Below are 487,587 nucleotides of genomic sequence, written 5' to 3' on the forward strand. Positions count from 1 at the left end.
AGACTCTGGATCTGAAATGGAGACTCAGCCTCTGGAAGAGGGATTGGGACTTAGGCTCTGGAGCCAGCAGTGGGTTCTCATCCTCTGGAAAGAAAGCAGGGGCACAGCCTCTCATGTGAGAGGTAGGTACTGCCTATGGAGCCAAAATCCAGACTCAGCCTCTAGAGAGGGGAGTGTGGACCTAACCTTTGAGGAGAGCTCTGAAGACTTAGCTTTTGGATCGAGAAGCAGAGACTTAGACTCCGGTGAGGGAAGCAGGATGTAGTCTCTGTGGCACCAGGTGACTGCTGCAGCCAAAACTGGGACCCAGCAGCCTCTGTAAGGGGTCATGTGGACCTAGCCAGTGGGGTGTGTGGTGGAAACTTAGCCTCTGGTTGGAGAAGTGGGGTCTTTAGCTTCTGGTGTGAGGAGTGGGGTCTTAGCCTCTGAAATTGGAGATTAGGACATCGTTTCTGGAGCCGAAATATGGACTCAGCCTCTGGAGGGGGAAGTAGGGACATAGTTACTGGTGGTCTCAGTCAAATCATTTTCGGTCTGTCATGAGGAAAAGAGGCGTCTTTGTGCCAGGCCTGAGGAGCTCCCCCTAGCGATTGAGGAAAGCGGAAAATTTTGAGATGAATGTGTTTTCTGAGCTTGTTTGCATATGTAAAATTTACAAAGTACTTCTGAAGCTGTTTGAAATGAATGAATGAGTTCGAGCTTGATTTCACATAAACTCTTAAATACACTCTAAGTTACCCTAAGAAGGTCCTTTTGGGAACAGTTGAGTCTGTATTTGTTTTAATATCAACTGTTACATATGGATATCTCTAAGGAGGAATAAGAAGTTTCATTTGAAATGAATGAGTGATTTTATGAGTGATTTTGAGCTTGATTTCACCTAAAATGCTTAGTATTGACTATATTTATTCTAATTCCTCACAAGGTAAATTAAAGAATAATGACATATTCCCTAATACTGCTTAGATTTATCTAAATTGGTTCTAACTCATTCTTATTTGCTCTCTCTAACCATTAGAAGTTTCCTTAGAGGGGAATGTCTGATTCTTAGCTTGTTAACAAACATACTGTTTGTTTGCAAACATACTGCTTATTTGTACACATAGTTTAGTTTCATCTTTATTTTCACTAACAACATAATGCACTTTTGATTTACTTTACATATAAGTGTGTGATTAACACTGTTTTCACTTAACCTACTTAATTTGCTCTAATTTGCGCAAAGATAGTACTTTTGAGGTGACGGTGTGTTTCTGAGCTTATTTGCACATAGAAAAATTTATATAGGACTTTATAAAGATCATACATTTTATTTTAAATGAGTGCTTTTAAGTTTGACTTCACACAAACGCAATTTGTTCTAATTTCCCATGCCAGGTTAGGTTTAGGAATACTTCTTAGAAGTATCTTAATTTGCTGTAACTTGCAATAAGATCTTTTAGTTTGAAATGTTTCTGAGCTAATGTGCTTCTAGCTCACTATAAGAAATCAATATAGCTTAGTTTTCATTTTAAGTAAACTGCTTGGTTACATTTGTATACGCTCTAATTCGAAAGAAGTTACTTTTGAGATCAAAGATCTGAGCCTCTTTTAATTATACTGCTTAGATTTATGTAAAGTTGTTCTAATTCTTACCTTGGCAAGGAACGCGTGATTTCGAATTTGTTTGCACATATAACAAACACTGGTAGAGTCTCCCGGCGCCAAGGCCCACTAAGGCTCGCCTTGCCCCCGCAGAGGCTCTTTCTGGTTCTGGCCCCAGTCTGTCCCAGGGTTGCCGCAAAGGCCAAGTCCCGGATTGGCCGGCAGGGGGCGTCCGACCTCCGCCAGGACCCAGGCGCAATTGCTCCGGTCCGCTGGGGTAGGAGAGCGGCCGGAACCGCAGGGGGAGCCGAGGGCCCTTTGCGGAGAATGCGAGGCCTTTCAGCCCCTCCCCCGGCTTCCCCCAGGGCCGCGGAGTAGCGGCCTCCCAAACCTGGTCCCTTCCTGGCCCCTGTTCTAAGGATGGAGAGCGCCGGGTTTGACCTGAAAACCTCCCGGGGAGTCCGCGGAGCTCTCAGGGCCTTTTAGGGGACATCCTGCGCACAGCTGGTCCCAGAGGCCAAGTTCCCCGGTCCCGATTTAGACACTGAGTCTCCCTCCCAAAGTCCACCTGGATCCCCGGTAACCACTCCCTATGCTTAGTCCCCGCTCTCCCTCCAGCGGCTAGGGTCCCTCTGTTCCCTCAGGACTCCCGAATTGTTCACCCCAGAGTTCGGAACTTTTGACCCAAGGTCTAAGTCCTGACCTTCAGCTCCAGAGACTGAGATCTATGCCACCCTCCCCCAACCCCACCCCCAGAGGCTAAGTGCCAATGGCCACCGACCCAGTCCCCACTTTTTGCCTTGGTGGCCTCCCTGTCCCAACTTTTACAAGCCCGACCAAACAGCCAGGAGGGGACCAGCTGGCAGTGAGCCCTCTGCAAGGTGCCAAGGGGTGGGAGTGGGCCATGTTCCTGAACAAAGGGGAGACGAAACCCCAAACAAGGCTCAACCTTTGTGCAAGCTGGCTCTGCTCCCTCCCTCCTTCTGGACTTGGGGCACACGTGGCTCACAGAACTTTCACCAGGAAAGGGTTACCACAGAGCAAGTGTAAACTATAATCACAGTCAGCACCAAATTAGAAAAACTTAATGAAGCAGTCACCTCCAAAAACCAGAAACAAATGTTGTGTGAATGTACTAAAAACCACTGAATTGTACACTTTAAACGGGTGAATTTTTTGGTAAAGCTGTTATTTTTTGATAAAGCTGATATTAAAAAACAAACAAACAAAAAGTTAGAACCTTAGACCCCAGTTCCTCTCCCCGACTCCTGAAGAAGATTCAGCATTGACTCTGGAGAGGCTGACAAAATGAGAAGCTCTGTACTGAGGGCAAGATGAGGTACACAGAAGACAGGAGAATTGAGTAAAAACCCACATACTGAAGAGTGGGACTCTCGGCCTCCTCTTCCTCAGCTTCGCAAACACTGGCAGCCAAGGTTGTTTTCCTCAGGCAGGAGATGGGAAGATTTCTCTCTGGGAAAGAAAATGCACACAGAAGCTGAGTGTTTCTTATCCCTTCCTCATCAGCCTAAACAGTGACTCTCAACCCCATGGCATTTTTGCCCCCAGGGGACACTTGGCAGTATCTGGAGACCCTGTTGGTCATCTCACCTGAGGAGGGGGCTGGGGGTTAATGGGTATCTAATGGATAGGGGCCAGGGACCTGCTTAACATCTTCAAGTCACAGGACAACTCCCACAAAAAGAATTATCTGGTCCTAAATGTCAATAATGCTCGGGTTGAGAAACCCTGTCCTAAAGTGAGGCCCCCCATCAGCAAGACTTGCCCATGGGCAGAAAGCTTCCACATGGCTTTTCAGTACCTCAAGGTTAAATATAAACAGATAGCCAAGAACCCCCAGACAATAAAAACAAACATCAAAAGAGTGAGGACTCATGAGAGTTTACCCAAATCACTGAGGCAGGTAAGTAGTATCCCTGACAGATACATGCATCTCAACAAGTGAAGCCCCCTGCACCCTTTCTGGTTCCTTCCCATGGTCCATGCTCACCAAGCAGCATTCCAACCACATGGCTGGGAGTTTCCCAGGGATCTTAAACCATGGGGAATATACAGCTCAGTAAAGGTCTTTTTCTCCACCCCGCTCTGTGCATGATCAACTTGACAGTCTAGTTTATCAGATGAGAGGCATCGTACCAGGAGGATTGAACTCTAGAAACAACATGGCAGGCGGCATTCAAAAACTTGGGGGAGGGCTTCCCTGGTGGCGCAGTGGTTGAGAGTCAGCCTGCCGATGCAGGGGACGCGGGTTCGTGCCCCGGTCCGGGAAGATCCCACATGCCGCGGAGCGGCTGGGCCCGTGAGCCATGGCCGCTGAGCCTGCACATCCGGAGCCTGTGCTCTGCAACGGGAGAGGCCACAACAGTGAAGCCCGCGTACCGCAAAAAAAAAAAAAAAAAAAAAAAAACTTGGGGGAGCGGGGCAGGGCACAAGCAGCCAAGGAGCTTCAAGCTGTTAAGTTGTCCCTGTTTGGGATTTCCTGCCCAGGGCTCTGCTACAACCACACCTGGTTATCCGCAAGCTGCTGATGACAGGCGATTGCACACCGTGTCCTGGGTTTAGTGCTGCTCTGGGGGATGCAGGAGAAGCCACCCTGCTCCCAGAGCCACATGGCCCCGAGGGAGCACAGCACAGGCCAGAGGTGGGCAGCAGTGGAGCGAATTTGACCTCTCTGCCGCCGTGGTAAAGAGCACTGCAGCAGGTGCATCAAGGAGCAGAGGAAAGGGCCCCCGGTCTGTGCTCTGCTAAAAGTGGGGCTGTGAGCGAGGGGACCCCTCTGAACTCTTCAGGGCTTCGGGGTGTTCCTGTTATAGCCACATTACTCCCTCTATCCCCAAAGCACCCTTATAGGACTCGTAGCAGAATTACCTCCACCAAACAGATGAAGAAATGGAGTATCCTGTTTATGTCCTATATATATATAATGGGGACTGAAGAGGGATTTGTCACCTGTCTGATTCAGGTGACATCTGTAAATGGCTTGCTTGTGAGGAGCATTCCAGTTATTAATTGTCCTTATCCCCTACGGGCAGAAGTAACAGGGCCTCGGAGTCCTGGCTCCCAGCTCTCTGCCTGACTGATTCCTGGGGTGGAGGGGAAAGAAGCAGGCGCATGAAGCCCATGGCCCTGTCCACCGCCTGGCTGCAGTATTCTTCATGGGCCATGGGTCATGCCCAGCCAGGTCTCTTGATCTGCTCGGCTTCTATCTGGCCAGAATCATCCTCTCCCTGGGAGTAGTGCTCCCTGAGGTCCCAAATACCTGGATGTGGGTCTCCCTTCCTGACTAAGAGCCCAGAATGGCAGACACAACACAGCAGATCTTTGCGAACACTTTCAGGGCTCTGCGCGACCCTCAGTACTGATCTAGGAAAGTTGAGGAACCAAGAGCCTGCCCAAAGGAGCCTTAGAATCAGCCTGTTCTTAATACATGCCCCCGAGCTTGCAGGGAAACATGGCTGCTGTCCAGATCTCTATGGTCCCGCTGCTACCCTGCACCACAAATTTCCCCACAGGGAGCTCTTTGGTGCACCTTAGTAGCTGGAAGGTAAGCATCCGGCCACCTGCCAGCTCACCTTATCCAGGGAGGGTGTTCCCTCCTGTCACTGGATCCTCTCCATTGTGCTGGTTTACAACATCCTGTGAGGGACACTGGATGTTTGTAAGCAGATACCCATAGCTAATTATATAGAGGTATGTTTTTTTAATTGGGGAGCTAAATTAGCAAGGTGATCCAAGAAGTTTCCCCATTAATGAGGGGTTTTGAGACAAAAGGACCATCAGATTTGGATGCCTGTGACTTTTGTTGAAATCGCACATCATTTTGTTGTCGTTTAGTTGGATTTTAGGATTTTGTTTTCTCAGATCTAGCCACACCCATGAAAGAGAATTACTACAGAGCTTACCATAGCAATAGAAATATTCACCATCGTGATAAAATACCACTCCAACATTCTTACTCTTCAAAGCGATGTTTATTTATGTTGGGTTGAATGTCCGATAAATGTAACTCAAGTATTAATTAGCTAGTTCCTGTGCTGAGCAGAATGAGAAAAAGAATATTTTATGAAAAGTTAAAAGATGTGTTTTTGCACCCCCTGATTTGGTCTCACTGTCCTCAAAGTAGTTTGCTTTTCTTAAAACTTGCAAATATGTGAAATCAAGAGATTTCACCTTATAGTCATGGTGAAATCACCACAAAGAAAAGGCAACTCTTGAGGCAAAACTCAAGGGCAAAAGAGAGAAGGAATCCTCCCAGAGGCTCGAAGGATCTCCTCAGACACCAGCCTCCACATGACGATTCGGGGTGCAGTTCCTGCCCGTGGATGGACTGTTGACCTCTGCCTTGCTGCGTCTCCCCAGGTAAGGAGCAGAGCTTGTCTTCTTACAGGGCTTCTTGGGATGGTATCAGGTACACCACCTCCTCATCCTCTGAAGAAACCTGCAACCTAGGCCAGTGGAGTTGTGTGCCTGAGTCCTCGTGTACCCACTGTCCTGGAGAAGTGGCAAAGATGCAAGGAGAATATAAGCCAGAATCAGACATCTGGCAAAATGCTGACCATCCCAAGTGGACTCAGAATCTCCACAGGAAAGGAGTATAAAGAATGTGGACAGCAGTGTAACTATAATACCCAAGCCAGAAACCTGGAAAGATCTTCCACAGCCATGGCTGCCCCACCTGCCCTGCAACTACCAGAGACCACCAGGCAGGATGCCTATTCTCTCCTGCTGATGGCAGGAGTCGGATATTGTTTTCAGACACTGTGTATCCAATGGCTGCATTTCCTCAAGGATGGCAAAACTTTTAGAATTAAGTGACACAGCGTCAGAGGTTATATGACTCACCTGCTTCTAACCCTCTGTCTGAGAGGCTTGTGTCCTTGATCAAAGCCCTTCAGGGTGCTGTATCCTTGAAATATGATTGCCAGTCTCCTCCACATTCTGCCCAGCCTGCCCATCAGCCTCACCTTCCTCCTGGCCTCACCTCACACTTACCCAGCAACACCACCAAAGGACACGTGGCAGACTTCTTGCCCTGTCCTTGCTGTCACCTCAGCCCAAGATACTTTCCTCACGTTTAAAACTCAATTCAGCACGCCGCTTCCTGGGGGGTCCCCTGATCCCTCCCCACAAACAAGACGGGGTACCTCCTTTTTTCTAGCATTGTGGAGGGTCAAGGGCTGCTGCACACTTGCGGGAACACAGGGGAGGGAGAGAGATTCAAGTCGCCAAGTGTGGCCAGTGCAATCAAAGAGTTGTGGCAAGTGGGTTGGGGATGGCACCAAACAGGGCCTGTGGGACTCCTGGGCACAAAGCCCTTCTGTGTCCCCCACTTCTTTGATTACAGGAAAGAGGCTTCATTCAGTCTCCATGACCTCCCCTGAGTTCCAACGAGCAGATTCAAGCAGTTGTTAATTAGGGAAGGGAGGGGATGCAAGACCAGGGAGGAACAAACGGTCAAGAAAAACAACAGTGCAGCCTTGGGACAGGGTCCTGGTTCCCCATCAGGGGAGACACACAATATCTGTGAGCTATTTCCCAGATACGGACACCCCCACCAGGTGAGAGACGTTAACGGTTAACAAAGTTGTGCTGCCCACATCCACGTAGACCACAGAAGGGTTGGAACCAGAAGGTTGATGATGCTGACTCTCACTTACCTCACCACCAGCGAATCAGAATAATGTCCACGAGCTGATCACGCCCTCTTTGAACCATTACTATAAAATTTCTCACTACCCTCTCCAAGTGGGGACACGCAGTTTTGAGGGCATTAACCTGCTGTGACCCCCTTTGCCTGGCAAAGCAATAAAGCTATTCTTTTCTACTTACAAAATTCTGTCTCCAAGATTTAATTTAGCATCAGGGTACAGAGGCTGGATTCAGCTTCAGGGACTGGTTTGGATGGATGCAAATGACCAAAACTTGTGGGTGTGGCTGACCACCTGGGAAGGAGCACGCCGGGTGCTTCCGATGATGAGCTTCTGTGTCTGTGAAGCTTTCAGAAATAGGCACCAGAATGAACTCTCCCCAAAGCCAGTGTGCGTGTGAGTGAAAAGAGCAGCTTAAAGAGGGAGTGAGCTCCCCATCCCTGGAGGTATTGGACTCATGCCCGCAAGAACTCCTCTGTCCTCTAGCAGGAGGAAGACAAGGAGAAACCAATATGGTGGGACATGAAGCCCATACAGCAGAAGCAGCAGGAGGCGGACTGCAGATGACGCCGAGACTCCCTGGTGTGGCTCCACCTGCTCTAACAAGGTTCTCCCCTGCTTGGGAAGAATGCTACCCACAGCCTAAGGAACATCACTTCAAAGTGGAGAAGCCACTCTGACTGCGCTCGGCTGCAGATTTTTGCAAGAGCTGTTCTTAGACTCTGGCTTGGGTTGAGTCCAGGTGCTTCCCTGCTGACAGGTGAGCAGAGTTTCTTGGCTAACCTGGCACTGGCCTTGGGATCTTCCTATAACAAGGAAGAGATAAGCCCTCTTTGCACAGTTGCCAAGGGCACAGAGGGGCATGGATAGAGAACATGGAGTGAGGGGAGGTAAACAAGGCCCAGTAGGGCCCAGAGCATGAAGCAGGCACCTCCCATGTGTGGGCAGTGGGACGTGCTCTCCATCTACTGGAGTTCTCTGGCCTGTGCAGGCTCCTTTACCTGCCTTCATCCATTTATCCCTCACAAGTCCCAGAAGGGGTCTTCTTATCCCCATTTTCCAGATGAGGAAACAGAGGCTCAGGAAGGATAAATAACATGTGTAAGTGATCTTGGAGAGACAGCAATGAGTGGTGGCTTGAAGTGAGATCTTAGTCCCCTGCCCAGGAATTGGACCTGGGCAGCCTGGATGAAAACCAGGAATCCTAGCCACTAGTCCACCAGGGGCTAGAGGCTAGAAGCAAAATTCCCCTGGCCCTTGCCCCCACTGAAAAATGCATTTCTCAAGGAGGTAAAAACAGGTATAAAGTTTATTATTAGAGATACAGCACAAGTGGGAGAGCACACAGAGAAACTGTTTAGTTAAGACAGAAGCAAGGCAGAGATGCACACCTGCAGAGAGAGGGTGTGGGCGTCGTCCTCCCTAACGAGGAGGAGCGCAGTAAAGAGGCGATTAAGTCATTCATACTGGGCAGTTCTTCTTGGTCTTTGTTTACCTTTGGCCAATTATCTGGTTTCTGTTTCCACACCTGCCCTGCCCTAGGACCCTCCCCAACATGTGTGCACAACGTTTTTCCAAGATGGATTACAGCCTAGAGGCCTATGGGACGGCCTTGGTATCACCTATTCTGGGATGGTGTCCCCTCCTTTTTAACCCCTGAGGAGCCTTCCTGCACATGTGCAATGTCTCCCTTGCCCCAAGGATGGGAAATATGTGACCTCTTGATCCTTTACTCAAATAGGGTTTAGCTCCTCTCTGTTCCTGCCATGACTGTTATCTTAAAGTGTCCTCAGGAGACAAAGCCTGGCTCTCTGCCCTGTTTCCCATCCAAGTACTAACCAGGCCCGACCCTGCTTAGCTTCCAAGATCAGACGAGATCGGATGCATTCAGGGTGGTATGGCCGTAGACTAAAAGTTATGTTTTATGCGGCAGACATAATGAGGACTTCAAGCCCGGAGGCAGCATCTCAAGTAACCCTGAGAAAATTGCTCTGAGGAGGCGGGGTGGGGGAGGGGGGTGTGCCAGAATATATAGGAGTTTTGCAACAAAGGTCAGGTAGTCTGAGCATCAAAAGATTATTGTTAATTAAAGAAAACCAGATATCTCAAGTGAAGGAATTTAGTGCTTTTCTATGTAGGGGAAGATGCAAGAGTCTGGGCTCGCTGAAATCATTCCTTTGATATGCACCTCAGCTATCTGGGGCCAGTATCCTGTGTTTTCTCTTCCTGAGTTCCCTCAGGCTCACTGTTGGGAGTGGCTGCAGTCTGATGGCTGCTAGATGGCAGGTATTCTTTGTTTCTTTCCTGAGTTCCCTCAGGACTCACAAGCTCAGCGTTGGAGGGCTACAATCACTGATGACTGTGACATCCTTTGTTTATTGATATGGCAGGCAATATTTTATTTCTCAAAGTGGTGCTGGGAAAACTGGACAGCTACATGTAAAAGAATGAAATTAGAACTTTCTTTAACACCACATGCAAAAATAAACTCAAAATGGATTAAAGATCTAAATATAAGACCAGAAACCATAAAACTCCTAGTGGAAAACATAGGCAGAACACTCTGACATAAATCATAGCAATATTTTTTTAGATCTGTCTCTTAAAGCAGAGGAAAAAGAAAAAAGAGGAATAAGAAAAAAAATACAACTAAACAAATGGCACCTAATTAAACTTAAAACCTTTTGCACAGCAAAGGAAACCATCAACAAAATGAAAAGACAAACTACAGAATGGGAGAAAATATTTCCAAATGATATGACTGATAAGGGATTAATATCCAAAATATATAAACTGCTCATACAACTCAACAACAACAACAAAACAAATAACTCGATTAAAAAATGGACAGAAGACCTGAACAGACATGTTTTCAAAGAGGACATGCAGATGGCCAACAGGCACATGAAAAGATGCTCAGCATCACTAATCCTCAGGGAAATGCAAATCAAATGACCATGAGATATCACTTCACACCTGTCAAAATGGGTATCATCAAAAGAATACAAACAACAAACGTTGGCAAGGATGTGGAAAAAAGGGAACCCTCATACACTGTTGGTGAGAATATAAATTGGTGCAGCCACTGTGGAAAACAGTATGGAGGGTTCTCAAAAAACTAAAAATAAAACTACCATATGACCCAGCAATTCCACTCCTGGGTATTTATCTTAAAGAAACAAAAACAGGGCTTCCCTGGTGGCGCAGTGGTTGAGAGTCCGCCTGCCGATGCAGGAGAGGCGGGTTCATGTCCTGGTCTGGGAAGATCCCACATGCCGCGGAGCGGCTGGGCCCGTGAGCCATGGCCGCTGAGCCTGCGCATCTGGAGCCTGTGCTCCGCAACAGGAGAGGCCACAACAGTGACAGGCCCGCGTACCGCAAAAAGAAAAAACAAACAAACAAAAAAAAGAACGAAAAACACTAATTCAAAAAGGTACATGCACCCCAATGTCCATCACAGCATTATTTACAACTGCCAAGATATGAAAGTAACCTAAGTGTCCAACAACAGATGAATGGATAAAGAAGATGTGGTATATATATATACAACGGAATATTACTCAGCCATAAAACAAATGAAATTTTGCCATTTGCAGCAACATGGATGGACTTGGAGGGATGCTAAGTGAAATAAGTCAAACAGAAATATATATAAGTCAGATATATGATATCGCTTATATGTGGAATCTAAAAAACACAACAAATGTGAATATAACAGAAAAAGAAACAGACTCACAGATAATAGAGAACAAATTAGTGGTTACCAGTGTGGAGAGGGAAGTGGGGAGGGGCAATATAAGGGTAGGGGATTAAGCAGTACAAACTACTGTATATAAAATGAGCTACAAGGAAATATTGTACAACACAGGGAATATAGCCAATATTTTACAATAACTATAAGTGGAGCATAACCTTTAAAATTGTGAATCAGTGTATTGTGCACCTGTAACATGTAATATTGTACATCAACTATGTTTCAATTAAAAAAAGAAGAAAAAATGTCCGTGACTCCTACTGGGGACAAAATCACACATTTTTTGAGGGAAATGCTAAATTTCAGTTAAAGGCTAGAAAACGTGAAGATGTAATGTTTTCCCCCATTCCTGTTTGCAGACCCACAAAATTCCATCCATGATGCTCAGAGTGCCAGGGAACCCAGCTTAAGAACAGGGGATGCTGAGGGCTGTGATTACCTTTCAGACCGTTCCTCTGAAAGCCTGGTCATGGTTTTCAATGCAGCCAAATCTGCCTTTTCTGAAGCCAGGCAGCAGTGGGAAGAGCTGGCGAGTGAGCAGGTATAGTGGGAGCAGGAACAGTTCATCAAAGTGGGCTCAGGACTCCTGTATCAGGATTCAGGACCGGACTCATGTGAATGTCCAGTGGTAGCCCTGGGAATCTGTATTTTAAATAGAAGCCCTGATGATAACTTTCACAAACATCCTAGAATTTCCCTGGTGCCTGTCCCAACCAGTGACTCAAGATAGAAGGAAAAAACCCTGGGATGATCCTCACACCTCCCCTGGCTGGAGTGCAAGTGGCAGCATTGCTGGGACATGAGCCAGCAGTTTCTGGCCCCTCCAGGGCCGCTCCGTGTGTAAGTGATGCCTGAAACGTGAGGCCACGCCGCCCCTTTGCCGGGAGGCCTGAGCGGAGGACTGTGCAGCTGGATTGAAGGGCTGGGAGCTCGCCGCCTCCTGCCCTGCCTCTCTCCCAAACTTCACCCACCTCCACATTCAATCTCAAACAAGCCAAGGAGCACTGGCTGCCAGGAAAGGAGGCCGGCCACCATGAGGGCCTCAAAACACCCTGGGCCAACGGTGTGCGTGGATGAGCGAGCCTTGTGAGCCAGCCTGGGCGCCAAGCGAGCCCTGCAGACCATGAGCTGCCAGCTAAAGGGCCTTGGGGAGGAAGGTGAGTTTATCCTCATCTCTGCCTACTCCCAGGTTTCCTGGGCAGCAGGGGATGGGGAAGCAGACAGCGCCTTCGAGGCACAGGGACACAGGTTTGAGTGCAGGACCTGCCACTTGCTGGCTGAGCAACCTCAGTCTGGTTATCCAAGCTCTCCCTGCCTCATCTATGAAATGAAGGCAGCCATGGTCCCGTTGCAGGGCTGTTGGGGGGATTAAAAACGACCTGTCCTGTGCCTGCGTTAACACTGAGCGACAGAAGCCATCAGAGCCCGCGGGGCTCTTTCAGCCGCCCGTCTTGGTTAGAGTCACCTTTCCTTAGCAATCCTTTCCACAGATTTCTCTGTCTATCTGTCTGTCTGGGGTTGTGGAGATATTCTGACCTCATGACTTTCCAGGGTGTCAAAGAAATGTCAGGACTGGGAACTCTGGAGCTTGTTGAGTTAGATAGCTGGAGCCTGGTTCCCTCTGAGGTGCTGTAAACCCTCTGAGGATCCCCACAGTGAGATGGGGCAGTGCAGGGAAGGGGACTTTCCAGAGGTCAGTGGGTCATCCCTGTTGCATCTCTTACAGGAGGAGGTGGCGCGAGAGGGCGGGCGAAGAGCAGCTCTCCCGGCACAGGTGAGATGGGGTGAGGTGTCCTGGGGAGCCCCAAGGCCCAGCCAGCCACCAGCCTTCTCTTCCATGCTCCTGCTTCCCTCCCTCCCTCCCTTTCACTGTAAGGAGCCCTCCCAATAACTGGGGAGGAGGCTGGGTGCTGCTCAGCCACAGGAGTCAAGGGAGAGGCCCAGAGTTAGTGACGCTGAGCTGAGCCTCAGGGAGCAGTGAACACTCACCAGCCTGGGAGGCCGGGCCTCCGTCCCAGGCAGCTGCTAGGAGGGGGAGTCAGAGCTCACACACAGGCCGCCTGACTGCAGAGGGCACACCCTTACCCTCCACAAAATACCAGCAGTGGTGGGTCGCCTTCCCATTGGGAATGTAGACACAGCTCCTCTGTGAGCCAGTGAAGGCTTCACCTGGAGGGGGCGACCTGCTCCACAAGGAGCTGAAGAGCCAGCGGAAGTAACAGGGGAAGACTGTCCACTGCCAGGAGGGCAGGAGCCACATGAACGGGTCGGGCATCCTGCACTTCAGGTCAGGAGACGTGTGGTTATGGTGCCCTTCTCTCCTCCTTGCATTCCAGGCAGGGCCCTGCTTATAGGTGAGGAAGCAGAATCTCAGGAGGTGATGGACTTCTTGGTGGGGGTGGGGGTGCTGGGAGAGATCCTCTTACCTCATTCTGAGAGGGACTAGACCTGGCCCCATGCTGGCACACGGTACGTGGAGGAGCTGGCTCCAGGATCCACCCCATCTGCCTCCTCTGCCCGGCCCTTCCTCTTGCATCTACTGCTCCCCCACTGCCAAGGTCCCAAGCCCTTGGTGAAGCAGCCCCATGATGCGGGGGGTGGGGGGGCACCCAAGAGCGAGATGTGCAGGTCTCTTGGGCAGGCGGGAGGAGCCATAGAGGCACCACTGGTATCTCAACACTCCTTCCTATCCCCAGAGCTGCCCCATGGCCACTGTCCCTCCTCCCTACCCCACCTGCCTCCGCATCCAGTCCTCACATCTCTCCAGAGTCTTGGGAGTGAGTGTGAGAAAGTGCATGGTGCTCAGTGGGGCTGGACGAGGACCTGTCCTCGAGGAGGGTCAGCTCCCTTGGTGACACTGTGTGTAGGATGCTCGGGTCTGGTCCTCCACATTCCATTTCCCTGCTGTCTTCCAGTTGCTGTCCCATCTGCACCCATCCTGACTCCCCCTCCACCACCCCTGAAGGGGTGGGCCTTGTGGGGGTCACCTGTGGGCGAATGGTCCTTGAGCAGGACTGAAATGGAAAGTTATTTTGCCTAAAACACAAACCTTTTTCTACTGAAATATGCCACGTACACACCCCTCCCCCACCCTTGCCATCTTCCCTTCTGCATAGAAAAGAGGAAGTGAGTCAAAATTTTAACTTCAGGGACCCAAATGGTCAAGGGATGCAGTGAAGTTCAATAATGGGAATCCGTTAAATGAACTGGAACACAATTACATAAAGATTTCCATTTTAAATCTCTCGTGGAGTCACCTCTGAGGGACCTAAATCCTATACCTTCAGCTTATGTTCTACAAGAAGGAAAAAAATGTCTGAGAATGCAAAGTTTGTTTCTCAAAATAATTACAATTTTTTATTCCATTAGTTGAAAAGGAGGATCAGAATTCTCCCTCCTCTTGTATCATTTGGTGAACATACTTAACTGTTAAGAGTTGGAGGGTGATCCAGACCCACTGTGTCTTCCAGCTTCTCTATTTTCCTTTCAGCCTATTTTTCACTCTGAATTTTCTGACTTGAGTCAGGTGCATAAACGTGAGGAAGGCTTTAAGTGTAAATGAGTGCATTCGGAAGTCTTCCTAATGTGACAGCTGCCTTCCTAGCTCCTAAATTATGCATTACGTGGAGTCTATTGAAAACTGACTATGAAAGAAAAACTAAAAAAGCAGCTTGCTTTCTGTGTAAAAGAGGTTGGGGAAGATTGAAAGACAAATTCTGGCTTGCTTTCCACATTCCACATGAATTCCATTCAGTTGGGAAATGAGATTACAACAGGAATTACAGCTTGGAAAAAATATGTAAACTACCAAGTTACATCTACGGTGCTTGGAAGAATGCCTGGTACAGTTCATTACCAAAGAGAAAACTGTTTCTTAGCTGACTGAGGATACACAGTTCAGAAGAGGATACAAACGTATACTGACTTTCTTACTCAGTCTTGTCAAGCAATATGGAACTGGTCTTTGATGACCATGAGACCCTTCTCCTTAATCCCTTGCCCACCCTCTTTGTTCCTCTGCCCTCTCTGAGAGCCTAGCTCAGTTCTAGAGCTCTTCCCTGGGATCACAGCTGTGGTGGCACACACTTTTTCACACTCGCTCCCATGTCTTTGGAGGAAGTAGATTTGTTTCTGGCCAAAGCCTTTCAGACCATGGGAAAGAGCATCTGTAGGACAAACCCATCTCTCATGGCTAATACTGAACAGCTTCTTAACTTGGATGAGTTACTATCACACTTAAATAATTTGTTGTTACACTGTCTTACCAAAACCCTCTTCCCATAGAAGGTGAGAAAGAGAAGACATTAGGGTAGGAGTGGGTGAAGAAAACCTACCCTGCCACACATGCGATCACCTGTCTTTGAGTCTGTAACTAGCACTCAGTACTTTTCAGTGTACTTACACCAGGTGTCTCATCAGACCCTGCAGTCGTTGCAGCAATTGGAAACCAAGTTCCAAAGACATGGAGATTGTTAATGGTGGAGTCAGACCCTTGCTTGATGCCTCTTCTTGCCTTCACAACAAGTGAAGCAACCACAGCAAACATGCTCATGGGGTCTGCCCCACAGTGACTGGGAACCACTGTCCCCACCCTCAACAGCCTCTTCAATGCTGCTAGCATCATCCTTTGATGCAGATCACATCCGGTCGATGCTCCAGTATTACACTCTCTCCCTCCAGATTTCCCCCTGCTCCCCAAGGGTATGCACTGCTCTCTGGGCAACTTCCTCTCTCCATGCTCCCTGCTCCAGCACCAACCATACCCGAGACTCAACTCTGCCCTGGTCACCCATGCGCCAGACCTCTTGGCATTTTCACTGGAGTCCTTCAAGCCCCCGTTTACTTTGCCCAGAATCCCCCCACCTCACTACCACCGCTACCCCTCTCTATCTCAACCCCTTTCTTCTCTTGCCAAACTCATGTTCATCCTTTAAGACTCAGAGGAAACATCAGTTCTTGGTGAAGCATTTCCAACCATCCCAACCATAATTCATCACTCTCCCTCTGTAGTTCCAAGATTCTTTTTCTTTAGTCCACCTTTCATTCCTTCTTTAAAAAAAAAAATACGTTTATCTAAGTTATTGTCAAGAGCTGGCTCCCTAAATATCACCAACAGGCCTGTTGATAAGACAAAGCCGATTTATTGCTTACAGCAAGCAAAGTCTTGACAATATCTCAGAGAGGTGACGGTACGTCAGAATTTATTAAGAAATGAAAGTTTGATTTAGGATAGGACTTTCAAAGTGACAGCTTGATTAGGATTGGGTAAGAATCACAATATAACAATCCACAATAAACAGCAGGGCCAGGATTTTGAAGCAAAGCGTTGAAAAAAATCTTAGGAAGCAAATTAGAGTCTGTTATGCTTTCCATTGCAGAGCTGATGGGTCTCTGGGAAAATTCTGTAAGGAGCAATCAAGCCATTTGCTGGTCAGGAGTTTCCTGGAAAAAGAAAGTCATGCTAATGAAGACAGAGGCAGAGCACAACATCTTCATATAGACACTAAGGTGTAATTGGGCTTCTCCATGTCCAGGCTGAATGTGGGGAAATGGCTTCAGTTCTCAGTTTGTCTTTCTGGTCATTCTTCATCCTGAGCTGAAGGACCGACCATCAATATCTGAGAGTATCGATTCAGATCTTCACTGCTGTTTGAGGTGTCATAATTGCATGTCAATTGTCTGCTGAAAACTTGTTTCTGCTGGTGGTCCTTTCAACCTGTGTATCAGGTTTTCCAGTTCTTTTTGATGGATGACCCTTTGCTGGATCATTTGACGCACAGCAGCTGTGTAATAGAATTCAAAACTCTGGAGATCACGCATCTGAACACGGGAATGCAGAAAAATACTAAGAGGATTATGACCAGAGTTTATATAGCCCACTTTTCAGCCAGGAGCCAAGAGTGCCCAGACTGAATAAGAAAACAGATCTCATGCCCAAACTGAGGTGTCCACAGAACTACATATGGGGTCATTAGACATATTACCCAGTTTTATGATATCTTCATTTACTACCTGGATCTTTTTAGTAATGTTAAAGATCTCTGAGAGGTCTGCAGGAATGTGAGTACAATATTCTTCCCCTGAAACAACTCATATTACCCTTGAGAGATCAATATTATATCTAAAGCAGCTCTGTTCTAACCTCTAAGGAGATATATTCTACGGCCTTAGTGGCATTGCCTGAGTCCTACTGCTTTTTTCTCTCAATCATAAGGTTCACCCTACTATCTGGGTCTCTTGTAAAGTATAAAATGAAGAGTCCTGAGGAGAGAAGAAAGAAATCCAGAATTCCCCTAGAGTAGTTAGGGTTTCAGTTCTGGAATCAGGGCCAGTTTTTCTCCCTTTTCAATGAAACTATCAGCTGATCTCTTTTTCCTAGAGGACAAACCAATGGGCCAAAATGGAGCCTGGGTAATGTCAAAGGCAATCTTGAGAGTCAGTATTAGTATACCAATGTAATAAGTTCCTGTCCAATTTGTGGGTAGTAGCCAGCAGGCTTCTGTGCCAGATTCAATACCAGTCATTGAGGGCCACCCAGGGACCTGGTTTTGGCCAACTGATTTCTTACAAGGAACTGGGACCAAGGGAAGCTGGTTGGCTCCCAAGGCTCCTTTTCGCCAGTTCATGGGTGAATTGTAGCTGGGAATTAGTCATTCCAAGGAGTGGTTAAGGATGCAAACAGCAATATTAGAAACAGGGATTATGAGTAACACAGTTAAAAGTAGCCTTAAGTGAGTGAGGGGATAGAGGATAGGTAAAAGAATAGAAAACAGAGGAATACAGATCGTAAAGTAACAATCTGTGGTCTTGTTCTGTGGATCTTGGGCTCAGCTGTATACATCCAAAGGCTGTCTGCTTCAGGGTGGCTCCTAAGAACCCTCAGCCTGAGGTCACCAGTAGGGACAATCTTCCAGTAATTTGAGGATGGCTTATGTCTCTTTAGTTGAAGGACATGAATTCAAGAACCAACCTGCTTAAGCATTTCACTGCTTTGCTAGTTGTTAACAGTACCTGACAGAGTCCTTCCAGTCAGGGTTCTGAGACAGTCCTTTGATGAAGACAAAAACTCTGGCCTACAGCTGAGGTTTCAAGGAAGCTTTGGGGTAAAACAAATAGTATCTGTAGGTAACAGGAACTTAAAATGGCTGTGGTTAACTTATTACTGATAGCTGTCAAAAGTGAAATATTTCATAACGGTAATGAAATTGACAAGGAAATTGAGTCATTTCTGTAGCACACAAAACAAACACAATTAAGGCAATCTAAAAGTTTTGAACAGAATGTCTATAATAGTTAAGCATGTCTTTATAGACAATGAACATTATATCAGATTTATAAAGATGGTTAAACAGATAAAGATATCTTGAGGTATAAAACAATTTTTAAAAGACATATACATAATATACCAAAACATACTAAGCATGTAAGAAAAATATATCAAAACTATATCAAGTAAAGAGATTCGGTAGATCTGGAGTAGGTCCTAAGTATGCATATGTTAATAAAACTCCATAGGTAAGTTTGATGTTTATCTCCAGTTGAACAGCACTGGCCTTAAAAATGCTAGATTCAAATTTTAAAAGATTGTTATCAAATACACATTTTAAATGATAACTGAATTATGACTGATAATTATAGCGCTGCCTAACATGAGAAAATCATCATCAGGACTCTGATAAATAGAAACCAATCCTGGCAGCAAAGGCATTGAAAAATCTCTAGGAGCAGCCCATAGAGCATACAATTGCTGAAATATTTAACATTTGACCTATACCACTTTAACCTAGAAAAGGCTAAGCATCTCTTCTGATTTGACACCACTTCACATGAAACTCCAACAGTAACATCAAATAACCCTAACTGCTTCTGGCACCTTTCTTTTTTAAGAGATGGAAAAACAAATCTTTATGACTTCCCAGGGCCCTCTAGGAAATCACAAAGAAAGTTTTAGATACAAAAGATATTCTGAAAGTTATTTTACTTCATTTTACACTTATGAGTCAATCTTAGAAACAAAAATGCAATCAAAATTTTTCAGATTTGATGGGAATTCCCTGGCGATCCAGTGGTTAGGACTTGGCGCTTTCACTGCAGTGGCCCAGGTTCAATCCCTGGTTGGGGAACTGAGATCCGGCAAGCCATGCAGCAGGGCCAAAAAAAAAAAAAAGCTTTCAGATTTGAACACAAGATAGGATCATGGATGCCTTAGAAACAATATTTGGCTACTCATTTGAAAGTGACAAAAAAACTTTGAAAAATATACTTAGAGGGTAACATGATCACCTACCAAGAACCTTAGCACTTCATAAGTGAGGAAGCTTTGTTTTCCTAAATAATCAAAGCCATAATAAAGCCAACACAAAGAATTATTGTGGGAAGACTCAGAATCTTTGCTATATAGGCAGATAAAGGATGGAGGGGTGCTTTATATCGTAAATGAAGACAACTAACAGTAAACTATAAAAATAAACAGAAACAAGCCCATCAAAACTGAGCAGATTTTGTTAGGATTTTAACAGGTTTCATAGCTTCTCAGACTCATTATTTACTCATCTATAATCCAAGGCTAGTAAAATTCCCTTTCCATGAACCTTCTGCTATTTTCTATATCCATTCAGGTTTTGTCCTTCACCATGCTCCATTCACTCTGCAACAGCCTGTCATTTCATTTTAGGGCAAAGCTATTCCTTCTCCCTTAAGAAAAACACATTTTTTACTTTGCATACAAAGTCGTGCCTTTCTGTCAAGACTAATCATAGTAGAGTCTCAGTGAATTATAACCATTAACTGAAGGAACTTCTGTCTCACAGAATAAGCTGGGAAGATGGATAATTGTCAGCTGTCACACATCAGCATTTGAGACTAGCAGAACTCATGAGTACACATAACACAACTTTCTGCAAACCAACACAACCCACACATAATTTTTCAAAGGGACAGAAATGTACATATTCATTTACAGACACAAAGATCTTACTTCTAGGTAGCATATTTTTAAAAAAGAAGCAAAAGGATACAAACTTAAAATCTTGCTTAGTAATCAATGTTTCAGAATTTCATCTTACTTAGAAATGATCTAGGCATCCAATGAATACCATTAACTCAATTTAGTATCAGTCCAAAGTTTCAAGATACCTATAAATCTTGGAAATTAATCTTGCAGCTGGAATACTATAAAACATAAATCTATTGAAATCAAATGTTCAGAATGATGAATCAATATAATTAAGCACAAATTTATGTATTTCATAATCTTAAACTTTAAGTAGAAGTATCACTAGCATATTTAATCGATGAACCTATATAAGTTTAGGATACCTAAGTAGAATAAAAGTATAATCTTGTGTTGTATTTAATGCTGAAAAATCAAAGAGGCGTGTTTCTTTTTATTAAACCAGACATATAAACTAGTTCATTTGCCAAATTTTTACCAAATTTCTACGATTTTTTGGAATATTTAATTTATATAAACACATTGATATCTTATAAACAAATCAAATGAGCTCCTTTAATCTTTAGAGAAACTTCTCCTTGAGATGTCCCTTGGAGCATCTCATTGATCAATGGTTTCATTTTTTAATAGATTTTATCTTTTAGAATAATTTTAGGTTTACAGGAAAATTGCACAGAATATACAGAGTTCCCATATATAATCTTCCTTCCTCCTCTCATCCCAGCTTTCCCTATTATTAACATCTTGCATTAGTGTGTTATATTTGTTACAATTGATGAACCAATATTGATGCATTATTATTAACTAAAGTCTACAGTTTACGTTAGGGTTCACTCCTTGTGTTGTACAGTCTATGGGTTATTTTCCTTTTTTTAAAATTGAAGTATAAAAAAATCTATGGGTTTTAACAAATCCACCATTACAGTATCATACAGGATAATGTGCCTTAAAAATGTCCCTCCTCTTTCCCCTGCCCTCCTGGCAACCACTGATCTTTTATTGTCGCCATAGTTTTGCCTTTTCCAGAATGTCATATGGTTGCAATCATACAGTATGTAGCCTTTTCAAACTGTCTTCTTTCAGTTAGGTATATGATAGGAATATGAATTGAAGGTTCCTCCATGTTTGTTTGTTTGTTTGTTTGTTTTGCCGCGCAGCATGGCATGTGGGACAGATCCCCCACCAGGAATCAAACCCACGCCCCCTGGAGTGGAAGCGTGGAGTCTTAACCACTGGACCGCCAGAGAGGTCTCGGTTCTGCCACGTTTTTTTCATGGCTTGATAGCTCATTTCATTTTAACACTGAGTAATATTCCACTGTCTGTATGTATCACAGTTTGTTTATGCAGTCGCCCATTGAAGGACATCTTGGTTGCGTCCAGTTTTTGGCAAATATAAAGCTGATTATAAACATTTTTAGGTATTTTGTGTGGACCTAAGTTTTCAATTCATTTGGGTAAACATCTAGGAGTACAATTGCTGCATCATAGGGTAAACCTACGCTGAGCGTTTTAAGAAACTGCCAAACTGTCTTCCAAAGTGGCTGTACCATTTTGTATTCCTATTAGAAATAAATGATAGTTGTGGCCGTTCTACATCCTCACCAGCAATTGGTGCTGTTAGTCTACTGAATTTTAGTCATTCTGGTAGCTGTGTAGTAGTATCTTCTTGTTTTAATTCGCAGTTCCCTGATGACATGTGATAACATTTTTTCATATGCTTATCTCCCATCTGTATATTTTCTTCGGTTAAGTATCTGTTCAGGTATTTTGTCCACTTTTTTTAATTGAGTTTTTCTTACTGTTGAGTTTTACTAGTTCTTTGTATATTTGTGTACAAATTCTTTGTTGAATATGTGTTTTACAAATATTTTCTTCCAGCATATGGCTTGTCTTTTTTTTTTTTTTTTTTTTTTTTTTTTTTGCGGTACGCGGGCCTCTCACTGCTGTGGCCTCTCCCGTTGTGGAGCACAGGCTCCGGACGCGCATGCTCAGCGGCCATGGCTCACGGGCCCAGCCGCTCCGCGGCATGTGGGATCTTCCCGGACCGGGGCACGAAACCGTGTCCCCTGCATCGGCAGGTGGACTCTCAACCACTGCGCCACCAGGGAAGCCCCTTAACAGTGTCTTTTGCAGAGCAGAACTTTTAAATTTTAATAAAGTCCAACTTATCAAATTTTTCTTTTATAGATCATGCTTTAGGTGTTTTATCTAAAAAGTCTTTCAAAACCCAAGATCACTTAGATTTTCTCTTATGTTCCCTACTAGGAGTTTTATAGTTTTGCATTTTACATTTAGATCTATGATTCATTTTGAGTTTATTTTTGTGAAAGGTATAAGGTCTGTGCCTAGATTTTTTTTTTCTTGATATATGATGTGATGTTCAGTTGTTCCAGTACCATTTTGGAAATTGCCTTTCCTCCTTTGTCAAAGATCAGTTGGCTATATTTGTGTGAGTCTATTCCTGGGCTCTCTATTCTGTTCCATTGATCTATTTGTCTATTCTTTCACTGATATCACACTGCCTTGTTACTGTAGCTTTATAGTAAGTCTTGAAGTTGGGTAGTGTCAGTCCTTCAACCTTGTTCTTCTCTTATGTTGGCTATTCTGGATCTTTTGCTATTCCATATAAACTTTAGAATAAATGTATCAAAATTCACAAAATGACTCATTGATATTTTGATTGGGACTGTGTTGAATCTATTGATGAAATTGGGAAGAGCTGACATCTCAGTAATATTGAGGCTTCTTATCCATGAACATAAAATAGCTCTCCATTTATTCAGATATTTGATTTCTTTCATCAGAGTTTTGTAGTTTTCCTCATATAGACCTTACATAGTTTGTTAGATTTATACCTAAGTATTTTATTTTTTGGTACTAAAGTAAATGATGTTTTGTTTTTAATTTCAATTCCAATTTTCTCATTGCTGGTATATAGGACTTTGGCACATTAAATTCTTTTTTTAAAGCAGCAATAAATATTTTTCATCACATACAGTTTCTGTGGGTCAGAAATCTGAGGATGGTTAGCGATGTGGTTCTGACCCCTGATCTCTCAAGAGGGAGTGGGTGAGATGGTGGCTGGAGCTGCAGTCTCATCTGAAGGCTTGGCTAGGGCTGGAGTATCTGCTCCAGTCACATGGCTGTTGGCAAGATGATGCTGGCCAATGGCAGGAGGCCTCAATTCCTCCCCACATCGACGTCCCCCTAGAGTTGCTTGAGCATTCTCACAACATGGTGGCCGGCTTCCCTCAGAGCAAATGAGCCAGTTGCTTGGGGGTTCCTCCCATCTTCCTGGGCATCAAGGTCCCCCACCAGCGTCTGGCAGGCACCCTAGTTGTGGGGAGATGCAAACTCCACGTCTTCCCACACAGCCATCTTGACTCACCCCCGCACCACCCACCCCGGCACATTTGCTTTGCATTCTGCAGCCTTGCTATAATCACTTTTTAGTTCTAGGAAGGTTTTTTGTGGATTCATTGAGATTTTCTACATAGATAATAATATAATCTGTAAACAAAGACATTTTTATTTCTTCCTTTCCAATCAGTATATGTTTTATTTCTTTTTCTTGTTTTATTGCATTAGCTGGGACTTCCAGTAAAATGTTGAATGCGTAAGAGGGAACATCCACATCTTGTTCCCAATCTGAGGGGGCAAGTATATAGTTTCTCACCATTAACTGTGATATTAGCTGTAGGTTTTTTGTAAAAATTCTTTATCAGGTTGAGGAAGTTCCCATCTACTTTTAGTTTGCTGAGAGGTTTTATTATGAATAGGTGTTGTATTTTTTCAAATGCTTTTTCTGAATCTATTGATATGATCATATTATATTTTGTCATTATCATGTTGGTATGATGGATTATATTAATTGATCTTCTAATATTGAATCAGTCTTGCATACCTGGAATAAATCCCACTTGGTTGTGGTATGTTATTCTTCATATATATATTTTTGTTTTGTTTTGTTTTGTTTCTTTTGCCATGCCATGCAGCTTGTGGGATCTCAGTTCCCTGACCATAGATTGAACCCTGGCCACGGCAGTGAAAGCCTAGAATCCTAACTACTAGGCCACCAGGGAACTCTCAATTTGCTAATGTTTTATTGAGGATGTTGACATCTATGTTCATGAGGGATATTGATCTGTAATTTTCCTTCTGTGTAATGTTTTTGTATAGTTTTGGTATTAGGGTAATGCAAGCTTCATAAAATGAGTTGGGAAGTATTCCCTAATAGAAATTTTACGGAAGAGATTGTAAAGAAATTATATTTTTTCTTTAAACATCTGGTGGAATTCACTAGTGAAACCATCTGGGCCTGGTTTTGGGTTTGTTTGGTTGGTTTTGGGCTTGGGTTCTTTTTGTTTGTTTGTTTGTTTAAGATTAATTGTTGATTCAATTTCTTAAATAGATATAGGCCTATTCAAATTACCTATTTTTTCTTGTATGAGTTTTGGTAAATTGTGTCTTTCTAGGAATTTGTCTATTTCATCCAAGCTGTCAGATTTATAAGCATCAAGTTTTTCATAATATTCCTTTACTACCCTTTTAAAGTCCATGTGATAATAGTGATAACTACTCTTTCATTTCTGATATTAGAAATTTGTGTTTTCTCACTTTTCTCCTTGGTTTTCCAGACTAGAGGTTTATCAATATTACTGCTCTTTTAAAAAAAGAAAAGCTTTTGGTTTCATATTTTCTCCATTGCTTTCCTGTTTTAAATTTCATTGATGTCTTGTTCTAATTTTCATTATTTCTTTTCTTCTGCTTAGTTTGGATTTAATTTGCTCTTCTAGTTTCACAAGTTGGAAGCTTAGATTATAGATTTTTAAGTGTCTTATAATGTATGTATTCAGTATTACAATTTCTCTCTAAGCACTCCTTTTGCTGCATCCACAAATTTTGATAAGTTTTATTTTCATTTAAATTTAATTCAAAGTATTTTAAAATTTCTCTTGAGACTTCTTCCTTGTCCCATGTGTTATTTAAAAATGTGTTGTTCCATCTTCAAATATTTTGGTATTTTCCAGTTATTTTTCTGTTACAGATTTCTAGTTTAATTCCATTGTGATCTGACCTCATACTTTGAATAATTTCTATTCTTTTAAATTTGTTAACATATGTTTATGGGCCAGAATGTTGTTTATCTCAGTGAATGTTCCACGTGAGCGCAAGAAGAATGTATGTTCTGCTGTTGTTGGATGAAGTGTTTTATAAATGTCAATTAGATCCAGTTGATTGATGGTGCTGTTCAGTTCAATTATGTCCTTACTGATTTTCTGCCTACTGTATCTTTCAATTACCGATAGAGGTGTGTTGAAGTCTCCAACTATAGTAGTGGATTTGTCCATTTCTCCTTTCAGTTTTATCAGATTTTGCTTCACATATTATGGTGCTCTGTTGTTAGGTGCAAACATATGAGAGATTGTTTTGTCTTCTTGGAGAAATGACCTCTTTATCATTATGTAATGCCCTACTTTATCCCAGGTAATTTTCCTTGCTTTGAAATCTGTTTGTCTGAAATTAGTACAGTTACTCTAGCTTTCTTTTGTTTAGTGTTAGCATGATATTTTTTTCTCCATCCCTTTACTTCTAGTTTATATGTGTCTTTATATTTAAAGTAGATTTCTTGTAGACAACATATAATTGTCTTTTTTTATCCACTTTGACAATCTCTGTCTTTAATTGCTTCATTTAGACTATTGACATTTAAAGTGTTTATTGATATAGTTGGATTAATATTTACCATATTTGTTGCTGTTTCTATTCACTGCCCTTGTTTTTTGTTCCTATTCTTGTCTTCCACTCTTGTTCTGTGTTTTGATTGAACATTTTGTATGATTCCAATTTCTCTCCTTTTTTAGCATATTATACTAAATACTACATTTTTCACTTTTTTTAGCACTAGAGTTTGCAGTATACATTAACAACTAAGCCAAGTCCACTTTCAAGTAACACTATACCTCTTCATGGGTAGTGCAGGTACTTTATAACAGAGTCTTCCCAGTTCCTCCTTCCCATCCTTTTAACATTGCTGTCATTCATTTCACTTATCCATTAGCTATAGTCATCTAATATATTGTTGCTATTATTATTTTAAAACTCTTATCTGTTAGATTAAAAGTAAGAAACATAAAAGATTTTATACGTCATTTGTTTGTTCCTTCTTGAATGCTCTTTCTTTATGTATATCCAAGTTTCTGACCTACATCATTTTCCTTCTCTCTGAAGAACTTATCATTTCTTTCAAGGCAAGTCTGGTCAATTTTTGTTTGTCTCAGAAAGTCTTTATTTCTCCTTTATGTTTGAAGAATAATTTTGCTGGATACAAAGTTCTAGACTATGGGGTGTTTTTTTTTTCCTTTCAGCACTTTAAAATATTCCACTTCACTCTCTTCTTGCTTGTGTGGTTTTTGAAGAGAAATCATATAATTCTTATCCTTGTTTCTCTAGAGGTAAAATGAGTTTTTTTCTTCCCCCTTCTGGCTTCTTTCAAGATTTTTTCTCTGTCTTTGATTCTTTGTAATTTTAATACAATATACTAGGAGGAGATTTTTTGACATTTGTCCTTGTTGGTGTTCTCTGAGCTTCCTGGATCTGTGGTTTGGTGGCTGTCATTGATTTTAGACAATTTTCAACCATTATTACTTCAAATATTTCTTCTATTCCTTTCTCTCTTTCTTCTCCTTCTGGTATCCCCATTTCTCTATGTTACACATTTTGTAATTGTCTCACAGTTCTTTGGATATTTTGTTCTATCTTTTTATCCTTTTTTCTATTTGCTTTTCAGTTTGGGAAGTTTCTATTGACATATCTTCCACTCTACTGATTCTTTACTTGACTATGATCAGTCTACTAATGAGCCCATCAAAGGCATTCTTCATTTCTGTTACAGTGTTTTCGGTTTCTATCATTTCCTTTCAATTCTTCTCTAGAGTTTCAATCTCTCTGCTTACACTACCCATCTGTTTTTGTATGTTGTCCACCTTTTCCATTATATCTGTTAGCATATTAATCATAGTTATTTTAAATTCTTGGTCTGATAATTCCAGAACCTCTGCCATATCCAAGTCTGGTTCTGATGTTTGCTCTGTCTCTTCAAACTGTGTTTTTTATCTCTTAGTATGCCTTGTAATTGTTTGCTGAGAGCCAACATGATGTACTGGGTTAATGGAACTGAGGTAAATAGGCCTTTAGTATGTTGTTTTATGTTTGTCTGGCTAAGTGTTAGGCCATGTTCATTGTTCACTGTAGCTATAGGTGTCAGAGGACTCAATTTCCTCTAGTGTCCTTGTCCTTGTCTCTCCTGTTGTTTTGAGTTTCCCTAGGAACTCCTTTTTTTTTTTTTTTTTGAGTCTGAGCCTTGCAGTTCTTTCTGTTGTCATCCCCTGTCATTATACTGGAGTCTTGTTTATGTGGTGGTGAATTATGGGGCAGGGGAAATGCTATAATCCTATGACTAGATTTCAGTCTTTAGTGAGCCTGTGCCTCTAGGCTGTGACCTTCACAAGAGCTTCTCAGCCTTCTCCCCCCAGCCTTTGGTGACACAAGAAGTCTAGAGGTAGCTGGAGTGGGGGTATTTCCATTCCTCCAGTTCAAAAAAGCTGGTAAACCTTGGTCAGTTAGGCTCACTCTGGTAAAATAGTTTCCCTGGAGCATAGGTGTAAAGGAAAAACTCTGTTTTTTTCTTTCCCACATAGGCAAAAACCCAATTCTTCCCTACTGTGAGTTTCTTCCGTATGTGTCTCCTTTACTACTCACACAGAACACTTCACTTCTGATATTTCTTGTCACCAAATGTATGGAAGTTTTCCCTTACAACAGTGTGACACTAGCTGGATGTCCCACAGTATAAGTCAATTCGGACACTACCTACTCAGACCCCACAGGCTTATTTCCCCAAGATTGAAAACTACCCCCACTTCAGATACCAATCACAAGCCCAGGTCCTTCTGACCAACCAGCTATAGATCCAAGGTCCCAAAGACCCCCTCCTTGGGTTCAATTAATTTGCTAGAGTGGCTCACAGAACTCAGAGAAATATTTATTTACATTTACCAGTTTATTAAAGGATATAATAAAGGATACAGAGTAACAGCAGATGAAGAGATACATGAGGCAAGGTCTGGGAGTTGGAGTGTGTCACCCTCCCAGTATGTGGATGTGTTTACCCATCAAGAAGCTCTCCCAACCCACTGTTATTGGGATTTTATAGAGACTTCCTCACATAGGCATCATCAATTCTTAACTTCATTTCTAGCCCTTCTCCCCCATCTTGAGGTTGGGGGTGAGGCAGGGCTGACAATTCCAAGCTTCTAATCATGGGTTGGTCTTTCTGGTGACCAGCCCCCATCCAGCCATTCAGGAGCCCATCAGAATCACCTCATTAGAAGAATAGATGTTCCTAGTGCCCTTAGGATTTTACAAAGATTTTAGGACCTCTGTGCCTGGAACTGGGGACAGAGACCAATATATATTTCTATTATCTCACAGCAGGCCTTTGTTAAAGAGAACAGGACAATCTGGGTTACTTTTCATATTTTAAAATGAGTACTTTCCCCTCCCCCTGCTGGAAGCACCATGGATTCTCCTCCAGTCTTCACAGTGAGAACCTGCTAGTGCTCCCAGGAGGTAAAATTCAGGAAAGTGTGCCCCCTCCTCCAAAGACTGGGCCCCATAGCTTTTTAACTCTTAAGCTAGTACACAATAAGCATTTCATCAATTACAGTTTGCATTCCTACCAGTAATAGCCATGCTTTTTATCTTCTATATTCTGATCCTTTGGCACCTTGAGGCTTTTTTGACCCTGGAAGGACAGCCCTCCCAGTTTTAGCTAATCCTTAGAGATAGCAAACAACTCATCTGCAAGCTTTCCTTTCGTAGGCAAACCAACCAACCCAGGGTTTATAACCTCAACCTTTATCAAGCTCATACTCTGGGCCTCTATCCACCCGCCCTATTCACCCCAGGGCCTGGTATCAGAACAACTAGGGAATGCCCCTATGCTCCAGGGCCCACTGAAATTATTCAAATTAGCCAATCCTAAACTTGCTTACCCTGCCTCACCCCTTCCTTTCCTTAGAAACCATAATAAAGGCTCTTGCCCGCATTTTTCCTCTCTGCCTTGCTGCTGACTGAACATTGTGCCTCCTCATGTGGTCCTATGTGACATGGTGTTGCTTGGGATCTGTAAGTCCAAAAACCTCTTCCTCCATGACAGTCATTTCCATGTCTGCGTATCTTCCCATACCTAATTAAAGTAAGCCCTGAATACTCTCCCTTTAAGCACTACAAGCCCTGGCTCCCGTGGAGGGCTTCTGCTCAAGGTAAGCTATGATTCTCTGCCTCTCCAGTTTGCAGACAGCAGCTTGCCCTACAAACTCAATTCTCTGATGGATCTAAAAAGAATTGTTTTTCAGTTTGTTCAGCTTTTTTCTTGTTAGTAGGATGGAGCTCTTTACACATTGGAGTGAAACCCAGAAGTCCAATCATTTCATTTTTTACCTATTTTCTCTATCTTCTTAGCCAAGGCAGAACAATTCTTTTTCCAGTATCCTTTATGATTACAGTTTCTTGAAGTATCTTTATCAAGAAACTCCCTCCATTGGGGTTTGAATACTGAATGGGACCTTTATAAAAGCACAAAACTGACCATGTCACCTCTGCTTAAAACTTTTCTGGCGTCCTTCCTACCCACTCACTACCTAACCCTGCCCTATACCCACTCGCTGCACACACACACACACATCTCTATTTTCACTCTAGGTCTTAGCTTAGAAGTTTCTTCCTCCAGAATATCTTCCTCAGGTCTGGGTGAAGCCCACCATTGTGCTTCTTGGATTCTACCAGTATCCTAGTTTGAGATCCAAGAAGAGAATTCTGGATAGTTTATCTTTGAACCACAGAGCAAATTCTGTTTGCTAAATCCAGCATGCTCCCCTTACATCACACTTGTATAGATATTATCTCAGTTGGATTTACCTACCACACTTTGAGATAGATGCCTATAGATAAATCATGTCCCCTGGAAGTAGAGCCTGAGATGGGGATTCTTGTGCATGTGATTTATTGAGGGCAGCTCTCAGGAGACAAGGAGTAAGGGAAGCAGGACAGATCAAGGGAAGGAGCTGAGCAAAGCTGTGTATTCAGCTGGGGTCTAGCCTCTGCCTGATCCCACAGGGAGCTCTGGAGAGTGAATGAACCACAGACTTGCTCTGCCTGGAGGCCAGAGGACTGGACTTTTTGTACCCCATATCAGTTAGCAATTGGCTGTCAGCTGACTTGAGGAGAGGGGAGGGATGTAAACTCCCAGACATTTCCCAAGATGGTTTCCATCAACCATGGGCTCCCTTGGGAAGGGAGAAGCTGTGAACTGTAAGAGCCAACATGCATAGCAGCTAAGGGACAATGCCACGGCCAGATAATGGAGATCTGGGTAGACCACTCACAGCGCACCCACGAGAGAACTGACTCAGAGAGAACAAGAAACCTGCCCAGTGTTACCGAGGTAATAACCAGCAGAACAAGGTTTCAGGCCCACATATCCAGACTCTGAATCCCCAGCTTACTCTGCCCAAATCCACCAGCGACCAGCTTTGGTTGCTGTTTCACGAGGTGGCTTGCTTCTCAGAATGTAAAGCTCAAGGGTCAGGGAGCAGCGAGGAAAACTCTCTGTGGCTGCTACATTGCATGCACAACCTTGAGAGGCTGGAAAAGGAGTGGACAGAGGCAAGAATTTGAGAGCCTGGGACTCCTTGTCCTGGACTCCATCACTGATGGGACTGCTGATGGGGATGTTGGGTGATGAAACTCCACTCTGCCCTGCCCTGCCCAAAGTTGGGGCTCTCACAGCTCTGTTGGGAAAATCTGCCTAGTGGTGGCAGAAAAGCCTGGATGGGGAGCCACTGTGAAAAGTGAGAACCTGTGCTCTGCAGACAGATCAGGTTCCAGGTGACGCCCACTTAGAGCACAAAAATGGCAAGGCAGGCTGGAAGTGGGAGGGAAGGAGGAGGGCCTTTGTTGAGTACCTCTCATGAGTCAGACCCTTTATTCCTGTTTTAAATTAACCTAACTATTCCTGTTTTAACCTAACCTAACTATGTAGTGGCTACTAGAGCCATTTTACAGGTGAGGAAACTGAGGCGCAGAAAAGTTAAGTAATTTATCTGTGGTCACAGAGATAAGTGAATGATAGAACTGATATTTTCGGGCAGACTGGCCTAGCTCCAAACCTGTGTTCTTTATACAAGTAAAAAGATCTTGACCGGGCTTCCCTGGTGGCGCAGTGGTTGAGAGTCCGCCTGCCGATGCAGGGGACACGGGTTCGTGCCCCGGTCTGGGAAGATCCCACATGCCGTGGAGCGGCTGGGCCCGTGAGCCATGGCCGCTGAGCCTGCGCGTCTGGAGCCTGTGCTCCGCAACGGGAGAGGCCACAGCAGTGAGAGGCCCGCGTACCGGAAAAAAAAAAAAAATCTTATTTCCAGATAAGAATATCAGAGTAATGACGTCTGTTCTCAGAAGTCAGTCACTGTGTCATGTTCATTAACAAGCTGATGGAGTAGTAACATCCCCATGTTAGAGATGAGCTGAGACTCAGAGAGGTTAAGTGACTGGCTCAAAGACACCCTGCTAGTAAGTGGTGGAGAGGTTGCTTATTAATACCAGAACCTCATTACAATTTTTCCTGCATTTAATGTGTAACTGCCCAGCTGGGACAGTTGTGCTTACACTAGGTGCTGGGCAAGCTGTTGAGGAAAGTTCACACGAGAGTAGATTCTGCTCAGCCAGGCCATTTGCCAGTGCTATAAAGTCATGGTTTAAAATAAGAACAACAACGTGGGAGCAGCGCTGAGACACAGGATCGGAACCGACTCCGCTGCTCTCACCCAGCCCCACCCCCCGTCCCTTCCCTCATGCCAGGTGGGGCACATGAGGGGACAGCCCTTGGAGAATGGAGCCAGCAGGCCCTCCGCGTTTCAGTCTTCCAGCCTTACCAAACAGAGGCTTACGCTTGGCCTCGGCCCTGGGCGTCAGGAGAGGACTGAGCTCTGACCCAAGGGACTGCGCCCCCAAGCAGAGGCAGGCATGTGTCTGGGTCTCTAGCTGAGGTTTAGGTGAGAGGGTGGGAGTGCCAGCCGGTCAGAGGAGGGAGACGTTAGCTTTCAGCCGAGAGCAGAGGCTCTGTCTGAAAGAGGTGTCTTTTGGAACCAATAAGGTCCAGGAAGCATCTTGAACATCTGATTTCTCACAGCTGGGGACACTTTCCTGGGGTCGAGGCCCGTGAGGCCAGAACTGTTCATTTCCTGCCGCTGCAGGTTACAGGTCCAGGAGGAGACCCTCGAGGAAGCGGACTCACAAAGCCGAGAACGCGCCGGGCAGGCGCCGAGCCCCGCCTGGCCAGAAGGAGCGGGCCGGGGGCAGCCCGGGGTCGGGGTCTCCCCGGAGGAAGCAGGCAGAGCACAGGGGACGCAGAGAGCAGCTGGGGGAACCGGAGCGAGGCTCAGCAGAGAAGACCTGCGGAGGAAGGAGGAAGAGGGACGAGAGAGCTTCCCTCAGGGAGCACCGAGCACCTCCAAAGAAGGAAAAGGAGGTGCCGAGGAAGGAGGAGATGTGGAAGCAGCTGAAGAAACACAGGTGTGTTGTGACGGGGCTTCAGGCGCGCTTCAATCCGCGCTCTCCCTCTCCTTCCAGCCCTGCTTCCTCCCTTGATAAGGGCCAGGTGTCTTCTTCCCCCCTCATTCTCTCCCATAAAAGGGCGCGGCCCCTGCTCTCTTTTCTTAGTCCCTGCCTTTGCCCCTGCCAAGCTCTTCGCGGTTGGGGGCGGAACCGGGATGAGAGTCACAGCCATCCCAGGTTGAGGGGCCACTGCACACTCTCCACTCAAAGCCCTCCTGGAGCGCAGGTGCAAGTGGAGCTCTGAGTGGGGAGATGATATGGCAGCAGGGTGAGAAAAGATCCCAATTCTCCTCAATTTCAGCTGGTGACTCACCACAGCTCTTGATGAGGAGCTGAGAGAAATTAACAAAATTGGATTTAGGAGCCATTCCAGGGCTTAAGCACACCATTTCCTAAGGTGACTTGTGTCCTCTTCTGTGAAATGTGGCTTTGATCTAGAAGAACTTCAAAAGTTCTACCAGCTCTGAAATTCTAGGATTTGGGGGTTTGGTTTACTTGCTGTGTTTCCTTTGTTCCATTAGCATCTGCATACGGGGGTTAGTGGATAGAGCCAGTTTATGGAATCAGCAAGTTGGGATTTTAGTGTCATTTTTTGCTACCAATTTTGATGGGACATCTCCCTCTCTTTGCCTCCCTCTTCCACTTTACTTTGCATCACTTCTCAGGATGTTTTAAGAATCCCCATTGATAATGGGCTGGGAGGCTTTGGAAACAGAGATACCAGGACTATGGCAAAGAACTGATGCTCCTTCCAATGGTTTCTAATAAACCTTCCTTGCCCACACCCTCACTCAGATGTTCCACTGTACATCTCCAACTTTACAGAGGAAATTAAGGCCCACAACAGGGGCCACTGATTTCTTCTGTCACCCCTGCCAGCCATCCCTGGCTCAATTAGGGCTTTCATCTACTGTCTGGTTGTCCTTAGACCTGAGCTAACAGAGTAAAGGGTGCATGGTGTCCTTAGCAACTTAGAGAGAATTTGAATGCATCATTGACGGGCCCCAGAGTGTCCAGAACTTTAGAAGGAGGCGGTCCCATCCTGTCTGGGTGGCAGATGCAAAGTAAGGGATGCAGACAAGGACTCATTTGTGCCATTTTCAGCTGAGTGCCATGGCAGGGCATAGAGAGATGAAAAATATCCAGTCCTGTTCCTCAGAAACTGACAGTCTAGCAGGGGAGGTAGAACATGGGCATCAGCTATCACAACACAAAGCAGAAGACAATATGTTTGCAAGAAAGGATTTGATGAAGAGCATGTTGCTGGGAGGCTGCGGTTCCTCCACGAAGAAGGTAAATATTTCATTAAGACTTTAAAGCCCAGGTGGAATTTGAACAAGCAATGACTGAATGTCCCACCCCCCTACCACCACCCAAACTGAGGGAACAACTTATGCAAAGACTCAAAGGCAGATATCCTGGGGGGCAGGGGGGTGAGATAAGGCAAAAGGTCCCTGTGCTCTAGGCTTTCCAGCATTTAAGAGCTAGGGTCCCCTCCTTCTCCACCTTATTCCTGTGACCTCTCCTTGCTCCTTAGGTGTTGATCAGAAGCTAAACTCACAGAGGCAAACTGTCTCTAAAACATGTGGTAACCCAAGCCCACATCCTGATATTTCCATTTATCAAACGTGCTAAAAAGTCTGCACAGGCAGAACACTTCTCCAGCCCCTCCCTCACCCCGTCAGCTGCTGCCATCTCAGCTGAGAGTCACTGTTTTTATGAGTGAAGGAGGCTGTGAGTAGCACAGACAAGAACTTGGATTTTGTGGCAGGTGAGCACACAGTCTTGTCTGTGGGATGGTGAGGGTCATCACACCCTCCAGCTGGAAGGTCTCTGCAGTTGTGCTGTTCCATACAATAGCCACTAGCCACATGCTAGGCATTTGAAATGTGGTTGGTGTGACTGAGGAACTGAATTTTTAATCCAATTTAATTTTAATCTGATGTTAATACCACTGAGTTAAAAAATTTACTTAACTTGGACAAACAGACGTAGTTTTGTTTTTTGTTCTCTGTGTTTTTTTTGTGGTACGCAGGCCTCTCACTGTTGTGGCCTCTCCCGTTGCGGAGCACAGGCTCCGGACGCGCAGGCTCAGCAGCCATGGCCCACGGGTCCAGCCGCTCTGCGACATGTGGGATCTTCCCGGACCGCGGCACGAACCCGTGTCCCCTGCATCGGCAGGTGGAACTCTCAACCACTGCGCCACCAGGGAAGCCCCAGATGTAGTTTTGAAGTTGATTTAACTCTGAAGCCAAAGCATTTCTTCTGGGGAAAAAAAAAAAGACAAACTAATTTTGTCAGTGCAGATGTGAACATCAAAGGAAAATGATATTATGTTACTTTATTCATTTACAAGGAAACTTTTAAGTATGTCTAAAAATTTGGATATGTAAATCTACTTTTTCAACTAAATTTTATGAAATCCAAGTATAGATTAAATATGTTCAATGAAAATTTTGTGCCTGAATTGACATCCACAGTGAGTACAAGATGAACCCTGGGTTTTGAAGACAGTACAAAAAGAATGTAAAATGTCTCATTAATAATTTTTACACCGATTACATTACTGTAATTATAAATTTTTCATATACTGGGTTAAATGAAATGTATTATTAAAATTAATATGTCCATGTCTGTTTATCATATTAATATAGCTACTAGAAAACTTAACATTACAATACATGGTTCACATTATATTCCCATTGGGCAGCCCTGTATGAGCGAGGGTGTGCAGCGTGGGGGGGACTCAGGGGCATGGAGCTTGAGGAGGCAGCCCGCGAGGGGCCCTGGCCTCCAGGAGGAGAAGTGGCCTCCTCTGCCAGGTGGGGGGAGTTGCGGAGGGCTCTGAGCGGGGCAGGTCTGTGTGGGCGGGAGCTGGGGGCATCTTGGGTGGGCCCCTCACATCCCACAGTGCCCCTGAGGACCCCGGCCTCCTCCTCACTCCCCTCTGCTCCACCCCGCCTCTGCTCCAGGTCATCCTCCTTGGCCTCCAGCACCTCCGGTGGGGAGTCTCTGTCTGAGGAGGAACTGGCCCGGATTCTGGAGCAGGTGGAAGACAAGAAGAAGCTCATCGCCACCATGCGGACCAAGCCCTGGCCCATGGCGAGGAAGCTGGCGGGGCTCAGGTGAGCAGTGGTGGTCGGCCAGGGCCCTCCCCGTCCAGAAGGCTCAGCTCCTCTGATGGGTGCAGGAGTCCCTTCCTCCTCTCCACTCCAAGGGAGCTCAACAAGAAGGGGGGTTCACCCTCCCACCCTGCTTTGGTCACCTCATCCCCAGCACGCAACTGGCCATCGGGCCCTGCTGTTGGCCAGCACCGAGCGGGGCCTGGCGGAAGCCAAGGAGGATCGTGGCCCTCTGGCTACGCACCCCCCTGGAGGGTCACCTCTCTGTCCCGCGCCGCATCTGGTGGCTTCCATGCCTCCTTCACAACCAAAAAGACACGCCTTCCTTGGGGGTGGGGGGGACTTTCCATGACCCCCATCTCAACAAGTGCAGACCTCTTTTGTGTTCCCTAAGCACTAGAATCTCTCCCCATGTCACACACTCACCCTTGCAGTGTGGAGAGCAGGTGGAGGGGCTGTCTTAGCTACACTTGTGTCCAAATGCCTAACACAGGGCCAAGCTTGCAGTGAGGTTCCGTGAATATTGCGTGGCCTGGTGCCCACGCCCCTGACTTCTATTTGCAACTCGACTATTTCCCTGGTTTCCACATGACGAGCCAGCCCACCATGCATTTTATGGCTCTTGACTCTCTGCTGAAGTTTTGAGAGAAGAGCAGGACGTTTTTCCTGAAAAAATCCCATTCAGTGTTACCATCTTCCCCCAAGTCCCACCTCAGTCTTTCTGCCACAAGACTGGAATGACTCCCTCCTTCCCTCTGTATAAGAAGCCATTTTCCCTGGTTCCTCTCACACCTGATTTTCCTCATTGCTCAAGTCAAATGCCTCGCCCCTTATCACATAGAACAGTTTGGCAGACATTTTTTTTTTTTTTTTTTTGCGGTACGCAGGCTTCTCACTGTTGTGGCCTCTCCCGTTGTGGAGCACAGGCTCCGGACGCGCAGGCTCAGTGGCCATGGCTCATGGGCCCAGCCACTCCGCGGCATGTGGGATCTTCCCAGACTGGGGCACGAACCCGTGTCCCCTGCATCAGCAGGCGGACTCTCAACCACTGCACCACCAGGGAAGCCCTGGCAGACATATCTTGACATTCAGCCTTACTGTGTCTCAGAGGCACAGCAAAGATGCTGGCTGTGCAAACCCTGACTAGGAAGGAGCCTGGTAAACAGAGCTTACTCCACTGTTTTGCAAATTATTACGTTGTCTACAACTCAGCTGCAGGGAAGAAATGCCTCCCTGCGGTGCCTCCAGGCCAGTGCTGACCAACAGAACTTTCTGGGATGATGGAAATGTTCTAAATCTGCGCTAATAGAGTAGCCTTCAGTCACATGAAACTAGTGAGCGCTTGAAAAGTAGTCAGTGCAACTGAGAAACTGAATTTCTCTTTTATTTTAATTTATTTAAATTTAAGTCATCACAGGTGAATGGTGGCGACAGTTTGGGCAGTAGCTACAGCTTCAGGCAGCAGGCTGTCTGCCTTCCCACCTCCCTTTTTCTGAGTCTCTTCTCCCTGCTCCCCCAGAGCCGAGTTCTTCCTCCTTCCATCTGTCAGTCTAACAGAACCTCACTCCAACTCAGGTGTCACCGGAACACATCTTTTATTAACAGTGGAAAAAAAGCAACATTGATGCTTGTGGAAATGAGATCTCCAGCTGGCTGGAAGTCTCAGGGACCATGAAAATCCCTGAGGGCCATTCAGCTGCCCTGAGGAGAAGTCTGCATCTCCTCCAGGCCTGGTGGCAGAGTTCCTACTCTTGGTGGGGGTGGGAAGTGGCTAAGGCCCTAGAAGCTGAAAAGACTTGTCTCTCCCACTGGAGCAGGTCTCCCCTCCTTTTCCCTCTTGCAAGACTCCTTATCCCAGGCTCAGGCTCTCCAGCCTCTGGGTCTCAGCTCCACTGGTGCCTCTGCCCTCCCACCTGGCTAGTTCCTACACTCTGAGACTCAGGCCAGGTGTCCCCTCTGCAGGGAAGTCCCCATTGCCCCTCCCTGCATTCAGGGTGAGTTAGTTACGGCCTCTCTGACCCCTAAGGCCCTCACTTGACTGGATGCTCTTGTTTGCAGAGCTGTTTCTTATTCATCTTTTAATATTCTTTTTTTTAATATATTGCCAACATTTGCTGAGTGCTCCCTATGTGCCAGGCACTGTTCTGAGCGCTGGGTGTGTAACAATTCATTTAATCTTCATAATCACCCTTTGATGTAAGTACCATTATTATTGCCCCCATTTTACTGATGAGCAAACTGAGACACAGAGCAATCTAGTAATTTGTCCAAGGCTAAACAGTGAGTTTAGTGGTCTGGCCAGAATTTGAACTCAGGAATTCTGGCTCCAGAACTTGCACTCTTAAATTGTAACTGCTTCTCTAGGATTACTAGACATTCTAGAATACACTCCTTTGCCTCCTGTATGATTTCCTCTTCTGGCAGTAAAGTCTTCAATTGCAGATCTGCAGATAGCATGCCCAGACTACATCTTTTTTTAGAAGTAATGGTGTGGGGACCCCAGTCTCTGGCCCACTCAGGCAGCTGGCATAGTTGTTGTAGACAATCAAAGAAGGATGGCAAGGCATAAAGAGCAACAGCAGTGAATTGGGGCAAGCCTGCCTTCACACCTCTACCATATCTGTGTGGTTTGACTGGCTATTCAATCCCCTCAGGCTGGATTCCTTCCCTTAACCTCTCTGAGCCTCACAGCTCTCTTTTGTAAAGTAGGAATAGTAATATCTACCTGCAGAGTTGTTCTGACAAATAAAAAATATTTAAGTACCCAGCATATAATATGCAATTAATAGATAGTAGTTATTGCTATTAAAGCTCGAACATCTTGTTCCAGACACTGTGCTGAACCCTGAGGATGGGGAACAAAGATGAATCAGAGAAGACATCATTAACGCACATCATTAATAATGACACGAGGCAGGCTGTGATGTTGGAAAAAGAGTTTCTAGTGCTCATGAGTCAGGGATGTTTGCTCTAATCATAGAATTAATCAGGTATGTCACTCAGCTTTGTCAGAAACCTAATGTGTTAGAAAATTACCCAAAGTGAGATCTGAAGAATTCCACTTCTAGGAAGATGGAGTAGATATACTTCTCCATAGTCTTCCCACTAAGTACAACTGAAACCCTGGATATTATGTGTAAAGCAAACATAAGAGACTCAGAAAGGTGGAGAGAAGAAAGGCAGACTGGCTAAGGACCTCAGGGTCAAATGAATGACAGAGCATTGAGTTCCAATTTTCCTTTTTGCCTGTATATCCAGACTGGATATTGGAGAAGCTGGCTGCCCCCAAACACTGACAGTTACACAAAAACACCTCAAGAAAAGTCTGCTGTCTCCAGCCAAAGGACGAGAAAAGGGACAGCCTGGCAAGACAGAAGACTTGTAAACAATAACAACCCTACTCCAGCCAAACACCATAAACAAATGAGCAGCTGTAGCCCCAGCCCTGGCAGCAAAAGCCAAGTGGAGAAGCTTACATTTCCTCCCTTGCCAGGCTGTAACATGGTGCCCCTAACACCCCCATCAAATGTCAGAGAAGGCCAAGTGAGGAGCAGGGACTCTCATCCCCACTGGGCAGTGTAATGAGCCCTCCCTCTCCCTGGGGTGTCAGTGGAGACTACATGGGGAGTCTGAAATTTCACCACCACCTGGAAGTAACAAGGTATCTCTTCAAGCCAGGAGGATATGAGTGGAAGGCTTGTGGGAGCCTGAACTCCCATCCCTGCTCAGCAGTAACAAGGAGCTCCAGCCCAGCCCCAGGTATCAAAGGAGGCCAAGTGAATAATCTGGACTTCCGCCTAGAAGTAAGCAGGCAGCATCCCCCTTCACCTACTGGAGCAGTGTCAGAGGAGGCCTGCTAAAACACAAGATTTAAATAAGATCCAGAGTCTCATAACATAATATCTCAAATTCCAGGCTTCAGTTGAAAACTCAGTCATCATACCAAGAATGAGGAAGATCTCAAACTTGAATGATAAAAGGTAATCAACAGATGCTAACATCAAGAGGACATATATGTTAGAATTATCTGACAAAGATTTTAAAGAAACCATCATAAAAATGTTTCAGTGAGCAATTATGAACACATGAAACAAATGAAGAAATAGAAAGTCTCAGAAAATGAATAGAGGATATAAAGAAGAACAAGTGGAAATTTTAGAAGTAGAAAATATAGTAACTAAAGTTTTTTAAAACTCAATGAATGGGCTCAACAGCAGAATGGAGAGAACTGAGTAGAGAATCAGTGAAAGTGAAGGTAGAACAAGACAAATCAACCTGAACAATAGAGAGAAAATGGTCTGGGGAAAAAAGTGAACAGAGCCTCAGGGACATGTAGGATTATTATAAATGATCTAACATTAGTGTCTCCTCCAAATCCCTAGATGATGAAAGAAGAAAATAGAGTCTCAAAAGAAGAGAAAGAGGGTGGGACTGAAAAAGTCTTCAAAGATATAATGACTGAAAGTTTCTCAAATTTGGCAAAACTTACAGATTCAAGAAGATAAACAAAACCCCAACAAGATAAATCCAGAGTAATCCATGCCAATACACATCATGGTCAAACTTCTGAATACTTATAAGAGTCAGAGAGAAACAATGCATTACTATAAAGGCCAAACAATTAGAATGACAGCAAATTTCTCATCAGAAACTATGGAGGACAGAGGAGGTGACATAAAGATTCTTCAAGTGCTAAATGAAAAGAATTGTCGGGGCTTCCCTGGTGGCACAGTGGTTGAGAGTCCGCCTGCCGATGCAGGGGAAACGGGTTCGTGCCCCGGTCTGGGAAGATCCTACATGCCGCAGAGCAGCTGGGCCCGTGAGCCATGGCCGCTGAGCCTGCGCGTCCGGAGCCTGTGCTCCGCAACGGGAGAGGCCACAACAGTGAGAGGCCCGCATATGGCAAAACAAAAAAAAATAAAATGAAAATATAAAGGAGAAATCAAGACATTCTGAGATGAAGGAAAACTAAAAGAATATGTCACCAGAAGACCTACCGTAAAGTATAACTAAAGGAAGTTCTCTAAACATAAAGGAAATGGTAAAAGAAGGAATCTTGGAACATCAGGAAGGAAGAACATAGTGAGAGCAAAAATCTTGGAAAATACCATGGATTTTCCTTCTCCTCTTGATTTTTAAAATTATGTTTGACAGTTGAAGCAAAAATTAAAACACCACCTAGGGCTTCCCTGGTGGCGTAGTGGTTGAGAGTCCGCCTGCCAATGCAGGGGACACGGGTTCGTGCCCCGGTCCAGGAAGATCCCACATGCCGCAGAGCGGCTGGGCCCATGAGCCATGGCTGCTGAGCCTGCGCGTCCAGAGCCTGTGCTCCACAACGAGAGAGGCCACAACAGTGAGAGGCCCGCGTACCGCAAAAAAAAAAAAAAAATTAAAACACCACCTAATGTGGTTCTCAATAATGCAGATGAAATAGTTAAGACAATTATAAAGGGGAGGATAAAGGGACATAAAGAGAAATAAGATTCTATACTTCATTCTAAATAGTAAAATGCACCAGTGGATTTTGATAATACATAGAGATAGCTAGCTAGCTAGCTAGCTAGGTAGATAGATAGATAGATAACAGATAGACGGATGGCAGATAGAGATAGACATATAGTAATACCTAGAGCAACTATTGAGAAGGCTATACAAATCGATATACTCAAAAACACTGTAGGTAAAACAAAATGGAATCCTAAAAAATATTCAGGAAGACAGGGAAAAAGGAAAGCAGAAATGAAAAACAATAAACAGAAAACAAGAAATAAAACGATGTATTTAAACTGTAATATATAAATAATTACATTACAGGTTAGTGGTCTAAATACATCAGTTAAAAGACAGAGATTGGCAGACTGGATTTAAAAGATGACCCAGGGCTTCCCTGGTGGTGCAGTGTTAAGAATCCTCCTGCCAATGCAGGGTACACGGGTTCGAGCCCTGGTCTGGGAAGATCCCACATGCTATGGAGCAACTAAGCCCATGTGCCACAACTACTGAGCCTGCGCTCTAGAGCCTGTGACCCATGACTACTGAGCCTGCGCTCTAGAGCCTGCGAGCCATAACTACTGAGCCCACATGCCACAACTACCGAAGCCCGCATACCTAGAGCCCGTGCTCCGCAACAAGAGAAGCTGCTGCAATGAGAAGCCCACGCACTGCAACAAAGAGTAGCTCCCACTTGCCACAACTAGAGAAAGCCCATGTACAGCAACGAAGACCCAACACAGCCAAAAATAAAAATAAAATAGACAAATTTATTTAAATAAATTAATTAATTTAAAAAAATAAAAGATGACCCAACTACATGCAGTCTATAAGAAACTCAGTTTAAATATATCATATGTTGAGAGTAAAGTGTGGAAGAAAATATACCATGCAAACGTTAATCAAAAGATAGCAGGAGAAACTATGTAAATACCAGACAAAGTCAATTTCAGAATAAAGAAAATTACCAAGGACATAGAGGGACACTATATAATGATAAAAGGGTCAATCCACCAAGCAAACAGGACAATTCTAAATGTATATGCACCAAAGAGATCAGTGGTTTGGATTCTACAGAGTATTAATTTTCCAGTGCTACATAATAAATTACCCCAAAACTTAGTAGTTTAAAACAATAATAAACATTTATTATCTCCTGTCGGTCAGAAATTCAGGAGCAGCTTAGCTGGTCAGTTATGACTTGGAGTCTCTCATAAGGTTGAGTCAAGGTGTTGGTCAGGGCTTCAGGCTTCAGATGACTGGGGCTGGTGAATCCACTTCCAAGGTTGCTCACACAAATGGATGACAAGTTGGTTCTGTTTGTTAGTAAGGGCCTCAGTTTCTCTCCATACAGGCCTCTCCACAGGCTGCTTCATTGTCCTCATAACATGGCAGCTGGCTTCCCACAGAAGAGGGGGATTTCAAGGGGGAAGTCACAATACCTTTTATGTCCTAGTCTCAGAAGTCATAAACTGTCACTTCTACCACTTTCTATTCATTGGAAGCACATCGCGAAGTCTGCCCTGCATTCAAGTGGAGGAGAATTCAATTCCTTTTCTTTTTGGCTGCGCCACTTGTCTTGTGGGGTCTTAGTTCCCCCGCCAGGTATTGAACCCAGGCCCTCAGCAGTGAACACGCAGAGTCCTTAACCACTGAACAGCCAGGGAACTCCCCAGTTCTACATTTTAAAGGGAGGAATGTCAAATAATTTGCTGACATAGTTTAAAACCACCACATATGGGAAGCCAGGCATGCTTGGTTAAACTCAACTGCCCTTAAATTGATTCAGTGACACCTCTAGAACAGATGCCATCACCTGACTCATCTGAATTTCCACTTAGAGTGAGCTCAGCCTCTGTTTGATCTTTGTCTCCATAACTGAAAAATAAAAACTGCTTAGGGACAAAGGGAGACACCAAACCAACATAGCCCAGATCACCTTCAACCTCTTGACCACCTCCAACCTCTAGCCACCTCCCTCTGGCCACCTGTATTCCCTACCTTTGTCTGGTTGTCTTCTGGATTTCAGGCTGGCTGATACATTCGCCCAACGTTCTGCACGGGACGGCAAAGCTCTGTAAGGATGCCATCAAATGCAGGCTGCCCTGTGTCTATTTATACCTCTGCATCTCAAAATTAAGTGTGATTTTGAACCTGAACTCCTTCACCAGGGGGTAGTTTTTGGAAATATGTAGTCTCTGAGAGATGCTTTGGATCAACTTCAGAGTATTCTCATTGTGGAAGGCGGCATTGCTGTGCCCCTTGTCCAGACCCCTGGGGAACAGAAGTCTCCTCACAGCAGCCCCCTGGGCTAGGAAAGAATCCTATCAGCTGCCCACTCCAGGAGCTGCTGTTTCCCCAGAAGGAGAAGGGTGACTGCCTGATAAATGAAATTGCTGTGCTTACATGGCATGCATCCACACGTTTAAGTCTCATAACATTGTCCCCATTTCTAGATGAGAACTGCCACCCTGAGAGGCACAGAATCCTGCCTGGCTCTCTCTGGCACTAAAGCCACACAATACACCCCTTCTCTCCTGGCAGTAATTGCTGGCCACCCTGACTGTGTCTTCCAAACTGTTATTTGGGCCCCTTTATCGACAAGGAGGGTCTTTCTAGGGCAATGTGAGGGGCTGCTGAAGTGCTGTCTTCTGCTGTGGATGGCTGCCCAGGAGAGCCTTGCCTCAATGGCTTCCTCCTCTCCTGAGTGTTGGAGGGACCTGAGGGGTTGCTAATCACCTGCCAAAAGTGACCTTGAGATCCAGGCCCCTAGAAGTTTCCACAAAGCAAAGGATCTCTCTTCTTTTGCCTTTTCACTTCATTTACCACACACCATCTGGTTTGAGGAAGAGGAGAGATGAGCTTGCAGAAAGTTCCCCATTTGAAAGGAGGCGACAAGCAGGGGACAGAAGCACCCTACAGAAGTAAGATTTTCAGGGAATTAATTCCCTGGCGGTCCAGTGGTTAGGCCTCCACACTTTCACTGCCGAGGGTGCGGGTTCAATCCCTGGTTGTGGAACTAAGATCCTGCAAGGCATGTGGCACAGCCAAAACAACAAAAAAAGTAAGATGTGCAAAACTGTTGGAGAGGAGGGGAAGAAGTAAGATTTGCAACAGTTGGGAAGTGCAGTGCAAGAGCCAGTATTTCCATAAACCAACTACTATCTCTAGTAAGAAGAACACTGATCACGTATGACATGTTTAAAGGGGTTTGCTGTAAAAATGTTAGTTGTGATTATTTATATACTTTCAGTGGATCCAAAAAAGCTTGCTGTGTCCATCAAAACTGTTAGACCAGTTGTTCTCTTTGCAGTGAATGGTCCTCAGAATTTGCACCCAGCGCTGGGCAGGGCCCTCTGTTCTCCTGAGGGCTCTCTGGGCATCTGGACACAGTCTGGACATTGAGAAGAGAAGCATTTGGTGCCAGGCTCAATGGCTCAGGCATGAGCTGGCCTTTACTTTTGAGAATTTTTATCAGAAGTCTTCAAATCTTACTAGTTATCACATTTAAATTCACAAACCTCAAATGCTTAGGAGTCTCTACCCACTCATAAGATATAGGAAGAGGACAAAAATATGAATTTCATGAAAACATTCTTTGGTGTCTTGGAGTTGTTGGTAGTCACAGATAGCTCACTGCCAGAATGAGTGCTGCCTAGGGAGAAAACAGGGGCTGACCCCATAAAGAAGTCTTAATCCCATACAATCCAGCTTTTGACCCTGGACTCAGAAGCTAGACAGTTGGCCTCATTAACATTAGGACATCATTGAGACATCCTAATAAAACCAACCTTGGAGTTAACCCCAGGTTAGAATGTAACTTTAACAGGTGTCAACTACCTGTGTTTGCACTTTGGAGGTGGTGTAGGTTGTGTTGCCAGAAGGGGGCGCTGTAACAACAGCAGCCAGACACACAGGACCCAATGTCTTCTTCTACCCACCCTGAGATGGATTTCATTCTTCATCTACTTGTGTGGGTTTATCCAGTGGTTCCTGATAAACTGTTTCTGTGGGGGGATGGATGGGGGAACCCTGATTTGGAGCACTTGCTGAATTCCATAGTCTAAATACTCCCACCATGGCCGATTTCAAGCTACCAACAGTTTAATAATTTGTTGTCCAAGTTCCAGAATATTTAACAATTGGTTCTCAGAAGCCAGCCCTCACCAGCTCCAGCACACCACCCAGAATATTTAACAGACAAACCCATCCCTGTGTTTCCCGTGCCGTCTTCCTTGGATGTTCACTCACTCATCCAGCGTTCATTCACTCCACAAATACATACTGAATGCTGTACTGGTTTTTTTATTGCTGCTCTAACAAATTACAACAAGCTTGATAGTTTAAGACAATACTCATTTATCAGCTCACAATTCTGTTGGTCAGAAGTCCAACATGGTGTGGCTGGATTCTCTGCTCAGGGTTTCACCAGGTTAAAATCAAGGTATCAGCGGGGCTGTGGTTCCCTCCCACCTGGGACTTGAGGTCCTCTTCCAGGTTCCCTGACTTTTGATAGAAATTCATTTCCTTCTCTTGCTTTCCAGTGTGGCATCCTCCAGAGGGTCCCCAGCAACAAAGGGTGGAGAATTCTCTTGCTTCTAATTTCTCTGATTTCCCCTTTTGCTGCATCTCTCTCTGACTCTTCTGTGCCTTCCTCTTCTTTTTCTAAGGGCTCACATGATTACATTGGGCCCTTCCAGACATCCAAGGTAATCTCCCTGGTTTCAAGTCAGTAATCTTAATTACATCTGCAGAATCCTTTGTGCCATTCACCAAGGGGCAAAGGTCATGAGAGCCAAAATTCTGCCTACTGGTACCTACCACGTTCCAGTCACTATTCTTGGCATTTGGGAAACTTCAGTGGACAAAACAGACAAAATGCCCTGCCTTCGTGGAACTTGCATTCTAACTAGGGTTATAAAACACTTAAGGCTTTCAGCCACATATACACCCTCATAGTTCAGATTTCTTTTGCTTGGGCGTTAATTGAATTTCTGCCTTTTTCCCCCCCGCTAACCAGGGAGGCCCAAGAATTTGTGGAGAAGTATGAAGGAGCCTTGGGAAAGGGGAAAGGCAAGCGACTCTACGCCTATAGGATGCTGATGGCTAAGGTGTGTGGTGCAGAGGTGCAAACCTGTGGGGGGACTTGCTCAACTCCTGAATCTGGGTGACCATCACAGTGCCTGCCCAGCCTCACCATTTGTGTCCACCTCCCCCAGAATCCTGAGCGTGAGGTCCAGTCAACCATTCCAATTTATCCAGGAATGGAAACCCACCGTATCCTGTCCATTTCTCTCTACTTATCTGTGAGGGCTTCAGTATACTTGAGACTTGTTTTCTCTCCAGTGAAGAACTAAACTCACAGAATTAATGATGTTGAATCCACTGGGATCTTATTTTCCAAACCCCAAAATCAAGACTTTGATTTGGTGGAGACCCAGAGGGCCATGGTGTAATCAGGGTCATACAGAAGGACAACAGTAGTGTCGACGGGGCATTGGGGGCAGCTCTGGTTTATTGAGTTATGCCATAACCTGAGCTTCTGATTCAGGCTAGGGTAATGATCTCTAATTGGATATTTAATGTGGAACTTATGGAAGTATTCTTCCTTTACCTACTGATCTAAAAAACTATCATTTTCATCCACTTATTTCTTGTATAGGGCCTTTTTTGGAGCTTTTATTTGAATTCATCATTTCAGCTATTGATTAATTCTAATGGCTCATAGGGCTTCCTCCTTTTACCTTTCTTTCTCAGAAATGTTTTGGCCAGTCTTGCCTGTTTCCATATGCATTTTGTTTTGTTTTGTTTGCATTATTTTTTTCCACATGCATTTTTAAAATCACTTTGCCCAGTTCCAGTATAACCCATTGAGATTTTGATTGGAAATTTTTTTAAATCCTTGATTTAATTTGGGAAGATTTATCTGTACAATATTTAGTCTTTACATCTAAGAATACCATACATTTCTCGAGCCTTAGTTTTACAACCTTCAGCAAAGTTTGTCATTTTCTTCATATAGATCTTTTCCATGTCATATGTTATTTCTACAAAATTTATGTTTTGGTTGCTTTTGTGAATGGAATCATTTTTCCATTTATTTAATAACTAGAGATTCCTGGTATGTAGGAAAGCTACGTATTTGAATATTATTATTATTTTTTTTTTTGCGGTACATGGGCCTCTCACGGCTGAGGCCTCTCCCGTTGCGGAGCACAGGCTCCGGACGCGCAGGCTCAGCGGCCATGGCTCACGGGCCCAGCCGCTCCGCGGCATGTGGGATCTTCCCGGACCAGGGCACGAACCCGCGTCCCCTGCATCGGCAGGCGGACCCTCAACCACTGCGCCACCAGGGAAGCCCTTGAATATTAATTTTTTAATCTGTTTCCCCTGTTGTGCTCCCTTATTAGTTCTAATCATTTTCATCTGATTGTGTATGTAAAGGTGTTTTTCTTGGGTTCTTCTAAATCATTTCTGTCCTAAAGTGCAGGTTAGCAATCCTAGAATAGTTTCAGTTGATGATGGTGATAATAGATCTCTTTGCTTTTCCATTACTTTAATGAAAATGGCTCTACTGTTTCACACTAAGTTGATGGGAGTTGTTGCCTTGAAATAGATTTTCTTTCTCCCAATAAGAAATTATCCTTTTATTTCTAGTTTAATGACTTCCATTTTATTGGAAATAGATGTTAGATTTTATTAAATACCTTTCCCTTCTGTTCATAAACTTACTTTTATCAGGCACATCTGATTTTTCAAGTATTTTATTTATAATTTTTACATAAATTCTCATAAGATTGATTTGAATTTATGTGTGTACATATGTGCACGTACACTATCTTGGCATATTTTAATATTAGCGCTGCACTTGCTTTATAATATTAAACGAATAGCCTCACCTCCTTTTTATGCTGTAAATCAGTTTGTACAGCTCATTCATTTTTTTGGAAATTTGAAAGATGACACCCTTAAAACTGTACAGATCAGGAAGCATTTTATAGAATATCTTGATAATTTTTTAATGTTTTTCCAATTGGTGTAGTCAAGTTTTAACTTTTTCTTGGGGCCATTTCTTGGGGCCATAAACCATCTTCCCCAAATTTGATCATTTCATTAAGATTTTCGTATGTATTAACAGAAAGTTACATATAGGTAGTCCCATAATTTTTGTCATTACATTTTACATATGTTGAGTTTTAATCTCTTTTATTCCAATTTTGTTTTTTTCTTCCTTTTCAGTTATAGTTGCCTGACAACTATCTATGGGTCGTTTATTAATTTTATCTAAAAACCATTTACCACTTAACAACTGCACACTCAGAACTTTTATCCCAATTAAGGAATGTGTTCTTCACATATACCTGATAAATGGTCTATTCAAGCGTGTTTCTATTCAAACAGTTCTAGCTTCTTTGTTAGCAGAAGGATGGCTGCCAACTCTCCATTCTTTGTATTTACTTTCTTTCATGGTTTTTAATTCTTTGCTTTCTCTCTCTTTGCATTCTCAAAAATTTCTCAGGTTTATTCTCAATATCATTGGATCAATTTTCTTCTGTCTCAAAGTGTAATGTTTCTTTTCATTCTATTACTGAACTTTTAGCAACCTTGTAATCAATCCTTCCATACTTCACCTGTAACCTTTTTTTTTTTTCTCCCCCGGCCATGCCATGCAGCTTGCAGGATCTTAGTTCCCCGACCAAATGCAGAGTCCTAACCACTGGACCGCCAGGGATTTCCCCTCCTGTATTCTTTTTTAACTCTCTAAGTGCTAACCTGTACTCTAGAAGCCATATTTTTTGTATCCTACTAAGAATATTGAGCCATCTCTCAAAATTTAATTATGTATCCTGGAAGAAATGCTTTCCAAAAATTTCAAAGAATGGCATCACTTTTTCCTTGTTTTGACGTACTACTTCTCAGGCTTCACTGGTTGTCTTTAGTTATTCAGATCCAGATTTCATCCATGGACAGGATGTGCCTGTGTCTTGTTCGACCACTGTTTGAAATCTTTTTTCCTATATACAGTTGACTAGCAAGATGACATGCACAGCTAGTAACCCAGTCTGAGGACGGCAGCTACCATCTCACACAGCTCTGAGGAAGGGAGTTGGGGTCTTCTCCCGCCCACACCCAAGCTCAGTTTTCTGATTCTCTAAACCAATGAAGGAAAGAGCTTCAATGCAGAGCTTCTCCCAGGCCTCTCTCTGCCTCTGCCCCCCACCCCCAGGCATCACCTTTTCAGGCCAAGATGCCCACAGCCTTGAGGGGCTGTCAGGTGGTTGCCAAGTGACCAACTGGCAGGCTATGTCTCCAGGGGCCTCACTTGACAACATTCATTACTCCATTGGTCCTCTGCCTTGCAAGGCTATATTTTATACTGATTTTATCAGCACCCTGACAGGGGATCTGTCTCTTGGGGGAGGACTCACATTAATAAAGCTTATGAGACTGATATATAAAACCAGATACCAGATTACTAATCTACAAGGAGGAATAACTGGTGCAAGAACTGAAAAAAAAAATTTTTTTTTTTTGCGTTACGCGGGCCTCTCACTGTTGTGGCCTCTCCCGTTGCGGAGCACAGGCTCTGGATGCGCAGGCTCAGTGGCCATGGCTCACAGGCCTAGCCACTCTGCGACATGTGGAATCTTCTCGGACCAGGGCACGAACCCGTGTCCCCTGCATCGGCAGGCGGACTTTCAACCACTGTGCCACCAGGGAAGCCCAGTGTCTTTTATTTTTGATAGTACAGTTAGTTATATGGGAAACTAAACCATAATCCCAATTCCAATCTATTAATTTGCAATGAAAAAAATTACTGCCATAGAAATCAAAATATTCACAGCCCAGGTGATGTGCAAATGCTTTCCTTAGAGACAGACCTAGATAAGAAGCCAAATAAGCCAAAGATGGTTTTTGAGCACAGAATCAGAACTAGGGAAGGGAGAGGAAGCAATGGGGTTGGGGTGTCCATGTCCACCATCTGCCATTCCCCACATCCCTTCCTGTCTTAGGGAGATCTTTGCCGTTATTATCAACCTATCTTTTGCTTATGAACCCCTCTTCTCCTTGGCATCTGTGAACATTTCCCTCTTCTGACAGGTGGTTTCCTTCCTTATACAGTAATTATCCAATCATGATATAGTCAAAGCCTTCAGGTTTGGAAGCTTGTCTGATTCCTTCAGGTAAAATTTCCCTTTTATCCTTTAGCGAATTTACAAAGGAAAATCTCATTTCCTTCATGAATAAGTTCTTTTGAGACCTTTGTAATAATAGAAACTGATCTGAAGATTTTCTCCCTACTTCCTCTTTGCCTGCTGTTTTCTATGAGGTGTTTTTGGTTTTCTTTCATTCCAAATGGATTTATTTCCAGGGGGTGGGGCTGTTGGAGAGAAGCCCCTTGAAGAGTTGACAAACTTTCACGCAGCCAGCAGACAGACAGCTATTCAAGTTTCTGATTGGTACAAAGTGTCAGAGCTGGAATAGACCGTGCAAAGGGGCATAATGCCTTCCCAACTACTTTTAGGAAAAAAAAAAAAAACAGGCTGATGTTTCACTAGGAGAAGAATGGGAAGCCACAGGCTGAGATCTCCTTACCACTTCCACCAGCCTTGTAGTTTAGCAACAGTTCCTATCAGATTAAGGCACTTGGCTGTCTGCCAAATGTAGGTATGAGAGTTATAAAATTTCTTTTTTCTCTTGAATTTTTGGTTTAAGATGAAGGAGGTTGTATCAGAGTTTGCTAAGCCAATTTGATTCCCCAAATCAGAAATTATACACAGACTTTCTAAGTTCATATGTAAAGTGTCCAAACCTGAAATTTTATCAGCACTATAGACAAATGCAAAGTATTGTGTTGCCCTTGCTTCTCTCTGACTCACACCTGACTTTGGACAGTGAAGATGTGCGCATCCACCTCTGACAGCCTAGGCTCAACAGCTCCAACATGGCAGCCTCACCCACATGTCAACATGTCAACATCCACATGCACCTCCATCTTCCCCTCCAGGCCCCAAGGCAGCTTGTTAATGAACTGAGGGTGTTGCCTGTTTAATTTCAGAAATGGGTCAAGTTTAAAAGAGACTTTGATAATTTCAAGACTCAATGTATTCCCTGGGAAATGAAGATCAAGGACATTGAAAGTGAGTATTTTGGTGTCACTGTTTTTAGTTCGTTTGCTGAAGGGTTTTCCAAGGGTTTGGACTGTGTTCTTGACTAACTGATTAGGTTATGTTATAGGTTCTGTTGTACTAGGAAAGAGATGAAAGCAGAAACTAACACACCATTGTAAAGCAATTATACTCCAATAAAGATGTTTAAAAAAAAAGAAAAGAAAAGAAAAAAGATGAACTTTGGACTAGTCAGACCAAAATTTAAGATGTGCTTCTTCACATCGGTTAAGCCCTCTTTTTCATCTAGAAAAAGAAAAGGGATGTATATTCCACAGACTGACATGAAAATTGAATCCATCACACACATAAAGTCCTCCTTTATGTTAATGTCCTTCTGCAACACTTACATCCACCATCTTTCTCTCTTCAGGTCACTTTGGTTCTTCAGTGGCATCATATTTCATCTTTCTCCGATGGATGTATGGAGTTAACCTCGTCCTTTTTGGCTTAATATTTGGTCTAGTCATAATCCCAGAGGTAAGAAAAGAACTGCTTACAACTTCAGATAGTGTTGAGGCTTATCATGACAGCCATCTTCATTTATATAAATCAAATACTCTGTTTTACAAAGAATCCGTCATTCGTTTTAAATTCTGTGCTCACATCATTTGCCCAGATAGCTGAGTACAAAGAATGGAACCAAATATTTCCATTTCTGAATTAACAGGTGGACCCTACATTTTTCTGCCTTTCATTTTACTTTAAAATTAGTGGAGAATTAATATCTCAGTGAGGTTTTTTTCTCTTTCACCTTGAAAAAAAAAGAGATAGAATGCATTATATCATAATTTATCACCCCAAAGAAACCCTGCATTTGAATAGCACTCCTCACTGTTCTCCCAGATACAATCTTATTATGGGTGTAGGTAGATCCTTACCTATAGCTTAGTAATTGAGAGACAAGAAAGGAACAAGTGACCTGTACAAATTTACACAGTAAATTTGTGGTGAATGAGATTCCAGGTTTCCAGAGTGTTGGCCTGGGGCCTTTTCCAGGGGTGCCTGTGGTCCATTAGCGCTTAGCACAGTAATTGCCACAGTCCTGCCTGAACCGTTTGGTGCTTGTGCTGGGTACACAAGTGGATTTACCTTTACAGCTTACAGGGTAATGATATTTATGCATTTAGTATTTTTTCCTTTCAGGTTTATTAATTGGTTCTATGATAGGTTCCTACTTTATTACAAATGATTCCATGAGAATATTAGAGTCAACTCTATCTGTAGTCACATCTTTGGGAAACTTTCCTGAACATCTATTTTTCACAAAATTAAAAGACTTCCATGGAATGCGAATTAAATCAGATTAGTTAGAAGAAGTCGAGGGCTTATTATAATAGTACTTGGTGCAAAGGAGTGTTATAGTATTGATAAAACCATTGAATTCTTTTCTACATTACCCAAAGAGTGTACTTAGAATTATGTCATTAACTAACCTTTATACTCCTTTATGTACACACCTGGAAATCAAGGATTATGAGTCAGTCCACTTTGTCCTATATATATATATTCTTAAGCCATTGTCACTCTCCAATACAGACATAAAGATTTTATTTTATTTTATAAAATGATTCCATATGAACATTTTTTTAAATTTTATTTATTTTTGGCTGTGTTGGGTCTTTGTTGCTGGGCGCAGGCTTTCTCTAGTTGCAGCGAGCGGGGGTACTCTTCGTTGCAATGCGCGGGCTTCTCATTGCAGTGGCTTCTCTTGTTGTGGAGCATGGGCTATAGGCATGCAGGCTTCAGTAGTTGCAGCACGCAGGCCCTAGAGTGCACGGGCTCAGTAGTTGTGGTGCACGGGGTCTAAGGTGCGCGAGCTTCAGTAGTTGTGGCTTGCGGGCTGTAGAGCGCAGGCAGTAGTTGTGGCACGTGGGCTTAGTTGCTCCACGGCATGTAGGATCTTCCCGGATCAGGGATTGAACCTGTGTCCTCTGCACCGGCAGGCGGATTCTTAACCACTGCACCACCAGGGAAGTCCCCAGAGATAAGGATTTTAAACCTTCTGGCAAATGTGTACAAATGCTCTTGAAAACAAATCTGGTTCTCCCCAGTATTGTCAGCCCAGTAGTCACTGGGGAAATTTACTCTCACAGACTCTTTGCTTTCTTCCTGGGAGTTTTTGATTCCAAATGGATTTATTTCCATGAGAAGAGATTACATTTAAATGCTGTAGGCCTATGAGACATCACTAGAACTTTGCTATACTGTGGTCCAGAAAGGCAGTGTTTTGGGGAAGGTGAATAATTTTTAAAACACTGAGGGTTTTTTTTTCCTCAAAGAAAACATTACATTTTATATAATTTATATAAATTGATATAATTTACAAATATTTCCTATCAAGGGGACATTTGTTTGAAACAATGAAAATTTAGTGATTGCTGCATTCCAATGAAGCAGCCAAGACCTGAACTGTCCAGGAAAGAACACCTTGATTTGATTGGCAGGTGTTTGGGAAGCCGTCTTGGAGTAAGATGGGAGAAAGAAGAGAAAGAGAGAGACAGGGAAAGAGTAGAACAGATAAGACTTGATGATAGGTTGGATAACAGCAGTTGAGAATGTGGGGTATCCTAAGATGCCCTCTTAATTAGGATAGTGGGAGATTGGCTTTGTGAGAATCTGACACATCCAAATTCACTGCAGGCAGAGTAGAGGAGATGACCTGTTGTTCAAGGACACGGCTAACTTCAGGGCCCAAAGGTTTTAAGCCTAAACCTAATGATCAGATATTCCTATGGCTCATGGCTGTTTTAAGGCTAACCACAGTGACTCAGAGGGTCTAGGAATAAGAATATTAGAAGTGCTCAAATGTTAGACAACTTTAACAGAATTTTTCCTCATACGCGTCTTCTTTTGCCACAAATCCTTGATACATTTTAATGGAATCAAACTTCTCTGAATGCTTGAGTGAATCTTGTTCAGCTTTAATGACAACTGCCTGCAGATCCCAGAATGCCTTCATGGTCCCAGGAGAGCCCTCAGTTATGATACAGGAGCTCGCTCTCAAGGCCTTGCTACATGATGAGCTCATGTATTTCTTGTCTTAGCACGGGATGCATATGAAAGTCACTTGGGGAGTTTTTTTTTAAATATGAAGTCCAATCAATCGAATCTGAATCTCTGAGAATGTGGCTCTGGCATCCCTATTTTAAAAGCTCCTATGGTAGGCAGGCATCTGAGATCGTCCCCAGTGATCCTCTTCTCCTGGTAGCATGCCCTTGTTTAATCAATCCCCTCCACCTGAGTAAAGCCTAGACCTTGTGGCATGCTTTTAACAAATAGAATATAACCAAAGTGACAGGCTGTCACTTACATGATTAGGTTATAAATGACTGTGACTTCCATGTGGCATTTTCTCTTGGTTCCCTTCTTGGCTTGCATGCTTTAATGAAGCAACCTGCCAGACTGGAGAGGCCCACTGGAACGGAACTGAGTGTGGCCTTTGGACAAGAGCCAGCAAGGAACGGAGGCCCTCAGTCCAACAGCCCATGAAGAACTAAATCTTGCCAACAATTACGGGAGTGCATCTGGAATCAGATCCTCCCCCACCAGGCCTTCAGATGAGACCAAAGCCCTGGCAGACACCTTGACTGAAGCCTGTGAAAGACCCTGAAGCAAAGGACCCAGCTAAGCCCAACCCAGGTTCCTGACCTGCAGAAACGAGGAGATAGTTTTATGGTAATTTGATATACAAAAATAGATGACAAATACAGCTCCCCAAGTGACCCTAATATGCAGCCAGGGTGTACATTGCTGGTGTACATTTATTAATTTAATTAAATAATTCTTTAAAATATCTTGTAAGTTCTGCTCTAGGGTTCACATAGGCAGCACTCAGTCAGTAAGCCTCATATTGGTACTTCCTCTAAAAATAACTATTAAAACTTTCAGATATATGGAAAGGTAAAAAGAATGAGCCCATTTGCCTGCCACTAAGTTTAAAAATAAAAAATTACACACACTCTAGAGTCCTCCTTCTACTTCTCCCCAGTTATGTTACCCACATAACTCTCACAAGTAATCACTCTCCTGAACTTTCCCTTTCAACTTACGTTTTAAAATGTATTGGCTTAAAGTTAAATAACATAGTTTCTTGTTTTTTAAAATCACTCATGTATCTGAAGTTATATTCCCTTTTGCATGATAGTGTAATTTTTTCCTCTCTCATTTACATTTGTTGATTCTCTGACATGTTGCATGCCGCAGCTAGGGATCCCGCGTGCTGCAACTAAAGATCCCACATGTGGTAACGAAGATCCTGCATGCCACAGCTAATACCCAGAGCAGCCAAATAAATAAATATTTTAAAATATATATATATGACTGAATAAACAGGAGGGCACATTCGTGGAAGGGAAAACTTAATGTCGTAAAAAAGATCAATCCTTCCTAAATCAATATGTAAATTTAATACAATCCTTATTTTTTAAATAATTAAGGCTGTGAATCAAGTCATATATATAAAGGGGTATTAATAACAGAATTATGTACACATGAAGAACTAGAAATACTCTAATTAGTCCAACAGTAGGGGATTTGTAAGTAAGGCTATGGTACATACATGTGATTAGATATTTTAAAGTCATTTTATTTTGAAAAATACCATATGCCATAGGGAATTGGTCATAAAATAATATTAAGCTAGATAATCAAGCTAAAACATATATAAAACTCAGAAACTCTGAAAGGAAATACATGAATATTTAACAGTCATTATCTTTAGGATGTGAAGGTGACAGGTAATTTTTTAAACACTCTTCTATACTTTTTCACATTTTCTACAATGAGTATGTAATACTTTTAATTACTTTTTTTTTTTTTTTTGCGGTACGCGGGCCTCTCACGGTTGTGGCCTCTCCCGTTGCGGAGCACAGGCTCCGGACACGCAGGCTCAGCGGCCATGGCTCACGGGCCCAGCCGCTCTGCGGCACATGGGATCTTCCCGGACCGGGGCACGAACCCGTGTCCCCTGCATCGGCAGGCGGACTCTCAACCACTGCGCCACCAGGGAAGCCCGAGTATGTTAATACTTTTAAAATCAGGAAAGTGATTAATGTTATTTAAAGGAAAAAGAATGGATATTCCTGCTCTGAGAAGAGATTTAACCCACTATGTGCACATCTCCGTGTGTTTGTATCTTCTCCACGTGTAATTGTGTCATTCTGTCCCAACACAAGGTGCTGATGGGCATGCCCTATGGAAGTATACCCAGAAAGACTGTGCCTCGGGCTGAGGAAGAAAAAGCCATGGATTTTTCCGTCCTTTGGGATTTTGAGGTACCAACATGCCAATGCACTTCCATTTTGTGATTGTGGATAAGTGTGAAGTGTTTAATTATTGGAAAGCCAGTGCTTTAACCAAATGGGATCCTAGCACTGTGCAAAATGAGCTAGCCAACCATGTCCTCCTAGGCCCCCTTCGTGGGTCCTTTTATCACACACTCTGATAAACATGACTTCCCCATGAGGCCACTGCTTCCCGTATTCTGCCAGATCTATGTAAGGTGATATTACATGATGGTTTTATCTTGGCATAACCACAGTAAGACCCCCGGGCTATTGCCAGTCCAGCCTTTTCCCAACCTTCACGTGACATCTTCAACTGAATACCCTACCTGCTTCTCAAGTCCAACAACTATCCAACCAAATCTACATCACTTTTTCCCATTTCCTTTATTGGAACCATTGTTCATCCAGTCATTCAAGTCTGAAACCTGAAAGTCATCCCACATTTCCTCTCCTCACCCCCACCCCTCACATCAAATCAATCACTAAATCTGAGCCTATCTACTAAACGTTTCTTAAACCAGTCTCCTTTTCTCCATCCCTCGCACCTCTCCTCAAACCTCACTGTACCAGGACCACTGTCAGAATCTACTACCTCTCCTCCCTGCCTTGGCTTGTCTCCTCAAATCTCCATTCCCTCTGCTGCCCGGTGACCTTTCTAAAATGTAAACCTGACCCTGTCACTCCCCACCTCCGATATTCATTTATTCCCACTCCCAGATGGAATAAAGCCCAGTGTTCCGAATTGGGTTTACAAAAGAATTGTTCATGACCTGGCCGCCCTCTACCTCTCCAGTCCCAGTCCCATGTCTGTCTAAGATCTCACACTTCATGCCTCAATATTATCAACTTTCGGGGAAGTCCAGTGCCTCCCTGCCTTTGCTCACGATCCTATGACTGGAACATCCCTCCCTCTTTTTGGAATCCTCATACCCCCGTGCCTCTGGGGGCCTTGGTCTGCAGCTCCAAGGAGTTCCAGAGACAGGAGGACTGGCTGTGGTGGTTCAAGCAACACATCTTGCTGCTGCCATCCTTCACTCTCATAGTCAGATTCAAGACCCCTCAGAAATGTGTTAAAGTGAGTTGGAGTATTTTTCTAAGTCATTTGGAACAGGGGTGTTCCAAATAACTACTATACCACTAAGAATTACATACTACTACCACTATATGCTACTACTAAGAATTTCCTTTATTCTTTATTTCACCCAAGGGCCGCTGTTGAAATGTCCTATCCACTCAAAACCAACAATTTATTCAGCAACAATCCCATGTTGTATTTGTTGCTGTTGCCAAGGATAAATTTTTATTTTTCAAGTAAAAATTAAAATTTTGGAAAACTTATATCCATCACCATGACAGTGGCAGTTTCTCAGTAGTTAAATACTTTTCTGATGAGATCAATGGAGATATTAACAGTGTGATTTTTTTAATATTGTATAAGAAATGTGTCAACATTTGGCATATGTTCACAACTCAATGAACCATTACTTTCCAGATGACCAATACATGATGTTACAGAATCATGTGTGAGTAAAAGATCTCACATCTTGATAGTAAAAGATAGAGCGATAGATTTTTAAAAACTATATTTTGAGATAATTTTAGACTTACAGAACAGTTACATAAATAGTACAGAGAGTTCCCATATACCCTTCACCCATTCACCTTATGATAACATCTCATATATCCATAGAACAATTATCAAAACTAAGAAATTAATCGTGATACAATATTATTAACTAAAATATAGTATTTATTTGTATTTCATCAGTTTTTCCACTAATGTTCTTTTTCTATCCCAGGACCCAACTCACAATCTCACATTGATTTAATTGTCACATCTCCTTACTCTCCTCCGATCTGTGACTGTTCTTTGTCTTTCAGTGACCTTGACACTTTTGAATAGTGCTGGTCAGTTGTTTGCCCCTGAATTTGGGTCTGTCTGATGTTCTCTCATGATTGTATTAAGCTTATGCATTGTTGGGGAGGTAGCGTGCCTTTCTCAGAGTGTCAAATCAGGGTTACATTATGTTGACCACTTGGTTAAAGTGATATCTGCCAGAATTTGGGCTTCCCTGGTGGTGCAGTGGTTGAGGGTCCGCCTGCCGATGCAGGGGACACGGGTTCGTTCCCTGGTCTGGGAAGATCCCACATGCCGTGGAGCGGTTGGGCCCGTGAGCCATGGCCTCTGAGCCTGCGCGGCCAGAGCCTGTGCTCCGCAACGGGAGAGGCCACAACAGTGAGAGGCCCGCGTACCACAAAAAAAAAAAAATAGTGATATCTGCCAGAATTCTCTGCTGTAAAGTTAGTATTTTTCCCTTTTTAATTACTTAGTATTTGGGGGAGAGCAATGGATCTTAAGGTATGAAAAAGTTCATTATGTGATTCATATTCCACATTGCAACTAACCTTTAAGAAATAACTATTTAGTTATTGGGTTGAGGTATGATATCGAAGAAGAAATAGCCCCAAGTATATGAAAAAATACTATTAAAATTTGGCTCCCCTGTCCAACTACATATCTGTGTGAGGCCAGAATAATCCCATTTTTTATTCAGCAAAGACATAAAAGAAGTGCTAAAATTATAAGTTAATTTTACACCTAAATAATTATACCTAAAATGTGTGCTAATTACACGTAAAGCCAATTATACCAAAAACCAAAACCAAAATGAAACTTGAAGCTCAGGTTAGATTGTGAGCCTTATCACATAGTTTTCTTTAGAAGTTTTGAAATACTGAGAAAGTTCACGGACTCCCTTCTAGTTCCAGAGTGTTAAATTAAGACCCTGAGCACTGGGTGGGGGTTGGAGGGGGAATTTGGAGCTGTGTGTGCATGTGCACATAGACACACACGCACACACACACCTCTTATCCCTAATTTGTCCTGAATGTTAACAACACTCTCCTCCCCGTGCTGTGTCTCCATGCACTCTATAATGGAGAAATAGACAGGAGAAAGAAAATGGGAGACGTGGAGACGGGCATAGACTCTGGAGCAACTGGGGGAGTGAAGGGAAGAACAGGAACATCGAGAACCCTTCCTTCCTCCCCTCCGGCTCCCGTCACACCCGAGAAAGAAACCCCAGGTCGATGGAAGCGTCCGATGACTGTCACGTTGAGCTTACAAACCCAGAGCATTTGGCTTTGCTGCCCCACAGGGCTACATCAAGTATTCCGCTCTCTTCTACGGCTACTACAACAACCAGAGGACCATCGGGTGGCTGAGGTACAGGTTACCCATGGCTTACTTCATGGTGGGGGTCAGCGTGTTCGGCTACAGCCTAATGATCGTCATTAGATCGTAAGTATGACTGTCTCATTTACAGGCTTTTAATTTTCTTCCCACAAACAGCCCACCACTGTGGCCACACTGTGCCTACTTACCTTCTTGTTGGGGATTTAGAGAGAAAACAAGGAAACAAAGCAAATGCAGATTGTCATATGGGGTATAAAAGACATAGACAGGGTAATGTGGGAAGTTCTGGGAAATGGGATAGACAAGTCCTTTAGAGGAGGCTGGGCACAGCACTTTAGACAAAGCAAGAGTATGTGCAAAGGCCCTGAGGCAGCAAATATACTACTGAGTCCCCAAAACTGTCAAAAACAACAGTGTGGCTTGAAAGGGAACATGGTACCCTAATTAAGGAGAGGCTGGAGAGGTTTCCAAGGCCTGTTTCTGTTTTCCCCAGAGCCCAGCATCCTCAGAAAAACCCTCTGCTTCTCTGTCTAGCTGGCATGTGAGAACTGAGCTGGTGCCTACAAAGATACAATGAGGCTAAACCAGTGTATATGGCAGTGAGTAACCTTGGTGTCCTCTCCAGCCCCAACTCTACTTGTCTCTGTGGTCAGAAATGGCTTTTTAATATGTCTGTGCCTCTTAATTCATGTTCTCTGAAGAAAAACTTTGGCCCACAAACTGCCTTCTTCTAAGTCAGAGGACCCCAGTTAGCACAGGCTGTGCAGGGTGGGGACACAGTCTGTGCACAGACCTGACCACCAGGCCCACTCACCCTTCAGCAGAGCCACAAGAGAAGAACAGGGCCGCTGTGTGTGCACAGGAAACAGAGCGCCCTTGAAGCCCGGCTAGAACCCCCGGAAAGCGGAAAGCGATGTGCGGGCCCAGCTGGGTTTTCTATCTCATCGTCTCAGGGGAAAATGCTGCTGTTTACAAGAGCCTGCCTGGCACAAGACAGTGACCACTAGGTGACATGTGGCTGCCCAGCTCTATCAAACAAAAGGAAAAAAAAAAGGACACAGGCGAGACAGGCTTGGTTTTATTCTTAGCCTTCACATTGCTATGTTTTTCCGTGCCAAATTTAAGGATATGGAATGTTTCTCTGTTGAACCAAAAAATTAGCTAAGGCAACCAGGCCCCTGGAACTGCAAATCCCAAAAGCCCGACACATCAGATAGAGTCAAAGAGGGGCAACCCCACCCCCATTGTATCTGATGGAACCCCAGCCTGGGATTCCATGGTTCCCACGGGACTGATCTCCAGGAAGCGCAAAGAGAGTGATACCAACCAGGGTTCTTGGCTTCCTTAATCAGTAGAAGTTGACTAGAGGCCAGATGAGAAATTCAGGCAAGGCTTTCCTGGGGCCGCTGCTGCAGCAGTGGGGGAGCAAGTACAAACAGCAGGTTCCCTTGCTTGCTCACTGAGGGGGGGAAAGCTTGTTTCTTATATGGGGTGAAGGTAGGGGCGTGTCCAGGGGTCAGGCCAGAAGTGTGGCTTAGGTGTTTTGCCCATCCCTTAGGTGGTGTGTGCAGGCATGCTCAATACCCTGCTTTTGCTCCCAATGCCCTGTTTTTGCTCCTGGCTCTTCAGAAATGGCAGCTGGGTTTTGTTTTTTGTTTTTTTTGTCTTTTTGTATCTTTTGGGTCCAGCATTTGCCCCAACTGAGCATGCACACAGTTATTTTTAGTCCCATATAGTTTCTTTGTACTTTGTAGCTCAAGGAGAGGTGTGTCCAGCACTGCAGCAAAGGGTCCCAGGTCCCAGACCCGTCTCAAGAGGATGAGGACAGGTAGGATGACATAGGGGGCTATCAAGGCAGGTCCAAGGTACTTTCCTCCGAGCTTGCTTAAGAAAAAGATGTGCGTATTATCTGGTTGTAGTACTAACTGCCTCAGGGCTTATTGAATTTTGCATCAGAAAAATATGATTTTTATCCAAGAAAACAGATGAATTAGAAGGGGATATTCTCTGTGAGAATGAAGAGTTCTAAAACATTTGCAGGTGAGTCAAGCCGCAAGACATCAGACATCAAGGTAGAAAACATGGTTAGTGTTTTCTGTACCCTGCAGACTCCTTGTTATGCAGTTGACACCATGTGTGCTCGCAGGGGACTCTGAATTTGGGGGGAAGGTGCTCTGGCTATCGGTAGCCTGATTCAAATCCATCTTGGCTCTTTGCCTTCACTGGGTATCTGCCACCTGTGCCCAAGACTAGCTTAGGCCAGGTTTCCCTTGGGCTGACACAGTAGACACAGGGGCAGACATAACAACAGCAGTGTGCACCCTACAGGATGGCCGGCAACACCCAGGGCAGCACGAATGACGGGGAGAGCGATAACTTCACATTCAGCTTCAAGATGTTCACCAGCTGGGACTACCTGATCGGGAATTCAGAGACGGCCGACAACAAATACGCCTCCATCACCATCAGCTTCAAGGTAGTCGCTTCAGGGCCATTCCCACTTCCCAGGGGAACTTTGGGTCCCTCCTGTCATTGGGAGACTTCTCCCAGCTGGGGCATGGGAAATAAGATCCCTGATTAATTTGTGGTAAGAGCTTTACCAGAAGTGGGAGAATAGCTCTCAAGCCTTCAAGAAAGAATGTTCATGGCTGGTACCCACCATCTGTTTCTTAACATGGCAGATAATCATGGAGCTGGTCCTTGGTTCTGCCTCTTTCCTCATGGAACTGCTTTCTGCTGGAGGAAGTGAAAGGACACACTTGGGGCAGCCGTTCTCAACATTTACACATGTTTGCATGATCTAAGGAGCAGTAAAAATCTTCTGGGCCCCACCCCTAGAGATTCTGGTGTAATTGGTCTGAGGTGGGGTCCTGGCATTGGTTTTTTTGTTTTGTTTTGTTTTGTTTTTTTTGCGGTACGCGGGCCTCTCACTGTTGTGGCCTCTCCCATTGCGGAGCACAGGCTCAGCGGCCATGGCTCATGGGCCCAGCCGCTCCGCGGCATGTGGGATCTTCCCAGACCGGGGCATGAACCCGTGTCCCCTGCATCGGCAGATGGACTCTCAATCACTGCACCACCAGGGAAACCCCTGGCATTGGTTTTTTTTAAAATCCCCCAAAAACACCCACAAAGAGTTGAGAACCCGGTTTGGGAGTGTGGGAATAAAGGAATCAATTAAGTGTACAACTCCACACTTAATTATCTATTAATTTGTTCACAAGAGAGATATGAGGTGGCCTACAGAATATAGAACGAAAACAAGCCTGAGGGTGAGCAGACGAATGAAGGCAGAAGCACTGCACATCTCACTTTTCCCTCCATGACTGTAAAAACCATTCAGAGTTCTTTTTTATCTATTTATTTATAACATCTTTATTGGATTATAATTGCTTTACAATGGTGTGTTAGTTTCTGCTTTATAACAAAGTGAATCAGCTATACATATACATTTATCCCCATATCTCCTCCCTCTTGCCTCTCCCTCCCACCCTCCCTATCCCACCCCTCTAGGTGGTCACAAAGCACCGTACTGATCTCCCCGTGCTATGTGGCTGCTTCCCACTAGCTATTTTACGTTTGGTAGTGTATATATGTCCATGCCACTCTCTCACTTCGTCTCAGCTTACTCTTCCCACTCTCCGTGTCCTCAAGTCCATTCTCTACGTCTGCGTCTTTATTCCTGTCCTGCCCCTAGGTTCATTAGAACCTTTTTTTTTTTTTTTAGATTCCATGTATATGTGTTAGCATACAGTATTTGTTTTCCTCTTTGTGACTTACTTCACTCTGTATGACAGACTCTATAGGTCCATCCACCTCACTACAAATAGAGTTCTTTTTTTTAATTGAAGTATATTTGATTTACAATGTTGCGTTAATTTCTGTTGTATAGCAAAGTGATTCTGTTATACATATATATTCATTTTCATATTCTTTTCCTAGGTTACTACAAGTTATTGAATATAGTTCCCTGTGCTATACAGTAGGACCTTGTTGTTTGTCTATTTTGTATATAGTAGTTTGTATCTGCTAATCCCAAACTCCTAATTTATCCCCCCGTTTCTCCTTTAGTAACCATAAGTTTGTTTTCTATGTCTATGAGTCTGTTTCTGTTTTGTAAATAAGTTCATTTGTATCATATTTTAGATACAAAAATACCATATGGTATTTGTCTTTCTGTTTCTGCCTTACCTCACTTAGCGTGATGATCTCTAGGTCCATCCATTATTTCATTCTTTTATATGGCTGGGTAATATTCCATTGTGTATGTGTGTGCGTGTGTGTATGCCACATCTTCTTTATCCATTCATCTGTCAATGGACTCTTAGGTTGCTTCCATGTCTTGGTGCTTATAAATAGTGCTGCAATGAACATTGGGGGTGCATATATCTTTTCAAATTAGAATTTTTGTCTTTTCCAGATATATGCCCAGGAGTGGGATTGCTGGATCATGTGGTAACTCTATGTTTAGTTTTACTATTCTCCACAGTGGCTGCAGTTCCCACCAACAACATAGGAGGGTTCCCTTTTCTCCACACCCTCTCCAGCATTTATTATTTGTAGACCTTTTAATGATGGCCATTCTGACAGGTGTGAGGTGATACCTCATTGTAGTTTTGATTTGCATTTCTCTGATAATTAGCATGTTGAGCATCTTTTCATGTGCCTGGTGGCCATCTGTATGTTCTCTTAAAAACCATTCAAAGTTCTTGATAGTCCTCAAAAAAAAGATAAATAAAGTTATTGATAGTCCAATGCTTCTCCTGTCTGATCAGTCAGACTTTTTTACCCCAGGACCTTGCAGAGGTCAGATCTATACCACAACGGTGCTTGGTTGTCTTGCCTTCTTCTCTCTCTTCTCTCCTGGCCCTTCTGGGAGGAGAAGGGGGCTGCTGCCCACTGATACCAATCGTTGCCTACAGAAGACAGGTACACCCACCAGGGACAGGGCTTGGGCTCAGCAACTCACTACATGGGTTTCATGAGCCCCAGAGTCAGCTTGGCAGTGGGTAGAGCAGGGAGTGGGCTCAGTTTTCCTTCTCCTTCTCCTTCTCAGCAATGCAAAGCCTGTGGTGGAGCATCCAAGGGCAGGGTAGGGGTCAACAAGGGCTTTGACCCTTCCTTCGGGACCACTAGAGAGAGACAAAGAAGGTCAATGCCTGTGAAGCACTTTGAACATATGGGAAGGAGAAGGCTTCCCCTCTGAGTCTGTTAAAAACCACTTATATAACAGGACACATGTCATGAGAACTGTGTGCGTTAATGTATACTAACTACCTGATGAGTTAGTTGAAACTGAACCCGAACACAATAACTGTTAATTGATTGAAAAATCTCCTTCCTTCTCCCAAGGCAATAGAAATAAAAACAAAAATAAACAAATGGCACCTGATCAAACTTACAAGCTTTTGCACAGCAATGAAAACCATAAACAAAACAAAAAGACAACCTACAGAATGGGAGAAAATATTTGCAAACGATGCAACCGACAAGGGCTGAATTTCCAAAATATACAAACAGTGCATACAACTCAACAGCAAAAAAACAAACAACCCAGTCCAAAAATGGGCAGAAGACCTAAATAGACATTTCTCCAAAGAAGACATACAGATGGCCAATAGGCACATGAAAAGATGCTCAACATCACTAATTATTAGAGAAATGCAAATCAAAACTACAATGAAGTACCACCTCACATGAGGTGGAGAAAAGGGAGAAAAGGGAACCTTCCTACACTGTTACTGGGAATGTAAGTTGGTGCAGCCACTATGAAAACAGTATGGACGTTCCTCAGAAAACTAAAAATAGAATTACCATATGAGCCAGTAATCCCACTCCTGTGCATGTATCCAGACAAAACTATAATTCAAAAAAGATACATGCACCCCTATGTTCATAGCAGCACTATTCACAGTAGCCAAGACATGGAAACAACCTAAATGTCCATTGATAGATGAATGGATAAAGAAGATGTGGTACAACGGAATACTACTCAGCCATATAAAAGAACAAAATAATGCCATTAGCAGCAACATGAATGCAACTAGAGATTATCATATTAAATGAGGTAAGTCAGAAAGAGAAAGACAAACACCATATGATATCACTTACATGTGGAATCTAAAAAATGACACAAATGAACCTATCTAGGAAACAGAAAGAGACTCATGGACATAGAGAACACACTTGTGGTTGCCAAGGGGGAGGGAGGTGGGGGAGGAATGGAGTGGGAGGTTGGGGTTAGCAGATGGACGCTTTTGTATATAGAATGGATAAACAACAAGGTCCTAACATATAGCACAGAGAACTATATTCAATATCCTATGATAAACCATAATGGAAAAGAATATTTTTTAAAAAGAATGTATATATATATATGTACAACTGAATCACTTTGCTGTACAGTAGTAATTAACACAACATTGTAAATCAACTACACTTCAATTAAAAAAAATCTCCCAGGTACTTTGGTGTCCGGGAGACCTCATTTTCCATCCTGGCTCTGCCATATACTAATTGTGTCTTTCTATGAAAAACTTACTAATGCAGGATACAAGGTTAATAATAAAAATTCTATTGTGTTTTTATACACTAGCAGCAAATAATTAGAAAATAATTTAATTCCATTTTCAATAAAATGACATAAAGTACAAAAAATTCCAAGGAATATAGATTTAACCAAAAAAAAAAAAAGTGTGAGACTGCCTACACCAAAAAGTACAAAACATTGCTGAAAGGAATTAAGAAACTCTAAATAAATGGAAAAATATACCATGCCAATGGATTAGAACAGAGGTCAGCAAACTATGGCCCAGGGTCCAAATCCAGCCTGCTGCCTATTTTTGTAAATAAGATTTTATTGAGACAAAGTCACACTCATTTATTTATATATTATCTATAGATGCTTTCATGCTACAGAGGCATAGTTGAGTAGCTATGAGAGAGACCACGTGGCTTACAAAACCAAAAATATTTGCTATCTGGTTTTTTAATAGAAAAAAACTTGGCCAGAACTTTTTTATTAAAAAAGCCAGCCCCCTGGGCTTCCCTGGTGGTGCAAGTGGTTGAGAACCCGCCTGCCAATGCAGGGGACACAAGTTCGTGCCCCAGTCCGGGAAGATCCCACATGCTGCAGAGCGGCTGGGCCCGTGAGCCATGGCCTCTGAGCCTGCGCGTCCAGAGCCTGTGCTGCGCAACGGGAGAGGCCACAACAGTGAGAGGCCTGTGTACCGGAAAAAAAAAAAAAAAAACAAACCCAGCCCCTGGCTTAGAAGACTTGACATTGGCCGAGTCGGGTGGCATATGGGATCTTAGTTCCCTGACCAGGGATCGAACCTGCACTGCCTGCAGTGAAAGTGCGGGGAAGTCCCAGAAGACTCAGTATTTTTCAGATTCAATTCTAAACTCCTTGATCTATAGATTTAAAACAGTCCCCATTGGATACTGAAATCTCTCTGGGCATTAGTAGCGGTAACTGGTTTGTTGTTGGGATTAAGGATAATGGATGGTGAGTGTTTAGCCCCACATCTAACACACAGTAAGTATCCAGTAAATCTAAGCTTTGTCAGTACATGTACCAAAGTAGAAGTAACAAGAAAAAATATAATATTTTAAGATTCCTTTTTTCTTCCAGTTTTATTGAGATATAATTGACATACAGCACTGTATTAGTTTAAGGTGTACAGCACAATGCTTTGACTTACATACATCATGAAATTATTACCACAATAAGTTTAGTGAACATCCATCATCTCGTATAGATACAAAATTAAAGAAATAGAAAAAAAATTCTTCCTTGTGATGAGAACTCGGGATTTACTCTAACAACTTTCATATATAACATACAGCAGTGTTAATTATATTTAACATGTACCTTACATCCCTAGTACTTATTTATCTTGTAACTAGAAGTTTGTATCTTTTGACTGCCTTCCTCCAGTTCTCCCTCCATCCACCCCATCCCACACCTCTGGTAACCACAAATCTGATCTCTTTTTCTATAAGTTTGTTTGTTTGTTTGTTTGTTGAGTATAATTGACTTACAACACTATGTTAGTTCCTGTTATACAGCAGAGTGATATTTCTCTACAATTCAAAATGACCACCATGGTAAGTCTAGTTATAATATGTCACCCTACAAAGATATTACATAGTCATTAATTATATTTCCCACTTTGTACATTTCATACTCGTGACATTTATTTTTCACCTGGAAGTTTGTACCTCTTAATCTCCCTCACCTATTCAAAATATATTTTCTTAAAGAAAAGAATTATCCATATACCACCCCCTCTGAATTCTTTCATTTCTGGAAATATAGAAAGTAGTAATCTCAAGGAACCCAACAACAGTGGTTTCTTGTTATTATTCACACCTCATTTTCACACATCAAGGAATCAATAGTGGATGAACAAGAGAGTAACAAAGAAGAAAATGTCCATCTGACAAGATTTCTCCGTGTCCTGGCCAACTTTCTCATCATCTGCTGTTTGTGTGGAAGTGGGTACCTCATTTACTTTGTGGTGAAACGATCCCAAGAATTCTCCAAAATGCAGAATGTCAGCTGGTATGAAAGAAATGAGGTGAGGAGGGCATCTCTGCTGAAGTGAATATTTCAGGAAAATACTGAAATTACCCTGGTTCCTATGCCATTCAGCTGAATTATTGAATTCTGGACTATAGGACTAATTTTAAAAAGTGAAATTATATCGCTTATAAATCAATTGTCTAGTAATGCATGGGTGTGATTCTGGGCTTCTTTTTCTGTTCCATTGGTCTATTTGTATATGCTTGCACTAATAACACACTGATAAACTATGGCTTTATAGTATGTCTTGATATCTGACAGAGTGAGTTCTCTCATCAAGATCCACAATAACACACATTAAGGTTTTATTGCGCTTGCATTGAATCCATAAATCTCTCCTGGGAATTTGACATCTGTGGTAGTTGGCCAAAACAGCTGCAAATTCTTCCCATCCTTGTATCCACATTTTTTTGCAATGTGATTTTCTAGTTCCTCGCATGAAGAGGTGGAATCTGTTTCCCCATCCCTTGCTTTAGTCAGTGAAACAGTAGCAGCAATGATACAAGCAGACTTGAAAAGTGCTTGTATTTTGGAACTTGCTCTCTTGGGAACCTGAGACCCCCACCATGTGAATGATGCCCAGCTAGCCTCCTAAATGATGAGCGGCACATGGCCCAATTATCTCATCACCTTAGGTGACAGCAAATCCACCACCAGATGTGTGAATGAAGCTGACCCCAAAGGCCACACCCTGCACCACATCCCTCTACTGTTGGTTCCGTTCTGTGATCTGAGTTTCTGGTCTTCCATGCTCCTGAGATGAGGAGATTCTTACGTAGCTCACAGCTTTTACAGAACACAAAGCACTGTCCCATATGTTAATTCATTTACTTCTCAAAGATAGTTTGCTATTTTTATCAATGCTAATAACAGCAATCGTGGTGACAACCAGTCACAGAGCAATTAGGACCTGTGGAACATACACTGACTGCTCAGGGCTTGTTGGTGCCTTCACCAGGGTCATACAGCAAGTTGTGGAGACCCCGGGGCATTTCCAGAGGCAGAGGAGGGGGCAAAAAGGAGATGGAGATGCATGGCCCTGGGGGTGCAGAGATGGTGGAGAAGCAAGTGATATTGATGACAAAACTAACCCAGCTCTCCCAATTTCTCAGGTAGAAATTGTGATGTCCCTGCTTGGGATGTTTTGTCCCCCTCTGTTTGAAACCATTGCTGCCCTGGAGAATTACCACCCACGCATTGGACTGAAGTGGCAGCTGGGACGCATCTTTGCACTCTTCCTCGGAAACCTCTACACGTTTCTTTTGGCCCTGATGGATGACGTCCACCTGAAGGTAAAGACCACAAACATCCCCCCAATTCCTAGTGCCCACCAAATTTCTTTTTTAACTATAATAATTTCCTTGCACATAATTTATATTAATTTAAAATTTTTTGGAAAGGTCAGAAAAGTAAAATGAAGAAAAATATCAGCAGATTCCTATGACCCAATTGTTAACATTTTGCTTCAGTTCTTTACTGTCTTTTTCTTAGGCTTTTTCACATCATCTGCATGTCATTTGGTACCCTTAATATTTTATCTGCAGGCTTTCCCGTGTTGTTTCTTAGCTGCCATAAATGTTTACCAGCCCGGTATGCGCCCACTGAGATGATAAGTCATGGTTGAGTTAACCTTTCATCACTGCTCACCAGGTGGTTATAGCGTACCCACCAAGCCAGGCCCTGGGGGTACAGCAGAGAGTAAGACACGGTCCTGTTCCAGGGGAGACAGACTCATTCATCGAAGCATGCTGGGGCAGGTGCTTCAGTGGGAGCAAGCCCCGGGCAGTGTGGCAGTACACAGGAGGGGCTGCAAGCCCCACCGTGGGGGATCTTAGCAGACCTTGGAAAAAGCAGAGGGAACAGCTCATGCACACAGGGAACTATGAGTTAGCTGAACAATAGAGTGGAGGGGAAGAAGTGAAAAGTGAAATTGGGAGAAGGGCCAGATTACGATGCTCCTCTTTCCCACACGTCCCTCCTCATGAACTTTTTCCTGAGGTTAACAGGAAGCTACTGGAAGTCTCTCAGCATGGAAGTGACCGGATCTGACCGTTGCCTACTCTCCACCTTCATTTCTTGCTTCCCTCCTACCCTAGTAAACTCCTTCACCCTCCTGAGCCTCACGTTTCCTCCACGGGGCAAAATTCTCTCTTGCCTCTCTCTCCATCCTTCTCCCCGTGTTTGACTAGTTGACTAATCCTCCTGCGGTTTGGCTCAGATGCCACTGCCCCCAGGAAGGGCCCTGTTGTCTGATGTGGATTTCCTCAGTCCCCAAAGAAAATTTCCCACAGCTCTTATCACTCTGGTCTGTAATTGTCTGTTCATCTCTGTCACTTACTAGACAGTGAACTTTCTGAGGAAAGCTCCGTTCACTCCTGTGTCACTCCTGTTCACTCTTGTGTCACCATTGCCTTATAGGCCCAGAATAGACCCTGAATAAATTAATCTCAAAAGAACAATGAGTAACTGAATGGATGGACAAATGGATGAAGGAACAGATGAATAATAACAGAGAAGAAAACTTCCTGGAAAAGACGCAAGGACTTTAGCCAGTTGCCCGCCTCTCCTCTATAGATTGAAAGGCTGGGAGGGCATTTCTGGAGAGACTTGTTGAGGGGTAGGGCAGGGGCTAGATGGTAGGGTTTTGGCATATGCTGGCTCTATTTGTTGTTCCTGTAGAAACATTGGACCTTCCCTGGCTCCTTCCAACCCCACATCTCCATCTTCCATTCTAGCTTTCTAACGAAGAGAAAATAAAGAACATCACTCACTGGACTCTGTTTCACTACTACAACTCCTCGGGTTGGAACGAGAGCGTCCCCCGGCCACCCCTACACCCTGCAGATGTGCCCCGGGGTTCTTGCTGGGAGACAGCTGTGGGCATTGTGAGTAGTTATGCTCTCCTGAAAAGATGATCCCTGTTCTCAGTTCTTCGTTGTCCCTTCTTGATGTTTCCAGTTTTAAGCCACCAAAATGTCAAGCTAGCATTTCTTAGGAAAGTTCCACCTTTTCACATTATCTTCTTTTCAGTGTCCCAAACATTTCTCTCTGTGCTTCATCTAGCAGTCTAATACCACTTGGATTTATTTGGAGTTTTACTGCAGATTTCACTGAAAGCCTGAGATTCTCCACCTGGAAATCATGAATACAACTCCTAAAAGTTGTATACAAGATTTTGTGTGTATATGCATCTGTGCATTTTTCTGTAAAGAGAATTAAAGGTTTTCATTAGATTGTCAAAAATTAACCACGACCATTTCCCCTTATCCACTTTCACTACTGTTCCTGTAGCTTACACAGTGTGGACTTCAAAGGCTAGTGTTCTTTGCCTTCCTAGGCAGAAACTTGAAGTATTCACAGGTAACACAGGGATCAGCTGCCTTCTCTTCTTCAACTCCATCTCTTTGCATGGGGTTTCTATTCACCTGCCACCCCTGAAGAATCCATGCCCATAGAGCATTGGACAACAGTGTTTTTAACGGAGGTTGATGAAGTCCCATAGAGGAGAGGATTATATCACACACTTCATCGGACACTGCCTACAAGTCCACCAGCAGATATTTTCCTGAGGCAGGGTTTCCTTTCCATGGGGTCCTGGGGGCTTTTTCTCCCTGCTTCCTTCACAGAAGGCTCAGACTCAGGACTTCTCATCTCCTCCAGTCTAAATTCCCCCATTCTCTTCAAATCGTCCTCATCTTTAATATGTAGAGCAGCTCACATTTCTAAACCTATCACAGTGTGTAACAGAAAGCCTTCAAGTCAGTAAAACCTACCCTCTTTAGAAGACAAAAGAGAGTTCGTTACCTACATGATTCCTTTGGAATATTCTGCTATAGAATTTCTCTTTTCCATCTCTCTTGCCCTCCTCTCTGAAATGCCCATCACTGATTAAAACTTGTTTCCTTCTGAGTTTGTTGGTAATGATGGGTTTGAGGCGTTATGTCCTGCTCACCTATGTCCACCACCACCTTCACCCCAGGCCCCAGAGCATCACCTTGCATAGACGTGGAGACCTGATACAAGTCAGTTTGTGTTTTACTTAAGAGTAATAGTCTAAATTCTTGTTATGGAAAAACCCTGAAAACTCATCATCTGTTCATCCAGCAAGCTTTATTAATCATCTTGGAAGATACAAAAATGGATAGAGCAGACCCTGAGTCCCCTGGGAACTCCAAGACTATTAGATGTCTTAAAGATTGTGATGAAGTCAGGTAGATTTTTCCAACTTTTCAAAAAAAAATAATAAATTATATGTACTCTACACATCAAAGAAAACTTTGTTCCTTTGCTTTTGGCTCTTCTTCTATGTGCCTCTGTGAAAAGCCTACATTATTTTCTCTACATACCCCCCAAAAAAAATCCAGTTAGCAGGGGGTGAAGAAAACCAGCTGCTGTCCCCAGGGACAATGGTCAGATTCAGTCTTAGCTGGGGCAGCTGGCACTTCAGAGCAGATGGGGGAAGCAAGGAGTGAGCCTTCAGATCCTACATCTATGCAATAGTGCTGATAACTACCAAATACTGGGTATTGCCAACTGCCAGACAATTTGCATACATAATCACTAACTTTCCCAGTAACCCTGCAAGGTTAATGTATCAACTTCAAAAGGTTCAGAGACTATTCCAAAGCAATAAATTAGTAACTTGTAGAGCTGGAACCTATAGTAAGCATTTTTCAAAGCATGGGGTCTTTTATCTGCACCACCATTAATCAGAGGGTCACAAAGAAGAATAAGAGTGGGTGGGGGAGCGTTGGCATGCAGTCAGTTGGGAGAAGCAGGCATGGTCAAACCCTGACTATCCCCTTTCTCTATGTTCCTCCTTGTAGGAATTCATGAGGCTGACGGTGTCGGATATGCTGGTAACGTGTATCACCATCCTGCTGGGGGACTTCCTGCGGGCTTGCTTTGTCCGGTTCATGAACTACTGCTGGTGCTGGGACCTGGAGGCTGGATTTGTAGGTCACCACTTCATGGATGTTGTGCAGAAAGGCATTCCAATCATCCTCTCTGATACAGTCAGATGCATTCTGTGCATTTCTTTAGACGCTTAAGGGCAGTCTCTGTGAAGTAGTATTTCATTTTTTCTAAGCAGGACATAAAATCCAGTAGATAAAAAGTATTTTTTGTTGTTTTTTGTTTTGCGGTACGTGGGCCTCTCACTGTTGGGGCCTCTCCCATTGCAGAGCACAGGCTCCGGACGTGCAGGCTCAGCGGCCATGGCTCACGGGCCCAGCCACTCCGCAGCATGTGGGATCTTCCCAGACCGGGGCACGAACCCGTGTCCCCTGCATCAGCAGGCGGACTCTCAACCACTGCGCCACCAGGGAAGCCCTAAAAAGTTTTTTTAATATTTTCAAATGTTAAATTTTAAATTCCCAAGATTTAACCCTCCTATATTTGGATTCTGCATGTTTCTTCCTTTAATCCACGCTCACCTGACTTTCCTTCTCTCTCTCCTCACTTTGTTTTCCTCCTTCTCTCATTCTTGTCACTTTTTATCTCCATTTCTGGAAGACAAATTGGGAAGCAGGTTTCAAGTGGCCTCACAAGGACACCGACTACTCCCTAATGCTCACACACTTTATGTTCTTTCAAACAGTTGACAAATTTCCAAAACTCTGAAAATCAGAGTCAGGTTGAAAATCTGCATCTGGCTGAGGTGGTTCCTTTCCATGAAAAAGAAGATGACAGTGGGGTTTCCCTGGTGGTGCAGTAGTTAAGAATCCGCCTACCAATGCAGGGGACACGGGTTCGATCCCTAGTCCGGGAAGATCCTACATACCGGAGAGCAACTAAGCCCGTACACCACAACTACTGAGCCTGCGCTCTAGAGCCCACGAGCCACAACTACTGAAGTATGTGCACCTAGAGCCCGTGCTCCGTAACAAGAGAAGCCACCGCAATGAGAAGGCCGCGCACCGCAACGAAGAGTAGCCCCTGCTCACCACAAGTAGAGAGAAAGCCCACGTGCAGCAGCAAAGACCCAACGCAGCCAAAAATTAATTAATTTTAGAAAATGATGAGAAGGAGAAAAGAGAATTGGAGGATTTATTTATTTTGTTTTTAAAGCTTTCTTTACATTTGACTCCTCATTTAATTATTTGCATTTTGTTATTTATTTGATTTACTCCTTGCTTATAATTTCAAGTTACATTTCTAAATAGAACATTGATAAAATGTTCTCTTGGGGCCTCCCAAGAACACACTGTCAGCCTGCAGGCCATAAAAGGTAAAAATTCTCTCTCTGTGTTTTTTTTTTTTTTTAGTTTGGCTATGCTGCACAGCTTGCGGGATCTTAATTTCCCAACCAGGGATTGAACCCAGACCCTTGCAGTGGAAGTGTGGAGTCCTAACCACTGCACTGCCATGGAATTCCCCAAAAATTCTCATTATTTTCATTGGAGAAGACATTGAAGAAAGTTTCAAGTTTGAGAACTTCAAAACTCTTTTTTAAAAGTTGAAAACATGTTAAAGAAATAGAACTCTGAATCTAAGGTTCCTCTCTGGTCACCAGGGCAGGCTTTTTGGGGTGGAGTGGCTTGGTCAGTTGACCGGTAGTGGGGTCTGGCTGACACGACCTAACAGACTTTCTCTCTCTCCTCTCTCTCTCTCTCCCTCCAGCCCTCATATGCTGAGTTTGATATTAGTGGAAATGTGCTTGGTTTGATCTTCAACCAAGGAATGATCTGGTGAGTTATCCATTTCCTCTGGTGATCACCTCATTTGGGGAGTCAAAAAGCTGGAATCCCAGGCTTTGCCTCTCAACCAGCTAGAGAGAGGCTGGACAAATCATCTGGCCTCTCTGAGCTCCCTTCTTTTGCTTGAACAGGACTAGAGGAGAACCAGGACAGTGTCTGGCCTACCCACTTGCTACCATATACATAGAGAGGGGAGAGAAGAGCTAGGGAGAGAGAAGGAAAAAAGGAAGAGGGAGGAAAGAGGGAGGAGAGAGAGAAGAAGGAAAAAAGGATAAAGTAGAGTGGGAAAGAAAGAAGAGGAGGAAAGGGAGGGAGGGAGAAGGAAGGGGAGGAAAAGAAAGAGAGGAGGGAGGGAGATAAATGAACTGAGGAACTTCCCTCTGAGAAGGAGTTAGAGGAGGCTGCCTGACTTCAGCCAAAGGCTTTCAAAGGCTCATAGCAAGCCAATATCCAATTCTTTTAAGTTAAGGACTTCAAATACTTTTCTGAGCATCAATGCTGTTTAATGGAGGCCATGGAGAAACAGACAAGAGACCATGTAATTTGCTCCATGCCTGGCGGTGGGGCAGTGGTAAAATCCTTGCCAGAACCCAAGCCAGGAATGCTCAGAGAGTCCCTGTCCTGAGGAATGGATGGCTATGGCTTGGTGATAAACGTCCTGGTTAAATGGGAGGCCCCTTCCCTTGGGACCTACAGAGAAAGCAACAAGGCCTTCTGCCCCTAGCCCATCAGTCCCGTTTCCTTGTGTCGTCCTTCCCTGGCCTCTTCTGCTGTCGAGCCAACCAGGTGTGTGGTCTCTGCCCTTCCAGGATGGGCTCCTTCTATGCCCCAGGACTGGTGGGCATCAACGTGCTGCGCCTGCTGACCTCCATGTACTTCCAGTGCTGGGCAGTGATGAGCAGCAACGTCCCCCACGAGCGCGTGTTCAAAGCCTCCCGATCCAACAACTTCTACATGGGCCTCTTGCTGCTGGTGCTTTTCCTCAGCCTCCTGCCGGTGGCCTACACCGTCATGTCCCTTCCACCCTCCTTTGACTGCGGGCCATTCAGGTGCACAGCCTCAGTTGCAGGGGAGCACCTCTTCTCCCAGGGCAGTCTGCTCAGAGATCTCAGGCTCAGAATTCCAGTTCTGGTGTCACGTCAGCCTGCGAAAGGCCATGGAGCTTTGGGAAAATCATTAATGCTGTTCAGCAGAGCTTTCTGCAGGATGGAGGTGTTCTATGTCTGTGCCATCCAATATGGTAGCCACCATGTGGCTGTTGAGCCCTTGAAATGAGGACCAAGAAATTGAATTTCTAATTTTATTTCATTTAAATTAATTTTAATTTAAATAACCACCAGTGGCTAATGGCTACCATATTGGACAGCACAGCTCTAACCTTTTAACATATGGGTAACCTACTGCCCTGGATTACCTTGCCGTGGGATGAGTAACAGGGGGCATTCTGAAAATGAAATGACCGTACATTTACAAGTCCCATTCAAATGTGAAGCCGCTACTGAGACTCTTGGCAGGGTCCTCATGCTCTACAGAGCACTGTAGGCTCAAGGTATAAGCCAGACTAGTTTCAGGGACTGGACATTGTATATAAAGAGATAAACAATTATGTAAGGAGGTAGATGGAGAGAGAATGTGCATCTACTGCTCAATTTCCAAATGCGACACCCTCTGAAAACAAAGCCCTTTCTTTTCTGCATAAAAAGGGATTCTGTGGTTCAAGAGTTTGGGACATGCTGCCCCTTTTATCTGCCACCTCCTCACTTAGAAATGCACAATGCACACTCCTTTATTCAAGGCTCTGAAGAAACGTGCAGTGAGAGACCGTGTGCAAGCCGGTGCTTCCGTCCCTACTGACCACAGACCCTTGCTCCATGGAACACCATCTAGGGCAGGGAGGAGGGTGAGGCTAGTAAGGTGCCCACCTTGCACTTGCACAGCCCCGAGGGCAGTACCTCCTTAAACTGTGCACCCCAGGGCCTCACCCACCTCATTCCAGTCCCAACCCTGCCTACTAATGTGGATCAACACGCTTTGGGAAATGCTGAACTGACACGTCTCAGTTTATAACGGACTGACCTTGATAAAGCCCTGTGCTTGGTGCCCCACAGCAAGGGCTGTGGGAGCTCAGAGGAGTCGTTAGCAGGAGAGTTCACAGCAGAGTGTGATGGGGCTGAACGGGGGTCCAGATAGAAGGAAAGGGGGGCTGGATCCAGAGTGGAGGACCATGCTGAGTGGCAGGAGGCCTGGGCACCAGGCTGAGGGACAACCACATGGCAGAAGTGGCAGAAGCTTCTTTAGGCTTCTTCCTGAGCAAGGTTTGGAGGGCTGGGCTCTGGGTGTAAAGGTTCAGCTGGTGCCCCTTTGCCCAGACCACCCACCTGTTCCAGGCAGGAGGCCAGTGAGTAGGCCCGTGTCGTGTCTGGCCCTCGCCACCTGCCCCACTCTTGCTTCATCTGCTCCCTGAGGCCCTGACAGCTGACACCCAGATAGCAGAGGAAGAGACCCACGAGTGGAGCCCAGGAGGACACATGGCTGCCACCTCCTTCCTGTCATTCTTCTGATCAAAACCCACCAACAGGGCTTCCCTGGTGGCACAGTGGTTGAGAGTCCGCCTGCCGATGCAGGGGACATGGGTTTATGTCCTGGTCCAGGAAGATCCCACATGCCGCGGAGCGACTAGGCCCGTGAGCCATGGCCACTGAGCCTGCGCGTCTGGAGCCTGTGCTCCGCAACAGGAGAGGCTACAACAGTGAGAGGCCCGCGTACAGAAAAACAAAACAAAACAAAACAAAAAAAACACCAACAGCGAGAACATTCATCCCTCAAGCATTTTCACAGCTGTCCTCTCACTTGCTTCTGAATTTTACTCAATGATCACCTTTTCAGGCCTTCCCTGGAGACCCTAACTGAAGTCACACACACACACACACACACACACACACGCACGTCTTGTCATTACTTCTGTTTATCACATCTCTTTACCAACATCTAGCATGCCATTCTTTTTGTTTTTTCATCTTGTTTTCTGTCCGTCTCCCCCACCAGACCATAAGCTCCATGCAGGTGTGATTTTTTTTTTCTTCCTTTCTCCCTGCTTTACACCCAGTGTCTAGGAGAAAAATTATGGTCAGTGCTTGAACCAGACCCTTTACACTTTTAGGGTTGGGACCAGATCCAGGCAGGCAAGATAAATGAGTGAGATGGGCAGCATTGTAGAGCGTATAGTTAAAAGTAAGTGTTGGTAAACTACATCCCATGGACCGAATCCAGACCACCTGTTTTTGTAAATAAAGTTTTATTAGGACACAACCTCACTCATTTGCTTACATATAATTTATGGCTGCTCTCTAACTACAACAGTAGAATTTGAGTAGTTCCAACAGAGGCCATCTGGCTCACAAAGCCTAAAATCTTTTTTGGGGAAAAATTGCCCCCATTCCTGTTTTAGAGCATAAACTCTAGAGCTGGCTCTGTTGTTTGCCAGCTGGGTCATCTTGAGCAAGTTACACAGCAGATTCGTTGCCTCTGAGATGGAAAATTTTACAAGCTTTGTTAATTTGTTCAGCTATGCCTTCTTCTCCTCTGTATATAGTTTGACCATTATCAGTTGTAGCACATCACAGCAGATTCCACTTTATTTCAGTTGTTGCTGTGAGGGTTTAGTGTGCTGTTATCTGTAAAGTACTTGGAGGAGTGTGCTAATCCATAGTAGGGCATATATACGAATTTGTTAAGCTTGAGCCCTGCCTGAATTCGGGGTAGCTGGTACTCATAACAATGCTATGAGGTGGGAAGCATTATCTACACCAGGGATCAGCTAACTTTTTTCTTTTAGAACCTGATAGTACATATTTTAGGCTTTGAGGATCAAGAGACAAAATCAAGACTATTATGTAGGTACTTATATAACAGGAGAGAAACAAATGCCCACAAAGTTTTTACTGGCAAAATTCAAAATATGATAATAATAATCGAGTATAATTTTTTGTAATACAGGACTACCAGTGAGAAGAATGGAATTCTTTTGAGGGGAAGGAGGTGATATTTCACATAATAGAGGTTCAGAGTTACTATTCTGTATCATCAAAAATCAGTTGTCCTGCCCAGATAGCCATCTTTGCTGCCAGATCAATTTTTGTGCCAGACATGGCAACACATCTACCACCATAGAAAAAAAATTTGCCATAAAGCTTTATTACTGCCAAGCCATCGGACTGCTGTGCAGTAGGGCAAGTCAGGATATTCAGTTTCTATTTCTGATAAAAATTCACAGATATGAAAATGATTAAGTCATGAGAGCAAATGAAGTTTACCATTGACACTATTGACTCAATTGTACATGATAGATTCAAATATTTTCTACAAATTACTTACTGATGAATAAGAAAATGAATAACCATAGTGTGCACACACTGAAATTTTCACAAGCTTTGTTAATTTGTTCAGCTCTGACTTCTGCTCTACATATAGTTTGACCATTATCAGTTGTAGCACATCATAGCAGATTCCACTTCATTTCAGTTGTACTGAATTCCATTCCGTTCAGTTGTACTAAATTAGTGTTTTCTCAATTTCTTTGAGAAAATTTCACCCATATATGTCCTGCACAGAATATTCATAGGAGTTAATTCTTCAGTCACTTCAGACTTGGCATTAACTCCTCGAATAACAACTAAGCAGTATCAGAAACATCTATTGGCTCATTAAGAGCCAAAGAAAACCACCTGAGATCACTTGCCTTGTGTTTGAATGTCCTCAACTCTTCAAGCAACTGCTCTTGCTGGAAAATCTAAAAGTCTTAAGTATATTTTCTCTGAATACATTCCTTCAGCTCCTACAATTTAATTACTTCATCACTGGTAAATGAGGACCATGATTTTGGAAACTAGAGGAAAGGGTATCCTTGTTATATAGAGACAGAAAGCTTAGATAAACTATGTCCTTCAGTCGTATGGAAAGCTGAATTTGTAAATGATAAACTTCTATATTTAGCTGAGGATATTTCTGTTTTTTTTTTTTGAAGATCAATCTTAGTAAAAACTTTTTTCTCTGTTTTTTTTTAATTGAAGTATAGTTGATTTACAATGTTGTGCTAATTTCTGCTGTACAGCAAAGTGATTTAGTTATACACATATATACATGTTTTTAATATTCTTTTCCATTATGTTTTTTTTCCAGGAGATTGGATATAGTTCCCTGTGCTATACAGTAGGACCTTGTTGTTTATCCATGCCATATATAATAGTTTGCATCTATTAATCCCAAACTGTCAGTCCATCCCTCCCCCTCCCTCTCTCCCCCTTGGCAACCACAAGTCTGTTCTCTATATCTGTGAGTCTGTTTCTGTTTTGTAGATAACTTCATTTGTGCCATATTTTAGATTCCACATATAAGTGATATCATATGATATTTATCTTTCTCTTTCTGACTTACTTCACTTAATATGATAATCTCTGGTTGTATCCATGTTGCTGCAAATGTCATTGTTTTGTTCTTTTTAATGGATGAGGAATATTCCATTGTATATATGTACCACATCTTCTTTATCCATTCATCTGTCAATGGACCTTTAGGTTGTTTCCATGTCTTGGCTATTGTGAATAGTGCTTCTATGAACATAGGGGTGCATGTATCTTTTTGAATTATAGTTTTGTCCAGGTATATGCCCAGGAGTGGGATTGCTGGATCATATGGTAGTTCTATTTTTAGTTTTCTGAGGAACCTCCATACTGTTTTTGTGGTGGCTGCACCAACTTACATTCCCACCAACAGTGTAAGAGGGTTCTCTTTTCTCCACACTCTCTCCAGCATTTGTTATTTGTAGACTTTTTAATGATGGCCATTCTGACCAGTGTTAGGTGGTACCTCACTGTAGTTTTGATCTGCATTTCTCTAATAATTGGTGATATTGAGCATCTTTTCATGTGCCTACTGGCCATTTGTATGTCTTCTTTGGAGAAATGTCTGTTAAGGTTTTCTGCCCATTTTTCAGTTGGGTTGTTTTGTTGTTGTTGTTGAGTTATATGATCTGTTTGTATATTTTGGAGATTATAGCTGAGGATATTTCTAAGTAAAGTGTTGAAGGTGCAGCCTAGCTTCTTCTTGCTGTTTATACTAAAAATGTGAGAAGAAAGAGATAAATTGAGGAAAGAACTGATAAGCAAAAAGGAACCAGGACTTGATGATTTGGGAAATTCTCAGTCTGTCCAGTTTTCAGAAGACTCTAAAAACAGGTCCACTGTTAGGAAATCATGCTCTAAGGAGAAAGCCAAGGAGGAGGCTGGACAACATTTTGCTAGTGCTTCTGAAGGATCTGAATATTCATTCACACAGATGATTCTTTTAAGCATGTAACTCGGATCCTCTCAACCATCTCAGCAGAAGCCAGAAATAGAAATGGAATTATCCAGGAAAGATCTGTGTAGGACCCTCTTGCGTAATGGACTGAATTCCCACAACATACATGGAAGCCCCACCAGGTATTTGAGATTGTTGTATGAGCAGTATCAGAGCTTGGACTGAAAGGGGCAGAGAAGAGACCAAATGAAGGAAAGCTGTTGGACTCCAAATATTCTATAGTCAGTAAACAGGCTGATCAAATCTACTCAGCTGAAACCTGTGCTACTCTTCAAGAAAAAGGAAGGTTGACTCCGAGGCCAGAGTCTTGGCCTGGACGGCAGAGCTGCAGGCAGGCACAGAAGGTTGAGCCGAGAGAAAATCATTCTCAGGCCTTTGAAATCTAATGGAATTTGGCTGACTGGACTTCAAAATTGCTGGGAACTGGTGACCTTTCTTCCTTCCATTTTCTTCCTTTTGGAATTGGAATATCTATAACTGTTATCCTATGGCTGACCCACCATTGTATTTTGGGAGTAAATAACTTGCTTTCTAGTTTCACAGCTCCACAGATAGAAATTTTGCCCCAAAATGGATCATGCCCAAAGTCTCACCTACACCTGATTTAGATGAGATTTGGGACTTTTGAGTCCATGATATTTAGATGGGATTTTTGGACTCTGAGTTGATGCTGTAATAGGTTGAGACTTCGGGGCATGTAGGGATGGTGGTGAATATATTTTGCAGGTGGAATGAGTGTGAATGTTTGGAGGCCAGAGAGCAGACTGGTGGGCTGAATAATGGCTCCCAAAGATATCCAGGTCCTAATCCCTGGAACCTGTGGATGTTACCTTATACATCAAAATGGTCTTTGCTTATCTGATTAAGGATGTTGAGATGGGGAGATTGTCTGAATTACCCAGATGGGCCCTAAATCACGTGTCCTTATTAGAGGGAGGCAAAGAGATATTTGACTATAGAAGAGCAGTAAGTGATGTGACCTTGAAAGCAGAAAGTGATTTGAAGATTCTATGCTGCTAGCTTTGAAGATAGAGGAAGGGACCATGAGCCAAGGAATGCAGGGAATGAAGCTGTAAAAGTTGAGAAAAAGAAACAGATTCTTCCCTAGAGCCTCCCTCTGAAAGGAGAGCAGCCCTGCTGACACCTTGGTTTCAGTCCAGTGAAACCATTTCAGACTTTTTGGCCTCCAGAACTGTAAGAAAATAATTTGTATTGTTTTAAGCCTCCAGTATGGTAATTGGTTACACAGTAGTCACTGAAAACTAATGCATCATCTAATACGTCATAATTCAATGACAAAATAATCCACATTCTATTGTGACTTAAGCATCACATTTGAAGTCCACTTTTCTTGTTTTTACAAAATGGGTATGCAGTAGTAATTTAAAAAATAATAGGGATTTCCTGGTGGTCCAGTGGTTAGGACTCTGCGTTTTCACTGGCGAGGGTGCGGGTTCAGTTCCTGGTCGAGGAACTAAGATCCCGCAAGCTGCAGGGCACAGCCAAATAATACTACTAATGATAAATTAAATGTTATGATACGGTGATATGCGTGGCACTTGAAATGCTGTCATGTTATAACTACATCATTGCAATTTGTAGTGTGCTGTGCAGCAGTACTAAGCATTGAGATGGCCACAGATGTTTGCTAACACAACTACTCATCTCTGCTATTATAGCACAAAAACAACCAGAGACTATACATAAATAAATGAGCATGGCTGTGTTCCAATAAAACATTTACAGACACTGAAGTTTGAATTTCATACTTCAATTTTTATGTGTCACAAAATATTATTATTCTTTTGATATTTTTCCAATTATTTAAAAATGTAAAAGCCATTCTTAGCCCACAGGCCTTATAAAAACAGGTAACAAGCCAAATTTGGTCCGTGGACCATTGTTTGCTAACCCCTGATTGACACATAAGAGAAAAATGAAGCTTCTAGATGCAACATTTTGGAGGGCACTTATAATTTGACAGCCCCATACTCAATGTTTTATATGAATTCATGTCTATGTCCTCTGAACAATCTGAGACAAATGCTGTTATTATATTTATAATACCATATTGTATATACTATTTTATTATTGTACTATATTATACGGACGCGAAAACCAGGGCAGAGAAATTTTCAGTATCTTGCCCAAAGATATCAAACCTCTGCAGCACTAACCAATAGAACTTTCTATATGAGGGGAAAAAAATCCACATCTGCTCCTCAAATATAGTAGCTATTAGTCACATGACTCCTTGAAATGTGTGACTAAGAAACTGAATTTTTAATTTAATTTAATTTAATTTTAATAACCACATTGAAAAGTACAGCTCTAGTGGGGAGAGTGAGGGTATGAATACAGGCAGAAAGTGAGTAAGTAAGTTGTCCATGGTGTCCCACAGCTAATAAATGGAGGAGAGAGGATTTAAACCAGGAATTTCAAACCATAAATTCCAGTTCTTGGCACCAAAGCTACCAACCAAAAGCCAGGAGCAGACAGTAATCTCTGGGCAGGTATTTGTGGAAGGCAGTCTGCATAATGGTTCTTAGGTATTTGAAGAAAATCAAAATTACTGTTGTAAACTGTCCAAGAGCCTGCCCTAGGTAATACTGGAATTCTCATCTGAAGACTAATTGTAGGTATTTTTGAGTCACCATGAGGCTGTCCATCACATCAGTATCTGGAGAGCTGCCTCCAGGCCCAGGGACCCAGAGGAAGCTCCATGTTGGTCTCATAGCTACATCACAGGCCATTTTCTCCCATGAGAGTATAGGAGAAAACCCATTTTCATCTTGCCGAGGAAGGTACCAGGCACAGGAGACCGAGGTAGTTTGAGAGGTTGTGAGGCCCCGAGGACTTGAAGCTGGGAGCCAGGGTGCTAAGGCAGTTCTAAGCCCTCGCCTACAGAGCAGCCCCACGTGGGGGCTTTTTCCACTGCAGTCCCTGTGGAGAAGAGCTCTGTTCTTCCAGGAGAGTAGTCGTGAGTGGCGGCCTGGACCCTCCAGGGTATGGACACAATTGTTTATGCCATATGAACATCACAGCACGCTATAATGTATTCTCTCCTCTTTCCAGTGGGAAAAACAGAATGTATGACGTCATCCAAGAGACGGTCGAAAACGATTTCCCAACCTTCCTGGGCAAGATTTTTGCTTTCCTCGCCAATCCAGGCCTGATCATTCCAGCCATCCTGCTGATGTTGTAAGTTAGCCAGGGGCTATGGCTCTGCCTCGTGGAAACCTCCCCGAGACTTCCTTGGCAGGTCCTTCTTTCTTGCCCCCTCAATCTGGATTTCCCAGAAGCAGATCCTCAGACAAAGACTTAAACGCAATCTAAATTGCAATTGGAGAGAGCAGTGTGTGTAGGGAAGTAAGACAGAGAAGGGACAGGAAGGTGCATTCTTACTACTGGGGTGACTTTAATCCTGCTGGGAGTTCTGGGAAAGTGTGCCTCTGAGTTATCCCGCTCAAGGGTGAGGGATCCGGGGCATCTGTAGACCAGCTCCCATCCATCACTGGTTGAGTGTTGCTGGGAGATGTGGAAGGGAAGAGGCGTTGGTTAATTGCCCGGCAGTTTGAACCAGCTGCCTTCATGGACAGAATGGTTTCCGAGTGTGGGGCGGGGCTACACTGGCAGCTGTAAGTCTTTCAGTAAGCACACTGAAGATAGGGTCCAAAGCGTAAGGTGAGTACTGACATTGTCTGCAGCACCCTCCAAAACATCCACTGGAAATATCAAAGACCCCTTCCCCAAGAAAGCTGAGGCCTGATGCAGCCTGTCCCTGGCTGGGTCCGCAGGACTTCTCTACAGAGCACCCCGTGCACTAGAGTGTTCGGTGCATTTGTCACCATCCCTCTCACAGACTGAAGATGTGGGTGGGTTTGGCGATATCTGTATCCCCAACACCAGCCCCATGCCTGGGGCGTAGGAGGCAAACAATGAACGCTCAAGGAAGGAGCAGGGCAGGAAATTGTGAAATATTCCTAACGTACAGAAACATACAGACAAGCATGTACAAGATCACAAGATTAAACAGATGTTAACATTTAGCAATATTTGCTTCAGACCAGTCTCTTTTTAAAAGAAAGAAATGTTACACTTCAAGCCCCACCCAGTCTTTCTCTCTCCCTCCCTCTCCAAAGGAGACCACTATTTGGATTAGTTTTCATCATTTCCAATCTGGACCATTTAATCACGTGTATGTACTATTGCTTTCTGAGTTCAAAAATTTTTCATGATTTGTTCAGACTACACAGCTTTCCTCACTCACGCTATGTTTGGGGGACTTTTTCATGTGGATACATGAGCACACATTTTCATGGCTCTGCTGTATTCCATTGTGTCGCAAAAATAATCAATAAACAATCTGTAATAGGAATAGAAAAGAGTTTTATTTGAGCCAAACTGAGGACTATCGCCCAGAAGACAGCTTCTTAGATAACTCTGAGAAGTTGCTCCAGAGAAGCATGGTTTTCAGCACAATTTTATATCTTGTCAGAACAAAGAACATTAAACAAATCAGGGATACATTCTTTCAAGGTTTCAAAAAAAAAAAAAAACAGATCAGCACATACACAGCGAGTCAGCATGGCCTTGGCATCTGGGAAGCAAATCTTATTATCAAAGGAGGACCAGCATTGGAATCCTAGGAAAGGAGACATTTAATCTTTATTTTTCACATGGACATTCTTTACTTCTGGTCAATGTGCCCTTTTCTTTCATAATTAAAATAGATATAGGAGGTCCCTGGTGGCCTAGTGGTTAGGATTCTGGGCTTTTACTGCCGTGTCTCGGGTTCAATCCCTGGTCAGGGAACTGAGATCCCGCAAGTCGCGAGGTCACCAAAAAAAAAAAAAAAGCAGATGTACAATGTATGCTTGATAGGTCACAAGCAGGCTGCTTTAGTTAGCATAAAATTCAAGTTAGCTCATGTATAAACCAGAATGACTTCCCCATACCTCAATACGTGAAAATTTCTTTTATCAGTTGTGTGATTAAACCACCATTTCTCTGCATAGAGATAGGTTGTTTCCACTTTTTGGCTATCTCCTTATATGTCTCCTTGCGCGCATATTACAGTTTTCTCTAAGATAGACTTCTAGAAGTGGTATTGCTGGGTCATAGGTATGCGTTTCTTCAATCTTTGAAGATAGTGCTGAATTGCTCTCCAAAATAGGTGTGTTTCCTTACATCCTTGACTTCAGACATCCTCTGCTTCTAGTCCCGGCATGAAGGAGGGCTGACATGGTAGTGACAACCACCTGAGGAAATTCTGGAACCCAGACACCAAACCTGACCTTACGGGGCGGCACAGGGAAATGCTAAGCTTAGAAACAGCCTCAGGAGGAACACAGCCACCCAGGAGCATTTTATCTTCTCTGATCTCTGGTTCCTCCCTAACAAATAGGCTATGAGTTAGGAGAGAGGGCAAGGCCTCGTGGGCGCCTTCCCAACAGATGGTGGTCCCTTGCCTGTCCTCCTTCTGGCCTCTTGTCGCCCACGGTCCTCTGAGTCTTTGCTTCAGGAAGCTCACGGGACAGCCTCTGACCCATACTCTACCAAAGGCTGCGTGGTTCCTCCCTTCTGCCTGTAAGAGAGCTCAAGGATTCTGCTGAAGTGGCTCCACCTCAGGATCCACCCTGAGGGCAAGGATCAGAAGACCCAAGAAAAGTGACAGACAAGGACAGGCTGTTGGAGCACCCAGTCCAGGAGGCATCCCGGGCTTTTGTGGCCCCTCCTTCTCAGGTGGTACATCCAGGACAAGCCCCAAATCCTAGATCCTGTGAAAAGGAAGCCCAGGCTATAGCCTCAAAGGACACCCAGCCACCCAGTCAGCCAGTGGGGGCTGGACTCTGAAAACCACAAGCCCAGGACAGACATTCCCATCAGTGCACCCTGGGTAGAGGGCCTTTGGGGTCTGTGCAGTTGTGTTTCTAGGCAAGCTTGGAGCAGGTCACTTAGCACCTCTCTCTTCCCTCTCCGCACTTGAAGGCTTTGGCATCAAATATGGTCTCCGACAAGTGCAAATAGATAGGGCGGCCTTGGGCAAGTGACTTAAACTCTCTGCATTCCAAGATGCTGACCTGTAAAGACGGGAGTCATCCTTTCTTCTTCACAGGGTTTCATCAAAACCAGTGAGACGTGCAGTGGGATGCACATGGCACAGAGCCTGACACAGGGCAGGTATCCAGGAAACACAAGCAGCTGTTTCTGCAGACAAGAAACCCTGCCTCTCCCCTGCCTCTTCAGGTTCCCCAGAAGAGGACTGATTCCTTTAGTTAACCTTTATTAAACACTCTGAGAACTAGAAATGTGTTCAATAAAATAGAGAGAGAACAGGGATGTCCAAGACCTTGTCAATGATGTTAAGTGGAGAACTTAAGATGATGGTAAGACCTCCCTCCACCCTGCCCAGAGGCAAATCCTGGTCACCTATTCCAGGAAGCCTGTTGTGATTCTTCAGGAAATGTGTCCAGCTCTTGCCATTTTCCAAGATCACAGTACCCCCGGAGCATGCTTTTCTCTTGCAGCCTGGCCATTTACTACCTGAACTCAGTTTCCAAAAGCCTTTCCCGAGCTAATGCCCAGCTGAGAAAGAAAATCCAAGCGGTGAGTCTGTCGGGCATTTTCATTCAAAAAGATGTTATGTTTTTGGTTTTTGCTAATTTGCTCTTTGAGCCCAGTTGTATTCTTTAAATGGCTTTCCTCTAAACCAAACCCCAAATTATCTGCATGGTAGGAAGCAGCCTTGAGAGACTCAATGACATGCATTTATATTCTGAGGGTATTTGGGAATACATAACAGTAATGACTTAAATTTTGAGCGGTTGCTAAAGAACAGGAGAAACTCAATAGATTAAACCAACGTTCATACACAATGAAACCAGTACCCACAGTAATTCCTACCTATTAAAACTAAAACTAGAAATACTAAAGAAAGCAGCATTGTCAGAACACCATAGGGCTTGTGCCCCATGACCTAAGGAGTCTCTTAAGTCCCCTCCACACTGGGGCAGCCTCTCTCAACATCTGCTGACACGCTGACTGCCTCTTCTGCTCTCCCAGCCCCCAACCCCACCTTCTTCACCCTCCCTAAGCCCTGCCTTCCTTGCTTCCTCACCCCGTCTTCTGGAACTAATCTCATCAGCCTCACTGCCAGTTCCCCACCCACACTTCCTTCTGTTGCTCTCACTGTCCTCCTGCCCAGGTATAGAAAACCATTGAAATACAGGATTGGCAGAGGTTCTGTTCTCCCCGGCCAGATGTTCCTTCAAATGCCATGCAAACCTGAGTCCCAGGTGCCCTCTCCAACCAGCGGTGAGGACAAGAACCGGCTATTTAAGGTGGCTGCCCTCTAGATCTCACCATCCTGGGCTCCAAAACTCAAACACTCATTTCCCTGACCAGGATCAACCTTTCATTTTTTTCCCTGCAGCTACGTGAAGTTGAAAAGAGCCACAAATCTTTCAAAGGCAGAGCCACAGCCAGAGATTCAGAGGACACAGCTAAACGCAACTCCAAAAATGACACGCAGCTCACCAAAGAAGGTAAATTCTATTTCACGATGATTACTTTTACAACGCCACGTGGGAAAATGTAAAGAGCAAATGCTGTGAAATCAGATACATCTAGGATTGAAATCAGATTTCTGGCAATTATTAGCTGTATGAAGTTGGGCAAAATAAAACAAGAGTGAATCACAGGCAACCTCAAGGGGTGGTACAAATGAGGTGGGATTATGCATGTGAAGTGCTACACAGACTTCCTGGCACAGAGAACCAATGAACGTGAGCTGGTAGGAGGAGGAGGAATGTCTGTAAAATGGGGAAATATCAGGGTTGTTTCCCTCATTTTTATCCCCTGAGTCTCTCACATTTTCTATGGTGGTGGTTCTTAGTCATTTCATCTTCATTTCTGAAATGACTTTGTCTTCTTCACTCTCATTCCCGAGTCTGTCATTTCCCGTGTCATATCCTCTTAATATCTGGCTATTTAACCCAATGTAGGAGCATTGGGTTTGTGTCCCATCCAGATCCTTTAAGATGCTCTGAGGTTGGCTGACATGGATCACAGCTGCCAGGGATGGAGGAGGTATTTGTTTTGTGTGTTGTTTTAAGCATTTTCTTTAGGAGGAGAAATTGGGAGATTTGCATCTAGCAGCTGCTACTCCCACCAGAACCAGTTTGTATTCTCTTAGGGAAAAGAGCAGCACTGGAATAGCTAGGATAACAGGGTGAGAAAAAGCCACACACATTCCAAAAAAGGTGTCACAGAGCTTCAGAGGTGAATAATCACAGACCATCTCTACCTTGGGGGTGAGGAAAGGTCAAATTGAAAGAGACCATCTCTGAGCTGATCTCATTTTCCAAGGATTGTCCCTGTGTCAAAATTAAAGTGTCAATATGCGGTAATTTTGACCTTCGATGTGGAAATTGAATGAGATGCACAAGAAATGGCTGGGAGTTTAGGAGTTAGAATTTTTAGTGCAGAAATTACTTATCATTTATTTGATGCCTTTGTAACATATAGGCATCTCTAGGAAACAGAACCAAGAAGAATTTAAGCACATAGCAGTATTTCCCTGAAGATGAAAATCCTCAGTTCTCGAGCTCCAATAGTGCAGAGAGTGACTGTAGAAGCAGATCCGGAGCAAGAAAGGGTACCTGTGTGTGTCCCTAGCAAACACTTGTTGATATTGGAATAGCAATAAGTATTAAAATAAGCCATAAACAAGTGGATGTTACAAAAAGAGGACAAGAGGTCTATGTCAATGTAGAACCTATTCCTGGTAAGTCTCCAAAATATATGGAAGGCATTTCAAAACTACAGACATTCTTGTCAGCAAGATCAGCTGCAGTCCACCAATAGCTTGGAAGCCTCATTGAGAGATGGAATGCAGAAGAGCGAACGGCTGGCACTTATTGTGGAGCAGAAGAAAGTGTTTTGGAGGGGCTTTTTTGTTTGTTTTTTTTATTATTTATTTATTTTGGCTGCGCTGGGTCTTCATTGTGGCATGCAGGATCTTTAGTTGCAGCATGAGGGCTTAGTTGCAGCATGCGGACTCTTAGTCGCGACGTGGACTCTTTGTTGCGACATGCAGACTCTTAGTTGCGGCATGTGAACTCTTAATTGCAGCATGCATGCAGGATCTAGTTCCCAGACCACGGGTTGAACACTGGCCCCCTGCATTTGGAGAGTGGAGTCTTACCCACAGGACCACCAAGGAAGTCCCTATAGAAGGTGTTTGAATTCACTTAATTTTTTCACACAGGGCAGGAAATGGAGTAAATGTGATACTATGTTGTCATATCACCAACAAAAACAATACAAAAAAATGGAATGAACCTATTTGGACACCGATGGAAGGAAAAAATAGGTTTATAAAACATTTAACATGAGAAAGCAAGAAAGTTACATTGGTTTGACAGTGGTCCATTCATGTGCCCATGATCTTGGGTGGCCTCGGCCTGCAGTGGCTTTAAGCAAGGTTTTGGTTCCCGGCCACAGATTAAGGTAGTGTTGCAGCAGTGAGAGTGCAGAATCCTAGCCACTAGACGAATGGTCAGTGATAAGGCCCTGACCCTTCAGCTTTGCAGAAAAGAGTTCCCACAAAGAAGGAAAGTAGTGAAACAAAGTATTTATTAGGAGGAAAAAGTACAGTACTTGTGGATAAACACACGGGTGGGCTGAGAGAGAGAGTCACGCCCTTGTGGTAATTTAAATCACTTATATGGGGCATTTCTTCTGGGTTTCCTTTGGCCTATCATTTTGATTTGCCTGGTTCTGAGTCTGTATTTGGTATATCTCAGGGTCCTCCCCTGTGTGTGTGAGCATCTCTCAGCCAAGATGGATTCCAGCAAAGAGGCCTATGGGTGGCCTTGACATCACTCCCCTTTTGACCTCCAAGTAGCTTTCTAGTCAGGAAGGTCTCCTTGACTTGAAGAATGAGAAATATGTGGTCTTTTATCTCTCATCTGGGCAGGACCCAGCCTCCTCTCTTGATCGTCCTGCTATTGATATTTTGGAGTTTCTTCTGTCCATGTGGAATGAACTCCAGCTGCTTACCCTTGGGGGGTGGCCCCATCTATCTCCTACCTCACCTACAGTCCCACTGTTCCTGTCCACCTTACCCACTCCCTTCCCCTCCTTTCTCTACTGCTGCTGATCTAAAGTTTGCCCCTCTCCAAATTTGAATTTTTTATTACAGATCTAAAGCTCTTTCTTTCCATTTTATGCTGATTAAGTCAATATTACAGTATATGAAAGGGTTATGTGAACACATCAGTGGGACTAGGGTGTGGGGGAGAGCTGAGGAAGATGGTTAATCTTTCCCTGGAAAACTCCAGTAGCCTCTGTTGCTGCCCTCATTTAGCTTCTCTTTCTTGAAGTTAGCACTAGAATGACACTGATGTAACAAACAGGCCAAAAACAGCTAATGGCTCAAACACAATAAAACTTTATTTCTCACTCCATAATGTCCAAATTGGGTCATCATCCACTTGATGACCAATTTCTTCCCAAGTGGTAATATTAACGTAAGTTTGTGTGCCTGATGCCAAAATATTGGCTCTCTGTGCACTGATGCCAAAAGGAAATATGAAGACAGAGTTCTGGAGGAACGAGAAAGAGTACCTTTATTCTTTGCCAGGCAAAGAGGGAACACAGTGGGCTAGGGCCTCAAGAACTGTGCTCCCCTCCCTAGGGAATAGAGGTTTATATCCCAGAGGTAGGTGGTCAGGCTCAAAGTAATGAAGGTCTTGCATGTTTTTCTTTTCTTCTGCAAATTTACAGCCAAAGCTGGCCTCAGGCGGCTCAGCAACCAGATCTGGTGTCCCTGAAGTTATCAAGACATTCTTTTTGAAATGCAGAATGCTACAGGGGAGTGTAGGGGGAGAAGAATGCCAGGTGCAGAGAACAATTCCTATGGAGTCAGAGAGTAATTAGCTTTGTTTAGCTTTGTGAAGGACAAGTCTAGCTACAAGTGTTTGTTAGTAGTAACCGCTAAAGAATAACCAAGATTGCTTAACTCTTTCAGGCCTGTTTATTCTGTTTCCCCAGCCTGCTCATTGTTTCCTTATTTTCCTTGTTTATCAGAAAAGAAAAGTCTCATTTCTATTTAAGTCTTATTTCTATTTTTGCTGCAACATGCCCAACGCACAGTGAGGCCAAACAAACTGAAACGTCGGAGTTTGGAGCAGAGAAAGGTTTATTGCAGTGTCATGCAAGGAGACAGGTGGCTCATGCCCTAAAAGTCCCAATCTCCCCAGAGGGTTTCAGCAAAGCATTTTTAAAAGCTAGGTGAGGGAAGGGGATCATAAGGTGTGTGATCAGCTCATGCAGTTTTCTGATTGGCTGATGGTGAGGGAACAGGGTGGTGTCACAGGGGTTAATGTTATCAGTCCTTAGGCTCCAGGAGGCCTGGGGCTATGTGCTCATGGTCATCAAGTAGTTAACCTCTTCCATTTGGTGGGGTGTTTTCACATCTATGAAACAACTCAGGAAATGTGCATCAACTACTGTTACGTAGGTACTTCAGAGAACAGCTAAAGCAGAGGATATGGGGGAAAGCCTGTCCCAGGAAGGCCCCATAGGGTCCTGCTCCGTTACAGTGATGTGGGGAACCCTGGCTCTGTCCATCCTGTGATTCTACCTGCAGCAAGCGGGGACGGGGAGGAGCCTGGAGGTCACACATGGACATAGTGCCCATCAAAGCCTGGGCTTCAGCCACAGGCCATACCATCCACGATGTAAGCTTAGTCTATCTCTATATCCCTGGAACTGGATTTGGTGAAGAACAAGCCAGTAATTGCCCCCAACTCAGAGTTGAAGGAGGGAAACAAGTAAGAGAAAGAGCTGGAAATGGATCTGATTAGCAGGAGCACCATTCTGGGGCTGATCCAAACAGTTTCCACAACCCTATTATCATATTTGACCCTGGTAGCCACCTGTGAGGCTGTTATTATTGCTCCAATTTTATTCTCAAGAAAACCAGGCTCACAGAGTCTAGCCTAAGGCCAGCATTCAAAATCTGGTTCTCCAGCCAGCTCCTCCTACACAGCTGTTTGTGCCAAGACTAGGCCAAGGTGCACCTAGATGCCTGAGGGTGATCCGACCATTCTCACATCACTAAAAAGGACTGAAAGCTAATGACAGCACAGGGCAGCTCCAGAGAGCTCCAGTTCCACACCAGAAAACTGTAGGGAAACCTCCCACATCCTCATTCTTGTCTTGTTCATTTTGCAGGGACCGCACATCACCCTGCTAGCCCAAGCCAGACCCTGGACCAGAAGGCGCAGGGCTCTAGGGCCTCCAGTTCTGCTGGCAGGACTGTGTCGCCTGCCTCCCAGCAGCCCCTGGCGTCAGACCAGACTCTGGCCAAGCCCAGCCTCAGGCTTGTCCTTGGAGGTCAGCCTCTGGAAGGAATGCTCAGAGACCTCCCCACTGACAGCTGGGACTAACGGAGCAGGGTCCTGGGGCTGATCCTTGGACCCCCACCGGCTCATCTCAACCCCACAAATCGTTCTCTCTTCCTCTCTCTTCTCACACACATGCACATTCTCCCTCTTCTCAGTGAACGTGGGAACCTTGATTACTCAGTCTCAAGCCCTTGTTTGCTACCAAAACAGGAGGACAATCGCTTTATCCACCTTTTAGAAGAGCTGAGCCTTCCCCTCACTAACTGCCCTTCCCTGTATCTTGGCTCAGGCAGCTCTAGACCTTGCACTCACAGCGGTTTCCCTCGGCTCCAGACTTGGGAAGAGGGGGCAGGACCATGACCACCACCATAGACTTTTTGCAAGGAGCCCATGTTGGGACAGGTTTCTGGCAGCCCCATCAACTGGGAGGAGGTTGCAGAGGGACCCACATTCCTGATCACCACCTCTATCCAAAGGAGGTGAGTCAGTGTAAACAAAAGGTTGAAGAAGCCGATGAAAATAAAAGTAAATGAACTGAAGTCCAGTCTTGGTGAGTGGGAAGATGGTGATTCCCCAGAAACTAGCCGGAGGGGAGCTGATGCCATCAAGCACCAAAAATGCACTGGAGCCTCCCTGGCAGCAAGGCAAGGAGAGAAAGCAGTGTGGTTCTCCTTATCTAACTGAAGGAAACAAAATATTTCTCAGGGCATAAAAATCTTTCTCATGCACGAAATTCTAAAAGGAATTTGATTGTTTATTGTAAAGGGACACGGAAGATGGTTTTGGGGGGAGTTTTGCAAAGGATGCAGTGCAGAGCCTTGTCTCTGGCAATGCTATGTGTCACGTACTGGTTCTGTGCAGAAGTCTCATGGGGGCATCAGCCCTGGAGGCCAGACCGCTGAAGAGGCCTTGCCAGCAAGGGCAAGTATCAGCAGGGTGCCAGTAACAACCCAGGACTTCCAGTGGTTACCCTCAGGCTTCCAAGGTTAACAAGTATCCCTACATACCCACCACAAACACAGACAAATTATCCTGTTCTGATGACACACAACTTTATGTGAAGGAATGTATTTGTTATCTGTTGCTGCATAACAAATTATCCCCAAAACTTAACAGCTTAAAACAATAAACATTTATTATCTCACACAGTTTCTGTGAGTCAAGAACTTGGGATTGGCTTCACTGGGCAGTTCTGGTTCTGCATATTGCAGTCAAGATCTGAGGCAGGGCTATGGTCATCAGAAGATTTGACAGGGCTAGAAGATATGTTTGCAAATGGCTCACTCACAGATGCTGGCAGGAGCCTTCAGTTCTTTGCTGGCTATCCACAGACTTGATTACTCCCCACGTGGACCTCTTCATAGGGCTGCTTGGGTGTCCTCACAACACAGCAGCTGATTTCCCCCCGGAGCCAGTGATCCGAGAGAAAGCAAAGCGGAAGCCACAAGCCCTCTTATAACCTGTTCTAAGAAGTTACACTATCAATTCCACCAGTTTCTATTCATTAGAATGGAGTCACTAAGTCTAGCTTACACTCAAAGAGAAGGAAATTTGGCTTCATCTCTCGAAGAATTTTTGGACATATTTTAACAGGAGATCTCCTAATTCGAATAGTTACCAGATCTCTATCAAGAAAACGCTAAAGCTTTTTTGAAAGACATCCATCAGAGGATTCGTTAATGATGGCTCCTGCTACTGTCAAGTGCAACAGGAAACTAGGTGAGCTAGGGAGTTGGGTAGAGAAAGAAGGCAAGGGTAAGAGAGGAGGGATGTCCATGTGGTGTGGCTTTACAGCTGGGACATGTTGTTAGAAAACTGTCTAAATTGTGCTTTCATCTCTGCATTCTCAGGTTTGATCTTCCAGCTAATTCCATCTTAAAGCTTCGCTACTCAGCCTATCCAGGGGTCATCAAGCATGAAGACCACTCTTCCCTCCTTCCCTCTTTCCTTCCCTTCCTTCCTTCTTTCCTCTCTTTCTTTCTTTCCTCAGCTCACCTAAGAATGATTTGAACTAGAAAGTCTATTTAATAATTCATCCGTAGGAATATAACTGGTATCTTACTGATATTACCTTAGTTTGTCTGTGAATTTGTCTTACTGGAGGGAAATGAAAGAGACACTGAATTTTTCTGTCAGATGCTATTTCTACAGGCTGATCCTTTCATTTCTAATAATATACATGCTCAATGTCTATAAAGAGCTCCATTATACACAGAACCACATAAGTAGGAACACACTTTTGCTGAAGATCAAGGGGGACACCTGATCACCCCGTGACTCACAGAAACTGGGAGTGATGAACCAGCCAGTAGGTACCTGGGCAGGGTACCAACAGCATCCACTACACTGGTGATCCTCAATTCAGATATGCTTTGTTGAGCCCTACCCAAAGCTGGGGCACCAAAGTTCCACACGCTGTATAACAGACAATAAGGAATAAGCCTGCCAAACAAAAGGGACATTTGTCTCTCTTGACCTCAGCAGAAAGTGGTGGACAAAAAGTCTCCTTTGAGAATTTATATCCACAAGGCAGCCCTCACACAGAGAATCAAAATCCCCATACCAGCTGCATGTTCAAAAAAAAAAAAAACTCAAATGGAAAATTTAATTTAAAGTGATCTTAGGTTATTTACCAGCACATCAAAAAGAATAAAATACTTAGGAATAAACCTACCTAAAGAGGCAAAATACCTGTACTCTGAAAACTATAAGATGCTGATGAAAGAAATTAAAGACCATGCAAACAAATGGAAAGATATACAGTGTTCTTGGATTGGAAGAATCAGTATTGTTAAAAAGACCATACTACCCAAGGCAGTCTACACATTCAGTGCAGTCCCTATCAAACTACCAGTGGCATTTTTCACAGAACTAGAAGAAAACATTTTTTAATTTGTATGGAAAAAACAAAAGACCCTGAATAGCCAAAACAATCTTGAGAAAGAAGAACAGAACTGGAAAAATCATGATCCCTGAATTCAGACTATACTACAAAGCTACAATAATCAAAATAGTACGGTACTGGCACAAAAACAGACACATAGATCAATGGAACAGGATAGAAAGCCCAGAAATAAACTCACGCTCTTATGGTCAATTAATCTATGATAAAGATGACAAGAATATACAATGGAGAGAAGACAGTCTCTTCAATAAGTGGTGCTGGGAAAACTGGACAGCTACATGTGAAAGAATGAAAGTAGAACACTTCCTAACACCATACACAAAAATAAACTCAAAACGGATTAAAGACCTAAATATAAGACCAGATACTATAAAACTCCTAGAGAAAACATAGGCAGAACACTCTTAGACATAAATCACAGCAATAGTTTTTTTGGATTCATCTCCTAGAGTAATGTAAACAAAAGCAGAAATAAACAAATGGGACCAAATTAAACTTAAAAGCTTTTGCACAGCAGAGGAAGCCATAAACAAAATGAAAAAACAACCTATGGAATGGGAGAAAATATTTGCAAACAATGCAGCCAACAAGGGATTAATTTCCAAAATACACGAACGGTTCATACAGCTCAATATCAAAAAAGCAGCCAATCAAAAAAATGGGCAGCAGGGCTTCTCTGGTGGCGCAGTGGTTGAGAGTCTGCCTGCCGATGCAGGGGACACGGGTTCGTGCCCCGGTCCAGGAAGATCCCACATGCCGCAGAGCGGCTGGGCCCGTGAGCCATGGCCGCTGAGCCTGCGCGTCCGGAGCCTGTGCTCCGCAATGGGAGAAGCCACACAGTGAGAGGTCCACGTACCGCAAAAAAAAAAAAAAAAAATTGGGCAGAAGACCTAAATGGACATTTCTCCAAAGAAGACATACAGATGACCAACAGGCACATGAAAAGATGCTAAACTTCACTAATTACTAGAGAAATGCAAATCAAAATTATGAGGTATCACCTCACACCTGTCAGAATGGCCATCATCAAAAAGTCTAAAAATAATAAGTGCTGGAGAGGGTATGGAGAAAAGGGAACCCTCCTAAACTATTTGTGGGAATGTAAATTGGTGCAGCCACTATGGAGAATAGTATGGAGTTTCCTTAAGAAAACTGAAAATAGAGTTACCATATGATCCAGTAATCCCACTCCTGGGCATATATTTGGAAAAGACAAAAACTCTAATTCTAAAAGGTACATGCACCCCAATGTTCATAGCAGTACAATTTTCAGTCGCCAAGACATGGAAGCAACCTAAGTGTCCGTCAACAGATAAATGGATAAAGAAGACATGGAATATACACACACACACACACACACACACACACACACACACAATGGAATATTACTCAACCATAAAAAAGAATGAAATAATGCCATTTGCAGCAACATGGATGGACCTAGAGTTTATCACACTAAGACAGACAGAGAAAGACAAGTATCATATGATATCACGTATGTGTGAAATCTTAAAAAAATGATACAAATCAACTTATTTACAAAATAAAAATAGATTCACAGACATAGAAAACAAACTTATGGTTACCGAAGGGGAAGTGGGGGGATGAATTAAGAGTTTGCAATTAACAGATACACATTACTATATATAAAATAGATAAACAACAAGGATCTATTGTATAGCACAGGGAACTGTATTCAATATCTTCCTAGATATTTATTTACAAAACAGAAACAGACTCACAGACTTAGAGAACAAACTTATGGTTACCAGGGGAAAAGGGTGGGTGGGAGGGATAGTTAAGTTTGGGATTGACATGTACACAGTGCTATATTTAAAATGGATAACCAACAAGACCTACTGTATAGCACAAGGAACTCTGCTCAATATTATGTAGCAACCTAAATGGGAAAAGAATTTGAAAAAGAATAGATACATGTATATACATAACTGAATCACTTTACTGTACACCTGAAACTAACACAAAATTGTAAATCAACTACACTTCAAAAAAATTTTAATTAAAAAAAAGAAAAATAGTAAAGAACATTAGCTACTAAAAAAATAAAAATATAAAGTGATCTTAGGTTACTAGTGCCTCCAAGAAAAAGGGGGGGAGGGAGGAGCAAAGAAACAAAAACAGCACAAAAAATACAAAGCATATAAATATAAATAAATCAGAATATATCAGGAATCAAAATAAATGCAAATGGACTAAACCCTCCAGACAGCAGACAAAGATCATCAGATGGATATTTTTATATCTCATGTGCTGTTTCCAAGGGATACCTTTAAAACCTAAGGACTGGTGCATATGGACTTTATCCTTTTTGGTTCCTAGGGGACAAAAACTGAAATTCAATCTTCAAGGGCAAAATCACCAGGTGTGTGCGTGCCATCCAATTCTGTAAATTGGGATTGGTTTTGAGTGCTGAAGATTTCTATTAAAGACAGCTGTCTGTAGTATTGTGCCACATAATTTATTCTTCAATGCAGTATGAGTTTGGAAAATGTAAAGAAAGGCCCAGCATCATAGTCAGGCAGATGAGGTATGTAGATCATACAGATCTCTCTATCACTGACTGTGTCTGGAGAATTAACCATATAAACCCAACTTCCAAACTCTGTTGTGAAGATTCAACAAGCAGACACATGTAAGACTAAGTGCCAAGCATTAGGCTAAGCGCTCCATAAATAACAGATATTATCACATATTATTATAAGATCAAACATCCTCAGGCTCAGGTTATGAACACAAGCAGCAATGACTGATCAAAACTTTTACCCTGTACTCCTAAATGATCGTCCTAGAAGGCTTCGCATTCTTCTGAGTCTTTGTGAGGAAATGTTGCATATATGTGTAACTCATTACCAAAGAATGTTGCAGGGTTTCTTTGGCCTAGGAATTGCTAGAAGCCTTTGAAATTTTATGTGAAAAATTCACGAAGTGAGTGTGAAGTGCCGCCACCCTGTGGTTGTTTCATGCAATGTCCTTTCCTGAAACTCTCCCTGGTCCCTGGAACTTAATAGCACATTCATTTCCATAGATCCCCATTAGTGTTGCCCAGAGTAAAAACTCTGTGTTAATTTATACCAAAATGACACAGTGAGCCAAAGGCTGGGCAAAATAAAAGAGGAAGAGATGCTATAGTGTATTATCCTTCCCAATGGGTGAACACAGAGAAAAGAAAGACCCACATGGCTTTTTTTTTTTTTTTTTTTTTTTGCTGTACGAGGACCTCTAACTGTTGTGGCCTCTCCCGTTGCGGAGCACAGGCTCTAGACGCGCAGGCTCAGCGGCCATGGCTCACGCGCCTAGCTGCTCTGCAGCATGTGGGATCTTCCCGGACCAGGGCACGAACACATGTCCCCTGCATTGGCAGGCAGACTCTCAACCACTGCACCACCAGGGAAGCCCCGCCTTGTGGCTTTTTAAAGCTGAGCCTGGAGCACGCTTCAGGCCTGCTGCCCATGCAGGACATTTTCTCAGCTGGAACTTGGTGAGAAATCTGTCTTGTACGTCACCTCCAAACTAATCTCCAATCAAACACTGCTTTATGGAGAGTAAGAGTCTCATCAGACCCAAGCCACTCATCCTGGCCTTCATTCAAGGCTTCTTACATCCTGGATCTTACATGCTAGATCCTTTAGTCTTTTGTCCAACTACTGACCAGAATGGATCTTACACCTCTTGCCTCCACTCTCTTTCCACCCTCCATCTCCAAATGACCTACACATTCTTCTGTGAATACCTAAATTCCCTCCTGACCCTGAAATCTTCCTCAGGAACCCTGGTCAGCCTCCCACGGTGAAACATCTTAGCACTTGAAGATGAAGTCTTCAGTGAAGTCTCTGAAGGAAGAAGTCATGGGTTAGTACTACTACCGCTTTTATTATCCTCCCAGATCTCTGCATGGTTTATCCCCTTAAGATCTCTACTCAAAATGTCGCCTCTTCACCAATGGCCTCTATAAAACAATGCAACATTCCTTTACACGTACCAAAGTCTGATGTACTACGTATTTACTTGATTTTCTGTCTCCCCTAGGGTGTAAACTCCATGGTGGCAGGGACTTGGTTTTGTTTACAACTGTACCCCCAGCACCTAAAAAGATACTTGGCATGCAATAGGCACACAAAACCTCTTTTTTTTTAAGTACACTTACAGTACCTTCACACTCACTTTTTTTTAGTATTTATTTATTTATTTGTCTGCGTCGGGTTTTAGTTGCGGCATGCAGATCTCTGTTGCTGTGTGCAGGATCTGCCTTGTGGCATGTGGGATCTTTTAGTTGCAGTATGTGGAATCCTCAGCTGTGGTATGCGGGATCCTCAGCTGTGGCATGCAAACTCCTAGGCGCATCATGTGGGATCTAGTTCCCTGACCAGTGATCAAACCAGGGCCCCCTGCATTGGGAGTGTGGAGTCTTAGCCACTGGACCACCAGAGAAGTTCCCCCCCCTTTTTTTTTTGGTGAATGGAAAAATTGATTCTGTAGCTTCTTGAACATTAACAGTTATAGCTGATTCCTCATCCACAAAAGAAGATGTTAGATCATATGGTCTCCAAGGTGCCCGCTAGCTCAAAACATACCTATGTTCTCAGGGGCCCAAAACAGACCAGCTGAATTACATTGCTTAGTTTGGGTTCTGAGAAGATGAATAGATGCAGCTTTGGGCTCATTTCTCTGCTCACCCTCCCACCACCCCCACCAGTTCAATCTTCCTGTCTGTGAGGTGTCGGCAGACTAAAATGAGTCGCCTGGGCCTCACACACATAAAATGATGCCAGCTGTCAGGGCCACACTGGCAACTTAAAGAACTAGTCTGACATTGGCAGAAGCTGGAACAATGCAATCAGGATAGTAAATCTGAGGTGAGGAAATGCAACAGCTTGTGGCACCCCAAAACTCTTTCAATCAATAGCATCTTGCCTCCTCATCCAAAAAGTAAGTAGTGTCCTTTCCAGTGCAAAATTGGATGCTACCAGGCAGTGATGGGTGGCTGGGGATTTTCTAAGAGAAAGAGGAGGAAATAATGCTTAGAAAGCAGCAATGGAAAGCAAGGCAGACTTCAACCTTTAACACCCAACTAAACAATGTGTGGGTCATAGAAGCTATCATAATGGAAACTAGAATAAATTTGGAATTGAATTATAATGAAAGTATTGCACACCAAAATTTGCGGAATACAGCTAAAGAAGTACTTAGAGGGAAATGCATATCGAAGGAGAAAAGTTTAAACCAATGAACCAACATTCATATTAAGAAATGAAACACAGAACAGCAAAATAAAGCCAAACAAGTAGAAGAAAGGAAATAATAAATGTAAGAGCAAAAACTAATTTAAAAGAAAATAAACAGACAATAGAGAGAATCAACAAAATCAAAAGTTCATTGTTTGAAATGGTAATAAGATTAAAAACTTTCTGACAAGACTAATGGAAAGAAGTAAAAATAAATATTAAGGATAAAAAAAATCACAACTACAGATGATGCAGAAAACATAAAAAATTCTCCAATTCAAATCTATACTATAAAATGTGAAAGCACAGATGAAATGAACAAATTCCCAGAAAACTATAACAAAAATGGTCCAAGAAAGTAGAAATCCTGAATAATCTGTGGCCATTATAAATTTGAATTAATAATTTAAAATATGCTTTCAAGACCTCTTTGTTCTTGGTGTTTTGCTGGTTTATTACAATGCGTGAAAGCCTGGATTTCTTTTTATTTATCCTGCTTGAGATGCATTCCTGCACCTTTGGATCCATGCTTTTCATCAGTTCTGGGGAAACTGCATCCACCAGCTCTTCAAATATTGTTCTTCCTGGTGATGGTTAATTTTATGTTGTATACTTGACTGGGCTGAGGGGTGCCCAGATAGCTGGTAAAACACTATATCTGGGTGTGTTTGTGAGGGTGCTCCTGGAAGAGATTAGCATCTGAATTGAACTGAGTAAAGCAGATGGCCCTCCCAAACGTGGGTGGTCATCCTCCAATCCGCTGAGCACCAGAACAGAGCCAAAAGGTGAAGAAAGGGCAAATTAGTTCCATCTCTGCTTGAGGTGAGACATCCATTTCCTCCTCCCCTTAGACATTGGCACTCTGGGTTCTCAGGCTTTCAGTATCAGACTTGGGTCTATAACATCAGCTGCCTCCACCCCCATTCTCAGGCCTTCTGGCTCAAACTGAATTACATCATCCAGCTCGCAGCCTGCAGACCAAGGAACTTCTCGGCCTCCATAACCATGTGAGCCAATTCCTATAATAAATCTCTTATCTATATTTATATCTATATCTGTATCTATAGCTATATCCTATTGCTTCTGTTTCTCTGGAGAACCCTCACTAATACACTCCTATTTATCCTTTCTGCTTTCTGGGCAGAACAGAAGCTAGATTCTCTCATTCCACATTCTATATCTCCTAATCGCTCTTTCACCTCTTTATCTCTCTTTGTAGCATTCTGGATAAATTATTTGGTTAGATCTTCCAGTTCACTAATACTTTCTTAAGCCATGCCTAATTTGCTAATGAATCCATGCATTTCTTTTAAATTTCAACGAGTTTTTCATTTCTACAAATATCATATCTGTTCACTTCTGCCATGCTCCCCGAACATGGCACAGATGAAGCCGCATACCTCAAGAACAGGAACTGGCAATCCTTTTGCATAAATGGTCAGATAATAAATATTTTAGACTTTGTGGGCCACATATAGTCTCTGTCATAATTTTTTTTTTATAACCCTTTAAAAATGTGAAAATCATTCTTAGCTCTTAGGCCCTACAAAAACAAGCCACAGGCCAGATTTGGTCCCAGGGTCATGGTTTACTGACCTGTGCTCTAGAGGTCCCACACTCACCCCAATGCAATGGTCAGTGCAGCACAGGAAAGCTTATAGAGCATTCATGAGGGAAGGGTTAGGATAAAAGTTCCTCTGGTAATGAGCCTGGTCCTCTCAGCCTACGTGTGGCAGGCAGATGATCCCAAAGACCACGCATGCCTCAGTGAGGAAATACACTGGTGCCACACAGCATGGAACCAGTAGAGGCCTGACATAAGGAGACCCAGAGCTCAGAGATTTCAAGCACCTGGCTGAGATCAGTGTGTCTCAGAGGACAAAGTACACAGGTCCAGGGGCCAGTCCAAAGCAGCCATTTTACAGCAGGGATTGATGGGGTCCCAAGACACAGCACCAGATCCTGAGCACAGAGAACTAAGACACAGAGATCCTGAGCACAGAGAACTGAGACCCCCTTTTCCCCTGCAACTAGGGTATAAGAATGCTCCCATAAACCCTAGTGCAATTTTTTTTTTTTTTTTTTTGCCGTACGCAGGCCTCTCACTGTTGTGGCCTCTCCCGTTGCGGAGCACAGGCTCCGGACACGCAGGCTCAGTGGCCATGGCTCACGGGCCCAGCTGCTCTGCGGCATGTGGGATCTTCCCGGACCGGGGCACGAACCCGTGTCCCCTGCATCGGCAGGCAGAGTCTCAACCACTGCGCCACCAGGAAAGCCCCCTAGTGCAATTTTGAAAAGACCTGAAGAAGAGAGGAAATCTGAAGGATTCTTAGCAGCCCTGTTTAAACCAGAAACAACTGAGATAACAGTAACTGACAAGTTTACACACTGAACATATTTTACAGGTTCCAACAACATTTAATCAGTAAACTGTCCATCTACTGCCACTGGAAGTTGAAAAATGAAATGCAAAACTGTTTCCTGTGTGAAACAAATATTTAGAGGTGTTCTGTCTACATGTGCAAGTTAATAGCTAACATGATAGAAATGAATCAGAGCAGCTGGGTGTGTAAAAAATGGGGTTTTAGTAGATTTTATGGGAAGTGATGGGAGAACTGAGACTCAACTGAGAATAGGTAAAATGAAATATTGTGATTTAAAAAAGTATCACTATTTATTGATAAGGGGGACAAAAGAACAAGATGAAAGTCCACTAACATTCGTTGAGTTCCTACTACATGCCAGGTACCACATCTGTGTCACATACTAGCTACCACACCTCACCTCTGTCACACCTGGCCTGTGTTCAGTAAAATGTTTGTTGACAGGATGAATGAATCCTCCATCTTCATTCTGCAAAAGAAATGAAAACTCAGGAAGGCTGGGCAATTAACTTAAGGTCACTTTGTAAGTAGCAGAGCTGGGATCTGAACCCAGGTTTGCTGACTCATTCATATTCACTGCTGCTTAAAAATCATCCCCAAATTTGGTGAACCTAACAAACAGCCCAAAGGCAAGGGAGATATGGTCTTTGACATCACATGCTACAGAGATGCCCATGGAGGTCAGGATTATGAAGTACCAGGGAAGATAGTTTAGTAGAGGGAGGTAAAGAAGCCAAAGAAATATTCTTACTGTTTATACCATGTCCCTCCCCATCTAATCAAAAGCTTTTCTGCCTCACTAGTGGAAGTGCACTTTTCTTCCTCACTAGTGGAAGTGCACTTTTCTTCAGCCACCTCTCTAAGTTAGCAAAGTATGACTCTCTAAGTCAAAGTATGACTCTAGTCAACTTTCAGCTCAGTGACTCTCAGGCTTTCTGTATTTAATCCACAGAAGTGTGCATTTATATAACTTATATATATGGTATATATATTTGTATATACATGTATATGTGTACATTTACATGTATACATATGTATGTTTGAGACAAAAGTTTTATAAATCAATACTCCTTACTCTATGTGATGTATTATTATTTCATATATTCTTTCATCCTACTTTTTTAATGCTGGCCAAGAATATCTAAATTAATTCTGCAATCCCATTTCAACTTCTCCTTTGAAACCCCCTACCTTAGTAGATAAGCACCTGTAACCCCAGGAATATTTAGGATTAAGTATAGAAGTATTAAGTAAATCAGTCATAGCATTAATGTTTTCCATTACATTTTTTAAAATTTATTTATTTTTGGCTGCATTGGGTCTTCATTGCTGCGAAATGCTTTCTCTAGTTGCAGCGAGCAGGGGCCACTGTTCGTTGCAGTGCGCGGGCTTCTCACGGTGGTGGCTTCTCTTGTTGCGGAGCATGGGCTCTAAGTGCACGGGCTTCAGTAGTTATGGCATGTGGGCTCAGTAGTTGTGGCTCACGGGCTCTAGAGCTCAGGCTCAGTAGTTCTGGCGCACGGGGGCTAAGCTGCTCCATGGCATGTGGGATCTTCCCCGAACAGGGCTCAAACCTGTGTCCCCTGCATCGGCAGGCTGATTCTTAACCACTGCGCCACCAGGGAAGCCCTTCCATTACATTTTGGAAACTTCTATTTAATTTGGTAATTATAATGTTTAAGAGAATTTAATATTCTGATGTAATAGATTAATTTTGCAATTCCATTTTAAAATGTGAGATGGAGTGACTGATTCAGACTCATGACTGTAAGTGGATACATGTAACAAAATTCAAGCACATTTGCAAGCAATATTAAGACTATGCGATTTTAAGATTAAGTAAAGTTCATTAGGCTTTAAGAGTGAGCTCAGGGACTTCCCTGGTGGTGCCGTGGTTAAGAATCTGCCTGCCAATGCAAGGGACACAGATTCGATCCCTGGCCTGGGAAGATCCCACATGCCATGGAGCAACTAAGCCCATGCACCACAACTACTGAGCCTGCACTCTAGAGCCTGTGAGCCACAACTACTGAGCCCTTGTGCCACAACTACTGAAGCCTGCACGCCAGAGCCCATGCTCCACAAGAGCAGCCACCGCAATGAGAAGCCCATGCACCGCGAATAGTAGCCCCCGCTCTCTGCAACTAGAGAAAGCCCGTGCGCAGCAACAGAGACGCAACGCAGCCAAAAATAAATAGATAAAATAAATAATAATTACAAAAAAAAAGAGTAAGCTCAGTAATTGGATCTTGTCAAATAACTGAATTGCTTAAGAAAATACCTTAAAGTTATAAATACACGTTAGCTGTGGGAATTTAAGTTATAAAAAAAATCCCCTTAAGATGACTTACTTTTAAATTTACCAGCATATATACCACTTTGGGGTAACCAGGATTTGGATTTATAACTCCAATATTAATTATTAAAGCAAAAGTAATTTCAAAATAGTCGCCCGAGTGCCCAAAAGCTGCCCCGAGGACACGGAAGCAGCTCCAGTTCACTTGGAGCTAACCGGGTGTTAAGAATTTAGGGCCGTGCACTAGGGCGAGCGACACGTGGCCCCGCAAAAGGAGCAGGGTTCTGCAGAAGCAGGGAAGGAGAAACCGACCTAGGAAGAGGTGGGATCATCGTTCTTTCTTACTTCAGCGCCTGACGCCCTTATTTTTAAGAAGAAATAAAAAACAATTTAAAAGCACGAAGCCAGCCACTAGGAATCACGATGCCTCAGGGTCTGCGCCAGCGCACCCCAGGCCCCGCTTCCGTCCCGGTAAGGAGGGGAAGGCGCGCGGACCCGGGGCTCCAGACAGGGTCGTCCCCAGTGCCCGGCGGAGCCGAAAGGGGTCATGCGGTCGCCTGGGTCCAGAGATCCCCGGCGCTGAGGACAGTGGGCTCCGCAATAGTTTCTGCCCGGAAGGATCGCCGCGGCCCCCGCGGGGGCCTCCAGCCCGGATTCCACAGAGCTCTGCTGCCCGTAATTTACAGGATGAAAACATGAGGGATTGGACAGTTATCCGGAAAAGAGCCTTTCCAAACCGTTTTGCCCCCTCTGCCCCGCGCGTCCCCGGCAACCAAGCCTCAGCCGAGGCCGGAAAAAGCCCGCTAGTCCGCACTCGCGCCCCAGCCCTGCGGGCCGTACCACCCCGGCGAACCCCCTCCGAAGGCGCGGAAAGGTACAGTCCCCCGCCTCTGATTGGCCGACGACGCGGGGGCGTGGCCTCCGGAGCCTGGTTCTGCGCTCCAGAACCCGCTCGCCGCAGTGCGAGCCGGGCCAGGAGCGAGCGCCATGGTGAGGAGTGGTTGCGGGTTGCCGGCGAGGCGGAGGCCATGGTTTGGGCCTGGGTTCTGGCCGGGGCCCGGGCCTCCCCGGGGAGCGAAGCCAGGCGAACGCGGGGGCCGCGCTGACGCTCGCGCCCCGGCTCCTTTTCCAGGTGCTGCTGCACGTGCTCTTCGAGCATGCGGTTGGCTACGCGCTGCTGGCGCTGAAGGAAGTAGAGGAGATAAGCCTGCTGCTGCCGCAGGTGAGTGGACGCGGTGGGCTCTCCCGGCCGCGCCGCAGCCCCTCGGGCAGCGCGGGCCCCAGCATGCACCGCGCGCTCCCACGTGGCCGGCCGCGCGTTGGGGGGTGCGCTGTGCGCTACAGCTCAAGAGCAGGGGGTGCTTACCTGCATTCGTGATTAGAATCGTGTTAGAAGCATTTAAGAGTAAGTCTCCCGCATTCGAATTTGTGTGCACTCTCTACAAAATGCAGATTTTCATTTTTGCGTAAAGAGCAAATAAAACTCTATATGAAAAATGCAAAAATATAAGAAAGTAAGTCTCCCGGACTCCACCCCGTACCGATGAAGCGGAACCGGGATTTAGGGCCCGTGATCCGTTCATTTTTAAAGTGTTCGGTTGGTCCAGACCTGCAGCTGCTTTACTGCGCCCTAGAGGCAAGAGGGAGGGAAGGAAACTACTCATCGTCTTTCTCTCCCCCAGGTGGAGGAGTGCGTGCTGAACCTGGGCAAGTTCCACAACATCGTTCGTCTCGTGGCTTTTTGTCCCTTTTCCTCGTCCCAGGTTGCCTTGGAAAATGCCAACGCTGTGTCTGAAGGTGAGTTTGCCACTAAATATTTTAGGGAGATAAGCCTGCTACTGTTAACCTTTTAAATTGCACAGTCTAGGATGTAGGCCTTATTTCTTGTGGGCACTGTAGTGATAAGTGATTCCTAAATGAAATCTGGCAGGGGTGGGGGGCCTGGTATAATACTAGACCCAATCAAATGTGGTTTTCTGCTACTTTGTTCAATTGATTTTGATACCAAAAGCCAAGAGAAAGAGGTTTGGTCCCAGAAGGTAAATCCAGTACTAAATGCTCCTGTTGTGCTCCAGGGTGTTTTTTAAGCTTTCAGTAATGTATTTTATACTTACGTTATTGGGCCCGAGTCGTGTTCCTCCCATGGTTGATGCAGGCTTTGCAGTGATGACCTGAGTCTGTCAATCCCCTGAGTATGATCACTGATGTCTCCATGTCTCTGAGCAAAGCCTGAAGGGGAGGGCTCTAGGCACACCGTCCTAGCATGCTCTGCGAGACCAACGTAAGATCAGTCTGTCAGTGATCAGTTGAGGGGACAGGATTCCTTTTTATAATTTAAGCATCCTTCAGCATGTTAGTGGGATCTCTGTTCTTTGCCCTGAGGTGTTGTTCATGAGGACCTCCGCCTGCTCTTGGAGACTCACCTACCATCCAAAAAGAAGAAAGTGCTCCTGGGAGTTGGGGACCCCAAGATAGGTGCTGCTATACAAGAGGAGTTAGGGTACAACTGCCAGACTGGAGGTGTCATAGCCGAGATCCTTCGAGGTGAGACCATCTATTGACATTTTTGAGTTCTGGGTGGGGGTGTCTAGAAACTCATTAGGCTTAAGGTTGCTTTTTGGAAGCCCTCCTGCTTGGCTGGTGCCCATGGGTGCAGGAGCTAGCTCAGCCCTTCCTTGCTCACAGTCTTGCCCTCCTCCAGGAGTCCGTCTGCACTTCCACAACCTGGTGAAGGGTCTGACTGATCTGTCTGCTTGTAAAGCCCAGCTGGGGCTGGGACACAGCTATTCTCGTGCCAAAGTTAAGTTTAATGTGAACCGAGTGGACAATATGATTATCCAGTCCATTAGCCTCCTGGACCAGCTGGATAAGGACATCAATACCTTCTCCATGCGTGTCAGGTAAAGTGCAGGGGTGACCCCTTAGAAACAAGGTCTTGGGTCTGTGGTTTAGCTAATTTTGAATCTTGAAATCAGGACTGGCTCCTGTGGGTAGAACCACGTGGGGCGGAGCTGGGCCTCCTGGTGCTTACCACAGGCTGTGTTCTTACACTGACTGTATAGAAAGAGGAGGCAGAGTAAACGCACCTCATATACACCTCAGCCCAGGCCCTTTGTCTGGTCTGTATTGTGAATGGGGGGACATGGAGTTGAGGTTTTGGATCTGATTTGTTCCGGTTTCCTCCAGGCAAAGAGTAGATCTGGAGAGGGCTGAGGCTATAGCTTTGAGACATGGCAGCTGGGCCATGGAGTGATTGTGGCTCTTTGCAGGGAGTGGTATGGATATCACTTTCCTGAACTGGTAAAGATCATCAATGACAATGCTACATACTGCCGCCTTGCTCAGTTCATTGGAAACCGAAGGGAGCTGAATGAAGAAAAGTTGGAGAAGCTGGAGGAGCTGACAATGGATGCAGCCAAGGCTAAGGCTATTCTGGATGCCTCGCGGTCCTCCATGGGTCAGTATAGAGCCTGGCAGCCAAAATAAGGTACAGGGCTCTGAATACTGGGCTCCTGCATTCATACTTGATGTCCCTTAGGCATGGACATATCAGCCATTGACTTGATAAACATCGAGAGCTTCTCCAGTCGTGTGGTGTCTTTGTCAGAGTACCGCCAAAGCCTACACACTTACCTGCGATCCAAGATGAGCCAAGTAGCCCCCAGTCTATCCGCCCTAATTGGGGAAGCGGTGCGTCATGGGAAACCAAAAAATGGGGGATTAAGGAATTACCATGTATATTTGTATTGCTGTATGTCCTGACCCATCATATCTTCCTCAGTTGTACTTGATGGGGAGGAGGTGAAGCAGGATTATGCAGTTGGTAGGTTGGCAATCCCAGCTTCTCTAATTCCTTGAATCCTTCTCCAGGTAGGTGCACGTCTCATTGCTCACGCTGGCAGTCTCACCAATCTGGCCAAGTATCCAGCATCCACAGTGCAGATCCTTGGGGCTGAAAAGGCCCTGTTCAGGTACCAGTGAGGGCACCTGCCCACACTCAGGTGCCACTTCTGGTGCCCACTGCTTGTTTGGGGATCACGGTGATGGTTGACCAGGGCTCCCTGACCTGTACAGGCCTCTGCTATGGGGGTGATGGCCAGTCCTGGTGTCTGAGTGATTCCCTGGGCCCAGCACAGGGACCAACTTTCCAGGTCAGCGACATTGGATGCCTTCCCTCTGCCTCTGGGAGTGGTGGCTTGGCATGAGGTGGGGTAGAGACCCATCCCGGCCTGAGGCTTACCTGGAAACGGGGAAGAGGGGAAGGGAGGCGCTGCCTTAGCTAACACGGTTGAAATTTCTGATCTTAAAACTCTCCGCTGAATATTCTTCTCCCAGAGCCCTGAAGACAAGGGGTAACACCCCAAAATATGGACTCATTTTCCACTCTACCTTCATTGGCCGAGCAGCTGCCAAGAACAAAGGCCGCATCTCCCGATACCTGGCAAACAAATGCAGTATTGCCTCACGAATTGATTGCTTCTCTGGTATGGGTGGGGAAGTTGGCAGTTGGGAGGGAGGGAGGCTGACTACCCTAGCAGCTTCTACAATGATGGCAGTATTTTTCGTCAACAGCAGTTCACCTAGTGAGTGTTGATACTTTGGGTCTGAGTGAAGCTGAGGGTAGAGGGAATACTGGGGGTGGTGAGTGGTTTGTCCCTTTAGAGACTGACGTGCTATGTTTACTTACATGCATATCCAGAGGTACCTACCAGTGTATTTGGGGAGAAGCTTCGAGAACAAGTTGAGGAGCGGCTGTCCTTCTATGAGACTGGAGAGATTCCACGAAAGAATCTGGATGTCATGAAGGAGGCAATGGTTCAGGTCAGTTTGGGTCAGGTCAGGTGGGGAGAACCAGAGCTGGCTGTTGGAGTTGATGAACTGTCTTAGCCTGACCATGTAGAGTGGAGGCATAAAACTGATTTAATGAGCCTGATCCAATAAAGCCAAGAGAGAGACCTGGGGAACCAGAGGTCTTCAAGCCTTCTCAGCACTTTTCTTTGGCCAGGCAGAGGAAGCGGCTGCTGAGATTACTAGAAAGCTGGAGAAACAGGAGAAGAAACGCTTGAAGAAGGAAAAGAAAAGGCTGGCTGCGATTGCCCTGGCGTCTTCAGAAAACAGCAGTAGTACCCTGGAGGAATGTGAGGTCAGTAGTAGACAGCCCTTACCCCTGGGTGAAGATCTTAAGCCATAGGACAGAAAACAGCAGAACAGAGGATATGCCACCTCAAGTCAAGGTCTGGAATACAGGCTTTTGGACTGAAATAAGGATCTGAAACCTCTAAAACTACCTCTTGATTCTATAGGAAGGAGATAGGTGCTGAGAGAACTCGCTCAAGAGCCCAGAGCGCTGGTTTGTAGCAACACCTGTTCACTGGGCTAGTGTGTTCTGTCCTTGGCTGCTTCCCAGGAGTCCTCAACTGTGGGTAGTGTAAATTCCTGCTCTGCTTGTTCCCAGACATATCTAGAAATGGTAGCATTTCATACTGGGGGTTGAGGGCAGGGAGGGCTCCAGTGTGCTATGTTAGAATCATTCTCCCTGGGATTGTCATTGTGCCCAGTCTGCCAATGTTTCAGGGTCCACTCTGGAACTTGGTGTCATGATTCTTTTGCAACCAGCATGGTAGGGTTTTCTGTAAATTACTTATTGGGCTTAGATAATTGTGTATTCTCCCTACTTTTTAAGTGATTGGCCGGGGCGTGGGGGGTGGTGGTCTTATTGGGCTTAGATAATTGTGTATTCCCCCTACCTTCTAAGTGATTGGCCGGGGGGGGCGGGGGGGGGGGGGTCACCTGCCATACAATTTAAAAATCATCCCAGAAACACTGGACAATTTTAACACCATTTCTATCCACCAGTCTTTCTGCCCTGGGTACTTAACAGCTGGAATTCTAACGGGGTGTGTGCACGTGTTCATACAATGGATGACACTCTTTCATGCCCATTTTTCCCTTTCTGCCATCAGGAGACAAGTGAAAGACCCAAAAAGAAGAAAAAGCAAAAGCCCCAGGAGGCTCCTCAGGAGAATGGAATGGAAGACCCATCTGTCTCCTCCAAACCCAAAAAAAAGAAATCTTTTCCCAAGGAGGAGCTGGTTAGTGATCTTGAAGAGACAGCTGGCAGTGGAAGTCTTACCAAGAGGAAGAAATCGTTCCCCAAAGAGGAACCAGAGAGTGACCCTGAAGAGTCAGGAAACAAGAGGGTCCCCAAGAAAAAGAGGAAATTCTCTTCCAAGGAGGAGCCTCTTAGCAGTGGACCTGAAGAGGCTGCTGCCAGCAAGAACAGCAGCTCAAAGAAAAAGAAAAAGAAAAAGCTCCGAAAGCTATCCCAGGAAAATTAGAATGGACATTTCCCTAGTAGGGCATAACTACAGAGATATTTCCCAGCCCATCCCCTATAGCCCAATAAAAATAAAAACAAATTCACGAGTCATATCATGTCATATGTTTTATTGGACACCTTACATGGTGGGACCTATGGGTTGGACAGGGCACCAATGACCGCCTCAGTGAAGTCTTGGCAGGTGGCATAACCACCCATGTGAGAAGTTCGAACCTGTGGGGGAGAACTGTCATCACCTCTGTGGCCTGGGCCCCATCCCTAACCCCCCACCACCTAAGTTCCCTAAGGAAGCCAGCCCCAGACAACCTAGGCTCTGCCCAGAAGGTGATAATGGTCTACAGGTTTAGGGCTCTTCTCTGGTCCACTGTACTGAAGGGAGGTGTATGGTCCTTGTGAGGCTGGAGGGAATAAAGGGCTCTAGCCCCCATAGGGGTGCAGGTGGCCGATGACAGACTTGATGAAGTCGGTTGTGGTGCTGTAGCCGCCCATGTCTCGAGTCCGCACCTACAGCCACCACCGGCAACAGCCGTGGGGAAGAAAAGAGAGCCCATGAAGGCAGGGAAGTATGATGGAAATGGAATCCAAAGAGGGTGACAAGGCCAGAAAAAGAAGACAATGCAGCAGGATGCAAGGAGGTGGCCAGGTTTGGAAGAGCATGGACCCATCCATTCCTGTCTTTTGAGGGCCAGAGCCACTGTTCCGAGTTCTGCTGTGGCCTGGGCGAGGGTGGGAAGCTGAGCATGAGTGAGAAGGGAAATGCAGATTGGAGACAGGAGAAGGATGCCTCGGGGGAAATAGAGAAGACCAGGTGGAAGCACAGATGACTGGCAGGGGAATGGCGGATGAGGATGGGCTTCCAGGTGTGGAGGAAGTGGCACTGGTGCCTCATCCTGCCAGCTATCTCCCTCTGCTCCTCCATCTCTGCTTAGATAGGAAGCTGTAAGTTCTGCATTAAGATGGCCAATTAAAGTGCCAATGGATGGAGCAGGAAAGAGGGAATAGCAGATGGGAACTAGGAGGCAAAGGAGATCAAGAGGATGAAACAGCCAAGAGAAGGGAAGTGAACAGCCCTGACAGGACTGGGGGAAAAGCAGAGAGCAGAGGCTCTTGGGACCTGGAGGGAAAGGAGGCCCCAACTCAGGTTCCCCAGAAAGTCCTGCCGAGACCCTAAACCCCACAGCCTTTCTAAACTCACCTTGCCGACTTTGATCACCTTCTTCACCGCATCTGCAATCGTGTTGGAATGATGCTCGAGACTGTCAATGTGGACAGAAAGAAACTGAGATTCCCCCCACATCATCCCCCTGATTTCCCCACCTGTGCTCCCCGAACAGCCAACGGCCTCCCCGGGCCGACAGTGACCTACTTGAGATGCCGCAGCATGTTGGAAGCTGACAACAGCATGGCTGTGGGGTTGGCTATATTCCTGCCCACCGCCTGGGCAAATGGATGCCGGGCACCCTGTGGAAAGAGGAGCAGGCCAGAGTCACTGGGGGCAGACATTCTGCAGAAGCTGAGGTCAGGGAAGGGCATTAGGATGAAAGGTCAAGCCAGGAACACCGACAAGATGTAAGGGTTGGGAGGACAGAAGCAGGCCAGGGTCACTTAGGAGGGGGATGCACTGGGGGAGAGCTATCAAGGGGACCTGAGGTCAGAAGAAGGGCACAGAGAGGGCTGAGGGAGGTGGTGACTTCACTCACCGTCTCAAAGACTGCATACTCTGCACTGTAGCTCTCACCAGGGACCACACCAGCTCCCCCAACCAGGCCAGCAGCCAGATTGTCAATAATGTTCCCATAGAGGTTGGGCATCACCAGCACATCAAACTGGTAAGGATTCTGCACCAGCTGGGGGCAAAATGTGGGCATGGAGGAGAGACGTAAATCCTATTCCCTGCCTTGCTCAGCACTGAGAACGGGCACACCGGGAGGGCCTCACCTGCATGCAGCAGTTGTCTATGATCATTGTCTCAAACTTGATCTTGGGGTACAGTTCAGCAACTTCCTCACAGCACTGCAGGAACAACCCATCCCCCAGTTTCCTGTCCATGGACCAAAGGGAACACTCAGCCGATAGAGTGCAGGGAGCTACCTTCCCATGAACCTACCCCATGCAAAGCCATGTCCCTCACATGATATTGGCCTTGTGGACAGCTGTGACCTTGCCCCGCCCCTTCTTAGTGGCATAGTCAAAGGCGAACTTTGCGATCCGCTGAGATTTGGTTCGAGTGACAATCTTCAGGCACTCAATCACGCCCCTCGCACTCTGCGTAAGAGAGAAGAAGCTGGGTGACACTAGAAAAAAGGGAAGGAGCTGTGCCTCTCTCCCCCCTTCACCCCTGCCCTCTGCGATTTCTAGGGCCTCACCTCGTGTTCCAGAGAGCTGTACTCCCCTTCTGTCTGCTCTCGAATAATCACCAAATCTAGATTGTTGTGTCGAGTCTTGTACCCAGGAAGTGACTTCACATGGACTACGTTGGCAAACAAGTCCAACTTACGCCTGGGGATGGGGCAGAGCCATGAGCACTGTGCCTGGTGCCCCAGTACCCCACTCACCCATGTCCTCCCACCACCTACCTCAGTCGCATATCGTAGGAGGCTAGTTCCCCCTTATACTCCATCGGGGTGTGGATCTTTCCTGCATAAACAAAGTTGAGGTGGGAGGGGGGGTGTTAGGCACAGGCCAAGCCCAAGGGAACCCAGATTGGTGTCCAATCCCCTCAGTGATCCCCCCCAGACTCCCATCTCCCACTCCCAAATGAGTGACATTAAATGCCTCTGGAGGCACGGGGCAAAGGAAAATAATGTAGTTAAAACCAGAAACATTCTGCCCACTGTTTCATTTCTAGTCACCAAATTTAATTTATGTTGAAACTTCAAAATGACCTAAAAGGACAGAAAAGAATTTTCTCATGTTATCAAAGAGCCTGGGTTTCGGGACTTCCCTGGTGGTCCAGTGGGTAAGACTTTGCACTCCCAATGCAGGGGGCTCAGGTTCGATCCCTGGTCGGGGAACTAGATCCCACATGCATGCCACAACTAAAGATCCCGTGTGCCGCACCTAAGACCCAGTGCAGCCAAAATAAATAAATAAATTCAAAAAAAAAAAAAGAGCCTCGGTTTAATAGGTTGAGAAACAATCTAGGGGATCCATGACCTTTCTTGATGTTTCTATGTCTATGTATTTGACATCTTCTCAACCAGCACTTACTGAATATCATGTGTCAGGCACTAGGGATATCAACCAAAAAACACAACACAAATTCCTGTCCTCAAGGGGCAAACAATGCATTGGGGGAAGACAGTTAATATGAAAGAAATGATAAATACCATGGGAGAGGTATTACCAACACGCACAGGAGCACAGAGAAGAAATTCCCTCTGGTAACATCAGGAAGTATCATAGAACAGCTGGCACTTCAGCCAGACCTTAGGTTGAGTGAGTGTACTAGGTTGAATAGTGAACCACCCAAATGATATGCCCATGTCCTAACCCCCAGAACCTGTAAATGTGACCTTATTTGGGAAAACAGTGTCTGCAGATATAATAAGTTAAGGATCTTGAGATGGAATCACACTGGATCCAAGTAGGTCCTAAACCCCACGACAAGTCCTTATACAAGAAAAGAAGGAGAAACAGATACACAGACACAGAGTAGAGAAAACCATATCAAGACAGAGACAGAGACTGAACTGATGTATCCAGAAGCCAAGAAACACCGAGGAATGCCAGCAGCTGCCAGGAGCCACCAACAGCTGGAAGCGGCAAGGAAGGATTCTACCCAAGTCTTCAGGAGCTCTGCCAACACCTTAATTTCAGGATTCTGACCTCCAGAACTGGTAGAGAATACATTTCTGTTATTTTAAGCCACCAGGTTTGTGGTAATTTGTTATGGCAGCCCTAGGAAACTAATACAGTGAGTGAGGAAGATTCTGACAGGTGGCACCAAAAGGAGAACACTGTGGCAGAAGAAACAGCAAAGGTCAAGACAGTACATGTATTTGGAAACTAATATAGTCTGGTGTGACCAAAGCACACAACAAGTGTTGTAGAAACAAAGGCAGAAAAGCTGAGGGTCAGCTCATAAAGAGCTTACTCTCCTACACTAAGGCTGGGCCTGAAAGTCATGCTGGTTTTTCCAAGAAAAGAGCTGTAGAGGATGGACTATAGGGGCAGAACTGAAAGCCAAAAAATCTAATGAGGTGATTACAGTAGGAAAGCAGAAGGGAAGACAAAAGAAAAGAAGCAGCTAGAAATGGCATTCTAGAAACACAGTTAACAAGACTTGGTGACCCATAATGTAGCCCCATGACAGACTACAAACTCATGGAGCCTTCCTGCATAGACAGCATGAGAGGCACACGATCTCTCAATTCCTGGGTTTCCAAGTGGGTTCCCACTGATGGCCACCAATCCAGTGGCGGGAGGTCGGGAGAGTTAATGTATTATGTGTGTGCTGAGGTAAGATTAATGAACATTTATTCGTTTGATTTTAACTAACATGGGTGGGGTAGCAAGGAGGCACGCATACCAATGATGGCCACCTTGTTCTCCTTCATGGAACTCAGCACCTGCTCCAGCTTCTCCTCAGATGCCATATTCTGCACCTCGCTCAGGTGATGCTCCTGGAACTCCACTGGGACAGAGGCAGCCTTCAGGGGCAGGTGTCAAAAATCGCAGGGTCAGAATCGAGTAAGTCCTTTCCAACCCAGGCCATCGCCCCTGCTGGCTGACTCCCCCAGGCCACTCACCTTGAACACCTCCTTGACAGCGTGCATCAGCTCAGGCCCCACGCCGTCTCCTGGTAGCATAGTCACGGGAAAGGCGCCCTCCACCCTCACGTCCTCGCCCTGCGAGCGGGGTCAGCAGAGCTAGAGCTGGGGCTGGGGCAGGAGTCCTGGGGTAGGCCAGGAGAGGAGGGGTCGGGGCGTGGGCCAGACCGGAGCCGGACTTGCACTTACCTGGCTCCGCGAGGCGGCTTGCGCTACGGCCGAGGTACACAAGCTCCTCCATGCCCCGGGATTCGGGGCGGCGACCAGCGTCTACGACAGTCACATAAACCTTTGAGGTCGGATCTGGGAGCCTCACGCCCCGAATACTTCGGTGAGCCCGGTACAAACCCGCCGCCCTCCCGCCTACCCCAGCATGCCCCGGGCCTCACTCGGGTCACCCAGCGGACACCGCCAAGGACCGCCATGCTCTCCACAGGAAGTCGCGGCGAAATGACGCCGGAAGCCGGCGCGGCCCGGCGCCCCTATTTCCGGTCCGGCACTGATGCTGGGAGGTAAGCTCATTTTCTCCAGCCGAAACCTCCCACCCGTTCTTCTTCCTCCGCTTCTTCTTCCTCCGCGTTCATCCATTTCTACTCACCACTTCCCTTGGACCGTGATGCTGCACAGCGCCGCTTTGTCTATTGCTTTATTTTCAGACACCGTATTTATGTTGAAACTTCAAAATAACATTAAAGGCGAATATGAGGTTTCATTTTATCAAACGAGTTTAATAACAAGTTGAAAAACAATACTGGAGAATCTGTCTTTTCTTAATGTTTATGTGTCCACGTATTTGTTATTCTTTTAATCAATTCTCACTGAACAATCGTATGTCCGACACTAAAGGCATTAATGAACGCCACACAATCCATGGGAGAAGGTGTGTGTGTCTGGCTTCTTCAGTCTCCTAGCCTGCCCGGTTACTCTGTATTAATCAAGTTTCCTTGTTGTTTTTTCCTAGGTGGGCTTGTTCTTTGCTCTGACAGTTGTTTCCCTAATAGTGTATCCTAGGCCTGAACTCCTCTGAGCAGGATTGTAATTGGAGACAGAAATTACAAGCTTGTAAGTGTGACTAAAAGGGAATTTAAGACCTATTTTTAAATTGCCAGTCACATGCTGTTTACAAACGACATGGCTAAAACAGATGACACAAGTGGACCAGGGGCACTTGTTAAAAGTGCAGACTTATGAGTGTCACCCCAGACTTGCTGAATCCAAATCTCAGAATTGGGGCCCCAGAAAATACATGTCTAACAGGCTCCCCCAGGTGATACACACAAATTTACGAACCACTAACTAGGTGATTTGTATACCTAATCCATCCAAAAAGATGCAGAGCATTCTCCCAGCCCAAGGGAAAGAATGCAGTGGTTCTAATCTTGGGGATCAAGCACAAGCTTTGTGTCTCTTTTCTGCATTCCTTTAGGAAGGACATTCTCTACTGTTGGGTGAAAAGATTTAAATTAGATAATAAATGCGTAAGAAACCTGAACACATGAAAAGTGCTTGAACACCTGAAAAAGCTGTTAATATTGTAGCTAATTGAATAATTTATCAATGTATAATATTAATATGACATACTCCTCCATCTCCAGAATCAAAACCAGAAAACATTCACACCATCTTGCCTCCTTAGACTCCCTAGTTCCCGGTTCCACACTGCTATTGCCATCCACCACCATTTCTCTCTTCCAAATGTTACTCTCTTTTTTTTTTTTTTTGTGGTACGCGGGCCTCTTAGTGTTGTAGCCTCTCCCGTTGCGGAGCACAGGCTCCGGACGCTCAGGCTCAGTGGCCATAGCTCATGGGCCCAGCCACTCCGCGGCATGTGGGATCTTCCCGGACCGGGGCACGAACCTGTGTTCCCTGCATTGGTAGGCGGACTCTCAACCACTGCGCCACCAGGGAAGCCCCAAATATTACTCTTTCTAATGGAGAAAAAGTGGGAGATTTACACTTTTTAAAAACTATATTTTCTGTTACTTTAGGAAATTTATGGTGGGAAAGAAGAGAGTGCCATCTTGGTCTAATTTCTGATAATCTATTTTTCATCCCAGAAAATATTAATTTTCTTGAGGGCAACTACAACATTATTTCCATCCCTAAATTCTGCACAGATCTGAGCCCAGCCTGACAAACAACATCTGCTAATTGGTATAACACCATGTGGTTGTCAAAAGGGTGAAAGGAATTGATGAAGGATGCCAGTTGATTCAGGCCAAGGAAATGTGACCATCACTGTCTAAGGCCATTGTGTTCTTCTGGTGAGTTTGGTGAGTTCTCCTGGACTTCGAGTCCCTATTAAGGCATCTCTCGCTGATACTACCTGAGAATAGGGAAGTTCAGTCAGGACCCTTGAAAAGTTCCTTAACCAGACTCTTGGGCAGGTGAGGGAGGTTAAACCATCTTGTCCCTTCTAACTGTTATGAAGCATATATGAGTGTTCAGTATGAGGCTGGATGAATTGAATGTCGGTTTCCTAGGCCTATAAATTGTCCAGAATGGGGTCCTAACCAGAGCTCCAGGTGTCCATGAATATAAACCAGTACCATGAACTTGGAAGGGGAAAATCAAAAAAATCACATCTTTATTCTCACTAAACTCTAACTGAAATTTAGTATTTCCTATCATTATGAATGTAGAGTGAAATTGTAGTGCTACCTTTAGTACCCTTGACTTTGTCACTAATAGAAATTATAATTCATACCGCATTTCAGTTGTGGCAGATATCCTGAAATATCCTTTACTCTGACCTCTACTTTGACATTATTTGACCTAATGCTAGATTTTGTTATTTAATGCCCAAAAAAGCAGCACAAATAGCACTGTATTACAAGGTTGCATTATTATTATCAGTGTAGTGAGTTTTATTTGTAATTCTATTTGTTTTGGTTTGTGCATTTAGAATCCTTTCCTAAGAAGAGGGCAGGGGATGGAGCTCAGCAAGATGTAGCCTCAGCTGGAGTCTACCTCAGCTTGTTCTGGGGAGCCCTGGAGCAGGAATGATGTCTCAGGGTTGTCCCAATTTGAGGCAAGGCTTAGTAACTCTGCTTCAGCCCTGCATGGGCAAATCTTCCAGGAATCTCTGGCTCTTGGAGGCTCCATTGACCATGGACAACCCTCCCAGAGAAGGGGGTAGCTGTGAGCAGTTAATGACCAACACCAGAAGCAGTTGGACTGGATGCACCACCTGGCAAAAAAGAACTGGAGAAGGCAGCTACTATTCTGTGGAGGTGAGAATGGCCATGGTGCACTGGGACCCAGTGAGGAGAGCAGGCATGTTTGAGGAGATGAGGTACAGTAAGGAGTAGTGAGTAAGATTGGTTCAAGTTCTAGAGCTGAGAGAAATGGAGAGGGATTAATGAGCAATACTAAGGACCTGTTGGAATGGTGACCATGAATTTACCATGATATGATTATGTGTGATTTCATGGAGAAAGCCAACACTTGGGTTCATCTGAAGATGTATTTTGCCAGAGAGAGGTACAAGAGAGTTGAGGGTGTTGGCAAAATGGGATCAGGAGGGAAGTGAAGACAGTGATCTAATGGATAGAAAGGTGAGAAAAGGATCAAAGATCCCAAAATAGTCAGAATAGTGCTCGTGGGAGTCACTGAGCAAGTAAGATGGAAGGAAAGGAGGGTGTCTCCACCAGCCGTTTTGGAAATGGAGCAGATGCCAGTGATAGAGGAGTCCCAGATGGGACTATGGGAGTGGATCCCAAAGAGAGCTCAAGGAGACCTCTGCAGAGAGGACTCAGACCTACGTTGGGTCATCTGTGTCCCTGTGGGAGTCACCTAGGATAGTGTCATGGCAGAGGCAGGAGAAAGGCTAGGATCCAGGAGCTGGGGCCTGCTCTTGATGAACAGGTGAGACCAAGAGGTCAGAGATGGCAGAGAATGAGAAAGGTGATTTCAGTGGGAAGAGTCCCCAAAAAGTAGAACTTCTTTTTTCTTGTTAATTTTAGACTATTACCTTTTTTTTTTTTTTTAAGAAGATGTTGGGGGTAGGAGTTTATTTATTTATTTTTGCTGTGTTGGGTCTTCGTTTCTGTGCGAGGGCTTTCTCTAGTTGTGGCAAGCGGGGGCCGCTCTTCATCGCGGTGCGCAGGCCTCTCACTATCGCGGCCTCTCTTGTTGCAGAGCACAGGCTCCAGATGCGCAGGCTCAGTAGTTGTGGCTCATGGGCCTAGTTGCTCCGTGGCATGTGGGATCCTCCCAGACCAGGGCTCGAACCCGTGTCCCCTGCATTAGCAGGCAGATTCTCAACCACTGAGCCACCAGGGAAGCCCCTCTTGTTAATTTTAATATAAAATTTTGCTTGAGTATTTTTAATTGGACAGTAGGTAAATGATTACATTCCTTTTTTAAAAATTTATAAATTATAAATAAGGCCAAAGTTTCTTACCACCCCAACCACAGCCCCAATCCTTTTGCCCTGTCCCTATAGGCAGCTAGCTGTCTCCCCTGAAACGTTTTCCATATGCAAGCACACCCCCTTACATGCACAGAATAATATATAGTATTGTTTTTAGTGTATGGGTGTGTGCTTCAGAATAAATGGTTTCATACTCTATATACTTACTGTCTTATAATTTACGTTTTTCCCTCAGCACCATGTCTTAGAGATCTAAGATACCATGTTTTAGAAAATGAGCAGACTTATTGTTTTATTTTGCTACATAGTATTATATAATGTGAATTTACTAAATTTATTGAGGTTTTCTCACGTCAATGGATTCTTAGGTGATTTCTAGTCTGGGCTATCACCAGCGATGTTGCTGTGTACATTCGTGTACAATTTTTTTTGTACACATGATAAATGTTACAAAAGTGCATCCAAAACACCTGTATATGTTTCTGTTATGAATGTGATCTGCTGCAATAAACAGAAAACTCATTAAACAAATAAGGGTTGTTGGGTTTTTTCACATCTTTTCTGAAGGTAAGGAGTTACTGGGATTGGTTTAGTTGTGTGGTGATGCACCCTGAGATCCAGGCTTTCGAAATTTTCACTCTGCCAGCCTTAGTGTATTGTCTAGTGTCCTCATCCTTGGTGCCTCATACTCACCATATATGGTTGCTGTGGCTCTGGACAACACTTCTGGATTCAAAACTAGAAAGGGGGGCTTCCCTGGTGGTGCAGTGGTTGAGAGTCCGCCTGCCGATGCAAGGGACATGGGTTCGTGCCCCGGTCCGGGAAGATCCCACATGCCGCGGAGCGGCTGGGCCCGTGAGCCATGGCTGCTGAGCCTGCGCGTCCGGAGCCTGTGCTCCACAACGGGAGAGGCCACAACAGTGAGAGGCCCGCGTACCAAAAACAAAAAAGCTAGAAAGGGGGAGAAAGAACAGTCACAGCCACGTATGCTCCTTTTTATCAGAAATGTAAACAGTATCCCAGATAAAATCTCAGCGGATTTCCACTTAGGTAGCACAGGCCAGAACTAGGTCCATGACCTCTCCTACTACAAGGGAGACTGGGAAGGAAGGAGGGGAAGAAGTTTGTCCTTATTGGCTGAAACTAATTCTTCATAGTCTGACTGCGTATTAGACTCATAGGGGAGCTTTTTAAGAATACCCATGTCTGGACCCTACCACCAGAGGTGTTGATGTAATTGGTCTGGGGTGAGATACTGTTGTTCTTTAAAAGCTCCCTGGATGACTGTAAAGGTTAACCAGAGTTGAGAACCAGTGGCTTACACAAACAATCATGATCTTTCACCTAGGGCTGAGAAGGTGTATCAGTTAGGATTAGATTCAGGTGCAAAGTGATAGTGCACAACATAACCACAACCCAAACAAGAAAGGGCTTTATTTCTTGCTCACCTAAGAGTTCAGTGATAGTTGGTTCAGGGCTGGATTGGCCTCCATCCTGTCAGAGGCTCAGACTTCATTATCCTGTTGGTCCACCTTGCAAGGTCTTCATTCCCAAGTTGATTCAAGACAGTTATTCCAGCTCCAGCCACCGTTTATACATTCCACCCAGCAAGAAGGAGGACAGGGAAGAGGTAGAGCAGAGGCCCCCAGCCCTTTAATGATACTTCCTGCCAGTTGCACACACCACTTCTGCTCTCCTTCCACATGATACAGAAAGAAATGTGTCAGTCTGTCTCCAATGCTCTAGCTTTCATTTCAGAAGGCCTCCTGTACCTTAAGGTGCTAAGCATATTCTCCAATATTTTTTCTAATGCTATTATGGTCTTGTGTGTTTCTCTGGTTTAGGTCATTAATTTATCTGAAATGTAGTTTTATAAAAGGTGAAATATAAATACCTACGTTTATTTTTTCTGAAAGTTTAGCTAATTGCCCCAGATAAGAATTTCTACTTTTGTCAAATATTAAATTCCCACATATATATTAGGTGAAACCACGTGAAACTGCTGATATCTATCACTTCACTGGAGCTTTATTTTCTCAGTTTTACCAGTCACTACTAGATGTCATATTATGTATTTGTTTCTTTGTTTTCTGTCCGTGTCTCTCACTTGAATGTAAGTTCATTGAGGGCTGGAATTTTGTTATTTTTGTCAACCCTGGGCCCATATGTATCTGCTAAATGAATGAATGAAATTTATCCTTGCATCTGTTAATACATATTGATAAACTTTAATGCTGAGCCATCCTTATATGTTAGAAAAGCTTGGTTATGATATATTATTCTTTAAGTATACTGCTGTATTTGATCTGCTAAGATCTATTTAAGTCTTTTGCATCTGTGATCTTAAAAGAGCTTGGGGGGACTTCCCTGCAGGTCCAGTGGTTAAGACTCCGTGCTTCCAATGCAGGGGATGTGGATATGATCCCTGGTAGGGGAACTAAGATCCCATGTGCCACAGTGTGGGGAAAAAAAAAGAGCTTGAGTTTCTCTTTTCTTTGTTTCTGCTGCCATGATCCAGTCTGGGTAGACTAGAGAAGGGCAGCAGAAACTGCTGATCAGGACTGAGAAACGGAGCTTTTAAAAAAGAGACAAGCGTGGCCTGGAAACAGACATGGAGTAGGAACTACTAGGAGAGGCAACCGGCCATGAGCCCTGGCGTCCCTGCCCAGTCTTCCTGGGTATCCCAAGGATACAGGGTCCTAACTGCTCTTTGCCATTTCTCAGGCTTGTGTTTGTAGTGAGCAACCTTGAGGGATGAAGTAATACCTCCCTCTAGGACAAAAAGCAGGCTTGCTTATTTCCTGCTATAAAACAGGTGGGTTCCCCAAGCTCCGTGTTCCTCAGATGCAACACAAACCCATTGTATGCATGGCATCTACTGGGGCCCTGCATGCTGCCCCTGTGGGACTTGGCGGGGCAAGGGAGCCAATGTAAACATTATGCTTATGCTGCTTAAGGTGCCGTGTGTAATAAAGTCCTTTGTCTCTATCACTAGAGTCTCATCTTGGCCAGCATCTATGAAACAGTAAGAGGCTAATTATTCACTTATCAGCAGGGTAAATTCAAATGCCAGACCCTGACAGTTTTGGCAATGAGGATAGGGTGCTGACAGAGGTATGGCTTTCTGGAATAGGAAGGACAAAGGACCCTGTGGACCAGATCAGGGGACATGAAAAGACTCCCCGGCACATGTTAGTGACTCCTCTCACCCAAACAGGGGGTGGCAGGGTAAGGGTGGCTAGAGTGAGCGTCTCACATTGTCCTACCTGTCAACGAGGCTAAGCAGTGAGAGGCAGGATTGAAACAAGCCACCTGAATGGTGCTTTGGTTCCTGCTCACTCTCCCCCATGCAGGAGGAGGAAGGATGTTATGACAATGGGGCAGCAAGCTGCACAGCCCCACCCAAAAGTCAACGTGGATGAGGCTGCTGAATCAAAGGGTCTCCAAAGCTGAAATAAATGGCATCAGCCAGGATGTTTGGAATAGAGCTTTAGATAAGCCAAAAACATTACAAGTTTATTTGATTGAGCCCCACAAATGGCATTCAAACCCAAAGTGAACAAACACAAAGCCTTGCTTACTGGCACAGTCCCACTCTTTGACCCTGTGCTCCCTATCCCTCTCTCCCATCCACACTCCACCCTTAGCCGCTTTGATGAAATAGCAGAGTATGCTGGGAACTTCATGGAGCTGAGGATCTCAAACCCTTACAGCTCTGTAGGACCCAATGTCCATGTCAGCATCTTACCCAGTCCTGTGGATGGATGCAGGCAGGGGTGGCTGAAGGCACCCAGGGCTGCAGTGTGGACTGGGGGAGAAATGGTCCTGGGCTCAGGTTCTCCCTGGACTGATGCTGGAGTTTCATGAGGGAGGAGGCAGTGGCACTCCAACCCTGAAGCCAGAGGCCAAGAGAAAATGAAAGTCTTCCAGCTGCCTGCCCCCTGCCATGAACTAGCCTCTCCTGCCACCCAGTACTTCCTGCTCTCTCTTCTGGAATACCATGATCTCCTGAAGCTGTTGCAGTAGCTCCTGATCCACACACATTAAACCCCTTGGTCTGTTTTCCCATAAGGTAAAAATATCACCCAATTTCAGAAATCTGTTGCGTTTCTATACACTAAAAATGAACTGTCAGCAAGAGATAAATTAATAAAACAAGCCCATTTACAATTACACCGAAAAGAATAAAATACCTAGGAATACTTCTAACTAAGGAGGTAAACGACCTATACTCAGAAAACTATAAATCACTGATTAAAGAAATTGAAGACTACACAGACAGATGGAAAGATGCACCATGTCCATGGATTGGAAGAATTAATATTGTTAAAATGACCATATTACCCAATGCAATCTACAGATTCAATGCAATTCCTGACAAAATACCAATGACATTTCTCATAGAACTAGAAAAAATAATTCTAAAATTTGTATGGAAACACAAAAGACCCCAGATAGCCAAAACAATCTTGAGAAAGAAAAGCTACAGTCATCAAAACAGTATGGTAGGGATTTCCCTGACGGAGCAGTGTTTAAGAATCTGCCTGCCAATGCAGAGGACGCAGGTTCGAGCCCTGGACCGGCAAGATCCAACATGCCGCAGAGCAACTAAGCTCATGCGCCACAACTACTGAGCCTGCGCTCTGGAGCCTGTGAGCCACAACTACTGAGCCTGCGTGCTGCAACTACTGAAGCTCACGTGCCTAGAGCCCATGCTCCACAACAGGAGAAGCCACTGCAGTGAGAAGCCCAAAGAGTAGCCCCCGCTCGCCGGAACTAGAGAAAGCCCGAGCACAGCAGTGAAGACGCAATGCAGCCAAAAATATAAAATAAATAAATTTATGAAAAAAATAAAAACCACAATGAGATATCACCTCACACTCATCAGAATGGTTATTATCAAAAAGACAATAAATAACAAGTGTTGGCGAGGATGCAGAGAAAAGGGAACACTTGTATGCCATTGGTGGTGGTACAGCCACTATGGAAACAGTATGGAGAGTTTTTTTTTTTCAAAAAATTAAAAATAGAACTACCATATAAACCAGCAATTCCATTCCTGGATATTTATCTCAAAGAAATAAAAACACTAGTTCAAAAAGATATATGTCCCCCTATGTTCATTGCAGCATTATTTACAATAGCCAAGATATAGAAGCAACCTAAGTGTCCACTTAGATGAGTGGATAAAGAAGATGTGGTATGTATAATAAATGGAATATTACTCAGCCATAAAAAAGAATGAAATCTTGCCATTTGCAACAACATGTATGGACCTAGAGGGTATTATGGTAAGTGAAATTGTCAGACAGAGAAAGACTGTATGAATTCACTTATATGTGGAATCCAGAAACAGAGTTATAGATACAGAGAACAGTTGGTTGCCAGAAGGGAGAGAGGTGGAGGCAGGAAAGAAATAGGTGAGGGAGATTAAGAGGTACAAACTTCCAGTTGCAAAATAAATGAATCAGTGGTATAAAATGTACAGTATGGGGAATATTGTCAATAACTCTGGCCTCCCAGCAATTGGCCTGGTGTTGGTACAGCCTTAAACCAAGGAGGTGGAGCTGGGTTTCAATTTTTGAAATTAAAGTAGGTCTACATGTTAGGAACTCATGTCTTTTCTTGTAAGTAAATAGAGTGAATTAGCCATTTAGTCTCGGAAAAGTTCATTGTTGGGGGCTTAAGAGATTTGGAACCATTTGGAGACCAACGAGGCAAGCTCAGAGTCGATAGCATCCTTCACTAAACAGGAGATCATGAGTAGCTTTCTGCCAAAGGGAGGGTGTTATGAGCTACTCATCGTTACAGGCAAAGGATTCGAGGACCTGATGACTGAATCTAGCAAGGTACAAACCAATGGGAAAGTACGTGACTGTACGAAGGATTAACCTAGAAGCTTGTTCCAATGAGCTGGTGACATACTTGCAAGGGGAGCTCCGTGTCTCTAAGATCTTCAGCCATCCCAATATCCTGCCATATCAAGCCACCTTTATTACAGACAATGAGCTGTGGGTTATCACATCATTCATGGCATATGTCTCTGCAAAGGACCTCATGTGTACACACTTCATGGACAGCATGAATGAGCTGGGAATTGCTTACATCCTGCAGGGGGTGCTCAAGGCCCTGGACTACATCCACCACATGGGATATATGCACAGGAGTGTCAAAGCCAGGCACCTACGTTCTGATCTCCACAGATGGGAAGGTCTACCTGTCCGGTTTAAGCAGCAACCTCAGCATGACCAGCCATGGGCAGCAGCAGCGTGTGGTCCATGACTTTACCAAGTACAGTATCAAGGTTCTGCCCTGGCTCAGCCCAGAGGTCCTCCAGCAGAATCTTCAGGGTTATGATACCAAGTTTGACATCTACAGTGTGGGAATCACAGCCTGTGAACTGGCCGATAGCCATGTCCCCTTTAAAGGATATGCCTGCCCCCCAGATGTTACTGGAGAAGCTGAACGGCATTGTGCCCTGCCTGCTGGACACCAGCACCATCCCTGCCCAGGAGCTTACCATGAGCATCTCGCGCTCAGTGGCCAACTCTGGCCTGAGTGATAGCCTGACCACCAGCACCCCCAGGACCTCCAATGGCAACTCACTGTCCCACCCCTATCACCGCATCTTCTCACCCCACTCCCACCACTTTGTGGAGCAGTGCCTTCAGCACAACCCAGATGTAAGACCAAGTGCCTGCACCCTCCTGAACCATTCTTTCTTCAAGCTGATCAAGCGACGTGCCTCAGAGGCTTTGCCTGAGTTGCTTTGTCCTGTCACCTTTGGCCTGGTAACAAACCTGGAAGAGCTGGAGGTGGACAAGTGGGAGTTCTGAGCCTCTGAAGAAGGTGCACATTCTCCATCCTGGGCCATATGAGCCTCTGGGACACTTCCTGAGGGCTAGCCACATTCCCACCCTCCTGGGGGCAGATTGGGCAGAAAGGACATTTCTGCCAGAAAAGTCAGCTGCTTACTGACTGGGAAAGAAATTCCTGGAGAGAAACTTTTCTTTACTGCTCCAAGGCTTTTGAGACACAAGGGAATCCCAACAACCATGGATCGGGAGGGGCTGGAAATCTGACATTCCTGGTCCTGTGAGCTCAGGCGACTTGACCTCTTCAGAAGAAAGAGATGCTGTTCTGGCCCTTGGGGCTGAAGTCCAAGCCCAGGGTTTGACTCATCCACCCAGGGAACTGTGTGACTTCTCACTCTGGTTCTCCTACCAGCCTGCTTGCATTCTTCTCCCCTGCTCTCAGATCCTATAGGTCCATGGAGGGGCAAGCAATAAGAAACCCCTCCACTCATACCTCTCCCTAATAACTGAAGGGAAGGGTATTTTTTCTTTTTAAGCACTAGGTTAAGGCTATGGCAGTCCATCCTCACCCCCCTTTTCACTTGGGCCCTGACCCCTAAAACCTTCCCTTGGTTCATCTGTGTAGCTCATTCCTTTCCCACCAAGAGTCCATCTTACCGTCTCCTGCAGGCAGCCTTGGTGCTTCTTCCAAGGGCCATGATGTCTTGCCTAGCCTGAGGGCCTAAGTCCTTATGCCGTGTGAGTTTCATTGACAGAACAAATTAAAACTTCCAGAGAATCAAAAGGAAAAAAAAAAAAAAAAACCTCTGTAAGGTTTTTATGTCTGTAAGGTGACATACTGTAACTAGACTTTATATTGGTGATCATTTTGAAATGTTATAGAAATATCAAATCACTATGTTGTGTAACAGGAACTCACATAGTATTGTAGGTCACTTATACTTCAAAAACAAACAAATCCATAGAAATAGAGATCAGATTTGTGGTTATGGGACGGGGTGGTATAAAAGGGGAATTGGATGAAGGTAGTCAAAAGGTACAAACTTCCAGCCATGAGATAAATAAGTACTAGGGATTAATGTACAACACAATAAATATAATTAACACTGCTGTATGTTATATATGAAAGAGAATAAATTCTAAGAATTATCACAAGGAAAAAATATTTTCTATTTCTTTAATTTTGCATCTCTATGAAATGATGGATACTCACTAAACTTACTGTGATAATCATTTCACGATGTATGTGAGCATTGTGCTGTACACCTTAAACTTATACAGTACTGAATGTCAATTATATCTCAATAAAACTGGAAGAAAAAAAAGTACCCAATTTCAGCTGACGGGCTATGAGCAAAGTTTAAAGTGGGGACAGGAAATTAAATTGGCCCTACGGTGGGTCCTTTGGGTCAATTCAGTGTACTGTTGTTGGAGCTGCCACTGCTAGAAGTATAATTGGTATTGATGTTTGTACAGGTTTGTACTGTGAACGCCCATAAGTGTCAGAGGGGATTCGCTCATTCAGGGATTGCTGTATGTACAGAGGTGATTCCTGAATCCTCCAAGATGGTCCAGGAGAAACCCTATAGGCTTCCAAGAAGAGAAAGGAAAACGGGAAGAAATAGACTCAGTGGTCACGATTACTCAGAGGAGGCCAGTTTCCCGCACAACAGCATCGCCTTTTGGACACAGTCACCAAGTACATTCCTTTAGGAGCCTGCTAATTTCTTACTTACTGACCCATAGAAGTCCTGTGACTCTTCAACCTGACATTCCCATTTGGGGATGGGTAAACTTGGATTTGGTGGCTATCCAGGGATGAACACAAAAGGCCTTGCTAGTCAAATGGAAATGCTATACGGTAAGTCCCCTACATATGAATGAGTTCCATTCCGAGAGCGTGTTCATAAGTCCAATGTGTTCATAACTCCAACAAAGTTAGCCTAAGTACCCAACTAACACAATTGGCTATATAGTACTGTACTGCAATAGGTTTATAATACTTTTCACACAAATAATACATAAAAAACAAACACGAAAAGTAAAGAAAACATTTTTAATCTTACAGAACAGTACCTTGAAAAGTACAGTAGTAGAGTACAACAGCTGGCACACAGGGGCTGGCATCTAGTGAACAGGCAAGAAGAGTTACTGGCTGGAGGAGGGAGAGGAGGTGGGAGATGGTAGAGCTGAAGGATCATTAGCAATAAGAGACGGAGGGCAAGCTGCAATTTCACTCATGCCTGACGTTGATGGCTCAGGTTCTGGTTCCTTGCTGGATTCAATTCTATCTACCCTCTTGAAAAAACGATCCAGTGATGTCTGGGTAGCAGCTCTTTTTTTTTTTTTTTTTCTCGTCATAGATGACACAGTAGCACTGGATTGCATTCTGAATGGCTCCCGCAAACTTCGTGTACCATTCTACATTCGGGTCCTGTGCCTCAAAAACTAACAGTGTCTCCTCAAATAAAGAAAACCCCCTTGCTATTTCCCGCGTCGTGAATCTCTTCGGTTCTTCAGTTACTTCTTCTTCCTCTTGTCTCTCCTCATGCTTTCTCTGGGCCTCCAATTCCATCAGGTCTTCATTAGTAAGCCCCTCGTGTTGCACAGCAAAGAGTTCAATGAAGTCGTCCTCTTGCAGAACAAGCTGCAGCTTCTCGCTGAGGGTCACTAAGTTGCTGAAGACTTCTTTGGACTCTTCATCCAACTTCTCAAATCCATGAAAATCATGAACAAACTGTGGGCAAAGGTTCTTCCAAACCCCGTTCATGGTGACAGCGGTAACCTCACGCCAAGCAAATTCAATGTTTTTTATGGCCTTGTAGATGTTATAGTCCTTCCAAAATTGTCACAAAGTTGTTCCCGATTCGTCACTCACCTTTACTGCCTGACAAAAAGTGTGACATAAATAATATTTCTTGAAAGTCGCTATAACTCCGTGGTCCATAGGTTGGATAAGCGACGTGGTATTTGGTGGCAGGTGCACTACTTTGACATTGGGATGAAAGTCGTCCATGAATGGGGGGTGGCCTGGAGCACTGTCGAGCAGCAAAAGAATGTTGAATGGATGTCCTTCTCCAAGCAATATTTCTCTACCTCTGGGATAAAGTGGTGGAAAAACCAGTCCTGGAAAATGGCCTGTGTAACACAGGCTTTGGGGTTACTCTTCCATACAACAGGAAGAGAGCCCTTGGCTATGTTTTTAAGGGCTCTTGGGTTCTCTGAATGATAAACTAAGAGAGGCTTCAGGTTCACATCACCAGAAGCATTGCCACCAAACAACAGAGTTAGCCTATCCTTTGCTGCTTTATAACCTGGCATCAACTCTTCCTCCTTCCTGATGCAACTTCGGTCTGCCATCCCCTTTCAGTACAGTCCTGTCTCATCCACATTAAAAACCTACTCGGGTAAATATGTGCCTTCATCAATAATTTCTGGAAGTGTTTCAGGAAATTCCCAGGCAGCTACCGTATCTGCACTCACTGCCTCGCCACTTACTTTTATGTTCTGAAGGTTGGCTCTAGCCTTGAAGCAATGAAACCAACCATGGCTGACATTAAAAGTTGCACCCTCTGATTCTTCGCTGTGTTTCTTCTTCAAGTCTTCATAAAGGCTTTTAGCTTTCTCTTAAATCAGCATTAAGCTGAGTGGGACTTGACACTGATGCTGATCCTGTATCCACACACTGAGGAGTTTCACCATCTCTTCCATCACTTTTCCACGCTTCCTCGATATTATTGTTGACATAATTGGCACAGCAGACTTCACATGCCCCATGATCTTGTCCTTGTTCTTTAGAATCGTGCCAATGGTTGAATGATTCATGTTATAAGAATAAGAGACGTCTACCATCTTTTTGCCTCACTCTCAATTATTTTCACTTTTGTTTCCATCTTTATCACTTGGCGCTTCTTAGCAGTACCAGCTACATCACCACTGCTTTTACTCTTGCTTCTGTACATCCTGGGCTTGAAATAAAAATACTATACTACCGTACTCTATACAATACTGTACAGTAAAGTACACAAAGCACAACCACTTGTGTAGAGGATGCACGCACGTGACAATGTACGCCAGATGCGTGAACTAACTTACATGATTGGACATGGGAACACACGTTCGCATCTTTGGAAGTTTGCAACTTGAAGGTTCGTATGTAGTGGACTTACTGTATTCAAGAGCACACCTGACCTAGCTCTGACATTACATCTGGGTTTTACATGAAAGGGTGGCAGCAATCCCTTTGGGAAAAACTTTATTCCTCACTTCATCACCTGAAGCATAACTGCTAGCTCAATGGGACCCTCAGTTCACAGAGGGTCCCCTAAGTGCCTGCCTGGTTTTCAAGCACACCAGCAATGTCCATGTTCAACCTCAGCATCAGCTATGCAGAATCAAAAGCAGGCATGGTCATTCTGCTCAATGGGCAGAACTCAAGGCAGTGCTCATAGTCCTGGCCAATACCTCCCCTGAAGAAACTTAGGACATTTTTACTGACTTTTGTGCTGTTGCCAATGGCTTAGCTGTCTTGTCTGCAAGACTGGCAAATTAAAGGCATTCTTCTTTGGAGCTGCAAACTGTGGAAACAAATTCAGCTGCCAATCAGACAACCTGGGTCTCCCATGGAGATGCCCGTGGTAAGGGCCCTTCTTTAATAAGACCAACTTAAATCAAGCTGCTGATCCAGCCTGTACTGCCCATACAACCACCATCACTGCCTGGATCCATCCTTGCACCAGACGCAGCAACACATCCACCATCATGGATGGGGCACAAAGTAAAGAACTGTATGTTTCTGACGCAGAAGCCACCACTACCTACCAGACTTGTGACATCTCCCAAAAGTTGAGCTGTTTGTCTTATAGTAAAGAGGCCACATTGCACAGGGCATTGCTCCCACCTACTCCTGGATGATTGACTACTCCAGATCTTTGACCCCTTCTTTGGACTATCGTTGGTGCCTCACTGCTCTGGAGCACATTTTCAAGTTACAGTATTGCTGTTCTAGTCTGATCAGGAGACTCTGGCCACCACCATTGTGGCCCTTGTAACTAAGCCATGTCAAGTTTTTGGCTTTTCAGATCATCTACAGCCTGACAATGATGCACCCTCCGTTGCAAAAGCCACTCAACCAGGGGCCAATAGTCAAGGTATCCAATGGCCGTGCCATACTCCCTACCACCTGCTGGCACCCTGTATTATTGAGCACTGGAATGGCCTCCTCAAAAATAAACTCAAAAACTTCTGACTACTTCCCTCATCTCCTTTTGTCCACACACCTCAGTGAGGCAGTGTGGTCACTGAATGCAGCCATCCCCAGACAAGGATCATCTCCTCTCAGCCATTTCCTCGTTAATGATCAGGACAAAAAGGGTGGAGGAAGATTTGGGATTCTGACTATTCCTGGGCATGGTGCTTCTTTTTTCTCCCTAACAACAATCCCAAGCTAACCTCCAGGTGTCAGATTAGCAAAAGGGGGCCTAGGGGGTTCAAACTTAATTCTGGTTTAGCCACCTAGATTCTCTTGGTGGATTAACGTGATCCTGAATCATAAATGTAATGACCACTTGGTTGAATATACTGCTTGCCAAGTCCCCCTACAGTGGCCCACACAGTCCAAGGTGGGATATATCAATATAAGGGGTCTCTGTATATTTTGCTCCCCTCACACCTGGCCCCTCCAATTAAAAGATCAGGGTATGAGTAGGGAAATACTGGGGAAAAGGTGAAGATATGGGTACTGGCGTGGGATACACTGCTTCTGTGGCTATGGAGGACTGGCAAGAAGACATCTTAGGTGCCAGCAGGTACAGGGAGGGGGGACGATTAGTGTTCTCTTTGTCCCCTAGATCCAGCAGTGCAGCCTAGCAACACCATCACCTCATTCACATGAGCCAAGTTTCAGCTGGCAATCTGATCCCTTCCCTCTAGGTTTGTCATCCTGTCCACATGCTATGGAAACAGGAAACCCATGTGGGCATGGCTGGTCTGAAACAATTTGGCTGTGCCCTTTGCCATCAGTGGCAGCTCTTGAACATGGAACCTCCCCCCTTCCCTGTGCTGGTAGTACAAGCACACCATCCAGCCATCCAGCACAACCTTGTTTCAATCCAACTGGTACAAATGCACATAATTTTCCTGTCACCTGAGTGGCCTTGCTTGCTACATGGCAGCTAAGCTTGCAACTATTTGGTGACACTGCCCATGTGGCTTAACCACATGGTGATGCAAATCAGATTTAACAACAAATCTTAAACTGGAATGACACGTAACCTATTGGGGTGTGTGTTTGTATGTGGGCCATGGAATGTCTCTCCATCAGGGATGGGGAGTATTTTGGGCCCATCTAATGCCTCCTATAATTATTGGCAATGACACTAAAGATCAGCAGATTAGTCTAAAATTCACTTGTGAGAATTTTAGTGGATAATAACCTGGGTTTAGACTATATCCTGGCTGTCTGAAATAAGACCTACTGATCCCCTTGGGATTTACAGATGACTGAATCTGGGACCCTGGGTGGCATGGTTGAAGCCAACACTTCAGGTTAGCCTCATCTTCCTTCTTGAAGTTCTATTGATAGTAGCCTTAATTAAATTCTGTATGAGACAGATTGAGCAGATTTGGTCTCAGCCTCTATTTGATCAGACTAAACAGTGTGGCAAATGGAATGGCATATTCATGTGAATTGTCAAGTTCAGCCAAGAATGTGTAGGGCCAATTGTTGAAAGAATTTGGACACCACAGGCCCTGTGCATCACTGCACATTTTTACGTGGCATGCCAAGAATATAAGGTCCTGACCACTCTGCCTGCACTATTTCTCAGGGTTGTGTGTGCAGACAGCAACCTTAAGGAATAAAGTAATTTCTCTCTCCAGGACAAAGAGCTTGTTTATTGCCTTCTATAAAAGAGGTGGGTCCCCCATTCTCCTGTTGCTCAGATGCAACACAAACCCACTTGTATGCAGAGCACCCGCAGGGCTCCTTCACACTGCCCCTATGGGACTTGGGAGTGGGGGCAAGAGGAACTGATGCAAGCATGATGCTTTTGCTACTTGCTTTGCTTTGAGTAATAAAGTTCTCTGTCTCTGATCCAGGAATTTCATGTCTTCTGCCAGCATCCATGAAACAGTAACAGGTAAACCTATTAGCTTGAGAGTAGGGCAAAATCAAATTCCAAGTACTTACATGCCATGGGGTGAAAGAAAATAAACAATAACTGCTGGAAAGAGCCTTAGGAAAAAGGGTGTCCTAGGGTGTTGCTTTAGTCTGCTCAGGCTGCCATAAGGAAATACCAAAGACTGGGTAGCTTAAACAAAGAGACTTATTTTCTTACAGTGCTGGAGGCTGGGAAGTCCAAGATCAAGGCGCTAGCCAATTCAGGTTCTGGTGAGTGAAACCGAGCAGAAGCCTGCAGAACCTTCCCAGTGGCAGACCCCTCTGGTCCCCCATTTCTTGTTTGTAAAAAAAAAAAAAAAGGCTTTAGTATCCTAGGCCTTGACCGCATTCCAAAGAGCAGACTCAAGCAGTTACTAATTAGAGAAGTGAGGGAATACAGAGAATAAAGGAAAATCAGTCAAGCAAGAAAAGTAATAATAGCTTAAACAATAGTTCAGCCATAAAATAGAGTCACAGGACCCCTAGTTCCTCCTCAAGGGGTAAAAATACAATCTGACACATATCTTTGAGTTGTTTTACAGAAATCAGGACCCCACTGGATAGAAAGTGCTGACCACAAACACAAATACCTTAGACTGTTTGGAGCCAGAAGATTAATGATTAAGATACCCAAAACACCACCCTGTTACCTCACCACCAACCAATAAGAAGACTGTCCATGAGCTGATCATGCACCCCACAACCCTTAACCCTAATGTTGCCTTCAATAACACTTCCCTAAAAAACATTGAGGAGTCTGGGTCTTTTGAGCATTAACTACCCATTCTCCTTGCTTGGCGCCCTGCAAATAAAGGCTGTACTTTCCATCACCACAATCCAATGTCAGTAGATTTGCTTTGCTGCACATCAGGAGAGCAAACCCAAGTTCGATGTGGTAACATGAGGACTCTCTTCCTGGCTTGCAGATGGTTGCCTTCTTGCTGTGTCCTCACATGATGGAGAGAGCTCTGGTATCTCTTCCCCTTCTAATGGCACAGCCCTATCAAATCAGGGCACCATCCTTATGACCTCATTTAACCTTTATCACCTCCTCACAGGTCCTGTCTCCAAATACAGTCACATTGGAAGTTAGGGCTCCAACATATGAATTTCAAAGGGACATAAACAGACACCATAACAGGTGTCATCCAGGTTTCAGTTAAGGCTAGAGATGAGAGAAACCTTTAAAAGATATGTTGAGAATATGAGGAAGTTGGCTAATTAGGGAGAAGGGTTCTGAAGGGTGTGGCAGATGTTTTTTGGGGTGAAGAAATGGTGGCAGATGAGTCAGGCAGGGCCAAGGAGAAACAGAGTATTATGGGACTGAGTATGTAGCCCACCTAACTGTTCCTACCCAACTCCAGATCCTAAGGGAAGATTTAGGTTTGGGGGAGGGGTGGGGTGGGGCTTAAGCTTATACAATTGGAGGGTGGCCCTTTAAGAAGAAAAATACAACATTACAAATACACAATTATATATAAGCATGGGAACACATTGCAAGGAGTTTGTGAAGGGCCTTGGAAAGGGCCTGTGTGGATGAGCTTAAGCCTCCTGGAGAATCAGCCTCTGCCAGGTCTTCTCCCCACTTCACCCAGGACAAGGTGAACAATGGCCCCCTCCAACCTACCCACTCCACTCCCCTGACCCCTACCCACCCTGCTCCACTTCAGGGGTGATGGCGTCCTTTCTTGTTGACCCCACAGCAATCAGAAAAGAAATTTGACCTTCCCCATGCCAAGTTATATATATAAAATTAAATCATGCACTAAATATAGCTGTTCACATAGTTCCACGAAGAAACAAAATGGCTAGGGCCATCCCAGAAGGCTTTCTGGTGGGTATGTTCCAGCTCTTAGCCTTCCTCCCTGCTGACTGAAGCTTACACAATTGGGGGTGGGGGCTGATGCTGTCATTTCAGACTTTCTGCCACTGCCTGTGGGTAGCTAAGGGGCAGCCCTCCAGGGATACTGCTGGTGCTGTTACAGATTTAGGTTAGAAACCTGCAGGTCCTGGACCCTCTCTGAAACCTGGAGGATGAACAAAGGGTCAGTCCTGTGCAGATCTTGCTCCACAAGGGAAATGGTTCCTTTCCTCTTCCTCAGCAGGGACTGAGATTGAGATTGGTTGTCTTTGAGACGGTTTGTGATTGGAAGGGGTGTGAACAACTTGGAATATTGAGGGGACACACAGCCTGTGCTCCAGCCCAGAGATTGAAGATGGGAGTACAACTCTCCTGATGAAAGTGTCCACCATTGTGGCTCCCATTGAGTTATTATATAAAATTTAATAACTCAGCCTCGATGCGGGGAACGGGATGGATCCTAAGGTCAAATAACACCTGTAGTGCAAGTTTTCCTGAAGCAGATGAAAAGACCTCAGGAGGCAAAAGGGAGGAAGGCTAAGAGCTGGGGCATGCCCACCAGGAAGCCTTCTGGGATGGCCCTAGCCATTTCTGTTTCTTCACAGAACTATGCGAACAGCCATATTTAGTGCATGCTTTAATTTTTAAATTCTTCCTGTATTTTAATTCCCATCAGGGAAGTTGACATGAAGTGGATCCGAGTGCTGACTTAACACTTTGGGGCCTCCAGGGGGCTCTATGGCCCAACACACAGTCTGGTCAAGGGCACTTCTGCCTAATGTGCCACTTTGGATTTGTTTTCTACGGTGCTGCACCCCCCTTTGGTGGGGGGAGAGAGAGAGAGAGTTCTGTTGATTTTTTAAATATTGTTTTAAGGCCCAGGCCTACAGGAAACATTCCACGCTCCTCAGCATGGCATCCTAGGCACAAGCATGATGCTCCAGGTGCTAGAAGCTTCTACCTTGAAGCAAGTGCTGCAAACCCACTCACTCAGCTCTGCCAGTCGTTACAGATGCTGATCCTTCTGCCCAAGACCGCTTTCTCCCCTCTTAGGCTCAGGCCCTTCTTCTGTGCTGGTCCCAGTATTTGCACCTGCATCTTTATCAGCCCAGGTCATTCTGGAGTGACACTGAGTGTTTACACATCTCCCACCACCACACTGTGGTACCCATAAGGACACAGCCTGTGTTTTAGGCTTTGCTTATTCTCTAGCACCAGGCACATGACAAGAACCCTTCCTGTGGTATGAGCACAAATGTCCATGATGGAGAAGGATGAGGTCAGAGGCTCTGGACTGGTGACCTGGGGTGAGCCTCTGCCTGGGCCAGAAAGGACTGGCGTTCTCTGTGGCCTTGGACCCAGCATCCTCTATCTGTCACTACCACCCCTCCAGCTCTCTGTGAACACAGCTACAGCAGGCCCCCAAATCCCTTTCTCATGAAGCTACAACGGTTTGAGAGGAGAACTTTGTCAAAGGAACTAAAATAAAAAATACAAAATAAAAACACACAAGGAGTTCCAAGAAACAGACTTCCTGGATCTAAAGCAGAGATACTTACCTCTGACTCCAAAAGCTGACCCAGAATTTGCCCTGCTGGGCCCAGTTGGTATTCTCATCACCCAGGGCCTTGCCCATTGGTTCAGCGGCTCTAACCCAGAACTTCTCAGGGGCTGCAGGCCCTGGGAAGCCTCAAACACCATCCTGGTTGGTTTCTTTCTAGTCCATGTGGTTAATACAAGATAGAAACCCACACAAGTCAGGAGCCCATCTCTGGGTTGAGTGACTCCCCTTTCTGCCCAGGTTAATTCTGAGCACTTATCCCCCAAATCTACCTTAGGAAGAGGCTTCTAGAACCATGAAGACTTGCAACACCAAAGCCATTCAATCATCGTGAAAAGAATGTGGACCCCGTTGCCTCCCAGAGAAGAAAGGTGTTGCAAAAGTGAGGGCACTACAGCTGGAGGGCACAGCCAGAGTAGGGGCATGGAGCTGAGAGTGTGGGACCTGTGTCTGCATTTGGAAAACAGTAGATCTTCTGTGTCAGGCAAGCAAGGGACTCACACAGCAAGGGAATGGAGGGAAAGCTGGCAAGAACGTTTGGATCAGGCATCAGAGGGCCTAGAATATCCCTAAACTAAGTCCCTAAATGTCTACTTGGGGAGCCAAGAGAGACACTTGGAAGTTTCTAAGCAGGTGATGGCTTGCTTTTAAAAACTGGCAGGAGGATGGAGGGTGGTTGCAGGTAGACAGGTGGGGGCAAGAAGATAGCTAAGGAGGCTGTCCTCAGACTGGGGCAGATTCCTCTTCCAAGCCAGGGTGGAGTCCAGTGGAGGGCAAGTAAATTCATTGTTAAAGATATTCACTGTGCGCCCTGGGGTAGAGAGAAGGACAAGGAGGGAGAATCCTTGAGACTTGACAAAGAGGTGGCTATTGGGCAGGCAAGGAAAGTATCAGAGATGAATTCCTGGGCCCCAAACCTGGTGGGCATCAGGAGGAGGTGTCATGGACAGACACAGGGGAGCCAGGAGGAAGAGCTGGTTTGTGGGGAATGGGCATGAACGTGGCTGGGCATGTGGAGATGAAGCAACCCCAGCCCCGGCTCAGGGGCAGAGCTACTTGGGAGAGGGCCGCTCCCTGGAAGCTGGTGCTCCCCTCCTCCCCAAGGGTCAAGAACAGCTCTATCCTCACCAGTGGATGTTCAGGACTGACAGAAGCAGATGGAGGCCCACACTAGGACATCATTTCCCCAAAGATGTCCCCTGAGACTGTGGGAAAGCCTGAGTTCTCTAAGAGAAGAAAAGGAGAAGGGAGCAGGACACAGCAAGCTGGGGCGCACCCAGGGGTAAGAGGAGAGACGGTGTGCTCTGGTCATCAGGATGGCCTTCCCAGGTGTGTGGAGGAGGCAGGTGCGCCGGGCCCAGTGCTGCACGGGGGTCAGAGGGCCTGAGGCCGAGAGAGAGGAACAAACAGCGGCAGAACTGGAAGGGAGCCAGACCAACAGGGCTTCAAGAGTGGCTTGCTGGGGGCTGGCAAGGCAGCCTTGGCGGAGTGCGCCTGTGAACTTTCTCAGAAACAGGAGTGGCACAAGTAGGAGGAGGAGGAGGCGGGGACAAAGGGAGGGTTCTTTTAAGAATGGGGAGGTCTGAGCAGAGGAAAGGAGTGTCAACACACGAACAGATTGCATGGGACAACATCAGGAGGTGCAGAAGAAGGGACTGAGCAAAGAGGTCCCTGAGCCCACATGCTTCTCTGGGTGCAGAGGGAAAAAAGAATGGGTGAGAAGACTGAGAAAGGAGGAAAAACATGGACGGCTGAGAAGGCCAGCAGGATTCTGCCAAGATTCCCTGTAATCTCTCCAGTAAATAAGAGGTAGGCTGTCTGTTGGAAATTTTAGAGAGCCAGAGGTAGGTTTGAAGGTTGGAGAGAGGGGTGGAGCAAGTATGTAACAGCCTTGGGGGGTTTCTCTAGAGCATTGCTTCTCAAATGTAATGTGCTTGCAAATCACATGGAATCATGGTACAAGGTCGGCTCTGATTTAGCAGGACTGGGCAGGGCCTAAGATTCTGCATTTCTGACAAGCTCCCACTTAATGCTGAAGCTGCTGGTCCAGGGACCACACTGGGAGGAGCAAGGATTTAGAGTCAGATAAGGAGATGGAGAAAAAGACTGGTATAAGAATTCACCTTAAGGAGAGACTACCTTTGATAATCCCTGGGGTAAAAACTGAGACCTTGAGAAGTCTGGGTGGGAGTGACAGCAGGTGATGGGGAGGGGGGCATAGGTCAGAAAAGGAGGTGGGGGTGCCTCTGGGGTAGTAGGAGGCCCAGTAGTGGCCCCAGGACCTTCATTTGGGTCCATGTGGGGTGGACCACTAACTGCACACTTGGAGTCCCCCCAAAAGAGGATGGGAGTCAGCTGGGGCAGGAAAGTGATATTCCAGGGCTGTCTGAAAATGAAGCAGCAGGCTGGGTAGGCCACCCCCATGCTGTTCTGCAGGGAAGTGCTGGACTCATTCTGGGCTTGTTCAAAGCCTGGTCAGGACACACCAAGCCAGAATGTGGGGAGAGGGTCAGAAACGGCTCAGCCCTCCGGTAAAGGGCGAGATGATTTCTGGCCCGGGAACTAAGAGGAATGAAATCTGAGAGGGAAGATTCTCTGGCTGGGGAACAAGAGGAAGTGAGTCCTAACTCAGTATCCAACATGCATCAAAAACCAAGAGGTGTCTGAAAGGCACAGGTTGGAAACGAAAATGCTTTAGTTTTTAGACAAGCCACGGACTGGACTAGGGATGGGGGATGCAGGGACTGCGCTCGACGCGTCTGGGGCCCAGCCTAAGGGAGAAAGGTTTGAGTCCCAGGCTGAGGTTAAACCGAGGTCAGGGGAAGGCGGACAGGACCAATGGGGCGAGCAAAGAACATCAAGAGTAAAAGCCTGAAGGCGTCAAAATGAGCGGCAAGTGCAGGAACCGGGCGTCGGCGTGGAGAGTACGGCGGGTACTTGGGAGACGAAGATGAGTGGAGAAGAAGCCGGGACTTCGTCCAGTGGCGACCCGGAGGCGGCGGAGGTTTCTTGAGTGCGGCCCTGCTCGCTCCTCCGGCTTCGCCCGGGCTCCCCCGCCTCGCAGCCCAGTCAGCTCGTTGCCCGGGCCTCCCGGGCCCACGCTGGTCCCTCCCGTTCCTTCCCGCGGCCTCGGGCAGGCCGCAGCCCCCAGCCCCGGCGACCGACTCGCCAGGGTCCGCCCCGCCGCGGCGGCCCGGGCCCGGCCGCTCCTCCCCCGATGATGTCACGTCCCTGGCCGCCCCTCGGCCGGCCGCGCCGCCCCGCCCCCGCCTCCCCCGGCCCCCAGTCCCCTGGGCCCGCCAGCTCCCGCCATCCCTCCTCCCGCCCGCTCTCCCTGCCTTCGGCTCCCGCTCCCCCGGGAGCGGCGGCGGTGGCGGCGGCGGCGGGATGGCCCGGGCCCGCGGCCAGGCCCCGGGGAGCGGCGGGCGGCGGCGGCCGCGGCGGGGCGGCGCGGGAACCGGGCCCAGGGGGGAGTCGGCCGGGCTGCTGCTACTGCTGCTCCAGGTGCTGCCGCCCGGGGCTGCGGCAGGGCCGGGGCGCCGGAGCACGCGGGGCGCCGGCGGCGGAGGCGTCTGCTGGCCCGGCGCTGCCCCTGCCTTTCCTCGGGACGCACGGCTGCTGCTGCTCTTGCCGCCGCTACCGCCGCAGTCGCCGCCGCCGCCGCCGCCGCCGCCGCCGCCAAGCTCCGCGCCCGCAGCCTCCTCCTCCTGGATGGTAATCAGCGTCCCGCGCCGGCGCCGCGGGCGGGTGGGCGGGAGGTGGGGGCGGCGAGGGGGAAAGGGCGGGCAGCCCCGCGCCCCCGCCTCGCCTGAGGCAGTTCAAGGGGTGCTCGGGCCCCCCCTCCGACGACCGCGGCCCTGGGCAGCCGCCAGAGCGCGCCTCTAGGGCGCCTCTGCGCGGACCGGGTGCCGTCTCCGCTCCCCTCCCTCACCGCCCCGCGCTCAGTCAGCCCGCCGGCGCTCAGGCCGCGGGGAAATCCCTCCATCTCCCCGCCCCGCGCCCCGGGAGGGGAGGGGACAGCGCCGGCGCTCGCGGACCCGCTTTCTCCGAGGGAGCGCCCAGGAGGCTGGCGCGCACTGAGCGGCCGGGACTGGCGCTGCGCTGCGCTCCTGCAGGCGCCGGGTGCCGTCGGGCGGGCGGAGCTGAGACGCCCCGCAGCCTCGGCGGGACCGGATCCCCGGCTGTGGGAGCGCCCACCGACTGCGCGCCCTTATGTTTCCTGCGCAGGACGCTCTGCCCCGCGGCGGGCTGAACCTGAAGGAGGAGCCGCTGCTGTCCGCCGGCCTGGGCTCGGTGCGCTCCTGGATGCAGGGCGCGGGCATCCTGGACGCCAGCACCGCGGCGCAGAGGTAAGCGCTCGGACGCGACAGGGCGCGCTCGGGTTGGACGGCTCCGCGCCGCCGTCTCTCAGCTTGCTGAGCTGCTGGGGCGAGGGGTTGGAGGGAGCCCCAACTCTGCACTGTCCCGGCAAGCTCTTGTGCCCACCTCTCCCTGAGCGCCTCTGCTTCTTCCTGAGAATGTGGGGCGGGCCGGGGCGGGGCTTCTGCCTCCACTCCTGGATGTCCCGGCTCTGATTTCTGACTACCGCTCGCTGGCCCAGCAGTCCATGGCTCTAGAGGAGGAGGTCTCCCGGCTGCCCGCAGTCCCACAGCCACCAGCTGTTAAGGAACTGCTCACCCCTCCTTCTCAGGCAGTTAAGTGCCCCTCCTTGTCGAGTTCCATAGATCTCGGCCAGGAAAGGCACGAATCCCAGCCCCCTTTCTGCTTTGTCACATCCCTCAGAGTTGGAGGATGGGGATGTGTGGAGCTGGAGAAGCGGCTGGTGGGGAAGAGATGAGGTGGGCAGTCGGCTTGGTGGAATGATTGGGGCTGAGGATGGGTCAGGGCCTCTCAGGTCCCTCCAGGTGTTTTTCTGGTGGGTCCTACCTAAGGCAGGGGGTTCCTGGGAACCCAGCACCCACACCCATCTCCTCTGACTCCTTTGCAGGAGTCTGGGCAGGGAGCCTGGGTGGGGGATGGACTCCTGGATTTGGAAAGGAAGCATAATGGTTCGTTGACCAGCCCCCCACAGCACCTGGGCTTTTTGTATCCCCAGTTGTGAGCAAGGGGAGGGGAGGTTAGACATCCTACCTGGAGTTCTCAGTGCCTGGGACTAGGGAGGTGCTGCCTCTGCAGACATATGGGACACTTGGGAGCTGGGCTTCCCAGAGGTCTGAGCAGCTGATTGTCCAGCAGCTGGAAGGGATTCTGCTGGGGGGTTTCCAGGGCAGACCAGACCTGGATGCCAGCCACACATTCACAGCCCCAATCCTGTTCAGGGGATACCACCCCACCACCAACCCCAACCTCACCCCTTAGCAGACACACATCTTGTTTCATGTTCAAACTGAATGGTGTTCCTGCATTCCTGTGCTTTCATGACTGTCCAGAGGGAGCACCAGGGCCTCACTCTGGAGCTCACCTTTTTAGGAAGAGAAAGGGTCTTGCCTATGAATTAATATCCATATTTTTACTCATGGTATAACTTTTCTAGAAAAAAAATGAAAATAGAAAACAAAACCCCATCTCTCTAAATAGCTACTGTCAATAGTTTAGTGTATTTCCTTCCCATCTTCCCATTAACATATTTTTTTCCTGTGTTATACATACAATTCTGTATCCTGTTTGTTTTTCTTTTGGTTCTGGTTTTTCACTTAATTTGAGTTGGTCAATTTCTTTGTCTTTTTCTCCACCACCGCCTTTGTGGTGAGAGCTCCTTGTAAGAGGATGAAGTTTTCCAGTGGGGCCTCATGGTTTAAGGTTCCTATTTCTCTCTGATGCTCCCCTCTGTCCCTGTCAGCAGGTTTGATGAGCAGGAAGCCGATGGGAAGGAGGCAGTGCCCTTGTAGCCTGTGTGGGTGCAGGAAGTGTGGCGATGAGGCTCTTCCCATGAGATTGTTGTCTGCACATGGGGAAGAGGTCTTGAGTGGGGTTGAGGTGTCCAGTCTGAGTCCCCAGGGCCGCATCACCAGGACTCAGAAGGCCTCCCCAGTTTGAAGAGAGGAATTTCTTCAGGGCTGGGCTGCTCATCTCCAAGTCCAGAGGCTTCTCTGTCTCAGGACACAGATTGGGAGCCCCCACACGTTTGGTTGCCTCTGGGCACCTCCTGCCGATGGGAGCAGGTGGGAGGTACTTCTTTCTCATTTTTCCTGAGATGTCATTATCTCATCCATTGGTTCTTGATCCTCCATCAAGTCCTCTGTTTGGGCCTTTTCATCCTAAAACAACAATGACAGGAATTCCTTTCCCTGCCCCGCCCCCCTCTTCCACCTCCGAAGGCTCCTCTCCCTCTGTCTCGGAGGAACTTGCCCTGGAACACTCCCTGCAAGGTTGCTTGGGGTCTGACAGCTGTCTTTGATGCGCTCTTTGCCTTCACCCCACAGCCGCCAGCTTGTCAAGGCTTCCGGACGGTGCCTCTGGGTCCTATTCTTAATCACAGTGCCCACGGCAAGCCCGTAACCATGAAACACACTCTTGCCCTCCACGACTTTCCTCCCTGGCTTGAAGGTTAACCCCAGTGTATCACCTCAGCCTGCTAGCCCACTGTCCCAGCCTCCCACCTCGCCCCCCGCCCCGCAAACCGTCTGCCATGCACCAGGGGCCAAAGAAACATTTCCAAAGAACTCTTCTCTGATTGTGTCCCTCCCCAATTAAAAACTTCAGTGACCCCCACACACACACTTCCTCCCAGATACTCAGCAATCAAGGCCCATCACAGTCTGATCCCAAGCTTCCTCTCAGCCTCTGTATGACTCTTGGCATCCAACAATGTCTCTTGAAACAGTTCCCCTGCTCCCAGCACCCACACACCCACTGAATAAAATCTTACAACCTCTGGAACCCTCCCCCCCAGCACCTTCCCTCTCTGTGCCCTCGCATCCGGCCCAGGGGAGCAGTTCTTAGTGCTGTCTAAGGATGCTTATCACAGGCCAGAGTCAGCTGTGCCCTGCCTGCCCTGGGCTTCCTTGCCCTGCCAGCCTACACCTTCCTTTAGGGCATGGATGGTGGCTCATTCATCCTCGTGTCCACAGCACCAGGCTCGAGCAGTCAATAGGGGGTAATGAGTATCTGCTGCAGGAAGCAGGAGTGCGTGTTAGAAGGTTACTAAGTCCGTTTTTGTTGGGCTCCGCTGTCCACGTTGGTGAACTACCTGACCCCAGGTACCAGGTACTGGAGCAGCTGCTGCTGCCCAGCTTTACAGCGCCAGGGTTTTTCAGAAGGTGGAGAAGGAGGAGAAAGCCCAGAGCCTGCTAAGATCAGTGAGGGAGGGCCCGCCAACAGGAAGGAAAGTTCTGAGCGCAAGAGGGGTAGGGAGAAAAGAGAGGCTGCCTACCAAACACTGGAGGTAAGAGGGAAGGCTGGCAGGGTCTTCCTGGTGGGGAACTCTGCACAAGGATCCCTGGCCTACCCTGGGCCAACAGGACTTTATCTCTCAGCACAGAAGCAGTTCTACTCTCCTTCTGATGCGACTCCCAGCCTGGGGAGACTCCTGGAGCACCCAGGCTAGCCCTCCCCCTTGAGCTGGTCCCAGAACACTAGCTGGGCCATGAGAGGGAAGCCAGCTGGGGCTGCGTTTCCTGTAAGCAGCAGCAGGCTAGCATCCCTGCTAGGAAATGCTTTTGTTTGCTTTAATAATTAATAGCTCTTCCTCAGCCTGGGACCTGGCAGGCAGGCCTGTGGGTGGGTGGCGAGGGGGGTGGGCACAGAGAAGAGGGTGGACAGTCTTTGGGTAGAATTGAGAGCAAGAGGAAACATGGGAAAGCTGGCTAGTGAGATCCTCCCCTCCCCCCTCATCCAGGGACCTGATGGCTGAGATAATTTCCTGGGGCAAGTGAGCAGAGCCCCTGCTGGGGCAGTGGGACAGGGGATATGAAGCAGCCCCAAAGCCTCATCTCTGGCAGGCCCTTCTAGACCCAGGTTCCGGGCAGCTGCCTCTAGGCACCAGGTCCTCCTGCCTGCACTGTCGCATTGTTGGGGTGGGTTCACCCCAGTGAGCCTCTGCTTTTATCTTCCCAGGCTCTGGGCTAGGCCAATAGATCTTGGCTGGAGTCGGGAATGCCAGGCCCAGCTTGATGATTATCAGCAGTCCCAGGGACCCAAAGGATGCCTGCAGGGAGATCTACGACCAGTAGGATGCTTGGAGGAAGAGAGGATGCAGAGGAGAGGAAGGTGGGACTTACGCAACCATGCTAGCATGGGGAAAAGAAGATCTAGATTTAGCAGAGACAGTAGGGAAATCTGAGACAAAGGATGAGATGCAGGAAATACACACTTTTACTCCTTCCACCTCCAGGGTGGAGGGGGGATCAAAAAGGAGCCTCCCCCAACTGCTGATAACAACAGGGCTTCTCCCCATTTCCCCAGCGTCCCAGATTCCAAGATGGATCAGGCCCAAGCCAAGGCACTGCTCGGAACCTTGGGCTGCCAAGACAGGCAAGAGTTAGCATTTAGTAGAGGGCAGAGGAGTGCAGGGGAGACAAAGGCCTGAAGGTGCCTCTGGGGGAAGGCCAAAGCTCCAGTCTCGGCCATTGTCCTCTGTGGGATTTGAGATGCTTGTTTTAAATTGCTAGCACTTATAATAAGTACCTAATCAAGGATGTAAAGACTTATGAATGGCCTTCTGACCCGAGCGCCGAGACTGACTGTGAGGGAGGCGTCCTCTGTCCTAGACAGCTGTGGCGAGGTCCAGCTGCTGCAAGAAGGTTCCTGGGGCAACCTGCTCAGCCTCGAAAAGGAGCATCTCCAGGGACTCCTGGGTGGCCAAGCAATAGCAGCCAGACAACTCTGCAGCCCCCAGATGCCCCCATATGCATCCCTCTGTACTCTGAAGCACAGGTTACCTGAATGACTCAGGCTGTGAAGGTCTGGTTGCCCTTGGTGTCACCTTCAACCTGGATTCCCAGCACAGTACTCAGGAAGCCCACACACACCCATACTCGGATGTCCTCCAACCAAAAAAATAGCTGTGCACACCGAAGCTTTTCTGTCCCAGTCTCCTTTAATTTGGGGGCTATTTCAAAAGATGGGAAGGGGGTGAGTGGGCCCTGGTGGAAATATGAAGATGAGCACTTTCTCCTCCCACATCCGTGCTCTTTACAGGAGCACATGCCCACCGCCTCAGCACACTCCGGAATTGATAGGAAAGTGTTTTGAACATTTTGTTGAAAACAATCTTTTTAAGAAAGCAAGGAGATGTGCAAATCATTTGGGAGTCTTACAAAAGTGGTTAATGTGGCTGTTTTCATCACTCAGCTGCATTTACCTGGAAAAGGCGTGTATGTGGCACGCTTTGTGCACTAATCACGCTAAGTGAATGAGACGTTTCTGAATTATAGCCTCCAGCAATACACGCACCAGGTGAGGCAGTTCTCAGTGCATATTGCCAGGCTGCACGCAGGCCCTTGGGCTGTAGCTTTGCTGGCTTCCATCACACCGCAGGCCTCTGGATGGCTGGGAGTTGCTACCCCACCCATGTCCCTGGGGACCCTTGGGAAAGGGTCTGCTTCCTCTACCAGCAGCTGCCTCCTAAGACTCTTAGACGGCCAGAGCCTGCTCCACCCACCTGCACAACAGGCCAGAAGCACCTGAGAGATGACGCCCCAGAAGCCCTCAGCCAGTGACTGACTGGAGTTGGACGATGAAGACCCCAGCTCCCTTGCTCAGCCCTCTGACTAGCTGAAGCACATGTTCTAGACTTGTTTCCAGAGCTCCCTGGCGGCTGAGTTGCAGCTGCCCACAGTGGTTACTCATGGATAATGCACCTGTTAGGGACTGCCTTTCCTTCTCTCTCTCACTCCCTATACCCGCCAAGGTTTCCTGGACACCTCCCACATAAAGTGTTCACATATGAATCCTTGTCTCAGGGTCTGCTTCTGGGGAAACCCAGATAAAAAACACTTGCCTCTCCAGACTTCTGGGGCTCTCCTCCTGCCTCTCTCCCTTCTTCTAGATAAAGGATTCCTATCAATAAGCATCCTTGCAGTTTCTCTCCACACCCCAGTGGGTGTCGTGGGCCACCCCACTTTGGAGACCACAGAATCAGAGACCTTGGCCTTCATCCACATCTCTGCCTCTAAGGTACTGTGGGAGCACATGTCTTCTCCCAGGGTGCCCCAGCAGGCCTCTCAGACCTCTCCACAGCCCGGGTCTATCTTCTGAGCTGTTTGAGCATATTTCTGTGTCTCTTTCTTTCTGTTCTTTAATCTTGGTTTGCTTTCTCATTACAAGAGCATCAGCTCTTCCCAAGGGGAGAAAAGCAGAAGTCCCCCCCTCCCCCTCCGCACCCTCTCCCTTTGCAGCTCTGCTCAGGGATGCTGATTCGTCACCCACTGCACGGGCAGGTAGGCCATGGAGGTGCCTGGGGGAACCAGAAGTCCAGACAGACTTGCATCTGGCACTCCAGCTGCTGTTCTAATCCTCATGTCCTTCTCTGTGTTCATAGGAAATATGAGGATTTCTTTATTTTATTTAATTTACTTATTTATTTATTTGTGTTATGCGGGCCTCTCACTGTCGTGGCCTCTCTCATTGCGGAGCACAGGCTCCGGACGCGCAGGCTCAGCGGCCACGGCTCACGGGCCCAGCCACTCCGCAGCATGTGGGATCTTCCCGGACCGGGGCACGAACCTGTGTCCCCTGCATCGGCAGGTGGACTCTCAACCACTACACCACCAGGGAAGCCCTGAGGATTTCTTTAAACCAAAACCTTTTCCATTTCATCTTGGTCTTCTCACTTGTCTCACAGGGGTATGAACAGGGTAAACTGGAGACATTCGCAGACCAGGAGCAGTCCTGGGCATGCCCAGCAGGGGTTTTGCCTATTCTGCCATCCTGTCCTGGTCTGCTTGGGGTCATATTGTTCTGCTGTCATTCATGATAGAGATCCCTGTCCCAGGCTATAAACTAGCCGCCTCTGTCCCATTGCTTTGCGTGGATGTGTGTGATTGTGCCTCAGACCCACTAAGCAAGGTGGAGAATGGAGGCTGATGCTGGGCTGCCTCGAGGGAAGTAGAATTGAGCCTGATCCCACTGTGGGGTAGGACAGTGCAGCCCCTTGATGCCCTGCAGCTGGCAGCACTGGCTACTGGTCCACAGACCCCAGGCAGGGATACCTGCTCCCTTTCCCCTCCCCTGCTCCCCCGAACCACTCTCCCTAGGAATCCCCTCCTGCTGAGAGGGCAGGCCCTGTGAAGGGAGCTTGGCTTGGGGCTTAGGGCAGACTTCCCAGGTCTGGTCCTTAGGAGCCTGGTAGGAACCCCAGGCAGCCAGGACCCAGGACTGACTGGTATTTGCCAAGAGGGATGGATGGGAGAGGAAGCTCAGCATTATTGATTGACTCTTGGCCTGGGAAGTACAGGAGTGTCTGTGTAGATAGGGTATGTTGAGGGGTCCAGGGGATTGTGTGCTCGCTCAGCCTCCACCTCCTCCTCTGTTAAGGCCTCTTTCTTTCTCTATACGCTCTTTCCTCATTGTCTGAGAGCCTTCCAGGCACCTCTCCTGGGCTAGATGACAGAGTAAAGGGCAGAGTGATCTGGGATGGCCCCACAGCCCATCTCCTTCTGACCTTATCTACCCCCAGGTGGTCCTGTCCCTGGGGAGCCTCACTGCCCCTAAGCTGGTCCTGGGGGCTGGAGGGAGGAGTCAGGGTTGCTGCCTCATTAGCATATTCATCAACAGTAATCAGGGACCTGCTGTGATCAAAGCTGTCTTCAGGCTTCCCTGCCTCTTGGCAAGTGGGAAGCGGGAGGGTCAAGGCCTGGACTTTGGACTGTAAGCCTGAGGCTAAGGAGAAGAGAGGGACACCGAGGAAGGAGGGAGGAGGATGATCCTGGAGCAAGGAACGTGTAGAAATAACCTTTGGTGGGGAAGAGAAGGTGTTGGGGGCCCCCTCCTCATCTTGATCAGGAAGGAACAAGCAAGACCCGTCACTTCTGCCTCCAAAATTAGCATTTTACATGGACGACTGAGGCTCCCGAGCAGGCTTTCAAGAGGAGGAACGGTTTTCATTTTATTGTTTATTTACTGTAATCTGTATGAGTAAAAACACAACAAGCTTCTGAAGCCCATGACATTTCAGATATTATGGCTTTGCAAGAAGCCAAGTAAGAGTAAGTTGATTTAAAATTATACGAAGAAAAATATTAAGGAGTGATGAGTATGGCAGATGTTGTCACAGTGGCATGTCCATGATGGGACTCTGGTCTAAATGGCTCTCAAGACAGTTCCACCATTCTCATCCTCACCTCTGCATCCCTGAAGCAGCCTCTCACTTTTCTACCACACTGTGCCCTCCTTGCTTACAGCATCTTCTAAGCCCTGCCTGACCAGAACCTTCTGGTGGCCTTTAGTCATACTTTCCATACCACATCCGTCCACCAAAATGCTCTGTAGTCAAGTAAGCATGGCGTGTTAGTTACCTGTTGCCACATAAAAAAAAAATCACCCCCAAACTCAGCAACGTAAAACAACATTCATTATCTCACACAGTTTCGTAAAGTTAGAAATCAGGGAGCAGTGTAGCTGGGTAGTTCTGGCTCAGGGTTTCTTATGAGGCTTCAGTGATCTGAAGGCTTGACTGGGGCTGGTAGGCTTCACACAGCTGATCAGTTCGTGCCGGCTGTTGGCAGGAGGGTTCAGTTCTTCGCCACGTGGACCTTCCATAGGGCTGCTTGAGTATCGTCACAACACAGCAGCCAGCTTCCCCCGAGTGACTAATCCAAGAGCGTGAACAAGGCAGAAGCCACGTGTCTTGTATGACCTAACCTTAGAAATTGTATGCTATCGCTTGTGCCATATTCTATTGGCCACACAGACCAATCCTGATGCAGTATGGGAGGAGACTATATAAGGACCTGACTACCAGGAGGCAGGGATCATGGGGAACCATCCTGGAGACTCGCTACCACATGGGGAGCACTGGCCTGAGCGGGTCAAGGAGGGTCCATTCCTGGAGGGTGTCCCAGGGCCCCCCACATACACTTGTGTATGCATTTCCCAGCAGTTGTGGGTATAGCACTCTTTCATAGAATGAGGATCTGGAGCCATGAGAGAGCTAAAGAACACACTTTGGAAGACCTTGGCCCAGAGAAGAAAGTCTAAACTCCATGGCCTGGTTTCTGTATGCATGGATAGTCTGGCACTTCCAATAAAACCTTTTCTCTCCTCACTTCAGTCTTTGAAGTGGTCCAGTGACACTAACCCTCATACCTACAGCCATTTCTTATGCTGTTAGTTCTGCCCTTTTGCCTCCTGCCCCTGTTGAGCTCCTATTCATTCCTCAAAGACCAGGGGGAAGGCCACCATCACCGTGAAGTCTTCCCTTCATCACACACAGAAAGAATTAATCGTTTTTCCTTTGCTTTTACCGTTTTTTATATAGTGACATCTCTTAGGGGGCACCCACCACTCTGTCTTGTGTTGCAGCTCTCTGTATCTGTCTTCCCTCCCCTTCCAGGTGTTTCACTCTGGCCCCATGTGGTGCCATGTGGCCAGCACTTGGTACATCATTGGGGTTCAAGAAATATTTGGTGAATAGGGCCTTGGTTCTTCTCCTCCTCCTGCTCTCACCCTGGCTTTGCTTCTGGGACTGGTTTCTGATGAGCCAGGAGAAAGCAAGGCCAGACCAGAAGATCCTTCTGCCCAAGGGAGCCAGTGGTGTCTTCCTCCAAGCATGGAGGCAGGTCCCCCTATACCTAGGGAGGACATTCCCACCTTCAGCCATAGCCCAGGGTCCAGGCTGGCCAGACTGGTGGCCCTGAGCCAGTTCAATGTCTCTTGAGAGTCTGATGGACTTCATCATCTCCCAGGCAATACCGTAGGCTCATGCACATAGCCAGGAGCTGGGGTACAGTGGGATATTCATTCCAAAACCTCCCAGCTTCTCCTTGAAGCTGTGAGGCCCTAAAGGGCAGTCACAGGAGCCTGTGTTCAGTAAGATGGGTTGCTTGTTCATTTGGTTTTAGAGATCAGCCTTCCAAAATGTGAGGCCCAGGGAAAAGTCTGGGAAGGAGTCTGCCCGGGATGCCTCTGTTGTCACCTGTGCTTGTGCTGCTTATTCCCATGGGAGCAGGCTGGGGTGACCTCAGGGCTGAGAGGCCTCTTCTAGAACTGAGATGGCCCTGGCAAGGGTGGAATGGGCCCATCCCGTTTCTTGCCCAAACTCTTGACACATCAGAGCCAAGTCTTGGCCAGCCCACCTACCTGGTCAGAGGTGACGGGGTCTTTCTCTCTGGAGGGCACTTCCAGTGGTTTCCCAGCAACTTTCCTCCCCACAGTGGCGTGGGCCTGGCACGAGCACATTTTGAGAAGCAGCCCCCCTCCAACCTCAGGAAATCCAACTTCTTCCACTTCGTGCTGGCCATGTATGACCGGCAGGGGCAGCCGGTGGAGGTGGAGCGTACAGCTTTCATCGACTTTGTGGAGAAGGACCGAGTGAGAGGCTCATGGGCTCGCTGGGAAGGAACAGGGTGGGGGGCTGGGGAGGGTTTCAGGGAACCCCCTCCCACTGGAGCAGATGATGGATAGGTGGTGGAGAAGTGGAGAAGGGGGTGGTGAATGGATGGGAGGGAGGGGGGTAGGGAGGAAGTTTGGGTGGGAAGGGAGTCGGGGGGAGGGCTGTGGCTGGAGGATCCCCGGGAGCACCATGCATCCTCCGTATCTTGTCCCTGCAGGAGCCCGGAGCTGAAAAGACAAACAACGGGATCCATTATCGCCTCCGGCTGGTATATAACAACGGTGAGTGAGGCCCACTGCCCACTGGGTACCGCAGCACCATGTGACACTTGGTGCCCCACTGTCAGGGTGGAGGGGGCCTGGCTTCAGCAGGGAAAGGTGTGGAGTGTGTTCAGTCATCAGAAGCCACAGGGGCTCCCCAAATAGCAAGCCCTCTCTGCCTTTCCACCCTTAGGACTTCGGACAGAACAGGACCTCTATGTGCGTCTCATCGACTCCGTGTCCAAGCAGGTGAGCCAGCCCAGGGGGCGCTCAGGCCTCTCCAGCCCCTTCTCTGACCCCCATCTCCCTGTGGTCTGAGCAAGCATCCTTGTCCCTGCCCCCACTTCCCCCATGCCCTTCATCCTCACCAGTCTAGCTGTCCACAGGAGGAGGATGTGTAGCTTTTGCCCTCTAGACAAGAAAAAGACAATATTTGTTCAACGACTTTGTCTTAGGTCCTGTTACCTAGAAGTTCAGCCTAGATGGGGATTCAGGTACATATGGTTTATAGGGGAGGAGGGAAGAAGCTCTTAGAAGGGGAGGGAGGAGAAGCAGGACAGGGCAGGGGATGCTCAGCAAGGATGTGGTCTCAGCTGGAGTCTAGCCTCAGCCTGATCCACGAGGAGCCCTGGAGAAGGAATGGCACCAGAGTTGTTCCCCCTTGAGGCAAGGAGGCCAGGATTCTGTCCCCTGTATTGGTCAGTTACTGGCTGGGACCACTCCCAAGGGGAGAGTGTAACCTTCCAGACATTTTCAGGGGAAGCAAGCTCCTGTCTGCTGAGAGCAGTTCTCAAGAGAAAGCCCTTAGCAGCTAATGCTACCCACAGCTGGGGGAAGGGTGCACTGGTCCAGGAGAGGGGACTGAGTGGGGCCCCAGAGCTTCCACTGCAGGCCCTCAGTACCTTGCTGACTTGAAAAGACAAGAGAAGGAGGCTCAGGGACCAGCATGAGGAGCTCGGGGCAACTGAAACCTGAGTCAGCCCTGACGGATTGTGCAGCCACAGGGCCCCAAGCCTCAGGCTTTTCAGAGAGGTTGTGTGCGCTGGTAAAGGAGCAGGGCTGAGTCTCAGATGTGAAAATCAGTGGCCTGCAACTTGAGGTGGAGACTTGGGCTTTCCCACACAGACAGTCTTCCAGCAGCCCCCACCCAATCCCAGGGCAGAGGAAGAAGTGGTGTGTATCTAGGAAGCCTGTGGTCGCCATGGTGTGGGAGGCGGACCAGGCAGTGGCAAAGTGGGATTGCATGGTCAACAAGTGTGGAAGGGGTTGGAGAACGTCCGGAGAGAGAGGGACCCACAAATAAGGGATGGCTGCGTGGCACAGAGGTTATAAGGTGGAAGCCAAATGTGTGGTTTGGGCAGCTCACTCCTTGCTTCAGGGCGGAGGAGAGGCTGGGGGACTGGCTGGGGGGGTGGGGGGGGTGGCTGATCCAGCAGTCCAAGAGGGAGCCACTGGCCTGGCCTGCGGAGGTGATAGGGGTGGGGAGAGGGGCCAAGGAGCCAGCGGGACAGCCTGGAGGGACAATGCTTGTGAGAACCGTGGAGGTTGGAGTGTGTCTGCCCTCCCGGCAGCCTGACCTTGGTCATGGTGATCTGGGGACCTCCCTGCCCCTGAGCAGAGCTGGCTCCGGAAAGAGCTGCCTGTGGACAGGCAGAATCTGTAGACCTCATGCCACTCTTGCCCATTCTGATAGTGGTACTGGTTTGGGAAGCCAGGTTCCCAGCTCCCTCTTTGCATTCCTGGGCTCCCAGAGAGAGGTGGAGGGCGTACTCTTCCCCGGGAGCAGGGCCCAGCTGCCCTTCCACCTGGCCTTGAGAGGAGCCTCCTTCCCCTCCAGCCTGCGCACTTCCCCTTCCCCAGGCCATCATCTACGAGGGGCAGGACAAGAACCCCGAAATGTGCCGCGTGCTACTCACCCACGAGATCATGTGCAGGTGAGAAGGGCTAGGTCACCTGCCCCTGGCCTCTTGCCCCGACCCCTACCACTGCCACCAACCCCCTCCCCACTGATCCCCAGGGAAGCCTGGGGGTGGGGGGTGATGAGGGAAGAGTGAGGCCCCTGGGCACAGTGCTGGCTGAGGAGAGGGTCCTTGAGGACCCATTAGCCTGACCTGTTTATGTGGCTTCTCTGAGTGTTTTTGTAAGAGAGGCCTCCTGCTGCTACTGGGAAGCTTAACTAATAAAGCTCTGGGGAGGGCTCCCTGGGAGATGGAGGCAGGGCCTGGGCCTCCTGGGTTAGCTCAGAAGCTGGAGGAGGAAACTTTGCTGCCTCTTATGTGAACTTAAGGGCACCCCCTGGGCAGGCAGGATGGGGAAGAGGGAACACAGTGCTAGACTCCCCTTCCCCATTACCCCAGAGCTTGGCATTTCTAGGCAAGGGCTCACCAGGAGATGTCAGTCAGGAAGGGTCCTCCGAGGCAGCTCTTCATACGTGGAAAAGAAAATAGTGTTCAAAAATCTGGTTGGGACAGTGGCTACCCTTGGGAAGGGCAGTGACCAGGAGGAGGCATGAGGGGGCTTCTGGGACGCTAGTCACATGGTATTTCTTGGTATGGGTGCTGGTTACATGGGTGGGCTCACTTTGTGATAATTCATGAGGTTCATGCTTACAATTGGAGCTCTTTTCTACTTGTATAAAAAGTGTACAGAGAGAGTAGGTGGTCAGCAGCCTGCCCTTTTCTGGATCCTCCAGGAGCAGCATGCCTTTGGGACAAGGGTTTCTTGGCCATCCTTATCCCCAGGGATAAGGGCTCTCCAGGTCCCTGTGTAGGACCCTCACTGCCTGTCTCCCCCAGGCCCCTGAGAGTGAGCCCCTCTGGCCCAGGGATTCCATACTCAGAGACAGGACATCAGCATCCTCACCCCGGAGCCACACACACACACACACACACACACACACACACACACACACACACACCCCCCATGTGCTGTAATCTCCCTCTCCTTCACCCGCTTCCTCCTTCCCTCCCTTCTCATCTTTCCTTCAGCCGGTGCTGTGACCGGAAGAGCTGTGGCAACCGGAATGAGACACCCTCAGACCCCGTCATCATTGACAGGTACAGACCGGGGGAAGAGGGCCTGGCAGCTGCAAGGTCAGGGTAGGCTGGGATCAGCCACAGAGCGCAGGGGCACCCACCACCCTGTTGGTGACTCTGAGCAGAGAGAAACGGTCCCCTGACTGAAGCCCCTGGTGGCAGACCTTCTGGGGCTGGGCATGAGAGTTGTGTGTCCTGAGGGAAGGAGCTGGAGAGGGCAGGGGTGGAGGGTGGTAGAGGCTAGAGGGGCTGGGAGGGCCTGGCAGGGAAGCGGGCTCTAATCCTGGTGCCTGGTGCCTCTGTGCTGTTTGACTTGACTTCTCTGATCGTCTGTTTCCTTTGTTTAAAAAATAGGGAAATACTTAGCAAGCTTCAATCATAGGATTGTCAAGGTGATGCATATGAAAATGCATTCTCCCACCATGATTTTTTAAAATTATTTTATTTCTTTTTGAATAGGAAATGCATATATAAGGTACAAAATTCGAAAAGTATAAAAGAGTAAATAACGAAAAGTATGTCTGCCCCACCCCTATGTATAGCATACTGTACACAGTCTTTTGTACTTACCTTTTTATTTGTAACAATATATCTTAGAACTCATTCCATATTGGAACATAAACCCTGCCTTGTTCTCCTTTTAGTAAACCATTAAACCATTCACGATGTACTAAAATTCAAGTTTAGGAGGGTTGACAGCAAAGTCTCCCACCGCTGCTGCTGACTCATCCATTGCCCTCCAAATAAGCAAGCATTATCACCAGTTTCATGGGTATCCTTCCTGAGATAGTCTGTGCAAGAAAATGCAGACACAAGCAGTCTCCTTATTCTTTTTTCTACTGCAAAATATTCCATTGTATGGATGAACTATAATTTCTTTAGTCTCTATTGCTGGACATTTTGGCTGTTTTCATTCTTTTTCAGGGATAAAATATGCTGTCGTGAATTACTTTGTCCATGTGTCACTTAGCACATGTGTGAATTTATATAAAGGAAATTACTAGAAGCAGAATTTCTGGGTCAAAGGAGATGTGCATTTGTACTTTTGATAGTTACTGCCAATTTGTCCTCTGTAGAGATTATACCAATTGATATTCGTACCAGCTATTTTGAGAATGCCTGTTGCCGTATTCTGGCCGATTAGTATGTTGTTTATTCATTCAACAAATAATTTTTTAACATCTATTGTTAAATGTTAACATCTACTGTTAATATGGACCCTGTGCCAGGGTCTCTTCTATATGCTGTGGATTAAGCAGTGACCAACGCAGACAAAAAGTCTTGTGTCGATGGGCTTACAATCTAGTAGGAGAGATAGACATAAACTAACTGAATAAAATGTACAGCATGTTAGATGGTAATAACAGCTAAGGAGAAAAAGAAAGCCATCAGGAAAGATCAGAGAGTGCCCAGGAAGGGGCTACTGCAATTTTAGAGTATTTAAGGAAGACCTCACTGAAACTATGACATTTGAGCCAAGACCTGAAGGAAATAAAGGAGCGAGCCAAGTATGAATCTGGGAGAAGAATGTTCTTGGCAAGAGTGTACTTGTCGTGTTTTAGGAACAGCAAGAAGGCCCAGGTGACTGGAATGAGGGGGCCAGTGGGAGATGAAGATGTCAGAGATACAATGGGTGGGGCAGGAGGAAGGCCAGACCATGCAGGGCCTTGTAGGTTGCATGTAGGCCATTCTTGTAAACCATTGTAGGGACTTTGACTTTTATTCTGGATGACATGGAAGCCAGTGGGGGTGTTTGAGAAGAATGATATGACCTGATTTATGTTTTGACAAGTTTTTAACTCTAGCTCCTGTGTTGAAGATGACGCGCAGGAAGCAAGGGTGGAGACAGGGAGATGAGTTAGGAAACCATAACAATAATCCAGGAGAGATGATGGAGGCTGCAACAGAAGGAATGTTATAGAGAAGTTTGTAAGAAGTGGTTGGATTCTGGATACACTTCATAGGCAGAACTGACAGGATTTGTTATGGAAGGAGAGACATATGACATTTAAGGTTCTTGCTAAACCTCCAGGTGGAGATGTTGAAAAAGAGCTGAACACATGAGTGTGGCTCTTGAGGGGAAGGTCCAGGCTACAGATGTAGATTTGAATGAATGAAATCATTGAGGGAACAAGTGTTGTAAGAAAACATGAGAGTTCCAAGAACTGCATTCCGAGGTGTCCAGTGTTGAGGGGTCATGGAGATGTGTAACCAGCAAAGGAAAATGAGAAGCAGCTGCCAGTAAAGTAGAAGGAAAATCAGGGGAGTGGAGTCCCAGAAGCCTAGATAGAAAAATTATCCCAAAAGGAGGCAATAGTCAACTGCATCAGATGCTGCTCATGGATATGATAAAAAGACTAAGGGTTAATCATTAGATTTAGCAATGTGGGGGACATTGGTGACCTCAACAGGAGCCATTTCAGTGGCAAAAGGGGCAGAATTCTGATAGGAGTATGTCTAAGAGAGAATGGGAGAAGGGAGATTAGAGACAGTGACTAAAGGAACTCTGGACTTTCACCCTAAAGGGATCAAAGAAATAGGATGGAACAGGGTGGTGATAGGAGCACAGTGTAAGGCCAAGAAAAAGATACAGCTTGTTCAGATGCTGATGACAAAAACCCAGTAGGAAATGGAAAATTATGGTGCAAGCGTTAGAAGGGAGAATGGCTGAAGCAATGTCCTCTAATCAGCGAAGGGCAGGGTTTCTCCTGCACACGTGGAGGACTGGCTTTAGCTGAGAGCACAGACGTTATCCATGGAGGCAGCAGGGAAGATAGAGAACCTGGACATGGGTAAATGGGAATATCCAACATAGGAGCTTACGGATGTGCTTTTCTGATTGCTTTGTTTTCTCAGTGAAATAGGAAGCAAGGTCAACAGTTGAGGATGAGGATGGAGAGGGAGACACTAAGGCATGAAACAGTTGTCCAAGAGAGTGAGTGGACCATGGAAATGTTCTGTGATTGCCAAGTGGCACTAAGGGCCCACCTAAGATCTGTGGTCATAAATTTATTTATTTTTAAAATTTATGTTTTTGGGGCCATGCCACATGGCTCGCGGGATCTTAGTTCCCCAACCAGAGATTGAACCTGGGGCCATGGCAGTGAAAGCAACGAGTCCTAACCACTGGACCATCAGGGAATTACCTGTGGTCATAAATTAAAAGAGCAATTTCCCCAGTCCTGCTGAGCTGTACAAGTGCAGGTGCAGAACAGGTGAGTGGTTGCATATAGCCAGAGTTAGGGGTTTGCTATGTGAATACGATGAAACATGAGAGGGCAAGAGAGTGAAAAGTGTAAGCAAGGGGTGTTTACAAAAATGGAACAAGGAATTTAAGCTCAGAAAGGAGAGGACTATGGGAGAGTGAAGAGAAGGCAGGATGAATGGAACATAGGTTTTGATGGGGCCAAGAATTACTAGAGTTGAGGTACTAGAAGGGGTTGGAGCTGGTGGTTAGGGAGTGGGTTGTCTGTATGTAGGATTTTTTGGAAATTCCGTTTATTTGTAATGTGTGGCCAAGGGAGGGTAGAGGGAAGGTCATTGGAGGAGAGATACTCAAGGAATGGAGAGAAGAATGTGTGGAAGAATTATCTATTTACATTAATACTGAAATCACCAGGAATTATGATTGATCTTAATGATTCTTTATAGATCCTAGATACTGATCCTTTGTCAGGGAAGTGTATATCAACTAACTCAATGTAGTTGCATTTATCGATATTTTCCTCATGGGTTTCATTCTGCATTTTGTTTAAGAAACCTTTCTCTATGCTGAGTCATAAAGATATTCTCCTATATTTTCTTCTAAAGATTTCACAGTTTTTCCTTGTACATTTAGGTTAGTAATCCATGTGGAGCTAATTTGGGGGCATGGTGTGAATTAAGGTATCAATGTAATTATTTTTATTTATGAATCACTAATTATTCTAGTATCATTTATTAAATAACTCATCCTTTCTTACTGAGCTTCAGTACCACCTATGTCCTAAATCAAGTTTCCTTCTATTTGTGTGTCCGATTCTAGACTCTTGTGTTTTATTCTCTTGATCTATTTGATAATCTCTGTGCTAACATGGCATTGTTTGAATCACTCTATCTATATAAAAATAATACAGACAAGCGTGTAAGGTAAGGTTCCCATCTTCTCTTGTTCTTCAGGGAAGAACTGACTATTTTGGCCTTTTGTGCTTCCATATAAATTTTAGAATCCATGTAGAAAGTTCCACACCAACACACACACACACACACACACACACACACACACACATACACATACACACAGACATATCTTTGGGGGTTTTGTACAGTTAACTTATACATCAATTTGGAGGAGAATTCACATCTTTATGCTACTGAGTCTTCCTATCCATGAATATGGTTTATCTCTCCATTTATATAGATCTTCTTTAAAGCCTTTCAATAAAGGTTTATAATTTTCTCAATTAATTTTCTCCGTAAAGTCTACATACACTGATTGCTTTCATTCATTCAGTAAATATTTGTTGAGCATCTACTATGTACCAGGCACTGTTGTAGGTTCTAGGAATACCACAGTAAACAAAGCAGACAAAAATATCCATGTTCATGGACAGAGAAGACATTGGGGAGTTGGGCAATAAACAGTAATTATAAGTATGTTAGAAGGTGATAGGTGGGAAGAAATAGAGAAAAATAAAACTGATCTGGAATTTGGGGGTGGGGGAGGTGTGGTTTTAAATGGAGTGGTCACAGTAGGCCAAATTAAGAAGATGGAGTTTGAGGAAGGACTTGAAGAGGTGAGGGAATGAACCATTCAGTTGCATGGGTAGCTTATTTCTAGGTACAATTTATATTTTGTTGTTATTGTAAATTATATCTTTTGCTATGTTTTCTAAGTCTTTGTTGATAGTATAAAGAAATACGATTGATATTTGCATGTAGATATTTGTCTTTAGATTTCTTTTGTTTTGTTTTTTCTATAGAGACAGCCATGTAAAAAATGACTTGTTTTTCCTATCCGATCCTTTTGCATTTTATTTATTTTTCTGACATTACTGCACTGACTAGAACCTCAAGTACAACCTTGAGAAAATAAGGAGTGATAATGGGCAGTCTTGGCTTGTTTTTTATTTTAAAGAAAATGCTTCCAGTGTTTCACCATTTAAAATGTTGCTAATTGTAGCTATTTGGTAACTATACTTGATCAAGTTAAAAATGGTTGGTATGAGAGTTTTTTAATTTTTGTTTTTTGGGTTTTTTTCATGAACAGATGTTGAATTTCATGTGTTGTTTTTCTCTACATGTATTGAATTGATCATATGGCTTTTCTCCTTTAAACTGTTAATGTACTGAATTTCATTAATGGATTTTCTGATACTGAACTACTCCTGGTATAAACCTAGCTTGATGATGATTTACTATCTACTTTAAATGCTACAGGATTTGCTTTGTTAATAGTATTTAGGATTTTTGCATTTATGTTCAACACGATTGGCTTGTAATTTTCTTTTCTTACAATGTCCTAGTATGATTTTGACAGTCCGTGGTATAAGACCCTTAAATAATTAGACGGGGCATGTTATTTCTTTTACTATTTGCTGAATGAATTTGTATTAGTTTGTAATGATTTGTTCCTTGAAAATTTGTTACAATTTGGTTTTAGTTTGTGGGGTTGAGGAGAGAGGATTTTTAAGTCTTTTATTCATATTTTAATGGTCATAGGACTATTTAGGCCTTTTATTTCTTTTTTACTCTATTTTCATGAGTTACATTTTTAAAGGAATTTGTACAATGTGCCTAAGTTTTCAAATTTGTTTCCGTAAAGTCGTTCATAATGTTCTCTTATCTTTTTGATCTCTGCTGTATCTTTTTAAAAAATATTTATTTATTTGGCTGCATCGGGTCTTAGTTGCAGCACATGTGTTCTTCATTGTAGCTTGCTGGCTTCTCTCTAGTTGTGCCACGCAGGCTCACTAGTTGCGTTGTGCGGGCTTTCTAGTTGTGTTGCGTGGGCTCCAGAACACGTGGACTCAGTAGTTGTGGCATGTGGGCTCTCTAGTTGTGGTGTGCGGGCTCCAGAGCACATGGACTCAGTAGTTGCAGTGCGTGGGCTTAGTTGCCCTGAGGCAGGTGGGATCCTAGTTCCCCAACCAGGGTTTGAACCTGCGTCCCCTGCATTGGAAAGTGGATTCTTAACCACTAGATCACCAAGGAAGTCCCTCTGCTGTATCTTTAGCTGTGAGCCTTTTCCATTTCTGATATTAATTGTTTGTATCATATCTTTCTCCTTGATGAGTTTTGCTAGCGATTTTTACTTTTATTTGTGTCTTCTAAAAACTGACAGCTTTATCAAGCTTTTTCTAATGTTTGTTTCACATTACATTAATTTTGCATTTATCTTTATCATCTCCCTTCTTAGTTCTTTAGGTTTATTTTGTTGTTCTTTTTTAATTTCTTAAGTTGGATGTTTAGCTCATTAATTGTTGACCTTCTTTACTAATATAATCATTTAAGGCTATGACATTTCCTTAAAATACTATGTTTCCTCTATGTCACATTATTTTTTATTTTTATTTATTTTTTTGGCTGCGTTGAGTCTTAGTTGCAGCACGCAGGATCTCCATTGAGGCATGCAGAATCTTTTTGTTGAAGCATGTGGGCCCTTCGTTGCAGCACACGGGCTTCTCTCTAGTTGTGGCACGTGGGCTCCAGGGTGCAGGGGCTCTGTAGTTTGTGGCAGGTGGGCTGTCTCCTTGAGGTGCACAAACTCAGTAGTTGTGTCGCGGGGGCTTAGTTGCCCCACGGCATGTGGGATCTTAGTTCCCCGACCAGGGATCAAACCCTCATCCCCTGCATTGGAAAGCGGATTCTTTACCACTGGACCATCAGGCAAGTCCCTATGTCACATTATTATATCTCATATTTTCATTATCAGTTCCAAGGATTGTTAAATTTGTTATGATTTCTCTTTTAATACATGGACTATTTAGAAGTATGTTTCCTTATTCTTTATTTTTAAATTAACTTTATGAGGTATAATTGATATTCAATAAAACAGGCATAAGACATACAATTTGAAAAGTTTTGACATAGGTATACACTGATGAAACCATCACCACAGTTGAGATAGTGAACATATCCTTCATTCCCAAAAGTTTTCTCATGCCCTCCCTGGAATCTCTACCTCTCTCCCCTTACCTCCATCCTCAGGCAACAGTTGATCTGCTTTATGTCATCATAGATTTGTTTGCATTTTCTAGAGTTTTATATAAATGGGATGATACAGTATGTGCTTTTTCTTTTGTCTAGCTTCTTTTGCTCAGCATAATTTTTTTGTGTTATCCATTTTGTTACATGTATTAATAGTTCATTTCTTTTTATTGCTGAGTCGTATTCCATTGTATGAATATAGCAAAATATGCCTTCATCTCTTGATAGACATTTGGGTTCTTTCCGGTTTTTGTCTATTATAAATAAAGTTTTATAAACATTTATGTACAAGTTCTTATATGGACAAGTGCTTTCATTTCTCTTGGCTAAAATAAGTAGTAGAATGGTTGTATATGTATATGTGTATGTGTATGGTAAGTATATGTTTAACTTCATATGTAGTCGCCTATTTTCCAAAGTGGTTGTACCATTTCATGTTTCCCACCAGCAGAGTGTGAGAGTTGTAATTCCTCTACATTCTCATCAACATGAGAATGATCTCTGTTTTTAATGTTAGCCATTCTAATAGATGTGTAGTGATATCTCATTATGGTTTTAATTTGCATGTCCCTAATGACTAATGATGTTGAACAACTTTTCATGTGCTTATTTGCCATCTATATTTTTTTGGGGGGGGAAGTGTTTGTTCACCCCCTCCCTTTTTATAGGGTTGTTTTTTAATTTCTGAGTTGTGGGAGTTCTCTATATACTATGGATAAAAATCAGATAAATATTTTGCAGAAAAATTTTCCCAGTCCGTGGCTTGTCTTTTCATTCTCTTAACAGTGTTTTTGAAGAGCATGAGTTTTTAATTTTGATAAAGTCCAAATTATAGATTTTTTCTTTTGTGTATTGTGTTTTTGTTGTCATAGCTAAAAAATCTTTACCTAACCCAAGGTCACAGAAAACTTCCCCCTTCCTCTATAAGTTTTGTAGTTCTAGGTTTTACGTTTAGGAGTAGGAACCATTTTGAGTTAATTTTTGTAGATGATGAGAGGTATAGATTCAAGACGTTTTGTTTTGTTTTGCAATATATATTTGTTTTGCAATATACATACATATATATATATATATGTTCCAGCACCATTTCTTGTAAACTTTGTAAAAAATCAATTGTTTATATAAGTGTGGGGTTATTTCTGGCCTCTATTCTGTTCCATTGATTCCTTAGTCTAGCTTTTATGCCAATACCACACTGTTTTTTTTTTGTTCTTTTTTTTTTGCGGTATGCGGGCCTCTCACTGCTGTGGCCTCTCCCGTTGCGGAGCACAGGCTCCGGACGCGCGGGCTCAGCGGCCATGGCTCACAGGCCCAGCTGTTCCGCAGCATGTGGGATCTTCCTGGACCGGGGCACGAACCCAGGTCCCCTGCATCGGCAGGTGGACTCTCAACCACTGCGCCACCAGGGAAGCCCCACACTGTTTTGATTATTGTTGCTTTATAACAATTCTTGAAATCAGGTAATATAGGTCCTCCAACTTTGTTTCTTCATTGCAACTTTTTTCTTTGCATTTCCATATGAATTTGGGCATCAACTTGTCAATTTCTACAAAAAATTCCATTGAGAGATTGACTGGGACTCTGAATCTCTAGACTAATTTGGGAAAATTGATATCTTAACAATATTGAGCCTTCCAACCCATGAAAAAGGCATATCTCTCCATTTATTTAGATTTTCCTCAATCTCTCTCATCAATATTTTGTGGTTTTTAGAATGCAGATCTTTCACATCGCTTGTTCAGATTTATCCTTTAGTATTTCTTTATTTTGATGCTATTGTAAATGCTGTTTTGAATTTCAATTTCCAATGGTTTATTTATGGTATATATAAATATGAATTTTTGTATAACTGATTCTGTAGCCTGCAGCCTTGCTAAACTCACTTATTAGTTCTAGTAACTTTTCAAAGAGTCCAACAGATTATCTTTATAGACAGTCATGTCATCTGCAAATAAAGACACTTTTATTTATTCCTTTCCAATCTGGATAACTTTTATTTATCTTTCTTGCCTGATTGTACTGGCTAGACCTTCCAGTACAATGTTGATAGTAGCAGTGGTGAGGATGGACACTTATCTTGTTCCTGATCTTAGGTGGAAATTACTCAGTCTTTCACCAGTATGTATGTTTTTTATGTATGTATGTATGTGTGTGTGTGTGTGTGTGTGTGTGTGTAGCTATAGGTTTTTCATAGATGCCTTTATTAGGTTGAGAGAATTCTCTACTATTTTTTGTTACTGGGAGTTTTTATCAGAAATCGGTATTAGATTTTTGTCAAGGGCTTTTCTGCATCTATTAAGATTTTTTTTTTTTTTTTAGTTTAATATGATGAATTACATCAGTTGGTTTTCCGATGTTAAACCAACCCTGCATTTCCCAGATGAGCTGCACTTGGTTATGGTGTATTATCTTTTTAATATATTGTTGGATTCAATTTAATAAAATTTTGTTTAGAGTTTTTGCATGTTCATGATGAATATTTGTCTTTAATTTTCTTATAACTTTTGTCTGGTTTTGGTATCAGGTGTGCTGATATACTGGCCTATAGATTTAGATGGGAGGTATAACCAGCTCTTCAATTTTTTGGAACAGTTTGTGTAGAATGGGTATTACTTCTTCCTTAAGTGCTTGGTAGAATTCACCAGTGAAGCCATCTGAGCCTGGACTTTTCTTTGTGGCAAGTATTTTAACTATAATTTCAATGTCTAATAGAATAGCCTATCTACTTTTTTTAGAATGAACTTTGGTAATTTGTATCTTTCAAGGAATTTGTCCGTTTCTTATAAGTTGTTGAATTTGTTGGCACAAAATTGTTTATAATGTTCCCTAGCCAATATCTCTAGAATCCGCAGTGATGTCAGCGCTCCCATTTCTGATACTGGCAAATTGTGTCTTCTTTTTTCCTGATCAGTCAGGCTACAGGTTTATCCATTTTACTGACCTTCTAAAAGAACCTTTTGGTTTCATTGATTTTCCCTATTGTTTATCTATTTCCTATTTTGATATTTATTAGTTCCTTTCTTCTGCTTATTCTGGGCTTAATTTCCTGTCCTTTTTCTGGTCTCCTAGAGTAGAAGCTGAGGTCATTTATTTAAGACCTTTCCTTCTGTCTAAAACAAACTTTTAGTGCTATGCATTTCTCTCTAAGTATTGCCTTAGGGTCATACCACAAATCATGATATGTTATGTTTTCATTTCCATTTAATTAAAACTAATTTCTGATTTCCCTTTTGAGTTTTGTTTTAACCCATGCGTTATTTAGTTTCAAAAAGTTTGGGGATTCTCTTAGGATATTTCCATTACTGGTTTCTAATTTAATTCAATTGTCAAGGAATATATACTTTGTATAAAATGAATCCTTTTGAATCTTTTGAGACGCATTTTATGGCCCAGAATATAGCCTGCCTTGATAAATGTTTTGTGTGCACTTAGGAAGAATGTGTTTTCTGTTGTTGTTGGATGGAGTGTCCTATAAATATCAAATAGGCCACATTAGTTGGTAAGTGTTGTTTGAGTCTACTATATCCTGACTGACTTTTTGCCTGTTTTTTTTTTCTGTTATTGAGAGAAGGGTATTGGAATGACTAACTATTATTGTGGATTTGTCTATTTTTCCTTGAGGTTCTATCAGTCTTGTTTCATATAATTTGAAAAACTGTTATTAGGTACATAGATATATAGGATTATTTTATGTCCTCTTGTTTAATTGACCCCTTTATTATGAATCCATAAAATCTACTTCGATATAGTAATATAGCCATTCAAACTTTCTTTTGACTAGTATTAGCATGATAAATCTTTTCCATTGTTTTATTTTTAATCTATTTGTGTCTTTATATTTAACATGCATTTCTTTTTTTTAAACTTTTTTTATTGCAGTATAACAGAAATACATACAGTTTGGGAAAAGAAAAATTGCTCATTTGTAATTTTTGTTAAATTAATGATGTAAATACTCTCTTAATGGTTAATTTTAAGCTACCAACAGTTTGACACTTGACTCACAAATTCCTGTTTAGTAATTGGCCCTCATGAACTAGGGTGGACCAGCTTTAGCACACCACTACAACATGTATACAGAAAAATGTACAAATCATTAGTTTATAGATCATTGTATATCAGCAAAGTGAACACACCTACCACCCTGGTCAGTAAATATAATTATACCTTTCTTTCTTCCTTAAAGGTGACCACTGTACTAACTTCTAACACCATAGCTAACTTACTTTTGAGATTTATTTTATTTTATTTAAGGGTGATTTATTTTACTTAAGGGTGGCAGTGGGAATAGTCATAGATTTCTAATACAAACCAAATACAAAAATCAAACAACCATAAGAATAATGAAAATCTAAATATGAAAAAAGCTAATCTAGGAGAAAAATAAGGAGACTATCATTTTTTTTTTTTTTTGGCCAATGGTAATGGATATGTAAGGATATTGACAACAACATTGGAATAGCAGAGGAATTGAAAATGCTATACATTGATCAATGGGAAACTAGCTAAATTAATTATATTGCATATACACAATAAAATACCATGAAGAAAGCAAACACATATATAGTCTTTGGTTGAACCATATACCATTCTAAGTGCTCTACATTACATATACTATCTCACATAATTTCCCAACAATACTACTACTATCCCATTTTACATATGAGACAAGAAGTTAAGTAACACGCCCAAGGTGACACATACATATATTTTTTTCTGTCATAATATTGACATTCAGTCCAGTAATCCTCCACTGTAACAGCTCTTTTACTTTGCAGTGAAATTTGATTTGTATATTTTTTTTGCCTCTGAGTCCTTAACATGCATTTCTTATAGTCAGCATGTCGTTCAGTTTTTCATCTGATCTGATAATCTCTGCCTTTTAATTGGTATATTTAGACCATTTACATTTAATGTGACTGTTGATATGATTAAGTTTGAGTCTATCACCTTGATATTTGCTTTCTATGGTGTTCGGTCTCTTTTTTGTTCTTTTCCTTTTTTTCTATTCTTTTAGATTATTCAGGTATTTTTTATTATTCAACTTTATCTCCTTTGTTGATTTATTAGCAAAATTCTTTATTTTGTTATTTTAATAATTGATTTAGGACTTAAAGTACACATCTTTAACTTATTGCAGTCTACCTTAAATTATACCACTTCATGCTATTGTCTTAAATTTTATTTTTATATATGTTCTATAATCTACAGTACATTGATATTATGTTTGTTTCAACAGTCAATTATTTTTAAACAGATTTAAATTATATGAAAAATATCCTATATTTACCCATGTAACTATTTCTATTGCTCTTCATTCTTTTCCATAGATTCATATTTCCATCTTGTATCATTTTTCTTACGCCTGAAGGGCATCCTTTAATATTTCTTGTAATTTTTTGAAAGATATTTTCACTGGGTATAGAATTATAGGTTGGCAGTAGTAGTAGTAGTTGTTGTTTTAAGATGTTGCTCCACTGTCTTTTCTCTTGCATTCCCAATAAGAAATCTGATACCATTATTATCTTTATTCCTGTGTACATATTTCTTTTATCTTTGGCTGCTTTAAATTTTTTTTCTTTATTACTCATTTTTAGCAACTTGATTATGACGTGCTTTGTTGTAGTTTTCTTCATGTTTCTTGTGCCTGGAGTTCATTGATCTTTTTGGATCTAGGAGTCTACCATTTTATATATGCCCATTTTTTCAAGATTATTAATTGTGTTGTTCACGTCTGTATTTATTTATCTTTGTCTGCTTGACCTATTAAAAATTGAGAGGTCAGGTTATAATCTTGCACATGAACTTTCAGCTTACCTTTGTGGGTTTCATCAATTATATCCCACAAAGATAAACTGAAATTTCATGTGGAAGATTAATATAAAATTAATTATATATATATATATATATATAGAGAGAGAGAGAGAGAGAGAGAGAGAGAGAGACTATTTTGTTAAATGTGGACAGGTTTTAAAATCTTATAGCTTCCTTCTGGATTGAGCCTTTTATCAGCATTGATCCTTTATTTCTAATAATAGTTTTGCTTTAAAGTCTATTTTATCTGATATTATTTATTTTTGGCCATGCCCCAAGGCTTGTGGGATCTTATTCCCTGACCAGGGATTGAACCCAGGTCCCCAGCAGTGAAAGTGCCAAGTCCTAACCACTGGACTGCCAGGGAATTCCCTATCTGATATTATTTAAAGGATCTCTCAACTTTTGGTTATATTTGCCTCATATACCTTTTTCTGTCCTTTTATTTTCAACCATTATGTGTCCTTATGTTTCAGATATTTCTCTTTTCTTTTTCTTTTTTTTTTTTTTTTTTTTTTGCGGTACACGGGCCTCTCACTGTTGTGGCCTGTCCCGTCGCGGAGCACAGGCTCCAGACACGCAGGCTCAGAGGCCATGGCTCATGGGCCCAGCCGCCCCGCGGCATGTGGGATCTTCCCAGACTGGGGCACGAACCCGTGTCCCCTGCATCGGCAGATGGACTCTCAACCACTGCGCCACCAGGGAAGCCCCAGATATTTCTCTTTTAACAGTATATCACTGGGTTTATTTTTTTTAATCTAGTCTATTTTTTAACTGGCAAGTTTATCCATTTACCTTATTGAGATTATTGATTTATTTCAACTCTTTTCTACCATCTTGCTTTGAGCCTTCTATTTGTTCCACTTCCATGTTTCTTTGTTTTCCTTTCTTGCTATTTAAAAAAATAAATTGAATATTTTCAATTTCAATATTTCAATAAATTGAATATTTTGATATTTTGATGTAGTGTATGTATTTCTTATTCAGTTTTTCCATTTACTGGTTTAGAAGTTTATTCACTTCATTTCTATGCTTTTATTTATTACCCTTGACATTTACTATATACTCCTAACAAAATTGTAATTCCTTTCCTGACTAATACTAGGATTTTTTTTTTTTTTTTTAATAATACTAGGATTTTTGACAGTGGTGTGCTGGAGCTGGCTCATACTGGTCCATAGGAGCTAATTGTTAGCATCTCTTCTCAACTCCATATTTAATGACATCATATTGGTAGCTTGAAATCAGCCATGGGGGAAACATATATATTTATAACCATAGAAATCAACAAACATTATAAATCAGGGGTTTTCCCCCCAGAAGTTGTTGTTAAACATTTACCAGCACACCACTGATCTTAGATTGTTTTATTACCCCTGTCCCATTTATAAGCCATGTAGCACAGAAATTTAATTCTTTTAAAATTCCACACATTGTTATAATTCTTTTTGTTATAGATGAACAGTTTTTCTTTAGATTTGCCAAATTTTGTTGCTCTTCTTTTCCTTTGTGCATCTCACAACTTCCTCTGGGGTCATTTTCTCTCTTTCTGAAGTACCTCTTTTAAGAAGTTTGTACTTTAGTGAAGGTCTGTGTTGGTAAACAACGTGCTCACTTTTGTTTTGCTATTAATGTCTTTATATCAGTCTCTTTCTTGAAAAATGGTTTTCCTGGGAATATAATTCTAGATTGATAGTTTTTGTGTTTTTTTTTTTTTACTTAGCAATTTGAAAATATTTCCATTGTTGCTGCAGAAAAGTACAGCACAAACTAACACAACATTCTCTATTTGATAGTTCCAATATCTAAAGTCCTTGGGGTTCTAAATCTATTGTTCATTCCTTCTGCTGACTCTCATTCATGAAGCTTGTTCCTTGGTTTGGTGCTTTTGTTATTATTGTTGTAGTAGTGATAATTTTAGCTCATATTTTGTTGAACCAAATCGGGTCCAAAATGGGGTATGCTTTCTTCTGGAAGGATTTTTGTTTGATTCTAACAGGAACGGGGGTGCTACCAACCTGGGACCTTTCTAGGTTCCTCAGAGGATCCAGAGCCCTCCTCTGAGGTGTCTCTGTTCTCCATCCCAGTGTTTATATTGGCATTTGCTACCACTACAACCCTAATATTTGTGTTAGCTTATAGTTCATGGTTTCCACTCAGATTTCAACTTACTTGTTTTTGATTTTTAATATCCTTGGAGATTTTCCTTACCTTTTAGATAAAAGCACAGGATCTAGTTATAATGGGAAGGCACTTCAAGATATGTAGTCTGCCATAATGCTGGAAGAGGAAATCATCCATTTGGAATTTACCCTGGTGAACGGTAGGAAATATGGGTCCATCTATATATTTTTTTCTGATAGCTGCTAGTTGTCCCAGCAGCAATTACTGAATAATCCATTTTCTCCCACCAATTGTAAATATCACCCAATGCTATAGTCTAAATGTAATTGCATGTATTTCTGAACTTTCCATCCTATTTTATTATACCTACTATCTATTTATTCATATGGAAATGTGATGCTTTTTTACTTTTTGAAGATATATAAAATGTTTTGGTAACTGGTAGATCTAGTACTCTTTCTTCATTACTCTGTTTTCCCAACTATTCTTAATCATATTTTTCATATTAACCTTACAGTTAGATTGTCTAGGTTACCAAAGAATTACTTCCTCATGTCATTTTTTAAATTATGGTAAAAAAAACCCACATAATATAAAATTTGTCATCTTTACTATTTTTGAATGTACAATCCAGTATTATTAAGTATATTCACATCGTGGTGCAACAGATCTCCAGAACTTCTTGCAAAACAAAAACTCTATACCCATTAAACAACAACTCCCCATTTTCCCCTTCCCTAGTCCTCACAGCCACCATTCTACTTTCTGTTTCTATGAATTTGGCTACTTTATACATATATACTTATACCTCATATAAGTGGAATCATGCAGTACTAGTCTTTTTGTAACTAGCATAGTGTCCTCAAGTTTCATCCATGTTGTAGCATGTAATAGGATGCTACATGTTATGTGTATTTCCTTCTTTTTTAAAGCTGAATAATATTCCATTTTATATATATACCACATTCATGTATTGATAGACATTCAGATGCTTCCATCTCTTGGCTACTATGAATATGAGTGTGAAAATATCTCTTTGAGACCCAGCTTTCAGTTTTTTTTGGTATATATAACCAGAAGTGGGATTGCTGAATCATATGATTGTCTTTTAAATTCTTTGAGGAACACTATACTTTTTACCATGTCAGTTGCACCATTTTATAATCCCACCATCAGTGCACAGGTTTCTAATTTCTCCACTTCCTCACCAACACTTGTTATTTTCTGTGTTTTTTTACATTTTTATAGTAGCCACCCTAATATGTGTGAGATGATGTATCATTATGGTTTTGATTTGCATTTCTCTAAGGACAAGTGATGCTGAGCATCTTTTTAGATGCTTGTTGGCCATTTATACATCATCTTTGGAGAAATGTCTATTGAATTCCTTTGCCCATTTTTAATTGGGTTATTTGTTGTAGTGTTGTTGTTGAGTTGTAGGAGTTTTTATATATTATGGATATTAACCCCTTATCAGATATATGATTTGCAAATCTTATCTCCCATTTTGTAGGTTGCCTTTACACTCTGATTGTGTGTCATTTTTATGGAGACCGTGTTTAATTCAGATCACCCTAGGTGGAAATGAAATCTTTATTATGCTAAGTCTTGAAGGCGCTATGTAAAATGTAATTAATTTATTGTGTGAGTTGCGATAAGGAGTGTTATTCAAGTCTTCTATTTCCTTGTTGATCTTCTATCTAGTCATTCTATCCATTATTGAAAGTAGGGCATTGAAATCTGCAACTATTATTGTTGAATTATCTATTTCTTCCTTTGGTTCCATCATTTTTTGTGTCATGTATTTTGGAGCTCTATTATCAGGTGCACATATGTTTATAATTGTTATTTCTGATAGATTGACATGTTTATAATTATAAAATATCTGTCTTTGTCATATGTAACAATTTTGTCTTAAAGTCTATTCTGTGTGATATTAATATAGCTGCTCCAGAAATTTTTGGTTAGAGCTTTCTTAACCCTTTTCCAAATCTTTTCCAACACTTTTATCATCAACTTATTTCTGTCTTTGAATCTAAACTATATCTTACATAAACAGCATATAGATAATGTTTTCTAATCCATTCTTCCAACTTTTGCCTTTTAATTGGAGTGTTTAATCCATTTATATTTAATGTAATTACTGATAAAGTAGGATTTATGTCTGCCATTTGCTATGTTTTCTATCTGTCATATATATAGTGGCTCTATTCCTCCATTACTGCTTTTCTGCTTAGTGGTTGCCCTGGGAGTTACATTCGGTGTCTTAATTTAGGACAATCTGTTTCTTTTTTAATTCATTTTATTTATTCTTGGCTGCATTGGATCTTAGTTGTGGCACACAGGATCTTCGTTGAGGCATGCGGGATCTTTCACTGCAGCATGTAAGCTCTTCGTTGCAGCGTGTGGGCTTCTCTCTAGTTGTGGCGGCAGGTTTTTCTCTTCTGTAGTTGTGGTGCTCAAGCTCCAGGGCACATGGGCTCTGTAGTTGTGGTGCGTGGGCTCCAGAGCATGTGGGCTCTGTGGTTTGTGGCACACGGGCTCTCTCGTTGAGGCACATGAGCTCAGTAGTTGTGGCACGCAGGCTTAGTTGCCCTGCAGCATGTAGGATCTTAGTTCCCTGACTAGGGGTCGAACCCACGTCCCCTGCATTGTAAGGCAGATTCTTTACCACTGGACCACCATAGAAGTCCCTAAGACAATCTATTTTAGTTGAATATAAACTTAATTTCAAAATTAAGTATACAAGTACGTAAAATAATATATAATGGATTCCATATATAGCTCCAATATAGCTCCATTCCCCCTCCTCTCCTTGTCACATCCTTGTCAATCACATTATATCTTTACACATTATAAGCCCATCAACAGTTTTATAATTACTACTTTCTGATGTTTTCTTTAATAGATTTTATTTTTAGAGTAGTTTTAGGTTTACAGAAGATGTGAGTAAAAAGTACAGTGTTCCATGTACCCCCTACCCCCCCACATGTGCAGTTGTATTTTATTTTATTTATTTATTTATTTTTGCGGTACGTGGGCCTCTCACTGTTGTGGCCTCTCCCATTGCGGAGCACAGGCTCCAGACATGCAGGCTCAGCAGCCATGGCTCAGGGACCCAGCCGCTCCGCGGCATGTGGGATCTTCCCGGACCAGGGCACGAACCCGTGTCCCCTGCATTGGCAGGCGGACTCTCAAAGCCCACATTTGTATTTTAAATTAGGTAGGAAAACAAAATACTTACAAACAAAAATGCATTTATAATGTCTTTTATATTTACCTGAATAGTTAACTTTTACCAGTATTATTTGTTTCTTCATGGGGATTCGAATTACTGTCTTGTATCCTTTCATTTCACACTAAAGGACTCCCATTACTATTTCTTATAGGAAAGATCTGTTGGTGATGAATTTTTTCAGTCTTTGTTTATCTAGAAATGTCTTAATCTTTCATGTTTATTTAATTTTGTTTAATTTATCCTTCATGTTTGAAGGGTAGTTTTGCTGGATATAGAATTTTTGGTTGACAGTCATTTTCTTTCAGCACTTTATATCATCCCACTGTCTTCTGACCTCCATGGTTTCTGGTAATAAGTCAGTTGTTAATCTTATTCAGGCTCCCTTGTACATGATGAGTTGCTTCTCTTCCTTACTGCTTCCTAGATTCCTTCTTTGTCTTTGTCTTTCAATAGTTTGATTATGATGTGTCTGTCTATATGTGGATCTTTTTGAGTTCATACTACTTGGAGTTCATTAAGCTTCTTGTATGTGTGGGATAAGGTTTTTCATCAAACTTGGGAAGTTTTTGGTCATTATTTCTTCATTGTTTCTGCCCCTTTTCCTTTCTTCTCTTCTGCTGAGACCCCCATTATGCATATGTTGGTATGTTTGATGGTGTCTCACAACATCATGGGCTCTGTTCAGTCTTCATTCTTTTTCCTTTCTGTTCCAGAACTGTATAATCTCAATTGACTTATCTTAAGTTCACTGAAATTTGTCTTCTGTCAACTCATTTTTCTTCTGCTGTTGAGTTCTTCTAGAAAATTTTTATTTCAATTATTTTTCTTTTCAGCTCCAGAATTTAAATTTGGTTCTTTATAATAATTTATATCTCTTTATTGATGTTCCCTATTTGGTGAGATATTATTCTCATTCTTTTCTTCAGTTCTTTAGACATGGTTTCCTTTAGTTCTTTAAACATATTTATAATAGCTGATTTAAAATCTTTGTCTAGTAAGTCTAACATGTGGACTTCCTCAGGAACAGTTCCTATTGACTGCTTTATGTCTCACATTTGGACCATACTTTCCTGTTACTTCACATGTTTCATGATTATTTGTTGAGAACTCAATATTTTAATAATATAATGTGGTAACTCTTGATATCATATCCCTCTTCCCAGTGTTTGTTGCTGTTGCTGTTTGTTTGTTTAGTGACTTTCCTGGACTGATTATATAGAGTCTATATTTTCTGTCATGTGTGGCCACAGAAGTTTCTGTTCAGTTAGGTTAGTGGTCAGCTCATGATTGGACAGGCATTTCCTTAAATGCCTTGAACCAATAAGTCTTCAACCCTTGCCAAAATGTTCTGTGTGTGTGTTGTGGCATGCCTTCAATGCCCCAGCAATTTACAACTTTGCCTTAACCTTTACTTCCTGCTTGTGCAGAGTTTCGGGGTCGGCCAGAGATGAGAGTAGGGCCTTTGGAGATCTTTCCTGGACATGTTCTCTTCCCTGCACATACACATGGCCTTTTAGATATCCAGAAATATATAAGAGCTTTTCAGAGCCCCCTATGAACATCTCATTCCCACTTTTTCCTTTAAAGTTTTTTGGCCAGACACTTGTTTGCCTCAACCAGTGTCATTGTCTCAAGCAACAGCAGTGTTCAACAATTGCTACAGGTTGTTTTCAACAAACACCCTGAGAGTAGGGTTTTTCCCACTAAGCAAGTTCTAAGTCAGGTCAAATAACAAGTCCTAAAAATAGGGCTGTTTGGAAACTGCCAGACAGATCAAATAGTGAAAATTGTCTGGGAATACAACTTGTTGAGAAGTTCCAAATCGAATCTGTCCCTTTTAGTGGCCACTAGGCTGCTAGTTTTTACAATTACCATGGTTGCAAGCCTACTGAAGAGCTGGGAATAGGGCAAATTAAAACACTACAGGGAATTCCCTGGTGGTCCAGTGGTTAGAACTCCACACTTCCACTGCAGGGGGAGCAGGTTCAATCCCTCGCTGGGGAAGTAAGATTCCACAGGCTGTGCAACATGGCCAAAAAGCAAAACAAAACAAAGCAAAAACCACTGCAAAATTCTCTGTTTTTACTAAGATTCAGCCATTTTTCTTGAATAAACACCCCTTGGATTGTTATAAACCTTTTGTTAATTTTCAGAGTTCTGAAAATTTTGATTTTGACAGTTTTTGCCTATGTTCCTGTTGCTTTATGGAGGAACAGATTTTCAAAGATCCTTGCTCTGCAATTCTCAAAGTTCTATTTGGGGGCTTTGATACAGCATTTATCCTGTCATAGTAACTATGAATCAATGAGTACCTGCTGTGGGGCAGGCACTATGATAGATGCTTGGGAAAAGATAGAGAAGTTTAAGCAATGATTCCTGCCCTCTGAAAGCTTACAGAGCAGTTGAAGAGACAAAACGCAATTACATAAGCCTTTACATAATGATAAGAGGAACTAGAGAACAATATAAGGCTTTAAGACGACACTATGGAAAAGAATTTCCTGCAATGATGGAAATGTGCTTCACTGACCCATATGGTAGTCAGTAGTCACATGTACCTATTGGGCATTTGAAATGTAGCTACTGTGGCTGAGAAATTGAATTTTAAATTTTAGTTAATTTTAATTAATTCAAACTTAAATAACTACATATGGCTACCTTACTGGATGTCACAGCTCTAAGACTAAATATTTACTTGATTGGCCAGGATGACTGTGATACAGGAGTGAATGGGGAAAATGTCCTCCCATGGGAGGCCCACAGCTCTCCTCCTCTGACTCCTGCGGTTGGACAGGCACTGCGGGCTATGGATACTCCCTGGCATGTAGCTGTGTCTGGTGAACAGTGGATGTTGTACAGTGACCCTGTTGAAACAGGTCATGTCTGAGCCACTTGGCAGAGGTAAGCTGTAGTCTACCCCATTGTGGGCAAACTTAGACCCCAATGCGTAGGTCAGATACAACCTGACAAATGCAATTTGATGAGAAGGGTTGTGGGAGCTGTGAAAGAATCAGCCCTTCCTCCTAACCCAGTGGTCATTGTAACATTCATTCTTTTTCTCTGCAGCCACAAAACAAGCTCACAGTAGCATCTGTCTCCTTCTATGCTTTCCAGTAGGGTCTCTTGGCTCCCATACTAATGCTGCAAACACAGCCTTGTGTCTAGGGCCCATTCTGGCAATTCCCCTTGGGGTAACTGAGGTCCTATAACCTCCCTGCTGGGTCAGTGCTGAAGTGGGACTGAGGTTTTCCCTCTTGCCTACAGAATGAACTGCACTTCCTTCCCTACTCCAGCCTTTTCAGAGCTAGGTGCATTTGATGGAAGGAGATGCAGAAGGGGTTAATAAGAAATTCCCCCATGTACCCTGGGAGTCATGTGGACTGGATGCCAGTCACAAGGACAAGGGTCCCCAAGCCACCCTTAATTCAGAGCAAGGACTTATGGGAGGACATCTGGGCAACTGGGGTCAGAGTGGCCCCCGTGCTGAGACAGGAGTAGAGCTGTGGTTAATGCCCCCAGAGGATATTGAAAGAGAGAGGGAGTGCAGGCATGGGGACTGTAATAGGTGGAGTGGGACGTGGCTAGTGAGTGAACTGTCTGCAATTTGAATGATAAATTCTCTCTAAAGGGCTAGTCAGTGCTGGGGACTCGTGCCAACCTGGACTGTCTCGTCCTATGGCTCGGAGCAAGTCAGCCTCAGTCTCCTCATTTGTCAAAAGAAGCTGACCTCAGATGGTAGGGATGTTGTAAAGTTAGGTAAGATGTATCGATGCGGTGCCAGCATAGTGCCTGCCACAATATTATTTCATCCCCCATCCCACCCTCACCCCAACTGATCCTCTTTGAGGGTAAGTACAACTGAGCCTAGACAGTAGCAGGGAAGTTTAGTTAAGAGCCAGAGAAGTACTTCCTGACTCTGACCACACAGATGAGCAGGAGAGGAATGTGAGCCCCTGCCAGGGGCCCTGGGAGGTCTAAGCTGGGAATGGGTCCTTCTCTAATAGGATAGGGGCAACATTCAACCTTCTGTCTATTCTCTCTGCCCTGGGTTGCTTGGCACATTGTGGAAGCTTGCCAACCCCCCACCTCTTTGTCACATGATTCACAAATAGGAAGTACCAGGGTCTCTGGCTTTGGAGCCTGGCTCACCCACCCAAGGCCAGAGGAACACATGACTTCTTCCTCCCTTCAGTCTTGGGACCCCACCTTCCCCTTTACATCCCTAAATCACTCACAAGCACACCATCCTTCTCTGTGACTTCCATCTGCCCATCCATCCCCTGTCACCCAGCCCTCCTACTTTTTCTCAGTCCCTCCTCCTGTTCTGTTCTTCCCATGGAATCCAATATTCTGCATTCACAGAAGATTCCCCAGGCTGGGGGATGTGCAAGGGGTATATGTGTATGTCTGTGTCCACACAGGAATAAACAAGCTTCATCTCATGTGACCCACTGCTCCAGCCTGTCCCTGACACTCCACATGGGGTGCCCAGAGACCTCCCATTAACAGCCCCTTCACCCTTCTTCCCTCCCCTCAGGCCCCATTAAGGGAAAGTAGAATCACCACCACTCTTCGTGGGCAGCTGGGGGCCCCTTAGTAGTCTCTCCACCTCCTCTCCCCCTCTCCTCAGGCCCATGCCCAGCCCTGAGGTTTGGAGAGCCTAGTAAGTGCCCTATCAACATGTTAATCAAATTACTTAGGAGCTAAAATTGACGCTGTTCATTAATTATACAAGATTATGCTAATTGTGCATGCAAATGCATGCAGGGGAACAGAAGGTGTTCAGGCACATGGTGGGCCATTAGCATAGAGGATGGGGTGCGGGTGCATTGGCATGCTAATGTATGCGCCCCAGCTATTTATAGTCCCCCAGCCCATCTGCACTGCAGCCACCTCTGCCCCAAGTGGAGATCATGGTAGGGAGGCCAGGTCCAAGCCTGGCAGGGGTCTATGGCCCTAGGGGTACTCAGCCTTAGCTGTTGCCCCAAGCCAAGGCCAGGAAGTAGCATGTGCCACCGCCACTGTGGCCACCCCCACTTGGGCTTAGACTATCACACCAACCTCCTCATTCACCATCCTTTCCCTGGCCTAGGCCCTTTGGTGCCTCGCTCTCCTTGGAAGCCAAATGACTCTTCCAAATGACACAGCCAATATAAGGCACCTCCTGCTGACTCTCCATCACCCACAGGGTCCAAATCCTGCATGTTTTGGTGCCAATCCCCCAAGAGCTCTGGTCCATAGCTGCCCTCCTCAGTCTTGTCAGGCACCACTGGGCACCATGCATACCACCTACCTCTTGGCAGGACTGTTATTCCTTTTGCATGGAGGGCTCCTGCATCCTACTTCTATTCAAGGAAAAAAGCCCCGAGTCCTCCAAGACCCAAAATGCCCAAGATCACGTGCGACTTCTAGGACTTCTTCCACCTCTCCCAGCCAGAGTGGCTGCCGCAGATTGGCCAGTTATCCTGCTGTGCCCACCGTTCTATCTTCCTGGTTGTACTTTGAGTTTTTGTCTTTCTTGCTGGATTGTCATTTCCTTAAGATCTTTTTCACCTCTGGAGTCTACTGCCTGACATAAAAGGTGTTTAATACATCTTTTTTAATGGATTTGTTGAGTGAGTGAATGGTCCAGCAATCTGTATCCTTCTCTGTCCTTGAGCCGGGGACAGAGAGCAGCAGACAATGAAAACAGTGGAGAGCACAGACCCTGTCCCAGATGTTCCATTTCATCTGAGGCTCATGAGCCCAAAGGCGAGGCCCTTTGGGGTGAAAATTAGGAGGACCCCCCTCCCCATTTCCCCACCACAGGCTGCTTTGCCAACTTTGCACTTGGAAATAAATTTCTAGTTTGACTCTGCCCTTTGCTCTCAATCTGCTTTCTTTCCCAAAGCCTTCATAGGACACTTGCTTTGAACACCTGCTCCAACCCACGTACCTCTTGCAGCTCTTCCTCTTTCTAGGTCTATATTGTCTGATAGGGTGCCTACGAGCCACATGTGACTATTTAAGTTTAAATTAATTAAAATGAAATAAAATTGAGGGAGTTCCCTGGTGGTCTAGTGGTTAGGACTCTTTGCTTCCACTGCAGAGGGCCTGGGTTCGATCCCTCCTCAAGGAAATAAGATCCCACAAGCCGTATGTCACGGAAAAAAAAAAAAAAATTGAAATTTTAGTTTCTCAGTCACACTAGCCACATTTCAAGTGCTCAAAAGCCACATGTGCACAGGGAACTCTACTCAGTGCTTGTGGTGACCTAAATGGGAAGGGAATCTAAAAAAGAGTGGATATATGTATATGTATAACTGATTCACTTTGCTGTACAACAGAAACTAACACAACATTGTAAATCTACTCCAATAAAAATTAATTTTAAAAAATAAACAATTTTTAAAAATAAAATAAAATGGAAAGAAAATCCACCTGTGGCTAGTGGATATCATTTTTGGAAAAGTTCTATCAGACCGCATTTGTGATCTAGATTTCCGTTTCCCTGCTCCTGACAGGCCTGTAGCTGCAAGCATCCTTGGGCTCAGCCCAGCTCTTTCAGTTCCTAACAGCTTTCTCTTTGGAAGCGCAAACATAATTTTAGCTCTAAGTAAGTATCTCAGAGTGATGTAGGAAGGGAAAAGCTGGTGAAAGTTCTGTGCCTGATTTTTTAGGATGAGATTCCTAGAAACAGAGCTGGAGATGGGGATTCTTGTGAAAGTGATTTATTGGAGGAGAGCTCTAGGGAGAAAAGAAGTGAGGGAAGCAGGAGCGGGCAGGAGAAGCAGCTTAGGAAGGAGACAGTCTCAGCTGGAGTCTAGCTTCAGCCTGATCCTTTGGGGAGTTTGAGTATGAATAGTACTAAGAGTTGGTCCTCCTTGTGATGTCGGTCTTTCTTTGGTTGTGGGCTGCTGGTGAGGAGCATATGCTTCTGGCTGAGGATAATTCTCGAGTTGGGGGCAGCTGTGAGCCATTTATTTATTTATTCATTTATTTAGCCACACCACGCGGCTTGCAGGATCTTGGTTCCCCCCGACCAGGGATTGAAACCGGGCCCCCCCAATGAAAGGGCAGAGTGCTAACCCCTGGACCACCAGGGAATTCCCCAGCTGTGAGCCCTTTAATAGCCAACACTCACAGGAGCTGCGAGTGGGGGAACCCAGGCAGGCACCAACCCACCATGATACCTGGGCACAGCCTTCCAAAGAGCAGCTCCATCCCACTCTGCTCTCCACCCCCTGAGAACCCAGAGTTTAACAGTGGACTCACATCCATCACCTCCACATTTTCCTTATGTATTGAGTGTCTCTTGAGTAAAGCACTCTGCGAGGGGAGCTTTCCTTGTGCAATGGTGTCACACCTGAGAAGTTATGTGCAAGTCACATGTTTGCACTTGAGTCATATTCAATCCAGCATTTGCTTCTTTGGTATGGAATATTCCATTGACAAGGAAAGTCCATTTTAATTTCATCCTGAGTTGTGTTTACAGGGAGGAATAAAAAGCATTTATAGAAATGATTAGGAAGGCTAGACTAAGTTCAGGATGTGGCAAGGTAGGTGTGTGGGTGAACTGCTCTTATCTTTCACTTATATCATAGGCATCAGTCGTGATGCATAACTTCCACCTTTTACATGCTTTATTAGCTGGATGACCACTGTTCAGAGCTCTTCATCTGGTCTTTTATTTATTGAACTTTTTATTATACAGAATGTTGAACATATAGGCAGAATAGAATAATGAACCACATCTGTCCCTCACTGAATTTCAACAATGATCAACTCTTGACTCATCTTAAAGTCCTGATCTTTAATCCTGAAAATCTTCTCAGACTGAGAGCAGCTGTCACAATAGCCAAAGGCCCCAACTAGGACCTGAGTCTCTCCTTTGCACCCCTGATCAATTTGTAACCTTGAGGAAATCCCCATGAAATGGCTAATCTGGTCCCTGCACAGCCTGCCTCTCACGGCTGATTTTGAAGGAAGGCTTGCTGCACTGTCCTGCATTGGCAGCCTCGTGGCTGGGGCAGGGTTGGACTCGAAAACCCCACTTACAGGGACTTTTCCATGACTCTTGTCAGTATCAGTGGTTCATAAAGTCCCGAGTTCGTATCCTGACTTTGGCATCTACTGTGACTTTGTAGCTTAGCCTTGCTGATCCTTGGTTTTCTCATCAGTAGAGTGGGAATGATTGCAGACCTACACCACACCACCTCGGGATTATGAGAGGATTAAATAAGATAATGCAAGTGGTAGGCTCAGCAGAGTTGCAGGCACTTGCTAAGTGCTCAATAGATTAGACTTGGATCACTTAAAAATTTTTTTGCATAGTTTTGCATTTTATTTGTAACTCATGCTTATATTTATGGTGGTTTCTTCTAGTAATTCTAATGGCAGCTTCTAGCACTTGACCTTTCTATGAGGCCCAGATGAGGAGTCTGTGCCCCCAGAGAACCTTAAGGCCACAATAGAGATGGCACTGGGCACAGGTCATTGCCCCAACCCAGGGGGCATCCTAAAATGCTCACCCTCAGGTCAGCCAACCCTGTGGGCTGTGGCCCATCACAGCCAGGGAAAGGGGGCTTCCCCAGGCTCTTTTCCAGCCCCTAGGTGGTGGGAGGGGAGATGCTCAAAAACACTGGCACTAGGGCTCATCCAGGTTTGGGATGTGGGGGGTGCTTCCCTGGTGAAAAGCAGGATTTTACAGGCCCTCAACAAAGTGCACATCCCTTCCTGCCTTAGGTCCCTGTAGGGTGTCCTCCTACAGCTCCCCTTCCCACTGGGTTACCTGACCCTCTCCACTTCCCAGCCTCCACATCTGTCCTCTGCACAGACATGGCTTGAAGGATCTGCTGTTCCTCCTTCCTCTTCCCGACACCATTCTCATCCTTCCCGGACTGCTCTGGGTTCTCCTCTACCCCCCAAGGTGTAACAAAGTGTCACCCTGTGGTGCCAGCCTGTGGAGAAATTTCCTGGACTGTCCTCACGTTATTCCCACCCTGGCCTTCCAGCTTCCGGAGGTGTGGATGGTGTGTCTGTCTCCCAGCGGTGGGGAAAGAAGGGCCCAGAGCCCCCTTTCCAAGGCTGAGGATAGCCAGGCACTGTTGGGAGGAGTGAGAGGTCTGGGCACTACTTCCGGTTCTCCTAGACCAGAACGGAAATCCCCCAACTCCAGGCCATGTGCTGCAGAATTTCAAGACTAACCTTGGAAGACAGGACCCTTTGGGTGCTAGTCACCCTTTTTAAAGCATAATATTCAAAATGTTAGAAGTATGATTCTCATACAAATTATTACTGAGCGTGTGTTGAGGTTTTCTGTAACTTATTAATGAAGGAACCAGCAGGATGACAAAGCTGGTTCAAAGAAGGCTCAGAGAAACTGATATAGACAGTTGAGGAAAGAGTTGAGAAGAGAGAGAAGGAGGGAGGGAGGGAGAGAAAACAGGATATGTGAAAAATACTTGAATAAGATTCCCAAGTTAGACACAAAGCTAGTTAATGTCCATAGGACAATAAAATTGTAAGCTTTAGGGCTCATTTCTCTACCAAACAGAAGTTATTTATTTCTCCCAACAAAAATCATTTGTACCTTATCAGTTTTCTGCAAATTAGCACCTAACTTTATACAGTCTGGCCCCCATTAATAGCAAATATTAGTCAAAGATTTTTCTCCTAGAGAATCAGCTAACTCTTAGGTGGCTTTGTCCACGTAATACTCTGGAACAGCACTGTCCAATATAAATATGATGTAAGCCATTATACATTTGTCATTTAAAATTTTCTAGTAGCTACATTTTAAAAAACGAATTGAAACTGGTAAAATTAATTGTGATCATTTCACCTAAGATATTATTATCACCTAAGATATCCAAAATATTATTTCAGCATGTAATCAACACCAAAAAATTACTAATGAGATATTTTTACATTCCTTTTTTCCTAAGTGTTTGAATTCAGTATGTATTTTACACTTACAGCAATTCAGACTAACCAAACCTCAAGTGCTCAGTGCCACTCGGGGCTGGTGGCTGCCATATTGGGTAGTGCAGCTGTAAAGCAGTGGTTCTCAAACCTCAGGGTGCATCGGAATGACCTGGAGGGCTTATGAAAACACAGATGGCTGAGTCTCACCCCAGGAGTTTCTGATTCAGTGGTCTGCAGTGGGGCCTGAGATTCTGCATTTCCAGCAAGTTCCCAGGTGATGCTGATGCTGCTGGTCTGGACACCACACTTTGAAAACCACTGTTCCAGAATGACTTTGAAAGGACTCACTGTCATCTTTTTGCCTTATTTTCGAGTTGTAGATGCTTTTGCTTAACAACCCTGAGACTGGTGGTAGGGCTGCAGGCTGTCTGCAGTGTTAGTATCGGCTTGGCCTCTGACTGGGTGGGTACTGGCTGGACACAGCCTCACCGACTACCATCTCGTGGTGGGTGAGATTTCAGCCACCCTTCTTCCACCACTGATGGCATTGACTGTGTGCAGCTCTGAGCTAGAGGCTCAGGGAGAAAGAAAAAGGGGACTGACCGTCAGTATCCCCCACAGAAGGCCCAGGTCTTGTGTGGCTGCTTTTTACTCAACACCACTCTGCAGATAATGCCAACGAGGCTCAGAAACTGCAATGTCCCAGGACAGGCCTGCATAGATGGAGGTACCGGCAGGGCCCTGAGGTTCTCAGGGAGGGGTGGTCTCCAAAGCCTAGAAGGGCCAGAAGAGGTTGGCCAGACAGGGAGTGAGAATTGGTGTGGACCCAAAGGACAGATGCAACCTGTACTGGGAAGGGAGGGGGTGGGAGACCTGCCAGGCAAGGGCTGCAGGAGGGGATGAAAAGGGGGACTCCCCAGGGGGAGCCAGGATCCTGCAGGAAACAGCAGCCTGAGGCTTTGGGAGGCTGAAATGAAGACAGGATCGGAAGGGACCTCAGCAAGCATCAATTGCTACTCTCCTGGTTCATGAATAAGGAAGGATCTCAGAGATGTGAAAGGATTTACCCCAGGCCACACAGTGAGGCAGTGCCTGGAAAGCCCTCATCTCCAGCCACATCCCAGGGTTCTGCAGGTTTGGGAGTGGGGTTGGGTACAGAGGGCACGTGTGTGGTGTCTACACGAGTGTGCACTTTTTTGGGGTCACATGAGGTGTCTTCACCTCCAAATGCTCTGCAGGGGTGTATAGAAGGTCTACACTACATGAAAGTATTCTTTGGGTGGTGTCCACTATGGATGAAAATGCGTGCCGATGTAATGTCTCTATGGAAAGGGAACTAAAAACAGTTCCCAGAAGGGTGCCCATTGTGTGGGGGAATATGACAGGGGCTGAGGGGGTCACAGGCAGAGTGCAAGGGGAGATGCATCTCCAGGAAAGTGACTGCTGCCAGCTCCCAATGAGGGACGGCCCCCTTGGGAAACCTCTGTCCAGGAGTGGTGCCCACCCCTCCCAGAACTTGGGGACCTCCTCTTTGGGGACTAAGCTTTCAGAGCTTGTAATAAATCTGATTTCATGTTCGTAGAGCTTGGAGGCAACTCTGATGAGTTAAATGGATATACATATCTGGAGTTCAAGACCAGGGGGCTGATAAACAGGCAGCTGCTGGAGGAGCTTATAGAGCGGCCCAGGAAGCTGTGCCATGTGCCAGGACCCCCACAGACTTTAGCCCAGCACACTACAGCTTTGTAAAGGGCATCTTCCCGGATACTCACAGAGTCCTGTAGGGGTGAAGGCAGATTACTGATAGTATCCTGAGTTTATGAAGAGTACAAATCCAGAGTATTATCCATGGTTACCTCACGGCGGGGCGGCGGGGCCAAGGCCTCACCGTCTGCATCAACTGCCCGGAAGGACTGGAGGATCAAGTTCTCATGTGTTTGTCTAAAAAGCAGTCACATCGCTGCATATACTGTGCTTTTTTCTAATTACCGTATGTGAAAAAGAAGGTATTCACCGTGTATCTGTACGGTGTGTCTGACAGGTATACCATGTGTATGTGATGGCTACATGCTCTGTGTGGTTAGGTTTTTGCTATGTGTATAAGGGATATAGAATGTGTATGAGGGAGATCTGTTTGCGGGGGATGTGCCGGGGCAGGGAGTCTATTGTGTGTGAGAGGGATTTGTTGTAGGGGGGACCTCTACATACAGTACATTGTACTTTACCGTAATGACGGTACAATATTTGCAATGACTATATTCTGGGTAATCATATACAACATAAAAATGGTGCACTAATGCATATACGCATATTCTTTCTGTGCCTATACTATGTAGGATGGGCACACACTGTGCATGATGGTATAGATTCTGTGTGATTAGCATACCACATGTGTGTGATGAGTCCAACCTGATGTGGAGCATATATTGTGTATGCCTCTGTGAAGGTATACCCTGAGTGTGGTGGGTCTACATTATGTGTGATGGCTGTACCTTGTGAGTAGTAGTATATTAGGCGTATACAGTGTGGATATAATGGTTATACTGTTGTAAGTAAACATCTTGTGGCTGATAGGCGTACTCTGGGGGAAGGATACACTATGTGATATGGATGCCCTCTGTGTGTGATGGGCATATACTATGACAAACGTACATGGTGTGGGTTAAGTTTACAGGTAAGTGGAAGTACCTGCTACGTATGGTGTGTATAATAATTCATGAGTCCTAGGTATATGTAGTATATATAATGGATGTATTCTCTAGGATGAATATACTGTGTATAGATGTGATGAGTATATACTTTGTGAGATAATTAAGCACTGTGTGATCTGTACACTGTGGAGGTGGGGGATTTTCTGTGTAGGGAAGTTGTCGTTGGGACAGGTCTACTGAATGTGTCACATGTACCCTGTGTGTGTGCAGCTTAGGATGGGCATGTGGGGTATGTGCCTCGTGTGAGCAGGCAGAGGGGAAGTTACCCTGCTGGGAGAGGGCGTGGCAGGAAGCAGTTGGATCTTCATCTGTTTCTAGAACCCCCAGACCCTTGAGCCCACCGACCACACTGTTTCAGGTTCTTCCTCAAGTTCTTCCTCAAATGCAACCAGAACTGCCTAAAGAATGCGGGGAATCCCCGAGACATGCGCCGCTTCCAGGTGGGTCTGAGGAGAGAGTTCTCCCCTGCAAACCTGCCCTATCCTGATGGGGCGGCCGGGGCGGCTGTGGCCCTGCCACCCTGAGAGAGGCCCCAGGGACAGACCCCTGCACAGACTAGTGCTTTGGAGCCTGGTGCTTGCTGGGGGTGGGGCAGCTCTGTCTCAACTTAAGCTGGCTGCCAAGGGAGGCTTCATTAGAGTCCCACTTAAGGAGATGCTAATTGTGACATTTTTACATGATTAACAACCCAGCTAATTTGCATAGCGTGAAGCAGAGAGCAGCTGCCCTTAGCACATCCCCAACCTGCACACCCCACCCAGTGAAGGGTAGCGAGGAGAAGGAGGTAGCCCCAATTTCCTCCCAAGAGCGGGGGCTCCTGCTGATGGGCTCTCAGGCCAATGCTCCCCCTCCATCAAAACACTCACTCCCACTTGCCTAAGACCCATTCCTGCCTTGGAGCGCTAGGGATACAGCCTGTGGTATATGTGGGTGCAAAAACAGTAGCCACTCTGCCCAAGGAGTCAGAGATTTTTCTTCAGGGCTTTTGATTTTTCTGGCTCCTGGAGGTCAGTTCCCCTGGGCAGCTAGAGACTGTGCATCTGAGGGTGTCACCTAACCCAGCTGGTCCCCCTTCCACCAGCTCAGCTCCAGAGGGGCTGAAGCTCTTCCCCATGCCAGTGACCCTGAACTCCAGTATCCAGCCACCGGCCTCAAGTTGCCAGTGCCTCCCAGCAGTCCCTTACTGGAAGCCCCAGCCAGGCTGGCCTTGGCTCTCCCCACAGGTGGTGGTATCCACAACGGTGAGCGTGGATGGACACGTGCTGGCCGTGTCCGACAACATGTTTGTGCACAACAACTCCAAGCATGGCCGCAGGGCGCGCCGCCTGGACCCCTCCGAAGGTCAGGACCCCCAGGCCAGCCCCGCTGCCGCGGGCCCAGCCAGCCCCAGTCCCCACCTTGGCATGGGCCCCTGACCTGGCTCCTCTCCTGCCTCCCAGCTGCCACCCCCTGCATCAAGGCCATCAGTCCTGGGGAGGGCTGGACCACGGGCGGCGCCACCGTCATTGTCATCGGCGACAACTTCTTCGACGGGTTGCAGGTCGTGTTTGGGAACGTGCTCGTGTGGAGTGAGGTGGGCCGCTCCCGCCGGTCTCCCTCCCAGCCTGGGGCTGGACCCTGCCCTCGCCGGGTCAGAACCCGCAGGCCTCCCCTCTCCCCTCGCAGCTCATCACGCCCCACGCCATACGGGTGCAGACGCCCCCACGGCACATCCCTGGGGTGGTGGAGGTGACCCTGTCCTACAAGTCCAAGCAATTTTGCAAGGGAGCCCCCGGCCGCTTTGTCTACACAGGTAAGGAGTCAGGGGGTGAAGGGAGGCCCAGGGTTGTGGGATGGAGCCCCACGCCGCACACACCAGCCCTGGTGTAGGAGTCAGCGAATAGCCAGGCCCCCTAAGCCCCTGCTGGCACTCACCCCACATCCCAGGACACCTCCTCTCCAGACCTTCTTTCCCTGTGCTTCTGTTTCCTTCCCTGGCCTCCACGTCCTCAGACGCCCTGCCCGGACATTCTCTCTGCCTCCAGCATTCTCCAGAGCAACTCCCCCCACCCCCTTCACCTTCTGCACTCCCCAGTGTCTAGAACATCTCCACAGGGAGATTTATTTCAAAGATGCCCCCAAATAGCTTGCTGCTCCCCAAATCTTCCCGGTTCTCTTGGTTCCCCCAAAGCCACCGCAGGCTTCACGTTGCATGCACACGAACACACACACACACACCCCTTGCATGAAGCCAGGGCGAGAAGTTAACACAAGACAGGAGTGTAAGCTACTCCTGAAGATGTGGCTTCATCCCCCTTCCCAGGTCTATCTGACCACTGGCCCGTATCCTCTCCACCTCCACCATCTGGCACTTTTCCCCATTCCCCCACCCCACCTAACAGACATTCACCAAGCCCTTCAAGGGGCACTGGACACTCAGTAGTGACCCTACTTACTGTCGGGGAGCTCTAGTATAAGAGTGAGGGGGGAACACAGGGAACACAGCATGGGGTGGGTAGAGTTACACAATAGAGGAGCTAGTGGTTGTCAGAGAAAACCTCCAGGCACGAGTGTGGACTAAACTGCTAAGCTGGAACCAGAGGGGTGAATAAGGAGGTAGAGATGAGGAGGAAAAGGCATCCCCGGAGAAGGAATGGCAAGTACGAAGACCGGTGAAGGAGTGCCTTACATTTTAGGGGAAACTAAAGGAAATTCACTAAATCTAGAGTTGGAGGTGGAGAAGGTAGGTAGGCCTTTGAGGCTGGTAAGATAGGTCGGGGCCAGGCTACAGGAGGAGGTGAGGAGGAGGAGGAGGGCTTCGGGAGCCAGGTTAGGAGGCTGCAGTGTCCTCCCCAGAGCCCTGGGTGTGGGGCAGCCCACTCCTGGGACACAGGCATACCCCTAACAGTCAGGTGCCGCTGAGAGGCCACCAGAGCTGTGATACATGAAGACTGTTGGGTATTTTTTTTTCTTTTTTTATAATAAATAATTCACTCCTGATAAGACCAAATGCAGACAAAACTTTCCAGTCCTGCCCCTAGGAATACTGAAGCTAATATATATACAGTTGCCTTTTTTCTAATCACAAATGGGATCGTATAGTGCATGTGTGTTAATGCCAAGCAGCTGGCTCAGTAAACATTTGTTGAATGAATGAGCAAGAAAGGAACTGAGGAAACTTCCCGAGCCTCGCTGACCCGAGTGCCCGGAGTTTTCCGAGAGGCTTGGGCTGGCCTTGGAGGAGGTCTGCAGCAAGGCTCCCGGACTGGTTGCTGGCGGGCTTGGCCCTGCCCTGGCGCCGTGCCGGGAGGGGCGTCCTCCAAACACCGCCCCTCTCCCCAGCCCTGAATGAGCCCACCATTGACTACGGATTCCAGAGGCTACAGAAAGTCATTCCCAGACACCCCGGAGACCCCGAGAGGCTGCCCAAGGTACTCAGAGGAGCGGGGCGGGGATAAGGATGTCCGGTGGCCGAGGGGAGAAGAGGCGGCTCCCGGCCCCTCTGCCGCCCCCGGGGCCGCCCCTCCGTCCGGCTGTTTTCCTCCTTGCCCCCAGGAAGTGCTGCTGAAGCGGGCGGCCGACTTGGCGGAGGCCCTGTACGGAGTGCCCGGCGGCAACCAGGTATGGCGCCTCCGCCCGCCTCCCCGCGCCGGGCCCGGGGCTGCCCGCTTCCCGGTGCCCGCGGCTGCCCCGGCCGTGCCCGCTCTTGTCTTCGCAGGAGCTCCTCCTGAAGCGCGCAGCAGACGTGGCCGAGGCTCTGTACAGCGCCCCCCGCGCGCCCGCGCCGCTCGGGCCCCTGGCCCCCAGCCACCCGCACCCCGCCGTCGTGGGCATCAACGCCTTCAGCAGCCCGCTGGCCATTGCCGTCGGGGACGCCACGCCAGGGCCGGAGCCGGGTGCGTCCCGCCGCCCTCGCCCTCCCAGCCGCCGGCGCAGCTCAGACTGCCCCTTCCCTGCCGGCGCGCGCCCCTGACGGCCGCTCTCCCGCAGGCTACGCGCGCAGCTGCGGCAGTGCGTCCCCCCGCGGGTTCGCGCCCAGCCCGGGCTCGCAGCAGAGTGGCTACGGCGGCGGCCTCGGAGCTGGCCTCGGCGGCTACGGGGCGCCGGGCGTGGCCGGCCTCGGTGTGCCCGCGTCCCCCAGCTTCCTCAATGGCTCCACGGCCACATCGCCCTTCGCCAGTGAGTGTCCCCTGCCTCCCGGGGAGTGGGGGAGGGACCAGGCCCCGGGGAGCAGAATGGGGCTCAGCCCAGCTCCATCCTAGCCTATGAGGGGTGGGGGGAGCTCCTGTCACCTGTCGCGTGAGCACCGACCCTGGCCTTGCCCTCAGAGGCAAGGGCAGCCCGCTCTGTGTTCGACCTCTCTCTCTCTGCCTTTGGAGACCCAGCCCTCAACCCCGGCGCCGGGGCACTTCTTGCACTTTTAGTTCTCTTTGCTGACAGCAGTTGTGCACATCGCTTCTAGCCTTCCCCTCCTACTGAAACGAGCTTTAACACGGGGACATCCTGCTTAAACCTAGTGGACCGCCAACCTTTCCAGTCTTATGCCAGGACTTCAGGAGGAGGGCTGGTGCCCCCTGCCGGAAGCCCAAGGGAACTCAGGGCCCAAGAAAAGTAGGTTTCCACCTGGCCCCACGCCCCCCAGGAGAGGCAGGGGCCTGAGGAGGGAAGACGTGGCTCCCAGCAGTCTGGTTGGGCAGAGCAAGAATTCTGTGTAGTCAGACACCTGGACTCACAGTTTGATTGTCCAAATCAGGAGCTGTCTGACATTCAGCAGGTTACTTCACTTCAGTTTCCTCTCTGTAAAACCGGATCAGTACCACCTGTTGCCTAGGGTTGTTCTCAGACCTGAATGTGCCACTGTGCATAAAGGGCCCAGACGCAGTTCAGAAAGCGTGTGTGAATTTGCATCCCAGCACTGGCTGTGGGCATTAACCGTCTTCTGTCTGGCTTCTTGGGGTGGGCGGCTCAGAGCTGGGTGGATGCGCGACGGGGCGTTTATGCTTTTACCATGCACTGCCCTCAAGTCCCTCCTTCCAACAGCAAATTCCAGAACAGCCTGTCTGCAGGTTCTTACAGCTTAGCTATTCAGCAGATGTGTTTTTAAAGCACCCAGCTTGGGGGATTGCTCCACCCCTGCTCACATACAAGGAGCCTCCCCCATCAATTGTAAGAGAGATTGCACCTTGAGTCCTGGGAGACACTGTCGTGCCAGAGGAATGGGGAAGGTTGGCCAAGAAGGCTTTCCCTGCCATTCCTTCGCCTGTCCCCTGTCATATGTTTGCTATTGCTGAAGACCAACATATCTGGCACCTGCCTAGCCTTCCTTCCCATGGCCTACATCCTGAGTACTGCTCTTTTTGGCTGTGGGTTTGAGTCTGGCTCTCTACCTCTGGCATGGGCTCAGTGTTTGGGACCAGAAGCCCCATGTTGCTGGTGTCCACACAAACCATGACCCTCCGGTGTCCCCACCAAGACTCCTGTCTCCCCTTTGCTCAGGCCAGGCTCCACTGCTCCTACTTCCCTTCAGTTCTGGAAAGTATTCTTACCACCTCTCTCAGGGTGCCCCCCAGGTCGAAGCTGGTGGAGTTTGGAACACCAGCCCCCCTTCTCCACCGCACACACAGCAGTCAGCAGTGGAGGAACACACTGCCCCAGTGGGCAAAAGCCAGCCACCCGGGGTCTTCCCGTTCAGCCAGGAGATCAAGAGTTCTACAGCTGCTTAAGCCTCACTCCAGCATCAACTGGGGACACCCTGGGCTGGCCTAAGGGTCAGTCCCATCGGGTGGGATTGTCCTGTCTAGTCCCCATCCTCTCCCCCTTGTGCACGACGCTTTGTGGTGAAGCTCCAGTGGTCATCATTCTCATTGAGTTTGCCAGGACGTGCCTGTAATGACCTCCGGAACTGTCCCTGCCAGAGGCTGTCTGCTCGGACCTCCCCTCTGTCTTCTGCTTCAGCCGCCAGCAGCCCTGGACTGAACCACAACTCCCAGTACTACCCAAGCTACAAAATGTGGCTGTGAGCTCTGGGCCTTGAGAGATACAGTACATTTTCTGGCATTTATTTCAAGCCCTCCACGGAGCTCCATGGGCCTCATGAGCTAGCAGTCAGCATTGTCTTAAAAGGAGACGGTGATCCATGGGGCCGAGTACATTTGGAACAGGGGCAGCTGTTGAAGGCATCACTGTTCCAAAGGGGGTGGGTGGGGGGTGTTCTGATACCAAAAGCATCTTTCTCAGGCTGCTGGTTTCTTTCAGGAAACCCCCACCCTCATCCCATTGCCCGCTGCCTGGACAACACTCAAATCACAGTCTTATTGGTCTTTAGAAGAGAGAGGCAGGGAATTGTGTTCAGATGAGGTTGTAGAAAGGGGAATTCAGAGATGCCCTGGGCAGGAGCCCCCAGGAGAGGAGGCTGCAAGAAGGAGGGGCAGGCAAAGGCTGTGTGCAGGAGGCTCCCTGGCTATTCCCAGGAGAGCAAGCCACAGCCATGGGGGCTAGGGGGTTAGGGAACAGGAAGATCTGAGGATTTGGATCTCTGTACCTTTCTTTAAAATTGACCTGCTGGAAGAGGGAGATACAGGAGGCCTCCAGGACCAGGGCTGAATATGATGAGGACCTGCATTAAGCTGGAAGAGAACAAAGTGTCGGGGGTTGGGGGGAGTGTAATTGGTAAAGGGAACATATTTGTGGGGGGAGTAAGGGTTCTTGTGTGAGCTGTGATCCTGGACAGAGGGGCCTTATAACAAGAGCCTATGTGTACCCCCCAAACTTCGTCCCTGGCCACTTGCCCCAGCTCTGCTGTGAACCCTGACCTTTGACTCTGACCTTGATGCCCCAGGGCCCGTCAGTGTTTCTTAGTGTCTCAGAATCCCAGTGGTTCTCAGCAGGAATCCTAACCTGTTTCACTTCTTGCTCATGACTCATCTTTGCGGGCACCTCTCAGTATCTGCTTTTGTTGGATGTTCTGGTTTTGCTTTCGTTTTTTGGGTTTTGTTTGTTTGTTTTTAACCTCATCTGACCCTATCATCTCCAATGCTAAGAAAGGGTCTCCAGAACCCCCAAAAGGGCAAATGCTAGCCCGCAACCCCAGAGGCTCCCAGCCTGCCTCCAGACTCTACCCTGTACTGGTCTCCCCAGGACCCTCACAGCCCCCAGTCTGGGCTGAGCCTGGCACCCAGGTCAGCAGCCCGCACAGGGCATACTTCTCATGCCAGGGCAGCAACCGAGCTGCTCACTCTGGTGCTGTCTCCCTGTTGTGTCTCCCACCGCCTTCCCTGCTGCGCCTGCCCCTCCCCGCCCTGGAGTCATGCCCTCTAGCCCCCCGCTGGCCGCTGCCTCCTCTATGTCCCTCCCGGCGGCTGCCCCCACCACCAGCGTCTTCTCCTTCTCGCCTGTCAACATGATCTCCGCTGTCAAACAGAGGAGTGCTTTCGCCCCCGTGCTGCGCCCACCCAGCTCCCCACCCCAGGCCTGCCCCAGAGCCCATGGAGAGGGGCTTCCAGGTGAGTGTTCCGTGCTGCCTCGCTGGAACCTGGCAGAGCAGCTGGGCCTGCGCAGCCCACTCCATCCACATCTCACAAGAGCTTCAAGCCAGGTGACCAGTTCTCCCTGGGGGTTGCAGAGGAGGGAGCTCCGCAGGGGTTCAAGGAGGTCCATCTGGACCCCACTTCCCTGGGCCTCATAGCTTGGGACGGTCTCACTCTGGACCATCAAGGAGACAACAGTACCAGTTGGAGAAGGTCTGGAAACCACTTCAAGGCCTCATCCAGAGGCCAGAGTAAAGACCCAACATGCAGAGCTGGAAAAACCCCACCGTGGGCTGCGTGCCTTTGACCTGCACCTCCCTATGTCCACTGGAGGATAGCATACACCACTGTGAGAGACCAGGTCACTTGCTGGATGGAGGGGGACTGACCTTAGATAAGGTTTAGCCCAGCTTCACCTTCCCCATTTTACAGATAGGGAATTGAGACCAGGTCACCCCTCCTGCAGCCCATTAGTGAAATGATTGTTATTTGCCATTTATCAATCTCCTCCAAGTCAACATCCAACTTAAAGCCTGGGTTCTAACCAGTAGTATATATAGCAAGTCAAAAAGACTTGCATCCCTTAGAATAAGATGACCCTTGGGGTGGGCTTGTTAGATGATGCTCTAGGATAATTCAAAGTGGAACACAGTTATATTTAGCCTTGTTTCCAAGTTTTGGATAATTTTTCTTAACCTAAGTGTGTCTGGAGCTTAAAAATGCAGGGAATAGGAAGGACAGAAGGCCACCAGTTTCTCCTGCAGCAAACCATGGGAAGGGGGTTAGAAAGAGGCAAGGGTGATGGAAGTGATGAATTTCGTGGGGGTGTGGGAGGAAGACATGCTGCTACCGCTGCATTAGGTATCTGTACTCCTGGAGGCTGACCTCTTCCCTTTGCTGTCCTGATACATGGCCGTCTGCTTCATCACCTTGAGACAGGCCCTCTGAAGGAGACAGGCTGGGAAGAAGAGCCCAGAGTCATGTCTCTCGATTGAAGAAACTAGGGGGTCAAGGGCTTGGGGCTGTACCTCCTAAGAGGTCTGGGGGGCACACCTCACCTAACTGTCTGCAGTGCTGGGCCTAGGCTAGGACTGGGGGTGGCTGACTACCTTCAAGGCTCTTGATAGTTCTGCCCTCAAAAAGTGCCATATGTCCTGCATGCTGCCCCCAGTCGAGAGGGGCACAGGCTACACATGGCTTATGGCTCCCCTGCTTTGGTTACTGCAGACCAGCCTTTTGAAGATTCTGACAAGTTCCACTCTCCAGCTCGGAGGCTTCAGGGCCTGGCGTACTCCTAATTACGGTAGGTCTCTTGCTGAGTCTTGCTTCCCTTCCTGACCTTGGATGGGCTCTCTCCAAAAGACTTTAGCAGGGATGGGGTGTTGGGGTCCATGTCTCCCTCTCCAGGGCCCATCTAGACAGCTGTCAGGGCCACATAGCCCAGCCCAGTGGCCCAGGCTGAACAAGAGGCGAGAAGTGGCTTCCTGTCCCCTTGCAGCCAGCCTTCCTACAGGACCTTCATCTTTTCCTCTCCCCACCAGGTCTACAGGTGTTGTCCCCACTGAGCCCGGACTAGTGGTCCCTCCAGGATTCACGCCCATGCCCTGGATGGCAGCACAGACAGATGCAGGGCCAGGGCTGCAGGCAGACTTCAACCCACAGGCCTGAACAGGGAGAGGCCTTCCTCCCTGTGCTCAAGGGCCCCTCCGTCCCACAGACTTCTCTCACCTCCCTTGAGGCTGGTTGGAAGCCCCAGCACTGTGCTGATGCTCTTGTTAGGAGAGCGTCCCGTGGAGGTGCTGGATGCCTGACCTCACTTGCTGGGTCGGTTCCTCTGGAAGAGATGGACCTTGTGCAGACCAAGGGCATCTGGTGACAGGAGCATGGGATGGGGAGTATGATAAGGAGCTCAGGAAGAGGTGGCCTGGGAAGGTCCTGTTTGCGTCTGACCCATCTCAACCATCCCGGCATCCCAACTACTCTCCAGGACAAGGGGTGGTGCCCAGCAGCCTCAGGAGGCCTGCCTAGGCTCCCATGGAGCTTCTGACAGCCACTTGATTCTGTGGCTGCCCCACTTCCTTTGAGTCCTGAGCGCTCATGCTTGCCACATCATGAATCCCGGTGGGGGCTTTGGGCATGAAGGGTGCAGAAGAGGAGGTGCCAGGCCCCCTGGTTGTGGATCTTGCCCTCAGTGGATGTCTCATGGACTCTGGCCCCACACACAGATGACTCTGGCTGGCCCCATAGAACCACGGAACGAGTCCAGCTGCCCCTGGTCTCATACTCTGCTCTGCTGAGGTTGGAGAAAACAATAAACACAGGTGCAGGTGGCCACCCAGCCTCTTTTGTCTGCTTCCTTGGTGTGGGTCTGCTTTTCTCAGCAGCTCTGCAACTCTAAACCATGCCCCTGGGCAGCCTTCTTATACCTTGGACTTTTTCAACAGCATCAGAGTTCAACTGAGCAAGTATTCCCTGCCCCATATCTGCTCTTGGGTACTGAGTTGGGGGGTTTGGGGAGGGGTGGGAAGACCCAGGACACGGGCTCAGCCCTGAGAACTCTGGCTGGGAGCCCATTCTGGGCACTGAGGACTCAGTCCCCCAGCTGTCTGAGCAGGACCAAGGTTGGGGGTGTCAGAAGGACATTGCTGGGAACCAGAACAGAGCCAACTAAATACTACCCAGATGTACAGAGGCTCAGAAGTGAAATCCTTCTTGACTGGAGGCTGCTGGGTGGGGCAAATTTTGGCTCCTAGGATTGCCTGATTAAGTGACACCCCAAACTTCCTCCCTCCTTCCCAGGCCTAGGCACTTTCCAGCTCTCCTGTCTCAGAGTTTTGGAGGATGGGTGGTAGAAAGGCAAGATTCCCAGGCTCATCTACCCAACTTCTGGGATGAATCCCAGTTCTCTCCCTGAAACGTGTTCCCTAGACCCCAAAGGTCTAGCTTTCTGGCACTGGAAGCCACTTTTTTCATGCACTGTCCAGAGATCCCAGGGTCCAACTCCAGGCCTCAAGCTTCCTTTTCTCTCCTCCTGACAGCAGTCCTTTGCTCTGGCCACTGGAAACCTGTCCTTCCCCAACCCATGAGCCCATGCCTTGCAGCCCTCTGGACAAATTATACTTGCCAAGGCAGAGAGACTGGCCCTGTCCTTTAGAGGCCTCCACTTGCTTCTCTTGTGTTCCTGCCAATACCTGGGATTCATCTCACCGGGGCCCGCGATGAGATAGCCTCCTACCTAAGAATCCTGCTTTATTCTCAGTGCTCGCCTGGCCTCCCCTCAGTTCCTGCCTTCAGCCTGTGTTGCAGAGCCCCAAAGCCTGCCAGCCATGCCCTGCTCCGTTCAGGCTCCGAGCAGTTTCCACAGTCCAGGGCCCTCCCAGGTTGATAATCTGCTGAGCGCTAATCTGTACCAGATGCAGGTTCCTGGAAGGGGTCAGGTGCCGTGGTTCGTATAAATAAGATGTGATATTTGTCCTCGTAGATCTCACAACTGTCCTCAAGCCACCATTTGAGTCAACACTGCCCACTCCTGGGAATTCCCTGGCGGTCCAGTGCTTAGGACTCTGCACCTCCACTTCCAGGGGTCCCAGTTTAGGGAGCTAAGATCCCGCAAGCAGCACAGTGTGGCAGGTTAGAGAGAGAGAGAGAGAGGTAGGTAGATAGATAAATACTGCCCACTCCCTCATCCACAGCAGGCAGAGCTAATCACTGTGATGTTTGCTCTGGACTGAATTGTGTCCTCTCAAAATTCATACATGGAGCCCAAACCCCTCTGCCTTTGTGGCTATATTTGGAGACAGGGCCTTTAAGGAGGTGATTAAGGTTAAATAAAGCCATAAGAGTGGGGCCCTAATCTGATAGAACTGTGTCCTTGTATGAAGAGGAAGAGACTCCAGAGCTCTCTGTCCACTATGTGAGGACACAGGCAAGAAGGCGGCCACCTACAAGTCAGGAAGAGTCCTCACCAGGGTTCAAATCAGCTTGCACCTTGATCTGGGACTTTTCTAGCTTCTGAAACTATGAGAAAATAAATTTCTTTGTTTAAGCTGCCTAGTCTATGGTATTTTATTATGGCAGCCCAGGCTGACTAACACAGTGTTCTTCCTGCATGTCTTGGTTTTGGTTCCCCAAGAAGCAGAACCCGAGACAGGTTCCCTGCTGGAGAACTCTGGAAGACAGTGTAGAACATAACTCAGGGTTTTCCCACCCAAGGGGGCAGAGGATCTGGGATATTGATCCTCCAGCCCTCATCTGTCACTGTCTGGGGGCTGCTCCCAGGAGATTAACTCTCTGACCCTTCTGGCCTGCCTGTGTCTCCTGCAGAGAAAAAGCCATCAGTAGACTTTGTTGTAGGATATTGTAAGCAAATTCTGGAGCGGTGAGTCTGAGGGGGTATGAACAAGTAGAACCAACAGTTCTATGCCACAGACCCACCAGGGTCACAAAATCATTTTTAACACAGTCTCTAGTCAGGGCCACCACTTGAGATGAAAACTATTAACCAAATCTGGCAAATATCACACCAGGTCATTTTGTAGCCAATAAATCAGTGAGGAGTGAGTGAAACTGGACCATGAGTCATGGGTCAGTACCAGACAAGCCTGCAGCCAAGTCTGGGTCTGCATCTGGATCTGCAGCAACTCCAGCAAAGCAACAAGGGCGTTTTTTCCTGGGCCTCACAGCCAGAACAGCTCTCTGGGCTTGCAACATTCTCTAGTCGAAAGGGACACCATTCTCCATAGATCCAGCCGTCCTGACTCAGGACGATATTAAACTGAGCAGCAGAAGCTTGGTCTTGATCTTACATAAATCTGTGTGGAGAACCCACTGCCCAGTAAATGCTAGCATATTTATTTATTTATTTTTGGCTGCATTGGGTCTCCATTGCTGCACATGGGCTTTCTCTAGTTACGGCGAGCAGGGGCTACTCTTCACTGGGGTGCGCGGGCTTCTCATTGTGGTGGCTTCACTTTTGCGGAGCACGGGCTCTAGGCACGCAGGCTTCAGTAGTTGTGGCGTACGGGCTTAGTTGCTTCGCGGCATGTGGGATCTTCCCGGATCAGGGCTCGAACCCTTGTCCCCTGCATTGGCAGGCAGATTCTTAACCACTGCACCACCGGGGAAGCCCCTAAATGCTAGCATATCACCAGGTCCTAGCCTAGTGACAGTCCTGAGGCCTTGTGGACAAGACAGGATTGATTGGTTCATGAGGACTGACCCCTGCAGGTGCTGGACATCCCAGGCCAGTGGTGGAAGTTCTAACCTTGCCCCAGTGCCTACGTTCATATCAGTCAGGGTGGCATCATGTACCCGGAATGGAGGTTGTCTTCCTGTGGATTCCCCCAGGAGCAGAGCCTGAGACAAAGATTTGTGCTCAGAGGGTTTATTTGGGAGGCAATCTCAGGAAGCACCAGTGAGGGAGGGGGGAAGGGAGGCAGGGAGAGTAAGGAAGCCCAATACAGTGTACTTGTGAGCAAGTCACTCCTGTGAGTTTTCTGGAGCTTAATCCCACCAGGGAACTCTGGGAAACTGTATAAAACACACGCCTCAGAGATTTCCCACCTGAGGGGCCAGGGAGCTTGTGTACTTACTTATACACCGACTTCTGTCAGTCAGTGGTCAGCAGCTTCCGGGGGCAGCAGGAGGGGAGCACCACCTTCCTGGAACTTCTAGGTGGCCTCGCAGGTGGTAACAGGCCCCAGAAGCTAGAGAAAGCTCTCAGGGGAAGAGATGCAGTGCTGGCAGATGGGGTCAGACAGGTGTACACTGAAGAGGTAAAGATGAGGGGTCTGGATGGGGCACAACAGTGCGTACCGGAGGTGGCCCCGGGCAGTCAGCCTGTGGAAGAGGAAGTTTTTCCTAGTTGAAGTAAGTTTATGAATTTTCCGTCATCTGTAGGTCCTGCCTCTCCTGGGACCAGGTGACAGAAATTCTGCTCAGACTGTTTCTAGTTGAGGTACCAAGATGCCAGGTGACAAAGGGGCCCTTCCCAGCATCAGCCTACCGCCGGGCTTTCTTTCCACAGGGCCGTTGGGGTGGAAGTAAGATGGGGGTCAGATACTTGGTTGCTTGACCTTTAGAGAGAGAGCATCTCCCAGGAAATCCTCTGCTTCCTTCCCACATATGTTTCCCAGCAGAACCAGGCTGCTGTGCCCTGCATCCTCGAGCAGCCTCTGGGGCTGTACTTGGCTCAAACAGGACCCACTGTGGACAGGTCTCACTGACTCAAGGGAAGCCCAGCAGCAGCTTTGACCAGCCCTACTGCTGACTGTTTTGCAAAACGTCCTCATTCTTCCCATTCCTGCCCTTATTGGCAGGGCCCTTATTTTTTTCCAAAAGGAAAAATCTCCCAGGGAACTCTTTGGTGGTCCAGCTCTTTCACTGCTGTGGTCTGGGTTCAATCCCTGGTTGGGGAACTAAGATCCCACAAGCCACACGGTGCAGCCAAACAAAAAGAAAAAGAAAAATCTCCCAGAAAAATGGAATCTGCTATGCAGTACAGAAAGGATGGTCTTTTCAGTAAATGACATTAGGTCAACTGGATATTCATAAGACAAAATGAAACTTGACCTCTACCACATACCATTCACAAAAATCAGTTAAGATGGATTGTGGACCTAAATGTAAAAGTTAAAAAAATAAAGCCTCATGCCCTTGAAGATAAACTAGTAGTTGTTTGCCAGAGTAACCTCTAAGGTCTATTTCCCCCGCCATATGGTCAACTTAGAATGAGGCAAGCATTAAACATGGTTGAGGTGGTTCAAGTGGACCCCCAAATCTCTTTTCTCTTCCCGAGGATGATTTCTCCAAATAGGAAAAAATTCACAGATCACACACAGTGTCTTTGTCCCCTAGAAGAGCCAGGCTCTTCAGTGATTCTCAGAAGCTCCTCGCTCTTGCGCCTGGGCCGGCCACCCTCCCCTCCCTGTCCACACCTCTGCACGTATACCCACAAGCTTCCTTCCTCTGCTGCCATTCCAGTACGCGGTAACAACACCCTTTGGGTGACCGAAGGGCATGAGCCACCTTGAAGCCACCAGCTTTGAAGTCTGGTGTTCATAAGAACACCACACCAGACAAGCTCTCTCTCACCAACCCCAACGTGAGAGCCCTCCTATCACTTGTTTCACACTCCCCTGCTCTTCACTCTCATTAAGGGATTTTTTGATAACTAGAATTTCTTAGTTGAATGTAGTCTAAGTTATCAATCTTTTCTTTATGGTTAATGTTTCTTGTATCCTTTTAAGAAATCTTCACCTACCCCCAAATCAAGAAGATATTTTTTTTATGTAGCTATAATTTATTGCCACATTTAGTGTATTAAATTGTAACAGGTATTTCTGATTCTTACTCCCCACTTCTCCCTTAAAAAAAAGCATTTGTTAACTTAGCATACCTCCTTCTGTCTGTTCCATGAAACTATAATTTCTTTTTTTTTTCATCTTTATTGGAGTATAATTGCTTTACAATGGTGTGTTAGTTTCTGCTTTATAACAAAGTGAATCAGTTATACATATACATATGTTCCCCTATCTCTTCCCTGTTGCGTCTCCCTCCCTCCCACCCTCCCTGTCCCACCCCTCCAGGCGGTCACAAAGCACTGAGCTGATCTCCCCGTGCTATGCGGCTGCTTCCCACTAGCTATCTACCTTAAGTTTGGTAGTGTATATATGTCCATGCCTCTCTCTCGCTTTGTCACAGCTTACCCTTCCCCCTCCCCATATCCTCAAGTCCATTCTCTAGTAGGTCTGTGTCTTTATTCCTGTCTTACCAAGAAGATATTTTGATTTTTATATATGGTGTGAGCTAGGGGTCAAGTTTATTTATTTATTTATTTTTTGTATGGATAGTCAAGTGGTTCATCACCATTTATTAAAATGACCATCTTTTCTCCACTGCAAGTCAGTGGCACCTTTATCATAAATTAAGTTTCCATATGTGTACGGATCTTTCTGTCTACCTTTATAGCAATTCCACACTATCTTAATTTCTTTAGATTTATAGTACGTTTTGATATCCAGTACAGCAAATTGTCGAACTCAGTTCTTCATGATTATCTTAGCTACACTTGGTCCTTTGCGTTTCCATTTAAATTTTATAATCAATTTATTAATTCTTTCTGTGTGTGTGTGTGTGTGGTACGTGGGTCTCTCATTGCTGTGGCCTCTCCCGTTGCGGGTCACAGGCTCCGGACGCGCAGCCCCAGCGGCCATGGCTCACGGGCCCAGCCGCTCCGCGGCATGTGGGATCTTCCCGGACCGGGGCACGAGCCCGTGTCTCCTGCATCGGCAGGCGGACTCTCAACCACTGCGCCACCAGGGAAGCCCAATTTATTAATCCTTTAAAAGCCTCCTGAATTTTCATTGAGATTGTATTGAATTTATAGATCAGTTAATGGAGAATTGATATCTTTAAAATGTTGAAATTTCAATCTATGAATATTATGTATTGTTCCATTTATTTAAATCTTTTAAACTTCTCTTAACAGTATTTTATAGGCCTCTGTGTGGAAGTCTTACACATCTTTTATTTTTTCCTCAGTATCTGATTATTTTATGCTGTTATATATGATATCATTTTCTTAATTCCACTTCCTAGCTATTTGTTGTGGGTTTATAGAAATACAGTTGATTTTTGTACAATAACCTTGTATTCAGCAACCTTGCTTAGCTCACATATAGTAATACTTTATCCATAGATTATCTTGGATTTTTTTTTTTTTTTTTTTTTGGCTGCATTGGGTCTTCATTGCAGCACACTGGCTTTCTCTAGTTGCAGCAAGCAGGGGCTACTCTTTGTTGTGGTGCACGGGCTCTAGGCGCATGGGCTCGGTAGTTGTGCGCACGGGCTTAGTTGCTCCGCGGCATGTGGGATCTTCCTGGACCAGGGATCGAACCCGTGTCCCCTACGTTGGCAGGCGGATTCTTAACCACTGCGCCACCAGGGAAGTCCCATCTTGGATTTTCTTAAGTTGATAATTATGTCATCTGTAAAGGACAGTCTTATTTCTTCATTTCCAATCCTTATTTCTTTTCTTTCCTTTTCTTGCCAAAATACATCACTGGTGCCTTCAATACAATGTTAATTAGAAGTAGTGTTAGTGAGCAATTTTATTTTGCTCCTGATCTTGAAAGGTAAACTTCTAACATTAAGTATCATGTTTGGTTTTAGAGCATCCTTCTATTCCTGAGTTTCTAAAAAAAAATTTAATTATGAATAGATGCCAAATTTTATGAAATGCTTCTGTGCATACATTGAGAGAATCATGTGAATTTCTCCATTATTTTGTTAACGTGCTGAATTACATTCATTATATGTCTAATGTTAAACCACTGCATTAACTGCATTAATTGTATGCTTAATGGTACACTTCCATGTCTCCTTTACCCAGGGTATAATATTTGTTAACATATAGCCCCATTCTCTCTCTCTCTCTCTCTCTCTCTCTCTCTCTCTCTCTCTCTCTCTCTCTCTCTCTCTTTCTGTCTCTTTCTCTTTCTTTATCTCTATCTCTTTCTCTCTTTGTGCTACTCTCCCAGAATGTACCCATTGGCCCTCACCTTCCCCACTTCTCTTCAAGAAGCTAGGTTTCTGGGAAACAAAATGCAGAGATCTGAAGACCACCTCAGTACTTCACCCTGTCATGATACCTTCTAATGCCTTCTGGGAGAGGGGGAGGGAAAAACACAAGAACAAAAGCAAATCAGTCTCTCACTAAGTCATTCTACCTCAATTCTAACCTGTCTGTCCTCAGCTGGACTCTGAGCTCTGGGTCTCCTCTTTTGGAGTTCCAGAAAGTTGCTCGTGGGCCATCTGTCCAAGAGCCCCTATCCCCACTCACTTCTCAAAGGGGAAGGTATCCACCCCCACTCCCACCCCTCCTTGCCTCAGTCCTGGCAGGGAGCACAGAGGGCCACCCCCGGGTAGATGGGGGTGAGGGGGGGGCAAGTGCTGGGATTAGAGCTGAGGGGACTGCCAAGGGGAAGGAGGGTGTTCTGAGTCCATAGACACTCCCCACTGGAGACAGACTGGAAGAGACTTCATGATTCTAAAGATATAGAAGAGGCTTCCCACCAGGGCAATAACAGAAACTAGACTGTTTCTGCACGAGAGAAAAAGAGCCAAGTGTTTAAAAGGGGAAGGAAAACACCGTCAACAGCAGGTCTGTTATTCCTTGGAGCCCAGCATCCTGGCATCTTGGTTCTCCAAAGCCTTTCCTTCCTCATTCCCTGCCAGCCTGGGAGTGAACGCTGCCCCTGAGAGACCCTTCGCTGTGCAGTGGGCCCCTCGAGCTGGGCTTCCAGGGTTCCCAGGGGAGGTGTAGGTGCCTCTCCATGGCTAGGGTGTAAGGGGCTATCCATCTAGCACCATGGCCAAGGGCCACGCTATAGTGGGCAGCCATCCTGTGAGTCCAGTTCTTGAAGGCCTGCCTTAGGGTGGAGGGTTGGGCAGGAAAGCCCTCTGGCCTGCGTCCCTGCCCCTGCTGCCTCTCTTGGGGTTCCCCCAACTGGGAGCCTAGCCCCCTCCACACATCCAACCCCTCACCCAGAGCCTGAGTCCACCTTCAGGTGGGTGGAGGAGGGTCTGGCCACTGGGGCTGGCACCGACTCAAGCCCAGCCAGCTTTGGCTTCTGTGGCGAAAGCGGGTTTGTCTGGGCTGCTCCCCAGGCCTTCTTGGAGTCGGGCCTAGAGGGCCACCTCGCCAAGACAAACTGTGGCTGCCGCGTGGAATGTGGTCGAGTGGCTACTCAGCAAGCCTAAACCCGGCAGGCCTGTCAGTGATGCCCCCGCGGTTCTGCAGTGTGGAGCCCTACAGGGTCCCCAGGGTCAGGTCAGGCCAGGCCGGGAGCAGGTAACAAGAGGCTGCCAGTTGTAAAGCAACTATACTCCAGTAAAAATTAATTAAAAAAAAAAAATAGGCTGCCAGGCGTCGCTCTGTTCCTTTTTGAGTGAGGTGGGGCATCCCTTCTCTTGGTCTCATCTGAAAACCAAAAACTCATAATCAAGCCTCAAGGTTGACAGAATTCCTCCAAGCCCACTTCCTCGGGGGAGCAGCTCAGTAGCAGAAGGTGGGGGAGGAGGGGCTGCAGGGAGGCATATGTGCCTGTGTGTGTACGTGTGGAGTCGGAGCTGACAGAGCAGGAGAAAGAGAGGTAGCAAGGCCTCTTCTTCCCTCAACACTGCCCAGGAGGAGTGGCGACATTGACATTTAGACCCACAACTTACGCAGCACTTGCCGTAAGGGGATTCCCTGGAAGCAGAGCTTGAAATGGGGGCTGGGGTGCATGTGGAAGTGCTCTCTAGAAGAAAAGGGCTGAGGGAGGCAGGACAGGACTGGTGTGGGGATGGGGGGATGCTAAGTAAGAATGTGGTATCAGCGGAGCCTAACCTGATGCCATAGGGAGCCCTGGAGCTTGAAGGGCATGACAGTTGGCAAGGAGATGGCTGTAATACCCCTGGGTGCATGGGCTTAATTGCTCAGTGGTATGTGGGATCTTCCCAGACCAGGGCTCGAACCTGTGTCCCCTGAATTGGCAGGCGGATTCTTAACCACTGTGCCACCAGGGAAGCCCCTCTGTAGGTTTTCTTTCTGCCCCACATACCCCAGATTTGGAACAGAAGAAGCCGGCAACTCAGAAATGCCAGTGGGTGAAAAGAACAACAAAAGGCCCCAACAAAAACCTGCTGTCTCTCTAGTCAAGAGACCAAGAAAGGAGCAACCCGGTAAGACAGAAACTTTTAGACAAAAAAGTTTATACTCCAGTCAAATCCCCCAGAGGAAACTGTAGCGCCACCTACACTCACAACAGCAAAGGCCCAGTGGGGAGCCTAAACTTCCATTACGTCCAGGCTGCAAGGAGGTACCCCAACACCCTGCCAGTGTGATGCCAGAGAAGACCAAGTAAAGGGCGGAGACTTTCATCTCCGCTGGCTGGCGATGAGGCCTCCCCTGGGGCCTCACTCGTGTTTCACCATGTTAGTGAAAACCATGTGAAAAGCCTGCATTTCCACCCCACTCAGCAGTAACAAGGGGCTTCTCATTCTCCCTGCTGGGATGGTGTCACAAGAAACCTAATGAGTCAGGACTTTGACCATGGCCCAGAGGTAACAAGGCTACCCCCAACCTGTGGTGTCAGTGGAGATCACACTTGGAGCCAGACCTCCCACCTCTGCCCATCAGTGAAAAGGAACACCACCCCCTGGGTGTCAACAGAGGTCAAGTGAGAAACTTAGACTCTCTACCTCTGCCTGGCAGCACCCCACCTTGCCCTGGTAGACTGGTGTCAGAAAAAGCCAGTTAAAATATAAAATTTCGGGGCTTCCCTGGTGGCACAGTTGTTGGGAATCCTCCTGCCAATGCAAGGGACACGGGTTCAAGCCCTGGCCCGGGAAGATCTCACATGCCGCAGAACAACTAAGCCTGCGAGCCACAACTACTGAAGCCTGTACGCCTAGAGCCCGTCCTCCACGACAAGAGAAGCCACTGCAGTGAGAAGCCCGCGTACTGCAACGAAGAGTAGCCCCACACTCGCCGCAACTAGAGAAAGACTGCACGCAGCAACGAAGACCCAATGCAGCCAAAAATAAATAAATAAATAATATATTTTTTTAAAAAGTTAACATTAGTGTCAACCAAGTCCCAGAAGGAAAGATAAAAAAGTTAGGACTGAAAAAATACTTGAAGAAATAACTGAAAAATGTTCATTTCTCACTCAGGTCTTAAGGGCCCCAACCTCTGAGAAAGGCAATTCCATATTTTTGTGTTTCTTATACAGCTGTAATTAAAAGAACATCTGTGGGCTTCCCTGGTGGCACAGTGATTGAGAGTCCGCCTGCCGATGCAGGGGATGTGGGTTCATGCCCCAGTCCAGGAAGATCCCACATGCCGCGGAGCAGCTAGGTCCATGAGCCATGGCCGCTGAGCCTGCGCATCCGGAGCCTGTGCTCCGCAACAGGAGAGGCCACAACAGTGAGAGGCCCGCGTACCGCAAAAAAAAAAAAAAAAAAAAAAAAAGAACATCTGTAACTTCAAAGTTCCAAGAAACCTGAGGATTTGGGCCACTACATTGTTCCTGCAATTCCTCCTACACGCAGAGTTTCGTAAGCAATAGTTTGACATTAAATTTTGAGCCTTTGGCCTTTATTTCTTCCACACTTTCCAAGCTTTCACAGACTTGAGGGCATTTAGCTTGTGTCTTATCTCACAGGCTAGAACCATCATTGTCTTCCTCTCCATGGATATCAAACAAGTTTCATCTCAAGCACATTCTAGTACATATGGTGTCTTGGTTCAAATTAGAAAAAGACGTCCCTTTTTCAAGTAAAACAAACAAAAAAAGTATTATTTTTTTCTTAACAATAATAATTAAGACAAATATACAGGGACTTCCCTGGTGGTCCAGTGGTTAAGACTTCACCTTCCATTGCAGGGGGTGCAGGTTCATACCTGGTCGGGGAGCTAAGGTCCAACATGCCTTGCAGCCAAAAAACCAAAATATAAAACAGAAGCAGTATTGTAACAAATTCAGTAAAGATTTTTTAAATGGTCCACATCAAAAAAAACATCTTAAAAAGACAAATATACACGAGCACATGATCCCTCCCAAAGTTGAGAGCATTTTGTGTCACCTGGTACCTGGGCTGGAGGAGTATTCCTAGATGAAGACTGTGTTGTCTCCAGGGACTTCTCTGGTGGTCAGTGGTAAAGAATCCGCCTTCCAATGCAGGGGTTGTGGATTTGATCCCTAGTCAGGGAATTAAGATCTCACATGCCATGGGGCAACTAAGCCTGCATGCCACAACTACTGAGCTTGTGCGCCTCAACTAGAGCTGGTGTGCCACAACTACAGAGCCCACATGCTCTGGAACCGCACGCCACAACTACAGGCCCACGCTCCCTGGAGCCTGTGTGCCACAACTAGAGAAGAAAAAAACCCACACACCACAAGTAGAGAGAAGCCCATGCACCTCAATGAAGAGCCTGCACACTGCAACAAAAGATCCCGCATGCCTCAGTGAAGATCCTGTGTGCCACAGCTAACACCCAATACAGCCAAAAATAAATTAAATAAATAAATCTTTTTTTTAAAAAAAGAGAGCTTCCCTGGTGGCGCAGTGGTTGAGAGTCCACTTGCCGATGCAGGGGACGCAGGTTCGTGCCCCGGTCCCAGAAGATCCCACATGCCGCGGAGCGGCTGGGCCCGTGAGCCATGGCCGCTGAGCCTACGCGTCCAGAGCCTGTGCTCTGCAACGGGAGAGGCCACAACAGTGAGAGGCCCGTGGACTGCAAAAAAAAAAAAAAAAAAAAGAATGTGTTGTCTCCAGAATCCAAAGAGGCCACCAGTCACTGTGCTTTCTCCTTTGTGGTGGAGGACACAAGATGCAGCAATTAGTCTTTTACTTTGGAGGAGATATCATGGCATGCCCTTGATGAATGGATCCCATAGGACCTTACCAAAGTGGCAGTTTCCTGAATCTTCATAGCATTTATTTCCCACCATCTGGAGTGTGTGTGCCTTACCAAGGTCTCTAGTGTGCTAGCTGTGTCATGTTCATCCTGCCCAGCCAGTATGATGTCAGCAATGTAAAGAACCATTGTAGCATTCTTCACAATGTACAGATGGCCCAGATATATTCAAACTATATTATGATAGAGACCGGGAGAGTTAACACCAGTGTGAAACTCCAAGTGATTATTTTTGATCATTCATTGTGAACTAGAACTGTTTCTGATCCTCTTTTCTAACTGGGATGGAATTCTAATATGGAATTCACCGTATTAACAAACTGAAAAAGAAAAATAGAAATGATCATCTCAATAGATGCAGAAAAAAGCATTTGACAAAATCTAACATTCATTCCTGATCAAAATTCTCAGCAAACTAGGATTAGAAGGGAACCTTCTCAACATGATAAGGGGCATCTATAAAAACCTAATAGCTAACGTCAAACTTAATGTTTCCCTCCTAAAATCCACTCTTACCACTCTTGTACTTCTTTGATCTACAGATTTATATCTTTCACCAAAGTTGGGGAGTTTTCAGCCATTGTTACTTAATTCCTATTTGATATAGTACTGGAAGTTCTAGCAAGTGCAATAAAGCAAGAAAAAGAAATAAAATGCTTAATATTGTAAAGGAATTAATACAATTACCCCTATTGATAGATGATATGATCATCTATGCAGAAAATTCTAGGGACTCTATATTTTTTTAAAGTCCTATATCTAATAAGCAAGTTTAGCAAGGTCACAAGACTTGAGATCAATATACAATATTCCATCATACTTCAATATATTAGCAACAAGGGGCTTCCCTGGTGGTGCAGTGGTTAAGAATCCGCCTGTCAATGCAGGGGACACGGGTTCAAGCCCTGGTCTGGGAGGATCCCACATGCCGCAGAGCAACTAAGCCCATGCACCACAACTACTGAGCCATGTGCCACAGCTACTGAAGCCCACACACCTAGAGCCCGTGCTCTGCCACAAGAGAAGCCACCGCAATGAGAAGCCCATGCACCGCAACGAAGAATAGCCCTCACTCGCCGCAACTAGAGGAAGCCCGCAAGCAGCAACAAAGCCAAAAATAAATAAATATAATAAATTTAAAAGAAAGAAAAGAAATGTACTTATAATTTAAAAAGTGTTCCTTAAAAAGAAATATATATATTAGCAATGAACAACTGGAACATGACATTTTTGAAAATAGTAATTGTATTTTTTTGCTAGGGCTGCCACAGATCGGGTAGCTAAGAGGACAGAAATTTATTTTCTCACAGTTCTAGCTATGAAGCCCAAGATCAAGGTGTTTCAAGATTTCGTTTCTCCTGCCTGACCTCTCCTTGTTTTATTGATGGATGTCTTTCACTGTGTCCTCACATGGCCTTTTCTCTGGGCATACATGTCCCTGGTATCACTCCCTCTTTTTATAAGAACACAAGTCACATTGGATTAGGGCCCACCCATCTGACTTCATTTAACCTCAGTTACCTTTTTAAAGTCTGTATCTCCAAATATAGTAACATTCTGAGGTGTGTGTGGGAGCGGACTTCAACATACAAATTTGAGGGGGACAGAATTCAGTCCATACAGTACCATTTACAATAGCTCCAAAAAAATGAAATACTTGAATATATCAACAAAACATATACAGGATCTGTATGCTAGAAACTACAAAATGCTAATAAAAGCAATCAAAGAAGAATTAATAAAAGGAAAAACATACCATATTTATAGATTGGAAGACATAGTATATTTAAGATATATATTCTCCCCCAATTGAACAATAAATTTAATGTAATTCCAATTAAAATTCCAGCAGGACTCTTTGTAGATAGAGACAAGCTAAATCTAAAATGTGTATAGGGACTTCCCTCCTGATCCAGTGGGTAAGACTCCACGCTCCCAATGAAGCGGGCCCGGGTTCCAACCCTGGTCAGGGAACTAGATCCCGCATGCTGCAAATAAGATCCAGTGCAGCCTAAATAAATAAACATTAAAAAAATTTAAAATAAAATGTATATAGAAAGGTAAAGAAACTAGAATAGCCAAAACAATTTTGAAAAAGAAAAACAGGGCTTCCCTGGTGGCGCAGTGGTTGGGAATCCGCCTGCCAATGCAGGGGACGCAGGTTCGAGCCCTTGTCCGGGAGGATCCCACATGCCGTGGAGCAACTAGGCCCATGCATCACAGCTACTGAGCCTGCATGCAACAACTACTGAAGCCTGTGCTCCGCAACAGGAGAAGCCACCGCAGTGAGAAGCCCGTGCACCGCAAGGAAGAGTGGCCCCTGCTCACCGCAAATAGAGAAAGCCCACATGCAGCAACAAAGACCCAACACAGCCAAAACTAAATAAATAAATTTTAAAAAGTAAATAAATTTAAAAAAGAAGAAAAACAAAGATGTAGGATTCACATTAACCACTTTTTTGTAGGTTTTTTTTTTAACATCTTTTTTTTTTTTTTTAATCTTTTGGCCACGTCACACAGCATGTGGAATCTTAGTTCCCCGACCAGGGATTGAACCCGCGCCCCCTGCACTGGGGGCGTGGAGTCTTAACCACTGGACCAGCAGGGAAGTCTCTGTAGGGTTTTTTTAATTTAGTTTTTTAATTGTGGTAAAATTTAGCATTGTAATCATTTTTAAGTGTACAATCAGTGACATCAAATACATTCACAATGTTGTAATGCTGGAAGTGCTATCTATTTCTAGACCTTTTTCATCATCCCAAACAGAAACATGTACCCATTAAGTTATAACTCCCCATTCCCCTTACCCCCAATCCTTAGTAATCTCTACTCTTTTTTTTCTTTAAAATTTCTTTAACTTTTATACAATTTTTAAAGGTTACTTTTCATTTACAGTTATTATAAAATATTGGCTGATTTCCCCATGTTATACAGTACATCCTTGAGCCTATCTTACACCCAATAGTTTGTACCTCTCACTCACCAACCTCTATAATGCCCCTCCCCCTCCCAGTGGTAACCACTAGTTTGTTCTCTGTATCTCTGAGTCTGCTTCTTTTATGCCATATTCACTAGTTTGTTATATTTTTTAGATTCTACATATAAGTGATATCATACAGTATTTATCTTTCTCTGACTTATTTCACTTAGCATAATGCCCTCCAAGTCCAACTATGCTGCTGCAAATGGCAAAATTTTGTTCTTTTTTATGGCTGAGTAGTATTCCATTGTATATATACATACCACATCTTTATCCATTCACTTAATTTGGTTTCATGTCTTGGCAATTGTAAATGCTGCTGCTATGAACATTGGGGTGCATGTGTCTTTTCAAATTAGTGTTTTTGGTTTTTTCAGATGTATACTCAAGAGTGGAAATGCTGGGTCATATGGTAGTTCTATTTTCAGTTTTTTGAGAAACCTCCATAATGTTTTCCACAGTGGCTGCACCAACTTACATTCCCACCAGCAGTGTACGAGGGTTCCCTTTTCTCCACATCCTCACCAACATTAGCTATTTATGTTCTTTTTTGTTTGTTTGTTTGTTTGTTTTGCGTTACGCGGGCCTCTCACCGTTGTGGCCCCTCCCATTGCGGAGCACAGGCTCCGGACGCGCAGGCCCAGCGGCCATGGCCCACGGGCCCAGCCGCTCTGCGGCATGTGGGATCTTCCTGGACCGGGGCACGAACCTGCGTCCCCTGCATCGGCAAGTGGACTCTCAATCACTGCGCCACCAGGGAAGCCCTATGTTCTTTTTTATGATAGCCATTCTGACAGGCGTGAGGTGATATCTCATTGTGGTTTTGATTTGTATTTCCCTGATGATTAGCAATGGTGAGCATCTTTTCATGTGCCTGTTGGCCATCTGCATTTCCTCTTTGGAAAAATGTCTATTCAGTTCTTCTGCCCATTTTTTAATTGGGTTGTTTGTTTGTTTTTGATATTGAGTTGTATGAAGTAACCTCTATTCCACTTTCTGTCTCTATGAATTTGCCTTTTCCGATACCTCATATAAGAATTATATGGAGGGCTTCTCTGGTGGCACAGTGGTTGAGAGTCCGCCTGCCGATGCAGGGGACACGAGTTCGTGCCCCAGTCCGGGAGGATCCCACATGCCGCGGGGCAGCTGGGCCCGTGAGCCATGGCTGCTGAGCCTGCACGTCCGGAGCCTGTGCTCCGCAATGGGAGAGGCCACAGCAGTGAGAGGCCCACGTACCGCAAAAAAAAAAAAGTATTATATGGAAACATATATTTGTCCTTTTGTGTCTGGCTTATTTCACTTAACATAATGGTTTTTGCTAACAAGTTTTGTCTTTAATGGCACATATCAGAATTTCATTCCTTTTCATGGCTGAGTAATATTCTATTGTGTGTATACTACATTTTGTTTATTCATTCATTTTTTGATGGACACTTGGATTTTGTCTACCTTTTGGCTATTGTGAATAATGCTGCTCTGAACATTGGTGTACACATATCTGTTTGAGTTCCTGCTTTAAATTTTTTTGGATATATACCTAGAAGTGGAATTACTGGGTCATTCGGCAATTCTGTTTTTTTAAAAAAAATTTTATGCCTTTATTAAAATAAACTTATTTATTTTAGTTATTTATTTTTGGTTGTGTTGGGTCTTCGTTGCTGTGCGCGGGCTTTTCTCTAGGTGTGGAGAGTGGGGACTACTCTTCATTGCTGTGCACAGTCTTCTCATTGCGGTGGCTTCTCTTGTTACGAAGCACAGGCTCTAGGCATGCAGGCTTCGGTAGTTGTGGTTCATGGGCTCCAGAGCACAGGCTCAGTAGTTGTGGCCCACGGGCTTAGTTGCTCCACAGCATGTGGTATCTTCCCGGACCAGGGCTTGAACCCTTGTCCCCTGCATTGGCAGGCGGATTCTTAACCACTGCACCACCAGGGAAGCCCTATGTTTAACTTTTTGAGGAAACACTAAACTCTTTTCCACAGCAGATGTAATATTTTACATTCCCACTAGCAATACACAAGTGTTCCAATTTCTCCACATCATTGCCAAAACTTGTTATTTTCCATTTTATTGCTAATAGCCATCTTAATGGGTGTGAAGTGCTATCTTATTGTGGTTTTGATTTGCATTTCCCTAATGACTAATGATGCTGAGCATCTTTTCCTGTACTTATTGGCCATTTGTATATCTTCTTTGAAGAAATGTATTCAAGTCCTTTGCCCATTTTTGAATTAGTTTGTTTTGTTGTTGAGTTGTAGGGGTTCTTTATGTATTCTGGATATTTAAACTTCTGTAAATATTTTCTCCCATTCTGTGTGTTATATTTTCAGTCTTTTGCAGTATTCTTTGATGCACACAAGTTTTTAACTTTTATGAAGTCTAATTTATCTACTTTTTTCCCTTGTTGCTTGTGCTTTTGATGTCATTTCCAAGAAATCATTGCCAAACCGAATGTCATGAAGATTTCTCCTTTTTCTTCTAGGAGTTTTATAGTTTTAACTCTTAAGTTTAGATTTTTGATACATTTTGAGTTAATTTTTGTATATGACATAAGGTAAGAGTCCAAATTCATTCTTTTGCATTCTTCATTCTTTTGAATTTCTTCATTCTTCATTCATGTGCATACTACCCAATTGCCAAATGTATCATAAAACTACAGTAGTCAAGACAGTGTGGTATTGGTGAAAGAATAGATGCATACCAATGCAATGGACTAAAAATTCCAGAAGTAGACCCATATCAATACAGTCAACAGATTTTTAACAAAGGTATAAAGGCATTTCAATGGAGAAAGAACAGTCTTTTCACCAAAAGGTGCTGTAAAAATACTGGACCTCCATATGCAAAAAACAAACAAACAGGGACTTCCCTGGTGGTGCAGTGGTTAAGAATCTGCCTGCCAGTGCAGGGAACACGGGTTCGATCCCTGGTCTGGGAAGATTCCACATGCCTCAGAGCAACTAAGCCCGTGCGCCACAACTACTGAGCCTGCTCTCTAGAGCCCTCGAGCCACAGCTACTGAAGACTGTGCACTCTAGGGCCAGTGTGCCACAACTACTGAGCCCGTGTGCTGCAACCACTGAAGCCCACGCACTGCAATGAAGACCAAACACAGCCAAAAATTTTAAAAGATTAAAAAACAAACAAAAACAAAAAACACCTCAATTTACATCTCACATATATAAAAATTAACTCAAAGGGATCATAAACCTAAATGTAATATGTAAAACTATAAAACTCTCAGAAGAAAATATAGGAAAAATATCTTCATGATTTTTGGTCAAAGAATTCTCAGATAGCACACAAAAGTACCACCTATAAAAGAAAAAATTGATAAACTAAACTTTTTAAAATTTAAAACTTCTCTGCAAAGAACACTAGCAAGAGAATTAAAAGATAAGCAAGAGATTGGAGAAAATATTCGCAAGTCACTTATCAGACAAAGGACTTATATCCAACTCTCAAAACTCAAAAATAAGAAAACCACCCAAATTTTTAAGTGGACAAAAGATCTCTTTTTTGTCCCTTGTACATGATGAGTCACTTCTCTCTTGCCACTTTCAAGATTCTCTCTTTGTCTTTGGTTTTTGACAGTTTGATAATATGTCTAGATGTAGAGCTTTTTAGGTTAATCCTGCTGAGAATTCACTGAGCTAAAACAAAGATGTAAGAACAGAAATATGATCAGTGGTTGCCTAGGGTTGGGATGGGAGGAGAGTCTGAATACAAGGGATGGCACAAGTGAATTCTTTATGTCTGTGTCTATGGTGGTGGTTACAAGCATCTTTGTGCATGACTCATTGAAATGTACATCCAAAAAGTGAATTTTATTATATGCAAATTTTTAATAAATGAAAATGGATACTTTAAGTACATAAAATGTTCACACAAAGTTTAACATATATTTTTAAGTGAACACCAAAGGATTCTCATCAGGTAAAGAAAAAAAATGTTACTAGCACTTCAGGAGCCTCCCCACCCCCTGCCATATTCTCCTCCTTGACTGTTGCTCCATTGATCCTCCCAGAATCAATCACTATCCTAACTTTTATCATAATCATATCCTTGCTTTTATTATTTTATGCAATCCATAAACAATATAATTTTCCTTTTGTGCTTTGCTTATTTCACTCAAAATTGTTTTTGTGAGTCATCCATGTTGTGTATAGTGGTTGTTTGTTTTCATCCTGTATAAAATTCCATTGTATAAATGTACCATATTTTACTCTCCAGTCTACTCGTTTTTTTTGTTGTTTTTGTTTTGTTTTGTTTTTTGCAGTACGCAGGCCTCTCACTGTTGTGGTCTCTCCCGTTGCGGAGCACAGGCTCCGGACGTGCAAGTTCAGCGGCCATGGCTCACCGGCGCAGCCACTCCGCATGTGGGATCCTCCCAGACCGGGGCACAAACCCGTGTCCCCTGCACCAGCAGGCGGACTCTCAACCACTGCACCACCAGGGAAGCCCTCCAATCTACTCTTGATGGATTTGGGGGTTGGTTCCGATTAGAGTCTACTGTAACTAAAGCTGCTATATGCATTCACGTATCTTTTTGTACATGTGCAAGGGTTTCCCTATAGTATATATTGTATACCCAGGAATAGGGGCATGTGTGCCTTCAGTTTTACTAGATTACGCTGAGTGTTCTTCATCTTGTCATATATGTCAATCATAATGCAAAGACAAACACCTCTAATGACACATGGTACAGATACCAATAAGGGTTTATTGGAGGGAACTTCTCAGCAAAGAGCTGGGATCATGCATATAATGCCTCAAAGTCCCATTATCCAAAAGATGGCTTGCTAGGCCAGGAAGGGCTGATCTCGCTGTTAAAAGAGCAGGAGAGGGGCCCCATTTTCATGCCACTTTGCATATTTATGAGGAAAGTAGAAGGAACCTTGGAATTCCTTGACAACTATGTAACAGAGGGAGTTTGCTGGCCAGGGAAATGTCTTACTAGAAATGGGGGAAATTCAGAGCTTGAGTTCACATGTCATTTCAGTTATGCTGAACTAGCTGTTTCTAGGGTACCTAAGAGAGAAGGGAAAGATTCACTGGAAACTTCCAGCAGACAAGGCTGGCTGTGTTCAGTTACATCATTATATAATGTCCCTTTCTGTCTCTGGTAATTTTCTTTGCCCTGAAGTCAGCTTTATCTGATATTAAGATAGCCACTCCTGCTTTCCTTTAATTAATGTTGCATGATACACCTTTTTTTATCCTCTTACTTTCAAGGTGCCTGTATCTTTACACTTAGAGTTTGTTGTAATTACAGTTGAGTCATGTCTTCTAATTTACTGTGCCAATAAGCTGTGCACTTATGTGTACTTCTAATTATATATATTAACCTTCAATGAATAAATTTTTTTTTTTTTTGGAAAAAGTTTTGCTGTATAAGAAGCATTGGAGGTGGGGAGAAAAGGAGCAGGGAGTTGGGAGATGTGGTACTAAATCCCTCATGGTGATCTGAGATTGAAAATGAGAGACAGGCAGAGACAATACAACAGCCCAGCACTAGGCAAAGATTACATAATAGGCTACATGGATGTCTTTGTGCCATAGTTTGCCTGTTAGCATTTGCCACATTCCTGCCCTTGCAAGCTCTCCTCTGAATTGCAGGGGGCTTAAGGTGCCTGGAAACTACATTTTGTGGACTTCTTTGCAAACTAGGTTACAGTTAGATTTTGCCAGTGGACTTCATAGGTTGGAGATTAGAAAATGGAAGGAAGGGAGAAATCTTTCTGACTCCAGCCACACCAGGCAACCACAAGTGATCACAGCTGGCTACTGGTGGCCACAGGTGATTGTGGGCTCCAGCACCAGCACCAACATCAGGCTTATAAACACCAGACCAGGATTTCCCTCGTGGCGCAGTGGTTAAGAATCCACCTGCCAATGCAGGGGACACAGGTTTGAGCCCTGGTCCAGGAAGATCCCACGTGCCGCGGAGCAACTAAGCCTGCGCGCCACACTACTGAAGCCCGCACGCCTACAGTCCATGCTCCGCAACAAGAGAAGCCACCGCACTGAGAAGCCCGTGCACCTCAAGAGTAGCCCCCACTCGCCACAACTAGAGAAAGCCCGCGCACAGCAACAAAGACCCAACACAGCCAAACAATACTAATAAAAAACCCAAACCAAGGGTGTTATCAGCTTCCTGACTTCTAAGTAAAACTCCCTTCTCCCTTTTTCTCATCCAGTTCTTCCAACATCTTTTTTTTTTCTTAAAGACTGCATTTCCTTGCTTTATTTGCATATACAGACTGGATTTTTTTTTTAACAGTTTCCCCAAAGGAATGTGTCTTGCTTATTACTGACATTTGGTATGTTTCATTCATTGGAATATTTTTTTTTAATTTTATTTTTGGCTGCGTTGGGTCTTCGTTGTTGCGTGCGGGCCTTCTCTAGCTGTGTCCTCCGGCTTCTCATTGCAGTGGCTTCTCTTGTTGTGGAGCATGGGCTCCAGGCGTGCAGGCTTCAGTAGTTGTGGTGCATTGGCTCAGTAGCTGTGGCTTGCGGGCCCTAGAACGCAGGCTCAGTAGTTGTAGCGCCCGGGCCTAGCTGCTCTGCAGCATGTGGGATCTTCCCGGACCAGGGCTCGAACCTGTGTCCCCTGCATTGGCAGGTGGATTCTCAACTGCTGCACCACCAGGGAAGCCCTCTTCCAACACCTTTATACCCAATGTCCAGCATTAAATTCCCCTTCTTGAAATATCTAGAGTGGGTTATTTTCCTGGCAAGATACTGACCGACACATAACTTCCCTTTCAGATTGAAAGAAATGAATCGAATGCTGTCATTTACCAACACTCTCCAAAATGGCTGGTGAAGCAAACCCAAATGCTCTCAGCTGTTCTCTCTCTAGTTTTCTCCTTGGAGCTGTCCCTGTCCACACCCCGACACCATACCCGCCTCCCACCTAAACTTCGAGAACCGTCACCTCTATTGCATCCTGACTGACCCTCAGCGATTTCACTCCCATGTGTACACCTCCCCAGTCTCTGCTCCCAGAGCAGCCAGCATCCACCTTGGCACGCTTGTCCCCTCTCTTGACTGGGAGCCCCAGGAAGTTGATGGGCACTGTTTATCCTTCACTCCTTGCATGCTTGGCACTGAGCAGGTGCTTACAGAATGTTTCACAGCACCGAGTGGTGTCTGCCACAGAAGTTGATGGGTCGAAGAGTTGCTCTATCAAGCCCTGGTTCAGGAAGAACCCAAGTGGGATCCGCTTTCCACACTATTTTTCCAGAAGTCGACTGATGAGAGTATGCAAGTGTGTGCAGAATAGGATCGGGGAAGCTGAGGGCTGGCCCAGGTGGAGGACCTGGGACATAGAGACCACAGGAAGACTGGCTAAGGTGCCAAATGGCTTTAATGAGCCTGAGCATCTTTCCCCCTACTTTGTCCCTCCCTCCCAACTCTCCGTGTCCCCTCCTTCATTTCTGGACAGGTCCAGCCTGCCCAAGGCTCTGGGACTCTTCGGCTAGTGTTAATTCTGTCCCCTCAGTCGCTCCAGCCGCCTCCTAAGGTCCGGGGGCACCTTGGCCCCAGCTGCCAGCAGCTCTCGAAGTCTCTGTTTGGGAGTCTTGGTGAGGTGGAAATTGCAGGGCACAGGGCCCTCTTCAAAGGTGACCCGGCAGTTCCGAGTCGCTGCGTGGTAGCCCTCAGCACTGGCAGTCACCACATAGTCCCCTGGGGTCAGCAGGCGCCAATAATCCCCGCCCCATGCTGAGAGGAGTGAAAGGCAAGATCAGAGTCCAGTGGTCCTCAGCTTCTGACCCAGCTAAAGCCTCCCACACCTCCCCCCATCCCCTCCCCGACACACCCACCCGTTGTTACATCATGGTTAATCCCATCCACAGCAATGACAGCATCAGCAATCCCAATCTCCGTGTCCTTGTCCCTCACAACTCCGGCAATGCCCATGCGCACCTGTGTGGGAAAAGGTTATCAAAACCCCTTTCCTTCTGTGTGAAAACGTGGTCTTCAGTTCATTTTCTGCCTCTGTTCCCCACAAATTTGATAGAGGTGGTGCGTCTACTCTGTTCTACGTGACAATACTCTGGTGAAAATATCTCCTGGTCGACATATTGCATCTGGATTGGGAGAACTATAAATGCCTGGCAGGAGGGCATATCTATGGGCTTTCCCAAGTTCAGTGACTCTTGTTATTGGCCTTGTGTTTTAGAACTCTTGGAAACTATACTTACGGAGTCATTCCAAGGGACATGAGTTCTGTGAAAAGTGAAGTGTCTATGCCAGGGCATTTCCTGCACTTGCAAAATTGGACTCTCTTCAGAGAACAGCTCTGGATCAGCTCTATGGACAATTCCCTGGACTGCTGTCAGGTCTATTCCCACCCGCTAACAATGTCTTACGCCACCCCGCTGGCAAACTGTGATTCCTGTCCTGTATCCCTCCAAGTCAATCTGATGCTGAGTGAGTGTGACCCATGGCACCTGTGAGTCAGAATGCTCAGCCTGACCCTAGGCTCAGTTCCCTATTGGGAGTTGCATCAACATGGAGAAGAGACCAGTCAGGAGTGACTCGGGCAGGCTGGGCACAGGGGGGATTCAGGTCCGACCTGTTCCAGGTAGGTGAGAAGGGCATCTTTGTTGTTCTCCCACTCCTGGCGCAGCTCGTTCTCGTGAGGGAACTTGTCACAGGACAGCTCCACAGTGACCTCAAAGCAGTTGGTGTGTAGGTAGCTGAAGTCATTCATGCCTAGGGGTACCGCAGACACTGGAGCCTAAAGGGGCGGGATGGAAGCCCTGCCCTCCTGGTGCCCTCCTCTGGGAGACACTTCCTGGTGACAGTTGACACCAGTGGTTATGTGAGAGCAGACTGTCTTATTGGGCAGTTATGGGGACGGAGCTAACCCCACCCTTGGGCACATACTCCCAGGAACTGTGTGCCAGTCAGCCCCGTTGATGATGTTGCCATACGAGGAGAAGTCCTGGCTGTGGCAGGGTCGGCGATCTGGGTCCTGCATTGCCCAATTAGTGCCAGCATAGACAGTGCTGAGCCAGCGAAACACTGCCTCATCTGGGGTGGGCGTGAGTTCACGGGCAGCCCACGGAGTCCGAGTCATGTCGAAGGGATAGGACACCACGAGCTCACCCCCGTGGAGGTTGGCACTTAGCACAAAAGGGATCCGTTCCATCCACTTGATCACTGCCCGTGTTTCAGGAGCCACCTGGACAAGGGCAGGTCAGGGGGGTGGGAGACAGAGACAAAGGCCCCTAGGGTGGCCCTCCACCACTGCCCCCAGAATACTCACAGTGGCATTGGGCAGGGTGTAGTAAGTAGGCAGTGGCAGGTGATGGTTGGGGACAGTGTCAGGCACCAGCCCATCATCCTCTGCTTCCCACAGTGGTGTGTTGAGGTCAGCAAAATTATGGTTAAGGTCAATGCCCTGATGGTTCCAGCGGCCCTCTGCCCAGCCCACCAGCTCCGAGCCCTGCCAGGGACGAAGTTTGTTCAAGCCAAGCAGGCTCCGGGCACCACGACGGAAGGAGCAGGCTGGCCCTCGGGCCAAGTGGCCTACCCGGCGGAAGGCAGTCTCATAGCCGTCAGGGTTCATGGAGGGCAACAGGTGAATGCGCGTCTCGGTGAGCAGCCGGGTCACCCGCGGGTCCCCTCTCAGGAACTCACGGCACAGGAACTGCATCAGGAGCAGGAGCAACTCCCGCCCCAGGGCCTCATTCCCATGCATGCCGGCCACGTAGCGCACCTCAGGCTCTCCTGGGAGCACACAGGTGCTCGCAACTGGCTCGTGCCCCTGCCCCTCCCCGCCACTGTGCCCACCTCTCCCACCCCACCTGCCAGTACCCAGCTCATGCTCCCCAGGCTGGTCCGACATTTCCATCACATACAGCTTCAGGCCCTGGTGGCTCTTCCCGATGCTGTAGACGCGGGTGATGTTGGGGCACTGCTCGTTCACCTGCTTCATCAGCTGGGGGGTGGAGTGCACCTCCCATGGTGCAGGGCATGGGAGGATCAGACCCAGGGGTCAGACCACATGTGGCCACGGAAGGACTTCAAAAGCTTGTGGTGGCCCATACAGATGGGGACACCACGGCACAGTACAGGAGTGGGCAGCAGCAGACCAGAAGGAAGGGTCAGAATAAGGGAGGCACCATAACAAGGGAAACTGGGGCAGTTTAGGGGTCAACAGGAGGGTGAGATGAGGGTGGACATGAGGGCAATCATAGCCAGTTATGCCCTGGTAGGCGGAGGACCTGAGATGGGCAGATCCCTCCCTCCTGGGTCATAGGGGTTACCTTCCTCATGGCTTTATAATCATGATGCCGGAAGTCCAGTGTGTCGGAGGATTCCAGCACAGGGACCTCAGGGAACAGACCATTAGGATCTGGTAGAGGATGAGTTCCCAATAAAGGGGGAGTTCCCAGTGGAGGGTGCACCCTGCCCATCCAACCCTTGTCTTACAGCCCACCTGAGACTGGACAGGCTAGGATCTCTGCCCGGAGGCAGGATGCACCTCCCTGGAGCCAGGTCTGGGGCAGCAGGCGAATGAAACGGGCCACCTGCGGCTCAGGCAGGAGGTTCAGCACTGGTGTCTCTGGGTCCGAATTTGCAGGAAATACCTGGGGGCATCAAGTTCTTTGTAAGGGTGGCTTGAACCCCAGCAGCCAGCCTGGCGGAGGGCCCAGGGAAGGAGCTCAGGCCGCTGAGCTCACTGAAAAATCCACCCCGGTAGGCTCAGCTGGAGACTTGCCCACTGTGTCAAACACAGACCGCTGCCCACAGCCTTTGCCAGCAGGCAGCCCTAGGCAGCCACACTTTCCATTTTGGTCACAGCTCATTAGACCAATATGGCCATGTGACTCAGGAGCAGCCAATCCTAGAGGTGGCCAGGACCCCACACTGTAGCCTGGGGTAAAAAGGGGTCATTGAGATGGGGAAGCCAGAGCTATGAGGAGGTGAGAAGTGATGCAAGGACCAGGGGCCCATCACCAGAAAGGGTGTTCCAGCAGGAGGCTGTGGCATGGAGGAAGGACTGGGGGAGGATACAGGCATCCAAAGCAGCCTTCCTCCCAAGGCTGTCTGCTGGGTGCCACCCATCCTGACAACAACCCCCCTTCTCCTGGGATGCCCAAGTGGACACCTGTTCCTTGTCCTCAGAGGAGCCCCAGCCCAGCCCAGCACCCTACAGTGGGCCAGGAGCCCAACTCTCAGCATAGAGGGCCCCAGCCACCATGGGACCTCTCACCGCGTCCATCCCACTGCTGCGATTCTTACTCCCCCACCAGGTAAGACTGTCATTGCTGAACTGGACCTTGTATGATGTGACCCAGTCATACCTGGCAGGAAAGATGGGTAAAGATGATGGGTGGCTCCCAGGACTCCCACCCCAGTCCTCCTGAGTCTGCCCATGACTTCCCTGGTCTGGAGATATCCTGCCTCACCTCCAGATGGAGTTCCTGCCCTGTGTGATAATGCCTGAGAAGTGGGTGGGGTGCCTAGCATCCACCTGAAGCCATGGCTCGGCATCCTGCCGCTCGGCACACCAGGCACCATCAAAAAGATCACCATCCTCCAGGCCTGACTGTGGGCACAGGACACAGTAATCACAACCAGGCAGGCAGTATGGGGTAAGCCTTAACCGAAGGTGGGAGGGGCAAGTAAGTAGGTCCTAGGGGTTGCCTTGCTGACCTGGATGTTGAGCCGTCCTCGGTGTGGTCCAAGACCAAAGGACTGGCTGCTAGATGCATCAAGCTGATTATCTGAAACTCGCAGGGACTCCAGGCCCAAAGGGGGACAGTCTGGGACAGGGACAGAGCAGTAAAATGGGACCAGAGAAAGAGTGGTCAGAGCACGTAGGAAGCTGAGCCTAAGCTTGCCAGTGTGTTGGACAGGCTGGGGGCATGTCTATGCCCAGGAGACCAAGAGCTACATTAGTTTGTGCCCCAGAGACTGCAAGTCTGGGCAGGGCCCCTGAAACGGTGGTACCTGGTTCTTGCTTCTCAGGGAGGTCAAGGGTCCTGGCAGGGCTGGTGGTCACTGAAGCCCTGGCAGTCACCGGGGGTCTGGAGGGAGTTAGCTTCTTTCGCTTCTTCATAATGATCTTTTTCTTCTTGATGACTCGAATCCGGACATGCTGTTCTGAGGTCCCTGGGGACCAAGGAGGCAGAGCACCAGGGAGGGAAAGGATGACACAAAACCCCAGATGGAGAGGTCTGCCAGCGCAAGAAAGCCTGCAAGTCCACAACAGGCCCCACCACACATATCCAAGAACATTGGCATGGACTTAAAGGCCCACAGGCTGACCCCCAACCTATCTCTCCAGCCACTTCCTTGATTCCTTCTCCCCTCTGACAGCTTGGCCCTCACCAATAGAGAGCTACACTGCCACTAGGAACTATCTGCTTACTCCAAAGAGCTGAATTTGGTTTTTTAACTCCTTCTTTGCCCGGCTGTCCGCTTCCCTGTCATCCACCACCTTTGATTTTATTGCCTAATTCCCATTCTTCCTTTGCATCCCAGCCCAGATACACTTCAAGGAGCCTTCCTTAGCTCCAGACTCGGTCTCATGCCCCAAAGCCTCTGTACCACCTCCATCATTATGTTTGCCGTCTGAGCTGAGATGTCCTGTCCTCAAATCCATGTCTGCCCGGGTGCTCAGGCCTTCCAGAGCTGGACCCCTGCCCTGCCTGCCCTTCAGTACAAAGCATTCATTGAACAGGGCAGGTGCCACTAGTTCCCCACCCAGCCTAGCTCCACAGATGCCCCTAGAACATGCTGTACATTTTTGTGTTAGGTGCCCTTTGCCTTTGCACAGACTGTTTCCTTCCTGGATGCCTTCCTCTTCAGCTCTTCCTAATTCAGAGATACCCTTCAGGACCAGTTCCACTTGCCTCTCCCAAGAAGCCCTCCTAGGCTGCCAATCCCCTTGCTTTCCTCCTCTTACTCCCACATCTGAAAAGGTGGGAAGTCAGGCAGCCTTCCCCCTCCCTTCCCCAGGCAGTGCCACGTTCCTCCTGGCAGAGAGCTCTTCTTCCCTTCCTTGGTTCTTTCCTTCCAGGCCCTGCCCTCAGTCTTGCTCTGCACCCTCCTCCTTTGTCTGCACCTCTTTCTCCCCTCCTCCTGGCTCTGGCCTCAGTTTCCTCATCTGTGAAAAGGGAAAGTTTGGGGCTGGAAGAGGCAGCATCTAACTGGTTCCTGTCCCAGGACTGCTGACTTGGTTTGGCAGGGAACTGGGGCTGCTGATTCAGCAGCCATTGTACTGGGCAGGGAGCGTGTGTGCGTGGGGAAGGGTCGCCACACAGGGGCTGGGCACGGAGTGTGGCGTGTGTGGCGTGTGTGTGGTGTGTGTGCGCGTGCTGGGGAGGGGTCGCCACACGGGGGGCGGAGGAGTGGGACAACCGGCCCGCGGAAGAAGCGGGCCGTGGGTCGGGAGCTCACCGTTCTTGTTCCCTGCGGACAGCTCTGCCTGGCTGCTACGCGGGGCCGGGGTCGAGACCGGGGCCTCGGTGGTCGCGGGCGACGCCAGGCCCAGCACCGAGGCGCCGGACGCCCCCAGACTCACCCCGACGGCAGGCGCGAAGGTGGCCAAGGCGAGCAGGAGACCCCACATGGCTGGGCCCAAAGCGAGGACACGCGCTGGACCCACGATGGCCGGTGGGTTCGCCTCTTCCTGCTGGGGCTCGGGAGCCCCCCGCCCCTTCCTGCCGCCGCCGCACGCCCCCTGCGGCCTTCGACACGCCCACAGCCCGCTAGTTGGCCTCGGACCCTGGAGCGGAGGGGTAGGCAGGGGAGGGGAGAGGAAGGTAGGGGCGGGGAGGGGCCAGGGCTGCAGCCCAGGGTCTCCGCACCCGCCGACCCTCCCCCTCCCTCTCTGCCCCGCGCCCCAGCCCCCCGCACCTAACCACATATTATCCTCTCTCGGCAAAGACCCTGCACCCTGGATTCCACGCGATCCTGTGCGCCTGTCCCACAGTGGGCACTTACTGTGTACCATGCCCCGTGCCACGCGCTTTACCCGTGGCCTCTCAGACAAATCTCATCTTATAAACTGGTAAACTGAGGCTCAGGGCGGCTAATTGACTTAGCCTAGGTAGCGAAGCCGAGAACTTTGGGGAGGAAACTACAACCCGAGAGGGAAATCTATCCAGTCAGAACCCCCTGCCAGGACGGGTGGGACGGAAAGAAGGGTGAGAGGAAACTGAGGCGGCGGCTGGCGTACGGGGTGGGGGAGGGCTGGCTCTCCAGGAATTCTTCTGAAGGACACCCAAGGGGCCCAGCTAGAGGCGGTGCTTCCCACCCCCCCACCGCGGCGCCCCGCCTCTCCTCTCTCTTCCTTTCCCCAGCCTCCTCTCCTTTGCTCACCCGGCTGCCACGTTCCGGGGTTACATAATCCGAGTAGAGGCGTCTGAGCCTATGCCCAGCGGGCTGGGGCAGGGGGTGGAGGGCGAGGCTGATGCATGTCCTGCCCTCCCCCGCCTCACTCTCCTCTGGGAGCCGGCAGCCCTGGGTCTGTGTCTTCGGGACCACCTCCGACCCCGGGATTCCAGAGCGCAGGACCCTCCCCATCCCCCTCCGATGTCCCCTTTGGCTCCCCCACACCAGGGTCGCCTCCCCAGAAGGAAGGCATTCGTCCACTGTGCGCCTCTGGCCGGGGCTTTGCCTTTGCAAGGATCCCGCCGGGGAGACACTGCCATCCCCAAGTAAGAAGAGATGCCCAGAGGTGGCCGGGAATCCTCCGGAGTGCGCGGGGCCCCTGAGCAAATGTTTTCTGCAAGGTCACTACCCACATGAACAATTTGAATTACCCTAAATCTGCGTGTCAGCACCAATCTCGTCGGATCTCTCGAAAGGAATATGCGCTCCTGGAACTGAGACCCACCCCCAGTAAGAACGATCTCATAGACTCGAGTCCTGGAGCTCCTCAAGGCATTTGGTCCACCCCATGCGCTCTGGGTAGAGAACCCCCGAAAGGGAGTAACTGGGACAGGGCCCCCGCGGGTCCTGCTCCCGCCTTAGAGCGCCCCGCCTGGACACTACTGCCGGGTCCCAGTCACCAGAGGAGGATCTAGAAAAATTCAAGGAAGGCATGCCGAAGCGGAGGGTCCCTGAAGCGCCGGGCCGAGTCAGCGGCAGAAAGACGGTACTGCGGCCCCAGGCTTCGCAGAGGTGGGAGGCAGGGAGAGGCTCTGTGGAGCTAGAAGCGGGTCTGTACGAGTCCTGAGGACTACTCCACCTCCCGCCAAAACAAAGTCTGCCCACTTCCCGGGCCCCACCCTCATCCAAGTTTCACAGAGTGGTGCAAGAGGGTCGGGGCAGAACCTGGCTAGGACAGGTCAGCCTCCTGAGGCTCCCACCTCCTCCAAGCCCTTCCCTACACCGCAGCCAAATTGTCCTAGTGCGCTCACCTTCCAGGCTATTCCTGAAAATGTTCTTCCCCACCCACAGCTTTCCCACCTCATCTCCCTGTGTTCTCCCCCTGGCTCATATCTCTCCAGCCACACAGGCATTCTAGGTGTTCCTCCAATGCACCAGACCCATCCAGCCTCAGGGCCTTTGCACCGGTTCACCAAGTTTGTATCCTATCACTCAGATGGCCTTTCAATGTTACTTACTTCCCTGACCATTCTGACAAAAGTAAACTCCAGCCTCTACACGTACTATATCCTCTCACTCTGTTTTGTTATTGATTCAAGGTACTCAACCCTCTCTGAATATATCTTGTGTTATTTATTATGTGTTCTTTGTCTGGGTCCCCACTCCCACCCAGCAGAAGGTAAGCAGCCCCACAAGAGCCTTTTGCACCCAAATATTCACAGCTGTACCTCAGGGCCTAGAACAGTGCTTGGTCTCTAGTCAGTGCTCAAAAGTATGTGTATAATATGTTCAAGGTTAGAGGGAACCCAGGGCTGGAGGGAAGCTCCCACCCAGCAGAAGGTAAGCAGCCCCACAAGAGCCTTTTGCACCCAAATATTCACAGCTGTACCTCAGGGCCTAGAACAGTGCTTGGTCTCTAGTCAGTGCTCAAAAGTATGTGTATAATATGTTCAAGGTTAGAGGGAACCCAGGGCTGGAGGGAAGCTGGCCTCCTCAACAGTGCCAGGTTTTACAGGAAAGGAGTTGGCCAGCAATGAACTGGGAGACCTGCCCCCAAAGAGACTGGTGGGACGGGGCATGCTGGCCATCTCCCACCAATCTCCCACCTTCTCACGCCCCTTCTAACTTGCTCATCCCTTCTGTTCTCCCTGCTCAGCTGCTGCCTTTGGCCCTTGCCATTTGGTTGCCTAGAGCTGCAAAGGCACCAAGTCCAGAAGCAGGGTCTAGAGGTGGCGGCTTCCAGGGTGCAGGTACTTGCACAGCCAGATCTCTAGCCCTGGGAGCCAGGTGGAGGCTTTTTCGTGGCCTCCCGAGAGCAAGGTTATGTTGCAAAGCACAAATGAGCAAGACTGAGCTGGACTGGGTGGAGATACCTGCCCCAAAGGGATTTTGGCTTAAGGGATGGTCTGGGACTCTCCTGGTTGCTCCCCAGTGTGGTCAGGTGGCTGGAGGCAGAGATGATAGATGACTTTTGTGCCACACAGGCTTAATGTCACATCCTACTTCTGCTGTTCATTTTGTTTGTGTATCCTTGGGCGGTAATTTTACCTCTCCGAGCCTCAGTTTTCTCATCTGTAAAATGGGAACAATAATATCTTCCTCTTTGGGTTGCTGTGAAGTGAGATAATATGTGGTTCTTGGGGGCCACTACCAGATGAATTAAAGGTAGGGAAACAGCTTAACACAGTCCTCTTGCTCCCACATACGCAGATGGAATAAAACATTATCAAGAGAAGAGAGGAGGCTATGTGTCTGGCTGTACAAATTGAGAAGTAGGCAAATCTGCTGTCTCTCTGTGCCTCCTAATCTCCTGTCCCTGGTACTCACTCCCCACTAAGTGCTCTCCCTATGATGCAGGTGAGCTTTGATGGGGACTCCTGTGGCACCTAGAAGCATCTCCCCACGTGCCCGTCTCCCCTCACCACTACCTCCCCCAGCTATCTCTCTTTTGTACATCAACATCTTCTAGAGCCTTATTCCTCAAAGTGTGGCCGAGGACCAACAGCATCAGCAACCCCTGGGAGCTTGTTAGAAATGCAGAATCCCTGCCGAGACCTACTATATCAGAATCTGCATTTTAAAAAGATCCCCAGAGGATTCAACCCTAGGAGATTCAGGTGGGCTGAGAAGCATTAGGTGGAGGTTTAGAGCAACTCCATCTAAAATACATGAGATTCACAGCTTTCTGAGTTTGATGGTGTTTGATGCTGTTACTGGAAATTTTATCTCAAGCCATATGAGGACATCCACGTAACATTAGGAAATTGGTATTTCATTCATCCTGGGAGGGTATATTCCTGATCTCCACCAAAGGACCCTATACTGATTTGCTTGTTTTAAATGAAATCATTTTAATCGGAATACTACAGAATATAATTTTTAAGACCCTTTAAAAATATATATTTATTTATTTATTTTGGGTACACCAGGTCTTAGTTGAGGCAGGCAGGATCTTCAGTTGCAGCATGCAGACTTCTTAGTTGCAGCATGCGGAGTCTTAGTTGTGGCGTGCATGCAGGATCTAGTTCCCCAACCAGGGATCGAACCTGGGTCCCCTGCATTGGGAGTGTGGAGTCTTACTCACTGGACCACCAGGGAAGTCCATGTAGAATATAATTTTAAAGGTAAATCACATATAGGCCTGTAACAGAAGATTCTTCTCTATGCTTCTCTATTCTCAAGTCAACCACGTTTAGTTCTGTTTGTTATTCCTTCTTGTATTTACCTTTATGCTTCTATTGCTATTTCTTGGATTTTTATGTTTAGATGTTATCTGTGGATTTCCTGCTATGGAATTAAGGATTTAGCTTTCCTACCACCCCTCTCCCCAACATACACCAAAATACACATACACATTTCCTCCTGCCATCCTCCCAAAAGAACTAAATCACTGGAGTCAATATTCAGTGCTTATATTATGACCATGTAAAGATTATTGTTCAACTTTTTTTGTTCCCTGGAGTTAGCAATTACTTTGTTTTACCATTTGCTTGGTTTTCAAGGCACTAGTTGCTAATTCAATCCCAAAGCTTCCAACAAAACTAAACATTTTGCATATGTCTAAAAACAGCAGATAGGGACTTCCCTGGTGGCGCAGTGGTTAAGAATCTGCCTGCCAATGCAGGGGACATGGGTTCGAGCCCTGTTCTAGGAGGATCCCACATGCTGCAGAGTAGCTGAGCCCGTGTGCCACAACTACTGAAGCCCGCACGCCTAGAGCCCGTGCTCTGCAACAGGAGAAGCCACTGCAATGAGAAGCCCTCATACAGCAACGAAGACCCAATGCAGCCAAAAATAAATAAATTAGAAAACAAACAAAAAAAACCCAGCAGATAATCAGTTTCATTTTCTTCTGGAGACATCCCTCCTGGAGCATCTATCTTTTGATTCCAGGCTGGGTTGCTTGCTTTCTTCGCCTGGAAACATAGCTGATGTCCCAGGTCTTTCTCATCACCACTCTCCTGTGTTTAGCCTCACTTCTTTCTTAGTTTAGTTCCTTATTTTTCTGAAGCACATGCTCTAGTAGCTTCCTAAGAAAGAGTGTATGCAAGGTCAAGTTTTTGAAACCTTGTTTGGCTTAAAATGTCTTTATTCTACCCTTATACTTGATAATCGTTTAGACAGATATGTTACTAGGTTGTAAATCATTTTCCCTCAGAATTTTGTGGGCATTGCTTTATTGCTCTGGGAAGACTCAGAGAAAGGCAATCAATGAATGGTTCCAAGGGCTGGGGGCATTGGCTCTATGACTGTTGAGCTCACCACCACCAAAGATCTCAAGGTCACCAGGCTTGAATCTTTGAACAGAATCCCCTGGAGGCAGATATGCAGCCGGACCCTTGCTCTGTCTCCTCCTCTCCTAGGGCCTGTGTGGTCACTGTCCCCCTACCCCTACCTCCATCAGTTTTCCTTCGAAGTATGATATGTGAACAAGGATTAAGTTCTCTCAGTTATGACCCATTTCCACTCTTGCCTCTCAAGTCACTAAACTGAACCTCTGTAACCATTTACAGATTATTAGTGGAGATAGGTTTCCTTTCCAGGTGACCAATCCCTTCATACATGCTCATTTTCCATAATTTCATTCTTGGAGGATGACCTTAATCTCCAATTTTGGGGTTACTATGTTGTAGCCCTCTTACAGTCATTCTCTGTGCCATTTCTGGAATGCCAGTATCCAGAACACCTCCCACAAACAGCAATGCTTCAAACAGCTAAACAGCCCCTTCCTGCCCCACCCCCATTTAGTAGGTCATGTGGGAGCCCTGCCCCAGAAAGCCTCTGGTTGCTTCCTGGCAGAGTCTATCTCTGCATTCCAGGACTGCAGTTCTGAAAAATCCCCCACAAGAGCCCACAGGCCTCACCCTACTTTCAGGGGAGAGAGCTGGGGACAGACAGATTGAGTGACTTGCCCCTGGACACCCAGCCCCAGGAACCCGAGAGACAAGCAGCCCTTCATCCTGTGGTAAGCTGCCCAGGTGGTGATGGGGTTATAATGCCTTCCTGGCAACTCAAATCCCCACCGGAGGGCCCTAGGGCGGAGAATTAGCAAAGACAAGAGGATTAGTCTTAGCTCTCAAAAGTCAGACCTCCCTTTGGCTAAACTCTGCCTAAGCTACCCGCTACTTATGAGGCCAGAACCAGCACTAGCCTGCCCCTTACCCCAGGTCCCCACCTGGCAGTAGGTCACAATGCTCCAGCCGCCCAACCCACCAGAATGGCTGACTGAAGTGGGAGGGGGTGAGGAGGGTTTGGTGGGTGGGTGCGTGGGGACGGGGAGATTTCTAAGGAGCCCAGCTCCCCACTGCCTGAGCTCACCCTTGAGTGTCTGCCAGGGCCCCACCCCCTCCCATGGTCCTCCCCCCAATACTCCTTCCCAGCCCTAGTCCTTCCTGTAACCTCCACCTCCCTCCATGACCCGCCTCTGCTTACCCAGGCCCAAAGCCCTTGCTTATCCTGTCCCAGTCCCTTCCAGGGGCGTGGGTGTGGGGAGGGATCGGGTAGCCCAGTGGGTCCATGTGTGTCCCCCTGGGGCCCTAGCCAGGCCCAGGTCCTGGACAGTGTCCTAGGGCTGGGGGCACTGGGGCTGGCAATTCGGGCAGTCTTTTCCACAGCTGGCTCAGCCTCGCTGCTGCTGCTACTGGTCAGCTTACTGGACTTCGACCTGCTCCACCGGTAAGTGGACAGCAGCCTGGCAGGTTGGGCAGGTGAGCAAGGGGTCAACCTCCCAAAGCCCAGCTGCCACCCTTTCTCTCCACAGGCCTGCAGGTCCCACCTGGCCACAGCACACACATCTCACAGGGGGCCAGAGTCAGGGGGCCGGTGAGGGTCCAGGGCAGCAGCAGGCTCCACTCCTGCCCACAGTGGCAGTCACAGGACGACTCAGCCTCCAGGAGGCTCTGCTGCTGCTGCTCCTGGGCCTGGGGCTACTCCTGGGAGCCCACGGCATGCCCTTGGCACTGCTTGCCCTGGCTTTCTGCCTCCATCCTTGGGCCTGAATGCCCTCCGGAAACACACTGACAATGCTGTTTCCTCAGGCCTCCTTTCCTCCACCCTGGTCTGGGAAGGTGGGAGAATACTCCTTTATCCCCCAGCCTGCACCTACCTTGGGGGACCTCTGAGGTCTCCCCACAATGTGGACAGTAGATACCTAGGTCTGAGTCCGAGGGCATCAGTAAAAAGTGAGATAAGGGACAGGGAGTCCAGTGCAGGGAATGGAGCCATCTCAGAACCTCTAGGTTAGGGGTCACTATTCTGGCCTCCACTGTGGTTCTAGAGAATGAGGGTCCAGAGAGAAAGAACTGTAAGAGAGTGGATTGGGACTGGATATCGGCCAGCAGGGAAAGGAGGGATCCAGAGAGGTCTTTCCATAAGAAAACATGAGAAACGACATTTGTGGGCTCACCAGGCTCCCTGCCAGCCTGGAGGGTCCATGAAAGAGGCTCAGGTAAGCCTCACATCCTGCAGTGTTTCCTCTCTTGGCTGGACCCCACCCTAGTCCAGGTCACAATGGGGCTCCTTTGGGAAGGGTGGGGGCAGTGAGAGTGGGGGCTCCACTCTGGCTGGACGCTGCAGGAAGCAACATGACCTAGGTGGCTCTGCCCAGAGGTAAGACCCATGCCCCAGCTCAAAGCCCCACCACACCCATGCTGGTACCCTCCTGACCCCTGCACCCTCACCCACCCTAAGGTGCCAGGCATCTCCAGGGCTGCTCCTGCAGCTGGCGTGGCTCTCTCCCCAGGTGCACCAGAGGTGATGCAGCAGCCGCGAGCGGAGACGCATGCCATCGGGGCTGGTGAGGGGCCACAGCGTGCGGTGCCCTGGTCGGCCTGGGTCACGCGGGAGGGCTGGGTGCGCTGGTGCGTGTGCCATGTGCCCCCAAGCTGGACACAGTGGTGGGCCACGTCAGGCTGGCGGCAACCGCTGCAGTGTGTGCTGTGGGGTCTGGAGGGGACCCTCTACCTGCTGCTGGTGCTGATGCTGTGCCACGCGCTCTTCACCACCGGCTCCCACCTGCTGAGCTCCTTGTGGCCCGTGGCAGCTGCAGCATGGCTCCATCTGCTGCCGGCTGTCCTGCTGCTGGTGCTCAGTGCCCTCCCCGCCCTGCTTTTCACCGCCTCCTTCCTGCTGCTTTTCTCCACACTGCTGAGCCTCGTGGGCCTCCTCACCTCCATGTCTCACCCAAGCCATGCTCAGGACTTGGACCAATAGAAGGGCAACCCCATCCTGCTGCTTGTGTCTGTTGAGCCCTGGCCTAGGGCCTGAAGCCCAGGGGAGAGGGAGGGCAGTTGGGACCAGGGCCTTCCTGCCTCAGCAGGCCCCAGACCTTCAGGCCTTAGTTGGGACTGGTCAGGGCATGCATGATGTTGCTGGAACTGGCAGGGTAGGCTGTCCTGACCTCTGGGCACCTCCCTCAAGCTGATGCTGCAGGTACTTAGGGTGGGGGGGCAGGGACTTTGAGAAGAGACATTAGGGCAGAAGGCTTAGCCAGGGGCAGAGCTTGACCAAGCCGTCAAGAGCTCCCACATGCATGTGGTGACACCACTGGGGCCCCCTTAGCAGCTGGCGGCATCTTTTTTTTGCAGCTGCTCAACTGTCTCAGCTTCAGATTCATAGAGAACTACTTAGGTACCTCTGTATTTGCCATTCCCCCCACCAACCTCCTCTTTCCACTTCCCCAGGCTCTAGAAAGGGCCCACTGACAGAAACTTAGCTGCGAGAGGTCTAGCCAGAAGCCTCATGGGACCTCAGCCAACTCACCTTCCGGACCTTTCTGCCTAAGCATTCCCCCACTCCCTAGACTTCCTACCTCCTGCCTCAGTCCACATCCCCACCTCTGGGAAATGGGCCAACCAGTGTAGTGAGGTTCCCAGAGAGCACTTACTCTTTAAGACTCCTGAGGTTTGCTACGGAAAAACAAACAAGAAGTCCCATTTCACCCACCTATGCAATGTGTGGCCTTGGCCAATTAGTTTCTTTGAGCCTTGGTATTAAGTGGGTCCTGTCATGGAGCTGTTGTGAGTCAAAGGCAATAATACCTATGTGTGAAGTACTTTGAAAAGACCAGAAAACTGCACGATATTGTATTGAACTCTAAACAGCAGGAAGCTTCTCCAGGCCTTCAGAGAAATGTTCTGTCATGGATACAACTGGGGCCCTACCATGGTAAACAGCGGATGGACGAATGTGAACAAAATTTAAAAGGTTGTATGCCATGAAATCTCAAAATATGCAGGTGTCGAACTCTTCTGATTGTGAAATGCTTGGGGCTGGGGCTTGGTGCCAGGAAAAGTCTTGCACAGCTATGTGAGTGGGGAAAGCATGGCCCACGGGTTTCTAAAACCAATCCAACAAGCTGCTTACAGCACCAGGAGGGCCTTGGAAGGTGGCATCCCTTGATGCCCAGGATGCTGGCTGTTCACACATCAGCTAACCCTCCAAATAAAACAGTGAGTGATCAGTTACTACAGGTAAGACGTTTGATAGATAAGACCCACCACCTGACCCCCACCTCACTCCAGACCTCCACCTAATCCCTGACCCTCCCCAATCTAGTCTTGACCCCACTATATACATAACCCTAAAATCCCTGTTCCTAAATCCCTCAACCAAAAGGCCCCTCTCCTGCCAGCTAAATACTCAAGCCCTGGGGACCAGCCCCTAGAACCCAGGTTCATTTTTGCTAAAACCCATTCGCTGCGGAGTTTCATAACTCTGGTCATCTGGCCACTGGTCATCAACAGCAGCTCCTGAAACCCCAGACACAGTCCTCCTTTTTTCCTTTCAGTTCTCCCTGAAATATGACCTGGTAGCAAGGGCAAAGGCAGGACATGGAGGTGGAATAGGTTCATGGTTAGCACGGGCTCTGGTGTATTAGCTGAAGCTGGGTTTGAATCCCAGCATTGTCACTTTCTAGCTCCATGGCTTTGGTAAAAATTGCTAAGTCTTCTTGAACTTCATTTTCCTCTTGGTTAAAACAAAGGCAAGAACACCTGTCTTGGGGCCCCTGTGGGGCACTTGGTATGTGAGGCAAAGTTTCTGGACTGACTCCTCACACCACAAACTGTAGCTATGCTGTTACCATCCCATTTTAGAGATGAGAAGTCAGGCACAGGATAGCTGCTTGCCAATGGCAAGGCCAGGTTGTTTTGAGTCCTAGTCCAGCCTAACAGGCTACTAAAGGGAAAGCAATGGAGGAAATATAACCTAACTGAAGACCCCAGGGCTTCTCAATGCCTGTTCTTTAAGCTCCTGTCAGAGATGAAGCCAGGATGCCAATCTTGGGCCCATCATTGACTTGGCCGTGCATTGCTAGCCAGGGACATCACTCCAGAGCCTTGGGGCCACTCTGATTGAGAGAGGAGGTTTCGGCCCAGACCAGACACACTGGGGGGCAGGATTTTGGCAGGAGCAAGGAGAAGGCCTTCTTCCCTTCCCCACATAAATATATATCTTCTACCCTCCTGCGTTGCTGGTGTGGGGTAGGGTGGCACAGCCAGACTGGAGAGCAGATAGGCAATACTTATCAAATTAGATCAACACATACCCTGTGACCCAGCAACCCAAAATGAATTCTCACAGAGGCCCATAATGGCCTTGTTCCTCAAAGTGTGGTCCCAGGGCTAGCAGTATAGGCATCACCTGTAAACTGGCTACAAATGTAGAGTCTCAGGCCTTGCCCCAGGTGTGATGAATCAGAACCTGCATTTTTAACAAGACTCCCAAGGGATAACTTTGCACACTGTGAGAAGTGCTGCAGGTGAGGAGATATGTTGAGGGGATACGTCTGAGAATGATGATTGCACTCACTGGTGGTGGCAGGAAATGGAAAATGTGAAACATGGTGGATGAGCACTGTGGAGAGGAGGCAGCAGTTAGAAAGGGTGGAAACTATATGGATTGATCTTGAAATCCTAGTGTTGAGTGAAAAGAAGCTGAATGAAAAATAATGCAATTTTTTTCACACAAACTTAAAATGCATGCCAACAAAACCAGACACTTTCTTCTTCTTCTTTTTTTTTTTCTTGATAAGAACAAAAAATAGAATGGAATGGCGAACTCTAGAGCCAGCCAAATGGGATGGATGGAGTACACAGATAAAAGGAAATAAAGTGAGGGACCTTGCAGAGAGGAAAGAAAAACATAACTCCTGAAATTACTTTAAATGTAGACAAAGTCATCCATTTAGACTTAAAACGCTTAATAATGCAAGCCTGGGGAGAATGAACATGCTAGAATGAAGTTCTAAGCCCTTCCGTTTGGGCCAAGAAGGGAAAGCTGTCCCACTGGCCTCAGTGACCTGGGAGGTTGGGTGAGTTTTCTTTGCTGGCCCTACCCCATCCAACCCCGCAGCGGGCTCAGATGGGGTGGGGTTCCAGTAACGCTCGTGGCCTGGCCAGAAAAATAATCAGATCAGGCGGAGCATAAAGAACCGGAGTGGAGGAGGTGTCAGCCGCGAGGGGCCTTGCATGTGAGAAAGCAGAGAGAGGATCCACAGCGGCATACACGCACCCTGGGGGGGCGCCTAGGAGCAGGAGCGCCCGGTAGGACTTTCCTCTGCCCCAAGGACCGGGGAGCAATGAGTAGGAGCGGCCAGGATGCGGGAGGGTCAGAGAGGGCGGTGTCAAGGGGGATCATAAGGCTGGGGGCTCCACTTGAGCTAGAGTTGTCAGTGGCCACCCTAGAGGGAAGAAGAGGGGTCTCTGGAAGCAGGCGGTGCGGCGCCCAGGGAACCGCTCAGGACCAGCTACGTGAAGCCGGGAGGGGGCGCTCTCACCCAGACGCTTCTGTGCCGGGGAAAGGGGGCGGCCTCGCCCCCGCTAGCGGGTGAGGGGAGCAGCACTACTCGCCGAGAGTCCGTGGCCACAGAGAAGGAGGGGGCCGACTGGATCCTTGGGGGAGGAGGAGGAGGAGGAGAAGACCTGCGCTGCGCGGGGAGGTTGCCCCAGGAGCGACCTCTAGGCTCAGGTGCGCGGGAGAGGGGTCAGGGCGACGGCTGGAGAGCGCCGAGCTCGCGCGTTGACCGTGGAGGTACAGTTGGGTGGGCATGGGCCTGATGTTGGGAAGGAAATTCCTAGCCTTGCCAGGGATCAGAGGGCTGTGGGCACCCACATAGGGTAAGTGCTAGCCACCCCCGTAAATCAACACCTCCCCCCACCTCCACCCCACCCCCGGAATCGCAGCCCCTTGACTCGGTGCATGGCTTGCTCCCCTAGCGGAGACCTCCAGCTCTGGCTACGAAGAGTCGGGCTTGGCTGGGTGTGGGAAGGAACTGAGGAGGGGGAGAGGTATCTCCCGGGCCGGGCCGGCAGTGGCGGAGAGGGTAGATCCTGGGGCCAGGAAGGAGCATCTCCGGCCCACTGGCGGCTTCATTGACTCCTCAAAATCTCCTTAACCCAAAACTCTAGCCTGAGTTCCCCAGCCTGAAACCCAGAGGCATCGAGGGCAGAGCTCATGAGAATCCAGGAGAAGGGCCCAATCTAGCCGGCTTCACTGTCTCCGACTGCTGTCCTAACCCTAGTCTATTATTCCATCCTTCCGGGGTTAAAGACCTGTCTTTTGTAAGGTTCTGTCAGGATATGGATGCAACCAACTTTGGACAAGTTATTTTCTGCTGAGCAAACTTTTCTATTACCTTTCAAATATTTTCCATCTTCAAAATAGAAGAACTTAGGAGCTGTAGCTTTTATATTTTCTGGCCTGTGTCTTCAAATGTCTAAAACCAAAAAAGTTTTAAAAATTGATATGTGATACTGTATACTTGCAAAATATTTGTAACATATATGTAAGTTGTGAAGCCCTCTAAACCCAAGGATACCACATCCATCTAAAAGCCAGATGTTATGAGAATAGGTCCTCTTCCTTTGTGTTCATCTTCTGACTATACAAGCTGGAATTCCCAGACAATGGTATATGGAATTGCTGTTCACAGGTAACTTTGACTTGATCCTGATTTTGAAATAACTGCTTTTAGGTTTCCACCATTAAGAATTACTGTGGAGTTTTGATAGTTAACTTTTATCCAGTCAAGGAAATTCCTTTCTACTCCTAGTTTGCTAGTAGCAGTTTTGATCATGAGTGGATGTTGAATGTTAAAAAAAAATTTTTTTTCTTCATCTACTACAAGGACTACTTATTCTGCTTTATTCTGTTTATATGGTGAATTAAATTTTTAGGTGTCTTTTTAATGTTAAACCACTCCTGGATATCCTGATTCTTTTTTTTTTTTTTGGCCAAACTGCATGACTTGTGGGATCTCAGCTCCTGACCAGGGATTGAACCAGGCCATGGCAGTGAATCCTAACCAGTAGGCCACCAGGGAACTCCACTGGTTCCCTTTTAATTGACATATAATTCATACATTTTACATGAATAACATGCAGAAATATCGAGGGTATGGCTCAATTAAAAAAATTTTTTTTGCCCTCACTGCACGGCATGCAGGCCGACCTGGGATTGAACCCATACCCCTGCATTGGAAGGGCAGAGTCTTAATCACTGGACTGCCAGGGAGGTCTCTGGCTCAATAAACTTTAACATATTTGTGTGTCTTTGTGTGGCCATGTAACTACCAGCCAGATAGAACTTTTCCATCATCCCAGGTAGTTCCATCATGCCCTTTCCCAATCAATACCTCCCCCAAAAGGTAACCACAATTCTGATTTCTATCACCATAGATTAGCCTATTCTTGAAATCATGCAGAATAAAATCATATAAAATGTACTCTAGTTTCTGGCTTCTTTCAACATTATATCTGTGAGATTTATCCATGTCATTATGTTTTTGGCTGCATTGGGTCCTCGTTGCTGTGCGCGGGCTTTCTCTAGTCGCGGTGAGCAGGGGCTACTCTTCATTGCAGTGCGCGGGCTTCTCATTGCGGTGGCTTCCCCCCGGCTGCGGAGCACAGGCTCAAGGCACGCGGGCTTCACCAGCTGTGGCACACAGGCTCCGCAGTTGTGGCTCACAGGCTCCAGAGCGCAGGCTCAGCAGCTGTGGCACATGGGCCTAGTTGCTCTGTGGCATGTGGGATCCTCCCAGACGAGGGCTCAAACCCATGTCCCCTGCATTGGCAGGCGGATTCCTAACCACTGCGCCACCAGGGAAGTCCCCACTCTCCTGTTGATGGACATTTGGCTTGTTTCCAAGTTTTGGCTACTATAATAAAACTTTTATGAATATTCTTGCACAGGTCTTTTGGTAAATCTGTCTAGATGTACTCATTTCTCTTGAAGTGAAATTGCTGAATCACAGAGTACATAAATGTTCAACTTTAGTAAATGCTGCCCAAGAATTTCCAAACTGATTTGTATCAAGCAGTGGTTCCACTGCGTTTTTCAGCCTATCCACCTAATTCACTGTTTGGAGTTTCTGCTCTTTCCTGGTCATCAGATATGGTATTTACATTTCTGTTTCTCATTTTCACTTTTGCTTGGGTGATTTCTGAGAGGAGGAGGGTTCTAATCAGTCTCCCACATGGGCTCAGGAGCTTTTTGTTTAGTTCCAACCACTTAATGAGTGTCTACCATGTGCCAAGAAATTGTGCAAGGTGTCTTGTATCTCCAGGAGCAGATGAGTGTTGAACATACACATGAATGTGTGAGACTGGTATAGGTGAGATCTAGCCAGATTCCAAACTGCATATAAAATATTGACAATTTCAACTCAGCCCTTGATACTTCCCAATCCCAAAGAGCTGCTGACAACAGAGAACCCCTCCAAGGTCTTTGTTAAGTACACGTGTGTTCTGGTGAGGGTGTAAACAAGTGAGACAGTAGGAAGGATGCATTCAATGATTTCTAAACAGCGTGGGTTAAAAGGTCCAAGGTCGCAGAGAGCCCAGAGGCAGGCTCCCCAACTTTTAAGATCATGGCTGGGAGACCTACTCCCTTACACAAAAAGATGCTACTCTGTTCTTCCATGCCTTTATTGGTGACAGCAATGGACAACAACAATGCCAGGCATAGCAAGATACCCTGGCCCAGCACCTGGGGTGGCAAGCAGGCACTGCAGGGCCACTGGCACATTCAGCTCCAGCATAAGATCCACTCTACCCAGGCCACGTCCCCGAATGGGGAGGAGGCCATTTGTCCAGTTTGTATGTATGGATCAGCCTGTCTGAGTGTCTGGGACGCTGCCTGCAGGGTGCCCCTGTTCTTGGCACGTGGTAGGGGCTGGTGTGAATACAGCGTGGCATCCCCCGGTGGACGGCCAGGCCCCGGTGCTGACCATGGGGGATAGGGCTGGGGACTGGAGGAGGCAGGGGGCCAGGCACAAAGTTCACTCCGGGGCTACATCCTACAAAAGAACCAGCCATTATCAGAGTGGGCTTCTGGCCAGGGTGAGCCCAGCTCTGCATTCAGGCAGTTCTGGTCCTCCAGGGTGAGTTTCTCTGGGCTTCAATTTCCCCATTTGCAAAATGGCAATACTACTTCCCCTACTTCCAAGTCAGGAAATTGTGACAATCAATGAGCTAATTAATGAGTCTAACAGATGCTGCTCCAGACTCAGTTGTGACTGAACCCAAGCCTGGGGGGCACAAGGGCTACCCAACTCCTCTCAGCCCACCTGGACACAGGAGGCTAGGATGGGGGAGGTTCAAGGGGATGCTGGAAAAGGTGTGCTGGGAGGTTGTAGAGGCACCTACCTAAGTGGGGTGGCATCGAGCAGTCTTCTGTTGGATTAAAGTTGAATTCATGGGGTGGGAAGGGCTGGCCTGGGAAAAAAGGGGGATCCTGGGGCAGGAGTGGAAACAGAGGAGGTGGGGAGGGCTGAGGAAGAGGGTAGGGAAAATGCATGGGAAGGGGTAAAGGAGAGGGTGGGGGCAAGGCCAGCTGCTCCCTGAAGGCTGGGGTCTGCCCCTGGCTCCCCTGGAAGAGATGATCCGGCTCTGGCCAGTCCTCAATCCATGGGTCTAGGAATGGGATGGTTGTTTTAGGTAGGGCTGGGGAGCCAGGCCGCCCTGAACTGTGGCTGTCCACACTTCTAAACCTCTACTCCCTCCTCTTGGAGAACACAGCACCCTCTACTTCCTACCCAGGTTTCCTCATCCCCTCTCATTTCAGGCCAAACCCAAGCTGCACTCTTTCTTCCCTGCCTGTCTCAATAGTCAGTGGATTTGCCTTTGTTCTGACCTCATGCTCCCCTCCAGTCTCCTCCCTCTGTTGCCCAGCTCCTGTATCTTTAGCTTTTTCCTCTCCCAGCTCCTTGCCACAGACCAATAAATAAGCTTAGTAAACCTTCTCTCTTAAAAACAAAGATCCTGTCACTTCCTTCTCCCAGTAGGCCCTTGTTCCTTTCATATTTCCTCCCACAAAGAGTATTTTGCCCAGGTGCCATTCTCTCCATCAACTGCTCATTACTTCTTTTAACCCTACTCCACTCCTTCAACACTTATCCTATGAAATGTAACCACTTCCTTGCTTCCTGACAAGTCACATGGCCAAGAGCCTCTGTCCTCCCTGAAAGTGACTCTACCCTTGTCTCCTCCATCAGTCCCTCTTCCCTTCCAACTCCTAAACATGGCTATTGTTTTCTCTTTCCGTCACTGTTCACATTCATGCCCTCAGCTGCCATCTCCCTGCTGGGCATCACTGACTCCAAATCTACTCAACATCTTCACAGTACCTCAAAGAGATCTGCCCTAACCAAACTTACCAACTCATCTTCCCACCCAACTCTTCCCTTTGATGTTCCTATTTCTGTGGCTCCAAACTGGATTCAGAAGACCTGAGCCACGATAAACTAGCCTTACAACCTTTAGAGCAACCCTTCATTTGTTGGGGATCAGTTCTCCAACTGATTTAGATGAGATTTAGTTCTCACCTAAAAAAACAAAGAAATTGGACTATTATATAATCAAGGTCCTAATTCACTTCCCTGATGCTCCAACTCCAGGCTAAAAGTGACATTCTTGACCTCTCTATGCCCTCACATCCTTTAATGCTACTACAGCCTTCTAACATGACTCGTGTCTCCAATTCAGTAAACACTATCCTGTAGGTAGTATGTACACAGCAATTGTCCTAGACAAGTGGCTTAAAGGGATGAGTTGTCAACAAGTGAGGCAGGAACCTTAGCCTTGGAGGACACGATCCAGCGCAGAAGCAGACATGGAATAATCACTCACGATGTTCCCTTTATAAGCAGGCAGGAACTGAGGGGGTGACAGCACCAGCCAAGGGGCTTCGTTGTTTCTGCCACACTGTCTGGATTACCTTTCCTCTGTTTCTGCCTTTCCACCCCCCACATCTACTCCTACCTAAAAGTATTCCCATTCCTTTTCCGTTTATCTGTAGCATAAGGGTCTCTGACATGCTGCCTTATGTGCTCAATGCTCACTCACATACACATAGGTGACCACACGGCTAGACCATACAGAAACCCAGGGGAAGGAAGGAGCACTCAGGATCCACAACGGTCCTTCAAGGGGCCTCTACTCCCCTTGAGGATCTCTGTCCTGTTGTTTATGAGCCCTATGCTTTGAGGGCCCTCTTTGCATCACTACCGTCCCCACCTGTGGTAGGGCTCACCATGGGGATAGTCACGCTTCGGCAGCTCCACACCCCAGGCATCAGCCACGTGGGTCAGAAGCAAGTGTGAGAGGTGGCGGTGGGCATGCTGGTCCCAGTGGACACCGTCCCGGTGACGGTGCTGTACTGCATGCCGGAAATGAAAGTGGAGGTCCAAGACATCGAAGCAGTGGTCCCCAGCCAGTGTAGCGCTATAGAAATTCCCTTCAACCACATCCCGCCGCAGAGAGCCTGCCAGAGGCTGGAGCTGAGTGATAAAGTGCAGCATCTAAGAGCCACAGAATGAAGCAGGTTTGGGAGGGAGGGTCCTCTATCTACCAGTCAGCTGCCCCGTCCTCTATCCTAAGGGGCTCTGGTCACTTGCCTCAGGCAGAAGGAAACCCCCAGTGACACGCTCTCCTAGGGGCATTGCCATGTTCCACACCAGCAGGCAGGAGTCTGGCAACACCTGGTCCATGCGCATGAACACCCGCTCCAAGTTCTCTCGGTAGCTCTCCATCGAGCAGCGGCCATACCTGTTGGGTAGCACAAAGGGTGGGCAAGAGCACAGGGGTGGGTGGCCTCTGAGCCATACCTCCACCCCTGGTTTCCCTCTCCCCCCGCCCCAACCTGGAGAGATCCCAGAGGCAGGAGTTGATGATCACCAGGTCCGGGGCAGGCCCATACGTCAGCTCCTCCAGGATTCCCTCGAGGTACTCGGAGTAAACGCGGGTGAGGAAGTAGAAGCGTACAAGGTGGTGGCCAGAACCCGAGCAGAACTGGCGGACCTCTCGGTACTGTGTCCCGTTGTGCAGCTCACCCAGCTGACCCCCAGCCATCAGCTGGTCCTGTTCAAAGCTCAGCTCCCCCTGCCCACCCCCCGACCCAGCTAGTCAGACCCATGCCAGGGAGGAGGACCCTACCAGGCCAGAGTCTGTGCCCACCCACCACTGGCATGGCCACCAAGCTTCCCTCACCTTGGCTTTCAGCTGGGCGGCTGTGAGCAGTGAGTCTTTCTGGAGCAGAAGCACCAGGTCTTTGTACACAGCCCGCTGGACTGCAGGGAGACAGAGATCCTGCGGCTGAGGCAGGCTGCACTCCACCCCAGCTCCTTCCAAATCCAGGCCTCCCATCTTCCCAGGGCTGGGGTTGCCCAACACCACCTTTGTGGAGTGTTGACTTAGAGACAGAAGAGAAGGTGAGGTTACAAAGTCCTGGCACTATCTCTGTTCCTTCTAGCTGTACATCACTTCTCAACTCAGTATATGGTGACCCAAGATCACCTAGCAGAAATAAGTCAGCCAAGTCACCCAAGAGACAGACGGCACAATCCACTGCTTCCATGAGGGACATTGTGGGGGACTGTCAGGAAGAAAAATGCTGAGCAAGGATGGGGTGAAAAGCTTGACAGGCTACATCTGTCAGGACACCTGTGTAAGGCGTTAGGGAAATAAAAAGAGAAAACCTACTGGACCGTTCCAGACTAGGTATCAGGAAGGAGATTTGAGATGGAGGCAGAGGGTTCAGATGCAGAAAAGAGGCTGCAGGTGTGGGACCGGGAAGTGTGATTCTAGAAGGGCACTCACTTGAGTCCCCCAAGATGACCACGAACTTGTTGTGTAGCAGCTGCTGGACTTCAGAGGCCTGGAATTGGACCATGGTGCTTCCCAGCGGGCAGCGCGCTTCCTCGTTCTCCAGACAGAAGACCATGACGCCGCCAACAACGACGGACTGCCGGGAGATGCCACTAAGCCGCGCGAGGGTGGGGACTCAGGACAGGTTGGCTCCAGGGCCCACACGGAATAAATGAGACCAGCGGCGGCCCCTTCAGGGCTGCTCTGGGCTACAGGGACCAGGTGGCGTTAGCAGAGTGGGGCCCATGGTGGCGCCGGTCTCCATTACACTTGGCACATGAGGCAGGAGGTCGCCAGGCCCGCAGGGCTCCAGGACACCGAGGCGCTTCCCGCGCGGTGCAGCCCTGCGCCCCGCCACGTGCCCGCCGCCGCCCCGCGCATGCGCGCGCTCGCTCGCGCCAATTACCGAGTCCCGGGGCGCCGCGCCGTTCACCCGCGACCCGGGCAGGCCCTCACACCGCGCGCCACTCCCGCAGCGGGGTCCGGGCCTGGCCTCATGTTCCCGCGCCCGAAGAGGCCGGTCGCTTCAGCACAGTCTCTGCCCCGCGGAGCCCGTGCGTCCCGGTTAGCGGTCGGTCCGCAGCCCGACGCCCAGCACTCTCCATGCGTGAGTCGCGGAGGCCCGACAGCGCCTGGGCCCTCCCCGCCCCGGGCTGCGACACTCACAACTCCCACTTCCGGTCACCCATGTCCTGCTCTGCCCGACGCCCGAGGGGACAGGAAGGCAGCAGGGGTGGCCGCCGTGGGGAGTAGGAGCCAGCGCCGGGCCCACCCGGGCGTGGGAGGGGCGCGGCGGCGGCCAAGTGCAGCCGCCCACAGCGGTGACGGCCGTGGCCGCGGCGTCGCCACGTGACCCGGACGGGCGGAAGCGGAAGTGCCTGCCTGGAGCCCGCGCTAGGTGCGTGTCACCTCGGCGCTGGCTGGCTGCCACCTGCACCAGCTATGGACTGCTACACCGCGAACTGGAACCCGCTTGGGGACTCTGCCTTTTACCGGTGAGTCGCCCCGCCCTGCCTCCCACGGTCTGGCTTATCCCGCTCGCCTGCCGGCTTGAGTCTCTGAGCGGAGCCGGACGCGCGCGTCGCGGTCTCTACGGCGCTGGGGTCCGCCCCTCGCCGGCTCTCCCGCGGCGTCTACCACTTAACACACAGCCACCTAGGGCCGGGCCTTCCCCTTCTCCGGAGAAGGAAACTGAGGCAACCGTAGTGGTCACACAGGTAAGCGGCACAGCCCAACTGAAGCCCAGGGCTGTCAGCCTCTGGAAGGATGCTCAGATCACTTTGAGGGTGGCCGCCCACGGGTGACAGTGAGTGATCGGTCTCCTGCCGGGAAGTGCTGCTGAAGTCAGACCAGGGGTGCTCCTACGGGGGCTTGCTTGCACGGCGGGCGGGGTAACAGTGCTGACCAAGGCTGGGAGAAGGAGGCGAATCGCCACTAAATCCAGAGGCAGGACGAGTGAGGACCCCCTCCTAGGGGCAGCCCTCTCATGGGAGTCGTGGAGTCCTAAACCACTAATCTTTCTAAAGTGTAGACTGATCACATCATTACCCTAATTAGGATTTTTTCCAATGACTTCTCTTCTTTGAAAAACAAAGTACAAACTCCTTCTCGTGTTATATCTATAAACCGGCCTTATTTGTCTTTTCAACTTCGACTTCAATTTCTTCTTCAACTCCTACCCAAATCTGTGTTCCGGTTGCACAGAACAGGATCCCAACACATCATGACGTTTCAGGGCTCCCTGTGTTCGCACCAGCCTGCAGTTCCTTCTGTGAGCACTGCCATTTCCCTCTTTACTTCACTGGAGAATTCTTACTCATCCTTCAGGACTTAGTTTAAGGGTTCATTCTGAAACCTTCCCTGATCTAAGCCCAACAGACTTGACTTTCAGCTGACTTTCCTTTGGGTCTCACAAGACCCAGTGCTAAGGTCTGTTATGTATGGCACAGTAGGGCAATGTTTGTATAGGTTTCTTCTGCTAAACCAAATTCCTTGAGGGCTGAGAGCGTTTCTTGCATCTCTTTATCTCCAGTGCATATTTAGAACAGTGCCTGCTATGTAGTGGTTGCCTAATAAAGTTTAAAAAAATACTTTATTGATTGTAACTAAAGATCACAAAGGCATCGCATTGGGGTCTTATTTCAATAGAAGACAACTGTTAATGCTAGTGAAACTGTATACCATTGTTATTCACGTTACAACTTTTCACTGTAATCTTTAATACACAAAATGTCAGCTCTTAACACTTCTGAGGTGGACAAATGCCTTGATGCAATTTTTAGAGCTCTGTTGCATTTGTTGTTTATTTCTGATTCTTATAAATGTGCCTGTACAATGTGAAAAAAGTGGCAAAAATTTAGTTAAAAATCAGGGAAGTCAGTAGGAAATAACAGTGATTTAAACTTTTTGTGGAGAAGGGTTGTCAGTTGACATAGGTCATGTAATTTGGTGTTTACGACACAGCATATACTTTTAAAAATATTAACTTGGGGCTTCCCTGGTGGCGCAGTGGTTAAGAATCTGCCTGCCAATGCAGGGGACACGGGTTCGAGCCCTGGTCCGGGAAGATCCCACATGCCACAGAGCAACTATGCCCGTGTGCCTGCAGCCCGTGCTCTGCAGTGGGAGAGGTCACTGCAATGAGAGGCCTGTGCACCTCAGTGAGGAGTGGCCCCCGCTCGCTGCAACTAGAGAAAAGCCTGCGCGCAGCAACGAAGACCCAACGCGGCAATCAATCAATAAAAAATTAATATGTATTACTTTTGAAAATATATGTTGCCTATACAGGCTTATTAAATAGAGTACTGAAAATGGTGACCTCATTGCCATAGAACTCCTGGTTATCATATGAAGTCTTAGCTTTGTTTATACACCAATAAAATTTTACTATCTTTTTTTTTTTTTTTTTGCTGTGTTGGGTCTTCATTGCTGTGCGGGGACTTTCTCTAGTTGCGGCGAGCGGGGGCTACTTTCATTGCAGTGCGTGGCTTCTCTTGCTGTGGAGCACAGGCTCTAGGCCCGTGGGCTTCAGTAGTTGTGGCTCGTGGGCTCTAGAGTGCAGGCTCAGTAGTTGTGGCACACGGGCTTAGTTGCTCCGCGGCATGTGGGATATTCCCGGACCAGGGCTCGAACCCGTGTCTCCTGCATTGGCAGGCAGATTCTTAACCACTGGGCCACCAGGGAAGTCCCCCAATAAAGTTTTAAATGAGTGTAAATGTTGAGTACATGCCATAGACATGATCTGCATGGCTAGCCTACCCTTACCTGTACTGTACCGCCCCAAGGGAGTAGAGGTATAAGCCTTGCTGCAGACGATGTGTTGCTCTTGGTAATGGGTGTTGAGCCTTTCTATGTACTAGACACCATGCTAAGTACTTTATGTTTATTAAATTGTCTAAGTCTCACAGCCCCATGAGGTAGGTATCATTATTTTAACCCCATCTTACTGATGAGGAAACCAAGGCACAGAAAAGATAGGTGACCAGGTTACACAGATAGTGGAGCCAGGATTTGAGCCCGGTCTTCTTCTAGAACCTGTGTTAAAGCATAGGTTTTTTGTTTTTAAGTAGGAAAATAAAATAAGTAGAAAATATTTTAGGTGCAGATACTAGGTTTATTTGTATTTGTGCATAACCTTACGCCAAGACTTAATACATGTTCAAATAAGTGAATGAATGATAAACAGGGTGGCGGACATTTCAAGTCCTATCTACAGGATGGGATTCTTTTGCATTGGAAGTAATGTTCTGGAAAAATCACTAATTTGGGAGGGCAAGGAGAGGTAATGGTGATTAGTTCTTATGAGGCTCCAGAATTTTAACCACTTTTATTCTAAAAACCCAGTTTGGGATAATACCATTAAATAATTTTGCCCAACCCTTTGCCACGCTGCATGTATATTGGGCCAATAAAAAGACATGGACCCTTTCTGCCCTCAGAACTTATAGCCAGCAGGGAGACAGTTGATAACCACTAATGACTCTGTGTTTGATCATAAGCAGTGAGGTAAAGGAGAGTGTAGGGTCCTCAGAAAGCATATAACAGATTGGTAAGTCAGAGGAAAAGAAGACTTTCTGAAGGAAACAATACCCCATCCAGGAGATGAGTAGACCTAGGTGCAGGGAATGGGATCCAAGAAGAGCATATACAAAGGTCCTGAAGCGAGAGAGACAGGGACACTCTCAGTGACCTAAATAGAGAGAGCCAGTGTGGCTGGAGTGCCACAGACAAGGAGACAGGATAAGAGACCACTTTATCTGAAGACCAGTGAGAAGCCTAAGTGAAAGGATTGATGTGATTGGATTTGCAGGGTGTGTGTGTGTGTGTGTGTGTGTGTGTGTGTGTGTGTTTTAAGTTCCCCTGGAGGCAATGGGGGGACAAGTTGGAAGGGGCAAGCAAGAATGGAGACTGGTTAGGCTGGTGGAATAGACCAAGGAGAAGTTGATGGTGGTGAGCACTGGAGATGGAGAGAAGGGGACCAGTAGGAGAGATATTAAGGGGGTAAAATTGAAGGACATTGTGATGAGTTGCATTTAGTAGGGAGGAGGAAGAGCAACAAATCGAGGATGACTTGGATTTTTGGCTTAACATAATGAGAAAGGAAGAGTGAGTTTGGTGGGGAAAAGGGTGAGCTTGGTTTCGAACACAGTGTTTCAGGTACTTTATTTTTTAATAAATTTATTTTTATTCATTTATGTATTTATTTATTTTCATTCTTGGTTGCATTGGGTGTCTGTTGCTGCACACGGGCCCTCTCTAGCTGTGGCGAGTGGGGGCCACTCTTCGCTGCAGTGTGTGGGCTTCCCATTGCCGTGGCTTCTCTTGCTGCAGAGCACCGGCTCTAGGCGTGGGGGCTTCAGTAGTTGTGGCTTGTGGGCTCCAGAGCGCAGGCTCAGCAGCTACAGTGCACGGGCTTAGTTGCTCCGCGGCATGTGGGATCCTCCCAGACTGGGGCTCGAACCCGTGTCCCCTGCATTGGCAGGCAAACTCCCAACCACTGCGCCACCAGGGAAGCCCTTAGAAACATCCTTTATGGTGAAGGAGACTGAAGATACATTTCGTACTTGTGGAACTCTTCGTAGAAGAGAGGTTGACTGTTTTAGTAGGTTTTATGGCTTTGTACGTTTGTCTGTTTTGCACATATAAACGTGAACATTAAAAAAAACTGTGGTTAAATACACATAATATAAAATTTACTATCTTATTCATTATAAAGTACAATTCAGGAGTGTTAAGTATATTCACATTGTGCAATCAATCTCCAGAACTTTTTCATCTTGCAAAATTGAATCTCTAGGGCTTCCCTGGTGGCACAGTGGTTGAGAGTCCGCCTGCCGATGCAGGGGACGCGGGTTTGTGCCCCGGTCTGGGAAGATCCCACATGCCGCGGAGTGACTAGGCCCGTGAGCCATGGCTGCTGAGCCTGCGCGTCCGGAGCCTGTGCTCTGCAACGGGAGAGGCCACAACAGTGAGAAGCCCGCGTACCACAAAAAAAAAAAAAAAAAAAAAAATTGAATCTCTATACCCATTAAATGATAACTCCTCATTCTCCCTTTCCCCTAGCCCTGGCAACTACCATTCTACTTTCTGTATCTATGAATTTGACTACTCTAGATAGCTCATACAAGTGAAATCATACACTATTTGCTTTCTTGTGGCTGGCTTATTTCATTTAGCATACTGTCCTCAAGGTTCATCCATGTTGTAGAATGTATCAGAATTACCTTCCTTTTTAAGGCTGAATAATATTCTTTTGTATGTATATACCACATTCATGCATTCATCTGTCAGTGGACACTTGGGTTACTTCCACCTCATGGCTATTGTGAATAATTCTGCTATAAACAATGGTGTACAAATATCTCTTCGAGACCCTGTTTTCACCCAGAAGTGGAATTTCCGGATCATATAGTAATTCTGTGTTTAATATTTTGAGGAATTATCCTACTGTTTTCCATGACAGCTGCACCGTTTTACATTTCCAGCACAAGGATACTTTAGTAGTATTTATTTTTAAGGCAGGCTGGAGTCAAGGGATTTCAGGGGTGATTGTGGTCTCTCTTCAGGGCCTGGGGATTTTGGAACTGATGGATTATTCCCCAAGGCTAGACCTGATGCGCTTCTTCCTCCACAGTGATCTGACAGCTCAGCCTGGACAGGCTGGAGATCATCTATTTTCACACAAGCTCTTCTCTTACTGCAGTGGACTGTGCTTTTCCAGCAGTTCAGCTGCACTGCAGCAGGGATTTTGTCACTGTTTCTTGGAGGGGGCTGGAATTGAGACTACCATACCTGCTAGATTTAGTGATTTTCTGGTATTAGACCCAGGGTCCATTTACTGCTGCTCTAGGGATTTCCACTTCCAGGACCTGCAGGTAGAGGAGAAATATGTAGCTGACCTTCCTCACTGAAGATATGGCCTAACGTCACAGAGTCCTCACCTCTAGACTTTTCTGAGATGCTGCTCTCAGTCTGTCCATCCACGCCCCAGGCCAACCTCGAGGCATAGCTTGAGTCACCTCACTGTCCCTGAGAAGCCTTCTTTACCTTGAAGGCTTGAAGAGGTGGCCCATGCTTTGCTGCTCTTCGCTCCCTGACCCTTACTCCTGTACCCGTACGCTTCTTTCCCACCCTAGTCTGTATCGATGCTAACCTCCTGGACTGCAGCCAAAGCCTCCTTGGGTCTCTCCTGCCAATCGCTGACTTCACCTTGTGCTTCCCAGAGAGCTGGAAGTCATTGCCTAGAAGAGTGTAGGGTTCCCCTGACGAAATCTGCCTGTTGTGTTGCCAACCTGCCGAGGAGGTGTGCCCCGTCTCCCTGCCTTCTCAGAAACCATGCGCCGTCCATCCACCCTCCTGCCACCACAGGTTTCTCCAGCTGTTGTTACAGGACCCCCTGCATCAAGGTCACCTGAGATGCTGGCTGCATGCAGCTTCCTAGGCCAGATCTACTCCATTATCTCTGGGTTGGGTCCTAGGAATTTGATCTGTATTTTAACAAGCAGCCAGGTGTTTCTTTGCTGCAGGAAAATTTGAAGACCTCTACATTGTTTTCCACAATCCTTACCCCCAAGGGCTCCCTTTCAGACCTCAACCTCTATATTCAAATCTCCCCATCGTAACAAAAAATAAACTTCCCTATTCAAAAAATAAACAAGTCCCTCCTCCTCACCTCACCAAAGGTCTGAAAACTGCCACCTATACTTGCTTCCATTTTCTCTCTTCCCACCTATCACTCACTATGGTCTGACCACCCTCTTCTCAGTGACATCCTGTTACTGCACTGGACACAGCTCAGGCCTCATTTGAGCTTGACTGCCAGGGGCATTGGATAGAGGTGACCTCCCTTTTTTCTTGGAATTTGTATATAACTTTTTACAGTGAAAAATTTTAAATGTACAACAAAGTAGGAATAGTAGAGTGAATACCCATAGCCATTGTTTAGGCTTAAAAATTGTTATCGTGTTGTAATACATTTGCTTCAACTACTTGTAAGTTTAAAAAAAATTAAGAAAAAGTTCAAATATACGTAAATGTTCTAAAAGTAGTGTAGTGGACATCCATGTGCTCATCACCCAGCTTCAACAAGTGTCAGCACTTTGCCATTCACTTCATCTATCTGCCCCCCATCCCTCAACACACACATACTTTTTGGGACCATTTAAAAGCAATATCCGGACATCTTTTCAATCAAATACATTTTCTGCTATATTTTAAAGTAAATTATAGTCACACCTTAAATGTGTATTACTTTGAAAAAAAAAAAAACAGTTTCCTATAAAATTATAGTGTTATTTCACACCAAACAAAATGAACATTTAATATCATCTAGCAACCAGTCCTTCTTCAGACCTCTCCAGTTGTCTTCAAAATGCCTTTTTATAACTGGTTTGTTCAAATTGAGACCCAAATAAGAATTATTCATTTGCTTACCCACCCCACCCCACGCCCGCACTGCGTGGCTGGCGGGGATCTTAGTTCCCTGACCGGGGATCGAACCTGGGCCCCCGCGGTGAAAGTGCTGGGTCCTAACCACTGGACCACCAGAGAATTCCCTGCTTATCTCTCTTAATTAAGTCTCTTGTAAACTTGAACATTATTATCCTTACTCTCACCCCTACCCTTTGTTTTCATGACATTGACTTGTTTTAGAGACCTAGTCGCTTTCTGGATTTGTCCCCTTGCTTCCTTGTGGTGCCTTTGAACTTTTTTCTCTATTATAGCCTGTATTTCCTGAAACTGTGTGTTAGATCTAAAGGCTTGATCAGATTCAGGTTGACATTTTTGGCAGAAACACCTTGTACGTGATGTGTGTGTGGTGTTCATCTGGAGGCATCATTGTATCGGGGTGTCTGCTACGAGGGAAGTTGAGATTGACAGGTAGTTTGGAGGCTGATGGCCACATCCTCACCTGTTTTCCCCCTTGTGACAAGCAAGTGGTCTGTGGAATGTGACACAGTTAATATCACTATGATTCTAATTAGGAGACAAACCATACAGTGATTAAATAGGGGAAGTTTAGTATAAAGAACTATTAAACAGTGATAACAAAGTAACTATAAGATAAAATAAAACTGTCCTTTCCTAGGGCTGAGGAGAAAGGAAGGACAAGTTGGGGGGCGGGGAATGCCCTTCTCAAGCTGGGGTTCCTACCTCGCTGGGGAAGGTATAGTTGCAGCCCACTGGATGGTGGGGGAGTTGCTGGTTTGCCTGGGCCAGAGCTGGTCCACAGTCACTGGACAAGCAGGAAGCAGCCCTCCTGGGCACAGATAGGGCACAGGTGAGCCATAGCTAGTGGCCAGGTTCATGGGCTTGCACAGGGGGCACCAGTATGAGCAGGAGACCTGGAGCATGCGGTGTCTTGTGGAGAGAACCACAGGAAGGTGGATGCCAGTCCAGGCCAAGGCTGTGAGGTCACCAAGGGATTGTGTGTTCTGGGCGCATGGTTGGGGCAGAGTATCACCAGATGTCCTCATACCCACACTGCTGACTGACCTTGCAGCTGCTGGAAACAGCCAGAGACCCCCCTCCTCCTACAATATCCCTTTACTACAGGGCCCTCTACTGAGAAAGCTTAACATCTAGCTCTCTGTGGAGCATGTATTGAAGGATGAATTTGGAGCTGGGAGGCAATAATTTGATAACTGGCACAGTCCATTCTTTGGCTGATCAGCTTCCACAAGTGCCCTCTACACTTCAACTCCCTCACAACAACAAAACAACTTTATATTTCTGCTTAACAAGATACCATCCTTCTTACAAGTAAACTTCTTTTTCCCAAAATGAGAAGACATACAGTCTTAACAGTCATTGTATCAATCACTATATTAGTTACTCCTCAAATTGCATTACAGTCCCACTGAATATTCTGTTACCTAAAAATTGAATTTTAAAGTTAACCTCTAATAATTTGTGTATAAACTAAAAATGGGAAGGAGAGAAGATAGTGGCTGGTATATATATATATATAAACGCATGCATACAACAAACACAGAGAAAATACACAAAGTGGCTATAGTCTTCATTTCTGTAACTGGTCACAAGATCATAGTATCTATGGCTTCCTTTTTCAACTACCCATCCCATATTTCCCTTGCTCTCAGCCAGAACCTTCACTGCTCTGCTCTTTACATAGTGAAGTGACCCAAACCTCAGTCATTCTGCTTTTTTTTTTTTTTTCCTTTTCCCCTTTGCGGTACGCGGGCCTCTCACTGCCGTGGCCTCTCCCGTTGCGGGGCACAGGCTCCGGACGCGCAGGCTCAGCGGCCATGGCTCACGGGCCCAGCCGCTCCGCGGCACACGGGATCCTCCCGGACCGGGGCACGAACCCGCGTCCCCTGCATCGGCAGGCGGACTCTCAACCACTGCGCCACCAGGGAAGCCCCATTCTGCTTTTTTTGATTGCTGAGGTTTTTCATTAACCTTTTTTGTTAGACATGGAAGTAAGTACTAAGAGGTGCCCCAGAGGATCCCTTGGGTTTCAGACAGTCCTCCTTGCCTCCATTGTGTAGCAGCAGCTTGATTTCCCCTTGGCCATCAGGATAATCACTTCAACCAGTAAATTAACCCCAATTTCTTGGCTGTTGTTTCAGTGGCATAAGGAGCCCCAAATGGCAAGGTAGCACCCTTTATATATATATATATATATATATATTTATTTATTTATTGGCTGCGTTGGGTCTTCGTTGCTGCGCACGGGCTTTCTCTAGTTGCGGCGAGGAGGGCTACTCCTCATTGCAGTGCGCGGGCTTCTTATTACGGTGGCTTCTCTTGTTGCGGAGCATGGGCTCTAGGCGCGCGGGCTTCAGTAGCTGTGGCACTCAGGCTCAGTAGTTGCAGCACACGGGCTTAGTTGCTCCACAGCACGTGGGATCTTCCCGGACCAGAGCTCGAACCCGTGTGCCCTGCATTGGCAGGCGGATTCTTAACCACTGCGCCATCAGGGAAGTCCCCAAGGTAGCACTCTTATCTTCTAATTCAGTGAATCCATTGTTGTGTCCCCTGGTGGAAACATTCTCCCCTTGGAGACTAAGCTCTCCAAACCAATAGGTCTCAAAGTTAGTGAAACTGGAAGCAATATTTTAATGAGAGTCATTAGGTGTAATAGTGAGAGGAGCCACTCCCACTTCCACTCCTTGATTCCAGGTCCCCCATATTCTGACTGTGGAGGAGATAATACTATATAATGGTCTCTGATGCAAAGCATAAGCTTGCATCCTGTAAGACAGGGCCGCATACTTTTAGGATACTGTCTCCCAATTGGTGCTTTAAGTGAGTCGTCAGTACATTTAGACCAGCCACTTCTGGGTAATGGGATATAAGGTAAGACTTGTTGATTCCATGGACCTGAGCCCACTGCTGCACTTCCTTTGCTGTGCAGTGAAGTCCTTGATTAGTCGCAAGGCTTTGCAGAATGCTACAACGGTAGATGAGACATTCTGTTTATTTATTTATTTATTTATTTTGCTTGTGCTGCGTTTTAGTTGCGGCATGCGGGCTCTTAGTTGCATTATGAGGATTCTTAGTTGTGGCATGCACATGGAATCTAGTTCCCCGACCAGGGATCGAACCTGGGCCCCCTTCATTGGGAGCATGGAGTCTTACCCACTGGACCACCAAGGAAGTCCCATGGTACATGAGACATGCTGTAAGTCCATGATGGTAGGTGCTAGCAAAGGCATTACAGGTAAAGGAGACAAATCCACATCCAGAATATGTATTCCAGTGAGGACAAATCTTTGTCTCCTCCATGATGGAAGAGGTCCAGCGTAATCGACTTGCGGACTGCTCCCCCTGGGAATGGTGCCATACTGGGACCACGTATTGGTCTCTGCTCTTGGCCGATTAACCACTCAGCAGTAATGTTAGCCAGGTCAGCCTTGGAGAGGGAGGCTCCCAAGACATCTACCTCAAGTGAGAGCATAACAGGGTTTTCAAGTAGAGGAAGGCTAGTCTCCTCGGACACAGGAGGGCAAGCTACTTCCACTGGTGAGGAAGACTCAGAATGACTTGGCGCCTCAAGATTGTCAGTTTCATCTGGGTCTAACCAGTTATCTCCCTTCCAAGTTTCAGGATTCCTTTCTTTTCTAATTAGTGCCCTAACTTTCACATGTGCCAGTGAATTTAACTGTCATTGTTTGACAACCCATACGATTAAATTCTGTCTTTGATTTTCAGCAGTAGCAGCTGTGTGACTACAAGAAATAAGATTCTTTTAGGCTGTTACAGAAGCTTTCTGCTTCTCAGACCATGACTGCAGCTGAAAGTTAATGGACCTAACCTTGTCATTTTCTCTTTGTAAATGTTCAAGTGCACTCAAAATAACCCATCCACACCACAGCCTTTATAATCATCGTTATTGCCATACAGTCAAGCACGTGTTTGACTTGGCATTTCACTACACTGAACTACAGGTTTGGTTAATTGTGATGCTGCTGCACGCAGTGGGTTACTAGCATCCGTTTTGCATTGTCAGGGAACACGGCACTGCACCCAAGCCCAAGCACATGACCAAACCAGTCCTCAAATCCCATCTTTAGGGGTCTGTCTCCTGGGGCCACTCCCTGCACCAATTAGTCTGGGTCCAGTCAAGAGATGTAGACCAGGCAAGTTTAATAAATGTAAGGAATTATTAAGCTGTCGTAAAGAGTAACTATAAGATGTGAGAAATTTTTATATGGTAGCCTAGGGCTAAGGGAGAGTACTCAAGAAACGACAAACTTGGAAGGAGGGACCTTCCCCAGGCTGGGGTTCATTTCAGACCTCAGAGAAAATACAGTTGCAGCCCACCAGATGGCAGTGAAGTTTACCGGTTTCCCTGGGCCAGAGCTGGTCCACAGTTGCTTGGCCAGCAAGAAGCAACCCTCTGGGGTTCAGCAGGTAGGGGCCACAGGTGAGCTGCAACTAGGGGTCAGTGGTGTGGGCTTGCAGAGGGAGTTGGGGAGCTGATGCCGGCAGCCTGGAGCACTTAGTGTCTGTAAGGCAAGCCACAACCAGTGACTGGGTGCATGGTTGTGCAGAGGGGGTCAGTGGAAACAGGCTACGGGCAGGGCAGTCAGTGGCCGGGCATCTTGGCATGCAGAGGGAGTAGGGCCTGGTGTAGGCAGGAGGCCAGGAATGCCATGTCTGTCCAGGGAGCCAGTCTGGGCAAGCCTTGGAGGTTGCTGCATGGCTGGTCAGAGCACCGCCAGATGTCCTCACACCCTAGCTGCTGGGTGACTGCCCTGCTGGAAGCAGCAGGAGAAGCCTCTTCCTCGTGCAGTGTTCCTCCAGCGCCCTCTACTGAGGAGGCTTAACATCAGGCTCACTGTGAAGGAGAAACTCTTAAAAGAATACTGTCTGTTATCACAAAACACATATGGAAGAGTGAATTTGGAGCTATGTGTCAGTGAATTGATAACTGGCATGCTAGGTCTGTTTGGATACCTATCTTCCCATCAGATTTCATCTAAGGATTTTAGTAACAAAAGGTCAAAAGAAATGTACATGGGGTTGAAAAATTCAAATAATGCAAAAGTATATAGCCTACAAATTGTCAGTCTCCCTATTCCCCTCCCCCATTCACCACCTCTCCAAAGGTAACCACTGTCTCTCCATGCTGGCTCAGTGTGGAGGCCTATGAGAGTTCTTCTATGTATTTACACACATACATGTGATTATATGTAAATATGCTTATAAAAATATGTGCTCAGTTTTTTATTGTGTAAGTGGATTCATATGGTTCATACTGCACTGCAGCTTGCCTTTTTTTTTTACTTAACAATATATCTTAGAGGCCACTTCATGTGAACATACCCAGTCACTTTGTTAATAGGCACATAATATTCCCCAAAATGGGCATAAGTAGTTTATTTAACCAGTCTCATTTTAATGGGCATTTAAGGAGATTTTTCCAGGATTTTTAAAAACTATTTTAAACAGTGCTGCAGTGAATTCATACCGTTGTGTACTTGTGCAAGTAGTTTCATAGGTTAGACTCTTGGAAGGAAATTGCTAAGTTAGAGTGCATACACATTTAAAAATTGGATACATAAGTGCTTCATTCTCTTCCATAAGGGTTGAACCATTTTACACTCCCACCAATATGTAGGAAAGTGTTCATTTTTCCACATCTTCAACAATATTCCACGTTATTTATTAACCTCTTAATTTTTTGCCATTCAGATGGCCAAAACATAAAACTAATTTTTAAATTCATATTTACCTAGTTGTTAAGTATGTCTGTTCATATCCTTTGACTATTTTTCTATTGTGTTGTCTCTACTGATTTGTAAAGGAGTTCTTTACGTGTTCTCCATGATAACCCTTTGTTACAAATGTTACAGATTTTTTCACTGTAGTCACTTGACTTTTATGTATTAATGTTTAACATACATATGTTAAGTTTTATGTGATAACGTCTATCAGTCTTTTCCTTTTTAATTTCTGGGTTTTGTGTCTTACTCTGAAAGACTTTTCCATAGTTCACATTATGAAAATACTAGCTTACATTTTTCTCAAGTTTTTTATGTTTCGTTTTAAAATATTTTCACAGTTATGATATAGCCCTTGACCATTTTTCTTTTACTTTCATTTTTTTTACAATTAATTAGAGCTTTTTTTTAAAAGTATTTTTGTTTTTATTTATTTATTTTTGGCTGCATTGGGTCTCCATTGCTGCGCGTGGGCTTTCGCTTGTTGCGGCGAGCAGAGGCTACTCTTTGTTGTGGTGCACAGGCTTCTCATTGTGGTGGCATCTCGTTGCGGAGCACGGGCTCTAGGCACGCAGGCTTCAGCAGTTGCGGCACGCGGGCTCGGTAGTTGCGGCACGCGGGCTTAGTTACTTCGTGGCATGTGGGATCTTCCCGAACCAGGGATCGAACCCATGTCCTCTGCATTGGCAGGCAGATTCTTAACCACTGTGCCACTAGGGAAGTCCTTAACTTTAGTTTTTAAGTGTATTCAATATCTGATATATATATCTGTTTTCATATTTTCAAATGTTCTTAAATATTATCCAGTATTTTCTCTTTCAGATGACATTTTTTTGCTCCCCCCAGATGAACTGTAGAATCAGTTTGTGCTTCCCTACCCACCAGAAAATTGGACTGATTTTTAATGGAATTCTCGTGCATTTATAGATCCTTTAGAATATTTCTTCATGTTTTCTATATCCTTGAGTAAACTGATTTGATTTTGCAAAAAATGTTTATTAGGTTTATTCTTCGGTCTCATAGTTTTATTGCTATCAAGAGTTATATTTCTAATTAGTTCTTGCTATGGTATAGAAAACTAGTTGGTATAGAAAAAAAATATTGATTTTTGTTGATCACTTACTGAGCTCTTTCTTTCATTGTTCCATAGACTGCTTTGGATGTTCTAAGTAGACTATCTCGTTATTTGTAAATGAATAGTAGCAACCTCATTCCTTCTTCAAAATGGAAACCTCTGGAGGTTTTTTCTTAAATTATTTTGGCTAGAATGCCGAGAAGAATGTCAATAGAAAGAAATGATGGACATCTTCCTGATCTTTAACGGGAAGTTTCCTGAAATGATACTAGCCGAAACACCCTCCTTCTTGAACATTGTCTTCTCTTGGTATCCTGGTGTAGTGTCCACTTCTTCTCTGTCCCCTTTTCCCCACCTCCAGCCTTCAAATGATGGCATGCCTCAAGCCTCCTACTCTGTCTTCCCATGCAGCACGTCTCTTGGTGATCCATGCATATCTCAGATTGCAGTCATCTTGTGCCAGTTTGCCAGTTTGTAATCTCAGTTACCTCCTGTGAGTCAAGCATTCATATATTGGCATCTGCAACCCAGGACTCTCCCTAGCTCTAGGCTTACTAAAGAGCTCCTCTTGGATTTCTTTCAGGCACTGCTCACTCAGTACCTCTAAAACTGAGTTCATTATCAACAGGCGTTGAGCTGGACCCCTGGGTGTAAAGCCCATAACCAGATTCAGTGTTAAGAACCAGAAATAGAAGAAAGGATGTCTATCCTGGGAGGCCCTCCTGGAGGGTCTTATTTCCTGCTAATGCAGGCTCAAGCCAACCACCCCACCCTAGTCCCACCTCACTTTGTGCCCTGGATATTAGCCACACAGCCTGCCCTCCAAGCACCCTCTGCTCCCTCACCTGCTGTCCCTAAGCATGCATGTGGTCAGCTGGCCTAGCTGTTTCTAGTCATCACCCCCCTCCCTGCCCCTTGGGGGGGAACAGATGGAGGCATTAGGGGCTCCTCTGGGGCTCAGCCCATCTGGATGCAGGATCATGACGAGTCTAATCTCTGTTTGTCACTGTGTGGGCAGGAAATATGAGCTGTATAGCATGGACTGGGACCTGAAGGAGGAACTGAGGGACTGCCTGGTGGCCGCTGCGCCCTATGGGGGCCCCATTGGTAAGTCGCCCCTCTGGCACTGCATGCTCTGGGACCACGGGATGAACTCAGGGTCCTTGATTCTTGGGGTCCTTGCTGTTGGGTGGTTCTTGCTGGCATATGCTACCCACCCCCACTCCACCCTACTGAGATACTTTTAGTCCTGGTTCTTGGGAGGCCTGCCGTATATGGGGCGGGCCTAAGGAGCTAGTTCATAAGGCCTGCTTCACATGGGGTGGGCCTGGGCAGCTAGGACAGAAGGTTTCTTCTCAAACCACAGCGCTGCTGAGGAACCCCGGGCGGAAGGAGAAGCCTGCCAGCGCACGGCCAGTTCTTGAGATCTACTCAGCTTCTGGTGTGCCTCTGGCCAGTCTGCTGGTGAGCACCCTGCCTGCCCTGCGGCTGGGGGCTGGACAGGGTTCTGCATCCCGAGGACAGCTTCCGGAACCTCCCTCTCCTCTGCAGTGGAAGAGTGGGCCCATGGTGTCCCTGGGCTGGTCAGCTGAGGAGGAGCTGCTCTGTGTGCAGGAAGACGGGGTCGTGCTGGTTTATGGGCTTCATGGTGACTTCCGGAGACACTTCAGCATGGGCAATGTAGGGGCCCCAGGGGGCTGGGGAAAAGGGATGGAGTCTGGGAATCTGCGGCTCCCTCAACCCACGGTCCCTCTCTCCAGGAGGTGCTCCAGAACCGGGTTCTAGATGCCCGGATCTTCCATACTGAGTTTGGTTCTGGGGTGGCCATCCTCACAGGGGCCCACCGCTTCACCCTCAGTGCCAACGTGGGCGACCTCAAACTCCGCCGGATGCCAGAGGTGCCAGGTGAGCCCTGACACCCCTGAGGCAGCATTCACTGCCCACAAATGTGCCTCCAGTCCATGGGACCATCAGAGGCAGAAACTGTGGGCTCTGGTCAGCCTGAGGTTGTCCTCTTCCCTGGCCGCAGGTCTGCAGAGCGCGCCATCATGCTGGACCACAATGTGCCAGGACCGAGTGGCACACATTCTTCTGGCTGTAGGACCTGATCTTTACCTCCTGGATCACGCAGCCTGCTCTGCAGTGGTGAGAGGCCTTGAGTGGGAGTGAACTGGAGGGACTGGGGGAGGCAGTGGGAGTCTCTGAGAAGTCAGTATCTTTGGTGTCCTCCCCGGCCCTGCCCCAGACACCCCCTGGCCTAGCCCCAGGAGTGAGCAGCTTCCTGCAGATGGCTGTCTCCTTCACCTACAGACACCTGGCGCTCTTCACAGACACAGGGTACATCTGGATGGGGACAGCGTCTCTCAAGGTGTGATCCTGGGACAACACAGGGGCACCATGCCTTGTCTAGGAAAGATCTCTTGTGGGTAGGGGAAGGGCTTTTGAACCAGACTGGTGACTGCTGAGACAGGACCATGACATTCCCTGCACCCTTTCAGGAGAAGCTGTGTGAGTTCAACTGCAACATCCGGGCTCCCCCGAAGCAGATGGTCTGGTGAGGATGAGGGTGTTATCCTGGGGGTAGAAGTGGACATAGCCTTGTCTCCTGGGACATGTTGATTCATCCTGTCTACTGACCTAGCCAAGTGGAGCTTGAATCTTGTCTTCTCTGCCAGTACATATTTGAGGGGCCAGTCCCCTGTGGGCCCCAGATACCCCTGGGAGTTGACAGCACAGGATGAGAGGGAAGCAGACCAGTCAGCCAGAGGAATGGGATAAGCGGCAGCAAGCCTGTGCAGGGTTGTCCCAAGGCAGAGTGATATAAGCAGCGATGTGGGAGACATGGCTGTGGACCAGGCATCCTGTATGTCCCTCTGTGTGTGTGTGTGTGTGTGTGTGTGTGTGTGTGTGTGTGTGTGTGTGTGTGGTGCTGTCCACAGGTGCAGCCGTCCTCGCAGCAAGGAGAGGGCCGTTGTGGTAGCCTGGGAGAGGCGGCTAATGGTGGTGGGCGACGCACCTGAGGGCATCCAGTATCCTTGGAGGGCTGCTGGGGGTGAGGAGGGGGAAGGAGGGTCGCCTGCCCTGCGCCATCTCTGGGTGCTCTTAGGAACCTTGACCAAGCTCAGGTTCGTGCTGGATGAGGACTCCTACCTGGTGCCTGAGCTGGATGGGGTCCGCATCTTCTCCCGCAGTACCCATGAGTTCTTGCACGAGGTTCCAGGTGAGGCCCTCATAAGAGCGCCGGGTGACCCAGGGCAGGGGTTCCTCGGCACCACAGCTGCCCTGGGCCGGTGCCCTGGAGTAGGATCAGGGTACTGAGGTAGGGATGAGGGTTTCCTGACCCCCTTTCCCACTTACCAATTTCCTCCCAGTGGCCAGCGAGGAGATCTTTAAAATTGCCTCAATGGCCCCTGGAGCGCTACTGTTGGAAGCCCAGAAGGAATATGAGGTAAAGCCTTGGGCTTCTCCTTGGGCCTCAGGATGCTGTCCTTCCCCTTCCCCTAATTGGCCCAGCCCATGCCCCTGCAGCCAAGTGCTACCTGTCAAGACAGGGGTCCAGACAGGACATTGGGCTGGGCTGGGCTAGAGAGAACTGGCTCAGGTGGATTGAAGGGACATGGTGTCCTTCGTGTGGTGATAGGGAGGGGCAGGGAACCCCCAGTCTAGGCACAAGTCAGGGCTCTATTGAGAGGTCTCAGGGCCCTCACAGGCAACTGTGGGCTGCTATGGGGGTGTGTGTGGGCACCTTGCGGGGAGGACTGAGTGGGCTGAGGGGATTTGGGGTCTGGCCTCTGCAGCCTTCCAAACCAGCCCATTTGAACCACAGCCCGGAGGGGTTAGGGGCCAGACATGGAGGTGTTCTCAGTCATGATGCACTGTCCCTGGCACCTTCCCCCCTCCCCAGAAAGAGAGCCAGAAGGCGGATGAGTACCTGCGGGAGATCCAGGAGCTGGGGCAGCTGCCCCAGGCCGTGCAGCAGTGCATCGAGGCTGCAGGACATGAGCACTGGCCAGACATGCAGAAGAGTCTGCTCAGGGTTGGGCTGGATGGCAGGGCTGGAGGGAGGGGGTGCTGGGCAGGGGTGGGCTGGCAGAGAGGGAAGCTCTCTCTTGCCCTCTGGCTCTTTTCAGGCGGCCTCCTTTGGAAAGTGTTTCCTGGACAGATTTCCACCCGACAGCTTTGTGCGCATGTGTCAGGACCTTCGTGTACTCAATGCCATTCGGGACTATCACATCGGGATTCCCCTCACCTATAGCCAGTATCCCCAAGTGTGCTGACAGGGTGTTTACTTCCAGGGGTGGAAGGGCAAGGGGATGGAGATGCCTCCTGAAGTTCCTTGGCAAATAGGACTTATCTCCCAACTGGATCCTTAACCAAATAAAATACAGATACAAGCAGCTCACCATCCAGGTGCTGCTGGACAGGTACAGCAAGCCCAGGGTGCTGGGAGGAGGGCTGTAAGTGGGCGGGCATTACAGCCCGTGGTGTGCTCTTGTGGTCACTGCTCGTGATTCATTTCCTTGGGATCTGGGAGGCTGGAGTTACAGGCTGGGACCACTCTGCCCTCTTTCTACCCCACTTTATCCCTTGTGCCCTTCACCTCCCTTGTCTGCCAGGCTTGTGTTACGGAGGCTTTACCCCCTGGCCATTCAGATATGTGAGTACCTGCGGCTTCCTGAAGTGCAGGGCGTCAGCAGAATCCTGGCCCACTGGGCCTGCTACAAGGTGAGGATATAGGACAGAGTTCAAGGGCATTTAGGGGCTTACAGGCCCTGGTGAGGTATAGGAAATAAGTGTAGAGCTGAAAGGGTGGGTCCTGATCAAGGCAGTGGGGGTGGGGGTTAAGGGGTGAGAGCCAGGTTTGTGTGACACCCCCTTCCCTCTGCAGGTACAACAGAAGGACGTGTCTGACGAGGATGTTGCTCGTGCCATTAACCAGAAGCTGGGGGACACACCTGGTGTCTCTTACTCTGACATTGCTGCACGAGCCTATGGCTGTGGCCGCACGGAGCTGGCCATCAAGGTGCGGGTGCCTAGCCCTCCCTGTATGCTCTGATGTGGGTGTTAGAGGTCCCCAGCCCAGCTCCTTCTCTCTGTGCCTTCCTCCCCACCCCACAGCTGCTGGAATATGAGCCACGCTCTGGGGAACAGGTTCCCCTTCTCCTAAAGATGAAGAGGAGCAAACTGGCACTAAGCAAGGCCATCGAGAGTGGGGATACTGACCTGGGTGAGCAGGGTTTGGGTGAGGACAAGGCTGGGGACCCTGGGCTGAGGAAGGGGCTGGGCTGGACCCTCATCCCACCTTATTGTCCCATAGTGTTCACGGTGCTGCTGCACCTGAAGAATGAGCTGAACCGAGGAGACTTTTTCATGACGCTTCGGAACCAGCCCATGGCCTTAAGTTTGTACCGACAGGTGTGTGCAGGGGGCAGCGTGGGGTGGAGCCTCCTGAGCCCTTGAGTTGGCTTTGCTGACTGCCCACCTGCTGTGGCCCCAGTTCTGTAAGCATCAAGAGCTAGAGACGCTGAAGGACCTTTACAATCAGGATGACAACCACCAGGAGCTGGGCAGCTTCCACGTCCGAGCCAGCTACGCTGCAGAGGAGGTCTGAGGGCTGCAGGGCGGGTGGGGCCCATGGGCTGGGCCGGTGGTCTGGCTCCTTCTCCAGGAGTCTAGGCCTTGAATGCAGCACATACCCCATTTGGTCCTCACTGTGGGGGGGAGAGCTTGAGAAGACATGAGGCCAGGCTGGGGATTGGTCCCAGAGGAGCTGGTCTTTCCATTAGGGACAGCAGAGCCGTGTGCCCAGTGGCCAAGGCTGGCAGTGGCAACCCTGGGCACAGCGATGGGGGAGAAAACCATAGCCTGGGTGGGAGGGCCGAGGTCCTTTGTGCTATGAGCTCAGGTGTCCCTTCTTGCCCTTGCAGCGTATTGAGGGACGAGTCGCAGCTCTGCAGACGGCAGCCGACGCCTTCTACAAGGCCAAGAATGAGTTCGCAGCCAAGGTTTGTCCCGTTCTTCTCTAAAAACCTCCTCTCCTCCCCTCCCGGTCTTCCCTCCTTGTCCCTCTCATCCCTGTCCTGCCTTATCCCTGTCCCCAGGCCACAGAGGATCAAATGCGGCTCCTACGGCTGCAGCGACGCCTAGAAGATGAGCTGGGGGGCCGGTTCTTAGACCTGTCTGTACACGACACGGTCACCACCCTCATCCTCAGCGGCCAAAACAAGCGCGCGGAGCAGCTGGCACGTGACTTCCGCATCCCTGACAAGAGGTAGGTGAGGGCGTGGTGTGCCTATAGGTCCCAGGACCCCCTGCCCCTCCTGGAACACCTCCATCCCCAACTCTCCCACAGGCTCTGGTGGCTGAAGCTGACCGCCCTGGCAGATCTGGAAGACTGGGAGGAGCTAGAGAAGTTTTCTAAGAGCAAGAAATCACCCATCGGCTACCTGGTGAGATGGGGCCCTCCCTCTACCCCACCTCCAGTGAGGTAGTACTGGGGAGAGGGCCAGGCTCAGACAGTCTGTTCACACATCTGTTCGGCTCTCCCGCAGAGCTAGTGGGAGCTTCCTGGGCCAGGCACATGGGAGGATGGGCCTGAGTCCGCCTGCAAATGTTGAGGGGGAGGGAGAATGAGCTGCTTTCCCCAAGGAGGGCCACAAGGGACACCACGTGCCTGAAGGAAAGTCCTGTTTGGGGGGGAGGGGCACAGGGAGGGCACATATGTGAGGCAGTGGAGGATGTTGAGGGGTTTGTTTTCTGTGGCAGGTGGTTCAGAGGTGTGGTGGGTCGGTGGGATAAGGGCAGCCATGAGAGAAAACTCAGGCCCTGGGAGGGCAGGAAGGTGCCTGCTGTGAGTGAGTAGCAGTGGATGGTGGAGTGGACACATGGAAATAATTGGTTTCAAAGCTCTAACAGATCTTTGTGGTAGGTTGTTTCTGCCCAAAGAATGTTGAGATCACAACTGTTGGGTGGGAATGGGGGGTCATTATACAGACTGAAGGGTATATAAAATACATTGGGATAATAAATCCACTGGACTTTGCTCATAAGAGAGAGAACAGGAGGTCTCTGCCTTATCTTCCCTCTCCACCCTCTCCCTCTCCTAAGCCCTTTGTGGAAATCTGCATGAAACAACACAACAAGTATGAAGCCAAAAAGTATGCTTCCCGCGTGGGTCCCGAGCAGAAGGTCAAGGCCTTGCTTCTCGTTGGGTGCGTCTGCTGAGAGCCCTAAGGGTGCTGGGTGGCTAAGCCAGTGGGCTGATGAGAGGCATGGTTTGTGCCCTTGGGCAGCGCAATACCATCTCCCCTCCTGCTGAAACCCCAGGGACGTGGCTCAGGCTGCAGACGTTGCCATCGAGCACCGGAATGAGGCAGAGATGAGCCTCGTATTGTCCCACTGCACTGGAGCCACAGATGGGGCCACGGCTGACAAGATTCAGCGGGCCCGGGCTCAAGTCCAGAAGAAGTGAGGGTCCTGCCTGCTCATCTCCGCAAGCCCTGGGCCTGGCAGAAGTGTCACTGCTCATCTAGCTCTTACCCCCAGAGCAAAGCCCGAAGAGCTGGGGTGAGAATGAGGGTTCTGGTTGTAAATAAAGTCGAAACCTTTTAGAGTACTTGTCTATGCAAGTCCATTCTAAGCAAAAGCAAGCTGGAGGCAGAACCTTCCAGATACCTCAGCAGAACCATGTGTTTGATTGTGGGGTACTGGAGAGGGAGCTTCTCCAGTGATATTTATAGACCCCTCTCCACAGTTACCAAGGAAAGTCCTCTCAAGCTCACAGCCCCTAGGAAGATTATGGGGAAAGATGGCACAAAACATAATAAGCACCAAGTCATCAAGAACCACACTGAAAAGCATTACACACACACACACACACACACACACACACACACACACACACACACACACGAAACATGCTAAACACTTTACCATTGTTTTCATTTATTCTACAAGACAGCCCTGTGAGATAGTTAATATCACCCCATCTTACAGAAGAGGATCGAGGACGGGGGAGCAAGTATGTGGCAAGACTGGGATTTGAAACCTTATTGGACATTTGGGGGTCTTAGACCTTCTCCTTGGCTGTTGTGACAGAGGAGGGATGACTCAGCTGGACCTCAAATCAGGCCCTCTGAGCAGGGGATCCTGAAGCAAGGCCCCCCTGGTTTGCACTACAGTGAGAATTGGAGGACTAATGAGAGGCACGTGGCCATTGGATTGGAGGGATCAAGGAGGAGACTTTGGAAACCCTGCCCCCTGGATAGTGGTGAGCAATTCTGAGTGGTCTCTGGGCTGAAGAGAAAAGGAGAATGGAATTCTCCTTTTGGCAGTTCTGTCAAGGAAGAACTGCAAACTGGAGACCCCTGGCTCCCCACTCCCCTCAATGGAGGCTTTGCCCCGGGTCAGTGGGAATGCTTTCGTGGCCCTCCAGGCTCTCTGCCTCTAGCCTCTGTACTCCAGTGCACTTTGGCTTCATGCCCCAGCGCCCCTACCCAACACTGAGGGCATTACCTTTCTTTTTGTTGCCCCGGTTAAGTCTTGAAGGAAGACAAAGGAGGAAACCAAAGCCCAGAGAGAAGGTAGGCCTCCCTGGAACATCTGACTTTCCCCTCTTTGACGCCCCTAGGGCTATGCTTAAAAAGAGTGAGACTCAAGCTTGGTAAGATGTTTGTTTCTTTTTCTTCCTCCACCTGATTTGTAAATGTAAGTTTGTGAAAATCCTGCGAGGGGATATAAATCAAATTGTAAAATAATCATTTGTTATTCTCACCACTTAGAGAACTTGAACAGGATAAAACAGGGATGGTTTGTCTGCTCCACAATGTCTAGGACATCAGCTGGAAGACTCAAAGTTTGGGGGTGACTTGACAGCTAGGGACTAGAATGAGGGCTTGGCAACTCACATGTCTGGCAGTTGAAGCTGGTTGTTGACTGGAACCTTAGTTCTGTCAGCCATAACACCTGCCTCATGACATAGCATCTGGGTCCCAAGGGCAGCATCCCAGGAGAGCCACGTAGAGCTGTACTGCCTTCCCTAACCTTGTTTTGGAAGTCACACAGTATCATACCTGCCATATTCTGTTTGTCAAGGCAGTTACATGGGCCTACCCGATCCAATTCCAAGGGGAAATAGATGCCATCTTTTGATAGAGGAGTAGCAAGGCTCTGGAAGAGTGTGTAAAACTGGAAATTTGGCCAGTTTTTGGAATCACCGTCTGGCACAATCTATCAACCTTCCCTCTTAGAATCAGCAGACACCTTCAGGGAAAGGAAAGGAGATTCCCAATACTGGGGTCACTCTGGGATTTTTTTCCTCCTCAGTCTTGCCCCCACAGTTCTCCACTGCCCTGGTAGCTCTTCATTGCCTTTCTTTTTCTTGGCCACGCTGTGTAGCATGTGGGATCCTAGTTCTCTGACCAGGGATCGAACCTGTGCCCCCGGCAGTGGAAGCGTGGAGTTCTAACCACGGGACCGCCAGGGAATTCCCTTCAGTGCTTTTAACAAATGTTTTCTCCAGCTTTTCTAACTAGAAAAAGGGTTGGAACCATCCAACCCAGTCCTCTTTCTCTGGAAGGGGGGCCCTGGGCAGTGCATTTAGAACGTACACAATAAAAGCCTGTGTCCTCAAACATACAGCATATTTATTCATATGATATACAAACTCTAAGCACTGTACATGTGGGGACTTCCCTCGTGGTCCCGTGGTTAAGACTCGGCACTCCCAGTGCAGGGGGCCCAGGTTCAATCCCTGGTTGGGGAACTAAGATCCCACATGCTTTGACTAATCCTGCGGGCCACAACTACTGAGCCTGGCACGCTCTAGCACCCACATGCTGCAACTAGAGAAGCCCTTGTGTTGCAACGAAGACCCAGCACAGCCAAAATTAATTAATTTATTTTATTTTATTTATTTATTTATTTTTGTGGTACGCAGGCCTCTCACTGCTGTGGCCTCTCCCGTCGCGGAGCACAGGCTCCGGACGCACAGGCTCAGCGGCCATGGCCCACGGCCCCCCCCGCTCCGCGGCATGTGGGATCCTCCCGGACTGGGGCACGAACCCGTATCCCCTGCATCGGCAGGCGGACTCTCAACCACTGCACCACCAGGGAAGCCCGTTAATTAATTTTAAAAAAGCACTGTACACGTGAAGTTTTAGAAATATGTGAGAACGATGACATACAAACAGTGATTACAACTTTATAAAAAGTGTGTATGCATGTGGAGAAGCACTGGAATTGTCCATGGGGAGACTTGTTTGAAAATTAAAAGCAGTTTTGTGTACTTTCTAGTAAAGATGAACTTTGATCTCCCCCCCCCCCAACATTTTATCCTGAAAACTTAAAAACATACAGCTAAGTTGAAAGAATTTACAGTGAACACTTGTATACCCACCACCTGGATTCTACCATTAACATTTTACTATGCTTAGTTTGCATACATCTCTCTATCCCTCTATTCATTTTATTAATCCATCTTATTTTTGATGCATTTCAAAGTAAGTTGCAGTCATTGGTATAGTACCTCCCTCTAAATACTTAAGAATGCATTTCATTAACTAGAGTTCATTAGTGTGCAATTTTTTCTTTTCAGGCAAAATATATATAATGTTCAACTTTTAATTGTACATTTGCTGAGTTTTGACAAACTCACTTATACACTTACAGTGATTTTATTTTATTTTATTTTTGACCATGCCATGTGGCATGTGGGATCTTACTTCCCTGACCAGGGATCGAACCCACAACCCCTGCATTGGAAGCCTGGAGTCTTAACCATTAGACTGCCAGGGAAGTCCCTAAATAGTGATATATTAAAAAAAACTAGTTTGCTGCACAAAAAAATTAAAAAAAAAACAACTAAGATTTATTTTTCAAATCCTTGGTTGCTCAACTGTAATTAGTGTAAAATGCCTTCTCTACCCTGAGCGAGTTGCACAGCAGGCCTGGGCCTACAGTCACAGGTCGGGTCATCATGGCCAATGGAAGGAACTAGGATTGAGCCTTGGACCAGGATTTTGGGCCTGGGGGCAGAGAATTTGGAAACATTTCTTCTGGTTTAGGATATCCATGCATATCCCTGGAGTGAGAGTTGCGGCAAAGGCTCCTATAAGCCATCTTCTCAGGGTGAGGGGGCTGCAGTTTCTTCTAGGCACAAAACTCCGGCAAATGACGCTTGGGAATAGAACAGTGAATGGCCTGGGAAGTCACTTGGCTCTCATTTACTTCAACTTTGTATCATACTGCCTTGCTTTATTTTCATTACAGCATTTAGGAAATTTTTTTGTTCACTTGTTTATTGTCTGTCTCCCCATCTAGACTGTAAGTTCCTGAGAGCAGAGACCTTTTCTGTCTTATTCCCTGCTGTGTCCAGCTCATGGTCGGCAGCACTTAATAAGTATTTGTTGAACAAATGACTCATTGGTCCATTTACTAGATGGGGAAAGGAGGCCCTGAAAGGGGAAGTGACTTGCCTAAAGAAACAGGAGTCCTTTACTCACACCCTCCAGTTCTCCTTCTAGTCTAATCCTTCTCTCATGAAATCTGTGACTTCTGGGGCACCTGTGGGGTGGCTGACAAGTGCCTGCCGCTAGGTGTGTGCTCCTTTGGGCTGGGACTAAAGCAGGGTCTGGAGCAGAAGACTGCCTCCCCACCCTCTTTCAGTTCCTTTCCTCTCCTCTCCTCTCCTCTTGGAAGATAGCCCTTTGCCTTGTGGTGATGGGTGGAGCTGTGGACACCCTGGGCATCAGGTAGGATGGGGAGTTTGGACAGGTCTCCGCAGGTGGGCAGCTGAGGATGGGACTCTGTCCTCTCCCACTGCAAATAGGGTCTGTGTGGTCGCCAAACTGAAATTTCCTTCTCAGGGTCTCCAGGATGGAATATGCAAGGCCCTGTCTCTCCTTGGTGTGAGGTCCTGTCACCTCTGCACACACACCACAAATGCTCTGACCCCAATGCAGCTGTCTCATGGAGAGAAGGAGCTGCATTTCCTGAGGATGGGTTACTTACCAAACTGCACATGCCTGTAATTCTCGGTACAGCCTTGGGAGGTTCCAGGAAGAGTGGCGGAGGGAGACTCGGGTCAAGCAGCCAGTGGTGAGGCTTGAACCCCAGGGCTCTCTGACTACCACACCCAACCACAGCATTTTCCCAAGTGTAGTCAGATCTGGTGGGGATCCTTCAGATGACCTCAAGGATGAATGCTTTTTATTTTAATATATATTTATATTAATGTAGGTTAGGAAATATAAGTAGCATGGGAAACCCTTTTATGGTAGTATAAGTAAAACTATAAATAAAAAAATAAACCAAAAGAAACATACTAAGAAATAGTAGTGTAGGTCAGATGTAGGTAGGGCAAGCCTGGTGGGGATTAGTTCTAGCCTACTGCTATCCTAGCTACCCAGGTATCTCCAGCACTCACAGTCATTATTTTTCAGGGTTTCCAAACCCTTGAGTTCAGGCTTTTTCACCTTTGCAGTTCAGTGTGTGGATAGAGGGAGTTTTTCTACTTTCTGGGTAATTAAGTGGTTGGTATATAGAAGGACCTGTCCTCATTCGCTGCCCTTGGGGCTCTAACAGGAGACTGGGTGTGTGGCCTCTGGGTCTTTGGGCTGGAGTGTCTGTCGGGCAGAGGCGTCTAGGATTAAGTCATTTCACAACACTTTTGGGCCAGCCCTGCTGAGAGGGAGTGGGAGACACAATTCCTACTCAGGGAGGAACTTCCCTGCTGGGGAGGGGATGCCCCGAAGGACGCCCGCCGCACCCGGTATTCCCAGTCCGTGGCTCTGGTCAGCACACTCTTATTCCACAAATCGGGGCAGCGGGTTGCATAGAGTTCCAAATTGACGCCCCAACTGCAGGCGGTAGTGGGGAGTGGAGGTGGTCACTGATGTGGGCTTCTGCTCCTTCGCCTAAATGTCCCCGCCATGCAAATGGATTGCAACCAGCCACAGACCCTTCCCATGGGGCGCGTTGAACGTGGAACTGTCTTCCGGGCCACGGACGGGAGAGGGAGGCTCGCCACCGCCAACACCAGGCAGCTCAGGCTGCGGGTCAGGAATGAAGAGTCTCCCAGCAAGCTCCGCTTGCACACTGCTGGGCAATCTTTCTCCAGCCTACAGACTCCCCGCCACTCCCCCTGTGCGGGTTCCGGTGCGCCGAGGGACCCTGTGTGGGGACTACAACCTGAGGAGTGTCTCACCCGGCACCCACCACGACTGTGTAATCGGCCTTCAGCGATTCCTGAAGTCCTGCAGCCTGGGAACCCGCTGTTGCCGGGCATACCAACCGATGGCTTTGAGGTGGCCACGTGCGGCGGGGTGAGCTGGGGAGGAGTTACGCACCTCCCACCCGGTCCCCGGTCCCTGGCCTCAGGGGGAGACGCATATCCCGGCCCTTTCGGCGTTTTGAACCTCCCCTTCCCCGCCAGGCCTATCGCAAACACCCCCACCGCAGAGCACAGTGTGTCGTGTTTCTACCCGGCTCGGTGCAAGCCAGGCCCGGATATGCGCATCTGGAAAGCTGGGGAGATTTCCCTGGGGCTCGAGTGGGGATGGCTAGGTTCACTTGATGGAAGACCACAGCCACGGTGCTAGGCCTCTTCCAGCGGTTTTGCAGGTTCCTCTCCCTCCCCATTGAGAGCCTCCGTCCTTTAAATACCTTGCACCAATTAGAAAAAGGGAGGGGGGGAGTTCGAGGGAACCCGTTTGGAGACAGGAGTGGAAAGACGATTTTTGAGTTCCAGGCTCCCTGATCGCTAGACATTGGTGTAACTTGTGTTTGGCCTCAGTTTCCGCATCTGTAAACTGGGAAGAAGGCCCACATCCAGGCAGGTGGGACAGTAGAGAGGCGGACGGTGTTGGTGCACGGTCGGCCGATGCTCCCAGGGTCCATGTGCGCTGCCTTGGGGCGCACATCTCCCGGGCCATCAGTGAGACGGTGACAGCGAGACCCGGCCTTGCGCCCCAGGCTGTTAGGCGAGAGAGCGCTCGGAGGCTCACAAGGGCGGGACCCAGGAGAGCCAGGAGACGCCCGTTCTGTCTGGGCCAACCAGCGCCCGTCTCTGAACCACCAATGAGGAGGCTCTTTACAGCCGAGGCCGGGTCGGGAGCGAGGCTGCGGCGAGTGCGGCGGTGACAGAAACGCGCGCGCGCGTTCCGGCTCGGACCCGAGGCTGCCGCCGCCATCACCGCCGCCCGCCCGGTAGCCCCCTCAGCCGCTGCCCCTCAGCCGCTTCCCCTCGCCATGGAGGCGAGGCAGCCGCCGCCGCAGCGGGGCTCCGAGCCGTGGGCCGGGCGGCGGCCCTGAGGGCGTGTGGCGGGCCGAGACGCCGCCGCGGCACAGAGGCGGAGCCGCCGTCCTCGTCCCCAGCGGTCCCGCCCAACGCCGGACTCGGTGAGTGTTCGCGGCTGCCGCCGCCCAGGCGGGCTCCGGAGGTGGGGGGGCGGCTCCGGGAGCGGGTGGGAGGGGTCCCCGGCCCGATCCCAAATCCCTCTTTTCCGGGCCGGATCCATCCGGCTTTCCAGGAATCCCACATCCTTGCGCTGTCCGTGTGTGTGTGTGTGTGTGTGTGTGTGTGTGTCTGTGTGTGGTGGGGGGTGTCCCCGGAAACGCTGTCCGTGTGTGTGTGGGTGGGGTGGGGTGGGGGGTGTCCCCGGAAACGCGCCGGCCCGGGCGCCGACCCCTCTTTACTGCCCAGGAACTTTGCGTGTGTCCTCCTGGGGTCGGGCGGGGGCGCTGCCATAGTTCATTCTGAAAGAAGAAATTTGGACAGCGAGAACAGAATTTGCTCAGGTCCATTTAATGGGAAGAAAGAGGAAAACTCCTGGCACGAGAAAATTTGCTCTTGCAGTGACCAACTTTTCTTCCCCGGGCCTCTCTCTTTACCGTCCACTCCCTACAGTTGAGGCCGCTTAGGAAGGGAAGCAAGGGCTCATAGCTGCCGAGAATTTAAAATGAGCCAATTGGGAATGCAGGTCTCCTCCTTTTTTTTTTTTTTTTTACTTTTGGTGAATAAAACAAAGAATACCGTTTTTTGAAAAATTAGTTCCTAATTGTATTTCCTGAAGATAAAAATAATAATGGCAGAGCTGAGCCTAATGTTGAGGGTTTGTTTGTTTTTTTTTTGAGGTCAGTGAATGATGTTTGTAAGACAGGAAAATAGGAATGTTTAAAACCTCTCTAGGAGGGTGAATGCCTTCAGAAGCCTTTGCCCAGGGTAGGGATCCCTGCTCTAGAACCAGTCACATCTCCTGAAAGATCTCTTCTCTTGCCACCTGCTTGCCGTTAAGGCAGCTCTAGAACCAGAAGATGGTGGGCAAGGAGAGGACTGGTGGTGGAAGATGGGCGAACATCTTCCTGCCTGGCCACTCCTTTACAAAACACAGATCTGATGCTGTCACTTGTTTACTTAAAACTCCCTCGCTTTCCTTTTCCCATAGGGTGAATGAAGCCCAAAATGCCTTAACAGGTCCTACAGGGCACTTGACAGTCTTGCTTCAACTTACTCTTTTACTTTTAGCTGAATCCTTCAATTCTCCTTCCTTTCATCCCCCTCTCTGGCCAATCAGAATTGCTTGACTGCCTCTTTTTTTGCTTGTGTGATCCTCTTTCCTCCCCACCTTTACCTGCCAACCTCCACCTCTTCCTTTAAAGCCCTTCTCATTTGAGAAGCTTGATGAGGGCAGGAGCTGTGCCTTGTTCAACTGTTCATCTTCCATATTGAGAGGTTTCTTCCTCCCGATTGTCTTACAGGTCCTGTCCCATCTCTTCCACTTACGTTTACTTCCAGGTACCCACTTCCTGAGAAAATCTTTTTTTTTTTTTTTAATTCAATGGAATCTTTTTTTTTTTGGCTGCGTTGGGTCTTCGTTGCTGTGCGTGGGCTTTCTCTAGTTGCAGCAGGTGGGGCTACTCTTTGTTGTGGTGCACGGGCTTCTCATTGCCGTGCCTTCTTGTTGTGGAGCATGGGCCCTAGAGTGCATGGGCTTCAGTAGTTGTGGCATACGGGCTCAGCAGTTGTGGCTCGCGGGCTCTAGAGCGCAAGGTCAGTAGTTGTGGCACACGGGCTTAGTTGCTCTGTGGCATGTGGGATGTTCCCGGACCAGGGATCGAAACTGTGTCTCCTGTATTGGCAGACGGATTCTTAACCACTGCACCACCAGGGAAGTCCTCTGAGAGAATCTTTCCTGAGTGTTTCCTGCTTGGCGTGCACACCTATGACTTTTAGTATCTTGATTCCCCATCTCTTCATGTCCATCCCATCCAGCCCCCATAAGTAATCAACAGGCAGAAACTGGCCGGTCTCATATCCCACTGTCCTTCAATCTGCTTGACTGTCTCTGAAAGGCTAAAAGCCCCACCATCTCTTTTTCACCTCTGCCTGCCTGAAGTGGCCTGGCTATGTGCGTACTGTAAGGCAGGGTACAATCTAGGAGACTGTTCACTGGGTACCTTTTAGACACTAATTTACCACCTAGGTGAAATTCAGAAACCAGAAAAGCCAGTCCTCTGACTGAACTACATTCACATGTATTCTGTTTGCCAGGTGAAGTGCTTGGCATACAGAATAAAAGTGAGGAAGTCACATCTTTACCTTTGAGGGGCTCACAGCTTAATGCAGGACAAGTGGATACAAATACTTATATCAATACTTATATCACAGGTACTATGAGAGTGTAATAATACATTTTATTTGCCTTGTGTCAGGCTAGGTAATAAATGCTTTCCACGAATTATCTTATATAATTCTTTCTACCATCATGTGGTGGCTAATTCTTACTAGACAAGGGTGGAAACTGAGCCCATACAGTGTGCAGATGAGGGAATAGTCAGGATTTGAATCTTGGCAGTCTAGTTCCAGAGTATCTGCCTGGCTGTATAGACAGCATTCCCTCCCTGGGTGGTCTGAGAAAACTTGACTGGAAGGGAGCCTTTGGGCCATGAAGGATAGATAGGAGTTTATGTATGGTGGACAGGATACAGGAAAGAAGGAGCAGCACAGGCAGGCTTGGCGGTGGAAGGAACCCATTGTCTTTGGGGAGCAGGGAGAGGTTAAACGTAGTTGGATTGGGTAGAGGGAAGAAGGGTGGGAGATGAGATTAGGTTGGCTTGAAGGGCTGTAAGTGCTGTGTTAGAGTTTGGGCAGTGGAGACTTTAAAGGGGGATTTTAAAGGAGGTCAGGGGGACTTCCCTGGTGGTGCAGTGGTTAAGAATCCGCCTGCCAGTGCAGGGGATATGGGCTCGAGCCCTGGTCTGGGAAGATCCCACATGCCGTGGAGCACCTAAGCCCGTGCACCAAAACTGCTGAGCCTGTGCTCTACAGCCTACGAGCCACAACTACTGAGCCTGTGCGCCGCAACTACTGAAGTTGGCGCACCTAGAGCCCGTGCTCCACAGCAAGAGAAGCCACTGCAATGAGAAGCCCGCCATACCACAACGAAGAGTAACCCCCACTCGCCGCAACTAGAGAAATCCCGCACACAGCAACAAAGATCCAAGGCAGCCAAAAATAAAAATAAACAAAATAAATTAAAAAAATAAAAGATAAAGGAGGTCAGGGACTTGGGCACACCAGGCTTTTGAAAGGTCATTCAGGGGCAGTGTGGGGCCAGATGTTAATACCCTTCCAATTTAGGAGGCAATGGTGAGGCTTCACAGAGGCAGAATCATAGCCTCTTAGACCCAGAGTGAGGCCTAAAGAGAATACTGCTGAGTTTTGGGAACAGGTCATACTTATGAGAAAAAATTCCAGCAGTACGAAAGCATATGTATAGAGGGGGTTGTACTAACTTATCCTCTTTGCAAAAATGTGAATGGACCTCAAACAGATCTTCATCAGAGTATGTATCAGGGTAGCCTGGGCTGCTTTTTCAGATAGACTGCTTTTTCAGATGCTTTTCCCTCACCTAACCTCCTCCCCTCATGTGATTCTAGCCTACTTCTTTCTATCTGCAGAAGGAGACATTGAGTCTCAGAAGGATAAAGTGACTTGTGCAAAACACTGGGTGGTGGTGATTTTTTTAAGCAGCTCTGATATTTGTATTTGCCCAGCATCTTTCATTGGAGGTTCTCAGAGTCAGTTTGTAAACATTGTTGCATTGTTTTTCTCTACCTTCATGTGGGAAAAATGAGGTGCAGGTGAAGCTTAAGTTATAAGCAGGAATCTGGCCAAATATACAATCTTGTCTTTTTACTTCTAATGTAATAACTAATATGTTCCCAAATGACAAATTTGAAGAAATTTTTTTAGTGAGTCTGAGTACAACAAAAATAGCAATAATATAACACTAACAATACAATTGAGCAACAAACCCTCAAATAACCCAGTGTTAAAATTTGTTTTAATATATTCTCTGTGGAAAAGAGAATCCATTAAATGTGAAATTGTATTTACTTTAAATTCACATCCATTTGTGTCAGTGTATAGGCATAGATTTTTTTTATAGTTAAAACCTTTTATATGTACATGGCAATTAAAGTAAATACAGCATATGATTTTTGTTTTCTTGAATAACATCAAATATTTTATATTTACTCATTTTGTTATTTTAAATCACAGAATAGTATTCTATGCATTGATAGCTGTAGTTTGTGCGATCGTTTTTTATTTTCCTTTTCTCTCTCCTTTTTACTATTATAAATGGTACTTCTGAGCACCCTTGTTCAAATACTTCCTTTGGATTATTTTCTTGCACTTTTACCCCTAAAATGGGTTCACTGCATCAGCATATGGTTTCAGTGCCAAATTGCTCTCTAGAAAGGTTGAACTGGTTTACAATATCATTAGCAATTTTTGTGGCTCTATTTCCTGACAATACAGCCAATGCTGTTACAAACAAAACTTAGTATTTGGGCTTCCCTGGTGGTGCAGTTGTTAAGAGTCTGCCTGCCAATGCAGGGGACACGGGTTTGAGCCCTGGTCCGGGAAGATCCCACATGCTGTGGAGCAACTAAGCCCGTGCACCATAACTACTGAGAGTCGTGTGCCACAACTACTGAAGCCTGCGCGCCTAGAGCCCATGCTCCACAACAAGAGAAGCCACCGCAGTGAGAAGCCTGTGCACCGTAATGAAGAGTAGCCTCTGCTTGCTGCAACTAGAGAAAGCCCACACGCAGCAACGAAGACCCAACGCAGCCGAAAGTAAAATAAATTTTAAAAAACCTAATATTCGATTTTGTTAATTTAAAAGAAATGTAATATTACTTTGAGTTAGGTTTAATTTACATTTCTTTAGAAAAACTTTAGAAAAAAATCTAAATGAGCTACTAAATGAGTTTTAGTAGCTCATTTAGATTTTGAATGAAGTATGGTGCTGTGTTATATATCATATCCAAGTGTTATGTAGCTAAAGTCAACTTTTTTATGAAGAAAGACATGGTTGATAGGCCAGAAATATTTTGAAAATTTAGGATAAGATCATACTGGTATGAAATAGAAAACTGGGTGCTGTTCGGTAGAAAATACCAGACATTGTGCTGGTAGTTAGGGATACTCCAGATAACTGGATACTGGATACTCCAATAACTTGGATGTGATGTCTGTCCTTATGGGCTAATGCAGAAGGCAGATATTAATCACCTGATGGTAATTATAGATGTGATCAAAGGGGAAGAATAAGATGTCTTGGGAGCACCAGAGAAGTTCAACAATGCTTGCAGTTTAAAGAACACAGAGACCCTGAGCTAGGAAGGGGTTTGGTACCTTACGTATATATATATATATGTATATGTATGTTTTAATTCCCTAGGTGATTCTAATATGCAGCCAGAGTTCAGAACCACTGGACTAGAGAGAAGCAGGGGCCAGAGTTGAGGGCCCTATACACCACGTAAGGATTTTGGACTTTATCGTGAAGGCAGGGCTAAGCCATTGAAGGATTTAAAAGAGGAGTGAACTGATCTGATTTGCAGTTGTGAAAAGTTCACTGTGGCTGCAATCCAGAGCAGTAGTTTTCCAAGTGAGGTGGATAAGATGCTGAGATGCTGAACTTTTTATTGTTTTTATCTAAAAAATGATAAAACATTACATTTAGGGATTGTCACTGGCATCTTCTTGGGTCTGTACGTCAAACAGTGTTTGGGTGTCCAGAAGTAAGAGGGGAGTCCTTCAGTAAGCAAGCAGAGCTGTATATATACATTTTATATATATATTTAAAAAATTTTTTTAATTTATTTGTTTATTTGTCTGACCTGGGTCTTAGTGGTGGCACAAGAGATCTTTGTTGCGGCATGTGGGATCTTTAGTTGCGGCATGTGAACTCTTAGTTGCAGAATGTGGGATCTACCAGGGGTCGAACCCAGGCCCCTGCATTGGGAGCACAGAGTCTTAGCCACTGAACCACCAGGGAAATCCCTGTGTACATACATTTGCTTTCAGTGTATTGCAACATATTGATAACAGTTTATATTATTCAGCTTTCATTAAACTAACCTTCACAAAATGAACAAGTGGCTTAAAAGGATCCCTGCAAAGAAACCAGTGATTGAAGAAAATATTAATAACGCAAGCACAAGGAAACAAACAAAATGGCAGAGCTGACCCTTGTCTAGCTCCTATTATGAAGTCCTGGTGAGCAGTTTTTTTTTTTTTTTTTTAGTATTTATTTATTTATTTGGCTGCGCCTAGTCTTATTTGCAGCATGCATGTGGGATCTAGTTCTGTGACCAGGGATCAGACCTGGGCTCCCTGCATTGGGAGCTCAGAGTCTTAACCACTGGACCACCAGGGAAGTCCCTGCTCAGTGAGCTATTAAGTCAGATTAAATAAGTCAGCTCGTATTACATTGGAAGGTATCAAGAACTCTATTTGAAACATAGACTTACATCCTCTGTCATTATAGGAATCTTGTTTTAAGATTATGTAGAACCTGAGATATTAAATAGTAAAATATGAGGCTATCACTAATAACAAGACATTTGAAAACTAAGCATCTGGAGCATAAAGAGAAGTTCTGCATGTTTTTTTTCCCCCAATGATGTTTAAAGCCATAGCCTGGGGAGTTCCCTGGCAGTCCAGTGGTTAGGACTCAGCGCTTTCACTGCCGTGGCCCAGGTTCAATCCCTAGTGGGGGAACTAAGATCCCCCCAAGCCATGGGGTGCAGCCAAAAAGAAAAGATAAAACGACATAGGCTATTCAATCAGATGCTGTACATAATTTTACAGCCTAATGATTAAAGTATCTAGTTCAAGGTTTTCTGTTCTTATAAATGAGCAAAAGGCACATACCATTGGCAGGTTCTCCTGTCCGCACTGCCTGCACCCGCAAAAAGGCTGAATATAGTGTATGGAAAATAATATATCAAGCAACTAAGACTAAATTTTGTTTGCAGATACTCTTGTAAGATGTAGTAAATGTTGCTGAAGATTTGAACAAGCAACATTAGAATAAATTTTTCAGTGTTGGAGGTTTGTTACATAGTTTTAAAAGTATAGAAGCTTCTAGCATGCCTTAGTATTTGCTAGATTCTCTTTATTAAAAGAAATCCAAGAAAAATCACTTCTTTTGTGAGCTACTGGAGAAAGTTATACTGGAGAAAACATTCTTAATAGTAAATGACTGCCTTCATAACAATGCTGTATGGAATAATTGTCTAAATGTAAACAGAACATACACTTGAATGAAAAATGAAATGCGTTCATTGCCTCTTCATGAACTATTGAGGCAGGTTATCCTGTTGGTTATCTTGTGGTGGAGTTGTTGATGTTATACATTTTACTTCTACCAAAAAAAAACAAGCCTACTTTTTCTGTGATAAATGGCTATCTAGCTAATATTATTTGAGAAGTTAATATCCTTAATCTGTCTCTTCAAGTAAAGATGTTATTTTAACAGTGAATGAGGAAGTAACGTCTTTTTTCTTACAAGTATGCTATGGGATAACATTTTCCTTGTAATTTAAAAAAGAAGCTTTATCATGATATAATTTACATACTATAAAATTCAGCCTTTTAAAGTGTACAATCAGTGATTTTTAGTGTATTTGTGGAGTTGTGCAACCATCACCATTATCTAATTTCAGAACATTTTCATCACACCAAGGAGAAACCCTGCACCCATTACCTTCACTCCCCATTCCACCCTCCCTCCAGCCTCTGGCAGCCCCCACTCTTTCTATTTGCCTGTTCTGGACATTTTATATAAATGGAATCATATAAAATGTGGCCTTTGTTGACTGACTTCTTTTAATTAGCATAATGTTTTGGGGAGTTCATTCATGTTATAGCATGAATTCATTCATTCCTTTTTATAGCTGAATAAATAATCCATTGTATAGATATATTGTTTAGCTATTCATCAGTTAGTGAATTTTTGAATTGTTTCCACTTTTTGGCTATTACGATTAATGCTGCTGTGAGCATTCATGCACAAGTACGTGTGCGGGCATACGTTTTCATTTCTCTTGCATATAGAGTGGAATTGCTGGGTCAAATGGGTCTGTTTAACTTTAGAGGAATTGCCAAACTGTTTTGTAAAGCACCTGTGCCATTTTACATTCCCAGCAGCAATGCACAAGGGTTCCAGTTTCTTCACATCCTCACCAATATTTATGCTGTCTTTTTTTTTTTTAATTTATTTTATGTATTTATTTTTGGCTGCATTGGGTCTTCTTTGCTGCGTGTGGGCTTTCTCTAGTTGCGGAGACCGGGGGCTACTCTTCCTTGCGGTGTGCGGGCTTCTCACTGCGGTGGCTTCTCTTGTTGTGGAGCACGGGCTCTAGGCACGCGGGCTTCAGTAGTTGCGGCATGTGGGCTCAGTACTTGTGGCTCACGGGCTCTAGAGCGCAGACTCAGTAGTTGTGGCTCACGGGCTTAGTTGCTCCGCGGCATGTGGGATCTTCCCGGACCAGGGCTTGAACCTGTGTCCCCTGCATTGGCAGGCGGATTCTTAACCCCTGTGCCACCAGGGAAGTCCCCTGTTATTCTGTCTTTTTGACTGTAGCTATCTTAGTGGTATGAAATGATAGTTCATTGTAGTTTTGATTTGCATTTCCCCAGTGACTCATGGGCTCATTGTGATTTTGTTGCATCTATAAAAACTCTCATGTTTTTACACATGAAAAACTTGGAAACATAAATTTCTTACCTGATAAACATCTCCAAATGTATTTCTAAAAAAATTTCCAGATGATCTAATGAAATAAAAGACCTAGACATTGATCATCAGTTGCAATTAAAACCAGTAGGGAACTTTATAATAGAAGAATCAGAATGACAATCTTCTAATCAGTCATAACATCTCTAAAATGGGTACAACCAAACTTTATGTTCCTCTCATGTGGTACAATAGGAAAAATATAACACCATTCATGAAATAGTCTTTCCCTACCAAAATCAAATCAAACCTGACTCTAATTAAGCATCTAGATCTAACAATCAGCTTATAGACTGTAATTAGAAAATTCAGAATGTGAGAAATCCAGTAGGACAAATGAACCCAGTTACTTCAAATAAATGGCAAGAAAAAAAGTGGAGAAACTATTACAGGTGAGAAAAGACTTGAGACATATTAACTAAATGTAATGTGTAGACCTTGATTAGATCTTGTGTCATACAAATTAACTGTAAAAAGGTATTTATGAGGCAATTGGGAGTAATTTGAATACCACTTAATATATTAAATGATTTTTAAACTACTGTTTTAAGTTTTTAAAGATATGGTAATAGTATAGTTATATTAAAAGAAAAAACTCTTTTCCCTTGGAGATATGTACTGAAGTATTTATGGATGAAATGATAGGATGTCTGGAATTTGCTCTAAGATAATTCATTGTGTCTGAGGGTTGTAGGTTATTTACCATTACTGATAATCATTGAAGCTGAATAATAGGTATATAAGGGTTTATTATAGAGTTACTCTTGCTCTTAGTTTTAGTGGGTTTCACATCCATTTGTTAGAAATTTAAAAAGTAAAATCTTCTGACTAGTTTTCAAGAGTAATTTCAAGAGTCGTTTCCTTTTCAAGGGAAGATAGACATTTGCTAGCCAAATTTGAAGGGAAATGTTTGTATAATTGGATGGGGTTGGAAAAAGAAATACCACTCTTTAGTAAGCACAACCGTAGTGCTTCTTCCTTTTGGACCCATATTTCTTTTGGACTATGATAACCATTAAAACCAAGTATTGGTTTGAAACCAGGCTTTCAGATTGCTTTGTCACAAAGTATTAAAATGAGATTTTTCAAGCATAATAAATATTTGATCATATGGATCACACTAAATATTTTTAAAACAAGGTTGGTATTAGCATCTTAGTGATAGCAGTAATGGTTTTTATATTTTCCCATATAAAAACCATTATTACAATCATTATTACATTTGGAAATGAATGACTGTTTTTTGTAGTATTTATATATATTAGTATCTTTGTCATATGTGTTGGTGAACACATGTTGGGGATGTGCGTGTTGATTGATTGATTGGTGTGCAGTCAAAAAATTTGATTGTCATTACTGTGGAGAATGAACTGGACAGAGCATAGAGACTAGTTTCATGATTGTTAGAGCATATTTGGCCAGGGTTGATGGTGTTCTGGACTGGTTAGGCATAGGGGAATGGAGATATGTGGATAAGCATGATTTAAGCAGTAGAAGCATTAGTAGGGTTCCACATTTTTGGCTTTTTGAAAGTGAACTGAGCTTTTGTGTGTGGGGAGAAGTTAAAACCCGGCTGCTATAAATTGTTCAAGAGTTCTCAAATATTGATTGACAAATAACCATCAATTAGTTTTCAAACACTGGTTGACAGGTGGCTTAATGCAATATTATAAACGCATTAGTAATACCCCATTAATAAAGAGAATGTCTTCCATTTGGTGTATCAGCAGTACATCAGTATATGGAATAGTTCCAGGACTTCCAGTGTTCCTCTAAAAGGAAAGGTGGGGAAATGTGGGGGAGAGCTTTCACAGGAATGCTTCTGTTCTGGTGCCCCTTTCCATGCCTCGACTGATTTGAATGCTTTACCCACCTTTCAAGGAATGAGGCCAGTTCCTGGATCAGTGCTTCTGCTGCTGTCTGTGAGACCACTGCTCTCCAGCGCACCTTGCTTCCCACCTGGACCTGTTTGCTTTGTTAACAGGGGCTGAATATACAGTGACTTCCAACTGGTATTTCTCTGTTTCTCCATTCTGGGGAGTTAGCCTGGCCCAGGATCTTGCTACTAGTTGGTGGAAGTGATAGAAGATCCTTTTTCTTCCTATAGTTCATACCCAGTTAGCAATAGTGCTGTTGGTAGCAGTTGTGAACCTCTGAGGCAGTGATTCTCAATAGTGGCTGACTGTGGTGGGAAGGAGAACGTAAATTTGAGAAAGCATCTTTTTAGAAAATGGAAAAAATAATGCCTTTATGTTTTTTAATCAATGTGTGTATTTTTATTTTATTTTTTATTTTTTTAATTTTTTTTTTTGTGGTACGCGGGCCTCTCCCTGTTGTGGCCTCTCCCGTTGTGGAGCACAGGCTCCGGACGTGCAGGCGCAGCGGCCATGGCTCACGGGCCTAGCCGCTTCGTGGCATGTGAGATCTTCCCGGACCAGGGCATGAACCCATGTCCCCTGCATCGGCAGGCGGTCTCTCAACCACTGCACCACCAGGGAAGCCCCAGTGTGTATATTTTTAAATTTGCTTCATTTAAAATCATGTATGCATTTGAATGATACATGTACATGTTAAAATATTCAAATGCTAGTACTAAAAATATACGTAAAAGGTAATTCTCTCTCCCTCATCTTCCAAGTTCCCCTTCTCAGAGGCATCCCTAGGCACTATGAACAGTACTTGCGAAACCTTCCAGAAAGCGTCATGCCCGTATACTGTGAGAGTTACTTAAGTTTGACATTTCAACTAACATTTCCTGCTTATTCACTTGCACTTAGCTTTCAGAAGTTCTACTTTGAAGAATGCTGTTGTAGAGCAAGTAGTGGTTAACAGAGCAGTTCAGTTATGTGTGTTTTGTAATGTCTGAGTGGGGCTTTTGTTCATGAAAAGGACTAAAAATTACTTGGGTTTCAAATTAATGTTCAATTTATTTAAGTGGCAAATTTAAAAACCTAGTTTTTCTTTAGTCTTGTTATTGTACTTGTAAGCATTGTAATTTATGCATAGAAATAAGAACAATAACTTTCACTTGCTCTTTAAATAATGTTAATTCAAGCTTAACTGATTAAATTCCTTCATACCCCTTTGTTAGTGAATTAAATTTTCTTAGATATTTAAAATACATTTATACTGTCAGTCTGTCAGACACTGCCAGTCCTTGAATCAGATTAGTTCCTCCCCCCTCCTCCCCCTGGCCATGTTGCATGGCATGTGGAAATCGTAGTTCCCCGACCAGGGATTCAACCCACACTGCCTGCATTGGAAGCATGGAGTCTTAACCGCTGGACTGCCAGGAAAGTCCCCAGATTGGATTTTGTATTTCTTTCATATTTTCCTTGTCAGGCTTTATAGTTATTTTAATTTGGGGAGTTGGAAGTGACTAGAGTTCATATCCCATACCTGCCATGCTTTGTGAACATGGACAAAGTATTAATACTTAACCCTTCTGAGACTGTGTCCTCACCTAATAAATGGGTTCAACAGTAGTACTCTTTTACTGCATGTTTGTTTTAAGGATTAGATCGTTCACCCCAAGTGCTTAGCAGAGTTCTTAGCATGTAGTAAACTTTCAGTAAATGTTAGGAAATATTATAATGACCTTGATTTTGTCTTTCCTCTGTAGTAGTTGGTCAGGATACAGTGTAGCTGCATAATTGATCACAGAGTAACTTTTATCTTCCTGGGGTTTCAATGGGGGAAAATGTGGCAAGGATGGGAGAGGGAAGAGAGAGGGAGAAGAATTGAGTAAATGGAATAAACGGTACAACATTTGCTTCCTGAACCATCTTCCCCGGTGTTCTGTGACAGACTTTCTTGGTTTTTCTCTACCTTTCTGGCCACTCCTCAGTTCCCTTAGGCCTCTCTTCGGTGACCACTCTTTGACTTACCAAAGAGTACATCCTTAGCCCTCTTGTGTTTCATCCTACGCATTGTTCCTGGAAGCATATGCCTATGCCCAGGGTTTCGGCTGCCAGCTCCTTGCTAAGTAGGAGAAAATTCGTCCTCGTGCTGGATGATAGCCAGCAACCTACTGGTAATCTTCACTGGACTGTTTCCTAGGCACCTGTAACAGGCTCAGAACTGACCTCATCTTCCCTTTAAATGTGTCACTTTTGTATTCTCTGTCTTGATGAATGACAAAACCCTGTAACCCAAACCAGAAATTTGGATGACACTGTTCTTCTGGTTGGTGTTGCATTCCCATCTGTTTTACCTTTAATATTTTTCAAATTTGCCTGCTTTCCCCCACCTCTTCTGTCCCTTAGTTCTGGTTTCTTCTCATTTAGATGACTGCTGCAGATTCCCTAGTTGTCTACCCATTATTATTTCCTTATTCCAGGTCATGTATCACACTGCTGCCAAGAGTGATCTTTTTGACTTCCCTATCTAATCATAGCACTCCCCAGTTTAAAATCCTCTGGGTAAAATCCAGACTCCTTATCAGAGCAAGTTTTTGTGACCAACCCCTCTTAACCTTTTAGCCTTACCTTTTCCCCGTATCCTTGACTGTGCTGTGCTCTTTCAGACCCTCTGTCTTTTGGACTGCCCATCTCCCTCTTTTTTACCTTGCATTATAATTTCTTAGGTAGGGATCAGTTCCTCCAATGAGCATTACCTTACTGACTGTCTCAATTCTGATCTAGGTATAGATCCTTGTGCTATTTCTATCAAGTCACTTAATCATATTATGTGATAATCCAGACACTTATATAATAATCCATACATTGACACATGCAGATTAATGGTTTTAGAAGGATCTTGGTGGTCCAGGATGTATAGTAATATGTAATTTTGCTGAGGCATGGATTCATATTACTTGCACTTTGAGTTTGGTGGCAGCAGGTGAGTTCCCTTAGTTCTTCAGTGAGCCTAACCTCACTCAGCATCTAAAGTTGTCTTATTATTATTTCCTTCTTTTTTCTGTTCATTTCCTAGTTTTGTAAGTTTTCTGATTCCAAAACTGGAAAATACCTTTAAACAAGAAACTGTAAGCCCATGTAATGGCTTGAAAACTCAGAAGGTTTTTAAGATGTCTTTTTCTTCTACTCTCTTCTCTCCATCTCCCTTATCTTTGGCATTAAGTTTGTTGGGGGATGCAAACTCAAATATGTCTTTGGAAGCTGGGCAGCTTATATGAATGAGAGAAGTAGATCTCTTGGGTCGTATGTCATACTGGAGTTTCCATGGCCTATCTAAAGGAGTTCATATTCAATATTTTTATAACACAGTGTGCTACCAGTTTGCAACCTTCACTGTAATTGCCAAAGACTATACCTATATGATTTAGTTTATCTTTCTCTTTGAAACTTAATTCATTAAATAAACAAAAACTTAAGTAACCGTACTACTACATAGTCTTCTAGACCCTGCTGAAGTATCACCCACTTATGGAAGTCTCCTGAATTCTCCTAGGAATTGTTCTTTCCTCCTTTTAGGGTTGGTATAACAAATACAGTATTGATCACAATGTTTTTTGGTTTTTTAAAAAAATATTTATTTACTTATTTGGTTGTACAGGGTCTTAGTTGCAGCACTTGGACTCCTTAGTTTTGGCACGCGGGCTCCTTAGTTGTGGCATGTGAACTCTTAGTTGCAGCATGCGTGTGGGATCTAGTTCCCTAACCAGAGATCGCACCCGGGCGCCCTGCATTGGGAGCGCAGAGTGTTATCCACTGAGCCACCAGGGAAGTTCCGATCACAATGTATTTTAATTACTCATTTTCATGTCTTAATTTCCTGTTAGTTTATTGAGGACAATTATGTATTGAGGAGCATGTCTATTAATTCTATTAGGTGTTCAATACATTGATGTTGAACATTGAGCCAAGTGCTAGGCATATAGTAAACAGACATGTTTGTTGATGAGCAGGTATCGATACCAAAATCTGGGGGCTCTGTAATATAACATTTATTTTTCTTTTGATGATTCGAAGGGCTGTGTAGCTACCCTAAATTTCAACTTTGTTTCTTGGAAATTACCAAGAATGTTAGGGATGATCGATTATTGGGTTGGCCGAAAAGTTCATTTGGTTTTTAAGTAAAAATAGAAGACACATTTTTTCATTTTCACCACGAACTTTATTGAACAATAAAGTTGTTTACTTTTTATTCACTGTTTTGTTCCACTACCTTCTGCCATTTTTCAAGCAACGTCATAATTCCATCTTCCCAAAACATTTTATCTTTTTGAGCAGAGAACTGTTCCAGGTGCCTTTTACAGTCTTCCAGGGAATTGAAATTTTTTCCATTAAGAGAATTTTATAGAGACCAAAATAAATGGAAATCTGAAGGTGCAATGTCTGGTGAATAAAGCGGTTGAATCAAAACTTCCCAGCCAAGCTGTAACAGTTTTTGCCTGGTCATCAAAGAAACATGCGGTCTTGCATTATCTTGATAGAAGATTATGCATTTTCTGTTGACTAATTCCCGACACTTTTCATCAAGTGCTGCTTTCACCTGGTCTTATTGGGAGCAGTAGTTGTTGGAATTAATCGTTTGGTTTTCTGGAAGGAGCTCATAATAGACAACTCCCTTCCAATCTCACCGTATACACATCACCACCTTCTTTGGATGAAGACTGGCCTTTGGTGTGGTTGGTGGTGGTTCATTTCGCTTGCCCCACGATATCTTCCGTTCCACTTTATTGTACAATATCTACGTTTCATCGCCCGTCACAATTTGTTTTAAAAACGGAACATTTTCATTACATTTAAGTAGAGAATCACCTGTGGAAATTGGGTCAAGAAGGTTTTTTTCCTTAACTTGTGTGGAACCCAAACATCAAAGCGATTCACATAACCAAGCTGGTGCAAATGGTTTTCAGCACTTGATTTGGATATTTTGAGTATGTCGGCCATCTCCCGCATGATATAACATTGATTGTTCTCAATTAATGTCTCGATTTGATTGCTATCAACTTCAACTGGTCTACCTGACCGTGGAGCATCGTCCAGGGAGAAATCTCTAGCACGAAACTTCACAAACCACTTTTGATATGTTTGATCAGTCACAGCACCCTCTCCATATACTGAACAAACCTTTTTTTGCGTTTCAGTTACGTTTTTCCCTTTCTTGAAATAAGAAAGCATAATATGCCGAAAATGTTGCTTTTTTTCTTCCATCTTCAATACTAAAATGGCTACAGAGAAATCACCAATTATGATAAGTTTTGTTTTTAAATGCACGCTGATATGAAAGCTGTCACAATACAATCTGACAAAATTGTTTCAATTGAAGTTAAAGACAACTAAGCCCTACCAGAGACATCTGAGGGAAAAAAATCGAATGAAGTTTTTGGCCAACCCAATATGTTGCTGTGTTTGGTGCAGACAGATCTGTGTATCAATGGTGACTAAACAGACTTAATTGGAAATAATCAGTCGTTCATCCCCTGAGAAAAGCTCTGTTACAAGGGGAACTTCTTGCTTCTAATTTCATACGGTTAAGACAAATTAATCACCTGATGGCTGTGGAAAGTGTAAAGAAATTTGAGTACACCTTGGATAAAGAAAGGGTTTGGAGTAAGCAGACCTGAGTTCTATTTCTGGTAGTACTAATTAGCCTTGAGACTTTAGGCAAGTCTTTCCCAGTCACAGTTTCTTCCTCTGTAAAGTGATAAGGGACTTGATGGTTTAACATCCTTCTATCCCTAAAATTATTTAATTCTAATACACTGTAATTTTGGGACTTCCCTGGTGGTCCAGTGGGTAAGACTCCGTGCTCCCAATGCAGGGGGCCTGGGTTCGATCCCTGGTCGGGGAACTAGATCCCACACGCATGCTGCAACTAAGAGTTTGCATGCTGTGACGAAGATCCCAAGTGCCACAACGAAGATCCTGCATGCCGCAACTAAGACCCAGCACAGCCAAAATCAATAAAAACAAAACAAAACAAAAAACAACTAAAAAAAAAACAAACAAAAAACCACTGTAATTTCTAAAATATTAGGACCAGTGAAGGAAATACTCATGGTCTAGCTCATTCTAAGGAGAATTTGAAGTAATTTACTGATACAAATATAATACCATTGTGTGTGTGTTTCTAGAGAGAGTGCATTTAGGAGTTCTCCAGAAAGACACCAAAGAAGCTGGTCAGTAATAATGATCACTGGGGAGTGGGGAACTGGATGCCTGGTGGGAAGGATACCTTCTATTCAGCGTATTTTCTTTTGTAATGTTTGATTTTTATAGTGTGTGCTTGATTATGGTAGTGCAGTCCATTAGATTCTATGCAGTTATTTAAAGAAGACTGTATACTGAGCTCTCAAGTTATATTAGCCGAAGGTTCTAAGAGATTCACTTGACTTACAAGATAGAAACCATCATCAGTAGTGAGAAACAGCCTTTCCTGGCACTGTGGTTTGAGGCATTTTCCTCTTAAATGGGATATTGTGTGATATGGTGAATGTTTTCAATAGAACCTCTACAGTCATACTGTAATGCAGTATCTCAAATGGGGGTCCTTGGATATATTTGAAGAGAAATTTCTCTGAGTAGACTCTAATAGTTTTTAAAATTTCAGTAACCTGAACTGTAAGCATATGAATGACTGCCCACCTTGTAACTGAGTATTGCCACGCAATTTCAGTGCCCATGTTTGTGTGTGTGTTTAGGATCATTGGTTATCTATGTCTTTATTTGTAAGTAAGTAGTTTGTGGGACCAGTCAGTGGAAGGCCAAGTAGTGCTGGGCACGCTGGGCAACTTGTTTGCAGTTGTTTGAATGGGAAAGTGATGGGAGAATTAGTATTATATGACGTATGTGTTTAGGCATGCCAAGCTTAAAAAAAAAAGAAAACTGTTGTAGTAGGTGATGCAATAGCCATGTTGTGACTAGTAATTTAATTTCAGCATTAAATCTATTGTTATCTATTAATATTGTTAATTTGAATCTTACTGGTTTTATATTTTATATGTTTGTTTTGGTTTTATAGCTGTATAATAGCACAGTGTTATGTTTATTCATTAATAAAAATTTTTTAATTAGCATTGAAGGTGTGTTAAAAATTTTGTTTCCTTTAAAAGGTAATTTGTATCTCTCAAATTTGAGAAATCCTGCAGTAGTGATTACAGCTTTGCTTATTCTAAGCTGAGTCCACAGTTGCCCAAATAAGAGGCAGTTTTCTACTCATCATTTCTCATAATTGAATTTTGTTGAATTAGGAAAAAACTTTGAAGTCATGAGTACAGTTGCTGATTAGTGACACATCCAACTTACTTTGAAAATAAAGAAGGCTGAAGACAGCAGTGGTGCCTTGAATAGGTGGTGACTCCATCTCTGTTTACATGGAGCAACTGCAGGCAGGACTGAGATGGTTATCAGGAAAGAGTTCACCTGCTCTAACGCACAAATGAATGGATAGACCAGGCTCCAACCTGCTCAGTTGAAGAGAACATGACTTGAATGAGTTTAGTCTGAAAAAAATGTCAAAGTTGCAGTACCTGGTTATTCATTTTAGCTATAGAAAGATATCACTAATCTGCCAAATTTCAAAGAGCATAGTTTTCTGCTGAGTCCTCTAATAAGGACAACTCTTTTGGAAAAGGTTACTCTAGAAAACAGAATTGTACTATTTTAAAAAATTGTTGGATATTAACTTTCTGCTCAAAATGATTTTGATTTTATTTATTATTTTAAAATATATTTATTTATTTATTTGGCTGTGCCGGGTCTTAGTTGCGTCATGTGGGATCTAGTTCCCTGACCAGGGATCGAATCCGGGACCCCTGCATTGGGAACGTGGAGTCTTAGCCACTGGACCACCAGGGAAGTCCCTCATTTTGATTTTAAAGTTGTTGATCTGAAGCCATTTTTTGCTGTTAGTAGCTTAGAAGAATCGCTTTCCTGTTAAGGTAATTGTTCTTGACATCAAAACAATATTTACCAGCACAGAAGAGATAACTACTTTTTCTGTCTTTTACATTTCAAATAATTGTAGTAGAATTTTAAAAGAAGGGTGCAAGGTTTTATATTCTGTGCAGTGTTATCTGATCTGGCAGGAGTCTGTTGAATCCTACCGTGTGATCTTAGGGCTGTAGACACCATTTATCAGATTAAGGAAGTTCCCCTCCATTCCTTGTTGCAAAGAGTTTTTAATGAGTGGATGTTGAATTATATCCCATGCTTTTTCTGCATCTATTGATATTCATATGCTATTTCTTTAATCTGTCAATATAATAAATTACATTAATCAATTTCCATGAGAAAATGCTGTTTTATTCTTTTGAGCTCATTTTATATAATTTTTATTGTAAAATATACATAACAGGACTTCCCTGGTGGCGCAGTAGTTAAGAATCTGCCTGCCAATGCAGGGGACACGGGTTTGAGCGATGCTCCAGGAAGATCCCACATGCCGCGGCGCAACTAAGCCTGTGTGCCACAACTACTGCACCTGCGCTCTAGAGCCCACGTGCTGCAACTACTGAGCCCGTGTGCTGCAACTACTGAAGCCCGTGTGCTTAGAGCCTGTGCTCCATAACAAGAGAAGCCACCACAATAAGAAACCTGTGCACCACAACAAAGAGTAACCCCCACTCACCACAACTAGAGAAAGCCTGTGTGCAGCAACAAAGACCCAATGCAGCCAAAAATGATGAATAAATGGATTTGCCTTAAAAAAATTAATTAATTAAATAATAAATAAATAATTTTTAAAAATACGTAACAAAATTTACCATTTTTACTATTTTTAAGCATACAGTTCAGTGTACATTCATATTGATTGTTGTGATATCATCACCGCCATCCATCTCCAGGACTTCTTCACCATCCCCAAGTGGAACTCTTAAACAGGACGTTCCTGTTTCTACCTCTCTCTAGCCCCTGGCAACTACCTTTCATTAATTAGAAAGGTAGCTTTTAAATGAAACACAATTTGGTCATGGTGTGTACCATATTATCTTTTTATCTTATACATTGATGGCATCAGATTACTAATATTTTGGTTGGAATTTCTTCAGTAACAGTTCAGACTATTTTCTAATTTCCATTGTGGTTTTATTCTTCGATCCATGGGTTATTTATAAGTGTGTCTTTTAATTTTCAACTGTGAGGTTTTTTAATATTGGCTTATAGATTTAATTGCATTGTAGTTAAGGAATATGGCCTATATGATTTTAGTCCTTTGGAAATTAGTATTTATTTGCTATTTGGCCAAGTATATTCTTCACTGAGATTACACATTGTTAATGGTAAATTGTTAACATTTTACCATAATTGCTTTACCTTTGTCACTATATCCATGTAGCTATACAGTTTTTCTGAATCATTTGAGAAGTAAATTGCAGACAGAAGGCTCTGTAACCTCTTTTTTTTTTTTTTTTTTTTTTTTTGCGGTACGCGGGCCTCCCACTGTTGTGGCCTCTCCCACTGCGGAGCACAGGCTCCAGACGCGCAGGTCCAGCGGCCATGGCTCACGGGCCCAGCCGCTCCGCGGCATGTGGGATCCTCCTGGACCGGGGCACGAACCCGTGTCCCCTGCATCGGCAGGCGGACTCTCAACCACTGCGCCACCAGGGAAGCCCTGTAACCTCTTAATCAGTATGTATATCCTCAAAACAAGCATACTCTTCTGTTGAACCACAGTATACTCATTAATATCAGGAAATAAATATTGATATAATACTGCTAATTCACAGATACCACTCAGATTTCGCTGATCTTCCAGTTATGTTCTTTACAGTAAAAACAAACAAACAAAAAACCCAAAAGATAACAAAAACCCAGTCCCCCCTCCAAAAACAAAAGCAGAAAAACCTCTTCCTTTCCCTCATATTTCTAATTCAGAGACCATCCAGGACCATACATTGCATTTAGTTTTCGTGTCTCTTCAGTTAAAGTTAGTTCAGAAGTGTTTTGCACTTCCTAGTAAGTAAACATTATACATTTTGTGAGATGATACTTTGAGGCTATATGAATAGTTCATTTCTCATCAACTTTTTACCTACTAGTTGTAGCATCTATTGATGATTTGTGCCTGAGTCAGTTATTACTACAGTGGTTACCAGATGGTAAAATTTTTAAAATTTCATCATTCCTTCTGCATTCATCATTTGGCATTTCACTGTAAGAAAAAGCTTTCTCTCCCCCTTTTTTTCTTTGTATTTATTTATGTATTTATTTATTTATATATTTGCCATGCCACGTGGCATGCAGGATGTTAGTTCCCTGACCAGGGATCGAACCCATGCCCCCTGCAGTGGAACTGTGGAGCCTGTTTTGTTTTTTTTTTTGTAATAAATTTGTTTATTTATTTTTGACTGCGTTGGGTCTTCACTGCTGCGTATGGGCTTTCTCTAGTTGCAGCGAGCTGGGGCTACTCTTCATTGAGGTGTGGTGACCTCGTTGCGGTGACTTCTCATTGCGGAGCACAGGCTCTAGGCGCACGGGCTTCAGTAGTTGTGCCACACAGGTTCAGTAGTTGTGGCTCGCAGGCTCTAGAGCTCAGCCTCAGTAGTTGTGGCACACGGGCTTAGTTGCTCTGCGGCATGTGGGATCTTCCCGGACCAGGGATTGAACCCACGTCCCCTGCACTGGCAGGCAGATTCTTAACCACTGCGCCACCTGGGAAGTCCCAAAGTGTGGAGTCTTAACCACTGGACCACCAAATGGTCCCTTTTTTCTTTTTTAAAATCATTTAAACATATTAGCATGAACTCCTGGATTCCTGTGTTATTCATTTATCATTTACTTTGATGCTCGAATTGTCCCAAATTTGGCCATAGGAGCTCTTTCAAGCTGGCTCCTGTGCTCTTTTTTCATGTCCCCATCATTCTTTGATCACTTACTTTTCTTAACTTTTTTGCACAGTGAGATTTTCCAAGCTCATGTTGTACTTTCACTGCCCCAGTTGTGGAATCAACCATTTCATCAAGGAACTCTGGTTCAGACCTTTTATTAGGGGCTATATTTAGAAAACAAGATCTGAATACCAGATATGTTCTTTTCTTCTGGGGTATCATTGCTCTTAGGCTCTGTTAGAGGCCAGAGGTAGGATATTGTTTTAAAATATACCTGGGATTTAATTTATAAGTACGACTGAGTGATGGCATGAAGAAGTCAATGCCATTGAAGCAAGTTTATTACTCATAGTTCCTCAGACGCAGGAGGCACCATGCTATGCAGGGCCACATGGGAGAAGCACTAGGGTCAGGAGGCAGAAGGAATGAGGGGAAAATATGGATGAGGGCCTTTATCATCGTGGTGGTGGGAAGTTGTTAGGTGGAAATTTTCCCTATTGGGCAGGAAGTGAAACACAGATGCTGGGGTTTGTGGTTGGAGGGTTTGTGATAATTTATACATATACATACACATGTATATACAAAACATACACAAACATCGATATATGCCTATAAATATTGAAAGCCATGATTTCACTCTGATATGTTTAGTTCTGTTTCAGTACCACAGGATTTTTTCTAGTGTTTCCCCTTTCTGAATTTGTACCTCCTTTCTCTGACATTTAGAATCTAGCTTTCCATCTTTTTTTACTCCAGCCCCATTGTGGGTAACAGCCCACATGAGGGTAACAGCCCACATGAGGGTAATAGCCCTCATGAGGGCTATCTCATTGACCCCAGCCCCACTGAAAGTGCTGGCTGAGCACCCCCATATAGTTCCATGAGTCACTTTTATATACAGAAAATTCTTACTTTGCATAGTTCCAATATGCATGAATTTCTAACATGGTTTAACGGAATGACACTGGTCCCCAAATAACAGTTAATATAACTTGTGATCAGGAATAGCTTCTCCAAAAACTTTAAAATTTACTCTGACCCTGTAATAGCTGATTAATACCTCCCCTAGACAGTATTCAATTGAAGGTAGCCTTTTTTTATTTTTTAAAGGAAAATTACAGTCTCTGCATTGCTCTCAGCTTAACTTTACACAGCTCTGCATTTCCCTCTGTCAGTTCCTCTTGGAATGGTGGGTGGGTAGCAGAAGAGAGGATATGTACAAAAATGTATTTTTAGTTCTTTTGAACAGAGAGGTTGCTACAGCCATTGCTATTGATGACAGGAAGTATATTTATAGCTCCAGGGAAGTAGGGTCCTGGTTTAAGAAAACCTGGGAGGCTGTACTTAATATTATTTCATTAAAGCTCATTTGCACTTCATAGAAAGTGAAGTTGAAATGAATGGACCTGTAACTTTTCTTATGAAGTATAGTTATTTTCATAAATATATTCAGTCTGCTCCTGAATTTGGAAAAACCTTCCATTTTGAAATTTCACAATTGGTAGCACCTAAAACAAAGGACACCTCTAGAGTATATGGGGTGTGTGTGGACAGTTCAGATGGTGGCATGCAGTTGTACAGTTGAGAGGTTACCAAATACTGGTCCCAGTTAGACGTTATTTATGAAGTTCTACTGGTAGAGCTTCTGTTGTGATTTTCTTTTAAAGTCTGAAACGAAAATAATTGTTTATGGGTCATAAGGTAATCTCTGTAAAACCAATTTGGGGTTTTCCACTAGGCACCATATAACTTTCTCACAAGTTTGATTGGGACAGGACTTTTGCCATTGATTATCATGTGCAGTGAACACATTAAACACAAGTTAAATTATTCTGAAGGCTTTTCTCTTTTTTTCCCCACTCCTTTTCTTAATTGAGAGAAGCCAAGAGTTGGTTTCCAAGGACACGTCTTCTCTCTTACAGGAGTCTCAGATTGATGTAGTCATGGAAACCAGGCAGTAAACTCATTCTTGGCAGCTGCCACCACTGGTCTGATCCTTTCTTTTAAAGGCATGAGATTCTTTAATAATTCATTTTGGGAAGGCTGGGGCCAGATGATTCCGGGTCATCCCAGAGGGGTGGTTGGGAATGTTGTTAAATAGATGTGATTCAGTATTAAGAGCTTGATAAACAAAACTGCAGTGATTTAACTAAAGATTTTATGCCTAATTTAAATAGGAATTTAAATAGGAATTTAAAATACAGAATTATTAATGTTTAGTTCTTTTTAAGAATATTTTAAAACATTCCTAAGTATAATTTGAAGATTTTATTTTTTGTTTTTAACTTTATGAATTTAAAATGTTAAGAATTGTAGATACGCTGACCTTTATTTAGCACAATGAAGGTTTTCAACTGGCCCACTAAAGGCTATCCACTGATGAAATAAAAATATGAAATAATGTGCTCTTTAAAATATTTTTTGTGGATTCTGAAGCTGACTGCCTTGGTTCAAATTCCATCTTAGATATGTAACCTTGGGCAAGTTACTTAACCTCTCTGTGCCTCAGTTTCCTCTCTGCAAAATGGGGCATAATAACATCCACTTCATAAGGTTGTGGTGAGGAGTAAATGAGCTAAATTATGTAACACATCTAACTTACCAGGAGCATTCAGCAAATGTTGGTCATTCCATTTATACATAAGGAATAGAATTATTGGTGAGGTTGTAAAGGCTGAAAAATAACTAAATTCAGAGAAGGTTTGTATTGAGTTCATTTATGAAAGACTTTTAAAGGAAGGAAGATACCTTTTTTTAAAAAAATTTATTTTATTTTTGGTTGCATTGGGTCTTCGTTGCTGTCCACGGGCTTTCTCCAGTTGCGGCGAGCGCCGGCTACTCTTTGTTGAGGTGCGCGGGCTTCTCATTGCGGTGGCTTCTCTTGTTGCGGAGCACCGGCTCTAGGTGTGCAGGCTGGGTAGTTGTGGCTCGTGGGCTCTAGAGCACAGACTCAGTACTTCTGGCATATGGGCTTAGTTGCTCCGCGGCATGTGGGATCTTCCCAGACCAGGGCTCGAACCCGTGTCCCCTGCATTGGCAGGTGGATTCTTAACCACTGCGCCACCAGGGAAGCTCCCAAGATATCTTTTTTGACGTGTACTATTTTTTAGGTTAACAAGGGTGGTGGAGGATTTAGAATCTCCTCCGTATCCCAAATGAATAAACCATCTGTTTTCTTCTCCCTTTTAAAGATTTAGTATCGGGTTTACATAACTTAGCAAGATATTTGTCAGTTTGGGAAACAGTAATTGTTTGATTGATTGCTACATACTGGGCAGGTACTTAGTTTTCAAAGGTGAATGAGGCACATCCTGTTTTGGAAGGGTATGGATGGAGAAGGGTAAAGAAGTGAGGATGACCTATTCTTACAAAACTTAATTCTTTATAAATTGTGTTAAATGCTACACTAGCAGAATTTTAAATTAAAAAAAAATGATACGGTGATAGGAGAGAACATAAATTAACTTAATAAGAAATATGCAAAACTAATATGAAAAAACTAAAGCTTTACTGAAGGATCTTTTAAAAGATATAAATAAATTCAATATTTATGCTCTGTTCCTCAATGTGAGAGACTTAAATATTATAAAGATATTATATAGATGTCAGTGCTCCCCAAGTTATTCTACAGATTTAATGCAAATTGTTTGTAAACCCAGTGATGTGAGCCTTTTCGAGATCTTGACAAACCACATATATAGTTCATTTGGAAGAGTAAATGCAGTAGTTGAAAAATTTTGAAAAACTTTGAAGAAGAACAATAATTGGAGGGCAGTAGAAGTGGGGCGGGTACGTGACACTTGACCCTCCAGATAGTACCATATACCAGGAAGTTAAAGGTGTTTAAGACAGTATGGCATTTGTGTTAGAATAGACAAAACAAGTATTTAGAGCATAATAGTAAGTTCAGAAACAGACCTGGATATGTGGGAAATGTAGAATGTGATAAAAATAACATATAAAAATCAGGGAGAGGACTTCCCTGGTAGCGCAGTGGTTGAGAATCCACCTGCCAATGCAGGGGACACGGGTTCGAGCCCTGGTCTGGGAGGATTCCCACATGTGGTGGAGCAAGTAAGCCTGTGCGCCACAACTACTGATCCTGCACTCTGGAGCCTGTGAGCCACAACTACTGAGCCCTCGCACCACAACTACTGAAGCCCGCGTGCCTAGAGCCTATGCCCTGCAACAAGAGAAACCACTGCAGTGAGAGGCCCGTGCACCACAATGATGAGTAGCCCCCGCTCACTGCAGCTAGAGAAAGCCTGCGTGCAGCAACGAGGACCCAGTGCAGCCATAAATAAATAAATAAATAAAATAAAATAAATCAGGGAGAAAAGGATGGAGTATTCAATAAATGGTCCTGCCACCGTAGGCTGTTTTGGGGGAAAATACATAAAGATTACTAATTTAGACTATGCTCAAATAATCACGAGATTACAGAGTATGCTTAACCAGATTACTGAATTAACCACGCTTTTTTTTTTTTTTTGGCCGTGCTGTGCACGGCATGCAGGATCTTAATTCCCCAACCCCGGGGATTGAACCCGTGCTGCCTGTAGTGGAAGCGTTAGAGTCCTAACCACTGGACTGCCAGGGAATTCCACACCACACTTTGCATTCTTTAGAATGTACTGAATGATTCTTAAAGTGATCTGAACACTGATGGCTGACAGACTACTCTCGAGTATACCTTGCCTTCTGCAATCACTAGTTGAATTTTTACTTTCAGGAGTCAGTTTGTTCTAAACCTGCTTTTATGCCAATTATACTTATTGTAATCTTGTAACCTAATTATATATTATTTAAACCAAGGAAATATGTAAAAATAGTTGTTTTTAAGAAAGTTAAGTTGAAGATCCTGGAAGGATTGGATAAATATAAGTCCCTCCCTTCCAGATCACTTTCTTACTAGTTTTGGGCATGAACACTTTAAAAGATTAAGGGAAAGAAATCATAAAAATCTTATTAAAGGTTCTGTGCTCATTTGTCTCACAGTTGTCTAAGTTTTTGTTCCATGCTAAGGAAACTGAAATTTGAAATCAATATGTATTATGGATATGATGATCTATGCAAAGAAACATTAATTAGCATATCTGTACTTAAAGAAGAGGCCTTGGTATTCTTCCAAAATATTGGCAGATGAATGTACATGTATTTTTTAAGTAAAAATCAAATATTTAATTTACATACATATATATATTTTTTGATTACCTGATTTACTGTATTTTTTCATGTAACCAACCAGGCCCAGATCCTATTTGTGTTAGGTAAAAGTTTTTACCATTCCCTGGAGGAAGTAAGAGGTGATGCTTTTATGTGCTTAGGCTAAAGAAAACCCTTTCTCCAAAGCAAGGTAATTAGACAGTTTCTGTAAAGGACCAAAGAGTACGTATTTTAGACTTCACAGTCCAAAAAGCAAAATTGAGGCTCTTATGTAGGTACTTTATAACAAGAAAGAAAACACATTTCCGCAAATTTATTATTGATGAAATTCAAATATGATAATAGTAATAATAATTATTACTGAGTACAACTTTTTGTAATACAGGTATACTAATGAGAAAAATGGACTTCTCTTTTAGGTGATACATTTTGCTTAATTGGGGTTCAGAGTTACTGTTTCCTGTCATCAAAATTGATTGCAAATGTTCATCTGTTAATGCTGATCTGTAATGAGATTTTACATATTTCATCTTTAGAAATATCTTCACACAGATGTACAGCCAAATATTGGTGTCAGCCCACAAGCATATGATTTTAATTGAACATATTAATCAATTGGGAAACATTTATAGAACTACATTAGATTTTTCTTAGTATTTGCCTTTTAGCATATCATTACATTGTAGATTAATTACTTCCAGTTGAAAGTTAGGTGTAAGTGCCATAATTGCACTGTTAAATAGATTTTGAAAGGTGGAAATTTTCTTTGCACTTGCGTTGAAGTCCTAAAAATGCTTCCAGAATTATAGTTTGAGCTAAAAATATATATCCACTGCAAATTTGTTTGAGAACTGAGATCTCACTTTTTGTTTTAACTTTTGACAGCAGCTTGACATTACTAGCTTTTGTGTAAACAAATTAACTGCAGTTTAAGTTTCACATGTAAGTCCAGTGCTGCCCTATAAGGTTAGGTTGAATTTATTAAATAGTATAAAGTCTGCAGCAAAAGCTGTTTCATTTGTGATGATAGTGATAATAGTGACTGAAAACGGTCTTATTGTTCTGAAACTTCAATCTCAGCCCTGAGCTTTAAAAAATAGATATCACAGTAAAACTTTACAGCTGCTAAGCCATCAAACTGCTGCATGGGCAGGCAAGACAGGTTATTCTGCTTCTGCTGCTGACAGTGATTTAGCCCATGACAGTGAATGAAGTTCACCATTGACACTATTGGTTCAGTACCATGATAAATTCAAATATTTTCAATACCTGCTGATGAAAAATAATAAACAACCACCTTCTATCTTCACAAGCTTTGTAAGTTCCAGCTAAGCCTTTTTCTACTCCATATATATTTTTACAAACATCATCAGTTATAACTCATCTTAGCAGATTCTACTTCAGGTTGTTCTAAATTAGTATTTTCTCAGCTTCTAGCCACACATAGACATAGAAGCTACTTCTTCAAATACTTTAAACTTGGCATTGACTCCTTTTGTAAACAACAGCAACTGAGCAGTATTAGTAACATCTAACTCATCAAAGGACAGGGGAATCAACTTGAAATCATTTGCCTTTTTAAAAAAATAGATTATTAATTTTATTCCCATTGTCCTCAACTTTTGGAGCAGCTGGTTTTGCTGAAAGGCTAGTAAGAGTCTTAAGTTTATTTTCTCTGAATACATTTCTTGAGCTCCTGCGGTCAAACATTATTTTATTTAATTTTAATTTTTATTTTTGGCCACCCCACATGGCTTGCGGGATCTTAGTTCCCTGACCAGGGATCGAACCCAGGCCCCCAGCAGTAGAAGTACAGAGTCCTAACCATTGGACCGCCAGGGAACTCCCAGCATGATTTTATCAACTCACAATTGGCAAATTACTTTCCTTGCTTGGCTAACAAATGAGCTTCTTGGAAACTTACTTTGGTTGCAGCCTCATTTTTTTTTTCTTCTCTCCGTCTCTTTCTTCCTTCCAGAAATTCTGCTGTGATGAGATATTCCATTTCACATTTTCTACTTTTTCTGACCATTGCTTTCCTGTGAATTGGGAATATTGAGATGACTACTTAGTCTGGTAATGTTGATGTATATTGAATTTTTCTAGCACAGCTGTAGTGTCATTGCATAATAAACACAATGCTTTCCCATCTGACTTGATAACAAAATAATCCACACTTTCCACTGTGCCTTAAAAGCATGACAAAGTCCACTTTTCTCTTTTCTTGGTTTTTTTTTTTTTTTTTTTTGCGCTATGCGGGCCTCTCACTGCTGTGGCCTCTCCCGTTGCGGAGCACAGGGTCCGGACGCGCAGGCTCAGCAGCCATGGGTCACGGGCCAGCCACTCCGCGGCATGTGGGATCTTCCCAGACTGGGGCACGAACCCGCGTCCCCTGCATCGGCAGGCGGACTCTCAACCACTGCGCCACCAGGGAAGCCCTCTTTTCTTGTTTTGATTTGATGGCTATGCACTGGTAAAAAAAAAAAAAAACCCCAAAACTATCATAGTATGCCAGTATGCATGTGTAGCACTCAAAACGCTGTTGACTTGCAACTTCATCACTGCGATGTGTGGTACACTGAGCAGCAGTGCAAAGCTCTGTGAGTACCACATATACAAGGAGCCACTCGATTCTGCCATTGTAATGTTGAAGCCAGCCATACATAGCCAATACATCAGTGAATGAGTACCATTGTGTCTGATAATTATTTGTGGACACTGGAGTTTGAATTTCATATAATTTTTGTATCATGAAATATTGTTCTTTTTATTTTTTCCAACCATAAAAAATGTAAAATTGTTTCTTAGCTTGCAGGTCTTACTAAAATCAGATGATTTGCTCACCTCTATTTAGGGTAAAGCATTACACAAGGCCAGAATCAAGAAGGAAAAGATTGCATAAAATTTGACTGCTTAAAAAGGTAATATAGGGCTTCCCTGGTGGCGCAGTGGTTGAGAGTCCGCCTGCCGATGCAGGGGACACGGGTTCGTGCCCCAGTCCAGGAAGATCCCACATGCCGCGGAGCGGCTGGGCCCGTGAGCCATAGCCGCTGAGCCTGCGCGTCTGGAGCCTGTGCTCCTCAACGGGAGAGGCCACAACAGTGAGAGGCCTGCGTAATGCAAAAAAAAAAAAAAAAAAAAAAGATAATATAAGCAAAACTAAAATATAAACTGCAAATTGGGGGAAAATATTTGCAACCATATGTCAGGAAAAGGTTAATATCATCCTAATATGAGAGAGTACCTACAGATAAGAAACAGACCAATATCCTGTTAGAAAAATGGGCAAAGACAGTTCACCAAATAAATACAAATGTCAGTAACTGTATGAACTGTTGATCCAATACTGAACCAGGAAAGGCAAATGAAAACACGGGATGCTTTCACTTTTCACTTCATAAACTTGAGTATTGCTTGAGACTTTTACAGCAAGCAAATACTACATTTATCAGTGTTTAGAAACCAAAAAAATGTTTTTTCTTGTAATGTTTGAATTGCTGCTTTTTTTTCTGGTACCTAAGTTTTCTGTATTCCTGAACAGAGGTAGAAGAGGGTAAGTCCTGTCCCTTTCTTGCCTCTGCTGTACTATACATGTTGCTTCGGTTCAGAAGCCAGAGCATGTGGAGTTGAGGCCCCAGAAAATTCCCCCACCCCAGTCTTTTGTATCATCTCGGGTGTTTTACTGGGAAAGCATGACAAGCACTGCTTGCATTTGATACCTGTTGACCTTGAAGTCTAGAGTTTGATTTTTCAAACGAAGCTAGAACTTTGCTGGTTCCATTAAGCATTTTATAAATAACTTTGTTGTTAAGAGTTTTGAATTGCTTTTTAATTCCATTTTTGTTGTTTTAAATAGTTATTAATAGAAGCAAGAGGGGGGAGAGAATTTTCTAAACCAACTCTTGTTTAAAATAGTTCTAATTTTGATAGGATTCTATATTTTCCTAGATTTGTTAAATATTTCTAAAGATGTTTGGCATAGGTATTAACACTTCGTGGGCCTGTTGTATACAAACCAGTTTTTTTTTTCTTTTTCTAGTTCTGAATTAAGTCAGTCCTGAGCAATAACCGAACCTGCTAGGTGTGTGACTGCTACTGCATTTGCTCAAGGCATTAGGTTAGCAAGGTGGATCACAAGGGATGAAAATTCTACTTTGCATTTCTTTTCAAATCAGGAGTTGTAGAATTTGATGTGTATGAAGCATGTTGTGTTATTCTTTTCCTATTTTCTATGTAGATGATTTCATTATAGGGACTTTGACTTTTAGATCTTGGTTTAAAACACTGATTGACTAAGTGATAATTAAGTATATTTCATGTGGAAAAGGAATAATATGCTTGTCCTGAAATAAGCTGATCTGATCAGGAGGAACCTTATCCTAAGCATGGGAGGAAATAAACTTGTAACACCAGTTACATACAGTGTAGCAGCTATGATTGGGGGGAGATGAATATGAGAGAGAGTAAGTAAAGTATAAATTATAAGAAGTTTGAGAGAAAGTGACTTTGTGATCTAACTTTGTGAGAGACAGAGGTGAGAATATTGGATAGGCATGTACATGTCCCTATATTTTTAGGAAGGCATTCTTCAAAAAGGTAGAGAAGACATGGGTATGAATCAATAGGAGTGGTATACCAAAAGGAACGTCAGTTTAGAAAAAAACAAAAACTGCTCTCAAACTAAAGATAGGTGGTTGCTTCTAATAACCATTCAGATTTGAATAAGAAATTAGAAGATAGGAGTACTGAAAAATATACAGGGTATATTAGTCTATCAGCAAATATAGAAAAAGTAAAGTAACTTAACTTCTCTTAAAATCTAATTAGTGTTAAACTAATTTTTTATGAAAAAGCTTTTAAATCTTTTATGGCTTTTACTGCTGTTCTCTCGAACTGCACTGTTCAGTATGATAGTCATCAGCCACGTGTGCAAGTGTATTGGGTAGCACTATGTAGAACATTTCCAACATCACAGAAATTTCTGTTGGGGAGTGCTTCAAAAATGAGATACATTATTAGAAAAGCTAGTAAAAAAGTAAGTTGGGGTATAAGGATACTTTTCTGTACAGAAATTTTGCTAAGGAAGAATTAGATTTTTATAATACTGAGACATTGGTGTGTCCTTTATTGTTTTACTTGCATTTTGTCCTTTATTTTGAAATAATTTTAAATTTACAGATAAGTTGCAATAATAGTACAAAGAGCCTTTTCCTTTCCTTAACCATTTGTGAGTAAGATGCTCACTTGATGCCCCATCAGCCCTTAATACTTTAGTGTGTATTTCCTACAAACAGGGATATTCTCCTGTATAACCTCAACATACCATGTAATCAGGACCTTAATATTGATACAGTAGTACCAGCTAATCCTTAGATTTCACTGATATCAGATATCCATAGATATCATTTGTCCTGATAAAAATATTGTATAGCAGGAGAATCCAGTTCAGAATCACATATCGCATTTAGTTGTCATGTCTGTCTTTGACTTGATCATCTTGATACTTTTGAAGAGTATAGGCTAGTTATTTTGAGGAATATTCCTCAATTTGGGCCTGATGTTTCTTCATGGTTTGATTCAGAATATGCATTTTGTCAGGAATACCACATAAAGGGTGCTGTATTTTTATTCTAATCTTATTCACAATTTCCATTGTGTCCTGTTTCTCGTAATGTTAGCCTTGATGACTTGATACTAAGGTGGTGTCTACCAGTTTTCTCTACTGTAAATTTATTCACTTTTCCCTTTGTAGTTAATAAGTGTTTTGTGAGGAGGAGGTACTTTGAGACCATGTAAATTATCTCATTTCTTGTCAAACTTTCACCCACTGGTTTTAGCATCTATTGATAATTTTTGGCAGGATTATTACTATGATGGTTGCCAAATGACAGTTTTCTAATTTTATTATTCCTTCCACATTCATCAGTGGACATTCCATTGTAACAAAAAGCTTTCTTTTCTTCCATTCATTTACTAAATTGATATGGACTTATGGATTCCTATTTTATTCAGTGAGTTATTATCTATTAATGTAATTTGTTACTCTGAGCCTGAATTTGTCCCACATTTGGCCAGTGGAAACCCTTCAAGTTGGCTCCTATATCCTTTTGACATGTCCTATCATTCTTTAATCACTTCCCTTTTTACCTTCTAGCACAACAAGATGTTCCAATCTCTTGTATTATACTTTTCCTCCCTCAGCCCTAGAATCAGTCATTTCAACAAGCCCTGGTTCCTTTTACTGAAGAGCATATTTAAAAAGCAGGTCTAATGGGACTTCCCTTGTGGTGCAGTGGTTAAGAATCTGCCTGCCAATGCAGGGGACATGGGTTCGATCCCTGGTCTGGGAAGATCCCACATGCTGCGGAGCAGGTAAGCCCGTGCGCCACAACTACTGAGCCTGAGCTCTAGAGCCTGCGAGCCACGACTACTGAAGCCCGCCCGCCTAGAGCCTGTGCTCCACAACAAGGGAAGCCACTGCAATGAGAAGCCCGTGCACTGCAACGGAGAGTAGCCCCCACTGACCGCAACTAGAGAAAGCCCGCGTGCAGCAATGAAGACCCAATGCAGCCAAAAATAAATAAATAAATTTTTTAAAAAAAGAAAAAGAAAAAAACAGGTCTGGGCTTCCCTGGTGGCGCAGTGGTTGAGAATCCACCTGCCAGTGCAGGGGACACAGGTTCAAGCCCTGGTCTGGGAAGATCCCATATGCCACGGAGCAACTAAGCCCGTGACGAAGAGTAGCCCCCACTCGCCGCAACCAGGGAAAGCCCGCCCACAGCAACGAAGACCCGACGTAGCCAAAAATAAATAAAAAATTAAAATCAAAAAAAAAAAAGCAAGTCTGGGAATTCCCTGGTGGTTCAGTGGTTAGGACCCTGAGCTTCCATTGCAGGGAGCATGAGTTTGATCCCTGGTCCGGGAACTAAGACCCCACAAACTGCACAGCACAGCCAAAAAAAAAACAGGTCTGGACGCTAGGTATGATTGTTCTACTGAGACATTGCTGCTTGTAAGCCTCTCTGGACAGAGCTAGGGAATATACATATACATACACAAAATATACTCTTACATATGCATCCATATCTATATTTTCTCTCTGTATATATATGTATATATAAAATGCTGTGAGTTCACGTTGGAACCTCCAATTCCAGGCTAACACCTCAGAGTTCATTTTATTTTCTCCTTTTTTGTACTTGAAACACCCTTCTCTGACAGAGAATCTTGCTTGTATTAATATATTTATTTAATTGCTCAGACCCCTTTTAAAAATAAATTTATTTATTTTATATATATATATATTTTTTGGCTGCGTTGGGTCTTCGTTGCTGCGTGCAGGCTTTCTCTGCTTCTGGTGAGCAGGGGCTACTCTGATGCAGTGCACAGGCTTCTCATTGCAGTGGCTTCTCTTGTTGTGGAGCACGGGCTCTAGGCGCACGGGCTTCAGTAGTTGTGGCACGTGGGCTTAGTAGTTGTGGCTCACGGGCTTAGTAGTTGTGTCTCGTGGGCTCTAGAGCGCAGGCTCAGTAATTGCTGAGTAGGCTCACACGGGCTTAGTTGCTCTGCGGCATGTGGTATCTTCCCAGACCAGGGCTGGAACCCATGTCCCCTGCATTGGCAGGCAGATTCTTAACCACTATGCCACTAGGGAAGTCCTTGCTCAGATCCTCCCTTTAATGTACCCAGTCTTTCTTTCCTTCTGAAACCAGGTGGATGCCAGCCTTGCTTAGCACCACCTAATGAGTTTTAGACTTAATTATTCAAGAAGGAAGGAAGTGCAGTGGATCAAAATTATTTGTAGATTTATCTACTTGCTAAAATTTATTTGTGACCCCAGAATCAGTACTTGAGCTTTCACGGTTGTTTGGGGACATGTGCAGAGGGGTGCAAAATTTGCATCATCCAACACGTATATTCCCAGCTAAAGTCAAACAAGGTGACTCTCTGCCTTCTTCTTTCAGCTCTCATACTGTCAACAAGTGTTCTTTTTTACAGTCTATTTAGTGCTATGTTTTTTTACATTTTTGTGCTTTTATTGGTAATTGGCCTCCAAGTGTGCTGTCTAGTATTACTAAGTTTCAAGAAGGCTGTGATGTGCCTTATGGGGAAAATACATGTTTTAGGTAAACCTCATTCAGTCATATCTTACAGTTCTGTTGGCTGTAAATTCAGTGTTCATGAATCAACATCCAGAAAAAGGAAAGGGAAATTTGCTGATCTATACATGAAAATACTAAGGTAACATGTATAGTGCATGTGAATCTGTGGAAAAGAGGGGAAAGTGGGTAAATTTGTGGATTTGTGAGGTGATAAACATGAAAAAGGTATAGTGGACAGCACTGTTATAAGGCTGAAGGCCAAAGAAGTTTACAGTTACATTATCCAGGACAAAGAAAATATTAAACCCTTCTTGGCTAGTGCTGGCTGTTTTACATTTCTAAAGGTGATACTGAGTGAAAAATGGTAAACTTGGAGGCAGTGCAGGTTCTACAGATCAGGAACCTTTGGAAAAAAATTTCTAAATACCTGCTAAGTGTCATTCAGGGAAAGGGTTATGTGGAAAAGTTTTCAATTCTGAGATTGGTTTGTTTTATAAAGACATTGACGAATGAACTTATATTAACACAAATGGCATTTTGGTTGACAAAATGTTGTGACCATGATAACATAACCCTGTATTTCTCCTTAGGAGTAGTAGTTCAGTATTTGCTAACTCAGTGTTCATAGCAACTTTACAGAACATAACTACCATGAATAACAAGCATTGGCTGTAGTTTTACTTTGTTTTTTTTTTTTTAAGAAAACAGTTGATTTTCTTTTTTTTTGTGGTACGCGGGCCTCTCACTGTATTGTGGCCTCTCCTGTTGTGGAGCACAGGCTCCAGACGTGCAGGCTCAGCGGCCATGGCTCACGGGCCCAGCCGCTCCGCGGCATGTGGGATCTTCCCGGACCGGGACACGAACCCGTGTCCCCTACATCGGCAGGCGGACTCTCAACCACTGAGCCACCAGGGAAGCCCGAAAACAGTTGATTTTTTAAAAAATTAATTAATTTTTTTTGTCTGCGTTGGGTCTTCGTTACTGCACGTGGGCTTTCTCTAATTGTGGCTAGCGGGGGCTGCTCTTCATTGCGGTGCGCAGGCTTCTCATTGCAGTGGCTTCTCTTGTGGAGCACGGGCTCTAGGTGCTCCGGCTTCAGTAGTTGCGAGCAGGCTCAGCAGTTGTGGCTTGCGGGCTCTAGAGCGTAGGCTAAGTAGTTGTGGCACATGGGTTAGTTGCTCTGCGGCATGTGGGATCTTCCCGGACCAGGGCTTGAACCTGTGTCCCTTGCATTGGCAGGCAGATTCTTAACGACTGCACCACCAGGGAAGTCCCAAAACAGTTGATTTTTATTCTCCATATAGAAGTAGCATCATTTATTATCTTTAGTCTTAGTATCACTTGAGAAAAACCTTGTAAAAAACTCAAAGTCTTAGCTTTTCTCCCAGTTTGTGATTGGTCTCATCCTTCCTCTCTACACACGCATTTGAGAATCTCAAAGTGAAGATTTCACTGTTCATGGTATACATGTGAAGAGGTATCACAGGCAGAAAAAGAGGTTATCTCAAATTTAGTTGGTGTAAAAACCTCACTTGTGCAGACTGTACCACCTTAATTGGTTTTGCTTGCATAGCTAAATTCTTAGTCATACTTTAAATTACATGGACTTTGCTAAAAATTGAGGCAAAATCCACATAACATAAAGTTAACCATTTTAGGGCTTCCCTGGTGGCGCAGTGGTTGAGAGTCGGCCTGCCCATGCAGGGGACACGGGTTTGTGCCCCGGTCCGGGAAGATACCACATGCCGCGGAGCGGCTGGGCCCGTTAGCCATGGCCGCTGAGCCTGCGCGTCCGGAGCCTGTGCTCCGCAACAGGAGAGGCCACAACAGTGAGAGGCCCATGTACCGCAAAAAAAAAAAAAAAAAGTTAGCCATTTTAAAGTGTACAGTTCATTGGCATTCAGTATATTCACAATGCTGTGCAACCAAGACCTCTGTCTAGTTCCAAAACATTTTTATCAGCCCAGAAGGAAACCTTGTATCCATTAGGTACTCACTCCCTATTCCTCCCTATCCCCAGCAACCAACCACTAATCTGCTTTCTGTCTGTATGGATTTACATATTCCATTTCGTATAAATGAAATTATACAGTATGTGACCTGTTTTCTGGCTTCTTTCTTTTAGCGTAACATTTTTGAGGTCCATCCATGTTGGAGCATGTATCAGTACTTTATTCCTTTTTTTTTAAACAATAATGTCTATCATTTATTTAGAATTTATATGGAATTTACAGAGCTTTAATAGCTTGCTTCAGATTACCATTGGTTAAATGGCAGAGCAAGAAATGGCAGAGTAAGAATTCAACCCTGTTCTTCTGAATCTGCATAAATGACTTTACCATAAATAATGCCATTATTATATTGGGAGAAAAAAATCTTATTCAAATTTTGGCTGGCAAATTTTAGGTATTTAATTTTGTTCTTTAGACATAAAATGCTCTAATTCAAGTGATAGTTTGCTAGCTTCACACTGTATTGAGACTACTGTTAGTTTATCCTCTAAAAACTAAACATTTCCTTTTGCTGCCCTTCAGAGGTTATAAAAAAAAAAGTGGTTTTTTTTTTGCTTTATAAAAACTAAAATTTCAGAATGAATGTAATCATTTATATGCAACTCAACTGGATCAACTGACATATGGTCGTTGTATTCTTTCGAATATTGCACTGGAAGATTGATCACCAACTGTCACCTACACGAACTGTTTTGATGAAATCAAGATGGTCATATAGAAGAGTTTGGTTGCTTTCAGCATTTAGAAAACTAAAATATTCTAGTAACCAGTAAATCAGGTAGATTTTTCATACATCACACAGGTAAATATGCATTCCAGTAAGTTATCCCATTTTATTCTGAGGGCAAATACATCTTATTTCTTTATCCTGTGTCATGAAGTTTGTGCTCTATCATCTATGTATTGGGTCGGCCAAAAAGTTTGTTTGGGTTTCCCGTAAGATGGTATGGAAAACCCCGAATGAACTTTTTGGCCAACCCAATATATATCTATTTACTTCTTTATATTTATCTGTCATCTATCTATATTACTTAGAATATCAGTCAGAGAAAATAACATAAAATTCAACTAACTCATTTAGTAATAAAGGCACTTTTTTGGCTAACTAGCTGAAAAGTTTAGAGCTAGAGAATAAATACTTTGTCTGATGGTATCTTTAAGGCTGCATATCCATTTGTTTATGATGCTTTCAGCTCTTTCTCACTATGTTGGTTTCATCCTTACCTTATTTTTCCTCACAGTACTTTATTACTTTTTAAGGCTGAATAATATTTTGTTGTATTTGTATACCACATTTTGTTTATCCATCCATCTAGCAATGGACATTTAGGTTGTTTTCACCTTTGGGCTAATGTGAATGATACTGCTGTGAACTTTCATGTACAAAATTTTGTTCGAATACCTGTTTTCAACTTTTTGGGATATATACCTAGTTGTGGAATTGCTAGGTCATATAGTAATTCTCTGTTTAACATTTTGAGGAACCACCAATATGTTTTCCACAGTGGCCACATCATCTTATGTTACCACCAGCAGTGTACAAGGTGTCTCAATGAAGTGGTTCTCATTGTGGTTCTTACTTGCATTTCCATAACAACTAATGATGAACATTTTTCCATGTGCTTGCTGGCCATTTGTAGATCTTCTTTTTGGAGAAATGTCTAGGTGAGTCCTTTGCCCATTTTTTAATTGGGGGACGGGGTCTTTCTGTTGCCAGGTTGTGAGAGTTCTTTGTATATTCTGGTTACTAGACACTTAGATACGTGATTTAAATTTTTTTTGTTTTGTTTTGTTTTTGTTTTTTGGCGGTACACGGGCCTCTCACTGTTGTGGCCTCTCCCGTTGCGGAGCACAGGCTCCGGACGCGCAGGCTCAGCGGCCATGGCTCACGGGCCCAGGTGCTCCGCGGCATGTGGGATCTTCCTGGACCGGGACATAAACCCGTGTCCCCTGCATCGGCAGGCAGACTCTCAACCACTGTGCCACCAGGGGAGCCCGGTGATTTACAAATATTTTCTCTCATTCTATCTTTTCACTCTATTTTTAAAAATTTTTTTAAAGTTTTATTTATTTGTGGCTGCATTGGGTCTTTGTTGCTGCTTGCGGGCTTTCTCTAGTTGCAGCGAGCCAGGGCTTCTCTTGTTGTGGAGCATGGGCTCTAGGCACATGAGCTTCAGTAGTTGTGGCTCACGGGCTCTAGAGCACAGGCTCAGTAGCTGTGGCACATGGGCTTAGTTGCTCCGCAGCATGTGAGATCTTCCTGGACAAGGGCCTGAACCGTGTCCCCTGCATTGGCAGGCGGATTCTTAACCACTGTGCCACCAGGGAACCCCTCTTTTCAGTTTCTTGATAGTGTTCTATATTGTGCAAAATTTTAAATTTTGATGAAGTACACTTTATATTTTTATTTGTGCTTTTTAGTTTTTTCTTAAATCTAAATTGTGCCCTTAATGCTTAGGGTGTTTTTGTTTGTTTGGTTTGGTTTTTTAATTAATTAATTTTTATTTTTGGCTGCGTTGGGTCCTCGTTGCTGCATGCGGGCTTTCTCTAATTGTGGTGAGCGGGGGCTACTCTTCGTTGCGGTGCGTGGGCCTCTCACTGCGGTGGCCTCTCGTTGGAGAGCCTGGACTCTAGGCACGCAGGCTTCAGTAGTTGTGGCACGCGGGTTCAGTAGTTGTGGCATGCGGGCTCAGTAGTTGTGGCTCACGGACTCTAGAGCACAGGCTCAGAGCTGTAGTGCGCGGGCTTAGTCGCTCCACGGCATCTTCCCGGACCAGAGCTCAAACCCGTGTCCCCTGCATTGGCAGGCAGATTCTTAACCACTGCGCCTCCAGGGAAGCCCTTAGGGTGTTTTTTTGTTTGTTTAATTTGGGGTGCATGGGGTCTTAGTTGCGGCATGAGGGATCTTTAGTTGCGGCATGCAGACTTCTTAGTTTCAGCGTGCTAACTCTTAGTTGAAGCACGCATGAAGGATCTAGTTCCCCAACCAGGGATTGAACTTGGGCCCCCTGAATTGGGAGCACGGCGTCATCCCCACTGGACCACCAGGGAAGTCCTTGTTGTTTGTGCTTTTGGTGTCACATTTAGATAAGCTTTTTAGGACTCTGTTTCCAAATCCAGTATCACAAAGACCTACCCCTTTGTTTTCTTCTATGAATTTTATCATTCTTTTCTTATATTTATGTCTTTGATTTGTTATAATTTTTGTAAACAGTGTGAGGTAAGGGTTCAGCTTCATTCTTTTGCATGTGGATATCCAGTTTTCCCAGCACTATTTATCGAAGAGCCTGTTCCCCCCACCTTGAATAGTCTTAGCACTCATGTCAAAAAATCAGTTGATTAAATAAAGATGTATGTGTTTATCTCTGGATTTTCAGTACTATTCCTTTGATCTTTATCTCCTTATGCTACTACCACACTGTTTTGATTTCTGTAGCTTTGTAGTAAGTTTTCAAATTGGGACGTATGAGTCCTCCATCTTTTTTATTTATTTTTTGCAGTACGCGGGCCTCCCACCGCCGTGGCCTCTCCCGCCGCGGAGCACAGGCTCCAGACGCGCAGGCTCAGCAGCCATGGCTCACGGGCCCAGCCACTTCGCAGCATGAGGGATCCTCCCAGACCGGGGCACAAAACCGCGTCCCCTGCATCGGCAGGCGGACCCTCAACCACTGTGCCACCAGGGAAGCCCCATCTTTTTTATTTTTTAAGACTGTTTTGGCTGTTTGGGGTCCCTTGCAGTTCCATATTAATTTTAGGGTCAGCTTTTTTATTTCTGTTTAAAAAAAAAGTACTGTTGGGATTTTGAAAGGGATATTGGCTCTGTTGGTTGATTTGGGGAGTGTTGCTAACGATATCAAGTCCTGTAATTCCTGAACACAGGATATGTTTCCATTTATTTAGGTCATGTTTAATTTATTTCAGCAGTGTTTTGTACTTTTCAGTTTACAAGTCTTGTACCTCCTTGGTTAAATTTACTCCTAAGTATTTTATTTTCTGATGCTATTTTAAATGAGATTTTTCTTAACTTTATTTTTGGATTGATCATTGCTAGTGTATAGAAATACAACTGATTTTTTTAAAGATGTATTTTATTTTTTTTTTGATTAATTTATTTTTGGCTGTGTTGGGTCTTTGTCGCTGCGAGCAGGCTTCATCTAGTTGCGGCAAGTAGGTGCACGGGCTTCTCATTTTGGTGGCTTATCTTGCTGTGGAGCTCGGGCTCCATGTGCGCGGGCTTCAGTAGTTGTGGCGCACGGGCTTAGCTGCTCTGCAGCATGTGATATCTTCCCGGACCAGGGCTCAAACCCATGTCCCCTGCATTGGCAGGCAGATTCTTAACCACTGCACCACCAGGGAAGTCCCTACAACTGATTTTTTTTTAAACATTAATTAATTAATTTATTTTGACTGTGTTGGGTCTTTGTTGCCGCGTGCAGTCTTTCTCTAGTTGAGGCGAGCTGGAGCTACTCTTTGTTGCGGTGTGCGGGCTTCTCATTGTGGTGGCTTCTCTTGTTGTGGAGCATGGGCTCTAGGCACGCAGGCTTCAGTATTTGTGGCATGTGGGCTCAGTAGTTGTGGTTCGTGGGCTCTAGAGCACAGGCTCAGTAGTTGTGGCACACAGGCTTAGTTGCTCCGTGGCATGTGAGATCTTCCTGGACGAGGGCTGAAACCTGTGTTCGCTTGCATCGGCAGGCAGATTCTTAACCACTGCACCACCAGGGAAGTCCCCTACAACTGGTTTTTGTGTTGATCTTGCAGCTTTGCTGTATTTATTAGCTGTAACAGTTTGTGTGTGTTTTTTTTGGATTTTCTGTATATGAAGAGAGATAGTTTTACTTCTTCCTTTCTATTTTGAATGCCTTTTATTTTTATTTTTCTTGCCTAATTGCTCTGGCAAAAACTCCCAGTACCTTGTTGAATGGAAGCAGCAAAAGTGGGCATTGGTGTTTTATTCCTGCTATTAGGGGGAAAGCTTTCAATTTTCCCCCATTGAATATAGCTGTGGGTTTTTCATAATTCCCTTTGTCATATTAGGGTAGTTCCCTTCTATTCCGAGCTTGTTGAGTGTTTTTGTCACGCAAGGGTGTTTGATTTTTGTTAAGTGATTATTTTCTGCATTAGTTGAGATGATGTATTTTTCCCTTTTATTAATATGATGTATGACATTGATACATAGACTTTTAAGTAGTAATTAATTAGCTGTTATCTTGTGTTTTATCCTATCTTTTGCATTGTATGTAGCGTTTATTATGAATGACTGTTCTGCAAGATTGTATTGCAGGCATGTCTTCAGGATATCAAATACTAAATGATATTATCTTCTTAAAATCAACTTTATTGAGGTATAATCAATCTTCTTACAATAAAATGTGCCCATTTTCCGTATACAGTTGAATGAGTTTTGCCAAATTTATATACCTGAGTGACCATCACCACAGTCAAGATATATAACATTTCCTTAAACCCAGAAAGTTCCCTGTGCCCTTCTCATTCTTCTCTCCCCTTACTTCCTGCACCCCAGGCAACTGTGGATCTGCTTTCTGTCACTGTAGATTAGACTGTCTTTTCTAGAGTGCTGTATAATTAGAATCATACAGTAGTACTCTTCCATCTCTATTCTTTCACTCGGCATGTTGTTTTTGACATTTATTCATGCTGTTAGGTATATTAGTAGTTAATTCCTTTTTTCTTTTTTCTGAGCAGTTTTCCATTGTATGAATATACTATAGTCTATCTTCCATACATTAATAAGCATTTAGGTTATTTCTAATTTGATTCCCTTATGAATAAAGCTGCTAGGATCAAATGTGTACACGTCTTTTTGTAAATATATGTTTTTATGGAATTGCTGAGTTTTATGGTTTAAGTGTATGTTTGGCCTTACAAGAACCTGCCAAACTGTTTTTCATAGTTTTACACTTTATATTCTCATCAGCAATGTGCAAGAGTTGTAGTTCCTCCACATCCTCACCAACACTTGGTATTGACAGCTTTTAAATTTTAGTCATTGTTAACGAGTTTGTGGTTGTGTCTCATCGTGGTTTTAATTTGCATTTTCCTAATAACTAATGATGTTGAACATCTGTTTATGTGTTTATTGGCCATATTTGCTCCTGTGAAGTATCATCTTAAATCTTTGGCCTTTTCTTTTGGATTATCATTTGTTAAAATTATCTTACACATGAGTTGTTAAGAGTCCTTTATATATTCTGGATACAGTTCATTAATCATATATACGTATATGTATATAATATTGGGTTGGCCAAAAAGTGCCTTTGGTTTTTAAGTAAAAATAAAAGACACATTTTTCATTTTCACCAAGAACTTCGTTGAACAACATGTTCACCATTTTGTTCCACTACCTTCTGCCATTTTTCAGGCAACGTCATAATTCCATCTTCCCAAAACTTCTTATCTTTTTGAGCAAAGAACTGTTCCAGGTGCCTTTTACAGTCTCCCAGGGAATTGACATTTTTCCGTTAGAGAATTTTGTAAAGACCGAAATAAATGGAAATCTGAAGGTGCAATGTCTGGTGAATATGACGATGAATCAGAACTTCCCAGCAAAGCTGTAACAGTTTTCACCTGGTCATCAAAGAAACGTGCCGTCTTGCGTTATCCTGATGGAACATTATGCGTTTTCTGTTGACTAGTTCTGGACACTTTTCATCAAGTGCTGCTTTCAGTTGGTCTGACTGGGAGCAGTACTTGTTGGAATTAATTGTTTGGTTTTCCAGAAGGAGCTCATAGTAGAGGACTCCCTTCCAATCCTACCATATACACAACATCACCTTTTTTTTGAGAGGCAATATCTACTTTAATATTTCCTTCGTTATCAATTTAACGTCAGTTTTTCAAAAAAATATTTTAAGATGTACACATCATTGATAACAGAAATGTGGTTAAAATGTGGTGGTATGGAAACTACATCTTTGATTCTAAGAAGCACTGTAGTTTTTTGGTTTCACAAACCCATTGTCATGAAACTCACATCTCAACATAGCATGAACCTCCATGGTGAAACAAGGATTGGCCATTTCAGACCTTGATTTTATTCACTGTCATAAACCATAACCTGTCGGTGTGGGATAGTTTAAATTATTATTTCTATTTTACAGATGAGAGAAACAAAGAAAGATTGGAGTATCTTTTCCAGGGTCAGACATTTAATAAGAAAGAGGCAGGGCCAGGATTTCAACCCAGGTAGTCTTCATTCCAGAACCTTTGCCTCCTGAGCATTATGCTTCCAAGTTGCTAAATTCGATTTTGGACATGTCGAGTTCAAGGTGTTTGTGGGAGGGCCAGTGGCAGATGTTCAGTATGGTGTATAGGTTTGGGGCTCAATAAGTAGTGAAATTGTTGTCGAACCCAAGTTCGTGTGCCAACCCACAGTGAGGCCAAACAAACCAAAACGTGGAATTGGGAGCGGAGAAAGGTTTATTGCAAGACATCACCTTCTTTGGATGAAGACCGACCTTTGGTGTGGTTGGTGGTGGTTCATTTCGCTTGCCCTACGATCTCTTCTGTTCCACATTATTGTATAGCATCCACTTTTCATCGCCCGTCACAATTTGTTTTAAAAACAGAACATTTTCATTATGTTTAAGTAGAGAATCACATGCGGAAATACGGTCAAGAAGGTTTTTTCGCTAAACTTATATGCACTGAAATATCAAAGCGATTCACATAACGAAGCTGGTACAAATGATTTTCAGCGCTTGATTTGGATATTTTCTGTATGTCAGCTATCTTCCTCATGGTATAATGTTGATTGTTCTCAATTGATGTCTTGATTTGATTGCTGTGAACTTCAACTTGTCTGCCTGACCATGGAGCATTGTCCAGGGAGAAATCTCTAGCACTAAAGTTCGCAAACCACTTTTGACATGTTTGATCAGTCACAGCACCTTCTCCATACACTGCACAAACCTCTTTTTGCATTTCAGTTGCGTTTTTTACCTTTCTTGAAATAAGAAAGCATAATACAGGCTTCCCTGGTGGCGCAGTGGTTGAGAGTCTGCCTGCCGATGCAGGGGACACGGGTTCGTGCCCCGGTCCGGGAAGATCCCACATGCCGCGGAGCGGCTAGGCCTGTGAGCCATGGCTGCTGAGCCTGCACGTCCGGAGCCTGTGCTCCGCAACGGGAGAGGCCCACAACAGTGAGAGGCCCGGGTACCACAAAAAAAAAAAACAAAAAAAAAACAACATAATATGCCGAAAATGTTGCTTCTTTTCTTCCATCTTCAGTATTAAAATGGCTACACAAAAATTCACCAATTTGGATGTGAAAATTTAATTTTATTTAATTATTTTAAAAATTAATTAATTTATTTAAATATTTTTTACCGCATTGGGTCTTTGTTGCTGTGTGCGGGCTTTCTCTAGTTGCGTCAAGCAGGGGTACTCTTTGTTGCAGTGCGAGGGCTTATCTGAATGAGGTAGCTTCTCTTGTTGAAGAGCATAGGCTTCAGTAGTTGTGGCATGTGGGCTCTAGAGCACAGGCTCAGTAGTTGTGGCACACAGGTTTAGTTGCTCTGCGGCATGTGGGATCTTCTCGGACCAGGGCTCGAACCCGTGTCCCCTGCATTGGCAGGCAGATTCTTAACCACTGTGCCAGCAGGGAAGTCCCTGATAAGTCCTTTTAAATGCACGCTGATATGACAGTTGTCACATACAGTCGAACAAAATTGTTTCAAATGAAGTTAAAGACAACTAAGTGTCACTAGAGCTATGTTATGGAAAAAACTGAATGAACTTTTTAGCCAACTATATAAATAAAATAAATGTTGTCTCCCAGCCTGTGAGTTGCTTTTTTAGTTTTTAATGGTGTTTCTCAAAGAGCAGAAAGTTGTAATTTGGGGGTTCAGAGTCAGCAAGGAAGAGTCAGATGATTTAAAACATGAGAAGGATTGAACAAGAGGGAGATTTTCCATTGCTGGCTTTGAAGATGGAAGAGTCCATATGCAAGGATTGCAGATGGCTTCTAGCAGCTGAGAATGGCCCTTGTGAGACAGGAGGGAAGGGGACAGGGCACAACCATTGAAAGAGTGACACAGCCGTTGAGAATATGATAAAAACTAGTTAGAACCAACTAGGCGCAAGGTGTCGCAAGATGACTTCCAGCATACCTTGAGCCTCATTATGCACTCAGTGTAATATATTATCATGCTAAATGACACACCCACCAGTGCCATGACAGTTCTGAGGCTGGCCAGAAAAGGGTAGGTGGTGGCCCAATTCCTGGAAATCCCTGCCCCTTCCCCCAAATAGTTGGAATTACCCAGCCCATAAAAACTAATCACCCTCACAGCCCGGGGCCACTCTCGCCCTCTGAGGTGGTCCACCTTCTGTCTATGGAATGTGTATCTCCTAGGGCTCTTTCACCTTCTGATACAGCCCGTACTCTGTCTATGGAGTGTGTATCTCCCTGAATAAATCTGCTTTCACTCTACTTCTGGCTTACTCTTGAATTCTTCCCTGTGCGAAGCCAAGGACCCTCACTTGGCGGCCTATCCCAGGGACTTGCCCGAGACCTGGGATGTGACCATTCTCTCGTGCCCCCCTCTCCTGCAACCATTGAATGAGAAGTAGCAAAGAAGCAGGGACCATTGTTCTACAGCCGCATGGAACTGAATTCTGCCACAACCATGTGAACTTGGAAGAGAATCTTGAGCTCCAGATGAGAACATAGAATGGCATAAATCTTGAGTTTATCCTGATGAGATCCTGAGCAGAAAATCTAGCCAATGGTGTGCCTGGACTTCTGACCTCTAACCTTGTGGTAACTTGTTATGCCTTTAGCAGTTTCCTTTACTCTCTTCAGAACTTAGCTAAACTTTTCAAAGCATGTAAGCATTTATCCAGTATCTTTAGATTTTTGTGGCTGGAGAGTTGTAGCAGATTTTCTAGACTCCTGTATTTGAAGATTAAAAAGATAAGACTGTGTGCTTTAAAGATTGAGTTTAATGTACAGAAATATTGGGTGTCAGCCAAAATATAAAATCACTTTTACATATTCATTTATTAATTTCCAGTTTTAAACGACAGCTTTCCCTTTAAAGAAAGAGATCAGGAGCCTGATTTTCTTGTCTGTTTCCTGAGGAAGCAAAAAGGCAGAAACTTTGTGAATAGCAAGACCAGTGGTTGCTATAGTAAGCATGGGACTTCCTGACAATGGCTCTATTAACAGTAGGAAATGGAACCATGGCAGTGTTCTAATTTGCCATAAGATTTTGTTTCCCATCTTTAGAGTAAGAGGTTCCACTATATCAAGGAATTGGCTCTTCCAGTTTATTTTATTCATTTAGACAGTGATTAGAAAGCCTCACTGGTTGTGTACGTGGCACCATACTCAGGAGTTTTGTGACAGTTATGATACATTTCAAACAGGGCTTTGAAACTTTCCTTCTGGAGGAAGCCCTTTTCCTCCAGTGGCTATTGACCTACCTTGGTTATAGGCCCTATTCAACCAGTGGGGAGAGCATAGATTTTGGAATCATATATACCTGGGTTTGAGTCTCAGTCTTGTCACCTACGAATTGTTTGACTGTGGACAAGTTATTTAACTACTCTGTGCCACAGTTTCTTCATCTGCAAAATGAAGCATCTGTTTTCTGTGCTTGTTTTGAAGATATGTTAAATACTGAACATTATACACTTTGACACAGTGCCTGACACATACTAAGCATTAACAAATGGTTATTATTCTGATCCTTGTTGAGCTGCTGATTTTTGATGTTTCTGGTTATGTCTTTAAATTTTTTTTTCTTAGTATGCCTGGTTTTCCTTCTTTATTGAATGACTTTCAAGATGTGATTATAGTTGAAGGTGCCACTTAGAAAGGAAATGTGTGTAGAAGGCATAAAGGCTGCTTATAGACCCAGCTCTCGTGGTGATAGCAACAGTACTGGCATCTCAAGTTGATTGTTTCAAAGTTCCATACAACATTTCATGGCCTTGAAAAGCAGAAAACACCCAGAAAACAGAAATCGAGCAGTTATTGAAGCATTGAATAGCAAAGATCATTATTAATTGTACTTGATAAGGAATATCCTTCATGTTTGCCTGAGCCTTTATTTAATGCATTTTAAAATTTGTTGTGTTTTTCTTTTCCCTTTAAACCTTACTGTTAAGTTCAAAAATGAGCTGAACTAAAAAGAAACTGATGTCTTAGAACAGACATGTTTCTTACCTTCAAGGATCTTACTGTCAGTTGAAGGAGGCCATAAACACTTATAATAGTTTGTAACAAGTACTTTACTAGAGGTAATGATTGATTCTTGTGGCTAAAGGAGAGGAAGGAATTGGGACATCTAGGATCTCTGGCTTGGGTAAGGGGAAGACCATAGTTGGCAAACTGACCTGCTTGACAGTGTTTTGCACAGCCCACAAACTAAGAATTGTTTTAACATCTTTAAATGGTTGGAAAAAGTCAAATCAAAAGAAGAATGATATTTAATGACTTGTGGAAATTATATAAAATTCAAATTTCAGTGTTCATAAATAAAGTTTTATTGGACTATAGCTCCACTCAAACTTTACCTGTTGTCTTTTGCTGCTTTTATGCTACAACAGCAGAGCTGAATAATTGTGACAGAGGCTGTATGACCTACAAAGCCAAATGTTTACTATGTGGCTCTTCACAGAAAAGGTTTGCTGATTCCTGGAATAGATGGTGATTTTTATCCACTGAGATAAGCAATTAAGGAGGAATAGCTATAGGAGAAAATAACATATTTCTATGAATGTTGGTTATTTGAATCAGAGGTGCTTGTGAGCTATGCAGGTCTAGAAGGCAAGGGCATATATAGATATGGGATTCTGAAGAGAATTTGAGGCTGGAGATACATAGGAGGAGAAAAGATGAGATCCAGAAAGCCTGATGGAGGAGTGGTTCTCAGCCCTGGCTGCACATTGGAATCACCCTGGGTACTTAATTAAAAACAACCCAAAAAACCCAAACACACACTGTCAGGGTTACTTCCTACCCCCCACCCTCTGAGATTGTGATGTCCTTGAGTTGGGGGCAGTGGGGAGGTGGTTTAAAGAATTCCCCAACCTTCTAATGTGCAGCCAGCTTTGGGAACTGCTGGGATAGAGTGAGAAGGTTGGGCATGGAACCAGTATTTAAGGGGCAGTTCTATATTTACTGAGATGAAGTGCTGTTTGAGTAATGATGGGACTTGTGGCAATGGTCAGATTCACAGTTTGGTGGTGTAAATAAGGATTGTGAAGTCTTCTTTGGAGATCGCTGTTGACTCTATCAAGAGGAGTTTCTGTGGAGACCAAGTGAGAGTATATGTCGAAGGGTTTGAGGTAGAGGAGGAGAGAAACTGAGTGTACTATTGAGAAGATTGGCAGGGAAGGAAAGGGGAGAAATTGATAGCTGGGAAGGGGAGGCATTGGAGATTTGGTTTGAGAGGTTCTTTAAGATGATAAATGCTTGTGTCTATTCATGTACTGAGGGAGTCAGCACTTGGCAAGGAAACTGCCTGGAATGGCAATATCAGATGACACCATTCAGTTTTTCATAGAAAGAGATAGATTTTGAATAGTTCTTGGAATAATCTTATTTTATCCTTTTTGGAATTGTATCTTTAATGTGCTTCCTACATTTGGACACAGTATCTGTATAGCTGGAAAGAGAAATAGACATAGGCATTGAGAAACAAGGCCAACAACTGTTCTTCCCTTATCCTGTCTGGGGCATTGATCTCATCCATGAGAATAGGAGGGTGAACTGAACAGGCTCCATTATCTCTTCTAAAAATCTTTCATTTAAATGAGTACAAATTTTAATTACACAAATGAGGAACCCTATGAAATGTCTGTGAAAAGCCTGTGAAATGTGTGTGAAACCCACTGCCTGATCTTTTAGTTCCTTAGTACCTGGGCATGTGCTTTTTTTGAAGAACACCAGCAGTTTGTTTATGACTCACCCCTCAGTGAATATTTGGGCACATTGTGTACAAAATATACCAATTTATCCTACCCTTAGAATATTTCCTCAGGAGCAAGATTTAGTATAGAGTCTTCTTTTAATGTTTTTTATTTTTATTATGTACAAGCAATAGATGTTGGTTAAGGAATACTTGGATAGTATAGAGTTCCCACCATTGTTGTTAACATTTTAGTTTATCTATTGGGAGTCTTATTTTTCCCCACTGGTTTTTGTTTCTCAATCAGAGTACATTTAATATATGTGCCAGTTGCGTTCTTCAGGAATCAGATTGAGACGGAGTAGGAGGGCAAAGGGCTTATTGAGGAGTAATGCCTGTGAAGAAAAAGAGAAAGGATTAGGTTGGGTATGGGAAGCCATCAGACTGCAGTTCACACCTGACAAAATCTCTGCCAGCCCAGATTGCCAGATTGCCTCACTGGTTGGAAAGGGCTAGGCCATTGTACCACCACATTGCCCAGTCATTGGCTGGGGGCAGTCCTGAGGAAAGGGTGCCCTCTGTTTGAAAGCTAAGGTGGATTCTAAAGGGGTTAACAGCAGGAAGCTGTCAGCTAACCACAGTCCTTGCAACTAGACAGGAATTCCCTTACCGAAGAGGGATCTGAGCAGTATATCTTTGTGTCTGCTAGGACATAAAATGTACTGTCCTGCTCACATTAATTAGGATGGCTACTATCAAAAAAAAAAACCAGAAAACAAGTGTTGGTGAGGATGTGGGGAAATTAGAACACTGTGCACTGTTGGTGGGAATGTAAAGTGGTATAAAAGCTGTGGAATACAGTATGGAGATTCTTTAAAAAATTAAACATAGTATTACCATATGATCTGGCAATTCTGATTCTGGTATATGCCCCAAAGCATTTAAGCAAGGTCTTTAAGAGATATTTGTACACCAGCATTCATAGCAGCATTATTCACAGTAGCTAAAATGTGGAAACAACCCAACTGTCCATCAGCAGATGAATGAATAAGCAAAATGTGGCATATACATACAGAGGAGTAAAATTCAGCCTTGGGAAATTCTTCGGTATGCTACAACATGGATGAACCTTGAGGACATTATGCTAAGTGAAATAAGCCAGTAACAAATACTGTGTGATTTCACTTATATGAGGTACTTGGAGTGGTTAAAATCATAGAGACAGACAGAAGAATGGTGGTTGCCAGGGGCTTTGAGGGAGGGGAGTATGGGGAGTTATTGTTTAATAGGTATATAGAGTTTCAGTTTTACAAGATCAAAAGAATTTTGGAGCTAGATGGTGATGATGGCTGCATAACAATGCTAGTGTAGTTAACACCACTGAATTGTGCATTTAAAAATGGTTACGGTGGTAAATTTTATGTAACGTGTTTTAACATAATAAAAAAATGAAAAAAAAGTTTCCCGTTTTTCCTATTTACGTAAGTGGGTTATTTTGTAAGTTTTCTAAACTTTTTAAATGGATACATAATATTCTAACATAATATTCTAACAAGTTTATATATCCATTCCCTAAGTTTCTAAATTTTCTATATTAATAAAAATAGAGCAATGAGCATCTTTCTATGAAGTTCTTTACTGTACTTAGGATTGTTTTCTTTGAATAGACTCCAAGAAGTAAAGTAGATTGAAGAGTGTGAATATTCTTATGGCTCTTCATGTTGAAAGTTCTTTTACAGTGTCAGTGCAAGGTATAAGCAGCCTATAGCATCAGATCCTCAACAGTTTCAGATTTTGTTTTCTTAATCTTGTCTAATTTGTAGCTTAAAAATAGTGTCTCTTTGTTTCTGACCTGCAGTCTGTATGGTCTTTAGTGGGCTGTGAATTGAGGGATTTGGTTAACTCAGTCCTCTGTCCAAAGGTAAAAGGATGGAGAAGATAATGTTAAGAATGAGGGCTCCAGAATCAGATTGATCAGGTTCAAATCCTGGCTCTGCTGCTTACCACTTTGTGACCTTAGGCAAGTCTCTGTGCATCAGTTTATTCATCTGAATAAGAAGGATAGTGGTAGCATCTGCCTTATAGGGCTATGTTGAAGGTTAAATGAGGTAGAACACATAAAAACACTTAGTATGATGTCTGGCCCATTGCATATGCTTAAGTGTTAGGTATTATTTCAATATAAATTTGATTATTTTAGTATCTTAACATTTAGAATGGGAGAGAATATTAAATTCAGACTCTAGTCTTTTTCCAAGGGAGAAAACTGAGGCTTAAAGAGGTTAATAAATTTGGCCTGGGTCACTTAGCTAATGGGTTGCAGAGCTTGGACCTGAAGGTGAGTTTTTGACCAATGCTGGGGTTTTCAACTTTGGCCTTTGGGATAATTCTTTGTCATGGAAGGGCTGTCCTGTGATTTGTTAGACAATCAAAACTATCTTCAGACATTGCCAGATGTCCCCTGGGGGGGGACGTTATGGTACATAAACAACCCTACAGTGGAATAGTCCAGGTTTGGGGATTAGGGAGGAAGGTCCTCCACAGGAAGGACCTAATATATTGTTGAATTCCGTTCTCATGAGTTCTTCAGTGATCTGAATTAACTGTTTAAGATGGAGCTTTGTCCTGTGGCTACTGAAATGTTCAGCACAGCTCTATGAGACATCTTGTTAGAGTGTACTCCTCTCCCCTGGAACAACCAGTGGTATTTAAATAGGGCTGGTTTATCTTTCTAAAGGTTTTTTCCTGTAATTGCAGGTGGCACAACTGAAAAAAGTTATTTATGGAATTCCAATGAGTGTTGATGGATGATGCAGTTCAAGTAACTAAAGTAAGAGAAATAAAACCTGAGCTGCAAGGAAACTTTGTCACCCAACTTATTGTCCTCACAAAATATAGCTAAAATCAGATTCTCTCCCACTCCATTTTATTTCCAAGCTATAAGAGTAGTGTATTTTTTATGATTAAAAATGTTGGGGCTTCCCTGGTGGCGCAGTGGTTGAGAGTCCGCCTGCTGACGCAGGGGACACGGGTTCGTGCCCCGGTCCGGGAAGATCCCACATGCCGCAGAGCAGCTGGGCCCGTGAACCATGGCCGCTGAGCCTGTGCGTCCGGAGCCTGTGCTCCGTAACAAGAGAGGCCACAACAGTGAGAGGCCCCCGCAAAAAAAAAAAAAAAAAAAAGTTATAATTATCATCCTTTAAGACAGTGGTTCTCAACCTGGTCATGTATCAGAATCACTTAAAGAGCTTTAAGAAATAAAAAACCAAAGTCTGTGGCCTGCTGTCCTGCCCTTGTTGAATTAAAGTTTCTGTGGGTAGAGCAAAAGTTTCTGTGGGTAGAGCACAGGTGATCCTGACGTCAACTACAAATTGGCACTTGCCATCTGCCTCTACAAGGATCAAATCACAAGCTGCAGCGACCGCTGACCTTCAACACACCCTGAAAGGAGTTCAGGTTGGAGATCAGGAATGAGGCGTTCTGTGCTCTGGGAAAAACTGGCAGAACAGCCCTTCAGATAGATATTTTCAGGAGGAGATTTTATGAGCCCAATTCTTGCATCTCCTTGTATCTAGAAAAGCACTAAAATCTTTCATGGTGACATCTGCTCCTTGTGACTGGCAGTAACCTTCACGAGACTAGCAGCAACCTTCTGCAAAAATGCATGCTTGATTGCGTGTACTCCACATTCACCAATCGCATATATACTGACCTTCCCCCCTAACTCTTCGGAGCAGTTTCTCAGAGCTATCTGAAATGCTGACTCCCGGGCTGTAGTCCTCATTTTGCCCCACATGAAACTTAACTTACAACTCTCAAGTTGTGCAATTTTTTGGTAGACCCCCGAATATGGATCCTTGTTGCAAAACTGATGCACTGAGAGATTCAAAGCATTCAGTACTTAGTTTGTGTAGCATTAAACAACTAGTATTAAAAAGGAAAAACAGGTTTTCATTATTCAACTTTGCCATCACTCTAAGTATGAAATGGCAGTGTAAACCAGCACTACAGTTTTGGAAGACTGTTGAATATTTTCTACAAAGCTAAACATACATGTATCCAATGACTCAGAAATTCCACTCCTAGGTATTTACCCTTGAGAAATGAAAACATATGTCTACATAAAGACTTGCATGGGAATATTCACTATAGCTTTGTTTATAAAATAGCAAAAAAAAAATAATCAAATGTCTAAAAACAGGTGAAAAGAGGTACAAATTGTGATATATTCATACAGTGGAATTCTACTCAGCAATAGAAAGGAATGAACTACTGGACAACAACGTGGATGAATCTCACAGATATAAGTTTGAGTGAAAGAAGCTGGACGGAAAAAAAGTAGATATAGTTCAGTTGCCAGAAGATATGATGATAGAAATCAGACTAGTGGTTCCTCTGGCTGGAGGTGGGAGAAGGAGGAGGTATGAGACAGCAGCATTGTAAAGGTTTTACATGTTAATGTATTCATATACATATTTTTCTTTCTTGTGCAAAATAAAGATTGTGTTGTACATAACATAAAAATTACCGTTTTAATCAGTTTTATGTGTACAAATCATTGACATTAAGTACATTTACATTGTTGTGCAGCCATCACCACCAACAATCTCCAGAACTTCATCTTCCCCAACTGAAATTCTGTACCCATTATACACTACCTCCCCATTTCCCCTTCCCCTGGGCTCCTGGCAACCACATTCTACTTTGTTTCTGTGAATTTGAGTACCCTAGGTACACATGTAAGTGGAATCGTACAATATTTGTCCTTTTGTGGCTATTTCACTTAGTATAATGTCTTCAAGGTTTATTCATGTTGTAGCATGAATCAGAATTTCCTTCCTTTTTGAGGCTGGATGATTTTCTAGTGTGTGTATATACCACATTTTGTTTATCTATTCATCCTTCAATGCACATTTGGGTTGTCTATACCTTTAGGCTCTTATGAATAATGCTACTATGAATATTGGTGTACAAATACCTGTTCAGGTCTCTGCTTTCAATTCTTTTGGATACATACCTAGAAGTGGAATTACTGGATCAGATAGTAATTCTATGTTTAATTTTTTGAGGAACCACCATAGTATTTTCTATACTGGCTGCACCATTTTACATTTCTACTATCAATGCACAGTGGTTCCAGTTTTTCTTCCTCACCAACACTAATTTCTGTTTTTTTGTTTGATAATAGCCATTCTAATGGGTGTCAAATGGTATTTCATTGTGGGATTTTGTGGGTTTTTTGAATTTTTGAATTTTATTTATTTTTTTTATACAGCAGGTTCTTATTAGTTATCCATTTTATACACATTAGTGTATATATGTCATTCCCAATCTCCCAATTCATCACATCACCACGCCCCCTGCTGCTTTCCCCCGCAGTGTCCTTACGTTTGTTCTGTACATCAGTGTCTCAATTTCTGCCCTGCAAACCAGTTCATCTGTACCATTTTTCTAGGTTCCACATATATGCATTAATATACGATATTTGTTTTTCACTTTCTGACTTACTTCACTCTGTATGACAGTCTGTAGATTGATCCACGTCTCTACAAATGACCCACTTTCGTTCCTTTTTATGGCTGAGTAATATTCCATTGTATATACGTACCACATCTTCCTCATCCATTTGTCTGTTGAGGGGCATTTAGGTTGCTTCCATGGCCTGGCTATTGTAAATACTGCTGCATTAAACATTGGAGTGCACGTGTCTTTTTGAATTATGGTTTTCTCTGGGTATATGCCCAGTAGTGAGATTGCTGGGTCATATGGTAATTCTATTTTTAGCTTTTTAAGGAACCTCCATACTGTTCTCCATAGTGGCTGTATCAATTTACATTCCCACCAACAGTGCAAGAGGGTTCCCTTTTCTCCACACCCTCTACACCATTTGTGGTTTGTAGATTTTCTGATGATGCCCATTCTACCTGGTGTGAGGTGATAGATACCTCACTGTAGTTTTGAATTGCATTTCTCTAATAATTAGTGATGTTGAGCAGCTTTTCATGTGTTTCTTGGCCATCTGTATGTCTTCTTTGGAGAAATGTCTATTTAGGTCTGCCCATTTTTTGATTGGGTTGTTTGTTTTTTTAATATTAAACTACATGAGCTGTTTATCTATTTTGGAGATTAATCCTTTGTTGATTCGTTTGCACATATTTTCTCCCATTCTGAGGGTTGTCTTTTCATCTTGTTTGTAGTTTCCTTTGCTTTGCAAAAGCTTTTAAGTTTCATTATGTCCCATTTGTTTATTTTCGTTTTTATTTCCATTACTCTAGGAGGTGGATCAAAAAACATCTTGCTGTGATTTATGTCAAAGAGTGTTCTGCCTATGTTTTCCTCTAAGAGTTTTATAGTGTCCAGTCAAACATTTAGGTCTCGAATCCGTTTTGAGTTTATTTTTGTTCATGGTGTTAGGGAGTGTTCTAATTTCATTCTTTTACATGTAGCTGTCCAGTTTTCCCAGGACCACTTACTGAAGAGGCTGCCTTTTCTCCATTGTATATCCTTGCCTCCTTTGTCATAGATTAGTTGACCACAGGTGCATGGGTTTATCTCTGGACTTCCTATCCTGTTCCATTGATCCAATTTCTGTTTTTGTGCCAGTACCATATTGTCTTAATTACTGTAGCTTTGTAGTATAGTCTGAAGTCAGGGAGTCTGATTCCTCCAGCTCCGTTTTTTTCCCTCAAGACTGTTTTGGCTATTCGGCGTCTTTTGTGTCTCCATACAAATTTTAAGATTTTTTTGTTCTAGTTCTGTAAAAAATGCCATTGGTAATTTAATAGGGACTGCATTGAATCTGTAGATTGCTTTCAGTAGTATAGTCATTTTGACAATATTGATTCTTCCAATCCAAGAACATGGTATATCTCTCCATCTGTTTGAATCATCTTTAATTTCGTTCATCAGTGTCCTATAGTTTTCTGCATACAGATCTTTTGTCTCCCTAGGTAGGTTTAACTAGGTATTTTATTCTTTTTTTTGCAATGGTAAATGGGAGTGTTTCCTTAATTTCTCTTTCAGATATTTCATCATTAGTGTATAGGAATGCAAGAGATTTCTGTGCATTAATTTTGTATCCTGCTACTTTACCAAATTTGTTGATTAGCTCTAGTAGTTTTCTGGTGGCATCTGTAGGATTCTCTATGTATAGTATCATGTCATCTGCAAACAGTGACAGTTTTACTTCTTCTTTTCCAATTTGGATTCCTTTCATTTCTTTCTCTTCTCTGATTTCTGTGGCTCGGACTTCCAAAAGTATGTTGAATAATAGTGGTGAGAGTGGACATCCTTGTCTTGTGCCTGATCTTAGAGAAAATGCTTTCAGGTTTTCACCATTGAGAGAGATGTTTGCTGTGGGTTTTGTTGTATATGGCCTTTATTATGTTGAGGTAGGTTCCCTGTATGCCCACTTTCTGGAGAGTTTTTATCATAAATGGGTGTTGAATTTTGTCAAAAGCTTTTTCTGCATCTATTGAGATGATCATGTGGTTCTTATTCTTCAGTTTGTTAATATGGTGTATCCCATTGATTGATTTGTGTATACTGAAGAATCCATGCGTCCCTGGGATAAATCCCACTTCAGCATGGTGTATGATCCTTTTAATGTATTGCTGGATTCTGTTTGCTAGTATTTTGTTGAGGATTTTTGCATCTATATTCATCAGTGATATTGGTCTGTAATTTTCTTTTTTTGTAGTATCTTCGTCTGGTTTTGCTATCAGGGTGACAGTGGTCTCGTACAATGACTTTGAGAGTGTTCCTTCCTCTGCAATTTTTTCGAAGAGTTTGAGAAGAATGGGTGTTAGCTCTTCTCTAAACGTTTGATAGAATTCACCTGTGAAGCCATCTGGTCCTGGACTTTTGTTTGTTGGAAGATTTTTAATCACAGTTTCAATATCATTACTTGTGATTGGTCTGTTCACATTTTCTATTTCTTCCTGGTTCAGTCTTGGAAGGTTATACCTTTCTAAGAATGTCTCCATTTCTTCCAGGTTGTCCATTTTATTGGCATAGAGTTGCTTGTAGTAGTCTCTTAGGATGTTTTGTGTTTTTGTGGTGTCTGTTGTAACTTCTCCTTTTACTTTGTTGATTTGAGTCCTCTCCCTCTTTTTCTTGAGGAGTCTGGCTAATGGTTTATCACTTTTGTTTATCTTCTCAAAGAACCAGCGTTTAGTGTTATTGATCTTTGCTATTGTCTTGTTTCTATTTCATTTATTTCTGCTCTGATTTTTATGATTTCTTTCCTTCTGCTAACTTTGGGTTATGTTTCTTCTTCTTTCTCTAGTTCCTTTTTCTTTCTCTAGTTCCTTTAGGTGTAAGGTTAAATTGTTTATTTGAGACTTTTCTTGTTTCTCGAGATAAGTTTGTGTTGCTTTATACTTCCCTCTTAGAACTGCTTTTGCTGCATCCTGTAGGTTTTGGATCGTCGTGTTTTCATTGTCATTTGTCTCTAGGTATTTTTTGATTTCCTCTTTGATTTCTTCAGTGATCTCTTGGTTATTTAGTATCGTATTGTTCAACCTCCATGTGTTTGTGTTTTTTACGTTTTCTTCCCTGTAATTGATTTCTAATCTCATAGCGTTTGGTCAGAAAAGATGCTTGATATGATTTTAATTTTCTTAAATTTACTGAGGCTTGGTTTGTGGTCCAAGATGTGATCTATCCTGGAGAATGTTCCATGTGTGCTTGAGAAGAAAGTGTAATCTGCTGTTTTTGGATGGAATGTCCTATAAATATCAATTAAATCTATCTGGTCTATTGTGTCATTTAAAGCTTGGGTTTCCTTATTAATTTTCTGTTTGGATGATCTGTCCATTGGTGTAAGTGAGGTGTTAAAGTCCCCCACTATTATTGTGTTCCTGTCCATTTCCTCTTTTATAGCTGTTAGCAGTTGCCTTATGTATTGAGGTGCTCCTGTGTTGGGTGCATATATATTTATTGTTGCATGTATAAGATACTGTATATCTTCTTCTTGGATTGATCCCTTGATCATTATGTAGTGTCCTTCCTTGTCTCTTTTAACATTCTTTATTTTGAAGTCTATTTCATCTGATATGAGTATTGCTACTCCAGCTTTCTTTTGATTTCCATTAGCATGGAATATCTTTTTCCACCTCCTCACTTTCAGTCTGTATTTGTCCCTAGGTCTGAAGTGGGTCCATAGTAGGCAGCATATATATGGGTTTTGTTTTTGTATCCATTCTGCAAGCCTGTGTCTTTTGGTTGGAGCATTTAATCCATTCACGTTTAATGTAATTATTGATATGTATGTTCCTTGGACCTTTTTCTTAATTGTTTTGGGTTTGTTTTTGTAGGTCCTTTTCTTCTGTTGTGTTTCCCACTTAGAGAAGTTCCTTTAGCATTTGTTGTAGAGTTGGTTTGGTGGTGCTGAATTCATCTTAGCTTTTGCTTGTCTGTAAAGCTTTTGATTTCTCCATCAAATCTGAATGAGATCCTTGCTGGGTAGAGTAACATTTGGTTTTAAATTCTTCCCTTTCATCACTTTACAAATATGTCATGCCACTCCCTTCTGGCTTGTAGAGTTTCTGCTGAGAAATCAGCTGTTAACCTTATGGGAGTTCCCTTGTATGTTATTTGTCATTTTTCTCTTGCTGCTTTCAATAATTTTTCTTTGTCTTTAATTTTTGTCAGTTTGATTACTATGTGTCTCAGCGTGTTTCTCCTTGGGTTTATCTTGAATGGGACTCTCTGCGCTTCCTGGACTTGCGTGGCTATTTCCTTTCTCATGTTAGGGAAGTTTTCGACTATAATCTCATCAGATGTTTTCTCTGGTCCTTTCTGTCTCTCTTCCCCTTCTGGGACCCTTATAATGCGAATGTTGTTGTGTTTAATGTTGTCCCAGAGGTTCTTGGGCTGTCTTCATTTATTTCCATTCTTTTTTCTTTATTCTGTTCCGCAGCAGTGAATTCCACCATTCTGTCTTCCAGGTCACTTATCCGTTCTTCTGCCTCAGTTATTCTGCTATTGATTCCTTCTAGTGTAGTTTTCATTTCAGTTATTGTATTGTGCATCTCTCTCTGTTTGTTCTTTAATTCTTCTAGGTCTTTGTTAAACATTTCTTGCATCTTCTTGATCTTAGCCTCCATTGTTTTTCCGAGGTCCTGGATCATTTTCACTATCATTTATCTGAATTCTTTTTCTGGAAGGTTGCCTATCTCCACTTCATTTAGTTGTTTTTCTGGGGTTTTATCTTGTTCCTTCATCTGGCACCTATCCCTCTGCCTTTTCATCTTTTCTATCTTTCTGTGAATGTGGTTTTTGTTCCACAGGCTGCAGGATTGTATTTCTTTTTGTTTCTCTCATAGGTTCTTAATAAGCCTTCACCAGGCGGACAAGAAGAACAGTAATTCAAAGGGCTCAGGTGCGTCTCACCAGTGCGTTTGTTGTCAGGCTCCTAGCAGTCAGCTTCGGAGCCCACTCCTCATCAACAGAAACTTTCGTAGCGTTTTGTAAGCTTTGCCCTTACTGTGGGTGCCAGCCCGTCTGACAGTTGTTTCCTGAAGAGCAGGGAAGGGTGTTTTACAGCTTGGTTGCTGGGAAGCACAGATGTTGCAGGCTGTGCTGTGGCGAGGTGGTCAAGGCTCTTGCTGTCATGATTCTGTGATTCCTGCACCATCCAAATTAGGTACTTTGGGCAAGTTACTTGACCGCTCTGAACGTTCAATTTCTCATACTTCAAAAAATGTGTGCTGAGGCTCCGTGGCAACAGAACTGTACTGCTGGCTTCCTGTGTTGCTTTCCGTTTAACAGTTTGTTGTTTGGGGGACTGCTAGTGTTGGAAGGTCTTCTGCAGAGGCAGGGGGTGGCTGTGGCTCACCATGAGAACAAGCACACTGGCAGCAGAAGTCTGGGAAGTACTCCTTGGCGTGAGCCCTCTCAGAGTCCACCATTAGGCCCCCCAAAGAGCCGGGTAGGCCCTCATTGTGGTTTTGATTTGTATTTCCATAATGATTAGTGATGTTGAGCATCTTTTCATATGCCTATTGGCCATCTCGTATATCTTCTTTGGAGAAATGTCTGTTCAAGTCCTTAGGTCATTTAAAAAGTTGCATTGTCATAGTTCTTCTTCAAAAGTGAGATTATTCATGTTTTAGTAGCTTGTTTTTAAAATTCTAATTTTTATTATACTACGCACACATGAATGATCTGCAGCACACATGAAAGAAGTGAAAGAGCCTGAAATAAACATGTTCTTCAGCTCCCCATCCCACTCTGCTGAGACAGTCTTTAATTGTTTGAGACTTTTTCATGACCTCCATAATTCTAGGTTATATATTTATATTGCTGTTTAACCTTAAAAGAAATCAGCACAATTTTCTGCTTCTCCAGTATGAAAGAAGAGGGTTACCTCACATCATCACCCCTCGTTTGATATTTTTCATTGTTTTTTGTTCTTCTGTTATGTATTAGTTTCCTGGGGCTGCTGTTAATAAAGTACCACAAAACTGTGTGCCTTAAGCAACAGAAATTTATTGCTTTACAGTTCCAGAGGCTAGAGGTCCAAAATCAAGGTGTCGCTATGGTTGCTTCATTCTGAGAGCTGTGAGGGAGAATCTATTCTTTGCCTCTCTCCGAGCTTTTGGTAGCCTCAGGCATTCCTTGACTTGTAGATGGCATTTCCCCCCATATCTTCACGTAGTCTTCCCTCTATGCATGTCTATCTCTGTGTCTGAATTTGCGCTTTTTATAACAGTCCAGTGGACTAAAGTCCACGTTAATGATCTCATCTTAACTTAGTCATCTGCAAAGACCCTATTTCCAAATAAGGTCCCATTCACAAGTACTGGGTGTTAAGACTTTTGGGAGGATACAGATCAACCCATAACAAGTTGGTTACCTTTCCAGTTATCAGAAGTGTTCTTGAACTTCTGTTTTTTGTTGTGTTAATTTTGAGCAGTATTACTTGACTTCCACTTCGTCAGATGTGGAGGTTAGTACCCCTGCCTTTCTGTCAGGTATAGTTTTCATTTTAAGCTGTCAGAATTGTTAATCTCTGTCTACTGTCCTGTAAACATTGCAAAGCCTTTCGTGGTCTGTCCATAGGTTCTCTTTAAACTGGAAAGCCAGTAATCAGCATTTATATTATTATAGCTTTGTAAATATTGCTCATTGTCAAGCCAAGCATTGTTTTCTGGGTTTATATTTCTTTCTCTGTGGGTTTTATGTCATGGACCCTGCGCTGTTCAAAGGAGAAAATGAAGAAAAAGTTAATTCTCTTTGAAACTATCAGTTGCTTCCAGTCATATCTTTATTTCTTGTTTGGACTATAACTTTCTCATATAATTTTCTCCCTGGAGTTTTTCTTATCTGTCTGTCTTTATTATTATCCTACTTTCCCCCGAGCTCTCAATCACACACATTCTAGTCTATCAAGACCCTGCTCCAATTTGTACTAATTGTTCTTTAGGTCATCTGAACAGCTTGTTTTCTTGGGATTTTCCTTATTGCATGTTTGAGTTGGATCCATCCCGCTGATCTTAGATCTCAGTCTTCTTTTTTAAATTAAAACAAAATTTTTTTAAATTTTTGCTGGAGTTCATTCTCAAGTAACTTTTTTTTGGGGCGAGTATAGTTGTTTTATAATGCTGTGTTAGTTTCTACTGTACAGCGAAGTGAAGTAGAGTTCCCTGTGCTATACAGCAGATTCTTATTAGTTATATATTTTATACATATTAGTGTACACATGTCAATCCCAATCTCCCAATTCATCCCAACCCCCACCCCCCACTCCCTGTTTTCCCCCTTGGTGCCCATACGTTTGTTCTCTACATCTGTGTCCGGTAACTTCCTGAGAGAAAGAATACCTGCAGATAAACTGACTCTTTCTGATGTCTGTTCTTCCCTCATGTTTGAGTGATGGTTTGGTTGGGTTTAGAATTCTAGATTGCAGGTTATTTTCCCTCTGAACTTTGAAGTCATTGCTCGGTTTCCTCTGGCATCCATTGTTCCTCATGAGAAGTGAAATTTAGTCTCATTTTGTTTCCTGTAGGAAATTTATTTTCTCTCTTCTCTGTAAGCTTCTCTTTTTTCCATATATTTGACCCTGAATAACACAGGTTTGAACTGCACAGGTCCACTTATACACAGATTTATTTCAATAAATAACAGGCATACTTCAAGGATATTGTGGGTTTGGTTCCACACCACCGCAGTAAAGTAAATATTGCAATAAAGTGAGTCTCACGAATTTTTTTGGTGTCTCAGTGCGTATAAAAGTTATGTTTAGGGGGAATTCCCTGGCAGCCCTGTGGCTAGGACTCCGCACATTCACTGCCGAGGGCCTGGGTTCAGTCCCTAGTCAGGGAACTAAGATCCCCCAAGCCACACAGCGCAGCCAAAAAAAAAAAAGTTTATACTATATTAAGTGTGCAATCACATTATGTCTAAAAAATATATAAGTACCTTAATTAAGAAATAGTTTATTGATGAAAAATGCTAACCATCATTTGAGCCTTCAGTGAATCGTAATCTTTTTGCAGTAGTAACATCAAAGATCACTGATCACAGATCACCATAACAAATATAATAATAAAACATTCAAAATATTGCGAGAACTACCAAAATGTGGTGCAGAGACACGGAGTGAGCAGATGCTATTGGACAATGGTGCCGACAGAGTGGCTGATGCAGGATTGCCACAGACCTTCAATTTGTAGGAAACACAATTTCTGCAAAGCACAGTAAAGTGAAGTGCAATAAAAGGAAGCATGGGTGAATGTACTATAGCACCACATGATGGTTTAATCTGGGGATGCCAAACCTGGGATGAGGAGGGCAGACTATAAAGTTATACATGGATTTTTGATTGTGTGTGGGGGCAGTGGAGGGGGGGTCCTAGTCGACACCTCTAACCCCCAAGTTGTTCGAGGATCAGCTGTATTCTAGAATTCCATAGTGGTGTACTTGATGGGCCCCCTTAATCTGAAGACCCATATTTTTCATGTTTAATGATTGTCTTATGTTTTTTCTTAGATAATATTCTCCCCTCCATTTTCTTGTTTCTTTCTGTCAGAGACTCTTTGATATTGGGCCTCCTGGATTGATCTTATACTGTTCTTATCTATTCTCTCCTGTTTTCGAACTCTTTGCCTTTGGTTTCCTTTTTTAGGTTCTCTCTTCTGGGAGATTGTCATGACTTTATCTTTCAGTCTTTCTATTGAATTTTTTTCAGTTTATTTAAAAATTTTCTAGAACTGTTTCTTGTTTTATGATTTTTAAAAATTGCATTCTGTTTTTGTTTTCTCTGTGAAGATAGTTTTTTAAGTTTTGTGTTTTTTTCTGGAATTATTCCTCTTTGCTCCAGTCATTTTCTTTTCATGCTTGTTTATCTTTGGTGATCCTTGCCTGTTCTTTCATTTTTAAGAATGAAAGATTAGAAAAGTTGAGTAAGAGCTTTGAGTACATAGGCAGGGCTTGTCAGCTGGCAGAGTTAAGTGGGCATTAGCTGGCTTTTAAACTTTGAAGAATGCAGAGGGCTTGACCACAGCATTAGCTCTCTTTATTCTTCTTATTTCTCCAACTTTACTTTAGCCCTTGCTGTGTGTTTACACACATTCTTTCTTATTTATTTAATGTACATCCCTGCTTTTGAACACTGTGTCTTCATTAATGAATGAGGTAAGATTGTAGGTATTGACATCAAAAAATGACCATAAAATAGTGTAGGACAAAAAAAAGAAAAATCAAGTTGCAGACTTCTGGTTCATGTTGCCAGATTAAAGACATTTATTCATTCCTTCTTCCTGATAACACCTCACTGAAACGATAGTGGAGGAATAATAAAAAAAAAGTTTAACAACGAGAAATTTGGAGTAGGGCCCATAGTAGGTGAAAGAAAGGGAATTGGAAGAGAGGAACTAAATGGAGGAAGCCACAGCCCAGAGAACTCATGGGATGGACTCTGGATCAGGAAGGATCTGTAGTAGGAAAGGCCCAGAACATGGAAATGTTGGCAGTGAGGCAGGCACTGACTGGAGAAAATTTACTTGAAGGTTTGTGGATACTCCAAACCCCACCTAAAGCCAGGCTGCCTGGAGTCAGAAGATTTCTAGTTTATGGTAGAAGGAACCCCAGAGTAAGCTCCCAGCCTCTAATCACATCCCAGAGTGGCTGTAGAAATGAGGAACAGAGTGAGCTGTTACTACCAACATAAATGCATTACTGTTTTCATTCTCATCACTACATGTGCAAATTTTGAGGTTCAAGGAACCTGTAGAATGCTTCTTAGGGAAAAAGTTTGTGTAAAGTCTTACAAATTTGGGTGTTATGAAATTGAGTTATATGGAATTTGAGTTCCTCATCTCGAAAGTGTACACCATAAAAATCAAGGCAAAGAAATGTATAATTTGAATACAAATGGTCATTTAATCATAATGAAGGATTAGTGAATAAGGAACATGTGTAGGGAGAAACTTGGATAGTGCCTGCTGTATACTAGACTTTATGATGTGGATTTACAGTATTACATGTAGATATATTTACATTTATATTACTTTTTTTTTTTTTTGGCTGCGCTGTGCAGCATGCCTGACCAGGGCGTGAACCCATGCCCCCTGCAGTGAACTCATGGAGTCCTAACCACTGGACCACCAGGGAATTCCCTGTATTGCATTTTTAATAGTACTCACAGCAGTCCTCTGTCATCAGTGGGAGACATTGCTATTTTAAAGATGAGGAGATGAAAACTCAAAACTTAAATACCAAGAGCTTTTCTAATCTGTAGTAGTGACAGAGCTAAGATTCATATACAGGTTTGTGTGACTGCACATTTCATGCTTTTTTCACTCCATCCTGTCGCCTCTCTAAGGAAAATAATTGCTTTCTCAATTTCTCATGTATTGGGCATTTGCTGAGTGAAGTAGACTTAGATTCTGCTTTCAAGGAGTGTATAGTGTAAGTTAGGGGCACAAAAAAGAAGTTTGCCTGTGGGCCATGAGCTCATTGAAGACAAGGACTGGTTTGAATTGGCTTTCTGACCCAGCACTATACTACTATGAAATTTTATCAAATTGTATAACCACTGCCACAATCAGGATACAGTACTGTTCCATCACCACAAAGAAAAAAAAATCCCTCATGCTGCCCCTTTATATCAGAACTTCTCCCCAACCTAAAGCTTGGCAGCCTAATCACTGTAATTTTTCATTTCAAGAGTGGTATATGAATGGATGTATATAACCTTTTGAGATTGGCTTTTTCACTCAGCATGATGCCTTTGAGATCTATCCAAGTTTTTGTGTGTATCAATAATTTGTTCTCAAAAAAAGTAATAAAAATAATTAGTTCTTTTTGGAGCTCGGTAGTATTACATTGTGTGGATGTACCACAGTTTATTCATCTGCTTGTTGAAGGACATTTGTATTATTTCCAGTTTGGTGGTATACAAAAAACTGTTATGAACATTCATGTACACATTTTATGTGTGGACATGTTTTCCATTTCTCTGGGATAAATGCCCAGAAGTGCCATTGCTGGGTCGTGTGGTAAGTGTACGTTTAGTTTTTAAAGAAACTGCCAAGCTATTTTGCAGACAGGTTATAACAATTTTATATTTCCACTAGCATTATATGAGAGATGAAGTTTCTCTGTATCCTCACTAGCATTTGGCATTGTCACCTTTATAAAAATTTGGTCATTCTGATAGTTGTGTAATAATATCTCATCATGGCTTTAATTTGCATTTCCCTGATGTCTGATGATGGTGAACATCTTCATGTCCTTATTTGCCATCTGAATATATTCTTCAGTGAAATGTCTCTTCATGTGTTTTGCCCATTTCTAATGAGATTCTTTGTTTTCTTACTGTTGTGTTTAGAGAGTTAGTTATACTTTCTGGATAAATGTTCTTTATTAGATATGTGTTTTCCCCCCATCTGTGTCATGTCTTTTTATCTCCCTAACAGGGTCTTTGAGAAACTTGATTTTTAATTGTGATGAAGTCCAATTTATGATTTCTTCTCTTATAGGTCTTGCTTTGGTGTCATGTCTAAGAACTCTTTGCTCAACCCTAGGTCACAGAGGTTTTCTCCTGTGTTTTCTTGTAACATTTTTATAGTTTTACCATAAAAGGTAAAAAATTTACATCTAGGATCCATTTTGAGTTAATTTTTACATAAATTTTATATCTCTGTTTTTTTCTCTGCCTGTGGAAGTCCATTTAGTCCAGCCCCATTTATTGAAAACACTATTCTTCCTTCATTGGATTGCTTTTATATCTTTGCAAAAAATCAGTTTAGGCATACTTGTAAGTATATTTCTGAATTCTCTATCCTGGTCTACTGATCTCCATGTCTGTCCCTTCTTCAATACCATACACTCTTTTTATTTATTTTTTTTTTTTGTGGTATGCGGGCCTCTCACTCTTGTGGCCTCTCCCATTGCGGAGCACAGGCTCCGGACGCACAGGCACAGCGGCCATGGCTCACGGGCCCAGTCACTCCGCGGCATGTGGGATCTTCCTGGACCGGAGCACGAATCCGTGTCCCCTGCATCGGCAGGCGGACTCTCAACCACTGCGCCACCAGGGAAGCCCCACTCTTCTTTTTAACTAGATTTTATTGATTGATTGATTGGCTGCGTTGGGTCTTCGTTGCTGCGCACGGGCTTTCTCTACTTGTGGCAAGCAGGGGATACTCTTCATTGTGGTGTGCGCGCTTCTCATTGCGGTGGTTTCTCTTGTTGCAGAGCACAGGCTCTAGGTGCACAGGCTTCAGTAGTTGTGGCATGAGGGCTTCAGCAGTTGTGGCTCGTGAGCTTTAGCAGTTGTGGCTCACGAGCTTTAGAGCGCAGGCTCAGTAGTTGTGGCACACAGGCTTAGTTGCTCTGTGGCATGTGGGATCTTCCTGGACCATGGCTTGAACCCGTGTCCCCTGCATTGACAGTTGGATTCTTAACCACTGTGCCACCAGAGGAGTCTAGTACTGTACACTCTTGATTACCATAGCTATATAGTAAGTCTTAAATTGGGTAATATGGTTCCTCCAAGTTTATTTTTCAGTATTGTTTTATTCTAAATTCTTTGTCTTTGCATGTAAACATTACAATTAACTTATCCATATCTACTAAAAAAAAGGCTGCTGTGGGACTTCCTGGGTGGTTCAGTGGTTAAGACTCTGCACTTCCACTGCAGAGGGCATGGTTTCAGTCCCTGGTTGGGGAAGATCCTGCATGCCACATGGTGTGCCCCCCCCCGCCAAAAAAAAAGCTGCTGTGATTTTTGATAGGATTTGTGTTAAACCTGTAGTTCATTTAGGGGAGAGTTGACAGCTATACTAATGTTGAGTTGTCCAAAACATGAACACAGTATGTCTTTCCATTTATTTAGGCCTTATTTCATTAGTGTTTTGTAATTTCCAGCATACAGGATCCTAAACATGTTTTCTTAGATTTATACTTACATATTTTCTATTTGGGAGAGTGATTGTAAATGGTGTTATGTGTAAGTTTGTTTTTCATTTAGTCATTGCTAGTACATTGAAACATTACTGATTTTTCTGTGTTGATCTTAATATTTTGTAACATTGTTAAACTCAGTAGTTTCAAGAATTTTTAAATTGATTCCTTGGGATTTCCTATGAAGATATTCATGTCCTCTACAAATGGGGGCAGTTTTAGTTCTACTTTACAATCTGTGGAAATTTTTATTTCCTTTTCTTGCCTTACTGCACTGGCTAGGGCTTCTGGTACTATGCTGAATAGGAGTGGTGAGAGCAGATATCCTGGCCTTGTTCATAATTTTAGGAGGAAGTATTCAGACTAGAGTTTTTGTTTCTTTAGATACCTTTTATCAGGTAGGGGGACAATCCTTAAATTCCTAGTTTGCCAGGAGTTTTTCTCATGAGTGGTGGTTGGATTGTTTCAAATATTTCTTCTGCATCAGTTGATAGGATCTGTTGATTCACATATATAAAAAAAAATTTTGGTGGAGGAACCAAGATGGTGGAGTAGAAGGATGTGCTCTTCCTCCCTCTTCTGAGAACACCGGAATCACAACTAGCTGCTGGACAGTCATCAACAGGAATATACTGGAACTCACCAGAAAAGATACCCCACATCCAAAGACAAAGGAGAAGCCACAATGAGGTGGTAGGAGGGGCGCAATCACAGTAAAATCAAATCCCATAACAGTTGGGTGGGTGACTCACAGACTGGAGAACACTTATACCACAGAAGTCCGCCCACTGGAGTGAAGGTTCTGAGCCCCACGTCAGGCTTCCCAACCTGGGGGTCCGGCAACGGGAGGAGGAATTCCTAGAGAATCAGACTTTGAAGCCTAGTGGGATTTGATTGCAGGACTTGACAGGACTGGGGGAAACAGAGACTCCACTCTTGGAGGGCACACACAAAGTAGTGTGTGCATCAGGACCCAGGGGAAGGAGCAGTGACCCCAGGGGAGACCGAACCAGACCTACCTGCTAGTGTTGGAGGATCTCCTGCAGAGGTGGGGGTGGCTGTGGCTCACCATGGGGACAAGGACACTGGCAGCAGAAGTTCTGGGAAATACTCCTTGGCGTGAGCCCTCCCAGAGTGTGTCATTAGCCCCACCAAAGAACCCAGGTAGGTGCCAGTGTTGGGTTGCCTCAGGCCAAACAACCAGCAGGGAGGGAACCCAGCTCCACCCCTCAGCAGTCAAGCGGATTAAAGTTTTACTGAGCTCTACCCATCAGCTACTTTAACCACCACCAGTCCCTCCCATCAGGAAACTTACACAAGCCTCTTAGATAGCCTCATCCACCAGAGGGCAGACAGGAGAAGCAAGTAGAAGTACAGTCCTGCAGCGTGTGGAACAAAAACCACGTTCACAGAAAGATAGACAAGATGAAAGGCAGAGGGCTATGTACCACATAAAGGAACTCCAGAAAGCAACTAAATGAAGTGGAGATAGGCAACCTTCCAGAAAAAGAATTCAGAATAATGACAGTGAAGATGATCCAGGACCTTGGGAAAACAATGGAGGCAAAGATCGAGAAGATGCAAGAAATGTTTAACAAAGACCTAGAAGAATTAAAGAACAAACAAACAGAGATGCACAATACAATAATTGAAATGAAAAATACACTAGAAGGAATCAATAGCAGAATAACTGAGGCAGAAGAACGGGTAAGTGACCTGGAAGACAGAATGGTGGAAGTCACTGCTGTGGAACAGAATAAAGAAAAAAGAATGAAAACAAATGAAGACAGCCTAAGAGACCTCTGGGACAACATTAAACGCAACAACATTCGCATTATAGGGGTCCCAGAAGGAGAAGAGAGACAGGAAGGACCAGAGAAAATATTTGAAGAGATTATAGTCGAAAACTTCCCTAACATGGGAAAGGAAATAGCCACTCAAGTCCAGGAAGCGCAGCGAGTGCCATACAGGATAAACCCAAGGAGAAACACGCCAAGACACATAGTAACCAAATTGGCAAAAATTAAAGACAAAGAAAAATTATTGAAAGCAGCAAGAGAAAAATGACAAATAACATACAAGGGAACTCCCATAAGGTTAACAGCTGATTTCTCAGCAGAAACTCTACAAGCCAGAAGGGAGTGGCATGACATATTTGTAAAGTGATGAAAGGGAAGAATTTAAAACCAAATGTTACTCTACCCAGCAAGGATCTCATTCAGATTTGATGGAGAAATCAAAAGCTTTACAGACAAGCAAAAGCTAAGATGAATTCAGCACCACCAATCCAGCTCTACAACAAATGCTAAAGGAACTTCTCTAAGTGGGAAACACAACAGAAGAAAAGGACCTACAAAAACAAACCCAAAACAATTAAGAAAATGGTCGAAGGAACATACATATCGATAATTACCTTAAACATGAATGGATTAAATGCTCCAACCAAAAGACACAGGCTTGCTGAATGGATACAAAAGCAAGACCCATATATATGCTGTCTACAAGAGACCCACTTCAGACCTAGGGACATATACAGACTGAAAGTGAAGGGATGGAAAAGGATATTCCATGCCAATGGAAATCAAAAGAAAGCTGGAGTAGCAATACTCATATCAGATGAAATAGACTTCAAAATAAAGAATGTTAAAAGAGACAAGGAAGGACACTACATAATGATCAAGGGATCAATCCAAGAAGAAGATATACAGTATCTTATACATGCAACAATAAATATATATGCACCCAACACAGGAGCACCTCAATACATAAGGCAACTGCTAACAGCTATAAAAGAGGAAATGGACAGGAACACAATAATAGTGGGGGACTTTAACACCTCACTTATACCAATGGACAGATCATCCAAACAGAAAATAAGGAAACCCAAGCTTTAAATGACACAATAGACCAGATAGATTTAATTGATATTTACAGGACATTCCATCCAAAAACAGCAGATGACACTTTCTTCTCAAGTGCGCACGGAACATTCTCCAGGATAGGTCACATCTTGGGTCACAAATCAAGCCTCAGTAAATTTAAGAAAACTGAAATCGTATCAAGCATCTTTTTTGACCACAACACTATGAGATAAGAAATCAATTACAAGGAAAAAAATGTAAAAAACACAAACACATGGAGGTTGAACAATACGTTACTAAACAACCAAGAGATCACAGAAGAAATCAAAGAGGAAATCAAAAACTACCTAAAGATAAGTGACAGTGAGAACACGAGGATCCAAAACCTATGGAATGCAGCAAAAGCAGTTCTAAGAGGGAAGTTTATAGCTATACAAGCCTACCTCAAGAAACAAGAAAACTGTCAAATAGACAATCTAACCTTACACCTAAAAGAACTAGAGAAAGAAGAAAAGACAAAACCCAAAGTTAGCAGAAGGAAAGAAATCATAAAGATCAGAGCAGAAATTAATGAAATAGAAACAAAGAAAACAATAGCAAAGATCAATAAAACTAAACGCTGGTTCTTTGCAAAGATAAACAGAATTGATAAACCATTAGCCAGACTCCTCAAGAAAAAGAGGGAGAGGACTCAAATCAATAAAATTAGAAATGAAAAAGGAGAAGTTACAACAGACACCGCAGAAATACAAAGCATCCTAAGAGACTACTACAAGCAGCTCTTTGCCAATAAAATGGACGACCTGGAAGAAATGGAGAAATTCTTAGAAATGTATACCTTCCAAGACTGAACCAGGAAGAAATAGAAAATGTGAACAGACCAATCACAAGTAATGAAATTGAAACTGTGATTAAAAATCTTCCAACAAACAAAAGTCCAGGACCAGATGGCTTCACAGGTGAATTCTTTCAAACGTTTAGAGAAGAGCTAACACCCATTCTTCTCAAACTCTTCGAAAAAACTGCAGAGGAAGGAACACTCTCAAAGTCATTGTACGAGACCACTGTCACCCTGATAGCAAAACCAGACGAAGATACTACAGAAAAAGAAAATTACAGACCAATATCACTGATGAATATAGATGCAAAAATCCTCAACAAAATACTAGCAAACAGAATCCAACAACACATTAAAAGGATCATACACCATGCTGAAGTGGGATTTATCCCAGAGATGCAAGAATTCTTCAATACACGCAAATCAATCTACGTGAATCACCATATTAACAAATTGAAGAATAAAAACCATATGATCATCTCAATAGATGCAGAAAAAGCTTTTGACAAAATTCAACACCCATTTATGATAAAAACTCTCCAGAAAGTGGGCATAGCGGACACCTACCTCAACATAATAAAGGCCACATACAGCAAACCCACAGCAAACATCATTCTCAATGGTGAAAAACTGGAAGCATTTCCTCTAAGATCAGGCACAAGACAAGGATGTCCACTCTCACCACTATTATTCAACATAGTTTTGGAAGTCCTAGCCACGGCAATCAGAGAAGAAAAAGAAATAAAAGGAATCCAAATTGGAAAAGAAGTAAAACTGTCCCTGTTTGCAGATGACATGATACTATACATAGAGAATTCTAAAAATTTCACCCGAAAACTACTAGAGCTAATCAATGAATTTGGTAAAGTTGAAGGATACAAAATTAATGCACTGAAATCTCTTGCATTCCTATACACTAATGATGAGCAATCTGAAAGAGAAATTAAGGAAACACTCCCATTTACCATTGCAACAAAAAGAATAAAATACCTAGGAATAAACCTACCTAGGGGGATAAAAGACCTGTATGCAGGAAACTATGAGACAGTGATGAAAGAAATTTAGGATGATACCAACAGATGGAGAGATACACCATGTTCTTGGATTGGAAGAATCAATATTGTGAAAACAACTATACTATCCAAAGCAATCTACAGATTCAGTGCAATCCCTATCAAATTACCAATGGCATTTTTTACAGAACTAGAACAAAATATCTTAAAATTTGTTTGGAGACACAATAGACCCAGAATAGCCGAAACAGTCTTGAGGGAAAAAAACGGAGCTGGAGGAACCAGACTCCCTGCCTTCAGACTATACTACAAAGCTACAGTAATCAAGACAGTATGGTCCTGACACAAAAACAGAAACATCGGTCAGTGGAACAATATAGAAAGCCCAGAGATAAACCCATGCACCTATGGTCAACTAATCTATGACAAAAGAGGCAAGGACATACAATGGAGAAAAGACAGCCTCTTCAATAAGTGGTGCTGGGAAAACTGGACAGCTACATGTAAAAGAATGAAATTAGAACACTCTGTAACACCATACACAAAAGTAAACTCAAAATTGATTCGAGACCTAAATTTCGGACCAGACACTATAAAACTCTTAGAGGAAAACATAGGCAGAACACTCTGATATAAATCACAGAAAGATCTTTTTTGATCCATCTCCTCAAGTAATGGAAATAGAAACAAAAATAAACAAATGGGACATAATGAAACTTAATAGCTTTTGCACAGCAAAGGAAACTACAAACAAGATGAAAAGACATCTCTCAGAATTGAAGAAAATATGTGCAAATGGACAAAGGATTAATCTCCAAAATAAACAGCTCACGTAGTTCAATATTAAAAGAACAAACAACCCAATCCAAAAATGGGCAGAAGACCTAAATAGACATTTCTCCAAAGAAGACATACAGATGGCCAAGAAACACACGAAAAGCTGCTCAACATCACTAATAATTAGAGAAATGCAATTCAGAACTACAGTGAGGTATCACCTCACACCAGGTAGAATAGGCATCATCAGAAAATCTACAAACAACAAATGCTGGAGAGGGTGTGGAAAAAAGAGAACCCTTTTCCACTTTTGGTGGGAATGTAAATTGATACAGTCAGTATGGAGAACAGTATGGAGGTCTGTTATAAAACTAAAAATAGAATTATCATATGATCAAGCAATTCCACACCTGGGCATATACCCAGAGAATACCATAATTCAGAAAGACACATGCACCCCAATGTTCATTGCAGCACTATTTACAATAGCCAGGTCATGGAAGCAACCTAAATGCCCTTTGACAGACGAATGGATAAAGAAGTTGTGGTATATATATATAATGGAATATTACTCAGCCATAAAAAGGAACGAAATTGGGTCATTTGTTGAGACATGGATGGATCTAGAGACTGTCATACAGAGTGAAGTAAGTCAGAAAGAGAAAAACAAATATCGTATATTAACTCATGTATGTGGAACCTGGAAAAATGGTAGAGAGGAACCAGCAAGATAGAAGTTGAGACACAGATGTAGAGTACAAACGTATGGACACCAAGGGGGGAAAGCCGTGGGGTGGGGGTGGGGATGGTGTTGTGATGAATTGGGTGATTGGGATTGACATGTGTACACTGATGTGTATAAAATTGATGACTAATAAGAATCTGCTGTATAAAAAAATAAATTAATATAAAAATTAAAAAAAATAATTTTTTTGAACCAGCCTTCGATTCCTGGGATAAACCCCACTTGTTTATGGTATATTGTTCTCTTTATGTATTGCTACATTTGATTTAGTAGTATTCTGCTGAGGATTGTTGTTTCTGTGTTCATAAGGGAAATTGGTCTGGAATTTTGTTTTGGTTTACTGTCTGGTGTTTATCAGGATAATGCCAGTATAAAAATAAGAATTGGGAAGTGTTCCTTCCTCTTCTATTTTTTGGAAGAAATTGTGTAGAATTGGTGTTATTTCCTTCTTAAATATTTGTGGGATTTGCCAGTGAAGCCATCTGGGCCTGAAGATTTATTTTTCTGAAGTTAAATGTTTAATAGTTATAGGAGTTTGTGATTTTCAAGGAATTCATCCGTTTTGTTTGAGTTGTCGGATTTCTGTATATTGAGTTGTTCTTAGTATTCCCTTATCCTTTTTTTTTTTTTTTTTCTTTTTTTTTTTTTTTATGCTGTACGCGGGCCTCTCACTGTTGTGGCCTCTCCCGTTGCGGAGCACAGGCTCCGGACGTGCAGGCTCAGCGGCCATGGCTCACGGGCCCAGCCGCTCCGCGGCATGTGGGATCCTCCCGGACCGGGGCACGAACCCGCGTCCCCTGCATCGGCAGGCGGACTCTCAACCACTGCGCCACCAGGGAAGCCCTCCCTTATCCTTTTGATGTCTGTGGTTTCTATAGTGATATCCCTTTACAGTTGTGAAGGTTTGTTTTATGAACCAGCATATGGTCTGTCTTGGGGAATATTCTATAGGAGCTTGAAAAAACATCTAGTCTGCTGTTGTTGGATGGAGTGTCCTATAAATGTCAATTAGGTCTTGTTGGTTGATGGTATTGTTCAATTCTTCTGTATCCTTGCTGATTTTCAATCAGGGGTTTGGTCAGTTACTGAGAGGGGGTTATTGATTTGTCTGTCTCTCCTTTCAGTTCTGCTAGTTTTTGCTTCATGTATTTTGAAGCTGTTTTTTGGTGCCTACATATTTAGAATCTTATGTCTATTTAGAATTGGCCCTTGTATCATTATGTATTATTCCTCTTTGTCCTTGATAATTTTCCTTGCTCTGAAGAATACTTTATCCAATATTAATATGGCTACTTCATCTTTCTTTGGTACTTCAATGGTGTGTCTTTCCTCATCCATTTTTAAAAAATTAATAGAAAAACAGTTTAAAGTAGAAAATGCAGAGTTCCCATATACCCTCTTCTCACCACCCCCCACCAGTTTCCCTTATTAACATTTTGCATTAATGTGGTCAGTTTGTTACAGTTGATGAGCCAATATTGATATGGTATTATTAACTAAAGTCCATAGATTACATTAGGGTTCATTCTTTGTATTGTACATTTTATGAATTTTAACAAATATATAATGACATGTATCCATTACAGTATCATACCAAATAGTTTCACTACCCTGAAATCCTTCTGTGCTCTACTTTTTTATCCTTCCTTCCCTCCCCCTAAAACATGGAATCCATTTATTTCTAACCTGTCTGTACCATTATATTATATTTGAAGTAAATTTCTTGTAGACAGCATATAGTTGCGTATTTTTCCTTTTTTAACCAATTCTGCTCATCCTTGTGTTTTACGTGGTGTATTTAGATCATTTATATTTAATGTAATTTTCAGTATTTTGCATTTAAGTTTGCCATTTTATGAATTGTTTTGTTTTTTCATATTTTTCTTCTGCTTTCTCTTTCTTGTTTTCTTGTGGGTTATTTGAATTTTTTTTTTTTTTTTTTTTTTTCTGGCTGTGTTGGGTCTTCATTGCTGCATGCAAGCTTTCTAGTTGTGGCAGGAAGGGGCTACTCTTCATTGCAGTGTGTAGGCTTCTCATTGCAGTGGCTCCCCTTGTTGCAGAGCACAGGCTCTAGGTGCACGGGCTTCAGTAGTTGTGGCATGTGGGCTCAGTAGTTGTGGCACATGGGAGTTGCGCCGCAGCATGTGGGATTTTCCTGGACCAGGGATCAAACCCATGTCCCCAGCATTGGCAGGCAGATTCTTATCCACTGCACCACCAGGGAAGTTCCGAACATTTTTTTAGCACTCCATTTTGGTTTTTCTATAGTGTTTTGAGTGTATCTCTTTGTATAATTTTTTTATATGATTGCTCTAGGGATTAAAATATATGTACATAATTTATCACTGTTTACTAATAATCGACCTTTTTACCACTTTAAGTGGAAACCTTACTACATTTTAGGGCCTTTTACCCTACCCTCTTTATGATACAGTTGTCTTAAGTATTACCTTCATATACATTGAGAACCACAAGGCAATGTTTAAATTTTTACTTTCAACCATCAAACATAATTTTAAAAACTCAAGAAGGGAAAAATTGTTTAATTAGTGTAAATGTATTTATGTATATATGCAGTACATGTACAGCATATATACGTGTGTGCACACACTCTTTCTACTGCTCACTGTTGCTGATGTTTGAGGTTTCCTCCTGTTATCATTTATTTCCTATTAGAAGAAATTCCTTTAGCCATTCTTTTAGAGCTGTTTTGCTGATGACACATTGTTTCCCTCATCTGCCAATGTCTTTCTTTCATCTTCACTCCTGAAGGATATTTTTACTGTAATGTATTTTGGCTTGATCCTTTCTTTTAGCATTTGAAAAATACTGTACACTTCCTTGTGGCTTCCATAGTTCCTGATGGAAAATATGCTGTCATTCAAATTGTTATTCTCTTAGAAATAGTGTATCATTTCTCTCTAGCTGCTTTCAGGACTTTTTCACTGGTTTTCAGCAGTTTGAAGGTTTATATCCTTAACTAAATTTGGGACATTTTCAGCCATTATTTTTCAAATAATGTTTTCTATCTCTGCATTCTTTTTCTTCTCATTTTTTAGGACTCTGGTGGCACAAATGTTAGGTCTTTATTATTGTCCCACAGGACTCTGAGGCTCTGTTCATTTCTATTGAATCTCTTTGCTCTCAGTAGTGCAGATTGGACATTTTCTATTGATTTGTTTTTAAGTTCATTGTTTCCTCTGTCATTTCCATTCTGCTATTGAGCCTATCCAGTGTTTTTATGCTTTTTTTCAGTTTCAGCTATTGTACTTTTTAATTCTAAAATTTCCATCTGGTACTCTTTATATCTTCTGTTTGCTGAGTTTTTACAAGTTCTTTTTGGAGAGTTTTTAGGATATCTGCTTTAAAATCATTTCCAAATAATTTAAAATCTGTATTATCTTGGTGTTGGCATCTATCAATTGCCTTTTCTTCATTCAAGTTGAGATTTTCATGGTTCCTGGTGTGACAAGTAATTTTGGATTGCATCCTAGACATTTTGAGTATTCTGATTCCTATTTAAATCTTTTTATTTAACAGGCAGTCAACCTGCATAGGTTTAGAGCAGCACACACCCTGGCCTACTTTTGTTGGCTGTGGTTCAAAAGTCAGTTTAATTTTCGAAGTCTTGCTATGCTATTCTGGTCTGCCCTACTTGTGTGCTACCAAGAGACCAATCTGAAACCTGGGCATTATTTCAGACCAGTATTTTGTACTGAAACCTTTTACTGTGTTGCTTCTGGTCACTTTTACAAATAGGTCGCTCAGAGGTAGTCTAGGATTTTGTACTGATATTTAGAGGATTCATTTCTCTAGCTCCCTCTTCATCATAATCTTCCCCCCATTCTCTAGGTGGGCTGGGGTTGGAGCTCCACCTTATTATTCCAGGGTAGAAATGGAAAACAGGGCTCCACCCACATTCTCCAAAACTGCAGCCTGGTGGGGGTGGGGGAGGTGCTGCCTCATTAATACAGGACAAGGTTGGGAAACAGTGCCTGGTGAGGAGAAAGAGGGGTGCCAGTTTTTTTTATTGCTGTTTGCCTGGAGTATGTATGTCGAAGTGTTTCTGTCTTGCTGTGCCTTTTCCTGGTTCTTTGTCTAGAGAAAGCAGGCTTTTCTTGGTACTTTTTTGTTTGTGCTCATTGTTGTTTTCAGGTTGTAGACCTCTCCAGAGCTGAGGACAGGACATATTAGAAGTCAAACCAAGCAAAAAATAGGAAACTTCCTACGGGGTCAGTCCTTGTGTCCCATGGTCTCTAGCCAGTCCATCTTCTTTTTTCTCCTTTTTGGAATCATCTGTTAGTTGCTTCATGAATTTTATGTGGGCTTTTTGTTAGTGGTGTTGTTGTTGTAAATTAATGGGAGGAATAGGGTGAAGTATGCTTATTCTACCTTGTCCTGAACTGAAAGTCCCTGTTTCAGTTTTAAATTATAAACATTAATTTATGAATACTAGTTTTCACCTATGTACTTTTTTTTCTAACTACACAGTCATGCATCTACAGGTAAATTGGGGGGGGTTCCCCAGTAATTATACCTCATTTTGTTTTCTCTCTCCATTAATTAGAACTTGTAAAACAGGTCAGCAAACTATGGCCCATCTCCCATACTCAGCCTACTGCCTTTTTTTTTTTTTTTTGGTACAACATACGAGCTCAAAATGGGTTTTACATTTTTAAGTGGATGGAAAAAGACTCAAAAGAAGACTACTGTATGAACATTACATGAAATTTTAAGTGTTCATGAATAAAGTCTTTTTGGAATACAGCTGTGCTCATTCATTTACATATTGTCCATGGCTGCTTTTATGGTACAGCAACAGAGTTGAGTCTTTACAGAGACTGTGTGCCAGCCCCTGTTGTAGAAGATTACAAAATCATTATGGTGATAGCCAACATGCTTTTTTTTGTCCTGGTTTAGTGATAAATGATTTCAGTGTTTTGCTTTTCAGTATATTGTTGGCCATTATTTTGAGATAATTTTCTCAGTTGAAAGATTCTTTTGTTTCTGGTTTTTAAGGATTCCTGAGAATTTTCCCTCACATATGTGGTTCTTTTCCTTTGTTCTCTGACTCACTGAATGGCACAAACTAGGTAAACCAGAAACCCAAGAGGAGTAGCATTTGACACCTCCTCTCCCTCCGCTTGAGCAAATCCACTATCAAGTCCTATGCATTTTACCTCGAAATGTCTTCCTACTTGTAATACTTTACATCTTTGCCAGTAGCCTGGCCTCCTAACTGGGCTATCCACGTCCTGTACACTGTCCTCTGTACCCAGCTAGAGTGTTCATTCCAAAATGCCTGGCAGGTAAATTACTCTCTAGTAGAAATAGAAGTCATGCTTCTACTGTTCAAAGGCTTCTTAATGCTCTTAGGACAAAGAAAAATCCCCCTTATGTGGTCCTGACCTGCATACATCCCCACCCTTCTCTGGTACTGTGATCTTCCTTGTTCTCTGTGCTCTATAGATACAACGGCTGCTTTCAGGCCTTGTTCCCACCATTTCTGAGACTATTGGCTAGAATTGAGTTCCCTATACTCCTTGTCTGCTTAACTCCTAGTCATCCTTGACATCCCAGTTCAGGAGTCAGGAGTTCTCAAGGAGCTTTACTGAGCTCCCAGACTACGTCAGAGTTTCTTCTTATAGGCTCTTAAAGTCTTGTAATTCTCCTCTCACGTTTATCTCTGAGGTGGGTTGTTTAATGTCAGGTTTTTTTTGCTCCTAGACTGTTAAGTTTCATGAAGGCAGAGATTCAGTTAGGTTTTGCTTACTGTTTCATTTCTAGTACCAGGAATAGGACCTAGCACAAAATGAGTGCTCGGTAAATCTTTTTGTCTAATGAATGCCTTTTTTAAAAATCAAGAGGTTTACAAGCAGGTTTTCTGGCAACCATCAGGGTAATCATGAGGCTTTTTATATTTTGAATTATTTTTGTGAGGATTTTTATTAATATGTTTCCTAGTAAGAGACCATTGCTAAATTTCTGAAGTAAGCTTTACTTGGTTATGTTGTAGTATAATTATAACACATGCTGCATTTTCTTGGTTAGAATTTTAAGATCTTTACAGTTACTGTGTGTGTGTGTGTGTGTGTGTGCTTTGTCAGATATTGATATCAGAGTTATCCTATTATTTTCATGTTTTATTTTCTGTTTTTTTATTTTCAACTTTCTATATACTTATGTTTTAAACGTCTTACAAACAGCAAACAGTTGGGTTTTTTTGTTATTAGGTCGTATAATTTTCATATTTTAATTGGAACATTTAGTTCATTTAATGTAATTAATTGAATTTAAATCTGCCATCTTACTCCTTGTTTTTTTAAAAAATAAATTTATTTATGTATTTATTTATTTCTGGCTGTGTTGGGTCTTCATTGCTGTGTGTGGGCTTTCTCTAGTTGCGGCGAGCTGGGGCTACTCTTCGTTGTGGTGTGTGGGCTTCTCATTGTGGTGGCTTCTCTTGTTGCGGAGCAGGCTGTAGGGCGTGCAGGCTTCAGTAATTGTGGTGCATGGGCTTCAGCAGTTGTGGCTCGTGGGCTCTAGAGTGCAGGCTCAGTAGTTGTGGCACACAGGCTTAGTTACTCCGCGGCATGTGGGATCTTCCTGGACCAGGGCTCAAACCCGTGTGTTCTGCATTGGCAGGCGGATTCTTAACCACTGTGCCACCAGGGAAGCCCTTACTCCTTGCTTTCCATTTGACCCATCTATTCTAGGTTCCTTTTTCTTGCTTTTGGATTGACTGGCTTTTTTACTATTGCATTTTTTTCCCTCTTACCTTTGAAGTTATAGACTCTATATTGTTTAGTGGTTATTTTAGAGATTACAACAAGCAACTTAGACTATCAGATTAATGTTAACAATATATTGGTTCTTAAACACTACAAAGATCTCGGAACACTTGATTTCTTCAATCTTCCTCCCCATAAATATCTATTTTTGTTGTGTATTTTTTTTTAATTTTTTTTTTTTTTTTGCGGTACGCAGGCCTCTCACTGCTGTTGCCTCTCTCATCGCAGAGCACAGGCTTCGGACGCGCAGGCTCAGTGGCCATGGCTCACAGGCCTAGCTGCTCCGCGGCATGTGGGATCTTCCCACACCAGGGCACGAACCTGTGTCCCCTGCATTGGCAGGCGGACTCTCAACCACTGCACCACCAGGGGAAGCCCCTTTTGTTGTATATTTTAATCGTATGTGTTTTAAACCCCAAAAGACATTATTATTGTTTTATATGGTTGGCATACACTTAGATCTACCCACATATTACCATTTTCATTTTTTGGAAATATTTATTTATTTATTTATTTATTCATTTATTTAGGATGTGCCAGGCCTTAGTTGCGGCATGTGGGATCTTTAGTTACGGCATGTGGGCTTCTTAATTGTGGCATGCAGGCTTCTTAGTTGCGGGTGGACTCTTAGTTGCAGCATGCATTGCAGGATCTAGTTCCCTGACCAGGGATCACACCCGGGCCCCCTGCATTGGAAGCGCAGAACCTTACCCACTGGACCACCAGGGAAGTCCCACCATTTTCATTTTTCTCCACTCCTTTCTGAATCTTTTTGAAATTGTTTTTCTTCGGCTTGAAAAATGTCCTTTTGTAATTTCTTACTGTAGTTTTGCCAGTGATGAATTTTGTTTCCTTTTCTTGGTCTGAAAATTTTTAAATTTCATCTCAGGATTCTTATAAGATATTTTTGCTGGGTACAGAATTCTAGGTTGGCAGTTTTTGCCCTTTGAAGATATCACTACATTGTCTTCTGGCTTCTGTCTGTAGTAGTCAGGATTCTCCATAGAAACAGAACCAGTAGGTTGTATGTGCATGTATATATAAAAAGATTCATTTTAAGGAAATGGCTCACCCAGTAGTGGTGGCTTGGCAAATACAAAATCTGATGAGGGGTTGGGCAATATGCTGGAGACTCAAAGTTGAAGTTTGAAGGCAGTTTGCTGGAGAATTCCCTCTTACTCAGGGAATCAGCCTTTTGTTCTGTTCAGGCTTTCAACTGATAAGATATAGCCCACCCTCATTATGAAGAACAATCTGCTTTCCTCACAGTCTACCAGTTTAAATGTAAATCTCATCCAGAAACACCTGCACAGAAACATCAGACTGTTTGAGCAAATATTTGGGAACTGTGGTCCAGCCAAATTGGCACATAAAATTAACCATCACAAGTCTATCCCTTGCTAACGTGGCACCCACACACATCTTAAACCATATTTAATCTCCAAATAAAGACAATAGCAAGGCCATACTTATACCTAACATGATATCATTATCCTGCATACAACCAGAAGCTCACTAAACTTTTCCCAGAAGAGGATGCAAAGCCTGGATGATGTTTACTTTTCTCCCTGATATCTTATAACTTAAATACTGAGATATAAAGTTAACACTATGGGGCTTCCCTGGTGGCGCAGTGGTTGAGAGTCCGCCTGCCGATGCAGGGGACACGGGTTCGTGCCCCGGTCTGGGAAGATCCCACATGCCGTGGAGCGGCTGGGCCCGTGAGCCATGACCGCTGAGCCTGCGCATCCGGAGCCTGTGCTCCGCAATGGGAGAGGCCACAGCAGTGAGAGGCCCACGTACTGCAAAAACAAAAAAAAGTTAACACTATGTAAATACTATGATCAGCTGTTTAGTCTGATTGCTTTTTCTTGAAGAAAATATTTCTGTATTTTCTACTGCTGCAAACCTAAGATCCCCAAACCTAGTGGTTTAAAACAACAGCCATCTACAAACAGTCCCCAGCTTACAATGGTTTGACTTATGATTTTTTTCAACTTTATGGTAGTGTGAAAGAAATATGCATTCAGTAGAAACCATATTTTGAATTTTGATATTTTTCCTCCAGGTTAGTGATACATGGTACAATACTCTCTTGTGATGCTAGACAGCAGTAGTGAGCCACACCTCCCAAGTCAGCCTTGCGATCACAAGGGTAAACAACCAATACTCTTATAACCATCTGTTCCCATACAACCATTTTGTTTTTCACTTCCAGTACAATATTCAATAAATTATATGAGATATTCAACACTTTATTATAAAATTTTGCTCAACTGTAGGCTAATGTAAGCGTTCTGAGTATGTTTAAGGTAGACCAAGCTAAGCTATTATGTTTGGTATAGGTTAGATTATTAAATGCATTAAAAAAATTTTTTAATGCATTTTTGACTTGGACTTTTTTCAGCTTACAATACGTTTATCAGGACATAACCCCACCCTAAGTTGAGGAAAATCTGTAATTAGCTTGTGATTCTGTGAATCAGCAATCTGCTGGGTTTGCTGTTTGATTCCTCTGTAGTTTTGACTGGAGTCATTCGTGCAGCTGTAGTCAGCTAGGACTGAGATTGGGACTGAGAGTGCCTCAAGTACATGTCTGGCAGTTGGTGTTACCTGTCTGCTGGAGCTCTTTATGTAAAGAGGTCAGCAAGGGCTACTTCACCTTATGGCAGCAGTGTTCCCAGAGAGCGAAATGGAAGCTGTAAGATCTCTTTAGGTCTCAACTTAGAAGTTATGCCGTCACTTCTGCTGCATTTTATTGTTTCAGTCAAGTCACAAGGCCAGATCAAATTCAAGAGATGGGGAAATAAATTTCACCTTTTGGTAGGAAGAGTACCAAAGTTTCATTATAAAAGGTATATGGGGCTTCCCTGGTGGCGCAGTGGTTGAGAGTCCGCCTACCGATGCAGGGGACATGGGTTTGTGCCCCGGTCCGGGAAGATCCCACATGCTGCGGAGCGGCTAGGCCTGTGAACCATGGCCGCTGAGCCTGTGTGTCCGGAGCCTGTGCTCCGCAACAGGAGAGGCCACAACAGTGAGAGGCCCACGTACTGCAAAAAAAACAAAAAACAAAAAAAAGGTATATGTACCGAAATGAGAGGAATGTTTATAGCCATCTTTGCAGTCTGCCACAGTGTCTTTTTTTCCCTTTTGAACGCTTAATTATTTAAAAAAAAGAAAATTGTTTTTCAGAAGTATTACTTTAGTGTATCTAGACACAGATTTCATTTTTATTTATCTGTTTGGGGTTCTTGGGACACCTTAAATCTGTGGCTTGATGTCCTCTGTCAGTTTTGGAGAATTTTTAGCCTTTGTCTCTTCAAATATTTCTTCCGTTTCATTTCCCTCTTTCCTCTTATCTGGGACTCACATTACATGTAGGTTAGATCATCTCACTCATATTCTGTCTACCTGTTATCCTCTCTTGTGTATTTTTTATCTTCTTGCCTCCCTCTGCTTTATTCTAGATAAATCCTTTAGACCTATCTTCCATTTCATGAATTCTCTCTTCAGCTATATTTTATCTGTTCTTAAATACGTCTATTGAGATCTTTGTTTCAACTATTGTATTTTCTCAGTTCTAGAATTTCTGTTTGTTCTTTTTTGAGTTCTGCCATTACCTTTTTTAATAGCACTGACTCTTGGCTGAAATTCTCAATGTTGTAGTAGTTTTCTGTTTTCTACTTATTTGCATGTTATTTCTTCACGGACCAGACACTGTATTTTTAAAATTGTTTATAGAAATAATATGAGACACGGGATGATATCTTTTTCTAGAGGATTTACGTTTGTTTCTGGCCTTTCATAGGGGTCTTGAATCGTTATAATCCAGTTTTGGGGATTCATTTGTTTTTAAGCAGGGGCAGGTCGACTTCAGTCCACTACCTAGGCTACCTGTTATGTGTGGGGAACTTTGCTAGGTGCTGGGTAGGTCCTGTGAGCAGAGTAGTCATAGTCTTTGATTCACATGGAGCGCAGAGTATTGATTACAATTGACAGGTAAATGTATATACAATTAAGTTTTGGGAAAGCAATGAATAGGCTGTTATGGTAGTGAATATTTGGGGTGGGGACGGAGTGAAAATGATCCTATTGTAGCTAAAATGGGGCAGGTTTTGTTTAAGCCGAGATCTGGCTGATATGAGAAGACTGGGAGCAGAAGCATTCAAACAGCAGCAGTGCCAGTGTAAAGGATGGATGGCAACAAAAAAAGTGGGTAAGGGGAGAGGTGGGGGGAGAGAGTTGGAATTGATTTAGAACCATAATAATGAGCCTTGGAGACAACACCCCCCCTCCCCTGCTGCCACCGCCATTTTTGTTTCATTTTCCTTCAGAAAGATTAGTGAATTGGGAATTGACAAATCTAGGTACTAGATCTAGTTCTGTGATCTTAGACTAGTTATCTAATTCTTCATTGAGAGCAAAATGGAGGGAGGGAGGGAAGGAGGGGACAAATGTGGAGGTGGGATGGGAAGTAACGAAAGGAGCACATGAGGAGAGAGACTGTCAAGTTTCCTTGTATTCCTCACAAGTGTTTGCACTGTTTGGCATGTATGGTAGGCATCATACACCTGTTGATTTAGCAAAATGAGAACAGATCAAATCATATTTTTAATGGGGAATTAATCATGGAAGAGAAGAATAAGAATTTTCTATCTTATTCCTCTACTACTTAAAGGAAAGAGAGTAAATGAATCAAAATGAAGAATAGTCATATTCATCTACCTCCTGGATGACAAGGATTTTATTGACTACCCTAAGATATTTCGGGTAACATGAGAATGGTAGATGAGAGAACACTTGAGAGAAGCAGGAGCTTCTCTCTCCTTTGCAGCCCCACTTGGCACAAGACAATTGCCTGAACAAGTTAGCAAATGAGTGTTTCCCTGATTTGAAGCAACTTTGGCTGTCCTTACCTTATCAGACAGTTTACCATCCATTTGCTTTGTATAAGTTCCAGGGAGGGATTAAGAAACTATTTCCTCTCATAATATTATTAGCCCAAACTTCTGAACTGATTGATGGATTATAGAACTTAAATTTCTTCATAGCCAGCAGTCAGAGAACACATTGTTACACTAAGGTAAACAAGATCATACCTCACAGATCCTTATAAAGTATTCTGTCTCTGGCCACAGACCGTAGGGCTTGAGCTGATATTTGAGAGGGAAAGATTGGAACTTAGTAGAGTTACACTCCCTGTTTCTTAATTTTCCAACCATTATGTAAGGTTTTCTTTTTCTCGAAAGAGACTAAACTGGAATGAGAATGAATTCTCATCAGTAAAAGCAAAGCTTTAAGTAGGTCACCTGACTTTGCTTTTGTGCTCCACATTCACTCTGGTTATAAAAGGGCCTTTCATGAATTTTCTATGCTTTCATCACTGCCAGACACTCTGCAGGCATTATAAAAGAATTAACCCCCCCCCCCCGCCATGCCTGTCTCATTGACTCTTTCATAGAGTACACACTGCACTATGTTTAGCTCAGTGGGAATTCTTTGCAGACACTGAATATATGAAAAATCCTCCTTCTAGATAAGAGAATTCAGTATTGATTAGTGTCATAGCTACAAAAGTTAGTGTCTGCTAGAATCTAATACATATAGTGACTTGCAGCCTAATTTTTGCCAAATTATTAGGTCAAAGCTTAATAAGTATTTATATTAAAGTTATTATATGTAAAATTGGCCTATAGATAGTTTGTCTAATCAGTTGGATAGGAGATTGATGAATGCTTCAAACAATCTACATATTCATAATTAACTTTTCTAAAGAATATTTATTTATTTGGTTGCGCCAGGTCTTAGTTGCGGCAGGCAGGCTCCTTAGTTGCAGCTCGCCTACTCCTTAGTTGTGGCACGTGTGCTTCTTAGTTGTGGTTGGCAGGCTCCTTAGTTGCGGCTCACCAGCTCCTTAGTTGTGGCATGCGAACTCTTAGTTGTGGCATGCGAACTCTTAGTTGTGGCATGCATGTGGGATCTAGTTACCTGACCAGGGATCGAACCCAGGTCCCCTGTATTGGGAGCTTGGAGTCTGAACCAGTGTACCACCAGGGAAGTCCCTCATAATTAACTTTTTAAAAGGAGACAGCACTGAAATTGTTTGTTTTGCCTGCGAGAGTAGAGGAGGAAAGTAAACATGGAATTTTGAAGGGATATAAAGCAAGCTGCTTGTGGCATTATCTGGTAGTAAAGGATTTGCATTTTTTTTTTTTTTTTTTTTTTTGGATTTGCATTTTATTGGCACCCTGTATATCTCAAGGAAACTATAACTGCAGTTGACTGTTGAACAACATGGGTTTGAACTGCGTGGGTCCATTTATATGCTGACTTTTTTCAGTAGTAAATACTACAGTACTACATGATCCACAGTTGGTTGAATTCCGAGCGTAAGGAACCATGTATACAGAAGGCTGAGTATAAGTTATATGGGGATTTTCAACTGCATGGAGGGTTGTTGCTCCTAACCTCCATATTTTTCAAGGGTCAACTGTATGTAAAGTTAACCACAACCACATTTATTGATTTTTCAAGGACTACAGCCTATCATTTACAATGAATTCCAAACAATTCTGGTGAAATTAGTTTCTTGGAGCATGGGGGGCTTCCAGTTTATTTACTCTGTTGTTCCCACTATAAAATATTCTCCAACAGCTTTTGAGTTTGTAGTCACTTAAAGTCTTTATTTTCTCTAATCATCTTTAATATCTACCTTCCTCTCCTACCAAGGTTAGATTGGTTCTGCAATTCAGCTGTTCTCTTGCTAGTACTCAACTCTGTTGGTTATATTTCTATTACATTCATCCAGCAAAACCTTAATTCTGTATGTTCTCCAAACGATTATTACTTAGAGCATTTTTCCAAAAAAGAATTCTTGAAAAATGGATTTCATCTCACTTGAGCCCTCAGGGCTGTCCAGTGTCAACACACTGCCATTTTCTGTAGCAGCACTATTAGTCTGATCACTTCTTAAAGCTTTATCCCACTATCTCCTGCTCCTTTTTAGCTTTTAATTTTGCTTTGTACTTCACAGGAAATCTTGAAGATGAAAGCTCCCTCACTTTTCTACTAGTTCTCTTATCTCTTCCTATCTTTCTTATATACCTTCCTTTCCTTCCCTTCTGATTCCTTCTTACCAGCATTTACACATGATTCATTCTCTTCACCTAACAAACCAACCCTCTCTTGAGTGCAAATCAGTGGCTATTTTTGCAGGGTATAAAAGCCTATATCTCGGGCTTCCCTGGTGGCGCAGTGGTTGAGAGTCCGCCTGCCGATGCAGGGGACACGGGTTCGTGCCCCGGTCCGGGAAGATCCCACATGCCGCGGAGCGGCTAGGCCCGTGAGCCATGGCTGCTGACCCTGCGCGTCTGGAGCCTATGCTCCGCAACTGGAGAGGCCACAACAGTGAGAGGGCCGTGTACTGCAAAAAAAAACTATATCTAGTCACCTTGGTAACCCCCTGGTAATTTGCCTATATGTTATTGTGGATTTTCTGTGTAAATGATAATATTTCCTGCAAATATGTAATTTTAATGATTAATTTTTATGATTTTGATTTTATGGTTCTGATTTTTTCTTACTGCAAAGGCTGGGACTTTTCATACATTACTAAATAGAAGTAATAGTGCATAGCCATGTCTTATTCTTCCTTTTTAAAGAGAATGCTTTCAATGATTCCCCATTGAAGATGATAATTGCACAGTTTTGTTGTTGTTTTAAAATAGCTGTTTTATCAGGTTAGGAAATTTTCTTCAATTCCTAATTAAGAGAGTTTTTTTTTTAATCGTGAGTTCATGTGTTTTAATTCAGTGCTTTTTCTACATTTATTGAAATGATTATATGATCTTTCTTCTTTAATATGGGTGAATTGTATTTATAGATCTTATATTAAAACATCCTTGGGGCTTCCCTGTTGGCGCAATAGTTAAGAATCCAGCTGCCAGTTCAGGGGACACGGGTTCGAGCCCTGGTCCAGGAAGATCCCACATGCTGCCGAGCAACTAAGCCTGTGCACCACGACTACTGAGCCTGCACTCTAGAGCCCAGGAGCCACAACTACTGAGCCCACACACCACAACTACTGAAGCCTGCACGCCAAGAACCCATGCTCTGCACAGCAAGAGAAGACACCACAATGAGAAGCCCGTGCACCGCAACGAAGAGTGGCCCCCGCTTGCCGCAGCTAGAGAAAACCCACGCACAGCAACAAAGACCCAACGCGGCCAGAAATAAATAAATTTCAAAAAAAGAAAAGAGAAGAAAACAACATCCTTGCACTTCCCTGGTGGTGAAGTGGTTAAGAATCTGCCTGCCAATGCAGGGGACATGGGTTCGAGCCCTGGTCCGGGAAGATCCCACATACCACGAAGCAACTAAACCCGTGTGCCATAACTACTGAAGCCTGCACACCTGGAGCCCATGCTCCACAACAAGAGAAGCCACAACAATAAGAAGCCTGTGCACCACAATGAAGAGTAGCCCCTGCTCGCTGCAACTAGAGAAAGCCTGAGCGCAGCAACGAAGACCCAACACAGCCAAAAGTAAATAAATAAATAAATAATTTTTAAAAATCCTTGTACACCTTGGATAAACTCAGTTTGATCGTGGGTTATCTTTTTCGTATACTGAATTCAGTTTGTTAATATTTTGTTTAGGATTTTTGAATCTATATTACTGAGTGGAAGTGGTCTTATAATTTCCTTTCTTCTAATGTTTTTGTCCAGTTTTAGTGTCAGGTTTTACTCACCTCTTAGAATGAGTTGGGAATTAGTTCCTCTTTCTTCTCACTTATCATCTGGGCCGAGTGTTTTCTTTGTGGGAAAATTTTAAACTGCTGGTTCACCTTGAAGTTTTCAAAATTATTGGCCTATAGTTATTGAAAACAGTATTGATTTTCATATGCTGTAGTTGTAGTTATTTCCACTTTTTACTCATAATATTTTGTTCCTTCTCTTTTTATTTTTTTGTTTATCAAAGAACCATCCTTTCACCTTATTTCATTTTTATTGTATATATATATATTTTTTTTTTTTGGTTAGTTTCTGCTTTATAACAAAGTGAATCAGTTATACATATACATATGTTCCCATATCTCTTCCCTCTTGCGTCTCTCTCCCTCCCACCCTCCCTATCCCACCCCTGTAGGTGGTCACAAAGCACAAAGCACCGAGCTGATCTCCCTGTGCTATGCAGCTGCTTCCCACTAGCTATCTATTTTACGTTTGGTAGTGTATATATGTCCATGCCACTCTCTCACTTTGTCACAGCTTCCCCTTCCCCTTCCCCATATCCTCAAGTCCATTCTCCAGTAGGTCTGTGTCTTTATTCCTGTCTTACCCCAGGTTCTTCATGACTTTTTTTTCTTAGATTCCAAATATATGTGTTAGCATACGGTATTTGTCTTTATTGTATATTTTATGTACTTTTATTGTGTCTATTATTTCTGTAATTTTTAAACAACTTTATAATTGACATACAGTAAACTGTACACATTTAAAGTTTAAGATTTACTAGGTTTTGACATATCTATACAGCAGTGAAACACCACAGTCAAGAGAGTGTGAACATACCCATCACCCCTCAAAGTTTTCTTATGTCCCTTTGTAATCCCTCCTTCTTGCCCCTGCCTACTCCTCCATCCCCAAGCAATCAGTGACCTATTTTCTGTCACTATAGGTGTTTGTATTTTCTAGGTTTTTTAAAAAAATTAATTCATTTATTTAGTTAGTTATTTGGGCTGTGTTGGGTCTTCGTTGCTGCACGTGGGCTTTCTCCAGTTGTGGTGAGGAGGGGCTACTCTTCGTTGCAGTGCATAGGCTTCTCATTGCTGTGGCTTCTCTTGTTGCAGAGCACAGGCTCTAGGTGCGCGGACTTCAGTAGTTGTGGCAGATGGGCTTCAGTAGTTGTGGCTCGCAGGCTCTAGAGCGCAGGCTTCGTAGTTGTGGCACATGGATTTAGGTGTTCTGCATCATGTGGGATCTTCCTGGGCCAGGGCTTGAACCCGTGTCCCCTGCATTGGCAGGCAGATTCTTAACCACTGAACCACCAGGGAAGTCCTCTAAGTTTTTATCTAAGTGAAGTCATGTGTTACTGTATTAATCATGTGTTTATGATGCTTTGACATCTGGAACCTTGCTGACCTTGGAGAGACTTCACCTCCTGGGTTAGCCGGGTTTCTGTAGATAGTAAAAAACTCACCTGCTAGAGTGCCTTTCATATGCAAACCAACCAATCCAGAGCCCACACCCTAAATACCTCCTTTATTGGGCTGTCATACTCTGGGTCACTGTTGACATGCCCAATTCACCCTAGGGCCACGTACCAGGTGACTAAGGACAACCTTTAAGCCCCAGAGCTATTTTTGTTTTTTTGTTTTTTTTGCTTTTCGAGGGCTCTCACTGTTGTGGCCTCTCCCATTGCGGTGCATCGGCAGGCGGACTCTCAACCACTGCGCCACCAGGAAAGCCCTGTTTTTGTTTTTTAATTGAGATATAGTTGACTTACAGTATTATATTAGTTTCAGATATATAGCATAGGGACTCAAATTTGTATAGATTACACTTCACTTAAAGATATTATAAAAAGGGGCTTCCCTGGTGGCGCAGTGGTTGAGAGTCTGCCTGCTGATGCAGGGGACGCGGGTCGTGCCCCGGTCCGGGAAGATCCCGCATGCCGTGGAGCGGCTGGGCCCGTGAGCCATGGCCGCTGAGCTTGCGCTTCCGAGCCTGTGCCCCGCAGCGGGAGAGGCCCGCGTACCACAAACAAACAAAAAAAGATACTATAAAAATACTCACTGTAATTCCCTTTACGGTATAATATATCCTTGTAGCTTACTTATTTTATACATAGTAGTTTGTACTTCTTAATCTCCTACCCCTATCTTGCCCCCCGCTTCCTTCTCCACACTGGTAGCCACTAGTTGTTCTCTATGTCTGTAAGTCTGTTTCTGTTTTGTTATATTCATTTGCTTGTTTAGTTTTTATTTTTATTTTATTTTATTCTATTCTATTCTATTTCCTTCTTTCCTTACTCCCTCCCTTCCTCTCTTCCTGTGCAGCATGCAGGATCTTAGTTCCTCAACCAGGGATCCCATGCCCCCTGCAATGGAAGCACAGAGTCCCAATCACTGGACTGCCAGGGAAGTCCGTGTTTATTTTTTACATTCCACATATAAGTGATAACATACAGTATTTGTCTTTCTCTGAGTTATTTTACTAAGTATAATACCCTCCAGGTTCATCCATATTGTGGAAATGACAATTTTTCATTCTTTTTTATGGCTCAGTAGTATTCCTGTGTGTGTGTGTGTGTGTGTGTGTGTGTGTGTGTGTGTGTGTGTGTTTGTACACACCACATCCTGTTTATCCATTCATCTGTTGATGGACACTTAGGTTGCTTCCATATCTTGACTATTGTAAATAATGCTGCTGTGAACATTGGGGTGCATGTATCTTTTCAAAGTAGTGTTTTTGTTTTCCTCGGGTATATACCCAAGAGTGAAATTGTATCATATGGTAGTTATATTTTTAGTTTTTTGAGGAGCCTACATACTGTCCTTCTTTGTTTCGTGTTAGTCTTAGTTTTAAAGTCTAAGTTGTCTGATATAAGTGTTTGTACCTCAGCTTTCTTTTGATTTCCATTTGCATAAAATACCTTTTTGCGTCCCATTACTTTCAGTCTATGTGTGTGTCTTTAGATCTGAAGTGAGTCTCTCATAGGCAGCATATATATGGGTCTTATTTTTGTATCCATTCAGCCACTTGGTCTTTTGATTGGAGTATTTAGTCCATTTACATTAAAGTAATTATCGATAGGAATGTACTTACTGCCATTTTGCCACAATTTTTTTTTTTTTTTTGCGGTATGTGGGCCTCTCACTGTTGTGGCCTCTCCCATTGCGGAGCACAGGCTCTGGATGCTCAGGCCCAGCAGCCATGGCTCACGGGCCCAGCCGCTCCGCGGCATGCGGGATCCTCCCGGACCGGGGCACGAACCGGTATCCCCTGCATCAGCAGGCAGACTCTCAACCACTGCACCACCAGGGAAGCCCCTTACTGCCATTTTGTTAATTGTTTTGGGTTTTTTTTTTTTGTAGTTCTTTTTTGCTCTTTTTGTTCTCTTGTGATTTGATGACTGTCTTTAATGCTGTGTTTGGAGTCCTTTCTCTTTTTTGTGTGTGTATTATTATAGATTTTAAGTTGCTGATCTCTTAATTTCAAATGCATTTTAACAACCCTTCATTATTTTTTAACTCCCTCCTCCCATGATTACTGTTTCTGACATCATGTTTTTCATCTCTTTGTTTTGGGTATCCTTTACCTACTTACTGTAGATATAGATGATTTTATTACTTTTGTCTTTTAACTTTCCTACTAGCTTTTGTATGTGGTTTATTTAATACTTTACTGTTCATTTGCCTTTATTGATGAGTCTTTTCCTTTTGTCGTTTTTATGTTTCTAGTTGTAGCCTTTTTTTTTTTAAGAGAAGTCTAAAAAAACATTTAACGTTAATATTTCTTTTTTATTGATTGATTGACTGGCTGCGTCAGGTCTTGGTTGCAGTACATGGGATCTTTCGTTGTAGCACGCAGGCTCTTTGTTGTGGCACACGGGTTCTAGAGTGCATGGTCTCAGTAGTTGCAGCATGCGGGCTCTCTAGTTGTGGTACGCGGGCTTAGTTGCCCCGTGCAGCATGCATGTGGGATCCTAGTTCCCCAACCAGGGATCGAACGCGTGTCCCCTGCATTGGAAGGCCGATTCTTAACCACTGAACCACCAGGGAATCCCCCCTTTAACATTTCTTGTAAAGCAGTTTGATGGTGCTGAATTCTTAGCTTTTGCTTGTCTGTAAAACTTCTGATCTCTCCATCAAATCTGAATGAAAGCCTTGCCAGGTAGAGTATTCTTGATTGTAGGTTTTCCCCTTTCATCACTTTACATATATCTTGCTACTCCCTTCTGGCCTACAGAGTTTCTTCTGAAAAGTCAGCTGATAGCCTTATGGAAGTCCCCTAGTACATAGCTTGTTGCTTTTGCCTTGCTGCTTTTAATATTGTCTCTTTATCCTTTTTTTTTTTTTTTTTTTTTTGCCATTTTAATTACAGTGTATCTTGATGTGGTCCTCTTTGGATTGATCCTGGTTGGAATTCTCTGTGCTTCCTAGACCTGCATGTCTGTTTCCTCTCCCAGGTTAAGGAAGTTTTCAGCTGTTACATCTCCATATATGTTCTCTGCCACTTTCTCTCTTCTTCTGGGACCCCTGTAATGCTAATGTTAGTACTCTTTTTTTTGGCTGCTCTGGGTCTTAGTTGCAGCACACTGGCTCTTCATTGCAGCATACAGGATCTTTGTTGCAGCGTGCAGGGTCTTTTTAGTTGCGGCATGTGGGTTCTAATTCCCTGAGCAGGGATCGAACCCAGGTGCCCTTCATTGGGAGGGTGGAGTTTTAGCCACTGGACCACCAGGAAAGTCCCGAATGTTAGTACTCTTGATGTTGTTCTCGCAGTCTCTTAAACTGTCCTCATTTCTTTTTGTTGTTGTTGTTCAGCTTCAGTGATTTCTACTACTTTGTCTTCCAGCTTGCTGATCTGTTCTTCTTTATCATTTAATATACTGATGATTCTTTCTAGTGCATTTTTCATTTCATTTATTGTATTCTTCATCTCTGGTTCTTCTTTATATTTTCCAACTCTTTGTTTAAAACTGCGAAGTTCTCACTCTGTTCATCCATTCTTCTCTCAAGTTCTTTGGTCATTTTTACAATCATTACCTTGAACTCTTTATCAGGTAGACTGCCTGTCTCCACTTTACTTAGTTCTTCTTCTCGGGTTTTATCTTGTTCATTCATTTGGAACATGTTCCTTTGTCACCTCATTATACCTAATTTGCTGTTCTTATATCTGTGTATCTGGTAGGTTACATTTCCTGACCTTGGAGAAATGGCCTTTTTTTTTTACTTTTTTTTTTTTTTTTTTTTTTTTTGCGGTACTTGGGCCTCTCGCAGTTGTGGCCTCTCCCGTTGCGGAGAACAGGCTCCAGACGCGCAGGCTCAGCGGCCGTGGCCCACGGGCCTAGTCACTCCGCGGCACGTGGGATCTTCCCGGACCGGGGCACGAACCCGTGTCCCCTGCATCGGCAGGCGGACTCTCAACCACTGCGCCACCAGGGAAGCCCGAAATGGCCTTTTGTAGGACACGTCCTGTGCATCCCAGCAGTGCACTCCCCTCTAGTCACCAGACCTATATGCTCTAGGGGTACCCACTATATGAATTGCATGGGTCCTTCTGTTGTGGTGGTCTGGTAGGTGTGGCTGGCCCCTGGTCCATTTGGTTGCCAGGCCCTACCTTGTGTGGAGGCGGCTGGCCACTGGTTGGCTGGGCCAGGTCATGAGGCAGCTGGCTGTGGAACCCCGAGGGAGTCCCAGGGCTAGTGCTGGATCACTGGTGGGCATAGCCAGATTGGGGGGAGGCAGGTTGCAGGGCCAGGGTTCCTAGATGTAGTGTAGCCTGCTGGTGAGTGGGCCCAATTCCTGACATGGCTGGCTGCAGGTTCCAGGATGTTACAAAGCTGGTGCTGCTCCACTGGTGAGTGGGGCTGGACCCTGGGGCACCTGGCTGAGGAGTCCAAGGCATCTCAGAGATGGTGTTGGCCTGTTGGTATGTGGGGCCATGGCTGGTGTTGACCAGCTAGTGGGCGGGGCCAGGACCCAGGGGGTCCTGGGGCTAGTGCCAGCTTGCTGCTAGGAGGAGCTGGGTCCTGGGGTCTCTGGGTGCAGGGCCCCAAGATCCCAAAGCTGGTTCAACCTGCTGTTGGGTGGGGCTGCTGGCTGAGGGGCCCAAGGTATCCCAGAGCTGGTGTTGACCTGCTAGTGGGCAGAACTGGGTCCTGGGTGAGGGGGTCCCAGGGCTGGTGCCAACCTGCTGGCTTGTTATCTGGGTCCTGACAGGGCAGACTGCAGGGCTGCGGTGGCCCTGGGGTTGGTATCCACCAGCTGGTGGGTAGGATTGGGGTACAGGGGATCCCAGGACTGGTGCCTGCCCATCAGTGAGTGAAGCCAGGTAGCCGGGTCTCTGGCTGCAGGGCTAAGTGGTCCCAGAGCTGGTATTGAACCTCTGGTGAATGGGGTCAAGGTCTTAGAGGTTCTGGGGCTAGTGCTGGCTCACTGATGGGCATAGCTGGGTCCTGTGATTTCTGCTGTAGAGCCCTGGGAGTCCTGGAGCTGGTGTTGGCCCGCTGGTGAGTGGAGCCAGTTCCCAACACAGTTGGCTGTTCTCTCTAGGGTGTCCCGAAGCTTGTACCCACCCACTAGTGCATGGGACCAGATACCAGGCTGACTTGCTGAGGGGCCCAAGGTGTCTTGGAGTTGGCGTTGGCTTGCTGGTGGGTGGAGCTGGGACCCAGGGGGTTCTGTGGCTAGTGCCTGCCCACTGTTGTCTGAGTCTGGCCCCTGGACTAGTGCCAACTCATAGGTGGGCAGAACCAGGGCCCAGGGTCTCTGGCTGCAGGGCCCTGGGGGTCCTGGAGTCGGTGTGTTGGCTCACTGTTGTGCCTGCCCACTGGTGGGTGGAGCTGGGTCCTAGGGTCTCTGTCTGCAGGTCCCCGGAGGTTCCAGGGCTAGTGCGTGCCCACTGTTGTATAGGGCCAGGTCCTAGGCCCTGTGGTAGACAGGGCCATGTCCCAAGTTGGCTGTGGGCTCAGGAGGTATTAAGGTAGCCTACCTGCTGGTGAGTGGGGCTGTGTCCCTGCCTGGCTAGTTGCTTGGCCTGAGGCGACCCAGTACTGGTGCTGACAGACTGGTGGGCGGAGCAATGTCCCAGTGCTAATAAGCTAGAGGGAGGATTCCAAAATGCTGCTTGCTAGCACCAATGTGCACGTGGTAGAACAGGCTCCCCAAAATGGCTGCCACCAGTGTCTATGTCCCCAGAGTGAGCTCCAGTTGCCTCCTGCCTCTCTGGGAGACTCTCCAAGATTAGTAGGTGGGTCTGACCCAGCCTCCTTTCAAATTACTGCTTCTGCTCTGGATCCCGAAGCATGTGAGATTTTGTATGTGCCCTTTAAGAGGCTATTTCCCACAGCTCTCTGGGACTCCCACAGGTAAGCCCCCTTGGCCTTCAAAGCCAAGTATTCTGGGGGTTTGTCTTCCTGGTGCAGGACCCCAATGTGGAGCTCAGACCCATTGCTTGGGGAGAACCTCTGCAATAAAAATTATCCTCCTGTTGCATTTTGCCCTCCTGGGGCTATGGGTCTTGACTATATCGAGACTCCATCCCTCCTGCCCATCTGGTTGTGGTTTCCTTCTTTATATCTGTGTAGATCTTTTCTGCTAGATTCCAATCTTTCTCATCAATAGTTGCTCTGCAGATAATTCTGATTTTGGTGTGCCTGCGAGAGGAGGTGAGCTCAGGGTCATCCTACTCTACCATCTTGGTCAGTCTCCGTCTCTGGCTTGTTTTTAAATTTTATTTTATGCACATAACCTGTACTATATTTTGGTTTTATATCTCCAGTAGTTTATTCCAGTATGTGCTTTAAGCAGAACAAATACTTTTCCATATTGCTCTTTGTGTTAATTAATCTGCAGTATAAGTTTAGTATAAACTATTTTGTTTATTGAAGTAAGCTGATTTCATTGTCTCCAGGCTCATCTCTCTCCAGGCCCCAAATTGAATCTTGCCTTAGGTGTAACTCAAAGACAGTAGAATTTAACAATCTATTTCTGAGCCTTAGTGGGCCTTTTTCATTCTCTACATAAGCTCATCTTTGGAAATGAGCTGCTCTTGAGAGCTTCAGACTCCTATTAATTTTAGGGGTTCCTCTCCCCTTTATTTGGGTCCTGTATCACGTTGTCTTTCTTCATTGAAGACCTATAATGAAAGTTGATTTCTGGTGTTCCAGGACTTCTTCAGGAGCCCTTCAGCAGTTTTTCAGGTTCTTTTTTCTCACTAGCAAGTATTCAGCGTGTGTGTGCCATTCCTACTCCACCCTCCCTTAGTGGCATGTGTCAAATTTTTTTTTTTAAGTTGAGAATTATATTTTGTTGTTGGCTTGTTTGATTACTTATTTATTTATTTGGCTGTGCCAGGTCTTAGTTGCAGCATGTGGGATCTTTTGAGTTGCTGCGTGCGAACTCTTAGTTGCGGCATGTGGGATCTAGTTCCCTGACCAGGGATCTAACCCAGGCCCCTGCATTGGGAACTTGGAGTCTTAGCTACTGGACCATCAGGGAAGTCCCAGGCATGTGTCAGTTTTTTACTCGTCAGCACCCACCTACTCCTGCCTCCTGTGTTTGTCAGATGTCTCCTGCCTGGCTTGCTCGTTGCTGCTTTTGTCAATCTCTACAGCTGTCTTCTTTTCTTTGGTTTATTGCCTGACTTCCGTGGCGGCTGCTCTGTCATTGCCTGTCTGCCGTTCTGCCCCTCCTCCAACCCTTCACCCCCATTCCTTCCCCTGTAGGTACAACATGTACTGTAGTACTGTACTGTTCTCAATGTTCAGAACTAAGCTCATCACCTTCCCTGTGGTATGTCTCAAAGCAATCATTCTCCTGCATATAGCATTGAGATTCATCTAAGTCAGGGACCTGGGCCTTCCTTACCTCTGGCATCTCATTGTTAAGTTTTCAGTTCTGTCCCTATACACTTATCAGCCCTGCTCTGAGGTCCTCCTGGTTCATTGGCTAGATTATTTCAGAAAGCTTCAGTCAGCAGCCCTTCTAACCTCAAACCACACCAGTTGATCCTCTACCCTACTGTTAGTCATTGTTTGAAAATCCATATTGTTATGGTCAACCTCCCTGTGTTAAAGCCTCTGGTGGTTCCTCAGTGTGTTCAGTGGAAAGTAAAAACTTTTTATTGTGGCCTAACAGGCCCCTTTGTGATCTGTTCGCTGCTGCTTCTAGCCTCATCTCCTGCATTTCCTCCACATATCCTCACAGACCCCAGTCTTTCATGTCTGCCATTTTCACATTCATTTAGCAAATGTTTATCGAGGTCCTGCTTCATGCCCTTACCTAGCTCTTTGCCATTCCTGGAACAAGATAGATCTTTTCAAGCTTCAAAGTCCTCTTTGCTTTAAAGACTTTTTCTTGTTTCTGACCCTTCTCCTGGCTAACTGCTCTTTTTCCTTCCAAGTTCATCTCAAGCATTGCCTCCCCTGAAAATCCTTCTGTGGTGTGCAGTTTTACTACCTCGCCTTAGTGTTAATTGACTAACATTATGCCAGGTGATAATTCAGGGTTTGAAATAAATAGCTTATTTGTGCCTCACTGCTGGTTAGTGAACTACTTGATGGCAGTCTATACCTAGTCCATATCTAATCTGTCTGTGTATTCCCATTATCTGGTTGGAGGTTTTTTGTTTTTTGTTTTTTGTTTAAATTTATTTATTTATTTGTTTTTTTGGCTGCTTGGGTCTTCGTTGCTGCATGTGGGCTTTCTCTAGTTGCGGTGAGCAGAGGCTACTCTTCGTTGTGGTGTGGAGGCTTCTCATTGCGGTGGCTTCTCTTGTTGTGGAGCACGGGCTCTAGGCATGCGGGCTTCAGTAGTTGTGGCTTACGGGCTCTAGAACGCAGGCTCAGTAGTCGTGGCGCACGAGCTTAGTTGCTCCACAGCATGTGGGATCTTCCTGGGCCAGGACATGAACCCGTGTCCCCTGCATTGGCAGGGGGGAACTTTGGAGTTTTAAAAGCCCTGAGTTTGAATCCTAGTAGGCACTTACTAGGTATGTGGCCTTGGACAAATTCCTTAACCTCTGTGATCTTTATTCATTTGTAGAATGGAAAAACAGTACCTAACTCAAAAGGTGGTTGTGGGGATTAATTAGGTTAAAGTATATAGAATGCCTCATACAAATGCCTAGCACATAGCAGGCAACCAAGGATTATAGTTGTAAAAATAGTTTTTGATCTTAATAATAAATAATATAATGTTAATGAGTGAACAGTTAGCTGAAGGAACTGAACTCTCCATCTAGGTGCCTTGTTCTCAAATCAGAGAACCTGAAAAGCTCTAGAAGAAGGCTCAGGCAGAACATAACATTCCTAGCTGCCGCTTTGTTTCTTCCACACCTGGGAGACATCTTTCAACAGTCTTTAAGCTTTTGAAGGGTCAGTGATATGTGAAGAAAAGTCCGGTAGACCTGGATTTGAATTCTGCTTCTACAACTACCAGCTATGTGACCATCTCTCAATTTCTTTATCTTCAAAATGGGAATATGAAGAATCTCTCTCATGTAGAGTTGCTCTGAGATTTAACTGAGATAAAAGGCCAAATATTGAGATAAATTGTACCTGATACTTGATCATATTTTATCAATGTATTGAATATTGAATGCTTAGCTTTGTATAGATGGACTCTTAATGGAAGCTATCACAGCCAGAGTCTCTACTCTGGAGAATGTGCAGATTGGCTGAGCTCTCCTTTGCTAGTGGGAACTTCATAACATTAATTCTTTTAACATTTTTTCTTTAGCAAACGTATGCCACATTGTGCTTCCTAGCAAGAGCACCAAGGAAAATGCATTTCAGAGCACCCTCATCGTTTCCATTCCTTATCCATAGCAAGTCATAATGTTAGGAGTTGGTCTTCTTATTCTTTATAACTATCTGTATCAGGATTGGGGTTGGTTGCATATATCAGAAAATAGGTTTATTTCTTTCTTGTATATATGAAATCTGAAAGTAAGCAGGACTGGTATGGCAGTTCAACAGTGTCATCAGAGAACTTGGTCTCTTTCTAGCTCTCTATTCTATTATCTTGAAAGTCACTTCAGGGCCCATAATGGCTGCTGGGGCTGTAATCATCACATCTGAATTCTAGATTACAGGAGAGAGAGAACAGGGAAAAAAGACTCCCTACCTCCCTCCCTGTTAAACCACCTTCCTAGAGATCTCATAATATACTTTAGCTTATATCTCCTTGGCCAGAATTTAGTCACTTGTCTACACCTAGCTGAGGAATGGGCGTGTTCTCCTTAGTACTAGCATCCAGTTTTCTTTCTTTCTTCCTCTCCTTGTTCTTAGGTGAGGGTGGCATGTCTCTCCGGACCTCAGGGTCCATTGACAGGGAGTGTACATCTGGGCAAGGAGTGTTTCTCTTTGGCCAGAAGCTCAAAAATTCTTTCTTTACTAGATACTCAATATGCCTGTGATGGTTCCTTCATCTTGGGTGCAGTATATATATTTAAAATAATTTACCCCTGAAATGTGTGTAAGCATGTATAATTGATTGCAATTCAAGAAAGACTCCCTCCCCCACAAGGTACACAGCATGGTAAGTTGTAATAACACCAATATCAGCATCATAGGATTGTGAAGGATTAAGTGAGAGGAAGCATACCAAGTGCTCAGTGCAGACTGGGATTTGAGATGGGAGGGCAAGTGTGAGTGATTTAACAGCCAATGAACAATGCCCACCGTCCATGTCCCCACTGCAGAATTCAGCCTCCACATGATTTCCTGGGGAATGTCTCAGATCTGCTATGCTGAATTTGAATTTTGAGAACGTTTAGGAAATGTTCTTAGACACTAAAATATTAGGAAAACAATAGCTATAATTTTTCAGAACTTGCTTTGTTGTTTGTCCTAAGGCTTTTAAGTATCGCTAATGGCATCTTGGTTTTCCTTTGTTATTTGAATGTTAAACTTTCCTGGTTTATCTCCCTAATGTATGTGCAGTGGAAACAAATTTTTTTAAGTAAGAAATGTTTTTGTAATGAAAAAAGAACTGTATATTAGCCTTTTGTCTGGGTGTGGTGGGGTAGGAGAAAGGATACAGTGTGTATGCCATTGTGTCCAATAAATTAGGGAACTGCCCAGACCTTCATGACTCATCTCCCAAAGCCTCCCTGCTCATTTATTCTATACTCACATAACCAAAGGCTTATTATTCACAAGGGTGTTTGAAAAAAATGAAAAATGTATAAGCTTGAGTTTCTTCCATTATTTGGCTTTCCTGGAGTATATAATTCAGTCTTTACTCAGGCCACTCTTGCCCAATCAAAAATAACGTGTAAGGACCTCCTGGTGGCACAGTGGTTAATAATCCGCCTGCCAATGCAGGAGACACAGGTTCAAGCCCTGGTCTGGGAAGATCCCACATGTCGTGGAGCAACTAAGCCCGTGCGCCACAACTACCAAGCCTGCACTCTAGAGCCCGCGAGCCAGAACTACTGAAGCCCGTGTGCCTAGAGGCCGTGCTCCACAACAAAGAGAAACCACCACAATGAGAAGACCGCACACCGCAACAAAGAGTAGCCCCCACTCACCGCGACAAGAGAAAGCCTGCACGCAGCGATGAAGACCCAACGCAGCCAAAAAATAATTAATTAATATTAAAAACGTGTAAGATAGAGGAGGAAATCATATACAGTTAACTCCTACCTAACAAAAGCAAACAGAAAGACTGGTTAAAATGATTGTGGTATATCCATATGATAAAGCACTATGCAGCTACTGAAAAGAAAAGTAGCTGGAAAGTATTGATGTGGAAGATGTCCAGGATTTATTATTTAAGTAAAAATGCAAGCTGTAGGCAGCAGATCTACTATCCTGTTTATTTATTTATTTTTTATGTGTAGGTATATAATTTTATAGTATAGGAAATCTCTAAAGTATATGAAAGAAAGTGTTTAGTGATCACTTTTGGGAAATGGGACAGGCAGGAGGTGAATGAGACTTAGATTTTTCTTTATATCCATCAGTTCCATTTGTGTCTTTTGTTGTTGTTGTTTGGATGTGCCATGCCTAGCTTGCAGGATCTTAGTTCCCTGACCAGGGACTGAACCCGGGCCCCGGCAGTGAAAGCACTGAGTCCTACCCACTAGACCACCAGGGAATTCCCTGTTTGTATGTCTTGTAATGAGCATGCTTTATTTATTTATTTTAATAGCTTATAATTTCAGTGAAGGGGAGGAGGACCAATGTCTTTCCTATATAAGAAAAGTAATCTATTAATAAATAACATTAAAAGATTCCACTCATTTCAGCTAGAAGATGAATAAGGTCTAAGGATCTAACATAAAAGATGGTAACTATATTTGACATCACTCTATTGTATAATTGAAATTTGCTAAGAGATTAGAACTTAAATTTTCTCTGCCCCCAAAAAAGATAAACAGGTGAGGTGATGAATGTATTAATTAACTAGATGGGGGAAATTCTTTCACAATGTATATGTATATAGTATCACCACAGTGTACACTTTAAATATCTTATAATTTTATATGTCAGTTTTACCTTAGTGAAGCTGCAATTTTAAAAAAAGATTCCATTCATAATGGTAACATAATATTTAAAAACCAGGAAGAAATGAATAGGACAAAAAATACAGTAACACTTTGAACATAAAAACTTGAATAAATGGGCAAAATACTATGTCCCAAGATTATGCAGTGCAATACCATGAAAATACCAGTTCTCTCAGAACTGATTTTTGTAATCAGCCTTTTATTCTAAACATTTCAAATGTAGAGAAGAGTTGAGAGAATTTTATATCCACCCAGCGAAATTCTACAATTGACATTTTACTCTACTGTATCTGTCTATCCATCCCCTGTATTCATCAATCCATATTGTTTTTAATGTATTTCAAAGTAAGTTGTGTATATCAGTGTACTTCTTCCCAGTTATTTAAGCATACATATCATTTACAACATGTGTTTATGGGTGGAATCTTTTTAGAGATAAAATTTATGTACAGTGAAATGCACAAATCTTAATTTATCATTCAGTGAGTTCTGAAAAATTCATACACCCACACAACCCATTTCCTTGTCAAGATATAGAATATTACTGTTGTCCAGGAAGTACCCTCATGTTCCTTTTCAGTAAATCCTCCATCTCTTTCCCAGGCAACCATTGTTCTGATTTTTCCACCACAGATTAGTTTTGCTTTTTCTAGAACTTCATCTGTATGGAGTCGTATGTTATGTAAGGCTTTTTTCACTCAGCATGATGTTTTTTAGATTCATCCATGTTTTTGTGTATATCAGTAGTTCTTTCCTTTTTATTACTGAGTAATATTCCATTGTAAGAAAAAAACCACTTTCCGTTTATATTCTGTTAGCGATAGTTACTTGGATTATTTTCAGCTTTTTGTTATGAACATTCTTGTACTAGTCTTTTCTTGGACATATGTTCTTATTTCTCCTGTGTAAATATATAGAAATGGAATTATTGGGTCGTAAAGTTAGGTGTATATTTAGTTTTAAAAGAAGTTGTCAGACAAACTAATTTTTAAAATAAAATAAAAGTATCACAAATAGCTCATCTAAAAATCATCCTGTGACAAGGCAGAACCATTCCTACTATTAGAATTTGTGCACAGGCTTCCTGGCATCATGCAGACTATAGCTGAAAGGGAGGGCTGGTTTCCTTCTGACGTTTGACAATGCATATTTCCCTCAGATTCAAACTATTTACCTGTTCATCTGTGTCAAGACTAGGCCTCCGTCATAGAACCAGCTTTCAAAATCCTCAATTCAGAGAGAGGTATGGGGAAGAGATAAATTTGGGAGAGTATAGGATGTCAGTAAATCAGATGTGACAGAGAGGTTGAGGGATTTAACAACAAAGAAGTCGTGTGTGTGTGTGTGTGTGTGTGTGTGTGAGAGAGAGAGACAGACACACACAGAGAAGGGTGGGGAAGAGAGGAAGAGAAAGGGGGATGGGCGAAGGAGAAAGAAATACCAGTAGGCTTTTCCTCTTGTGAAATTTTTTAAAAATATTTATTTATTTATTTATTTATGGCTGCATTGGGTCTTAGTTGCAGCATGCAGGATCTTTCGTTGAGTCATGAAGGCTCTTTGTTGCGGTGCACAGGCTTCTCTCTAGTTGCAGTGCGCAGGCTCTCTAGTTGTGGCATGCAGGATACAGAGCATGTGGGCTCTGTAGTTGTGGCACATGGGCTCTCTAGTCGTGGTGCACGGGCTTAGTAGTTGGAGTGCATGGGCTTAGTTACCCCGCGTCATGTGGGATCTTAGTTCCCCAACCAGGGATGGAACCCACGTCCCCTGCATTGGAAGGCGGATTCTTAACCACCAGACCACTAGGGAAGTCCCTCCTCTCATGAATTTTGAGTTTTTTGCAAAAGTTATTATTATTGTTTTTTTGGCTGTGTGGGGTCTTCATTGCTGCACGTGGGCTTTCTCTAGTTGCGGAGAGCGGGGGCTACTCTTTGTTGCAGTGTGTGGGCTTCTCATTTCAGTAGCTTCTCTTGTTGCAGAGCATGGGCTTTAGGTGCACAGGCTTCAGTAGTTGTGGCACGTGGGCTCAGTAGTTGTAGCTCGCAGGCTCTAGAGTGCAGGCTCTGTAGTTGTGACACATGGGCTTAGTTGCTCTGTGGCATGTGGGATCTTCCTGGACCAGGGATGGAACTCGTGTCCCCTGCACTGGCAGGCAGATTCTTAACCACTGCGCCACCAGGGAAGTCCCGCAAAAGTTATTTTTAAGATGGTTCAAAATTTTTAAAAAAGGCTTGTGTGCTAAAATAAAATGATCTCCAAAGAGCCTCATTTTGTTTAATAGCTGCATAGTATTCCATTTTATGAATATGCCATAATTTATTTAAACATGTCTCCCTCTCCCACTGGTAAACATTTAGGTTATTTTCAGTCTCTTTCTATTGCAGACTATGTTTCATTGAATAACCTATAGGTCACTTTAAAAGTATGGGTATATCTGTAAAATTCTCAAGTAGAATTGTGTCAAAGTGTTTGTGCTTTTGTAATTCTGATAAATATTTACAGATCATATGAGAGTACTTGTTTACACAAACCCTTGCTCCAACGCAGTGTTGTTAAAGTTTTTTTATATTTGCCTATGTGACAGGTGAAAAATGATACCACAGTATGGCTTTAATTTGGCTTTCTTTGATCATGAGTGAGTTTAAGCATTTTTTCTTATTAAGAGAACTATTTAGTTTTCTGTGAATTGTCTGTTTCATCTCTTTTACTCTTTTGCCATCTCTTAATGTGTAGGAGTCCTTTATATATCGAGGAAAATAGACCTTTGTGAATGAGTTGGAAATATTTTTAAAGAGCTCATTCTTTAAAAATATGGAGGTAGCTGTTTTAGTGGAATGGTGGAAAAAGAAGCCAGATTGCCATGGAGACAACTCTTTCTAGAAATTTGGCTGTGAAGTGGAGTAGAGAGAATGCTAGCTGGAGGATTGATACAGACTAAAAGGAGTTCTTTTCTTTGAGAAATTCTTAATTGTGTTTAAATGCTGTTATGAAAGGGTGTTAAACCTAGGAGATGGTGTTAGAGGATCTACAGGACAAGGTTCCTAAGGGACTGAGATTCTTGGGAGGAATTGCAGAGAAGGAAGAAATTTGTAAATAAGGTGACTGGTAGGTAAGGGTATCCCAGTCTAGTGGTTTCTCTTATCTCTGAAGTGAAGGCAAGACCAACAGCCAAGGATGTGAGAGGAGATGGTTGGAGAGGAGAGGAGGTTCTTTGAAATCACTGGAGCATTAGAGAGAGAGCTGAGTAGGGAAATATAGAAAGATTGCAGAAAGTGTTCAGAGTTCCACTGAGGCAGAAACAGTGATCTTAACCTTATGGGTTGTTTGATTTTCTTAAGGAACATTTGGCAGTCCAGGTGTAGGGCTGACAGTTGGATTAGTTCACGGTTGGGGAATATTTCCCCCATGTAGGTGTAATAGAAGAACAACGTAGCAAAAGAATTTAGGATATTAGCAAGGTAGTGATTGAGCTAACACCAAGTTTTCTTGGTTGAGTAGAGAAGGAAATAAGACAGAACAGAGATATTGGAAAGAAAATTAGAGGTTCAAGGGACTGAAAGCCTGGGTGAGGTCAAAGTGCAGGTATAGTAGACATAATAGAGTGTGAACTGCAAGGATAAAGGAGTATGGTTGGAGAGTAGGAAAGTAAGATTCAGTATGAGAGCTTTTCCTGGTGCTGACAAAATCTAGAGTACAGGGCTTCCCTGGTGGCGCAGTGGTTGAGTCCACCTGCCGATGCAGGGGACACGGGTTCGTGCCCCAGTCCGGGAGGATCCCACATGCCACGGAGCGGCTGGGCCGTGAGCCATGGCTGCTGAGCCTGCGCGTCTGGAGCCTGTGTTCTGCAACGGGAGAGGCCACAGCAGTGAGAGGCCCTCGTACTGCAAAAAAAAAAAAAAAAAATCTAGAGTGCAGCCATTGTCATGACCAGCCCCAGTGGAGTGGAGGTATAAGGTCATTGGAGGTGAGGAAGTCAGGGAACTCAGAGACTTGTCTGGATGTGAATTGTGGCTGTCATCTGTAAAGGTGTTGAAACAAAATCTTCCAGGAGAATATCAGGACTTTGGAATGGGAAGAAAACTGTGAGCCACAATGCAGTGTCTTCAGTGACAAGTGAGTGCCAGGAAATTATAAGGCAAAAAAGCCCTCAAGAACAGGGCGTATTAGAGCAGACTCCAGGAAGGATGGTTTGCATATGGCATCCTAGAGGGCTGAGGAAACCTCAACTGTACTTCCTGACTTTGCAGCTTTGGAATACTTGGAATGAAAGACTTGGAGACTGGAGGAGGGAAAGTTAAGCATAGGTGTGGTTGCAGTTTAGTCAGGGTGTCAGAACTCACAGGAATTTACCTGAGGGTCTTTATATCCTCTGGGAAGAATGAGGCCTTTACGATGGTTTTCCTGGTTGTGGTCCATGGATCTACCTTGTTACTGACATGGCTCTTCTTAAATTCTGACATGCCTTTCACTCCCTAGTTTATGCATACAAATCCTCTCCAACTTGCCATCCAGTATGCATTTGTTCTTTTCCTTGAATTCTTTCACTTCACTTTCCTCTGCAGTTTCCTTCCTTTAGTTTTGATTCTTATATTCATGCTTTGTAGTGAAATCTATTTTCTTTTTAACTTACTTTTATTGATTATTTTTATTTATAAAAATATCATCCTCCTTATTTGAAAAATCTTGGAAATAAAATACAATATAAAGAAAATAAAAATCAAAAAATGCTATGCTAAAATGTTTATAGATTTTTCCTTCCAGGCTTACTTTCATGCATATACATTCATATACATACATAACTTTAGTTGAGATCAAATGGTATATCAGAGTTTTTTTAGTATTTATTTACTTATTTTATTATTATGTATTTGGTTGTGCCAGGTCTTAGTTGCAGCTCTCGGGCTCCATAGTTGCTGCTCTCAGGCTCCTTAATTGTGGTGTGTGAACTCAGTTGCAGCATGCATGTGAGATCTAGTTCCCTGACCAGGGATCAAACCTAGGCCTCCTGCATTCGGAGCATGGAGTCTTAACCACTGCACCACCAGGGAAGTCCCTATATTCAGTTTTGATCTGATGGGTTTTTTTAAGCTTAAAAATGATGGGCTTGTTCCATTTTCTTAAATTCTTCGAATATAGCATATCGAATAGCAACAATTATTGTCTTGAAAAGCAGCGTAATACTACTGACTTTTCCCTATTTTCCCTATTTTTGGGTATTTGGATTGTTTGTATTTTTCCACTTAATGAATAGCTCCATATCATTTTAATCTGAGTTTCAGATTATTTACATATACTCAAGAATAGAACCTTGGAAATGGGTCAGAAAACAATGTGGGCACCTTTAAGATTCTTGTATAATCTTTCTGGAAAGGAGTTTTTTATTATAGGCTAATTGGTATTACCATCAGTAGTTTGAGTTCTATTTTGAGTACCAAGGAGCACAATTGCTTGGGTCATATGGTAAGAATATGTTTAGTTTTGTAAGAAACCACCAAACTGCCTTCCAAAGTGGCTACACCATTTTGAATTCCCACAATGAATGAGAGTTTATGCTGCTCCGCAGAAGCACCGGGATTTGATGTTGTCAGTGTTTTGGATTTTGGGCATTCTGATCGGTGTGTAGTGGTGTCTCATTGTTTTAATTTGCAATTCCCTAATGACATATGTTGCTGAACATCTTTTCATATGCATTTTTGCCATTTGTGTATCTTCTTTGTCTGTTCAGGTCTATTTTTTAATTGGGTTGATAGTTTTTTTATTGTTGAGTTTTAAGAGTTCTTGATTTTGGATAGCAGTCCTTTACCTGATGTGTGTTTGGCAAATATTTTCTCGCAGTCTGTGGATTGTGTTCTCATTCTCTTGACATTGTCTTTTGTAGAGCAGAAGTTTTTAATTTTGATGAAGTGCAGCTTATTGATTATTTTTTTATGGCTCTGCCTTTGGTGTTGTATCTTAAAAGTCATTGCTAAACCCAAGGTCATGTAGATTTTCTCCTATGTTATCTTCCAGGAGTCTTTTGCATTTACATCTAGGTCTGTGATTCATTTTGAGTTAATTTTTGTGAAGAGTGTAAGGTCTGTGTCTAGATTTTTTTTCTTTCTTTTTTTGTTGTATATGTATGCTGAGCTATTCCAGCACCATTTTTTGAAAAGACTGTCTTTATCTTTGCTCCATTGTATTGCCTTTGTTCCTTTGTAAAAGATCCATTGACTATATTTATGTGGGTCTATATCTGGGTTCTCTCTCATGTTCCATTTGTCTATTTGTCTGTTCTCTCACCAATACCACACTGCCATGATTACTGTTTGCTTTTTTATATTACTATTTGCTTTTACAGTAATCCTCCAACTTTGCTTCAGTATTGAGCTACCTATTCTCAGTCTTTTGCGTCTCTATATAAACTTAACCAGTTCTTGATATCCACAAAGGTAGGATTTTGATTGAGATTGCACTGAATCTATAAACCAAGTTGGGAAGAATTGACGTCTTGACAATATTGAGTCCTCCTATCCATGAACATTGTTTATGATTGATTTCTTTTATATTTTGTAGCTTTTTTTTTTTCTATTGTCAGATATTCCATTTTTACCTTTGTGATTTATTCCTTTGTGATTTCTTACAATGCATTTATGTTTAGAAAATCCTTCCTCACTCTGCACTCACATTTGCATTTATTCCCTCTTAAAATGTGTTTGTAAGCATTTAATTTTTCAGCCCATCTGGATCTTATTTTGATATATGGAATGTGGTGATGGTCTAACCCCCTCCCCGCAAATACATTGTTATTTTTCCTAAAACCATGTCCTATTGGTTTATCAAGAATAGACATGGATACATACATAATAATCAGCCTTCCAATCTGTTTTCTAACCCTTATGGAGGGAATTGTATGCTTTCCCAATTTTGGATAATGATCGGGGGGAAGAGGGGAACTGGTCAAATCTTGTATGGCTGTGCCTTGGGAAGGCCACTGGCTGAACCCAATTCCCTGCTAGGCATGGTTATTGGTACCAGAGGCAAACTCCTGGGATGTGCATAAACCACCTGCATTTCTTCACGCTCCCTCAGAGATTGTCATGTGCCCCATGGAGAGGCATGTGCTGATTCCCTTGGAGAGTCACTACCATATTAAATTACCTCTAGGCTGTGAGTCTCATGAAAATGGGACCTCTGACGGTATTGCTCCCTAGTTGTTTCCCTAGTACCTAGCTTAGTATAGGGCATAGACATCTGAATGGATGAATGAGCCACTACTACCAATGGGAATGTGCCATAGCCCTCTGATATGGTTTGAAGTGAAATAAAAGGTTGAGAACAGCTGTATTACGTCTCCTTTGGAGGGCAGTACATTCATGCAGTCAACCTACCTTCTCCATACTTCTCATTCTGAAGACACTAAAGCTGCACATAGCAATTAACTGGGAAGCTTTTAAACGGATTGCTACCTGCCTCTCACCCCCAGAGATGTAATCTGGCACAGGGATTTGTTGTTGTTGTTGTTAAGTTCTTTGAGTGATTCTAAAGTACAGCCAAGGTGGAGAACCACTGCTCTTACTTATAGTTGTGTAAAGATTCAATTAAGTAGCTGGATTCCTGGGGAATTGTGCTTACCAGACTCCCAAAAGATCATTGGTCCTGTGTGTGCACTTTAATAGCTAGGAAGAGTTTGCCCAATATACTCCTTTGGTGAATAGTTTGGGCATAGTTACAGTATAATGGGACCTTATCTAAAATGGCTCTCTATTTTCCAGGTCAACATGGATTCCTGGTTCCTTCTTGTTCTGCTTGGCAGTGGTCTGATACATGTTGGTGCCAACAACACTACCATAGGTAAAGTGCCATTTGATAAGACTGGTATTTGGAATAGAATTTTGGTTTTATGTTTAATGACCCAAATTTGAAGGCCTCGGTGATACTGAAGAAAGAAAAAATATTAAAGTTGTACTTAAAAGTGATAGTAAAATGTCTTTGCACATCTCTGGGTTATAGTGTATGCTATGCTCAGCATTGTTCTATATACCACATACTACTTTAAATAAAAAGGTGTATTCATTCCTGAAAAGTTAAAAAAAAAGAAAAGAAGACGGTTGCTATTTAAGACTCATATATTGATTCTGAGGAACTAAGTAAAGAATCCCGTTTCTCCCTCCATTAGACAGTAATCCTTTGGAAGTGAGGGAAGGATTCAGCATTAAAAGAAGAGTATGTGCTACTTGGCATATACCCAGAGAAAACTGTAATTCAAAAAGATACATGCACCCCTATGTTCATAGCCGCACTGTTCACAATAGCCAAAACATGGAAACAACCTAAATGTCGATCAACAGATAAAGATGTGGTACATATATACAATGGAATACTACTCAGCCATAAAAAAGAATGGGGGAAAAAAGGAACGAAATAATGCCATTTGTAGCTACTTGGATACAACTAGAGATTATCATACTAAGTGAAGTAAGAAAGATCCCATATGATACCACTTTTATGTGGAATCTAAAATATGCCACAAATGGACCTATCTACGAAACAGAAATAGAGTCACAGACATAGAGGACAGACTTGTGGTTCCAAGGGGGAGAGGGGGAGGGAGAGGGATGGACTGGGAGTTTGGGGTTGGTAGATGCAAACTATTACATTTAGAATGGATAAAGAATAGGGTCCTACTATATAGCACAGGGAACTATATCCCATCTCTCTAACAAACAATAATGGAAAAGAATATTAAAAAAGAATGTATATATATGTGTAACTGAGTCACTTTGCTATACAGCAGAGACTGACAGAACATTGTAAGTCAATTATACTTCAATTTTTTAAAAAGATAATAAAATAAAAGAGGGTGAGTGTGTGTGTGTGTGTGTGTGTGTGTGTGTGTGTGTGTGTATGTATCTGCTCATTGGTCGTCAAGTGTTTGAGAGTGTAGTAAGGGCTTGCTGCTTTGTGCCTCATACCTGTTGAGCTCTCAAATTCTTTGTATGATGTTTTCTTGCTTTTTTTGTGTTTGTAGTTTCACCTTCAGTAGGCGTTACAACATCTATTAAAGCATCTACAGCAGAATCACTTAAAGAAGAGACCAAAACTTCAAATCCTACTTCTTCAGTAACTTCTCCTTCCTTGGCACCAACATTCAGCCCAAGCCTAACTCTGGGACCCACCTATGTAACCACTGTCAATTCTTCAGACTCTGACAATGGGACCACAAGAACAGTAAGCACCAATTCTGTAGTCACTGCAGTTTCACCAAATGGAACATGGCTTCCAGATAACCAGTTCACAGATACCAGAACAGAACCTTGGGAGGGGAATGCCAGCACTGCAGCAACCACTCCAGAAACCTTTCCTCCTTCAGGTACTAGAGGTGGTTTCTATTTGTTCTTTCTTTTCCTCTTTGAGTTTGTTCACCCTTTTATTTTTTTTGTTTGTGTTTTCTAGCCATAAAATTTCTTGAAGTAAGTAAAATCGCCCAAGCACAAAGTAATGAAACCTAGATATAGGGGATTCTCAGGAATATCTGGTTAACATAGTTAAGAGGAAAGAAGATAGGGGACTTCCCCTGTGGTCCAGTGGTTAAGACTCTGCACTTCCAATGCAGGGGGCCCAGGTTTGATCCCTGGTCAGGGAACTGAGATCCTGCGTGCCGTGTGGCCAAAAAAAAAAAAAAAAAAAAAAGGAGGTAAGAAGAGAGATTCTGGAGGTTATCCTGCTTTGCATGGGATCCTGGTTAGACTGGGGAGACTTAATCATGTTTAATGGTAGAGAAGAAGATTGAAAATATAAGAGAAAGAGGAGAGCTAATTGATGATGTGAGAGACTGAAGATGAAAGGATAGTGAAACTGAGTAATAGTATTAGCCTTAAAAAGGAAGGGATCCATGGAGACCATGGGAAGGAGAAGGGTTCTGGGTGTCTATAACAATTAGATAAGAGTAGAAGGCCTGTGGCCAGGAGTAGAGTTAGGAAGAGGAATTCAGGGAAACAGTTAAGTTACACTGTCAGTTTGTTCAGGGCCTCAGCCCAGCCCACTTCTCTTCTTGAATCAATCACTGGTTGAAGTGGAAGTGGCTTTGAAGATAGAACCAGAGACCTAAATCTGAGACCAGGTGGGGTAGGACAAATTTCCGAGGACTGGAGGGGGTCCCTCTAAGGGCTTCTGTGAGTAGTAAAGGAAATAATTGTTCCCCAACAGCTGTATAATTGTCATTCCTTTTCTAGCAAAAATCACTGTTACTCTTTGGTCTTATCCCCTTGGCTCATATTTTTTCCTTGTTAGAAGGTCAGTGCCCCATGGAATCACATATGGCTCCTGGGGGGCATATTTACTGAATTGAATCTCATTTGCTGATGACATCTTTTAGCTAGACCTTACAACTCAGACCCTGCACCTGCCAGCTTTAATCCCATATGTTCTACTATAAAGGTTATGCAGCATTTGCAGTTAAGAGCACAATCTGCTGAGCCACACTACTTGATTTTGAATCCTAACTCTGCCATACCCTAGCTGTGTGAGAATAGGCAAGTCTATTTAACCACTTTACCTCAGTTTCTTCATCAGTATATAAGAATGAATGATGATGATAGTACTTACTTCATAAAGGAGCTGTTAGAATTAAACAAGCTAATATGGGTAAAATATTTATAATGGGGCCTACATATGGTAAGCACTAATTTTAAGTGTTAGGCATTGTACTACGAGTTTTATAGAAGTAATTCCTGTGAAGTATCCTATGGATCCTATTAAGTAGGTTCTATTTTATGTTTTATAGGTGAAGGAGTTTTACAGTGTTTTTCAAAGCACAGGTCATGACCGATTCTTGAAATCAGTTTAGTGAGCCACCACAAATTTGTGTGTGTGTGGATGGTCCTCTTCCATTTTTATTCTTTTCATGTTATATATATTATTTTGTAAAACTTTTGTTTCAGTTATACACAAACACATACTGAGTAATGGTGTAAAAATTTATTTCTTTCTGTAAATTATGGCCATTGCTTAGAGAGGAAAAGCAAAATAACTTATACAAGCTGAAGTAGTAAATGGAAAAGGTGAGACTGTCACTGACTGTCTTCACGGCCTATGTTCTTCTGTACTGTCTTTCATTTAACAATTCTGTGAGATGACCAGGAGTAATTATCTCTTTTTAGTAGTTGCTTGACATAAGACCTTAGATCTGCCTTAGATCTGAAGGTTGTCAAGTAGCAAGTAAGACCTATTTCTCACTTCTGTGGTCTCTCCACGTTGCTGTTAGGGAACCGAGCTTTCTGTAATCTGCTGTAGGTCCAAATTATGCTGTAGCTGAGAAACCAGTTACTATACAGTTAACACATTTCATGTCTCAGAGGAGGCTGAGACTGCCTTTCACTGGTGGCTCTTATTCAAGATCAGTAGAAGGAAAACTTTATGGTACATCAGGTGTTACAGCCTGAAACCCCACATCTGCCGTGTCACTACCATTTTATAAATCCTCCCATAATTGTTACATCATAATTTTGGTAAAATCAGCATTTGATGTTTTATATTACTATGACTATATAATACTATTCCATGCTGAGCTGTGATGTGATTATTTTTTCTTTCTTGTACAACTTTTTTCTGGATTTCATAATTACCTTTTTTTTTTTTTGCTATTGGAAGCCGCTTCTTCCCAGACTTTCCATAGGCTTGTAATACGGTTAGTTTTCCACAAAGTCAGACCTATTAGATAATCTGTTTATTTCTTTTTTTCCTAGAGATCATCCTCCTGAGTCCTCCATTGTCATTGTCTCATTGAAGCCTAGGTTTTTTCTGATCACTAGGGCTGCTACTCAAGTGTCAGCCTGGGATTTCCCTTCTCTATCATTCTGGGAATTTCCTTTGCTGCTTCCTGGCTTCCATATTGTCTTCTTTCATGGATTACCCCATTGATTGATAGAACGTATCCTCCAGTAGCTTCCTGAGAAAGGGGTCCATGGGAGGTAAATTGCATGAGGAATTACATGTCTAAAAATATCTTTAGGGGTGTGTATAGAATTTGAGGACATATTTTTTTTCCCTGGAATTTTTAAAGCATTGTCCTAACTGACTTCTAATTCCCAGGCTTGGAGAATTCTACTGCTATCCTGATTCCTAATTGTTTGTGTGTCTTTAAAGATCTTCTCTTCATCATTGGTGCCCTGAAATTTCATAGTAATGGGTCTTGATGTGGGTCTTTTTCTTTCATTAATTATTTTGGGATAGGAGCTTTGGAGCTTTCATCCTTCAGTTCTGGAAATTTTTCTTGTATTTGTTCAAAAATGTTCTTCCCTCTTCCATTTTCTCTGTTCTGTTTGTCTAAAATCATTATTATTTGGATGTTGGACATATCCTGAATTAATTCTTTAATCTTAATTTTTCTTTTCTATTGACCTTTGCTTTGAGTTTTTTTTTTCACTTTTCTAAAATAGCAAGTGTGTGTGTGTGTTTGTGTGTATATATATATATACACACACACATATACATACACACACATATACATACCTTTTTTCTTCCATTTGTAACACAGATAATAAATGTACTGTGTACATTTCTACACATTACTTTTTTCAGTTAGCCTATCATACTTTTTCTATATTATAGTAAGGGGCTACCTCATTGTATGGCTTTACCTTGATGTATTTATCCAGTCTGCCCTATCAGCCAATGTTAAGGTTGGGGTTTTTTTTCAATTAATTAATCTATTTATTTATTTTGGGCTGCATTGGGTCTTCGTTGCTGCATGCAGGCTTTCTTTAGTTGCTGTGAGCAGGGGCTACTCTTCATTGTGCTGCAAGGGCTTCTCATTGCGGGGGTTTCTCTTATTGCAGAGCATGGGCTGTAGGCGCACGGGCTTTAGTAGTTGTGGATCGTGGGCTTTAGGGCGCAGGCTCAGTAGTTGTGGCGCATGGGCTTAGTTGCTTCGTGGCATGGGGGGATCTTCCTGGACGAGGGATCGAACCCGTGTCCCCTGCATTGGCAGGTGGATTCTTAACCACTGTGCCACCAGGGAAGTCCCCCCACTGTTTTAATAACTGTAACTTTATAAAATACTTAATGTTTGATAAGATGAGTTATCCCTTGTTAATCTTATTTTTCAGAATTTTGCTAGCATTTCTTGATTGTTTTTCTCCATAAGTGTTATAATCAACTTGTATAGCTGGAAAAAAGTTTTTATAGATCATGTTAAGTTTATAGATTAACAGGGACAATTGATATTTTTAATTCTTCCTATCCAAGAATGCTGCATATTCCATTGGCTGAAGTCTTTTATTTTGTATTTCTTGGAAGTGTTTTAAAATTTTCACCGCTCGTGTTGCACGTGCTTTGTTCAGCTTATTTCTACATATTTCAAAGGTTTTTCTTTTTGTTTTGTTTTTTGTTAGTATAGGTGGAATATGTTATCTTCTAACTGGTTGCTGTTGGGGCTATGGAACCTATTTTTTAAAATTGAGATACAATTGACATATAATATTGTTTTAGTTTTAGCTGTATAACATAAGGCCATTGATTTTTGTACATACAATATATTTTATACTGATCATCTTAATTAATTTCCTTTGTGTTTGACATAATTTTCTTCAGTTATCATAAGTTTTCAAATCATCTCATCTGCAAATGTCTCTTTTTATTATTTTTTATTTATTATTATTATTTTTTCTTTTGCGGTACACGGGCCTCTCACTATTGTGGCCTCGCCCGCCGCGGAGCACAGGCTCCGGATGCACAGGCTCAGTGGCCATGGCTCACAGGCCCAGCTGCTCCGCGGCATGTGGGATCTTCCTGGACCGGGGCACGAACCCACGTCCCCTGCATTGGCAGGCGGACTCTCAACCACTGCGCCACTAAGGAAGCCTGAAATATCTCTTTTTAAATTTCCAAATATTTAGATTTCTTTCCTTCTGTTTAAATGAATTGGTGAATACCTCTAGAACAAAGTTAGGAAATAATAGTAAAAGTAGATAGCCTTGTTTTGTACTTGATTCTAAGGAGGATGATCTCAGTCGTTTTTCATTAAACATGGTGTTGACTCTTGTGTTGAGATAAACATATTTATCATGTTCAGGATTTATTGACTCATTCCTGTTTTAAAGAGTATTTATGTCAAGAAGCGGTGTTAAATTTTGCCAGTTGCCAGCTGAGCATCATTGAACAAGATCTGTATGGGTTTTTTTCTTTTTTTTATCATATGCTTCAGTGCATCATATTAATTGATTTTCTAATTTTGAACTATTTACATTCCAGCAAAAATAGCTCCACTTGGTCTTGTATTTTTCTTGAATAACTGTTGCAATTTATTTGATATTATTTTATTTCAAAATTTTTCATTGATATTTCTAAGTTATTTCTTTTTTTGTTAAAGATTTAATTTTTTATTTATTTTTGGCTGCATTGGGTCTTTGTTGCTGCACATGGGCTTTCTCTAGTTATGGAGAGCAGGGGCTACTCTTCGTTGCGGTGCACGGGCTTCTCCTCGTGGTGGCTTCTCTTGATGCCGAGCACAGGCTCTAGGTGTGCGAGCTTCAGTAGTTGTGGCATGTGGGCTATAGAGCGCAGGCTCAGTAGTTGTGGCGCGCGGGCTTAGTTGCTCCACGTCATGCGGGATCTTCCCGAACCAGGGATCGAACCCGTGTCCCCTGCATTGGCAGGTGGATTCTTATCCACTGTACCACCAGGGAAGTCCCTGTAAGTTATTTCTAAATGAGATTGGTATATGTGTTTCCTTTGTATGTATGCTATTTTTGATAAGTTTTGTTTGTCAGTGTTTTGTTTTGCTTCATAGAAAGAATTGAAGTTTACCTAGAAAATTTTGCATTTCATTTAGATTTTCAAAATTATTCAAATAGATTTGAGGAAAAGTCGTCCCTTAGGGTTAATTTCTTACATAGCTCTGACTATTTCTTATTTTATATATTTAAGTCCTTTTTCCTGTTTAGGTTGACTAACCATTTATCTATTTCATGGTTTGTTGCTTTTTTCTTCTAAAGAACCTGCTATTGTATATTTTTTAGTTCTGTCATTTTTGTTTTTTATTTCATTAATTTCTTCTTTCTTATTTTTTCTGCTTTTCTTAGATTTATTTTGTGCTTTTTCTATCTTCCTGGATTGAATGCTTCATTTGTTTATTTTTATTCTTAATTAATATGTATTTAATGCTATGAATTTTTTATAAGCACAGCTTTAGGCATATCCTATAAGTGTTCCTGTAGGTAGTTATATTAGTTAGGGAGTGGTCTAAGCTACTCTGACAAAGATATACCGAAATTCATTGACCACTTAAGTCACTTAAGACACAGATGTGTCTTTCTCTCCCCTTTCACATTCCAGAAGTAGACAGGGGGGCTTTACCTCATCAGAGACCAAATTCCTTTTTTCTTGTGCCTCTGGCATCCTGACAGTTGCCCTCATCTGCTTGGTCAAGAGATGGCTCTCATCACTGGGTTCTGGTTCCCGCCCCTGGGAAGGAGCAACAGAGGAAATAGTTACAAACAATTTCTTTTCCAAAGGGTGTGACCCAGAAGTTACTCTCATTGGTTTTGTTCACATCCCATTGACTGGAATTCTTCATATGATTACACCTAGAGTCTCAGAAATGTAGTCTCTAAATGGACAGGTTTGTGCTCAGCTAAAAGTGGGGGATATTCTGTACTAAAGGCAAGAAGAGGAAGAGACTGATATTGGGGGAGTGTCAGTAGATTCTGCCACAAGTGTGATGTGTTATTTGTTTAGGCATTTTGCAGTTCGGTTTTGATTTTAATTTTCAAGTGTTTTCTTACTTTGTTAGTTTCTAGTTTTATTGCATCATGATAAAAGAATATTGTCTGTACTATTTCTACTATGAGGAATTTATAGGGGCTTGTGGATATTTCATAAGCCTTTGAAAAGGTTTTCTCTGTTAGTATACAGAGTTTGGTCTATGCCATTTAGATTTTATTATCTATTATCATTTAAGGTCTTTTATATTTTTAACTAAATTTTGTCCTGTTGCATTTTAATGGCTTAAAAAGACATAAAGACCTCAAGTACTATTGTGTTTATATTTCTCTTGGCATTCTTGTATTTTTTATGAATGTTGACGCTGCATTGTTTTTGTACTCAGGGAGGACAAACCATCGATAAAAGTTTAGTGAATCTGGGCAGTCTTATTTCCCAGTTGTTGGAGGGTGCCTCATTGTAGCTCCAGCATATACAAAGGGAAAAGTATCCATATTTCTAGAGCTTATTTTGTTTTACATTAGATTGAATAATAATGTTTGTTTTTAATCTGAGTGAATGTTTCTATTTTTTTTACTTATTACACAGGTAATTATGACTCCAAGGACAGAAGAGGTGAGCCATTCACCTTATGTTTCTTGTCCTTTTTACAGTGTACAATATTTGTTGCGTTTCCTCTGCTCAGTCTGTGGTAACCTTGTGCATCTCTGACTGTTACTTGTTTCTTTTTCCTTAAGTTGTTTCCATATTAACCTCATGGAGAAGAGTAACAAATAAGTATTCATTACGTTTTTAAATGTAGATGTTGTTTTTTCCCCTAGTCTATAAAATGTTGACCTCTTTTCACTTTATATGGATTTTATGGATTTTCAGCCCTCTGGTGTAACGTCCCTATGACTGGAGATATTATGTCAGTGGTCTAAGCAGGACTGCAGAATTCCTGTTCACCAGAGAATAGAATACATGGGTACTCTTGTAGAAGTGGCATATTTCTCTTAGGACAACAGTAAGGCTACCATCAAAGAGCGTAAGATAGATTATCCAATGGTCTAAGAAATGATCATTGCATTTGAATTTGGAAAATGTTAATCTGTGAGGCAGTTTTTCTCATCTTGATTTCCTATTTTATCAAATCAGGCTTGTGTTTTGTTTTGTTTTTTTCTGATTCCATTATTTAACCATGCACAATTTTTCCTGCATAAGTAATGGAACACTTGAAGGTTTATGAAGTCCCATTAAGTAGGGAGCATTTGAATCAGAAAAGTACATACTCTGTACAGCAACTATAATTTAAGAAAGGAAAGAAAAGTAGATACTCTAACCCAAAGTGTTGCCCATCTGCCACTGTGTCTGGTGAGGAACAGTGAGGTGTTATCACACTGTGTACAGATTTCTCTTGATTTTCCAGCTCTCGCTTTCTTAAACTCAGGAACTGGATTTGATTAATGTAGTGCCCTTGCTATTCACTTTCACTTACCAGATTCTCACTATCAAATGTAGAACCTAATAGATTTATGTTGCAATAGGTACTTATATTTGCTCCCTAAAACGGCTCTTTTAACCAATCTTATAATAAAATCAGAAGTCAAAGTGGTAGGCTTCAAAATTAAACATAAGATCTCTGATTCCTTCCTCTACTTAGTGTGTATTTTCTTACTCTTCAGCCTTTTTCTTGCCCCAGATATTATCCCTATTTTACCTAGCTGACTAATATAGATGTGAGTAGTTTCAGTATTATGATTAAAAAGAAATAAATTACCTTAATTATCTAGATTATTGCTAATTGTGACATACTAATATAATAAATCTTTTTAAGTTTAAAAAATAATTTTGTATAATTGCCTTTGACCAAACAGGAAAATGAAGAGGCATACATAGTCTCAGCCCCATATGTTATGATGATTTTACCAGAGCAAATCCTTAGAAGTATTGCTATAAATTTTGATATCACATTCTAATTTTAAAGCCAAGTGCTTTTTGAGAAATGAGGCTATTGTTTTGAAACATATGCATTATAATGGGTTTGCTAAGCAAATGATGTCTTATGCAGATGATTAAGAGTTATAAATTTTTATGCATTGGCCTTTGATATGCTTCTTTTTTTTTTTTGCGGTATACGGGCAAAAAAGGCCACTGTTGTGGCCTCTCCCGTTGTGGAACACAGGCTACGGATGCTCAGGCTCAGTGGCCATGGCTCACGGGCCCCGCTGGTCCGCGGCATGTGGGATCTTCCCGGACCGGGTCACGAACCCGTGTCCCCTGCATCGGCAGGCGGACTCTCAACCACTGCGCCACCAAGGAAGGCCCTTTGGTATGCTTTTGAACAGCAATAGCTGGTGTTTTAATTGCCAGCACATATAAGCATAAAAAAGAGAGGACGGGAGGCAAGCAACTTTGCTTCTTTTCTTTCAAAGTTGAAGAAACTAGTTATTTTCTCATGTGTATTATTTTTTAAATGTATTCCAAATTATTTTGGTAGAGCCAGCCTTTTCCCAATTTTGAAAAATATAAATCATATAAGATTTACCATTTTAACCGCACAGTTCAGTGGCATTAAGTACATTTACATTGTTGTGCAATCATCACCACCATCTGTCTCCAGAATTTTTTATTTTATTTTTTTAATATCATCCCAGACTAAAACTCTGTAACCCATTAAACAATAACTCCTCATTTCTCCTTCCCCCAGCCCCTGGTAACCACTAATCTACTTTCTGTCTCTGTAAATTTGTCTGTTCTGTGTACCTCATTTAAATGGAGTCATACAGTATTTGTTCTTTTGTAACCAGATTTTCTTTTAAAACATTTTCACTGGTGTTTAATTTGGATGATTTGTGTACTATATAGTAATGTATTAAATCCAGTTCTGGCATTATCTACCAAGTACCTCTTCACCATGAAGTCAGTGGTCATGAGTATACTTTCCAGTTGTTATTTAGTCTTTGCTAGTTTTAAATCTCGGTTTCATTAGTTTTGTTCTAGGGGAAACAGACTCTGAGATAAAGATTCTCATGCAGCCCCTGTGAGACAGTGATGGCAGTAGTATTGGGTAGAGGGAGGAAATGAGATACCATGGGGTCAGAGCAAAAGCATTAGTATATGTGGTTAAAACATGGGCTCTGGGGCTTCCTTGGTGGTGCAGTGGTTGAGGGTCCGCCTGCCGATGCAGGGGACACGGGTTCGTGCCCCGGTCTGGGAGGATCCAGCGTGCCGCAGAGCGGCTGGGCCCGTGGGCCGTGGCCACTGAGCCTGTGCGTCAGGAGCCTGTGCTCCGCAACAGGAGAGGCCACAGCGGTGAGAGGCCCGCGTACCACAAAAGAAAAAACAAAAACAAAAACATGGGCTCTGGAGCTAGACCGCCTGAGTTTGTGTGTTGACTCTCTACCACTTAACCAGCAGGGTGGGGTAGGTACTTAACTCCTGTGCCTCCTTTTGCCATTGGCAAAATAGGATGGGAACAGAATTTCCTTCATAGGGTTGTTGTGAGGAATGAACTAACGTTGAACTAGTGCTTGGCCTACTGCTGGGTCAGCATATAGCAGTTGCTCAGCAACTCTTACCACCACCACCACTCTGTTACTATTACTGTTAATTAGATGGGAGCCTAAGGGGATCAGGAATCTCAGCCAGCCAGTCAGAATTTGTGGAAACAAGGGTGCACTCCAAGGCAGGGTCACACTGCAGTTTACTACCACAACTGTAGACATTAGTTTATCCTCTGCCCTGTACCTTTCAAACAAAGTTCTGCATAAACCTGTCTCATCTTACTTTTTATTTTAATAGTTTTTTAACTTAGGGTTTTCACATGAAGACTTTATAACTGATATTTGTTAAATAGCAAGAATACAGGATAAAACTAGTCTAACCATACTTTACATTGTTTTAGATGTAATCATTTCTATAACTGGGTTTTTTCAAAAAATCTGGACTAGTACCCTGTTAGTATTTGTGAAAGAGTCCTTGAGCTACAGAGTTCTAGAACCAGGCAGGGTAAACATTCTGTTGCACCCCAGAGGCTCCTTAAAGTTTCTCAGCTCTCAAATGAGATCACCTGCTCCCCCTGGGTTTCTCTTTCAGTACTTTGCTAGAGTTGAAGTCTAGAAGGGAGTTGGCATTCTTGTTAGAGAGGTATTTTGGGGGCTTCCTTTATGGCACAGTGGTTAAGAATCCTCCTGCCAATGCAGGGGACACAGGTTCAAGCCCTGGTCCAGGAAGATCCCACATGCCACGTAGCAGCTAAGCCCGTGCACCACATCTAGTGAGCCTGCGCTCTAGAACCCGCAAGCCACGACTGCTGAGCCCGCGTGCTGCAACTACTGAAGCCCGCGTGCCTAGAGCCTGTGCTTTTCAACAAGAGAAGCCACCGCAATGAGAAGCCCATGTACCACAACGAAGAGTAGCCCCGGCTCATCGCAACTAGAGAAAGCCTGTGTGCAGCAGTGAAGACCCAACACAGCCAAAACATAAAAATAAATAATTTTTTTAAAAAAATAGGTATTTGGGGATTATCACAGCAAGTGACATTATTAAGTGAACTCCATTTATAATGGCTTTCCCTAAGCACCTTTAATAATATATTCATTCAGCACCTATGAGGTGCTGAGGATTCTAGAAAGAAAAAAAAAAGTTCCCTGTCTGATGGAAGAAACGTGTGAACACCAAGAATCAGAGCCCACTCAACTACATGCTATTGGATATATACCATACAAAGTGCTATGTGGGGAGCTTAAAAGGCTCACTATACCTGGGGAGTGGGAAGGAGGCATGAAGGTGAGTTTTGGGCAGTTTAATATAGTAACTGAGGAGGTTTCCCTGGTGGTGCAGTGGTTGAGAGTCCGCCTGCTGATGCAGGGGACACGGGTTCGTGCCCCAGTCCGGGAAGATCCCACATGCCGCAGAGCGGCTGTGCCCGTGAGCCGTGGCCGCTGAGCCTGCGTGTCTGGAGCCTGTGCTCCGCAATGGGAGAGGCCACAACAGTGAGAGGCCCGCGTACCGAAAAAAAAAAAAAAAAAAAAAAAAAAATATATATATATATATATATATATATATATATATATGGAAAATGAGGATGCATGAGACAGGGTAAAAGCAAGGACACGTGAAAGAGCCAGTCATGTGTTTGAGGAGCTGTGCATGGTTGACATGCATGAAGTGGGAAGTGGTCAGAGGTAGCCTCAGCAGCAGTGCATTGAGCTCAGGGTGTCTCCTGGTGATGTTAAGGAAGGAAGTGACATGGTCAGATATTTGTTTTAGAAAGATAACTCCAGAGGCCCTAGGGAAGATGGATGGGCAATAGAAATTAAGGTTTCCAAATGGTAATTTGGCCCAAGACAACAGTGATTGGGTTTATCCCAGATGTTTGGGCACTTGAGGCAACTTTTGATGACTTTTGCTGTTTTTAGAGCACTTAACAACCTATAAGAAGCACTTAAAACAACTTTGCCTTTGAGTGTTGATAAATATTTCTACCAAAAAGTGTGAAGATGACAAAAAAAAATGGGCCTTAGGAAGTGAGGCTAGAGGAGTATGGCTTTTATTTCACTGATTTTTTTTTTTTTTTTTTTTTTGGCTGCACTGGGTCTTCATTGCTATGCGCGGGCTTTCTCTAGTTGCGACAAGCAGCTGTTGCGGTGTGCGGGCTTCTCATTGCGGTGGCTTCTCTTGTTGCAGAGCATGGGCTCTAGGTGCACGGGCTTCAGTAGTTGCAGCACACGGGCTCAGTAGTTGCGGCACACAGGCCCTAGAGCATGCGGGCTTCAGTAGTTGCGGCGCATGGGCTCAGTAGTTGCAGTATGTGGGCTCTAGGGCACGTGAGCTTTAGTAGTTGTGGTGCATGGGCTTAGTTGCTCCATGGCATGTGGGATCTTCCTGGACCAGGGATGGAACCCGTGTCCCCTGCATTGGCAGGCGGATTCTTTTTTTTTTTTTTTGCAGTACACGGGCCTCTCACTGTTGTGGCCTCTCCCATTGTGGAGCACAGGCTCCGGGCGCGCAGGCTCAGCGGCCATGGCTCACAGACCTAGCCCGGACCAGGGCATGAACCCATGTCCCCTGCATCGGCAGGCGGACTCTCAACCACTGCACCACCAGGGAAGCCCCAGCAGGCGGATTCTTAACCACTGTGCCACCAGGGAAATCCCTTCACTGAGTATTTTTGCGGTTGACCAAGGTGTGTCTTAAGTCCTTGAGTGATTCACCTGTCTACATGTGAGCCCTTAAAATAACATGACCCTTTGTTTTCTTGGAAAGGGGATATAAGCAAATAGACAACTCTTGTCCCAGAACACCATTTTAGTATTTTTAAAATGCTGTCCTCTGGTCTGAGTCTAGGGAGTGAACTTCTGGTAGAATGGGTGGTTGGGGAGTGGGACGTAGGGGTGGGAGTGGCAGGGAATGGACCACTGTTCCTGCCTTGCCTGCATCATGCAAGGCCACATCTCCAGAGGGCCCAGATCAGGACAGGGCTAAGCACAATGATATGATGAGTCCGTCCGGTTTGGGAGGAGCGCTAGGAAGGTGGCTGGATTCTGAGCCTGTCTCCAACTCTGAGATTTGACACAGGGAGCTGTAAATTCTCTCCTACTTTATTAATAGATCTGAGTCTCCTTCCCTCACACAGGCCTGGGAACATCTTTACTATCTGTATTGTCTTTAACTGTATTAAGAACATGGGTGTAATTCAGATTCAAGAGGTAAAATCTGACTTTTATGATAGAGGACTCTTCTGGCCTGAAAGCTTGGGAGAGTTAAAATGTTTTTCCAGCCAACCAACCAACCAACCAACCAACTCGTAGAGAAAGAGATCAGATTTATGGTCACCAGAGGCAGCGGGTAGCAGTAGGGGGAATTGGATAAAGGCAGTCAGAAGATACAAACCTCCAGTTATAAGATAAATAAGTACTAGGGATGTAATAAACAACATGATAAACATAATTAACACTGCTGTTAAATACGAAAAGTTGTTAAGAGTAAATCCTAAGAGTTATCATCACAAGAGAAAAAATTTTTCTGTTTAATTTTGTATGTGTATCAGATCACGGATGTTCACTAAACTTATTTTGATAATCATTTCATGATGTATGTAAGTCAGATATACCTATATACCTTAAACTTTCTGTTTCTGTGATTTTCACTGCTCTGGGTACCTCATATAAATGGAATCATACAGTGTTTGTCTTTTTGTGACTGGCTTATTCACTTAGTATAATGTCTACAAGGTTCATCCTTATATTGTAGCATATGTTTCCTTCCTTTTTAAGACTAAAAAGATTTCATTGTACACGTATACCACATTTTGCTTATCCATTCATCTGTCAAAGGACATTTGGTTGCTTCTGCATTTTAGCTATTGTGACTAAACCCATGTTTAGTTATGAAAATGGATATTCTTTTGGGCATATACCCAGAAGTGGAATTGCTGGATCATATGATAATTCTATTTTTAATGTTTTGTGGAACCGTCATACTGTTTTCCACAGCAGCTACACCATTTTACATTTCCACCAACAGTGCACAGGGTTCCAATTTCTCCACATCCTGGCCAACACCTGTTATTTTCTGGGACTTTTTTTTTCCTGATAGGTATGAGATTGCTCCTCATTTTATAGTGGCTTTTTTTTTTAATCGATGCAGGGTCCTCTTGCATAAATTGCTGTATATTTTTAAAGATTTATTCTATTTCTTATACTGCCTCTGCTGTCGTTGGTATTTGTGAAGTCTCCTGTAGGGCTCTGGTTGAGCTTTGCTCTGGAGCACTGAGTTTATTGGAATGTACTCACAGTAGGTGTCCCTTCAGGAAGACAAACAGGAACATATCCTAAACTAGGGGTTCAGTCATTGTTTAGGAAGTTGGACACAGTTATCCTCTAGGCGGAACTGCCTTTCTTTTCCCCTCCTTCATGTCTTGTGGCCTAGAATTACCTCAGGTACCACTCTTGTTCTTCCTCTGTCTTTAGGGCCCACCCAGGAAACCCTCTGTGGACCTAGTGTGGCAGTCATGAGCATCCTCTCTGGATGCCAGTTTTAACCAAAGCAAAACAAGCACTTATGAGACTATCAGGAATACTTAAACAGTAACTGAATATTAGATTATATCAAGGAATTAGTGTTGCTTTTTGGGGGTGGGGCAGCTGTTGGGTCTTTGTTGCTGCACAGCGGCTTTCTCTAGTTGCCGGTAGCAGGGGCTACAGTGTTGCTTTTTAAATAGGGTAAAGGTATTGTGATTATGTTAAGAACCCTTATCTCTTAGTGCCACATGCTGAAGTAAATACAGTTAAAATGATACGTCTCAGGGGGCTTCCCTGGTGGCGCAGTGGTTGAGAGTCCACCTGCCGATGCAGGGGACACAGGTTCATGCCCCGGTCCGGGAAGATCCCACATGCCGCGGAGCGGCTGGGCCCGTGAGCCATGGCCGCTGGGCCTGCGCGTCCTGAGCCTGTGCTCTGCAACGGGAGAGGCCACAACAGTGAGAGGCCCGCGTACTGCAAAAAAAAAAAAAAAAATGATACGTCTCAGATTTGCCTTAATGTAATCCAGTGGTTCTCAGCTCAGGGTGATTTCCCCCCCAAGAAGACATTTGGCAACGTCTGAAGGTGATTTTGGTCATCACAATTAAGGGTTTGCTACTGGCATCTAGTAGCTAGAGACCAGAGATGATGTTAAACATCCTACAGTGCACACGAGAGCCCCCCACAGCAGAGAATTATCTATCCCAAAATGTTATTAGTGTGTGGCTGAGAAACCCAACCCTGGTATAGATGAAAAAACTGGCATCTGGTAATATTGTCAAAGTGAATTGGTCAGTGCATAGGGATTTACTGTAGTGTTCTTTTACTCCTGTGTAAGTTTGAAAGTTTTCCATAATAACAAGTTAAAAAATGTATATGCAGCCTATATATTTTTATATATATTTTTTAGTAAAGAAGCCATCAGCACACCCCCACTCTGTACAGAGTGCTGTTTTTCAAACTGAGCCCAGATGAGACACCACAGCTTGTTGCTCATCCTGTGGGTGTACAGACTGCGTTGGCAAGCCTTTGGTTAAATACCCTACTACCCCAAGACCTACTTTCATCCCCAGTCCTGGTTTGACGCTGAACTTGAGGTGTTTCTAGGCTCAGATTGATGGAACTAGTACTTACCTTTTAACTTGGAGGCTCTTCAGCTGTGATTGATCTCTTCAGCAGTCCAATCCCATCTGCTTTGTTGTCCACAAATCCCTCAAAGTTTCTGGTCTGCTGATGCCACTCTTTGCTGCCTTCCAGATGTGCTTTTTTTTTTTTAAGATTTTTTTCTTTTTTAAAAAATTTATTTATTTTTGGCTACATTGGGTCTCCATTGCTGCATGAGGGCTTTCTCTAGTTGCAGCAAGCAGGGGCTACTCTTCATTGTGGTGCGGTGGCTTCTCTTGTTGTGGAGCATGGGCTCTAGGTGCACGGGCTTCAATAGCTGTGGCACATGGGCTCAGTAGTTGTGGCTCGTGGGCTCTAGAGCGCAGACTCACTAGTTGTGGTGCACAGGCTTAGTTGCTCCACGACATGTAGGATCTTCCCAGACCAGGGCTCAAACCTGTGTCCCCTGCATTGGCAGGCGGATTCTTAACCACTGTGCCACCAGGGAAGCCCCAGATGCAATTTTTATTTCATTCGTATTTTTATGTTTCTTCTATTGTTTCAGTGTCCTTTTGGGAAGAGAAAGAAATAAAATTATGGATTCAGCCCACTGTCTTGAGCCAGATGTCTCTAATTACCTTCTTTTTTTTTTCTTCGGTACACAGGCCTCTCACTGCTGTGGCCTCTCCCGTTGTGGAGCACAGGCTCCAGACACATAGGCCCAGCGGCCATGGCTCATGGGCCCAGCCGCTCCGCGGCATGCAGAATCCTCCCAGACTGGGGCACGAACCCGTGTCCCCTGCATCGGCAGGCGGACTCTCAACCACTGCGCCACCAGGGAAGCCCTAATTACCTTCTTTTAATACCTGGTATACAGCCCTCTGTGAATGGCATTGAACAAAGACATATTTAGTGATAAATCATTAATTATTTTATTCATTCGCTCAGTGTAGTCCATCCAGTATTTGTTTAGTGCCCACTATGTGTGAAATTCTGTGCTAGGTGTTAGGTATATGGTGAGAAGCAAAGTAGGTATATAATCCTTGCCTTTGTGGAATTTATGGTGTAAAGGAAGGACACTCATAATCAGCTATACTCAAATATATAATTATGAAGTGTGAGGGTATTATCAAGAAAAATAACAGAGTGCTCTGTGAGACTAATAAAAAACAATAATAGCTAACACTGACTGTGTACATAATGTGTGCAAGTTACTGTGCCAAGAGCTTTACATGGATGATCTCATTTAATCTTTAGAATAACTGATTTTACAAATAAGGAAACTAAGGCTTACCTAATTTAATGTTAAGTCAGAAAAGACCTCTCTGGTAAAAGTAACACTTGAAATGAGAACTGGATGACTAGGAGTTAGCCAGGCAAAGAACAGAGGGAGGCTATATACAGCAGAAGGAATAACATGTTCAAAGGCCCAAGGAAAGAGTGAACCCAGCATGGAAGGATGCCAGTGGCTGAAGTTCAGTGAGCAAGGAAAGAGTGGGAGGAGATAGAGAAAGCAGGGGCTAAATGGGGGAGGTTGTTATTGGCCAGGGTAAGGATATTAGATTTCATTCTAAAGGCTTGGGAAACCATTGAAAGGTTTTTACATAAGAGGGGAACGTGATCTGATTTGCTTTCTTCAAGATCACTCTCCCTGCTTTCTGGAAAATGGACTGGCAGGGGATAGCAGCTTACCATGATTCAGTTGAGAGAGGACAGAGATTTAGACTAGAGTGATGGCAACAGAATAGAAAAAAGGCAGACAAATTTGAGGTGTTGGTTTTAGTGCTACAACATTACTTGCAGCTGGGTTGGATATAGATGCTAAGCATGGGGAAGAAACTAAGGGGATTTCCACATTTCTTGCTTGAGCAACAGGGTGGATGGGTGGCAGTACTAGCTACTGAATCACCAGTGAGGGAAATTTTTTTAGACCCAGGAAGTTTGCATTGCCTGTGAAATTTAAAGTAGAGGTGACATTATAGTTTCAGAAGAGTTCGAAGAGAGGTCTGACCAAGCAGTGCAGATGTGGGAATTGCTAGCATATCACTTGAGCTTCCAGCCTGATCTGATCAACTAGATAGCATATAGAGAAGAGCGCCAAGAACAGAGCCCTGAGGAAATCAGACATTTAGAGATCTGTGTTAGAAGAGCAACAACTGACAAGGGAAAATAATTTGAAAGAGACAGGACATAGAATCAGAAGAGTGCTTTGTTGTAGAAACCAAGAGAGGAAAGTTCTTCAAAGAGGAGGGAGGGACTTCCCTGGTGGTGCAGTGGTTAAGAATCTGCCTGCCAGTGCAGGGGACATGGGTCCGAGACCTGGTCCAGGAAGATCCCACATGCTGCGGAGCAGCTAAGCCCGTCTGCCACAACTAGTGAGCCTGCGCTCTAGAGCCCGCGAGCCACAACTACTAAGCCCGCCTGCCACAGCTGCTGAAGCCCGTGCACCTAAAGCCCGTGCTTTACAACAAGAGAAGCCACAGCAATGAGAAGCCCATGCACTGCAACGAAGAGTAGCCCCCACTCGCTGCAGCTAGAGAAGGCCTGCGCACACCAGCGAAGACCCAACGCAGCCAAAGATAAAGAAATAAATTTTTTAAAAAGAGAGGAGTGCGTAGTCAGCCAGTTTGAATGCTCATTTTAGTATGAGATCCACATACCAGGGTATGTTTGAAAATTGCCATCAACAAAGAAGCATTGTATAATATCTCCCATCTCTTTAAAAACAAACTTTCTACCCCACTTCTCCCTCCAGCTGCTGCTTTTCTCTGAATCTCTTTACGATAAAAGTCCTCACCTCAAATAAGGAGTCAGTATCTCACTGTCTCTTCTTTCCATCTTTATTTCACTTCATTTGGTCTTTCTCAACAACTGCTTAACTGAAACCACTCTTGAGAAGGTCACCAATAACTGCCCTCTTGTCAAATCCAATTTCACATCTCTGTTTTCATCCTACTGAATCTGTTGATTGAGTATTTGATTGAGTTGACTACTCCCTCCTTCTTGAAAAACTCTCTTCTTGGCTTGCATGACATCACATTCTCCTGGATTACCTCCTACCTCATGACTGCTGCTTATGAGTCAGTTTAACTAGCTGATCTTTTAAAAGAATGTAAATCCATTTATATCTCTCTCCTATTCAAACCCTTCCAGTCACATAGTGTTTCTCATCACATTCAGAACTAAATCCACACTCATTACCATGGCCTGCAAAGCCCTAAGTCTTCTGGCTTCTGCCCACATCTCCAGCCACATCTTGTATGAAAACTGGTCTTTGTGCTATTTCTTGAACCCACCAAATTCCTTAGGGCTCTTATGCTTTGCTGTTCCCTGTGCCTAGAAAGCTCTTTGCACAGATCTTTTTGTGGTTCACTTATTCACATTATTTAGACCACTCTAAGTAATGGCTCAGTATAACCACTTCAAACCTTCCCAAACTACTCTAACATAGCCAACCAATTCCCCCTCCCCAAAACCCATCACTCTCTATCCCTTTACCCTTCTTTTCTTCATATATCTTGCCCCTATCTGAAATTGTTTATGAACAGTTTTCTCCCACTTCCCCCAGAATGTCAGCTGTCTGTCGCTTGTCTGTTTAATCAATTCTCTATTCCCAGTGTCTGGAACAGTGCCTGGCATACAGTTGCTGGTCCATAAATTTTTTTTTTTTTTTTTTGCGGTTCCCAGGCCTCTCACTGTTGTGGCCTCTCCCATTGCGGAGTACAGGCTCCGGACGTGCAGGCTCAGCGGCCATGGCTCACGGGCCCAGCCGCTCCGCGGCATGTGGGATCTTCCCAGACTGGGGCACGAACCCGAGTCCCCTGCATAGGCAGGCGGACTCTCAACCACTGCACCACCAAGGAAGCCCCATAAATTTTTTTGTAAATTTATTTATTTTATTTCTTTTTGGCTGCATTGGGTCTCCATTGCTGCGCATGAGCTTTCTCTAGTTGCGGGGTCTGCTCTTGTTGCAGAGCACAGGCTCTAGGCACGCGGGTTTCAGTAGTTGTGGTGCGTGAGCTCAATAGTTGTGGCTCGCGGGCTCTAGAGCACAGGCTCAGTAGTTGTGGCACACGGGCCTAGTCGCTCTGAGGCATGTGGGATCTTCCCGGACCAGAGATCGAACCCATGTCCCCTGTACCAGCAGGCGGATTCTCAACCTCTGTGCCAACAGGAAAGTCCCCATAAATATTTTCTGAATGAATGCTGCTAAGAAGTTGAATTAGATGAGGATGGGATTGTTTCCATTGGATTTGGCAATATACCATTTGTTGGTGTCTTTGATGAGAAATTTAAATGGCTCACTGAAGGTAGGAGTCAGAGCAAAATAGATTAAGAAGTACCCAGAGGTAAGGGGTTGGAGAAAACAACTGTTAAATAAGACAACCATTGTGAGAAGTTAACTGTGAAGAGAGACATGGGGCTGGCTGTTTGTGGTTGGAGGAGGGTAAATGAGGTCAGGAAGACAGGTCTTTGAAGTGACAGTAATAGATGTAATACAGAACATATGTGACAGGATTGACCTTTACATGGGGGGATCTCCTAAAGAGGATGAAAAGTGGTGCTGCTAGGAAAGATGGAAAATGGAGAAGATAGTTACAAATTCAGGCTGGTCGTGTAGTTCGTGATGGGGGCATGAGAGTGCAGGAAGAGGATGAGGTGGCACCTGGTCAGCTGCCATGAGGTTCAGTGTCAGGTGGAAAGGAAGCCAGGCCCTATGGAATGGAGGGCAGAGTTGCTGTATCTCCAAGCCAGATGTCGCTGTAGTTGGGGTCCTGGTAAAAGGTAGCTGTGGAAAGAGGGAGAAAAGAGTACCCAGCGTTTTTTGACACAGTGCTTAAGGATCTAATAATGTGTCCTTGCTTTAATCAGGAACAGTATTCTCTGTGCCAGGAAACCATTTGGATTTATGATAGGAAAATTGTCATTTTTCCTTTCTCTCCCATCTTCCTCTAGATGGAGCGCACTGAGCCTGGGAGAAAGTACATTGTTGGCCCTGCACACCCAGCTTGCCATTAGGAGTGATGAATACTCTATGAAATATTTGAGTATTTCTTATGTGCTGAGCACTGTTTTTGTTTTAGGCTCTATAGCAATGAAAGAAACAGTCTCTACCTTCAAAGAGCTTTCATTGTAATGCAGGGAGACACAAAATAAACATATGTATGATAAATCAGAGATGGGGTGGACATGTCACCCTGGGCTCTTACCCTACTGTACCCTCCTCTTCACCCAATAGCCCTGGGCTGGCAGTGGAAGGTGTCTCTTTCCTCCCTCCCTCCCTCCCTCCCTCCCTCCCTCTCTCTCTCTCTCCCTCTCTCTCTCTCTCTCTCTCTCTCTCTCTCCCTCTCTCTCTCTCTCTCTCTCTCTCCCTCCCCCCCTCTCCCCCACACCCCTCCTTCTCTCCCTCTCTCCCTCCCCATGCCCAGCCATCTACATAAGCATTTGGAGGAGCCCTTCTTCCTCATTTGGGTGTTTCCCTGAGTAGCCAACTTGAGCCCTCCATTACATACAATGATAATAACATGTTTCGTTCTCTTGATTTCAGATGAGACGCCAATTATTGCAGTGATGGTGGCCCTGTCCTCTCTGCTAGTGATCGTGTTTATTATCATAGTTTTGTACATGTTAAGGTGAGCGTGCTAATGCTTCTGCATTCTCTTGGACTCTGTTTCAATACCCCAGGGTCTCAATAAGCCCACACAGTCCAGAAGACAGTAGGATAAAGACAGTGAATGGGATAGAGGGGAATGACTCATGGTAGCACTCCTAAGATTAAAATTCTGCTTAGAAATGTTTTAAAGTTTTACATAGTCTTCCTTAACACCTAGCCCCTCCCCTTTGCTTCCATCTGTCCCAAGTCCAGTCCCTCAACTCCAGTTCACCCTAAAATCCAGGACAGTGGTTTAGAGGTTGAGGGAAGAAGCCACAGTCTGTTGTTACTAATAGGCATTTTAAGATCTTCAGATTTAGCCCTATTGAAACAACCCCTGAAAGCACCCCAGTGAAGATGATGTGCTCAGTAAAGGTCTACTTTATTTCTAGTTGGGGCTTTGTCCCCAAACCCTTCTAGGGCCCCTGACTCTGGCATGCTGAACTGAACCATGTGAGCTACAGAGTTTCTCTTTCTGACTTTTCTTCCAGGGTCTTGTAGGTATTACTCTTCAAACAGGTACCAAAGCCAGGAAGGGAAACCTAAGGGAGGGAAAAAGAAGGTGATTTGTTCTCCTCCTGCTGAAGTCTCCACCCTGACTAATTGGGTTTAACTCTACCCTTATTTTTGGCTTAAGCTACTCTGGGCTCCCTCTCTTCTTCTGCAGGGATAAAGAGAGGGAAACCTTGTACACCCCTACAGTTTGTCGTGTGTCTCCACCTTTCTGCAGGAGACTTGTGGCCAGACCTGTGCCAACCCCGTCTGAAGCTCTGGGCTTCTCCCTGGTTACACCAGGGAAGTACCAGGATTTTTGTTTGATACTCTTATCACCCCCCACTGTATTCTACCCACACATCCTACTTCCACCTGGTGTGGCTATGATCTGCAGCGAATCCTGGAACTGGAGCTGCACAGAGGAGCCATTCAAGCCAGAACATACTGTGCGGTTCTCTGGGTTGGATTCTAGTGTGCTGAGGGTGAGCAAGAGCACAATGAGGTGCTCAGTCACCACTGGAGCGGCTTCCGTGTGTGCAGAACCTGTCTCTAAAAGAGCCTGTTTTTTGGTAAAGGATATTTTAAAAGGCTGAATCAGTAAGTGGAGCTACAAAGCCAATGATTGGTCTCTCCTGACTCTGTGCTTAGTGTTTCACTATGAACATTTTCTCATTAGGTTTAAGAAATACAAGCAAGCTGGGAGCCACTCCAATTCGTTTCGCTTATCCAATGGCCGCACTGAGGATGTGGGTAAGACACCCCTAAATTACATGGGGAACCTTCACAGAGAAAGAAAATAGGAGTTTCCCCATCCTGAAAGGAAAGGAAAAAAGAGACTTGAAAGCAGCCCTAGTTTTTGGATGCCTGACCAATGAGATAGAACCCCTAATTTAGTCTCCAGAGAAGGGCTGTGTCCCCAGGGCACCTGACCAACCTTCCCCCTTATGCACTGCAGAACCCCAGAGCGTACCACTTCTGGCCAGGTCCCCAAGCACCAACAGGAAGTATCCGCCCCTGCCCGTGGACAAGCTGGAAGAGGAGATTAACCGGAGAATGGCTGATGACAATAAGCTCTTCAGAGAGGAATTCAACGTGAGTTCTTTGCTGAGGCTGGTGTGTCAGCAGGGAGGAAGGCAGACCTAAGGTCAAACCTTTTGAATCATGGGGTAGAAAACAGGTTTCTAATGGGTTAAGAGGTGAGAAATTTTTTACCAGGTTCATCTGACTCCTTTCTATGTGACCATGGACAGGAAATGCAAAAAGATTTGCCATACCTCCCTCTTCTACCCATCTATCCATTCATTCATCATTGCATCTGTTACTTTTGTTTAATAAATACTTATCAAGCATCTGATATGTGCAAGGTGCCAGGGATTTGCTGGGGAGCAAAAACAGATCTAGTCCCTACACTCAGGGAACTTGCTGTGTAAGTTCAAACAGCAATATAGAACATGAAGAACTGGTGTAGAGGCATAGGAACCTATATTAAGAGGTGGCCTTTTAGAGTCTAGAGCCAGGGGTCACAGGGTATCTTAAGTAGACATTAGGAATAGGTCATTGTGGAAAATGAGGACCATGGCAGACTGCAGAGCGCAGGCCTCATCCTGGGTAGTATTTACATTTGTGTGTTTTATAACTCTTTCAAGGAAGCAGAACATGTTTGTGAATCTACCAGTTGATGATTCCAGTCCACCAGTTCAGAACTTCCTTTAAAAATGATATTTTAATTGAGACCTAATCATAGGCAAGGGCATTGAGGAAAGGGGGATGGGGAACATTCCAGGCACTGGGAATATCAGGAGCAATCTGTCAGTAGTGAGGGTGGGTGAGGGAAGGGCACATTCAAAAAATAATGAAGGACTGGGAGTGGCTGAAGGGCAGAGACTTAAGGGAGTAGTAAGAGATGAAAATGTAGAAGACTGGGCCAGACTGTAGATCTTGTAGAATGTCATGAGAAGTGGGAAGCCACAGACCAACCAGATTTGTAATTTGGAAAAAATGACTCAGACTACTAGTTAGAGAATAGCCCATGGGGAGACCAGGATAGAAGCAGGAAATACAGTTAGGGGCTGCAGCAGTTAAGACCAGAGTCGCTGATAGATTGATGTAAAGTGGTAATGATTAGGGAAAGGGGAATGGATTTGAGGACACAGGAACAGTTCCAGAGTTGGCTAATTCATCAACTTGGGCATTGTTAAACTCTGTCTCCTTCATATCTTTCCACTCAGCCATGTGTCAGTCCTGTCTCTTAGGCTGGCTTTCCTCATGTTGCCAAAATGGCTGCCCAGGGAATTCCCTGGCAGTCCAGTGGTTAGGACTTCGTGCTTTCACTGCTGAGGACCCGGGTTCAATCCCTGGTTGGTGTACTAAGATCCCATAAACCATGCAGCGTGACCCCCCCAAAAAATAATGGCTGTCCCAGTTCTAGGCACCACATGGGGGTAAACAAGGTCCAGTGGGAAGAGAATGACTGTTTCTTCCTGTATGTCTCCTTTTATTAGTGAGGAAAACTTTCCCAAAAGCTTCTGGAGACTTCCCTGGTCACATATTCCTTCTTAAACTAGTCATAAGCAAGGGAGAAATAGACTTACTGCAACTGGCTGAGACCAATCCAGATTATTCCAGTGTCATGTAGAGGATAGGCGGATAACCCACAGAATGGGAGCTCTAGTAGCAAGGAGGAATGTTTATTGAGTGGGTGGGTTACCACTCATATCTGCTCCACCTCTGAAGGGCTTGGGGGAGTGGAGAGTGATGTGGTCAGATTTGTACTCTGAGAAAATCACTAGCTACAATGTGGAGAATAGATGGGAGGGAAGCAAGAGGTGAAGCAGAAGACCATTTACCAGGCAAGAGTTAAGGTAATAACTTGGACCCTTTTTTCTGGCTGTTAGAAAAACAACACCATTTAATGCTCATTATTGATTATGAACATTCACCTCATCCCACAGGATAGCACCTCAGCCTCAACACTATAGCTAGGTCTCCAGTAGGCACTCTGCTGTTTTTTAAATATGATGCAAGCTACTTCTGGGTGATGGGTATGTGACCTGGTGGCTGTACTTTTTTCTGTGAAATGAGTTCTTTGTTTAGAGGTGATTCCCTGAGATCCCATGATAAGGCATTCCAGTGAATACCTGGATAGAGGTGGTGTTCCTAAGAGGCATGGTAGGCAAATTCAGATAGGTATTGTGACAGTCAATTGCCGTGGTATCATGGCCACTATGTTCATGGGCTCATTGGGCCAGCACTGGGGTGGTGAGGGAAAGGGCCGACCAACATCTCCTGGGTTCTTGCAGTGAGTGCCATTCAGTGAGCATACACATGGAGCATAAATATTTTCTGTCTTTTTTGTCCCGGTTATCTACTACCCAGGGATCAGCTTAGATCCGGACATCCAGTGAAGTGGATGGTGTGATACCTTGCTTGAAGTTCTGTTCATTGGACGGATTTCTCTTTTATACTCATTCAGAGCCATACCTTAAGTAGATTATCCCATAGCAATCTGCTTCCAGAATAGGCTAGCATGTCTCACAGAGCCATTTGTACACTAGGCTGGACTTTTTTCTCCTTTAGTCAACTGTTAATATCATCAGGAGATTAGAGGAATGTATTGAAGGAGTGGGTGTGTGGCACATGTTCTGTACACATCAGTTTCAGCTGAATTCTGGACATGTCCCAATTTATAGCTTATTGAATCACATAATACTTAGTTTATGATGGGTAGTTGACGTCATATGGATATCTAGTGTCCCATGGTCAGGCTTACAGTCTCTACTAGACCCCAGTGCTAAGCTAGGATCATAATCTTGCTGACAGGATCATGGTCTTGTCCCCAAATCCTAAGGTTTTTCATCATGATTCTCCTGCTCAGCCTGAACTACAGACACTTAGGGCCCCGTAGAATCTACCAGAGCTAATTTCTCTATGGCCTGGATCAGCTAGAGAGCCGTCTCTTTTCAGATCACTCAATAAATGAGTCAGAATAGGACACCAGCATGTGGTATACACATGCTGTCTCCAAAATCCATAATGGCCCAGCAAGCATCACTCCTCCTCTTTGAAGTGGGCGGTGGGGAGGGCGTGGGGGCAAGGAGTGGCAACTTACCCTTTACGTTGGAGGGGATATCCTGACGTGCTGCTGGCTTTTGACTTTCAGAAAACTTGGCCAAGGTGGCAGGCCACTATATAGTTGTCAGGGTGATGTCCTGTGAAACAGTGAGACAAAATCCCAGTGAACCAGTTCACAGCAGAGAGAGGTCAAGATGATTTATCACTGAAGCTGCTCCTGCCATGAGAAAGGGAAACTGCTTCATGTAGTCCTTGTGCATCATAAAGGAAAAAATAAGTGTACTTGCCTCATTAATAGCGAAATTCCAGGTACCACGGGTTATCTTAATCTGTAGGAAATATAACATCTGGAAAAGCAACTGCAAATCTGCAGCTCCACATGGTTCATGTATGACATTATACTGACATTCTTAAAAACTGTCAGCTTATCTGTTTGGTAACTTGCATGGAGAGTAATAGGAAGCATCAGAATAGCTAATATTAGTAGTTATTGAGCACTTGCTTCATGCCATCACTAAACTCACACATCTAAATGGATTATCTCATCATTATCCCACAACTTTTTAAGTTTCCTGTAGCACTTAGGAGCTCTGTGACTCATCTAGGGACCTAGCCTTTTGGTAAAGGGAGATGACTGCTCCAGCAGCTTGCATTTGCTCTAGCTACTGGAATGGTACCTATCCAAAGGGTTAGGGGACCAGTGTGGTTATTCCTGCTCCTTGCTGTAGAATTCCATTCCAGCCATACATTGGGAAAATAGGTAGCTCCTAACATGAGACTACTTCAAGCCAAAAATCCTTCCATCTCCTGGGCTACAAAGGCTCCATTCAAACTAGCATGAAATTATAGCATTCTGGGTTCCCAGGAATTAGTTATCTGAAGGCCAGAACCCAGTAGACCCCAAAAGGTGTATTTGCCTTTACCCAGTGATTACCATGGTAAATGCCTGCAGATTCTTAAGGCAAGACGAGGAGGAAGGTTCATGGTATAGGAGTGTTGATGTGCTGTGGCAGGGTTCTTTCTTACATGTGCCCATCATTGAAGGGTTCTAGGTCTGTGAACTGACTCAGGCCTGAGAGTTGGATGAGAAGGAGCCCTTCTCTAGCATGAGAGTCTAGTCAGGCCCCCTCAACTGACCTGAGCTGGCTGCCTCCCATTTCCATTGTTGGGAGCTTCACAACAAATTATCCACCTCAGAGAAGTCTGAGCCCTGGTGAACTGTGGCCTCTGAGGCTTTTTTCTTCCCACTAAGATCAAGAATCCCTTTTTGAAGTCAGTTCCTTCTTCTAAAAGATGCAGGTGCTTTCCTCACCCATGTACACCCTCTAGTGAGGCATGCATCAAGGACATGATGAAGGTGTCAGTGAGAAGGTTGAGGCTGTTGGATCCCCTGTAACACTGATTTCCTCTACTTTGTGCCAAGGGCTTTCTGGCTTTTCTTTGTTACCTAGCTGAACCCAACATTCCGTCCAGGTTCCTACTGGCCACCACACCCCACCCCACCATTAGAACCGTGGCCAGTTTCCTGAGCGGTTACACTAACTGCAGAAGTTCAGATAACTGTACCATAACTAGAAATCTAGCCGTATTCAAAAATTAGAATTAGACCCCTCCTTGGTCTAACATCCTCAAAATGTATATCAACAACTATTCCTATGGTTTTTGGTGATCCAACTCAGTGAATTCCTGCAGTTTCTTCTGGGTGTTAGTTCTTTGCTTTTCTACCTTCTTTATGTATTTTACCCTCCAGATCGCGTTATGCTTGCATCCTGATTATCCATGAGCAATGAGAGCTGGGTTGTGGGGCAGTTTTCATCATGAAAGCAGGATGCAGTAGAGAGCACAATAGAGATTTTTAGAAGTTGGCTTTCCCCAACTCCTCTGTTTCCTTTCTGCATCATTTCAATTATCTCACTTTAAAGCCGTGTCTTTCACATGACCAGCCAAGGAAAGATGTGAATTCCATTGGCATTAACATTTAACAACCAGCAAAATTCTGAAACTTTAACTTTTGTTTCAGCAAAATACATATAGCACAGTCATAGAAGGGCCCTGAATTTTGTGCTGTCTTTGGAGATAAGTATTTGATTTTGGAGCTGGGCTTTTTCTTGTTTTACTATCTAAAATTGTCAGAAATAATCCTATTCCTTGGTTTCAGCATTTCTCATGTCCTTTTAATTGGCACTCCCCCTCCCCCAACTCCTTTAAAATCAGCTAGAGCATATCCCAGGTGATTGCAAGCCAATATGAAGTAACTGTTTTACAGTTGTGAGGTATGAGTGGCTTGCCCTTTCCCATAATGCAAGTTGGTTGACAGTTCCTTTCCCTTCATCTGAACTCGGTAATCAGGTTCACATCACCCGTATTTTCCCCATCAGTATCTCACCTACAACCCCACTCTCTGTTACTAACTGCTAAGTGAGTTAAGGTCTTTTACTTAAAAACAAGAGAAGTCAACTCAAGCAAAGAAGTGGGGAAGCTGGCAGAATCAAAAGATGAGATAGACTACCAGCCTTTGGACAGAGCAGGTCCTATTCTGGTGGGTCTGGGCCCTCTAGGGAAGCCTCTGCTTCTTCCTGGGTTTCAAAATCCTGGAAAAGAGAATCTAGTTGATAACAAATGTAGGTCAGGTGTGACTGTGCTTGCATCGGTCAGCCCTGGCAGGAAAGAGGAGAGTTAACACATAGGACAAACACACTAATTTGTGTCCGCTATCATAGAATAATATTCTTGTAATCATGGGGTGAGGAAGGCCTTTCTAAGCAAAACACAAGATTCAGAAGCTAGAATAGAATAGATTGAAAGATAATAAATATATTAAGATGTTAAGCATCTCTGAAAAATAACACCATAAGGAAGTGGCCAACTGGGAGAAACTATTTGCCACAGGTAGACAGAGAATTTTCCATAATATATAGAGCTTCTCCAAACCTGTGAGAAAAAAGTAAACATTGCAGGATAAAAATTGGCAGTTCAGAGGTGAAAAACAAATGGTCTATAATCATAGGAAAAGAAGCTCAACTATATTTAGTAATCCAGATATCCAGATTAAAACTAACCATTATTTTGGGCCTGTTAGATTTGAAAATTTTATAAGATTGATATCAAGTATGGGCAGGGGTAGGGGGATAAAGAAACTCTTACACACAGGTAGGGGAAGTTTAAATTGATACAGCATTGGAAGGATGATTTGGCAGTATCAACCAAATTTTAAATGCTTATGCTATCTGACCTAACTTATGGGACTCTATCAGAAAACAAAATATATATTTGTACAAGGATGTTCATTGTAGCATTACTTATAATAGCAAAGAAAATAAAGTGGAAAATATTTATCTATCAAATAGCAGAATGGCTAAATAATTTCTTGCATCTATTATGAAATTCTGTACTGTCATTAAAATAAATATGTTAACATAGAAAAATATGGGAAAAAACATATTCCAAGGGACTTTACATGGTATAATCCCCTTTTTAAAAAAAAATCTATATATGTCTGCATTTGAGTGTGTTAATGCCTTTTTTTTTTTTTTTTTTTAAGTCTGGAGGAATACTGTGAACTGAGCAGTGGTTGCCTACAAGGACGGGTAGAAGACAGGAGAGACATGATAGGGAACTTCCACTTTCTACTGAATTATTTGACTTTCTTTTACAACAAGCATATTTTTAAATAACATTTTTAAAAGCAGACATTAAAACCTTAAAAGGAGCTTCCCTGGTGGTCCAGTGGTTAACACTCCGTGCTTCCACTGCAGGGGGTGCAGGTTTGATCCCTGTTTGGGGAGCTGAGATCTGCGTGCCTTGCAGTGCAGCCAAAAAGAAGAAGAGGAAAAAACTTTCAAAAGTTTTTTTAATATAGTAAACAAAGCTATTCAAGCTTATTAGCTTTAGCATAGTATCCATTATGCTTTAATGTATAGATGGCATATAGAATAGAGTTGGTGTCCCCAGCTTGAACTGTGCCAAGAGTCTTGTGGTCAGGTCTCTGTGAAAAGGAATATCATTAAATGGGAAGTTGTTTTGGAGGAAAAACTGGACCGTGGGGGTGAACAGCTGAAGAAACAACAAGCATAGGAAATGACAGCTGTTTTCGGATATCTGACAGACTAAATGGGGAGTGTGTAACATTTCTGTGAAACCCCACTGTGGTTGAAAGTTGTGGGTAATGGAACTTTTGTCCTAAAGTTATAAGCTGGAACATTTTACTGACCAGCATTTGTCTCAGAAGGAAGCACTGAAGTTGTTTAAAAGAAACACTTTGAAAAGCCACTTATTGAGGTCCCTAAAACATGTTTAAGGTTTAATAAATAAATAAATAGACTTTAGTTAGCTCCTGAGATGAAGGGGATAGGAGACAGCTAGGGAAAGAACTAGAGGCTATGAGGTGGTCACAATCTGTGAATTGTGAAATGTGAAACCCCCCAACCCACGCAGGACCCTGCATCTTTAGTAGAGAGAGCTTAATTCTTGGATTGCCAGGTAAAGAGACATTTATGTGTAATTTGGTGACAGAACTGTGTGGCATCTGAGTGAATCAGAGGCAGAATAGTCTCTGCATTGATGAGTTGTCTCCAAATAAATGTATCAGAGCCAAAGGCCTATAGGAATTATCAGTACCTATGTCAAGGGCCTTAGAATTCAACAGTCCAGGGAATTGGGAGTTCAGGATTTCCAAGGGGCAGAGAAGGTACCAGCTGACCTCCTGGGTTTTACACTAGTCAGTACAAGGGGAAAGCAAATTGTGTATCTGGGTGTTAAGTCCTTCTAAACAGAGCTGTTCCAAGATCAGGGGAACTGCCTTGGAAAGTAGTAGTCTCCCCATCACAGCAGAGTGTTCAGGCACTGGTGACTGTGGCCAAAGTATTTGGAAGGGGATTCAGACTTTAAAGTGAATGAGATTCAGTACTATATTGGAGACGTTAACACAGTAAGGCAAGAAAAGAAACGAAAGGTATTACGGATTGGAAAGGAAGAGACAAAAATCAGTTTTTTTCACAGAGGAGATTATTGTCCCAGAGAAATCCAAAGACTCATCAGATAAATTATTAGAATTCATGTTATTTTAACAGAGTTGATAGATACAAAAACAGCATAAAAATGAATGCATTTCTGTTTATAAGCCACAATCAGAAAATCTAATAATTTTTAAAAGATGCCATTTACAATAGCATCCAAAATGTGAAGTACCTAGGAATAAATTTAGTAAAATATTTACAAAATCTTTGGAGAAAATTATAAAAATGTTTGAAGACATTAAAGAAAAAAACCTAAATTAGTGAAAGAAATAAGATCAATGGATTAGAAGGCTCAGTATTGTAAAGTTGTCAATTCTCCCCAAACTGATATATAGATTCAATGCAATTCCAATAAAAATCCCAACAGGTTTTTTGTGGAACTTGACAAGCTGATTCTAAAATTAATATGGAAGAGAAAAGATTCAAGAATAGCCAAGACATTCCTGAAGAAGAAGAACAAGGTGAGGAGACCCGCCTTACCAGTATAAAGAGTCATTATAAAGTTTAGTAATTAAGACAGTTTTGTATTGGCACTGGAATAGATTGACCAGCGGAATAAAATAGAGAACCCAGAAGCAGATTCATATGTAAAGGGAAACCTATTTGTGACAAATGCTGTTGTAGTTTTGCTGGGGTAGAGGATGGTCTTTACAATAAATAGAGCTCAGACAATTGGGTAACCCCATGGGAATAAATGAAATTGAATTCCTGTCTCATACCAAAAATCAGTCCCAGTTGATGTAAACACTGAAATTTAAAGGAAAAAATGTAGAGACAATAATGTAGGAAAATATACTATGATCTCACATAAGAAGGTGTTCTTAAGACTTAAAATGTTTATAAAGGGAAAGATTGATCAACTTGACTACATTAAAATGCAAAACTTCTGTTCATAAATAAATACTATAAAGAAAATGAAGGGGCAGGCCACAAACTTGGTAAAAAATACTTGTAACACTTATAACTGATAAAGAATGAGTTTCCAGAACACATAAAGAACTTCTACAAAGTAGTAAGAAGATAAATAATCCAGTAGAAAGATGGGGAAACACTCAACTAGGTTCTTCACAGAAGAGGAGAAACCCTGTTGACCAGTAAACTATGAAATGATGGTGAACCTCATTAATAATCAGAGAAATATAAATTAAACCTACATTTGATACATTTAAAGTCTGACCGTAGCAAGTGTTGACAAGGATACGGAATAACTGGAATACTTTACATTGCTGGTGGGAGTGTAAATTGGTACAGCTACTATGAAAAACAATTTGGCCTCATCTGGTAAGGTTAAAGATAGTCATACCTGAAACTCTTGCAAATGTGCATGAGGAAACACATACAGTTAGTGCTCAAAGCAGGATGGTTAACTGTAAACAACCCAAATATTCACCAGTAGTAGAATGGATAAATAAATGTTGGTATGGTCTAAAAATGGAGGACTACAAAGTAGTTAAAATGAAAGAACTTTGGCTACATGGAACAACCTGAGTGGAATCTTCAGAACATAATGTTGGGCAAAAAAAGCAAGTCACCATTTATCATTGCATTTTTATCAAAAAATAGACTGAACAATAAAAAAATATATTTTTAAGGATACAGAATATATGGATACAAATAAAGCAAGGGGATAATAAATACAAAATTCCAAGTTTACTTGTGAGAGGAGAAGGAAAAGGACATGATGAGGAAGGGTCCAAAGAGAACTTATAAGTTAAATTGGGTGGTGGATATACTTTTTAAAAAAATAATTGTAAAAATTGAAAAAAAAATTTTTTTAACTGACACTTTTTAAAAAATGACAGCCTTGCTTCCAGTAAAGGCCTGAGCAAGGGATGAAGTGGTCTTTGATGCCACCTACTGTTTGTGGAGAATTTAACATCTTAGAGCCTTCTGGTTCAGCTGCTTCTGCCCAGCTCTCGAGGCTGGGATTTTCAGAGTAGAAGCTAAAAGTAGGATTCCCCTTGTTTTCATCCTTGACCTAAGCTCTTTAATCTGATATTTTACATCTAGTACAGTGTTCTCTAAAGCAAATCTTTTATTTTCTCTTGTCAAACAGTGACTCCTGTTTCTTCCTAACTTTCCTTTTAGGAGCCTCAGCCTACCTGGAGACCTAATTTTTCTTCATCATGACTGGGGGAGCTAGGGGTGCTGACAGGACTTTGAGATGTGGTCATTGTCATTACTGACCCTGAGGACTATTTTCAAGAATCTTGTTATCACTACATCTGTTCTACATCATTTTAGACAAGGGATGTACAGGAAAAGTAATGCCTCAGGATTAGTCTTGAGGGCTTTTAAAAACTTGTGTCTCATCCTGCCCTGCATCAAGGTGGAAATCTAGCCTATCTGGGTGAAGAGAAGGCAAACTGTGGGTGAACTGGGAAATTCCAATCTTCTGGTCCAGGAAACTCCTTTTTCCCCTTTATGTATTGACAGCAGTGGGTCTAAAGAAATTGGCTTTCTTAGTAAAATAACAGGCAGAACCTCCAGGGTTTTAACTCTGAAAAGAAAATCTCTTGAATAAGTGAAGGTAGATGGACTATGAGACCTTGACTCCGGTTATCTTGGGATATTTCACTTTAATTTCTCCGACCACTATCTTGCTGGTTCCTAGGAAGTATATTTGCTCCTTCTTAAAACTCTTGTTTCTTTCTGGCGAAATTGGTTCCTTTTAGGCTGGCATTTCCTTTACTTAATCTTTTTTATTATTTTTATCCAAGCTAGAAACCTGAGAGTCATCCTTCATTCCTGTCTCTTTCTCTCCCCAACTTTTGTCCATTCCATCTCTAAATCTAGTCATTCTGACTTCATAATATATCTCGAAGGCATCTATTTCCTTGTACCATCATCTTTCCACATTCGGTACTTGCTTTCCTCCCAGCCCATTTTCCATGTAGCAGCCAGAGTGATTCTTTAACAGGTAAAGTGGATTGCAGCTTATAAAAACCTTGAATGGTTTCCTCGTGCACTTAAAGTAAAATTCAAACTTCCTATTCAAGGACCTATGTAGAAATATGTGATCAACCTTGTCAAAAAACTCATCTCCTCCCACTTCCTCTTGCCATCTCCACCAGCAACATTTTATACATAACACCCTCACTGACACTTTATTTCCTCACACAAACCAAGCCTTCTCCTGCCTCTGGGTCATCATACATGCTGTTCTTTGCCTGGAATACTCTTTTCCATACTCATCCTTCCTCATAGAGACCTACCCTTAATCTGTATTGGGGTATTCCTTGGGCTTTCTGATACTTTCTCTAATAACCTGTGCTCTCATTGCATTTATCATGGTATGTAATTTTATATTTACTTGTTTTATTTATTTAATATCTGTCTTTCACCCACAAGTTTGCATTGTTCATGAGAGCAAGAACTGTGTATATGATTTGATTCACCACTGTTTGCTCTGTACCTAACTCGGTACCTAATAGGTACACATTATATGTTTGTTGAAGGAATGAATGAAAAGTAATACATGAACCATAATTTACTTAACTGTTCTCCTACTGCTGAATACTAAGGTTGTTTTCAGTTTGGGGTCATTCTAAATAATGATGAAGTAAATAATTTGAACATAGAGATTTTTATTTATTTAGGCTAGAATCCAGATTTGCTAGGTCAAAGGGTATGAATATTTTTAAAGCTTTAAGACATATTTCCAAATCACTTATCAGGAAGGTTGTCTAGGTTGTAATTTTAAACTGTTTCTCTTTTTGCTTTCTTAGTTTTGAATATATAGAACACAGAAGAAAACAGTTCAAATAATAAAGTTTAGCTTCCTACTCCTATAAAACGAATTTATTGAATGCTTATTCTATGCCAAACATGAGATTATCTTATTTACTCCTTATGTAGCAGATATCATTGTCCCAATTTTATGGGAAACTTTGGCCGATTTGCTCAAGTTCATACAATCCAGACTATCTCATGTCAAACCATTTATACTTACCCACATACCTCCCAGTGCTAGCTGATTTACATTTGCTCCAAAACTGCTGCAGATTCAGTGTTACCTCATCCAAGTCCTCTGCTTCCTAACTGCTGCATCCATGTGAATGCCCTCTCACCCACTCACCTGTCCTTGCTTCCTTACCACATGATGCTAGAGGCTGGGCTGCCATACCCCCTTGTCAGGCTCCTAACTCAACTGACCATCCAGACCCCTCCTGTGTGGTTTACTCTGAGATACATCTCCAGCTTTGCATGGTGGTCAGCATGGGGATAAATGGCCCATCCTTTCAGTTATGTCTGCAGTCCCATATACTGGGGTGGTCCATTTTGACCCAGCATTGCAACATGCTCCTAACCACATGGTAATCATATAAAGAGCATGCTGTGCTTATAGTAACAGGAAAGGCATTCTGCCCTCTGGGCATTCAAACTCTAAGGAGCTTAGAAGCTATTTAGAAGAGAGGTGCACTCTCTGTATTAGATGCAAGTATTCACCTGGGCACATCTTTTCCCCCCCAAGAAAAGGTAGAACTTGCTGCCAGGTCAGAGTATGGTGCAGCAGTTTACATGTTTGGTGTTTATCCCTTTTAATAACTTCTGTAATTTCTCTTAACCTTTCAGGCTCTCCCTGCTTGTCCTATCCAGGCCACCTGTGAAGCTGCCTCCAAGGAGGAGAACAAGGAAAAAAATCGATATGTAAACATCTTGCCTTGTGAGTGTTTGTAGGGTTTCTTGGGATGTAACCTGAAACTGCATCTGTAGCCAGATTTTCTGAGGATGGAAAGAATCTTGTAATTGATCATAGGAAGGCTGGTAATAAGAATAGAGTCAAGCTTTTGGACTGTAAGAGCCTTTATGGCTCCCCAGGCAACCCCAGGTGCTCATAAAGTCAATAGGGGTGCTTGACCAGGTTTTTTATGGCAGGCCTAAAGTTTCTGGGAAGTTAAGGAGAGCAGTTTCACTAAGACCAGACAGCAAGTGCATGGTTGTTGTGGGGGTTTTTTGTTGCTCATTGCAAAGAAATTCCAATTCAGAGTTCTCTTTGTAACTCCTTCCCAGAGTTAGCCATTGCTAATCAGTTTATCTATAACCTAACAGACATTTTTCTAGGCTAGTGGTCTCCAGAATGGAATATGCATAATCTAGTGGGATGTGAGAGCAAAATGTTTGAACTTTGCTTTTTTTTTTTTTTTTTTTTTTTTTTTTGCGGTACACGGGCCTCTCACTGTTGTGGCCTCTCCCATTGCGGAGCACAGGCTCCGGACGCGCAGGCCCAGTGGCCATGGCTCACGGGCACAGCCGCTCCGCGGCATGTGGGATCTTCCCGGACCGGGGCACGATCCCGTGTCCCTTGCATCGGCAGGCGGACTCTCAACGACTGCGCCACCAGGGAAGCCCTGCTTTATCTTTTATAATTGCTTTTTTAAAAAACTCATCCTTTAAATAATTCCTGGTGCAATTTTGGGTGCATAATATATTAAAGACCACTGTACTAGGCATTTACAGATACTTATGTCTTATTTGTGTATAAATGCATGTATATATGTTATATATTTTTAGTATAACTGGTATGCTGTATACATTGCTCTGACTTTTTTCTTTTTTTCCCCAATATATATTGGAAAATAAGTCAGATGGAGAAAGATAAATACCATATGATTTCACTCATGTGGAATCTAAAAAAACAAAACAAAACAAACACAAACTCATAGATACAGAGAACAGATTATTGGTTACCAGAGGGGAAGGGGGTTGGAGGTGGGTGAAATGGATTGGTGGGGGTGTCCTACTGTATGGTGATGGATGGTAGCTAGACTTGTGGTGGTGATCACTATAGTTATTACAGATGTTGCACTATAATGCTATATACCTGAAATGACTATAATATAGAGAAATGTATTGGTGTATTGGTATATATATATATATACCGATATATGTACTGGTAATTGTCAAGAAACAGAAGTGTTCACTTTCCTTTTTATCAACTGCTTACTATTCCATATTATGGATATATCTTAATTTATTTAACTTAGTCCCCTAATGATGGTTGAGATGTGTCCGAATTTTTGCTGTTATAAATAGTGCTGCAGTGACAACTTTATACTTGTGTGTCTCTCTACACATAGTCATAGATGTCACAACTAGCCTGGTTGCATTGGGACCAGTGAAAAATAAAATTGAATTTAATTGAAAAAAAAAATTTTTTTTTCTAGATGACCATTCTAGAGTCCATCTGACACCAGTTGAAGGAGTTCCAGATTCTGATTACATCAATGCTTCATTCATCAATGTAAGGAACTTGAGCTTTTCTCATTATTTCCTTGATTCCTTCTCAGCTGCATGTTAGAAGGAATATTTGTCATTTCAGTTTTTCCCGGAGGAGTCTGATTTTTTTAAAAGACTGAAAAAATTTTTTTAAAGATCAGACAGTTTAAAATGTATTCTTATGTTTACCTGTCATCATTCCCAAAATTTTCCCATGCAGAAATCTGAACCTAAATGTATACTTTTCTGTAAGAGTCAGTGAATCCTTTATTGAGCTTATTCAGATAACTAAGAACAAAAGCACACCTTGTCCTCCAAACAGGACTAGAATATCTGACTCCGGGTAAGTCTGGTTAGTCATGTCTACTATGAATTGAGAGAAGAGCTGAAACTGAAAGGAGGTTTTTAGGGGTGATTTAGAGAATGTTTATAGAGATGGTGTGCGAGACTTGAGTATGTTTTATAGGCTGACGGGAGGGAACCAGTAAAGAGAGAGTTTGAAAGGAAGAGAGAGCAAGCAAGAGAGCTAGAGAGAGCAAGCCTGACTACTGAAGCATGAAGAGAATACTGATGGAATTTGTACACCCATGATCATAGCAGCATTAATCACAATAGCCAAAAGGTGGCAGCAACCCAGGTTCCATCAGTGGAAGAATGAATAGGTAAAATGTGGCATATACATGCAATGGAATATTATTTAGCCTTAAAAGGGGAAGAAATTCTGACACATGCTACAACATGGATGAATTTCGAAGACATTATGGTAAGTGAAATAAGCCAGTCACAAAACAATAAATATTGTATAATTCCACTTATATGAGGTACCTAGAGTAGTCAAATTCATTAAAACAGAAGGTAGAACGGTGGTTGCCAGGGGCTAGAGGGAGGGAGGAGAAGGGAATTATCATTTAATGGGTACAGAGTTTCAGCTGAGGAAGATGCAGAAGTTTTGGAGATGGATGGTGGTGATGGTTGCCCAACAATGTGAATAAACTTAATGCCACAGACCTGTACACTTAAAAATGGCTGAAATGATCAGTTTTATGTTACGTATATTTTACCACAATTTTTTTTTTTTTTTTTTTTTTTTGGCTGCATCGGATCTTAGTTGTGGCACGTGGGAATCTTCGTTATGGTGCGAGGGCTTCTCTCTAGTTGTGGCACACAGGCTTCTCTCTAGTTGTGGTGCGCAGGCTCCAGAGCACATGGGCTCTGTAGTTTGCAGCACGCAGGCTCTCTAGTTGAGGTGTGCGGGCTTAGTTGGCCCACAGCATGTGGGATCTTAGTTCCCCAACCAGGGATCAAACCCACGTCCCCTGCATTGGAAGGCAGATTCTTAACCACTGGACCACCAGGGAAGTCCCTTACCACAATTTTTTTTAAAAGAATACTCATGGAGAGATTAGCGTTGAACATAAGAAAGGATGTTTTTTCCCTCTGAGACTGATGGTAAAGGAATATAGAATAGATAGAGGTGGTTTGTAGGTATGAATAAATCAAGCTGAGGGAACTCATCTGTTTTTTCTAAGAAGTAAAGTCAAGGTTATCTGCTGAAAAGGGAGGATGGGACTGTGACATGAGAGTACTGAAGTCAGTAAGAAAGAATACTGAAAAGGGCATGAAAAAAGCATGTTTAGCTGCACCGAGGAACTACCTAAGATGGAAATCTTTGATATATAGGGGCCTCAGTTGTGTGATTTTCTCCAGTTGTACCCTAGGATTGGTGATATGCAGAAAACATGTGGTACTCAGACAAAGGGGCTAGGGAAGTCAGTTGTTGCTTCAAGTAGTCAGCCGAGGGCTTCAGGTTCAGTAGAGAAAGGAAGGGATCAAGGACTAGGTCTCAAGAAATTGAAAGAGCAGTCTTGGGATAGGAAAAGGAGAAAGATGGAAGAACAAGAGGCCATGGCTAAAAAATAGGCTATCAGATGGACTTCAGAAATGGAGTAGTGCAGGCACCCTCACGAGTATGGATTTGCTGAAATTCCTGTATATGTTTCTTAGTGATGGTTATATGTTTATAGTTAGAAGGAAAGGAACCCTGGTAGAAATGATTGGTGTAGTAGATAAGGAAAATGGAAAAAGGCTAGTAACCAGCTAAGAGTCCCAGGATTTAGATCAAAGATTATGATGAAGTGGTTGGGAGGAACAGGTTGAGTTTAACATTATATGGAAGAGTATAACAATATCAGAATGTTTCCATCTGCAGGTAACAGAATACTCAGCTAGAAGTGGTCTACACAGGAACATTTACTTCTCATTTAATCCGAAGGCAGGTGTATAGCAGTTCTGGGGTGGGCTGAGTCTGTGACTCAGTGACATCCTTAAGAAACCAGGTGTTTCCATCTTTCTACTCATATCTTCAGCCTATTGGCATTGTCTCTTGCTCACAGGACGGCTACAGCAGTTCCAAACGTTTCTTATAAACACAACAAACAACATAGAGGAGGAGGAGGTGGAGAATTTCTGCATATGCTTTTCTTTTTTTTTTTTTTTTTTTCTGGTACGCGGGCCTCTCACTGCCGTGGCCTCTCTCGTTGCGGAGCACAGGCTCCGGATGCGCAGGCTCAGCGGCCATGGCTCACGGGCGCAGCCGCTCCGCAGCATGTGGGATCTTCCCGAACCGGGGTACGAACCCGCGTCCCCTGCATCAGCAGGTGGACTCTCAACCACTGCGCCACCAGGGAAGCCCTATGCTTTTCTTTTTATTAGGGGCATGACCTTTCTCAGAAGCCTCTCCGGTACAGTGCCCTTCAGAGCCCGCAGGCCAGGATTGGATCACGTGCTTACACCCTCTCTCCAGTTACTGGCTAGGGTGCTGAGAATTATCATGATTTACCCTTCTGGGGCTGAGGAATGATCACCTTCCAAGCCAATGAAAGGTAAATGTCTGAACAAAAGCATGGTTTTGATGGCAAGAAAGAAAGGGAAGGAATAGCTTTTCAGTTAGTGACCAGCCATGTCTGTCACCATAACCAGTTTGGCTCCTTCCCACATTGAAGGTGAAGACAGACAAAAGTAAGTTGGATGTTAAGGCTGGTAAGCAAGTAAGGTGGGTCTATTCATGGTCATGATAAGCAAGGCACTAGAAGGAAACAAGCCTTCTCCTTTGGCCATGCTTAGTTGGAGCTCACAATAGGGCATCCTATAAAGGCTTGATGGTTATTGGAGGTTATTAATAGGTAATATGAAAGTTTAGATGAAGAGGGTTAAATTGGAGGTACTTATGAACTCAGTGAAAATAGAAAAGCAGGAAAAAGCTTATGGTTAACCATTAGTAAGAGTCAGGGATTAAAGAAGATTTAGGTTTATTAAATTCAGTCAACATTTTTTGATCACCTGCTGTGTGGTAAGCACTGGGGGTATGCTCCAAGGTTACAGAGATAAGATATGGTCCCTAGTGTGATCTACCTACAGGTAGATCATAACCTTTAGTGTGCAACATGTGTGAAGGAGGTATTCCCAGAGTCTTTGGGACTTAGAGGAAGAAACATTCAGCCAACCTGATGAGCCAGTAGAGCTGAATATTGAAGGGTAGGTCTGAATTCAAGAGAAGAAAGATGGGCAGAAACTTCAAAGCAAAAAGAGAAGTGTGAGCAAAGTCAGAGACTGGAAACAGTAGTCTTAGTTATAAGATACAAGATGGGAAGTCATGGGAGATGAGGCTTGGGGGATTGGTAGGAACTCGATCTTAGAAGGCATTGAATGTCAAGTGTGTCTGTTGGGGTTCTTGGTTGAAGATGACAAGAGTCCACTTTCTGTCTATTCTTTTCAACAGGAAGGGGTTTATTTATAAGATAGTGTGTGGCTTACAGAATCTGTGGGAGAGTCACCAGGAACAGAGCAGCCGTAGATGTACCCAACTACCCTGTATGACTCTCGTAGTGAAACCCCTGCAGAGGTGCTACAGAAGAACTCAATGCTTCCACTGCCGTGCTTGCCCAAAGACCAGATCTTCCTAGCACAGTCACCATCTCACATTACTCACTTCTATCCCAAGTCTTGTGTGGGACTGCTAGGAAGAAACTGGGTTCTTAGGCAGAACTGAGCTGCAAGAGAGTCTAGGGAATTTAGCTTTTAGTTTTTCAGCCTCTATAGAAAGAAAGTCAAGCTAGAAGTGGGTGGGACTGGATGCTGATTGAGTCACCTTACGGTATCTAGAAATTTTCAGTACAGCTTAGAGTTTTTGTTTTTTATTTATTTTTGGCTGCGTTGGGTCTTTGTTGCTGCACGCGGACTTTTTCTAGTTGTGGCAAGTAGGGGCTACTCTTTGTTGTGATGCGTGGGCTTCTCATCGCGGTGGCTTCTCTTGTTGCGGAGCACGGGCTCTAGGCGCACAGGCTTCAGCAGTTGTGGCACACAGGCTCAGCCGCTGTGGCTTGTGGGCTCTAGAGCACAGGCTCAGTAGTTGTGGCACACAGGTTTAGTTGCTCCGCAGCATGTGGGATCTTCCCAGACCAGGGCTTGAACCCATGTCCCCTGCATTGGCAGGCAGATTCTTAACCACTGCGCCACCAGGGAAGTCCCCAGCTAAGAGTTTTGATTTCTAGGCAATGGGATAACATTGAAAGGTGTTAAAGACAAGGAGCGATATAGCCACATTTGTATATTGATCACTCGGGTTACCGTGTGCAACATGGATTTAGGAAGGGCCGATTGAGGGCTGTTACAGTAGCATGCTACAAATGGTGAGGGTAGAAGGGTTGGAGAAGATGCATCAAAGTAAAAACCACTTTGGAGGTAGAATTTAGCAGGATATGGTGATTGACTAATATATGAGAGAGTATAGGGTGATACTCTGTAGAGTGTATTTAGGTTGGAGTTTCCTTCTTTCTCCATTTCTGGGCTGGAGGAAACACCCGAACATGTGGAAACCCAGTGCTGGGCAGCCAGGGCCATATCCACAGCCCTCTAACGTCGGGTACCCTGGAGGTTGCAATCCTGCTCATCCACCACCTGCCAACCTGACCTTTCCTCCAGACCCCTTTCCCACTCCCCCAGGAGCACCCCAGGGGAATCCAGCTTTTCCCCCTGGTGGGCCTTGTCATCCTGTGCCACAGCTAGGGTATCCAGGATGCCAACCCTCAGGTCCCTACCCCCCTCCATACCCACCACCTGACCCTGGCGTTGGCTCCTGGCATGGTAGGACCAGGAATGGTAATGGACAAGAAGATGCAGAAGAAAATGAAGAACGCTCATAAAAAGAAGCAGGAACACCACAAGCATGGCAAGCATTCCTCCTCTTCCAGCAGTGACTCTGACTGAATACAGAGGCTGGACCCTTTCCTCCAGTCTCTCCAGTTCTTCTCTCCCATCAAGCTTTAGATGCCATCTTGTACTGGGGAAAATTAGCCCTTGTGTCCCTCCCCACCTCACGTCCGCAATCTGAGCCTCACTCTGCTATTCAGCCCTAACTGGCGAGGGAAAATGGGAAAAGGATTGCCATGGGCTAGCAAAGGCCATCTGCGCAGTGCTTTGACAGAACTTTTAGCTGATGAGTTTTGCAAGAGATCTAGTTTTTGAAGATGGTGAGATTTGAGCTAAATGCTGAAGACATGTGATTTTTTAATACACATTGTGTAAATGTGTAAAATGTGATTTTTTACATTCTTTTGTAATACTTATGCTTGGAGAGATGCTGTGCAAATTTAATTATGGGGGAAAAAAACAACCTATACCTTTCTTGTTTAAAAAAAAAGAAAAAAGAGTATAGGGTAATCCATGTGGATGTATCCAGCATAGTTGGGCATCATTAATCTGAGCTCAGGGGAGAGATTCCAAAGCCATGGCCTTTGAAGTCATTAGAGAGAGGAGTGGGCCCTGGAGCCCACAAACCTCAGCCAAGGCACACTGGGCAAGAGTTGCTCATTAGTGAGACAGAAGGAGACCAGAAGAGAAGAGCACCTCAGAGGGCAAAGAGTAAAGCATGGAGAAGTGTTAGGTGGTCAACGGGGTTGAGTGCAGATGAGAGATCCAGTGGGAAAGAAGGAGCAGATGTCCTTAGGACTTGGAGTATAGGGGCAGGCAATAACCTTTGCTGAAACAAATTGTGGCCATTTGTTGTGAGCTGCCAGTTACACTTACGAAACCCTTTTTTCCTCCCAACATGATTGAGGTACAGTTTATATAACAGAAATTCAAACATTTAAAATTTAGAATTCAGTGATTTTTAGTAAGCTTACCAAGTTATGCTGTCATCACTATAATTGTTTTAGAACTTTGTTAGTGGCTTTATTGATGCAATTTACATACCATAATTTTCACCCGCTTAAAATTTACAATTCAGTGGTTTTCAGTATATTCACAGATACGTGCAACTATGACCGATTTTAGAACATTTTCATCACCTCAGAAGAGAAGCGCTGTACCTTTTAGCTATTGCCTCTTAGTTTTAGAACTTTTTGCTCACCCCAGAAAGAACCTTCTTGTCCATATATAGTTACTCCCCATTCCCACCCCCTGACAATCATTTACCAAGCCCTTTTTGCACACAGAACCAAGATCACACATGTATCTTGAAGAGAGGTGGTGTCAGGCACCACGGAGTGGTGGCAGTAGGCACGGGGGATGGGTTCTGTGGTTTGGAGAATACAAAGGTCTGAAAGTGAACCTGACATTGGTAACAGGAGAAGATGAAATAGACAGTACAGATGCCAACTGGGCTTCCCTCCTGGAGTCTTAGGAGGACCAGCTTCCTCTCTCACCTTGAGGTGTCTAAGGGTATAGAGGGTCTTTAGAAGTGTTTTGTTTTTGTTTTTAAACTGGTAGGAATGTAGGTGCCACCTAGAGCCAACTTGGCATTTGACTTTCAGAATCCAAAGATGTCTCAGGAACCAGGGAGCCACATTTCATCTTTGCCTTGAACATAACACAAGGAATCAGTAGTTTTGCCTCATTCTAGTTATTCCTTATTGGTTGAGCAATGTCAGCATATCACTATGTAGGCATGTTTTCATGGGGGATATATAACACACTACTGGTAAAGATGGAGCGGGAAGCACTTTGGGGCTGGGCCTTCCAACAGTGCTTTTAAGCTATTCATGACCCACATGCTCCAGTGAGAACTTGGCAGCAGCTTCTCCTGAAGCAAGCATATTATACGGCTTAACATACTCTAAGAGCTTCTCAGTTTTAATTACAAGTTTAGTGCTATAAGCAGAATGCAGCATCCTGAATTAAGGCTTTATCAGTTTCCATCTTCTAGTGGTTAAAAACTTTTGGAGAATTCCTCTTAATAAAAATTTTAACAAGCTTCTTATTGTTAACTCTAAACATGTCCATATTGAGGCCTAAAGCTTTCTCCAGTGCTGGGAAGCAACCCTGCCCTGCCCTTGTTTGAGCTGGAATAGGAAGCGGCTTCTCAGGCCCCCTCCTTTATTCTGCCACTGCCTTGCAGACTAGTATTTCACATCACCACCTTGGTATGGTATCCCATCCATGAAGTTGCCTCCCTCATTGCCCATCTTAGTGCTGTCTGAGAGAGGCAGAAGGTGATTTACAATCCTTAAGTCAAATGATTTTTCACTTACCTGGGACGTCTCAAGTGAACACTATATTTAAACAATGAGGTTGAAGAGATGTATGACTAAACAGTAAAGAAAGTTACTGCGAGTGTCAGTTTTTCAGAGGCTCCTTATCTATTAAGTGACGTCCCCAGGCTCCTTGGCTTCTTTGTCTCCTACTTCCTGTAATGGAGAACCCTCTTGTCAAACACTGGGAGCTGTTACACCATACCCATGGGCTATTCCCTGAAAACTTTTGCACCTGGGTACAGCATCAGCAAGAAAATAACCCTTTTTCCTTCCTCGTGTGGGCCCAGCCTCACATGCTTCTGACTTGGAGGGTTCCTACCCAGTAACACCAAGACTCAGATTGTCAGCAACTAAGAGAGCGTCAGAACAGGGTCTAGCCTAGGAGTTGTTATTTGGATGTTCTTATACTAATGTTTGTTAATAATTCACTTTAAGAAGACTGCCTAGACCATGTAATCTTTGCTTCCTGCTATCCAAAGCTAATCCCATTAAAATTTCTAGAATGGAAATCCTTGTTAATTGCCTGGACCTTTTCACAAGGAAGCCTTTGTAAACTGGTTGGGAGTCTGGAGAATTTCATTCCTATCCATTTTTGGGTTTTCACTTTCTGTTTCTCCTCTACTCTCCCACCCCACCCCCAGGGCTACCAAGAAAAGAACAAATTCATTGCTGCACAAGGTAAAGTAAGATAATTTTTTACTCTTAGGCTTAACCATGAATGGATTTGGGATTTTTCTTCCAAATGCTAATAGATTACTCAGAATATATTAGCTTTTCTGTAATTATTACCACCTGAAAAAAATATAATCTACCTTGCAGGTTTATAACTAAGGGCCTTCATCTTGATGATTTAGTGTCCAGGGATCCTTTGAAAGAAATTATTTTATATATGTGCATAAAAAATACTGGAGAAGGCTATACACACACATACAACACAGTCTAATGAGGTTCTCTGTCTTGGGGTCATTTGGGAAACTTAAGCTCAAACCAGGCTGCTCAGAATTTGAATTTGGATTTAGTCTCCAAAGAGGATTGGCCACCTCACTGGTCCAGGCTGACTCATCTCCTCCTCCCACTCATGGGCCTGAGCTCCACTATTATTCACAGATAAGTGGTCTAAGAACCCTCAGAGCAGGGACCCAGTGCCATGGTCTTATACATGCTCTGCACACATTTCCATAGCCTGAAGTTCTAACAAGTGTCCTCACCTTTGGGATCCTAGCAAAAAAAAATCTTGATGTTTGCAGCACTAAAAAGTAATTGATGTTATTATGGTCCATCAAAGCCCATTTATTTAATCACTCAACAAATATTTATTGACCATTTATTAATATTATGTGCCAGGCACTGGCCTAGGTGATGGGGATATGTAGGGGAATAAAACAGAATATGGTCTCTGCCTTTTTGGAGCCTTTAGTTGGTAGAGGATAATTTATAGCAAAATAAACAGGAACTTTGGTAAGTGGCTATCGTGTTCAGTATGGTAGCCACTGACCACATGTGGCTATTTAAAATAAAATTTGGGGGAGCTCCCTGGCTGTCCAGTGGTTAGGACTCTGTGCTTTCACTGCTGAGGGCCCAGGGCTCAATCCCTGGGTGTGGAACTAAGATCCCACAAGCCATGTGGCGAGGCCAAAAAATAATAAAATAAAATAAAATTTTAAATCCAGTTCTTCAATCACACTAGTCACTTTTTTTTTTTTTTTTTTTTGGTACGCGGGCCTCTCACTGTTGTGGCCTCTCCCATTGCGGAGCACAGTCTCCGGACACGCAGGCTCAGCGGCCATGGCTCACGGGCCCAGCCGCTCCGTGGCATGTGGGATCTTCCTGGACTGGGGCACAAACCCGTGTTCCCTGCATCAGCAGGCGGACTCTCAACCACTGCGCCACCAAGGAAGCCTGCACACTAGTCACATTTTAAGGCTCAATAGCTACATGTGGCTAGAGGCTACCATATTAGTGCAGATATGAAACATTTCCATCATCACAGAAAGTTCTGTTGGACAGTACTGTGATCGTGATAAAATAGGGATAGAGGTAAAATGAGGCAGAGGTGGTCAGAAGTCTTAGATCTTCCTTGCCCCTGCAGTCTCCCACCAGGACCTGGCCCTTGCCTAACTGGACCCCACTTTCCCTCCCTCTGTAGGCATCTGTCATTTCAGGTCCACCCTCCAAGGCCCACCTCAGCTACCACCTACTCAGTGATGATTTTGGCACCAACAACCACATATAATCTCATCCTCTCTTTGTTTGTCATGGGGCCTTGTTGATGCTAAAACAGTTCTTAAACTAAGTTCACCTTTGATTTCCCCATTAGCCTTTTCTCAGACTCCCTCCCTCTTGAACTTCTCCACAGTACTTCACACTCCTTGAAACCCTCCTGTTATTTCCTGCCATTCAGTTCTCTTGATTTTTCTCACTTTTCTAAATATTGTTTCTCTAGCTCTTATTCTTCTTTCTGCCCTTTAAATATAGTTTCTCTTCAATACTGTGGATGACTACTTCCCTTGAAACTCCATTCTTGTCTTTCATGGCACATTTCTGTCCATTCTTCTGCCTCCTGGGCTTTTTGTTCTGTCTGAACTTGAATAATGCTTAAAGATCCCCAGCGTTCTGTGTTTGACCCCTTCTTTACTCCTCCCCCTCTGTATCCTCTTTGAGAGACTTCATCTAATACCCACCTCTGTTTGACTGGCTGCTGCCTCTCTTGAGCTCCAGAGCCACATTTTTTTGTTCTCTTCTGCTTGAATACCCCCACAGACTCTAGATTCAACATCAGAAACTGAAACGTGACTCTTCCTCGCCCCAAAGCTGCTTTTTCTCCTCTGTTCTTAAGAGACTGGAATGTAATCTATATTCATGGTGACTGGAATGTAATCTACCTAATCAACCAAACCAGATTTGGGGTCATCCAGATCTCCTACCTGTCCCTTGCTTTACATATGACTAGTCCTCTTGTTTCTCTCTCCAAAATCTGCCTTCTCTGACACACTTCCTTACTCTCATCTCTTCTTCCAGCTCTGTTGTAGCAGCCTACTGACTGATCCCTCTGGGCCCTAGCTTTGCTCCTTGGATTCCTTCCACCAGAATGGCCTTTCTTAATGCAAAATTTTTGTCAGACTCTCATGAAAATCCTAGAATGATTTTTCATTATCTGTAAAACAAGCCTTCCTTAGCCTGGCCTCCATCCCTTTAGATCCTGGTACCTCACCTATCTTTCTAGCTTCATCTTCTACCTTCTACACACCCTACACAGTGACCTCACTGAACTCCTTACAGTCCCTGGATGTCTCATGCTCTTACTTGCTGCTAGCCCCCTGCACCTCTGCCTGGAGTACCTCTTCTCCCTATGCCTCCTTTCTAGACTCCCATCTACTTTATCTGTCCTAACATATGGCTCAGATGTCATCTCCTCCAGGAGATATTTCCTGACCTTGCCAGGCAGTGAAATAATTCCACCTCTGTACATCTTTCAGCTATGTGTCCACTTCTGTCATTATTTGTTTTTCTTTTTAATATTTTTCTTTTTACCAAAGGGAATACAAATTTTAAGAAAGTCAAAAGGTATTACAAGGTCTATAAAAACAAAGTTCTCCCCCCTTTCGTCTAAACTTTTTTAGTTTAAAGCAGCCATTTTTATCTGTTGACTTTTTCTTATGATAGATAACTTATTTAATCCTCTTACAAACTACCTCACACTCAGACAGACATGTCCCTTTTCCCCATTCTCCCAGTGGAGTTAAATCACAATTTGTGGTAAAGATAATGCTTGTTATTTACATTCTTATTACTATGCCAATATTATTCACAGCTAAAGCACATAATATTATATAATTTTTTGGTACAGTTTTTGGTTTCCCTCTTTCCCAAGAGTTAATAATTGCCTTTTTTCCTTATTCACTTAGTTCTTTATATACCTAGCAGTGATTTTTTTTCTCTTAAACTCTTTCCTAGAAGTATATATTTCCTCTCAGTACTCACAGATACATGAGGTTTAATTTTTTAGTTTAATTTTTTATCTTGGGGTCCTTCTAGAACCTTCTTCCTTCAGTTCCATTCTGGATTGATCTAGCCTCTGGCAGAGTAATTATCCTGAGCCTTCCCTTTACCAACACCCTGGGAATTCTGTTAGTCTCTCTCCTGTGTTAGATCCCACTTATTTCTTATTCTTTGTTTGTGCCCTTCTAGTGACTTTCTGGAAACGGCTGTGTGGGAGGTAAATTTTAAATTTCAGCCTAAGCAATTTACCCAACCTCTCTGGCTAATGACACCCACCTCAGAGCATGGTAAGAAGGAGTAAATGAGAAATAAAGCACATAGCTCACTATCTCGCCCATAACATAGGTATTCTGTAGGGGTCGTGATTTCTAATCCTCAACTATAGCATCCTTGGGAAACATTGTTCATGTGTTCTCTTTTTATTTTAAGAACCTCACATCCCCACTTCACTCCCTAGTGAAGTGCCTGGCACATACATGGTGGATACACAGGAAATGTTCAGTTAGTAGGTAGGTGGATGGATAGATGGATGATATATTTAGCTGGGGGCATGTGGGCACAGGCTTCCAAAAGTCAGGAATGAATGTTCCCAGTTTCCCAGCATCTTTCTTCCTCTTGGTGTGTGTTCTCATCTTTGCTGTTGGCTACTATAGGACCAAAAGAAGAAACGGTGAATGATTTCTGGAGAATGATCTGGGAACAAAACACAGCCACCATCGTCATGGTGACCAATCTGAAGGAGAGAAAGGAGGTGAGTGGAGAAATTAGATAGAATGGCCCCTGATACAGGCATGACCAACAGAGGGACTGCTTTGTTGGAGTTCTGTGTTTGAGCCTAGGCTTTCCACCCTTTGTGGCTTCTGTGCCTGTCATTCATCCGGACAGAACCCAGGCCAATGTGCCTACTACACTTTCCTGTGGCCTGGAAGCCTCCGATGAACTCAGAGGTATACCTAGGGCACACCCTGTGTCTGGTGACGAAACAGCTTACCTTAGATCCAAAACATCCTGGAAGAAAGACTTGGGCCATTAGACAAGGAAAAGTCACAGTGGGGCTTTTCTCCCCTGGCTTCTCTAGTCCCTCACTCCCCTGGTTTTTTTGTTTTTGTTTTTGTTTTGTTCCTCCTCCTGAGATAGCAGAGGGAGCCGTATGAACTGAGACCCTGCAGGGCACAAGGAAATGTGAGCCCCTGAACTGATCCTTCTGGCAGCCTTCTGACTGGTTCTTTTCTTTCTGTGGCTGCCAAGTCCATGCCTGGTCAGCTCCATCACTGGGCCACAGCCAACACCAGTCCTGAGTCCTGGATCAGGCCCCAGAGAGGAATCCCAATTCGGGACAGTCTCTCTCCAGGATGGCCCTAGAGTCAACCTGATACCCACACTGGGCTGTTGGATGTATTGATTGGCTTAGGAGGGATAGCTTTAGGGCTGGGCTTTAGGTTCATTTTCTCCAACCCTACCTCTGGCTCTTGGGAGCTGTCCAAGGCCTAGTCAACCAGAGAAGGCCTTGGGCCTCTCGTGGCAGGTTTTACAGTCTGCATCAATCCACCCTGGTGACTCCCTCATAGCAGGTTGCTCATTCCAGGGGATCAGACAGACTTACCCCTAGAGCATGACCTAGGATATTGTGGAAGTACAGATTTTGTAGGTAAAATGGCTTCCGATTTGCCCTGAACTAAGAGACTAGAGGTGGGAAAGAGTGAGAAGTATAGGGCTGGGGCTCTGCATAAGTTAAGAGATTGTGCTAAACAGGATAGAAGCTGAGGAACTTAAAAAAAGAACAGTTAGGGAGTTACTTGGTGGCCTGGTGGTTAGGATTCTGGGCACTGCTGTGGCCTGGGTTCAATCTCTGGTCAGGGAGCTGAGATCCTGCAAGCCGCATGGCATGGCAAAAAAAAAGGAACAGTTAAGTCTGTAGCTGACTGAGGTGAGAGAAGAGGCCATAGGGCTTTCTGAGGATTTTAGTCTGGGCTTTTGTGGTCCTTTTCTTTAGGGCCTTTTGCACCTGTTGTGGGCGGGAGGTCTCAGGTCAGGGGGGTGCATGTCTGTTTCTTTCCAGTGTAAGTGCGCACAGTACTGGCCAGACCAAGGCTGCTGGACCTATGGGAATATCCGTGTGTCAGTAGAGGATGTGACCGTACTGGTGGACTACACAGTGCGGAAGTTCTGCATTCAACAGGTACTGTCTCCTACCTCCTTTCTTGGTTCTCATTTAGAATCTGCTGACCATTAAGAGGGCAGAACAGGCCGAGTCATCCCCATCTTACTCAGGGTGGTCAGGAATTGCTGAGTGTGCCAAATGTTCGAACTCTGAAATCAGAGTTCTGGGCTCCCAGGGGATTTTTCTTTTTTTCTTTTTTTTTTCCTTGTTTTTTTCTTTCGGTCAAAGCTAAGTGGGGGAACATTTTCGTGACTTCATGGTTGGGAGAAAAAGTATTACTGAGATGGAGTTTGGTCATCTTAGGTGTGAACCAAGTGCATCAGGAGGTATTGCACCAGTATCTTCTGGTACTTGACTTACCTCTCCTCCTTTCTTACCCCAAAGGCTCCTGACATCAAGGATGTGGTGGGCCCTGCTCCTGACCCTCCAGGGTGACCCTGGAGGCTTGAGCAAAGGTTGCCTTCAGCTGAGGGCACTGTGGTGCTATGAAAAGAGGGCTTACCAAGACTCAGGAGACCTGCATTTTAGTTCTGACCTTGCCTTTTACTAATCCTGGGACCTAGACCAGGTCATTTAACTTTTCTGAGTTTCACATTTCACATCTGTAGACTGTGAATAATAGTAACAGCCTGCCTACCCCATGGGTTTTCTGGGAAGGTTCTCTGTCCATGGTTAAAACTTGCTTGGGAAGTTTAATCCTCTCACTTTGCCATTGTCAGTGATAGCCACAGCTGGCCCTGGCCCCTAAGCCTCACCCTCCTTCCCCTGGTGCTGCCCTACCCCAGGGTATCAGGGCCAACACACAGGGATCTCTTCAATTCACAGGTGGGCGACGTGACCAACAGAAAGCCACAGCGCCTCATCACTCAGTTCCACTTTACCAGCTGGCCAGACTTTGGGGTGCCTTTCACCCCGATTGGTATGCTCAAGTTCCTCAAGAAGGTGAAGGCCTGTAACCCGCAGTATGCAGGGGCCATTGTGGTACACTGCAGGTCAGTGTGGCCTGACCCTTGGCTCCCCACTCATGTCACATTCTGCTCCCATGCTGAGAGCAGGGAAGGCACAGGGGCCCTGGCTGAGGAGGCTGGCACAGAGCAGATGAGCTCTTGGGGTGCCAGGGCAGCATTCAGAGAGACTCCTCAAGAAAACTAGGTGCTGGGTGGGAAAGCACTTGAAGAAAGAGGGAAGGGCAATCCTCCAAGACTGTGGGTGGGGTGACCACTGCTCTGAAGCCAAGAAACTAGGTTGAGTGCTGCCTTGCGTACTTGGAATCTTCAGACCATTCTAAGTGTCAGGGTTCTCTGGTCCTGATAACTAGAGGTAGGGAGTTCAGGGTACAGTGGAGTTGTTGGCTCCGTGAGAGTCCCAGCTCTACCCCATACAGAATTAGAATTTAAAGCCTTGAAGAAAGAGCCCTACCCTGTGCTGCCCACTCCCTGGGTGTTCCCACAAGACATGCTAGCCATCCCAGTAATACTCCTGCTCTCTGGCTACAGTGCGGGTGTAGGGCGTACAGGAACCTTTGTCGTCATTGATGCCATGCTGGACATGATGCATACAGAGCGGAAGGTGGACGTTTATGGCTTTGTAAGCCGGATCCGGGCACAGCGCTGCCAGATGGTGCAAACAGACGTGAGTGGTTTGTGGGTAGGGGGCATACCAGGACCAAAACATCTACCCGCCTCATGGATTACTCAGCCTCCCAGGTTATTGTAAATGGTCATCATACAGTGTGATGAAGGGCGCTTATAAATTATGTATTAAAAGAACTATGGAGCACAGAGGAGGCTGTGCCTAGGGGAATCTGGAAGGTGGGGCAGATGTCATTTGCACTAGACTGTAAGGATATGGAACAGGTCCTGAGGGAAGTAGGTATGTGGGCAGCCAAGGGAGCCATTGCCACAGAGTTGTGATGCAGCTTAGCCAGGTCCAGGAGCAGCAGTGAGATCAGCTCTGTGGTTAGGGCATGGAGTTCAAAGGGCACAGCACTGGGAGGGGAGGGGGGCTGGCACAGGTTTTGTGTGTCACCAGAATTTGACAACCCCTCAGTCTATCCAGTCTGTGCTCTCTGAATGAGCAGGAGTTGGAATTGTCCTTCTCTCCAGGAGGGTACCAGAGTAGGACCCTCCCTCCCAAGTTTAAGCACCCCCAGAGGGACTCATGCCTTTTGAGTCCTGCCTCCCTGAATTGGGACAAGAGTGAATCATTTTATCTCTGCTGGGATTGAAGAAGTGGACTGAAGTGAAATGGGAGTGGGAGGGAGTGCTCTGGCACCACCAGGACCATGTGTGTAACTGGGAACTCGGGCATCATCTGCATTTCAGATGCAGTACGTCTTCATATACCAAGCTCTTCTGGAGCATTATCTCTATGGAGATACAGAACTGGAAGTCACCTCTCTAGAAACACATCTGCAGAAAATTTACAACAAAATCCCAGGGTCCAGCAACAATGGATTAGAGGAGGAGTTTAAGGTAAGTTGGAGCTGAGCTCTTTCAGGATGAAGGATCTATGTGACCTCCAGAATACAGGATGCTTGACTCCTTGTGGATTTACCAACAAATGGTTAATCCCCTTGCAAAGCATGTGGGTGGTTAAGGAGGTGGGTCTCTGGCCCTTTACTCATACCCTAGTCATTCTCAACCCGTCCTGCATGTTAGAGTCACTTGGGTTGTGTTTAGGGGGGAAAAAAACAAAAACAGGCAATGGTATTTGTTTTAAGTCCCCCAGCTCCCCCTCCCAGGTAATTATAATGTACAGCAAGAGCAAGCATTCTCTGCAAAGTAAATATTTTTGGCTTTGCATGCCATACGGTCTCTATTTGCAACTACTTAGCACTGCTGTTATAGCACAAAAGCAGCCATAAACACCCCATAAGCAAATGAGCATGGCAGTGTTTCCGTAAAACCTCATTTGCAATCAGCAGACCAGATTGGCTCATGGACCGTAGGTTGCTGACCCCTGCTGTATGCCATTAGACAGTGGTTCTCAACTCACCTAAGGGACATGTCACACTCTCATCAATTAAAGTGCTCCCAGAAGCAAGAGATTCTGGATTGGGATGGGGAAGACCAACTGCCTTAAAGCGCTCCTGAAGCTATAATGTACACATGAATTACCTCGGGACCCTATTATGATGCAGGTTCTGTTTCAGCTGGCCTGAGTTGGGGCCTGAGATTCTGCATATATAACAAGATGAGGCTGGTGCTGGTTTATGGGCTACACTTTGAGTAGCAAAAATCAAGAAGGAACTTTGGAATAAGGAGAAGGGAGGATATATATTTGAATAAGGTTTTCTAAAGAATCTAAGACAGCCTCTGGGAGTAGAACAGCAGGGAGAGAGGGAGAAAGGGCACATTGTCTCCTATAAGAGTAGATTACTTGTTCCAGGATCATGAAATTTCAGTCTAAGGGAATCACAGGAACCGGGAAAACAGTGTTTCCCGAACACTCTTGGCTTATTAAAGACAGAAAAACAGTGTTCTGATAAGAACATGTGAAAATGATGGAGGTCAGGGCTCTGCTGAAAAGAGCAGTATGCCAGTGTGCCCTGGATGCAGGTCCAGTGACAGACATAATCTTGTCAAGTCCAGTTACTGAGATCAGTAATGCTTCCCCTCCCCTTCCCAATTCAGAAATTAACATCAATCAAAATCCAGAATGACAAGATGCGGACCGGAAACCTTCCAGCCAACATGAAGAAGAACCGGGTTTTACAGATCATTCCATGTAAGAGCCCTCTCCCCACCCAAAGCCTTAATGCCCCATCCCCCTTTCCCTTCACCCTTTGAACTTCTTGGGTACTAGTTAATGATCAGCTTGGAGACAAGAATTATGGCATTGTCCCTTATTGTTCCCAGTTCTTCAGTGGCTTCTGGAAAGAGCATGAAGCCCAAAGGTTTTCTGCCTCCTGGGCTAGGAACAGGCATGTTGTTGCCCAGCTGGAATTATATCTTCTCAGAGCTGAGGTTGGGGGGGATAGATGGAAAGAGAGGGAGAAGACGACAGGTGATGCTGGGGAGCCACAGGCTGCTGTCCTTCTTGCAGATGAATTCAACAGAGTGATCATTCCAGTTAAGAGGGGTGAGGAGAACACAGACTACGTGAACGCATCCTTCATTGATGTAAGTGGTGGCTGTGTCCCCGGAGCTCCCAGCACTCCATGGAGATTCAGCTGGGCCTTGCAGTGCTCCTCTCCCAATGCTTGGAAGGGTGGTCTTTGAGTCAGTCATCAAATGCAGAACTGATACCCTTCCTGTACACTAGGTCTGTCAGGGCCCCAGTTTGGAAGGAAAAGTTCACAGCACAGACCAAAGGCTAAAAACACTAACCTCTGGTCCTTCCCATTCCTGCTGTCTCCATCCTAGCCCCAGCACCCCCTTCCCTCATCTTCTTACAGCGACCAGCATGCCAGCCAGGGTTAGGTCCTTGGCCAAAGGGGAGCTCTGCCTGGGATGTGTTTGTCTCCAAGCAGCCCCTGTCCCATCCCAGTGGCCTGTCTTCTCCACTAGCCCCTCCCTGATCAAACCATTTCACTCCTGCCATTGACCTGGATTGTATAGGGCTACCGGCAGAAGGACTCCTACATCGCCAGCCAGGGCCCTCTTCTCCACACAATTGAGGACTTCTGGCGAATGATCTGGGAGTGGAAATCCTGCTCTATCGTGATGCTAACAGAACTGGAGGAGAGAGGCCAGGTGAGCTCAAAAAGGTCCTGGGCTGTAGGAGACAAGAGACACATGAAAAAAAGCGGGGGAAGGAGGGTGATGCTAAGAGGGTATTTGGACTTTTTCTTTGACTTAAACTAATCAAAGAGCCATTGCCCAGCTGCTTGGTATCTGAATAGTCAGCTTCTCTCAGGACTGGTCAGAGCCTCCATTCGGTTCCCAGACAGTTCATACCCTCTCATTTCTCTCCTGAATACGGTCTCCCCAAGCCTAGCTTTGTGCACACCCTCTGCACCCCACCTCCACGGGCAGGGTAGAACTAGTGAGAGGAGAGATACAGAGCCAGACTGAGGTTCCGACATGGAGCTTGTGTGAGTGTCTCTAAGGAGAGAGTGCCTTCCAAGCCAGAGAAATTAACTAGAAGACTGGTGGGAAGATGGGTCACTTCTTTGCTGACTAAACAAAAGAAAACAATAGAATTTGAGAAATAACTTTTGTTAACATTCAGTAACAAGGAAATCTTCTAAAGAAAAAAGCCCTTGAGAATTGTCAGCGTACTCAGAATATAAAGGGACCTTAGAGGCCCCCTAGGCCAGCTCCCATTCAGTGTTGGAAATCTCTTAACACTATTTCTGGATCAGAACCTTGCAGCCTCTACTGAGCACTTTCAATCTCAGGGGTCACTCTTTCTCTGCCCACCTCCCACCGCACCCCTCTCAGTATTACTTGTGGCTCAGTCTGTGTTCAGATAGTGCTTATTATCTTCAGACTCTTTCTGCTGTGGTGCACAGTGCAGTAAATGGGTGCTTCATGATGCCTGGTGCGCAGCTTAACAGGGGTCAGAATCAAGAGAAGGAGTGGGAGAGGTTAGCAAGGGCCCAGGGGAAAAGGTCCTTCTAAGCCATAGTGAAGAGTTTGAATTTTGTAAAGCAGTTGAAGAACTCTTGACAATATCAGATTTGTAGTTTTTTTAAATCCATCTGGCTATGGTGAGGAGGACAGATTAGAAATGAGCAGGCAAGCCAGAAGCAGAGAGGAAACTGCAGCAGTAATGCTGGTGGCCTGGACTCAGCAGGGGTGGTGAGAAGGGATCTGCCCCAAGAGATGGTGCAGAGGTGGGGTGGACTGGACTGGGGGAAGGGGGGAGAGGAAGAATTAAATACGTTTTTTACATTGGTTTTTCCAAGCCACATCTTTCCCATTCTGTACTTGGGCAGTTTGTTTATTTTAACCTTGATACAGCCTTGATATTTGCTCACCCTGATGTACCGTTATGTCAAGATTTTTTTCAGATTTAATCGTTTAACTCATTAGTTGTTGTTCTCGGATTTGTATCATGTATCTAATCAACAGACATACGTTATAGGTCTTCACCTATCATTAATAACAATACTGATGAGGTGAGAGATTTGGAGGAAGCGTACACCTGAGTGACAAAGGCCAGTTGGGGGATGAGCTACTTTGTTATCAGGAATTAGGTGCATGTCTCCTGACCCTCTCTGATAAGCTGTGATGGAACGTACATATAGACCAGGGACCTACATGAGGTTCCCTCCACACTTCCACCCTCTGGATCTATGATGAGCAGGTCCAAAGAGCAGGCAGAAAAAGCTGGAATGGCGAGCACATTCTCAGTCCACTGCCCTGTAATAAAAAGCAGCCCAGTGAATACCTCAGACTCTGTCTAGTCAGATTGTCAGGCTTTTCCATCCTTGAAGTAGACCTAGTGAGAGTACAAGGCAGAAGGGCAGGAAGCATTTCTCACTGGTAGAGGTGGGGAGAGAGAGGACATGCACCCACAAGTTTTCCTGCCTGTTGGCCAGGCCTGCAGTCAGTTGGATGAGGCCCATTCCCCTCTACCTACTAACGCTGTGCCTATGCTTCTGTCTTAGGACCAGTGAAACAGAAGCTTCTGAAGTGGAACAGAACAGGTTATAGTAACATTCTTTACCAGCCTCACCAGCCTCTAAGATAAAATTTTACTTTCTTTTGCACCTCCCATTCATCTTATCAAGTGTAGCTCCCAGAGATATTAACACAGTAAGCCTAAGTGAGACAATGAAGGGTGTCTCCATTTATACATTCTGACACCACTCCCTACCCCCAATTTAAATTCCGAGAAAAAGTCTGATCCAAAAATGTAAATTCTGTATACATTAAAATTCCAAAGGAATTAAAACCTAAAATTCTTTTCTCCCTGTTTTATTTTTCTGCACCATTTAAACCGGGGGGTGCACCAAGAGGCTTGGTAAGGCCTGAGTTCCTCTCATCAGCTGCAGCTTGATGCATCCACCATCATCATCAGAGTGAGCAGAGCAGCTCTAGCAGTTTCTGCATGGTGTCACCTCAACCCAAGGCCACATTCTGCTTCTCCAGAGAGACAATAAAACATGATAGACCCTTGTTAGACCCTTGCCCACAAAGCTCTGTATCACCATCACTGTTTTCAGCCCCAGACCATAGCAAGAAACTTAGTGCTATCTAGGGGAAAGAGGGTAAACAAAGACAACAAGAGAAAAGACTGAAAAGCTTCTCTGTTTCAGCTTCTTTAGGGATACCAATATCTAGAGTCCATAACCTGAAAATATAAATATTAGATTAAACCCCAGTTCCCAAGCATTCTTCTACTAGACTTGAACACCAGCTCCTCATCTCCGATCACCCACAGATGACTCCAACACCTGGCTTGCTGCCCCTTTTTTGATTCCTATTTCTGTTTCTATTCTTGGAAGCAAAAGTATGTATGTGGGTGATCCATCTACTCTTGGAGCTTCTCAGCCTCCTTAGCCATCCAGTTCCATGGTCAAACCACAACCTTGTCATCCCCCCATATCTGCACTGCCTTTGGAATGTCAACATTAGGCATCCCGCCCTGTTTACCATCTCCTGTCCTTTCACCTCACTACTTCTCTTTTCTTACTCCAGTAATTCTTTGTCTTCATCAGGTCCTTAGAGACATTGGCTTCTCCATTTTTCAATCTCAATCACCCCAGTAATGTCCCCACCTTCCTTCTTACTCTGTTAAGAGTTTTTGTGACTTGTCATGATTATAATCCCTCCCTTCTTAACATGCACTATTCCCTCATGGTCTCTTACTTTCATGGCAAGGTCTCTACCCTATTAAACTCAATTATATGCCTGCATCTGGTATCAAACATTACTGGGAGAAAACGCAAAATGGTGCTGAGTGGTCTCACATTGAATTCGTGACCACAAATCTAATATGGGTAATTAGTGTCACCTACCAATCCTACTTCCCTTCCTTCTCTTTCCTCAGACCTTCAACATTCCCTATTGCCTATCCCGTCACACTCACACCTTATCTTTTGATCTCGTTCTTCTCCGAGAAAGCAGACAAGAATGCTCTCATCTTCTTACCCCCAAGCAGCCAGCCTGGGGCTGGATGAATCTGTATCCATTCATCCATTCTCTTGTCTTCTCTCTGGTTGCAGTAGAAAAGTGTTCCTACATTTCTCAGTCCAACTATCCACTGTGCCCTGATCCCTTCCTCTCCTGTCTTCTCAAGAATGTTGCTGCTCTCATTATCTTCTCTCACCTCCATCCGTAAATAGTTCCCCTCTCTCCTCTATACTCTTATCAGCCTATTGTTACTTTCCTATCTTTAAAAAACAAAGATCTCCTAACCCCACATTTCCTTCCATGTGCCATCCCATTTCTCTGTACCCCTTCCTAGCAAAACTCCTTTAAAAGACATTGGCTTTCTCCCCTCACATTCTCTCATCCTGTTCCCTCTAGCCTTGACTCCTTGGACTGCTTCAGTCAAGATCACCGGTGACCGCCGTCTGCCCAACGCAAAAGTTATTTCTCTTTTCTTGTCTTTCTTGTACCTTTGTAGCAGCGTGTGAAACCATCAACACACACTCCTTTCTCCCCAAGACGTTTTCTTCCCTTGACTTCCATGATGTCACCCCCTCCCCGCTCACTGGCCTGGCAACTCCTTTGTTATTTCTTTTGTGACCTCCTCCTCCTCTGCATGACCTCTAATCATTGGAGTGTCCAACACCCAGGTCTTAACCCACTTCTGTTCTCTTCTGATACACTATTCCTTGAGGATCTCATCCAACTCTGAGGCTTTAAATACTATATGTCAGGGACTCTCACATCTATGTCTCTAGCCCAGTTACCCCCCACCTTCCCAGTTGTGGACCACATAGCTACTTGTTATCTTCTCATGGATGTCTGTTAAGAATCTCAAACTTCATATGGCCCAAATAAAATTTGGTTTCCTCCTTTCCCTCATGCTGGTTCATCCCACCCTACCCATCTCAGTAAATTGTACCACCTTGCACTCAGATGCTTGTATCAGAAGTCTAGGAGTTACCTTTATTCCTCTCCTTTTCTCACTCTCCACAGCCAGTCTGTCAGTGAGTCCTGATGTATGCTGAGCATATCCACTTCTCTTCAGTGTAACTCCTGTCACCCGCATGCAAACCATCATCTCTCACCTGCATCACTGAAGTAGTCTGGCAGCCAGTCTGCCTGCTTCCATTCCCATCCCCTTTTAGCCACTTCTCTACATGGAGGCCAGTGATCCTTTTGAAAATATAAATCTAATTATATCACTCCTTGTCTTAAAATCCTCTTTGGGCTTCCTCATCTTGAGGGAAAATCTACCCATGCATTCAAAATTTAGGGCTTTCCTGGTGGCGCGGTGGTTGAGAGTCCGCCTGCCAATGCAGGGGACACGGGTTCGTGCCCCGGTCTGGGAAGATCCCACATGCCGCGGAGCGGCTGCGCCCGTGAGCCATGGCTGCTGAGCCTGCGCGTCCGGAGCCTGTGCTCCGCAACGGGAGAGGCCACAACAGTGAGAGGCCCGCGTACCAAAAAAAAAAAAAAGAAAAAAAACAACAAAATTTAGAAACCTTTTCCTGTTAATATCCAGTCCCAAGACTTGAATTGGGTCCTTCTTCCTCTTCTGTTTCTATTGCTTATTTTAAGTCTCCTAGTTTCCATTTTCCCTCATCCCCATCTGCCCTCCACGTACAGAGTGGAGCATAGATTCTGAGGTGAGCCACAGCCTCTACTCCCTGAGGGTTGGGTCCCACATTTGTCACAGCCTTGCATTCCCCACAGGCCTACTCTCCAGCTCTGTGCTCTCACGTCTCCATCCTCAGCAGGATACCAAGGCATTTTTAGCCCTGGGCGACAGTGGGTACAGCCACTGCTGGCCCCTGCTCTGGATTCTGTTACAGCTCTTTTTGCCATATCCCTCCCCACAGCCATGAGAGGCAGCTCGGGAGTCAAGTCCCATTTAAGCCCAACCTGATTTTTCTGTTTGTGTTGTTGGGCCCACACAGAGGGCTAAATTAAATAAGCCTTCACCTGGGTGAGTAGGGTAATTTCCTGCCATCGGTCCAACATCTGCGATCATCTTATGTGGCTTCTCTTTATTTCATGTAGTCCCTTAAATCCTATCCCCATAAGTTTACCAGGCTTGCTTTCTCTCAGCACACCGTACCTGCTTCCCTACAATATCTGTGTCACCTTGAAATTTACCCTACAACAGCACTGATCTAACTTCTTGGTCCTACCACAGGTAATCATTTTGGCTGGTTAGGCAGCCAGAGCAGACATGCTTTCACTGTTGACCAACTCCTTGTCCAGAGTTTGAAGAGGGGATTTTTTTTTTTTTTTTTTTTGCCGTACCGCATGGCTTGCGGGATCTCAGTTCCCGACCACGAATCAAACCCATGCCCCCTGCAGTAGGAGTGCAGAGTCCCAGCCACTGGACCACTGGGGAATTCCCTAAAGAGGGGACTCTTTTTTTTTTTTTTAATTTATCTTTATTCTATTTACTTTTTATTTTTGGCTGTGTTGGGTCTTCTGTGCTGTGCGCTGGCTTTCTCTAGTTGTGGTGAGCGAGGGCTACTCTTCGTTGTGGTGCGCGGGCTTCTCATTGCAGTGGCTTCTCTTGTTGCGGAGCACAGGCTCTAGACGCACGGGCTTCAGTAGTTGTGGCACGCAGGCTCAGTAGTTGTGGTGCACGGGCTTAGTTGCTCTGCGGCATGTGGGATCTTCCCGGAACAAGGATTGAACCCATGTCCACTGCATTGGCAGGCGGATTCTTAACCACTGCACCACCAGGGAAGTCAAGAGGGGACTCTTAATGGTTCAATTCTGCATCCCTGGGAGTCCTCCTTGCAATCTGCCCCTTTTCTTCTCTGTTATGCCTCTTTTCCTAAACTAAGGAGATCTAAAATGTCTGAAGGCTGTTAAGTGTGGGACCATTAATATTTCCTTTTCTTGCCATAGTGTGATTCTGGCTCCTACATGCTGTTGCTGTAAAGCTCTTTGTATCTTAGCAGTTCTAATGGTTTTAAAGCAGCCCCAGTCTTTAGTTCTGACTGGTAAAACTGCATAAAGGCAGTGTTGGGAAGGAACTGTGGTAACAAAACTCACTCCACCCACCAAGCCCTGAAAACCAATGTAGTCTCTGTTTAAGATGTGCCTTAATTAGATTTTTCTAAAGCTGTTCTGGTTGAAGAGAGGGCCCAGAGCTCTGACCCTCAGGGTATCCCCAGGGCTCCTAGTGGGCACACATTGAAAAGCAGTGGTCTGTGACATTTCCTTGATCTACCACTTTAATAATCCCGTATTTTAAAATGAGCTCAGTGTCATTTATAAAGGGGGTAATGAATGATCACACATGAAAAGCAAGAAAAGTCATTAAAAGGGACTTATAATACTGATTTTATTTGGACTATCAGTGATTTTTATTTTTGTATTTAATTTCCCCACATCTTTTCCAATGAACATAGAGTACATTTATGGTTGAGTATCTTTATTTATTTATTTATTTATTTATATTTTTGGCTGCATCAGGTCTTCATTTCTGCGCATGGGCTTTCTCTCTAGTTGCAGCAAGCAGGGGCTACTCTTTGTTGCAGTGTGCGGGCTTCTCGTTGTGGTGGCTTCTCTTGTTGCGGAGCGTGGGCTCTAGGCACGCGGGCTTCAGTAGTTGTGGCTCACGGGCTCTAGAGCGCAGGCTCAGTAGTTGTGGCACACAGGCTTAGTTGCTCCGCGGCATGTGGGACCTTCCCAGACCAGGGCTCGAACCCGTGTCCCCTGCATTGGCAGGCAGATTCTTAACCACTGCACCACCAGGGAAGTCCCATATGGTTGAGTATCTTTAAATTGCCAACAGTGAAGTATCTAAGATCTCCCCTAAAATGATCTAAAGAAAGGACAGCATAACCGTATTTTGTTTTTTTTATGTATTTATACCCTGGCTTGTTCTGCAGACATTAATAAACACATTCATTTACCAGATACTTATTGAGAACCTACCAGATGCAGGCAGTGTGCAAGGTGCTGGGAAAACAAAGATGAAAAGAGGCAGCCCCTGCCCGCAAGGAGCTGTAGAAGGAACTGAGCCAGGTGCAAGCAGAGACAACAGTAAACCATCTTGTGCTCACTAATAAGGACAAAAACACAAGAGCTAGCAACTATAAGGTGCCACTGCAGATTAAAGAGTTAAAGAGGAGGGACTTCCCTGGTGGCGCAGTGGTTAAGAATCTGCCTGCCAATGCAGGGGACACGGGTTCAAGTCCTGGTCCGGGAAGATCCCACATGCCGTGGAGAAACTAAGCCCCTGCACCACAACTACTGAGCCTGTTCTCTAGAGCCAGTGAGCCACAACTACTGAGCCCTGCGTGCCACAACTACTGAAGCCTTCGCACCTAGAGCCCATGCTCCACAACAAGAGAAACCCACGCACTGCAACAAAGACCCAACGCAGCCAAAAATAAAATTAATTAATTAAAACAAACAGAAAAAAAGAAGTTACACTTTTTTTTTAAAAAAAAAAAAGTGTTAAAGAGGAAAGGAATGAAAGCATACTGTGGACTGGGCTTTGGTGAAGCACCGTGGCTGGGTGAGAATGTAATTGGGTTCAGTTTTTCTGGATTAGCAGTCTGATATACATAAGTAACTACAAATGTGGGAACACCTCAAAGGAGCAGAGAAAAAGGAATTGGAACAAAGACACTGATTCCTCCTCTCCCTCCACCCTGCCATTGAGTGTTAGAAGCAGCTATGAGCTGATGGTCAGAGTTCTTCACAGACCCTGTCAGTGTTGCAAATTAGACTATAAGTAATAGCAAAAGGTTAAGTGATTAGTGGACTTAAGTTGTTAAATATGGATGTCCTGCTGAGGATCAGAAGTTAAACTGGAGTGATGTTAAGTAGTAGAAGGACCCTCTGAGTTTTTGATACCTTGGGGAAGAAGTGTGTCGGTGTAAGTGGCTGTATTGAGAGGAGCAGTCTGCTCACAGGGCAGCCCTGCTTTTACCACACATGGTATTCTGAGCCCCTCACCTCTCCCATTTGTCCCCCAGGAGAAGTGTGCCCAGTACTGGCCCTCTGATGGACTGGTGTCCTATGGAGACATCACAGTGGAGCTGAAGAAGGAGGAGGAATGTGAGAGCTATACCGTCAGAGACCTCCTGGTCACCAACACCAGGGTAAGATGCCTGGTGGGTGGCCTTCTCCCACAGGGAAAGCAGGGTTGCACCTACCTCTCTGATCCTCCTTCCTCCAAAGGAGAACAAGAGCCGGCAGATCCGGCAGTTCCACTTCCATGGCTGGCCTGAAGTGGGCATCCCCAGTGATGGAAAGGGCATGATCAGCATTATTGCAGCCGTGCAGAAGCAGCAGCAGCAGTCAGGGAACCACCCCATCACCGTGCACTGCAGGTATGCCCACCCCAACCCTCAGGGGGCAGAGAGAGAAAGGCATGGGAGGCAGGCAGAGGGGTGTGATGGGAGCCTGTATCAGACAGTGAGGAAAGCCATACAAGAGTGGGATGTTGGCGAGCACGTGGCAGTCAAGTTTAATGACCAGAACAGGCCCAGATGATAAGAACTTCATACTTTAAGTGCTAGGGAACAGCAGTCCCTAATGTTAAGATATTGGGCAGGGGAGGTGATGCAGAAGGGGAACAGCAGGGGAGACTGACAGTGGAGAAGACCAGTTGGGCAACATGGGAATGAGGGCTGTTTCCCTAAGAAACACAGGAAAAGAGAAAAGGGCAACTATTTTGAAAATAGTCAGAAGAAAAATGAACAAGACTATAAACATAGCTGTGAAAAAGAGGAGTCTCCTAGGTTCGAGGCTGGGTAATGGCTGGTGTCACTGACAGAAGGAGGATAGCAAGGGGACCCATGGGGCAGGGGGTGGATTTTGTTTGGGGCACATTGTATGAAATTGCATTTTAGAAAAAATTTTACCTTGAGTTTGTATTGCTTTTATAATTGGGGGAGGGAATCTCTTTTAAAAGGGAAGGAAGAATATATTTAAAATTCCTACAAATTGGTTTTGAAGATAGAAAAATGAGCAAAGGAACTTCTAGAAATGTATCTAGTAAATGTTCTTCAAATGGCCAAAATGAAATATGTAATTACAAGAATCGAAGTACCGTTTATAATAGTAAAAGATGGTAGGGACTTCCTTGGCGGTCCAGTGGTTAAGACTCTGGGCTTCCACTGCAGGGGGCATGGGTTCAATCCCTGGTTGGGGAACTAAGATCTGGCATGCCATGCGGTGCAGCCAAAAAAAATTGAAAAAAAGATGGTAAATAATCTAAGCATGTATTAAGAGGGGACTGGTTCAGTAAGCTCTGATATATCTCATACTACAGAGCTTCAGATAATTAATTAGAAATCTGTTTATGTACTGGTATTCAGTAATCCTCAAGATTTATTGCTTAGTGAGAAAAGCAGTGGGAGACAGGGAAAGAATATGTTCATGTGGGTATATGCATAAATTATCTCTAGAAGGACACACAAGGACCTGATGACATTGGTTGTTTCCCAGGAAGAAACTAAAAGGATGAAGAAGTAGAGTAGGAAGGAGACTTTCCACTGTTTCTGACCTTTTTGAAATTTGAACTATGCTAATTTATTACCCGTACAAAAATAACTCATTTGAAAAAATGTTTTTAAGAAGAAAAAGTGGCAAAGTCCACCATCTAATGCAAGTGTACAGTAAACATGAAAAGATGCTAATCCTTATTAGCAATATGAGAAACGGGGATGAAAACAGTAAAACATGGCTTTTTGTCCATTGGATTGGCAAATTAAAAGGATTCCTTGAACTACAAAAATAAACACTTCCTTGCCCACACTTTTAAATCTCCCATGCTGCTCTCTCCCTTAGTCACCCTCTCTTGGCAAACCCCAGATTCTCTAGCTACCCTGCACCATGCAGCTGAATATGGCTAAAGGAAAGCATCATGTTACAAGCCTCATTTTACGTTTCTGATGACTTCATCGTTGGCGATTAGTGCTGCGCTGCAGTCCTTCTGCATCTCCCACTGTTCTAGACCAGGGCTAGGCAAACTAGGGCCCAGTGCCAGAGCTGGCCTGCCACATGGTTTTGTGGGGCCTGTAAGGTAAGACTTGTGTTTACATTAAAAACAATTTTTTTTTAATCAAAAGAAGAATATTTCATAACATGAAAATTACATGAAATTTACATTTGTGTTCATATATAAGGTTTTATTGGAACATGGCTATGCTTATATATTATCTGTGGCTGCTGTCCTGCTCCAGCAGCAGTATTGAGACCATTCGTGGTACTCTTACTACCTCACACTGCTGCTCAGCACACAAGAAGCACAGTTGTGCAGTTGTAACTTGACTTTGTCTCTCTTCCCAGCAAAACCTAAGATACTTACTATTTGGCCCTTTATAGAAAAGTCTGCCAGCCTTTGTCCTGGATGATCATTTCATCCTCCTCTCAAACCTCAAACCTCCAGTACCTCTCCCATCCTCATATTTAAGAAATGACCATGTTTTCTATTTGCCTAGGAAAAAAGAAGCAATCAGAGAATTTCCACTTGCTCTTAACCACCACAGCTCCCCATCTACCTGCATTAGTGCTGTGGACCCTGCATCCCTCCTGTTCAGTGGTTGAGTTGTCTGAACTCTCTCTGAAGTCAGCTACATTAGTCCTCTATTGCTGTGTAATAATATTACCACACACTTAGCATCTCAAAACAACACACATTTATCTTGCAGTCTTTGTGGTTAGGAATCTGAGCACATCTTAGCTGAGTCCTGTGCTTCAGGGTCTCAAAAGGCTGCAGTCAAGATGTTGACCAGATGGGCTTTGGTCCCATCTGAGGCTTGCCTGGGGAAGGATCCACTTCTGAGCTCACTTGGTTGTTGGTAGCATTCAGTTCCTTGTGGAATTTTGTATTTTGAAGTTTCTTGCCACGTGGTGGACCTTCCCAGCATGGGTGCTTGCTTCTTCCAAACCAACAAAGGAGAGAGTATTTCCTTACAAGACAGACATTATGATCCATGTAACATAATCACATACATGTAATTGTATACGCTCCATCACCCTTGCTACATTCTGTTGGTTAGAAGTACATCACAAGTCCTGCCCACACTCAAGGGGAGGGGAATCACACAAGTATGTGAACACCAGGAGGCAGGGATCTTGGGAGTCAAGCTAAAGTTTGCCACACCCACCCTCCACTTGGATACCAATTCCATCCTCTTTTGTCTCTTCAGGGACCTGACTTCACTATCCTACATCATCAGGTTTTCTTCTGGATTCCTACTGTCTTCATAAAAATGTGCTATAATTTCTCCCATTTTAATATTTTTTAAAAACTTTTGCCTCCAGTTCCCCTCCAGCTATCCTCTATTTCTCTGTTTTCCTTACTTGTAAAATTTCTCAAAATATTTGTTCATACTAACTCTCCAGTTCCTCTCCTCCCAGTCTCTCTTGAGCCCATTTCCGTTAACCCCCCACATACGCCCTTGCAACTGCCCTGTGAGGGCCGCCTGTGACCTTCACATTGATGAGTCCAGTGATCACTTCCTAATCTCATTATCCTTGACTTTCATCAGCATTAGACACAGTTGGTCATTTGGTTCTCTGTGGAATGCTTTTAGCATAGCTTCTCTCCAGGGTTTTTGTCCTCATTGGCTGTTCCTTCTCTGTCTCTTTTGCTAATTCCTCCCCATCTGTGGTCAAGGGCCAAGTCCTTGGACCTCTGTCAACTGACAGTCACTCTCCTAGGTGAATTCATCCAATCTCCTGGCTTTAATACCAACTTCCAAATCTTTATCACCAGTTCACCCTGTCCCCTAAACTCCAGATTTATATATCCAGTTACCTACTCAACATTTCCACTTGGGCCTCTTCAGTTTTAAAGGGTTATTTCAGAACTCCCTATCTTTCTTTCCAAGCCTGCTGTTTCACAGCCTTCCCCACATCAAGAAGTGGTATTTCACTTAACTCAGATAAGAAGCCTGGAACAATTATTTTTCTCACACATGTACATTTGTTCTACCTGCAAAATAATTTCAGAATCAAGTGTTTATCACTCCCCCCACCATGGCCCTCTGTCCAAGCCACCATGCCCTCTCCTCAGTAACTATACTGGCCTCACTGGTTTCCCTGCTCCCACCCTTCCTCCTGTAGTTTGTTCTCAACACAGCAGCCTGAGAGCTCCTTCTAAAACTTCAGTTAGACCACTTCACTCCTTTACTCAGAATCCAGACACTGGCTCACGAGGTACAACATGTCTGAGGGCTCCTTGCTCAGGCCAGGCAGGGAGTGCACCAGGGGTCTGGCCTTCTCCCTGAGGGCCCTGACCTTACCCCGCCCACTTCCCTCCCTCCCTCAGATGCAGCTACAGTGGCTTCAGCACCTAGACACACTCCTGTGTCATTCCTGAGATGCTTATTTCCAAGGGCCTTGTCCTCACCTTCTCAGGGTCTCTGCTCACATTCCCTGGCCACCCTGTTCACAATAGCACTTCCCACACTGACTAAAACTGCTGTTCTCTTTTTCCTGCTCATACTGCATATCTTATTGTCTGGGGGTACTGCTACCCACCTCAGCCCCTACCACACAGCAGGCACTCAGTAAGGGTCTGGTGATAACACATCGAACAGGTGGACAGTGTCAAGGTGAGAGTCTGGATTCCTGGGATTTAGGAAGAAAATGAGCAGCATGGAAAAGCATCAGCTACCATATACCAGTGCAGAGGGGCAGGAAAGAGGGGGCCAGAACTCTTGACATGAATGAGCAGCAGGCCAGGGCCCCGCAGGCCTGTTTTTGTTTTTGTGTGTTTTGTTTGTTTGTTTTTTGGCTGCACCACGCAGCATGTGGGATCTTAGTTCCTCAACCAGGGATCGAACCCGTGCCCTTGGCATTGGTAGTGCGGGGTCCTAACCACTGGACCGCCAGGGGATTTTCCCCCCCACCCCACCCCAACCCCAGCTTGTTTGTAGGTGGACAGCGAAGCCTCAGTGCTGGGGGTGGGGGTGAGGTTCTTCACCACTGCCCAATGAGTGAGCCCCTCAGCAAGCAGAATGGGTCATACAAGAAGGGCAGCAGGGGTGCACCCGCCTCCCCAGAGCTGTGTGAGCTCCTGTGCCCACCCCCAGCAGTTCCACTGGATGACTGACCTTCCCAGGAGCACCAGCCTCGGCCTTTATCTGCTCATTGTCATTGTCACTCGCCTTCTTGGCACAGGGAGTCATTGCAGGTGTGATAAGTGTATCTGCTTTGTTACAGTGCGGGGGCAGGACGGACAGGGACCTTCTGTGCCCTAAGCACAGTCCTGGAACGGGTGAAAGCAGAGGGGATTTTGGATGTCTTCCAGACCGTCAAGAGCCTGCGGCTGCAGAGGCCACACATGGTCCAGACACTGGTATGCTGCCCTGCGTATTTATCCATGCCACCACACCATCTGCAGCTCCTCTGCCAAAGCCAGCTCAGGGGGGAGGCTCTTTTGAGGGGCCCATCTGATAGTCAGAAGACTGTGTAACCACAGACTCATCCTTCCTCAAGGTGCCTCAGACAAACAGAATGAGCTTTGGGAGGCAGGAGAGCAGTGGGGGCATAGCCTAGCCCCACACCAGTAAGAGATGCAAGTGGCCTCTGTGAAGGCCACAAGAGGGTGTCCAGGTGCCCCATGGGGCTCTTCACTTCTCCATGGGTCCAAGGTGGGGAAGACTCAGAAGTACCTCCTCTCCTCTCTTCAGGCTCCCTTTCAACAGGTCTCCTGACAGTCTAGATGACCAGTAACCACTGAGTATGTGGACAGGCTTGAGCTCATGTCTGACCTCTGCAGGCCTAGGAGTGCCATCTGCATGTCTAGTCACTTCTATCTGTAGAAGATAGCTGCACTCAGCCCAGAGGGGAATGCTGTCAGAACTCTGGCAGGCAGCTCAGGGCTCAGGTGGAAATCCAAAAACATTCATTTCCTGTGAATTTTCCATTTTTTAAAAAATGGGTTTGTCAGGAGCTGCAGGTACATTTTTCTCTTCTGTAACTACCCTGGCCTTTTCCCCCACCTTTCACTCTGCAGGAACAGTATGAGTTCTGCTACAAGGTGGTGCAGGAATATATTGATGCATTCTCAGATTACGCCAACTTCAAGTGAGAAGCCATGAGGCCCCGTGGACAGGAGAATTGCCTTTAATATTTTGTAATATTCTGTTTTGTTAATATACCCAAAATTGTGTATATATCTTACAACTGTTTTAGAAATTGGTACATAGGCTTCTATTACCTATTAGGTGGAGATTTTATATGTAAATGTGTTAGCACTGATAGTCCTTTTTCCAATGTTTTATTGGGGAATTAAATAGTGTGATGTTTGGATTGATATCATGAAATCCTCTGCCTGGAAATTGGGCTCTATTGTTCTTTGGTTTATACATCTTTTCCTAAAGAAGAAACACAAAACTCATTCCAGGTAGCTAGGCATTAACTAAGAAAAAAAGCACAAAGGTATCAGAGCTCTTGAGGAAATTGGTTGTCCCAGTGCCCCCAGTTCAGACAGCTCTCCCCTCCCTGCTCTGTAAATAATCTCTCCCCTTTCCAACCTTGCCCACCTTCTCGTACCGCCTACATCCCACCATGGTGAGTAGAGGGACCAGAGTGTTATCTCTGGCACCACACTAGGGATTATCAGGTAATAAAAGCTTTGACTCCCTGAGGAAATGTCTCTCCCTTTGTCTGGGGTGGGGCAGTCATACCAGGGCTGGGGTTCTCCTGGGCCACTCCCGTCCCTGCCGTTACTGTTCTGTCTTAGCTGGCTGCAGAGAGGGTACAGTCTCCCTAGCTCCTTCTTTCCAACAAACACAGCCCCTCTAGCCCTTAGGTAGTTATCAGGACTCTTCTTTCACTCCCAGCATATCTTTGGTGCAGTGGTCCTAGCCAGCCTTGCTCCCTGGGGAAGATGGCCAGGGTCCTCACTGCTTCCCTAAGTACAGAGGCATGGAGGAGAGAGGGGTGGCTTGGCTTTCGGGTTTGAGTCAGTTTGACCTCTCCAGTCCTTGGTGCTTTGCTGCAAAACTATCTGGATCATGTCGCTCTGTCCAGAGCAAGTGTTTATATCTACATTTATTGTGTTAAACCGCTTCCATTTCCTTTCTATCTGTCCTCATTTCCAGGACTTTTATGTGGAAGTGCCTCAGATCCAGAGGCCAGGATGGTGGGAGTCTTAGATCCCAACTCGAATTTGAGCCTAACATGTTAGACAAAGTGTCTTAAATAAGGTGGATGTTATTTTTCATGTTAACAGTCTGCCCAGTCCAGAGACCCAGTATCCTCCATCTCATGGTCCCAGTGTCGCTTAGGATGTTGTTCTCATCCTCATGGTTGAGGTCGCTGTCTTTTCCCATGGAGAAGCAAAAAGAGCATGGGCAAACAAATTCATTTTTAAAGACATGAAGCAAAAGTTGCACTTTTCACTTCCACTCATACCCCATTAGCTAAAACCTAGTCATAAGACCACACTGAGCTACAAAGGGTGCTGGGAAATGTGGTCTTTAGTTGAGGGCACAGCTGGGAGGGTGTGTCTGTTCATGGCCTCCTTTCTTCATGATCAGCCCAACACAGGAACAGGAGAGGAAACTGGTTGCCATGACTGTCAGTTCAGGGCTGAGAGAACCTTGCAGCCCTCAGGGCCTTTCTTAAGGATCAGGGGCCAGGGGCACCTCGGGGCTGTCAGGAGTGAGAGGTGGCACCCCCGTCTGGCCCATGGAGGAATGCACAGAGATCACCACTGCCGTGCTTGCTGGAGGAGGTAGGACTTGAACTGGACCTGCAGGATATTGGAAGTTTAGGTGAGCGAAAGGAGGAAAGATCAGCGGAGCAGCATTACAGAGGGCCTCAGATTCCAGGCAAGCAAAGACACAGTGGCTCCAAGATAGAAGCCAAGTTCTGCACCACATATTCAGGGTGTATGCACGAAGCCCAGGTGCCACGACAGACCACCTTCTGGAAGGTTGCAAGGGGTGAAGTCGTGTAAGTCAGTAGGTGTACTGTGGTCCTTCTGTAGGAACCAAGGAACTCTAAGGGATGATAAACTCAAAAAGTCAGTAGGTTTAAAAGAAGCATGGATAAATTAAGCAAAGACAGAATCTAAAGAATTTCGGGTGAGGGCTGCCATGCTTGGGAAGTCTTGCCCTGTCTCTTTGCAAGCTACCTATTGGCGCCTCTGTGTAACCATGTCCAGGCAGATGGAGGAGGGCAAGCCTTGGGTCAGCAAGCCATGCAACAAACATATCCCCTGGTTGCTAAACAGATATCTTCAAGCAGGAATTAGCCCAGCTCTTTGCTCCCTTCTCTCCCTCAGCTTATAGGTGTGGCTCATCACTCCCTCTTCACCTCTTTCTTTTCCTGTATTATTCAGAGCTCACATGGTGTCAGGAGACATAGGCTCAAAGGGACATGTATTGACGCTCACGTGGCACAATTGTGTGGGAAGGACAGAGGAGATTGCTGCATCTAGTGCCCACTCGCCAGTCAGTCAGCTGTGACTGTGCTCACTGCACACCCAAACTTCTGGGGCCTGCCACACTTGCAGAGACCTCACTTCATCAGATTGTCTCTGTCCTGGGTTTTCCTTCATCCTCTACCCCCACCTGCCCAATATGCTCATCTTTCATTTAAAAGAAGAAAAAAAAAGCACTTCCCCTGTGCCTAAGTTCTTCCATTCCCACATATTCCTTCCTTACCCTTTTATCCTCAGTGCTGAGCCCGAGGGATCCACTGTCTCCCTGTCCACTGGCACCCCCTTGGTGTAATGACTGCCTCCTGACTTTTATCCTCCCTCTGTAGCTTTTCCTCCACAGCCCCCTTCCTCAGAGGTCAGGCATTCCTGCAGTCTGTGTGGTGTGGACCCTCAGCCCTCCTCCAGCCCTGAGCTCCTGGTCCACACACCCCACTTCCTACTGTGACTCCACAGAGTGGCCCAGAGGCACCAGTCTCAGGCTCCGCACACCCAGCAGTTTGCCTAGTCTCCAAAGCCCACTGCCCTTTCATGCAGCCTCCAGCATTCTCTGCCCCCACCCACCCAGTCCCAGCCCTACTCCCACTGAGCACCAAACCCACAGGCCTGCCCCCCCACCACAGATCCCCCCGTAGTTCCTGTGTTAGCTCTTCTCCATTTTGTCTCTTACCCTAGAGCACCCACTGCAGCCCTATTGCTGAGACTAGCTAACTCTCCATCCTTCACCCAGACCACCTGCTCAGGGGGTGTGCCCCTCTGTGCTCCTACAGCACCTGAGCATTCAACTCAAAACCTCTGCTTTCCCAACTGATTACAGCAGCCCCCAGACTGGAATAATGGGGCCTCAGGGCTGAGTGTGAGCTAGAGCTCAGTGGTGAACAAATGGCTTTCTGTGTCCTGCTGCGAGGGATACAAGGATGAATTCCAGAGTTTGTAATCTGGAAGGGGAAAGCAAATATTCCTAAAAGGCGAACTATGTGGCCAGAAAGAAAGGGAAGCTTTCCCCTGGGAAGCTTGTTCTTGTTTGGAATTTTCAGGAAAAACCACAATCAAATTACAGAAAAAATAAAGGCACCCCATTCCTTTTTTAAAATAAACACCAGGGCCTTTGAATAAAACATTCTGTAAACCCAAACCAGAACTAAGCTAGTTTACTGAACTCAAAGAATTGTTTTCACTAAACCACAAAGCAAATGTTTTCCTAAAATTTACTTGGTTAACCAGTACATAAAGGGACAAAACCTGTTTCCCAAAACAGTTTAACTGATCATACAGTCCAAATATTCATTTCAGGTAAGTCAGTTTGGAAATTCACCCATGCCCTTCTGCCTGGGCAGCTGAAGTCGAGGTGCCCATGATGTCATCTCCCCCATCTCTGCCACAGAATTTGACACACCTGCTCTCCCAGTGACCAGACACTGCGATGCCCAGCCTGACCCTGCCCTTGCACTTGCTGTTCAAATTGCTGTCCAAAGGCGGAGATTGGCTAACCCTATAAATTGGCCTCTGCCCCCCAGAGGCTGGTGGCTGGCAGCAGAAAGCTGAGCTGATGCAGACTAAGGCGGGAGCCTTTTCTGGCATTCCAGGGGCTGTGCCCAAATCCATGAATGGTCCTGGGCCAAGTACAGGATGAGGAGGGGTTGGAACCTTGAGGGACAAAATTATTCCTACCACCTTCGGATAGGCCCACAAAGGCTGCACTGCCCCCTTAACTGGGCCCCCTGTCAGGGACCTGCTTGGAGGAGAGAGAGGCCACCTGTGGGGTAGCTATGCCCCACCCAAACCTACTTCCACATGGAGTGACCCAGTCCTGGTGCCCAGGTGTGTGGTTAAGGACATCCCACCCAACCCATTTTACAAGTGGGCAGAAAATCCCTCAGGAAGAGTGGTCGTAGCTCTCCCCAGACTTCTTAACAGGCTGCTGGACTCCTCACTCTTAGGCCCCCACTTTTCTACCAGGGAAAGCCCTGAGCTGGGTGGGACTCAGGGAGACCCCAGGCATTGCCTCTCTTAGGGCCATAATTTGCTGTGTCAGAGAGGGCTGTGAGGGCTTTCTAGACCTAAGGGCAGGAGCTTGAGAATGCAGCTAGGGAAGTGGCTAGATGAGACTTCAGAGGCATAGGCCAGGCTGAAGCAGGAGTCCTGTGACTTCAGATCCCTGGGAAGGTGGAAGGAGGAGGCATCTGTCTGGTGACCCCAGCGCCAGCAGCTGAACATACACTGGGAAGGGAAGAGAGTTGGTGGCGAGCTGCCACCCGTCCCCTCTTTGAGACGTCATTGGAGTCTGTGGGCCCAGAGCAGTGGGTGGAACTACCTGAGCAATAAATCTTGGGTCTGGCTGCCTGGGTTCCACTGCTGCCTGGAGGAGCCACTTCATCCACAGCTCTCCCTCGGTGAGTGAAAAGGCTGCCCTCCCCAGGGTTGGGGCTCCGGGATGGAGCTCTATTCTGGGTATACTGCTCCTCTTCCCCCTCCCAAGTCCCTCTACCCCTGACCCATGCCCAGAAAAGCCCCCTTTCCCTCATCTCTCCCCAACAACACTATTCCTGTGCCTGCTGCCCCTAGCGTGGGAGGGACAAGGGGTAGAAACCCTTGCCCCTGTAACCACCACACATCCCCAACTGCCATGGAAGAGAGATAGCAACCCACAGGGAAAAGGAGCTGAGGGCCTGCCAATAACGTCTCCCAGCACTGGGTGCCCCCAGATTCCCCCACACTGCTGCCTGTCTCTTGAACAACTCCCCTGTTCCCCTCTCCAACCTCCTCTCACTTCTGGGATCCCTGAGGGAAGAAAGGGTAGTCCTGCCCTACTGGGGAAGGCCCTCAACTGGCAAAGCGGGGAGCCTCTGTGCCCCAGGGGTTCTGAGAGGTGGCTAGTTGCCAGGAGCCCTCAGGGTCCAGACCCCTGTAGTCCTGGTATAAGGAGCAATAGCAGAAGAGAGAAGAACATTAGGAGACACTGAAGCTGCCCCTGAAACGCCAGTTGTCCAAGGGGACCCCGGAGGAAGAGGAAGGGGGTATGGATGGGAGCACTCCCTGAGTGCTGTCCACTGTCCATGGGAGCAGCCCTGCCATGGCCAGCTTTGGGCTAGGCCTCCTGGTGCTGCTGCTGACCACCCACCCTGAGCCCTCGAAGGCTCAGCACTGCTCCCACAGCTGGCACCCTGAAGGAAAGCAAGCCTCCAGCTCACTCCATGACCCCCAACATACTCCTGGGCCCCCAGGTGAGTTGAAGGGTCTCCCCAGCCTAAGTGAGAAGAAGGTGCTGGCTGGGGCTCTTTCATCTACCTCAAGCCTTGGGTGGAGGTGGGGAGGGCAGGCTGCAGCCTCAGTTCCCTTCTAAGGAAGGGTTCTGGGCACTGCAGCTCACAGCCCAGGCCAAATTGTCCCCAACCTCCCAAGCGATGTTCTGGCTCCCCCTGAGGACAGTGTGCCCTGGGAGAGTAGGACCATGGCCTGGTGGCTCCTCCACAGGAAGCAGCATCTGGTGCAGACACTGCTGGTAAGTAAGCTAAGAACTGGCTGGGGGTGAGGGGGAATGATACACCACTGAGTTATTTATTTTTGGCTGCCTTGGGTCTTTTTTGCTGTGTGCGGGATTTCTCTAGTTGCGGCAAGGCGGGGGGCTACTCTTCGTTGCGGTGCGCAGGCTTCTCATTGTGGTGGCTTCTCATTGCGGAGCACGGGCTCTAGGCACACGGGCTTCAGTAGTTGTGGCACATGGGCTCAGTAGTTGTGGCTCGCGGGCTCTAGAGCGCAGGCTCAGTAGTTGTGGCTCGCGGGCTTAGCTGCTTCTCAGCATGTGGGATCTTCCCGGACCAGGGCTCGAACCCGTGTCCCCTGCACTGGCAAGCAGATTCTTAACCACTGCACCACCAGGGAAGCCCCAATCCTAGACAATTTATGATGAAATACTATGTTAGATTAAAGTAAAAGATTAGAAGTCACTAGTGGAGTAGAAGGAGGTACTACAAACCTCCATAAATAGGACAGTGGCGGCTGTGAAGTCCCCTAGGCTTCTAGACAGCCAAGGGAAGCCAGTGTGGCTCAAGGTGGGCAGGCCCACAGCCAGTGGAAAGAGGTGAGGGTTGCGACCTCACACTCTACAGTACGGCCCCGATAACCAGGTGGTCATTGATACGTGCCCTGGGAATGACTCAGTGATTGCAGAGCTCCCCAAGGCCAATAGCGGAAGACAGGTGTAGGGAGATAGTTTATTATTTTGCAAATTGTATTTTAAAGTGCACCACGGGAGCACGATAACTAAAGGAGAAAGCGTAAATTCCTATAAGGCAAGACCTTATCGCCTAATTTCAGTCGGTGTGAGCTCGGGTTTTTAGATATCAGGTGGGCAACACCCGTTAAGCCCAATGAGCTAGAGAACCCACAGGCTGGGTCTTCTAGGAGGCTAGGGGGCGTCCGCAGGACGTGGGAGCCACAATTCCGGCCGTCGGCCAATCCTGCGCAGCGAGGCCAAGCCGGGAGGCGAGGGAAGAGGAGGGGAGGAGAGGAGGGGGCGGGTAAGGCCGCAGCTCTGCGGTCAGGTGACCAGAGCGTCCGGGGGAATGATCGCGCCCCCCTCCCGCAGACCAGACCCCGAGCGCCGCGCCCCGCTGCCCTCCAGTACAGGTGTGAGGTCCCTGAAGTTGCTGCATCCTTTGTTCCCTCTCTCTCCATTGAGACCCTTCCCCGGGTGGGGGCTGGAGGGATGCAGGTCAGAACCCGGTCCCCCAGAAGGGACACAGCCAGGTTCCGGGGGGCGGGGCGGACGCAAATGTCAGCGGGCAACAGAGATGGGGGCGGACTACGCGTCCCGTGGTGCCCCGCGGCCACTTCCGGGCCCCAGTGATGCCCTGCGGCGCGCCGGAAGCTAAGTGGTCTGGCCATGTTTCGCGCGCTGAGCGCCCTGGGCGCGCGGCCCATGGGCCGGCCCCCAGCCCCGTTTCTGCTCCCCGTGCGCTGCCGCAAGACCCGCCACGACCCGCCGGCCAAGTCCAAGGTTGGGCGCGTGGCGACCCCACCCGCTGTGGATCCTGCGGAATTCTTCGTGCTGACGGAGCGTTACCGGCAGTACCGCCAGACGGTGCGCGCCCTCAGGTGTGTGTGACGGAGGGCGGGAGCGGTGCCGTCCGGCGTGTGTGTTAGGGCGGGCGGGCGAAGAGAGTGCCAACCTTGGGCGCGTCTCCGTCCAGGCTGGAGTTCGTGTCCGAGGTGCGCAAGAAGGTGCACGAGGCCCGGACCGGGGTCTTGGCAGAGCGCAAGGCACTGGAGGACGCCGCTGAGCACCGCGAGCTGATGGCCTGGAACCAGGCGGAGAACCAGCGGCTGCGCGAGCTGCGGTGAGTGGGGCGGGAGGCGGGGCGGGGACGCCTTGCCGGCCCGGAGACACCCAGCCACGCTCGACCTCGGCCTCTCACTCCTCTCAGGATGGCCAGGCTGCGGCAGGAGGCGCGGGAGCAGGAGCGGCGGCAGGCGGAGGAGGAGGCCCGGCAGGCCCGAGAGGCGCAGGCTTGGGTGCAGCTCAAGGAGCGTGAAGTGCTGCAGCTGCAGGTGGGCCGTGTCTCCAGAGGGTGGGGCTGCAGGCCGCGAACTCCGCCGGTGCCGCGAGTCCTGCGCGCAGCCAGGTGGGGGAGGTGGGGCCACGGCTACATACAGAGTTGGAAGAGAGTAGCCTTGAGTCTTGACAAGGGGTTACCAGGTGAGGATTTGGAAGAGGAGGCGTGCAGGGAGAGTGCCTGTCAGGCGCGAAGACCCGGAGGTGAGAGTTGACAATGCAGTAGTGTTCACGTGGCTAGCCACTTGGCTAGCCACTGTCTGTGAGACTGGCCCCCACGTTCCCCGAGGAGTTTATATTTTGCCGTGAGGATGGGAAAGTCACCGAAGGGTTTAAACATTTTGGCCTGGGATGCCAGGTGTGAGACTTAAAAGCAGGGAGACCAGTTAGAAGTGATCCAGCGAGAACGGATGAGGCTTGAGTTAAAGTAATAGAGGGAGGACAGTTTGAGAGAGATTGAGAGACTGATTCCACCCAGTGAATTGTCACAGCTGGTGTGTCTGGGTTTTGGCCGAAATGTCCGGGGGATGATTGTCTAAGAGAACTGAATGTGGCAAAGCTGCCTGATATTCTTCCACTGGAAGGTCAGCGGGGTGCTCAGAGAAGACCTGGGCTGCAGACATCTTTCCCACAGGAGAGCTGGAGCCCCTCCCTCAGTGGGCTAAAGGCTAGCAGGCATGTTCTGAGGGCTTCCATTCAGTTGGCCTTCTCTCTTCCAATAGGAGGAGGCAAAAAACTTCATCACCCGAGAGAACCTGGAAGCGCGGGTGGAAGAAGCGTTGGACTCCCCCAAGAGCTACAATTGGGCCATCACCAGAGAGGGGCTGGTGGTCAGGCCACAGCACAAGGGCTCCTGAGGGCCCAGTAAGGACAGTGTCCACCCAGGGACCGTGGGGGTAGGGGGGTTGGGCCTGATCTGGAATAAAGCAGTTGTTTCTTATGAAGGAGGAGGCTCTACCTATTCCAATGCAGCCTTCACTTTTGGGCCTCAGCACCCACCACTTGGTCAGAAACTCCACACACAGTGCCCTGTTCTGCACTCATGTACAACTCTTAGCAAAGCACCAGACCTTAGAAGTTTCCATCTCACAGAGGAGCATAGTCCCCTCGGCAGCCAGGTCATCTCGTGAGTATCCTCAAGGTCCAGTGGTTGGCATATTGCAGTCCTTGGGCCAAATCTGGCCTATTGCTTCTTTTTGTAAATAAAGTGTATTGGAACACAGCCACAGTTATTCATTGACTGCTCTCATACTACAATGGCAGAGATGAGCAGGTGCAACAGAGACCTTATGACTTGCAAAGTCTAAAATATTGTTATATGCTTTTTTAAATTGAAATATAGTTGATTTACAATGTTTTGTTTCAGGTGTACGGAAGAGTGATTGAGTTATACATCTATTCTTTTTTAGATTCTGTTGTAAGTTATTACAAGATAAATATAGTTCCCTGTGCTGTACAGTAGGTCCTTGCTGGTTATCTGTTTTATATATAGTAATGTGTATATTTTAATCCTAAACTCCTAATTTAGCTGCCCCACCCCAATTATATGACTTTTTTGGGGGGGCGCACCATGTGGCATGCAGAGCTTCCCCTACCAGGGATCAGACCTGTGCCTCCTGCAGTGGAAGTGCAGAGTCTTAACCACTGGACCACCAGGGAAGTCCTATATGACTTTTTACAGAAAAAGTTTGTTGACCCCTGATCTAGGGCTTTCAGGCTCCAGCAAGGAGCAGGTATCACCCAGTAACTGAGCTACAACCTAGCCATTGGCCAAAGATATGCTTCTGCTTGACCCTGAGTTTTGCTGGCCAGGGTCTGGTGTGCCCAAGGCACAGAAGGCAAGAAGACCCCATTTCTTCTGGCGGCCCTCTCCACCCTTGGCCTCAATGACCCACATTTACCCTGGCAGTGCAGCTTCCTTGGACCACACACCAGACTGGTGCTGGCAGAGGCTTGATTGACCTTTATAAGGTCAGTGTGGCTTGTCAAGCACTTGGAGCAAACCAGAAATACTTGTGATTAAAGTTCACAAGCTTAGGGACTTGCCTGGTGGTCCAGTGGGTAAGACTCCGTGCTCCCAATGGAGGGGGCCCGGGTTCAATCACTGGTTGGGAATCTGTATCCTGCATGCATGCCGCAGCTACGAGTCCACATGCCACAACTAAAAGATCCCGCAGGCCTCAACTAAGACCCGGCGCAGCCTAAATAAATAAATATTAAAATAAAGTTCACGAGGTTGAATAAGTGAGCATACAGATCCACAGCCCCTACTCAGGTGCAGGCCCTCCAAGAGCATCCGGGGTGAGAAAGAGACATGTTTCTCTGAGCCAGAGCTTATGTCCCTTTGCCACCATTCACTGAACTTTGCCTAGATACCAGCAGAGGAAAAAACAAAACAGAATCCTTGCTTCTTTCCCTAATTCCCATGTTGTAGGTAGGACCTGAGACCCTCAAGAAATGAAAACCTTTTAGGGAATATGGGCAATCCCTCATGTTCAGGTAGGGAAGCAGGTAATAGAGATGCAAGCAAAGGGCCATGATTATCATAGTGCCTAGGACACAGTCCCCATCAGGGTATCGCATCGCTGAGGGCAGTGGCCTCCCTCCTCAGGCTAGTAATAGCTCTTCTCTTCCCTGGCACTGAGCCCAGGCACAGTGGAGTCCTGGATTTCAGGTGCTCAGCGTAATTTCTAGGGTGAGAGGATAGGCACACATTGTGGGCCATGGTTTATGCCCACAGCTTTGGGCTTTGTTATGGTGAGAAGTGGGCCATCTGGTCCCCTGCAGAGGAAGCCTTTGGTGAGCTTTCACATGGGACATTGAGCCTGTTTGGGGAAGTCCCTGCTCGTCTATCAGGATCCAGACAAGCCATCTGTCTTCAGGTACAGGAGACAGTGTCATACCTTCTTGAAACTCTGTCTTTGGGCTGTTTTTCCTTCACTGGTGTCCTGCATGGGGCTATAATTCCTTAGCATTCACTGCTGATGGCAGCAGGTCATGCAGAGCTACCTGTAAACCAAGCTTGAACATTTTTGTTCTCCACCCACAGCCATCTTACTGGTTTTGGCACAAATAGGCAGTTTAGTAACTTCAGGGTTAATTCAAGCCTAATGCCATCTGTACCTGCATTTAATGGATTGTAAGGTGCTGCTAGGTGCACAGGTAAGCTGTCAGATCATACCCAGTCCAGGTTGCAGAGTTATTTGGTGTCCCATGGAAGAATGCTTAATCTCCAGTAGAACCCTAGTAGTTAACCTGATGGGCAGTCTTGCTCAGAAACACCAGGATCTCTTCTGATTCTTACCTCAAGTTCCAAATACGGTTTGGATCTGCTACAGACAACGTGAGCTTGTACCTCCTAGAGAGAATCTTCTCTTGCTCAAGGCCCCACTTAGTAGTAGATTTGAGGGCTACCCAATAAATGCATTTGGAGCACAATACCCAAATGTAAATGCTTTCACCAAAATTTGAAGAGGCCTACTGTGCTTTGTGCACAATAGGATAGAGAGGATAGGGGACAAGTAGAATTTGTGTTTCACTTGTTGGGAGAGGTATGCTGACCCCCAAAAACTTGGTTGAGTGAGCACTTTTTTCCCAGGATTTATGTCCCCAATCAAGCATAGGTGTTTTGGGAAGTTCCGTGGTGGTCCAGTGGTTAGGACTTGGTGCTTTCACTGCTGTGGCACGGGTTCAATCCCTGGTCAGGCACCTAAGATCCCGCAGGCACCTGCAAGCCTCACAGTATGGCCAGAAAAAAAAAGCATAGGTATTTTACCAAAACACGCAGGATTCTTGCCGCTTCCAGTTCTCCAGGAAAAGCAGCATGATGTCAGCAAAGTGGACCACCATTATGTCCTTGGGGTGGGTGGTCAGGGTCTTGAGGATTAGGTTGTGCAGAGTTATTCACTTCTTAGGCTGGGTTGTGGTGATACACTGCTGCCAGGGCAAGGCATACTGCTAGTAGTAGTCCAAGTGAACAGAAAAGAATGTATTTGCCACGTGAATGGGTGCCGGGTGCCTCCTCAGTCTGTTCCATCAAGGAGACCACCTAGACCTCAGTAAGCCCAAATTCATTCCCCATATTTTTGCAGTATACTCCAAAGTTTCTGTGTGTATACAATGTTCCCTGAAATCTTTGGGAAATTTCCCCCTGAACTTACCCTGTGTTTATTTTCCTGACACAAGTACAGAAGTGAAATTGATGCCTAGGAAACAAGCCTAGTTAACTGCTAAAATGAGGGCAATTCTGAATTCTGGCAGGAAGAGTCAAGCTTGGAACTCTTTTTCCTTCCCAAATAGGAAATCAGAAGCGATATTTGCAATCCCAAATCCTGAGACAAACAGGCATTTCTCCCGAGGGGTGCTCCAATGATTATTTCCTCAATGCAGGTAAATGCATAAGCCATGAATGTGAACATCCATGTCTGGGTAAATTCATAGGGCAGTTTACAAAGCCTTGAGATCAAGAACCTGTAAGGAAGAACACCATACTGCCATGGGGCCCGATAAAGTGACATAAAGAAAGGCAGAGCTGCATAAGCCCCTCCCTCACCAGTACTCTACAGTGGCTCTGTGGGTCACTGATATCTAATAATCTTCCACCATTCTTTGGGCATTTTCCCTCGCTGAGGGAAGTGTTACATTCACAGTCTTTTTTAATGCTGGCTCATGGCGGGAGAAAATGGTCTGAGAGTGGGACTTTGTGTCTGGGAAACCCATAACTCAGGTATAAACGTCAACCATGACTATCGCACCTTTGCCTGTCACTGCCAGAGCCAAGCCCGCAAGTGCTGGTGCTGGCTGGCCCGTTGCTGCTGCTGGAACTGCAGTGCCTGTGCAGGAAAGAACCCAGGAGCCACACTTAACCACCGCCACTGCTGCTGCAGCTGCCAGAAGTACCAGAAGCTGAGGGGAAATGTGGATTTGCCCTTCCTTTGGCTTTAAAAACAAATCTTTTGTCAGTGACTCCTATGTTACTGTCATAATGGAAGCCAGCTGGCAAGGAAGGCTGGGAAATGTGTGCAGGCCTCCAGCCTCCTGTGGAACTGAGAGCTATGGATGAATAACCGGTACAAACCAATTTTTTTAGAAGCACTGTTTCTCACAACTTACAGTATTTAGAATAGGATAGGCAGAATTGTTTTGTGGGGACTTCTTTAAAATAAGGTGAAATGAAATTTGAGACAGTCATATATTTTGGCAATCAGGGATTCACACTTTCTGAAATTCTGCAAAAATTATCAATAGCAACAAACAGCATATCACTAGCTTGTTTTTTAATCTGAAAAATGTGATACTTTCAAATATAATTTTGTCTTAAAACATAGTTTAATTCTAACTTTTAATAATAGACAAATTTAATTTGTCAAGAAGAGTTTCATGTAAAATATCTCCAAATTATTGTTTGACAAAGGTCATTAAAATACATATTTTTGAAAACAGCAGTTTGTAAGCAGCTGTTCTATATACATCTCTTTTATCATCATTTATCAGGATTGTCACTTCTTTGTGTGAGACACATGGTTTTTTCCCTCTGAATATTTTATTGCTGCCTGTGACATTCAGCACTTTGGAAATTTTTTTAAATGACAAATTTCCCAGACAACATATGGACTGGAAGAAAATATTTGCAAACGATGTGACCAACAAAGGCTTAATTTCCAAAATATACAAACAGCTCATACAACTCAATATCAAAAAAAAGACAATCCCACCAAAAAATGGGCAGAAAACTTAAGTATACATTTCTCCAAAGAAGACATACAGAAGACCAACAGGCACATGAAAAGATGCTCAGCATTGCTAATTATTAGGGAAATGTAAATCAAAACTACAATGAGGGATCACCTCATATGGTCAGAATGGCCATCATCAAAAAGTCTACAAATAAATCACTCGGCCCATAGTAGGCCTTCAATAAATCATCATTCCCCCACATTAAAAAAAAAAAAAAGTCTACAAACAATGAATGCTGGAGAGCGTGTGGAGAAAAGGGAACCCTCCTACGCTGTTGGTGGGAATGTAAATTGGTGCAGCCACTATGGAGAACAGTATGGAGATTCCTTAAAAAACTAAAAATAGAGTTGCCGTGTGATCCAGCAATCCCACTCCTGGGCGTATATCTGCAAAAGACGAGAACTCTAATGAGAAAAGATACATGCATCCCAATGTTCATAGCAGCACTATTTACAATCTCCAAGACACAGAAGCGATCTAAGTGTCCATCAACAGATGAGTGGATAAAGAAGATGTGGTGTACATACACAATGGACTATGAGCCATAAAAAAGAATGAAATAATGCCATTTGCAGCAATATGGATGTACCTACAGATTATCATTCTAGGTGAAGTAAATCAGACAAAGACAAATATATGATATCACTTATATGTGGAATCTAAAAAAATGATGCAACTGAACTTATTTACAGAACGGAAACAGACTCAGACATAGAAAGCAATCTTATGGTTACCAAGGGGGAAAGGTCAGGGGGAGAGATAAATTGGGAGTTTGGGATTAACAGGTACACACTACATAAAATAACCAACAAGGACCTACTATATAGCACAGGGGACTATATTCAATATCTTGTAAAAAACCTGTAATGAAAAAGAATTTATATGTATGTATGTGTGTATATATATATATATATATATGTATGTGTGTATATATATATACATATATATATATATCTGAATCACTTTGCTGTACACCTGAAACTAACAACATTGTAAATCAACTATACTTCAATAAAAATAAAATTATATAGCCAATAATAACAAACAATTTCCAGTATTTCAGTTACTTCCTGACCTGGCAAAATTTAAGTTTTTGTTTTTGAATGATCTTTGCAAGTAGAATAACTGCTCCAGAAAACTAATTTGGGGATGACCTGAGCTGATTGAGTCACACCTTGTGGCTTCCGGGACCCTTTTGTGAACTTATAGTAGAAATTAAAAATCTCCAAGAGGTATGGGAGTGTTTGCATGATTTTCCTGCTCACTGCTTCAATCCAGAAATCCATATGAATAAGTTAAAAATAGAGAAAGCGTGGTGAGAGGCTACGTTGCTTAGTGGTTACAAACCTGATGCAATCTGCCTGGGTTTGAATCCCAGCTCCCCTTCATACTACTTTGTTCCCAATGTCTTTGGGAACATTTCTTAGTCTCTCTATGCCTCAGTTTCCTCAAAAGTAAAATAGGAATAATAGTGATATCTACCTATAAGATTATTGTAATTAAATGAGACATTCATGTAAAGCTAAAGTTCAGTGCTTGGGACTTAGTAGGTGCTCAGTACATGTTAAATGCTATTTTTTAATGAAACTAGAGAATGGCCTTAAACTCATACCACGAACTAAAACAATATGGTGATTCCTCAAAAGAATTATATGCCAAATACAGTAAAATTGGGAATCAATTGCCGGAGGAAGAAAAGATCCACTCTGCAGCTTCCCCTACCTCCAGCAGAGGGCAGCCTCACCAAGACAGTGACAGGGCCTTCAAAAGTTGGTAAATTTGACATTATTTTTACAAAGAAATGAAAGAAGGAAAGGCAGCAGGAACCTAGGTAGTTGTTCTCTCAGTCTGTTTCCTCTAACATCACTCTGTCTTTTAAATCTGTTGCTCTCTGTACATTTGCAGTCTGCCTCTCTCTGTCTCTCATTTGAAAGTAAGTTGCAGCCATCACAACACTTTAAACATTTAAACATATATCATTTCAGAACAAGGTCATTTTCCAAAATAACTCTAATGTTATTATCTACCCAAGAAATCAACTCCCTATTTCCCCCTCCTTCGAGCCTCTGACAACTACCATTCTACTTTCTGTCTCTATGAATTTGACTATTCTAGATATCTCATATAAGTGAAATCATACAGTATTTGTCTTTTTTGTGACTGGCTTATTCACTTAGCATGATGTCTTCAAGGTTTATCCATGTTGCATCATGTGTCAGAATTTCCTTTTTTGGGGGGGGGCATGCCACACATCTTGTGGGATCTTAGTTCCCTGACCAGGGATCAAACCCAGGTCCAGCAGTAAAAGCACCAAGTCCTGACCACTGGACTGCCGGGGAATTCCCTCCTTCCTTTTTAAAAAAGTCACATTGATCATTGAAATACAATGGTATTCCTTTGTATGTATATACCACATTTTGTTTACCCATTCATCCACCCATGGACACTTAGGTTGCTTCCACATTTTGGCTATTGTGAATAATGTTGCTATGGACATGGGTATACAAATATCTCTTCAAGACCATGCTTTCAATTCTTTTGGATATATACCCCAAAGTAGAATTGCTGGATCATATGGGAATTTTATTTTTAATTTTTTGAGGAATCACCATACTATTTTCCATGGCAGCTGTACCATTTTACATTCCCACCAATAGTGCACAAAGGTTCGTTTGTCTACATCCTTGCCAACACGTTATTTTCTGTTTCTGTTTTTGTTTGTTTGGTTGATTTTGATAGATCCCAGTGGGTGTCTCATTGTGATCTTTATTTGAATTTTATAGTTTTGATGAAGCCTAGATTATCGATTTTTTTTCTTTCATGGATCATGCTTTTGGTGTCATATCTAAGACTCATTACCTAATCACAGGTAATAAACATTTTTTCCTACTATTCTAAGTTTGATAGTCTTCAGTTTTACATTTAGATCTATAATCCATGTCAGTTAATATTTGTATAAGGTGTGAAGTTTAAGTCAAGTTTCATTATTTTACATATGATACCTAGTAGTTCTTGAACCACTTGTTGTAAAGACTAGCTTTTCTCCTTTGAATTGCCTTTGAACATTTGTCAAAAATCAACTGACTTGGGACTTCCCTGGTGGCGCAGTGGTTAAGAATCCGCCTGCCAATGCAGGGGAGGTGGGTTCGAGCCCTGGGCCAGGAGGGTCTCACATGCCACAGAGCAGCTAAGCCCGTGCACCACAACTACTGAGCCTCCACTCTAGGGCCCGCGAGCCACAACTACTGAGCCCATGAGCCACAACTACTGAACCCACATGCCACAACTGCTGAAGACCACATGCCTAGAGCCCATGCTCTGCAACAAAGAGAAGCCACCACAATGAGAAGCCCACACACCACATCGAAGAGTAGCCCCCGCTCACTGCACCTAGAGAAAGCCCACTCACAACAACGAAGACCCACTGCAGCCATAAATAAATAAACTGACTTTGTCAGTTTCCTGGTTTTGGGTTATGTAAAACACTATCAATGGGGGATCTTGAGGGAAGCTGTGTAAAAGGTATAGGTTAAATCTCTGTATTATTTTTTGCAACTTTTTGTGAGTCTTTAAATATTTTAAAATACAGTATTTTAAAAAATCAGTTGGCCATATTTGTGTGGACCTATTTTTAGATTCTCTATTATGTCCCCCTGGTCTATGTGTCTTGATTATTGTAACTTTATGGTAATTCTTAAAATCAGGTAGTATGGTTCCTCCACCTTTATTCTTCTTTTACCAAATTGTTTTGGCTATTCCAGTTCCTTTGCTTTCCATTTGAATTTTAGATTCAGCTTGTCTGTATTTACAAAAATTCCTGCTGGAATTTTGATTAAAGTTGTGATATTGTTTTATCAATTAGATATTATTTTATAACCCACAGTATAGTCTGTTGGTCAATGTGTTCCATGTGCTTTTGTAAAGAATGTATATTTTAAACAAGTTATGACACAAATGACCCTATCTACGAAACAGAGACAGACTCACAGACATAGAGAACAGACTTGTGGTTGCCAAGGGAAAAGGGGTTAGGGGATGGAGTGGGAGTTTGGGGCTAGCAGATATAAGCTATTATATATAGAATGGATAAACAACAAGGTCCTACTATATAGCACAGAGAACTGTATTCAATATCCTGTGATAAACCATAATGGAAAAGAATATTAAAAAAAGAATATATATATGGATAACTGAATCACTTTGCTGTATAGCAGAAATTAACACATTGTAAATCAACTATACTTCAATAAAAAGCAACAACAAAAACAAAGACCTACTGTATAGCACAGGGAACTATATTCAATGTCTTGTAAGAATCTGAAAAAGTGTGTGTATATATATATATATATATATATGTATATATATGAATCACTTTGCTGTACACCTGAAGCTAACACAACATTGTAACTTAACTATAATTCAATATTTTTAAATGGTTTAAAAAAAATCCCAACAGGAATAAAAACAAAAAGAAAGAATGTATATTTTGTTTTTGAGTGATGTGTATATTGTTTTTGAGTGAAGTATTGTATAAATGTCAATTAGATCCAGCTGGTTGGTGGTGGAGTTCAGTTCTGTATCCTTGTTGATTTTCTGTCTACTACTATCAATTACTGAGAGTGTAATATTAAAGTCTGTGATTATAATTGTGGATTTGTCTATTTCTCCTTTTAGTTCTGTTAGTTTTTGCTTCGTGTATTGTTACTGAGTCCAAGCTTGCTCTGCTTGCAGGCACGACAAGCCAATAAATTGGGAGACGAGGTGTTGAGGCAAGGAATAGTATCTTCATTCAGAAAGCTGGCAGATCGAAAAGATGGCAGACTAGTGTACCCCAAAAACGTCTTATCAGGGTCTGGATGCCAGTTTCTCTTATAGAACAGAGAGGGGGGAGAGGTGAGGAAGTAAAGTAAAAAGACCATTTGTCTTGCAAAATCTCCTCCCTCAGCCCACATGGGGAGGGGATGTGTTAATTTCTTCTTTTCTGCAGCCATTCACAGGTGGGCAGGGTCAGAATGTCTCTCTGTGAGCTGAATAAAGGCCTTCTAGTTTAACAGTCAGGCAGAGGGGCAGGGTTCCTTGTGGCAGGCCATTTTGTATGCTTACAGCTATAGACAGTGATTATAATAATAACAAAAGCAACGAAAAGCAAAGGTTAAAGTAAAGGAAACAGAACCAACATGGAGTCAGAATTTGCTCTTCCCTGTTACAGTTCCCCACTGTCAATGTCCATTCCACAGTCTTGTGGAAAAAGGGGCGATGACCGTTGTAACTGCTTCTTGTTGTGTCTCGTCAAATGGATCTTTCTGGGAATGTCCGCCATCAGTGCCAGTGTTCCAAATGTTGCTTCTCTTGTTCCTCTTTGGAAAGTGTCTACTTTACACCTGTAGACTTAAAGAATATTCACAGCCTAAAAGTTGAGAGTCATGTTTTATTCAACGGGAATTTTGAGGACTTCAAGCCCAGGAGGCAGCATCTCAAGTGAAGGAATTTAGTGCTTTTCTATGTAGGGGAAGATGCAAGAGCCTGGACTCACTGAAATCATTCCTTTGATATGCACCTCAGCTATCTGGGGCCTGTATCCTGTATTTTCAAATCCTGAGGTTCCTCGGGGCTCACCATAGGGAGTGGCTGCAGTCTAATGGCTGATATGGCAGGAAACATTCCATTTCTTAGATCCAGAGGATCTCTGGATCCTCTGTCAATTATGATCCAGGAGACATTTTCCCTTGTTGCTTCTTCCCATACTTAGAATCACATTATTACAATTATTTTATGTTATAAATGTGATCTGTTTCCTCAAGATGTTTAGCCATAAAAGTTTTGTGGGAGGCCTTGTTTCACACTGAGTACTGTAAGAGACAACAATCTTATAAAATAGGATATAAGTAATGCAGCTAGTAACATTGACAAAGTACAAAGCACAAACAATCTGGAAACAAAGAACAAAGAACAAATTAATACAATGATTGGTATGACTAGTTGTAATCCAGTTGCAATAATGAGTGACCAAAGGAACCATAACTGATTTAATGAGCCATCTGCAGCTTCACTGTACCAGCCATGCATACTTAGACATACATGGTTTAATCTTTGAGACAAGCATATACTACTAGCAGGATCAACCAGGTAGAGAGAAGAAGATAAATGTTTTCTCTTTGTTTACAAAGGCATACTTTATCAACCTGTTGTAGGTAATAGCCTAAGAGAAAAGCTTTTTTCTGAAAAACTAAGATTAAAGCTAGTATATTTCCCAAAGTCATAAAGTTATAAATCATATTTACCAGTCCCCTCAGTCCATGTAATTAATTCCTGTTGATCTGAATGAAGTAATCAGGCTTTCCATTAGTTTTGTGGGTTTTTTGAATTTTTGAATTTCACTTTATTTTTTTATACAGCAGGTTCTTATTAGTTATCCATTTTATACATATTAGTGTATATATGTCAATCCCAATCTCCCAATTCATCACACCATCACCATCCCCCCCAGCCACTTTCCCCTCTTGGTGTCCATACATTTGTTCTCTACATCTGTGTCTCAATTTCTGCCCTGTAAACCAGTTCATCTGTACCATTTTTCTAGGTTCCACATATATGCATTAATATACAATATTTGTTTTTCTCTTTCTGACTTACTTCACTCTGTATGACAGTCTCTAGATCCATCCACGTCTCTACAAATGACCCACTTTCGTTCCTTTTTATGGCTGAGTAATATTCCATTGTATATATGTACCCCAACTTATTTATCCATTTGTCTGTTGATGGGCATTTAGGTTGCTTCCATGACCTGGCTATTGTAAATAATGCTGCAATGAACATTGGGGTGCATGTGTCTTTCTGTTTGTTTGTTTGTTTATTTGTTTTTTGCGGTATGCGAACCTCTCACTGTTGTGGCCTCTCCCGTTGTGGAGCACAGGCTCTGGACGCGCAGGCTCAGCGGCCATGGCTCACGGGCCAGGCCGTTCCGCGGCATGTGGGATTGTCCCAGACCAGGGCACAAACCCACGTCCCCTGCATCAGCAGGCGGACTCTCAACCACTGCGCCACCAGGGAAGCCCGCATGTGTCTTTTTGAATTATGGTTTTCTCTGGTTATATGCCCAGTAGTGAGATTGCTGGGTCATACGGTAATTCGATGTTTAGTTTTTGGTGTTTTTTTTTTACAAAATGTATTGCGTCCATTTATTCTGTCAGGCAAAGTTGGGTTCCTCTCATTTAGGACAGACTGCATGGTAGCATACCAGCAGAGTATATATTTTATAGGTAGCAATAAAGTCTTATTAGTATAAAATCTCATTACAACTAATGATACTTAAATCCCTTTTGAAGTAGGTGAGGTTATCTGGCTTTACAGGGAGTTGGCAGGTAGATGGATTGATAGTGAAAAGAACTCAAAAAGGTAAATCATGTCATCAGGGCCTGCATGGCTCCTAGTCTCTGCAGCCCACTCTCCTCACAGCTGCAGCCACTTGACCTTCAGCCTCAGGTCCTCTCTCTCGCTGGCCTTGAAGTCAGTGATTCTCGAAGTGTGGCCCCAAACAGGAGCCTCGGCAGCATCTAGGAATTTGTTAGAAATTCACACGCTCAGGGGGGAAGACCATGGACCTAAGATGGAGCTGACAAAATAGAGTCAGTGTGGTCCAGCCACACAGTAATAAATTCCCTCTTTCCACATTCTCTTATTTTATTATTGTTGTTCTTTTATAATTTCTTTAGATCCTGAATTCTTTGTTCTTTAGTCTTTCTTCTTTAATAGTAAACATTATTGAGATTATATGCATTTTTTCTGAGTTTGGCTGTATTCCAAAGACTTGGGGTTCATTGTTATCCTTTTCATTGTTTTTCCTATGGTCTGTAGTCTATAATCAGGGGCTTGTTTAACTTAATTTTCTTTTTTCATCTTTTTTAACATCTTTATTGGAGTATAATTGCTTCACAGCGGTACGTTAGTTTCTGCTTTATAACAAAGTGAATCAGTCATACATATACACATGTTCTCACATCTCCTCCCTCTTGCTTCTGCCTCCCTCCTACCCTCCCCATCCCACCCCCCCAGGTGGTCACAAAGCACCTAGCTGATCTCCCTGTGCTATGCGGCTGCTTCCCACCAGCTATCTATTCTACGTTTGGTAGTGTATATATGTCCACGCCACTCTCTCACTTTCTCACAGCCTACCCTTCCCCCTCCCCACATCCTCAAGTCCATTCTCTAGTAGGTCTGCGTATCCATTCCCATCTTACCCCTAGGTTCTTCATGACCTTTTTTTTTTCTTAGATTCCATATATATGTGTTAGCCTACAGTATTTGTTTTTCTCTTTCTGACTTACTTCACTCTGTATGACAGACTCTAGCTCCATCCACCTCACTACAAATAACTCAATTTCGTTTCTTTTTATGGCTGAGTAGTATTCCATTGTATATACGTGTCACATCTTCTTTATCCATTCATCCGATGATGGACACTTAGGTTGCTTCCATCTCCTGGCTATTGTAAATAGAGCTGCAATGAACATTTTGGTACATGACTCTTTTTGAATTATGGTTTTCTCAGGGTATATGCCCAGTAGTGGGATTGCTGGGTCATATGGTAGTTCTATTTGTAGTTTTTTAAGGAACCTCCATACTGTTCTCCATAGTGGCTGTATCAATTTACATTCCCACCAGCAGTGCAAGAGTGTTCCCTTTTCTCCACACCCTCTCCAGCATTTATTGTTTCTAGATTTTTTGATGATGGCCATTCTGACTGGTGTGAGATGATAATCTCATTGTAGTTTTGACTTGCATTTCTCTAATGATTAATGACGTTGAGCATTCTTTCATGTGTTTGTTGGCAATCTGTATATCTTCTTTGGAGAAATGTCTATTTAGGTCTTCTGCCCATTTTTGGATTGGGTTGTTTGTTTTTTTGATATTGAGCTGCATGAGCTTGTAAATTTTGGAGATTAATCCTTTATCAGTTGCTTCATTTGCAAATATTTTCACCCATTCTGAGGGTTGTCTTTTGGTCTCGTTTATGGTTTCCTTTGCTGTGCAAAAGCTTTGAAGTTTCATTAGGTCCCATTTGTTTACTTTTGTTTTTATTTCCATTTCTCTAGGAGGTGGGTCAAAAAGGATCTTGCTGTGATTTATGTCATAGAGTGTTCTGCCTATGTTTTCCTCTAAGAGTTTGATAGTTTGTGGCCTTACATTTAGGTCTTTAATCCATTTTGACCTTATTTTTGTGTATGGTGTTAGGGAGTGTTCTAATCTCATACTTCTAGATGTACCTGTCCAGTTTTCCCAGCACTACTTATTGAAGAGGCTGTCCTTTCTCCACTGTACATTCCTGCCTCCTTTATCAAAGATAAGGTGACCATAGGTGGGTGGGTTTATCTCTGGGCTTTCTATCCTGTTCCATTGATCTATCTTTCTGTTTTTGTGCCAGTACCATACTGTCTTGATTACTGTAGCTTTGTAGTATAGTCTGAAATCAGGGAGCCTGATTCCTCCAGCTCCATTTTTCATTCTCAAGATTGCTTTGGCTATTCGGGGTCTTTTGTGTTTCCATACAAATTGTGAAATTTTTTGTTCTAGTTCTGTGAAAAATGCCAGTGGTAATTTGATAGGGATCGCATTGAATCTGTAGATTGCTTTGGGTAGTAGAGTCATTTTCACAATGTTGATTCTTCCAATCCAAGAACTTGGTATATCTCTCCATCTATTTGTATCATCTTTAATTTCTTTCATCAGTGTCTTATAATTTTCTGCATACAGGTCTTTTGTCTCCTTAGGTAGGTTTATTCCTAGATATTTTATTCTTTTTGTTGCAATGGTAAATGGGAGTGTTTTCTTAATTTCACTTTCAGATTTTTCATCATTAATATATAGGAATGCCAGAGATTTCTGTGCATTAATTTTGTATCCTGCTACTTTACCAAATTCATTGATTAGCTCTAGTAGTTGTCTAGTAGCATCTTTAGGATACTCTATGTATAGTATCATGTCATGTGCAAACAGTGACAACTTTACTTCTTCTTTTCGGATTTGGATTCCTTTTATTTCTTTTTCTTCTCTGATTGCTGTGGCTAAAACTTCCAAAACAATGTTGAATAATAGTGGTGAGAGTGGGCAACCTTGTCTTGTTCCTGATCTTAGTGGAAATGGTTTCAGTTTTTCACCATTGAGGACAATGTTGGCTGTGGGTTTGTCGTATATGGCCTTTATTATGTTGAGGAAAGCTCCCTCTATGCCTACTTTCTGCAGGGTTTTTATCATAAATGGGTGTTGAATTTTGTCAAAAGCGTTCTCTGCATCTATTGAGATGATCATATGGTTTTTCTCCTTCAATTTGTGAATATGGTGAATCACATTGATTGGTTTGCGTATATTGAAGAATCCTTGCATTCCTGGAATAAACCCCACTTCATCATGGTGTATGATCCTTTTAATGTGCTGCTGGATTCTGTTTGCTAGTATTTTGTTGACGATTTTTGCATCTATAGTCATCAGTGATATTGGCCCGTAGTTTTCTTTCTTTGTGACATCTTTGTCTGGTTTTGGTATCAGGGTGATGATGGCCTTGTAGAATGAGTTTGGGAGTGTCCCTCCTTCTGCTATATTTTGGAAAAGTTTGAGAAGGATAGGTGTTAGCTCTTCTCTAAATGTTTGATAGAATTCGCCTGTGGAGCCATCTGGTCCAGGGTTTTGTTTGTTGGAAGATTTTTAATCTCAGCTTCAATTTCAGTGCTTGTGATTGGTCTGTTCATATTTTCTAATTCTTCCTGATTTGGTCTTGGCAGGTTGTGCATTTCTAAGAATTTTTCCATTTCTTCCAGGTTTTCCATTTTATTGGCATAGAGTTGCTTGTAGTAATCTCTCATGATCTTTTGTATTTCTGCAGTGTCAGTTGTTACTTCTCCTTCTTCATTTCTAATTTTATTGATTTGAGTCTTCTCCCTTTTTTTCTTGATGAGTCTGGCTAATGGTTTATCAATTTTGTTTATCTTCTCAAAGAACCAGCTTTTAGTTTTATTGATTTTTGCTATCATTTCCTTCATTTCTTTTTATTTCTGATCTGATCGTTATGATTTCTTTCCTTCTGCTAACTTTGGGGGTTTTTTGTTCTTCTTTCTCTAATTGCTTTAGGTGCAAGGTTAGGTTGTTTATTCGAGATGTTTCCTGTTTCTTAAAGTAGGATTGTATTGCTATAAACTTCCCCTTAGAACTGTTTTTGCTGCATCCCATAGGTTTTGGGTCGTCGTGTCTCCATTGTCATTTGTTTCTAGGTATTTTTTGATTTCCTCTTTGATTTCTTCAGTGATCACTTCGTTATTAAGTAGTGTATTGTTTAGCCTCCATGTGTTTGTATTTTTTACAGATCTTTTCCTGTAATGGATATCTAATCTCATAGCATTGTGGTCAGAAAAGATACTTGATACAATTTCAATTTTCTTAAATTTACCAAGGCTTGATTTGTGACCCAAGATATGATCTATCCTGGAGAATGTTCCATGAGCACTTGAGAAAAATGTGTATTCTGTTGTTTTTGGATGGAATGTCCTATAATTACCAATTAAGTCCATCTTGTTTAATGTATCATTTAAAGCTTGTGTTTCCTTATTTATTTTCATTTTGGATGATCTGTCCATTGGTGAAAGTGAGGTGTTAAAATCCCCTACTATGAATGTGTTACTGTCGATTTCCCTTTTTATGGCTGTTAGTATTTGCCTTATGTATTGAGGTGCTCCTATGTTGGGTGCATAAATATTTACAATTGTTGTATCTTCTTCTTGGATCGACACCTTGATCATTATGTAGTGTCCTTCTTTGTCTCTTGTAATAGTCTTTATTTTAAAGTCTATTTTGTCTTCTATGAGAATTGCTACTCCAACTTTCTTTTGATTTCCATTTGCATGGAATATCTTTTTCCATGCCCTCACTTTCAATCTGTATGTGTCTCTAGGTCTGAAGTGGTCTCTTGTAGACAGCATATATATGGGTCTTGTTTTTGTATCCATTCAGTCAGTCTGTGTCTTTTGGTGGGAACATTTAATCCATTTACATTTAAGGTAATTATCAATATGTATGTTCCTATTCCCATTTTCTTAATTGTTTTGCATTTGTTACTGTAGATCTTTTCCTTCTCTTGTGTTTCTTGCCTAGAGAAGTTCCTTTAGCATTTGTTGTAAAGCTGGTTTAGTGGTGCTGAATTCTCTTAACTCTTGCTTGTCTGTAAAGGTTTTAATTTCTCCATCAAATCTGAATGAGATCCTTGCTCGGTACAGTAATCTTGGTTGGAGGTTCTTCCCTTTCATCACTTTAAATATGTCCTGCCAGTCCCTTCTGGCTTGCAGAGTGTCTGCTGAAAGATCAGCTGTTAACCTTATGGGGATTCCTTTGTGTCTTATTTGTTGTTTTTCCCTTGCTGCTTTTAATATGTTTTCCTTGTATTTAATTTTTGACAGTTTGATTAGTATGTGTCTTGGCGTATTTCTCCTTGGATTTATCCTGCATGGGACTCTCTGTGCTTCCTGGACTTGATAACTATTTCCTTTCCCATATTAGGGAAGTTTTCAACTATAATCTCTTCAAATATTTTCTCAGTCCCTTTCTTTTTCTCTTCTTCTTCTGGGACCCCTATAATTCGAATGTTGGTGTGTTTAATGTTGTCCCAGAGGTCTCTGAGACTGTCCTCAGTTCTTTTCATTCTTTTTTCTTTATTCTGCTATGCAATAGTTATTTCCACTATTTTATCTTCCAGGTCACTTACCTGTTCTTCTGCCTCAGTTATTCTGCTATTGATCCCATCTAGAGTATTTTTAATTTCATTTATTGTGTTGTTCATCATTGCTTGTTTCCTCTTTAGCTCTTCTAGGTCCTTGTTAAATGTTTCTTACATTTTCTCTATTCTATTTCCAAGATTTTAGATCATCTTTACTATCATTATTCTGAATTCTTTTTCAGGTAGACTGCCTATTTCCTCTTCATTTGTTAGGTCTCGTGGGTTTTTACCTTGCTCATTCATCTGCTGTGTGTTTTTCTGTCTTCTCATTTTGCTTATCTTACTGTGTTTGGGGTCTCCTTTTTGCAGGCTGCAGGTTCGTAGTTCCCGTTGTTTTTGGTGTCTGTCCCCAGTGGCTAAAGTTGCTTCAGTGGGTTGTGTAGGCTTCCTGGTGGAGGGGACTAGTGCCTGTGTTCTGGTGGATGAGGCTGGATCTTGTCTTTCTGGTGGGCAGGTCCACGTCTGGTGGTGTGTTTTGGGGTGTCTGTGGCCTTATTATGATTTTAGGCAGCCTCTCTGCTAATGGGTGGGGTTGTGTTCCTGTCTTACTAGTTGTTTGGCATAAGGTGTCCAGCACTGTAGCTTGCTGGTCCTTGAGTGAAGCTGGGTGTTGGTATTGAGATGGAGATCTCTGGGAGATTTTCGCCGTTTGATATTACGTGGGCTGGGATGTCTCTTGTGGACCAGTGTCCTGAAGTTGGCTCTCCCACCTCACAGGCACAACACTGACTCCTGGCTGCAGCCCCAAGAGCCTTTCATCCACACGGCTCAGAATAAAAGGGAGAAAAAGAAGAAAGAAAGAAAGAGGATAAAATAAAGTAAGATAAAATAAAGTTATTAAAATAAAAAATAATTATTAAGAAAAGAAATTTTAAGTAAAACAAAAACGGACGGACAGAACCCTAGGACAAATGGTGAAAGCAAAGCTATACAGACGAAATCTCACACAGAAGCATACACATACAGACTCACAAAAAGAGGAAAAGGGGAAAAAATATATCTTGCTCTCAAAGTCCACCTCCTCAATTTGGGATGATTCGTTGTCTATTCAGGTTTTCCACCAATGCAGGGTACATCAAGTTAATTGTGGAGCTTTAATCCGCTGCTCCTGAGGCTGCTGGGAGAAATTTTCCTTTCTCTTCTTTGTTCGCACAGCTTCTGGGGTTCAGCTTTGGATTTGGCTCCACCTCTGCGTATAGGTCGCCGGTGAGTGTCTGTTCTTCACTCAAACAGGATGGGGTTAAAGGAGCAGCTGATTCGGGGGTTCTGGCTCCCTCAGGCCTGGGGGGAGGGAGGGGCACGGAGTGTGGGGCGAGTCTGCAGCGGCAGAGGCCGGCGTTACATTGCACCATCCTGAGGCGTTTGGTGTGTTCTCCCGGGGAAGTTGTCCCTGGATCCCGGGACCCTAGCAGTGGCGTGCTGCACAGGCTCCCGGGAGGGGAGGTGTGGAGAGTGACCTGGGCTCGCACACAGACTTCTTGGTGGCGGCAGCAGCAGCCTTAGCGTCTCATGCCCATCTCTGGGCTCCGTGCTGATAGCCGCGGCTCGAGCCCGTCTCTGGAGCTCCTTTAAGCAGCGCTCTTAATCCCCTCTCCTCGCGCACCAGGAAACGAAGAGGGAAGAAAAAGTCTCTGGCCTCTTCGGCAGGTCCAGACTTTTCCCTGGACTCCCTCCCGGCTAGCCGTGGTGCACTAACCCCTTCAGGCTGTGTTCGCGCTGCCAGTCCTCTCCCTAGGATCCGACCGAAACCTGAGCCTCAGCTCCCAGCCCCCGCCCGTCCCGGTGGGTGAGCAGACAAGCCTCTCGCGCTGGTGAGTCCCGGTCAGCACCAATCCTCTCTGCGGGAATCTCTCCACTTTGCCCTCTGCACCCCTGTTGCTGCGCTGTCCTCCGCAGCTCTGAAGCTTCCCCTCTCCGCCACCTGCAGTCTCCGCCTGCGAAGGGGCTTCCTAGTGTGTGGAAACCTTTCCTCCTTCACAGCTCCCTCCCACTGGTGCAGGTCCCCTCCCTATTCTTTTGTCTCTCTTTTCTTTTTTCTTTTGCCCTACCCAGGTACCTGGGGAGTTTCTTGCCTTTTGGGAGGTCTGAGGTCTTCTGCCAGCGTTCAGTGGGTGTTCTGTAGGAGTTGTTCCACGTGCAGATGTATTTCTGATGTATCTTTTTCTTTTTCCTTTGTGCTTGGTCTAGATGCACTTGCTCATAGGGGGCTGCGTGCAGAAGCCTCGCGCCTAGCCCTTCACACCAGTTCCTAGTGCAAACTGGCTTCGACTGACACTGTAGCTTCAAGGGCCATGTGCAGATGCATGTGCAGAGCCACGTGCAGACATGCTGAGCACCTCACAGCAGTTCAAGATGGTGGCGGCGGGCCGTGTGTCGATTTTTAGTTTTTTAAGGAACCTCCATACTGTTCTCCATAGTGGCTGTATCACTTTACATTCCCACCAACTGTGCAAGAGGATTCCCTTTTCTCCACACCCTCTGCAGCATTTGTTGTTTGTAGATTTTCTGATGATGCCCATTCTAACTGATGTGAGGTGATACCTCACTGTAGTTTTGATTTGCATTTCTCTAATAATTAGTGATGTTGAGCAGCTTTTCATGTGCTTCTTGGCCATCTATGTCTTCTTTGGGGAAATGTCTGTTTAGGCTTTCTGCCCATTTTTTGATTGGGCTGTTTGTTTTTTTAATATTGAGCTGCATGAGCTGTTTATATATTTTGGAGATTACTCCTTTGTCCGTTGATTCATTTGCAAATATTTTCTCCCATTCTGAGGGTTGTCCTTTCGCCTTGTTTATAGTTTCCTTTGCTTTGCAAAAGCTTTGAAGTTTCACTAGGTTCCATTTGTTTATTTTTCTTTTTATTCCCATTACTCTAGGAGGTGGATCAAAGAAGATCTGTCTGTGATTTATGTCAAAGAGTGTTCTTCCTATGTTTTCCTCTGAGTTTTATAGCATCCAGTCTTACATTTAGGTCTCTGATCCATTTTGAGTTTATTTTTGTGTATGGTGTTAGGGAGTGTTCTAATTTCATTCATTTACATGTAGCTGTCCAGTTGTCCCAGCACCACTTATTGAAGAGACTGTCTTTTCTCCATTGTATATCCTTGCATCCTTTGTCATAGATTCGTTGACCATAGATGCATGGGTTTATCTCTGGACTTTCTATCCTGTTCCATTGATCTATCTTTCTGTTTTTGTGCCAGTACCATACTGTCTTGATTACTGTAGCTTTGTAGTATAGTCTGAAATCAGGGAGCCTGATTCCTCTAGCTCTGTTTTTTTCCCTCAAGACTGCTTTGGCTATTCGGGGTATTTTTTGTCTCCATACAAATTTTAAGATTTTTTTGTTCTAGTTCTGTAAAAAATGCCATTGGTAATTTGATAGAGATTGCATTGAATCTGTAGATTGCTTTGGGTAGTATAGTCATTTTCACAATATTGATTCTTCCAATCCAAGAACATGGTATATCTCTCCATCTGTTGGTATCATCTTTAATTTCTTTCAACAGTGTCTTATAGTTTTCTGCATACAGGTCTTTTTTCCTCCTTAGGTAGGTTTATTCCTAGGTATTTTATTCGTT

At 44.6% G+C, this 487,587-nt stretch overlaps 12 protein-coding genes, 5 non-coding genes and 2 pseudogenes across 35 annotated transcripts; 16 read left to right on the forward strand and 3 right to left on the reverse strand.

Moving 5' to 3' along the window:
• Positions 1-12,127: 12,127 nt before the first annotated feature.
• TMC2 (transmembrane channel like 2) lies at positions 12,128-94,175 on the forward strand. The gene is given in 21 exon segments (XM_032605827.1): positions 12,128-12,164; positions 12,734-12,791; positions 32,290-32,595; positions 35,610-35,762; positions 46,270-46,360; positions 51,310-51,391; positions 51,792-51,898; positions 56,596-56,694; positions 59,865-60,007; positions 62,231-62,378; positions 68,293-68,481; positions 69,599-69,778; positions 71,222-71,371; positions 73,313-73,441; positions 75,108-75,175; positions 75,994-76,233; positions 84,617-84,742; positions 88,072-88,150; positions 88,977-89,088; positions 93,785-93,883; positions 93,886-94,175. Coding segments are annotated over 21 exon segments (2,694 nt in total). The 5' UTR covers positions 12,128-12,130; the 3' UTR covers positions 93,987-94,175.
• Positions 94,176-107,699: 13,524 nt separating this feature from the next.
• Positions 107,700-113,213, forward strand: NOP56 (NOP56 ribonucleoprotein). 3 transcript variants are annotated; one of them, XM_032605360.1, is made up of 12 exons: positions 107,700-107,775; positions 107,918-108,007; positions 108,468-108,582; positions 109,168-109,329; positions 109,487-109,685; positions 110,055-110,242; positions 110,324-110,475; positions 110,656-110,756; positions 111,121-111,269; positions 111,485-111,606; positions 111,791-111,928; positions 112,749-113,213. In XM_032605360.1, the coding sequence occupies exons 1-12, from the start codon at positions 107,773-107,775 to the stop codon at positions 113,121-113,123; spliced, it is 1,794 nt and encodes a 597-aa protein (XP_032461251.1). In that variant the 5' UTR covers positions 107,700-107,772; the 3' UTR covers positions 113,124-113,213. The 3 variants fall into 3 exon arrangements, 2 of the variants coding, with proteins under 2 accessions (XP_032461251.1, XP_032461252.1); XM_032605361.1 differs by lacking the exon at positions 112,749-113,213 and adding an exon at positions 112,089-112,501; XR_004345813.1 differs by having other exon boundaries at positions 107,745-108,007; positions 110,567-111,269; positions 112,749-113,208.
• On the forward strand, positions 108,944-109,011 carry LOC116741047. Its single transcript, XR_004346023.1, has one exon. It is a non-coding gene; the product is annotated as a small nucleolar RNA SNORD110 (small nucleolar RNA).
• Positions 109,800-109,931, forward strand: LOC116741037. Its single transcript, XR_004346015.1, has one exon. It is a non-coding gene; the product is annotated as a small nucleolar RNA SNORA51 (small nucleolar RNA).
• LOC116741045 lies at positions 110,819-110,904 on the forward strand. The gene has a single exon (XR_004346021.1). It is a non-coding gene; the product is annotated as a small nucleolar RNA SNORD86 (small nucleolar RNA).
• On the forward strand, positions 111,327-111,397 carry LOC116741027. The gene has a single exon (XR_004346006.1). It is a non-coding gene; the product is annotated as a small nucleolar RNA SNORD56 (small nucleolar RNA).
• Positions 111,651-111,721, forward strand: LOC116741025. The gene has a single exon (XR_004346004.1). It is a non-coding gene; the product is annotated as a small nucleolar RNA SNORD57 (small nucleolar RNA).
• IDH3B (isocitrate dehydrogenase (NAD(+)) 3 non-catalytic subunit beta) lies at positions 113,213-118,349 on the reverse strand. Of its 3 annotated transcripts, XR_004345814.1 has the most exons (13): positions 118,287-118,349; positions 118,087-118,167; positions 117,877-117,975; positions 117,657-117,777; positions 115,702-115,762; positions 115,492-115,624; positions 115,257-115,390; positions 115,064-115,166; positions 114,826-114,972; positions 114,492-114,586; positions 114,321-114,381; positions 113,432-113,629; positions 113,213-113,338 (listed from the first exon to the last, which is right to left on the reverse strand). XR_004345814.1 is itself a non-coding variant. In XM_032605363.1 (12 exons), the coding sequence occupies exons 1-12, from the start codon at positions 118,320-118,322 to the stop codon at positions 113,258-113,260; spliced, it is 1,152 nt and encodes a 383-aa protein (XP_032461254.1). In that variant the 5' UTR covers positions 118,323-118,349; the 3' UTR covers positions 113,213-113,257. The 3 variants fall into 3 exon arrangements, 2 of the variants coding, with proteins under 2 accessions (XP_032461254.1, XP_032461253.1); XM_032605363.1 differs by lacking the exon at positions 113,432-113,629; XM_032605362.1 differs by having other exon boundaries at positions 113,213-113,629.
• Positions 118,350-127,887: 9,538 nt separating this feature from the next.
• LOC116740431 lies at positions 127,888-129,108 on the forward strand (annotated as a pseudogene).
• A 13,903-nt stretch (positions 129,109-143,011) lies between these two features.
• On the forward strand, positions 143,012-198,305 carry EBF4 (EBF family member 4). Of its 3 annotated transcripts, none has more exons than XR_004345982.1 (18): positions 143,012-143,382; positions 143,896-144,017; positions 153,981-154,137; positions 154,377-154,440; positions 154,613-154,668; positions 156,280-156,353; positions 157,407-157,475; positions 188,794-188,875; positions 189,659-189,776; positions 189,875-190,008; positions 190,101-190,227; positions 191,757-191,845; positions 191,970-192,035; positions 192,133-192,310; positions 192,405-192,593; positions 195,835-195,916; positions 197,168-197,243; positions 197,482-198,274. XR_004345982.1 is itself a non-coding variant. In XM_032606953.1 (18 exons), the coding sequence occupies exons 1-17, from the start codon at positions 143,380-143,382 to the stop codon at positions 197,236-197,238; spliced, it is 1,797 nt and encodes a 598-aa protein (XP_032462844.1). In that variant the 5' UTR covers positions 143,106-143,379; the 3' UTR covers positions 197,239-197,243; positions 197,482-198,305. The 3 variants fall into 3 exon arrangements, 2 of the variants coding, with proteins under 2 accessions (XP_032462844.1, XP_032462843.1); XM_032606953.1 differs by having other exon boundaries at positions 143,106-143,382; positions 195,719-195,916; positions 197,482-198,305; XM_032606952.1 differs by lacking the exon at positions 143,012-143,382 and having other exon boundaries at positions 143,881-144,017; positions 195,719-195,916.
• Positions 198,306-220,740: 22,435 nt separating this feature from the next.
• On the reverse strand, positions 220,741-227,023 carry CPXM1 (carboxypeptidase X, M14 family member 1). The gene is made up of 14 exons (XM_032605666.1): positions 226,810-227,023; positions 225,358-225,519; positions 225,061-225,170; positions 224,814-224,953; positions 224,618-224,708; positions 223,841-223,991; positions 223,668-223,756; positions 223,216-223,339; positions 222,932-223,128; positions 222,665-222,844; positions 222,283-222,580; positions 221,969-222,108; positions 221,214-221,316; positions 220,741-221,112 (listed from the first exon to the last, which is right to left on the reverse strand). Exons 1-14 carry the CDS (start codon positions 226,979-226,981, stop codon positions 220,874-220,876), a joined length of 2,196 nt encoding a protein of 731 aa, XP_032461557.1. The 5' UTR covers positions 226,982-227,023; the 3' UTR covers positions 220,741-220,873.
• Positions 227,024-233,378: 6,355 nt separating this feature from the next.
• C15H20orf141 (chromosome 15 C20orf141 homolog) lies at positions 233,379-233,963 on the forward strand. The gene is given in 3 exon segments (XM_032603979.1): positions 233,379-233,448; positions 233,451-233,640; positions 233,726-233,963. Coding segments are annotated over 3 exon segments (498 nt in total).
• A 572-nt stretch (positions 233,964-234,535) lies between these two features.
• Positions 234,536-235,176, forward strand: TMEM239 (transmembrane protein 239). Its single transcript, XM_032603839.1, has 2 exons — positions 234,536-234,573; positions 234,655-235,176. Exon 2 carries the CDS (start codon positions 234,721-234,723, stop codon positions 235,174-235,176), a length of 456 nt encoding a protein of 151 aa, XP_032459730.1. The 5' UTR covers positions 234,536-234,573; positions 234,655-234,720.
• Positions 235,177-241,873: 6,697 nt separating this feature from the next.
• Positions 241,874-246,925, reverse strand: PCED1A (PC-esterase domain containing 1A). 3 transcript variants are annotated; one of them, XM_032605746.1, is made up of 8 exons: positions 246,514-246,925; positions 246,060-246,204; positions 245,451-245,530; positions 245,104-245,342; positions 244,859-245,009; positions 244,495-244,741; positions 242,610-242,876; positions 241,874-242,260 (listed from the first exon to the last, which is right to left on the reverse strand). In XM_032605746.1, exons 2-8 carry the CDS (start codon positions 246,181-246,183, stop codon positions 242,013-242,015), a joined length of 1,356 nt encoding a protein of 451 aa, XP_032461637.1. In that variant the 5' UTR covers positions 246,184-246,204; positions 246,514-246,925; the 3' UTR covers positions 241,874-242,012. The 3 variants fall into 3 exon arrangements, with proteins under 3 accessions (XP_032461637.1, XP_032461635.1, XP_032461634.1); XM_032605744.1 differs by having other exon boundaries at positions 244,495-244,762; positions 246,774-246,906; XM_032605743.1 differs by having other exon boundaries at positions 244,495-244,762; positions 246,514-246,622.
• VPS16 (VPS16 core subunit of CORVET and HOPS complexes) lies at positions 246,924-268,488 on the forward strand. 9 transcript variants are annotated; one of them, XM_032605734.1, is made up of 24 exons: positions 246,924-247,102; positions 261,892-261,980; positions 262,240-262,337; positions 262,425-262,553; positions 262,634-262,778; positions 262,903-263,018; positions 263,119-263,241; positions 263,372-263,427; positions 263,813-263,902; positions 263,999-264,093; positions 264,245-264,321; positions 264,778-264,909; positions 265,004-265,131; positions 265,262-265,297; positions 265,490-265,598; positions 265,762-265,896; positions 265,992-266,100; positions 266,191-266,288; positions 266,371-266,478; positions 266,801-266,878; positions 266,975-267,144; positions 267,226-267,322; positions 267,981-268,084; positions 268,200-268,488. In XM_032605734.1, exons 1-24 carry the CDS (start codon positions 247,050-247,052, stop codon positions 268,342-268,344), a joined length of 2,520 nt encoding a protein of 839 aa, XP_032461625.1. In that variant the 5' UTR covers positions 246,924-247,049; the 3' UTR covers positions 268,345-268,488. The 9 variants fall into 9 exon arrangements, with proteins under 9 accessions (XP_032461625.1, XP_032461624.1, XP_032461629.1 ...); XM_032605736.1 differs by lacking the exon at positions 246,924-247,102 and adding an exon at positions 247,153-247,324; XM_032605733.1 differs by having other exon boundaries at positions 262,240-262,553.
• Positions 268,489-274,974: 6,486 nt separating this feature from the next.
• PTPRA (protein tyrosine phosphatase receptor type A) lies at positions 274,975-458,156 on the forward strand. Of its 3 annotated transcripts, none has more exons than XM_032604872.1 (22): positions 274,975-275,270; positions 386,298-386,376; positions 387,554-387,895; positions 394,834-394,860; positions 408,904-408,988; positions 410,180-410,253; positions 410,459-410,595; positions 423,165-423,255; positions 424,757-424,833; positions 432,982-433,018; positions 436,993-437,090; positions 438,399-438,518; positions 439,326-439,492; positions 439,997-440,132; positions 440,825-440,974; positions 442,136-442,229; positions 442,548-442,624; positions 443,063-443,197; positions 451,525-451,650; positions 451,730-451,881; positions 456,728-456,863; positions 457,524-458,156. In XM_032604872.1, exons 2-22 carry the CDS (start codon positions 386,304-386,306, stop codon positions 457,596-457,598), a joined length of 2,409 nt encoding a protein of 802 aa, XP_032460763.1. In that variant the 5' UTR covers positions 274,975-275,270; positions 386,298-386,303; the 3' UTR covers positions 457,599-458,156. The 3 variants fall into 3 exon arrangements, with proteins under 3 accessions (XP_032460763.1, XP_032460764.1, XP_032460765.1); XM_032604874.1 differs by lacking the exon at positions 394,834-394,860 and adding an exon at positions 279,775-280,017 and having other exon boundaries at positions 274,985-275,270; positions 457,524-457,848; XM_032604873.1 differs by lacking the exon at positions 394,834-394,860.
• Positions 429,250-432,974, forward strand: LOC116739939 (annotated as a pseudogene).
• Positions 458,157-463,029: 4,873 nt separating the features above from the next.
• Positions 463,030-464,161, forward strand: LOC116740432 (progonadoliberin-2). Its single transcript, XM_032606083.1, has 3 exons — positions 463,030-463,180; positions 463,322-463,458; positions 464,066-464,161. The coding sequence occupies exons 1-3, from the start codon at positions 463,030-463,032 to the stop codon at positions 464,159-464,161; spliced, it is 384 nt and encodes a 127-aa protein (XP_032461974.1).
• Positions 464,162-464,786: 625 nt separating this feature from the next.
• Positions 464,787-466,733, forward strand: MRPS26 (mitochondrial ribosomal protein S26). Its single transcript, XM_032606904.1, has 4 exons — positions 464,787-465,053; positions 465,149-465,295; positions 465,383-465,506; positions 466,233-466,733. The coding sequence occupies exons 1-4, from the start codon at positions 464,842-464,844 to the stop codon at positions 466,365-466,367; spliced, it is 618 nt and encodes a 205-aa protein (XP_032462795.1). The 5' UTR covers positions 464,787-464,841; the 3' UTR covers positions 466,368-466,733.
• The last annotated feature ends 20,854 nt before the right edge of the window (positions 466,734-487,587 follow it).

This window comes from Phocoena sinus, chromosome 15, assembly GCF_008692025.1.
Source record: "Phocoena sinus isolate mPhoSin1 chromosome 15, mPhoSin1.pri, whole genome shotgun sequence".
In the NCBI taxonomy this organism is placed as follows: domain Eukaryota; kingdom Metazoa; phylum Chordata; class Mammalia; order Artiodactyla; family Phocoenidae; genus Phocoena; species Phocoena sinus.

Excerpts from the sequence above, each read along its gene's own strand:
- EBF4 (XM_032606952.1), top strand. The coding sequence starts at position 143,881 with ATGTTTCCTGCGCAGGACGCTCTGCCCCGCGGCGGGCTGAACCTGAAG. Across the intron at positions 190,009-190,100 it reads ACGTGCTCGTGTGGAGTGAG|CTCATCACGCCCCACGCCAT; the intron begins GTGGGCCGCTCC and ends CTCCCCTCGCAG. Across the intron at positions 190,228-191,756 it reads CGGCCGCTTTGTCTACACAG|CCCTGAATGAGCCCACCATT; the intron begins GTAAGGAGTCAG and ends CCCTCTCCCCAG.
- MRPS26 (XM_032606904.1), top strand. The coding sequence starts at position 464,842 with ATGTTTCGCGCGCTGAGCGCCCTGGGCGCGCGGCCCATGGGCCGGCCC. Across the intron at positions 465,296-465,382 it reads CAGCGGCTGCGCGAGCTGCG|GATGGCCAGGCTGCGGCAGG; the intron begins GTGAGTGGGGCG and ends CACTCCTCTCAG. Across the intron at positions 465,507-466,232 it reads GTGAAGTGCTGCAGCTGCAG|GAGGAGGCAAAAAACTTCAT; the intron begins GTGGGCCGTGTC and ends CTCTTCCAATAG.
- LOC116740432 (XM_032606083.1), top strand. The coding sequence starts at position 463,030 with ATGGCCAGCTTTGGGCTAGGCCTCCTGGTGCTGCTGCTGACCACCCAC. Across the intron at positions 463,181-463,321 it reads ACATACTCCTGGGCCCCCAG|CTCACAGCCCAGGCCAAATT; the intron begins GTGAGTTGAAGG and ends TGGGCACTGCAG. Across the intron at positions 463,459-464,065 it reads ATCTGGTGCAGACACTGCTG|TACGGCCCCGATAACCAGGT; the intron begins GTAAGTAAGCTA and ends CACACTCTACAG.
- CPXM1 (XM_032605666.1), bottom strand. The coding sequence starts at position 226,981 with ATGTGGGGTCTCCTGCTCGCCTTGGCCACCTTCGCGCCTGCCGTCGGG. Across the intron at positions 224,709-224,813 it reads GGCAGGAACTCCATCTGGAG|GTATGACTGGGTCACATCAT; the intron begins GTGAGGCAGGAT and ends CTTTCCTGCCAG. Across the intron at positions 221,317-221,968 it reads TTCTCACCTACCTGGAACAG|GTGCGCATGGGCATTGCCGG; the intron begins GTCGGACCTGAA and ends TTTCCCACACAG.
- NOP56 (XM_032605360.1), top strand. Across the intron at positions 109,686-110,054 it reads ACCTTCTCCATGCGTGTCAG|GGAGTGGTATGGATATCACT; the intron begins GTAAAGTGCAGG and ends GGCTCTTTGCAG. Across the intron at positions 111,929-112,748 it reads GTACCCTGGAGGAATGTGAG|GAGACAAGTGAAAGACCCAA; the intron begins GTCAGTAGTAGA and ends TTCTGCCATCAG.
- VPS16 (XM_032605733.1), top strand. The coding sequence starts at position 247,050 with ATGGACTGCTACACCGCGAACTGGAACCCGCTTGGGGACTCTGCCTTT. Across the intron at positions 247,103-261,891 it reads GGGGACTCTGCCTTTTACCG|GAAATATGAGCTGTATAGCA; the intron begins GTGAGTCGCCCC and ends CTGTGTGGGCAG. Across the intron at positions 267,323-267,980 it reads AATCACCCATCGGCTACCTG|CCCTTTGTGGAAATCTGCAT; the intron begins GTGAGATGGGGC and ends CCCTCTCCTAAG.
- TMEM239 (XM_032603839.1), top strand. The coding sequence starts at position 234,721 with ATGCAGCAGCCGCGAGCGGAGACGCATGCCATCGGGGCTGGTGAGGGG.
- PCED1A (XM_032605744.1), bottom strand. The coding sequence starts at position 246,183 with ATGGTCTTCTGTCTGGAGAACGAGGAAGCGCGCTGCCCGCTGGGAAGC. Across the intron at positions 245,531-246,059 it reads GGTCATCTTGGGGGACTCAA|TCCAGCGGGCTGTGTACAAA; the intron begins GTGAGTGCCCTT and ends GTCTCCCTGCAG. Across the intron at positions 244,763-244,858 it reads GGGGTTTCCTTCTGCCTGAG|ATGCTGCACTTTATCACTCA; the intron begins GCAAGTGACCAG and ends TGTGGCTCTTAG.
- IDH3B (XM_032605362.1), bottom strand. The coding sequence starts at position 118,322 with ATGGCGGTCCTTGGCGGTGTCCGCTGGGTGACCCGA. Across the intron at positions 118,168-118,286 it reads GTGTCCGCTGGGTGACCCGA|ACGCTGGTCGCCGCCCCGAA; the intron begins GTGAGGCCCGGG and ends TGACTGTCGTAG. Across the intron at positions 114,382-114,491 it reads AACATGCTGCGGCATCTCAA|TCTCGAGCATCATTCCAACA; the intron begins GTAGGTCACTGT and ends CCACATTGACAG.
- PTPRA (XM_032604872.1), top strand. The coding sequence starts at position 386,304 with ATGGATTCCTGGTTCCTTCTTGTTCTGCTTGGCAGTGGTCTGATACAT. Across the intron at positions 440,133-440,824 it reads GCCAGATGGTGCAAACAGAC|ATGCAGTACGTCTTCATATA; the intron begins GTGAGTGGTTTG and ends TCTGCATTTCAG. Across the intron at positions 451,651-451,729 it reads TCCTGGTCACCAACACCAGG|GAGAACAAGAGCCGGCAGAT; the intron begins GTAAGATGCCTG and ends CTTCCTCCAAAG.